Raw genomic sequence first — 576716 nt, 5'->3', positions numbered from 1 at the left:
GACGTAAAAGATCCCACGGCACTCTTTCAAAGAAGAGCAGGGGAGTTACCCCCGGTATCCCGGCTAATATTTAATCCTCAATCAACATAACAAAAACAGATTATCCGGGCATTATCACATTGCTGTGTGTGGGAGCTTGCTGAACACAAATTGGCTGCCGCGTTTCCCACATTACAACAGTGACTACACTCCAAAAGTACTTCATTGGCTGTAAAGCGCTTTGAGATGCCCTGTTGAAGGGGCAGTACTGAGGGAGTGCTGCACTGTCGGAGGGACAGGGCTGATGGAATGCTGCACTGTCGGAGGGTCAGTACTGAGGGAGCGCTGCACTGTCGGAGGGACAGTGCTGAGGGAGCGCCGCACTGTCGGAGGGGCAGTACTGAGGGAGTGCCGCACTGTCGGAGGGGCAGTACTGAGGGAGCGCCGCACTGTCGGAGGGGCAGTACTGAGGGAGCGCCGTACTGTCGGAGGGGCAGTACTGAGGGAGTGCCACACTGTTGTGAAAGGTGCTATCGAAATGCAAGTCTTTTTTTCTTTTCTCCTTTATTCCTTTACTGAAGGTTAAATCAGCAGCTCCGATCATAGATTGTGTCAGAAGCACAAGGTTCTGGTGTCTGTCGAGTCATTTGTCAAAGGTTAGGTTTAATACCAGCAAGGCTGATCAAGGCTACCTTGCCCACTCTGGTCCAACTGTTGACTCCCTGTGTCCTGTATGTCGCGCACAAACCTTCTCGATCATATTACAGCCCTGCAATGATAAAAACAATCCAATCGTCTGGGACAAGATAAAGTCAACAAGGTCCACTTGTATTCCTTACAATGATATCTCTACAAATTGTCCTTTCTTATGGATTACTTTCTCCTGAACCTCCAATATCAAACACTCTTTATGTTGCTGAACTTGTAACCTGCACATCTGCATGGCTTTTTAAAAAAACTACCAGCAGCTATCGTGATGTTTTCTGTGTTTTTTTTTAATATAACTGTGGATTTGTCTGTGGGAAAGCTGTTTGAGAACTAGCTGGAGTATTTATTGAATTTCAAAATGGACAGTGAAATTCAGTCGCCTTGCGATCTGTGCCCCAGCTAGAATGCAGAACTCGTGTCCTCGCGAGCCAATCAAATTATTGGTCCTTTTGAAGGACGAGGGGTATTTTTATTTGTAGATTTCAACTCACACCACTCCGCCATAAGCAATGGGCTTTCCCTGCTCGCCAGCATCAAAGAATGCAGGCTTGCGGATCAGGGCGTCCCGTCCTAAACGGTTGAACTATCAAAGGATGCAGGCTCTGAGAGAGGTTCAAAAGGGTAAAACAGACAATGCAATGCCAAATTGCTCATTAAAATGGCATGCATCTTCTGCCCCTCTGTCTTTGAACCTGATTTGATCGATAGGTATTAATTCACAATCCTTTTCGTTCCAAAAGGAAAGGACAGACTTGCATTTCTATAGCGCCTCTCACGCCCTCAGCGCTTTACAGCCAATGAAGCACTTTATGAAATGCGGTCACGGTAGTAATGTGGCAGCCAAATTGTGCACAGCAAGCTCCTACAAACAGCATTGTGATAATGATCAGAGAATCTGTTTTTTTAGTGATGTTGATGAAAGGATAAATTCTGGCAAAGACGCCGGGGAGAACTCTCCTGCTCTTCTTCAAAATAGTACCATGGGATCTTTTAAATCCATTTTGGTTTAACGTCTCATCTGAAAGACGGTACTTTCAACAGTGCGGCACTCCCTCAGTACTGCCCCTCCGACAGTGCAGCACTCCCTCAGTACTGCCCCACCGACAGTGCAGCGTTCCCTCAGCACTGCCCTTCCGACAGTGCGGCGCTCCCTCAGTACTGCCCCTCCGACAGTGCGGCGTTCCCTCAGTACTGCCCCTCCGACAGTGCGGCGCTCCCTCAGTACTGCCCCTCCGACAGTGCAGCGTTCCCTCAGTACTGCCCCTCCGACAGTGCAGCGTTCCCTCAGTACTGCCCCTCCGACAGTGCAGCGTTCCCTCAGCACTGCCCTTCCAACAGTGCGGCGCTCCCTCAGTACTGCCCCTCCGACAGTGCAGCACTCCCTCAGTACTGCCCCTCCGACAGTGCAGCACTCCCTCAGTACTGCCCCACCGACAGTGCAGCGTTCCCTCAGCACTGCCCTTCCGACAGTGCGGCGCTCCCTCAGTACTGCCCCTCCGACAGTGCAGCGTTCCCTCAGCACTGCCCTTCCGACAGTGCGGCGCTCCCTCAGTACTGCCCCTCCGACAGTGCGGCACTCCCTCAGTACTGCCCCTCCGACAGTGCGGCGCTCCCTCAGAACTGTCCCTCCGACAGTGCAGCACTCCCTCAGTACTGCCCCTCCGACAGTGCGGCGTTTCCTCAGTACTGCCCCTTCGACAGTGCAGCACTCCCTCAGTACTGCCACTCCGACAGTGCAGCGTTCCCTCAGCACTGCCCTTCCGACAGTGCGGCGCTCCCTCAGTACTGCCCCTTCGACAGTGTGGCGATCCCTCAGTACTGCCCCTCCGACAGTGCGGCGCTCCCTCTGCACTGCCCCTCCGACAGTGCGGCGCTCCCTCAGTACTGCCCCTCCGACAGTGCAGCACTCCCTCAGTACTGCCCCTCCGACAGTGCAGCGTTCCCTCAGCACTGCCCTTCCGACAGTGCGACGCTCCCTCAGTACTGCCCCTCCGACAGTGCAGCACTCCCTCAGTACTGCCCCTCCGACAGTGCGGCGATCCCCCAGTACTGCCCCTCCGACAGTGCGACGCTCCCTCAGTACTGCCCCTCCGACAGTGCAGCACTCCCTCAGAACTGCCCCTCCGACAGTGCGACGCTCCCTCAGTACTGCCCCTCCGACAGTGCAGCACTCCCTCAGTACTGCACAGAGTGTGTCAGCCTGGCTTTTGTGCTCAAGTCTCTGGAGTGAGATGAACCCACGCCCTTTCTGACTCAGAGGTGAGAGTGCTACCCACTGAGCCACGGCTGATCTATATATTTTTGCTATATATTGAATTCTGCAACTGAAACACGAGGGGTAATTTTCAATGTCACTACCCGGCTGGTAACCGGTTGAGGTGGACTAACCACCCACTGTAGCACCGTTTGATATGCACTGCACTCCGTGTCTTCTGTTAGGTGTCGTGAGTTTGGTTGTGAATTAGGAAGGTGTATGAGTGCGAAAAATGATGGTACAGTAATAATGAACAAAATTCACATTAAGGTCCTGTAACTAGATGATTGAAACAATGAAAATTTGCATTTATATTGCACCTTTAATGAGAAAAAGATCCCAAAGTGCTTCACAGAGGGAATGAAGTATAAAGTAACTGTCACTGTGCTATTTTGGGAGTTAGGAGAGGTAACTGGAACTTTATTCAAAAAGACTTTATCTCTTTCTCCACTTTGGAAACACTTGTTAAAGATGTACAGGGAGTTCCCGAGAGTAAAAAGAAAAAGACTTGCATTTCTATAGCGCCTTTCAATGACCACCAGATGTCCCAAAGCACTTCACAGCCAATGAAGTAATTTTTGAAGTGTAGTCACTGTTCTAATGTAGGAAACCCGGCAGCTATTTTGTGCACAGCGAGCTCCCACAAACGGCACTGTGATAATGACTAGATAATCTGTTTTAGTGATGTTGGTTGAGGAATAAATATTGGCCCCAGGACACCGGGGGTAACTCCCCTGCTCTTCTTCGAACTAGCGGTCATGGGATCTTTTACGACCACCTGAGAGGGCAGACGGGACCTCAGTTTAACGTCTCATCCAAAAGACGGCACCTCCGACAGTACAGCACTCCCTCAGTGCAGCACTCCCTCAGTACTGCCCCTCCAACAGTGCAGCACTCCCTCAGCACTGCCCATCCAACAGTGCGGCACTCCCTCAGTACTGCCCCTCCGACAGTGCAGCACTCCCTCAGCACTGCCCCTCCGACAGTGCGGCGCTTCCTCAGCACTGCCCCTCCGACAGTGCGGCGCTCCCTCAGTACTGCCCCTCCGACAGTGCGGCGCTCCCTCAGTACTGCCCCTCCGACAGTGCGGCGCTCCTTCAGCACTGCCCCTCCGACAGTGCAGCACTCCCTCAGTACTGCCCCACCGACAGTGCAGCACTCCCTCAGTACTGCCCCACCGACAGTGCAGCACTCCCTCAGCACTACCCCTCCGACAGTGCAGCACTCCCTCAGCACTGCCCCACCGACAGTGCGGCGTTCCCTTAGCACTGCCCCTCCGACAGTGCGGTGCTCTCTCAGCACTGCCCCTCCGACAGTGCGGTGCTCTCTCAGCACTGCCCCTCCGACAGTGCGGCGCTCTTTCAGCACTGCCCCTCCGACAGTGCGGCGCTCCCTCAGTACTGCCCCACCGACAGTGCGGCGCTCTCTCAGCACTGCCCCTCCGACAGTGCGGCGCTCTCTCAGCACTGCCCCTCCGACAGTGCGGCGCTCTCTCAGCACTGCCCCTCCGACAGTGCGGCGCTCTCTCAGCACTGCCCCTCCGATAGTGCGGCGCTCTCTCAGCACTGCCCCTCCGACAGTGCGGTGCTCCCTCAGCACTGCCCCTCCGACAGTGCGGCGCTCCCTCAGCACTGCCCCTCCGACAGTGCGGTGCTCTCTCAGCACTGCCCCTCCGACAGTGCGGCGCTCCCTCAGCACTGCCCCTCCGACAGTGCAGCACTCCCTCAGCACTGCCCATCCAACAGTGCGGCACTCCCTCAGCACTGCCCCTCCGACAGTGCGGTGCTCTCTCAGCACTGCACTGGGAGTGTCAGCCTAGATTTTTGAGCTCAAGTCTCTGGAACGGGACTTGAACTCACGACCTTCTGCAGGTCCAAGGTAGCTGAAGGCTGTGTCAACATTTGTAGGGCCAATGCACTGGAGGAGAAAGGTCAGTTTCAGTGGATGTGGGAGGAGTTAAAACGTTCAGGTGGGGCGAGGTCAGCGATGAATTTGAAGAAAATGATGAGTAGTTGGAAATCAATAGACTGGGGGAGTGGAGAAAGGCCAGGGTGGTGGGCGGGCGATTCTGTGCATGACAGGCCGGCTGGCAGAGCTGTGGACATGTCAGAGTTCAACAACAACAACAATTTTTATTGATTTAGCGCCTTTGGTGTAGTAAAATGTCCCAAGGCGCTTCACAGCAGTGTTATAAGACAAAACAGATAAATTTGACACCGAGCCACATAAGAAGACATTTTGGTAGGTGACCAAAGAGGTCGGTTTTAAGGAGCGTCTTAAAGGAGGAGAGAGAGGTAGAGAGGCGGAGAGGTTTAGGGAGGGAGTTCCAGAGCTTGGGGCCCAGGCAACAGAAGGCACAGCCACCGATGGTGGAGCGATTATAATCAGGGATGCTCAGGAGGGCAGAATTAGAGGAGCGCTGACATCTCGGGGGGTTGTGGGGCTGGAGGAGATTACAGAGATAGGGAGGGGAGAGGGCCATGGAGTGATTTGTAAACAAGGATGAGAATTTTGAAATCGAGGCGTGGCTTAACCAGGAGCCAATGCAAGTCAGCGAGCACAGGCGTGAGGGAAGGCTGTGAGGATGGAGGATAGTGGTGTAGGAAGATGACATTGTGGGAGTGGAGGTAGGTAGTCTTAAGAACATAAGAATTAGGAGCAGGAGTCAGCCATTCGGCCCCTCGAGCCTGCTCCGCTATTCAATGAGATCATGGCTGATCATCGATCTCAACTCCATTTTCCTGCCCGATCCCCATATCCCTTGATTCCCTAGAGTCCAAAAATCTACCAATCTCAACCTTGACTCTAATCAATGACTCAGCATCCACAGCCCTCTGGGGTAGAGAATTCCAAAGATTCACAACCCTCCGAGTGAAGAAATTCCTCCTCATCTCAGTCCTAAATGGCCGACCCCTTATTCTGGGACTGTGAGCCCTGGTTCTAGACTCTCCAGCCAGAGGAAACATCCTCCCAGCATCCACCCTGCCAAGCCCTCTCAGATTCTCGGATGTTTTATTGAGATCACCTCTCATTCTATAGGCCGCCTTGGTGATGGATAGAATGCAGGGTGTGAAACTCAGCTCAGGGTTGAACATGTTTCTGATAGTTTTGCATGGCCTGATTCAGCCTAGATGGTGGAGGTTGTGGGTTTGGGAGGTGCTGATGAAGAAGCCTTGGCGAGTTGCTGCAGTGCATCCTGCAGATAGTACACAGTGTAGCCACGGTGCGCCGGTGGAGGATGTTTAGGTTACAACTTCATTCTTAACACGGGATTCTTGGGCGTGATTTTCATTGTCCATCTTTGGCAAGCTCTCGGAGGCAAGGATGACTTGCTTCCACACTAACGTGAGCTCTCCGGTGACTCGTGAGTTCAATGCGGGACCTACAGTCTCTGTCACAGGCGGGGCAGGTAGTGGCTGAAGGGACGGGTGGGTGGGGTGCTTGGGTTGTCATGCGCTCGGCTTCCGTGTGCTCCCGGCGGAAGAGACTCGAGGTGCTGAGCGACTTCCCAGACACTTCTCCTCTATTTTGGGTGGTCTTGGGCCGGGGATTCCCAGGGGTCGGTGAGGATGTTGAACTTTATCAAGAAGGCTTTGAAGGTGTCCTTGAAGCGTTTCCTCTGCTCACCTTGCCGTGTTGGAGCTCAGAGGAGAGCGCTTGTTTTGGGAGTCTCGTATTGGGCATGCGGACGATGTGGCCCGCCCAACGGAGCTGATCGGGCGCAGTCAGTGCTTCGATGCTGGGGATGTTGGGCCTGAGAGAGAACACTGACTTTGGCGGGCCTATCCTGCCAATGGATTTGCAGGATCTTGCGGAGGCAGCGCTGGTGGTACTTCTCCAGTGTTTTGAGGTGCCTGCTGCACATAGTCCATGTCTCTGAGCCATACAGGAGAGCGGGTATCACCACTGCTCTGTAGACCATGAGCTTAGTGCCAGGTTTGAAGTGCTGGTCTTCAAACACTCTTTCACTTGTGACGATACAATGGCTGATTCTTTCTCCTCAAGCAGAAATATGGTTGCTACATAATTCTTCCTCAAGGCAGCGTTGGCTTAACTCAGCAAAGAGATTCTGTTGTAGCAATTATATCCAGTCAACACCATGGTGCCTTACAGCAAAGTCTGCAGATTAGTCTATTCCTGGCTGCAGAAATGCTCAAGGCCAGTGTATAAAAAGCAAAATCAAGGAGTAGAGAACTTGGATTCCGGCCAAAAAATCGGCTGTGTGGTTGATAACGAAGAAAAAAGCTGCGGACTGCAGGAAGATTTCAATGAACTAGTCAGGTGGGCAGAACAGTGGCAAATGGAATTCAATCTGGAGAAGTGTGAGGTAATGCATTCGGGGAGGGCTAACAAGGCAAGGGAATACACAATAAATGGTAGGACACTGAAAAGTATAGAGGAGTGGCTCGCTAGGGCACTTCAAAGGGCAATTAAGAGTCAACCACAGGAGTCACATATAGGCCAGACCGGGTAAGAGCAGCAGATTTCCTTCCCTCAAAGACATTCTTGAACCAGATGAGTTTTTACAACAATCTTGTAGTTTCATGGTCACCAATACTAGCTTTTTATTCCAGATTTATTTATTAAATGAATTTAAATTCCCCAGCTGCCATGGCAAGATTTGAACTCTGTCTCCGGATCATTAGTCCCAGCCTCTGGATTGCTAATCCAGGAGGATAACCACTATACTACCATACCGCTTGCTGGCAAAGAAGCCTCCGGGAGTCCATCATGAATACATAATGACCCCTGACCCTGGAAACTGGGCAGTGGGGGGAAGGTGGGATATGGCTGTGCCAGGAAAATCCAGTAGTGGCTGACCTACATTGGTTTGGCAATGCCTCGATTTTAACATTCTCCTCCTTGTGTTCAAATCCCTCCCTGGCCTCGCCCCTCCCTCTCGCTGTTGTTCATTGTAGTCAGATGGTGGGTATTGATTGGGGACTCTCGTGTTCATACAGATGGAGCGGTGTTGGGAAGAGGGAGAACGCTTTTCTTGGGGGTACGTGTCATGGAATTGTGTCTCTGTAAATAGAGGCTAGGAAACGACTGAAGACTAGGCTCTGGTGTTCTATCCTTCACCACCTAGCTATCCGACCTTTACATTTGTAACCTCCTCCAGCCCTGCAACCCTCCGAGATCTCTGCCCTCCTCCAATTCTGGCCATTTGAACAGCCTTGATTTCAATCACTCCAACACTGGCAGCAGTACCTTCAGCTGCCTGGGCCCCAAGCTCTAGAATTCTCTCCCTAGACCGCCCTGCCTCTCCACCCCTCTCTCTATTCTTATAGGACGCTCATTAAAATCTACCTCTTTGACTCATCATCATCATCATCATCATAGGCAGTCCCTCGGAATCGAGGAAGACTTGCTTACACTCTAAAAGTGAGTTCTCAGGTGGCTAAACAGTCCAATGCGGGACCTACAGTCTCTGTCACAGGTGGGACAGACAGTGGTTGAAGGAAAGGGTGGGTGGGGAGTCTGGTTTGCCGCACGCTCCTTCCGCTGCCTGCGCTTGTTCTCTGCATGCTCTTGGCGACGAGACTCAAGGTGCTCAGCACCCTCCCGGATTCTCTTCCTCCCCTTAGGGAGATCTTTGGCCAGGGACTCCCAGGTGCCGGTGGGGATGTTGCACTTTTTCAAGGAGGCTTTGAGGGTGTCCTTAAAACGTTTCCTCTGCCCACCTGGGGCTCGCTTGCCGTGTAGGAGTTCCGAGTAGAGCGCTTGCTTTGGGAGTCTCGTGTCGGGCATGCGAACAATGTGGGCATACCTCAAATTGCTGGAGAAATACCACCAACGATGTTTCCGTAAGACCCTGAAAGTCCCCTGGGTGGATAGAGGCACCAACATCACGTTCTCGATCAGGCCTACATCCCCAGCACTGACCACACTCGACCAGCTGGGTTGGGCGGGCCACATCGTCTGCATGCCCGACACGAGACTCTCAAAGCAAGCGCTCTACGCGGAGCTCCTCCTTGATCCAGCTTTTGTTCACCTGCTCTAATATCTCCTTATGTGGCTTGGTGTCAAATTTTGTTTGATAACGCTCCTGTGAAGCACCTTGGGATGTTTTACTACATTAAAGGCGCTATATAAATGCAAGTTGTTGTTACTGTCAGCACGCTAATGCAGCAGAGCTGAGCCCAGTCTTACACTTACCTGGTGTCCACACACGTGCCCCTTCGAGCAGGGATTGCCGAGGAGGGATCAGAAGTAAGGAATAAGCCTGGAGACATAATGTAGCACTCAACCTTCAACTCGTACAGGCCAAGGATATAACTTGGCTGGGACCTTCTCTGGATGAATCAGTACCAGACAGCGTGGTGTATTAACCACTGACACTATTTTGAAGAAGTTCTCCCTGGTATCCAGGGGCCAACATTTATCCCTCAACCAACATCTTTTAAAAAAAAAAGATTATAGAAACATAGAAAATAGGTGCAGGAGTAGGCCATTCAGCCCTTCGATCCTGCACCACCATTCAATAAGATCATGGCTGATCATTCCCTCAGTACCTCTTTCCTGCTTTCTCTCCATACCCCTTGATCCCTTTAGCCGTAAGGGCCATATCTAACTCCCTCTTAAATATATCCAATGAACTGGCATCAACAACTCTCTGCGGCAGGGAATCCCACAGGTTAACAACTCTCTGAGTGAAGACGTTTCTCCTCATCTCAGTCCTAAATGGCCTACCCCTTATCCTAAGACTATGTCCCCTGGTTCTGGACTTCCCTATCAATCGGGATCATTCTCTTCCCGCATCTAACCTGTCCAGTCCCGTCAGAATCTTATACATTTCTATGAGATCCCCTCTCATCCTTCTAAACCCCAGTGAATAAAGGCCCAGTTGATCCAGTCTCTCCGCATATGACAGTCCAGCCATCTCTGGAATCAGTCTGGTGAACCTTCGCTGCACTCCCTCAATAGCAAGAACGTCCTTCCTCAGATTAGGAGACCAAAACTGTACACAATATCTCGAAATCGAGGAAGACTTGCTTCCATTCCAAAAGTGAGTTCTCAGGTGACTGAACAGTCCAATACGGGAATTACAGTCTCTGTCACAGGTGGGACAGACAGTGGTTGAGGGAAAGGGTGGGTGGGGAGTCTGGTTTGCCGCACGCTCCTTCCGCTGCCTGCGCTTGGTTTCTGCATGCTCTCGGCGACGAGACTCGAGGTGCTCAGCGCCCTCCCGGATGCACTTCCTCCACTTAGGGCGGTCTTTGGCCAGAGACTCCCAGGTGTCAGTGGGGATGTTGCACTTTATCAGGGAGGCTTTGAGGATGTCCTTGAAACGTTTCCTCTTCCCACCTGGGGCTCGCTTATCGTGTAGGAGTTCCGAATAGGGCGCTTGCTTTTGGAGTCTCTTGTCGGGCATGCAGACAATGTGGCCCACCCAACGGAACTGAGGGAGTGCTGCACTGTCGGAGGTGCTGTTTTTTGGATGAGATGTTAAACCGAGGCCCTGTCTGCTCTCTCAGGCAGATGTAAAAGATCCTCTTAGCACTTTTGAAGAAGAGCAGGGGAGTGATCCCTGGGGCCAACATTTATCCCTGAACCAACATCACTGAAAAACAGATTATCTGGTCATTATCACATTGCTGTTTGTGGGAGCTTGCTGTGCGCAAATTGGCTGCCGCGTTTCCTACATTACAACAGTGACTACACTCCAAAAAAGTACTTCATTGGCTGCAAGCGCTTTGGTGCTTCTTGAGGTTGTGAAAGGTGCTATAGAAATGCAAGTTCTTTGTTTTTTTTCCCTCCTCAAACTAAAATAAATTGCCGTCTATACAGTTCATAGAATCATAGAAATTTACAGCATGGAAGGAGCCTATTTCGGCCCATTGTGTCTGTGCCGGCCGACAAAGAGCTACCCAGCCTAATCCCACCTTCCAGCTCTAGGTCTGTAGCCCTGTAGGTTACAGCACTTCAAGCGCACATCCAGGTACTTTTTAAACATGGGGAGGGTTTCTGCCTCTACCACCCTTTCAGGCAGTGAGTTCCAGACCCCCACCTCCCTCGGGGTGAAGAAATTTCTCCTCAAATCTCTTCTGAACCTCCTACCAATTACTTTAAATCTATGCCCCCTGGTTGTTGACACCTCTGCTAAGGGAAATAGGTCCTACCTACCCACTCTATCTAGGCCCCTCATAATTTTATATACCTCAATATGGTCTCTCCTCAGCCTCCTCTGTTCCAACGAAAACAACCTGAGCCGACCCAATCTTTATAGTTGTATCAATAATCCACCTCCTTGCTTCAGTGCCCACATCTGGAGGAAGTCCAAATATAGCAGTCCTTGGGGACTTTCCTAAAAAAAAAGTGTACACGCATTTAACAATTTTCCTAAGACACAAGGGTTTTGGGGAATACATTTTGAGAAGGAGGCAGAAAATAATGAAGGGCTTGAATGCCCGATGGGCTGTTGGGGTCTCTTTGCCCCCCTCCCCCAGGATCCATGCGGGGAGGAATCATCAAATAGGGTTAACGCTTCTGGGAGCTGGACAGCGCGCCCGAGAACATTGGTGTTCAGCGGCATGGAGCAAACAAAGAGGTTATGGAAAGGTTTTAGCCTAAAAACACAGGACACACTGTTATCTGCCACAGGAATGCTGGAAAGGGCCCAGGTACTGTAAAGCTATCCCTCTCCCACACTTTACTGTAACCTGCCTCTTCTCAAAGCTACCTTTGTCACATCACATTTGGATGCGATTATGACACTGGAGTACTGACACCTGTCACTTAGTCTCAGTTTACCAGGCATTGCTGGTCGGGGAGACAGAGAGCCCACTGCAAAAGGTCCTTTTGCAACAGGATCCCATCGCAGGAACGTCTCAGTATTATTTCAGCACAGTGGGGACACATTGATGAAAAGCTTTGAAACTGGACGCGTATTATCCAGCTGGATAATCTGCAATCTGTTCTACTTACACAAAACGTACCTGTCTTAAAGAATGTTGCCTTATTCTTTGTTTGTAATAGTTGTGACCTCTTCCAGTTCAGGCCAATCACATTGGGCTTGGCTTTGTGTCTTGCTCATGAATAGACCGCCTCAAGTCTGTGTGTTTTGTGATGATTCTAAACTACAAACCATTTCAAAATTGGGGGTCGACCTCCCATTTGAAGCCTCTTGCCCTCAATGGATTATTCAAAGCCACTTGTTTTCACCAAGGCTAATTGTACGGCCCCTGGCCATGGTCACATAATTTGACACAGATTGGAGCTAGAACATGGTACCTTCTGCGTTGCAGGGCCCAGTATCTAACATAGAAACAGAGAACGCTGGTAATACTCAGCGGATCAGGCAGCGTCTACGGAGAGAGAAACAGAGTCAACGTTACAGGCCGGTGGTCTTCCATCAGAACTGGAAAAAGTTAGAGGTGTAGCAGGGGTTTAACAAGGGTCAAAGAGCCAAAGGGAAATCCCGTCAGAGAGAAGAGCAGAACTTCTTCAAGATGGGCAATGTATCAGGTCAATGACCTTTGGCTTAGCATCTACTCTGGGCTGTGCCCAAGTTACCAGGGGTAAGTACCTTGAATCTCATTACATTGTGTTCAGTGAATAGGAGGTTATGGTGATGGGGGGGGGGGGCGATGAGGAGGGATGGGAGGAGGCTCATGTGGACCACCCACCCTTTCCTTCAACCATTGTGTGCCCCACCTGTGACAGAGACTGTAATTCCTGTATTGGACTGTACAGTCACCGAAGAACTCACTTTTAGAGTGGAAGCAAGTCTTCCTCGATTCCCAGGGACTGCCCATGATGTTGATGACACACCAACACGGAGCAGTTGGGCTGAATGGCCTGTGTCTGTGCTGATTCTATGTAGTCTAATCTTTTATGCACCAAACTAAAACAATCCAATATGGTTTTACTACTTAAAGAAAGAAAGACTTTCATTTATAGAGCGTCTTTCCCAACCACCGGACGTCCCAAAGCGCTTTACAGCCAATGAAGTACTTTTGGACTGTAGTAATGTAGGAAATGTGGCAGCCAATTTGTGCACAGCAAACTCCCACAGACAGCAATGTGATAATGACCAGATAATCTGTTTTTATTACGTGGATTGAGGGATAAATATTGGCCAGGTCACCAGGGATAACTCCCCTGCTCTTCTTCGAAATAGTGCCATGGGATTTTTTACATCCACCTGAGAGAGCAGACAGAGCCTTGATTTAATGTTTCATCCGAAAGACGGCGCCTTCAACAGTGCAGCGCTCCCTCAGTACTGCCCCTCCGACAGTGCAGCACTCCCTCAGTACTGCCCCTCCAACAGTGCGGCGCTCCCTCAGTACTGCCCCTCCGACAGTGCGGCGCTCCCTCAGCACTGCCCCTCCGACAGTGCGGCGCTCCCTCAGTACTGCCCCTCTGACAGTGCAGCACTCCCTCAGTACTGCCCCTCCGACAGTGCAGCACTCCCTCAGTACTGCCCCTCCGACAGTGCAGTAGTACTATACTGGAGTGTCAGCCTGCATTTATATGTTCCAGTTCCTGGAATGGGGCTTGAACCCACGACCTTCTGACTCAGAGGCGAGAGTGCTGCCCACTGAGCCACAGCTGACACTTAGTAATCAAATGATCTGCGCCTATATAAATATCTGAAATAAGTTAGCATTTAATTTTTTTTATACAGAAAGGAACATACGAGACAATCTCAATGCACTGTTAACAAATTCTGGTATCTAAGCAACACTTGACAACAACTGTGAGATGGACAGTTTGGGCAATCATAATCCAATTTGTAATGGGACCTCATTTGAAGAGGCCACAAATGGCTTATATGGGAAATGATGGGGGAGAATGTCACACTGCTGCAATAGGGGGACCCTTCTCAGGCTGGGGCAGTGTAGAGGGAGCTCTCCTCTTCATCTGGCTGTGCTGTGTGCATCCTTGATGCTGACACTGGGTGTCAGGAGCCAGACACGAGACTCCCAAAGTAAGTGCTCTACTCGGAACTCCTTCGCGGCAAACGAGCTAAAGGTGGGCAGAGGAAACGTTACAAGGGCACCCTCAAAGCCTCCCTGATAAAGTGCAACATCCCCACTGACACTTGGGAGTTCCTGGCCCAAGACCGCCCTAAGTGAAGGAAGTGCATCTGGGAGGGCGCTGAGCACCTCGAGTCTCACCGCCGAGAGCATGCAGAAATCAAGCGCAGGCAGCGGAAAGAACGTGTGGAAAACCAGTCCCACTCTCCCTTACCCTCAACGGCTATCTGTCCCACCTGTGACAGGGACTGTGGTTCTCGTATTGGGCTGTTCAGCCACCTAAGGACTCATTTTTAGAGCGGAAGCAAGTCTTCCTCTATTCCGAGGGACTGCCTATGATGATGATGGGAGCAGGAGGAGTTCCCTTCACTCGCACTAACACCCCTCATCTTGGGATGTTCAGCCCTACAGTCCCAAAAGGCCCAATTTCCTGTGCTGTTGGCACGTCGGAATTGGGCAGAAGAGTTGCTGCAATTCTCAGATTTCACAATAAGGGGTCGTCCATTTAGAACTGAAATGAGGAGGAATTTCTTCTCTCAGAGGGTCGTGAATCTGTGGAATTCTTTGCCCCAGAGAGCTATGGAGGCTGGGTCATTGAATATATTTAAGGTGGAGATAGACAGATTTTTGAACGATAAGGGAGTGAAGGGTTATGGGGAGCGGGCCGGGAAGTGGAGCTGAGCCCAAGATCAGATCAGCCATGATCTTATTGAATGGCGGAGCAGGCTCGAGGGGCTGAATAGCCGACTCCTGCTCCTATTTCTTACGTTCTTATTCTCTTCTGGACCTCTAGCTAAGGTTCCTTCTTCAGATCACTATCCAACAACCTGTTGTAGAAAGCGTAAGGTGGGCGGGTTTACCGTTGAACGAGATTGGTGCGTGGGGGGAGGGGATCGGTGTCGGGGGGGGAGGGGGCAGTAGGGATGGGGTCCAGGGCAAGCAGCTACCCCTCATATCGACACTGGCCGAGACCGGGAGGCATTTTAGCTCCCAGGAAACAGAAGGTTGTCAATAAAAAGTGGGGGAAAAGCTGGGAAAATCTATTTGAATGGTAAGCGAGCTACACGCCAGTCAAGGAATGTTAAGAATGTGGCAGAAACTGCGAATGAAGAGGTGCTGAGCATTTCTAAATGAGAACACGATGATGTTGGCGACGGTTGCCATTAGCAACGCCGAGCTTCAGATAATCCAAAACCCAGAACGTATGAATAATTAAACCTCTATTTAAGGTCTTTAGCACGTCAAAAAATTACTTAAAGTGCACCATTCGCAAAAAGAGGTTAGAACGTTTTGGCTGCGGGAAATGTTCGCACTCCCTCTATTGCCCCCGGATAAGCTACATGTGGGGTAGGATATCGAGGGATGTCCACATCAGATTTCCGTTGCCTTTTTGCGTTCACGTGTTAGGTCGGTGCTTTGGGCCATTCCACGGCAAGTGTTCAAATCAGCCGCCGATGCATTGGCAATTAACCCCATGGATTACACAGGATATACGGCACAGAAACAGGCCAATCGACACAACCAGTCCATGCCGGCGTTTATGCTCAACTTGTGTCTTTCCTCATCTAACTCTATCAGCACAATCCTCTATTCCCTTCAACCCCATATGCTTATCTAGCTTAATCTTAAATGCATAGGAACAGGTGGAGGCCATTCAGCCCCTCGGGCCTGTTCCACCATTCAATGAGACCAGGGCTGATCTGTGATCTAACTCCATATACCCGCATTTAGCCCATAATCCCTTAACACCGTTGGTTAGCAAAGAGCTATCAATCGCAGGTTTAAAATTAACAATTAAACAGCATCAAGTGCTGTTTGCTGAATAGGATGTATCTATACTATTCGCCTCTAACTACTACCTATGGCAGCCAGTTCCACATTTAAAAAGTACATGGATGTGCACTTGAAGTGCCGTAACCTACAGGGTTACGGACCAAGAATGGAAAGTGAGATTAGGCTGGGTAGCTCTTTGTCGGCCGGCGCGGACACAATGGGCTGAATGGCCTCCTTCCGTGCTGTAAATTTCTATGATTCTATGAGTCTCGCCACTCTCTGGGTAAAGAAGTTTCTTCTGAATTCCTTATTGGATTTCTTGGTGACTATCTTATCGTTTTGTTTTCGGATGAGACGTTAAACCGAGGCCCCGACTGCCCTCTAAGGTGGATGTAAAAGATCCCATGGCACTATTTCGAAGAAGAGCAGGGGAGTTCTCCCCGGTGTCCTGGGGCCAATATTTATCCCTCAATCAACATCACTAAAACAGATTATCTGGTTATTATCACATTGCTGTTTGTGGGAGCTTGCTGTGCACAAATTGGCTGCTGCGTTTCCCACATTACAACAGTGACTACAGTCCAAAAGTACCTCATTGGCTGTAAAGCACTTTGGGGACGTCCAGAGGTCATGAAAGGCGCTATATAAATGCAAGTCTTTTTTTTTTTCTTTCTTTGTTCTTCCCCACAAGTGGAAACATTCTCTCTCTCTATCCAATCTATCAAAATCTTTCATTATTTTAAAGACCTCTATTAGGTCACCTCTCAGCCTAAAATTTTCAATACCGAAGAGACCCAGCCTGTTCATCCTTTCCTGATAGGAACAACCTCACATTTCTGGCGTTACCCTTGTAAATCTTCTCCGCACCCTCTCCAGTGCTTCTTTTTATAATATGGCGACCAGAACTGTGCGCAGTGCTCCAAGTGCGGTCTAACCAAGGTTCGATACAGGTTTAGCATAACTGCCCTACTTTTCAATTCTATCCCTCGAGAAATAAACCCCAGTTCTTGGTTTGCTTTTCTTATGACCTTGCTAACCCGGATGGTGCATCTGCCTAATTTGCGGGCAGGAATAAAAGCAGCAAAACTAACCCAGGAGAGGAGGGAATAGAAGACGACTTTTCGCCCTGCAATGCTCGAGTGTGCCTCCTGGTGGGCTGATGAAGCAGTGACATTTATTGTTCATGGGGTGAGCTGGTGCAGACCTTGTGTGCAACACTCACCCAACGGAGGACGGTAGGATAGGGAATGGAGGGGAAAAAAAACATTTTTCTTGTTGCTTGGATACGACGTGTACACTTCATAGAACGATGCAGCACAGGAAGAGGCCATTCGGCCCATCGTGCCTGTGCCGGCTCTGTGAAAGAGCGAACCCATTAGTTACTCTCCCCCTGCTCTTTCCCCACAGCTCTGGAATTAATTTGTTTAATAATCGCTCGTGTGAAGCACCTTGGGACGTTTCAGTCTGTTAAAGGCGCTGTATTGACAGAGGGATTATTTGCAACAGTTTATAGAGTGTCCTGCTGCGCAGGCACTGGAGAGGGTAGTCTGGGTTCCACTCCCAACGTGCTGCACATGCGCAGACTCCTCCAGCCCGGAACCAGAAGTGGGGCCCGTATCGTGAGGAGCTGTGGCTTTGTGAGTCCGAGCCCAAACCTGCTGCCGAGCACGGCAATAGATCTCATTACATTTTTTACATTATTTGTGTGTCATGTGTTTGATTCATCCTGCAGCATTTGGGTCAATGACTATAGCCAGCTACGTGGGCTTTTGGGTTAGCTTTCAAAAAGCAACAAACCTGGGCTGGGGAGGGTGGGGGGAGTCAGGAATTTGGGCTGGGGGGGGGGGCAGGAAATTGGGCTGGGGGTGGTGAGGAACTTGGGCTGGGGGGGTGAGGAACTTGGGCTGGGGGGGGTGGGGGGAGTCAGGAATTTGGGCTGGGGGGGGGGCAGGAAATTGGGCTGGGGGGGGTGAGGAACTTGGGCTGGGGGGGTGAGGAACTTGGGCTGGGGGGGGGCAGGAACTTGGGCTGGGGGGGCAGGGCAGGAACTTGGGCTGGGGGTGGGGGAGCAGGAACTTGGGCTGGGGGGAGGGTTGGCAAGAACTTGGGCTGGGGGGGTGGCGAGAGCAGGAACTTGGGCTGGTGGTGGGGCTGGGGGGGGGAGCAGGAACTTGGGCTGGGACGGAGAGCTCTTTCCTGTCTGGAGTCGGCAGTCAGAATGGCTTGAATTACACTTTGCAAAGTCACGGAGAACTTGGGCTGGGTGTGTCTTATCCTCCAAGGGGACCAATCAGCAATCAGGTCATGTGATCAAGGGGATCCAATCAGAGCACGTTTCTGCTGGAAATAGGCACATCACCATTTTAATGCAAGTTGCTGCTGTTCAACGCAAATAAAACCGGTCGGTCCTAATATGGAGACTTCCGATAACACAACCCTTGCCGCAAATACAATCACAGAACGGCTACAGCACGGAAGGAGGCTATTTGGCCCGTTGAGCCCGTGCTGACTCTCAGCCAGTCCCACTACCCCGCCCTTTCCCCATAGCCCAGCACATTTTTTTATCCTTCAGATACTTATCCAATTCCCTTTTGAAAGCCACGATTGTGTCTGCCTCCACCATCCTTTCAGGCCGTGCATTCCGGATCCTAACCACTCGCTGCGCAGCAGAAGCCTTTGGTTCTTTGCCAATCACCTTAAATCTGTGTCCTCTGGTTCCCGACCCTTCCACCAATGGGAAGAGTTTCTCTCTCTCTACTCTGACCAGACCCCTCATGATTTTGAACACCTCGATCAAATCTCCTCTCAACCTTCTCTGCTCCAAGGAGAACAACCCCAGCTTCTCCAGTCTCTCCCCGTCACTGAAGTCCCACATCCCTGGGACCATTCTCATAAATCTCCTCTGCACCCTCTCTAAGGCCTTCACATCCTTCCTAAAGTGTGGCCCAGAATTGGACACAATACTCCAGTTGGGGCCGAACCCGTGTTTTATACAGGCTCATCATAATTTCTACACCTTTGTAGTGTCTGCTTGAACCAACAGATTTAAAACACTTTTATATTCACACCAGTCAACTTTATGACAAATTATTAAAATTCTGCTGTTTTCAGCGTATTAACTGAGGCAGTTCTGCGGAGAGAATGGAGTATGAAATTAGTTCCCAATAAACCTAAAAAATTTCTGCAAATGAGACCACTGATGGTAAAACATTTTACACAACTGTTCCCCATCATCAGAGGTTTCATGATATTTATATAACTAGCATACATTTAAATAAATTAAAGTTTTACTTTAAAGTGAGCATGTCAGACTGTGTTCCTGTACTATTTATGGCTCCCTCCTAAGCCAGGCTGCAGTGTGTATATAATCGGAGTGTGACAGAAGTACTGCAAACGAAATACTTTAATTTATATCGCACATTTCATGGCCACGGACGTCCCAAAGCGCTTTACAGCCAATGAAGTACTTTTTGAAGTGCAGTCATTGTTGTAATTTAAGAAATGCTGCACCCAATTTGTGCACAGCAAGCTCCCACAAACAGCAATGTGATAAATGAAAAGATCATCGGTTTTAGTCTTCTCCTTTCATACGGTAGTGGCAAATCAAACGTCAATATCCAAGTCAGATATCCAGGCCAAAGCTCCCGGTGTAACAGCGTGGGTATTTTGTAGGCTGCCTGTGAATTCCCTCTGAGGGCAGAGCTCGATGATGTGCTCCAGGGTCTGATTAGGAGCTCCACAGTCACATGATGGGGAGGCTTTAACCTTCCAGCTATGGAGAAGGTGGCACATTGACCGTGACCGGATCTGCACTGTCGGAGGGGCACTACTGAGGGAGTGCTGCACTGTCGGAGGGGCAGTACTGAGGGAGCGCCGCACTGTCGGAGGGGCAGTACTGAGGGAGCGCCGCACTGTCGGAGGGGCAGTACTGAGGGAGTGCCGCACTGTCGGAGGGGCAGTACTGAGGGAGTGCCGCACTGTCGGAGGGGCAGTACTGAGGGAGTGCCGCACTGTCGGAGGGGCAGTACTGAGGGAGTGCCGCACTGTCGGAGGGGCAGTACTGAGGGAGTGCCGCACTGTCGGAGGGGCAGATGAGATACTAACCCAAATCCTTGTCTGTCCTTTAAGGCACAAATTGGCTGCTGCTTTTCCCTACATTACAACAATGATTCCACCACGACCCCGCCGCTCCTGGGCCACGACCCCGCCGCTCCTGGGCCACGACCCCGCCGCTCCTGGGTCACGACCCCGCCGCTCCTGGGCCACGACCCCGCCGCTCCTGGGCCACGACCCCGCCGCTCCTGGGCCACGACCCCTCCGCTCCTGGGTCACGATCTCACATTGTTCCTTGGCCCTGACATTGTCGTTTCTCCGCAGCTCCTCCTGCACCTGGGTCCCGACCAATCAGATGGTCTCGTCCACGCTCCAATCTACAACTTTGGTGACGTCAACCCAATGGCCCTCCCAGAACAGCTCGCACTGCTTCCTGCGGTGGCTAGCTCCTGCATTTATCCCCGCCTGCCACTGATTGTGTTCTCTTGCTGGTCGGGTAGGTGCCACAGGTCGTGGTCGAGGAGCGGAGGGGTCGAGGAGCGGAGGGGTCGAGGAGCGGAGGGGTCGAGGAGGGAGGGGTCGTGGTCCAGGGGCGGAGGGGTCGTGGTCCAGGAGCGGAGGGGTCGAGGAGCGGAGGGGTTGGGGAGCGGAGGGGTCGGGTGCCAGGGAAGGTGATGCATGGGCCAGCAGAAAGGCCGTGAGGCTCACACTGCTGTAACGAGATAATGCATAGCTCCCTCTAGCTAGGAGGTATAGGGAGCTGTATTGAGAGAGAGGGTCCGTGAAGGAACGCCATCTTACGCTCCACATGGCTGTCTGAGATCTCCCAAATGAATAGGGTTAAGTTGAACTAAGAGTGTTCAAAGAGACTATAAAATACAACTACAACCTAGGAATTCCAAGGATAGTAGGAGTATATGTACACACTAGGCCTGTGCAGCAGAGCTGGTCTCCAGTCATAGAAACATAGAAACATAGAAAATAGGTGCAGGAGTAGGCCATTCGGCCCTTCGAGCCTGCACCGCCATTCAATGAGTTCATGGCTGAACATGCAACTTCAGTACCCCATTCCTGCTTTCTCACCATACCCCTTGATTCCCCTAGTAGTAAGGACTTCATCTAACTCCTTTTTGAATATATTTAGTGAATTGGCCTCAACAACTTTCTGTGGTAGAGAATTCCACAGGTTCACCACTCTCTGGGTGAAGAAATTTCTCCTCATCTCGGTCCTAAATGGCTTACCCCTTATCCTTAGACTGTGACCTCTGGTTCTGGACTTCCCTAACATTGGGAACATTCTTCCTGCATCTAACCTGTCTAACCCCGTCAGAATTTTAAATGTTTCTATGAGGTCCCCTCTCATTCTTCTGAACTCCAGTGAATACAAGCCCAGTTGATCCAGTCTTTTTTGATAGGTCAGTCCCGCCATCCCGGGAATCAGTCTGGTGAACCTTCGCTGCACTCCCTCAATAGCAAGAATGTCCTTCCTCAGGTTAGGAGACCAAAACTGTACACAATACTCCAGGTGTGGCCTCACCAAGGCCCTGTACAATTGTAGCAACACCTCCCTGCCCCTGCACTCAAATCCCCTCACTATGAAGGCCAACATGCCATTTGCTTTCTTAACCGCCTGCTGTACCTGCATGCCAACCTTCAATGACTGATGTACCATGACACCCAGGTCTCTTTGCACCTCCCCTTTTCCTAATCTGTCACCATTCAGATAATAGCCTGTCTCTCTGTTTTTACCACCAAAGTGGATAACCTCACATTTATCCACATTATACTTCATCTGCCATGCATTTGCCCACTTACCGAACCTATCCAAGTTGCTCTGCAGCCTCATAGCATCCTCCTTGCAGCTCACACTGCCACCCAACTTAGTGTCATCCGCAAATTTGGAGATACTACATTTAATCCCCTCGTCTAAATCATTAATGTACAGTGTAAACAGCTGGGGCCCCAGCACAGAACCTTGCGGTACCCCACTAGTCACTGCCTGCCATTCTGAAAAGTCCCCATTTACTCCTACTCTTTGCTTCCTGTCTGACAACCAGTTCTCAATCCATGTCAGCACACTACCCCCAATCCCATGTGCTTTAACTTTGCACATTAATCTCTTGTGTGGGACCTTGTCGAAAGCCTTCTGAAAGTCCAAATATACCACATCAACTGGTTCTCCCTTGTCCACTCTACTGGAAACATCCTCAAAAAATTCCAGAAGATTTGTCAAGCATGATTTCCCTTTCACAAATCCATGCTGACTTGGATCTATCATATTACCTCTTTCCAAATGCACTGCTATGACATCCTTAATAATTGATTCCATCATTTTACCCACTACCAATGTCAGGCTGACCGGTCTATAATTCCCTGTTTTCTCTCTCCCTCCTTTTTTAAAAAGTGGGGTTACATTGGCTACCCTCCACTCCATAGGAACTGATCCAGAGTCAATGGAATGTTGGAAAATGACTGTCAATGCATCCACTATTTCCAAGGCCACTTCCTTAAGTACTCTGGGATGCAGTCCATCAGGCCCTGGGGATTTATCGGCCTTCAATCCCATCAATTTCCCCAACACAATTTCCCGACTAATAAGGATTTCCCTCAGTTCCTCCTCCTTACTAGACCCTCCGACCCCTTTTATATCCGGAAGGTTGTTTGTGTCCTCCTCAGTGAATACCGAACCAAAGTACTTGTTCAATTGGTCCGCCATTTCTTTGTTCCCCGTTATGACTTCCCCTGATTCTGACTGCAGGGGACCTACGTTTGTCTTTACTAACCTTTTTCTCTTTACATATCTATAGATATAGAATCGTCCTGGTTAACCCTTGCCACTGGACCAAGACCTCGCTCTGTCAAGCCCGTGTGGTGGCTGGTGTGCAACGGTCACCCCACGTTAAAAAAATCCACCCACAGGCATCTTCCACCCTTCAGGATGGAGTTCAGGATCTGGAATATCAGGTCCTTCAAGTGTGGAAGTGGGTCATCGTCCACACAAGGGACTGCCTAATACCGTTATGTATGTAACTATGTAATACTTGCCACCAGAGGGCGCGGCTGTTGGAGTCTTAATGGTCACCTACACACACGTGCAGGGCCAGTATAAAAGGTTGTTGCCATGTTGTAATAAAGACTAAGGTCACACTAAGTTTGGCTCACAGTACTCAGCCTCGTGGAGTTCTTCTACACACAACAAATACTTTACTAAGCTACACAATGACTACACTTCTAAAAGTACTTCAGTAGCTGTAAAGTGTTTTGGGACCTCCTGCGGTTGTTAAAATCGGCTAAATTAATGCAACGATTTCTTTAGGTGATCCCAGTGAGAGTAGCAATGGGCTCGCAACGCTTGGTCTCAATGCATTTGCTTTCGGGAGGGGAAAAATCAGCCGGGATTCCTGCGGTTGATCACCATCCAGTCATCCTTTCTGGAAAGTGATCGCTGGATGATAACCAGGTCAGGCTTGGCTTGTGAGGATATGCAATAAAGACAGGAAGTTCACGAACGCTGTCCAGAAAAAAAATACTTTCATTCCAAGAGCAAATCAAAGCGCAATCTGGAAAAAAAACCATTGCACAATAACACAATTCTCAGGTTAAACGGAAAGCCAGGGCTCCCGGATGCCTCAGTTGGTCAACACGCTGCCCGGTTGTAAGGTGAATTGTTCAGGCCACGAAGCCACCAAATTAAATCGGGAGTCTGAGCTGATTTAGCTAATCGCAGGCCAGTGATAGGATGGCCTATGATGGCTGGCTGGGAGAACACACAGGAGCAGGAGGAGGCCATTCAGCCCCTCGAGCCTGTTACACAGGAACAGGAGGAGGCCATTCAGCCCCTCGAGCCTGTTACACAGGAACAGGAGGAGCCCATTCAGCCCCTCGAGCCTGTTACACAGGAACAGGAGGAGGCCATTCAGCCCCTCGAGCCTGTTACACAGGAACAGGAGGAGGCCATTCAGCCTCTCGAGCCTGTTACACAGGAACAGGAGGAGGCCATTCAGCCCCTCGAGCCTGTTACACAGGAACAGGAGGAGGCCATTCAGCCCCTCGAGCCTGTTACACAGGAACAGGAGGAGGCCATTCAGCCCCTCGAGCCTGTTACACAGGGACAGGAGGAGCCCATTCAGCCCCTCGAGCCTGTTGCCTGTTCCGCCATTCAATGAGATCACGGCTGATCTGTGACCTAACTCCATATACCCCGCCTTGGCTCCATATCCTTGGCCAGGAAATTCTATCTTGCTCAGATTTAATATGATTAATTGAGTTACCACCAAACCTTCCAAATCCGCGACCTCTACCACCTAGAGGGACAAGGGCAGCAGGCGCATGGGGACACCACCACCTCCACGTTCCCCTCCCAGTCACACACCATCCTGACTTGGAAAGATATCGGCCGTTCCTTCATCGTCGCTGGGTCACAATCCTGGAACTCCCTCCCTAACAGCACTGTGGGAGCACCTTCACCACACGGACTGCAGCGGTTCAAGATGGCGGCTCACCACCACCTTCTCAAGGGGCAATTAGGGATGGGCAATAAATGCCGGCCTTGCCAGCGACGCCCACATCCCAAGAACGAATTAACTAAATCTACTGCTATTTTGCGGGAGGGAGTTCCACACTTCAGGCATACTTTGGGTGAAGAAATATCTCAGAACTTGTCTCTTGAATGGCCCGGCTCTGGGGTTAGCTGGTGTTTATCTGCTCCTGCTCAATATACAGCGAGGGATCCTGGGAGCTGTGTGGGTGGGGGTCGCCCAGATCAAGATTTGGACTAGACTGTGGTGCCTTACCCGGGTGAATATCTTACTCCTTGGGCTTCCACAAAAGTGAAGACTTGCATTTCTATAGCACCTTTCAGGACCTCAGGACATCCCAAAGCACTTTGCAGGCAATGAAGTACTTTTAAAGTGTAGTCACTGTTGTAATGTGGGAAACGCAGCAGCCAATTTGCGCACAGCAAGCTCCCACAAACAGCAATGTGGTAATGAGTGGATAAACTTTTTTTTTAAGTGATTGAAGGAAAAATATCAGCCAGGACACCAAGGAGAACTCTATTTCGAAACAGTGCCATGGGATCTTTTACGTCCACCTGAGGGGGCAGACGGGGCCTCGGTTTAACGTCTCATCCGAAAGACGGCACCTCCGACAGTGCTGCACTCCCCCAGCACTGCACTGGGAGCGTCAGACTAAAGTATGGGGTCAACGCTCCTGAGTGGGACTTAAACCCACAATCCTGGCGGAGGAGCGTGAGTGCTGCCCACTGAGCCACTGCAGACACAAGGGCTGATGGCACGGGCAAGGTGCAGGAGAGCAGTCAGAACCCGTGGTAATGCAAGTCAGCATGATGCAGCCACTTCAACAGAGAAGGAAGAAAATAAATTGGAAGAAAAGATTTAGTGCACTCACGGAGATGGAGCCAATGTTGTGGATCCAGCAAGGACCAACATCAATCACCAGGCCACAGCACCACCAACTCATCAAATGCATCGATTCCTCACTGCAGGTGAGATTGCCTGGAACCTAGCAGCCTGGAATTTATAACTGCAACGTCTGCAGACAGCATCGGTAACATTTCTCTCTCCATTATTTTAACACAAGCATTAACTCTTTGGGTTTTTTGATGTTGGTTGAGGGATAAATATTGGCCAGGACACAGGGGATAATCCCCCTGCTCATTTTCGAAATAGTGTCGAGGATTCCCTTACATCCAACTCATTCCGTTTAATGTCTCATCTGAAAGATGTCCCCTCTGACAGTGCAGTGCTCCCTCAGTACTGCCCCTCCGACAGTGCGGCGCTCCCTCAGTACTGCCCCTCCGACAGTGCGGTGCTCCCACAGTACTGCCCCTCCGACAGTGCGGTGCTCCCACAGTACTGCCCCTCCGACAGTGCGGTGCTCCCACAGTACTGCCCCTCCGACAGTGCGGCGCTCCCTCAGTACTGCCCCTCCGACAGTGCGGCACTCCCTCAGTACTGCCCCTCCGACAATGCAGCGCTCCCTCAGTACTGCCCCTCCGACAGTGCGGCGCTCCCTCAGCACCGCCCCTCCGACAGTGCGGCAGTCCCTCAGTACTGCCCCTCCGACAGTACGGCGTTCCGTCAGTACTGCCCCTCCGACAGTGCGGCTCTCTCTCAGTACTGCCCCTCCGACAGTGCGGCGCTCCCTCAATACTGCCCCTCCGACAGTGCGGCTCTCTCTCAGTACTGCCCCTCCGACAGTGCGGCGCTCCCTCAATACTGCACTGGAGTGTCAGCCTGGAATTTCTAATCCTACCAGCTCCACAGGCTCTGGGGGGAGTGGGGGGGGGGAGGGTGAGTGTGGGGGTTGTTAAACTCATCTGGGTGCTAGAAAAAGGAGTATTTGTGCTTCTGCTGGCAGCTATACTCCTCGCTCAATGTTCCGATCCGTGGATTTGAAAAGATTGGGCATTAACCGAAGCACACAACGGGCGGGCGTGTGATAACCTCCGTGTAACGCAGCTGCCCAGGACAAATTTGTAGCTCTTAAAATATTTACTTACCCTTTATTATCCTTGAATTCTGCCCTCCTGAGCATCCCTGATTATAATCGCTCAACCATGGGTGACCGTGCCTTCTGTTGGACCCCAAGCTCTGGAACTCCCTGCCTAACCCTCTCTACCTCTCTTTCCTCCGTAAATCATACCTCTTTGACCAAGCTTTTGGTCACCTGCCTTAATTTCTCCTTATGCGGCTCGGTGTCAAATTCTTATCGCAGAATACTTCTGTGAAGCGCCTTGGGACTTTTTAACTACGTTAAAGGCGCTATATAAATACAACTTCTTGTGTTTGGTGTTTAAGTTGGCAGCATGCGGCGGCCCCTTTAATGAACCACTGGTTGGGCCGCCAATAACCCGGAACAAATGGGCGGGGCTTGCAAGCCTCCTCCGCCCAGCTGACGATGAACTTTGATTGGTCCTAACACCCTGGCGTTAGGACCGACGGTCCCGTGACCCAGTGCGGCCGCTTTACAATCGGAATATCCGCGCACGTGCGAGAAATTGAGTTGGCTGCTCAGCCTGTTCAAGCGACCACGCACCCAAACACAATTAGCGGGAACGTTGATCGGGACCGCGATTCGCAAATGTTCACGAGACCCAACGCCTGAGTCAGGCCTCCTGGACACGTGGGAGTTGCCAGCTGTAATATTGGGAGCGGGAAATAGCAGCCCATCATTTATCACCGTCCCCCAGCGCAAAGCGTCCCACCCAAGACACGGGCAGGCTGAGGTCCAAACCTTTGGTAAGCTTCAAACTGCCGCCAATATCTGCTGTGCCAAGTTTCACCTTCATCACTTTGCGTCAGCTGTGGCTCAGTGCGTAGCTCTCTCTCTCGCCTCGGAGTCAGAAGGTTATGGGTTCAAGTCCCACTCCATGAACTTGAGCACAAAAATCTAGTCTGCTCTGCACTAAAGTAAATGTTGGTCCCTTAGAAGATGAGAAGGGGGATTTAATAATGGGAAATGTGGAAATGGCTGAGACCTTAAACAATTATTTTGCTTCGGTCTTCACAGTGGAAGACACAAAAACCATGCCAAAAATTGCTGGTCACAGGAATGTGGGAAAGGAGGACCTTGAGACAATCACTATCACTAGGGGGGGTAGTGCTGGACAGGCTAATGGATCTCAAGGTAGACAAGTCCCCTGGTCCTGATGAAATGCATCCCAGGGTATTAAAAGAGATGGAAGTTATAGCAGATGCATTCGTTATAATCTACCAAAATTCTCTGGACTCTGGGGAGGTACCAGCAGATTGGAAAGCAGCTAATGTAACGCCTCTGTTTAAAAAAGGGGCAGACAAAAGGCAGGTAACTATAGGCCGGTTAGTTTAACATCTGTAGTGGGGAAAATGCTTGAAACTATCATAAAGGAAGAAATAGCAGGACATCTGGATAGGAATAGTGCAATCAAGTAGACGCAACATGGATTCATGAAGGGGAAATCATGTTTATCTAATTTACTGGAATTCTTTGAGGATATAACGAGCATGGTGGATAGAGGTGTACCGATGGATTCCAAAAGGCATTCGATAAGGTGCCACACAAAAGGTTACTGCAGAAGATAAAGGTATGCGGAGTCAGAGGAAATGTATTAGCATGGATAGAGAATTGGCTGGCTGACAGAAAGTAGAGAGTCGGGATAAATGGGTCCTTTTCGGGTTGGAAATCGGTGGTTAGTGGTGTGCCACAGGGATCGGTGCTGGGACCACAACTGTTTACAATATACATAGATGACCTGGAAGAGGGGACAGAGTGTAGTGTAACAACATTTGCAGATGACACAAAGATTAGTGGGAAAGCGGGTTGGGTAGAGGACACAGAGAGGCTGCAAAGAGATTTAGATAGGTTAAGCGAATGGGCTAAGGTTTGGCCGACGGAATACAATGTTGGAAAGTGTGAGGTCATCCACCTTGGAGAAAAAAAACAGTAAAAGGGAATATTATTTGAATGGGGAGAAAGTACAACATGCTGCGGTGCAGAGGGACCTGGGGGTCCTTGTGCATGAATCCCAAAAAGTTAGTTTGCAGGTGCAGCAGGTAATCAGGAAGGCGAATGCAATGTTGGCTTTCATTGCGAGAGGGATGGAGTACAAAAGCATGGAGGTCCTTCTGCAACTGTATAGAGTATTGGTGAGGCCGCACCTGGAGTACTGCGTGCAGTTTTGGTCACCATTCTTAAGGAAGGATATACTAGCTTTGGAGGGGGTACAGAGACGATTCACTAGGCTGATTCCGGAGATGAGGGGGTTACCTTATGATGATAGATTGAGTAGACTGGGTCTTTACTCGTTGGAGTTCAGAAGAATGAGGGGTGATCTTATAGAAACATTTAAAATAATGAAAGGGATAGACAAGATAGAGGCAGAGAGGTTGTTTCCACTGGTCGGGGAGACTAGAACTAGGGGGCACAGCCTCATAATACGGGGGAGCCAATTTAAAACCGAGTTGAGAAGGAATTTCTTCTCCCAGAGGGTTGTGAATCTGTGGAATTCTCTGCCCAAGGAAGCAGTTGAGGCTAGCTCATTGAATGTATTCAAATCACAGATAGATAGATTTTTAACCAATAAGGGAATTAAGGGTTACGGGGAGCGGGCGGGTAAGTGGAGCTGAGTCCACGGCCAGATCAGCCATGATCTTGTTGAATGGCGGAGCAGGCTCGAGGGGCTAGATGGCCTACTCCTGTTCCTAATTCTTATGTTCTTATGTGTTATGTTCTGTCGGAAGGGCAGTACTGAGGGAGTGCTGCACTGTCGGAGGGGCAGTACTGAGGGAGTGCTGCACTGTCGGAGGGGCAGTACTGAGGGAGTGCTGCACTGTCAGAGGGGCAGTGCTGAGGGAACACCGCACTGTCAGAGGGGCAGTACTGAGGGAGTGCTGCACTATCGGGAGGGGCAGTACTGAGGGAGTGCTGCACTGTCGGAGGGGCAGTGCTGAGGGAGTGCTGCACTGTCAGAGGGGCAGTGCTGAGGGAGCACTACACTGTGGAGGGGCAGTACTGAGGGAGTGCTGCACTGTCGGAGGAGCAGTACTGAGGGAGTGCTGCACTGTCGGAGGGGCAGTACTGAGGGAGCGCTGCACTGTCGGAGGTGCCGTCTTTCAGATGAGACATTAAACCGAGGCCCCGTCTGCTCTCTGAGGTGGATGTAAAAGATCCCATGGCACTATTTCGAAGAAGAGCAGGGGAGTTATCCCCAGTTTCCTGGGGCCAATATTTATCCCTTAAGCAACATAACAAAAACAGATTATCTGGTCATTATCACATTGCTGTGTGTGGGAGCTTGCTGTGTGCAAGTTGACTGCTGCATTTCCTACATTACAACAGTGACTACACTTCAAAAGTACTTCTTGGCTGTAAAGTGCTTTGAGACATCCGGTGCTTGTGAAAGGCGCTATATAAATGCAAGTCTTTCTTTTCTTTTTCAGCATAAAAGTGTTATATATGTGGACTTGTATTTACTCTGTACAGCCACCAGAGGGCTCATCCCCTGGAGTCCCAAGGGATCCCATAATCCATTGGGAGCACAGGTATTTTAGGAGGCTTCACAGGTTGGAGGGGCACTCTGGAGACCTGCAATGAAAGGCTAAGTTCACACTGTTCAGTCTGACTCTTTCTCCATTCATAACAAAAAGGATCTGCGTTAACATGGAGAAGACTCCAACCGCCTCTCACACTGATGCCTTGTTACAATCTCGGGTCTCAAATTCCCAGAAGTTGATCGAATTGGGACTTGTTTTAGCTCAGAAACTTTTATTTCTCTCCCCCTCCCCCACTCGCTGGACTGGTCACGTGTGGATCAAAGCGAGTGACACGTTTCCCGGCTTCCAGACAGGCTGGAATGTCTGCTTGGCACGGTGCGCGCTGGGAGAGCCATGGACTTGGCCTTCGATCGGTTGCTAACTAGGCTGGGGGCTCAGACTGGGCTAACGGTTACGCAGTGCCATCTCCCTCGAGCTCCCACTGCCCGATGTGCTCCCCGGGGCCGAATGAGGTTCTGACCACGGTGTTCCAACGCGTGCTCTTCTCCGTCTCTGCATCGGACGGATTTTGTTCAGCCTCTCTTTGCCGAATTGCATCGCTTTCATGAATTTTGATCCACACAAAGCCCCGCTTCATTGACATTTCAGGACCTGACAGGACCTTTCCCCCAGTCTGAAGGCACTACATTCGAAACCGATCCATCTGCCGTCACCTATTAATCTACCTATTCTAAGTCCGTGCCTTTCCCTACAGGCTGCTCACTAACTTTAGTTCGCGAGCTAGGCTCCCAGGCAGTGATTGGCCTCAGGGCCTTGTTCAGTGACCCACTGTAAGTGAAACGCTGTGTAGTTATTAATAATAACACAGCCTTATATGCAAGCTTAAAATACCAGCAGAAATTCCTAAACGTCAATCTAGTAACATGAACTGTTTGATTTAGCACTGGGTACTGACTCTGTCCAACAACTTCACTGCATCAAATTATCACCGTTTGTTTCAAACAGACTGGTTGTCAAAAGTTAGGTTGTTGCCCATGTTTTAGCTTTGTATCACGTATCTTCTCCAACATGGCAGGGTCAAGACCTGTATCATATATTAGCTATGGCCTCTCAACAGCACGAGAACGTTCTACATTGTTCGCCAACCATTTCACTCCTCGATCTCAATCAGGAGAATCTGCTGTTGCAGTGTTCAGAAAGAGTCACACTGAATTTTCCGATATTGCCTATCTCCTGATTGGGATGAAATGGCAGCTACTTGTTCTTGGAAGTCTTTCACCTTGGGCAGAGGGGCCGTGCACCATGGAGAAGGGCGACAGGAGCCAAGCAGCGGAGAAAATAGACGCATCCACCCTCTTCCCACAAAATTGCAGAATTAAAGCTTGTGTAGCAAGTCCCACTTCAAAGAGACTTGAGCACTAAATCTAAGCTGACACTCCCAGTGCAGTACTGAGGGAGCGCCGCACTGTCGGAGGGGCAGTACTGAGGGAGCATTGCACTGTCGGAGGAACAGTACTGAGGGAGTGCTGCACTGTCGGAGGGGCAGTACTGAGGGAGTGCTGCACTGTCGGAGGGGCAGTACTGAGGGAGTGCTCCACTGTCGGAGGGGCAGTACTGAGGGAGCGCCGCACTGTCGGAGGGGCAGTACTGAGGGAGCGCCGCACTGTCGGAGGGGCAGTACTAAGGGAGTGCCGCACTGTCGGAGGGGCAGTACTGAGGGAGTGCTGAACTGTCGGAGGGGCAGTACTGAGGGAGCGCCGCACTGTCGGAGGGGCAGTACTGAGGGTGCGCCGCACTGTCGGAGGGGCAGTACTGAGGGAGTGCTGCACTGTCGGAGGGGCAGTACTGAGGGAGCGCCGCACTGTCGGAGGGGCAGTACTGAGGGAGCGCCGCACTGTCGGAGGAGCAGTACTGAGGGAGCATTGCACTGTCGGAGGGGCAGTACTGAGGGAGCATTGCACTGTCGGAGGGGCAGTACTGAGGGAGCACTGCACTGTCGGAGGGGCGGTACTGAGGGAGTGCCGCACTGTTGGACGTGCAGTGCTGAGGGAACGTTGCACTGTCGGAGAGGCGGTACTGAGGGAGGGCAGCACTGTCGGAGGTGCAGTCTTTCGGATGAGATGTTAAACCGAGGCACCGTTTGCCCTCTCAGGTGCGTGTGAAAGATCCCACGGCCACTATTTCGAAGAAGAGCAGGGGAGTCCTCTCCGGTGTCCTGGCCAATATTTATCCCTCAACCAACATCACCAAAGAAACAGATTATTCGGTCATTATCACACTGCTGTTTGTGGGAGCTTGCTGTGTGCAAATTGGCTGCCGCGTTTCCCACATTACAACAGTAACTACACTCCAAAAATACTTCATTTGACTGTGAAGCACTTTGGGGCATCCTGAGGTTGTGAAAGGCACTATAGAAATGCACATCTTCCTCTCTTTCTTTTTGTATCTCTTTCCTACGGGCACCTTCCTGTAACGTATCCAGATCCTTCCGCTCACACAGGTACACCTCACCTGTCCCAGATCCTTCCGCTCACACAGGTACACCTCACCTGTCCCGGGTCCCTCCGCTCACACAGGTACACCTCACCTGTCCCAGATCCTTCCGCTCACACAGTTACACCTCACCTGTCCCGGGTCCCTCCGCTCACACAGGTACACCTCACCTGTCCCAGATCCTTCCGCTCACACAGGTACACCTCACCTGTCCCGGGTCCCTCCGCTCACACAGGTACACCTCACCTGTCCCAGATCCTTCCGCTCACACAGGTACACCTCACCTGTCCCAGATCCTTCCGCTCACACAGGTACACCTCACCTGTCCCAGGTCCTTCCACTCACACAGGTACACCTCACCTGTCCCAGGTCCTTCCGCTCACACAGGTACACCTCACCTGTCCCAGGTCCTTCCGCTCACACAGGTACACCTCACTTGTCCCAGGTCCTTCCGCTCACACAGGTACACCTCACCTGTCCCAGGTCCCTCCGCTCACACAGGTACACCTCACCTGTCCCGGGTCCCTCCGCTCACACAGGTACACCTCACCTGTCCCAGGTCCTTCCGCTCACACAGGTACACCTCACCTGTCCCGGGTCCTTCCGCTCACACAGGTACACCTCACCTGTCCCAGGTCCTTCCGCTCACACAGGTACACCTCACCTGTCCCAGGTCCCTCCGCTCACACAGGTACACCTCACCTGTCCCAGGTCCCTCCGCTCACACAGGTACACCTCACCTGTCCCAGGTCCCTCCGCTCACACAGGTGCACCTCACCTGTCCCTGGTCCCTCCGCTCACACAGGTACACCTCACCTGTCCCAGGTCCCTCCGCTCACACAGGTACACCTCACCTGTCCCAGGTCCCTCCACTCACACAGGTATACCTCACCTGTCCCAGGTCCCTCCGCTCACACAGGTACACCTCACCTGTCCCGGGTCCTTCCGCTCACACAGGTACACCTCACCTGTCCCAGGTCCCTCCGCTCACACAGGTACACCTCACCTGTCCCGGGTCCCTCCGCTCACACAGGTACACCTCACCTGTCCCGGGTCCTTCCGCTCACACAGGTACACCTCACCTGTCCCTGGTCCCTCCGCTCACACAGGTACACCTCACCTTTCCGCAGCTGTCGTCACTTTTCGCTGAAGGTATTTTATTCAATAAAGGTGCACAATGTGTTCGAGGCCATTCTATTAGTCAATCAGCATGCACAACAGAGAAACTGCTCTAATGGCCGATCAGCCCAAAATATTAAGCTAATTCCTATAACGGCTTATGCCAAATTTCCGAATGCTCTCAAACCTGTGCTCCTCAAAAGGGTGGCAGCCATGTTAAAGGACTGGCAGTGGAATTGTCAAGGCAGCTCTTGAGGTGGTAACATTAGGATGGGATCCAGGCCATGGGCCACAAGAGAGACTTGCATGGTTGATAATGAAGAAGAAAGCCGCAGACTGCAGGAAGATATCGATGAACTGGTCAGGTGGGCAGAACAGTGGCAAATGGAATTCAATCTGGAGAAGTGTGAGGTAATGCATTTGGGGAGGGTTAATAAGGCAAGGGGATAAACATTAACTGATAGGACACTAAGAAGTGTAGAGGAACAGAGGGACCTAAAAGGTAGCAAGCCAGGTAGATAAGGTGGTTAAGAAGGCATAAGGGAATACTTGCCTTTATTAGCCGAGGCATAGAATACAAGAGCAGGGAGGTTATGCTTGAACAGTATAAAACACTAGTTAGGCTACAGTTCGAGTACTGTGTGCAGTTCTGGTCACCTCATTACAGGAAAGATGTGATTGCACTGGAGAGGGTCGAGAGGAGATTTACGAGGATGTTACCAGGACTGGAGAATTTTAGCTATGAGGAACGATTGGATAGGCTGGGCTTGTTTTCTTTGGAACAGAGGAGGCTGAGGGGAGACCTGATTGAGGTGTATAAAAATATGAGGGGCCTGGATAGAGTGGATAGGACAGACCTGTTTCCCTTAGCAGAGGGGTCAACAACCAGGGGGCATAGATTTAAAGTAATTGGTAGGAGGTTTAGAGGGGATTTGTGGGGAATTTGTTTCACCCAGAGGGTGGTGGGGGTCTGGAACTCACTGCCTGAAAGGGTGGTAGAGGCAGAAACCCTCACCACATTTAAAAAGTACTTGGTTGTGCACTTGAAGTGCCGTAACCTGCAGGGCTATGGACCGAGAGCTGGAAAGTGGGATTAGGCTGGATAGCCTCTTGTTGGCCGACACGGACTCGATGGGCCGAAATGGTCTCCTTCCATGGTGTAAATTTCTATGAAAGACCAAAGGTAGTTCGACAGCCATCCAGTGAATTGCTAATAGATACTCTTATAATCCAAGGCACTTCAGAGGAACGTTATCAAACAAAATTTGACACCGAGCCACATAAGGAGATATTTAGAGCAGGTGAGGTAGGTTTAAAGGCTGAGGTAGGTCTTATAAGAGGAGCAAGAGGTGGAGAGGCGGACAGGTTTAGGGAGGGAGTTCCAGAACTTGGGGCCCAGGCAGCTGAAGGCACGGCCACCGATGGTGGAGCGATGGAAATCAGGGGATGTTCAAGAGACCAGAATTGGAGGAGCGCAGAGATCTCGGGGGGTTGTGGGGCTGGAGGAGGTTACAGAGATAGGGAGGGGCAAGGCCACGGAAGGATTTGAAAACCAGGATGAGAATTTTAAACTGGAGTCGTTGCTTAACCGGGAGCTGATGTAGGTCAGCGAGCTCAGGGTGAGCGGGACTTGGTGCGAGTTAGGACACGGGGCAGTGAGCACAGAGGGCGATGAGTGAGCGGGACTTGGAATTTTTTTTAAATCCTAAATCGGGATTTTGGGCTTTGATCTGGTGCAGGTTTAAATTTGAACAAGGTTGTCTCATTAGGTTTGTGAGCATGCCCAGTGAGGTCACATGGACTGCTCCTCCACGGAGTGTGAATGGAGAAAGGAAGTGATGTCCCAGGGTACTCTACAGGCTGTCAATCACTCGTCTCAGAGCGAGGGTAAAGCCTCAATAAAATAGCCACAAAAAACAAAGCCGTCCCCAGTAATTCCGAAAGACAAAGAGGGTTTTTTTTCTCTCCCCTGGAGCAGATATATTTAGAGAGAGGAAAAAAAAGGAGAGAGGGAGAGAGAGAGAGAGGAGTTCTATTGGTTCTTAAGTGCTCTGGGACTTTACAACACACAGCACTGCCTCTGTCCCAGATTCTGACTCTGTACAATCTCATTAAATTTGATGTGTCACAGAAGGTTCAACCAAACGAGGGGGCCACAGGAACAGGTCTGATGTTTGCCAGATTTACCAAAGAAAATGATTCATTATACTTTCGAAAACGTACACCCCTTCAGACTCGCTTCCTCAGTTAATTTTTACCAACAGCAAGCCAGCTGTCAGAGGTGCGTCTTTGCTCCAGTTCCCCGCTCTGCTTTTAACCCCCTGGATACCGTTCTATCATCAAATTATTACATTTCAGCTCTGCTTTTTAAAAAATATATACAAACGCTCATTTTATAAGGACCATGGCCACATTTCCTCTCCTCCTCACCTGAAGGCATTGGGGCATTACATAAGAACATAAGAAATAGGGGCAGGAGTTGGCCATTCGGCCCCTCGAGCCTGCTCCGCCATTCAATAAAATCACGGCCGATCTGATCATGGACTCAGCTCCACTTCCCCGCCCGCTCCCCATAACCCTTCCCTCCCTTATCACTCAAAAATCTGTCTATCTCCACCTTAAATATATTCAATGAACCAGTCTCCACAGCTCTCTGGGGCAGAGAATTCCAAAGATTCACCACCCTCAGAAGAAATTCCTCCTCATCTCCATTTTGAATGGGCGACCCCTTATTCTGAAACTATGTCCCCTAGTTCTAGATTTCCCCACGAGGGGAAACATCCTCTCCATCTGCATCTACCCTGTCGAGCCCCCCCGAGAATCTTATACATTTCAATAAGATCGCCTCTCATTCTTCTAAACTCAAATGAGTATAGGCAAAAACTGCTCAACTTTTCTTCACTCGACAACCCCTTCATCTCAGGAATCAACCTCGTGAACCTTCTCGGAACATTGGCCAATAACCCTTTGTACTCTGTCCACATCATTATCCTTCATGTGTCGGCAACGCCTCAATTTAAAAATTCTCCTCCTCATTTTCAAATCTCTCAAGGCCTCACCCCTCCCTATCTCTGTAATCTCCTCCAGCCCCACAACTCCAGAGATCCCTGCGTTCCTCTAATTCCGGCCTCTTGCGCATCCCCCGATTACAATCACTCCACCATCGGTGGCCCTGCCTTCAGCTGCCTGGGCCCCAAGCTCTGGAATTCCCTCCCTAAACCTCTCCGTTTCTCTCTCCTCCTTTAAAACCCTCCTTAAAAACCTACCTCGGAGACCAAGCCTGTCCTACCATCTCCTCATGTGGCTTAGTATCAAATGTTGTTTGATAATCGCTCCTGTGTTAGCTTTGGCTCAGTGGGCAGCACACTCGCTTCTGAGTCAGAAGGTTGTGGGTTCTTGAGCACAAAAAATTCTAGGCTGACACTCCCAGTGCAGTTCTGAGGGAGCGCTGCACTGGCGGAGGGGCAGTACTGAGGGAGCGCTGCACTGGCGGAGGGGCAGTACTGAGGGAGCGCTGCACTGGCAGAGGAGCAGTACTGAGGGAGTGCTGCACTGGCGGAGGGGCAGTACTGAGGGAATGCTGCACTGTTGGAGGGGCAGTACTGAGGGAGCGCTGCACTGTCGGAGGAGCAGTGCTGAGGGAGTGCTGCACTGTCAGAGGAGCAGTACTGAGGGAGTGCTGCACCGGCGGAGGGGCAGTACTGAGGGAGTGCTGCACTGGCGGAGGAGCAGTACTGAGGAAGTGCCACACTGTCGGAGGGGCAGTACTGAGGGAGCGCCGCACTGTCGGAGGGGCAGTACTGAGGGAGTGCTGCACTGTGAGGTACCGTCTTTCAGATGAGACATTAAACCGAAGCCCAGTCTGCTCTCTCAAGTGGACACAAAAGATCCCATGGCATTATTTCGAAGAAGAGCAGGGGAGTTATCCCTGATGTCCTGGCTGATATTTATCCCTCAGTCAACATAACAAAAAAAAACAGATTATCTGGTCATTATCACATTGCTGTTTGTGGGAGCTTGCTGTGCACAAATTGGCTGCCAGGTTTCCGGCATTGCAACAGTGACTACACTCCAAAAGTACTTCATTGGCTGTAAAGTGCTTTGAGATGTCTGGAGGTTGTGAAAGGCGCTATATAAATCTAAGACTGTCTTTCTTTTCTGTGAAGCACCTTGGGATGTTTTACTAAGTTGAAGGCGTGACAGAAATGCAAGGTTTTGTTGTACTTGCCCAAAGGGGAGGGATTTGTTTGCCTCAAAGCCGAACCGGATCGAGTCCTCATCCAGTGTCTGCATGTGGACTTTGCAATCCCCATTCTTAGCCCAGGGGGTGCTGAGGTCCAGCCATCACCATGCTGACATCACCGACCTCGAGAACAGGGAATCCCACCCAGACACTTGCTGGTTTTTAATGGCACACATTAAATTTTTTTTTTAAGTTTACAGATAGAACTTCACACTTGTTGCAGTTGGTGTGAAGCCAAAGTAAGGTGACCTCACACCACTTACCAAACAGCAATACACGCTCAAAAACATCTGAGAACCATAGTTCTAGTGCGAGTTCAGAGTCAACACCTCAGCAGTTTCACAGTGAAGCATGACCTTCTGCACAGCAATAGAACCATCAAACCCCATACCGGGGGAAAACGCTTCAAACATTGCTGAATATTCCAAAAGAAAATATTGGAGTACCAAGTAAATTCCTCCTAGTAAATCTCACATCACAGCCAGAAGGTCGTGGATTCAATTCCCACACCACAGACTTCAGCACAGAATCCATGCTGACACTCCAGGGCAGTACTGAGGGAGTGCCGCACTGTCGGAGGGGCAGTACTGAGGGAGCACCGCACTGTCGGAGGGGCAGTACTGAGGGAGCACCGCACTGTCGGAGGGGCAGTACTGAGGGAGTGCCGCACTGTCGGAGGGGCAGTACTGAGCGAGTGCCGCACTGTCGGAGGGGCAGTACTGAGGGAGTGCCGCACTGTCGGAGGGGCAGTACTGAGGGAGCGCTGTACTGTCGGAGGGGCAGTACTGAGGGAGCGCTGTACTGTCGGAGGGGCAGTACTGAGCGAGTGCTGCACTGTCGGAGGGGCAATACTGAGGGAGCGCTGCACTGTCAGAGGGGCAGAACTGAGGGAGTGCCGCACTGTCCGAGGGGCAGTATTGAGGGAACGCTGCACTGTCAGGGGTGTCATCTTTCGGATGGGACGTTAAGCCTGCCTGCCCTCTCAGGTGGTTATAAAAGATCCCGTGGCACTATTTCGAAGAAGAGCAGGGGAGTTATCCCCAGTGTCCTGGGGCCAATATTTAACCCTTAAACAACATAACTAAAACAGATTATCTGGTCATTATCACATTGCCGTTTATGGGAGCTTGCTGTGCGCAAATTGGCTGCCGCGTTTCCTACGTTACAACAGTGACTACACTCCAAAAGTACTTCATTGCCTGTAAAGCGCTTTGAGATGTCTGGTGGTTGTGAAAGGCGCTATAGAAATGCAAGTCTTTCTTTTCTTTACTCTAACCAGACAGGAAAGTATTCAGCCAGAATTAAAAGCAAGAAGCGTGACAAGGAGAGGAACATAGGAACAGGGGGAGGCCATTCAACCCCGCCAGCCTGTTCTGCCATTCAATGTGATCATGGCTGTGACCTAACTGCACCTTTGCCTCATATCCCTCAATACCTTTTATTGTGTTCCTAACACAGATGAGACTGCACACAGGGAGGTTAGAGTAACAGTGACCTCAGTCTTTATTAAGAAACTCCAGAGTGAGGAACAGGCCTTAGGGGCCGGCTTATATACAGTGCTCCCAAGAGATGCTGGGATCCCTTGGGACTTCAGGGGATGAGCTCCCTGGTGGCGGAACATGGGAGTGCATGCTTTACAGATACACAACATCACTCCCCCCTCAAAGTCAAAGTGAAAACTATTTACAAGGTGAGGCGGTCGGGAGCCTTTCTTTCCCTGGTGGACCGCCTCGGTACAAATGTCTGTTCTGGTGTGTTGGCTGTGCCCTCGCTGGGCTGGCGTGTTGTTGGCCCTGCAGGGCTGCTGGGTGAGCCTGGCCTTGTTGGGCTGTTGGCCGTGATGGGTTCGATTTCCTGGTTCGGGGTGGTGTTGTTGATCATTTGGGTGTGTGTTGTGGGCTCGGGAAAGGTGGTGTCTGCTGTGGGTTGTTCAGGGCAGTCTGTGAACCGCAGCCTCGTTTGGTCCAGGTGCTTTCTGCAAATTTGTCCATTGTCTAGTTTGACTACAAACACCCTACTCCCTTCTTTAGCTATCACCGTGCCTGCGATCCACTTGGGACCATGTCCATAGTTTAGCACATACACAGGGTCATTCACATCAATTTCCCGTGGCACAGTGGAGCGACCATCGTTTACATTTTGTTGCTGCCGCCTGCTCTCTACCTGATCATGCAGGTTGGGGTGAACCAGCGAGAGTCTGGTTTTAAGTGTCCTTTTCATGAGTAGCTCAGCCGGGGTCACCCCTGTGAGCGAGTGGGGTCTCGTGCGGTAGCTGAGCAGTACTCGGGACAGGCGGTTTGGAGTGAGCCTTCTGTGACTCGTTTAAGGCTCTGTTTGATGGTTTGTACTGCCCGCTCTGCCTGCCCATTGGAGGCTGGTTTAAACGGGGCCGAGGTGACATGTTTGATCCCATTGCGAGTCATGAATTCTTTAAATTCAGCACTGGTGAAACATGGCCCGTTGTCACTGACCAGTATGTCAGGCAGGCCGTGGGTGGCAAACATGGCCCTCAGGCTTTCAATGGTGGCGGTGGCGGTGCTTCCCGACATTATTTCACATTCAATCCATTTTGAAAAAGCATCCACCACCACCAGGAACATTTTACCGAGAAACAGGCCTGCATAGTCGACATGGATCCTCGACCATAGTCTGGAGGGTCAGGACCACAAACTTAGTGGTGCCTCTCTGGGCGCGTTGCTCAACTGAGCACACACGCTGCATTGCCGTACACAGGACTCTAAGTCAGAGTCGATACCGGGCCACCACACGTGGGATCTGGCTATCGCTTTCATCATTACTATACCCGGGTGTGTGCTGTGGAGATCCGAGGTGAACGCCTCCCTGCCCTTTTTGGGTAGCACTACACGGTTACCCCACAACAGGCAGTCTGCGTGAATGGATAGCTCGTCCTTTCACCGCTGGAACGGCTTGATTGGCTCTTGCATTTCAACGGGGATGCTGGCCCAGCTCCCATGCAGTACACAGTTTTTTACTAGGGACAGCAGAGGATCTTGGCTGGTCCAAGTCCTAATCTGGCGGGCCGTGACAGGTGATTTATCATTTTCAAATGCTTCCATGACCATCAACAAGTTTGCAGGCTGCGCCATTTCCACCCCTGTGGTGGGCAATGGTAGCCGACTGAGAGCATCCGCACAGTTCTTGGTGCCTGGCCTGTGGCGGATGGTATAGTTATACGCTGATAGCGTGAGTGCCCACCTTTGTATGCGGGCTGAGGCATTAGTATTTATCCCCTTGTTTTCAGCGAACAGGGATGTGAGGGACTTGTGATCGGTTTCCAGCTCAAATTTGAGGCCAAACAGGGACTGATGCATTTTCTTTACCCCGAACACACATGCTAATGCCTCTTTCTCAATCATACTGTAGGCCCTCTTGGCCTTAGACAAGTTCCTGGAAGCATAGGCGACAGGTTGCAACTTCCCCGCAATGTTAGCTTGTTGTAATACACACCCGACTCCGTACAACGACGCGTCACATGCTAGCACAAGTCTTTTACATGGGTTATACAATACAAGCAGCTTGTTGGAGCATAAAATGTTTCTGGCTTTCTCAAAAGCAATTACTTGTTTTTTTTCTTCCCTATACCCAGTTCTCACCTTTGCGAAATAATACATGTAGGTGCTCTAAGAGGGTGCTTAACCCCAGTAGGAAGTTACCAAAATAGTTGAGGAGTCCCAGGAACGACCGCAGCTCCGTGACGTTCTGTGGCCTGGGCGCATTTCTGATAGCCTCTGTCTTGGTGTCTGTGGGCCGAATGCCGTCCGCCACGATCTTTCTCCCCAAAAACTCCACTTCTGTTGCCATGAAGATGCATTTCGACCTTTTCAGCCGCAGCCCTACACGATCCAGTCGCTGGAGGACCTCCTCCAGGTTTTGTAGGTGCTCCACGGTGTCCCGACCCCTGACCAATATGTCGTCCTGAAAAACCACCGTGTGTGGTACAGACTTGAGTAGGCTCTCCTTGTTTCTCTGGAAGATCGCTGCAGCTGACCGAATTTCAAACGGGCATCTGTTGTAGATGAACAGTCCGTTGTGCGTGTTGATGCAGATGAGGCCCTTTGAAGACTCCTCCAGTTCCTGCGTCCTGTAGGCCGAAGTCAGGTCGAGCTTGGTGAACGTCTTGCCTCCTGCCAGCGTCTCAAATAGGTCGTCTGCCTTAGGTAGCGGGTATTGGTCCTGTAGCGAGAAACGATTAATAGTTACTTTATAATCGCCGCAAATCCTGACCGTGCCATCACTTTTGAGTACTGGAACAATCGGGCTGGCCCACTCGCTGAATTCCACTGGAGAGATGATGCCCTCGCGTTGCAGCCTGTCCAGCTCGATTTCCACACTGTCCCTCATCATGTGAGGTACCGCTCGCGCCTTGTGGTGAATGGGTCGTGCCTCTGGGACCAAGTGGATCCGCACCTTCGCCCCGGAAAAGTTTCCAATGCCTGACTCAAAAAGGAAAGGAAATTTGTTAAGAACCTGGGGACATGAGGCCTCATCGACATGTGATAGTGCTCGGATGTCATCCCAGTTCCAGCGGATTTTGCCCAGCCAGCTCCTTCCAAGCAGTGTGGGGCCATCGCCCAGGACAATCCAGAGTGGCAGTTCGTGCACTGTGCCCTCGTAGGTGACCTTGACCATGGCGCTGCCCAGGACAGTGATAAGCTCTTTGGTGTACGTTCTCAGGGCTGGTCTGAAAGCCTTGTTGCACTACAGTCTCTCAAACATCTTTTTACTTATGATGAATTGGCTAGCGCCAGTGTCCAGTTCCATGGCTACGGGTAAGCCATTCAATTTTACGTTTAGCATTATAGGTGGACATTTCGTCGAAAATGTGTGCACCCCGTATAATTCAGCATCTGCCTTCTCGCTCTGAGGCTCGAAATTGCTTTGATCCACCATGGACCGATCTTCCTCTGCCACGTGGTGGTTAGCAGGTTTTGCAGAGCTTGCAGCTCGTTTGCAAGCTCGTTGGAGGTGCCCATTGTTCCACAGCTCTTGCAAACATACCCTTTGAAGCAGCATGACTAGGCTGAATGGAAGCCTCCACAACGCCAATAAGGTGTGAATTGCCTTGCAATCATCCTTTGTTGGGGACTCTGAGTCATCTGAGGCCTGCTGGCAGTTGCAGACTCGTGGGTTCTGCCCTGTACATTTCTGCTCGCAAACAAAGTTCGAGTTAATTTATGAACATTGCTAGCACTTGTATGCTGAGAGATTTGTTTGGTATTATCACTGATGGACATAAAAGCCTGTGCTATCGCAATGGCCTTACTGAGGGTCAGTGTCTCTACAGTCAAAAGTTTTCGTAGGATGGTCTCGTGGCCAATGCCCAGTACAAAAAAGTCTCTGAGCATCTGCTCCAGGTAGCCATCAAAGTCACATTGTCCTGCAAGTCGCTTTAGCTCGGCGACATAGCTCGCCACTTCCTGACCTTCAGATCGCTGGCATGTGTAGAACCGACACCTCGCCATCAGCACGCTGTCCCTCAGGTTAAGATGCTCCAGAACCAGTGTCCACAGCTCCTCATACGACTTATCTGTGGTTTTCTCTGGAGCCAGAAGATTCTTCATGAGGCTGTAGGTCGGTGCCCCGCAGATGGTGAGGAGGACCGCTCTCCTTTTTGCAGCGCTTCCTTCTCCGTCCAGCTCGTTGGACATAGGCTTCCCAGTCCTCACCCTCCGAGAACTTCTCCAGGATGCCCACAGTTTGCTGCATCTTTGCGTTGGATTCATATTCTCGTCACCAGTTATTGTGTTCCTAACACAGATGAGGCTGCACACAGGGAGGTTAAAGTAACAGTGACCTCAGTCTTTAATAAGACACTCCAGAGTGAGGAACAGGCCTTAGTGTTCCCAAGGGATGGGACATGGGAGTGCATGCTTTATAGATGCACAACACCTTTAGTTAACAAAAATCTATCAGTCTCAGATTTAAATGAACAATTGACCCAGCATCAAATGCTGTTTGCGGAAGAGAGTTCCAAACTTCTACCACTCTGCGTGTGCAGAAGTGTTTCCTAATTTCACTCCTGTGAAAGCTTGGGGTTATGAACCATGATTTCTCGAGCAGTCAGCTTACTGTATCTCTTGCACTTTGTTACCAGCACATTCTCCCTTAGTTGGTGGGAGAATCACATCAGAACTTGCCACCATGCTCCCTTCTGAGAAAGAAAGAAAGACTTGCATTTATATAGCGCTATTTTACAACCACCGGAAGTCTCAAAGCGCTTTACAGCCAATGAGGTACTTTTGGACTGTAGTCACTGTTGTAATGAAGGAAATGCGGCAGACAATTTGTGCACAGCAAGCTCCCACACACAGCAATGTGATAATGACCAGATGATCTGTTTTTGTTATGTTGATCGAGGGATAAATATTGGCCCCAGGACACTGAGAATAACTCCCCTGCTCTTCTTCGAAATAGTGCCACGGGATCTTTTACATCCACCTGAAAGAGCAAACGGGGCCTCGGTTTAACGTCTCATCCAAAAGACGGCCCCTCCGATAGTGCAGCACTCCCTCAGCACTACCCCTCTGACAGTGCGGCGCTCCCTCTGTATTGCCCCTCCAACAGTGCGACGCTCCCTCAGTACTGCCCCTCCGACAGTGCAGCGCTCCCTCAGTACTGCCCCTCTGACAGTGCGGCGCTCCCTCAGTACTGCCCCTCCGACAGTACAGCACTCCCTCAGTACTGCCCCTCTGACAGTGCGGCGCTCCCTCAGTACTGCCCCTCCGACAGTGCGGCACTCCCTCAGTACTGCCCCTCCCTCAGCATTGTACTGGGAGTGTCGGCCTAGATTTTTGTGCTCAAATCCCTGGAGTGGGACTTGAACCCACAATCTTCTGACTCAGAGGCGAGAGTGCTGCCCACTGAGCTACAGCTGACAGTGACAAGCGTGACGATTTTGCATTTTAAATATTTTTCGTATAGGCGGAGCTAAGATAGGGCTTTCTCCTGAGCATACGAGGTACAATAATGTCGCTGGACTAATACTCGACAGAAGGCAAGTGCGAACCCCATCATGGCCGTTTGAAAATTTGAACTCAGTTTTTGAAAATAAGCTGGAAATAAATGAAAGCTCCTCTCAGTAAAAGTGACCATGGAGAGTTGGATCGTCGCAAAAACCCAACTGGTTCACCAGGGAAGGAAACTTACTGCCTCTACCTATATGGGATTCCAGTGTTTTGTGGTGAGGAGCGGCGAGAGACCGTGGTGGAAGTGCGGTGAATGAGGGTACGGGGCCCAGAAGAGCCGAGGGCCCAGGGGCAGCACGGGCCCAGCCCACACTGTGCGATATGTGAGTGCACTAGGTCCGTGCAGCAGAGCTGGTCTCCAGTCGTCCTGGTTAACCCTTGCCCCTGGACCAAGGCCGAGCTCTGTCAAGCCCGTGTGGTGGCTGGTGTGCAACGGCGCGTTGAAAGAATTCACGCACAGGCATCTTCCACCCTTTCAACTGGAATATCGGGTCCTTCATCGAAACATGTGTGAACTCACGGTCATCCTCGTTCGAAGGACCGCCTAGGACGACGATGATGATGATGATGGGATTCCAGTCCCACAAAAAGATCCCAAACTGCCCGCAGGAGTGGCCCGGAAGGCAGGGTTGGGAGGATTCCCGAGCCGAGTGGGATGGGAGTAGGGGAGGGTGGGAATGGTTGGTCACACCCTACAGAAAGCTGCCCCTCTCTCCCATCCTACAAACCTGGTTATGAAAATTCTGAGGTCCAATAAGCAGGCCCCTTTATTTTACACACGGTCTCGTCACGACGCACAAAGTAGTTTAAATAAACTTGCTCATGGAATGTGGCAGAAAGCCAATCGAACTTTAAGAAGCGCCATTTTTCTTTTTAAAATGCTGCAGTCTGTAAACCAAATCTTTGAAGGAAGTTGAACAATGTTTTGCGGCAGTGCAATGGATTCTTCTCTCACATCAAAATAACTCAGGAATAATTCCCAATCTTCTTTTCTCCCAAAGAAAACATGTGGCTGGTCCGATCTGGAGGGAGCCCTGCTGACATGCTACGGGCCACTACAGCAAATCAGCCCAGGATTGGCCGGCATGCACACTGCCAGAGGGTGTGAAAAATATATTGGAAGGATTCAGAGCCAGCCAAGGTTTGAAGATTGATCTGATCAAAACCATACCCCTGGAACCAAGGGGAACTGAAAAATAAGAACAAAGACTTTTAATAACATCCAGTGACGGACAAGTGAAGCCAAATGGCACCCCCTTCCCCTCTGCTGACGGGTGAGAATAGAGTAACATAGGGACAGGAGGTCATTCAGCCCCTCCAGACTGTTCCGCCATTCAGCCCCTCGAGCCTGTTACACAGGAACAGGAGGAGGCCCATTCAGCCCCTCGAGCCTGTTATACAGGAACAGGAGGAGGCCATTCAGCCCCTCGAGCCTGTTATACAGCAACAGGAGGAGGCCATTCAGCCCCTCAAGCCTGTTATACAGCAACAGGAGGAGGCCATTCAGCCCCTCAAGCCTGTTATACAGCAACAGGAGGAGGGCATTCAGCCCCTCGAGCCTGTTACACAGGAACAGGAGGAGGCCCATTCAGCCCCTCGAGCCTGTTATACAGGAACAGGAGGAGGCCATTCAGCTCCTCGAGCCTGTTACACAGCAACAGGAGGAGGCCCATTCAGCCCCTCGAGCCCGTTATACAGCAACAGGAGAAGGCCATTCAGCCCCTCGAGCCTGTTACACAGGAACAGGAGGAGGCCCATTCAGCCCCTCGAGCCTGTTATACAGCAACAGGAGGAGGCCCATTCAGCCCCTCGAGCCTGTTATACAGCAACAGGAGGAGGCCCATTCAGCCCCTCGAGCCTGTTATACAGCAACAGGAGGAGGCCATTCAGCCCCTCGAGCCTGTTATACAGCAACAGGAGGAGGCCATTCAGCCCCTCAAGCCTGTTATACAGCAACAGGAGGAGGCCATTCAGCCCCTCAAGCCTGTTATACAGCAACAGGAGGAGGGCATTCAGCCCCTCAAGCCTGTTAAACAGGATCAGGAGGAGACCATTCAGCCCCTCGAACCTGTTACACAGGAACAGGAGGAGGCCATTCAGCCCCTCAAGCCTGTTATGTAGGAACAGGAGGAGGCCATTCAGCTCCTCGAGCCTGGTACACAGCAACAGGAGGAGGCCATTCAGCCCCTTAAGCCTGTTACACAGGAACAGGAGGAGGCCACTCAGCCCCTCAAGCCTGTTAAACAGGAACAGGAGGAGGCCATTCAGCCCCTCGAACCTGTTCCACCATTCAATGGTATAATTCTGTCTTGAGGATGTTTTGTTGCAGGTATAGAGAACCATAGAATCATAGAAATGTACAGCACAGAAGGAGGCCATTCGGCCCATCGTGTCCGTGCCGGCCGACAAAGAGCCACCCAGCCTAATCCCACTTTCCCGCTCTTGGTCCGTATCCCTGTAGGTTACGGCGCTTCCGGTGCACATCCAAGTATTTTTTAAATGTGGTGAGGGTTTCTGCCTCTACCAACCTTTCAGGCAACGAGTTCCAGACCCACACTGCCCTCTGGGTGAAAAAAGTTCCCCTCTAATCCTTTTACCAATGACTTTAAATCTATGCCCCCTGGTTGTTGACCTGTCTGCTAAGAGAAATAGATCCTTCCTATCCACACTATCTATCTACATGGTTGAGTGCGACAGTGGGAGGTGGATGTTATTCGGAGGGGGGGTATATTAAGGGATGGAATTGCTGTTAAAACCGACTCAGTTGATGAATTTCACTTCCCACACTGGAACCGAGCTACACGGACCAGCAAGGGTCCAGCTTTGATCCAGTTGACCATAGCCGAGGTTGGCCGACCTCAACAGGAGTGTGCTGGAATTGGCCTCAGCTCCCGAGTGTTAGGAAAGGCAGGGGACCAAAAAAAAAATATCAGTCAGGGTTTCTACTCGTGGTCAATTGCAGCGACACCCTGCTACAAAGCGTTTGGATCATTAGGTCAGGACAGTATCGGGGGTCAGATACAGTGGTTCAGCGGCAACATTCACTGCCCGGACTCTCAAAGATCCGTCACTTGGTTAAGGTTCCTGTTTTCTCCTTTGGCGAGAAGACAGAAGAAAAGATCACGGTAAGAGAGATTGTGGGACCGCATCAGAGTGCTTGTTCCAGGTGAGCAGTGATGGAATGAGGCAATATTCAATAACTGCGCACTCAATGAATGGAACTCAATTTGATATGACACAAAAAAACACACATAACTAGACCAGGCATTTCAGACTTTCTCGGGAGCTGACCCGGAACAAACAACCCCCCCCCCCCACCACCACCAACCACTCCCGAAATCTCTGTCGCTAGAGACCCCGCCGAAATCTCTGTCGCTAGAGACCCCGCCGAAATCTCTGTCGCTAAGGCCTGCCCAGAGAGTAGGCAAGAGGGACCAGCTTCAAAACTAGTCAATGGGAAATAGCAGGTGTCGGGCAGGCAATACTTTGCTGATATTTCGACCCAGGTAACGGGTATTTTTCTATAATTTTCAGACAGAGGTGCAGCGTTCGTTAGAATACAAAGCTCTCTTTCTTTGCTGCAAAGAAAGCGCTCACACAGGACAGATCGCCACTGCATGCAATGAATGTCAGCTCCAATGAAGTATTCAATAAAGAAATGGATAGAATTCTAATTCAATCGGGAGTGGAGGGGCCCAAGCCTGGTTCCGAAGCAGGAGAGAGATGAAATGGTCCTTATAAAGGAATGGATGATGTAAAGGTCTGCCACTCTGCCCAGGTTATAGGCTGAAAGTCTCCTCACTCTGTTGGCTATAACCTCATCCAGTCCTACAACCCTCCGAAATCACTGCGATCTTTCAATTCTGGCCTCTTGAGCAGCTCCGATTTTAATCACTCCACCATCGGTGGCTGTGCCTTCAGCAGCCTTGGGCCTAAGCTCTGGAATTCCTTCCCTAAACCTCTCCGCCTCCCCACCTCTCTTTCTTGCTTTAAGACGCTCCTTAAAACCTATCTTTTTGACCAAGCTTTTGATCACCTGTCATAATATCTCCTTATGTGGCTCGGTGTCAAATTTTGTTTGATAATCGCTCCTGTGAAGCACCTCGGGACGTTTTACTGCATTAAAGGCGCTATATAAATGCAAGTTGTAACTAAAGAAATGTCAGACAATCTCAATCCAATTCCTAAACTGGCCATCAGACAACATCAGCTTGATAAAGGAAGATTACACTATAGAAAGAGGACAGAGAAAATCAGAAAGTTATCATAAAATAATTCATAACTTTGGAAAATGCAAGATTCAACATGTTTTGACATCTAAACATTCAGAATTCTTTGGAACAAATAAACATGACTAAAACTGAAAGCGCTATCATTATCAAGCATATGCATGGATATGCAGAATAGATTGCACAGTAAGATGCCATTCCTATTCTAGTGTTCAGTGACCAACCGGAGATGGAAGGAGTTTGAGAGGCAGGTGCACCTTAGGAACATAGAGATTGCCAGACACGCAAAGACCGAGGTCCATCTAGTTCGCCTTCTCCCATCCTGGGAGTCGCAGGATCCAATGATAATGGAGTGTTGACCAATCACAGCGACCAATTTCTATCAACGAGTCTACAACAGACCCAGACACGAGGTGAGAAAAACCCTCATCTGTGATCCTAAGTGTTATATATGTAAACCTGTAAATACCTTGTATAGCCACCAGAGGGCTCACCCCCTGGAGTCCCAAGGGATCCCACAATCACCTTGGGAGCACAGGTACTTAAGGAGGCCTCACAGTCTGGAGAGGCACTCTGGAGACCTGCAGTAAAAAACTAAGGTCACACTTTACTTTGAGCTCACAGTGTCTAGTCCGACTCTTTATTCATACGTAACACTAAGGTCATCGGATAATCGGCAAAAGAACCAGAGGTGGAAATGAGGAGATTTTTTTACTCAGCGAGTTGTTGTGATCGGGAACGCGCTGCCTGAAAGGGCGGTGGGAGCAGATTCAATAGTAACTTTCAAACGGGAATTGGATAAATACTTGAAGGGGAAAAAAATTACAGGGCTTTTAAGGGATGAGGAATGGGACTAATTGGTTCGCTCTTTCACAGAACCAACACAGCCACGATGGGCTGAATGGCCTCCTTCTGCGCTCCATGATTCTATCAGATCTGTATTGGGACTTGAGTAGCGGAAACAGAAATATATACAAAAGAAAACTTTAACTGCAGGTCCTCAAAAGTGTCCCAAAGAGGGAATGCCTGTGAACATGATGACATTAATAGCGTCTGCTAAACATAAATATACAAAAATCTTCAACTCCTGCAGTGTGGTGCTGAGTCATCTGGAGCAAACGGTCCAGATTCAATGCGTGGTCTCGGACCTCACTTGGGACCAATTTCGGAGTGTGATTATTGGCTTTACCCGCCCCTGAGCTAGAGATGGGTGGGGACAGTAAAATACAGCTTGGCCTCCTTCTCCTGATTACTATCCAACTGGAAAGTGTCAGACTGCTGGTGCAAGAATGGGAATGAGCTTGATATGATGCCTCCCCTAGTTAAAGAGCCTGCCTGCATGCGTGTGGACACACATACGATGAATGTCCACTCGATCCACTGCTTATTCAGAGTCAGAAAGGGGAGACAACTGGAAAGAAAGAAAGAGAGTGAGAAAGAGAGAAAAAGAGAAAGAGAGAAAGAGCGAGAACGAGAGAGAGAGAGAAAGAGAGAGAGAACGAGAGAGAACGAGAGAGAGAGAGAGAGAAAGAGAGAGAACGAGAGAGAGAGAGAAAGAGAGAGAGTGAGAAAGAAAAAGAAAGAAAGGAAGGAAGGAAGAAAGAAAGAAAGGAGAGAGAGAGAAAGCGAGAAAGAAAGAAAGAGGAAGGAAAGGAAAGGAAAGAAAAAAGAAAAAGAAAGAAAGACTTCCATTTATTGAGTGCCTTTCACAATCACTGGACGTCTCACTGTTGTAATGTAGGAAACACGGCGGCCAATTTGCGCACAGCAAGCTCCCACAAACAACAATGTGGTAACGACCAGCTAATCTGTTTTAGTGATGTGGGTACAGGGATAACTATTGGCCAGGACACGGGGAGAACGCTCCTGCTATTGAGTCACGGGGCAGTGCAGCCCCAGCCTGTGTAGGGTTGGTTCAGGTGAGCGAGCAGACAGAGCCCAGGAAACCAGGAAACAGTTAGCTCCAGCCATTAGTGATTGCCAGCAGTTCGGATCCTGCCAAGCAGATGCGCCAATTGTCTCAGATCGTAAAGTTACGTGACGTCACTGTGGACCAGGCAGAGCTCCATCAGACTGGGCTCTGCTTCACCCTCTCAGCTCCAGCACCCCGCCAGATACCGTCACCGAGAACTTTTGTTTCCCCCCTTTACCTCCGAAATTTGGGACGCGAGAGGATCGATAAATAGGCAACTAATGTTTTTAAAAAATCAAGTCTTCCTCCTGGAAATAACATCAAGTTCCAAGTTGACCCTGGTTCCTACTGTAACAAACACCAATAACTTTTATAATTGCACTGTCGGAGGGGCAGCACTAAGGGAGTGCCGCACTGTCGGAGGGGCAGTACTGAGGGAGTGCCGCACTGTCGGAGGGACAGCACTAAGGGAGTGCTGCACTGTCGGAAGGGCAGTACTGAGGGAGTGCCGCACTGTCGGAGGGGCAGCACTGAGGGAGTGCTGCACTGTCGGAGGGACAGCACTAAGGGAGTTACGAACTGTCGGAGGGACAGCACTGAGTGAGTGCTGCACTGTCAGAGGGGCAGTACTGAGGGAGTGCCGCACTGTCGGAGGGGCAGCACTGAGGGAGTGCTGCACTGTCGGAGGGACAGCACTGAGCGAGTGCTGCACTGTCAGAGGGGCAGTACTGAGGGAGTGCCGCACTGTCAGAGGGGCAGTACTGAGGGAGTACCGCACTGTCGGAGGGGCAGTACTGAGGGAGTGACGCACTGTCGGAGGGGCAGTACTGAGAGAGTGACGCACTGTCGGAGGGGCAGTACTGAGGGAGTGCTGCACTGTCGGAGGGGCAGTACTGAGGGAGTGACGCACTGTCGGAGGGGCAGTACTGAGGGAGTGCTGCACTGTCGGAGGGACAGTACTGAGGGAGTGCCGCACTGTTGGAGGGACAGCACTAAGGGAGTGCTGCACTGTCGGAGGGGCAGTACTGAGGGAGTGCTGCACTATCGGAGGGACAGCACTAAGGGAGTTACGAACTGTCGGAGGGACAGCACTGAGCGAGTGCTGCACTGTCAGAGGGGCAGTACTGAGGGAGTGCCGCACTGTCGGAGGGGCAGTACTGAGGGAGTGCCGCACTGTCGGAGGGACAGCACTAAGGGAGTGCTGCACTGTTGGAGGGGCAGTACTGAGAGAGTGACGCACTGTCGGAGGGGCAGTACTGAGGGAGTGACGCACTGTCGGAGGGGCATTATTGAGGGAGTGCCGAACAGTTGGAGGGGATGTACTGAGAGGGCGCTGTACTGTCGGAGGGGCAGTATTGAGGGAATGCTGCACTGTTGGAGGGCCAGTACTGAGGGAGCGCTGCACTGTTGGAGGGGCATTATTGAGGGAGTGCTGCACAGTCGGAGGTGCCGTATTTCAGATGAGATGTTAAATCGAGGCCCCGTCTGCACACAGGTGGATATAAAAGATGTGACGGCACGATTTGAGGAAGAGCAGGGTGTGATATTTCTGTACGACCTCACAAACACACAGGCTCTAAGATGGCTGATAACGTCATGAACTTATCAGGTGACCTGTTCCCTCTTTATTGTGAAAACAACAATGGCTGCATTACCACAATAGCCCACTGGGTGGAGCTATATATACACACTACACTTCTCCCTCCTTAATGAAGAAGTAATTATAACAAACAATCATATACAATACTTGCATGGTTATACATAAAGGATATGGACTTATTTTACCATATTTACAATTCAAGCTTAACCACTTGTTTTCTGTTTCGAAGAGGATACCTTTGCTCTCGAACAGAACTTCCCAAACATGGGGTCAAACTTAGACTCATTTTCAGCTGATCTCGAGGAAAGTTTCCCTCCAAGGGATGCCCTTGATCTACCTTTGAACTCTGTACAACTTCAGACTGTTTGTCTGCCTGATTCGGACTCAGACTTAAATTCTGACTTTCTCTTGGATTTGTTTCCCATACATTGGATTTAGGATTTGCTACTGGTACTTGTATCAAAACTATCTGATGAGTCAGAAATAATCGAATCATTCCAACCTCCAACTCCTTCCATGTCTGCAGGTAAAATATGATCAATATGAACAAACCTAACCTGTCCATTATCAAACATCTTTACCAAATATGTGCGAGGACCACATATCTTCACCCCTCTTCCTGGTAACCACATTAACCATTGATGGTGATGGTTCTTCACTTTCACCTTCTGATTTAATTTCACACTTCTCTCTTTTACTCTACCTCTATCATGATTCTCTTTCTGTCTTAATTGTTTCTCTTCTACGGACTGTGCCAAGTTTGGTTTCAACATCAAGAATCTGGTTCGTGGCTGTCATTTGAGAAACAACTCTGCTGGTGTTCTACCAGTAGTTGTATGAGGAGTATTACAACAAGTAATTAGAAAATTAGCCTAGTTGTAGTCCAATGATAACTGTCATTTCCTTGGATTTAGATCTGCTTGATGAGGGTATATTTTACAATTTGTACAATGCGCTCTGCTGCACCATTTGAAGCAGGGTCGTACGGTGGAACCTTGTTATGCTTCACACCATTTTTGCTCGTGAACTGTACAAATTCTTCTGAACAAAATTGTGGTCCATTATCAGAAACAATTTCTTCTGGGAGGCCAAATGAAGAAAATAATCTTCGCAAAATGTCTAATGTTTTACTTGTTATTATTTTCCGCATTGGAAACACCTCGAGCCACTTCGAATGGCTATCAATCACAATGAACAATTGCTATACTTCTAGCTCAGCAAAATCGATATGTAACCTTTGCCAGACCCTGGGAGGCCATTTCCATGGCTGTAATAGTACCGATGGTGGCTTCTTGCTTACCGATTGACATGTTGTACACTGACTAACTATGTACTCTATATCTTTATCTAGATCTGGCCACCATAAGTAACTGCATGCAAAACTCTTAGTCACATTCCTAGGTGCTGGTCATGAAGGTCTCCTAATAATTTGGACCTGAATTTATTTGGTATAACCACTCTTGCACCCACATGATACAATCTTTATCCACTGATAATTCATTCCTACGAATGAAGAATGGATGTGTATCTTTGTCTGTTACCTGGTTTGGCCATCCATTTGCAATATACTCATACACCTTTGACATCACTGGGTCACGTTTGGTTGCTCTACCAATCTCTTCACCTGTGACTGGCAGTTCATCAATGTATGAAAAATAAAACACTTCTTCCCTATCGGGTGTAACTTGTGATGGGGAAGACAATCTAGACATAGCATCAGCATTACTGTGATCAGCTGATTGTCTGTATTCAATATCATATGTATATGCTGACAAAATCAAAGCTCATCTCTGCATTCGGGCTGCAGCTAATGTTGGAACTGGGGACTTTGGATGGAGGATTGCTGTCGGGGGCTTATGGTCCGTAAAGATGGTAAACTTATGACCATACAAGTATTTGTAGAACTTCTTGACTCCAAAAATTAATGCTAAAGCTTCCCTTTCGATTTGCACATATTTACGCTCACTGGCACTGAGAGTGCGTGAAGCAAAAGCAATTGGTCTCTCCTCCCCACTATGTAGCACTTGAGAGATCACTGCCCCAACTCCACATGGAGAGGAGTCACATGCTAGCTTAATCTCCTTAAATATGTCATAGTGAACTAACATGGTGCTCTCTACCAATTTGCTTTTACACTCCTTGAATGCTGCGTCGCATTCTTCTGACCACTTCCAATGGACCTGTTTTTTTTCAAACAGTTCATTCAGTGGATGTAATACTGTAGCCAAATTTGGTAGGAACTTCCCATAATAGTTCAAAAGATCCAAAAATGATCGAAGTTCAGTGACATTCTTGGGAGTGGGTGCATTTCTGATAGCATCCAGTTTTCCCTTGATTGGATGTAAACCATCTTTGTCTACTCTGTGCCCTAAGTACGCCACTGAGTTTTGAAATAACTCTCACTTGTGAGCAGTCACTTGTACTCTGTGCTTCTCTAGCCGTTTGAGCACTTCATTCAATATGTTATTATGCATTTGGCTATTTGATGCTGTACGTAGTATATCATCTAATTAACATACTGGCCCTTCAATACCTTGTAAAATGTGGTTCATTACCCCTTGGAATATGGCAGGGGCAGAAGACACTCCAAATGGTAGCCTATTAAATTGATATAGGCCTAGAAGAGTATTTATAGTGAAACATGACTTGGATTCCTCATCTAGTTCCAGTTGTAAGTAGGCATTTGTAAGATCTGACCACCTGCAAGCATTGCGAACAAATCTTCTACATTTGGCAATTTATTGGGGAAACTACCCTCTAGAACCTTGTTTACAGTGACTTTATAATCACCACACAACCTTACCTTATCATGGGACTTAGGTACAACAATGGGTGTAGCCCAATTACATCGATCTATCTTAGAGATAATGTTCTCAGTCTCTAGTCTTTTGATTTCTTGCTCAACTTTCTCCTGGAGTGTAAACTGGTCCTTCTGTACCCTGACACTCGCCTTGAAGCCTTGGATCGGGCTGCCTGTTTCACAGAACATCTTTGGCTACTTCTTGATGACATCATCCTTTAATGTAAATCTCGTTTCAACACGAAAAATCTCACTCCAATCCAGCTTCAGTGATCCCAACCAATTTCTCCCTAGTAAGGCAGGCTTGTCTCCTGCCACTACTAAGAGAGGCAAGCTCGGAAATCGATCCTTGTATTTCACCGGTACAGTGATACACAGCAATGTTCGCTCCCAAGTAGCCTCGCAGCTCTATCTTTGATTTCTCCAATGGGAAATCACGCAATTTGTCAAGATGTAGCGATTCCTGCAACATCTACGTGGATGATACTTTTCGAATCACTGTTAGATACCCTCGTGCTCCTGATGACGTGTATCTCTTCATCCTAGAGCTTTTCTTCCATGCTATGTAGTCTCTGGGGATTTCTACTTATAGCCTTGAAAGTTGATTTACCCTTCAGTCGGCATGCCTTCGCAAGATGCCCAGTTTTCCTGCAGAAGAAACACTCTGCCTTCGCATATGGACAACTTTGAGCAATGTGTTGCCCCAGGCACCGATAGCACGACAGTGTCTGAGGCCTTGGGGCCAATTGCCTTTTACTTTTAACCTACTAAGAGAGACAAGCTCTGAAATTGATCCTTGTATTTCACCGGTACGGTGATACGACCTACCACAGGAATGTTTTTAGCTTTTTTTAAATCCTACAATGTATTCACTGATACTTTCGGCTGTTAACTGATCTCGTATTCTGAAATGATAACTTTCAGCAATTTCCAGGGGCTCAGGACTGTAGTGCTGTTCTCTGCTTAAGTGATGTGCCCTTTGGCTTGACAGGCACAAGCACATTTTTCAGGGTTTCATGCACCTTGGGCCCTGCTTCAGTTAAAAAAATAGCCCATTTTCTTTCCAACACCACCCGGTTACGGTTTTCATCATTGTGGACTTCGATGATATTACTCACAGTGAAAAGCATTTCTAGCTGCTCCACATATGCTCCAAAACTTTCACAGTGACGTTGAAACTCCCCCAAGTGCCCCATTATTCCCATAGGCACAGCCATCTGGACTCTGGCAGTCCAGCCAAGTGTGCTTGTAATGTACCTCGGATTTTTAGCTGTTGATCAAAACAAAGAAGCCCTCAAAGTCTCTCTGTTGGTTAGCTGATTCATCCACCTACAAAAATTTCAGCTAGGTTATCCAGAAATCCCATTTTCGTCACCAATGTGATATCTTATGTACGACCTCACAAACACACAAAGGCTCTAAGATGGCTGATAACTTCAGGAACCTGTCAGGTGACCTGTTCCCTCTTTGTGAAAACAGCAATGACTGCATTACCACAGTAGTTCACTGGGTGAAGCTATATATATATATATATATATTACACAGGGGGAGTTCGCCCTGATGTCCTGGCCAATATTTATCCTTGTACCCACAGGACAAACAGATTATCTGGGTCATTATCACAGTTATGTTTGTGGGCGCTTACTATGTGCACGATGGCTGCTGCGTTTCCTTCATTACAGCAGTGACTACCAAAGTACTTAATTGGCTGTAAAGGCGCTTTTGGACATCCCAAGGTCGTGAAAGGAACTACATAAATGTAAGTTCGCTCCTTTTATCCCTCATTTCTTTAGTTCTCTCTGCCACATAAAGCTCCTCTGTTCTCAGATCTGGCAGAGAATCCCTTCCAATGGAATCCCTTCCACTTTGAATTGGCTGTGGGGAGGTGAGCGAGGGAGGCCTGGAGCTGAGGGCGTTTGACATTCCCTTCTGTCCCATGCTCACTCTGTGCAAAGTACAGTCTCTGCTCATTCCCCCTTCCCCAATCCCCCAGGCCCCGATCACCAAATGCCTTGTGTGCAATCGCAAGCTCCGCTGGCCTGTGACACTCGACTTTGAAACTGGCTTTCATCACTCACTTGTAATTAAACCCTGGGAAACTCTCAGGTTTGAACAAGCAGTAAAATTCCTGTGTAAATCGAAGGCGCACACGGAGACTCTAAACCAAAAGTATTCTGTTCAAGCCTCGACGAACTAACTGGACTGTGGGTAACTATACTGGGCCATAGAGCCCAGAGTGATCCCCGGTCTGAGAGAGTTAGCTGGCATCATCGGGGAGATGGTAGCAGTGGCTAAAAATTCCCCAGACCATCTGGATAAGGGAAGGGAGGGAAAACAATTGGTGTTCCTTTTCATGATTGCTATTTATTGACCCCCCCCCCCCAGCCAGACATTGTGCCTGTGTGGCCATCACGTGAGGACAGGATAGGGCTCAGCTCCACACTGATAATCCAGTGCACGACTGAGGGAGTGCCGCACTGTCTGAGGAGCAGTACTGAGGGAGCGCCGCACTGTCTGAGGAGCAGTACTGAGGGAGTGCAGCACTGTCGGAGGGAGCGCTGCACTGTCAGAGAGGCAGTGCTGAGGGAGTGCCGCACTGTCTGAGGGGCAGTACTGAGGGAGTGCAGCACTGTTGGAGGGAGCAGTACTGAGAAGTGCCGCACTGTCAGAGAGGCAGTGCTGAGGGAGTGCTGCACTGTTGGAGGGAGCAGTACTGAGGGAGCGTCGCACTGTCAGAGAGTCAGTACTGAGGGAGTGTTGCACTGTCGGAGGGGCAGTACTGAGGGAGCGCTGCCCTGTCAGAGGGTTAGTACTGAGGGAGTGTTGCACTGTCGGAGGGGCAGTACTGAGGGAGTGTTGCACTGTCGGAGGGGCAGTACTGATGGAGCACTGCACTGTTAGAGGTGCCATCTTTCAGATGAGACATTAAACTGAGGCCCCGTCTGCTCTCTCAGATGGATGTAAAAGATCCCACTATTTCGAAGAGGAGCAGTGGAGTTATCCCCGGTGTCCTGGGGCCAATATTTATCTCTTTACCAACATCACAAACAGATTAACTGGTCATTATCACATTGCTGTTTCTGGGGGCTTGCTGTGCGCAAGTTGGCTGCTGCGTTTCTTCATTACAACAGTGACCACACTCCAAAAGTATTTAATTGGTTGTAAAGCACTTTAGAATGTCTTAAGGATGTGAAAGGCGCTATATAAATCCGAGTCTTTCTTTCTTTGACTGTGATGCACCCCATGGTGGGCTGGGCTGGCAGTGCATCTTCTAAAAGCTGACGCATTGAAGAATGATGCCTTGGGCAAGGAACTGGAGGGTTACCTGTGATGCTGGAACTGGCCTCAATCAGGAGAGCAGTGGATAATTTTTTTTTTTAAACAAAGCACAAAACCTTGAACTGGGAAAGGGTTAAAACAGAGAGAAATAGTAATGGAGCAATAAGTTTCTAAATCAAAGGGAACAGTGTGATATTAATGAGGGTTGGCCTTTTATCCCAAGGTCCAGGTTTAGTACAGGGCTTAGACACTCAGACAGAGGGGAGACCGGGCTATTGAGCCAGTTGTTGCATTTTTAATATTTTAATCCCTTCCCAGCATCGTTCTCATTGCGCGATATTAACCCTTCGAGTGCCAAATGCATCTCGCCAATTTAGAAATGTGTCTCATTCTATCAGTGGGTTTAACTTACTGATGGCGTCTTGCTATCAATAATCTCAACCCCCTCTCCCCACGCCCCCGAAAACTTACATTTATATAGCCTCTTTAACGTAGTAAAATGTCCCGAGTTGCGTCAAATCACAATGAAGTGAAGAATATTTTAGTCTTTGTTTGTCAACCCACAACGTAACGATGTAAACTGTGCCACCCCCAGACGCTATCAGCAACGTTACAATCAGCAGGAGCCTGGGCTTGACTGTTGTACGGTCATACCTAATCCGCTGTCAAATGAGAAAGGAATAATTTCACCGGTTAAGCTTGAAATAACTTTACATTCATCAGCTCACTATTGCGTCTTGCCGGAATCAATGTTGCAATTAGCTAACTGGCTAGATGCAACATTGATTCCGGCTGGTATTAAAGGGACGGCTGCAAGTTCTCGTACTCAGAGAGCCGGATTAATGCAGGGGGTTGCCAGACAGGTCAAGTTGGACGAGAGGCAGCAGGTGTAAACCCACCGACACCCACATAGAATCATAGAGCACAGAAAGAGGCCATTGGGCCTATCGTGCCTGTGCCAGCTCTTTGAAAGAGCGATCCTGTGGAATTCTCTACCACAGAAAATTGTTCGTTAGATATATTCAAAAGGGAGTTAAATGTGGCCCTTACGGCTAAAGGGAGCAAAGGGGTATGGAGAGAAAGCAGGAAAGGGGTACTGAAGTTGGATGATCAGCCATGATCATATTGAATGGTGGTGCAGGCTCGATGGGCCGAATGGCCTGCTCCTGCACCTATTTTCTATGTTTCTATCCAATTAGTCCCACTCCCTCCTGCGCTTTCCCCATAGCCCTGCAAAATGTTTTTCCTTTTCAATCAAGTATTTATCAAATTCCCCTTTGAACTTTACTATTGAATCTGCTTCCACCACTCTTTCAGGCAGAGCGTTCCAGATCACAACTCGCTGCGTAAAAGAAATTATCTTTTTCTAGTGGCTTTAAATCTGTGTCCTCTGGTTACCGACCCTCCTGTCACTGGAAACTGTTTCTCCTTATTTACTCTATCAGAGCCCCTCAGAATCCATGTGCAGTTTGGTGGTGGGGTAGTGTGAGAGACACTGAGGGAGCAGTACTGAGGGAGCGCTGCACTGTCGGAGGTGCAGTACTGAGGGAGTGCTGCACTGTAGGAGGGGCAGTACTGAGTGAGCGCCGCACTGTCGGAGGGGCAGTACTGAAGGAGTGCCGCACTGTCGGAGGGGCAGTACTGAGGGAGCGCTGCACTGTCAGAGGGGCAGTACTGAGGGAGTGCCGCACTGTCGGAGGGGCAGTGCTGAGGGAGCGCTGCACTGTCGGAGGGGCAGTGCTGAGGGAGCGCTGCACTGTCGGAGGGGCAGTGCTGAGGGAGCGCTGCACTGTCCAAGGGCCCCTCAGAATCCATGTGCAGTTTGCGGGTGGGGTATTGTGAGAGAAGCTTACAATCCCAAAGCAAGCTGAGGTAAGACACCTGATGGTGCCCTGACGACACGTGAAGCTTGACACCATAATAGGAAGATTGGAACAGGAGGAGGCCATTCAGCCCCTCGAGCCTGTTCCATTATTAAATTACATCATAGCCGATCTGCATCTCAACTCCATCCATCCACCTTGGTTCCCTAAACCTTGCCGAACAAAAATTAATAATAAAAATACTTGCATTTTTATAGCGCCTTTCACAACCACCGGACATCTCAAAGCGCTTTACAGTCAATGAAGTACTTTTGGAATGTAGTCACTGTTGTAATGCAGGAAATGTGGCAGCAAACAGCAATGTGATTATGACCAGATAATCTGTTTTTTTAGTGATATTGGTTGAGGGATAAATATTGGCCCCAGACACCAGGGAGAACTCCCCTGCTCTTCTTTGACATAGTGCCATGGGATCTTTTACGTCCACCTGAGTGCAGATGAGGCCTCAGTTTAACATCTCATCCAAAAGACGGCACCTCCAACAGTGCGGCACTCACTCAGTCCTGCCCCTCCGACAGTGCGGCGCTCCCTCAGTACGGCCCCTCCGACAGTGCGGCGCTCTCTCAGTACGGCCCCCTCCGACAGTGCGGCGCTCCCTCAGTACGGCCCCTCCGACAGTGCGGCGCTCCCTCAGTATGGCCCCTCCGACAGTGCGGCGCTCCCTCAGTACAGCCCCTCCGACAGTGCGGCGCTCCCTCAGTACGGCCCCTCCGACAGTGCGGCACTCCCTCAGTACGGCCCCTCCGACAGTGCAGCTCTCTCTCAGTACTGCCCCTCCGACAGTGCGGCGCTCCCTCAGTACTGCCCCTCCGACAGTGCAGTGCTCCCTCAGTACGGCCCCTCCGACAGTGCGGCACTCCCTCAGTACGGCCCCTCCGACAGTGCAGAGCCACAGCTGACATAGCTGGTCTGCTGGGTTGCTGGGTTGAATCCTTGCTTACCTGCACCTTGGTTTCCTTCCTGCTGACTTCTTCACCCTCTCCAGCTTTGGTACAGGCCACCAATAGGTTAAAATACCTCGAGTCTTCCCGAAGGCTCAAAGGATTGCTCCCCCCTCTATTCTGCCACTTTCCTTTAATTGTCTACATCCCTTTAAACTTCACCCCCCCCCCTCCCCTCTGCAATTTTCTCACAATTCTCTGCACCCAAGAGATATAAATAATTATGATATAGACCTGTCCATAAAAGATTGGGTGGAAAAAACAGTCATTGTTTTGGGTCACCAATAACACGGTCTCAAATTTTGGGTGTAAACTGCACTGATGTAGAAAAATGTAGGCTAATGAATCGTAAGATATAAGAGTATAAGAACTAGGAGCAGGAGTCGGCCATTCGGCCCCTCGAGCCTGCTCCGCCATTCAATGAGATCACGGCTGAACATCGATCTCAACTCCACTTTCATGCACTGTCCCCATATCCCTTGATTCCCTTAATATCACAGAATGGTTACAACACAGAAGCAGGCCATTCGGCCCCTCGAACCCTGCCAGCTCTCGGCAAATCTCTGTCTTTCAGTTACTTATCCAATTCCCTTTTGAAAGCAAAGGTCATTGAGTCAAAGGACATATGAACAAAGAGAAGGCTGAGGGGTGACCTAATTAAGTCTTTAAGATTAGGAGTGCGTTTGTTAGGGTCAACGTAGAGAAGATTTTTCCACTTGTGAGAGAGACCAGAACTAGGGGCCATCAATATAAGACAGTCACTGATAAATCCAACGGGGAATTCAGGAGAAACTTCTTTACCCAGAGAGCGGTGAGAATGTGGAACTCACTGCCACGGGAGGGGTTGAGGCGAATTGTATCGATGTATTTAAGGGGAGGCTGGATAAACACATGAGGGAGAAGGGAATAGAGGGTTATGCTGATAGATTTAGATGAGGAAAGACGGGAGGAGGTTCGAGTGGAGCATAAACCCCGGCACAGACCGGAGTTCTGTGCTGTAAATATGATATAATTATATGAACAGGAGTCAGCCAGTCAGCTCAAACAGGTCATAACAATGGCTGGAATGGAAAGTTCACAATAGTGGAAAGTCAGGGTTAAGGTGTATTGTTAGTGTGGAGCACTGTAAAGTGGCTGTGGTACATCTGGCCATGAAGTACAGACTGTATCAACACTCCCCTCACCTTGACAAAGGCCAAAAATAAATACTAAACCCCCCCCCACACACACAAACTAAATGTAAGTTAGAAGATATTTAGTTAAAGTTCGAGCTGCCCAAACTCGAGACAGTACTGTGTTCCTCCCCTCCCCGCCGAGGCCCCAATAACCACGTGGAAGGCCTGGTCTGTAATCTCCAATGTGAACATGATTAAGTGAAAAGTCTTGGCAAAAGCTAACGGGCTTAAAATGAATGCATCAGGTAGAGTAAATAAATAAAATTGAATTCATTGTTTGTGGAAAGGAACGGATTTCGATCAATTTTTTTGCAAGTCCAATTTCTCAAGTGATGTGGAAATTAAGTTGAAAACGTGCAACGAATTTTTAATCATAGAAAACAGAAGCAAGGTCCTATTGGGTGATAAATTCATGAAAATGCCTATTTATATAAATAAAATCCTTGTTCCTAACTCCCCTTGCCCCCCCCACCCCCCCCCTCTCACCCCAACTTACTTCCCAGAAGCTGACTCTTGCTGGGATGTATTTCCCCAGGAGACACCTGCCCTCGCAGTATCTCACTCAACTGGTCGGTCTCAAAGTGCGATCCCGATGAGTGTCAGCACCGGGTTGACTGGACATACTTGGTCATAGACAAGCCCAGTTCTAACCTCACAGTGGGGGTCACTGGACACTGGTCAGGACCAGGAACCTTGATTAGCCCTGCAGTCACCCATGGAGAGCTGCAAACATTTGTTCCCAAGATGTGACCCATACGGCAAGGTCACTTGTGGTACAACAACAACTTGCATTTATATAGCCCCTTGAACGTAGTAAAACGTCCCAAGGCGCTTCACGGGAGCGTTATCAAACAAAATAAGGAGACACGAGGACAGGTGACCAAAAGCTTGGTCAAACAGGTAGGTTTTAAGGAACAACTTAAAGGAGGGGAGAGGTTTAGGGAGGGAGTTCCAGAGCTTAGGGCCCAGGCAACTTCAGGCACGGCCACCGGTGGTGGAGCGATTATAAATCAGGGATGCGCAAGTGGACAGAATTAGAGGAGCCCAGAGATCTCGGGGGGTTGCAGAGCTGGTGGAGGACACAGAGATAGGAAGGGGCAAAGTCATGGAGGGATTTGAACACGAGGACCAGGAGCCAATGTAAGGTCAATGAGCATAGGGATGATGGGCGAGCAGAACACGGAGCAGCAGAGAATCCCAGCCCCAGTGATGGTCCTTTCCCTCCAGGTCCCATCAATGAGCCAGGCTGGTCGCTCGGCAGGGTGCCTGGTAAGCAGAGATCTATTTTGTCTCAGAGTGATTGATGTGTGAAGTCAATTGGTCACCAAGCCCCCCTTTCATCATAGGTGGTCCCTCGTATCGAGGATGGCTAGCTTCCACACCAACGGGGCTTGGCAGAGCGAGGTCTTGGTCCAGTGGCAAGGGTTAACCAAGACGACTGGAGACCAGCTCTGCTGCACAGACCTAGTGCGCGCACATATCGCACAGTGTGGGCTGGGCCTGTGCTGCCCCTGGGTCCTCGCCTCTCCTGGGCCCCGAACTCACATCTCTCCTGGGACCCGATCACGTCGCTCCTTTAAAAGGAAGTTGGATGTAGAAATATGAGCAATTCGGTTTTAATATCAGTGTGGTGATAGGTTGCAGGCACACCGCCAATCAAAATATTATCCAGATTCACCACTTTCCTCTCATGAAGGGAGAGAGTGGATTTACATTGTGAACAAGGTTTTAAACACGAGTCTTCAGCCTATATTAACGGAGTAGCACCAGACAGATGCACAGTAAACTACGGGGTACTGATATGACTCCTCGCACACCAAGTTCCCTCCCTCAGCGAGGGAGGGAGGGTGATGGGAGGGGGAGAAGGACACCAAGGGCAACCTCACTTCCTCGGAGGTGGGAGAAGGCAGAATCAATAATAAACTTCCTGTTGATTAACAATCTCCACTAACTAAGCTAAAATACACAAGAACATAGGAACAGGAGGAGGCCATTCGGCCCCTCGAACCTGTTCTGCCATTCGATGAGATCATGGCTGATCTGTATCCTAACTCCATCCACCTGGCTTGCTTCCACATCCTTTTATATCCTTGTCTAGCAAAAATCTATCAATCTCAGATTTAAAATTATTAATTGAACTCGCATCTTCTGCCAGGTCATCGGCCTGCCTGTGCCTCATACTCAGGAATGGAGCCTGTTCAACTGATAATAGAATTTCAGGGATGCGACAGTCCTTCACGCCCAACAAGCTGCCCTTCTCTTCCAGAGAACGAATCTCACCTGGCTCGCTGCTCATCACATTGTCAGTACCTTCCTTTAAAGATCATAAGAATTAGGAGCAGGAGTCGGCCATTCGGCCCCTCGAGCCTGCTCCACCATTCAATATCATGGCTGATCCTCTACCTCAACTCCACTTTCCCGCCCGATCCCCATATCCCTTTATTCCCCTAGAGTCCAAAGATCTACCGATCTCAGCCATGAATATACTCAAAGACTGAGCCTCTACAGCCCTCTGGGGCAGAGAATTCCAAAGATTCACCACCCTCTGAGTGAAGAAATTCCTCCTCATCTCAGTCCTAAATGGTTGACCCCTTATCCTGAGACTGTGACCCCTGGTTCTAGACTCCCCAGCCCCGGGGGAAACATCCTCCCTGCATCTACCCTGTCAAACCCTGTAAGAATTTTGTATGTTTCAATGAGATCACCTCTCATTGTTCTAAACTCTAGAGAATACAGGCCTAGTCTACTCAATCTCTCCTCATAGGACAATCCCCCCATCCCAGGAATCAGTCTGGTGAACCTTCGTTGCACTCCCTCAATGGCAGGTATTTCCAGCTAATATAGGCCTAGTCCCTTCAGAAAGGCACTTAATTGTCTCTTGAATCTATTTGTACTTGCACCCTTCAGTGAGCCCTCCCGAGAACTCAAAGCTTGGGAGGAATTAAAGGTGGCTACACTGACCCAGAGGCTTAACTTGCCTTCTGAGAACAGAATGACGCAAAGGGCCGGGGAGACACAGGCCCGAGGGTTGAGGTTCGAGTCACCTCTCGTGGGCAACTCTTCGGCATCATGACTTCAACACTGCTGTTTAATTCAGCGGCTTAGGGATTATCAGCCGCTATCATTATAATGGACTTAAAATAATACTTTCGGAATACAGATTACAGGGTCTTACAGCAGCAAAGAAAGCAGCATTGTAGCTATGGCGTGCAGAGTTTCAGTCGGAAGCTGCCCCAGTGACCCAGTGGTTGAAGATGTGGTACAGCACCACAGACACAAAGAAAGTGCCTGGCTTGTTTGCTCGTGGCTACTTAGTTGATATCAGGTCATGGGCCAGTTGGGACCCATCAATTGGCCTCAAAAGCCCGAGAGGGAGGAACATAATTACCTTCTGAGCTCAACATAGAGTCCAACAATTTCAGACCATAACCTCTCCCCAGATTTTGCTGCTTTCCCTCCTTTCTTAATTGCAAGCACCCTGCCCCCTCTACCCGCCCCGATCTTATGTAATTTTTTCTCTGTCTGTTTCCCATGGCAGCTGGTAATTATCCCGCCATTCACACCCTATCTAGTCTCATCTTTTTCTAACTCCGGCCATTACGATCTCAAGTCGGCCCATCGTCCCTTTTGTCTCTCGAATCTCTCCTGCCTCCCCCCCCTCCCCGCCATCACCGACCTTCCCTTTTGTTCTGCCCTCCCCTCCCGCTTTCAGTGCTCCTTAACAATCTGTTCAACTCGAACATTCGCCAGTTCCGACCCGAAACATTAACTCTCTTTTGTCTCTCCGCAGACGCTGCCTGACCCGCTGAGATTTCCGGCACATTCTGTTTTTAGTTATCCAGCCTAATCTTACTTTCCAGCTCTCAGTCCGTAGCCCTGTAGGTTACAGCACTTCAAGTGCACATCCAAGCACTTTTTAAGTGTGGTGAGGGTTTCTGCCTCTACCACCCTTTCAGGCAGTGAGTTCCAGACCCCCACCACCCTCTGGGTGAAAACATTTCCCCTCAAATCCCCTCTTAACCTCCTACCAATTACTTTAAATCTATGCCCCCTGGTTGACCCCTCTGCTAAGGGAAATAGGTCCATCCTATCCACTCTATCCAGGCCCCACATAATTTTATGCACCTCAATCAGGTCTCCCCTCAGCCTCCTCTGTTCCAAAGAAAACAATCCCAGCCTATCCAATCTTTCCTCATAGCTAAAATTCTCCAGTCCAGGCAATATCCTCGTAAATCTCCTCTGTACCCTCTCTAGTGCGATGTGGTGATCAGAACTGCATGCAGTACTCTAGCTGTGGCTTAACTAGTGTTTTATACAGTTCACGCATAACCTTCCTGCTCTTGTATTCTATGCCCCGGCTAATAAAGGCAAGTATTCCGTATGCCTTCTTAACCACCTTATCGACCTGGCCTGTTACCTTCAGGGATCTGTGGACATGCACTCCTAGGTCCCTCTGTTCCTCCACACCTCTCAGTGTCCGACTATTTAATGTGTATTCCTTGCCTTGTTAGCCCATCCCAAAACGCATTACCTCACACTTCTCCGGATTGAATTCCATTTGCCACTGTTCTGCCCACTGACCAGTTCATGAAGGGTTTTGATAGAGTAAATAAGGAGAAACATTTTCCAGAAGCAGAATGGTCAGTAAGCAGAGGACAGAGATTTAAGGTGATTGGCAAAAGAACCAGAAGCGACTTGAGGAAAAAAAATTCACGCAACGAGTTGTTATGATATGGAATGCACCCCTTGAACGGGCAGTGGAAGTAGATTCAATATAACTTTCAAAAGGAAATTGGATAAATACTTAAAGTGGAAACATTTATAGGGCTATGGGGAAACAATAGGGGGTGGGTGGGACTAATTGGATCGCTCTGTCACAGAGCCGGCACAGGTACGATGGGCCGAATGGCCTCCTTCTGTGCTGTATCATTGTATGATAATTACCCAGAGTTTCTACTGCTGACCACAATACCCTGACACCTGCCCGAACGTGTGTGTGTGTGTGAACATTGGATGAGGAAGGGAAAATGCTCAGCTTTGGGACACGTACGAGGAGAGTCTCTGCTTTGGGCACAACCGGTGATCCAGGAGCAAAAAGCGCCCAAAGTTGCATCAATTTAAGAATATTTTTTTTCTTGAGTTGTCACTCAAATTCATTTGTTAAATCTGCCAGGAGCCAGAACGATCGTCGGGCAGTGTTCTACATTCCGTGATATATTTAAGATTGGTAACTCGGTGGGTTTATCACAGAATAGTAAACATTTTCAATCAGTGGCCATTCCCCACCTGTGAGTAACCTGGTTTTAAATGACTGAAAATGACTTTTTGCTAGTTATATTCAGTGTCAGCTGTGGCTCAGCACTCTTGCCTCTAAGTGAGAAGGTTGTGGGTTCAAGTCCCACTCCAGGGACTTGAGCACAAAATCTAAGCTGACACTCCCAGTGCAGTACTGAGGGAGCGCCGCACTGTCGGAGGGGCAATACTGAGGGAGTACTGCACTGTGGGAGGGGCAGTGCTGAGGGAGCGCCGCACTGTCGGAGGGGCAGTACTGAGGGAGTACCACACAGTCCGAGGGTGCAGTACTGAGGGAGTGCCGCACTGTCGGAAGTGCTGTCTTTCGGATGAGACGATAAACTGAGGCCCCATCTGCTCTCTTAGGTGGACATAAAAGATACCATGACACTATTTCGAAGAAGAGCAGGGGAGTTATCCCCAGTGCCTGGCCAATATTTATCCCTCAACCAACATCACTAAAACAGATGATCTGGTCATTATCACATTACTGTGTGTGGGAGCTTGCTGTGCACAAATTGGCCGCCGCGTTTCTCACATTACAACAGTGACTACACTCCAAAAGTACTTCATTTGCTGCAAAGCATGTTGGAATATCCTGAGGTCATGGCTGGTGCTATATAAATGAAGTATTTCTTTCATTCTGTCCTTATTGCATAATATTTTGATTGTATGTATAGTTAAATAGCAAAACTTACAGCATTTTGGGAAGCAGAGAGAGAGTTGTTTGGAGCTGAGGAGGTTTCCTGCAAATCAGGCCAAGGAGCTGGGAGATGCAACACTGAGGAGTTGCAGCGCCACCACTGGCAATGTGATGTAATTACAGTGTGACATGTTTACATCGGCTGTTTCTATTGTAAATATGGACATAAGAATTTACAACGGGAGAAAGTCGATAGAAAAGGGTACCAAAATACAACAGGAAGTAAGGGTTTGTAGACAAGAAGTGGATCCAGATGTTAAATGTTTATATAAACCTTTGAACGTACCACTGAAAAGCAGTGTGGTGCACACTGATTCGCTGAATGTCTCCAAGCGAGAGCGGGACCAGTTTCTGGCCGGGGCTGAAATTGCCTCGGACAAGGGCGAGTTACCTGGCAACGTTCATCATTCAGGGTCTCGTCCCAGGGATCACCTGATCTTTGGGTGGGGTGGAGAGCAACGTTCCCTGTAAGCTGCGCGGCTGCACAGCACTCCAGGAATCCCGCGCACACGAGCAATGAGGAAAACCGCGCTTGCGGTTAAAGGGGCCATGCAGCGGCAAACACATTTTAAAAAATTAATTCCCGGAGTGTGGGCATCGCTGGTAAGGCTGGCATTTATTGCCCGTCCCGAATTGCCCTCGAGAAGGTGGTGATCAGCTGCTGCTGTAGCAGTTTGGTACATGTGTCTCGCTGGGCCATTTCAGGGGGTAATTGAAAGTCAACTACGTTGCTGTGGGTCTGGAGTCACATATCGGCCAGACCGAGTAAGGGCAGCAGATTTCCTTCCCTAAAGGGCATTAGTGAACCAGATGGGTTTTTACGACAATCTGGTAATTTCATGGTCACCAATACTGATTAAAGCAGTACACCATTAAAGCAGGAGGGGCAAAGGAGCGACAAGAGTTTGTAGAGGGAAGTGACCGGGGTCCAGGAGAGGCGCGAGAGTTCGGGACCCAGAAGAGCCGAGGGCCCAGGGGTAGCACGGGCCCAGCCCACACTGCGATATGTGTGCGCACTGGGTCCGTGTAGCAGAGCTGGTCTCCAGTCGTCCTGGTTAACCCTTGCCACTGGACCAAGACCTCGCTCTGTCAAGCCCGTGTGGTGGTTGGTGTGCAACGGCCACCCCACGTTAAAAAAATCCACGCACAGGCATCTTCCACCCTTCAGGATGGAGTTCAGGACCTGGAATATTAGGTCCCTCATTGAAACACCTGTGAACTCATCCCTTTTTGGCATGGAAGCAAGTCATCCTCGATACGAGGGACTGCCTATGATGACGATGATAACTGACACGAGCTTTTTATTCCAGATTTATTTATTTGATTACCTGAATTTAAATTCCCCAGCTGCCATGGTGGGATTTAAACTCACGTCACTGGATTAATAGTCCAGTAACTTAAAGAAGGGTAACTTTGAAGGTATGAGGCGTGAATTGGCTAGGATGGATTGGCGAATGATACTTAAGGGGTTGACTGTGGATGGGCAATGGCAGACATTTAGAGACCGCATGGATGAACTACAACAATTGTACATTCCTGTCTGGTATAAAAATAAAAAAGGGAAGGTGGCTCAACCGTGGCTATCTAGGGAAATCAGGGATAGTATTAAAGCCAAGGAAGTGGCATACAAATTGGCCAGAAATAGCAGCGAACCTGGGGACTGGGAGAAATTTAGAACTCAGCAGAGGAGGACAAAGGGTTTGATTAGGGCAGGGAAAATGGAGTATGAGAAGAAGCTTGCAGGGAACATCAAGACGGATTGCAAAACTTTCTATAGATATGTAAAGAGAAAAAGGTTAGTAAAGACAAAAGTAGGTCCCCTGCAGTCAGAATCAGGGGAAGTCATAACGGGGAACAAAGAAATGGCGGACCAATTGAACAAGTACTTTGGTTCGGTATTCACGAAGGAGGACACAAACAACCTTCCGGTTATAAAAGGGGTCGGGGGGTCTAGTAAGGAGGAGGAACTGAGGGAAATCCTTATTAGCCGGGAAATTGTGTTGGGGAAATTGATGGGATTGAAGGCCGATAAATCCCCAGGGCCTGATGGACTGCATCCCAGAGTACTTAAGGAGGTGGCCTTGGAAATAGTGGATGCATTGACAGTCATTTTCCAACATTCCATTGACTCTGGATCAGTTCCTATAGAGTGGAGGGTAGCCAATGTAACCCCACTTTTTAAAAAAAGGAGGGAGAGAGAAAACAGGGAATTATAGACCGGTCAGCCTGACATCGGTAGTGGGTAAAATAATGGAATCAATTATTAAGGATGTCATAGCAGTGCATTTGGAAAGAGGTGACATGATAGGTCCAAGTCAGCATGGATTTGTGAAAGAGAAATCATGCTTGACAAATCTTCTGGAATTTTTTGAGGATGTTTCCAGTAGAGTGGACAAGGGAGAACCAGTTGATGTGGTATATTTGGACTTTCAGAAGGCGTTCGACAAGGTCCCACACAAGAGATTGATGTGCAAAGTTAGAGCACATGGGATTGGGGGTAGTGTGCTGACATGGATTGAGAACTGGTTGTCAGACAGGAAGCAAAGAGTAGGAGTAAATGGGTACTTTTCAGAATGGCAGGCAGTGACTAGTGGGGTACCGCAAGGTTCTGTGCTGGGGCCCCAGCTGTTTACACTATACATTAATGATTTAGATGAGGGGATTAAATGTAGTATCTCCAAATTTGCGGATGACACTAAGTTGGGTGGCAGTGTGAGCTGCGAGGAGGATGCTGTGAGGCTGCAGAGTGACTTGGATAGGTTAGGTGAGTGGGCAAATGCATGGCAGATGAAGTATAATGTGGATAAATGTGAGGTTATCCACTTTGGTGGTAAAAACAGAGAGACAGACTATTATCTGAATGGTGACAGATTAGGAAAAGGGGAGGTGCAAAGAGACCTGGGTGTCATGGTACATCAGTCATTGAAGGTTGGCATGCAGGTACAGCAGGCGGTTAAGAAAGCAAATGGCATGTTGGCCTTCATAGCGAGGGGATTTGAGTACAAGGGCAGGGAGGTGTTGCTACAGTTGTACAGGGCCTTGGTGAGGCCGCACCTGGAGTATTGTGTACAGTTTTGGTCTCCTAACCTGAGGAAGGACATTCTTGCTATTGAGGGAGTGCAGCGAAGGTTCACCAGACTGATTCCCGGGATGGCGGGACTGACCTATCAAGAAAGACTGGATCAACTGGGCTTGTATTCACTGGAGTTCAGAAGAATGAGAGGGGACCTCATAGAAACATTTAAAATTCTGACGGGGTTAGACAGGTTAGATGCAGGAAGAATGTTCCCAATGTTGGGGAAGTCCAGAACCAGAGGTCACAGTCTAAGGATAAGGGGTAAGCCATTTAGGACCGAGATGCGGAGGAACTTCTTCACCCAGAGAGTGGTGAACCTGTGGAATTCTCTACCACAGAAAGTTGTTGAGGCCAATTCACTAAATATATTCAAAAAGGAGTTAGATGAAGTCCTTACTACTAGGGGGATCAAGGGGTATGGCGAGAAAGCAGGAATGGGGTACTGAAGTTGAATGTTCAGCCATGAACTCATTGAATGGCGGTGCAGGCTAGAAGGGCCGAATGGCCTACTCCTGCACCTATTTTCTATGTTTCTATGTTTCTAACATAACCCCTGTGCTACTATAGCCTAACGAAATTACAGAAACGTTGGTGGGCAGTTTGAGTGGGGCCTGTGTGATGGACCAGGGAGCCTTTCCCTGTTTGCACGTGTGAGCCCAGACAGCGAGAATTGCCAGCCCGCTTGATCCTGGGGCCAAACAACCCGGTGCTGGTTCAGCACAAACCACCGGACTGGGATTAGAAACAGAAATGCTGGCCGAGTTATCGCTTCCATCGCCCAGGCAGACATCGGCTCACTCAGCTCGGACTAGGGATCCAGCCTGGGACAACACCGCTCAGTTCCTGTACTCGTTAAGTCAGTAGCAGATCTTAATTTTTCTTTTTTAAAAGTTGTCTTAAGTTTAAGGGGACAAAAGCAAACACTGCGGATGCTGGAATCTGAAATAAAAACAGAAAATGCTGGAAATCTCAGCGGGTCAGGCAGCAGCTGTGGGGAGAGAAACAGAGTTAGCGTTTCAGGTCAATGACCTTCCCCACAGAGGCTGCCTGACCTGCCGGATACATCCAGCATTTTCTGTTTTTATTGTGAAAGCTCAAGAGGACTCGGACCAACTTTTAAGATCTTCATTTCCTTTTCATTTCTGCTTGAAGACATGAAACAGCCTGGCTGGGTGACTGAGTCCACGTGCAGGATAGAGAGCGTGGAATCACTGTGACCGTCACAACAATCATAAGTGTTGACGAATATGCAGAATAACTAATATCTTCTTTACGAGATGAGTCTAAGTTCGACACCATGTTTGAAGGGTCCTGTTCGAGAGTAAAGGTATCCTCTTCGAAACAGAAAACCTGTGGTTAAGTTTGATTTGTAAATATGGCAAAAGAAGTCCATATCTTTTGTTATGTATAACCATGCAAGTTATGTATAATGCTTATTTTGTTGTGAATACTTCTTCATTAAGGAGGGAGAAGTGTAATCTAGAGCTCCACCTAGTGGACTACTGTGGTAATGCGCCTGCGGATATATAACAATAAAAGAGTCATGTGACCAGGTCACTTGACACGGGTTAACATTGTAGCTGTGTGTTTATGATGTTGTAAAGAAGATATTACAGTAACCTTCAAAGTTAAGTGAAAAATCTGAATTGAGCAAGAGGACAGCCCGACTTCTCCCCAAACGTTGGCTGGATCTGTTTAGCACTGGTCGTACTATGTTTTCAAGATAGACTAAAATAAACATGCTAGAATGTTGTCTGTACTTTCTAATAAATTCATTCTGCTGTTTGTTGGCAACGAGAGACCCTGATTATGCAGCAGGGTATTCTGCGATTCCAAGCATGGTTTCAGTACAGCACTGTGCGTTTTTGAAGTTCTGCACTGAATACGTTTAACTGCAGATACAATGATTGTCACCCGGTTCCCTGATGTTCCCATGCCTGAGCTGCCAGGCTGCAATGAATGCCGCCTTTATGCGCCCTTGTTGCAGGTGCTGGGGGCGTGTAATCACTGATGAATAGAGAACAGATCTAAACTCTCTCCCGGCCTGGCAGCGAGCAGGTCAGTCTTTAATCCGGTGAGAAATTTGCGTTTTGTCCTGCTGCCCAGGTTCCAAATAGGTTTCGTTGCAGAAACAAGGACAGAAACAAAACGTTGGCACGGACACTGGTCGGAATTATATTGTATACATGCTCACAGCCGAGTTATGATTGGTCCATGAAGATGTCATAGACAGCCAATCCGAAGCTGTACTCTCATTGTTCCCCTAGCAACAACCTCCAGTGCCAAGGTCCCTGAGCCAATGAGCATCTGTCAAATTACATCGCTACATGGCTACATGTGTGTATATCATATTCTGTATATTATCGATATTTAAATAGTAATGTACTTTAGATATATACGTATATACTTACATGTACACAAATATTATAGACACATGCATCAGCTGTGGCTCAGTGGGTGGCACTTTCGCCACGGAGTCAGAAGGTCGTGGGTTCAAATCCCACTCCAGGGACTTGAGCACATAATCCAGGCGGATACTCCACTGCAGTGCTGAGGGAGTGCCGCACTGTCGGAGGGGCAGTGCTGAGGGAGTGCCACACTGTCGGAGGGGCAGTACTGAGGGAGCGCCACACTGTCGGAGGGGCAGTACTGAGGGAGTGCCGCACTGTCGGAGGGGCAGTGCTGAGGGAGCGCCGCACTGTCGGAGGGGCAGTACTGAGGGAGTGCCGCACTGTCGGAGGGGCAGTGCTGAGGGAGTGCCGCACTGTCGGAGGGGCAGTGCTGAGGGAGCGCCGCACTGTCGGAGGGGCAGTGCTGAGGGAGCGCCGCACTGTCGGAGGGGCAGTGCTGAGAGAGCGTCGCACTGTCGGAGGGGCAGTACTGAGGGAGCGCCGCACTGTCAGAGGGGCAGTACTGAGGGAGCGCCGCACTGTCGGAGGGGCAGTGCTGAGAGAGTGCCGCACTGTCGGAGGGGCAGTACTGAGGGAGCCCCGCACTATCAGAGGGGCAGTACTGAGGGAGCGCCACACTGTCGGAGGGGCAGTGCTGAGGGAGCGCCACACTGTCGGAGGGGCAGTACTGAGGGAGCGCCGTACTGTCGGAGGGGCAGTACTGAGGGAGCGCTGCACTGTCGGAGGGGCAGTACTGAGGGAGCGCCACACTGTCGGAGGGGCAGTGCTGAGGGAGCGCCGCATTGTCAGAGGGGCAGTACTGAGGGAATGCCGCATTGTCTGAGGGTTAGTACTGAGGGAGTGCCACACTGTCGGGAGAGGCAGTTCTGAGGGAGCGCCGCACTGTCGGAGGGGCAGTGCTGAGGGAGTGCCGCACTGTCGGAGGGGCAGTGCTGAGGGAGTGCCACACTGTCGGGAGAGGCAGTTCTGAGGGAGCGCCGCACTGTCGGAGGGGCAGTGCTGAGGGAGTGCCACACTGTCGGGAGAGGCAGTGCTGAGGGAGCGCCGCACTGTCGGAGGGGCAGTGCTGAGGGAGCGCCGCACTGTTGGAGGGGCAGTACTGAGGGAATGTCGCATTGTCTGAGGGTTAGTACTGAGGGAGTGCTGCACTGTTGGAGGTGCCGTCTTTCGGATGAGAGGTTAAATCGAGGCCACATCAACCTCTGAGGTGGATGTAAAAGATCCCATGGTGCTATTTTGACGAAGTACAGGGGAGTTAACTCCGGTGTCCCTCAAATCAACATCACTAAAAACAGATGATCTGCTCATTGTCACAATGCTGTGTGTGGGAGCTTGCTGTGCGCAAATTGGCTGCCGCATTTCCCACATTACAATAGTGACTACACTTCAAAAGTACTTCATTGGCTGTAAAGCGCCTTGGGACGTCCTGAGATCGTAAAAGGCGCTATATAAATGCAAGTCTTTTCTTTTTTACCCTTGCTTCCCAAGTAAATATTTTTCTCTCTTAACTATCTAAATTCATTCCACATCTTTCTTTCATAAATAAATATTATATATGCATCTAAAAATAGTATTATATGTAAAATATACACATTTTTATATATAAATGTATCTCTCTATACATAGAGATATTCTTCTATAAATGTATACACACATGTAGCTATGTATTTCTACATGTTGGACGTTGTCAGGTGCTCATTGACTACAGGACCTTGGAGCAAGAGGGTCAATGACAATACAGCATCGGATTGGCTCTTCATGCCATCTTCAAGGACCAATCGTAACTCTGGTGTGGACGGGATTCCGAGATCCCAGAGCTTGCCGTTCAGTCGCTGGAAACCACGGAAGTTCGCGCAGTTAACACGAAGAACTGGAACGTGAAGTCAGTTTGAAAACACTGGCCAAGGCCCTCCGTGCAAAACACTCAATGTGTCGCCGCCAGAATAAGCAAAATATTCTTGACCGGACCGTGACCATACTTGAAAATTACTATGCAATTTACAACAAAAAAACATATTCACTGCTCAAAATCGTGCAGAACACACATTCTCCCTGAGCTTCACACCATCGTCCAGTTTGCCCATGGAAGTCTGTAGACTTGAACAACAAGGTGTGTGAATCATTCTCAAAGCAAACAGTCCCACATTAAACTTTGATAAGTGGTTAACTGTTGTGTCTTTTGGAGGAGCAAAAATGTGGGTTTCTATTTAATTGGACACAATTACAGGGTCATTGCGCTGTAGATAATATATCAGTTTAAGGGATGACAGAATATACGAGGTCTACAAATCTTCAAAGAGAAGTCTTTCTGTCTCCCCACTTGCTTGACGCCCATCAAGACGAAGAATGTTTGTGCCAGGAAAGGAAGACCGAAACACTTGGAGCAACGAGTATTGGCATCATGCACTCCCAGCTCGGGTACAGCGCCAGCACATGAAGAGTTCAGCTCACTCCACATTCCCCCCACGTGTGCCCCAACTTAACCCCACCCTGTGCCCCCTACTGAGGAGGTATCCAGGCGGCAGTCGGTGAGCCAAACGCACCCTGAGCCATGAGTAATCCACCCCTCGAAGCACAGGCCTTTTTACGCTTATCTTTCTGATTCACTGGCTCAGTGGGTAGCACTCTTGCCTCTAAAGGTCAAGTGTTCAAGTCCCACTCCAGAAACTGGAGTACAAAAATCTAGGCTGACACTCCCAGTGCAGTGCTGAGGGAGCGCCGCACTGTCGGAGGGGCAGTACTGAGGGAATACTACACTGTCGGAGGGGCAGTACTGAGGGAGCGCCGCACTGTCGGAGGGGCAGTACTGAGGGAATGCCACACTGTCGGAGGGGCAGTACTGAGAGAATGCTGCACTGTCGGAGGGGCAGTACTGAGGGAGCGCCGCACTGTCGGAGGGGCAGTACTGAGGGAGTGCCGCACTGTCGGAGGGGCAGTACTGAGAGAATGCTGCACTGTCGGAGGGGCAGTACTGAGGGAATACTGCACTGTCGGAGGGGCAGTACTGAGGGAGCGCCGCACTGTCGGAGGGGCAGTACTGAGGGAATACTACACTGTCGGAGGGGCAGTACTGAGGGAGTGCCGCACTGTCGGAGGGGCAGTACTGAGGGAGTGCCGCACTGTTGGAGGGACAGTACTGAGGGAGCGCCGCACTGTCGGAGGGACAGTACTGAGGGAGTGCCGCACTGTCGGCGGGGCAGTACTGAGGGAGTGCCGCACTGTCGGAGGGGCAGTACTGAGGGAGTGCCGCACTGTCGGAGGGACAGTACTGAGGGAGCGCCGCACTGTCGGAGGGGCAGTACTGAGGGAGTGCCGCACTGTCGGAGGTGCTGTCTTTCGGATGAGACATTAAACTGAAATGTCTGCTCTCTCAGGTGGATGTAAAGGATCCCATGGCACTATTTTGAAGAAGCGCAGGGGCGTTATCCCCGGTGCCCGGCCAATATTTATCCCTCAATAAGCATCACTAATATGGATTATCTGATCATTATCTCATTGCTGTTTGTGGAAGCACAATTTGGCTGCTGCGTTTCCTACATTACAACAGCGACTACACTCCAAATGTACTTCATCTACTGTGAAGCGCTTTGGGGCGACCCGAGGTTGGGAAAGGCGCTATATGAATGCAGGTTCTTTCTTTCTGCTTCGTCCTGTTGGCGGTTCGGAAAGGGCCGTTTCCGGTCCTATTGCTTCACTGGTGAACAGAGATCATCTATCGAAACGCAATCGGCTGGTGTCATCAACTTTAGGAACATGCAAACTCATGGAACTTGGATTCAAACTTTATTGGTGGTCTCTCCCAGCATTGCTTAGAGTATAAAAGCAGGGAAGTCCTGCTACAACTGTACAGGGTATTGGTGAGGCCACACCTGGAGTACTGCGTACAGTTTTGGTCTCCGTATTTAAGGAAGGATATACTTGCATTGGAGGCTGTTCAGAGAAGGTTCACTCGGTTGATTCCAGAGATGAGGGGGTTGAGTTATGAAGATAGGTTGAGTAGGTTGGGCCTATATTCGTTGGAGTTCAGAAGAATGAGAGGTGATCTTATCGAAACATGTAAGAGAAAGAGGGGGCTCGACAAGGTAGATGCAGAGAGGATGTTTCCACTGATGGGGGAAACTTAAACTAGGGGACATGGTCTCAGAATAAGGGGCTGCCCATTTAAAACTGAGATGAGGAGGAATTTCTTCTCTCTGAGGGTTGTAAATCTGTGGAATTCTCTGCCCCAGAGAGCTGTGGAGGCTGGGTCATTGAATATATTTAAGGTGGAGATAGACAGATATTTGAGTGATAAGGAGTAAAGGGTTGTGGGGAGCGGGCAGGGAAGTGGAGCTGAGTCCATGATCAGATCAGCCATGATCGTATTAAATGGCGGAGCAGGCTCGAGGGGCCGAATGGCCGACTCCTGCTCCTATTTCTTATGTTGTTATGCTTGGTTTGCACACATGGTGTTCACAAAGTGAAAGAGTGAGATCAAGCCTGACCTATTGTTCCAATTTCCCTTTCCCACCGGCCATCCTGGGGTCTCACTGAGTCAAGTCACTACCAGATCAGCGGCTGTTTTTTTACCTTAGTAACTGGGATTTTTTAAATACTTTTTTCACGGGATGTGAGTGTCGCTGGTAAGGCCAGCATTTATTGTCCATGAGAAAGTGGTGGTAAGCTGCCACCTTGAACCATTGTTCTTTGTAGTGGTTTGGTATGACTGAGCGTCTCGCTGGGCCATCTCAGAGGGCAGTTAAGAGTCAACCACATTGCTGTGGGTCTGGAGTCACATATAGACCCAGACCGGGTAAGGACGGCAGATTTCCTTCCCTAAAGGGACATTAGTGAACCAGATTTTTACAATAGGGTTAGCGGTCACCATTACTGATACTAACTTTTTATTCCGGATTCAGTTAATTAACTGAATTTAAATTCCCCAGCTGCCATCTTGGAAGTTGTACATGCGTCTCTGGATCCAGGAGTCTGGATTACTCGTCCGGTAACACACCCACTCTGCTACCGTGACAGCTCACATTGACCCTTTACAGCTAGCACTGTCACAGGAGCTCCATGCCCATCAACATTGGGCTAGATTTGAATTTGGACAGGAAGATCGGAACAGGAGGAGGCTATTCAGCCCCTCGGGCCTGCTCTGCCATTCAACGAGCTCATGGCCGATCAGCACCTCAACACCATTTTCCTGCCTTTGCTCCCGATTCCTAGACGCCTCACCCAACAAGAATCTGTCGATCTCAGTCTTGAAAGCTCCAGTTGTCCACCAGCATCCACTGCCTTTTGGAGGAGAAAGTTCCAGATTGTCACCCTCCTTATTTGTGAAAATATTCTTCTTGAGTTCACTCCTGAACAGCCTGGCTTTAAGTTTAAGATTGGGGCCCCATAGAATCATAAAATCCTACAGCACAGAAGGAGGCCATTTGGCCCATCGTGTCCATGCTAGCTCTTTGAAAGAGCGATCCTACTTCTCGATTCCCCAAGCAGAGGAAATAGTTTCTATGGGCTCAAGTTTCGGCCTGAGTTGCTCCTATTTTTTTGGAGCAACTAGTTTAGAATGGAGTATCTTAGAAATCGCAATTCTCGGCATTTAGTTTGCTCTAGTTCTAGTTAGTTAGAATTATTTCGTTTTAGCACAGTTTTTTTTTCCAAAAGGGGAGCGTTACCAGCCACTTACGCCTGTTTTGCAAGTTTATGCAGCGAAGGGTTACTCCAAACTAACTTAGAATGGAGTAAGTGTCGATTTTTGTACGCTCAGAAAAACCTTGCCTATACTTTATAAATTAGGCGCAGGTAGCGAGAGATAGGGGGGTGGGGAAGTTAGAGGGAAGTTAGGGGATTTTACAAAGCATTAAACACTTCACTTTTACCAATAAAGAACCATCAATAATAAATGATAAGTCAATAAATCAATAAATCAACCAATAAATCAATCCAAATAAAATTTAAAAATTTAAAATAAAAAAAAATAATAAAAAATCAATCAATAAATAAAAAATGTAAAGTTTCTACTCACCTACTGCATCACCGGGAGCCCTCCAACAGCCTGCTGAAGAGCTGGTTTGGCGGGTCCCACCACCGAAGAGGAGTTCGGGCGGGGCCCGCCCCTGGCGAGATGCTGGTTGGGATGGCCCCACCGCTGAGGAGGTAAGGACAGGCAGGCCACTCGGCCCGGGATAGGGGTGATGTCCCTTCAGCCAGGGATAGGGTCGTCGCCCAGAGGCAGGACGCGCTGGGAGGGCCAGGAGCCACTGCTCACGCGCACAGCTGCCGGCACTGTTTTTGGCGCAGGGCTGTAGCTCCGCCCCCAGCAGCTCCTGCAGCGCTACGCTGAGCTGCAAACGGGCCGACCGCTATCGGAGAATCCCGAGGTAATTATTTGGTGCTTTTTCAGTTCTAGAAATTAGGCGGGCCTCTCCAAGGTGCACCGTTCTATTGGGGTTCCGAAACTTGGGCCCTTTGTATCTACCCTTATCAAATCCCATTTACATTCGAAACACCGAGATTAGTTCACCCCTCAATCTCTTAAACTCAATGGAATACAAGCCACGTTTAAAGCAACCTGCCCACATCATTGAAGCCGCTAATCTCATGCACCATTCTGGCACTCAGTGCACCATCCAGTCTCTACTTCTCTTTCATTTCAACCCTCGGGTTAAAGGCAAGTGATTGTTGAGGAAATTGCATTTCTTTCATCCATCAGCACCATGCTCCTTCACACGTGCGAGCACCAGAGGGCACACGGTGCTGTGGGTCTCCGCGGAGACAGAGACCATCAGGAGTGCTGAAGCTCCCGAGAGCAACTTCTCTCTATCTGAAGGAGGCTGCACTCCAAGCTGTTCCAGCATTGAGAACAAAGACAGTTATATGTGATGTCTTGTGAACATGCAAACCAGCACAGCCAATACATTGTCAGCCGAGTGACTGAAGGCTTCATCATTGGTGGCCATACCTTCAGCCCACCAGGCCCCAAGCTCGGAAATTCCCTCCCTCGACCCTCCGCCTCTCTACCTCTCTCTCCTCCTTAAAAAGGCACCTCTGACAAAACTTGCATTTATACAGAGCCTTTCAGGTAGTAAAATGTCCCAAGACATTTCACAGGAGTATTATCAAAGAACGTTTGACACATAAGGAGATATTAGGACAGGTGAAGAAGTAGGTTTTAAGGAGTGCCTTAAAAAGGAGGGAGAGGTAGAGAGATTTAGGAAGGGAATTCCCAGAGCTTGGAGCCTCGGCAGACAATGATCAAGCGATGGAAATCGGGGGATGCGCAAGAGGCCAGAATTGGAGGAGCGCAGAGATCTCGGGGGGTTGTGGGAGGAGGTTACAGAGATAGGGAGGGGCAAGGCCACTGAGGGATTTCAGAACAAGGATGAGAATCTTAAAAATCGAGGCGTTGCTGGACCGGGAGCCGATGTAGGTCAGCGAGCACAGGGGGTGATGGGTGAGCGGGACTTGGTGCGAGTTAGGACACGGGGCAGTGAGCACAGGGGGTGATGGGTGAGCGGGACTCGGTGCGAGTTAGGACACGGGGCAGTGAGCACAGGGGGTGATGGGTGAGCGGGACTTGGTGCGAGTTAGGACACGGGGCAGTGAGCACAGGAGGTGATGGGTGAGCGGGACTCGGTGCGAGTTAGGACATGGGGCAGTGAGCACAGGGGGTGATGGGTGAGCAGGACTTGGTGCGAGTTAGGACACGGGGCAGCGAGCACAGGGGGTGATGGGTGAGCGGGACTTGATGCGAGTTAGGACACAGGGCAGCGAGCACAGGAGATGATGGGTGAGCGGGACTCGGTGCGAGTTAGGACACAGGGCAGTGAGCACAGGGGGTGATGAGTGAGCGGGACTTGGTGCGAGTTAGGACACGGGGCACCGAGCACAGGAGGTGATGGGTGAGCGGGACTCGGTGCGAGTTAGGACACGGGGCAGCGAGCACAGGGGGTGATGGGTGAGTGGGACTCGATGCGAGTTAGGACATGGGGCAGCGAGCACAGGGGGTGATGGGTGAGCGGGACTTGGTGCGAGTTAGGACACGTGCAACGAGTTTTGGATGAGCTCAACTTTACAAAGGGGTGAGGTAGAGATTGTGCCTCTAGAACAGGACTAAGTAACGATAGGATGGCAGATTGAATGAAAAGCACATACAGCAATATAAAAGAAAAGAGGGAGGGAATTTAATTCCATTCAGCCTAGTCACTTGTGTTTACTGCACCTTCCTGCACTATCCCCACATCCCTCAATTCCCTTAGTATCAAAAAATCTATCGAACTCTTATGTCTTTAATACTCTTATGAATAACTTCACAAGGTCCAGTATTGTACTTGAGCTGTTGTGACCTTAGTCTCATTTATTGTAACTCCAGAGTGAGGCACAAGCATGGTGGGCAGCCTTTTATACTGGGCCCTGCACACCTATACAGGTGACCCTCAGGTCTCCCACCGCAGTGCCCTCTGGTGGCACACCTTATGGACTATACATTTAGTATACATAGTCTATGTAGTGTATGGAGAAAGAGTCAGACTGAACACTGAGCTCAAAGTAAAATGTGACCTTAGTCTTTTATTGTAGGTCTCCAGAGTGCCTATCCAACCTGTGAAGCCTCCTTAAATACCTGTGCTCCCAAGGGATTACGGGATCCCTTGGGACTCCGGGGAATGAGCCCTCTGGTGGCTGTACAGAGTAAATACAAGTCCACATATATAACAGTCTACATACATGACAATCCCTGTCTTGAATATACTCAAAGACTGAGCCTCCACAGAGCTGTGGGGTAGAGAATTCCAAAGATTCACAACCCTCAAAGAAATTTCTCCTAATCTCAGTCCTAAATGGCCGACCCCTTATTCTGAGACTGTGAACCCTGGTTGTAGACTCCCCAGCCCGGGGTAAACAGCCTCTCAGCATCTACCTGTCAAGCCCTGCAAGAAATCTTCTAAACTCTAAGGAATATAGTTCCATTCTAATCAATCTCTCCTCGTAGGACAACCCTCCCATCCCTGGAATCGCTGATAACCAATATAACACCCATGACTGTCTCCGCGATCCAAGATGTCATCTGTGCCGTGATTGGTCATCTCTGACTCACATTCTTTTAGTGAAAATTACCCAGATAGAAGCACATAAATCTCTCATCTGGTTTATTTGGGTTTTGTGCTTAAAAGCATATCACCTTCTGACAATATACCCACTCCTACCTTCTTTGTATTCGATCTAAAGCCTCTTTAAAGTGGCCACGTCCAATTTAGACACAAGGGTTGGTTTACAAAAGGGAGCACAGCCTGCAACATGACAGACAGAACACAGGTAAAAGAAGCACTGTGAAATATGTCACACAGATAAACGGGAAATGGAAAGATATTACTTTCCTCATTCTTTAAGCTAATTCTTGCAACTCAGAATCAAACCGGGTACTTAATGAAAATAAATCACCGACACAGCTCCTTGAAGATGTTTCTTCCTGTCCCATCTAACAAACTGTCCACATAAAAGAAAGGATTGCATTTCTATAGTGCCTTTCACGACCTCAGGATCTCCCAAAGCGCTTTACAGCCAGTGAAGTGCTTTTGAAATGTAGTTACTGTTGAAATACAGCAGCCAATTTGCACACAGCAAGCTCCCACAAACAGCAATATAATAATGACCAGAGAATGTTTTTTTAATGATGCTAATTGAGAGATAAACATTGGCTCAGGTCACTGGGGATAACTCCCCTGCTCTTCTTTGAAAGTGTGCCATGTGATCTTTTACATCTACCTGAGAGAGCAGACGGGGCCTCGGTTTAACGTCTCATCTGAAAGACGGCACTTCCCACAGTACAGCGCTCCCTCAGTACTGCCCCTCCGACAGTACAGCGCTCCCTCAGCACTGCCCCTCCGACAGTGCGGCACTCCCTCAGCACTGCCCCTCCGACAGTACAGCGCTCCCTCAGCACTGCCCCTCCGACAGTACAGCGCTCCCTCAGTACTGCCCCTCCGACAGTATAGCGCTCCCTCAGTACTGCCCCTCCGACAGTACAGCGCTCCCTCAGTACTGCCCCTCCGACAGTGCGGCACTCCCTCAGCACTGCCCCTCCGACAGTGCGGCACTCCCTCAGTACTGCCCCTCCGACTGTGCGGCGCTCCCTCAGTACTGTCCCTCCGACAGTACAGCGCTCCCTCAGTACTGCTCCTCCGACAGTACAGCGCTCCCTCAGTACTGCCCCTCCGACAGTAAGGCACTCCCTCAGCACTGCGCCTCCGACTGTGCGCCGCTCCCTCAGTACTGCACTGGGAGTGTCAGACTGGATTTATGTGCTCAAGTCCCTGGAATGGGACTTGAACCCACAACCTTCTGACTCAGAGAGGCAAGAATGCCTGGGCTGACATTACCGACTATGCTGACATGATCTAATTCCCCTGCCCACACACACCATGAAACACGATTCCCTTGGACTGTCTTTTCTTCTCACTCAACAGTACCATAATTCTACACTCGAGCTGATTGGCCAATGTGACACTCCCGATGAGAATGGTTTACTGCTCGGAAATTCGGGAATCCGCAGGGCCTGATTTTCAATGAATTTAAATGGATGAAACGTTTGGTATTTCAGGCTTGCAATCTGCCAGCCAGCCAACACATTCACATTTCCACGGGAAGGGCAATGGACAGAGTGGAACAGAGGGTGATCATCAAATGGAATTGTACCTCATCCAAAGAACGAAGATGCTACCAATTCACTGATCAAACTCCCACCTTCCACACACCATGTAGAATCTGTTCTTTCATGGACTATACTGAACCCCATTTAATATCCTAAGGGTAAATTCAATCTAAATACTGATCCTAACAGCTAAACTCCAGGGTATTCATCCACATTGAAAGACTTGCATTTCTATAGCGTATTTCACGATCACCGGATGTCCCAAAGCGCTTTACAGCCAATGAAGTACATTTGGAGTATAGTCACTGTTGTAATGTGGGAAACGCGGCAGCCAATTTGCGCACAGCAAGCTCCCACACACAGCAATGTGATAACGACCAGATAATCTGTTTTAGTGATGTTGGTTGAGGGATAAATATTGGCCCCAGGATAACTCCCCTGCTCTTCTTCGAAATAGTGCCATGGGATCTTTTACATCCACCTGAGAGAGCAGAAGGGGCCTCGGTTTAATGTCTCATCCAAAAGACGGCACCTCCGACAGTGTAGTGCTCCCTCAGCACTGCACTGGGAGTGTCAGCCTGGATTTATGTGCGCAAGTTCCTGGAGTGGGACTTGAACCCACAACCTTGTGACTCAGAGGCGAGAGTGCTGTCCACTGAGCCACGGTTGACACTGTTTAATGAACTTGCTGTTTTCTCACAGTCACAATTTCTCTCTCACGTACACACACACTACCCACCCCTATAACCTCCACTCAAATTCCCAACCAGATATTTATCCAGCTACTTTGCGAAGGAGTTAATCAACACACTCCTCGATACATTTGCCTGGCGCCCTGCTCTGCCTCTCCCAGAGTGTGTGAGAATCCCAAGTTTCACTCCAAGGCTCGTTAACTGTACACCTGGGTCCTCTAGTTCTGGTCAAATCAGATCGCTTGCTTACAGCTCGAGCATTTTACAGACCTGGATCATGTCTTTCCTTGGGTCTTTTATTCTCGACATAAACAAATTCTTCTCTGTGGGCATGTCCTTGTAACTCTGCACCCCGAGTCCTGGAGTGTGAGGAGCTCAGTGTGTTGGCTGGTCACAAGTGAAGGGTCTTGTTTCGAACGCTTTCCAAAGTGTCCCCATTCAATCTTTTCCCCGATTGAAATAACTTCACGTTACGTGGATTTGAATTTATCTAAAGGGATAGAAGAGGAAGAAAGAACATGCATGTATAAGGACCTCAGGATACGAGAAAATGCTTACTTTATTGAAGTGTCATCATTGCTACTTAGCAGGCAAACATAGCGACCATAGTTGCAGGAAACTATTTCCCCCCATCTCAAAAAGAAAAATGGGAGCTCATCCAGATGATTTGGTGAGACCAGTGTCTTTTGAGATGTATCTCCACCAATCAAATGTTTGTTGACCTTCTCCCTTGGGTCTCCTGGGTGGAGTTTGCTGGTCTTGGCCCAATGTTTGATGTGACAGCAATAGCACTTCATCCTACCAATGGTTGACTACTCAGATAGTGTCAACCGTGGCTCAGTGGGCAGCTCTCTCACCTCTGAGTCAGAAGGTTGTGGGTTTAAGTCCCACTCCAGGGACATGAGCACAAAAATATAGGCCGACGCTCCAGTGCAGTGCTGAGGGAGCGCCGCACTGTCGGAGGGGCAGTACTGAGGGAGCGCCTCACTGTTGGAGGAGCAGTACTGAGGGAGCGCCACACTGACGGAGGGCAGTAATGAGGAAGCGCCGCACTGTTGGAGGGGCAGTACTGAGGGAGGGCCGCACTGTCGGAGGGCAGTACTGAGGGAGCGCCGCACTGTCGGAGGGCAGTACTGAGGGAGCGCCGCACTGTTGGAGGGGCAGTACTGAGGGAGGGCCGCACTGTCAGAGGAGCAGTACTGAGGGAGGGCCGCACTGTCGGAGGGCAGTACTGAGGGAGCGCCGCACTGTTGGAGGGGCAGTACTGAGGGAGGGCCGCACTGTCGGAGGGGCAGTACTGAGGGAGCGCCGCACTGTCAGAGGAGCAGTACTGAGGGAGGGCCGCACTGTCGGAGGGCAGTACTGAGGGAGCGCCGCACTGTCGGAGGGGCAGTACTGAGGGAGCGCCGCACTGACGGAGGGCAGTAATGAGGGAGTGCCGCACTGTTGGAGGGGCAGTACTGAGGGAGTGCTGCACTGTCGGAGGTACCGTCTTTCGGATGAGACGTTAAACCGAGGTCCCATCTGCTCTCTCGGGTGGATGTAAAAGATCCCATGGCACTATTTCAAAGAAGAGCAGGGGAGTTATCCCCGATGACCTGGCCAATATTTATCCCTCAATCAACATCACTTAAAAACAGATTATCTGGTCATTATCACATTGCTGTTTGTGGGAGCTTGCTATGCACAAATTGGCTGCCGCATTACAACAGTGACTACATTCCAAAAGTACTTCATTGGTTGTAAAGCGCTTTGGGACGTCTGGTGGACGTCAAAAGCGCTATATAAATGCAAGTCTTTGTCTTCTATAGATATTGGATTGTGCCAGGAAATTATACACGAGGACGAGTAGTGACTCTGGAAGGGCCAAGAAGTGTTTTTCCATCATTGCGGTACCTCGGAGCACGTGATACAAGCAGTCTGCTGAACCAGGCATGCATCAAAATGTATTTATTTTGGTATTAATGTAGGAAATGTTCAAAAGTGGCTTGCAATCAATATTTGTCCTTTATTTTTTCCCCTTTAATCATTAAAGATCTTTTTTTTTTTAAATGACACAGGCAGTTAGTCGGTGTTGCATTACTGAGTTTATACAATATTCCATAAAATATTAAATTACCTCCGTGGCTGATTATGTTGTGTGTAGTCGAGCGGCCCCTTTTAGCTCAACTTATGAAAATAAAATCGCTAAACAACATGAGAATTTATCATTTTGTCAAATAAATTGAAATGCAGAGCCCGCTGAAATCGTGTGGATTGTGTTACAGCTGGGAGTCCGGGATCGGGATTTGGGTCGATTAGAACGTGGTTATTTCCCCGGGGCTGGGGAGTCTAGAACCAGGGGTCACAGTCTCAGGATAAGGGGTCGGCCATTTAGGACGGAGATGAGGAGGAATTTCTTCACTCAGAGGGTGGTGAATCTTTGGAATTCTCTGCCCCAGAGGGCTGTGGAGGCTCAGTCGCTGAGTATATTCAAGGCTGAGATCGGTAGATATTTGGACTCTAGGGAAATTGAGGGATATGGAGATCGGGCGGGAAAGTGGAGTTGAGGTCAATGATCAGCCATGATCTTATTGAATGGCGGAGCAGGCTCGAGGGGCCGAATGGCCGACTCCTGCTCCTATTTTGTATGCTCTTATGAATTTCCCAGAGTGAACGCTCTCTCTGTAATGAACCAGTTTGATTATGAACAGGGTCCTTGGGGTGGTTCAAGAGCAACAGGATTTGTCATGGCTAAAAAAAAACAATACTCTAATATTATAAAAGGTGTCAGGAACTGTTTTCTGAAATGAGAGTTTTTCCCCCCCAACCACATTCTGCGCCTATTTCAGATTTATCCCGTATCAGTCTCATCGTTGCATTCTTCCCTTACATAACCCACTGATACACAACTTCTTGTACCAACAGTTCTCCCAAGATCTTGCACATTGGATGCCCAAGGGTATTTACACAACCTCTATCTATGCAATCGTAAATCTCGCAATCCTTTTTCAGTTATTATTCCAGCTTTCTTAAAAAGGTCCAACACAAATAATTAACTTTTGCTATGGCAGAAATTTTTTTTTTTTTAAATTGGAAATCTTAAGCCAGGACCCACTTGTGCAGTCTTACTGCAATTTGATTCTCTTCTTAGACGGCCCCTCGTATCGAGGATGACTTGCTTCCACGCCAAAAAGTGATGAGTTCACAGGTGTTTCAATGAGGAATCTAAAATTCCAGATCCCGAACTACATCCTGAAGGGTGGAAGATACCTGAGGGTGGATTTTTTTAACGTGGGGTGGCCGTTGCACACCAGCCACCACACGGGCTTGACAGAGCGAGGTCTTGGTCCAGTGGCAAGGGTTAACCAGGACAACTGGAGACCTGCTCTGCTGCACGGACCTAGTGCGCTCACACATATCGCAGTGTGGGCTGGTCCGTGCTGCCCCTGGGCCCTCGCCTCTCCTGGGTCCCGATCACGTTGCTCCTGCTGTAGCTGCCCACGCTCCAATCAGCAACCTGGATTATGGTGACATCCAGTCCAGTCACCCTCCTGCTCCACACTGCTCCTCCTTTGAAGCCCGTGACCTGCTGCTGATGGTTCCTCGCAGGTTGGGGCCGTGCTGGATTCCGGGATGCCGGATTTGACAGGGCCCTGGTGAGACCACACCTGGAGTACTGTGCGCAGTTTGGGTCTCCTTACTGCAGGAAAGCTATACTTGCCTGAGCTGGAGTGTAACAAAGGTTCACCAGACTGATTCCTGGATTGCCCTGTGAGGAGAGATTGAGGCCAATATTCCCTAGAGTTTAAAAGAATGAGAGGTGATCTTATTGAAACATATAAGCATTTTTACAGGGCAGAAGCCGAGAAGATGCAATAGTCTTCATTTCAATGCATCGAGGATGCAGAAAAAAGGAAGAGCATGGAGGATGGTGCATTTAGAGTTAGAAAGTGCAAATGAGGAAAGTTCAGATGAAGAATGAGTAAACAAAATAAAGTGAATAATGTCTGTTGTGTGTATGAGAGAGGGAGAAAGGAGAGGCGGGGGAGAGAGAGAGAGAACGCAAGGAGCGAGAGAGGGGCAAGAAAGAGATGGGGAAAGGTATGGGAAGAGAGAGAAAGGTAAAGGGAGAGGGCGGGGGCGAGAGTCAGCTGTGGCTCAGTGGGTAGCACTTTCATCTCTGAGTCAGAAGGTTGTGGGTTCAAGTCCCACTCCAGCAACTTGAGCACAAAAATCCAGGCTGACACTCCCAGTGCGGGGTGCTGTACTGTCTTTCGCATGAGACGTTAAACCGCGGCCATGTCGGCCCCCTCAGGTGAATGTAAAAGACCCCACAGCAGGGGGAGTTCTCCCCGGTGTCTTGGGGCCAATATTTATCCCTCAACCAACATCACTAAAACAGATGATCTGGTCATTATCACATTGCTGTGTGTGGGAGCTTGCTGTGCGCAAATTGGCTGCTGCATTTCCCACATTACAACAGTGACTACATTCCAAAAAGTACTTCATCGGCTGTAAAGCGCTTTGGGACATCCTGAGGTTGTGAAAGGCGCTATATAAATGCAAGTCTTTTTCTTTTTGAAAAGTGACGAGTGATGGAATAACTCCTAAGCTTTTCCCGACTGCAGTGAGGCGACACAATTTATTTTCCTTCCAAAATTAAGCCGACTTGCAATTTCAGGCAAGTTTTATAAATTCGGATAACAAGGCAGGCGGGCTTTTGGAACATCCCGCGGGTCACAAAGGCACACTATTTAGCTTCACTTTGGCGGAAACTTCATCGTCCCCAAAGCTCTGGTGTTCTCGGGTTGGGTTTAATATTTGGGTGGTGCAGGGTTATCTCATCCAGTGAAACATTACCAGTGTGTTTTCAGTTTTCTTTGCTCGGATTCTACTTATTTGACGACTATTCCTGGTAACGAATGACAAAGACAAGTCTTGCCGGCTTGTTTGTCAGTTTATGGAGTTTAGGTTTAAAGTAAGCTTGGTGCCCCTCCCCACTGCTAGCTGGAGACTGGCGGAGCCTCATGGAATAAATTCAAATCGTTTCACAGCTGCCAGAGTGTGGTCGCAACATGGCTTGTCCACTTCTCCTCTTTCTCCTCCCTCTCAGGAAGCATTTGGCCTCAGCTTGGTAAAAATATGATCCCCACTACCATTCAATAACAACTTGCATTTATATAGCGCCTTTAATGTAGTAAAATGTCCCAAGGCGCTTCACAGGAGCGTTGCAAGACAAAAAGATTTTTGACACCGAGCCGCAGAAGGAGACATTAAGACTAGCGACCAAAAGTTTGGTCAAAGAGGTAGGTTTTAAGGAGCGTCTTAAAAGGGGGTAAGAGAGGCGGAGAGGTTTAGGGAGGGAATTCCAGAGCTTGGGGCCCAGGCAACAGAAGGCACCAATGGTGGAGCGATTATAATCAGGGATGCTCAGAAGGGCAGAATTAGAGGAGCGCAGACATCTCGGGGGGTTGTGGGGCTGGAGGAGATTACAGAGATAGGGAGGGGCGAGGGCCATGGAGGGATTTGTAAACATGGGTAAGAATTTTGAAATCGAGGCGTTGCTTAACCGGGAGCCAAGCCCCGGCAGCAATGACTAGACTCGGAACTCAATGCAGAGCCCCCTCAAACAGTTCACGCCAAAGTTGAAAATCTTACATCTCCGAGTGGATGTACAGCTAAGACAATGATGGAATCTATTGACGTCACTGGCAAACTAATACAAGAAAGAGTCTGAGAAATTAACCTCCTTGACGCCTCCCATTATGGCCTTTGGGGGGGCGATAACGGGGCGCTAACCACTTAGCGACCGGGCACGGCAATAGCATCGACTCCCGCCATATTCGGCAGGAGGTTTGCGGTGGTGGTACGTCACTGCGCCCCAATCTCCTTCGCCCAGAGATTGTGAAATAACACCCCCCCCTCTCTTTTCTCCCTCTCTTCGCCATGAGCATTGTCCCAGACCGAACTTGGGTTCCGCTCCCTGCGGCAATCGCCGGGCGAAAACACCGGCAGCTGCAGGAGGCGTCCAGCGGGAGGCTGGGCTCGTCAGGGGGCCATGCTTAAAGGCCAGGTGGCCAAGATTTAAAAAAAAAAAATTGAAATTTCATATCTCTCTTCAATTTTTTGCAGATTTTCTTTGCCCGCGATCGATCAGCCCGGCGCTCTGCTGCGGTGCGTCGGGCTGATTGGGCCGGATCGTGGCTGGCGTTGGGGAATAGGCAAGTTGCTCTGGTGCAGAGCCAGGCAGCGATGGCCTTTCCCTTTAAGGGAGGGGAGGAGCCTTCCAACGGTGCGGCGCTGCACGGCCAATTGGGCAGCAGCACACAGCGACCGCCCCGCCTGCTGCCTCCTGTGCTCCAGAGAAGGGCAACGCTTGGTTTAGCGCTCCACATCCTTCCAGGGGCGCAAACGCCAAATTTTTTTCTTTAAGTTAGCCGGGCGCTAATTTTTCCAACTTTTAAAAGAATAACGCCCCAAAACGGGGCTGCTCCCCAGTTTCTCTTCCCCCAAGAGACTTTTCTTTGGTAATGGCTTGGAGAGCGAGAAAGCCCAGCACCACCACCCCGTCCCCCCACCCCTCCTCTCCCTCCCCCCACACCCCGCCCAACCCAGGATTCGCTGGAGCCAACAATGTTGCCGATCTTCTCCAAGGCCTCGCTGAAGCAGGCACTCACGAGTGAATCAGGAGGAATGGCCTGGATTTATCGCGTCTCTCTTTTACCTTGGCGGTGTCCTGCTTTATGGGACCTGACCGAGGTTTCTTCATTTAACAGCTCTCTACACGTTGCTAATAATATAATCTTCTATTCTGGTTTATCCCTCTTAAGTGTGCACTGGAACATGCTGTGGAGCCCAAAACCATTAAGTGTTAATTAATAGCATTGGCCTCCACTGTCGTTAATTATCATGTTCCTGCGTTGTGGATTCATCACCAACACCTTCAGAATAAATAACAGCTTTAAATTTTAAATGCAGAGCACTCTTACAATCATGACTTTGCTCTGAATAAACATTATGCTTTGAAAGTTTGTTTTTATAAAAAGCAAGTTTTTATAAACACAAGAACTTATTCCTAATAAAATGTTCACTGAAACTGTCCATCAAATACACAACTATTGGGAGGTATTATTGGGTGTCGAGGTGGTTTTAACACACAGCTCTTTAACCTTCGGGAGCTGGGAGCAGAAGACTATTGTCTTTGCTGAAGTCCAGTGTGAAATGAGTTGCAGTCTCAGCCAATCACAGCACATGCTGCCCTTACATTTAGACAACTAACTGGAACTAAATTCTAACTGATTGAAAGACTTTTATTTATATAGTGCCTTTCACAACCTCCAGACACCCAAAGCGCTTTACAGCCAAGGAAGTACTGCTGAAGTGTAGTCACTGTTGTAATGTAGGAAACGCAGCAGCCAATTTGCACACAGCAAGCTCCTACACACAGCACTGTGATTATGACCAGATAATCTGTGTTTTTTAATATGATGTTGGTTGAGGAATAAATATTGATGCAGGACACCAGGGAGAACTCCCCTGCTCTTCTTCGAAATAGTGGTCATGGGATCTTTTACGCCCAGCTGAGAGGCCTTGGTTTAATGTCTCATGCAAAAGTAGGCACCTCCAACAGTGCAGCACTTCCTCAGTACTGCCTCTCCGACAGTGCAACGCTCCCTCGGTACTGCCCCTCCGACAGTGCAACACTCCCTCGGTACTGCCCCTCCGACAGTGCAACACTCCCTCGGTACTGCCCCTCCGACAGTGCAACGCTCCCTCAGTACTGCCTCTCCGACAGTGCAACGCTCCCTCGGTACTGCCCCTCCGACAGTGCAACGCTCCCTCAGTACTGCCTCTCCGACAGTGCAACGCTCCCTCGGTACTGCCCCTCCGACAGTGCAACACTCCCTCAGTACTGCCCCTCCGACAGTGCAGCACTCCCTCAGTACTGCACTGGGAGTGTCAGCCTAGATTTTTGTGCTCAAGTCTCTGGAGTGGGACTTGATCCCACAACCTGCTGACTCAGACTGCAGAGTGCCACCCACTGAGCCACAGCTGACACCCTATTTCAACTTATCTGGTTAAATCGAACATCTGGTTATATTCATACTTTCGTTTTCAGGTTGTGTGTCATATTTGTAAAATCTAATGAAGGTTCTGGCAAAAAAAAAGAAGAAAGATTTAGTTTACCAGGATGCCCGAGGGGTGATGTTACAACTGTTAATTATATACTACTGGAAATATTAGATCGTGCAACTGAGAGGAAGGGCCAAAGATGTTACATTAATCTTTATTAACTCATAAGCCTTTCTTTATAACAGTTAGCATTCCATCCCCTCAGGCTGTTGGCCAAGAAACCGCTCTAGAACCAAGTGCCATCAGACACCAGCAGCAAGAATGATTTCAGTTCATGTTCTTGTCTGGTTCTGTCGATGTGTGGAGGTGGTCTGCTGTGGGGCAGGGGGAACAATGTATTTTTGCTGGGTGCTGCAGAGGCTTTCTGTCGGTCAGTTACTCACCGGTTGCAAGTGACAGGTGCCCGACAAGTCATGCCGCCTTGGGGAAGTTGCATTTCCTGACCTCTCGTTACCAAGTCAATGGGAGCTCGCGAGAGCAGCAGCAAAATCTATTGAGCTCAAGGTACAGCGGCATCGTGGTCCTGTAACTGGACTCGTAATCCAGGGGCCTGGAGTAATGATCCGGAGACACAAGTTCAAATCCCACCACTTCTTGACCAAATAAGTGTCTGGTTTTTGGGAGCGGTTTTTACAAACGAACGAAAAGAAGTCTAACATTTGCACAATGGAAACATCACTCATCTTTCAAAACATGCAGAGCTGCAGAGAGAGAATTGATAGCCCCGATTTTAACCTAACCTGTCACCTCCGAGTCAGAAGGTTGTAGGTTCAAGTCCCACTCCAGGAACTTGAGTACATAAACCAGGCTGACACACCTGATGCCATGCACTGTCGGAGGTGCCACCTTTCGGATGAGACGTTAAACTGAGGTCCTCTCTGCTCTCTCAGGTGGACGTAAAGATCCCAATGTCATTATTTTGAAGAAGAACAGTGGAGTTATCCCGTGTCCTGACCAATATTTATCCCTCAATCAACAATAACAAAAACAGATTATCTGGTCATTATCATATTGCTGTGTGTGGGAGCTTGCTGTGTGCAAATTGGCTGCCGCATTTCCTACATTACAACAGTGACTACACTTTAAAGATATTGTATTGGCTGTAAAGCACTTTGATACATCCGGAGGTTGAGAGAGGCACTATAGAAATGCAAGTCTTTCTAGCCTGCCTGGCCTGTTTTACACTCCACCTCATTTTATGCTCCATCGACATCAATGGAACGCAAAATCAACCGGACTGCAAATCAGGCATCTAACCCCAACCCAACCAGTTCACGCCAGGCTGGTTAATTTAAAATCAGGCCCTTAATCTCGGTGGAACAGCCACAAAACTGTTCTAAAGAAAACAACCCCAGCCTATCCAATCTTTCCTCATAGCTAAAATTCTCCAGTTCAGGCAACATCCTCGTAAATCTCCTCTGTACCCTCTCCAGTGCAATCACATCTTTCTTGCAATGTGGTGACCAGAACTGCACGCAGTACTCCAGCTGCGGTCTAACCAGTGTTTTATACAATTCAAGCATAACCTCCCTGCTCTTGTATTCTATTCCTCGGCTAATAAAGGCAAGTATTCCATATGACTTCTTAACCACCTTTGTTATGTTCAGAATAAATCCACAGGACTGTATTGTAAGCTCAAACTGTTGTAACCTTGGTCTCTTTATTTCAGTCTCCAGAGTGAGGAAGCAGCATGGTGAATCACCTTTCATACCTGCTTGCCCCAGGGTGCACAGGTGACCCTTAGGCCTCCCACAGGTGTGCCCCCTGGTGGCAAGTCTTACACTTTGGTGAGGTTTACATACATACATAACATCACTCCCCCCCCAAAGTCTTATGTGCAAGTTATTTGCAAGTTGAGGCGATCTGGCGCCCCGGGTCGATCGCCTGGGTTGAAGTTCTGACGTGCTGGGTTCATCCTCGTGGTTGACGGCGAGGACGATCGTATTCGTGGGTCGCTGGTTATCTGTAGTTCACAGTTTGGTCTAGTCCAAATGCTTTCTGCTTAACCCAGTACATGGTTTCACAATCAAACGTTCCGTTTTCATCACATACACTCCATTCCCCCCCTTGGCTAATGCGATGCTAGTGGCCCAACTGGGGCCCTGAACATGGTCTACATCACTTATTCTGATGTTACGTGGAGGAGCCATGTGATCATTGTGCATTCTCTGCTGATGGCCTACGAAAAGCTCGGTTCCGAGTGATTCTGTCTGGTGACTGTGTAGCACCCGGGATAGCCGGGTCTGTAGGGAGTCTACCCTGACACTCGTGGTGCTTGGCTAAGTGATTTAGACTGCCTGCTCCGGGCTATTGTCGCTGACCCTGAGGTCTAGCAAGCCCAGGATGGCCGCAATGGCCTTGTGGCGGGAGGCCTATTGGTCCCCGTGGATCCTGGGCTGTAGTGTGGGGGCCCCGGACCACCGACTGTGTGTAGCCGCCCTGCCTTACTTTGCAATGTTGGGATGGGCCCTTCATCTCTGTGACAGATAGGTTGTAACATCCCGTCTAGCAGTTCACCTTTGGCAGGCGGCAACGTGGGATCCTGGCTGGTCCAGGTTCTAAACTGGGGGGCCGTTACGGTTGACCCCTCGCTTTCTAGCACTTCCACGACCGCGAGTGGGTCTGTAGGCTGTGCCGATTCCACTCCGGTGGTGGGCAACTGTAGCCAACTGAGGCCATTAGTGCCGCTCTCTGTGCCTGGCCCGTGGCGAATCATGTTACAGTGCACAGACAGTGTTAGACATTCTCGAAACAACGCATCGATAATGGTGCATCTGTTCTCCCAAAACTGTGGGATGAGCAGTTTGTCTGACTCGAGCACATATTGGGACACTCTTTGGTACGTCTCTTTAGTCCCGTGAACACATGCTGCTGCCTTGGTTAACTTATTGGATACATGTTCAATCATTTAAGGGTTCGCCCGCTACTTTTGCTTGCTGCACAACACGCCCGATCCAGTGCGGGAACACATCACATGCTACAAACACTTTGTCAGATACATATACGACTGGTTGGTGTTCGCCTGCTACTTTGGTTTGTTGTAAGGTCCCCCCAACCCCATATAATGATACATCATAGTGCAAACAACTTATTGGAACATGGTGAGTTCCTGGCCTTCTCAGCGGCCGCTCCTTTACCTTTGCCCCAAACCCAGTCATCTTCCTTGCTGGGCGACACATTCCTCCGTTCCGTTGCAGCGACTTCCCGTGGTCTGGACGCTCTCTCGTCCCGTGGTCTGGACGTACTCTCGTCCCGTGGTCTGGACGCTCTCTCTTCCTGTGGTCTGGACGCTCTCTCGTCCCGTGGTCTGGACGTACTCTCGTCCCGTGGTCTGGACGCTCTCTCGTCCCGTGGTCTGGACGCTCTCTCGTCCCGTGGTCTGGACGCTCTCTCGTCCCGTGGTCTGGACGCTCTCTCGTCCCGTGGTCTGGACGCACCTTCGTCCCGTGGTCTGGACGCTCTCTCGTCCCGTGGTCTGGACGTACTCTCGTCCCGTGGTCTGGATGCACCTTCGTCCCGTGGTCTGGACGCTCTCTCGTCCCGTGGTCTGGACGCTCTCTCGTCCCGTGGTCTGGACGCTCTCTCGTCCGGGTCCATGATGCCGACTGCCGCGATCTTCCTCCCCAAGGATTTGACCTCTGGCGTCGGGGAGATGCATTCGGATCGTTTCGGTGGGGTCTCACTCTGCATGGTTGACCTGGAGCCTCTTCCATCGTCGCGACAAGGTCGTCAGCTTTGGGTGGGGGTACCGTGCCTGTACCACTACTCGGTTGATACTCAGTTCCTCGTGATCGTGATGAGCGGCCTATGCTTTGGGGATCTGCACTTCGATGCCTGGTTCAGCTAAAAGGTGGGGGTTTGCTCAGCCTGTGAGAAGGGGAGACATCGTTCACCGGAACAGGTACACAGAGGTCTTCCCAGTTCCATAGAATCTTCCCCATCCACCTCCTACCAAGCAGTGTTGGCCCATCACCTGAAACAACCCACAGTGGGAAATCGTGCACTGCTCCCTCATGGGATACTCTTATGTCCGCACTACCAATAACTGGTATCAGTTCCTTGGTGTAGGTGCACAGCTTTGCCTGAATCGGGATCAGCTTGGGTCGTTGTGCTCTGTCGCCCCACAGCCTCTCGAATGCCTTCTGGCTCATAACTGATGGAACTAGACACGGGGATAAGTTCCATGGAGACTGGAGTGTCGTTAAATCCAACTTTTAACATTATCGGAGGGCTTTTGGTGGTGAAGGTGTGTATCCCATATACTTCCTCTTCATCCTCAGGGTGAGTTGCCTCTCCTGCTCGTTCAGCGTGATCCTCGCTGGATCGGTCGTCCTCTCCTGACTCTGCCACATGGTGAGTCAGAGGTCGTTTGCACATTTGCTGGAGGTGCCCCATTGTTCCACAGCCCTTTCACACACAGGGCTTGGATCGACATCGATGGGCTCTATGGCTGCCCCCGCAGCACCAACATGGTGATAATGGATACGCATTCACGCCCAACAGCGGACTCTGAGTCACTCTGGCCTCTGCAGTCATGTGGGCCCTGCCCTGTACCATTCTGCCTGCTGAAAACATTATTTTATGCACAGTACTTGCCGGTGAGCTTCGATTCTGTGAAGATATCTGTTTCGTGTTATCGCTCGGGGATATGAAGGCCTGGACTATTGTGATGGCCTTGCTCAGATCCAGGGATTTAGCAGACAGCAGTTTGCGAAGAATGACCGCGTGGCCAATTCCAAGCACAAAAAAGTCCCGCATCATTTCCCCCAAGGATCCTGCAAATTCGCACTGCCCCGCAAGGCGTCTTAGGTCAGCGACAAAACTCGGCACGTTCTGGCCTTCGCAGCGATGGTGCGTGTAAAATCCAGATGCTCTCCTTTGGCTTGAGTTGTTCCCTAACTAGCATACACCACACTGTGTAAGACTTGTCCATTGGTTTGACCGGTGCCAGCAAATTTTTGAGGAGGCCTGCATATCGAAGACCCACATACAGTGAGGAGAATCGCCCTGCGCTCGATCGCTGTCTCAGCCTTGTCCAATTCGTTGGCCATGAAGTACTGGTCGAGGTGCTCAACGAAGGCTTCCCAATCATCACCCTCAACAAATCTCTCAAGAATGCCAATGGCAGCCATTACTGTGTGAAAGTTCGTGATCCGTTACTCGTCGCCAATTTGTTATGTTCAGAATAAATCCATAGGACTATATCACAAGCTCAAACTGTTGTGACCTTGGTCTCTTTATTCAGACTCCAGAGTGGGGAAGCAGCATGGTGAGTCACCTTTTATACCTGCTTGCCCCAGGGTGCACAGGTGACCCTGAGGTCTCCCACAGGTGTGCCCCCTGGTGGCAAGTCTTAGATTTTGGTGAGGTTTACAGACATAACAACCTTTATCTACCTGGTGTAACAACTACTGATGTAATGACAATAGAAGGTCATGTGGCAAGGTCATATGACACAGTCCTGGCTAAGGAGCCATTTGTCGGCTGAGCTTGTGCGAGCGGTGTGTTAAAGATATCACAAGGTTCACAGATCAAGAAACTCTGGCTACTCTCGATTGCCTGAACCTAGATTTGGTGTAAAAAGTAACTGATTGGCTTTAATGCGCTATGGGACATGCCGAGGATATGAAAAGGTGCGTTATAAACATGTTTTCTTTTTACTGGCGGGAGGTAGCGGAGGGCGACTGGGTTCGAACCCCACCGTGGTTCAGCACCTCCCCAGGGGGCAGGTTAGAAAAGGGAAATGACAGTGGGGCTTGCAATTCAACATCAGCTGAGGGGCTGGGGGCAGGTGGGAGGTGGGAGGGGAGGAAGTGAGGTTGCAAAATGGGTGGTACCCGATTGGCCAATTGGGTTACACTCTCGTCTGTTTTTTTCCCCATTTTAGTCAATAAAAAGCAAATCTGGGCAAGGGTGTAATAGGTGGCCAGTCCCCTCCCACCCATCGTGCACCCCCACATCAGTTGAATGTTCCTTGGACATATACAGCAGACACCTCAAAACACTGGAGAAATACCACCAGCGCTGCCTCCACAAGATCCTGCAAATTCCCTGGGAGGACAGACGCACCAACATCAGTGTTCTCGATCAGGCCAACATCCCCATCATCGAAGCACTGACCACACTCGACCAATTTCGCTGGGCAGGCCATATTGTTCACATGCCCGACATGAGACTCCCAAAGCAAGCGCTCTACACGGAACTCATACACGGCAAGCGAGCCCCAGGTGGGCAGAAAGCCTCCCTGATGAAGTGCAACACCCCCACCGACACCTGGGAGTCCCTGGTCAAAGACCGCCCTAAGTGGGGGAAGAGCATCCGGGAGGGCGCTGAGCACCTCGAGTCTCGTCGCCGAGAGCATGCAGAAAACAAGCGCAGGCAGCGGAAGGAGCGTGCGGCAAATCAGTCCCACCCTCCCCTTCCCTCAACCACTGTCTGTCCCACCTGTGACAGAGACTGTAATTCCCGTATTGGACTGTTCAGTCACCTGAGAACTCACTTTTAGAGTGGAAGCAAGTCTTCCTCGATTCCGAGGGACTGCCTACGATTAATGTTACCTTCACTCTGTAATATTCCTCTGGTCTGTGTATTCCTGCAGTCGGTGACATTCAGTCTATTGTCGGAGAAAGGACATGACAGAGTTATTGGATCATTCAGTGAATCACTGATGAACCTGGTTAAATTAAGCTGAGTGCGTCACACTTGCTCCCTCTCCTCAGAGAGGCATTCAAGGTGAATCCTTCTCCAATACCATCCTTGTGGAATAAGTCCATCGCTTCTGACACTTACAGCTCCTGTGATTTTTGATTAATAGTGCTGAGACTGTGAGCGTGAACATCATGTATAAGCATGATGCTGGTTATGAATTGACAATGGGGCAATCAGTTAACCAACAACGTTGGAGAGATTATCAGGGGAAAATGTCAGTGAAAAATGCAATCCTTTGTGGCCTTTTGTTCCAATTCAGGACATTTCATTGTGACACAGAACTCTGCCATTGAATTATATTTAGCCCTTCAGTAATGAACAAATAACAACTTGCATTTATATAGCATCTTTAACAGTAAAACATCCCAAGGTGCTTCACCGGAGCGATTATCAAACAAAAATTTTGAATTTTACATTGGATACACGGCACAGAAACAGGCCATTCGGCCCAACCAGTCTGTGCCGGTGTTTATGCTCCACTCGAGCCTCCTCCCGTCTTTCCTCATCTAAATCTATCGGCATAACCCTCTCTTCCCTGCTCCCCCATTGGCTTGTCCAGCCTCCCCTTAAATGCATCGATACTATTCGCCTCAACCCCTCCCTGTGGCAGTGAGTTCCACATTCTCACCGCTCTCGGGGTAAAGAAGTTTCTCCTGAATTCCCCGTTGGATTTTTTGAGAGATAGAAAATGGCATCAGATGAAACATAGAATGTAGAAATGGTGAGACTGTCAATCAGGGCCTGAAATCACGTGACTCAAATAGGCACGGTTTTAGTCCGTATTGTGCCACTGGGTAAAGGGCCATGTTTGACTGTTGCGCATTATATCCTGCTCCAGGGACTTGAGCACATAAATCCAAGCTGACATTCCAGTGCAATGCTGAGGGAGCGCCACACTGTCGGAGGGGCAGTACTGAGGGAGTGACGCACTGTTGGAGGGGCAGTACTGAGGGAGTGCCGCACTGTCGGAGGGGCAGTACTGAGGGAGTGCCGCACTGTTGGAGGGGCAGTACTGAAGGAGCGCCGCACTGTCGGAGGGGCAGTACTGAAGGAGCGCCGCACTGTCGGAGGGGCAGTACTGAAGGAGCGCCGCACTGTCGGAGGGGCAGCACTGAGGGAGCGCTGCACTGTCAGAGGGGGAGTACTGAGGGAGTGCTGCACTGTCGGAGGGGCAGCACTGAGGGAGCGCCGCACTGTCGGAGGGGCAGCACTGAGGGAGTGCTGCACTGTCGGAGGGGTAGTACTGAGGGAGCGCCGCACTGTTGGAGGGGCAGTACTGAAGGAGCGCCGCACTGTCGGAGGGGCAGTACTGAAGGAGCGCCGCACTGTCGGAGGGGCAGCACTGAGGGAGTGCTGCACTGTCGGAGGGGTAGTACTGAGGGAGTGCCGCACTGTCGGAGGGGCAGCACTGAGGGAGTGCTGCACTGTCGGAGGGGCAGCACTGAGGGAGTGCCGCACTGTTGGAGGGGCAGTACTGAAGGAGCGCCGCACTGTCGGAGGGGCAGTACTGAAGGAGCGCCGCACTGTCGGAGGGGCAGTACTGAAGGAGCGCCGCACTGTCGGAGGGGCAGCACTGAGGGAGCGCTGCACTGTCAGAGGGGGAGTACTGAGGGAGCGCCGCACTGTCGGAGGGGCAGCACTGAGGGAGCGCCGCACTGTCGGAGGGGCAGCACTGAGGGAGTGCTGCACTGTCGGAGGGGTAGTACAGAGGGCGTGCTGTACTATCGGAGGGACAGTCTTTTGGATGAGACGTTAAACCAAGACCCCGTCTGCTCTCTCAGGTGGACGTAAAAATTCCCATGGCACTATTTCGAAGAGGAGCAGGGGAGTTCTCCCCGGTGTCCTGGGGCCAATATTTATCCCTCAATCAACATAAGAAAATCAGATTATCTGGTCATTATCACGTTGGTGTGTGTGGGAGCTTGCTGTGCACAAATTGGCTGCCGCGTTTCCCACATCACAACAGTGAGTACACTCCAAAAGTACTTCATTGGCTGTAAAGTGCTTTGAGATGTCCGGTGGTCGTGAAAGGCGCTATATAAATGCAAGTCTTTCTTTCACGTTATACTTCAGAGCAGCCAGACTGAAGTGGCACAGAGCACGTTCAGTTAATCACACTACATTGGGGATCTGGTTGAAGACTCACTGTCAGCATGTTGAAGTGATACTTATCAAGGTTTGAAAACACATTGTACGACAACCCCATCATGGTACTTTAACTTTTCAAAAAATTGCTTGGGCAGTTGCGGCGATCACATTTCACAAACTAGGGCAGTGCGCGTTTATCTCAATCAGCCAATACTGAGGCCGTGGCTCATTGGGACTCTCACCTCGGAGTCAGGTGGTCGTGGGTTCAAGTCCCACTCCAGAGACTGGAGCACAAAAATCCAGGCTAGCACTCCAGTGTAGTACTGAGGGAGTGCTGCACTGTCGGAGGGGCAGTACTGAGGGAGTGCTGCACTGTCGGAGGGGCAGTACTGAGGGAGTGCTGCAAAGTCGGAGGGGCAGTATTGAGGGAGTGCCGCACTGTTGGAGGGGCAGTACTGAGGGAGTGCCGCACTGTCGGAGGGGTAGTACTGAGGGAGTGCCGCACTGTCGGAGGGGCAGCACTGAGGGAGCGCTGCACTGTCGGAGGGGCAGTACTGAGGGAGTGCTGCACAGTCGGAGGGGCAGTACTGAGGGAGTGCTGCACTGTCGGAGGGGCAGTACTGAGGGAGTGTTGCACAGTCGGAGGGGCAGTACTGAGGGAGTGCCGCACTGTCGGAGGGGCAGCACTGAGGGAGCGCTGCACTGTCGGAGGGGCAGTACTGAGGGAGTGCCGCACTGTCGGAGGGGCAGCACTGAGGGAGCGCTGCACTGTCGGAGGGGCAGTACTGAGGGAGTGCTGCACTGTCGGAGGGGCAGTACTGAGGGAGCGCTGTACTGTTGGAGGGGCTGTACTGAGGGAGCGCTGCACTGTCGGAGAGGCAGTACTGAGGGAGTGCTGCACAGTCGGAGGGGCAGTGCTGAGGGAGTGCTGCACTGTCGGAGGGGCCGTCTTTCAGCTCTCTCAGGTGGATGTAAAAGACCCCATGGCAGTATTTCGAAGAAGAGCAGGGGGGATTTCTCCCCGGTGTCATGACCTCAAGATGTCTCGACGTGCTTTACAGCCAATTAAGTGCAGTCACTGTTGTATTGTGGGAAACGCGGCAGCCATTTGCACACAGCAAGCTCCCACAAACAGCAATGTGATAATGACCGGATAATCTGTTTTCAGTGATGTTGGTTGAGGAATAAATATTTGCCAGGACACTAGGGAGAACTCCCCTGCTCTTCTCCCTCCCTAACAGCACTGTGGGTATACCTTCACCCAGGGCCAGGTTCAGGGCCTGATGGGCCAGGGACAAACTGATCCACATGGGCTGATAGTTATGTTTGTTCATGTTCATTACATATGGTAGACTTATACTATATATTAATATATTATATATTAACATATTTTATATATTAAATAGGTTATAGAATAACAGTTGTATAATAACACAGAAAAATAATAAAGTTCTTGTCTCTGCAAAAATAGGCATGTGTACGTTAGGCCATTAAACAGTATTTTCCTCGGTCTTGTTTTTCCTCTCTTACTGTCTATTCTATTCAGCCTATTTGGGTGGCCTTATATATTTTTTCCCACATTTATTTGGTGGGCCCGGGGCTGCAGCCCCATCCGCCCCACGGTTAATCCGCCCCTGCCTTCACTACACGGACTGCAGCGGTTCAAGGCGGCGGCTCACCACCACCTTCTCAAGGGCAGTTAGAGCTGGCCTTGCCAGCGATGCCCACATCCCCAGAATAAAAACGTAGCAATATCCTTTTCAGCTCTTGTAAAACTAATTGCACCGTCTAGCAGGAGCGACTAGATAGCAATGAGAAGCAGATATTTTTCCCTTGGTCCAATGAAGCACCTCAACAATTGGCCCAGGAGAGATCAGCACAGACCAGGGACCTTCTGGTCTCTGTACCTTGTGCGCCTTTATCTGCCGGTATATATTGGAGGAAGCAGCCTCTTTATGACAAGCCAATTCGTTTACTGATTCCCTCGTTAAGACACAGCGTGTTCTTGAAGCTGAGCTTGCCTTTAGAACGTATAGCCCAGTAACAATCCTCCATTATCATTCCTGGGAATATCCTCCTTGCTGCAGCTCTACAAATGGAAAGTACTGAACAATTCACCATCCATCTCCCAAGGAAAGAAATGGGGGGAACAGAAAATAATTCCTATTAATAATTATTCATGCCAGATTATCATTGATGAGGTGATTCGCGAGATGTGGGTGTCGCTGGCAAGGCCGGCATTTATTGCACATCCCTAATTTCCCCCGACAAGGTTGTGGAGAGCCGCCTTCTTGAATCGCTGCAGTCCGTGTGGTGAAGGTGCTCCCACAGTGCTGACTTTATCACAGTGGTTTGGTACAATGAGCAGCTCGCTGGGCCATTTCAGGGGGCAGATAAGAAACAACCACGTTGCTGTGTGTCTGGAGTCACATATAGGCCAGACCGGGTAAGGGCAGCAGATTTCCTTCCCTAAAGAACTTAAGTGAACCAGACGGGTTTTTACAAATAATTTCATGGTCACCATTGCCGATACGAGCTTTTTATTCCAGATTCATTTAATTAACTGAATTAAAATTCCCCAGATGCCGTGGTGGGATTTGAACTCGCGTCTCTGGATCATTAGTCCAGTAACATAACCACTATGATACCGTTCCCTGTTAACCAGTTCCATTCTCCTCCCTCTAAATCAGAGCAGAGATATAACCAAATTGGGTCCAATTTCGATCAATTGTACTTTCACTGTTTACTGATGACATCTGTGATCAATTTCCTTGAGTTTCAGAGACTGAGGGGTGATCTAATCAAGGTGTTTAAAATGGTAAAAGGATTCGATACGGATAAACTATTTCCTTTTGTGGGGGAAATCAAGAACAAGGGGGACATAAACTTAAAATTGGAGCCAGGCTGTTCCAGAGCAAAATCAGAAAGGGGAGAGGAAGTCTGGAAAACTCCCCGAAAAGGCTACAGATGTTAGGGGTCAATTTGAACTTTCAAGGCTGAAATCGATAGATATTTGTTGGGGAAGGGACTCAAGGGATACGGAGCAAATGCGGGTAAATGGAGTTGTGGTGCAGATCAGCCATGATTCGATTGAATGGTGGAGCAGGCCCGAGGGGCTGAATGGCCCCCTCCTGCTCTCTATGAGACAGACAGGCGAGTTTGTGAAGTGAGTTCCCCTCCAGCTCTCACCCTGTCCATCACTGACTCTGCTGTAGTTAAGATTCGGTTTATTTAAGAACTCCACTCATTTCTGAGGGACTGTGTATAATTCTGAAAGCCTTCCTCAGATTGCCGTTCATTTTCCGACTGACCGTGGGGAATGAATCCACATCGTTCTAGCCATTGTTAGGAACACACACCACATTGAGGAAAGGCCTGGGGGACACATGCCAGATTCAGAGTCATGTCGCCACACAGCATCAAGGCACTGACTGTGTGTAGAAGTGTTTCCTAATTTCACTCCTGAAAGGTCTGGCTCTAATTTTTAGACTCTGCCCTCTAGTCTTAGGCTCCCCAACCAGCGGAAATAATTCCGCACTATCTACCCTATCTGTTCTCCTTAATATCCTGAAAACTTCGATCAGATTACCCCTTAATCTTCTAAATTCTAGGGAATACAACTCTAGTTTGTGTAATCTCTCCTCGTAACTTAACCCTTGAAGTCCAGGCATCATTCTGGTAAACCTACGCACACTCCCTCCTAAGCCAATGTATCCTCCCCAAGATGTGGTGCCCAGAACTGAACATTGTTGTAGTCCTGCTCCTTCAGATAAAGGACAACATTCCACCAGCCTTTCTGGTTACATTTTGTATCAGTGCACTAGTTTTCAGTGATTGGTGTACTCTTATCTAAATTCCATTGCTCCTCCTCATTATCCTAGCCGCTCACCATTCAGAAAATATTCCGATTTGTCTTTCTGGGATCCATGGTGGATGACCTCACACTTCCCCAAATTGAACTCCACCTGACATAGTCTTGCTCACTCTTTTAATCTGTCTATAATCCCTTTGTAACTTCCTCTTCCCATCTTACCGCTCCTTCAAACTTGGTGTCATCTATAACATGGCGAAAGGTCATCGACCTGAAACATTAACTCTGTTTCTCTCTCCACCGATGCTGCCTGACCCACTGAGTATTTCCAGCATTTTCTCTTTTTATTTCTCTTCCTTCGCACAAATCACTAATGTATATGGTGAAAACCGGAGTACACACGCCTGGAGGCCAGCATTCATCAAGTCCCACCATTCAGAGAACAAACTCTTATATTCCTAATCTCAGTCTCCTACCTCCCAACCAATTACCAAGTCTCAACATAACACAGCTCCAATTCTGTGCCCTCTCATTTTTGCTAATAATCTCTTGTGCAGAACCGTATCAAATGCTCCCTGCAAGTCCATATAGAAACATAGAAAATAGGTGCAGGAGTAGGCCATTCGGCCCTTCGAGCCTGCACCGCCATTCAATATGATCATAGCTGATCATGCAACCTCAGTACCACACCCCTTCTCTCCATACCACCTGATCCCTTTAGCCGTAAGGGCCACATCTAACTCCCTTTTAAATATGTCCAACTGGACTCAACAACTTTCTGTGGCAGAGAATTCACAACTCTGAGTGAAGAATTTTCTCCTCATCTCGGTCCTAGATGGCTTACCCCTTATCCTTAGACTGTGACCTCTGGTTCTGGACTTCCCCAACATTGGGAACATTCTTCCTGCATCTAACCTGTCCAGTCCCGTCAGAATTTTATAAGTTTCTATGAGATCCCCTCTCATGTAGACAACATCCGTCAACTCTCCCCTATCAATCACGCTAGTGACCTCCTCAAACTTGACCTACCCTTCGTAAATCCATGCTATGTCTCTCTTTGATCAACTGATACCTGTCCAAGAGCTCAGTCACTCTATCCCTGGAGGATAGATTCCAGTAACTGCCCCACAATTGATATCGAACTGACAGGTCTCTGGTCCTGGTTTCTCTCTCTTTCCCTTCTTAAATAATGGAGTGACATTTGCAATTTTCTACTCCAAAGACACAATTCCTGAATCGAGAGAGCTTTGGAAAATTATGATCGCATCTGCAATTTCTTCACCTGTTTCTTTTAATACTCTGGGGTGCCGACAATTAGGTTCTGGAGATTTGTTTATCTTAAATCCCATCATTACCATTTTTTTTAAAAACTTACATTAAATCCATTGAGCTCTTCCCCTTGACTTATTTTTAGGTTCCCTTATCCTGCTGGTATTTTGTCCTCTTCCTCCACTGGGAGAGTCATCTTCTTCAGTCGTACAGTAGTAGCAATGCAAATCAAATGTTGATATCTAAGTCGGATATCCAGGCCAAAGTGTAACAGTGTAGATATCTTGTAGGCTGCCTGTGAATTCCCTCTGAGGGCAGAGCTCGATGATGCGCTCCAGGGTCTGGATTAGGAGCTCCACAGTCACATGATGGGGAGGCTTTAATCTTCCAGCGATGGAGAAGGTGCAGCATCGACCGTGACCGGTTCGGAGGCCGTCGATGGTTGTCCACAGTTTGCGAGGAAGGTTTTGATCCTTCAGGTTGTACTGTGGGGATCTCGATAAGGAATCCATTGTGTGTGTCGCAATTCTTCCAAGTATTTCACCGTCGGTCATCGAGGCTGAGGGGAGATCGCTGAAGGGCTTCGGCAACGGAGGAGAATGGCCTTCTCGATTTGAGACAGGGTTGGTGGTAGGTTGTTCAAGTTAGCTGTTCAAATGAGAGAATAAGAAATAGGAACAGGAGTAGGCCATACAGCCCCTCGAGCCTGCTCCACTATTCACTAAAACCATGTCTGATCTATCTCAACTCCAGTTTCCCACCCTATCCTTTGATTTCCTTAGTGTCCAAGAATCTCTGTCTTGAATATACTCAATGACTGAGCATGCACAGTGCTCTGCAGCAATTTTCAAAGATTCCAAAAGAATGGATACAGAGTGTTCATTTAACAAGTCTGCCATTTCCTTATGATCTTGCCTGCATCTGTCTTTAGTGGGCCCACATTTGTTTACCGCTCAAAACTCTTGCTGCGAGCTTTGATTTCCCTTACAAATTATTTTATATTCCCTTTTTGCACCTCACTGCTTCCTTTGTTGCTTTTTAATAGCTCTCCCAGTCTGCTGGAATTTCACTTTTCCTTGAATGTGCATAAGCCTCTTTTCGCTTGATACTCTCCCTTGCCTCATTTGTTGACCATGGTTGCTCAACTACACAAATGCTAGCAAGGTGAAGAAGTTTAGAAAGAAACCTCCTACTATGAAGGATTGTGGATAGAAGTTCTGGGATCATCTCTGTACCTTCCTCCGGCCCTACAACCCTCTAGAAACTCTGTGTTCCTCCAACTCTTCTCCATCCCTCACTTCCTTCACCTTACCATTGGCAGCCATGTTGTCCATGCCCCAAGCTCTAAAATTCCTTCTCTAAACCTCTCTCGCCTCCTTTACATAAGAACATAATAGGAGGAGTAAGTCATCTCGTTCCTCGAGCCTGCTCCGCCATTTAATAAGATCATGGCTGATCTGATCTTGGCCTCAACTCCACTTCCCTGCCCGTAACCCCATAACCCCTTATCCTCCTGTCTATCTCCACCTTAAATATATTCAATGACCCAGCCTCCACAGCTCTCTGGGGTAGAGAATTCTAAAGATTCACGACTCAGAGAAGAAATTCCTCCTCATCGCCGTTTTAATGGGCGGCTCCTTATTCTGATTCTATGCCCCCTAGTTCTAGATTACCCCATGAGGGGAAACATCCTCTCTGCATCTACCCTGTCAAGCCCCCTTAGAATCTTACATATTTCAATAAGATCACCTCAGTCTTCTAAATTCCAATGAGTATAGGCCCAACCTTTCTTCATATGACAACCCCTTCATCTCAGGAATCAACCTCGTGAACCTTCTCTGAACTGCCTCCAATACAAGTATATCCCTCCTTAAATATGTTCTTATAAATAAGGAGGAGACTAATACTGTATGCAGTACTCCAGGTGTGGTCTCACCAATACCCTGTACAGTTGTAGCAGGACTGCCCTACTTTTATACCCCATTCCCCTTACAATAAAGGCCAACATTCCATTTGCTTTCCTAATTACTTGCTGTACTGCATACTAACTTTGAGTTTCATGTACAAGGACCCTCGGATCCTTCTGTACCGCAGCATTTTGCAATCTCTCACCATTTAAATAATCATTTGCTTTTTTAGTTTTCTTACCAAAGTGGATAACCTCACATTTTCCCACATTGTCCTCACTGAGCCGGTCTACATCCCTTTGCAGATTCTTTGCCTCCTCCTCACAACTTGCTTTGCCACCTCTCTTTGCATCATATGACCCTCCCTAAAACCGACCTCTCTGACTGAACTATTGGTCACCTGCCCTACGGTTTCTTTCTTCGGCTCCCGCGAAGCGCTGTGGGGCTTGTGCTGTGTTAAAGGAGCTACTTAAATGCAGGTTGTTGTTGCCGCTGTTGAACAATGGAGAGGGGGTTGGGGGAGAAAACGGCACGTAGACCAGAATCGCAAGAGCGGAGGGCGTGAGTTAGAATGTTGAGCTGGAGGAGGATACAGAAATAAGTGCACTGAGGCAGTGCAGGAATTTTCAGGAGCATGGGGTGATTCAGTTGAATAAGTTGCCCCTTCACGGCTGCAGTGAATAAACTCACTTTTTGAACAAAGAAAACCCAGGAAAGTTGGTTACCATTGTAATGAACTGCTCTTTCTTCTTAGATAATGTTAAAAAAAACCTTATCCACGTCACTCGACCTTTAAAAGTTGTCCCACACACTGACAAAGACGCAACGGTAGAATAATTTTTAAAAGATTGCTCATTCTGGCAGAGAGACGAATGGAGCCGAGAGAATAAAATCAAAATGGTTCTCAGACATTAATGCCAGAGGTAGCCCGAGCTTTAATTGTTCCCGGAAAAATTGGCATTGTAGGTTTAATGGGCAGTCATTATCTTTACAATGATATTTATCACCACGTGGCTCCTTTGTTCCGATTTCAGGAGGATGTCAAAGTAGTGCCTGCAGGCAAAAAAAAACTACTTTCGCTCTCGTTATTTAACATGGTTTAATGGCCAACATGCACCATCTTAACTTGGTGCTCGGAAGAAATACCAGCACATCATAAATTACAGCCTTTTCTTATTTTAGATCACTGCATTTTTTGAAGCACAGGGACGGTGGGGGAAGGGGAAGGGATTGTGGTTATTTTCAGGTAAAAAGAAAAATGGAAGCTTATTTAAAATCCACATTAAAACATACCACATGATAAATTGGGAAGGGGGAAAGGGGAGATTCTGATTTGAGAAGTATTTGATCGAATGAGAATGTCAGAAGGCGACTGAAAATTAATTTTAAAACCCCACCGTCTTTATAAAAAGGTGTCAAGTTGGGTTGAGGTGATAGATTTGTTGAAGCTGCATTGGATTTGCAGCTTGATGTTACAGAAGCAGTGCAGATACTACCACCTGCAGGATTTTTAGTGAACAACCCTTGAATGCACTGACGCAGGCAGAGAGGAAGGGACAATAGAATGGAGTTACAGTTTACCTACCAAGTTACAACTATAAGAAAGAAAGACTTGCATTTATATAGCGCCTTTCATGACCACTGACTAGGCTTATATTCACTGGAATTTAGATGAGGGGGGAACTCATAGAAACATATAAAATTCTGACGGGATTGGACAGGTTAGATGCAGGAAGAATATCCTAAGGATAAGAGGTAAGCCATTTGGGACCAAGATGAGGAGAAACTTCTTCACTCAGAGAATTGCGAACCTGTGGAATTCTCTACCATAGAAAGTTCTTGAGGCCAGTTCGTTAGATATATTCAAAAGGGAGTTAAATGTGGCCCTTATGGCGAAAAGGATCAAGGGGTATGGAGAGAAAGCAGGAATGGAGTACTAAAGTTGCATGATCAGCCATGATCATATTGAATGGTGGTGCAGGCTCGAAGGGCCGAATGGCCTACTCCTGCACCTATTTTCTATGTTTCTATGTTTACAGCCAATGAAGTACTTTTGGAGTGTAGTCACTGTTGTAATGAGGGAAACGCGGCAGCCAATTTGCGCACAGCAAGCTCCTACAAACAGCAACATGATAATGACCAGATAATCTGTTTCTGTGATGTTGATTGAGGGATAAAGATTGGCCAGGACACCGAGGATAACTCCCCTGCTCTTCTTTGAAATAGTGCCACGGGATCTTTTATGTTCACTTGAGAGAGCAGACAGAGTCTCGGTTTAACATCTCATCCAAAAGACAGCACCTTCGACAGTGCAGCACTCCCTCAGCACTTCAGTGCCAGCCTAGATTTATGTGCTCCAAGACCCTGGAGTGGGACTTGAACCCAGAATCTTCTGACTCAGAGGAGAGAGTACTGCCCACTAAACCACAGCTGACACTGTAATACTAGAATGCAAAGAAAGAACTTAAGAACATAAGAATTAGGAACAGGAGTAGGCCATCTAGCCCCTCGAGCCTGCTCCGCCATTCAACAACATCATGGCTGATCTGGCCGTGGACTCAGCTCCACTTACCCGCCCGCTCCCCGTAACCCTTAATTCCCTTATTGGTTAAAAATCTATCTATCTGTGACTTGAATACATTCAATGAACTAGCCTCAACTGCTTCCCTGGGCAGAGAATTCCACAGATTCACAACCCTCTGGGAGAAGAAATTCCTTCTCAACTCGGTTTTAAATTGGCTCCCCCGTATTTTGAGGCTGTGCCCCCTAGTTCTAGTCTCCCCGACCAGTGGAAACAACCTCTCTGCCTTTATCTTGTCTATCCCTTTGATTATTTTGAATGTTTCTATAAGATCACCCCTCATTCTTCTGAACTCCAACGAGTAAAGGCCCAGTCTACTCAATCAATCATCATAAGGTAACCCCCTCATCTCCGGAATCAGCCGAGTGAATCGTCTCTGTACCCCCTCCAAAGCCAGTATATCCTTCCTTAAGTAAGGTGACCAAAACTGCACGCAGTACTCCAGGTGCGGCCTCACCAATACCCTATACAGTTGCAGCAGGACCTCCCTGCTTTTGTACTCCATCCCTCTCGCAATGATTTCTATAGCATTTATATAACGCCTTTCATGACCTCAGGACATTCCAAAACGCTTCACAGCCAATGAAGTACTTTTGAAGTGTAGTCAATGTAGCAACATAGGAAACACAGCAGCCAATTTGTGCACAGCAAGCTCCCAAAAACAGCAACGTGATAATGACCAGATAATCTGTTTCGGTGATGTTGATTGTGGGATAAATATTGGGCAGAACACCGGAGAGAACTACTCTGCTCTTCTTCCAACAGTGCCTTGGGATATTTTACCACCACCACCTGAGGGGACAGATGGGCCTTAGAGTTGTTATACCAGCAGATGAGACATTAAACCAAGAATTATTACTTGAACGATTGCACGTGTACGAGGTGCAGACAAAATGTGGTGCATTCTCGAATGCTGGTACTGTACCAGTTTTATTTTTATTGCTGTGTGTGGTGCTTTAATTACCGCACTCCTGAGAAACACTCTCAGGATGCAGTTTGTAAGGTGGCACAATAACAGCCCCTGCTGGCAGTGCAGCACATTGCACGGTGGAGTGGCAGAACATGTGCTTCCTGTGGTTCCCCACATGACACATTCCAAATTCTGGGCCTGGATGAGTCAATGTTCCATAATGTTTTTATTTACTGAGTGCAAGAGTTTGCAGCCCCTGTGTTGTGATTTATGGTGGCTGCTTTTCACTCTTTGGCATTGCTTTACCATGCTGCTCCTAATCTTTGGTGGAGGTGGTCGGGCAGGTCAGAGGATCTTATTGGGCGTCTGCTCCTGGCCTGGCAACGGTGGCCATCTATGGGTCGAGGATGATGGCGGTCGGGTCTCTCTGGCTGCCTGCCTCTCTTCCGCGCCTCCGTGGCCCAGGGAGCACGAGGCATTCCGTGACTGGTGGGCGCTGCGAGGAATAGCGTGTCTCACCAACACCAACAATAATAGTCCCCAGCGCTTAGAGCGGCCGTGTTGGTGTCAGCGCGATTTGACCACTATGCTCAATGGACGCTGTAACTAGGACATTTAAGAGTATTGTGGTGCGAAGAATTACTCACCACCTTGGATAGGATAGATGCAGAGAGGATGTTTCCCCTTGTGGGGGGGGAGGGGGAGGAAGGAGGGTCCTAGAACTAGGGGGCATAGTTTCAGATTATTTTTCCAGAGGGAATCTTTGGAATTCTCTGCCCCAGAGAGCTGTGGAGGCTGGGACAGTGAATATATTTAAGGTGGTGATGGACAGATTTTTGAGCGATAAGGGAGTCAAGGGTTATGGGGAGCAGGCGGGCTGGTGTTGCATATTTGAATGAGCACAAGCGGTTCCAATTACCGTCAGGAGGAGGACATTCAGCCCCTCGAGCCTGTTCCGCCATTCAATTAGATCATGGCGGATCTGTATTTTAACTCCATCCACCTGCCTTGGTTCTGTAATCTTCAATACTCTTGGCCGAACAAATTCTATCAATCACAGTTCTGAAATTTGCATTGACCCCCAGCCTCAACAGATTTTGGGGGAAAAGAGTTCTAGATTTCCACGACCCTTTATGTGACATCAGCCCTGAACCACCGAGCTCTAATTTTACATTTAAGCCCCCTTGTTCCAGACTCCCCCACTGGAGGAAATAGATTTGCTCTATCATATCAACTCTTTTAATCATCAAACATCTCCCAGTTAGGAATACAAGCCCAGTCTATGCAAACGGTCTTCATAATTTAACCCTTTTAGCCCCAGTAATATTCTCTTGTGCTTAAACAATGTCACGGTGAAAGGGTCATCAAGAACAGTGAAAGGACTTGATGGTGATCGCACTTTAACGAGGTGTGAACAGCTGAGACAAGAAACGATTCTGCTTCAATTACCCGAAATAGTCAGTACGCTTAATGCAGCGCCTTTGTAACTGACGCATAGGGCAATGGCAAATGGTTAGTGGCACTTGCCCAATATAGGCGGCTGTTGTCCGGGATAAGCACGTACTGTACCGTGATTAGCTTCGAAAGTTTCCTTTTGTTTCATTGAAAGTACATTTTATGTTCGAGTTCGTTTAGTAAATGTGCCCCTGATAAGGGAGGAGACACGAACGCACGCACGTAATTGTACTTGTTCAGTCGATGACACGAGGACATCCTAGTGTTAGCCTTGTGGATTATTTTAAATAGGCATTCGCAATTTTGGTCGTGAAGCTGCAATAGTAGAAGAAGAGTGGCCCAGTGACCATTTGCATGATTGGAGGGGAGGAGCGAAGATTGATTAAGAAAAGAAAAGAATCAGAAAGCAAACATTGCAAGAGGGAATTGATGAGCAGAAAGAAGCCTTTAAAAAAAATTGAAGAGCTGCAAGATGAACATGGAGGAGCTCCGAAACCTCTCCGCCTCACTCCTTTATCGAGACATTGACCACACTCGATCAGCTCTGATGGACGAGCCACATTGTCTGCATACCCAATATGAAACTCCCAAAACAAGCACTCTTCGTCATGGCAGGTGAGCCCCGGGAGGGCAGAAAAACCGCAAGGACACCCTCAAAGCCTCCTTGAAAAAATGTAACATCCCCACCGACTCTTGGGAACCCCTGGCCCAAGTGGAGGAGCATCTGAGAAGGCGCCAAACACTTCGAATCTCTTCGCCAGGAGCACGCGAAAACTAGTACAAACATCGGGCAAAGCGTACAACAACCCAAGCACCCCACCCAATAGTCCCTCCCACCAGCGCCTCCCCCACCTGTGACAGAGACTGTAGGTTCCGCATTGGACTCATCAGGCACCTGAGAACTCATTAGTGTGGAAGCAAGTCATCCTCGACTCCGAGGGACTGCCAAAGAAGAAAAGAAACCTACCAAGCTTTTGGTCACCTCCCCTCCAGAGAGTTTTGTTGGATATACTAAAGGCAGCAAAATAGGATACCAATCCAAAAATGGATGGGCTTGTTGGGCCTAATGGCTCTCCCAATCTACCTTCCAAAGTAAGAATTCCTGAACAAGATCTCAAGAGTTTGAAATTGATTCTCACCATGTGGCACACTGCAGCAGAAAGCTCCCAGTCAGATGCAGCGAGTGCACCAACACACACGCTATACTGCCAAACCCACTTTTTCCACTTTTCTTAATTTTTAAAATTGCTCACTGATGGAACATGAAAACCAAACATCTGAGCGTCCACTTTCGAAGCTGTGTTTTGAAATGACTTTGAAAATGTGCAACCTATGCATCACGCTGAATGCATCTGCATTCTCCGAAATCAATAACCTTGGAATGGTCACATTCCACTTCAGCTCTAAATTCATTGTTTCGAATTATAAACACCATCTGCCCACACGTATAAACCGTTCAGTGGAACAATTTATTCACAGCCCGAAGCTCAGTGTGCTGTCACATTGTCAAAAATGTTATACAGGTCCAACAAGGAACAAAAGAATCAAACTATACCGAAGGAGGCCATTCGGCCCACCGTGGCTGTGCTGGCTCTTTGAAAGAGCGATCCAAATAGCCCCACTCCCGTACTCTTTCCCTGTAGCCCTGCAAATTTTTCCTTGCTGGTTTGGGGAGCTGGTATGTGCATGGGTGCCAGGAACAAGTAATAAATTAAAGTTCTTTCTCATTTATTAACATCCTATAATCCTGAAGTTCCTCCACATTCCCAATTCACCAAACAAGACTTTTCCTCCTCCTTGCATCTTCACCCTGGTTGAAAATCAGACCCTTCGCACCAACTCCGATTCTTTCCCCTATCGCTCCTTGCTGCTACAATCTGCAGGTTTTAAAAATCCAAGCCTGATATCACTCAACTAGCACTTGCAGACTCACCTCATCATTCCTCTACCAACTTTGGTGGTATCATGCATCATGGACCCATTTGAAGAACTCTTCACTTGCCTGTAATCGGTTACTGATTTCAGTCACTTGGCCAATGCTACCATGTCTTTAAAAAAAAAAAGTGTCTCTTAACAACTGGTTGTAATTTGGAACCAAAGTCAAATCAATGCAAATCCATTTTAAATATTAACAGATTACCTGGGAGTCTCTGGCCAAATACCACCCTAAGTGGAGGAAGAGCATCGGGGAGGGCGCTGAGCACCTCGAGTCTCGTCGCCGAGAGCATGCAGAAAAGCAAGCGCAGGCAGCGGAAGGAGCTTGTGGCAAACCAGACTCCCCACCCTCCCCTTTCCTTCAACCACTGTCTGTCCCACCTGTGACAGAGACTGTAATTCCCGTATTGGACTGTTCAGTCACCTGAGAGCTCACTTTGATTGGAAGCAAGTCTTCCTCGATTCCGAGGGACTGCCTATGATGATGATGAAAAAAAAAAGTCTCTTAATAACTGGTTGTAATTTGGAACCAAAGTCAAATCAATTAAAATCCCTTTTAAATATTAACAGGTTACCTGATAAAATTTTCTTTCTGCTTAAAATGACAGCATCACAAACACTCTCAATAGGGGCAAATCACAAACGACATCATTTTCAAGGAGTACTGGCAGACAGAATTGGTCCCACTACGCCCAACAACTTTAATGTAGTAAAACGTTCCACGGCCCTTCACAGGAACGTTAACAAAATTGGACACCGAGCCACATAAGGCGACAAAAAGCTTGGTCAAAGAGGTCGGTTTTAAGGAGCGTCTTAAAGGAGGAGAGGTGGAGAGGTTTCGGCAGGGAACGCGAGAGCTTAGGGCCTCGGCAGCTGAAGGCACGACCACCAATGGCGGGGCAACGAAAATTGGGAATGGGCAAGAGACCAGAAATAAAGGAGCGCAGAGATCTCGGAGGGTTGTGGGACTGGAGGAGCGGGTGAGGCCACTCGAAATAGCGCATCCACCCTGGATGTCACAGTCTCAAGAGGCCTTGGCACCTTGCTGCAGTGCATCCTGTGGATAGTTCACACTGTGGCCACAGTACACCAATGGTGGAGGGAGTGGACATTTAAAGGTGGTGGAATGGGATCAAGTGGACTGCTTTGTCCTGGATGGTGTTGAGATTCTTGAATGTTGTTGCAGCTGCCCAATTAGCCAAACACCACAGTAGCACATCACATGGGGGTAATGTACTGACGTGGATAGAGAACTGGTTGGCAGACAGGAAGCAGAGAGTCGGGATAAACGGGTCCTTTTCAGAACGGCAGGCAGTGACTAGTGGAGTGCCGCAGGGCTCAGTGCTGGGACCCCAGCTCTTTACAATATACATCAATGATTTGGATGAAGGAATTGAGTGTAATATCTCCAAGTTTGCAGATGACACTAAACTGGGTGGCGGTGTGGGCTGTGAGGGGGATGCTAAGTGGCTGCAGGGTGACTTAGATAGGTTAGGTGAGTGGGCAAATGCATGGCAGATACAGTATAATGTGGATAAATGTGAGGTTATCCACGTTGGTGGCAAAAACACGAAGGCAGATTAGGAAAAGGGTAGGTGCAGCGAGACCTGCGTGTCATGGGTCATCAGTCATTGAAAGTTGGCATTCAGGTTCAGTAGGTGGTGAAGAAGGCAAATGGTATGTTGGCCCTCATAGCTAGGGGATTTGAGTATAGGAGCAAGGAGGTCTTACTGCAGTTGTACAGGGCCTTAGTGAGGCCTCACCTGGAATATTGTGTTCAGTTTTGGTCTCCTAATCTGAGGAAGGACATTCTTGCTATTGAGGGAGTGCAGCGAAGGTTCACCAGACTGATTCCCGGGATGGCAGGACTGACATATGAGGAGAGACTGGATCGACTGGGCCTGTATTCACTGGAGTTTAGAAGGATGAGAGGAGATCTCATAAAAACATAATATTTTGACGGGACTGGACAGGTTAGATGCAGGAAGAATGTTCCCTATGTTGGGGAAGTCCAGAACCAGGGGACATAGTCTAAGGATAAGGGGTAAGCCATTTAGGACTGAGATGAGGAGAATCTTCTTCACTCAGGGTTGTTAACCTGTGTAATTTGCTACCGCAGGGAGTTGTTGATGCTAGTACATTGGATATATTCAAGGGGGAGTTACGGCTAAAGAGATCAAGGGGTACAGAGAGAAAGCAGGAAAGGGGTACTGAGGTGAATGATCAGCCATGATCGTATTGAATGGTGGGACAGGCTCGAAGAGCAGAATGGCCTACTCCTGCACTTATTTTCTATGGCCAATTAAATACTGTCGAAATGTTAACAGATTTTGTTTGGACCTTTCAAATGGGGAGGGGGGAGGGTGAGGGGGCAGGGGGAGATATAGCAAGGGAAAGTAATGTCCCATCAAAAGTTGCAAGTAAATAGGAAAAACCGTTTCCAACTGTGTGGGTTTAATTGGCAGATAAACCAGTTGAGGGTGAATTAGGATATTGTTCGCCAGTTTTGTAAAACAACTGGGCAGCCAGAGTTCGGACTCACTTCAGTGACCTCCAAAGCTTCCAACAAACCACATTCAAATGTTTACAACAAAACCTACCACAGAAAGTCTTAAATTATTTTTTTTGTAACAAAGGGGTGTTTATATTCCGAAGCAAAAAAGAAACTCTGAAGGGGAGAGCGGAATGTCACACCAACATCGTGTACCTTGTACAATAAGGAACAATGCTCATTAGTCAGACTTGGCTATTTAGTGATGCAGTTCCTCAAATATAGCTTGTTTTTTTTCCATCCACTGCTTTATTAAGTTACGCAACAGCCTCATTGACGTGCTCCATCCAGAGTTGTATTTTCCTGAGAACTTGCAAACCACATGATGACTTGCTGACTGCACAGCCCCTACCTAAAACTAAAGCTACAGAACTTTCAGCACAAGGGGCCGTCATTCAGTACCTGTGCTAGCTGCATATTGGACCTACCTACTCTACTCTCTTTTCCCTGAACCCTACTCACATATTCTCCCTCACGCGTTAATCTAAATTCTTCTTAAATGTTGTGATTGGTTTTTGAAGGCAAGGCATTCACTGTATTTGCTATTATATTCCAATAACTCTTTGCATGAAGGAACCCTTGATCGCCCTCTTAATGCTTGTAATGCTAATCTTAGATTTGCAATGAAAGGCAGACACTTTAGAAGCACGTGAAGCAGACATTTGTAGACAATTGCTTTTTTTAAAAAAACAAGTACCAAATCTCTCAAACTGAAGTTCTTAGATTGAGCCTCTCTATTTAGGTGAAGCAAGAATTAAAAAGAAAATAATTCCTTGGAATTCGAATAATTTTTTTAAGCAAAGCTCTCTCAAAAAGTACAATTTCAGAAGTACTTCAGAGCAGAGACATGGAACATGCCTCTAGTAAGGGCTCAAGCAATGTGAAGTGATCCTTCAGCATACAATGACCAAAACAAAGATTAAGGATTCCTTGGAAAAAATCCAACAGTTTCAGCATTGCTGAAAATCATTGCATGTTCAGAGACACAATTCTATTTTACTACACCCAGATTTCAGTCGCTGACCTGCATCGTCGCCCAGTTAAGCATCGCCTTGATTTCAAAATTCTCATCCTTGTTTGCAAATCTCTCCGTGGTCCTCGCCCCTCCCTATCTCTGTAATCTCCTCCAGCCCCACAACCCACCCCCCCACCCCGAGATGTCTGCGCTCCTCTAATTCTGCCCTCCTGAGCATCCCTGACTATAATCGCTCCACCATTGGTGGCCGTGCCTTCAGCTGCCTGGGCCCCAAGCTCTGGAACTCCCTCCCTAAACCTCGCCGCCTCTTTTCTCCTTTAAGAGACTCCTTAAAACCTACCTCTTTGACCAAGCTTTTGGTCATCTGCCATAATTTATGTGGCTCGGTGATATCATTGTTTTGTCTTATAACATTCCTGTGAAGAGCCTTGGGACGTTTCACCTTAAAGGCGCTATATAAATGCAAGTTGTTGCTGCCCTACCACCAACCCATTGACTTCAATGTTTTCACCAAGTTCATAAGTCCCACCACTTGCCTCTGCAACCCTCCCTCTGCCCCAGCTCACAGCCTCCACTCCTTCAATACTAACCTATTGTGGGACCATCCCTCCCACCGAACAACCGTCCTCCAAAATCGGTGGGCCAGCCTTCAACCATCACACACTGCGCAATGGAATTCTCTATCTAAACTCCTGAGACTTGCTACATCTCTAATGACCTTCAAAATCCTTCGAGACTTCTACACTAGACTTTTGTCATCTCCTCTAACTCTTCCATGTCCATGACCACCGCACTCCCTCCCTTCTCCGGGAAGCACTTTGGGACATTGTGCCTTTAATGTAACACAATGACGTACGATACAAATGGAAGTTTTTATTTGTAAGTGAGTGTGTCGTATATGGCACAACATTGATGCTTTATCAACTTTTAAATGGAGAGGAAAAACAACTAGCATATGCGGGAATCTAAAATATCCCTTATCCTTGAATGGATTAGCAGCTGTTGGGAGAAACACAATGAACCGGCAGGGAGAGTTAAACAAGAAATATCAAATGCCATGATGTTGATGGGAGTAAAGTTAATATGGATCTTGTGCTGATTTGCACTGTCTTCAGACAGCGCAAAGCACGTACAAACCAAAGTCCATCAAACAGTGAACCAGCATGAGTAGTCATTGTGGCTGTGAGCCAATATTGTAGCCAGAGATGTCTTTCAACAAATGAAGGAATTTTTGGGTACCTCATTAACAACAAAAAACAATATTCTTTTGACTTTCGATGTTTCTGGTCATTTAGAATCTAGGTATGTTGTTCATGGAATTCATCTCAACAGCAAGATCGGAGAAGTTAATTCCAGGAAATATCAGGTTCAGCCCTTTTACTCAAAACACAAGTCACAACAAAACCAAAACTGGGACATGTTCTCCCCTCATAGAAGTAAGCTCATATTCTAGGGTGTAAATATGCACATTGGTCCCAGATGTATGCAGAGGTTATGTCGTAGCTAAGTACAAACATAAAGAAAGATCAGACAGGTAAAGACTAGCTGATCCATCAAACATGTCTTATACAATTTTGACGCCAAGAGTCTCCTGAACCACCTACCCCTACCTTACCCCACCCCCTCCCCCGACCCCACCAGTGACCTATTGTTTCTGGGGAGGAGGCAAAAAATCAGATCAAAAATCCAAGGACAAATGGGAAAAACCTGGAAAATTCTTCTGGTCCCTCGAGACAATCAAAACTAGTCCAAGAGACCCTCGTGGGCACATGGCTTACCTAATTTGGACTTGCCTCTTGCATTATGTGATCTCCGCCCCAGATAGTAACTGCCCCAGCTCCCTCTCTCGAAGATATACAGTGAATCAGCACTCATTGCACTCCCTACAATTCCTCAAATTGTTCCTCTCCAACCCAACTAATTTAAATAATTTGTCGCCGTGTACACAATCTAGTCTTTTCATTATTTTATAGACCTCAATCAAATTGTTCCCCCAAGTATTTTAAGTCTATCTGGGCAGCTAAGGTGTTTTAAACATGGAATCATTCTCGTAGCCCCCCCTCGGAACCTTTTCTGATGTAGTGTAACAAATTCCTATACCTGCAGGGGACTAAAATCTTACTTCAATTTCCAAAACCTCAATATCACCCTCTATGTGAGGGGGCCAAAACAGGACCCAATATTCTAAATGAGGCCTGACCAAGGTCTTATACAAAGACAAAATGGTATGTAGTAGGTAGTACTTGCTTTAGCTGTAGCTTCACGGCATTGGTCCTGAACCTTTAGGGGAGTTATGAATCATAATACCAAGATCTTTTTCTTTCACCACAGACTTTAGTTCTGTTCCCAGTAAGGTGTGCTCAGTGTTGGACCTGTCCTTGTGTATAACACTGCACTTCTCCAAGTTAAATGCCATTTGCCAAACGAGGGCCCATTTCCCCAACACATCAAGGTCTGCTTGCAGTTGTTCAGTCTCCTCAGACGTCCTGACACCTGCAGAAATCTTTGTACGATCCACAAACTTGCAGATTATCCAGCACCTTCTTCTAGGTTATTAATATAGTTAGTAGTGAGTTAAGACCGATTCCTGCGGACCACCACTGGTAACCGGTCGTCTCTAAGCAGATCCACGGCCATTAATAACTTTCTGCTTACTGGCATGCAGCCAATTCTTTATCGAATGCAGCAGCTGCTACAGGATTCTATATTGTGGAATAACTTATGAGGTACCTTATGAAATGCATTCTGAAAATACAGACAGACAATATCGACCAGGCTATCTTAATCTACTAATCTGGTGATCTCTTCAAAAGCTTCAATCAAATTAGAAAGACATGACCTTTTTCAGAAGCCATGTTTGGTGCCCCTGATGATTCCTTCTCGGTTGAGGTGATCATAAAGAGCTATCCCTTTATGCCTCTTACCGATAACTGAAGTCAAACTAATAGGGCCTTATAGTTCCCTGTTTGTGCCTTGCCCTATTTTTTGAAAATTGGAACTACATGAGCATTCTTCCAGTCATAAGGAACAGTCTTAGCAAACTGTTAAAGCTGTTGGCAAGGGACCCGGAAAGCACATGCCCCATCTTTTTAACAACTCTTGGGTTAATGTCATAAGATAGCATTTTATTAAGGACATTTTAATGCAGAGCCAATTGGACTCTAACAGTGCACTCAAACTTGCACAGTATAGCAAAGGATAATTTATGCTGTTTGAATTAAAGCTACAGGAAGGCCATTAAAGCAAACAGCATAAATGGGATCAATTGGGTACATTTCTGGAGAAAGAGGGGATTAAAGGATATGTAATAGGGAGATGGTGGAATTGCGATCAAGAGTTTCTCTTCCAATCTAAATCAGTATCAATGTAATTAGGAGCCAATTCACTCATCTTTAATGCACATTCTTGAATTGGATACATGCAGTATCACCATGCGTGTGGAGCTCTTTGATATAAAACCTTGGTCAACTTGGAGGCTGTGGAAGAGGGAAAAGGTACCCACTCCCAATTGTGAGCCGGAGCTGAAAATTGCCCCCATCCGGACACCGAGTGAACAGACTGAGCTACGATCTTGTACGTTTTCACTCCCCCAAAGATGCTTAAATAGCCGACTGATGCTCACCACCTCGAGCCACACATGACAAACGGTTGCTGCACAATCGGCAACAGGACTGCCGACATTAAACAAACGAGCGGGAGTTTATTCTTTCAAGCGAGAAGGGGAGAAAATGTTAGGGAGGGTGGCTGAAATTGCAGAGGGACAGTGGAGAGAAAGAATGCAGTTGGGTAGGAAACTAAAACAGCAAGGCATACAGGATAACTAAGGGCAGGGGCAGTGAGCAACAGCCTATTACAATACCTGTGACTGAACACTGTTAAAATTGTAAGACTCCTAAAATTCTTGACCCAAGTGAAATTTATTAAGTGAAAAAAATCCACATTTAAAGCACATGGCGCCCCTTCCGAAAGTGTACAGCAATAGATGATTAAAGAATTAAAGGTTTGTTATACAATTTGTCCAATATTCTATTAGTGCAAAGTCTCTCAGTACAACAGCCTGAAAATCAAAAACACAATGTGAAAAAAAATCAGAACCGGACATCTTTAGTACCGCTAATTTTGATGATTTCTGGCACAGCTATGCTTAATTCAAGGTTTGTTTTGTTGCATTTTTTTTTTTACATTGAACATAATGCTAGACACAAGACTCGTGTAGTCGTTATATACAGCGGTACCCTCCACAGCCCCATGCAAACACTCTACTCTGTGCTTTCATTGATCTCTGAACACTACCAAACATAAAAATAGATCCACAGCAATATTTCCCAAAAATTTACATTTCTTTTTAAAAACATATTTTCCATTTATACAAAACACCCCCTTGTTGTACACTGTGCATTGTACAATCTGCAACTTTGGAATTTGATATGCATTTTCTTTCTCTACAAGTTGAAGCAATTGATTTTTTTTTTTAAATTAAGCAAAAAGATGACACTAAAACCACTCGAGTCCTGGTGGCTGGCTGGTGATGAAGTGGAGCACGTGTATTCATATATGCGATTCGAGGTTTGGGGTGGAGGGTGGAGGGGAAGGAAGAGTTATTGAAGGCTGATGCACAAAAATACAGACACTTAACTTTTACTCAGTAAGGCAGATGTGGCAGAATGATTTAAAGGCTTTTAAGCATTTTCTTTTTAAAAAAAACTCCAGTTTTAAGGCAAGAAATTAAATGAAAACATAGGAAAATTAAAAAATGTAGTACCATATGTTTAAAAACAAGCAGCCCTGCTGGAATTTTCCCTCCTATGCACCCAGCAGCAAAACAGTACATTCATGTGACTTAAATAAAATGCAAAAATTACAGATCAATAAAAAAAGGCTCCATTTCATAGTGACTACAACACAGGACTACTAAACACTACCACACACTGAAGCTACACTAACATAAGACAGCGGGTTGCCAACAATCATGTGATGGGTTTTCCAGCTAGGGATGATAAAGTAGGGAGGAAACACGATTACAAAAACAGCATTTTCTTTTTCCTTCAAAACATGCACATTTGACAAAATTCCACACAAGTTCTGATCAAGTTCAACATAATCAAGACAGTATGGATGTGAACAAGGCTCTGAGTTCGTGCGACCCAAAGCATACACTTTGACCCCCATTTTTTTTTGGAAAAAAAATTGGTTTGAAAAAAGACCTTCTGAGCAATTCAGCTATTTGTTTGTACAGACAAAGCCCTCTCGTTTTAGCAAAATTATAGTTAGAACCCTTGCTAAGCAGGTCTTTTACACTTAGCAGCATAAACACTCACCGTTGCAATGCAGGCTGATGCTCCATTTCTAACATTCCTAGGAGCTATTAATATCTCACTTAAAGGGAAAAGAATCTGGTGAAGTAGTAGAGCCCTGTGTATAAAAGATCAACTTATAAATTTAAACAGAGTTTGACAAAGGGGGATTGCATTTACACAATGCATGTAATCTTGAATCATCTGCCATCTTACTTAAAAGCAAGTTTTGTATGTGCATTACTCAACCTGTCTTTCGGACCAAGCTGCAGTAATGAAACATCCCTCTATCTGCAATGCATGTCAATGTTTTCTTAATAAAGGTGGTTCTTTACCTCTTTTTTTCTGCTTTGAACCGTCGGCCATACAGTAAACTTTATTTAGGAGAGTGCAGGCATGATGCGGGGTTTCAGAGGTTATTCTTGAGAAATAAAGTACCGGGGACTCAACGTACAGTGGAAATGAGAGTCACTAATTAGACCCATTCCTATTAATTACATGATACTTTCAAAAGAAATCAATTGCAATTATCTGGCTAATCCTCGACTTTTCCTATGACATTTATTTTTGCAACTTCTCCAGAATAGAATTTGAACATGAGCTGTGAAATTATAGAAACATATATAGCGAATTATATGTAGTATAGATACGAAGAGATTCGGAGTGAAATGATCTACAGAAGATCTGGGCAATCCAAGTTTTTCTGCAAGAACATGATTCAGAACAGCCGTCAATACAAATACTATTCCAACCTGGGGAAATAGCTGCATATCCTTCACACACACTACAATTGTGAGGGAATAAGTTGGAAGATTCTGCAGTTTGGTTTAAGATCAGATATTTTGCCTCAGTCTAATACAGAAAGCCAATTACAATTTGGGTGGAAAAGGTGAGGCATGTAGATCTGGCAGAGAACTGCAGCCACCTAGTGCACAGGAAATTTTCATGCAAACTTATTTTTGCATTTGACCTTTTACTAAAAAGTCACAAACGTTCCCTTGTCCTTTACAACAGAGGTAGCAGGATAAGCAGCGAAAAACCAAATTAAAGCCATGTGAAATTTTGCGACGTTTGCTCTCGTGAATATTTGGCCCAGCGGAGGGAATATTACCAACTTGCAGTGCGTGTTGGGTACTTGGGTAAGATTTGGGGAACTAGAGCCTTCTGCACATCCTTTACCAACACGAAGAACAAACAATTACACCTTCATTAATATGTTGAAAACATGATCGGAAAAAGATGCAGAATTGGCAACTGCCAACAGCCTTGTAGTGGATTCGACACTGAAGCTGCAATCTGTTTCTGATGGCCGAACTACCACCACACCTCAGCAATATGAACTCTAAGCTACTAATCCAAACTCAATCTTTTGGTCCCAAAAATCTCCATTTAAACATGTATCATCACAGTACCGCCTCCAACATTAAGAGCTATGGACAATTAAAACCAGTTCTTCTACAACTAACCTCTATCTGTATGCTAAGTTCAAAAATATAACCCATTGAAATTACCAAATCTCCCTGCAGCAAAGTTTCTTTAAAAAAAAATGAATTATTTTGTCCCTTCTTTTTGTAATGGAAGTTAAAAGGCGTAAATTTCAAAAGATGCAGTTTATGCAAGTTCCTTCATTTATTCCAGCCGCAAGGATGAACGCAGTTGTAATTTACGGCTATAGTCCAGGGGTCCAAGTGAACTATAAGTGCGTTTGCGTAGCATTGCTGAGGGTGGGATGGCTAATTTTCAGAGATGGGGCAGGGGGAATAGGTAGATGCTGAAAATGTGAAAGAAAAACAGTAAACACTGGAAACACACAGCAGGTTAGTCAGCATCGGAAAGTGAAAAGGCAGGGTAATGTTTTTGGTGTGCATTAGATTCTCTCCCGATAAAATGCTAACATCTCTCTTTTAGGTGCTGCCTGCTGTGCATATTTTACAGTCCATTTTCGTGCAATTCACCTCATCCTATTAATGCTTCTCATTAAAATAAAAGGCTGCATTTCAAGTGCCCTGCTGGGAAACTCTTCCTATAACTAATGCATTAAAAAAAAATCCAATTGAATTCAGAAAGCACAATTATTGCTAGTCTTTGAGACTGAAGGGAATTTTATAAAGGACAGCTCTATTTCAGTCATTAGTCAAAGTGAATTGCAAGACCAGCAAGATAATTCTGCTCATACACAAGATTTTGGGCTGCCAGGAATTCCAGCTTGTAACTATGCCCTGGTGAAAGGGGCACATTGAGGCCTAATGCCAACCAAAGGAGTTGCTGTTCCACGACCATCAATTAGCAAGCTCTTCAGACAACCACGTCTAGCAAGAGATTGGCAGCTATGGCGTTTTGTGGCTGAAGTGAGATTCTGGAAAGGCAATACGAGATTCAGGAAAACAAAACACATCTCGGCTAATGTTTTTAAGAACGCATGCAGCCAGATGGTTTAAAAAAAAAATAAAACAGGAGGTAAAGAATTTGGGAATATTAAAACTTTAAAAAAAAACTAAATTATAGGATTAGATTTTTTGGCACTTTTCCTTCGGACTGAAGACATCAGGAGTACATGCAGAGCGAGTCACACAAGGTAAATCTATAGGCTGGGTTTTTAGGACTATAGCCCTCCTTTGGAAAAAAAAACTTTGCAGTGACGAAGTGGTACGTTCATTCGTTCAGCAACTTTCTAGCAATTGGCAAAAGAACCAGAGAGGAGAGGAGAATATTTTTTTTTACGCAGCAAGTTTTTATGATCTGGAACGCGCTTCCTGAAAGGGCAGTGGAAGGAAATTCAATTGTAACTTTCAAAGGGGAATTGGATAAATACTTAAAGGGGAAACATTACAGGGCTCTGGAGCTAATGGGATCGCTCTTTCAAAGAGCCGGCATAGGCACGATGGACCGAACTGCCTTCTTCTGTATCATTCTATGATTCTATGCCAGTTTCAACCAAGCATGCAACCCGAGGTTATTGTGAAACTGTACCTTGTTGGGATATGCAAAAAGCATATTGAAGTCACAGTAATTCAACCATGGAATCCATTCAAATTCCAATTGTAGGCAAAATGAGGTATATTAAAGTGGTTGATATTTGCTACTTTTTGTGTGTTAAAACAAAATTTGTTAATTATATTGCAATTTGCCAAAACTCACATTATTTTAAATTTATTTGATCAATTGGATATGTTAAAATGGTGATATCATACAAACTTCACACAAGAGTGAAAATCTTAAATGCACTGCCCAATTGAAGTATTCAACTTGAGGAGAAGATTTTAGTTACACAATGGGTTAGATTTTCCCTGCTGGTATTTAAAAACAATATTCTAATTTTACAGTAAGACCATTTAGCAAATTCAATTGGCTTGGTATTAGTATAAATTTAGTGTTAAAATCTGTGTCTTTTTACCAATAATCCTATAGTTTTTAAACATGATTTTTTTAATAAAAACATTTTTTGTCTTGGAAAATCTGATTTGAACGAGAGGTTAAGCTTTCGACAGATAATGCAGTTTATTGACCATCAGAAAGAGGAATTGCAGCTGGAACATCCACCAAGCCAATAACCTGAAAATTAATTGGTGCTTGAAGATGGAGAACACAAGCACAGCTGTGCAAAAGCCTACAGTCAGGGACCAGGACTGTACCGTATAACCAGGTATCACAGCACATTGCAATAAAGTCTACATTTTGGTCCATATAAAAATAATGTATTGCAACTCAGAAAAGTGCATTTTTTTTTTTTTTTTTTTTTAAGGGTTTTTTTCTTCCTGCTGCTGAGACTTCTGAAGAATTCTTGCACTGCTTGGCTTGCAGCAAGGTCCTCATGCAATCACCATCGGTACGTCATCTGAAAAACCATTAATCAAGGGTGCATCTTCATCATCATCGCCTAAAAAAGGGAAAGAAAGTGAACATCAACAGTCCAGTGAGTGAAAAACAATCTATAAGAAATGAAAACATTCACTCCTCCCCAAGCGTTTAGCTCTTGAGTACAGAAGTGCCAATGTAGCGTCTAGATTAAAGGCCCCATTTTCAAACTACTACTAGTGTCAGCTGTGGCTCAGTGGGTAGCCGACTCGCCTCAGAGTCAGAAGGTTATGGGTTCAAGACCCACTCCAGGGACTCGAGCACAAAAAACAAAACTAGGATGACACTCCAGTGCAGTGCTGAAGGAGTGCTGCACTGTCGGAGGTGCCGTCTTTCGAATGAGACGTTAAACCGAGACCCCGTCTGCTCTTCAAGTGGATGTAAAAGATCCCATGGCACTATTTCGAAGAAGAGCAGGGGAGTTATCCCCGGTGTCCTGACCAATATTTATCCCTCAATCAACATAACCAAAAAAAAAACAGATTATCTGGTCATTATCACATTGCTGTCTGTGGGAGCTTGCGGTGCGCAAATTGGCTGCCGCGTTTCCTACATTACAACAGTGACTACACTCCAAAAGTATTTCATTTGCTGCAAATCACCTTGAGACGTCCGGTGATCGTGAAAGGCGCTATTTAAATCCAGGTCTTTTCTTTTACTAGCACGAATGCAACCAGTTTTTGCATCATTCTGTAAATATTTTGTACACAATGGAGGGGAAGTTACCCAATCTCAATTAATGGCTCTGGCAGAATTGGGCTGGGCAGGGGAGTGAACGTGGCAGAAAGCCAGGGAGATAAGCTGAAACCACCAGGTTGTTTCCATTTATGAGCAACTCCGTATTCTGCCATCTTTAGGGCAGCAACATTGGTAACTTGTTTTGGAAAAAAAACTGCTGTTGCTTCTGGGGCCTTGAACAGAGAAAGATGTGACAGTTTTCCACTAAAATAGCCAGGTAGCAATTAGTTCACCCACTCAACTGGAATTTGCAAGTTAATTATGGACGAGGAAGGCCATTTGGCACATCTTAATTCAATCCCCCAGACAGATCCCAATGTACCCCCATTGGAGCAGCAATTGTTTCTTAAACTGATTCCAGGGTATTTGCATCCACCACTCTATCTGGATGTCCATGCCACACGTCAATCACTCTATCAAGTAGAATTTCTTGACTTCAGTCCTAAAATTATCTTTTATTGGTTTGAACCTGTGTCCCTTTGTTCTACTCCCACATTTAATTAAAAATAATGCTCAGTGTTAACTTTCTCTCCATCCTTGACAATCTTAAATCATCTCAAACACTTTTCTAGCCTGAAAAACCAAAGTCTCCAGTTTTTCCCCATCACAAACACTTCGGATTAATCTCTTGGCTATTCTCTGTACTGCCTCCAGCACCTCAAGATCTCTTGTTTTTTGGCAACAAGAAATGCACAGTACTCAAGGTGCTATGAAGTTTGATCACTACATCCTCTGATCTTATATAATTTATATAAATTAGAAATAGCAGTGATTCCAACTCTGAGCCCTGGGCTCCCCATATACTACACCTCCTACTCTGACATAACTCCTCGAGTGAGTAGTATATTTTTTCCTATGCTTCAGCCAGTCTCTTATCCATTACCAGGGATTAATCTGAAACCCACAGACTTGAGTTTAATAGTCTTTCGGATCTATAGAGAGTGCCTTTTGGAAGTTGCGTTACACCATTTATAAGGCTTTCACAGCCCACAGGCTGGTTCTCCCTCAGAGGTCAGGACCTTCCTTTCCTGAATCCATAGCTTTAATTCAACAATGGAGCAGCTGAACTCGAGTATTTTTTCCCCAATAGGTTTTTGCAACAGTTGGTATATTACCTGGTTCAGTGTTACTATTAGTGAGTTGAAACAGTCTGGGTTTGCAGAATCCATCAGAGACAGAGCACACATTTCGTCAGCTTAAAAAAAATAATTCCCAGGATGTGGGCGTCGCTGGCAAGGACAGCATTTATTACCCATCCCCAATTGCCCTCGGGAAGGTGATGTAGAGTCGCCATTTTAGGGGCAGTTAAGAGTCAACAATCTGCTATCTTTACTTGGCCTGGAGTTACAAAAGGCCAGATCAGGTAAGGACGGCAGATTTCCTTCGCTAAAGGACATTAGTGAACCAGATGGTTTTTTACGATAATCGGGTAATGTCATGGTCAACATTACTGATACTAGCTTTTTAAAAAATTCCCGATTTATTTAATTAACTGAATTTAAATTCCCCAGCTGCCGTGGTGGTATTTGAACTCATGATCATTAGTCCAGGCCCCTGGATTTCTAGTCCAGTAACATAACCACTATGCTAATGTACTCTCAATCAATCCTACCATTTGATCCCCCCCCTCCACTCATTATAGTGCCTTGCGACATATTTTCTACATTTAAGGCATTATAAAAAATTCTCGTTGAAATGATCGTTGTTGCAGGAAGTTCAAGGGTTCTGACTGTAAGGGTGACAATACTCTGTGGAATAAACTCACCTAACATAATATTTAATTAGTACTTCTGCTACCTTTACTTGGAGAGAGGTCAGAGATGGTCTGAACAAACTTGCATTTATATCGCACCTCCTTAGCACGCCCCAAAGCACTTCATAGCCAATGAAGTATTTTGGAAGTGTAGTCACTGCTGTAATGTGGGCAAACATGACAGTCAACTTTCACATAGCAAGATCCCATTTAAGAAATGAGGTAAGTGACCAGATAATCTGTCCTTAATGGCATCAGTTGAAGGATAAATGTTGGCCAGAACACTGGGAGAACTCCCTTGCTCTTCTTCCAATCTCCTCGTGCAATCTTTAAATGCCCATCTCATTTTAACATCACATTCAAAAATACCTCTGACAGTGCAGTACTTGCTCAGCAATACAGTAAAGTGCCAGCCTTGATCATGTGAAGCCTCTCGAGCGGGGCTTCAGCCCACAGCCTTTGAACTCCGAGCCAAAAGTGCTACGACTGAACCAAGGCTGATGCAGAAAAAAAAACAATTTCCTATAATTTCTTTTACATCCTCAAGATGTCCCAAACCAGTGCTTTGAGATAAATGTTCAGCTGATCTCAATTTGCACTGGCTAAGTGTTTTAAAATGTTCATTTCACCATTACAAAATATTAATAATGGCATAAATGTATCATCATAATGGAGGAAAATTCCATCGGTGACGACTTCTTAAAAGTGAGCCCTACGTGTATGGTTAGAGGAGATGAACTTGTGCTCACTGCGCGACCCCCTAATAAGCTGAGGAGAGGGATTCAATCATCCAGTTTGGAGGAACTTTGGTAAATGGTTTCAGTTCCTGAGGTGCTGACTCAGCATCGAAGTGTGGAGTGCTTACAGATGCACCCTCATCAAACACACCGCTTTCAAAAAACAACCCAAGAGACAAGATGAAGTAACATTTTGAGGTGATGCCCATCCTACAAACTGGTAAGCGAAACACATTCAGTGAGCGTTCACTTTGAAACAGAAACCCAGCAACAGGTGAAGGGACAGCACTTGTGACATTGAGTTCAGATTTGAAGATATGACCTGCACCTCACTTGAGCAGCATACTGCAGCATGATGGTCTGTGCCAGGATTACCGATACAGCGCGATCCTATTTTCAGGATGACATCAAGAAAAGGCCAAATATCTTTTCCACAAGAGCAGGGAAGAAAATCTGAGGGCAAGAGTGTTGCTCTGCTCTTAAAATCTCATTCTAGTCAATGGAGAAGAGGCAGGTACAAGTTAAGGGACTTGGCCCCTCAGTCGGGAGAAGATAAATGGCGCAGGAGAGGGAAATCTTAAAAATCAAGAGGAAATAAAATTTAACAAAAAAATGTATTTAAAATGCACATGCTATTTGCAACTGAATTATTGCCAATGTATAGATTCCCCAAAAACACTGCAGTGAACTGGGAGAAATGGGGAACTATTTAAGCAACAGAATAGAACACCAACATTCTATTTTGAAAAGAAGTATTACAAACATCAGGCTGTGGTCTTCCATTTGAAGTGGAGGTGCCATAGCCACAAATTTGAGGTTTGGATGTATTCTTAACAGCAATACAATGCTTTGTAATTTACAGTGAGCACTGGTAACAGATTACTAAAGTAAAATATGCAAGGGTGTGAATTTGGTGGCATTTCACCTCAATGGCTGAAGGGATAGGTATGCAAAGCTGCAACAAGGCTGGTTCCATGCATGCAATATTTTTAACAGAGAAAATCCTTACCCAGCTCGTCGCCTGAAGAAAACACAGCTGATCCTAATCGGGAATTATAGTGACTGTTGGCAAATGCAGTGAAGCTGTTCTGGAGTCTCCGATGTCGAACGTACAACACAACGAAGCCAATGCCCAATATCACAAGTAGCAGAAACATTACTGGCACCACTATAGCTGCGACATCTGTAGACTTGGAACTTTTGGAAGCTGATGAATCTGCTGCTGGGAATGGAGAGAGACAAACAAACCAGAATTTAGCGAGCTTTTTTTTCCAATCTAGTGATTCACAGAGAACTTCAAATATGCATTATTTTTATCCCATCAACACATTAGCGTCAAAAATAAGGAATACAAGTAAAACAGAAAACCCTGCAAATGTACAACAGGACTGTCACCAGCTGAAAATGAAATTAAGTTAACACCGAGTGGGACCTGACATCGAAACTGCCATTCTAAAGGCCGAACACCAAAGATGTGCACCTCTCGTTTACCTCTGTACTGCCTGACCAGTTCCAGTATTTATTTCAGATTTCCTGCATTTAAGCTTTTGTTTTATAATCCTAATAAAACCAACATTTTATTAAGTTTATGCAGACTACAACTGCCGAGAAGTCTTTAACTCTTCAACTGTGTCCTCTTGGAAAAACTCAAGTGTTTCCCAGGTGCTGTTTTCCAATGATATAGTATTCTTGCCCGAGGCTACAGTACAATCAGACTTTGGAAATGTATTTATTTTTCTAGGTCTGTGTACAGTCAGCATTTTAAGTTTATAAATCGCAAGGAATGAAAATTGTGAATGAGAAACACAAGTGATTACCAGAGGCTCAGCCACAGGCATCATGTAGACATAGTCACGAAATCTTGTGGCTTGACAATTCAATTTGCTGGCTCAATATACTATTAACCAGCTCATTTTAATCACACCAAGGTCTTTAAGGGGTACCTTTTGTTCAAAGTACTTCCCCATTTTGTCAAGAGAAATATCATGCTTCATATGCATTGCTTGAAGTTCCTATAAAAGTTTAAATTTCTCGAGTTGTGCAGAGACTCTCGAGCCAGCACTCTGTCCCACTGAACGATGGCAAGATGAGGGGCGCCCCAGAGCGGCACCAGCGTAAATAATGGGGTAACTTTGCATTAACCCAAGGACCGCTCCAACATCACCCTGTGGAAATCGTGCAACCAGCCCCAACCTTGCATCCCCACGGGCCAGAGCTACATTTCCACTGCTTTCAATGCAGCCACGTCTCTCCCACCCACCTACTCAATGTCAGAGAGAGGCTCAACAGCTAGGGAGACCCAAGGCAAGAAGCTCCATGCAGATCAAAAAAACCTGACATTTCTACCAAAAGAAAATTCCAGTGGCTATATTATTTTAAGAACGATCAGTGTACTATATAATCAGTAAACTTCACCCGAGACGCACTCAGTAGCACTGTTGTCCTCAATGGAGAGCACTGACCAATAAAAATTAGCTTTAGACTATTACGTCCTGCTTCGATGCAGCGTAGATTTTTAGAGAGGCAGCAAATGACAAGTGTCAATAAATAAATGTACAAAAATGAAATTAATGCTGTAATGTAGAAATGGAAGAGTATCCCAGATAATAAGTGGAATCTGTGGTTCCATCTTTAAGCAATTTTGTAGAAACGAGTCCATCTATATGTAATGGATCCGTACGCTACATCAAAATCATGCAGCAGCAGCAAGATTTTACTGAACCTGATTGAAGTTAGAACAAGTAATGCATTCCACATCTACGTATGGAGGCACTTCACACTTAATTCTTAACAGGTTTGAGGTGTCCATTTGCGTCAGCAGCTCAGTGAATATATGTCAACTGTGACAAAGGTAAATTCAAAATATTCAAAGTAACAAGTGGTGGTGGGGATGGTGGGGGGGGCGAGGCTGATGCTTTGATAGATTTAAAACAAATCATTCAGATAGTCACCCAAAAGTAACTAGGAACAAAACCAGTGAGGAAAGTAGCTGAGTAAAACTTTTGTAACTACCTTAAAATTAGATCTAAATTTCTTGAAGCCTAAACTAAAATGAAAGTAACTTTTAAGATAGAGAGAGCAGACCAAAAGTAAAACCGCTGCTCGGGTTAAAACACTAATCCACAGCTTTGGGCACAGGTGCTGGAAACTGAAAACGCTAAGTTACTGTTCAAGGCCCAGTTTATTGTTTCTCAGAATTTCTCATGTTCTTGTGAGTGGAGAGATGTGAAACATTTTTAAAAAAACATAAATTGAATAAAATTCTAAAAAAAAGTGACTGGAACGGTAATAGGGAAAGTGAAAACTAAATCTGATCCCTGCTCCTCCCCCAAGACTAAAGCTATCATTTTGGATCAAAGGGCAATAAAGTACTAAAACTCAGGCCAGGCTTCTTCCATTGACTACACATCATAGGATAGTACAGCACAGAAGGAGGCCATTTGGCCCATCGAGTCTGCGTCGCCAAAGATTGAAAAGCAAAAGGTCCAGAGAAGAGACTAAAAATAAAATAATTTCTTGGACTAAAACATTTATTTTTAAGAATAAAATAATACTCCGATGTTCATGTTATGTCTCATGTATTAGTGCAATTTATGCATCGATTTGCAGTTGAAGTAAAAGTTCTATACAGGAACACACTTTGGTACAATGATAAAGCCAATTCTGCAGGCCATATACTTAGCTGGGTGTAGGAAAGCCAAGCATTGTTTTAACTGCACATCAGACCCTGCTCTACAGCCTTGGTTCAATGCTGCCTTCTTGCGTACAGTGCATCAGTTATCAAACTTTCATGACCTCACCATTTCCAAGTTCATCGTACAGCAGGGAAGTGGGTTCACCACAGATCTGCCCATTGTACAAGCATCTGGCTCGCACTGTGAACGTGTAGTTGTGGCCAAACTTCAGATCGGAAATCTTGAAGATGTTTTCCGTTGTATTCCCAAGACATACCGTCGTGTTGGTCACATGATCAAACATGTGGATCTCATAACCCTGAGGTCAAACAAAGGACAAAGTATTAGGTTTTGCTGTTTTCTCTCCATTTCTCGGTGCCATCCTCTAATATATTCTGCAGCTCACAAGGCAATGGGTCAAAACGTTTTGCCTCCATCTCCCTCCCCAAGGGCACAGATCTTTATATGTAAGCCACACACAAAGCAGAAGTGAAGGCCTCTGCAAAATTCCGCAACAACCAAAAATATTAGACACAAACAGAAGAACTGCTGCAGCTGCAATGAAGTGACTTGGGATGCAAGACCAACAACTTCACATTCCTGGGTAGGTGAGATGCAGAACAAAAAGGCGCTTTTCTAAATCCCATACAGCACACCTGCCCCGATCACAGGCAAGCAGAGTTGCAGCAGTCACATTGTGCAAGACTCAAACACCTTCAGCCAGATACTTCATCCATTGAGTGCACTTTTGTGATGTGATTCCATCCTTATTAATATTGTTATCGTGAAAGAGAGAGATAGAGAGATATTAATATACACACCGCTCTTCCATGTACATACATATATACACACACACACACATATACATAATATATGTATATATCTACTTACATGATTTAGGTTGCAATCATGTGAGTGAAGTATAAAGTGAGCATCTTAGTGTCATAGGCCCCAAGTTTCGTGCTGTGGCGAAAACGGCGCACCTCTGAGCTGGGCGCCAGTTTTTCGCGCCGAAAACTGCGCCTAAAAAAAAATCCGATATTCTCGAGCTCCTTGGAGCTCGATGTCTGCTTGGCGCGGCGCGCTCTTCGCAGCAGGGGGCGGAGCCTAACAGTCGCGCCGATTTTCTAAGCAGCAGGGGGCGGGTACAATTTAAATTAGCCTTCGTGGTGCCGGCAACCCTGCGCATGCGCGCTGGAGCGTGCGCGCAGTCTCACACAAACATTGGCACTCGGCCATTTTTTAAAATACTGCAGAAAAAGTGAAGATTTGTTTCTTGGACCCCTGCAAAGGCTTGTAATTTAATTTTTTTTGATATTTCTGTGTGTGAGGGAGTGCTTTTAGCAGCACTGCTGAATAAATCACCTGCTGAAATCAGTGAGTTCAGCTTTTCACTGCTAGACTTGCAGAACCGGTGCTGCATTGGTGCATGCAAATTAAGGACTGTGTGTTTGGAGAAATAAGAGTGCCAATTTAACTTTGCAATAATACATGGTGTTGACAATGCAGCACCCATTCTGCAAATTTAAATATAAAACTGTCGATGTGGCTGCCTCTCCCTGTCCAAATGGCCTCAGTCCCCCTCACAGCTCGAAGGCTGCTGCTGTATCTTCGGCTGCCGGCCAGCCACTGACGCCGCTGATATCCTATGGCCGAATGACCTCACGTCCGTCCGCTGCTGAGTCTTTGGCTGCCGGCCAGCCACTGACGCCGCCCCTAAAGCGTGGCCGAATGGCCTCAAGAACCTTAATGAGCTGCGTGTGTCCTGCGTTGATTCTTCGGCTGCCGGCCAGCCACTGATGCCGCTGCTATCTCATGGCCGAATGGCCTCGGGTCCATCCGGTGCTGCTTTTTCGCGGCCAGCCACAAAGAGAATGAAGGCCTGCCTCAAGCACTGCAGCTCAGCTCGAAGCTTACTGCCGCTGCCATCGAGACACTGACGCCACACCGCTGCCCGTCTCCAACATGAAAGGCCTGCCTGAAGCACTTTCACACAGGTAGGAACATGGTTTACTTAATCTTTTCTTTGCTTATAAATTTTTATTCAGGTTGGATTTATTTGTATAATATTTGTATAAGTATAACTAAGGATTGATTGTAGAATTTAATGACTTCCCTTCGCCCCCCCACCTCGTTCCCTACACCTAATTTGTAACCTACGCCTGATTTTCTAAAGTGTAGACAAGGTTTTTTCGAGCGTACAAAAATCTTCACTTACTCCATTCTAAGTTAGTTTGGAGTAAGTTTTCACTCACGAAACTTTGAAATCAGGCGTAAGTGGCCGAACACGCCCCCTTTTGAAAAAAAAATTCTGTTCCAAAGTGAAACTGTTCTACCTGACTAGAACTGGAGCAAACTAAATGTGGAGAATTCCGATTTCTAAGATAATCCGTTCTACACTAGTTGCTCCTAAAAATCAGGAGCAAATCATGTGGAAACTTGGGGCCATAGTGGCGAGCCTATAGATATGCAGGCCGGATCTGGGCTGGTACAGGTACCAGTTTTGCAGCAATGCCCAACAGATCTAGTGCTGGACATTCCAGGATGCAGTAGAATGGAAAATCTGGGATTGGTCACACAGATCCATTTCAATAAATGAGTGTCAACAATCCCTGTGCAGTTACAGCCAAGAGATTTTCAATCTGTAAATTAAGTGCCCAGATATTGTTTCAGTTACTTTGGGGAAACACACTCGCCAAATTGGGAACTGGCAAAATCCAAAAGTGAATCAAATCGAGAAGCCGGCAGTTTTGTCTCAGAGTTCCCAGCAGCCTCCTAGAGTAATCCTGAGTTTGAGAGACACGGACTTATTTTAAACGCACTTCTTTCTTATTTTCTCGCACCCCACCCCAACCAAAGAAATCTTGGGTAAATTTATCAGCAACTGAAAAACAGATGATTCATAAATCTCTCCACTGTTCTCATGCCAGATGACCAGCAGTCATCAGGGGGAGGAGTGGTGCATTACTCAATTAGCTGTTGTACACTTTTCACATTTATTCACTGCTGAAGCATGAATGGAAGCAGGGAGATGCAATCCTTCAGAACACCATCTATTTTAGAAACTCATTAAATCTTCCAAAATAAAACGTATCCCGACTGACCTCATGGGAGCTGTAAACCAGAAACACTTCCTCACAAAGCTTTTATTTACTCATCCAGCATATTACGGTTTATAAAAGAGTAATTAAGTGTGCTGAATTCCACTCAATCATCATAAAGATGAAATGCCCTCTGGAGAATGGTTATTCTGCAACACGGATGCAAGAGTCTGACTCATCCTATATGTAACTCACTGATACATGCCGAGCTGTTAACACTGGGGAAATGTTGGGAGTGAAATTTATGGGCGGAAGTGAGACAGATCACAGGCCAATTTAATCAGATGAAGTGCCATTTATTTTAAAGAGCGAGATATGTCAAAGTGTGATGTTTGTAAACACAAATGAATATCATTTCAAATGAGTGAGACTTTACAGGTCAGGATATAGAAACATAGAAAATAGGTACAGGAGTAGGCCATTCCAGCCTGCACCACCATTCAATATGATCATGGCTGATCATGCAACTTCAGTACCCCATTCCTGCTTTCTCTCCATACCCCTTGATCCCTTTAGCCATAAGGGCCACATCTAACTCCCTCTTAAATATATCTAACGAACTGGCCTCAACAACTTTGTGGTAGAGAATTCCACAGGTTCACAATTCTGAGTGAGAAAGTTTCTCCTCATCTCGGTCCTAAATGGCTTACCCCTTATCCTCAAGACTGTGGCCCCTGGTTCTGGACTTCCCCAACATCGGGAACATTCTTCCTGCCTCTAACCTGTCTAATCCCATCAGAATTTTATATGTTTCTATGAGATCCCCTCTCATTCTTCTAAATTGCAGTGAATATAAGCCTAGTTGATTCAGTCTCTCCTCATACGTCAGTCCTGCCATCCAGGGAATTAGTCTGGTGAACGTTTGTTACACTCCCTCAATAGCAATCTATGATTGCTGCTCGATTGGAAAATATTGGCAACACTTGCAGATTAAATGAAAATACCAGCGACCAGTAAGTTAGAAAAACACAAAAGATAACTGAATACTACATCTTTGAAAAAGGCTTCAGACTCCAGTGCAGTATCATTCACTCACTGAAAATTCCTTATTGCAGCATTAAGCTTTGGCTTCTGTACTCGTATATTTGAGGTCTGATTTCAGGATTCTACTGATGCAAAAAAAAGCCACAAGGAGCAGACTAATTGAGAAATATAAACAAGTGGGAGTTTGAATAAGTGCAAAAAAATACTCCAATCCTTAAGAACCATGGAGACATTTGTGAACTATGTTTAGGACACAAAAGTACAGTTTTTAAAAAGATTATTTATATATCAAGCACAACAGGTCTTTCCCCAACACATCATTCTTTCACCCCCATCCTGTTTAAAATTCCAAATCCCCCTCAGCCCACATGATTTGCACATTTCACAGAATCATGCAGCATAGAGGGCGGCCATTCAGCCTCTCTGAAAGAGCTTTCCACTCAGTCCCATTCCCTTGCTCTTCCCCCCAATAGCCTTTAAATAATTCATTTTTTCAAATATTTAACCACTTTCTGCACTGTTTTTGGTAAGACATCTCTCCTGTCCCAAAACATATTCATTAAACACTACTCTAGTTTCTGTCCTTCAACCAACTTTCCATCCATGCTGTCACCATGCTTATCACAATATGCTGTAAAACAGTGTCAGCTGTGGCTCAGTGCGTAGCACATTTGCCTGAGTCAGAAGGTTGTGGGTTCAAATTCAACTCCTGGGACTTGAGCATATAAATTTAGGCGGACACTCCAGTGCAGTGCTGAGGAAGTGCTGCACTGTCAGAGATGCAGTCTTTTGGACGGGATGTTAAATCGAGGCCCTATCTGCCCTCTCAGGTGGACGTAAAAGATCCCATGGCACTATTTCGAAGAGGAGCAGGGGAGTTATTCCCGGTGCCCGGCTAATATTTATCCCTCAATCAACATAAAATTAACAGTTTATCTGCTCATTATCACATTGTTTGTGGGAGCTTGCTGTACGCAAATTGGCTGCTGCATTTCCCACATTACAGCAGTGACTACATTCCAAAAGTACTTCATTGGCTGTAAAGCACTTGGAGGTCGTGAAAGGCACTATATAAATGTAAGTTTTTCTTTCTTTAAATCTAACGAACAAGCCTCTTACTGGACACCTTATTAAATGCCTTTTGAAAATACATAAATACAGCATTCATTGCATTTCCTTTGTCTATAAATTTATTTCCTCGAAGAATTCAATTAAATTTGACAGGCATAATTTACAAATCCATTCACTGTCCTTAAATGATCAGTTACTCAATTTATTCCTTTCTTCCCGAGCTGAGGTGTAGCATCGGCAAGTCTTTTTCCAAGTATGTTTGAAATTCAATGGCAAAGGAGGACAGGCACACAATCTGCAAACTGTCCTTTGATAATGTCAGTTTGTTTATTAGCAGATGTGAGAAGTAGCCCAGGGCAACCACTTATCGGAATTTTCCCTTCTCCGTGGGAAAGTGCCTGACATTGGCTTGTCACCTTCCCCCAGCTACACAGTCAGCATCAGGAAGCCAAGGTGTTAAAGCACCCTGGAACCCAACCTGCTGCTCCGCAGCGATAGAACACAGGTCTACCGCAGAATTCTTCAGCATACGAGATTTGCAGTGCTCCCATTGGGGTGGAGCGGAGTTGTGGCCAGATGTTTCCTCAGAGAGAGGAAGAAAGGGCCATTAACTCGATGTTCTAGCAACCTCCTAGCGGCTGGCGTCAGAGTAGCTGGGGCTTACAAGCTGTTGGCAAGAGTTGAAGCATTTTAACTGTCCAATAACATGGTGAAACAACAGCTTACAGAAACTAGGATATTTCTCGTTGTTAGGTTGCAATCTAGGGAGCAGAGTAGAAAACAGTGAAGCTATTTTATTGGAGCAAATGTGCATTGTGCAATAATCAGGTATGAGAAAACACCCTTCAGCTCATCCAAATATATTTCAAGTAGGTCCTGGATAGCCAGGGGACAATGGAGATTTTCCATTCAATTCTTATGGGCTGAATGTTAACCAAGGTCCCAGAGGGTAGAGGGAAAGCTCACTGCACCACTCGCTCTCTCAAGTTACACTGCAGTGTAAATTTAATGGGGTGGGGTAGGGTTCCTCCTAGACTTTTAGTCAGACAACAGCTGAGCAAAAATGCATGTGGTAATGGTGCATGACAATATTCACTGTAGTGGAACATCCCTAAGAACAATATTTGCTATCCATTCTTGGGAAATTCAATCGCATGTGTTAAGCCAAATCAATTTACGTGTAAAAGTCCAAAAGCATTTTGTAAACATTTTATTTTTTTAAAAAGCAAACTGGAAAAAATTTGAAGTTTTTTACTATTTTAACTGAACATATTTGGCTTATTTTTCCGGACAGTTTAATGCTGAAATTAAGAATTGAGTCAGCTCAAAATAAATAGCTGTAATTTTTTTGGTGGTATTTTGCACTTACCCTGCTGTCATTAAAGCTCCGTTCTTTCAATTTGAGGCTTTTCCAAAACAACAGGATGTGGTCCTTCTCTGGTAAGATTTTCAGTGACTCTGGTGCTGACAGAGGAACTGCCACAAGAGAACATAAAATGAAAATATGGACACAATGAGTTATTCAAGCTATCAAAATACCAGAATACCACCAGCTGCCTCCTGCAACCCTCCTAACAGACAGAGCTCATTGTTCAGCACATTCCAGATACATTCTTCACAGCATGTCTGGCCCCTGAGCAATGATCTTGGTCAACTTCTTTGGGTCATTGTCACCATTCCTGTGGCAGATAAACACGGAGAACATTCAGCTATGTAACTGTTGCAGAGCCTGAACATTGGCACCAACTCTCTGGGATCAGTATGGTAGAAGGTGGTTAGCGTTTTAGCCCGTTTCTGCAGGCGTACATGAAAAGTAATTGACACTCCGAACATTGAGATGCGCTTGGTTATGTTCAAAACATACAAGGAAAGGTCCTGTGAAATTTGTGGAAAACTTTAGAATTTCCAATGGTGTTGATCAGGATTTGGAATTGAAGCCAAACAAAGCAGGATTGCTTGGGGTATGCCTTTCAATAAAACTAATTTGTTTAGAAATTAGATCTCATTTTGATTATATACTCAGACTATTTGGAAGCTATCAAAAAGTTGATTTGGGAGCACTGAGAAGGTATTCAATTTAAAACTGCAGAGATGGCATGATATTGCATCATCATAGGCAGTCCCTCGAGATCGAAGAAGACTTACTTCCACTCTAAAAGTGAGTTCTCAGGTGGCTGAACAGTCCAATACGGGAATTACAGTCTCTGTCACAGGTGGGACAGACAGTCGTTTATTTAATTTATTGCCTCTCTTACTGGACACATGCCCACAGAGAGGAAGGAAAAATAAGACTGCAAACCGCCAAGACTATTCATGTCATTTTCAAGCATCAATCCATGATAAGCATCAACAGAGAAGAGATTACCAGGGCTAAAATAGGACAAGAAAAAGTATTTGGCACGACAAAACATCGTTTTAATTGGGATGTGTAAAAATGCAGATCACTACCCAAGCACCACAGTAAAAACACTATCCATCTCCGTGCTACGCTCAGTTGAAGATATAAAATGCTAGTTTCCCCTCTGTTGTGGAGTTTGAAGAAACATTCTTCCATAAGAAAGCAGGAGTCGGCCCCTCGATCCTGCTCCGCCATTCAATAAGATCATGGCTTATCTGATCTTGGCCTCATCTCTATTTCACTGCCCACTCCCCATAACCCTTCACTTCCTCATTATTCAAAAATCTGACTGTCTATCTCCACCTTAAATATATTCAATGACTCAGCCTCCACAAATCTCTCGGGTAGAGAATTCCAAAGATTCACGACCCTCAAAAGAAATTTCTCATTTTCGTTTTAAATGGAAGACCCTTTATTCTTAAATTATGCTCCCTAGTTCTAGATTCCCCCACGAGGGGAAACATCCTCTCTGTATCTACCCTGTTGAGCCCCCTCAGAATCTTATACGTTTCAATAAGATCACCTCTCATTCTTCTAAACTCCAATGAGTATAGGCCCAACCTGCTCAAGCTTTATTCATAAGACAACCCCTTCATCTCAGGAATCAACCTCGTGATCCTTCTTGGAACTGCCTCCAATGCAAGTATATCCCTCCTTAAATAAGTAGACCAAAACTGTACACAGTTCCAATACCCAATCTTTGGCTACATGAGGTGGTGAATCATCTGTTCCCTGAACTCTATGAATGTTGCTCTAAAATCAGCTGTTAAAGTCTGCCGGAGTGTGTTTAGCTAAGACACTCTGCTTTTTGTTCCATCGCTCTCGGAAAGCCCTTGGGCTCCAATCAGCACTCACTATAGCAAGGCTGCTGAGGTCAGGAATTTAGCAGACAAGAGACTGAACCTGCCCCCATCACTGAAGTCGCTGTGCATTACTGCGACAGCATGCTGTATACAAGTTGTATTTAAACATGGAACTCTGCTGATTTCTGACTTGCTATTTCACAAGAAAGTGAACAGCAAAGAGCTGCCAGGAACATCCAAAAGACTGTATGTAGTGCTATGTGGGCACAGCTTGTAACAGTGTTATGCTAGAATAGAACTCAAATGAACTCTTGTAGCTGAAGTAAGTATATATTCATCTTAGTTGCATTCAGTCACAACTGTAGCATTGAGTTTCCACAACTAGGTGCCACCAGGCTATATTAATACTGGACTTTGGGGCCCTTATAAAACATGCAACATCCAGTGTTCTATCAACTTGCCATCTGCTAGCTTAGCCCAGTTCGTAGACCTCTGAATCAGAGGTGTGTGCGTACAAGTTCTACTCCTTGACCTGAGCATATGGACGAGGCTCATCACTACAGTACAGTGTTGCACCGTCTGATGTGCTGTCCTTTGGAATAGGTCTCAGCTGCCTGTGCTGATCGCTCGGGTGGATGGTAAGGATCTTATGGCACTATTCGAGCAGAGCTCTCTCCCAGTGTCCTGGACAACATTCCTCCCTCAGCCAGCAGTATCACAGACAGGTTAACTGGTCATCACTGCTGGTGAGAGCTTGCGCAAACATAGAAACATAGGAAATAGGTGCAGGAGTAGGCCATTCGGCCCTTCGAGCCTGCACCGCCATTCAATAAGATCATGGCTTGATCATTCCCTCAGTACCCCTTTCCTGCTTTCTCTCCATACCCCTTGATCTCTTTAGCCGTAAGGGCCATTTCTAACTCCCTCTTGAATATATCCAATGCACTGGCATCAACAACTCTCAGCGGCAGGGAAGTCCACAGGTTAATAACTCTGAGTGAAGAAGTTTCTCCTCATCTCAGTCCTAAATGGCCTACCCCTTATCCTAAGACTATGTCCCCTGGTTCTGGACTTTCCCAACATCGGGAACATTCTTCCCGGATCTAACCTGTGCAGTCCCGTCAGAATCTTATACGTTTCTATGAGATCCCCTCTCATCCTTCTAAACTCCAGTGAATAAAGGCCCAGTTGATCCAGTCTCTCCTCATATGACAGTCCCGCCATCCCTGGAATCAGTCTGGTGAATCTTCGCTGCACTCCCTCAATAGTAAGAATGTCCTTCCTCAGATTAGGAGACCAAAACTCAATACAATATTCCAGGTGAGGCCTCACCAAGGCCCTGTACAACTGCAGTAAGACCTCCCTGCTCCTATACTCAAATCCCCTAGTTATGAAGGCCAACATACCATTTTTGCCTTCTTCACCGCCTGCTGTACCTGTATGCCAACTTTCAGTGACTGATGAACCATGACACCCAGGTCTCGTTGCACCTCCCCTTTTCCTAATCTGCCGCCATCCAGATAATATTCTGCCTTCATGTTTTGCCCCCAAAATGGATAACCTCATATTTATCCACATTATACTGTATCTGCCATGTATTTGCCCACTCACTTAACCTGTCCAAGTCACCCTGCAGCCTCTTAGCGTCCTACTCACAGCTCACACCGCCACCCAGTTTAGTGTCAACCACAAACTTGGAGATATTACACTCAGTTCCTTCATCCAAATCATTAATGTATATTGTAAATAGCTGGGGTCCCAGCACTGAGCCCTGCGGCACTCCACTAGTCACTGCCTGCCATTCTGAAAAGGACCCGTTTATCCCGACTCTCTGCTTCCTGTCTGCCAACCAGTTCTCAATCCATGTCAGTACATTACACCCAATACCACGCGCTTTGATTTTGCACACCAATCTCTTGTGCGGGACCTTGTCAAAAGCCTTTTGAAAGTCCAAATACACCACATCCACTGGTTCTCCCTTGCCCACTCTGCTAGTTAGATCCTCAAAAAATTCCAGAAGATTCGTCAAGCATGATTTCCCTTTCATAAATCCATGCTGACTTGGACCGATCCTGTCACTGCTTTCCAAATGCGCTGCTATTTCATCCTTAAATGATTGATTCCAACATTTTCCCCACTACTGATGTCAGGCTAACCGGTCTATAATTCCTCGTTTTCTCTCTCCCTCCTTTTTTAAAAAGTGATGTTACATTAACTACCCTCCAGTCCATAGGAACCGATCCAGAGTCGATAGACTGTTGGAAAATGATCACCAATGCATCCACTATTTCTAGGGCCACTTCTTTAAGTACTCTGGGATGCAGACGATCAGGTCCCGGGATTTATCGGCCATCAATCCCATCAATTTCCCCAACACAATTTCCCACCTAATAAGGATATCCTTCAGTTCCTCCTTCTCACTAGACCTACTGTCCCCCAGTACAATCGGAAGGTTATGTGTGTCTTCCTTCGTGAACACAGAATCAAAGTACTTGTTCAATTAGTCTGCCATTTCTTTGTTCCCCATTATAAATTCACCTGAATCCGACTGCAAGGGACCCAACATTTGTCTTCACTAATCTTTTTCTCTTCACATATTTATAGAAGCTTTCGGAGTCAGTTTTTACGTTCCCTGCAAGCTTCCTCTCGTACTCTTTTCCCCCTCTTAATTAAACTCTTAGTCTTCCTCTGTTGAATTCTAAATTTCTCCCAGTCCTCAAGTTTGTTGCTTTTTCTAGCCAAATTAGATGCCTCTTCCTTGGCTTTAACACTATCCTTAATTTCTCTTGTTAGCCATGGTTGAGCCACCTTCCCTGTTTTATTTTTGCTCCAGACAGGGATGTACAAAGAAAGTCCCAAGCTTGTCTATGTAATAGGGACTACACTTCAAAGTAATTCATTGTACGTACTCATTTGAGACACTTCGGAAACACAAGGTACTGGCTGTATAAATGGAAGTCTCTCTCAACTTTGCTCCAAACTTCACTAGTTGTAGCTAGGATGTCTGATTTTGTACAGAAACTGTGCATCATCTTTCCTCAAAACATTTTCAGTCACCCGAGATCTTACAATTTGCCTCACCTGTGTTTAGAGATACACTTGCTTCTTTGCTCATGTTAAGCAGTCTGATAACTACACTGTACTTTCCACCTGGTTCCAGCTGCTTCACTATATATTCCACTGTGTTATTCTTGGAGGCCACTTTGTAATGTCTCTCAATTTTACGGATGGAATCTTTTACAAAAACTGCATAGGTCTGGGGAAACAAAACAAATCCGATTAGTGAACAGCACATTCCGATTCAGTTATTATAAGCAGTAAGAAACTATTTGGTTAAAAACACCCAGAAGAGTTAATCACAAGTGTATAAAGAGACTCAGTTTCCAGGGCTAGTTATCCAGATGGCACTTACAGCAGCACAGCATGAAGGCAACTCCTGTTCTAGGGCAGAGGTAGCCTGCTGGCAGGGGTGACTGCATTTGGAGACAGGAACCACTCACTCCCTCAGGCACCATCAAAATGCCTCTATTAATAGTATGCCATTTTTTAATAAATATCTACTTTACTATGCAAAATACAACATGCTCAATTACCTTCTGCAGGCCAGAAGTAGTTTAGCACACAAATTCAGCCGACGATTTCCGTGCTTTTTAAAATACATTTAAACTTTAAATTATAACCAAGGCATGCACTTGATCTGTTTTTTTTTAAGAAAAGAATATCTTTAAGGATCTTAATTATGTGAAGATAACTGCTGGAATGTGCCAATAAAGCTGTATTTAAAATTGAGACACCTGAAGATATATTGGACAGCAAACATGGAATCCCTGTGTCCTTTTTACCCACCCAGGCTTTCGATGAAGCCAAAGGTTTCTTTGTGGAAAGGCCATAGTCCACAGATGAGCATAATGTACATTAAAGCCTCTTCATTCTCCCAACAAGGGCCAACTGTGTGCAGGTACTCACTAAAGTTTCATTTGGCAGATCGTACGGAGGTTGCCACTTCAGTACAGCGAATGTCTTGTCCTCCCTCACCATGTGCAAGTGGCGAGGTGGCAGCCGGTTATCAGGAATCATCTTCACAGCTATATACTCAGAGGGAGGTCCTAAATATGGGACTACAACACGAACCTAAAAGGAAATTAAAAAAAACAAACATTGATGCCAGTCAAAGCCATCCATCTCAAACTTTTTACACTGCATACACAATTGGGATCAGTGTCTCTGCATAAAACTAATCATCAGGGCAGTTTAACAAACTAGAAAACCCAGTGCCAGTTAGTGCTGTTTAACCTATTCTAGCAGTAACTGCGCAATTCACACCTTGAGTGCACTGATTAAACTGTGGCTGAGAAACACGGTGGCGGGTGCCCGCATCTCCGTCCAAGCATCCAATATGGGCAGGTGGTGCGGACGCCATATTAGTAAAGACTTCCAGAGCTCGCATCAGAAATGGGCATTGGGCCCACTGCATGTGCAAATGGGGGTGCCCAACGCTTGTGTGAGGCAGTCTTTGCAAACTTTGTTTGTGATGTATGGCGCATATTGCAGTCAATGTGCTCGGTGTTCTTGGGGCCGGGCACTCTCGGTTGGGGGGGGGGGGGGGGGGAGGGGGTTGGCGTGGCTGGGAGGAGCTCTCAAGAGGGCAGCAGAGCGCGCTCTCAGTGGGGGGGGGGGGGGGCGGGGGGCTGGGTAGCAGATCGCTGGAGACTACCTCCAGAAAGGTGGGGATTCAATTTTCTTTGTACAATAGTGCTCCTTCCGGCTCAGATTAAATTTGTGGTCTACTGCCAATCACTGCACGCACCCCACACCCCCGGACTTTAAATAACCTCCAGGGACCAGTGAGCTGCCTCTGTGGCCGCGACTGGTGCCTGCAGATCACTAGTATTCAGAAAATGAGGCCCGCGAACCATTTTCCCGTGGTCTTGCTCCAGCCTCATTAGGCATGCACAGTGCGTTTACCACAATAGCTAATCGGTCTCACAAATTCAGGTAATTAAAATAATTCAATCCAAATTCAAAGGTCACAAGAGAAACATAGTAGAGGTTGATTTAGAATTCTAAAACCAAGAGCCCATTTTATCAGATTTCGTAACATGGACCCAAGTGCAAGAAAAAAACATCTACCAAGAACAGATACTGCTCGTCGCTGTCTACAGTCACTGTCAGGTTGTTAATGGATGATGTGACATTTTTGGGATTCCAGTACAGCTCCAAGAATGATGTAGCAAAGAAAACTCCGAAAACCTGTTAAGGAAAGAAGATGGTTACTCCAGAGATAATTCTGGGCAATTGTAATATTCTAATGAATCCGAGACTTACTGAAAAGCTGCATCGGCACAAGGACAGCAAAATTTTAAAAGCCATCTTAAGTACTGGTAGCAATTCTAATTACACCCTTTACTAAAATAACAAAGCTTCTTTACTTCATTTCTGCTGGTATAGGTTTAGCTTAAACACGATAGACACTGTCTGCAAACAATCAACGTAATTAAACACATACAGCATCAAGGAGGGCAATTTAAATAATACACTGAAAATTACTTATAATCGCTTCAATCACAGCATGTAGCAATATTTACCATATGCAAAGGATTCCATTTCCTGCACTGTGATACATGAAGGCCACAATGGCGCTCTCCCAATGGCCCAGTGGCTGAAGGCACCATCAGGTGCAGTATTAAGCCGTACAGACCAGGAGATCCCTGCTTCAATTTCCTGTGTGCACTGTTAGCTGACTGCAGTCAGAGTGCTACAACAACAACTTGCATTGATATAGCGCCTTTAACGGACTGACACGTCCCAAGGCGCTTCACTGGAGCGTTATCAAACAAAATGCGACACCGAGGCACAGGAGACATCAGGACAGGTGGCCAAAAGCTCGGTCAGAGGGGTAGGTTTCGAGGAGCATCCTTGAAGGAGGAAAGAGAGGTGGAGAGGCAGTGAGGTTTAGGGAGGGAGTTCCAGAGCTTGGGGCTCCAGCAGCTGAAGGCATGGCCACCAATGGTGGGGGGGGGGCGAAGGAAATCAGGGTGCACAATCAGCCTCAGCACTTCTGTGCTCAGGAGAGGAACAAAAAGAATGAAAAGAGAGTCAGCTTGGGCTCCCACTCTTGATCACTATCCAGTGACCTCTGCTGGAGAGTGCATGGGCACATCAGGAGAGGACAGCATCTAGCTCAAGTGCACGATCGCCATGTTCCAAAAGCCTGCTGATAGTCTCAGCTCCATCTTGTAGCATGGTCTCACGGGGCTGGGTAGCACCTGTAACACCAATCCCAGCACCACAGGATCACAGCTTGCTGTAACACATGCATGTATGAAGGATTGCTTTTTCTTGACTAAGATTTATTAAGCGGTCTGTGTGTTCTGTATGATTTCAGAGGGCCATGAGAAAGGGCATTTTATGCTGTTTCTCATCCAGTAACCACGTGCACGCCATCAAAAGGTCAGTGAATACAATGACTGACTATGTGCCGAGAAGGTCTGAACCTTAGAATAGCACGAGACACTCACCACATTCTTTGGGCCACTCCAACTGCAATCCACAGCCGTCTGATTGATTGGAACTGCTTTAAGTTTAGGAGGAGCTGGAATGGTTCCTTCCGTTATTGCACGTACAAAAGATATTGGGCTATCACCAACATCAGTTTTAGCCCAGGCGGAAATCTCATAATCTGTACCAGCAGTTAAATTGGAAACTAAAATAAAAAGAAATCACCGTCATTATGACACAATCTCATTTAATTAAAAGTCCAGCCATGTTTCCATTGGACAAGAGTGTGATGTACAAGGTATTTTTCATTCGCTTGACTAGTCCCAATAGGTAAACGGTCTTCCTATTGTTCCTTCCTTCTCTCTCTCCTCCCAGATTATAGAACTCATTGCACCAAGAGCAAATACATGTTTTTATTTTTAAATGATAAAGCTTTGCTATATAAAAATGCTGATTAAACATTGCCGTATGGCGCAAGGGCATTCAAAGACCCGATTGCAATTAAAAATCTTCTAAACAGAATCTGCTATTGGATGTGGGAAGTGGCTGGTATTTATGTGACCGCATTGCACGGGGTGTGAATATATAATATACATACCAGATAACACAGCCTTTCCGCCATCAACACTCAACCGGCGCTTTTCTTTTATATGGGTATCAAATGCCCACGACACATCCACAACATAGCTGGTCACCTGGAAAAAAGGCAGAGAAAATTAAGAACGAACCACAGCATTTCAAATATTAGTCTATAAGACACATCCACTGGCAACAGAAACATCCTACTTTCGACGATGATATGGGACTCATTGAAAACCTCAGGGATAAACTAGTGAATTTTTCTTCACCACAAATCTCAGAAGTAGATGTACATTTAACCACCCGAGAAGAAAATAGATTTTAAACACTAGAAATTCCTCTTTAAAAGATCCGAAATCTATGCATTGTTCAAGACATAATAGCAACTTGCATTTAGACAGCAACTTTATTGTAGAAAAACATCCGAAGGTGTTTCACAGGAGCAGGAGCAGTTAATATTTCATAGTTCCTATTGTATAATTAAACCTATTTATAACCCAGCCTTCTTTTATAAAAAGGGCAGGGAACAGACTATTAGTGAAGGAGTTGTTCAGATGCTGAATCAAAGTACATTATAGTGAAGACTGTTGGAGAGGATGTTTTAAGTGCATTCTGTATTAGTGGATTGGGCACAAACGTTAAGGTTACAGATATTCACCCCAGGCCCCAATTATATAACTGCTTTATGTTTCTTCTCAATTGATAGCCAATTTCTTCTCCTGTGCCAAACTAAAATATACACCTCAAACCCCACCACATGCATTGGTACAAGGCTAATTCAAGAGTTCCCTTCCACTCTATACTTACAGTTTGACCCTCCTCATGTCTGTTCCGATTCACCAGATAAAAAGATCTGCTGCCAGGGCTCCGCAATCAGGTTATGAGGCAGTGTGCAAACACAGCTTTTCCCCCACTCTCCTCCACAAAACTACCTGGCTTTTAGTTGCCACATCCACGTAATAACCGAGCTCAGTTCATAAACATACCAGGCGGGAAGCAGTCAGTTTGAACCTGCATCCTACAGCCATGTGGCACAGCATAGGACACCTGTACGTCACAATGCTGCACCAAAATAGCCCCAGTTAAGATGCAATTGTAAATTGGCAGGTAAATCCCAACCAAGTGGCATCACTGTCATTTCTCCTTAATGAACCCTCCAGTGAGAGTTGGCAATAGCTATCTGTCTGATGTACAACTTTAAATTGATGGTACTTCTCCAACACTTTGAGGTGTCTACTGCATATGGTCCATGTCTGAACCATCAGCGCCATTTTCGCAAGATCCACTGGGAGAATAGACGTACCAATATCAGTGTTCTCATTCAGTCCAACATCCCCAGCATCGAAGCACTGACCACACTCTACCAGCTCTGTTGGGCAGGCCACATCGTCCACATGACCGACACGAGATTCCCAAAGCAAGCGCTCTACTCGGAACTCCGACACGGTAAGCGAGCCCCAGGTGGGCAGAGCAAACATTTCAAGGACACCCTCAAAGCCTCCTTGATAAAGTGCAACATCCCCACCGACACCTGGGAGTCCCTGGCCAAAGTGGAGGAAGTGCATCCGGGAGGGCGCTGAGCACCTCGAGTCTCGATGCCGAGAGCATGCAGAAATCAAGCGCAGACAGCGGAAGGAGCGTGCAGCAAACCAGACTCCCCACCCACCCTTTCCCTCAACCACTGTCTGTCCACCTGTGACAGAGATTCTAATTCCTGTATTGGACTGTTCAGTCACCTGAGAACTCACTATTGGAGTGGTAGCAAGTCTTCCTCGATTTCGAGGGACTGCCTATGATGAACTTTAAATTGTACACAGCAACTATTAAAAGGAGCTGGAATGTTTACTCCATCTTAAAAAAGGACCAAATATCTTTGTTAAAACAGCCTCATGCACAATATGTACCTTAATATTAGTGTCCATTTGTAACTTCAAGTTAATGGAGTCTTCCTTTGTACTTGTAACTGTAACTGTTGGCGGTGGAATTGCTATTATGGAAGACAAACAAAGACCAAATTAATGTGTATTTCAGCAATTGCATGCAGCTGGGTTTAACGCATCTCGAAGCAACTTATTGTACAGTACTGCTCACAGAAATTTGATTGACAAGGGTTTCACTAGCCAGATGAATTGATTTAGTGGTCAACAGCAATTTTGAGCCATTATAAAGATTTAAATCAAAGTAATTTCTGGCATCTTAGTGTATTGGAGAAAAAAATTATTAAATCCAAGATTAAAATTTAAGGAGCTAAAAATCTGTATTGGTCCGCTTTCGGGCGCAGAATGGTGAGAACGCTCCCAGCACGTGCCAGATAAGAGGACCGAGGCTCACCCCAAATTGGGCCTCGGACCTCATTTCAATCTTACCAGAAAGCTGCGGGCAGCAGTCGCAACCTCCAGAAGTAGTTCGCTAATTTGGGAGTCCCGAAGATAAATCCGGGGCGGGGCGCGAGCGCGGGCCATGCAACAGCCTCCAGCAGTGCTGTGGAGCCAGGAGGTCCACTCTAGCTTCATATTTAGGTAAATAAGAACATAACATAAGAAATAGGAACAGGAATAGGCCTCGAGCCTGCTCCGCCATTCAATAAGATCATGGCTGATCTGATCATGGACTCAGCTCCACTTCCCCGCCGGCTCCCCATAACCCCTTATCGTTTAAGAAACTGTCTATTTCGGTCTTAAATTTATTTAATGTCCCAGCTTCCACAGCTCTCGGAGGCAGCGAATTCCACAGATTTACAACCCTCAGAAGAAATTTCTCCTCATCTCGGTTTTAAATGGGCACCCCCTTATTCTAAGATCATGCCCTCTAGTTCTAGTCTCCCCCATCAGTGGAAACATCCTCTCTGCATCCACCTTGTCAAGCCCCCTCATAATCTTATACGTTTCGATAAGATCACCTCTCATTCTTCTGAACTCCAATGAGTAGAGGCCCAACCTACTCAACCTTTCCTCATAAATCAACTCCCTCATCCCCGGAATTAACCGAGTGAACCTTCTCTGAACTGCCTCCAAAGCAAGTATATCGTTTCATAAATATGGAAACCAAAACTGCACACAGTATTCCAGGTGTGGCCTCACCAAAACCTTGTATAGCTGCAGCAAGACTTCCCTGCTTTTATACTCCATCCCCTTTGCAATAAAGGCCAAGATACCATTGGCCTTCCTGATCACTTGTTGTACTATCCTTTTGTATTTCATGCACAAGTACCCCCAGGTCCCGCTGTACTGTGGTACTTTGCAATCTTTCTACATTTGAATAATAACTTGCTCTTTGATTGATAGAGAAAAAAAAAAAGAGTTACATCTTTGTCAGTCCCTTTAAGGACCGCTGGAGAGGCCACGAGAAGAATAGGTAAGCTTGAGCTCAGCAGGCTGGCGCTCCTCAAACAGGCTTTAGGTGCCCTGAATGTGCAAATCAGGGTGCTAACTTCTGTTTCAGGAAGACATCATAGGATTAGTAGAAAAAGCAGAGAAAACCAAAAGGATTGCTAATAATCAGAAAATGTAAATATTGAAATGGTGCCAAGCCACTGTTGGAACATCACAGCTCGCTGGAGGTCAGGAAGCTGACAATTCTCAGGGAACGCATCACAAAATATTACAGCATCCGGTAATGATGTTGATGGCTAAATTGAGGGCAGTTTATGACAAGGTCTGATTACACTTGTGTAACATACTTCCGCTCATCAGTCATTCCAAATGTCACACGTTGAATCTAATTAATACATTAATAATCAATGATCTTCACCTTTCTAATATGGTTTGTTAAATTTCTAGCACAGAGTTAGCTGCTGTGAGCAGAGCGAGACACAGAGAATTATTTCTATAACCAGTAAAACAACAAAGACATTTTAAAACCTGATCACCTTCTCGTACATTCATTTCAAACTACGGCCCAAGCAGTGTGCAAGTTCGTGAACGTCTTGTTAGTAAGGAGTTATCCAATCTGGGTATAGGATATTAAAGTGTCCAATCTTGAGCTACAAGAATCATAGAACGGTTACAGCACAGAAGGAGGCCATTCGGCCCATCAAGCCTGTGCCAGCTCTCTGCGAGAGCACTTCAGCCAGTCCCACTACCCCGCTCTTTTCCAAAGCCCTGCAATTATTTTTCCTTCAGGTACTTATCCAATTCCTTTTGAAAGCAGTGATCGAGTCTGCCTCCACTGCCCTCTCAGGCAGCGAATTCTGGATCATAACCACTCGCTGCGTGGTTTTTCCTCACGTCGCATTTGGTTCTGCTGCCAATCACCTTAAATCTGTGTCCTCTGGTTCTCGACCCTTCCGCCAATGGGAACAGTTTTTCTCTATCTCGACCCCTCATGATTTTGAACACCTCTATCAAATCTCCGCTCAACCTTCTCTGCTCTGAGAACAACCCTAGAACCCATCACGTTTGTAACCTTCACATAACTGTAACCTTTATGTAACAACACTGTACACTGTATACACCTGAGTAAGGCACACCTTGACCACAGGGGGTGAACTTGTGGGAGACACTCCTCACCTGGTCATTCAGGTATATAAAGGGAGGTCCCATGCAGGGTCAGCACTTCTTGGTCCTGGGAATAAAGGTTCAGGTTACGTAGTGACATTGTCTGCAATACATGTCTCGTGTGATTCTATAGTAAGGTGCAAGGACACTACATTTGGCGACGAGAAACGGGAATCAACGACTCACAAGGATAGCCACCGGTAGCACAGAGGAACGGTACTGTGTTGGTGAGGACTGGGACGATTTCGTTGAGAGGCTCCAGCAGAGCTTTGTCACGAAGGATTGGCTGGGAGAGGAAGCGGCTGGCAAGTGGAGGGCGCATCTACTAACCAGCTGTGGTTCCGAGACGTATGCGCTGATGAAAGACATACTCGCACCAGAGAAGCCGGCGGACAAGTCCTTTGAAGAGCTCAGCACTCTCAGTGAGCACCTCAAACCGGCGAGCAGTATACATATGGCCCAGCCCCCCGGTTCTACACATACCGGCGTCAGGAGGGACAAAGCATATCGGACTTCGTTGCAGACCTTCGGCGTTTGGCCAGCCTCTAAGTTCACAGACGCCTGCAGGAGGGAGATGTTAAGGGATTTCTTCATTGAGGGCATTGGTCATGCCGGGATTTTCAGGAAGCTTATTGAGACCAAGGACTTGACTTTGGAAAGGGCAATGTTGCTAGCTCAGACTTTCATGGCAGGGGAAGAGGAGACCAAGATAATTTACGCGCGCAGCCCTGGTTCCAACGTGGCGATGGAACAGGGAGTTAACATTGTAAACGAGATTCAGAACCCCGCAGGCAGGCAAGGGCAATTCGACACCGCCCAGATAGCAACAGACTCCAGGGTGGGCCAGCAACAGAGACAATGACAGGGGGATCGGCAATTCACGCCATCACAAGGGACAATGCGATCCGGGATGGGACCATTGACACTCAGCAACAGAGTGCTCAGGAGTAATCAAAGACAATCAGAAAAGAATGCCTGTTAACAGTTCCTTTGTTCACAACAATCTCAGCTCATGCTGGAGGTGCGGTGGCAGACATGCTGCGAAAACCTATAGGTTTCAGCAATTTATCTGCAGAAACTGAAACTTCAGTAGATATCTGGTCAGAATGTGCAGAAAGTCCGTAGCGAGGCTAATTTACGAGGCAGAGGAACCAGACAAGGGGTCTGCAAGCCAGGGTGATGCTTGGGACAAAGCTATGGATGTTGCAGTCCAGCGGGTTCATGTGGCAGACGTCCACAGCTCGTATAGCAAAACGCCACCTATGATGATGAAAGTTCTATTAAATGGCATCCCGGTACGCATGGAGCTGGACACAGGAACCAGCCAGTCACTTATGAGTGCCTAACAATTTGAAAAACTATGGCCACTCAAAGCTAACAGGCCCAAACTGGAACGCAGTGACACGCAGTTACGGACGTACACCAGAGAGATCATCCCAGTACTAGGCAGTGCAAACTTGGTGGTTACACACAATGGATCGGAGAACCGGCTGCCACTCTGGATTGTCCCGGGGAATGGTCCCGCGCTCTTGGGGAGGAGCTGGTTAGCCGAGATGAACTGGAAATGGGGGGGGGATGTGCACGCCATTTCATCTGTGGAGCGAAGTTCATGCTCACAGGTCCTACAGAAATTCGAGCCACTTTTTCAACCAGGTGTCGGGACTTTTAAGGGCACCAAAGTAGCGATACGCATCACCCCGGACGCTAGACCAGTCCACCACAAAGCCAGAGCCGTGCCGTATGTGATGCGTGAGAGAATTGAGAGCAAGTTGGACAGGCTGCGAAAAGAGGGCATAATTTCGCCTGTTGAATTCAGTGACTGGGCAAGCCCCATCATTCCTGTCCTGAAAGCGGATGGCTCGGTCAGGATTTGTGGCGACTACAAGGCCACCATCAACCGAGTGTCCCTACAGGACCAATACCCGCTTCCGAGAGCGGAGGATCTTTTTGCCACGTTGGCAGGTGGCAAGCCTTTCACCAAATTGGACCTCACTGCGGCCTACATGACTCAGGAACCGGCTGAAGAATCCAAGCTTCTGACCACCATCACCACGCACAAGGGGCTATTCATTTACAACAGGTGTCCGTTTGGCATTCGTTCAGTGGCCGCTATCTTCCAGAGGAACATGGAAAGCTTGCTTAAATCCATCCCTGGAACAATCGTATTCCAAGATGACATCCTAATCACGGGTCGAGACACCGAGGAACACCTCCACAACCTGGAGGAGGTGCTATGCCGACTGGACCGGGTAGGCTTGCGACTAAAGAAGTCCAAGTGTGTGTTTTTAGCCCCAGAGGTCGAGTTTTTGGGCAGGAGGGTTGCCGCAGACGGGATCCGGCCGACCGAATCCAAAACGGAGGCGATCCGTTGTGCGCCCAGGCCCGGCAACATATCGGAGTTGCGGTCATTTCTGGGACTATTGAACTACTTTGGGAACTTTCTGCCGAACTTAAGCACATTGTTGAAGCCGCTGCACGTGCTCCTGCGTAAGGGTTGTGAATGGTTTTGGGGGGACTGTCAAGAACGGGCTTTCAATCAGGCGTGGAATCTGCTCTGTTCTAACAAGCTGTTGACCTTGTACAACCCCTGTAAGAAACTGGTTTTAACGTGTGATGCATCATCCTATGGGGTTGGGTGCGTGTGCAGCAGAGTAATGATGAGGGCCAACTCCAACTTGTGGCTTATGCCTCCAGGTCGCTTTCCCAGGCAGAACGGGGATATGGGATGGCTGAAAAGGAAGCACTCGCATGTATCCACGGGGTGAAAAAGATGCACCAGTACCTTTTCGGCAGAAGGTTCGAGTTAGAAACGGACCACAAACCGTTAACATCCCTGTTGTCTGACAGCAAGGCTGTCAATGCTAATATGTCAGCTCGCATTCTGCGGTGGGCCCTCACGCTGGCTGCGTATGACTACACCAGCCAGGCACCGAAAATTGCACTGACGTGCTCAGCAGGCTCCCACTGGCGACTCCCGAGGGGACATCGGAGCAAAGCACGGAGATTGTAATAGCCGTTGAGACTTTCGACATCACAGGCTCCCCCATCACAGCTCTCCAGATCAAAATCTGGACCAACAGAGATCCCCTACTATCCCTGATAAAGAAATGTGTCCTGACTGGGGATTGGGCGGCCGCACACAGAGCGTGCCCCGAGGAGGTCAGGCCATTTCACAGACGGATGGACGATCTCTCCATCCAAGCCGACCGCCTGCTATGGGGCAACCTGGTAGTCATGCCCCAGAAAGGAAGAGTAGCATTCATCAGAGATCTCCACAGCGAGCACCCAGCCATCGTGCTAATGAAGGCCATTGCCCGGTCACATGTATGGAACATTGGGTTCGCAGGTGCACGACATGTGCCCAGCTGGACAATGCCCCCAGGGAGGCCCCACTCAGCCCGTGGCCCTGGCCCACCAAGCCATGGTCACGTATTCAAGTAGACTACGTGGGCCCGTTCATGGGAAAAATGTTCCTGATTGTTGTCGATGCATACTCGAAATGGATTGAGTGCATCATATTGAATTCGTGCACAACATCCACCATCGTGGAGAGTCTGCGTACAGTCTTTGCGACCCACGGCTTGCCAAACATCCTGGTTAGCGATAATGGCTCGTGTTTCACTAGCTATGAATTCCAGGAGTTTATGTTGGGTAATGGTATCAAACATGTCAGGACAGCACCGTTCAAGCTGGCTTCCAATGGCCGGGCGGAACGTGCGGTTCAAATCATAAAACAGGGCATGCTCCGGATTCAAGACCCTCCCTTCAATGCCACCTATCGCACCTCCTGCTGGCCTATAGGTCCCGCCCGCATTTGCTCACAGGAGTCCCGTCCGCGGAGCTACTCATGAAACGCATGTTTAAAACGCGGTTGTCCCTCATTCATCCAGCCGTCAGACATTATTGAGGGCAAGCACCAGTCCCAAATCGAGTGCCATGATCGCAACTCAGTGGGGAGATGCATAGAGATTGATGACCCTGTAATCGTTCTTAATCATGCTTTGGGACCCAAGTGGCTTGAGGATACTGTAATTGCAAAGAGGGGACTAGGGTCATAGTGGTCAGAATAAACAATGGGCAGATATGCCGCAAACATCTGGACCAAGTAAAGAAAAGGTTCAGCATGGACACTGAGGGACCTGAGGAAGATCATGAGATGTCAACCACACCACTGCCAGTGAACGAGCAACAAGGACATTCACCAGCATGCACAGTCCTTGCGGCCAGCCCGGAATCACCTCAGGCGACAGAGACGAATGCTAAGGCCCAACCGCCAGAGCCCCAACTGCGGCGCTCCATGAGAGAGCGTCGACCGCCTGAAAGACTCAATCTTTGACCCAAAGAAGCTTGGGGGAGGTGATGTCATGTTTGTAACCTTCACATAACTGTAACTTTTATGTAACAACACTGTACACTGTATACACCCAAGAAATGCACACCTTGACCACAGGGGGTGAACTTGTGGGAGACACTCCTCACCTGGTCATCCAGGTTTATAAAGGGAGGTCCCATGTAGGGTCATCACTTCTTGGTCCTGGGAATAATCACGTAGTGACCTTGTCTACGCTACATGCCTCGTGTGATTCTATAATAAGGTGTAAGGACACTACAGAACCATTCTTGTAAATCTTTTCTGCACCCTCTCAAAGGCCTTCACATCCTTCCTAAAGTGCGGTGCCCAGAATTGGACACAATACTCCAGTTGAGGCTGAACCAGTGTTTTATACAGATTCATCAGAACTTCCTTGCTTTTGTACTCTATACCTCTATGTATGAAACCCAGGATCCTGTATGCTTTTTTTTTTTTAAATCGCTTTCTCAACCTGCCCTGCCACCTTTAACGATTTGAGTTCATATACCCCCCCAGGTCTCTCTGTTCATGCACCCCCTTTTAAATTGTACCCTTTAGTTTATATTGCCTCTCCTCGTTCTTCATATTAAAAGGTTATCACTTTGCACTTTTCTGCGTTAAATTTCATCTGCCACGTGCCCGCCCATTCCACCAGCCTACATCTTCTTGAAGTCTATCACTATCCTCCTCACTGTACTTCCAAACTTTGTGCCATCTTTAATTTTTTTTTATTGCGCCCTGTACACCCAAGTCATTACTATATACCAAGAAAAGCAGTGGTCCTCGTACCGACCCTGGGGAACACCACTGTATATCTTCCTTCAGTCTGAAAAACAACCGTTCACCATTACTCTCTGTTTCCTGTCACTGAGCCAATCCCGTATCCATGCTGCCACTGCCCCTTTTATTCCAACTTCAGCTTTGCTAGCAAGTCTATTATGTGGCACTTTATCAAACGTCTTTTGTAAGTCCATGTACACATCAACAAACTCAATCAAGTTAGTTAAACACAATTTGCCTTCAACAAATCCATGCTGGCTTTCCTTAATTAACCCATACTTGTCCAAGTGACTTATTTTTGGCCCCGATTATCATTTCTAAATGCTTCCCTACTACCGAAGCTAAAATTGACTGGCCTGTAGTTGCTGGGTTTATCCTTACACTCTTGTTCAAAAAAGGTTGCAACATTTGCAATTCTCCAGTCCTCTAGCTCCAGCCCCATATCCAAAGGAGGACTGGCAGATTATGGCCAGTACCTTGGCGATTTCCACCTTTACTTCCCTCAGCATCCTCGGATGCATCCCATCCAGTCCTGGTGACTTATCTACTTTAAGTACAGCCAGCATTTCTAGTACCTCATCAAATTTTTAGCCCATCCAGTATCTCATCTACCTTCTCTTTCACAATGACTTTGGCAGCATCTTCTTCATTGGTAAAGACAGATACAAAGTACTCATTTAGTACCTCAGTCATGCCCTCTGCCTCCATGCGTACAAACATGTATCAGTACTGTAACAGTGGCAAATTAGCTCGAGTGCACTCAAAAACAGACCACCAATTGCGCATCATTGGTTTCTCTCGAGAAGTACTGTACCACCGACCTTTTTCTTTATCTGTGTTAATGATTTTTGAATCGCTCCAGTTGCCTATCCCATGACCTGTAACAGCTGCAACCTGTGAACAATGGAAGACGGCTCATTAGAATCTGTTAAAATTATGACCCTACTATCCACTACATAGTCTGACTTGAGTTAATTTCACAGATACCTCGTACAAAGACTGAAATAAATATCAATTGGATGATATTTAATATTGGCACCATCTCACTGATATTGGTCGTCCAGCATCTTGTCCGGCATGGACCTGATGGGCGAATGGCCCATTTCTACTATAAGTCCAGATTAAAAGTTATGTTTTTAAGAGTCGCCACATGGCGTGGCATACTAAATAACTCCCAGCTTTGCTGCATCCGCTAAACTCAGCCGATGTAGCAGTAGGGCTCCTGGATTAGGCTGTGGCAAATCGACCAGCGTTCCCACTTCTGATTGTTACCCAGCGACCAATGTTCCCGTTAAGCTGTGTGGCTGCGCAGTGGTCTGGAGGACCCGCGCAGCCGGCTCGCCAGCTTCTCAACTGGAATAACCGCGCAGGAGTGAAAATTTCAATGAGCCGAGCAGCCGCTTAAAGGGGCCGCGCACCCCAAAGGAATTACAAGGAACATTGCCAGCGACCGCTGCTGAAATGTACATGACGACATTGAGTGAGGACAGCGGCTCGTCAAGCTGCCCTCCCATACTGGAATAGCATATTGACACACTCAAATAATGGCCGCCTGGGTGAGCGATAACCGGGCAAGGAGTCATGCCTTGGTGGGGAGGAAGAGGAGAGGAAAGAAAATTGGCAGGAAAAAAAAGCTAAATTAAATTATGTTTGCGTGCTCGTCATTGCTCCCTATATTTAAAGTATGAATGTGCAACATGTTCACAACATTTTTACACTATAATATGGCGCATCATTTAAACAAGACCAATTTCAATTCTAAAATGGTGCAAGTTATTGTCAGCTTCAGTACAGTCAACTTGGCAGGTCAAAAATGCACCACACTCACCCTGACTCTATACACGATGTTTATCTGCAGGTTTCCAATGTCCCTGTGGGTTCCAGGGTCTCCAGGGCCCGATGGTGAAGTCCATTCATTTGTACCATTCTGGGCATATTCCACCTGGGGGGGGGGGGGGGGGGGGGGGAGGGAACAAGAAAAAGCACTTGTTCTCATATCACTCAACATCTACAAAAACATGTCCCTGTACTGGGTTTGTAATTTCACACAGACCTCCAATCAAGGAAGGACATTCATTATAATTCTGGTGAAGGAAATATCTGCACTCTCAGCCTCAAGCAATCCGCCGAAATGCTACTTCGGGTGAGGTGCAAAATAGAGATCCCTCCGAACAGTGGAACTTCATTACAAACCTGCCGCGTTTCCATTACAGACCAAAATGGAGCTCGTGGTCGCACCTTCATACTATTTGCAATGGCAGGACATCCACATTAGTGGCTTTCTATGGCAATACAACCAGTCTACGGAGAGACAGACTTCCCGAGCACAAGAGTTTGTTCCACACTTTCAGCTCGATGCCAATGTATAAGGGAGTGAATTGTGTGAATCTGAGCATTTTCTATTTTTAAACATTTCAAAAGACTGAAGGAATACGATCTGAAAAATGGAAATACTTTTACATAACTTTATTAAGGATTTCTATAAACTTACAACATACTCCCGAATCAGACCACGTGCATTGACAGGGGGACTCCATTGGCAGGATATAGTACAGGTACGATCATCATCTTCACGAAAAGACAGCTGGAGATTTTGTGGTGGATCAGGAACTGCAAAGAAAATATATATAGAGTACAATTTGGCTTCACTTTTTTGCTAAGAATGTATGAACACCTGTAAATACAGCCCAATAGAACAAGAGTGATAACATTCCCCACACTATACAGCTAAACCATGGCCAATATTTGCGAGTACAGTAGTTCCAAAACTCAGCTTTTGATATTTATTCCATTGAATGAGGGAATCGAATGAGGAGTTGCCGAGATCTGGAACGCGCTGCCTGAAAGGGCGGTGGAAGCAGATTCAATAGAAACTTTCAACAGGGAATTGGAGAAAAAGTAAAAATGTGCAGGGCTATGGGGAAAATGCAGGGGGAGTGGGACTCATTGAATAGCTCTTTCAAAGAGCCGGCACAGGCTCGATGGGCCGAATGGCCTCCTGTGCTCTAAGATTCTATGAAGTTTTCTGGCCGGCTGCCCATTTCACACCCTACTTAAAACTTGAGCTCATCCAAAACTCAGCTGCCCGTACCCTAACTCGCAGCAAGTCCCGTTCACCCATGACCCCCCTGTGCTCGCTGACCTACATTGGCTCTCAGTCCGACAACGCCTCAATATTAAAGTTCTCATTCTGGTTTTCAAACCCATCCTTGGCCCTTGCCCCTCCTTATTTCTGTAACTTCCTCCAGCCCCACAATCCTCTGAGGTCTCTGCGCTCTTCAAATTCTGGCCTCTTGCATATTCCCGATTTTAATTGTTCCACCATTGGCAGAAATATCCTATGCCGGACCCAAGTTTAGGTTATTCTGCCACCAACATCACGTGGAAAATAAGAGGCTGGATTTTAGTCGGAAAAGAATACACACGCAAGTAAGTAAATGAATAAAACTGGATCCACTCTCATTAATTCAAAGCACTCACTGGTAGGTGACAGCATTTAGCACTATAGCTTACACTCCTACACAAAGGATCCTTCAGGAGAGGCTCACAAAAACTATTTGAGCATTACATCAGCAACTGCAATTTCTTCAAGTAAAACCCGGCGTTAAAATGACTTGCAGTTTTAGTTTCCGTCATCAACAGCTCTGGTGTGTAACAGGGTCATTGTAGCCACTACTGTTGCCCTGATGTACACATTTTCAGAGTGCGACAGCACACAAAAAATGCACAGCAGTCCATGCGAGCCTTGAGCATTAAGCACCTGCTTCTTCGATTTCGGCACTGAGCAAGGGAATTAGGTCAGCGATCTGCATTATGGCAAGAGGTGTGAAAGCAACTTCAGGACCGCTTATGTTAACTTATTCTCTACAGAACAACAGCGTTTAAAAATAAAATTGCACTTACGGCCCTCAGGAGTTCGCACCATAATAATCTCACTCGTGCTGTAAGTTTTCAGAAGGCAGTGCACTTGCACTTTCACCTGGTAGGTCGTGGCAGGTTTCAGAACTTTTATTATAAAAGCAGTTTTGGTGCCAGCATCCAAGTTGTTCCAGTCACCGCCAATCAAACTGCAAGAGGAAAAGATGATTGTCACTCAACAGTGTACCGTCAAGCCCCAGAAATTCTCGAAAGTAACTGCAGGATGCATGTGGAAGTGATGGGTGATGTCATACCCAACTAACTTCAAACACCTGGGGCCCCAAATTGGTGAAACCCAAGGCCCGAGATCCCGGGCAGTACTTTGCCGGGAAGATTCCTCTCAGAGGTGGCAGTACCGCCCAGCGTCAAAATAACAGCTTACGCCATCAATCTGAGCGGCAGTGGGCGGGAGCTCGCAATCTCGGCGGCAAATTCTCTTGCCGCCCAAGTGCTGCTGAGGATGGAGACGGGCCCAGGGCTGTTGGAAGACCTGAAAATAAAAACCATTACAAAAAAAACCCCCAAAACAATCGGAACACCTTCAGGGGACCCCATCCAGGTAAGTCGCTGGAAAAAAGATTTCAAATATGTTCACTAACTTTTTTTCCGCCGTTCTTCGTACTTACCGTCGGGGTTAGAACAGCCTCCACGCAGCAGTCCTTCCCCATGCTGGCATCGACTCCCGCCCGCATCAACCTGGCAGCTCGACGGCCACTTACACTACTTGGTCGTCAGCAGCTGTCAGCGGGCGGTTCCCAGCGATACTCCCCTCCCGCCCGCTTCAGCCCGAGTGGAAACTGGCACAGAGGGGAGATCGGAGGTAAAACTCTGCGGCATTGGGCGGTAAGACCACCAATATCGGGGCCCTTGTTTTATCAGATGCTGACTGACCTGCTGTGTAGTTCCAGTATTTTCTAGTTTCCTCGAGTTCAATAACTAGACTACTGACTGGCCTAAACCTTTCACTCCCATCTTAAATAAGATGCAGTACTTCAGATGCTCTGACGAAGAGTCAGCGGCCTGAAACGTTAACTTTGTTTCTCTCTCCACAGATGCTGCCTGACCCGCTGAGATTTCCAACATTTTCCGTTTTTACTTCAGACGCTCTCCTCCTTTCTTCCCTCCTGCCTCTCCACCATCCTGTCCCCATCCCCATGTCATTTATTTTTATCCACTTCCCCCACGCCGACTGGGATTGAAAGGAGCTGCATTGCAGCAGCTCAGGGTGACTGTGTATGTGTATCCCGCTCCCCCAGTGGCGGTGATACAGAGCGCTATCTTTCCTCAGAACTCCTCGCAGTAGTACGGTTTAGATCAGGAATTCACCACTGGCCAAATCATGGATATTGTGTATGGAGAAAGCATCAGACTGAACACTGTGAGCTCAAAGTAAAGTGTGACCATAGTCTTTTATTACAGGTCTCCAGAATGCCTCTCCAACATGTGAAGCCTCCTTAAATACCTGTGCTCCCAAGGGATTATGGGATCTCTTGGGACTCTGGGAAATGAGCCCTCTGGTGGCTGTACAGAGTAAATACAAGTCCACATATATAACACCCCCATAGCACTTCACACTAGTGCTGTAGTACACTTTCCAAACATAGCGCCCCTTTGAAAGTCCCTTTTAAAAGTCTGTAGAATCTGAATTCCAGCACATTTCACAAAATCTGCTGCATTCCCACACTACCTAAATTCAAATGACAAAATATCAGTTTAGGGCCAAATGTGTATTGGAAAATCTATCGAGCTAGTTAAAAACTTGCAAACTGAAAACAAACAGCAAGCCCAATCAACATGGAATTTGGTCTAATCACACCGGGGAGGGAAGGGAGCAATGTAACACAGAAGAGCGATGGAATTATTACCTGTAGTATACAATGTAGGTACACGATGGTTGCAAATTCTTTGGACTGTCCCATGTTAGAGAAATATCGCCATTAAAATCAACTGACAATTTCAGCTGCCGAACTTTGTATGCTATACCATCACCTTAAAATAAAAAATACAAAATTAGTTCTAGAAATTCTCAACATTGTACACCCAAATAGAATGAAAAATCTAGCCTTGATGACTGGATCATTTTGGTTTATATTCATTTCAGACATGATACAGAAATGCTATAACAATCCTATGATTAAACAATTCTTTGGACAAAGGCAAAATTCCGCGGTTGCTGGAAATATGAAATAGAACGCGAAAATGCTGGAAAAACGCAGGTCAGGCAGCACATATGGAGAATGAAACACCGTTAAAATATTTCAGGTTGGTGACCTTTCATCAGAACTGCAAAATGTTAGATGTTTAATCGGGTACAGAGGCATTGAAAAGGGGGCAGGGGAGAAAAGAGCTAAAAAGGTAGGTCTGTGACAGGATGGAAGGCAGGTGTGATTAAATGACAAAAGAGATCATGGTACAAGGCAAAGGTGGGGGGGTGGGGGCAGAGAGGGGGGTAATCCTTTGGGCAATTTGATCTTACGAAGAACAGTGCAAGTCAGTTGCCTCTCATGGTTTCAACTCAATCCAAGTTTCCCTGGGTCAGGAGTAGATGATACTAACTAGGTTAAAGGGCCCCAGCACAAGTATTACATAAGAACATAAGAAATAGGAGCAGGAGTAGATCATTTGACCCCTCGACCCTGTTCCGCCATTTAATAAAATCATGGCTGATCTGATCATGGACTTCCACTTCCCTGCCCACTCCCCATAACCCTTTACTCCCTTATCGCTCAAAAATTGTCGATCTCCGCCTTAAATATATTCAATGACCCAGCCTCCACAGCTCTCTGGGACAGAGAATTCCACAGATTTACAACCCTCAGAGAAGAAATTCCTCCTCATCTCAGTTTTAAATGGGTGGCCCCTTATTCTGAGACTATGTCCCCTAGTTTTAGTTTCCCCTATGAGTGGAAATATCTTCTCTGCATCCACCTTGTCGAGCCCCCTCATTATCTTTAAATTTCAATATGATCATCCCTCATTCTTCTGAACTCCAATGAGTATAGGCCCAACCTACTCAACCTATTTTCATAAGTCAACCCCCTCATCTCCAAAATCAACCTTGTAAACCTTCTCTGAGTTCCTTATTAGTCAGGAAATTATGTTAGGGAAATTGATGGGATTGAAGGCCGATAAATCCCCAGGGCCGGATAGGCTGCATTCTAGAGTATTTAAGGAAGAAATAGTGGATGCATTGGTGATCATGTTCCAACATTCTATTGACTCTGGATCTGTTCCTATGGACTGGAGGGTAGCTAATGTAACACCACTTTTTAAAAAAGGAGGGAGAGAAAATGGGGAATTATAGACCGGTTAGCCTGACATCGGTGGTGGGGAAAATGTTGGAATTAATTATTAAAGATAAAATAGCAGCGCATTTGGAAAGTCAGCATGGATTTATGAAAGGGAAATCATGCTTGACAAATCTTCTAGAATTTTTTGAGGATGTAACTAGCAGAGTGGACAAGGGAGAACCAGTGGATGTGGTGTATTTGGACTTTCGAAAGACTTTTGACAAGGTCCCACACAAGAGATTAGTGTGCAAAATTAAAGCACATGGTATTGGGGGTAATGTACTGACGTGAAGAGAGAACTGGTTGGCAGACAGGAAGCAGAGAGTTGGAATAAACGGGTCCTTTTCAGAATGGCAGGCAGTGACCAGTGGGGTGCCGCAGGGTTCAGTGCTGGGACCCCAACTATTAATGATTTAGATGAAGGAATTGAGTGTAATATCTCCAAGTTTGCAGATGACACTAAGCTGGGTGGTGGTGGTGAGCTGTGAGGAGGATGCTGAGAGACTGCAGGGTAACTTGGACAGGTTAGGTGAGTGGGCAAATGCATGGCAGATGCAGTATAATGTGGATAAGTGTGAGGTTATCCACTTTGGTGGCAAAAACAGGAAGACCGATTATCTGAATGGTGACAGATTAGGAAAAGGGGAGGTGCAACGAGACATGGGTGTCATGGTACATCAGTCATTGAAGTTTGGCATGCAGGTACAGCAGGCAGTGAAGAAGGCAAATGGCATGTCGGCCTTCATAGCTAGAGGATTTGAGTATGGAAGCAGGGAGGTCTTATTGCAGTTGTACAGAGCCTTGGTGAGGCCACACCTGGAATAGTGTGTTCAGTTTTGGTCCCCTAATCTGAGGAAGGACGTTCTTGCTATTGAGATTCACCAGATTGATTCCTGGAATGGCAAGACTGACATATGAGGAGAGACTGGATTAACTGGGCTTGTATCCACTGGAGTTTAGATGAATGAGAGGGGATCTCATCGAATCATATAAAATTCTAATGGGATTGGACAGGTTAGAGGCAGGAAGAATGTTCACATTGCTGGGGGGTTCCAGAACCAGGGGTCACAGTCTAAGAATAAGGGGTAAGCCATTTATGACAGAGATGAGGAGAAACTTATTCACTTAGAGAGTGGTTAACCTGTGGAATTCTCTACCGCAGAAAGTTGTGGAGGCCAGTTCGTTAGATATATTCAAAAGGGAGTTCGATATGGCCCTTACGGTCAAAGGGATCAAGGGTTATGGAGAGAAAGCAGGAAAGGGGTACTGAGGTTGAATAATCAGCCATGATCTTATTGCATGGCGGTGCAGGCTTAAAGGGCCGAATGGTCTGCTCCTGCACCTATTTTCTATGTTTCTATGTTTCTCTGAACAGCCTCCAATGTAAGTATACCCTTCATTAAATATGGAGACAAAAACTTCTAGATGTGGCCTCACCAATACCCTGTACAGTTGTAGCAGGACTTCTCTGCTTTTATACTCCATCCCCCTTGCAATAAAGACCAACATTCCATTTGCCTTCCTGATCACTTGCTGTACCTGCAGACTAACTGTTTGTGTTTCATGCACAAGGACCCCCAGGTCCCTCTGTACCACAGCACTTTGCTCCATTTAAATTATAATTTGCTTTTCTATTTTTTCTGCCAAAGTGGATAACCTCACATTTTCCCACATTATACTCCATCTGCCAAATTTTTGCCCAGTCACTTAGCCTGTCTATATCCCTTTGTTTTTCCTCCTCACAATTTGCTTTCCCACCAATCTTTGCATCATCAGTAAACTTGGCTACATTACACTCGGTCCCTTCATCCAAGTCATTAACATAGATTGTAAATAGTTGAGGCCCCAGCACCGATCCCTGCGGCACCCCACAAGTTACTGTTTGCCAACCGGAAAATGACCCGTTTGTATCGTTCCTGTTCCTTTCTCAATTAAGTATTGAGGAATACATTTTAAAGAGGGTACAAGGTTAAACGATGTAAGCAGTAGGAGTTGTACCTACATTAACAGTGACTACACTTCAAAATTTAATTGCCTGTAAAGCACTTTGGGACATCCTGAAGATGTAAAAGGTGCTATATAAAGGCAAGTCTTTCATTCTCTCTTTCAGTACAAACTCAATATAACTAGTTGGTACTACATCTGCACTAGCAACAATATACTCACATTTTGACGAGAACTTCTTTGTAGAATCGTGTCAAACTGCTGATAAAAAAGGTTAAGACTCTGTACTTCACTAGTGTCCAGACCAAAGAGGTCAGTCATAGAGAGAGCAGGATCAGACAGGCACCAACACATCAATGTGCCGGACCTTGCTGGAAAAGTAACGCGGTGTTAATGACGCAGGCGGTTACTGATGAGCAAATCAGGCAGCAAGTTCAGGGGGTGAAGAGATGCTCCGAGTTATGAATCTCCAGAACTTGCTGGTTCTATGGGTCCAATTTTCACCAACCCCTTTGTTTCGCTGCACTTACCCGAAATGTGCCGACTTTGCGCGCTGGAAACGGTGCCGAAAAAAAGTGGCCCCATCCTGCCTGCTCTGCTGAGCTTCCGGTGTCCCAGCGTGGCGCACATAGTGCAGTGGGAGGGGGGGGGAGCAATAGCCCAGTGCAGAAAACACTGCCGGCAGCTGCGCGCATGCGCAGTGGAGTTTGCGCACATGCCCCTCGCCCTCCCACCGTGCCCTGCGGGCTGTGAGCAGGACCCGATGCTCGCAGCCCCTATCCCCAGCCGAGTGGCCTCCTGCACCGGCCAACCCGCTGACTTCCCGGGCCGAGGTAGGACTTGAGTTTTATTTTTTTACTTATTGATGGTTGTTCTTTGTTTAGTGAGGAGAGTTTTGATTGGGGGGGGGGGGGGGGGGCGGGGGGACTTTAAATAAAATCTTGTTTCTGGCTTAAAGGTAGGACTTCTATTTTTTATTTGTTATTGATTGATTGCTTATTACTTTTTGTGGTTTGTTTAGTGCTTTGTAAGTCTTGGTGCTTTAAATGTACCAACCTGCGCCGATTTCTTAACTGCCCGCAAGGTTTTTCCAGAGCTGGCCACATACGCTGACCTAAGTGGATTTGGAGTAAGTTTTAGCTGGCCAAAGTGTCATAAGTGGCCAAACCTGGCCTAAGTGGCTGGGAACGCCCCCTTTTGAAAATAAAAACTTAAAAAAAAAAAATCGTACCTAACTGAGTTACTCTGGAGCAAGTTTATTGGGGAAAATGGTGTTTTTTAAAACTTATGCCAGAAAAACCAACTTTCTCCAAAAAAAATTGGAGCAAGTCATGGCCAAAATTGGGCCGTGTGTGTCTCCTTGATGTAAGCTATAACAGTGAATTCAATGTCAAATCAGGCACAGAAAGCAAAGTAAAGAGGGACAGATAGATTGGATTGAGAGAGAGAGAGAGAGAGAGAGAGAGAGAGAGAGAGAGAGAGGTAAAAGAGATAGAAATAAAAAGAAAAAATTTAAATTTTTTCATCTGACAATAATTAAAATCTGAAGGAATGAGACTCCACACTTGTTAAAGTTAATTTTCAGTGCCAGAGAGGTTGTTTAGCAGTAACTAAAACTTACCACACAGTTCAAGGGTACTTAAACTGGAATGACATGCCAGAGTTTAGTCCGTATCTAACTTCATGCCGTTAAATACATTTGAATGGGGAGCCAGAGGCTGAGATGGCATTTTTATGCAGCTTATGGAGGAGTGGCGAATCTCGGACAGCAACTTCTGAGATTTCCCATTTAATTGCGCATGTGCGATTGCCAGAAGTTGCTGTACGATTTGCGTGCAAGTAAGTGAGCGCCATTATTTTCAGAGCAAAATTTAGCCCATTCGTGCACGTACTTCTTTAATATGATAATTAATGTAATGCCAATCAACCTCGACGGACAGAAAAGGAACAATTTCAAGTATTTAATTTAATTCCTGCACGCAGTAAATTGTTGTTGCAGATTTTAAAAATGTCAAATATATTTCAAATTTGTTTCTTACTTTTCCATTGTCTTTTTTCTCTCTCTCTATCTCTTAATCCAATCTTTCTTCCCTCTCTTTATTTCTCTTTCTGTATCTGATTTGACTCCAAGTTACCCCATTTCCTTCTCTGCTGTTCCTGTTTCTTTCTCAATCCTTAAATCTCACTGGTGAAGGAGACAGACTGCTGGTCCCATTGTTCACAAAGATCCCCGCTGCCTAGCTGCCCTTGCTGTGGCAGTTTAAGCTTGCACTTCCAGCCAGTTGCTGCGTAAAAAATGTGAGCTGAAGGGTGCAGGAAATTCTAACTAACGACGCACATCGCAAGATACCCCGCTCTACCAAGATCCGGTCCATTGTGTTTAATACTTGAGCGCAAGAACACATTTAACGAGTCATTGCAGAAGCAATTGTTGTAATTAAAGGGTTGTCCTGTTAGATCCAGGATGATTCTTCGCCTTACATACATGAAGCTCTTCAGCGATCTCCAAGTGATATGGAGGGGTTTAATTTCACAGCGGCAGGGACAAAAGGGTCAGTCAATTTGAGCGAGAAGCTGCTGTACAGCCTCTTAGTGCCTACTTGTGACTTACTTGAGCAGTTCTTCTCATCACTGTTATCAGAGCAGTCCAGAAATCCATCACAGCGCTCCAGTAAACTTATACAGGTCTCTCCATCCTCACACACAGTTCCATTCAAACACAATAATGGAGTATGGGTAGCTGAAAATTAGATTGTTCCAACAGAAAAAAAAGAGCAAGTGTTTAAAAGAATCTCAGTTTAATGAAGTGAGAATAATACAGGAAACGCTCAGCAGGTCAATGCACATTTGAAAGATAAAGGCTAACGCTTCAGATGCAACTCCACTGATAAAGGGTAACACTGAAATTATTGCACAGACTTTCTATTTCACACACAGATTGATGCATGCATTTCCAGTTTTTATTTAAATTTAACATTTGCAGTTTCTTCTCATAGCCACTGAAAATTATTTTAACATGTAAGATTCGGCGAAAACATCGGTGCAAACTTTTGGACTTACAAGTTTTGAACTTTGCTGGGACACATTCACTGTACAGCAGAAGAGCTAACCAGACATGTTTAACTTGAATACACTCCAACTGGGCGGGAATGAAAATGGCTGAATGCAGGAACATCATGGTTGATGAGCGTCTTTTGTCATGGAATGGGAACCCATCAGTGAGACGTTAGGAAGGTGGCCGGTGTTTCAGGCCATCGAAAGACAAAGCTATTTTGACCACAGACCCATCGGAGCCGCCCATCAAGGGACAGCCCAGTTTGACAAAGGGGCAGGCAAAGACTTGTTTTTTGCTTTTCAGTTGGACAGCCTCATGCAGGAAGGATAATTGGATTTTAAGCAATCTTGCAGGTATAAGAACGGCAGTGGGAAGCCATCTCTCTCTCTCTCTCTCTCTTCTACGCCTGCTTGCAACGCACAAGGACCGAGCACTCCGTCTCGGATGGAGCCAAGAGAGCCTTGTTACTTTGACTGGGAGGCTGATCTTGAGACTGGACTTGAATACCACAGTTTGGTACGGACCCAGAAGATACGCCCCATCGGGAGAAGCAGCGAGTAAGCCAGAGGGGTAATTGGTGAGCATTTATCCCAGCCCACGGATCTTTAAGACCACCGCATAGTGTGTGTCCCAACCAAGCTTTAGAGGTTTTAGTGGGGAGGTTTTTGCAAGGATCATAAGCGTACGCACATTTCTGTTGGACAGATTTAGTGGTGCAATTTTGAATCTGAGCAGGGGTGTTTTAGACGTGGGTACTTCGCGTTAGGCGCCTGTTTAGATGGGCCAGACTGTGTATTGTGCTGCATTTGTTTGTTTTACACACCAGGGTGTGTATGGTATTACTGGGTGCAGGTGGGTGTTTCAACTTTAATAAAAGCTTGCCGGTACTCGGACCAAGGTACCCGTCCCTGACTCATTCATTTGTTCAGTACAGTAATCACGCCCAGCATTAGAACTATTGTAAAGTGGGGGTGCTTCGAAAACACCCAAGGGAAACCACTTAAACAATAAATAGAAATGTCACAATAGGCTTGTACAATTGTTATCCCCAATTTCCTCTCACACTATACATGGTTTCCTAGCCAAGAGTGCACACAGTCAATCTACTCCCATGCCTCAATCACAAGATTGCCATTATGAGACATACAGCAGTGAGTTTGCAACTTTTTTTTTCTTTTTCTCTCCCATGGTATAAAATACTTGGCCTTTAATTCCTGCCGATAAACCAATATCTCAGCTTACCTGTTATGGGGAAACAAAGGGACAATTCCAATTACTACCTGTCAGTGGCACAATACATATACCCTTTTGGTGTGGAAGCAAGTCATCCTCATTCGAGGGACCGCCTATGATGACGATATAAAGACAAAATAGGCCAGAAGGCGTCATCATATAAATGCATGTCTTTTTAATGTGATGGGGGGGGGGCGGTGGAGAAAAATGAGCAAGTAACCAGTTATAGAAATCTAACTTGGCCTTGAAACAGCTTGAATTTAAATGGCCTCCTGCTTCTGAAATGAAACCTTTTAAGTACCCTTTGATTCTGTTAATTCACACTTTAATAGCCTCGGATACAGAAGGTTTGATGTAATAGAAGTACTCACGACAGTTGATTTCATCCGACCCATCACGGCAATCTCGGAATGTGTCACAACGCTTCCAGTTGGGAATACAGTTACGGCCTCGAATACAACGGAACTCCGAGATGCTACATCTCCCAGCTGGTCGCGCCGTGGTGGAAGTGGTGGTTCTGTTTGCTGCCAATACAGAACACAATCATAAGGTCGATAGCGTTTAACGCCACCACATGAATCCCAGGCCGGAGTTACAGGCCAGTTAATTCAGCACCCAGTGGATAAAGGAAGCTTTTATCAATCAACCCGGATTGATTATAAAGTGGTTAGCACGAGAAAAGCTTCACAAATAAACTATTTTTAAACATAAACTGTGCGCTTGAATATGATGAATATTGGCACTGAGAAATAAAACAGTTTCCATTTCAGGCAACACATCAGATTATACAACTTCTTGGCCAGGTATAGCAGGTTGGATGTGGAGTTACGCTCCCTCAACCTCAGAGGAGTGAAACATTATTTCCCGCAGTAACGAAGCATATTGAATTTTCTGCAGCAACCATTCTTGTGGCTTCAGAGAGGTTGCCAATTTAATGTCAAATTAGCAGTTTTGTGGTCCCATGCCCACAAGAAATAGGGTTGAGACTACTCAAACAGAATGTATGAAACTTAAGAATTCTAACAATCTGTGCTGGATCCAAAACGCTCTTCCAGAAATAAAAGTAAAACACATTGTACCACCCAGTTCCTCCAATTTGAGCTGCTCGTCTCTCACTTTCAGTTGATCATCTGAACCATTTGATTATCGTGACACTAAACACAAGTTCAGTGAGCTATTATTCTAGATAACACAGCTGTTCAGTTAAAAATAAGCATCATCGGGGCCAACTTAAAAGGCCAGCACAGCCCACTACTGCAAACTATAGTCATCAAAAAAACTGACATATGCCATGGAGTGAGGAAAGAAAGTCAAGTCTCCAAGTGACGGAGTGACTGAGATGGAAACCTCAGTTAAAATACATGACTTGCAAGCAGCCTTTTAAACATCACGGCCAAAAAGCATCACTGAATAGTTTAGCATTCCAGCAAGTCATGACACTTAGCATCTCATCAGCAATTGTTGGCACTGGCACCAGCTACATAAACATTTTCACCTTTAACCAACTCAACATTTCGCAGCGATTAGTTAAATATCTGTACTAGAGAATGGTACTAGCTACATTATCTCAACGATGTGAATAAAACTCAACACATGTTGGAAACTCCCAGGAATCAACTTGTTATTGACTTTAAATGAGCCCCCACTATAGTCTGGAACTAGTGAGATAAGTTTACGTTTTCATTAGCATGGCAATATTGGGGAAAGAGTCATATTTCTGCATTGCACTTACTGACTATGATCGACAATCCTAATTCAGATACTGCACAAGAAAGATGCTGTAAAGAACCCTATCCAATATTTGCCAACAAAAAATATTTCCAAAGAAGCCAAGATCTTCAACAGTGAAGTATAGAGCGGCCATCTGTATTGTGACTTACCTGAAAATGTGGGACAACCTTCCTCGTCAGAACCATCTGGGCAGTCTTCATATCCATCACACACCCAATGGTTTATGATACATCCTCCAGAATTACACCTGAAGTGGTTAGGGCCACAACTCGAAGGAACCTCAGTCGTATGTGGAACAGGAATCCAACCTGAAACAGTTGTAAATACTTGAACAAAGTAGAATTCTTTTGGTTTCTAATTAATAACCTTTGCAGCCTGAAGTAAATCAGCTACTGTAAGTTTCACTTCCATATCTAAAATCATCCCTTCCTTTTCCTGCTAATTTTACCCCTTCTTTTCCTTAAGGCATTGATTCATTGCTGATCTATGGATCCATGGGCACCAGTTAAGGCAGGGAAAGGGAAGAAAGCAGCAAGTGATCATAACCATAACACAGTTGGTAGCACTCTTGCCTCTGAGTCAGAAGGTTCAAGTCCCACTCGAGACACTTCGAGCACAAAAATCTATGGTGACGCTCCAGTGCAGTGCTGAGGGAGCACTGCATTGTCGGAGATGCCGTCTTTTGAATAAGATGTCAAACAGAGGCTCCGTCTGCTCTCTCGGCAGGAGTAAAAGATCCCATGGCACTATTTTTAAGAGCAGAAGAGTTATCCCCGGTGTCCTGGGCCAATATTTACCCCTCAATCAACATCACTAAAAAAACATTGCTGTTTGTGGGAGCTCGTTGTGCGCAAATTGGCTGCCGCGTTTCCTACATTACAACAGCGACTGCACTTCAAAAAGTACTTCATTGGCTGTAAGGCGCTTTGGGAAGTCCAGTGGTCATGAAAAGCGCTATATAAAATGTAAGTCTTTCTTTAATTTCAGTCCGTGTGCCTGCAATCATTCTATTATTGACAGCACGGAAGGCATCATAGAAAAAACATTTCTTGGAGGAGAAGCAAAAAGGAGGATCAACTTGTATTTGAAAAGTTCTGCTTTCTCTCCCCTTCCTCACAAAGCACTCATTTGAATATAGTGCTCATTTATGTACCAGTGTAAGAATTTAAATGCCATTTCATTGCTTTTTAGGGCTCTTCTGCTTTCAGTGCAACTCTATCACCAGGATTTTTGGATCAGCAATTCAGGATCAGCGAGAAACCATCAGCGGCAGGTCGGGGCCATAAAAGGAGTGGTGAGCGGCGGCCATGAGCCATGTGGAGGCGTGCCACTTCAAGGTACAGCGCGAGCTGGTGTAGGAGGGCAACGACAGCGAAGAGTGACGTCAGCAAGGTCCGGGTCGGTGATTGGAGTGTGGGCAGATACAGCAGGAGCAGAGAGATCGGTTGTGAATCTGTGGAATTCTCTACCCAGGGAAGCAGTTGAGGCTAGCTCATTGACTGTATTCAAATCATAGATAGATAGATTTTTAACCAATAAGGGAATTAAGAGTTACGGGGAGCGGGCGGGTAAGTGGAGCTGAGTCCACGGCCAGATCAGCCATGATCTTGTTGAATTGTGGAGCAGACTCGAGGGGCTAGATGGCCTGCTCCTGTTCCATGTTCTTATGTTCTTATGAATGTTGGGGAAGTCCAGAACCAGGGGTCACAGTCTAAGGATAAGGGGTAAGCCATTTAGGACCGAGATGAGGAGAAACTTCTTCACCCTGAGAGTGGTGAACCTGTGGAATTCTCTCCCACAGAAAGTTGTTGAGGCCAATTCACTAAATATATTCAAAAAGGAGTTAGATGTAGTCCTTTCTACTAGGGGGATCAAGGGGTATGGCGAGAAAGCAGGAATGGGGTACTGAAGTTGCATGTTCAGCCATGAACTCATTGAATGGTGGTGCAGGCTCGAAGGGCCGAATGGCCTACTCCTGCACCTATTTTCTATGTTTCTATGAAGGAGCTGAGAGACTCTGTCGCGGGACGTGATTGAGGCCCAGGGGAGGCATGAGATCGGGGCCGGGGCCCAGGGTCAGCAAGGGCAGGCCCACACTGCGATGTGTGCGCGCACTAGGTCGATGAAGCAGAACAGGTCTCCAGTCGTCCTGGTTAACCCTTGCTACTGGACCAAGGCCTAGCTCGGTCAAGCCCGTGTGGTGGCTGGTATGCAACGGTCACCACACGTTAAAAAAATCCACGCACAGGCATCTTCCACCCTTCAACATATAGTTCGGGTTCTTCATTCGAAACACCTGTGAACTCATCCTTTTTTTTGGCGTGGAAGCAAGTCATCCTCGCTTCAAGGGACTGCCTATGATGATGATCATTAGGATTACTGTAGACACTGAGGTATGATTCGGTGCAGTGTGAAATTCCTTTAGTAATAAAATACTATGCAACTACTGAAAAATTACACAGTGAGTGGCTATGTTTTATAATAGTTTTTAAACTGGCAGGATAACCTAAGTTCAGCAAACAGATTGCATAGAATGGACGTGAAGAAAGCTACATTTGCAAGTTACAGGGCTTGATGCCAGCTGTTTAAACATAGATACATAGAAAATTAGGTGCCATTCGGCCCTTCAAGCCTGCACCACCATTCAATAAGATCATGGCTGATCATTCTACCTCAGTACCCCTTTCCTGCTTTCTCGCCATACCCCTTGATCCCTTTAGCTTTAAGGGCCATATCTAACTCCCTTTTGCATATATCTAACAAACTGGCCTCAACAACTTTCTGCGGTAGAGAAGTCCACAAGTTAACAAAAGGTTGCCATCCCGGGAATCAGTCTGGTGAACCTTCGCTGCACTCCCTCAATATCAAGAATGTCCTTCCTCAGATTAAGAGACCAAAACTGTACACAATATTCAAGGTGTGGCCTCACCAAGGCCCTGTACAACTGCAGTAAGACCTACCTGCTCCTATACTCAAATCCTCTAGCTATGAAGGCCAACATGCCATTTGCCTTCTTCGCCAGACTGTTGTGCTTGCAAACGCTGGTCACCGGCTCAAAGAATTAATAGCCAACAGAACAAACTTTCTGACCATAATTGGGCTTTTGATTCCTGCAGAACTAAATAAATGCACTAATGAATGTGATATAAAATTACAAGTTAATCTGCTTGGGAAAATGTCCTTCACTTTCTTTGTCTATTTTTATTACCACCTTCACAGCCACTCCCTGCCTTCCGCTTATCCTGGACGTCACTTTGTTTCTCTTTGCCATCCAAAATGACAGCTTGGCTTAGATCACACATTCACCCCAGTCAGAAGTGTTGTGGGATCAAGCCCAAAGCAGACTCGAGCATAGAATGTAAACTGGAACTTCAGTGCAGCACTGAGAGTACGGCATTGTTGAAGGTGATGTTAAACGGAGACCCTGTTTACCTGCTCAGGTGAACACAAGAGATCTCATGGTACCGTCTGAGGTACAGAGAGATCACCCAAAATTTCTCCATTAATCACCTCCAATAAAAAAGCTATCTAAAAATACATTCATTTGCTACTAAGTACAAATAGGCTGCCTCATTTATCTACATAAGTGACTGAACTTCAAAAGTAAGCCATAGGCTAAGGATATGGAAGGTGCTGCACGAATTCTCTCTCAAATATATACACATACGCAATTTTAAAATGTAAGTTTTGATCCATTCTCTGTGCTCCATTTCTAAATCTTTTGCTCCTCTTTCTGCCTCAAAGAATTGCAACCAAATGAAGCTGACCATTTTCATTTCAACACCGAATTCTATTCCTCAATTGCATTTAATTTATAGCTCAGCTACTTCAAGAGCAAGATAAATGCAAGCGAGCAGTTGTTTTGTGGTCAGTCACGGAATGCAGAGCCAAGTGTTAAAAGGACACACAATCTACAATATTTGCAAATATTTTGAGTCAGTCTGGTGCCCTGCATTCCAGCCACACACACCGTATGCACAATCACATGAATTAATTTAATTTTTGTACCAGGACAGCCATCTTCATCAGACCAGTCTCCACAGTCATTCTCTCGATCACACTTCCACCATGTTGGAACACAATTTCCATTCCGGCAGCTGAACTGAAAATATCTTGTGCAAGAAGGTGCTTCAGTGGGAGTTCCTGTAAAGATGCAAAAACCATATAAATAACCAATAAGGAGAGATTTTTTTGGACATGGTTAGCGACTTGATTACAGGTGCAAGAAAAAAATGAAATGATTTACTGTGTTTTGTAAAGTCCAACAATAGCTTCCCAAACAACAATGAGCTAACGATGGTTAGAACATTTAGTAAAGAAGTAACTGGATAACTGCCCACACTAAAACTACTATATTTCAATTTAATGACAGCTGGCTTGAGGACGACTGTAACAATTGCTCTTACATAAAACCTTCCTCAACATTGCATTACAAATAGACAGGACATTAAGCCCCCACATTCCTGGTACGAAATATCAATATCACGCAATTGAGAATATTAAACCTGAAAGTGTGGTCTAAAACTTTTGAACTGCGTTAAGCACCACAGTGAACTTTTTTTTTTAAAAAAGGCAGAGGTGACTCCCACATGAAACATGCAAGTGTTGGGGGTTTGGAACCAAGTCAGCCCTGTGTGACAAACATGGTAGGTCAATATCTGAGACAGATAACTTCACAGTACTCATGGAAATGTAGATCGACCAGCAGTCTGCTTCGCTAATGGCACCCGGAGGTGTAGACCAATCAATGGGGTTGCAATTCTTCCCTCGATTCCAGATAATCCTGCAAGTCACAGCCTTAAAGGGTAGCATGTACAAGCAGCAGGAACATCATTAGGTACACTGCACATTTATGAACTTGTTAACCTCCAACAGTTCCCAGACGCACACTTGGGAGTCCCCCAGTCATCGCTCTGCACCAAAAACTCTCAAGATGTGTCCCTGTGTGGAAACAATATTGGGCAAATAGGGTGCAGATTTCAGACTCAGATTTTTTCTTCATTCCTGGGATGTGGGCATCGCTGGCAAGGCCAGCATTTATTGCCCATCCCTAATTGACCTTGAGAAGGTGGTAGTGAGCCGCCTTCTTGAACCGCTGCAGTCCGTGTGGTGAAGGTGCTCCCACAATGCTGTTAGGGAGGGAGTTCTAGGATTGTGACCCACCGACGATGAAGGAACGGCCGATATATTCCCAAGTCAGGATGGCGTGTTACTTGGAGGGGAACGTGGAGGTGGTGGTGTTCCCATGCGCCTGCTGCCCTTGACCTTCTACATGGCAGAGGTCGCGGGATTGGGAGGTGCTGCCGAAGAAGCCTTGGCGAGTTGCTGCAGTGCACAAACACAAAGCTATTGATAAATTTATTCCATCCGCTAACCAAAAATAATATACTATGAAACATAGCTCAAACTCAGGAAAGTGCCCCCCTGTTCCCTCAGTAACCCAGGTATACTATAGCAATAGTATTTTGTGTGGCAGTTTCTGACTTGCATAGATTTTGGAGCATGTTCACCAATGACCAGGCTTTAGGCAAGTATTTTTTCCACTTACTGCAATTTGCTTCATCGGAGTAGTCTCCACAGTCGTCCACTCCATCACACTTCCATTCCATACTGATGCACACCCCATTCATGCATCTGAAACTGAAGGGCTCACACGTTCTACTGAACTCATCTGTCGTTGCTATAAATATAAAGCATCAGTAGAAAAGTATTAATAACGTCATTTATTAATGACAACCTGCTAGTTTACAAACAAGCCCAGCAATCTAATTACATGGATGTAACCAAGATCATATTTGCAAGTTACACTAACTCTGTGGCTGGTAGACACTGGCCACCAGCTCAAAGTTTTAATGTACTCCTGTGTGCTTCTCACCTGTAACACTTTAACTGGAAGAAACTCCTTATTTTGCTTGATTATTCAATTTGTTGGAGATCTAAACTATTCTTTAAGACGAAAACAATAAATGCTGGAAATAGACCAGAGGTTTAAAAAAAAGACTGGTTACCGATTCGGGAAGGGGGGGGGGGAGGGGGGGCAGGGAATAAACTTCACCAGTTCTGAAAGGTCCAAAAAGTTAAGTGCTTCCTTTTCTCCTCTGCAACTCAACTACCCGCTGGTATCTCCAGATTATCATCAACTTCGAGTATTTGTGAAATTCCAATCATGCAGCAAATATTTTAGCAATTAAATTACCTTTATTACTCTGGGACATGCTTGGTTTTAATTTAATCTGCATCATATGTATAACAATTATTGTTGCAGATTACAGTTAGTTGTGAAAATAATGCTGGCCTGGCCAATTGAGTATTTCCAGCATTTTCTGTTAGTGTCAGCTGTGGCTCAGTGGGTAGCACTGAGTCAGAATGTTGTGGGTTCAAGTCCCACTTCAGGGACTTGAGCATATAAATCTAGGCGGACACTCCAGTGCAGTGCTGAGAGGGAGTGCTGCACTGTCGGAGGTCCCGTTTTTTGGATGAGATGTTAAACCGAGGCCCCATCTGCTCTCTCAAGTGGACGTAAAAGATCCCATGACACTATTTCTTAGAAGAGCAGGGAAGTTATCCCCGGTGTCCTGGGCCAATATTTATCCCTCAATCAACATGACACAAACAAACAGATTATCTGGCCATTATCACATTGCTGTTTGTGAGAGCGTGCTGTGTGCAAATTGGCTGCCACGTTTCCTACATTACAACAGTATCTACACTGCAAAAAGTACTTCATTGGCTGTAAAGTGCTTTGAGACATCTGGTGGTCATGAAAGGCGCTATATAAATGCAAGTTTTTCTTTTTATATTCCAGACTTCCAGTATCCGCAGAGTTTTGCTTTTTGTGAGAATAATTCTAGTTGCTATGCACTTTGGGCCTGATGAAGGATCTCCACCAAAACAGTAACCAGTCTTTTCCCTTTATTGAAAAACCTGCCGACTGTTCCAGGTCAGACTCAGTAATCCAGATGCAGGCCGGTCCACTGTTCTCCATGGCAGTGTGAATGATTAAGTAACCAGCCTAACTCATTAGTGGATCCTGGGGGGGTCAGCCAATCATAGAAAGTGGACAGAAATCTCAATGGCCCATGTAAGCCTGCAAACCAGCAGGGTGGGTAGTCCTAGTACCATTTCTGACCAGCCACCATGACCTCCGGGTGGTTTCTCCCTGGTCAGGAAGGTATATGCTTGCTTTTTTGGAAACAGGAGGTGGGTGGGGAGGGTTGACCCATCCACCTCCACGGAGGTGTGTGGGGGACCTGACCCATCCACCTCCATGGCACGAACCTGGTATTGCAGTATTTCCAGGAACGGTGCAGTGGCTCTAGGCCTTTTGGCTAAGAGCATTGGCGCAGAGTGATCCTTGGCATGTGCAAGGTGACCTCTGGCGTTTGTGATTTGACAAAGAATTGGAACGATTGGCTACGAATTTAAAAAAAAAAAAAGTCCTAGCTAGACACCCAAATGTATGTTGTGGGGGGGGGGGGAAAGGAGGGTCCTAGCTAGACACCCAAATGGAAAAGGGGGGGGGGGGGGCTCATAGTTTGACATCCAAATAGAGGTGGGAGGAAAGTCCTAGATCGACACCCAAATGGAGGGGGGGGTGGGGCAGGGGGAAGTCCTAGCTCTACACACACACAGTCTCTGCAGACGCGCTTTGGATTTGAAAGTGTCTCCATGGAAAGTGATCACACAATATTGGATAAACCAGTGTAGATTTTTCAGTAGTTTGGCTGGGAGATGAAGCGTGGTGATGAATTTCCACACCGGTCAGGCACCTGGCTGATCAAAAGCAATTCTTACTTCCAACACAGTTTTTTTTTTCTATTTCAGATTTACAGTTTTTCATCTTAAATCTGTCCTTTCAGATAACTGGAAAGTTGTGGGAAATGTAGTTAAGAACAAGTTGTAGCTCCTATAATTACAATCACCGCTGGGAAACTCTCAGCCACATTTGGGATTGAACTCGTGATTTAATTATTTTTCTGAGAAAGGGAGAATGAAAGGAGGTTTATGTAATCTGAGATTTGCTGTGCATTTTTCAAATTCCAACCACCCAGTCAGTATTTTACCAATTACCTTTGTTATTCTGTGATGTGCTTGGTTTGAGTTTAATGTTTCTCAGATGTACAATAAACATAGCTGTAGATTATAGTCAGTTGTAAAAATAATCTTGAAAGATATTTGCTACATATTCAGTTTGTATAGATATCCCTATCTCTACATTGCATAAAAGGTGCTGGAAAAGTTTCACAAATCAATTCAAGTACTTTAGGACCAATGTTCCCTGTAAGCTGTGTTTTGTTTCTGTTAGCGCGCGGTCCCTTTAAATTTCCACACTTGCGCAGTATTTACAACGGGGAAGGTGGTGAGCGGCCTGTGTGGCATCTTTCCCATTACTGCGCCATCGCTTAGAGGGAACATTGCTTAGGAATAAATAGGCTTTTATAATCTAGCCTACATTTTCTTGATGTAATACTGCATTCAGACTAGAAGGTCCCAGATTCCTGCACTGTGCGTGCAATTGCTGATCTCCTCCAGGGTGGCAAGTGGGTCCACGATAAGTGGCCTCAGAGCCCTGGGTGGCATCTGGGCAAGGAAGGTGTGGGGCAAAGATGTTCAGCCTCAGTACTTGATCCTGCTCACTATTCACTTACCCCTGCTGGAAGGATAGGTGTGATTAAGCTGATCAGACTCTGACATGAGGCCATTATAGAATCATAAAATGATTATAGCACGGAAGGCGGCCATTCGGCCCGTCAAGCCTGTGCCGGCTCTCTGTACGAGCACTTCAGCCAGTCCCACTCCCCTACCTTTTCCCCGTAGCCCGGCAAATTGTTCTCTTTCAGGCACTTATTCAGCTCCCTTTTGAAAACTGTGATTGGGTTGGTTGAATGAGCCAATCACCACTCAGTGACCACGCTCACACTAGCAGGCTGACCACATGGATCAGGCAGCAGAAAATAACTTTTTTTTTTAAAGTTGTAAGGTAGCCCAAATTGACGACAGATGGTACTTTTAGCAAGTCATCCTCAGCAGATTTAATAGTGTATACTGCTTAAAAAAAACCTACAACAATGTGCATAGTTTGGATCTTCATCTGAACCATCTTCACATTGTCGGATTCCATCACACACCATGAATCTGTGCAGGCATCGACGCCTGTTCTCACAGACAAAATCCATATACTGAGAGCACAACGGATCTGGGAAGGAGATGATAAAACAGAACACAGTAAGCCTCTTATATATCCAGGTTTAATTTGTAAATACAAACAGCAAATTGCATTTCTATAGTACCCATGCAGCGAGATATCTCAATATGCTTTAGGTTAAAGATAAGTCATAAGAAAGCCCAGCATGTCTCACTGTCCATCCTGGGAAAATGGGAATCGCAAACACTTTGCAAGTCCCTTTCGTGCATTGTCTTAGTTTTAAGTCAGTCATTTGAGCATTTTAGAACTGATTAAATTCAAAGGAAGGAAAAATAACCACCACATCACTTGGGTCTTGAGAATACAGAAACAAGATTCATATGACAATCAATATTAAGGAGCAAGTTATACAGTAATTTAACCTTGTAAAACGTTAATATAATGCCACATACAAATCCTAGTATAAACTGACAAATTCTTCCAGCCAAAAATTACCTGTTAATTATTGACTATGATAACAGAGAAACATACCACTTTGAACAGATCTTCCAATCCTTTCTACTTATGCAAAAATACTCAGGCATATTTTGTCACATGTAGGACTCAACCAAAATGTTACTACACAATATTGTGATAAGTATTCTATTGAAGCTTTAGCGCATTATGTTAAGTATTGATGTTCTAACCTCTATTATATATTAGAGTTGTCAAACTGAATTATGCAAGGGTAATTATAGTTGAAGGAAAGTATTAAAAAAAAAGAACACTCACTGCAGTTTTGCTCATCAGATTTGTCCGGGCAGTCTGATACACCATTGCAGCGCTTGGTCATTGCAATACAGCTGCCGTTGGCACACCTAAATCCATTACAGGTGGCCTGATCTGGGCAATAGGATGGGAGTGGGAGAAAAGGCAAAGGCATCAAAACATTTTGGAATTAATAAGGACACGCACAACTATTGGATGTCCCAATCCGGCCAGGTTAAGACATTGAATAGCACTGCTGCGAATACCAGTAGCTGCAAGATTGGCTTCGCAAACAGTAATTGGATCACGAATAAAAGTGTGTGTTGTGCCACGAAAAAAAGTTTTTTCAAAAAGCAGAAAGTTCGGAGAGCAAAAATTCACAGCTCGTCTCTGCATACCTGCTACTATCGCAGCACAGGTCGGACATGGATTGGTTTGCATCCTTGTCCACATCACGTTCCTATACTTTACAGAGGTGCAATGTATCTGGCTTTGTGAACTGTATGATCAAGAATCATACTTGGGATCAAGTATTATTAGTGCACACATGACTGTTCACAATTCAATGCAGATCAAAGTGGAAAAAACACTTCCACATATTGCACTGTATATTAAACCCAATAATAGCTCTAAATCCATCAAGATAATTTATTCAAATCCTTTACTTCCTTATTCCAAACATAAATCACTGAAAAACATTTCGCAGTTAATTTTTAAAATCTAAATTGAGACCAGCTTGTACTTTTGATAATTTAAACATTTACATCACCTCCACTCCCAAATACCTGTATATACTGTATTTTTGATTTCAACACAAAGCCTCCCCTATTTATGCCTGCTTGAATTACATTACCAGAAGTAGACTAAAACCTGGTTTCAACTGTTGAATCAAATAAAACTTCATTAGTTAATAATCATTCATCTTTGCTTCTGCCAGATATATATATATTAAAAAAAAGAGAGAAATATAGAGAATGAGCTATCTGCAGCCACAGGATTCTTACCACAGAGAGAAGACTCTTCATCAGATGCATCACGGCAATCATCATCCCCATCACACATCCACCTGTGGGGGATACAGTGTCCATTGCGGCATGAGAAGTTGCTGGAGTCACAAGTGTGTTTATTTGCTGAAGAAAAGAAATAGTGAAGCATTAATGTTTCTTCCACAGACCTGCAATATTATATATAATCTACAGCAACTTCGGTAAATATAAATGCACGTGGGTCTGCTCTGCAGTATTTCTGTAGCGCCTTTCACAACCACCGGACGTCTCAAAGCGCTTTACAGCCAATGAAGTACTTTTGGAGTGTAGTCACTGTTGTAATGTGCACACAGCAAGCTCCCACAGACAGCAATGTGATTAGAAAAACAGATTATCTGGTCATTATGTTGGTTGAGGGATAAATATTGGCCCAGAAACTGGGGAGAACTCCCCTGCTCTTCTTCAAATAGTGCCATGGGATCTTTTACGTCCATTTAAGAGGGCAGACGGGGCCTCGGTTTAACATCTCATCCGAAGATAGCAGCTCTGACAGTGTGGCACTCCTGCACCACTGCACTGGAGTGTCAGCCTGGATTTTTGTGCTCAAGTCCTTGAAGTGGGACTTGAACCTACAACCTTCTGACTCAGAGGCGAGTGAGTGTGCTGCCCACTGAGCCATGACTGACACTCCCAGTATGCCCAAGAAAAGATGTATTTTAGTCAAACGTGGTTCAGAAGTGGAAGATCAAGTTTCTAACAAAACTATTAGCTTTGCGTTCCACTTGCTTCTTCTTTACAGATTTTTAATTTGCACGTGATCCACAATCAAATTTGCTTATTTTGAAAGTGTCATACTTTCTTATTCTGAATCAAATGTTTAAATATTCGAACTCATTAATCATCCTCTTCTCCATCACATCATTCCCTCCTGCAACACCTCCCAACCACCAATTAATTGAATAGCTTTCTGAAAAAAACACAAATGTTATGTGGTCAAACTATCATTCCTGGAGTTTACCCTAATAAATTACACGTTGAACTTCCCTTATTTAGAACTCCCTTATGAAGAACTACAACTCGTTCAGAACCATTCCCTGCCACCAGGTGGCGCATGCGCAGAACTCCAACATGAACAAATTTACGTCCTTCCTCGCTGCTGAATCCCACAATCACTGGCCTGACCCTACGATCCACCGCCCCCTCCCCAATAATCTCTGTCGCACTCCCAGCCAGCCACGATATCCCCTTGCTCAGTACCTGCACTATCCAATTTAACGTGACCGCCCCTCGTCTGAAAAAATCCCTTATTCAGAACAGGCCAGGTCCCGAGGGTTCTGGATAAGGAGGTTCAACCTGTACTGTGGTAATAGAACGAATACTTATTCTGTATCTCAGCAAATTCACACCTCCCCCAATGGCTAGAATTGTATCGTATTTCTACCAACAAGAAACTAAATCAGAATGTTGCCCCTTGCTTAACTTTAATAACTATTCTTAGCATAAAATCATCTTTCAATTATCTTTCAAAAGAAAGTGTTATTATAACCTATTACTGGATCTTGGCTCTCCTAGTTCATGCTGGATGCCATAGCTGTTGCAAAGAGATAAAACTGATGGACTCTATGTCTACATACACTGGAAATGAACTCTGGGACTTTGCCTGTTTTTAAAAAGCTCAGTTGAACATTTACCAAAATGAGCCAAGGGGAATACTGGACCATGACTTTCAAAGAATGAACACAATAACCTAGAACAAGTTAAATCCAAGTGAAGTGCTCAGCAATAAGTGAATGGCTACTTACAAGTGCAGTTCAGTTCATCTGACCAATCTCGGCAGTCATTGTCTCCATCACATGCCCAGGACAAGCGAATGCACATGCCACTGGCACAAGTAAACTCGTCGCTCTTACAGTTGTTTGACGCTGCAGGGATTTCAAGGAGGAAGAGTTACAATGCCACAGCTTACACTGCAATAAGATGTATGTACAAAGGACCCATTCAATAGGTTTGCATAATCTTATTTGATGTTTAAAAAAAACCTTTTCAGATTTTTCACTTGACTGAACGGAAACATTTTATAGTTTTGCAGCTAGATACAAGGTTTATCGGAGTTCCTTTATCCTAATGAATATTTTAGATATAATGAATTTACTACCTTAGCATATTTAGCTGGCTGCAATTTATGGACAGACTGGAAACAGAATTATTTGAGGATGGCACACTGATCGTCAATAATGAACTGCCTGGGGAGAACAGTTCTGCACCAACATCGATCATTACAACTCTGGTTTCTAAATGATTAACTTTGAGAGAAGCAACACGTCTTTTGCAGCACGCAGAAGGGCGCACTTGCATCCAACACAACATACTTCATAAAAAGGTGGGAGTGAAGAAACATTCTCAAACCACAAAATGGACACAACACAACGTAAACCAATAGGAGCGCTTTTTGTTTGTATGGGTTAGCCCTTTTTAAGATCCGAAAATTTGGCAGGCAGGCCAAATACTAGTGGGCCCTTCTACTGTACGTTGCAAAAAATTGGTTGTTTCTCACAAAGTTAATGACCCAGAAACACAACAACCAAGACTTCTAACGATCAAGCACTAGTGTCAGGAAATTAACATTGTTGAGCACTCAAATGTTTCCATTAAACCTCCCCACAAGTTAGTCAAATTCAACTGTCTTGATGGAGGAAAGCATCAAGAATTAACTCCCAACTATTTTAACACACTTTCTTGTGTCTTTAGCTGAACAGATTAAATTATATTGTAACAGATAGAGTAGAATTTTGGTTTTAAGATGATGTGCTAAAATTAGAATACAAAACATGGCCCAGTTCGTCAGGTTCATGCCCAAGGTTTACTCCATCAGGCATCTGGCAAGACCCGGTGGCAGAGGGGTGGGGGAAGTAATTTCACACAAGTAGTGCAAATGTCTTCCAGTTGGTTGGACAGAAGTTGGTGCCTGCCCTCTGCTGGAGATGGGTTCAAGGTGCAAGGAACTTTATACTGGAAATCAATCACTTGAAAAACTTGGGCCCAGAAATTGCGGTCGGAGGCTTCCCGCGGGCAGAAGCCTCTGACTGCAATAATTTCTACAAAAGTACTTGGCGGTCCAGGAGGTTCGTCAACTTGCGGTCCTGGGGTTCTACGCAAAGATCAGCGTGGGGGCTCACATAACGCAGGATCGGACGGGTTTTATACGGATCTCTTGGATCACATGGGCCGGCCCAACCTATCCGAGTGAGAAGATTTCCATTCATACTTATTGTAATTCCGTATGTACGGAGCCACTAAGTATGAATGGGAATACCCCCAAAAACACAAACACTGAAAATACATTAAAAAAACACATTACTTGTTTAAAATGAATTAAAATGCAAATTAATTATTTTATACAATTTTCAAAAAAAATTGTTTTAACAGGGCTAAAAATAAACTTACCTTAATGGACAGAGTTTTTAAATATATAAAAAAGTGATAAAAAATTTTTTTTAAAACTCTTTCACTGGTAAAAGCAGGCCTTACCAGCCTAAGAATTTGAAGGCCATTCGCTGGGCAGGACACGGGTTCTCCGCCCATGCGTGAGATTTTGACAGATCGCGAGTGGTGGGTTTAGGCGCATGCGCTTCACATACCTCAACCCGGAACTTGCGGTGCGTGCGTGCGTGCGCACTTCGTACACGCCCATGGGGAGCCCGATTTCAGGCTCGTGGGTTTAGAGAAACAATGAATAAAGTGCACCTTCAGGTTTACATGGGACAGAACACTAAGTACCACAGTGACATGCTTTGGCATATTCATTGCTATAGTCTATTAAAGAAATGTAGACCAAGGCCCTTGAAGTCACTTACAGCAGTGCTCCTCATCACTGTCGTCCCCACAGTCATCTTCACGATCACATCTGTACGACAGTGGGATACACATCCCTGACGATCGACACTTAAACTGTGAGTTGGGATCGCAAACAGCTGTTGCTGTGAGAAGGGGGAAAAGTGCTCATGCTTACTAAACCTGTACTTTGTACGTCATAACACTACAACATCACATCCTCATTTTGAGTTCTGCATAAGACGACAAAAGTCTGCAAGATAGCCAAATTTAATTACAAACTCTTGATGGCAAGCAAGATGTCTTTGGCAAGCAAGATGTCTTTCACTAGCAGTATGCTTAGCATAGTTAAGGTAATCTCAAATGAGAGGGATAACCTTACAAGGTGAAACATTCCAGTGCAGCCCCACATGCAACATAAGCACCCCAGTGAAGCCTTAGATGCAATTTGTTACTGTAGCATTACCCTACAGGGATAATTGCACAATACTTGGCACAGCTGCTCAATTCAAAGGGTACTTACGACAATTCCTTTCATCACTGTAGTCACCACAGTCATTATCAGTATCACACTTCCAAATGCTGCTGATGCACTTGCCATTGGAGCACCTGTACTGGTTAGACAGACAAGTACGTGCTGTAATAAAATAAACATACATTTAAGGAACAGGTGAATAGCTCGAGGACAAAGCAGAAGTTCTAATGCTGTTGGAAGGGGAAGGGCTACATGGACATTAGGTCATTTCAAGCCGGCAGTAAGATTTTGGATGGGACTGAACAATAAACAGCTTTCTCTGTATAACACTCCTGTCACATAACCAGAGGTATTGTTGAAAGTAATTGTTATTGAGGGGGCAGGGAGGGGGAGAAACAGAAGAAGAGGAACAAATATTTTGGTAGATTCCACTTAAAATCAATGTATCCAGTTTAGGAGACAGAAACTTGTTGCAGTACTTCCCATGTGTGCAGCTTCATGATGTCGTACAAGACAGCTTCCTTCTCCACCAACACCAACATTCCTTACTTTTGACAAGTCTCTATTTACAGACTGTTTCACTTCACACTAACACTGCAGTTGTAGTGTGAAGGCAGCTGCAGAAGCCATCTTAGCTCCAACACGTGAGCATGAAGTTTAATAATCGGAATCTACATTTCAAGGTTGCATTTATAATGGTCACGTTTGCGTCGCTGCCAAGAGGCTTACGCTTGGCATCAAGTCAAAACGGAGTGTAAGGAAATGGATCCCTTGGTGAGCGAGGCCACCTCACACCACTTTGCCTTGACACTACTTAAAGCACAGCTTGAACGGTGTCAAAATAGGTTTACAAAGTGCACGTGTTCTGATGTACCTCACGAACACGAAACTATTTAAGTTTTTTTTTTTAAAAACGAGTGGAAGATGGTCCCACCTACGCCCTCAAATCATTTAAAGGTTTTCCACTAGTATCTTGGCTCTGCACATACCTCTCCCTCCCAGACTAGAGTTAATTGCAGCCAGACAGCATAAACAAGGTACTGCCTGCTGCAAATTGATACTATAACTACTGATGGGAGATTGGTAACTAGAGTATAACTGCACCCCAGTATCCGCTGTGTCCTGGTGACAATTACACACAGACTACTCTCAAAAGGTGTATACCAAGGTCCTATATTTGTCAACATCTGCATGTCAATATTAAAAGTAAATCGATAATTCAACAGCCAAGACTCCATAAAATGCTAGAACACAACTAAGGTCAGTCAGCATTCGTGGGGAACGGAAGGTAGGGTTAACATTTCATGTCTGATGACCCTTGATAAGAACCAGATCATCAGACCCAAGACATTAACCTTACCTTCCCCTCTCCAAAGATTCTGCCTGACCTGCTGAGTGCTTCCAGCAGCTCCATTTTTATTTTGCATGTCCTGCATCTGCAATATTTGGCTTTTTAACCATCTGACATCATGCTGCTTTAAATATTAAAACTTTTACTGCTTTCCAATCATCTGGTATAAAAGTGAAAACGCAAGACGACAACAATCGGGCTCCGCCTGGTCAAGTTTTTCCCGCCCCCATGTAAGAAATCATGAATTGGAAGAAATTGTGAATTGCAAAAGGAAGTGGCTTCATAAAAAAAAAACAGGTTTCCTAGCTCAGTTTGCCTAAGTTAATGACACAGAAGGATCTCAGTCATATCAGATAAGGAGTTGTACAGAGAGCGGAGTTACATAACATAAGAAATAGGAACAGGAGTAGGCCCCTCGAGCCATTCAATATCATGGCAATAAGTTACAGGTGCCCAATGCAGAAACAGGCCTTGATAAGAGGTTGAGCAAGGAACCTTGCAATAAACAAACTGTCCAAGTGAAGGTATGATCTCATGGGACAGGGGAGGGTTTTCATCTGAGAGTTGAGACAAAGAACTCAACATACCATTGGGCACCTTGGATTCGGAAGAGCCCTTACAGGTTAGTAGTCCTGTCCACCCCATGCTCATCCCTAAAAAGAGAGATAACTAAAGGACTTTTTAAGCGTAGACGGTGCAGAGAAGAGCTGTTTGTTCACGCCAGCCGTCTGTCGGATCGGGACCGATACCAGCTGCTTGTCACGGTCGTATGTCTATGTCTATCTTGATTATGTGTTGTATTTGACTATATTTGAAATACCGCTTCTTAATAAAGCGATCTACGATTCCCAAGATCCTTTGGGTAATGTGTGTGTGACCTGTGATCCAAATCTTATCCACCCATCATCCCCCACCTCCAGCTTCATAACTCCTTGCAAAGGGAATAAAGGGATATGGGGCTAGGACTGGAAAGTAGAGCTGATATATAAGGTTTTATTGAATGGCTTGGCAGGCTCAAGGTGCCATGTGGTATTCTCCTATTTATGTTTTTCTGAATATGCTACCCCACCCAAGTGGCAACCATTTCGATCATGGCGATGCATCACACCACCAATGTCCATGCTGTCATTTACTTATCAGCAATAGCTAAAAAGGACATTGTGGCACAGTAATCAAAGTATTTAGGCATCACTAGCTGCACAAGCAAGCACTCACCTTGTTTCACACAGGTGTTGTTCCTGAGCAAGTAGCCATGCGGACACTCACAACTAACATCCCCAGATTGTAAAATTGTGCTTTTCACTCCTTCGGGACATGCACATCTCCTGCCATGAGGTTTCGGAAGGCAAAGCAAGCTGCAGGTATTCTCCATACATGCATTGCTCCCTTTAAAATAAATACAGCGGGTTAGGAAAAGCTACATAATGAAGGGCATCTGAAGTTTACCAAACCGTTCTATTTTCAGGTGTGGAAGCATGTGTGTGCAGACAGTATTTTCTATTTCAATGCAAACTGCTGCTCTAAAGTAGTGTTCAGATGTGTTAACACAAATACAATTTAGGCAGCAGAAATTAAAACAAAAGGTCGATGAATAGGTCACTATGATTAGGTGTGCAAGTAAAAAAATTGGATGTCCTCAGTGTCATGGGCCCTGAAAATTGGTGGCCTTACCGCCCACTGCCGCCGGATGATGCCAAGTTTTGCCGCCGGTCTCACCTCTGTGCCAGTTTCCACTCGGGCTACAGCGGGCGGTAGGGGAGTACCGCCGGGAACCGCCTGCTGACGGCCAAGTAGCGCAAGTGTCCCCCCGACCACCAAGCTGCCAGTTTGGAGGGGGTGGGAGTCGGCGGCAGCAGGGGGAAGGACCGCTGGGTGGAGGCAGGTCGAACCGATTAAGTACGAAGACCTGCGTAAAACGGTTAGTGAACATCTTTTAATTATTATTTTTTTTTTAAAACGACGTCTTACCTGTATGGGCTCCCCTGAAGGTCTTCCGGTGGGTTTTTTTTTTGGTGATAATTTTTATTTTAAAGTTTTCCCCCCTCCCTGGGCCCAACTCCATCCTCGGTGGCACTTGGGCAGCAATCGCATTTGCCGCCGAGATTGAGAGCTCCCACCCGCTACCGCCCAGATTGATGGTGTAAACCGTTATTTGGCCGCCGGCTGAAATTGCCATCTCTTTCAGAGGAATCTTTCTGGCAAAGTACTGTCCGGTCTCTCGGCGGCTATCGGCGGTCCTTTGGGCGGCACTTGGCCTTCACCAATTTCGGGCTCATGGTAACCAGTGGCTAGCACTGTAACTTCCACAGCCACCAGTATATTAAACTCAGAAATTTTACAGATCCTTCCTTTTCAGGATACCAACCCTACAAACCTCTGAGAAATCTGCATTCCTCCAGCCCTGGCCTCCTGTGCATTCCCCACACCCTTTGCCCCCACTTTGGTGGCCGGGCCTTCAACTGTCTAGGCCCCAAATCTGGAATTCCTTCCCTGAACTTCTCTGCCTCTCTCTCCTCCTTTATATCACCTTCCTTAAAACCTACCTCTCCTACCAAGCTTTTTGTGGTCCCTCCTATTATCTCCTTTGGTTTGGTGCAATTTTTGTCTGATAACATTTCTGTGAAGTGCCTTGCGATGGTTTTCTACGTTAAAGGTTCTATATAAAGGCAAGTCACTGTTTAACTAGAAGTGATCCGAAACTCAGCTGCCCCGTGTCCTAAGTCCCACTCACCCATCACCCCTGTGCTCACTGCCCCGTGTCCTAACTCGCACCAAGTCCCGCTCACCCATCACCCCCTGTCCTAACTCGCACCAAGTCCCGCTCACCCATCACCCACTGTGCTCACTGCCCCGTGTCCTAACTCGCACCGAGTCCTGCTCACCCATCACCCACTGTGCTCACTGCCCCGTGTACTAACTCGCACCGAGTCCCGCTCACCCATCACCCCTGTGCTCACTGCCCCGTGTCCTAACTCGCACCAAGTCCCGCTCACCCATCACCCCCTGTGCTAACTCGCACCGAGTCCCGCTCACCCATCACCCCCTGTGCTCACTGCCCCGTGTCCTAACTCGCACCAAGTCCCGCTCACCCATCACCCACTGTGCTCACTGACCTACATTGGTTTCCAGTTAAGCAATGCCACGATTTCAAAATTCTCATCCTGGTTTTAAAATCCCTCCATGGCCTCGCCCCTCCCTAATCTCCTCCAGCCCCACAACCGCCCCCCCCCGGGATGTCTGCGCTCCTCTAATTCTACCCTCTTGAGCATCCCTGATTATAATCGCTCAATCATCGGTGGCTGTGCCTTCTGTTGCCTGGGCTCCAAGCTCTGGAACTCCCTGAACCTCTCCGCCTCTCTTTTCTCCTTCAAGACGCTCCTTAAAACCTACCCCTTTGACTAAGCTTTTGGTCACCTGCCCTAATTTCTCCTTATGCAGCCAGGTGTTAAAGTTTTCATCTCATAATGCTCCTGTATGGCGCCGTGGGGTGTTTTGCTACATTAAAGGCGCCATATAAATACAAGTTGTTGTTGTTAAATAATTGGGTACATTCCAGGGGGTTGATCAGAAGTGGTCAGAGAGAGATCGACAAATATCAATGCAGCTTCGAGATAACTTTGAAAACAGTTGCATTCTGCAACTGAATTTTGCTGGCAAAGCAGATAATATACATTACTGGAGTGGAGGCACCAAGGAGACCCGCGATACTGTTTCCTTTCGCAGAGCTGAGGCACAGGCACTTAGGTGACCTGGTGATATTACAGCAGAGCATTCTGCTTGCCTGGAGATTCCTTTTCCAGTTCCTCATACCAACTCAATGAATGTTGATCAGGTGACACTTGGGAATAACAGAAACCTACAAGTATGTCATTTCTCTTCCCAATTTCTCTCATTACCAATTTCTCTCATCTCCCCAAAATTGTGACATTGCCATCAAACAAAGTATGTTAAACGGACCAATGATAATTCACCCGGCCTTCTATGATTTCCTTTTCCAGCCATCTAATCGTTGTGCTGTCAATAAATCCTGGGGATATATTTACATTTTATTGGCAAGCAAACAAAAAGAAAAGTCCAATATATATATATATATATATATCATAATCCAATTGTGTAAACAGGGAGCAAAACTAAAGTCTTACTACAACCGAAGTTCCATTAAAGCTGCTACCTGTTGTCTTGCCCTTGTAGAACACCTTCATATCCATCACTCCAGTTAAACTAGTGACCAGGGATTCCACACCTGAGCCATCATTCTTATAGGCCCTAAAGATGCTCATCTGTGACCAATCATCCCAGTAGATTTGATTCTGAAAAAAAATAATGAATATCTTGGTCTTATTTAGTGCAAGCACACCATTCATTCTTTCTTATTGTGAGAAAGTGTGAATAGTAAGAGTTTGCATTTACTTAAGGCATTGTCACATACTTAGGATATCGCAAAGCACTTTACACCATTGAATTACTTTTGAATTGCAGTTACTTTATGTAATGCGACAGCCAATTTCATATCGCAAGGTCCCACAAACATTAAATGAATGAACCGGCTTATTTGGGGGCTGCTAATTCGGGGAGGAATGTTGATCGGAACACTAGAACGCCATGCTCCTGTTGTATTAGTGCTATGGGATCTTTTATGTCCACCTAAATAGGACCTAGGTTTAACATCTCATCTCAAAGACAATATGGCATTTCCTCAGTAATGCACCAAAATATTAGCCAAGATTATGTGCTCAAGTGCTGGCCCAGGGTATTTCAGAGGCTCACACAAGGAGGCTGTCCTGGGTGATGCATCAGAGAGCATCTGACACTTGTGTCAGCCTTCGCTCAGTGCGTAGCTCGCTTGCCCGCGTCAGAAGGTTGAGAGCTCAAATCCTACTCCAGGGACTTGAGCATATAAATCTAGGCTGACACTCTAGTGCAGTGCTGCAGGAGCGCTGCACTATCAGAGTTGCCGACTTTCGGATGAGATTTTAAACCGTCTGCTCTCTCAGATGGATGCAAAAGATCCCATGGCAATATTTCGAAGAGCACGGGAATTATCTCCGGTGTCCTAGGCCAATAGTTATCCTTCAATCAACATCACTTTTAGAAAAAAAAATTGCTGTTTGAGGGAACTTGCTACGCACAGATTGGCAACAGTGACAGCACTTCAAAATGCACTTAATTGACTGTAAAGCACTTTTGAACGTCCAGTGGTTGTGAAAGGCGCTATAGAAATGCAAATCTTACTTTTTTGTGGATCGAAACCTGAGCACGCCTGCTCATTCAGAAAGCAAAGATAAAAATTGGGGCTGGGAAAAACTAGGAAATAATAAACATTAACTCTTGAGCAAGTATAAAAATCCACACAGACATTCGAGCACTCGTCTGTTTGACCTTTCAAAATGCAGCATATCTGGTATTCAGCAATGATTTCTCATCTGAAAGACAGCACCTCCGACATAAATATTTAGCGGCAGTTAGACTGCGTGTGCTTAAATGTTTCATATATGTAAAACTGTCTCCATCACAACAGTATCACTTATTTGAGGGAACTCATGGAAATTAAACAAGATACTGAACAAAATTAAAGAGAACTCATGTTCTTATGTTCATGCACGTATTATTTCTGAACATACAGAAACAGCTTGAAAATCAAGATACCAAATAGGGCTAATTTCGAATGAAAAATTATGAAGGCGTAGTGACCGTGTGCTGCTACATAAACATTTTATTTCATAATTAGCAGAATTTTTTTTTTTTTTTTAAACTCATCTCAGATTTCTTGGTTTGTTTTTTGCAAGTTGCTTTTCTAAATTGCTTACCTTAAAGACACTGATGGCATATGGATGAGGAAGGTTCTGTATCAACACAGATCTGTGGCCACCATTAAAGTCTGCTCGTTCAATTCGGTCAACATAGGCTTCAGTCCAATAGATCCAGGAGCTGTCCACAGTAATTCCGTTCGGCCATTTAATACCGTCAGTAATGATTCGAGTGGCATTAGATGCGTCCATCTCACTTCGGTAAATGCCGACTGCCTCATCGCCCCAGTCTGTCCAAAACATCAGGCTGTGGAGAGAACACCAGGGCGGATAAAATTCACCATCTTACGCAAAATGATCGATAAATTTGGTTGCGCTAACATTTGCTGCATCAGAGGACAAGCATCCGTTAACGACAAACAATGAAGCAACAACAGCTTGCAATCCAGTTCTAAAAAGAAAAAAAAAAAGCAGTGACATGTCTCTGACTGTTCTCTCATAACATGGGAGGGAGGGGGTTCGGTAGGAACAAGCAATTCTAGCAAGATTGAAGGAATAGCAAAACTAGAGATTCTATGAAATTCACATTTCAATAACTATTCAAAATGAAAGCAAATTGAGACCACAAATCTACATACTTCCGCCTATGCCAAGGAAAACGGACCAAACTCTGTCTCTTGGAGACCAAAAGGATACATCAGCACCACTTATTCAGCCCACCCCAAATCAAAGGGTATTTCAATGCAAAAAAGTGTTGCCACAAAGAGCACCCACTGGACCAACAAACTGGACAGGAAACACCACTTTAATCTAAACTTCTTCAAAAAAGGAATGTATCTTTGTGGCTGTTACATACTTACAAAGGGGATGGAGTATAAAAGCAGGGAAGTCTTGCTACAGTTATACAGAGTATTGGTGAAGCCACACCTGGAATACTGTGTGTAGTTTTGGTTTCCATAGTTAAGAAAGGATATACTTGCTTTGGAGGCAGTTCAGAGAAGGTTCACTCTGTTGATTTCAGAGGAAAGGTCGAGTAGGTTGGACCTCTACTCATTGGAATTCAGGAGAATGAGGTGTGATCTTATCGAAACCATTTAAAACGGAGATGAGGAAGAATTTCTTCTCAGAGGGTTGCAAATCTGTGGAATTCGTTACCTCAGAGAGCTGTGGAAGCTGGGTCATTGAATAAATTCAAGATAGAGATAGACAGTTTCTTAAACAATAAGGGAATAATGGGTTATGGGGAACGGACAGGAAAGTGGACCAGAGTACATGATCAGATCAGCCATGATCGTATTAAATGGCAGAGCAGGCTCGAGGGGCCGTATGGCCTACTCCTGCTCCTATTTATGTTCATCAGAATGGCAATGAAATTTACCGCAGGATGTACATAAATGTTTTGCTCATCGCGGCATAGGGGATTTTAAATTTTATTTATAAAGAGACGGGGCAAGATTGCGTACTACTGTTTTGGTATAAATGCAAGTTAGTTCATGTGTGACATCGAGACAGTAAGTTCCTCCTGCCAGCTGCATCATGGGAAGGGGAGGTAATTCCCTGCAGACAAGGATGTAAACGTGAGGTCAAATTCTGCCATTTTGTTGGTATTTTTGCACTGAATGAGCATTGTTGACAGTAGACACAAAAAGTCTTGCATTTATATAGCGTCTTTCACGACCATCGGACATCTCAAAGCGCTTTACAGCCAATTAACTTTTGGAGTGTAGTCATTGTTGTAATGGGGGAAATGCAGTAGCCAAATGTGCACACAGCAAGCTCCCACAAACAGCAATGTGATAAAAGACCAGACAATCTGTTTTTGTTATGTTGATTGAGGGATAAATATTGGCCCAGCACACCGGGGATAACTCCCCTGCTCTTCTTCAAAATAGGGCCATGGGATCTTTTACGTCCACCCGAGAGAGCAGACAGGGCCTCGGTTTAACGTCTCATCCGAAAGACGGCACCCTCAGCACTGCACTGGAGTGTCAGCCTAGATTTATGTGCTGAAGTCCCTGGAGTGGGACTTGAACCCACAACGTTGTGACGGAAAGGCGGGTGTCGACCCACTGAGCCACGGCTGACACTGATGCTACGGCACCCTGCTCTCCGGTGGTCCAGGTCACGCAGTGTTCCCCGAGATCACCGTTAGCGGGGTGGAAGTTGCGTAGCTCCCCGTTTGGGGACGGCAACGGCCGTGAGGTGGGAGTTCCTGCGGCAGGTGTGGAGGTCCCACCCAGCTCGCAATGTTCGGGTTACCGCCCCCCGAGGGGAATACGGGCGCTGCACTTCCTCTGTGGGGCGCGAGCGAGGCTGAAGCACAGCGAGTGGGGCGCAGCGCTACTCGCCGAGACGCATATCGCTGCCGCGTCGAAGGGGCCCTCCCTTTCATTAAAGGGGAGTGCCAAGCTGCTGACTCTGCGGGTCCCTATCTGAACTACTGGGTAGCGGGGTGCCGTGGCACGGACCCCACTAGGGTTCAACGATGCAACGGGCCGCGAGCGGTAAGGCCGGTGATTTTTCTTTCCACGCACGCCACCGCCCCTTTAACTAGTGCCCCGCATGTGGCCGGCCGCCATGTACACACACCCTGAAGCTGTTGCTCTCATCCCCCCGGGGCGCCAACGACCCCACTGTCTCACTCTTAAGTCTCTAATATAAAACACAGAGCCTTTGGGAACCAGAGTCAGACCTACATTTTGTTGGCTTCTGCTAGCTGCAACAGGGTCACCATTTATTTCTAAGAGGGTGGAGCCAGATCATATCGTCCTTTAATCAAATAGGTTTGTTCATCTCATCTCCAATTGACCCTGGTTTGTAATGGTGACAGAAAGTTTTTAAAACAGTGAAGGGGCTGGTGGGTGCAGATCACAGCTCTCCATTTGAGCATCTTTCTCTGGGCCCCTAATCAAATATAAAAATTCTCCAGCATTGCCTGGCAGATGTCTAAAGAGGACATGCGGTAGAGGCCTGGAAGGAGGCCCCTGCCTGTTCCCTCAGCCAAGAAATGCATGAACTTAACTCGAGGGAGGGAGGAAGAACATAATCCACAAACTAATCAAATACAGGTCCGTGCTGGAACCATATTCAGTTCGTGTCATCCTGTTTCAGGATCTCTCTACCTCTCTTTCCTCCTTTAAGATGCCCCTTAAAACCTATCTATGACCTAGCTTTAGGCCACCTCTCCATGTGCCTTGGTGTAAAATTTTGTTTGAGAACGCTCCTATGAAGCGCCTTGGAATGTTTGACTACATTAAAGGCGCTGTATAAATGCAAGTTGTTGTTGTAGGGAAAAGCTGCTCATTTTTTGCCGATTCTAAAGCCAAGCAGGTAAAAGGGCAAAACAGAGGGCATGATTCAGCATAATGGCATGCGTTTGAGGTTTATTTTCCTATTGATGGCAGTGCATTAAAAACTACTAATTAATACCTCCATAATCAAGGCAGAAAAGTGGCTCATTATTTCAATGTGGACATTTGAGAGTCTGGGTCACATTTTAGAAATTTATGTGGGAAAAAATGGACCATCCAAACAATGCATACAAGTGCCAACTCTATGTATGAAAGCAAAACAATGAAGGGGCAGTTGCTTCTCACCTAAAATCAGCTGCCAAGACTGAAGCTCCTGCAATGCGGTCTTAGGCCATTGGATGGCACAAATGCACGGCGAGGAATTTAGTGCTTGTCAGCACCCTCTAGTGTTAGGAAAGTGTAGCTTCAATGAGCCAAGTTCACAGATGCTCACAATGAAAGCAACCCATTTGACTGACCTGTATAAATTCACTTGCCAGTCAGAGTCAACATCAGGCAGCGTTAGGAGCAATTGGCCAACAGCAAACTCAATGTAACAATAGCAGCTGAACTCCCCGTGGTCCACTGGAGTCGTCCACTCATCAGAAGTTCCCAGGCTTAAATTTCCAAACTAGTGTTAGTCCAAGTCAGCTACAATACCCCTGGGCGAGGGAAGGACATAAATCAGGTCGCCAACTGCTATTCCAATTGCTTGGAAAGGTGCCCACAGTCAACCAAGCTGACACTTGGGGCAATTCTCTGAGCGCGAGTGTATCTGATCTGCCTGCCCAGAAGAGGTATCTCCTCAGCAATAAGCTCGAACGGGGAGAGGGGGGAGAAAATTGACTCGCTGGCAAGGTACTGGAACACAATTGTGTGGAGCGGAGGGAAAAAAAGAAAATCATAGATGGACTTGTGTTTATTGATGTGCAAGTGATAGGTCATTGTTGGCAAGACTTTTATACCAAAACAAGTGATGGTGCCTTCCAATCTCTAGTTCGTTCCGACTCTACCGTCATGTCAAATACAGCCAACTCATCTAAGTGACCATCAACACAAACTAGTACATTATCAGCTTAATTTCACTGAGACATAACCTCCATGAAGTTATCAATAGTTGCCCACGACGACCATAGAACCACTCCCAGCCCTCCTTTTAATAGATGCTCCTTGATACCGCCCCTGGATATAGACGCTTTGGAAGCTGCACGTGACGACTGCTGATCACTGTTCCATGCTAGGAATTTAATCCCGACAGCAACTTTGGGATTTTCCTGGAAAACTGTGCAATGTTATACATGACAGAGACAAGTTTTAACTGCTTTCTGGAAACTTACCCTTCATTGGGAATTAGAACGAGAGCCCTTGGATGGTCTAATATGGTGGAATTTAACAGGGTGAGGCGAAGGTCTCCATCAGGGTTTGAAACCTAACGAGTGAGAAGGTAAATTAAAAAATAAACATTAATCTAGAATTTTTATCTTCTTTCACCAATAGATCTGCAACACTGAAGCTGAGTAGGTGCTACTGTAATAGATCGATTTCCAATCACTGCATTTATTCACTGGAATTAAAAAATAAATACATGGGTAAGGAGTCAGCTACCACAATAAAAAATTTAACTTCACAACGCTGGTCGAACTGACTGACTGCTTCACTCAGAGTAAAATCTCCAAGTTTAAGCGAAGTATAGACGTCCAGCAGAATTACATCCGTTTATATTTTGGAGAATTTTATGTTCAAGGGAGGAACACACGTTCATATTTTTACACCGTCTCAACGATAACCTAGATTAGAAGCAATGTAAAAGTCCCTCTCGACCAACTGAGCAACATCTCAATTTTACAATAGGATTTCCTATGCATGTGATCTTTATGTTCCACACCAACCAGCCTAAGGAACAGCTAAAACTGTCAGGTTAACAGTTTTTGTGCTGTGGATTTGCATCCACTTGCAACAGAGGCAAGACAGACTAAATACATTGGCCCTAAATTTGCGGCCCCTAGGGTGCGTACGCGCCATGGGGGCCCCCGCAAGTTCCGGGTTTAGGCATGCAAAACGCATGTGCCTAAACCCGGCACTTGTGATCTGTCAAGAATCCTCTTGCATGCATCCGGAAGTAAAGGGCCTCCACGGGTGGAGAGTTGAAATGCCGAATGTCAAGGGACGGTGGTTAGACTCTCGCTTGTTGGAGATAGTCATTGCCTGGTGCGAATGTTACTTGCCACTTTATCAGCCCAATCCTGAATGTCGTCCAGGTCGTGCTGTATGCGGGCATGGACTGTTCCATTATCTGAGTTGCGAATGGCACTGTACCCTTATGATGGAAGGATAGTCACTGATGAAGCAGCTGAAGATGGTTGGGCCTAGGACACTGCCCTGAGGAACTCCTGCAGCGATGTAAATGAAGTAGAGTCTAAACCAGCGTGACAAATCACTGTATGGTGCAGTTCAGAATTTCAGGAATACTAAATTGTTTTAATTTAATTGAAAGATTCTGGATGTAATTAGATTTGATACAAATTATTGTATTTTTCTTGATGTATCTGTTTTTTTTTTTAAAAACAGTGCTGCTTTAAAAAAATGTCTTGTTCTGAAAATACTGTCCGAATGACAAAAAAAGATCAGCCATGATCTTATTGAATGGCGGAGCAGGCTCGAGGGGCCGTGTGGCCTACTCCTGCTCTTAATTCTTATGTTCTTATACAGAATGTGCCTCTTGACTTGGTTCAGTGAACTGTAGCTCACCATGAATCACCATCTTCAGATGAGCAGGAGAAAAAGGGGGAAAACTTAGAAGTCAGTAATGTCTCATTCCTGTCACTGAGTACATGCAGCACGCATGTACTACACTGATCTTACTGGATATACTGCCTTTATTCATCAACTATCAGTGCAAGGACTGATGCAACACATGGCTTACTGAACACCCCTTCAACAGTTGTCAAAAAGAGCTTCGAGCTAGTTTAATAATAACATTGTACAAGGTTGCACGCACAAGATTTTGGACCCAAATGCAGCATTAAACTTATTTCAAGTAGATCATAACAATCTATGAATAAGTGGCAATTAACCTAGCACCAACTGTGCTGGTTTCTGATATACTGCAAATTACATTATGAAGTTCTCCCATTCACACTTATATTTTACTCCTCCTATTTTCAGCCCCACGTCACTCTCTATTGCTCAGTGGAGGGGTCTGGCAGACAATCAATTGTCCCCAAACTGCTGTCCGTCACATTTCTGAGCCAATCACTAGGAAGTGGAATTGTTGGCTTTAAACCAATCGATTCTCGTTGTGGGAACTAGCCCAGCCTCCGACCAATGCGCGAATGGGTCATGGGCATTTTAACACATTGCAATTTTTACAAATTATTTTTGCCACATTTGAACAAAACAGGTTTTAATTAGACTTGCCTCAAGTTTCTTTGCTCCAGCATCTACCCAGTACAGAAGCTGACTGATGGGGTCGAAGGCCAAAGCTTCCACCGTCTGCAGGCCATCCTTGATTATTATATCCTGGCCCGTGCTCCCATTTAGGCACAAACGCTGAGCAGAGAAAAATCGATTGTTAGTGGAAATCTGGTAACTAAATTACTAAAGCAATATATAAATGGCTCAGTATATCACTGGACCACTATAACAAGGCTTTCAATACCTCACTGTATAAAGATTAACACATTTAAAAAAACAAAGTGAACTAAAATAAACTCCTAATTTAAAGCACTATATTATTATCGATGTCGCTAAGACACTGTGCCTTACAGTGCCCACTGGTCACAGATGTCCCCCAGTTTACCAGTGGTCTCCGCACGTTCCCTCACCCAAAGCCACTGACTAAACCACGGAATACCGTCAGGCAGCCAGAGTGACTCTTACACGGGCAGTGAAAGGCCGTCTTCTCTGGGCCCAGGGGCAGACCAGAGAGGACATGTATCCCCTGCAACTTAATGAAAGAGAGCTGCCTGTCATAATTCAGGCCATGCATCTGACAGAAGAAAAATGTCGCCACACAACATCTTAATTCATGATAGAAACACTCCATCTCATTTTCTGGTGATGTTGGGAGTTCAAATTTCACAACAGCAACAATACCTGCAGTTTAAAAAAAAAATCTGAACTTGAAAAAAACCTGGGGGCTCTGTGCCTCGGTGCGGGGAGTGTTCAGAGTGGGTTGGACGGGTTGACTGCGCAGATGGTGGTTGGTGGATGTGGTGTGGTTGGCGTCGCGGGGGCGTGGCTCCGGGGTGGCCGGGGCTGGGGTCTCCGGCATTTGGGAAAGATTCTGACGGGACGGGGCGGGTTGGGTGCGGGTGGGGGGGGTGGCAAGCTCTTGGAATGGGAGGTGGGCTGTTTGGGGCTGGGATTGGGAAGAGACCTCTTCACTCGGGGAGTTGTTGGCCTGTGGGGTTCCCTGCCGCGGAGAGTTGTTGATGCCAGTTCATTGGATGTGTTCGGGAGGGAGTTGGATGTGGTCCTTGCGGCTGGGGGGGGGTCGGGGGGTCGGGGGGGGGGTGCTGGGGTGGGTGATCAGCCATGATCTTGTTGAATGGCAGTGCAGGCTCGAAGGGCCTACTCCTGCACCTATTTTCTATGTTTCTATGAAACTAGATTTTGTATGTTCCATATTTTGACAAGGAATTAACACATCATCTGATGTATATCAATCCCTGAAGACTCAGATAATAACTTGAAAATTCACTGATTAGGAGTTGGGATCCAATTAGTTCTGACCCTGATATCGCTCCACATTCCACCATGCCTGATCTGTGTCATCATCAACATCATCGGCAGTCCCTCGGGGTCCAGGATGACTGATTGTGTAACAAATTAACTACTGATGCGGTTAATGTGCCTGCAAAACTGTGGATTTGAATTCTACCCATCTACCAGTGTTCTTCTTTCATACCTTCCTTTCTTTCCCCATCCCTGTGCGCACCTCTCCCTCGCCTTCCCCTCCCCCATCATCGTAGGCAGTCCCTCGAAATCGAGGCTTGCTTTCACACTAAAAGTGAGTTCTCAGGTGGCTGTACAGTCTGATGTGGGAATTACAGTCTCCAACAGGTGGGGCAGATAGACGTTGAAGGAAAGGGAGGGTGGGACTGGTTTGCTACACGCTCCTTCCGCTGCCTGCGCTTGTTTTCTGCATGCTCTCGGCGACGAGACTCGAGGTGCTCAGCGCCCTCCCGGATGCACTTCCTCCACTTTGGGCAGTCTTGGGCCAGGTACTCCCAGGTGCCGGTGAGGATGTTACACTTTATCAAGGAGGCTTTGAGGGTGACCTCCCCCACCACACTCCCCACTGGATCCTCCTCAATTCTAAATATATACTTCGTACTGAATGCAACTCTCTTTACTCAACTGCACTGGATGAAAAATATCAGCACCATTTGGCTCTGAATTATTTAATTCTGCAATATATACAGCCATTAATATTATAGTCACACCAACAAAATAAAAATCTCATCTGTGAAAATGCTCGCATTCCTTCCTATGTCCTCAAAGGATCTGCAATCAACTCTCATAACAAAGCTGACTGACAAATTCTTCATGCATTGACATAACAATGTGATACCACAGATCTGTGGAAGTCTCATCTACAGGGGACCTCTCGTAGTGTATATTATTATGCATGTAAAGCAGTGCAATAACATTTTACAACAGAAAACTGAGAAGAAATCTTCAACTTTACTACCTTTGGCATATGAAGATATATAAAATGAAAGTCTACACAACAAAATTTATTTCACTCAGGAGTGAGTAGAGGTCTCACCTCTACATAATAAAACTAGGGTGCTATTACAGCTGCAAGTCTTTCTGCAATGTTAAGAAATGAATTAAAACTGATCTCTAAAGAACAGTGGGTAATACCATCCAGATAACCCTCTTAATAAAACAGAATTATTAACTTCCAATGGCCCTTTTGGCTAAAGGGGTCAAGGGGAATGGAGAGAAGGCAGGAATGGGGTACTGAAGTTGCATGATCAGCCATGATCATATTGAATGGTGGTGCAGGCTCGAAGGGCCGAATGGCCTGCTCCTGCACCTACTTTCTATATTTCTATGTTTTAAAAAACACACATTTAACATGAACTAAATGCAAGATAATTATTAAAATATCCCAAATAAGTCAAACTTGGGTAATATTCACAGTCCAAATAATAATTTGATCACATTTTAACCCAAACCCCCTCAAAATCTTTCCACGCCATTTGACAGGAAGACAGACCATTAACAGGATGATAATGAACCAGCTGATAAAGGCTGCTTGTGGCTGGAAAGTGATTTTTATGAAGATATGGTTTCTCTGTTGTATTAGAACAGTTCTGCCCAGATTTATATACTGCTTATCTCGCCTCTCAAAGTTAAGAGTAGCAGGCTGTGCTCACCTGGATAATATCCTGAGAAATATCTGCCCAATATACGCAGTTGCGTTCATAATCGAAATCCAGAGCTACAGTGCCTCGCAGGTCCTGAAGAGGCAGAACCTCATCTGTACCCCTGGAGAGATCGTAGCGATGAATGGAGCTCCTTAGAGCATAAAGCAAGAACTCATTTTCCTCTGTTAGCAGAATTACAAAAATAATTTTTTTCATTAAATGCCTCAACTATGTAGAGTGTGCAAGACAGTATGTAGGCACGACAGTACTAAACTATTGAAGGTTCAGTTATAGGTAATAACACTGCCCTGTTCATCTCCCGCTTGCAAATTCTTTGTCCCCCCGCTACCGTGGTTTGCCTTCCATTGTCTGTGCCTCTCTAAATGGTCCATCCCGGGCCCCCTCCTATTTCTCATCTACATGCTGCCCCTCGGTGACATTATCCAAAAACACAACAGCAGGTTCCACATGTACATTGACTATACCGAGCTCTACCTCACCACCACCTCTCGCGAGCCCTCCACTGTCTCCAATATGTTACACTGCTTGTCCGACATCCAGTACTGGAGAAGCAGAAATCTCCTCCGACTAAATATCGGGAAGACCGAAGCCATCGTCTTCGGTCCCTGCCACAAACTCCGCTCCCTAGCCACCAGCTACATCCCTCCCCCCCCCCGGTTACTGTCTGAGGCTCAAGACGGTTTCACAACCTAGGTGTCGTATTTGACTCCATGAGGAGCTTCCAACCACATATCTACTCCATCACTAAGACCGCCTTCAATCTCTAACAATCGCCCCTGCCTCAGCACATCGAGTGCTGAAACCCTCATTCATGCCTTCGTTACCTCTAGACTCAACTATTCCATGGCACACCTGGCCGACCTCCCACCTTCCACCCTACATAAACTTGAGCTCATCCAAAATTCTGCTGCCTGTATCCTAACTCGCACCAAGTCCCGTTCACCCATCACCCCCTGTGCCCACTGACCTGCATTGGCTCTTGGTCCGGTAACACTTCAATTTTAAAATTCTCATCCTTTTTTTCAAATCCCTCCATGGCCTCTTCCCGCCCCATCTCTGCAATCTCCTCCAGCCCCATAAACCTCCTGCCCGAGATCTCTGCGCTCCTTAATTCTGATCCTTTGCTTATCCCCAATTTTAATCGCTCCACCACTGGCGGTCGTGCCTTCAGTTGCCTGGGCCTTAAGCTCTCATTTAGAAGAATGAGGGGGAATCTCATAGAAACATAAAATTCTGATGGGATTGAACACGTTAGATGCAGGAAGAATGTTTCCGATGTTGGGGAAGTCCAGAACCAGGAGTCACAGTCTAAGGATAAGGGGTAAGCCATTTAGGACCGAGATGAGGAGAAGCTTCTTCACTCAGAGTTGTGAACCTGTGGAATTCTCTACCACAAAGTTGTTGAGGCCAGTTAGTTAGATATATTGAAGAGGGAGTTAGATGTGGCCCTTACGGCTAAAGGGACCAAGGGGTATGGAGAGAAAGCAGGAATGGGGTACTGAGGTGAATGATCAACCATAATCATATTGAATGGTGGTGCAGGCTTCAAGGGCCAAATGGTCTACTCCTGCACCTATTTTCTATGTTTCTCTCCGAAACTGCTCTGCCTCTCCATCTCTCTCTCTCTTCCTTTAAAACACTGCTTAAAACCGACCTCTTTGATCAAGCTTTGGTCATCTATCCTAATATTTCCTTATGTTGTTGGGTGTCAAATTTTGCTTGATAACGCTTCTGTGAAGCGTCTTGGGATGTTAAAGGTGCTATATAAATGCCAGCTGCTGCTTTCACATTTTCTCTGATTGTTTCTGTTTATCTCACTTTTCATTCACTCTCTTCCATGCCTTTCTGCAAGATAAATAGGTAGACTTTCCCTTTCAAATACATGTTCGAGACCTTGCCGTGATCCCCGTTACTCACTATGACAACAATTGTGAGGATTACCCCATCCCATCCATTCACACCTATCTTGCAAGTGTCACTCTACGTGATCTCATTCCTGCATATTTTTCTCAATGTTCATGTTGGGGATTTTGCTGACAACTGAACTATTGGTGGAAAGAGCTGTTTGATTGTGAAAGTAAATAGTTTCTGTTTTTCTGTGGAAAGGCACATTCCTACCACACGCGTCAAACTCCATGTTTGCTCACGTTGCCAAACAAATTAAGCAATCCATCTCTCGTACCTCGCCCATTCTCTGGATAACAACTTGTGCTGCCCCTCCCCCTCTCCAGATTGAAAATAGGAAATGAAAAGCACAATCCAAATATTTAAACCACTTCAAATGACCATAACCACTCTCCTCCTCTCACCAAACCCCCTCTCAGCTTATTATACATCCAGCAGAGTACACAATTGATGGAAGAAAGGCTCACATATTAAGAACTGACATTTTGGTGAGATACTGAATTGAATCCAAGCATGAGTCAGCATTTTAGAAGACAAGTAGGAGAAATAAGAATAGGATATCCATAAACATGGTCAGATCAATGCCCATGAAACCTTTCCATTATATTAATGGTTACCAGTCACGCCAGCCTTGGTAAAGGTAAATGGTTACGACTTACCCCCCACAGGACAGGGCAGAATTTCCCCCTCCAAACGAGCCTCGACATCACCTCCACTGCAAGTATCACCCGATATTTTACGGTAACTGGGTAAACAAATAAGGAACATGTTTAGTTACATTGGGACTAAATCAGTCGAATGGCATTTCCAATCAATCATTTATTCTTAAATCCAAAATAAACACAGATAGACTGATTATCAAGTTCATCTTCAGCCAAGTTGAAACATTGCAGAATTGGTGACATTACATCAGTGACAGGGCTTCAAAGGTAATTCATTGACTGCAAAGCACTTTGGGATAAAGAAAAAAGATTTGCATTTCTATAGCGCCTTTCACGACCACCAGACGTCTCAAAGCGCTTTACAGCCAATGAAGTACTTTTGGAGTGTAGTCACTGTTGTAATGTGGGAAACGCAGCAGCCATTTGCGCACAGCAAGCTCCCAGAAACAGCAATGTGATAATGACCAGATAATCTGTTTTTGCCATGTTGATTGAGGGATAAATATTGGCCAGGACACCAAGAATAACTCCCCTTTCTTCAAAACAGTGTCATGGGATCTTTTACATCCACCTGAGAGAGAGTAGACAGGGCCTCGGTGTAAAGTCTCATCCGAAAGACGGCACCTCCCAACAGTGCGGCACTCCCTCAGCACTGCCCCTCCGACAGTGCGGCACTCCCTCAGCACTGCCCCTCCGACAGTGCGGCACTCCCTCAGCACTGCCCCTCCGACAGTGCGGCACTCCCTCAGCACTGCCCCTCCGACAGTGCGGCACTCCCTCAGCACTGCCCCTCCGACAGTGCGGCACTCCCTCAGCAATATATTGGAGTGTTAGCCTAGATTGATGTGCTCAAGTCCCTGGAGTGGGACTTGAACCCACAACCTTCTGACTCAGAGGAGTGTGAGATACCCACTGAGCCACAGCTGGATGTTCTGAGATCATGAGTTGATGCCATATAAATGAAAGTTAATTCTATAAATTCTGTAAGAACAGTCTAGTTTTAGTGGATTTGAGAATGATTTAAATCCACAGCAGTAGTCCTTGCAGTTACTTACTACCTACCCCTTTGTTCTCTTGTATGTAGAGCCAACAGGGCAGGGCACCGGTGGAGCGTATATATTGCCCGTGAACTCTGGATCTGGGGCGCAGACCTCAGAAGAGAAGTCTTCACTCAGCTTGAAGCCGAAGTCACTAAAGGAGAGTATATATAGAAAGAATCATTGGCAGGAAATTTGCACTCTTCAAAAGCATTTTTAACAAAACACTTCACAAATATTAAGGAAAGGAAAACGACTAGCATTTGAGAAGAATAGGATTGAACATAGAAACCGTGCCAAAAGTATGCAGGCTTTCAGACAGCAAATGTATATAAATTTCAAGTGAATAACTACTCTCACTTCAATATCGGAGCACATCTTGCATAAAATTAATTCCATATCCAGGTATGCTTGCCACTTCTGATTTCACTTCCCTTTTATACCGGGAAAACACCATATCCTGCAACTAAGCACAAGCAATTCCAGGAGCGACCCACCAATTAATACGCAAACAAAAAAAATATCAATACAAATCTGTAGTAGAAAAATAAATCCTTAGTAAATACAGAGTGTCATGTTAAATTTATGAACAGGAGATGACCATTCAGCTGCTCGAACCTGCTCTGTCATTCAAGTAGATCATGGGTGATCTGTACCTTAACTCCATTTACCCGCCTGAGCTCCATATCCCTTGACCTTTACCCAACAAAATGTATCGCTCGTAAGTCTTGAAAGTTCCAATTGATCCCCAGGCGTCCACAGCCTTTTGAGAGAATTCCGAATTTTTACTACTCTGAAGAAGCGCTTCCTGAATTCACTCCTAAATGGCCTAGCTCTAATTTTATGATGTAATTTCAGAATCTTTTCACACTCACCGTCACATTACAAGTGCCTACATCATTGGAACCTCAACAAGTCACTTGTTTCACTCGTGTTCTCAGCAATAAGTTGCTAGTTTTCAGTATTGTTGGCGACCAGTTTATATCTTCGTACTGATGCACAATCCAGCACCCCAAGAATTTGCATTACAAAAATACAATATAAAGTTTGCTAAATCCAAAATGAGCACGGTGTAAGCAAATTCCCTTCACACCTATATTCTCCTCTAGGCTGATGGAGACAACTCCTTGTTGGGTATGGTTCTCCAGATGCTGGCTACCCTCTGGTACTTTCCCAATTGGTTTCTTTTCTCTTGAAAAAAGGCAGCTGAGGGGTGACTGAATAGAGGTCATTAAAATGACAAAATGTTTTGATAGAGTGGGTAAAGAGAGAATGTTTCACTTTTGGGGAAGAGCATAACTAGAGATTTGTCATCTAGAAATCCAATAGGAAATTCAGAAGAAACTTCTTTACCCAGAGAGTGGTGAGAATGTGGAACTCACTGCCACAGGGAGTGGTTGAAGCAAATAGTATCGATGCATTTAAGGGGAGGCTAGACAAGATGAGGGGGAAGGGAATAGAGGGTTTGCTGATAGAGTTCGATAAGAAAAGGTGGGAGGAGGCTCGAGTGGAGCATAAACTCCGGCACGGACTGGTTGGGCCGAATGGCCTGTTTCTGTGCAGTATATCCGATGTAAAGTGCCCATTTGTCACATGAGCTGAAACAGCAAGCCTCAGCAAACTCTTGGATCATGTGGTGGGGCATTATTGCCATACCCAATCCTATCCTTATCCTGAGCACCCCTATTGCCAGCCCTGCTAAGATCAGTTATTTCAGCACAATCCAGAGATCAAACCTGGGACCTTCCTCACTTGCTTGGTTTAACCATCCTTGGGCAAATGAGTAATCTATTACTATCGGGAAACCCAGGTTGAAGTAAACAGAATTTGTTTAGCGACTATTTAATGATCAGTGATTTTTCACTAGCAATAATAAAGTGTATGTGCATTTAAGAAGAATAGTTGATGCATTCAAATGCATGAGAGAGACAATATTGCACTCTTCTAATAGGGGTCATGATCTGTAATAACTGAATTTGACAGCTAAGTTGTTTCCCCGACAGGAAGCAACCTCCTCACACAACACTGGCAAAGGCCATGATCAAGTAACCTGCCTGCCTCAGTTGGGGCATGCTCCATTATGCAGGGAGGCTCAGAATACCTTATTTCCCATACATGATATATTACAGACTTGCATTTATCCTCTACAAGAATAGATTAAAATTGACAACCCATTCACCCACATCTGGTACTGCATGATTCATTTACAACATCACTGTTGAATAAACTAATGCTTGATGCTCAAGATATTGTGCAATTAATATTGGAGAGAAGATGATATGATGGTGATAGATGAACTGATTTGTTTAAGCATCTCCAACAGGGCACATCCATCATATAAAGGATGTGGGTTACCTGGACAAATAGTACATAGAGCTGGAGTGTGATAGCTACAAAGCCCATTACCAGTCTTTTTGGGGCTTTTTAAAAAAAATAAAGTTTGTTGCCTGAATTACCATTCATAGTCCTCTCTTGTACAGGAACAGTTGCTGACTGTGATAGGCCTGTCGAAGTCTTCCCCATTGAAGCAGGTTGCATGTGGAGTTCTTCGCTTGTACACAATTTTTCGGCCAAGCAAACACTCGTTTCCATGTTCATCAGAGGGGGACCACAATTTGTAATCGTTCTCAGAACAAGGCACTCCTATTATAATAATAATAAAAAATTTATATAGCGGCTTTAACGTAGTAAAATGTCCCAAGGTGCTTCACAACAGTGTGACAAGACAAAACAGATAAATTTGACACTGAGCCACAAAAGAAGAAATTAAGGCAGATGACCAAAAGCTTGGTTAAAGAGGTAGGTTTTAAGGAGTATCTTAAAAGGAGGAAAGCGAGGTAGTGAGGTAGCGAGGCGGAGAGGTTTAGGGAGGAAGTTCCAGAGTTTAGGACCCAAACAGCTGAAGGCACGGCCACCGATGGTTGAGCAGTTATAATGAGAGATGTTCAAGAGGCCAGAATTGGAGGAGCACAGACATCTTGTTGGGGTGTGAGGCTGAAAAGGATTACAGCCTCACAACTCAACAAGATGTCTGCGCTCCTCAAATTCTGGCCTCTTCTGCTGAGTTTTGTATGACCTCAAGTTTATATAGTGCAGAATGTGGGAGGAAGGAAGAAGGAAGGAAATCACTTGCATTTTTAAGTTTAAAATAGAAAGATTTGCATTTTGGACAATTTGCGATTGTGAATATATATATTTTTTTAAACAATGCAGAATTATGTTGGGTAATAATGTTTTGTATTGAAACGGTTACAGGTTGTGTTATTGGGTTGCTGGAAGCCTTTACACATTATCTACTGACTATACTGGTTCCCCAGTGAAGAGTATGACACGGGTAATTACAGATAGAGTAGGAAAATGTTAACTGGCAGTCTGCCACCTCCAGTATGGCTGCACCGTGATTCCCACATGCATTATACGCAAATCAGCAGTCAGGTCTTTCTGTACAAATAAAGCAGAAGATTCACCAGAAAGAGGAAAGGGATTAGTTTTGCAGGATTTCACACTCAATTCACAATCAAACAATTCCCCTTGCATAAGGAGCCTTCTAACAAATAGCAAAATTTAACCATAAAAACGGTGTGTGGATTTGAACACTCTGAAATGACAAGTTGGTTTCTCTGCTCCTCCAAGGTAATTGGCAAGCTGGCTACCTTGTGACTTCCTTTTGATGTAATCATTAACAGCAGACTTTATTTTCCAGATGGATACACAGGAAGTACTTCAAATTTTAAAATGCAGTTATGGAAAATGCAAAGCAGGAACATGATTTGGTTTGCAAATGTTATGCTATCCGACCAAAGGATAATTTTTTTTAAAGTGCAAAAAGCAAACACTATTCAGTTTACTAAAGCAAGTATAATGCAAGTAGATTAAATGTGTTTAGATCGAGTTCAATGTCAATTCACTATTCTGGGAACTACCAGACAGTCCAGTTGTTTGAAATAGGTAATGTAGCCAAAACTGCAGCCTCATCCCTCCCAGGATTCTCTGCAAGTTTTGTTACTATGCTCTTCCACAATTCCATTCCAGCCGATCCCATCTCTTCAGACCATCCTGAATGATGACCTAGCAGTGAGCCCATGTTGTTTGTCCCAACACCAGGTGAAATCTGGCTAACAAAGTTAGACTGCAGGTTGTTGCTCCCACCCACATGGACAATCCCAGCCTGCCAAGGTAACAGAAGCCCCGTTGTATCTCCTTTTATCTGAGAGACTATAGATGTGACAATTACAAAGAGAAATATTGCTCCTTTACAGTAAACTGCCAGAACATAAAGCACAAAATATAATATGCCGCATAAACTACACACAATACAACACATCCCAATCTTTGCAAATTGAAATATGCCAACAGATTACAAGACAACCAGAGGCCTGCCACATATATATCGACATCACAGAAGAGGCTCACATAAAACATCTCAAACCACATGCTCAACCGAGTTACAAAGGCGTCCCACCCCAATCATAAAATGAGAATATCACAACTTATAATGTTAGGCCTTAAAATAAATACAGAATGCACCATTGTTTCAAGCATTTATAATATGGTTATCGTAGTGTGTATAGGTTTCCCTCAGTGAACTTTCAAAAATATCAAATGACACACACCAGAAAGACTTGGTTTGATCAATGGTCTATGCAGGGCTAGTGAATATCAACTAGAGTTGCTATAGGAGCTATCCAATTACCCTCAATGCCACAAAACATGGGGTTGTGGCCGGATAGCATAACAGTTGCAAAGCAAATAATGTTCTCCTGCTTTGCATTTTCTATAACTGCATTTTAATGTTTGAAATATTTCCTGTGTATCCATCTGGAAAATAAAGTCTGCTGTTAATGATTGCATTAAAAAAAAAAGTCACTTGCTAATTACCTTGGAGGAGCAGATAAACCAACCTTCCATTTCAGAGAGAATGTTCAAATCCAGCCACTGTTTTTCTGGAGTCTGGTTAAGTGCAGGAACCATTATGGATGCGATGTCCCCACAATGCTTATAGTCCATGGGCTCTTGCACGAGAGAAAAATTTGGGGAATTCTGGAGCGTTGCAAATGAATCACCATCTTCAGATGTGAATAAGCAAGGGATTTGAAGAAAATTACAGCACTGAAGGAGACCATTTCAGCCCATCATGTCCACGCCAGCCAACAAAGAGCCACAAGGCTCTCGGTCAGCAGCCCTAAAGATTACATATAAACCTATGAACAATGGCGGACCCCTTACACTGAAACATTCTACACTCCACCCCAACCGGAGCCATGTGATCTCCTGGGAGAGGCAAAAACCAGATAAAACCCAGGCCCATTTGGAGGGGGAAAAAAAAAATCTGGGAAAATTCCTCTCCGACCCATCCAGGCGATCGAAAATAGTCCAGGAGATCACCCTGGCCGTATTCGATTCCCTGCAGTACTTACCATCATATCTGCACCAGCCAACAAGAGTTTATCCAGTCTAATCCCAATTACCAGCTCTAGGTCTGTAACCCTGCAGGTTACGGCACTTTGGAAGTTCCCATCCAACATTTTTTTCAAGCAAATCTATTTAGGTTAGCTGGTCAGAGCTACAGCCCATTTTCTTCTCCTTCCCAAACTTTTTCTGCTGGGAGAGTGGGGAAAAGCAGGTTGAGTTTCATAAAAATAACTAAAATCACCAGTACTTCAACAGGGACCTACCCAATGCTAACGTTGTGTTGATCTGCAGTATGAGCCAACCGTGGGCCTGTTCAGCGTACGAGCCAAAGATTGTGAAGATAGTGCTTTTCTCCCCTGGCTCTGTGAGCAATCCGTATACAACAACAGACTTTTCAGTGAAGGTAAAGATCTTCCACGTCTCCCCCTCATTGGTGCTGTACCTTTTTATTGAAAGAGTGATGCACAGGTAAAAATGAAAATAGTCGAACTGCTGCATCAAATAGCTGGAGAATTTCCCTGTGTACTTATCTCTCTGTTGTGTTAAATTCACACTACATTGTGAAATGCATATGGTACAAAAATAATGCTTAAAAATATCAAACAAAGTCCTAATTGAATAGGGCTGGGGGTGGGAAAAAGAGACCAAAAAGTGAAATTATAAAATAATTGAAATAGTTTTTCAGTCAGAGATTGTAATAATGAACATTTTAGTATCGGAAAGGTACAGTCAATTCTTTGGTTTACTCACTTCAGTTGATTAGTTGGGAATCCCTGAGTAATTGCCAACAAGATACCTCCATGGTCAGCCCAAGAATAATAGTGTGGACCTTCAAGAGCCTGAACCAGAGTCACAAATGACAGATTCAGAATCCAATTAAGTCATTTTTACACCGTCATATTTTTTCCTTTTCACTTGAACGTTATTTTCCAATCACTGTGAATGGATTGGTCTGTGTGGCACATGATACACAAGCAAGAGGACTGACAACCCCGAGCCCACGCTGCTCTGCAACCATCCACTTAAAAAGGTGCCCAGGACAGACCTTGGGCCAAGCCACCTTGTTCTGAAAGACATCTTGGGTGGACAAGGCACATGGCAAATGATCCCACAAAAAGCAATGAGATAATGACCAGATAATCTGTTTCAGTGGTATTGGTTCAGGGATAAATATTAGCCAGAACTCCGGGAGAATGCACTTCCTCTTCTTTGCAGAGTGCCATGTCCACCCGAGATGGCTTGGTCAACCTGCATTTTGAACCATATTCCATTTGTGAGTATTTTCTAGATCTGTTGCTTATTATTGTTATGGCAATCGAATAAAATGCTTCATAACTTTGACACCAGTTTCTGTGGTTCTTACCACAGGCGTCTGTGGTAAGAAATAGTAATAAGGTTATTTAGAAATAGCAATTGGGTTATTTCCCTAAACATAGGGACAAATGATAATGTCAAACTATCTATAGTCTATCATAGCACGAGTGCCAATCCCATTTATCAACTTAATTGCCTTTTGCAATCTCTTCTAAGCTCTTCGCCACCTCACCTTCTGTGGCAGTATCCAACTGCACACAACACTCAGCGTGGGGCTGGATCAGTGTTTTGCACAAACTAATTGTCACCTCTTGGTACTTGTGCCCCGTCTCTTAAACTACACACCTTAAGATCTCATTTGCCAGTTTCACCAGCACTGCATATTATGCTATTGACTTAAAGATGTTTTCCATTGCAACTGAAAAATATTCCTCCTCTGTGAGCTTGCTGCCCCTTTCCTTTGTACTTCCCACAGTTTGCCTCCTTTCTCCAGTTCATAGCGTTCCATTTCCCCACATTAAAAGCTGCAATTTTTTGACCCAAACTCCTTATTCAGATGTATCAGCAACTGTTCTATTTGTTCCTTACTATTTACAATTTTCCCAATTTGGAGTCATCAGCTAACTTTGTTGCAATGCTTTCTTCAATTCGCAAGAAACAATGCAAAGCTAAAGTACTCTGTTATATAATTTATTATTTGCCCATCCTAAAAGCGTTTCCACATTTTTTAAATAATTTAGAATTTAAATCCTTGCATTTTTCTTATTAGTGCAACTAGCTAACAGACAGTTAGTAGGTTGTACAAAAGCACATTACCTCACGCCACCGAGCTCCGGCACTACTTGAAACATATACATTTGGTTTGTTTGCCAGGTTATTGCCAATGGAACCTAAGGGAGGGCGAAGGAAAAGGAGAAACACACATAAAATCACTGTTGTATCCTTTGATAAATACAGTTCAACACAAACATTGAAAATATTTATATTTATAGCCAAGTTGTAATTCCCATCTTGTCATATATACTTCCCTCCAAGAATACATTCTAAAAGGTTAGAAATCTTTTTAGTAGTGTATGGAAGGCAGCAGACACGTACTGGCCAAACAAATAATCAGGGAAAAATGTGGATTCAAATTTAGAGCGCTGTGAAAACATAGAACTTTAGAAACATAGAAAATAGGTGGAGGAGTAGGCCATTCGGCCCTTCGAGCCTGCAGCGTCATTCTATAAGATCATGTCTGATCATTCCCTCAGTACCACTTTCCTGCTTTCTCTCCATACCCCTTGATCCCCGAAGCCATAAGGGCCATATCTAACTTCCTCTTGAATATATCCAATGAACTGGCATCAACAACTCTCTGCGGCAGGGAATTCCATAGGTTAACAACTCTGAGTGAAGTTTCTCCTCATCTCAGTCCTAAAATGGCCTACCCATTGTCTTAAGACTATGTCCCCTGGTTCTGGACTTCCCCAACATCGGGAACATTCTTCCCGCATCTAACCTTTCCAGTCCTGTCCTGTCAGAATCTTATACGTTTCTATGAGATCCCCTCTTATCCTTCTAAACTCCAGTGAATAAAGGCCCAGTTGATCCAGTCTCTCCTCATATGTCAGTCCAGCCATCTCTGGAATCAGTCTGGTGAACATTCGCTGCACTCCCTCAATAAGAGACCAAAACTGAACACAATATTCCAGGTGAGGCCTCACTAAGGCCCTGCACAACTGCAGTAAGACCTCCCTGCTCCGATACTCAAATCCCCTAGCTATGAAGGCCAACATACCATTTGCCTTCTTCACCACCTGCTGTACCTGCATGCCAACCTTCAATGACTGATGAATCATGACACCCAGGTCTCGATGCACCTCCACTTTTCCGAATCTGCCGCCATTCAGATAATATTCTGCCTTCGTGCTTTTGCCCCCAAAGTGGATAACCTCACATTTATCCACATTATACGGCATCTGCAATGTATTTTCCCACTCGCCTAACCTGTCCAAGTCACCCTGCAGCCTCTTAGCTTCCTCCTCACAGCCACCCAATTTAGTGTCATCCGCAAACTTGGAGATATTACACTCAATTCCTTCATCTAAATCATTAATGTATATTGTAAAGAGCTGGGGTTCCAGCACTGAGACCTGCGGCACTCCACTAGTCACTGCCTACCATTCTGAAAAGGACCCGTTTATCCTGACTCTCTGCTTCCTGTCTGCCAACCAGTTCTCGATCCACACCCGTACATTACCCCCAATACCATGCGCTTTGATTTTGCACACCAATCTCTTGTGCGAGACCTTGTCAAAAGCCTTTTGAAAGTCCAAATACACCACATCAATTGGTTCTCCCCTGTCCACTCTGCTAGTTACATCCTCAAAATATTCAAGATTCGTCAAGCATGATTTCCCTTTCATAAATCCATGCTGACTTGGTCCGATCCGGTCACTGCTTTCCAAATGCGCTGCTATTTCATCCTTAATGATTGATTCCAACATTTTCCCCACTACTGATGTCAGGCTAACCGGTCGATAATTACCAGTTTTCTTTCTCCCTCCTTTTTTACAAAGTGGTGCAACATTAGCTACCCTCCAATCCATAGGAACTGATCCTGAGTCGATAGACTGTTGGAAAATGATCACCAATACATCCACTATTTCTAGGGCTACTTCCTTAAGTACTCTGGGATGTAGACTATCAGGCCCTGGGGATTTATCGGCCTTCAATCCCATCAATTTCCCGAACACAATTTCCCGTCTTATAAGGACATCCCTCAGTTCCTCCTTCTTACTAGACCCTTGGTCCCCAAGTACTTCCAGAAAGTTATTTGTGTCTTCCTTTGTGAAGACAGAACCAAAGTATTTGTTCAATTGGTCTGCCATTTCTTTGTTCCCCATTATAAATTCACTTGAATCCGACTGCAAGGGACCTAAGTTTGTCTTCACTAATCTTTTTCTCTTCACATATTTCTAGAAGCTTTTGCAGTCAGTTTTTATGTTCCCTGCAAGCTTCTTCTCGTACTCTATTTTCCGCTCTTAATTAAACTCTTAGTCCTCCTCTGTTGAATTCTAAATTTCTCCCAGTTCTCAGGTTTGTTGCTTTTTCTAGCCAATGTATATGCCTCTTGCTTGGCTTTAACACTATTCTTAATTTCTCTTGTTAGCCACGGTTGAGCCACCTTCCCCATTTTATTTTTACTCCAGACAGGGATGTACAATTGCTGACGTTCATCCATGTGATCTTTAAAGGTTTGCCATTGCTTATCAACCGTCAACCCTTTAAGTATCCTTTGCCAGTCTATTCTAGCCAATTTATGCCTCATACCGTCGAAGTTACCTTTCCTTAAGTTCAGGACACGAGTTTCCGAATTAACTGTGTCACTCTCCAGCTTAATAAAGAATTCTACCATATTATGGTCACTCCTCCCCAAGGGGCCTCGCACAACAAGATTGCTAACTAGTCCCTTCTCATTACACATCACCCAGTCCAGGATGGCCAGCCCTAGAGGTGGTTCCTCGACATATTGGTCTCGAAAACCATCTCTAATACACTCCAGGAAATCCTCCTCCACCGCATTGCTACCAGTTAGGTTAGTCCAATCAATATGTAGATTAAAGTCACCCGTGATAACTGCTGTACTTTTATTGTACACATCCCTTATTTCTTGTTTGATGCTGTCCCCAACCTCACTACTACTGTTTGGTGGTCTGTACACAACTCCCTGTACACAGAGGTCCTGCCTGCATATGCCAGTGATTATAACCATGTGGTACTATTTGCGGAACAGAGAATTCTCAGTCTCCAGACCAACCTTAATTACTACCATCAAAAGACAGATTAACTGGTGATCCACCATTTTTGAGTTTGTGGAATGCTGGTGTAAAATCGTTGCTTCGCTCATTTCATCTGAATTTATGATGATAAAGAGACACAAGGTGCCAATAGATGCAGGTGTGAGACAAAGAGCTGGAAATTATTGCACTGGGACAAAATGACAAGTGCAGTGTCAAGGACAACAGCACAGAGTTCTCCATTTCTGCTGCATTGTCTTTGGAATTCTCTACCCGAGGGGGCTGTGGGGGTTCAGTCGTTCTGTATATTCAAGACAGAAATCAATAGATTTTTGGGTATTAAGGGAATCAAGGGATATGGGGATAGTGCAGGAAAGTGGAGTTGAGGTCGAAGATCAGCCATGATCTTACTGAATAGCGGATGTTCTTATGTTGTGGGGAACCTCAAGGAAAAAGAAAACGAGATAGATTCATCAATACATTTACCTCCTAATGATTAAATTAAAAGCCATTTTCACGGAGCCTTGGGAGCAAACCACAGCTGAGGCTCCAGAGACCATGAAATGGACAAAAAATATGCCAAGCTCAGAATGATTCTCTACACGTTCACTTGCACATGGTTCTGTAGTTTCAATGTAATCTTAACCAAGATTGAACTCGAACAAGCAGGCCTTGCTGGAGCAAGAGTGAAGTTAGTTTAGAAGTGTTCTGCTGCCACATGTAACTACTTCACAGTAAGCACTATGCGATACAAATGTCTGCTTAAAAGACATCCAGTGGCAATTAAAAGTACGAGACATGTAATTACTATCACAGGTTCAATTTGTACTGTAATTCATTCCATTGTCATGGGGCAAGAAACTGGCATATTTTGCTGTTCCTGCAGGCAGGGAGCAGCAACGAGCCCATTCAATTTTCCATCTATGTTCCCGCTAAGCTGCGCGGTGTGCAGTCTTCTGCAAGGACCCGCGCAGGCCGTTCACTGCCTTTTGCGCTGTCGATACCGTACATACACAAACATTTGAATGGGACGCACATTGCGCACGCAGCAGCGTGGCTTACGAGGGACACCGTTTTTCATCTATTTAAAATTAAAGGAAGATGGGAGAATAAAAATCAGGCCGACTGCATTCAGCTGGGCCAAGCAATCCATTAGTCGTAGGGACAAGGAAAATCTGCCCTGCTGTCTGAATGACTACTGAATTAATGTTACTGTGGTTTGAAAATGGTTGAGTGAAGGTTTTCCCTTAGTGTGGATGGAAATGGTTTCAAATGGCGGAAGGTAGTGTAACTGAACATGTAAAACTGCAGAGGATGTTCAGTGCTAAATAAAAAATTATTTACTAGGTTTCGTTTGGAAAACAAAAAGCATCACCTGTAGCAATGATGAGGCCTGGTGCCGACTCTTTGGAAAGAATGGGCATTCTCCGAGACTGGAAGTTCAGCAGTTGGCTGTAACGCTGGGCCAGGTGGAGCGAGCAACCTTTGTCAAACTGCAAAAAGAAAAAAAAAAAAGCTTCTGGTAACCTCAACTTCTAGTTTAAAAAAAAACACGAAACCATTAAGTTCAAAGTTTCAAATCCCTGGGTCCGCCATTGGCCTAGTTGCTAACGGTAGCAAATAATGGGGTGGACAATAATCAAGGGAATAATGGAGGCATGTGAAAAAGGAACGGCAGTAATCATGGGGGGGTTTTAACCTACATATCGATTGGTTAAATCAAATCGCACGGGGTAGCCTCGAGGAGGAATTCATAGAATGCATACGGGATTGTTTCTTAGAACAGTATGTTACAGAACCTACAAGGGAGCAAGCTATCTTAGATCTGGTCCTGTGTAATGAGACAGGAATAATAAACGATCTCCTAGTAAAAGATCCTCTCGGAATGAGTGATCACAGTATGGTTGAATTTGTAATACAGATTGAGGATGAGGAAGTAGTGTCTCAAACGAGCGTACAATGCTTAAACAAAGGAGACTACAGTGGGATTAGGGCAGAGTTGGCTAAAGTAGACTGGAAACACAGACTAAACAGTGGCACAATTGAGGAACAGTGGAGGACTTTTAAGGAGCTCTTTCATAGTGCTCAACAAAAATATATTCCAGTGAAAAAGAAGGGCGGTAAGAGAAGGGATAACCAGCTGTGGATAAACAAGGAAATAAAGGAGAGTATCAAATTAAAAACCAATGCGTACAAGGTGGCCAAGCGTGGTGGGAAACTAGAAGATTGGGAAAATTTTAAACGACAGCAAAGAATGACTAAGAAAGCAATAAAGAAAGGAAAGATAGATTACGAAAGTAAACGTGCGCAAAACATAAAAACAGATAGTAAAAGCTTTTACCGATATATAAAACGGAAAAGAGTGACTAAAGTAAATGTTGGTCCCTGAGAAGATGAGAAGGGGGATTTAATAATGGGAAATGTGGAAATGGCTGAGACCTTAAACAATTATTTTGCTTCGGTCTTCACAGTGGAAGACACAAAAACCATGCCAAAAATTGCTGGTCACGGGAATGTGGGAAGGGAGGACCTTGAGATAATCAATATCACTAGGGGGGGTAGTGCTGGACAGGCTAATGGGACTCAAGGTAGACAAGTCCCCTGGTCCTGATGAAATGCATCCCAGGGTATTAAAAGAGATGGCGGAAGTTATAGCAGATGCATTCGTTATAATCTACCAAAATTCTCTGGACTCTGGGGAGGTACCAGCGGGTTGGAAAGCAGTTAATGTAACGCCTCTGTTTAAAAAAGGGGGCAGACAAAAGGCAGGTAACTATAGGCCGGTTAGTTTAACATCTGTAATGGGGAAAATGCTTGAAACTATCATTAAGGAAGAAATAGCGGGACATCTGGATAGGAATAGTGCAATCAAGCAGACGCAACATGGATTCATGAAGGGGAAATCATGTTTAACTAATTTACTGGAATTCTTTGAGGATAACGAGCACGGTGGATAGAGGTGTATTTAGATGGATGTGGTGTATTTAGATTTCCAAAAGGCATTCGATAAGGTGCCACACAAAAGGTTACTGCAGAAGATAAAGGTACGCAGAATCAGGGGAAATGTATTAGCATGGATCGAGAATTGGCTGGCTAACAGAAAGCAGAGAGTCGGGATAAATGGGTCCTTTTCGGGTTGGAAATCGGTGGTTAGTGGTGTGCCACAGGGATCGGTGCTGGGACCACAACTGTTTACAATATACATAGATGACCTGGAAGAGGGGACAGAGTGTAGTGTAACAAAATTTGCAGATGACACAAAGATTAGTGGGAAAGCGGGTTGTGTAGAGGACACAGAGAGGCTGCAAAGAGATTTAGATAGGTTAAGCAAATGGGCTAAGGTTTGGCAGATGGAATACAATGTCGGAAAATGTGAGGTCATCCACCTTGGGGAAAAAAAAAAAACAGTAAAAGGGAATATTATTTGAATGGGGAGAAAGTACAATATGCTGCGGTGCAGAGGGACCTGGGGGTCCTTGTGCATGAATCCCAAAAAGTTAGTTTGCAGGTGCAGCAGGTAATCAGGAAGGCGAATGGAATGTTGGCCTTCATTGCGAGGGATGGAGTACAAAAGCAGGGAGGTCCTGCTGCAACTGTATAGGGTATTGGTAGGCCGCACCTGGAGTACTGCGAGCAGTTTTGGTCACCTTACTTAAGGAAGGATATACTAGCTTTGGAGGGAGTACAGAGACGATTCACTAGGTTGATTCCGGAGATGAGGGGGTTATCTTATGATGATAGATTGAATAGACTGAGTTTTTACTCGTTGGAGTTCAGAAGGATGAGGGGTGATCTTATAGAAACATTTAAAATAATGAAAGGGATAGACAAGATAGAGGCAGAGAGGTTGTTTCCACTGGTCGGGGAGACTAGAACTAGGGGGCACAGCCTCAAAATACGGGGGAGCCAATTTAAAACCTAGTTGAGAAGGAATTTCTTCTCCCAGAGGGTTGTGAATCTGTGGAATTCTCTGCCCAAGGAAGCAGTTGAGGCTAGCTCATTGAATGTATTCAAATCACAGATAGATAGATTTTTAACCAATAAGGGAATTAAGGGTTACGGGGAGCGGGCGGGTAAGTGGAGCTGAGTCCACGGCCAGATCAGCCATGATCTTGTTGAATGGCGGAGCAGGCTCGAGGGGCTAGATGGCCTACTCCTGTTCCTAATTCTTATGCTCTTATAACTGAACACACAGATCAGGGTGGGGTCGGAGGGGTTCCAGGTCCAATCTAGCTAAGTTTGCTAATTTGTCAAGACAGCATTAGGGTCTGAGCACCTCTGGGTTTGGAAGCAGGAGGAAATTAAAACAATTTTTTTTTTTTTATATAAAGAGGTCAGCTCCCCATCAGGATAAGCTAGAAAGTGCATGTGTAGAGTCCGGTCTTTGTAATTCTCCCCCTTCCATCACCCCGAATCTCAAACAGCAGGCCAACATTCACAAACGAGGCAACTTGGGCGAGGTAAAAGTGAGAAACCAGCATCTATGAAACCATATTCCTAGCAACAACGATGCATTTTAAGGAGAGATAAGGATAAGATTGGAGGGGAGACAATTACAACCCAATATCCTAAGATATAGTGCAATTATTAAAATTGAGTATTAAGTTGTTCAGTTTTTAATAATCTTGTAGGATAGATTAGCTGCTTGAGAATTTACCATCCTTACCCTACAGTTGAGTTTAATGCCATCACTGCCAAAGGTTGGTGCCTGCAACAGTTCCCAGGTTCCGCCCTTATCAAATGTTATCACCGATCTCATGTTCTCCTCAGTGTAAGACCCATTCATCTGGGTAGCGATGTAGATTCCCCGCAGTCCTTCTACGCGATGAATATCGGCAAATGGCTCATTTGCAAAGTACCTGAGAATTTTAAGAAAAAATAAATCAAGTTCCTTGGAAGACAGTGGAGTTTTCCTTTGTGCATCACTGGGATATCACTATGCATCGCAATAAATTGTGCCCAGGAATGATATAAAGCTATGGCAGGAACATCACTAACAGACATAGCAGGCAGAGAATCATGCAAAATGAAAAAAAGGGACGTTACAGGCTCATCATTTTGCAGGTCCAGTGTGAAAACAGTCATCGGCACTTTCAACATTAGACAGCCTCAGACCACAAGAAGCTGAAGGTGCAATACTGCTTACAGAATTCAACCAATACTCAGTTGAAATTGAGTTTTGTGATGGGATGGGAATGGGGGGAGGGGGGGGGGGGGAGGAGGAGGAGGAGTGAAGAGAAGTAAGAGTGTAATTACATTAATTTCATAAAATCATAGTAATTTACAGCACAGGAGGCCGCCATTCAGCCCATCGTATCTGTGCCGGCCGACAAAGAGCTATCCAGCCTATTCCCACTTTGCAGCACTTGGTCCATAGCCCTGTAGGTTACGGCACTTCAAGTTCATATCCAAGTACTTTTTAAATGCTTTGAGGGTTTCTGCCTCTACCACCCTTTCAGGCAGTGAGTTCCTGACCCCCACCATCCTCTGGGTGAAAACATTTCTCCTCAAATCGCCTCTAAACCTCCTTCCAATTACTTTAAATCTATGCCCCCTGGTTATTGACCCCTCTGCTAATGGAAATAGGTCCTTCCTATCCACTCTATCCAGGCCCCTCAGAATTTTATACACCTCAATAAGGTCTCCCCTCAGCCTCCTCTGTTCCAAAGAGAACAAACCCAGCCTATCCAATCTTTCCTCAGCTAAAATCCTCCAGTCCAGGCAACATCCTCGTAAATCTCCTCTGTACCCTCTCGTTAAATCACACCTTTCCTGTAATGTGGTGACCAGAACTGTACGCAGTACTCTAGCTGTGGCCTAACCAGTGTTTTATATAGCTCAAGCATAACCTCCCTGCTCTTATATTCTATGCCTCGGCTGATAAAGGCAAGTATTTACTGTTGTTGGGTTTTCCTGGCTGAACCAAGACGGGTTGAATGGTTTTTCTCATCGATAATTACCGTGAAGAGATTTGGATGACGACCACGCCACATCTAATTTTATATTCACATTACGGCCTTAATATCAGTCAGGCAGGGCCTCTATTGAGCATGGTCCTCTTATCTGAGGAAGAACATAAAGGCGGTACAACGTAGACTCACTAGATTGACCCCTGGGATGAGAGGGTAGGCCTATGAGAGATTGAATAGAATGGGCCTATACTCTCTGCAGTTTAGAAGAGCAAGAGGTGATCTCATTGAAACATAAAATTCTGAGGGGGATTGACAGGATAGATGCAGAGAGGCTGATTTCCCTGGTTGCAGAGTCTAGAACCAGGGGTCACAGTCTCAGGATAAGGAGTCGGCCATTTAAGACTGAGATGAGGAGGAATTTCTTCATGCAGGATTGTGAATCTTTGGAATCTACCCGAAAAGGCTGTGGATGCTGAATCTTGGAGTATATTCAAGGCTGAAAAAGATAGATTTTTGTGGACTCTCGGAGAATCGAGGGATATGGGGATCAGGTGGGAAAGTGGAGTTGAGGTCAATGATCAACCATGTTCTTATTGAATGGTGGAGCAGGTTCGAGGGGCCGAATGGCCGATTCCTGCTCCTATCTCTTATGTTTTTATGTAGCATCTTGTTTGACAGATAAATGCTTAGGTTTTGTTTGTCTCTTAAGATATACAAATGGAGTAATTGTCACGATCAATTGATCCACTGTGATTTTTCTAATAACACTCCCGTGAGGTTCCTTGGGACATTTTACTATGTTAAAGGCACTATATAAATATAAGTTGTTGTTGAGTTAATACAGATTGCAAACACTTTCAGTAAAAAACTGGCAGAGACTATTTTGAAAGGTCACATTGAGACCATTCCATATTCCATTTGTGCGCCTAGGGGTAACACAAACTTTTGCTAATTTCAATCTGTTCAAAGTAACCAAAATAAATATATTGGCAAAGTACCTGATGTTAACAGCATTGCATTAAAACCTCCCTTTCTTCAGAATACATAAACTATGGAACAGGATCAAGCGCCCGGTTTAACATGGTCCATTTAGAGCTAAGTGGGCAGCTTTCAACTTTGATAGACAAAGGGGACTTTGTTTAAATAATTGGCATGATAACATCTTGCAGTAATCCACAGCTCTCCATCACAATGACTATTCCCCTGCCGCTTCACACGCTGTAGCTGCATTGCACAAATAAAGCAGATTTTACTTCCTGAGACTTTGAAAACCACTTGGCTGGGGACCACCGGTGCACAATGAACCATCGGGAAGTGAACGGCAGGTTGTGGGCCATTTGACTCTGCTCATTGGCTTTAACAATTCTGAATCAATAAAACTTCTATCTTAACTATTTGCTCAATTGGCACCTCACCACTAAAACAGGTCTGTCAAAGCTCTTATGGGACCGATAGTGTACTTAGTTGCAGCAAAGTACATCAGAATCCAAATGAACTGCAACCCAGCTTGTCAAACAATGTTATGCTTGGATCTGGAACACGATCAAGCGCATGGTTTAACATGGTCTACTTAGAGCTAAGTGGCAGCTTTCAACTTTGGAAGACAATGGGGACTTTGGTAGAAAGAATAAGGAGGCCATATACTCCTAAGAGTCTAAATGGGGTAGAGGAGCAAATGGATCTGGGGGTACAGATATGCAAATCACTAAAAGTAGCGACGCAGATTAATAAGACCATAAAAAAAGAAAACAAAACACTGGGGTTCATTTCTAGAGAGATAGAATTGAAATGCAGAGAAGTTATGTCAAACTTGTATCGAGCCTTGGTTAGACCACTTGGAGTACTGTGCACAGTTCTGTGTCTCCATATTATAAAAAGGAAAGAGAGACACTGGAGAAGGTGCAAAACGATTTACAAGGATGATACTAGAACTGAGAGGGTATACTTATCAGGAAAGATTGAGCAGGGTGGGACTCTTTTCTCTTGAAAAGAGAAGACTGAGGGGTGATCTGATTGAGGTCTTTTAAGATTATGGAATGGTTTGATAGGATAGATGTAGAGAAGGTGGTTCCACTTCTGGGGGAGACCAGAACTCGGGACCATAAATATAAGATAGTCACTAATAAATCCAATAGGGAATTCAGGAGAAACTTCTTTACCCAGAGAACGTGGAACTTGCTACAAGGAGTAGTTGAGGTGAATAGCATAGATGCATACAAGGGGAAGCTAGACATGCACGAGGGAGAAAGGAATAGGATATAGTGATAGGGTGAGATGAAGAGGGGAGGGAGGAGGCTGGTGTGGAGCATAAACACCAGCACGGACCTGTTGGGCTCTTGCTCTGCTGTATATTCTATGCAATTCTATATAACCATATAAACCATATATATGGTTTCTATATAACCATACAAACCTCCAGGTTCATCGAGCTAATCTCAGCCATTACAGCAGCAGGGGTACTATAATTGCCCTCACTGCTCCTGGGTTGGAGGAATGGGAAAATATAACGGCCAAAGTCCCTGATCATTACCCAGAAGCCCCGGTTACAAGTGGGATTTTGTAGACATCGGGCGAGGGCAGCGATGGTACTCTCCACATAAGAATAGCATCCCAGTATTCACTGATGAGTTCAAATGAGGAATGGCCACCTTGTCAAGTATCGGAGAGTAGTCAGCATTTACGGGACAATACTCCGGAGAAGCCAATGCCTTCAGGAGGGGTAAACATGCCCAGAAAATAGACGTGGAATGTTCTAGGTCAACCATAAATTTAAATTGATCTTTTATTTTATCAGAATCTGCCAACTCCACAATAGCCGACAAAACAGGTACAAAATTCTCTTCCAACATTATGACTATATCTCAGCAAATGGAATGGAAAATAGAATCAGTGTAGAATTATCAATTAAATGTCAATCAGTACTGAAACCAACCATCACCTATAGCAATATAATCTTGTTTTACTACATGTCATCTTTCTAACAAACTCCTACAGTGCACCAGATCACAGATTCAAGTCACATTTTGTTCAATTAACTTTCCCATTACTCATTGATCTTGCAGGGGTCCCTAACTGGAGAATTTCCTCTTCTGCTCTCAAACTAGCTGCCAGATTTCATGAGAATGTTTCTCGTCTCCTTGCTCCATTTCTTTCCCTCAGACACACACCCCAAACCCACTGCTTCCCCCAGGTGACCTGGGTGGGTCAATTAATTCACCGACTCTCAAACAATTCTGTGCACGGTTAGTGAGTGGCCCTTTCACATTTCCAGCTTTGCAATTTTCATTAAAGCAATTACGCCTTCAGCTCTCTGAATTATGAGAGTTAGTGTCAAAAATCTGAAAGTTCATAGCATAAATTCCATGCAAGAATCAACGGGATGAAATTAAATCTGTGTATGCTGTTGGTGTTTGAATGTTTAATGCAACTTGTCTGCTATTTCAATCAAGATATAGATCTATTTGCTGAAAATAGATTAAATCTCCTTCAATATTGTGCAGCAAATGGTTTCACCACAAATCTGAAGTTGATATCCAGAGGTCAAAAAACAAAATGCAAAATTTAAATTGGGCTAATCTATTCCACTTTTACCAAATGGATTTCACATTTTGTTTTTAAACTCAAGTCTCTCATTAATCAGCTTCAAAGTTAACATTTTGGAATAAACATTAGCCAAATTGTAAGAAAATGCACCACCTTTCACAACCTCAGGACATACCGAAGCGTTTCACAGCCAATGAAGTACTTTTGAAGTGTAGTCACTGTTGAAATGTAGGAAAAACAGCCCATTTGCACACAGCAAGATCCCACAAAAAGAAATGAAATGAATGGCCAGATAATCTGTTTTACTGATAATGGTAGAGGGATATGCATCAGCTAGGCAGCCGGAAGAACTCCCTTGCTCTTCTGCAAGTCGTGTTATGGGATCTTTTACATCCACCTGAAGGGGAAGATGGGTCCTCAGTTGAACTCCATATCCAAAAGACTGCATCTCCGACAGTGCAGCATGATGTGTCAGCCTAGATTATGTGCTCAAATCTCTGGAGTGGGGCTTCAATACAACTCCTTCTCAGAGGCGAGCGTGCTACCACTGGACCAAGGGTGACGCCTTGTGTAAAATCGAACCTTCAGCCAGTTGCCGTACCAGCAAATTCTTACTACGGGAGAAATATTCCTCAAAAGTTGGGTGTGAATTTTAGGGTTTCTGCTAACTATCAGAGTGATATTAAATAAAGTAATGATGTTAGCAACATTGAATGGAACTATATATGAACAGTATTCAAACCGGTTTGCTAAACCCACGTTTGAAGTGCATTGTGGGGTTCCTATGTGTTGGTGCAAATGTCACCTGCAAGAGACACAACACTCCTATTGTAATTGTAATTCAATCAACGTTGCATTGATTATATTTCTAATTCCACTGCCTTGAAAGAAGGCTGTTCAAATATTAAAATAGCAAAGAAATGTAATCTAACAGGCGTAACTCATCTAAAATATAGGGTAGTCCCTCAGTAAATACAGCACACAAAGAACTGTAAGCATGTGTTTGTTAAAATTTTAGCAACTAATTTTTCGAATGCATCACGCACCTTCCTGTTGACAGCTGTCTCTATATGCAAGGTGCACAATAATGGCCTGCATTTTATGGGGCCCCAAGTTCCTGGTTTCTGAATGCGCTGCACATGTGCGAAAACCTGGAATTTGCGATGTCAAGTTTCAGCTTGACTCATAATCCGCATGCAAAGGGAATTGGCATTCGCTGGTGGAACTGCTGTCCAGTGAATGCCCACGAAACTCTTACACCTGGTAAAAGCAGACATCGGGCCTTCTTTTTAAATCATTTGAACATTCAAAGATCTTTAAAATTAGTTTAGGTTATTTTTGGCCCCTTTAAAAATGTTTACATTTATTTTCGAAAAAAATAAGTGTTTTAAATGTTTAATTAAATTGTATTTTTTTTTTAATTCATTTTAAACATGGTGATTTATTTTTATTTAGGTTGTGTAAAAGTATGTTTGTCATTCCTATTATGCTCCTGGGGATTCCGTCATGTAAATGGAATCCCCCATAAGCAGAATGGGAATCCCCCTTTTTTGATTGGTTGGGCCGGCCCTGGGCTACGTGGGCCTTCATGTCGGCGTACGGCTGCAGGCCCAGAACACGCAAGAGGCCTAAGATACGGAGGCACCAGGTAGGTGCTGATCAGAGGTGCTGATCAGAAGCCTCAGATCTCAATTTCAGGCCCATTCATTTGAGAGCTTTGGGATGCATAAAAAAATTAATCATTGGAACTCAAGATAATTGGTTAATATTCCCAAATTACTGGAAAACACATTGCACAATCACAGCAGGACAACTGTGGTGCAGTGCAAGGTTAACTGAAGATTCGTAGACGATGATGGATGTAGGGATAGGTTGGTGTAAGGAGTAGGAATACTCTGGTTCCCAGGTTAGAATCCGGACAAGAACAATAGCATACAGCCTCCTTTCAAATACGCAATCATGGAGTGGCGGGGGGGGCGAGGGGGAGGAAAAGAATTTGGGCAGTCTGAATCAAGGTCTTTGTTTGTGGACAGAAGTCTGCAGCGTGAAGCAATGCAGCATGAATCGGACAACCAATACAAAGTCGAGGAAACGTCACGCCTTAGAGCAAGAGTGGCGATGAATCATTGAGTATACTCAAGGCAGAGATCGATAGATTTTTGAACTCTAGGGGAGTCAAGGACTATGGGGATCGGGCGTGAAAGTGGTTTTGAGGTAAAAGATCAACCATGATCTGAGGGAGCGCACACTGTCGGAGGTGCCGTCTTTCGGATGAGACGTTAAACTGAGGCTCCATCTTCCTTCTTAGATGGACGTAAAAGATCCCATGGCACTATTTCAAAGAAATGCAGGTGAGTTCTCAGTCTCCTGGCCAATATTCCTACATTACAACAGCGACTACACTCCAAAAGTACTTCATCGGCTGTAAAGCGCCCCGAGACATCCGGTGGTCATGAAAGGTGTTAAACAAAGAAAGACTTGCATTTATCTATGATCTTATTGAATGACGGAGCAGGCTCAAGGGGTCGTATAGCCTACTCCTGCTCCTATTTCTTATGTTCTTATAAGAGGAACTGCTCAGGCAAAATGAAGGAAATGTTACTTTTCGCTTAACGTGTCGGATTGGGTGGTTGCACACCTCGAGCACATGGACATGCACAACAAGTAAATACACTAATCTTCAGTGAGAGCAATTGTATGATAGACAGAAACCAAAGTGTTCTTTCAAGCACAAGGTTCATAAACCTACCTCACAAGAGACGTACTTGCTGCAATGCCTGGACTGTAATACAGTACATTTTCCAGAGAAAGTGAAAATTTCAGGCCCTCTGCTTCAGAGATATAGAGGTTGGTCACATTACTGTTGACATTGACACAAACAAACACTTGGTCTTCTGACGCATCAGCGACATAATACTCCTGAATAAAGTACAAAAGAAAGTTACATGAAATGTTTTCACAAACCAACTTAAAATACAAGATAACATTTACATTTGTTTAAATTTATACTGCATTAACACAAACTTTGTTTAACATAGAAACACTACTTGTTTATTGCCAGCAATATGCAATAGCAGGTTAGAGTATTGGGCTCAGATTGGGAAGATGCTGGTACACGCTTCCCCCATAGGATGGAGGAGAGCGGAGAAGGAAAGATGGCACCAGTTGCTTGCATGTAGATAAGCACAGGTAGAAGTGTGTGAATGGAGGGAGGAAAGAAAGCGAGATGTGAAAAAAAGGGGAAATACAACGAGAGAGCATAACTCCACTACTTTACACAAACAATTGTGCTCAGCTTGTTCCATCATTTTGATAGATTGTTAAAACATATTGTTGGGCTAATGGTTCAATTATCTAACATTTCTACTGCACTACTAAATGCCACAAGTTTGCATTATACTGAAAACGTGACAGTGACGAAAATGTTGCCCAGCAGCACAGGATGGTGGTGCACTGACATGTGTCAGAGACATAACCATCTAAATTGCCCACGGTCAGGCATCTAATCTTGCAGAAAAGAAAAATGCTGCGGATACTGGAAGTCTGAAATAAAAACAGAAGCCTTTTCGCCTTTTGGAATTTTGAGACAAAAACGGTAGCGATGTGTGAAAATTACCGTTTTCACCGCGCTATCGATTTCAGGCCGAACTTTCAGCACTTGGTGTCTGCGCCAGGGGCACATCAGTAAGGGAGGCATTGCACAAGCTTTCGCGGTGCAAAAATGTGAGTTTCGCCAACTTTAGTGCAGGGCCGGGAGCGCTGAGAGACACACCTTGGCATGGGGAAAAACAAAAAAAGAATATTCAAAATAATATTCCAAAAACATTACCAAGACCCTTAACTAACTAATCGCTGCAAAAAATAAAAACTTATTTAAACTTACCTTTTTTTGCAGGTTTTCCTACTTACCGTTGCTGGCAGGTCTGCACCGACGGAGAGTGCTGAAACTCGGACGGTAATGCAATCCGCGTCGTTACACGTCCGGAGCACCTCTGTCGCCGGCGGTACCTTCCATTGCCGCCGCAAACAAGGAGCCGAGGATCCCACCCGGGTCTTTGCGACTGGGTTTTCACCGCAGAGGGTCAAAGCGCGGACTGGACAGAAAGAAATGTTCCCGATGTTGGGGAAGTCCAGAACCAGGGGACATAAGTCTAAGGATAAGGGGTAAGCCATTTAGGACTGAGATGAGGAGAAACTTCTTCACTCAGAGAGTTGTTAACCTGTGGCATTCCCTACCACAGAGAATTGTTGAGGCCAGTTCACTGGATATATTCAAGAGGGAGTTAGATGTGGCCCTTACGGCTAAAGGGATCAAGGGGGTAGGGAGAGAAAGCTGGAAAGTGGTACTGAGGGAATGATCAGCCAAGATCTTATTGAATGGTGGTGCAGGCTCGAAGGGCCGAATGGCCCGCTCCTGCACCTATTTTCTATGTTTGTATGAAAACCCGCTCGCAAACTACCCGAAAATCCAGCCGAAAATGCTGGAAATACTCAGCAGGGCAGGCAGCATCGGTGGAGAGAGAAACTGAGTTAACGTTGCAGGTCCATGACCCTTCTTTAGAACCATCTAATCTTGTAGTTCTGGCAAAGCCTTAGGTTTTCAGGCAATTGCATTTCTTCAGTCTAAGAGACATTAGCAAATGATGTACATTAATTTATGCAACGATAAACGATTTAGGCTTTTAATGTTCATATTTATAGACACTCACCAGTATTCGATGTTTTGTGAGGAAATGGGCTCGTTTCATGGGTTTCCGATTATATGAGACCCACAACTGTACCGTTATCGGGTCACTGCTCCCTAGAAGATGCTTCAAAAAGAAATAAAATGAGTTTCAACAAGAGCTGCAAGTGAACAGTCATTTTCCCTTTTAAAAGAGGAACTATACCTCTGGCTAAATTTCCTTCCAGCACAACGTCATTCTCATCTTTAAGCACAAAATCTCCTGGAAAATAAAACTTCTGAAAGCGGTATTGAAACTGTATGTTTAATGCCATTTGAGAAAGAGTACCCAAGCTGTTTGGGTGCATACTGTAGAACTTCAGCAGCTATAAGGAAAGTTTCAATCAGTGTTGCCATTAATTGCACACAGCTAAGGTAGCTGGTACTAACACTTCTTGGTGTTCTGATTGACAAGTATTCCACCAATGAGCATTTCCGGGTCCACAAATTTCAAACAGGACCAACCAGAAAAGAAGAAATAAGCACAAATAAGTGGAAGTTTCCTGGGCTTTGTGGGGTGGGCCAGATTGCCTGCTATGGCCCACACGCTGCAGTTTTGAGCGCCTTCAGATTCTTTAAGCAGTCTGCTCAAAGTCTCCCTTCCTTGTACATCACATTAACCCATTGGGAAAGATGTGCGCTGTATGGTACAGTATATAAGAGAAATTTAATTCAAGGGCAATTGCCCATAACGGAGGGCACCAGAGAAGACCAAGTAAATCTGGGTGCTGTGGTCGGGTGACACCCGACTTGGGTTTAAAAAGCTTGTAGATGGTGGGTAGGGAAGACTGAAGGAGAGGTAGAGAGAATCTTGCAGCACCATGAACTTTAATAATCCAGTTTACCTTTTATGAAATTTTAAATTAAAATGTTACGGTTAGACACGACTGGTGATGTGGCGACATAATTGTACTACATTCCCTATTTTGCAAACCTGATGAAGTGACTTGGATAAAATTTTACCAAGCAATTTCCCTCTTAAGTATGGCAAGATTACTCTCAAAATTCAGAAGTCAAACATACAAGGGGATGGAATATAAAAGTCGGGAAGTCTTGCTACAACTGTGCAGGGTGTTTATAGGCCACACCTGGAGTGCTGCGTACAGTTTTGGTCTCCTTATTGAAGGAAGGATATACTTGTATTGGAGGCAGTTCAGAGAAGGTTCACTCAGATGATTCCAGAGATGAAGGGGTTGACTTATGAAGATAGGTTGAGCCTATACTCATTGGAGGTTAGAAGAATGAGAGGTGATCTTATTGAAACATACAAGATTCTGAGGGGGCTTGACAAGGTAGATGCAGAGAGGATGTTTCCCCCCGTGGGGGAATCCAGAACTAGGGGGCATAGTTTCAGAATAAGGGGTCGCCCATTTAAAACGAAAATGAGGAGGGATTTCTTCTCTCAGAGGGTCATGAAGCTGTGGAATTCTTTACCTGAGAACTGCAGAGGCTGGATCATTGAATATATTTTAAGGTGGAGATAGACAGTTTTCTGAATGATAAGGGAGTGAAGGGTTATGGGGAGTGGGCAGGAAAATGGAGTTGAGGCCAAGATCAGATCAGCCATGATCTTATTGAATGGCAGATCAGGCTCGAGGGACCGTATTGCCGACTTCTGCTCCTATTTCTTATGTTCGATTTCTTATTATGTTGTTGATAACCTGTAGGGGATTGAGCACCTACAATAAACTTATTTTTTAAACAAAATAATATCCCAAACTGGAAATTAATTATGCAAATAAACCACCAGGTGGCACTCTAATGACACACAAACAAGACAAAGCAATCCAGCACCTCTTACACTGGCTTTATTTCCCAATAAAGCTCATTTTTATCATCTAAAAAAACATTAATATTTCATAATAATAAAGCTCCATACTTCCTTCCTAACAAAAAAATAAAGTTGCTTTGAAACATGAATTTGCCTTGACACATGAAAAATGTTGCAACCCAACCATATGGTCGACAGCCAGTGAGATCTGAAATGGAGTACATTTGACCATCTTGCATTTGGCACTGGATCAGCTGGCCCAATTCTGGTCAATCAATTCTCTTTACTAAAATCCAGAGGGAGAATCCATTTACACAAGTGCTATAAATTTCAGCTGGATTCCGTAATTTACAGCCACTCTTCAATTAAAACCCACAAATTAACACGAGCAGGCAGTTAAGGCTCCCATCTGGTTTGCAGCATTTAAACCCAGTGGTGCTTTTGCAATGAGGCAAGGGCACAACAGAAGACTGGACTCCCCAGTTACTGCCTGTCCCAAGCAGGGTGCGCCCGAACTGGTCTTTTTATAAATCACATACCTGAGAAAATTATTCTTTTTCCCACAGTGCCATCACTTTAAGTACTAGATGAAATTGCATAACATTCAGGTTACTTCCAAATCAAGATTTAAACATTTCACGAAGTTTGAGCTGTTAACGCAGAATCCAGAAGTGACGGTAGCTGCAAATAAAATTATTGTCCTTTCTTCTGCCCTCATCCACATTTACGACATCCTTAGTAAACGTATCTCCCGATGCTAGACTCCGAAACAAGCACTCTACGCCGAGTTACGTCACGACAGGAGAGTCCCAGGAGGGCAGAGAAAACGCTTCAAGAACACCCTCAAAGCCTCCTTGAAAAAATGTAACATCCCCACCGACTTTTGGGAATCCCTGGCCCAAAACCACTCAAAGTGGAGGGGCAGCATCTGGGAAGGCAGCGAACACATCGAGTCTCTTCGTCGGGAGCACGCGGAAGCCAAGCGCAAACAGCGGAAGGAGCGTACGACAAATCAAGCACCCCACCCACCCGTCCCTTCAACCACCGTCTGGATTCTGTGTTAACAGCTCGAACTTTATGAAATGTTTAAATCTTGACAGAGACTGTAGATCCCACATTGGTCTCATCAGTCACCTGAGAACTCATGTTGGTGTGGAAGCAAGTCATCCTCGACTCCGGGGGACTGCCCAAGAGAGAAGAAAAGTATCTAAAATCTCCTTGCTTCACCAACCATACTTTATTCAAATGTCAGCCTTATGCCACCAAAGAAAACTGCAGTTCAAACTCTACCCCAGAGACACTAGCACATTTCAAAAAAGTGCTTCACGGTTGGGACGTCATAGAAACATAGAAAATAGGTGCAGGAGTAGGCCATTCGGCCCTTCGAGCCTGTACCGCCATTCAATATGATCATGGCTAATCACCCACCCCAGCACCTCCCCCCAACCGCAAGGACCACATCCAACTCCCTCCCGAACACATCCAATGAACTGGCATCAACAACTCTCCGCGGCAGGGAACCCCACAGGCCAACAACTCCCCGAGTGAAGAAGTCTCTCCCCATCCCAGCACCAAACAGCCCACCCCCATCCCAAGACCGTGCCCCCGGCTCCGGACCCACCCAACACCGGGAACACTCTCCCCGCACCCGTCCCGTCCCGTCAGAATCCTTCCCAAATGCCGAACACCCCCGGATGTCGAGACCCCAGCCCCGGCCACCCCGGAGCCACGCCCCCGCGACGCCAACCGCACCACATCCACCAACCGCCATCTGCGCAGTCAACCCGTCCACCCCACTCTGAACACTCCCCGCACCGAGGCACAGAGCCTCCAGGCCCGCCCCTCCGACACACTTCGCCCCCCCCCCCCCCAGACCTTCGATGCAATGCCCTCCTGTCCCCCGCCCTGGGTTTCTCCGTCCCCCACCTCCCCTCCATCCCCCGCCCCCGTCTCCCCTCAACTTCCCTCGATCATAATAATATCATCCTTTATTAACAGCCACCCCACCTCCTTTCCCTTCTGTCTATCTTTACGAATTGTTAGATACCCCTGTATGTTTAATTCCCAGTCTTGGCCACCCTGCAACCACGTTTCAGTAATGGCCACCAAATCATACCCATTTGTAATGATTAGTGCCGTCAACTCATTTCCTTTGTTTCGAATGCTGCGTATGTTTAGGTAAAGTGTTTTAATGCTAGTTTTTAAACCACGATTTTTAGTTTTGACCCCTCTTGCAGCCCCTTTATATTCATACATATTGTCCCTTCCTATCACCTTGTGGTTTACACTTACCCCAGTGCTACTCTGCTCTGTTGCCTCCTGCCTTTTGCATTCTTTCTTGGGATTCTATTCATCTGAGCTCTCACCCACTCTAACTAGCTCAGAGCCCTCTCCTGGGTTGCCATCCCCTGCCAAGCTAGTTTAAAGCCCTCCCATGAAGTCATGAAGCCGTGAAAGGTACTATATAAATGCAAGTTTGTTTTTTCTTTGAATAGGAAAAGTTACACATTCGCTGCCTTCAGCTGATACCCAGGGTAATTACTGCAATTGACTCCCAAGAGAATGATGGCCCCCGCCGTGAACACCACAGTAAGGAGTGTCAGCTGTGGCTCAGTGGATAGCACACTCGCCTCCGAGTCAGAAGGTTGTGGGGGTTCAAGTCCCACTCCAGGGACTTCGACACATAAAATGTAAGCTGACACTCCAGTGCAGTGCTGAGTGAGTGCTGCACTGTTGGAGGTACTGTCTTTCGGCTGAGACATTAAACCGAGGCACCATATGCTCTCAGGTGGACGTAAAAGATCCCACGGCACTATTTCAAAGAAGAGCAGGGGAGTTCTCCCCAGTGTCCTGGACAATATTTATCCCTCAATCAACATAACAGAAACAGATTATCTGGTCATTATCACATTGCTGTGTGTGGGAACTTGCTGTGTGGAAATTGGCTGCCACATTTCCTACATTACAATAGTGACTACACTCCAAAAGTACTTCATTAGCTGTAAAGCACTTTGAGACATCCAGTGGTCGTGAAAGGTGCAATATAAATGCAAGTTTTTCTTTCTATATTTCATTGGCACAATCAATGATTAAACGTATAGATAGATCAAGCATGCTATGTTGCATAGAATCAAAGATTTCAGCAGAGAAGGCAGCCACTCAGCTGTGATTGTGCAGACTCTAGCACTACATCGAAACCATCGCAGATTGGGGGGGGGGGAAGGGAGAGTTCTCCAGTATTATTTTGCTCAAAATTTCAGCACATAGTAAATTGCTAAGTGCAGCCACCAGCATTTTAACCTTCACCGGCTATTCTGAGTGCATTATGTGAGCTTGGCATTTTAAAGAGCTTGTTTACTTCAAGTGAATTTAAATCAGCGAGAGACCTTATTGCTGTTCAAATCCCGTGTGCAAGGGGAAGAAACCAACCTTATTTTAATTAATGAACATTTATTGTGTCCCCCAAATGCCATCTCGGACAGGGTTATGCACATTACTGGTGGAAGCAAATTATAGAATGTATTCAGCATGCAAATTTAACCGTTCCATGTAACCAGCGGATGAAATGGGAACATTATTTTGGAACAACACAAAAGGGTAGCTGTGTCCTTCAATCCATCTTGTGTGTTATTTGATGGGTATCAAAACACAAAGAACGGTCTTACCATTCTGAGTAAACAGAAACCCGTGACATGAACGGGGTCTTACAGCACCGAACAGTGCAGTTAAAGGGTTGCTAGGAGGCAATTTAATGATAGGTCACGATGTCAACGCATTAACTGTCAGCCCTTTTGTTCTCTCACTATTATAAGAAAATTCGACAGGCATTCAGCATTAAGTGTCCAGAATCTATTCTCCCCGCCACTTCAAGCACTGAAAGGCAACCAAAAGCCCGAATAAAATGGCAGGAAACACAGAACCAGTGTTTACAGTACTCCCAAGATTAAATCCACAATAATTTGACCGGCAGGAGAAGATAAAATCACTTCCTTTTATGCCACTGCTCCTTGAAAGGCAGTTTTATGCCATCTGCAGTCTGCACTAGTTATGATGAACACTTACTGCCTTGACAAGCTAGCCTCCAAAAATGCAAGATATAAAGTGATAGCAGCAAAGGTTTCCCTGCAAGGTAAAAATACTGCAAAGAAAAAGCTAGTAAATGCGTCATGGTCGTTTAGTCAAAATTTTGATTGCAGTGCCGTATTTGCTGTTAACAGCTGCACCTGACAAGATGAGCTATGGCAGAACATTAAAATGAAAGATCAGCAGGCTTGCACATGAATAAGCTGCATAGCGACCAAATGGAGAATTCAGCAACTGTGTTCAATGAAGCGTAGCAGCAAGAAATGAACTGAAGGGCTGAAATTATACTCGACTGTGCCAAACCATTATTGAATCTGTAGCATTAAATGTAGAAAGGGGGAAGGCAAAGGAAAGTGTGGAGCTCAAATAACTATAGCTATATAAAAAAAGTGGTGAATAGAACTGATGGTGTTAGGGATGAGACAAGCAAAGCTCTCCAATCTGCTTTTCCCTTTCTCAAAGCTCATCCCCATCTGCTGATGTTGACCCATTGCTGGAGTATGGTTCCACATGTACGAGAGCCCCATTCTTTGTGAAAGAGCCTAGACAATGAATACTGGTGAGATAATGGAGCCCAATCCTATCCTCCCTCAATATCCACACAGATGTGCTTTCCCTGGATAGCAACTGGAACTCTGGCCGATTTCCCCTCCCGAGTGGAGTGGTTTCGAAGCACCCTCACCCGAGCTGGAATCAGTAAATTCAGCACAGACCAAGAACTGAACGCAGGAATATCTGGTTTATGCACTCAGCCACACGCTGCCTTCACTGACTGAACTAAAAGTGCTACTCATCAACAAGTTTTCATTCAATAGGGTAATCTGTAATGACAGGGAACAATTTTTAAATAGGGCATTTCAGAACAGAACATTGGACTCTTCAGTAGTGAGTTGCACAAAGATCAAGGGTCGGTGACAACCCCAAAAATTCACGAGAATCAGAGCAAATCAGGAATTAAAACAACTCACTAACCAGCATGGGATTTATTTCCAAAGTAATCATCTTTGAAGAGTTAACAGCTAAATATTTACTTTTGAAAGCAGAGACCACCCCACCGCACCCCTCCGGCCCCAATTTATCTGTGCCAGTGTGAGGTTTGATCTGATCTGTACCTCAATCCATCTATCCACTTTTGCTGCATATTTCTCAATATCCTCACCGAGCAAAAACCTAGCGACCCAGCATGCAAAGCCATTTAGGGGAGAGAGTTCCTGATTTCCACTGCCCTTTGCGTGGAAAAGTGCTTCCTGTTTTTACTTCTGAACAGGCTAGCTCTAACTTTATTGTGTCCCCTTGTTCTGAGTTTCCCCACCTGAGGAAATAGTTTATTTGTATCTACCTTATTTAATGCCGTTATCATTTTAAACATCTTGATTAGATCACCCCTCAATCTTCTAAACTCATGGGAATACAAGCTATGTTTATACATCCTTTCCACATAATTTATCCCTTTAAGCCCTGGTATCATTCTGGTGAATTTTTCTTGAGGTGCGGTGCCCAAAACTGAACACAGTACTCCAGATGGGGTCTCACTCACCGTTAAAAAAAAAATATTCAATTTGTCTTTATCAAATTCAGAGTGGATGACCTTACACTTCCCTGAGAGATTGGGAAATGTTGGTGTTCAAAGGGACCTGGGTGTCCTTGTACACGAATCACTGAAAGTTAACTTACAGGCACAGCAAGCAATGAAGAAAGCAAATGCTACGTTGGTCTTCATTACAAGAGGATTTCAGTATAAGAGTAAAGATGTTTTAGTGCAATTATATAGGGCACTGTTGAGACTACACCTGGAGTATTGTGTACAGTTTGGGTCTCCTTACGCAAGGGAAGATATTCTTGCCATTAAGGGAGTGCAACAAAGGTTCACCAGACTGATTACTGGGATAAGGGGATTGTCCTATGAGGAGAGATTGAGCAGACTAGGCCTAAATTCTCGAGAGTTTAGAAGAATTAGAGGTGATCTCATTGAAACATACACAATTCTTAGAGGGCTTGACAGGACAGATGCTGGGAGGATGTTTCCTCTGGCTGGGGAGTCTAGAACCAGGGGTCACAGTCTCAGAATTTTCTTCCCTTAGAGGGAAGTGAATCTTTGGAATTCTCTACCCCAGAGGGCTGTGGAGACTCAATATTTGAGTATGTTCAAGACAGAGATCACTCGATTTTTGAAGATGAAGGGAATCAAGGGATATAGGGAAAGTGTAGGAAAGTGGAGTTCAGGTAGAAGATCAGCTCATCATCATAGGCAGTCCTTCAAAGCGAGGATGACTTGCTTCCACATCAAAAAAGGAGGAGTTCACAGGTGTGTCAATGAAGGACCTAATATTCCAGATCCTGAACTACATTCTGAAGGGTGGAAGATGCCTGCGTGTGGATTTTTTAAAAATAAAAACGTGGGGTGGCCGTTGCACACCAGCCACCACACGGGCTTGACAGAGCTAGGTCTTGGTCGAGTGGCAAGGGTTAACCAAGATGACTGGAGACCAGCTCTGCTTCATGGACCGAGTGTGCACACGTATCGCAGTGTGGGCTGGCCCATGCTGCTTTTGGGCCCCCGCCTCTTCTGGGACCCGAACTCTCGCCTCTCCTGGGCTCCGATCACGTCGCTCCACGATCTCTCGCCGCTCCTTCGCCCCAACCTCGCCGCTCCTATCACCGATCTGGACCTTGATGTCCAATCCAGTTGCCGTCTTCGCTGCCGGCGCCCTCCTGTACCAGCTCGTGCTTTACCTTGCAGTGATATGGCCGCTTCAGGGGCTACTCCAGGTGCCGCTCCAGAGCCCACAGTGCCGCTTGCCACTCCAGGGGCCCACAGCGCTGCTCCTTTTATGGCCCCGACCTGCCGCGGAGCTGCAAGAGACCACCAGCAGGTCGGGCCATAAAAGGTCAGCTATGATCTTACTGAATGGCAGAGCCGGCTCGAGGGGCTAAATTGCCTACTGTGCTCGTGTTAGACATAGTTTTGCCAACTCACTTAGTGCCTATGTCTCTTTGTAACTTCCTGTTCCCATTTATGCAACTTGCTGTGCTGCTAAAGTTGATGTCATCTACAAACTTGGATATACAATTCTCTACTCTTGCTTACAAGACATTATGGTGAAAAACAAAGAGAATATTGTGCTTAGTGCTTACATTAAAAACACCGTGTCATCCAGAAACAAACATGCCATTAGAAACAGAAATCTGACCACTCACATGAAATAGACATGCCAATGCACAATAACGTGTAGGAGTTTGATGATTTAATAGCTAAGCTGCAGCCTGCTTTAGAAAAGCCATTTAAACATGCAAAGATAGCATTTCAACCTGTATCCTTCATCATAGTAAATTGGATTACACCCAGAGCTGCTAAAACTCACGACATGAAATGCTAACTGTTGTGGCTTTAAAAGCAATAAATTTTGATCTCTCTAGCCTTTCCCCACACTTAAGCTGCACATAGCAGTATTAAAGTATGTATCAAATTACAAGAACAGGAATGAGATTACTTCAATTGCTAATTTGGGAACCACTTTAAAACACCGATCTGTGTGTTATGGTTAGATGTTACTTTAACCATAATCTTTTTATCTGCACTGCTACGAAATGATAAAGTTGTTCAGCCTGCTGACATATGGAGTAAAACTGAACAAAAAAAAACTAAAGAACCATTTCACATAGGCTATTTAAAACTGCTATCTTTGAAGGATGCCGAAAGAAACCAGGTCACATTTAAAATTCTATGGCCAGAAGGTTAACCCAACTATCTTTACCATGCTGTACAATAAGGCAAGTATCGCTGAGTTTCCAAATCAATCGGTCTCATGGAAACTATAGGAGCTATTTTAACCGAGACTCCAAACGCCATTAAACTGGACCAGCCACATACTGGACTAGAAATTCAACTTGATCGGCTACAGAATTGCTGTGGCTACAAGAGCAGGTCAGAGGCTGGGTATTCTGTGTCTCAGCTCCCTGACTCGCTAAAGCATCTCCACTACATACAAAGCACGTCAGGAGTGCGATGGAATACTCTCCATTTGCCTGGATGAGTGCAACTCCAACAACACGTAAGAAGCTCGACACCATCCAGGACAAAGCAGCCCGCTTGATTAGCACCCCATCCATCACCTTAAATATCTACTCCCTTCACCACCGACGCACCGTGGCTGCAATGTGTATCATCTACAAGATGCACCACAACAACTCGCCAAGGCTTCTTCAACAGCACCTCCCAAACCCACGACCTCCACCTCCAAGTTCTCCTCTAAGTCACACATGATGTATTGGGCGTAATGTACTGACGTGGATAGAGAACTGGTTGGCAGACAGGAAGCAGAGAGTCGGGATAAACGGGTCCTTTTCAGAATGGCAGGCAGTGACTAGTGGGGTGCCGCAGGGCTCAGTGCTGGAACCCCAACTATTTACAATATACATTAATGATTTAGATGAAGGAATTGAGTGTAATATCTCCAAGTTTGCAGATGACACTAAGCTGGGTGGCGCTGTGAGCTGTGAGGAGGATGCCAAGAGGTTACAGGGTGACTTGGACAGGTTAGGTGAGTGGGCAAATGCATGGCAAATGCAGTATAATGTGGATAAATGTGAGGTTATCCACTTTGGTGGCAAAAACACGAAGGCAGAATATTATCTGAATGGCGGCAGATTAGGAAAAGGGGAGGTGCAACGAGACCTGGGTGTCATGGTACATCAGTCATTGAAAGTTGGCATGCAGGTACAGCAGGCGGTGAAGGCAGCAAATGGCATGTTGGCCTTTATAGCTAGGGGATTTGAGTATAGGAACAGGGAGGTCTTAATGCAGTTGTAAAGGGCCTTAGTGAGGCCTCACCTGGAATATCGTGTTCAGTTTTGGTCTCCTAATCTGAGGAAGGATGTTCTTGCTATTGAGGGAGTGCAGCAAAGGTTCACCAGACTGATTGCTGGGATGGCAGGACTGACATATGAGGAGAGACTGAATCGACTGGGCCTGTATTCACTGGAGTTTCAAAGAATGAGAGGGGATCTCATAGAAATATATAAAATTCTGACAGCATTAGACAGGTTAGATGTGAGCAGAATGTTCCCAATGTTGGGGAAGTCCAGACCAGGGGTCACAGTCTAAGGATAAGGGGTAAGCCATTTAGGACCGAGATGAAGAGAAACTTCTTCACTCAGAGAATTGTTAACCTGTGAAATTCTCTCCGCAGAGCGTTGTTGATGCCAGTTTATTAGATATATTCAAGAGGGAGTTAGATATGGCCCTGACTGCTAAAGGGATCAAGGGGTATGGAGAGAAAGCAGGAAAGGGGTGCCGAGGTGAATGACCAGCCATGATCTTATTGAATGGTGGTGCAGGCTCGAAGGGCCGAATGGCCTACTCCTGCACCTATTTTCTATGTTTCTATGTTTCTAGCATCCTGCTTTGGACCGATATTGCCGTTCCTTCATCGTTGCTGGGTTAAAATCCTGCAACTTCCTCCCTAAAAGCACTGTGGGAGTACATTCACCACACGGGCTGCAGCAGTTCAAAGCGGCAGTTCATCAACATCGACTCAAGGGCAATAAATGCTGGCCTTGCTAGCGATGTCCAAATCCCAAAAATGAATTTAAAAAACGTTCAAAGCCATTTTTATATTGCACAAGTGTCACTGGCGACAGACTGCAGGTCTCGGTCAATAGCAACACCTAAGTAAACTTGCCTAATTTACTCAGATTGGGTCTTCCAAGCCCATGGGTCTTGGCAAAAACAGCAATATTATGGGTGAAGCTACGGAATACCAAAGGGCAGAAAACGATAGTGGGAGTTGTGTACAGGCCACCAAATAGTAGTCGAGAGGTTGGGGACAGCATCAAACAAGAAATAAGGGATGTGTGCAATAAAGGTACAGCAGTAATCATGGGCGACTTTAATCTACATATTGATTGGGCTAACCTAACTGGTAGCAATGCGGTGGAGGAGGATTTCCTGGAGTGTATTAGGGATGGTTTTCTAGACCAATATGGCCATCCTAGACTGGGTGATGTGTAATGAGAAGGGACTAATTAGCAATCTTGTTGTGCGAGGCCCCTTGGGGAGGAGTGACCATAATATGGTAGAATTCTTTTTTAAGATGGAGAGTGACAAAGTTAATTCAGAAACTAGGGTCCTGAACTTAAGGAAAGGTAACTTTGATGGCATGTGGCACGAATTGGCTAGATTAGACTGGCAAATGATACTTAAAGGGTTGACGGTGGATAGACAATGGCAAACCTTTAAAGATCACATGGACAAACTTCAACAATTGTACATCCCTGTCTGGAGTAAAAATAAAACGGGGGAGTGGCTCAACCGTGGCTAACAAGGGAAATTAAGGATAGTGTTAAATCCAAGGAAGAGGCATACAAATCAGCCAGAAAAAGTAGCAAACCTGAGGACTGGGATAAATTTAGAATACAGCAGAGGAGGACAAAGGGATTAATTAAGAGGGGGAAAATAGAGTATGAGAGGAAGCTTGCCGGAAACATAAATGACTCAAAAGCTTCTATAGATATGTGAAGAGAAAAAGATTAGTGAAGACAAACGTTAGGTCCCTTGCAGTCGGATTCGGGTGCATTTATAATGGGGAACAAAGAAATGGCAGACCAATTGAACAAGTACTTTGGTTCTGTCTTCACAAAGGAAGACACAAATAACCTTCCGGATGTACTAGGCATCCGAAGGTCTAGTGAGAAGGAGGAACTGAAGGATATCCTTATTAGGCAGGAAATTGTGTTCGGGAAATTGACGGGATTGAAGGCCGATAAATCCTCAGGGCCTGATAGTCTGCATCCCAGAGTACTTAAGGAAGTGGCCCTAGAAATAGTGGATGCATTGGTGATCATTTTCCAACAGTCTATCGACTCTGGATCAGTTCCTATGGACTGGAGGGTTGCTAATGTAACACCACTTTTTAAAAAAGGAGGGAGAGAGAAAACAGGAAATTATAGATCAGTCAGCCTGACATCAGTAGTGGGGAAAATGTTGGAATCAATCATTAAGGATGAAACAGCAGCACATTTGGAAAGCATAGGATAGGATTGGTCCAAGTCAGTATGGATTTATGAAGGGGAAATCATGCTTGACAAATCTTCTGGAATTTTTTGAGGATGTAACTAGTAGAGTGGACAGGGGAGAACCAGTGAATATGGTGTAATTGGACTTTCAAAAGGCTTTTGACAAGGTCCCACACAAGAGATTGGTGTGAAAAATCAAAGCACATGGTATTGGGGGTAATGTACTGACGTGGATAGAGAACTGGCTGGTAGTCAGGAAGCAGAGAATCGGGATGAACGGTCCTTTTCAGAATGGCAGGCAGTGACCAGTGGAGTGTCGCAGGGCTCAGTGCTGGGACTCCAGCCCTTTACAATATATATGAATGATTTTGATGAAGGAATTGAGTGCAACATCTCCAAGTTTGCAGATGACACTAAACTGGGTGGCAGTGTGAGCTGTGAGGAGGACGCTAAGAGGCTGCAGGGTGATTTGGACAGGTTAGGTGAGTGGGCAAATACTTGGCAGATGCAGTATATGAATAAATGTGAAGTTATCCACTTTGGGGGCAAAAACACAGAGACAGAATATTATCTGAATGGCGGCAGATTAGGAAAAGGGGAGGTGCAGAGAGACCTGGGTGTCATGATTCATCAGTCATTGAAGGTTAGCAAGCAGGTACAGCAGGCGGTGAAGGCGACAAATGGTATGTTGGCCTTCATAGCTAGGGGATTTGAGTATAGGAGCAGGGAAGTCTTACTGCAGTTGTACAGGGCCTTGGTGAGGCCCCACCTGGAATATTGTGTTCAGTTTTGGTCTCCTAATCTGAGGAAGGTCATCCTTGATATTGAGGGAGTGCAGCGAAGGTTCACCAGACTGATTCCTGGGATGGCTGGACTGACATATGAGAGACTGGATCGACTGGGCCTGTATTCACTGGAGTTTAGAAGGATGAGAGGGGATCTCATAGAAACATAAGATTCTGACAGGACTGGACAGGTTAGATGCAGGAAGAATGTTCCCGATGTTGGGGAAGTCCAGAACCAGGGGACATAGTCTTAGGAGAAGGGGTAAGGCATTTAGGATTGAGATGAGGAGGAACTTCTTCACTCAGAGTTGTTAACCTATGGAATTCCCGACCGCGGGGAGTTGTTGATGCCAGTGCATTGGATATATTCAAGAGGGAGTTAGATATGGCCCTTATGGCGAAAGGGATCAATGGGTATGGAGAGAAAGCAGGAACGGGGTACTGAAGGAACGATTAGCCATGATCTTACTGAATGGTGGTGCAGGCTCGAAGGGCCGGATGGTCTACTCCTGCACCTATTTTCTATGTTTCTATGTTTAGTGTTGCCTTCAGCTGCGCAAAACCTACACATCAGGAACTGGTGGAATTAGAATATAAAAACTTCTTTAGCCAGCTCTAACACCACTATAGAGCTGGAGAAACATTGCATCAGACTTTGCCTTCTCTCCTGCCACCAGCCCCAACTCCACATCCAATCAAAGTTAATATCGATTGCACTTCCTTCTAAGAAAAATCATTGATCACTACGTTAAGCTGGGGGTGGAGCGGGTCGGTGAAAGAAGGGAAACAAGTTTATTTAAAATCTACCCAATTATAACAAAGTAGCATTAAGGCTAAATTAAAGGAACTTTAGGGGGTGGATCCAGCAGTAATATTAACATTTTTGCATGTAGGGTTGCCGTTGCGCAAGTTTGCAGCTCACTTTACGACAAGTGAATTTACTTTCAAATTCATGATCAATTCATTTTTTCCACACCTTTTTGCAAAACCTGAACAGGAAGCAAAGTTTAATAAGCAAGCCTGTAGGAAAAACAGCTTTAAGGGAAACACAGTTGGCAATGAATGATGTGTACATTACTTCCCAATAGCGACCATCTTAAAGCTCTGTGTTGTTGATTGTGGCAATGAGTCAGATGGATCTGCTTGTGTCACATTCATCACTCACATGCAGTGCAGAGTACGATCACAAATTGTGCCTCATTGGGTGCACTGTGGTGCCAGGGAAACTTGAATTCAATGCCTGAGTGAGCTCAGAAGCAACATGACATCAGTCACCTCTACAGTACAGCTGGCAATGCCTGAAATTTATATTTGAAAGGATTATCATTGTCAAGTTGTTGCATTTACTTCTTTTGGGGGGGGGGGGGGGGGGGGGAAGAAAAAAAAAGAGAGAAAAAGGAACAATGAGGGGTACCTCTCTCTCAGTTTCTGTCCAACCAGGTTTTCTTTCTATTCCATGTTAGAAACATAGAAACATAGAAAATAGGTGCAGGAGTAGGCCATTCGGCCCTTCGAGCCTGCACCGCCATTCAGTGAGTTCATGGCTGAACATGCAACTTCAGTACCCCATTCCTGCTTTCTCACCATACCCCTTGATCCCCCCAGTAGCAAGGACTTCATCGAACTCCTTTTTGAATATATTTAGTGAATTGGCCTCAACAACTTTCTGTGGTAGAGAATTCCACAGGTTCACCACTCTCTGGGTGAAGAAGTTTCTCCTCATCTCAGTCCCAAATGGCTTACCCCTTATCCTTGGACTGTGGCCCCTGGTTCTGGACTTCCAACATTAATAAGAACATAAGAACATAAGAATTAGGAACAGGAGTAGGCCATCTAGCCCCTCGAACCTGCTCCGCCACCCAACAAGATCATGGCTGATCTGGCCGTGGTCTCAACTCCACTTACCCGCCCGCTCCCCATAACCCTTAATTCCCTTATTGGTTAAAAATCTATCTGTGATTTGAATATATTCAATGAGCTAGACTCAACTGCTTCCTTGGGCAGAGAATTCCACAGATTCACAATCCTCTGGGAGAAGAAATTCCTTCTCAACTCGGTTTTAAATTGGCTCCCCGGTATTTTGAGGCTGTGCCCCCCAGTTCTAGTCTCCCCGACCAGTGGAAACAACCTCTCTGCCTCTATCCTGTCTATCCCTTTCATTATTTTAAATGTTTCTATAAGATCACCCCTAATCCTTCTGAACTCCAACGAGTAAAGACCCAGTCTACTCAATCTCTCATCATAAGGTAACCCCCTCATCTCCAGAATCAGCCTAGTGAATCATCTCTGTACCCCTCCAAAGCCAGTATAGCCTTCCTTAAGTAAGGTGACCAAAACTGCAGTTGCAGCAGGACCTCCCTGCTTTTGTACTCCATCCCTCTCGCAATGAAGGCCAACATTCCATTCGCCTTCCTGATTACCTGCTGCACTTGCAAACTAACTTCTGGGATTCATGCACAAGGACCCCCAGGTCCCTCTGCACTGCAGCATGTTGTAACTTCTCCCCATTCAAATAATATTCCCTTTTACTGTTTCTTCCCCCCCCCCCCCACCTCAAGGTGGATGACCTCACACTTTCCGACATTGTATTCCATCTGCCAAACCTTAGCCCATTCGCTTAACCTATCTAATCTCTTTGCAGCCTTTCTGTGTCCTCTACACAACCTGCTTTCCCACTAATCTTTGTGTCATCTGCAAATTTTGTTACACTACACTCTGGCCCCTCTTCCAGGTCATCTATGTATATTGTAAACAGTTGTGGTCCCAGCACCGATCCCTGTGGCACTCCACTAACCCCCGATTTCCAACCCGAAAAGGACCCATTTATCCCGACTCTCTGCTTTCTGTTAGCCAGCCAATTCTCGATCCATGCTAATACATTTCCTCTGACTCCACGTACCTTTATCTTCTGCAGTAACCTTTTGTGTGGCACCTTATCGAATGCCTTTTGGAAATCTAAATACACAACATCCATCAGTACACCTCTATTCATCATGCTCGTTATATCCTCAAAGAATTCAAGTAAATTAGTTTTCCCTTCATGAATCCATGTTGCCTCTGCTTGATTGCACTATTCCTATCTAGATGTCCCGCTATTTCTTCCTTAATGATAGCTTCAAGCATTTTCCCCACTACAGATGTTAAACTAACCGGCCTATAGTTACCTGCCTTTTGTCTGCCCCCTTTTTTAAACAGAGGCGTTACATTAGCTGCTTTCCAATCCGATGGCACCTCCCCAGAGTCCAGAGAATTTTGGTAGATTATAACGAATGCATCTGCTATAACTTCCGCCATCTCTTTTAATACCCTGGGATGCATTTCATCAGGACCAGGGGACTTGTCTACCTTGAGTCCCATTAGCCTGTCCAGCACTATCCCCCTAGTGATAGTGATTGTCTCAAGATCCTCCCTTCCCACATTCCCGTGACCAGCAATTTTTGGCATGGTTTTTGTGTCTTCCACTATGAAGACCGAAGCAAAATAATTGTTTAAGGTCTCAGCCATTTCCACATTTCCCATTATTAAATCCCCCTTCTCATCTTCTAAGGGACCAACATTTACTTTAGTCACTCTTTTCCGTTTTATATATCGGTAAAAGCTTTTACTATCTGTTTTTATGTTTTGCGCAAGTTTACATTCGTAATCTATCTTTCCTTTCTTTATTGCTTTCTTAGTCATTCTTTGCTGTCGTTTAAAATTTTCCCAATCTTCTAGTTTCCCACCAAGCTTGGCCACCTTATACGCATTGGTTTTTAATTTGATACTCTCCTTTATTTCCTCGATTATCCACGGCTGGTTATCCCTTCTCTTACCGCCCTTCTTTTTCACTGGAATATATTTTTGTTGGGCACTATGAAAGAGCTCCTTAAAAGTCCTCCACTGTTCCTCAATTGTGCCACCGTTTAGTCTGGGTTCCCAGTCTACTTTAGCCAACTCTGCCCTCATCCCACTGTAGTCCCCTTTGTTTAAGCATAGTACGCTCGTTTGAGACACTACTTCCTCACCCTCAATCTGTATTACAAATTCAACCATACTGTGATCACTCATTCCGAGAGGATCTTTTACTCGTAGATCGTTTATTATTCCTGTCTCATTACACAGGGCCAGATCTAAGATAGCTTGCTCCCTTGTAGGTTCTGTAACATACTGTTCTAAGAAACAATCCCGTATGCATTCTATGAATTCCTCCTCAAGGCTACCCCGTGCGATTTGATTTGACCAATCGATATGTAGGTTAAAATCCCCCATGATTACTGCCGTTCCTTTTTCACATGCCTCCATTATTCCCTCGATTATTGTCCGCCCCACCGTGAAGTTATTATTTGGGGGACTATACGCCCACCAGTGACTTTTTCCCCTTACTATCTCTAATCTCCACCCACAATGATTCAACATTTTTTTCATTCGAGCCAATATCGTCTCTCACAACTGCCCTGATATCTCCCTTTATTAACAGAGCTACCCCACCTCCTTTCCCTTCCTTGTCTATATTTCTGAATTGTCAGATACCCCTGTATGTTTAATTCCCAGTCTTGGCCATCCTGCAACCACGTTTCTGTGATGGCCACCAAATCATACCCATTTGTAATGATTTGTGCTGTCAACTCATTTATTTTATTTCGAATGCTGCGTGTGTTTAGGTAGTGTTTTAATGCTAGTTTTTAAACCATGATTTTTAGTTTTGACCCCTCTTGCAGCCCGTTTATATTCATACATATTGTCCCTTCCGATCACCTTGTGCTTTACACATATCCCAGTGCTGCTCTGCTCTGCTGCCTCCTGTCTTTTGCATTCTTTCTTGGGGTTCTGTTCATCTGAGCTCTCACCCACTAACTAGCTCAGAGCCCTTTCCTGGGTTCCCATCCCCCTGCCAAGCTACTTTAAAGCCCTCCCAACCGTACTATCAAAACCACCTGCGAGAACATTGGTCCCGTCTCTGTTGAGGTGTAACCTGTCCGACTTGTACAGGTCCCACCTTCCCCAGAAGCGGTCCCAATTGTTCAGGAAACTAAAGCCCTCCCTCCTACACCAACGGGAGAGTGGAGAGCACCAGTTCCCACTGTCACAGGAGAGAGAGTGGAGAGCACCAGTTCCCACTGTCACAGGACAGAGAGCGGAGAGCACCAGTTCCAACTGTCACAGGACAGAGAGTGGAGAGCACCAGTTCCCACTGTCACAGGACAGAGAGTGGAGAGCACCAGTTCCCACTGTCACAGGACCGAGAGTGGAGAGCACCAGTTCCCACTGTCACAGGACCGAGAGTGGAGAGCACCAGTTCCCACTGTCACAGGACGGGAGAGTGGAGAGCACCAGTTCCCACTGTCACAGGACAGAGAGTGGAGAGCACCAGTTCCCACTGTCACAGGACAGAGAGTGGAGAGCACCAGTTCCTACTGTCACAGGAGAGAGAGTGGAGAGCACCAGTTCCCACTGTCACAGGACAGAGAGTGGAGAGCACCAGTTCCTACTGTCACAGGAGAGAGAGTGGAGAGCACCAGTTCCCACTGTCATAGGACAGAGTGGAGAGCACCAGTTCCCACTGTCACAGGACAGAGAGTGGAGAGCACCAGTTCCCACTGTCACAGGACGGGAGAGTGGAGAGCACCAGTTCCAACTGTCACAGGACAGAGAATGGAGAGCACCAGTTCCCACTGTCACAGGACAGAGAGTGGAGAGCACCAGTTCCCACTGTCACAGGACAGAGAGTGGAGAGCACCAGTTCCCACTGTCACAGGACAGAGTGGAGAGCACCAGTTCCCACTGTCACAGGAGAGAGAGTGGAGAGCACCAGTTCCCACTGTCACAGGACAGAGTGGAGAGCACCAGTTCCCACTGTCACAGGAGAGAGAGTGGAGAGCACCAGTTCCAACTGTCACAGGACAGAGAGTGGAGAGCACCAGTTCCCACTGTCACAGGAGAGAGAGTGGAGAGCACCAGTTCCAACTGTCACAGGACAGAGAGTGGAGAGCACCAGTTCCCACTGTCACAGGACGGGAGAGTGGAGCACCAGTTCCCACTGTCACAGGACGGGAGAGTGGAGCGCACCAGTTCAAACTGTCACAGGACAGAGAGTGGAGAGCACCAGTTCCCACTGTCACAGGACAGAGAGTGGAGAGCACCAGTTCCCACTGTCACAGGAGAGAGAGTGGAGAGCACCAGTTCCCACTGTCACAGGACAGAGTGGAGAGAACCAGTTCCAACTGTCATAGGACAGAGAGTGGAGAGCACCAGTTCCTACTGTCACAGGACAGAGAGTGGAGAGCACCAGTTCCCACTGTCACAGGACAGAGAGTGGAGAGCACCAGTTCCCACTGTCACAGGAGAGAGAGTGGAGAGCACCAGTTCCCACTGTCACAGGACAGAGTGGAGAGAACCAGTTCCAACTGTCATAGGACAGAGAGTGGAGAGCACCAGTTCCTACTGTCACAGGACAGAGAGTGGAGAGAACCACTTCCCACTGTCACAGGTGAGAGTGGAGAGCACCAGTTCCCACTGTCACAGGAGAGAGAGTGGAGAGCACCAGTTCCCACTGTCACAGGACAGAGAGTGGAGAGCACCAGTTCCTACTGTCACAGGACAGAGAGTGGAGAGAACCACTTCCCACTGTCACAGGAGAGAGAGTGGAGAGCACCAGTTCCAACTGTCACAGGAGAGAGAGTGGAGAGCACCAGTTCCCACTGTCACAGGACAGAGAGTGGAGAGCACCAGTTCCCACTGTCACAGGACGGGAGAGTGGAGAGCACCAGTTCCCACTGTCATAGGACAGAGAGTGGAGAGCACCAGTTCCCACTGTCACAGGACAGAGAGTGGAGAGCACCAGTTCCCACTGTCACAGGACAGAGAGTGGAGAGCACCAGTTCCCACTGTCACAGGACAGAGAGTGGAGAGCACCAGTTCCCACTGTCACAGGAGAGAGAGTGGAGAGCACCAGTTCCCACTGTCACAGGACGGGAGAGTGGAGCGCACCAGTTCAAACTGTCACAGGACAGAGAGTGGAGAGCACCAGTTCCCACTGTCACAGGACAGAGAGTGGAGAGCACCAGTTCCCACTGTCACAGGACAGAGAGTGGAGAGCACCAGTTCCCACTGTCACAGGAGAGAGAGTGGAGAGCACCAGTTCCCACTGTCACAGGACAGAGTGTGGAGAGCACCAGTTCCCACTGTCACAGGACAGAGTGTGGAGAGCACCAGTTCAAACTGTCACAGGAGAGAGAGAGTGGAGAGCACCAGTTCCCACTGTCACAGGACGGGAGAGTGGAGAGCACCAGTTCCCACTGTCACAGGACGGGAGAGTGGAGAGCACCAGTTCCAACTGTCACAGGACAGAGTGTGGAGAGCACCAGTTCTAACTGTCACAGGACAGAGAGTGGAGAGCACCAGTTCCCACTGTCACAGGAGAGAGAGTGAGTTTGTTCCAAGAGGGAGTCTCATATTCAAAACTTTAATTCTAAAAATGAACCCATTACAAAATATTTTGATTAACCCAAACATCAGTTTATATTTTCTGCTGTGTTTTCTGAATATTGTTTAAACAGAAAGTCTTGATGACATTGAGGTATTGGGAAAATTCCTGATTCCAACAGTGCAGAAGTGACTCAATATCAATTGATATCATCATTAACATTCAGCCTGTGTGAATACTAATTCACTTTCCTCGCACTGCTGAGCTCATTGACTCCTTGAAGCCAGCTTCTGACATCAAGGCTTACAATTTAAGCACATTTTTTTTTAAAAAGACAAGAAAATGCTTTTATGTAAATAAAATACTCCATCTTTAAATGGCTCAGAGGAATGGCAACATGCCATAATTCGGGTAGACAGACATCAATGGTTTACGTCTATCTCTCTCTTTTCCATGATCACTAGTTTATGAAGGCAAAATCTAAACTATTTAACAATGAAGTGGCCTGCGAGACTGCAACAATAAAATGTTAGTTTTGAGTTATTTTACTGTATTTATGATTCAAAGACTGAAAATGGTTTAACCAAAATCTCTTGTACTTCACTCGTAGTACAGTACTGCATGGAGTAAGGTCAACCAAATGTCAGTCTCCATTTATCAACATGTATTGATTGATTTATAAAGAAAAACTTGCATTTCTATAGCGCCTTTCACGACCACCAGATGTCCCAAAGCGCTTTACAGCCAACGAAGTACTTTTGGAGTGCAATCAATGTTGCAATTTAGGAAACGCGGCAGCCAATTTGCGTACAGCAAGCTCCCACAAACAGCAATGTGATAAAGACCAGATAATCTGTTTTTGTTATGTTGATTGAGGGATAAATATTGGCCAGGACACTGGGGATAACTCCCTGCTCTTCAATATGGTGCCATAGGATCTTTTACATCCACCCGAGAGAGCAGACGGGGCCCTCTGTTTAATGTCTCATCTGAAAGACAGCACCTCCAACTATGCAGCACTCCCTCAGTATTGAACTCGAATGTCATTCCCGACTTTTGCTCAAGTCAAGGATTGAACCCACAACCTTCTGACTCACAGGCGAGCTGCGGCTCAGTTGGTATGCACGCTATTTGAGCAGGTTAAACAAGACCTCTTCAGACAAGGATATGCAACAGTTTGAAATTCAGATGCACGTTACTATTTTCTGTCTGCATTGTTTTGAGATAATTACATCTTTAATATATTTATTTTCATTGCAGATAGGTAAAAAAGACAAACTATGACTAAGTCAACAGCATATCGGGCCCAAGTTTCGAGCCGCGCCTAGAACGGCGCAGTCCCGACCTGGACGCCCGTTTTTCGCGCCACAAAGTGCGCCTAAAAAAAACTTCCATATTCTCCAGCTCCCTGCAGGTCGTTTGCAGCTCGGCGCAGCGCAGCACGAGCTGTAGGAGGTAGAGCCAGGTTCCTGCACTGAAAACAGTGCCGGGACCTCTGCACATGCGCGCTACAGTGGGCATGCATATGCAGTAGCTCCAGGCGCCCGAAACTGTGGGAGGGGCCGAAGCACGCAGCCCCTAGTCCTGGCCGAACGGCCTCACTGGGGCTGCGTGAATAATGCTCCTCCCACGGCCAGCTCCTGCTTCCTCCCGACCCGACTCGACTCCCGCTCCCCACCCCCCGACTGGACCCGACCTGACCTCCCTCCCCCCGACCTGACCTCCCTCTCCGAACCGAACCGACCTTCCTCCCACGACCCCCCCCCCCCCGACCCGACCCGCGCTCCCCCCCCTCCCCATCTCCTTTCCCCCCCCCCCATCTCCTTCTCCTCCTCCCCCTTCTTCCCCCCCCTCCCCTTCTTCTCCTCCTCCTCCTGTTCTCCCCTCCCCCTCAGAAACACAGACACTGACAGACAGAGAATGAGAGACACACACAGACAGAGAGATAGAGACACTGACAGAGACACACTGGGGGGGGCATCCCAGCATGCTGTTGGAGGGCTCCCGGTGCTGCAGTCGGTAAGTAGAAAATGTTTTATTTATTAATTTTTTTTGTAAAACTGAAGTGTTTAATGTTTGTAAACTTCCCTTTAAATCCCCCCCCTCATTCCCTACGCCTGATTTTCTAAAGTGTAGACAAGGTTTTTTCGAGCGTACAAAAATCTTCACTTACTCCATTCTAAGTTAGTTTGGAGTAAGTTTTCACTGATGAAACTTTGAAAACAGGTGTAAGTGGCCGGACACGCCCCCTTTTGGGAAAAAAATTCTGTTCCAAAGTGAAACTGTTCTAAATGACTATAACCGGAGCAAACTAAATGGCGAGAATTCCGATTTCTAAGATACTCCGTTCTACACCAGTTGCTCCTAAAAATCAGGAGCAAATCATGGCGAAACTTGGGGCCATAATATCTAGCTTCAGTCACTCACCGAATGAATTTAATTGCTCAGCCTGGGTCTCCACATAAATAAAAGGTACAAGTACTCCCTCAGTTAGTCATTGTGAACTCCATCAATCAATTACAGCAAACTTAATGGTGATAACTGCAGTAGACTTAACTACCCATGCCAAGTCTATAAATGATTTTACAGCATTAGAGCAGGAAATTCAGCTGGGGGAATTTAGTGGACTGCTTTAACTGAAACATTATCCTTTTTAAAAGTTTTTTTTTTACATAAAACTGGTTGGAATATTTCTTCACTTATGGCACCGTTAAAAACAAATTCAGTTAGCAAAAACTAAAATCAACCGTGACTTGGAATTATTTGGGGAAATTTGTTTCGGAAAGCCCAAGTTCCAATGACATCAAGGGTGAGCTTCATGTAGTTACTGAGCTCGGCAACATGACGAACTGAATTAATATGCATCAAGCTGTTAACGGCCATTTGATTTGATGTTTATTAACTCATCTGTGTTACTGACAAGCAACCCCACAATGTCCTTTTGTAGATGCCTTTGATCAAGACAAGGTCAATAATGCAAACAACATGGCACTGGCCAAGTTCTCAGCAAAACTCCCTTTTTCAGGTTGAATAAGACTACAAACAGAATTCAATGCAAATACTCTGGTTAGCAAACATAGCTGAATCTTTCCAAGAACACCAGTTACTGAGACTGTGTCCTGGATCACACCAGCATCCAATTCTCAAACTGAAACAAAGTGACATATACTGGAAACTTGGACTTTCCTGGCTCTTTCTCAGGTTCAAGTGAGAAGTGTTGGTACCGTGAGAATTAGAAACAGAAAATAGCTGCAGGAGCAGGCCATTCAGCCCTTCGAGCCTGCACCGCCATTCAATATGATCATGCAACTTCAGTACCCCACTCCCGCTTTCTCTCCATACCCCCTGATCCCCTTAGCCATAAGGGCCACATCTAACTCCCTCTTGAATATATACAACAAACTGGACTCCACAACTTTGTGGTAGAGAATTCCACAGGTTCACCACTCTGTGAAAAAGTTTTTCCTCATCTCGGTCCTATATGGCTTACCCCTTGTCCCTAGACTGTGACCCCTGGTTCTGGACTTCCCCAACATCGGGAACATTCTTCCTGCATCTAACCTGTCTAGTCCGTCATAATTTTATATGTTTCTATGAGTGAGCCGATCCAGTCTTTCTTCATGTCAGTTCAGCCATCCCAGGAATTAGACTAGTGAACCTTCGCTGCACTCCCTCAATAGCAAGCGTGTCCTTCCTCAGATTAGGAGACCAAAACTGAACACAATACTCACTAGTACACTGGAGCAAACTTGAACCCCTTTGGCCCTACCCATGGTGGCCACCACCTTGAGACACCAGAACATAACATAAGAAATAGGAGCAGGAGTCAGCCATTTGGCCCCTCGAGCCTGCTCCGCCATTCAATTAAGATCATGGCTGATCTGATCTTGGGCTCAGCTCCACTTCCTTGCCCGCTCCCCATAACCCCGCACTCCCTTACCGTTCAAAAATCTATCTATCACCACCTTATATATATTCAAAGATCCAGCGTCCACAGCTCTCTGGGGTAGAGAATTCCAAAGATTTACAACCCTCAGAAGAAATTCCTCCTCATCTCAGTTTTAAATGGGCAACCCCTTATTCTGAATCTATGCTCCCTAGTTCTAGATTCCCCTATGAATGGAAATATCCTCTCTGCATCCCCACCTTGTCGTGCCCCCTCAGTATATTATGTTTCAATAAGATCACACCTCATTCTTCTAAACTCCAATGTGTATAGGCCCAACCTGCTCAACCTTTCTTCATAAGTCAACCCCCTCATCTCAGGAATCAACCTCGTGAACATTCTCTGAACTGCCTCCAATGCAAGATAAGAACAGAGATAAGAAGCAATTCCAGACAAGAAGGGCAACACTGCTTGTGACACTTCACTCCCATTTCATTTCTAGAACTGTTTCTTAAAAATATATATTTTTAGGCCCAGGGAATTCAGTTTCTGCTTGTCTATAATTTTATTCCTTTATCATCACTGGCTTGGGTATAAGCCAAACAATTTGCAATGGTGTCAAATCAGCCGAATAACAGAGTAAAGCAAATTGCTACAAAGACTCAGTACTTTCAATGGACAATAACTGCAACCTTGCTGGCCTGACCAGATCCCGAGAACAATATATGTATGTAAAGAAACAATTTAAAAGGGCATCACCTAGGACCATTACATGAGTTTCTTCCAAAATCTTGAGTACTCAAGTGTACACTTCACTTGCGCAGGATATATTGCAAAATTTGCGATGAGGAAAACTAAGGAATAAACAATTCTAAAATTCCATGCAACCAGTAATAATGAAGAAGAAATAATGCCAAAATGAACTGATTGGAGCTAGTGAATCAGGCTCAAAAGGCTACAAATTAGCTTTTCGTTCCTTCCATCCTAAACCATTACTCATGCATTCAGCATTTTCCGTTCTCCCTAAATCCTTGTTTTATTTCAGTTTATCAGTACAATGCCTTTCTTAAACAGAAACAAAGGTATAGGAGAAGAAAACTCTCCCACATAAATATCCCCTCAATATTGATCTTTGTGTTGGAAAAACTAAAAATGACAAATATACATCTCATAAAAATTCACATTTATGTTCTTTTTTTTCCATTCACTGGATGTGGGCATCGCTGGCAAGATCGGCATTTATTGCCCATCCCAAATTGCCCTCGAGAAGGTGGTGGTGAGCAGCCTTCTTGAACCACTTCAGTTCACAGTGTTGTAGCAGTTTGGTACAACTGACTGGTTTGCTAGGTCATTTCAGGGGGCAGCTAAGAATCAACCACATTGCTGAGATTCACATATAGGTAAGGGCGGCAGATTTCCTTCCCAAAAGGATATTAATGAACCAGATGGGTTTTTACATTACTGATGCTAGTTTTTTTAAATTCCAGATTTATTTAATTAACTACATTTAAATTCCCCAGCTGCCATGGTGGGATTTGAGCTTGTGTCTCCGGGTCATTAGTCCAGGCCCCTGGATTACTTGCCCAGTAACATAACCACCATACTACCCATATATGCTCATGATAACCATGCAAATAGAAAAAGTGGAAAACTGCAAATGCTCAAAATCTGAAATAAAAACAAAGAGCTGTGAATGCACAATATGGCTCAGCAAAGCTCTTCAGATGCTGACTGGCCCGCCTTGTCGTTCCAACATATTCTGCTCTATTTCCATTTGCTAACGTTCGCTGTTGGTTTTATGCTCGAGAATCTTTCTTGTTAAAATAAATGAACCTCAGCCATTTTAGCATTGTTCTAAATTAAAATAGGTGGAACTGATTCAGCAAACAAGCTGGAGCTGATCAGACTGAATGGATGAGAATAATTAATGCCATAACAGATTTGAACTGACTAGCCAAATTGAAGGGTGAAGGAAAAAGACAAACCAACTTAAAAGAGAAAGACTTAAAATAGTTGGACAATTATATAAATCATGTACTCCTTTCTCTCTCCAGAGACTTGAGCACAAAAATCTAGGCTGACATTCCAATGCAATGCTGAGGGAGTGCTGCACTGTCGGAGGTGCCATCTTTCGAATGACTCATTAAACCGAGGCCCCATCTGCTCTCTCAGGTGGACGTAAAAGATCCCATGACACTATTTGGAAGAAGAGTAGGGGAATTCTATTTGGTGGTCTGGCCTCAACTAACATCACAAATAAAATTATCTGGTCATTATCACATTGCTGTTGATGGGAGCTAGCTATTCGCAATTGGCTGTCGCGTTTCCTACATTACAAGTGACTACACTTCAAAAAAGTACTTCATTGGCTGTAAAGCACTTTGGGATGTGCTGCTATATATATGCAAGTCTTTCTTTTTCTTTCTCCTAGTAACAGCTAGTGACATACTCATAGAAAAATTATTTTCATCGTGTAATGAATTTGTTTATAGTACGGTTAGTATTATAGGGCCCAAGATCAATATTAAGGAGATATTTAGATAGTACAACATTTTCCAACATTTTGCTTGCTCTTTAAAAATCGACAGAACTTTCAGAAAGCATATTTTTGAATACTCACCACCTTCTTCGTGGCAAACATGTATTTGTCTTGCAACTGAAAGTCGTCTACTCCTTCCAACAGGATCTCACGGTTTTCATCAGTCTGAAAGAAGTCCTTGCTTTTGATGATGCTGGAGGAACCTATCGGCTCATGTCGTTCAACGTAAACCGTAGTAGACGAGTCATATGGTTCGATACCCCTGCAAAATCAATGGCCAAGTATAACTGCAGTTTCTGAAAACATTGATAGCCCACTGGTGCAGCAGTGTGGTAACTGACTGGTGCTGTGGGGTCAGGTTTCGACCGCCCGCGAGAACGGCGCACAAACAGTGCCGACAGCTGCGCGTGTGCGCAGTGGAGGCTGCGCGCGTGCGCAATAGCTGCTGGCGGTCCTGTCTCCGGGGCGACGACCCTATCCCAGGCCGAAGAGACGTCGCCCCTATCCCCGGCCGAGTGGCCTGCGCATCTTACCTCGGCGGCAGGGCCCACCCTGCCCGAAGAATTCCTGACAGCCGGCGTCGGCGTCGCCTGAAGAGTCGGCGGCAGCCCAGAATCGGCTGCGTGCGGGCCCCGCCCGAAGTCCTCGGCGGGGCCCGGCTTCTTCAACGTCTTCTCTCTTCCTCCACCCCCCACCCCCATCTTCCTCCGCCCCCCCATAACCCCCCACCTCTGTCATCTCCCTGGTGCTGCAGGCGAGTAGAAATAACTTTTTATTTATCGAGTGATTTTTAATTTTTTTTTTAATTTTTAATTTTTTTAATTTATTTGGATTGATTTATTAGTTTATTTCTTGATTTATTTATCATTTATTATTGATGATGGCTCTTTATTTGCAAAAGTAACATGTTTAATGTTTGCAAACCCCCCTCCCCCACTTTTCGTTCCATACACCTGATTTATAAGTGTAGGCAAGGTTTTTCTGAGCGTATAAAAATCTACACTTACTCCATTCTAAGTAAGTTTGGATTAAGTTTTTGCTGCCTAAACTTGCAAAACAGGCGTAAGTGGCCGGACACGCCCCCTTTTGAAAAAAAAAAATCTGTTCTAAAATGAAACTGTTCTAACTCACTAGAACTGGAGCAAACTAAAGGCAGAGAATTGCCATTTCTAAGATACTCCATTCTAAACGAGTTGCTCCAAAAAAATAGGAGCAACTCAGGCCGAAACTTGACCCCTGTACCACTAAGTAGAACAACCTTGCAATCAGGACTTTTCCAAAACCATGGGCCCAAAACTCACCACCATTTAGCTCCATCTTTCTTTTTTTTTAAAAAGAGCCAACAGTGCTTTTTGGAGCCAACTTAATTTTGCAGGTTACGCCAATGTTATAACGCCATCCTTAACAGATAACGGCTGAATTTTTTTAGTTAACGTTTTTATGACGTTTCTCGGGGTCAAACCCACCCATAACACCTTTTTTGCGAGTTTCGCCAATAAGGATTTAAAAAAATAATAATTTTATATAAATGGCGCTGGGGACTGTTTTGTAAAACCTTACCGTACCAAGTCGGAGTCTGATAGAAACGGTGTTACAGGCGCCATCTTGTTTATCGGAGCTGAGTAATGGGTTTTGGAGAGAGGGAACAAGACTTATATTATATCCAAACTAAACTAAAAAAGTTTGTTTGTGTGGTGGGAAGAGAGAAACTTTACTTATTGCAGTAAATTGAGAGTTGAAGTGCAACCACCAAACCGCTGCTCACCGGGCTCAAGGCACACAGGTTTAGAGCACCGGCCGGCAGGATCGTTTCTTTGGCGGGACACAGGAGCTCGGCTTCAAAAGAAGCCCGGGGCGGCGGTTAGAAGCCAAGCTGGGAGAGGGGCAGCAGCAAGGGGGCACTCGGCCAGGGATAAGGGCGGCAGCGAGGGGCCATTTGTGAGCCGTTGGCTGGGATGGGGAGTTTCAGCATCAAAACACGCCCAGGGCAGGTACAGCACGGATACAAAAGCAAAATACTGGATGCTGGAATCTAGAAAAAAACAAACAGAAAATGCTGGAAATCTCCGTGTCGGCACAGGAAAAATCAGCACAGGTTAGCTACAGCATAAAAGCTCTACAATTACGTCACCCTGGAAACCTAAATACTTGGACATGTGCAGAACGGGGCCTCATTTTGTCGGCACAGAAGCCAAGCTCCACCCACAGAAGCCAAGCTCCACCCACAGAAGCCAAGGTCTTTCTGCGCTGCACCAAATTCAAAGAGAAAAATGGCGAAACTTCGGACTTTTTTTTGGCGCTTCTTCGGCTTAAAAAAAATTGGCCATTAATTTGAAATAGTGTCAAAAAAAAGGCAACGTGGAATTTTGGGCCCCATGTCCCTAATCTCTGGGGTCAATCCACAAGCTGCTCACATTCCTCCCAACAGCCCAACTTGTTACGTAGAGACGTGAGTGGGTGGGGGGGGGGGGGGGAGAGCGCCGTTGAATGCCATCACTCGGATAGGGACCTGCATGTTGCAAAGGGAGACCCAAAGGGCACAGTAAACAAAAGGAACTCAAACGGAAAATGATTCATTATTATAGCTTTTCCCGGTTGCAGCTTGCTCATCGCCATGCACAATTATCTGGGTTTGGGGAGCGTCCAAGATGCACAGTTCTCCCAGGAGCGATATATCATTCAATGATAAACTTGGCAAGAGGCTTCAAAAAGACTGCATCAGGCTAATCTTCTATTCCAAAGTGAATTTGAGTTAGCTCCAACTTGCACACATTAATGTACAAAAATAAACATTACGTAAATATGCATACCAGTAGAAAGATTTGACATGCTCCTGAATCAAGATCCAAGTTCGTCCAAAGTCATCAGACTTCCAAAGCTGCAAGATAAAAACACACTTCATAGGACAGGCAACTCTCAAGCACACATTCGAGGAACCTGAATTGATTAATCCAATAAAAAGGCACCAACTGCACCATTCCCATTGTACTGCCCGAAATTAAAAGGTGTAGGGCCCAAATTTAACGCCCCATCTGGTGGAAGCCAGGCAAGAACCAGCTGCCTTGACACCCTCTCTCTCTGGAGGATGCACATCAAGTCAATTTGAACCATCTGTCAAGCAAATTCAGGATGCACGACTGGGATTGGTTTGTGGGTTTAAAAGACTGGCTACACTCATTGTTAAGAATCAAACATGAATAGTGGACTGGAAGACTTCATTCCAGCAAGAAGTCATTGCTGAGAGAAAATAGAAGAGAAATTTGGCAATTAAAATTCGCAATGGTCAATTAAGCAACTAAATAAATATTTATGCCTGAATAAATCATGAAAAGATGAAACCGGTAGCTTCATCAGCCTCTAACTGGCATGGAATAGCAGGACTGCAGACAGAAAATGGAGACAATGAACTGAAGTACAAACATAGAATAAGGTCTTATCTGCAAAAGTTGTGGCGGGGGGGGTGGAGGAGAGAAAAGAGCACAAGGTTTATATATAGCTAGGTGTTATTGCATGGGTTCATTATTTTCTAACGAAGACACAGAAATGTAACCAAGTGTATTAGGTCAGCATCTGAGAGAAAGTTAGGATGGAATTTCACGTGGGCGCCTTGATCGGATTCAGTAGATTTAACACTTTTGGGCAAGACTATAATGGGTGGGATCTGAAGAATAACTTTTTGGCCAGATGCTGTGTTTATTTCTAACATTCATATTTCAGGTGAAGATTTGCAATATTCATTGGTTTCATTTTTTTTTAATCTCATTTTATTTGCTTTGTTTGAATGACTGCCTATTTATTTAAATGAAGGTAAGTTATTGGCTTAAATCAAAATAATAAGTTGCATTACTGCAAAACAATAATTAAATATTACTAACTGAACATCAAAGGAACATTTCACAAGCTCAAGTGTTACAAGGATGAGAATTTTGAAATCGAGGCGTTGCTTAACTGGGAGCCAATGCGGGTCAGCGAGCACAGGGGGTGATGGGTGAGCAGGACTGTGTGAGAGTTAGGACACAGACAGCCGAGTTTTGGATCACCTCTAGTTTACATAAAGTAGAATGTGGGAAGCCAGCCAGGAGTGCATTGGAATAGTCAAGTCTAAAGGTAACAAAGGCATGGAAGAGGGCTTCAGCAGCAGATGAGCTGAGGCAAGGGTGGAGACGGGCGATGTTAAGAGGTGGAAATAAGCGGTCCTTAGTTATGTTGCGGATGGATATGTGGTCGAAAGCTAATTTCAGGTTCAAATACAACACCAAGGTCACGAACAGTCTGGTTCAGCCTCAGACAGAAGCTGGGGAGCAGGATGGAGTCAGTATATGCATTACTGATGTATATATTCAGATAAAAGTGTTTATAATTTTCTCACAACAGCAAAGCTATATGGGGAAAAGATTTCTGCACAACACGCAAATATTTTTGCTAGGAATCTAGTTATATACCTGCACTCAACACGCCTTACATGCTCTCATTTGGTTTTGAAAGCTTTTAGGATAAATTCTAGTGAACCAATATCTATTTCTTTTATTTTAGGGCCAGTATCTTGCAAACAGTATTCCTCTCCTCCTTACGTTCTACTGGATCAGCAGAATTGTCCATCAGTAATGCCCACGATAGCAGGGCCTAAACAAAAGACTAACAATACCTGTTTGTTTGGATGAGAGCTGTCATACCCCAGCACAAGATTGGAATACCGGCTGTGCATGAGAAGATCGGTAGGACTGAATGGAATTTGGAGGCCCTCAATATCATTGCAGAAGTTGAGTGTGATCCACAAGTAGTGATTTTTGGTATCTGCAAACATATACTGAGAAAACAAAATAAAAGGTAATGTCTACATAAGTCTTTATACACACACACACACTTATATACAGGTGGAACGTCCGAAAGCCGGAAACCTCAGGACCGAGGCCGTTCCGAATTTTGGGCATTTCCAGATTTCGGTACATCTTTCCAACATCTTGAAATCGGAAATGCTTAGGCCGTGGTGAGGTGAGGTGAGGTAACGGGGGGGCGGGGGGGACTGGGCGAGGTAAGGTTCGGCGGTGGGTCCGGATTTTGAAACATTTTCCGAATTCCGGTCAACCCCGCCACAGATCAGCCCCAGTGTCCGGATTCCAAAACATTCCGAATTTTGGAACTCCGGGTTTTGGACGCTCAACCTGTATACATACAATATATACACACACACAATTATATGGCTTAAATTTGTCTCCATAAAGTAATAGCCAACAAGATAAAAACATATTTACTGCACTATTGGGCTATTATATATTTGTTGATGCAATTAGTACTAATAATCTATTTTTATCTCTACAATGTCATTACCACAAATTGATACAAGCAGTCTATTAGTCAACAATACTTTGTAGCCAAACTTCAAAATGTAACTCCCTACATTTAAAATTATATTTCCTTGGGTAAATTACATATCACATTTTAGAGAAATGAAATTAAAAGCCACCAAAGCTTCAGAATTAAAATAGCTCTTAAATTAGTAATATGTTAGATAAACTATTTTGTTACTTAATTTTTTGTTTTTCTTTTTAAAGTGAGTTGATGCTAGGTATCAACTACAATATAAAGAAGAACAGAAAATGCAGGCAATACTCTGCAGGGCAGGCAGCATCTTTGTGGAGAGAGAAACAGAGTTAACGTTTCAGGTCGATGATCTCCCATCAGAACTGGGGAAAAAGTTAGAGATATAACAGGTTTTATGCAAGTGCAGTGGCAGGGAAAGGCGGGGGTGGGGGTGGGGGTGGGGAGAGAAAGAGGAAGAACAAAAAGGTAGGTCTGTGATAGGTTGGAAGACAGGAGAGATTAAATGACAACAGGTGTGATTGTACAAGGCAGAAGGAGATGGTACAGGTGCAGCGTCCCGAATCCGGAACCCTCGGGACCAAAGCCGTCTTTCTGACGTCACAAATCCGGAAACACCCGAGCCCAGGTTCGGGTATTTTCAGATTTCGGCATGTCAGAAGGGGAGGCGGGGGGGGGGGGGGGGCGGGTGCTCGCCAAAGAGCTGTTCAGGTCAACAGCCGATGAGATGTTTGGGCGGGCCCCACCGCCGGGAAAGAGTTTGGGCGGGCCCCGTCACCGGAAGAGCTGGTCGGGTGGGCCCATCGCAGAGGAGATGTTTGAGTGGGTCGGCGAGGAGGCCTCGAGGCAAGGGCAGTGGCGGCGACACGAGGCCAGAGGTTGGGCAGTGGTGAGGCGAGGCCCGAGGTCGGGTAGCAGCGAGGCAAGGGGCGACGAGGCAAGGCCCGCGGTCGGGCAGCGGCGAGGCCAGGCCAGGCCAGAGGTCAGGCAGCGGTGAGGCGATGGGCGATGAGGCGAGGTCCGAGGTCGGACATCGGCGAGGTCAGAGGTGGTGAGGCAAGGTCAGAGGTCGGGCAGTGGCGGGACCTATAGGTCGGCGGGTCCAGATTCCGGAACATTTTACAGATTCCGGACGACCCTGCCACCAATGGGTCCGGAGTCCGGAACATTCTGGAACTCCGGATTTTGAACGCTCAACCTGTAATAGGACAAGTAAAGAAACAAAAGATGAGTTGAGAAGAGGTCGGCCAGCTCTAAATGTTCTGCCTAATGAGGGGGATGCAATGGGACCGTTCCATCACAGTTTGTAGGGGAGGGAGGTGGGTGGAAGTGGTGATGAGGGGGGCGTCTCATGCTAAGTTTTCAATAACAGGTTTAACTCAGGAGTTCTCAACCTTTTTGCTACTAGGGCCCCATGTAACACAACACTACTATTTTCTTCCCCCAAGGAACTGTTCCTGTCACGTGGTAAAAAACACAGCAGCAAAGGTGCGCACAGCAAGATCCCATGATGGATCCCCATATACGATGAGCACCCAAGCTCCAGGCTCACTTCCCGATGTATAAAAACAGTCAACTGTCACGGCCATCTGCACCTTGCATGTGATGCCCCTGGGACTTGGACCAGGGATGGCGAGCTCTTGGCGGCGGCAGGCAGTCTGACCAGCCCCCCGAGCCATGCTCTCTCTGTAAACAGCCACCACGGACAAGCAGCTGTCAGCTGCATAAAGGAGACATCAGTTGAACATTCACCGATATTCTTTGGTTAACGCTCGGCCCATTACCCCACAAAATGGACATCAAACCCCACTGACCTGTTGCTCCCCTTACCAGATTTAAATATGGCGGGCAGCAGAGCGGGCATCATGCGGCCGGCCGGGAAAATAATCCGCTGCCGACCGTCATCAACAGATCGGGGGGAGGAGAGCAAGCGAGGTCCTGTCTCCTCCGACATCAGTGGAACATCGGCCCAACTAAACTCCCCTCTTTGTTTTTGGAGGTGGGTTAGAAACAAAATAATCTGTTTTGAGTTCTCCTTCTTGGTAATAAACGGGTCAGCACCGACATCGGTAGTGATCAGTCTCGCTCTTTTTATTGTTGACCTTGCTCGCAGAATGGGAATTATAAAGAGATTTTATTCTGATGCTGATTTGGCAGACCCCTTGAAAGCTCCGGTTGGGAACCCCTGGTTTAACCCGTGTAAATTTAGGCCAACTGCAATTTACAGTTATACTCTAACTGCAGCTGAACTCCACACATTCCGAGCTATTCACTCCACTTGTCTCACTGATTCACAACAGGGACAGGATACAGCTTACTGCAGTTAGCCCAAACGTCTTACAAAAAAGTTTAAATTTGTGCACTGAAATCAGTGGATTCAAATTCAGGATCCGAAGCACATGCACTGACAGAGGCAAATAAGATACTCAACAGCCACAATCCTCCAGCAGACAGGAAGGCTGTGCAAGAGAACTGATGGCAATTCATGTCAACGCAGCTTTGGATAACTCGGTAGACCACAAGAAGGGGAAGTAAAGATGCTGCAATAATGAGACACCCTACAATTCAAATAAACTTGTGTAAATACCTATAGTATTGGAAATGAAGGTCATATTTTAACAACTTTTGCAATAGTACAAGGAATGTTCCTTACCCGTTTGTTATCTGCTGGACTGTGGTAAAACTGAGCAATAACTGTCTGGTTTTTTATTCCATCTCCTAGCTTGAACTGGTCTTTAATTCTCTTGAAGGTTTTTCCATAATTATATGAAACATACACCTGCGGGGAAGAGAAGAAGAATTACATCGACACTGCAGCAAAGAAACAGAACATTCGGCCCAACAAGTCTATGCTCCACATGAGCCTCCTCCCATCCCTTTTCATCTCAGCCCATCAGCATACTCTTCTATTATTTTCTCTCTCGTGTGCTTATCCAGCTTCCCCTTAAAAGGCATCCATGCTATTTGCCTCAACTATTCCTGGTGGTAGCGAGTTCCACATTCTAACCACTTTCTGGTAAAGAAGTTCGTCCTAAATTCTCTATTGGTGTCCGTCTTCGATTGATGGCTCCAGTTTTGGTCTTCCCCACAAGGGGAAACATCTCCTCTACGTCGACCCTATTAAACCCTTTCATAATCTTGAAGACCTCCATCAGGTCACTCCACAGCTTTTCTAGAGAAAAAAAGAGCTCTAGCCTGTTCAGTGTCAGTACTGGTGCAAAAAAGATTTACAAGGATATCTTCTCCAGTGCCCCTACATACTTTTTATAATATGGAGAGTACAACTGTACGCAGTACACTAAGTGTGGTCCAACCAAGGTTCAATACAAGGTTAACATAACTTCTCTGTTGTCTGCCATTATTTTCTTTTCTAATGAATGCTATCGCTTCCCCAACTTCTTTTAATAGACGTGGATGCAACCAAGGGTTTTATCCTCTCCAGGTTTGTACTTTGTCAATTATCTGCCTCCTTTCCATCTTAAATGTCTTGATATCTTTTTTGATCTTTTCTAATGTCATTTGTTAGCCTGCCTGGTAAATACGGAGGCAAGGTAACTATTCAAGAAAGAAAACGTTAAGTGGAGTAAGCAGGGCTGGACAGCTTTGAACTTCAAATGAAAATTAGGCACAAGGAGGTGGAAATCAAAATGGACCAATAATGAGGTCAATCTATGGAGCATTAATGTCGGAGAGTTGGGTAGAGACCTCCTGGCTATCGATGTGGTTGGCTAATTCCAAAGAGTTGGCAGAACTGGTAAGGAGAAAGTGAAAAAAGTGTAATAAAGTAAATAAATATTTGAAGTGAAAAACCTCACACAAGGATTCTCAAAGTGGTAGAAACAGTTGGTCTAGAAATTCTGCTTGTCTGACCAGCTTAAGTACAATTAGGTACACTTCAAGTTATGGCACTTCTTTAGTGAATGTTACAGCAGAGAAAGAGCCCATTCAACTTAGTGCACCTGTGCCAGCTCTGAGTTGGCACTCAATTGCATTCTCCTGCCCTTTTTTTTCCTGTAAATATTTATCCATTTTCCTTTTAAAAGAAATTAAGAATTTTGCTACCACCACCATTGGGTAGGGCATGAGGTTCTAACAAATCTCTCACAACTATTTCCATCAATCTTTAATGATCTTAAATTTATGGCGTCCAGTTACCAACTTACTAATTAGTGGAAACAGTTGTTTCGTTTTCCTAGTTACCTTATCGAAACATAGCTCTAAATTATGCAAAGTTGACAGATCTACTCTTAACCTTCTCTGCTCTCGTGCAAAGAGCCCCGGTTTGTGTATCTAAAGACCTTCTTCGCCAGTATCATCTTAGTGAATCCCTTCTGCACTCTCTCCATGGCCTGGACATCATTCCTAAAATAGTGCACCCAAATCAGGATGCAATATTCTAAATTCAACTTAATCAATGATTTACATAGATTTGGATCATCTCTGCCATGTTTACAAAGCCTAGGATTCCATACATTTTTGTTTCTACAGCTTTATCAATGTGTTTTCCCACTTTTAAAAGATTTGTGTATCCTCGAAGAGCCGTATAGCCTACTCCTATTCCCAATTCTTATGAACCACTAAGCTCTCCACTCCTTTAGTCCTTTTAAAGTTTTACCATTTAGTGCACATTTGGTCTTTTCTCAGCATCCATTTTGTTGGTGAGAATCCTTGGTGTAGTTTTGTCACTTTAAAAAATGTTTTAATTATAAAAATGTTTCCCAAGCTCAACTTTCTAGTTCTACCAACCATGTCAATAGCCTGTCCTTGCATTTTGGTACACACACTATATACTTGCGTGAATGCAGCGGTCCCAACCAATGGGGACACAAGTGTTTACATCCCTTCAAGCCGAACAACATCCGTTAGCAGTCAATATTTTCTGTCTTTTAACCAACATGCTATTTCTCTGACCAAATTCCCTTTAATATGGTGTACCTTCATTTTAATCAACAAGCCTCCTAGACATAACATTTTAATATCCACATATTTTTTTTAAATCCATATATACAACATCCACTGCACTATCAATACATTGCTATTCCCTCAAAAGAACTCCATTAAATGTGTCAGACACTAATTGCCTTTTACAGCTCCATGCTGGCTGTCCTTAATTAATCCATAACTTTCTACCTATGCATTTTAGCTAATTTTATGGTCATCAGAACCTGACCCACTTAGACTGGCTGTTTATAGTTATTCTACTTTTATGCCCCTGTTCTGTGTAAACTGCAGTCTTATCTGACAAGAAAACTGGTACTATATATAAATATTAATTAAAGGACTTGAATATTTATGGATATTAGTTGTTGCATGTCACTAACTATTATATAATTAAAAATAGTGAGCGGTCTCAGGATTACGAAAAGTACAGAGTCTGCATGTGGCACCATGGATCATAATGTTGAGAGTGCACCAATCAACTGATGTTGAACAGTTTCAGAATTTTCAGTGCAGTCCCTCACATTCACAACCAGGTGGCATTGCACAAGCACATTTACTGGAACACGATAGCTATATCTTTAAAGATAAATAAAGAATATGTAATTCATACTAACTTACAGGCCAGATCCTTCCTAGCAGAGAGAAAAAAGGAATTTAAACCGCCACATTACTGGTGCAAGAACAGCAGTAGTCTGAACACCATCTGAAAGGCACCCAATGTCCACCAGATCAATCTCTCCCCGTTAAGTAGCAGCCCTCCAGCAATGGCGCTCTAGATACATACTGACAGGCGCATATCTCAATATGGGTGGAATGGATCCAGGAGGATATCTTTTAACAAGAGGTCTTTATCACCAGCCATGGAGTAAGATACATCACTCAGTAGGTGATCTGTTGCTGTAATTCACCAGCACTGTACACAATTTTGTAGTCATGTATTCTTGGCTGATGGCATATCCGGTCCCTTTCCCCCAACTAACAAGATTTCTGGTAGCACCCCCCAACCCCCACTGAGTAAAACAATCGGCAAAGTAAAACAGAAAACAAAACTAAAAGCTTCCCACTCCCAGTCTGAAACAAGTGCTCCCATCTTAACCGAGAAAGCCCACACCACATCCCACAAAGACGTGGTTTGCGTCAATTTCCCTCCCCACCACATCCTGGCTCAAAACTGGTCCATGCTGTTACATGGACAGAAAGGAAAAGAAAGACAAGCCCAGGCGAGTCTGGACATGAAGAAAAGCCGCTGGAACAGCAGTACCATACAAGCTGCTCTGCACTGCAGTTATCGTGACCATCTTTAAAAAAGGGGACAAGTCCGACTGCGGCAACGACAGAGGAATCTCCCTGTTATCAGCCACTGGGAAAGTCATCGCTAGAGTCCTACTCAACCGTCTTCTCCTGGTGGCCGAGGAGCTCCTCCCGGAGTCACAGTGCGGATTTCGTCCCCGACGGGGCACAATGGATATGATTTTTACAGCGCGACAGCTGCAGGAAAAAGCACAGCCTTTATACATGACCTTCTTGGACCTTACAAAGGCCTTTGACACTGTCAACCACGAGGGTCTATGGAGCGTCCTCCTTCATTTCGGATGCCCCTAAAAGTTCGTCACCATCCTCCGCCTGCTCCACGACGATATGCAGGCCGTGATCCTTACCAACGGATCCATTACAGACCCAATCCACATCCGGATGGGGTCAAACAGGTCTACATCAATCATCGCCCCAACTCTCTTAATTTTCCTCGCTGCCATGCTCCACCTCACAGTCAACAAGCTCCCCGCTGGAGTGGAACTAAACTACAGAATCAGTGGGAACCTGTTCAACCTTCGTTGTCTCCAGGCCTAGTCCAAGACTACCCCAACCTCTGTCATCAAGCTACAGTACGTGGACGATGCCTGAGGCTGAACTCCAAGTCATAGTCAACATATTTACTGAGGCGTTCGAAAGCATGAGCCTTACGCTAAACATCCGTAAGATAAAGGTCTCCCACCAATGTCTCCCCACCGCACAGCACTGACCCCCAGTCATCATGATCCACGACACGGCCCTGGACAATGTGAACCATTTCCCATACCTCGGGAACCTCTTAACAAGACCAGACATCGATGACGACATTCAACACTGCCTCCAGTGTGCCAGTGCAGCCTTCGGCCGCCTGAGAAAAAATGTTTTTGAAGATCAGGCCCTCAAATCCGCCACCAAGCTCTTGGTCTACAGGGCTGTAGTGATACCCGCCCTCCTGTACGGCTCAGAGACATGGACCATGTACAGTAGACACCAAGTCGCTGGAGAAATACCACTAACGATGTCTCCGCAAGATCCTACAAATCCGCTGGGAGGACAGATGCAACAATGTTAGCGTCCTCGACCAGGCCAACATCCCCAGCATTGAAGCACTGACCACACTTGATCAGCTCCACTGGGCAGGCCACATTGTTCGCATGCCAGAAACATGACTCCCAAAGCATGCGCTCTACTTGGAACTCCTTCACGGCAAAGGAGCCAAAGGTGGACAGAGGAAACGTTACAATGACACCCTCAAAGCCTCCCTGATAAAGTACAACATCCCCACTGACACCTGGGAGTCCCTGGCCAAAGAGCACCCTAAGTGGAGGAAGTTCATTCGGGAGGGCACTGAGCACCTAGAGTCTCGTCGCTGAGAGCATGCAGAAATCAAGCGCAGGCAGCGGAAAGAGCATGCGGCAAATCAGTCCCACCCTCCCTTTCCTTCAATGACTATCAGTGACAGGGACTGTGGCTCCCGGAATGGACTGCTCAGCCACCCAAGAACTAATTTTTAAAGAGTGGAATCAAGTCTTCCTCGATTCCGAGGGACTGCCTATGATGATGACGGCAACGATGACGACAACAAGTTGCTGCAATGATAAAAAGGGACCAATAGGAGACAGAAAGGATTTTCCCCAACACCCACAATGGAAATGTAGAAATAGTTTTCACCCAATAGATGGTACAATGTAAGGAGCGCATAGCGATGTGTAATTGTACACTGTCTGCGGATCTGTGCGTGCTGAAGCAAGAAGAAGCATGTTGTAACCAGAACCTAAAGCTGGCTTTGTTACAACTCAATCGAGCAACTCATGCACATGTTTTTTTTAAATTCAACAGTTCACCAATGGCTGCATCTCCCCTTCCAACCCCATCCTGCCCGCTTGTCGACAATCCATCTTCTCTTCCCCCTCTCTGCCCCTCCCCCAATCCACCACTGGGCAGTACCCCTTCACAGACTGCCCGTGACCTGCAGTGAATTGAATTACTCCACCTGAACACTTCCTTTCTATAATCCATCCACTGTCTTCCTCCTCCCTGACCACCTCTCTCCCTCCTGTGGCCCCATTCACGTATTGGGATTGCATTAACCCCTGTCCTCTAACTCTACTTAACCTTAAAAGAGGTAATCAAAAAGAAAGAGCTTGCATTTAAATAATGCTTTGTACGACGTCATGACGTTCCAAAGTGCTTCACCGCAAATTAAGTATTTTGGAACTGTAGTCACTGCTGTAATGCAGGAAAGCAGCAGCCAATTTGCACACAAGTTCCCACAAACATCAGCGATAAATGATCAGATAATTTTTTTAAAGTTGTTATTATCTTGAATAAAGAGTCAGACTAGATACTGCAAGCTCAAAGTAAGTGTGACCGTAGTCCTTTATTACAGATCTCAGAGTGCCTCTCCAGCCTGTGAGGCCTCCTTATATACAGGTGCTCCGAAGGGATCGTGGGATCCCTTGGGACTCCGGGGGATAAGCCCTCTGGTGGTTAGACATGGTATTTACAGGTTCACATACATAGTGAAGTGACGCCGGTTGAGAGATAAATATTGGCCAGGACATCGGGTAGAACTCCCGTTTTTCCTGAAATAGTGCCGTGGGATCTTTAACATCCACCTGAGAGAGCAGACGGGGCCTCGGTAAGGAAATACCAATTTTAAGTTGAAACTAAGACTAAAAGCATAAAGAAAAGATAAATTTAAAATAATGAATAAAAATTTAAATGGAGTGTTATTTTCTTGTGTTACCCATGATGGAAAAGTCTGGCTTGTGAAATTGACAAACTATACAAAAGTAGAAATACACTAGCTATTTGGAGTCTAAAATATGAATCTGTCTTTTTAATAATTAGTTACTTATAGCAACAGCAATCTGTACCAAATTAGGAAATGTGTGTCTGTATATATGCACCCATGCTCTGGGTCTCCAGTCGTCCTGGTTAATCCTTGCCACTGGATAAAGGCCTAGCTCTGTCAAGCCCGTGTGGTGGCTGGTGTGCAACGGTCACCACACGTTAAAAAAATCCACGCACAGGCATCTTCCACCCCCTCAATTGGAGTTCAGGACTGGAACATCGGGTCCTTCATTAAAACATCTGTGAACTCATGTGGAAGCAAGTCATCCTTGTTCGAGGAACCACCTATGATGATGTTCTAGGGAAGGGAAGGGAGGGGGACAAGGGGAAGCGAAGTAAGGAAGAGAAAGATGAAAACTAAGATCAAATGCGAGGAACCAGCTGATTTTAGAGCTAAAGATGGAGGTAGTGAGAGAAGAGACAGATCTTTTCTGCAGATTATTAAAAGTTGGGTACAAAGGGTTTACAACTTCATTGTAGCTTGTTCAATACATACGATAGTTAATATTTGCTCAACTGTATCATTTAAAAAAGAAAAAGATCTTCATAAATGGTCTGATTCTTCTCTAGGCTATTTGAAAGAACGAGTGAATATTGTCAACTATTTTACAGAAGAGCCATTTGTTCAACCCCATCAGGCCCAAGGAGGGGGAAGAGAGACATCGTCAGATGAACATACACCCTTTTTCCAAGGGACAATTTAAAATTACAGCAAACTAAATACATTCCTGTCGGTGAAAAAAGTGCAAGGAATAAATAGAGTGATTAAAACTAAACCGACTTTTAAAAAGGAAGGCGCGTGATGAGATTAGGACCAACAATACTGAAGATAATCATGGAGGATATGGAGTAATTATCACAATCGAGAATCTACTTTACACTAAAACTGAGCAATGCTGCGGTAAAGCCACTGCACACGATCGCAAGTGGTCATGAAAATGCAGCAGCCTTCGACAATAAATAGCACCTTTTTAAAACCAAAATCTTTTTTTGCTCCTGTGAAAATGTCACTTCCTGCATTAACTGCACCAAGATATAAACAAAGTTATTGGTGACTAGTTTTTTTTTTAAGTAGAATCAGCTCTACTTCAAAGTGTATATTGCAGCAACTTTTTTCTACTAAAATAAGGTCAGAGAGCTTTCAAAGTATGCTAATATGGAAGTAAAGAATATTTCTGAAATTTTATTCAAACATTTGAAGGTAATGCATTTAGCTCCATTTCACAGATGCATCAGCAAGAAGTCATACCTGAAGTCAGCACTACCCCGCCACCAACATTTCCCGCCCCCCCCCCCGCCCAATAAACACAAAAGTAATGATGATTCTGCTGTTGTGAAATTTGTTGCATAAGGGGATACGAATTTCAGTAAATGATGCGATTCCATCTGAAGATTGAGTAAGAGGCTGCATTTTAGTCAGCTATCCTCCAAACTATATATAAAATCAATGGACAAAAAGTAACCCAACATGGAACATCTCCAAGCACATTTTTTTCTTTATTTTTCATTCTCAGGATATGGAGAGGCAAGGCCATCATTTATTGGCCATCCTTAATTGCCCTCAAGAAGGTGGTGGTGAGCTGCCTTCTTGAATGCAACTGAGTGTCTCGCTGGGCCATTTCAGATGTCATTGTTGTGGGTCTGGAGTCACAGAACAGACCAGGTAAGGAAGGCAGATTTTCTTCCCTAAAGGACGTCAGTGAACCAGATGGATTTTATGACAATCCGGTAGTTTTATGGTCACCATTACTGATACTAGCTTTTTATTCCAGATTTATTTAACTAACTGAATTTAAATTCCCCAGCTACTGTGGTGGGATTTGAATTCATGTCTCTGGATCACTTGTCCAGGCCTCTGGATTAATCGTTCAGTAACATAACCACTATACTACCGCACACCCCGTTTCTAATCAGAATGCTGTTCATCCTTGTTTAATTTTAGAGGATTTTCAACTATAACATGGAGCATGGGTAAACACCAGATTTTTGACGAAGTTAATCTTTTAGTATTCCAGTTTGAGAGGGTGCACTGGGTAATATGCTGCCCAGTATAATCAACAGATTAGGGGAAAGAGAAACTTTCCACTGCATCTTCATGCAAGAATAAATTTCTGAGAGTGGCATGGCAATGTCTTGCATGGAGTTAGCACCAGGATATGCAAAAATGACATCTAATTTTGTTTGTAATAACAGTTAGCTAATCCACCTTGAGTAACTGACTGACCTTTAATACCAAGCATAGGCCTTAAGGTAGGTGAAGGAGAGAGAGAGACTGCAATTGCATTTATTTTTAAAATATAATTCCCAAAACCAAATTTAGCAAAACAATACCCACATGCTAAGCTGAACTTAAAAAAAAAATCTACATACTTAATTTAATGGCTTATAGCAAGTAACGCAAAAGACATTGCTACTGTACATTTTTTAAATGAATTTCCAAAATTACAACAGTGACTACACTTCACAAAAGTCCCTCATTGGCTGTAAAGCACTTTGGGAAATTTTGAAATTGTGAAAGGCGCAATATAAATGTACACTTTATTCTTTCCTCAATGAATGATTTAGTGAATGTTTAAAACTTTACATCAAAATTATTTGAAAACAAAAAATTAATTGGTAGTGCAGCTTTAAAACTGAGACAAAGACTGCACTCACACACGTAGGAGTGGAGTTGAAGTTCATTAACAAGGATTAATTCTTTCCATGCACCTTTGCATGAGTTTTATAAAAGATACCATTGGGATTGTCTACAGTCCATTGTGACCTTACCTGCCAAGCTACACTGCACAAACAATTACCGTAACTTAGAAACGGAGCCCCAAGGAACTTGGATGCAGCAATAGAATACCTAAGTTAATTCCAGCCTTCCGCAGATGTAAACACAAATTTTCACAGCCAAGATAATAGGCAACGAGTGGGATTCTTGTACAAATATATAGAAATAAAGATTGTAATTAACAGATTAGGATTGATCTTAAAATCTGTTAGATTGCCTCGCTCCAATGGTTCGATTGATAATTGTACTACACAATGTGCAAGCAAGGCACTAAGATTCAGGAAGCCCCATTACTGATACTAGCTTTAAATTCCAATTTTTTTTTTTAATTAACTGAATTTAAATTCCCCAGCTGCCGTGGTGGGATTTGAACTCATGGTCCCAGATCATTAGTCCAGGTCTCTTGGATGATCCGTACCAGTTAGTTAATCTCAACCAGGGTAGTGGAATTGAGTACAGCAGTGGGGGTAATTTTAATCTAACCAGCTAGGCAGGAAATAGCCGGGTTTGGATCGGTGCCCATTTTACACCTCGCCTAGTTTTACTTTTGATTACAGTCAATGGAGAGTACAATCAAGCAGGGTGGAAAATGGACAGCCAACCCGATCCAGTCAATTTCCCTCCAGGCAAGTTAGGCTGAAGTTACCCCCATGACACTGTTTCTCAATTAATTGTGACAAACAGAAAATGCTACAGGAATGTGTGACCAGCATTGTATGCTTTACCACATTAAATATAAGGTAGAGCTTTACAAAGAGACAGAGGAAATCCAATAATAGTGAGTAGGTTTATACACAGTAAACAGGTTTGTAAACTAATTCTTTTAACCACAATTTGCAGAAAGTGTGATGCACCCCAGAGTTTGAACAATATGACTCAAAAATGCTCAACTGTTAAACAAAAGCATTGCAATTGAATATTGCAAACAATCATGCACATTACCTTTGAAGAACAGTACCTCTTCAATTCATGTAATGGAGTGCAAGATCATATCATTGAGTTAAGATTAAAGAGATAGCAAAGTCTACCACCTACCACCTTCCCTCAGCTGATGAATCAGTACTCCTCAGTGTTGAACACCACTTGGAAGAAGCACAGAGTAGCAAGGGCACAGAATGTACTCTGGGTGAGAGACTTCAATGTCCATCAAGAGTGTCTCGGTAGCACTACTACTGACCAAGTCCTGAAGGACATATGCCAGACTGGGCCTCCAGCAGGTGGTGAGAGAACCAACATAAGGGAAAAACCTACTTGACCTCGCCCTTGCCAATCCACCTGTCGCAGATGCATCTGTCCATGACAGAATTGGTAGCAGTGACTGCTGCAGGCATTGTGGAGATAAAGTCCCGCCTTCACACTGAGGACACCCTCCATGTGTTATGTGGCACTACCACCGTGTGAAATGAGATAGATTCAGAACAGATCTAGCAGCTCAAAACTGGGCATCCATGAGGTGCTGTGGGCCATCAGCAGTAGCAGAATTGTATTCCACCATAATCTGTAACCTCATGGCCCAGCATATCCCTCACTCTACCATTATCAAGCCAGGCGACCAACACTGGTTCACTGAAGAGTGTAGATGAGCATGCCAGGAGCAGCACCAGGTGTACCTAAATATGAGGTGCCAACCAGGGGAAGCTGCAATATAGGACTGCATACTTGCTAAAAAGCGGAAGCAGCATGCTATAGACAAGGCTAAGTGATCTCATAAACAGATCAGATTAATGAATGGTGGTGGACCACTAAACAACTAATGGCAGGAGGAGGCTCCATGAATATCCCCATCCACAATGATGGCGGAGCCCAGCACGCGAGTGCTAAAGACAGGGCTGAAGCACTTACGACCATCTTCAGCCAGAAGTGCCGAGTAGATGATCCATATCGGCCTCCTCCTGAGATTCCTACCATCACAAAAGCCAGTCTCCAGCCAATTCGATTCACACCACGTGATATCAAGAAACACTGGATACAACAAAGGCTATGGGCCCGGACAACATCCCAGCTGTTGTGCTGAAGACTTGTGCTCCAGAACTAGCCGCGCCTCTAGCCAAGCTGTTCCAGTACAGCTACAACACTGGCACCGACAATGTGAAAGACTGCCCAAGTATGTCCGGTCCATTAAAAGCAGGATAAATCCAATCCGGACAATGACCGCCCCATCAGTCTACTCTCAATCATCAGCAAAGTGATGGAAGGTATCAACAGCACTTACTCGCCAATAACCTGCTCACCGATGCCCAGTTTGGGTTCCACCAGGACAACTCGGCTCCAGAGCTCATTACAGCCTTGATCCAAACATGGACAAAAGAGCTGAATTCCAGAGGCGAGGTGAGAGTGACTGCCCTCGACATCGAGGCAGCATTTGACCAACCGTGGCATCAAGGAGCTCCTTAAAACTGAAGTCAATGGAAATCAGAGGGCAACATCTCCACTGGCTGGAGTCATACCCAACACAAAGGAAGATGGCTGTGTGGTTGGAGGTCAATCATCACGGCCCCAGGACATTGCTGCAGGAGTTCCTCAGGACAGTGTCCTATGTCCAACCATCTTCAGCTGCTTCATCAGTGATCTTCCCTCCATCATGTCAGAAATGGGGATGTTCGCTGATGACTGCAGTGTTCAGTGCCATTCGCAACTCCTCAGATAATGGAGCAGTTCATGCCCGCATGCTGATAAGTGGCAAGTAACATTTTTTGCCACACAAGTGCCAGGCAATGACCATCTCCAACAAGCGAGAGTCTAACCACCACCCCTTGACATTCAACAGCATTTCATTGCCGAATCCCTCACCATCAACATCCTGGGTCACCATTGACCAAAAACCTAACTGGACCAGCCACATAAATACTGTGGCAACAGAACCAAGTCAGAGGCTGGGTATTCTGCGGTGTCTCAACTCGTAATTCCCAAAAGCCTTTCCCACCATCTACAAGGCACATGTCAGGAGTGTGATGGAATACTCTCCACTTGCCTGCATGAGTGCAGCTCCAACCATACTAAAGAAGCTCGACACCATCCAGGACAAAGCAGCCCGCTTGATTGGCATCCCATATAACACCTTAAACATTCACTCCCTCCACCACCGTGGCTCCAGTGTGCACCGTCTACAAGATGCACTGCAGCAACTCGCCAAGGCTGCTTCTGCAGCACCTCCTAAACCCATGACCTCTACCACCTAGAAGGACAAGGGCAGCAGGCACATGGGAACGCCACCACCTCCATGTTCCCCTCCAAGTCACACACCATCCTGACTTGGAAGGATATTGCCATTTCTTCATCGTCACTGGGTCAAAATCCTGGAACTCCCTCCCTAACTGCACTGTGGGAGCACTTCACCAACGGACTGCAACGGTTCAAGTCAACGGCTCACCACCACCTTCTCAAGGAAAATTAGAGACGGGTAATAAATGCTGGTCTTGCCAGCGACGCCCACAATCCATGAATGGATTTTTTAAAACCTCTTCAAAGAGCTGGCTGATTCTTTACAACAAACTCGTTTGACACCAGATATGATCATTTTATCAAATATGTGAAGCTATTTTAAAGTACTCAGCCATTTCCAGTCAATCAGATCTAATGGAATGGAAGAGTTACTTTTAGTACCGGCCAACACTTAACCCTCCCTATGCTCCAGAATTACTTTCTTATTTAGGCACAATCAACTTACTAGGACCACAATAGATACAATGCCCAACAGCAGCCTGTTCAGGCTTAAAGCATAACGTGCAGTAAAAATTGACGGTCACTTTCTGATGTGACCCAGTCAATCTTTGGAATTATGAAAATTGACCGATGGAATTGGTTTTACAGCGATTTGCAGGTCATTTTGTCCCCAATTTAAGTCACCTCATTAAAATGTAAACTTACCATGGACATTTTAAGGCTGCTCACTGCAGAAAAGGGTTGGCAGCGCCCTGAAAAATCATCATCATCATCATCACAGGCAGTCCCTCGAAATCGAGGAAGACTTGCTTCCACTCCAAGTGAGTTCTTAGGTGACTGAACAGTCCAATACAGGAATTACAGTCTCTGTCACAGGTGGGACAGACAGTGGCTGGAGGAAAGGGTGGGTGGGGAGTCTGGTTTGCCGCACGCTCCTTCCGCTGCCTGCGCTTGGCGATGAAACTCGAGATGCTCAGCGCCCTCCCAGATGCACTTCCTCCACTTAGGGCGGTCTTTGGCCAGGGACGCCAGGTGTTGGAGGGAATGTTGCATTTTATCAAGGAGGCTTCGAGGGTGTCCTTGAAATGTTTCCTCTGCTCACCTGGGGCTCGCTTGCCATATAGGAGTTCAGAATAGAGCGCTTGCTTTGGGAGTCTTGAGTCAGGCATGCGAACAATGTGGCCTACCCAATGGAGCTGGTCGATGTGGTCAGTGCTTCGATGCTGGCTTGTTAGAGGACGTCAACGTTGGTGCCTCTGACCTCCATGGGGATTTGCAGGACCCTGAAAATAGTGGGGGTGTAGCCGCCATTATCTACCCAAGGGCCTACCACTAGGCGGCTGGAGCACCTGTGGGCAAATTGGCTGCCGTGTTTCCTACATTACAACAGTGATCACACTTTAAAAGTACTTAATTGGCTGTGAAGCACTTTAGGACGTCCTGAGATCATGAAAAGCACTAGAGAAATGTGTCTTTCTAGAGAGGACTGAAGATTTATATCTTTCATTTTCCAAACCACTGACTTTGTTCCCATGGTAGTAATATATTCCCCGATGACTATTCTATCATAAATAGTACAAGCAGTATAGCTGTCGACCCCAGAGAGTTAATGAAAAAATTATTTTTCTTCCTTTCCGAGGTACCAAAGCCACCTGCCATATTATGATAAAGATGTTGAAAATTATGAAGGAGAGGAGAGAGCATGGGCATGCGCAGGAGAAAAAAAGAGAAAAAAAAGAAGGAGAAGAAAAAAAGGAGAAGAAAAAAAGGAGAAGAAAAAAAGGAGAAGAAAAAAAGGAGAAGAAAAAAAGGAGAAGAAAAAAAGGAGAAGAAAAAAAGGAGAAGAAAAAAAGAAGAAGAAAAAAAGAAGAAAAAAAAAAGAAGAAAAAAAAAGAGAGAGGAGAGAAGAGAGAGAGAAAGGAGAGAAGAGAGAGAGAAAGGAGAGAGGAGAGGAGAGAGAATCCAAGAGAAAAGGAGAGCGCACACATGCAAAAAGGAGACACAATACATATAACTGGAAAAGAGAAAGAAAAGAAAATGAGAATGAAAGTTGCATTAGTATAGCAGCTTTTACAACCGTGGGATGTCCCAAAAGGCTTCAATCAATGAAGTAAAAAGAAAATACACCTGTACTCTTGAAAGTGTAGTCACTGATGTAATGTAGGGATACGCAGTAGCCAATTTTTACACAATTAGGTCCCACAAATGGCAATAAGGATAAATGACCATATGATTTTTTTTGTGATGTTTGTTGAGGGATAAGTGATGGCCAGGACCAGGGAGAACTCACTTGAGGTCAGACGGGGGCGGGGGTTTAACATCTCATCCAAATGATGGCACCTACGGTACTGCAGTGCTCTCTCAGTTTTGTACTGAAGGGTCAGCCTAGATTATGTGCTAAAGTTTCTAGAGTTAAGCTTGAACCATGGCCATCTGACTCAAAGGCAAGAGTACTACCACTGAGCTAAGGCTGTCGTCCAGGTTTTAATATGCTGAATTAGAAAAATAAACTTATTTCCGCTGGGTCGAACAGAAGTTTTTAGGTCATAGAAATGGTATCTACAACAGCTTTTGAAAGGGAAGTAGATATATACATTGCATTTTTTTTTTAAATAAAAAGGTATGGGGAAAGAGAAGAGCAGGGGAAGACGACAAAGTGCTAGCTCAGTCAGTAAAGACACAATGGACTGAATGGTCTTCTGTGCAGTAAAATTCCATGGTTCCATTAAAAACAAGTTCAACTATGAACACAGTTCAAGTCCATAAAGTCACAATTAAGTTAGGCAGTAATGTAAAACATTTGCAGATTGATCGATACAGAAAGTGTTTTTTTTTAAATCATTTACAACAAAGAAAATTCAAAACATACTTAACTTATGTTGATATAGCACCTTTAACGTAGTAAAACATCACAAGGCACTTCACATGAGTATTACAAGACAAACAATTTGACACAAGCCAGAAGGAGAAATTAGGGCAGGTGACGAAAAGCTTGGTCTAAGAGGTAGGTTTTAAGAGTGTCTTAAAGAAGGAAAGAGAGGTAGAGTGGTGGAGAGGTTTAGGCAAGGAGTTCCAGAGCTTGGGGCCCAGGCAACAGAAGGCACAGCCACCAATGGTTGAGCGATTATAATCAGGGATGCTCATGAGGGCAGACTTAGAAGAGCGCAGACATCTCAGGGTTTTATAGGGCTGGAGGAGATTACAGCGATAGGGAGGGGTGAGGCCATGGAGAGATTTGAAAACAAAGGATGAGAATTTTGAAATCGAGGCGTTGCTTAACCAGGAGCCAATGTGGGTCAGCGAGCACAGGGGGTGATGGATGAGCGGGACTTGGTGCAAGTTAGGACACGGGCAGCTGAGTTTTGGATCACCTCTAGTTTACATAGGATAGAATGTAGGAGGCCAGCCAAGAGTGTGTTGGAATAGTCAAGTCTAGAGGTAACAAAGACATGGATCAGGGCTTCAGCAGTGGATGAGCTGAGGCAAGGGCAGAGACAGGCAACAGAAACATAGAAAATAGGTGCAGGAGTAGGCCATTCGGCCCTTCTAGCCTGCACCGCCATTCAATGAGTTCATGGCTGAACGTGCAACTTCAGTATTCCATTCCTGCTTTCTCACCATACCTCTTGATTCCCCTAGTAGTAAGGACTACATCTAACTCCTTTTTGAATATATTTAGTGAATTGGTCTCAACAACTTTCTGTGGTAGAGAATTCCACAGGTTCACCACTCTCTGGGTGAAGAAGTTTCTCCTCATCTCAGTCCTAAATGGCTTACCCCTTCACCTTAGACTGTGACCCCTAGTTCTGGACTTCCCAACATTGTAAACATTCTTCCTGCATCTAACCTGTCTAAACCCGTCAGAATTTTAAACGTTTCTATGAGATCCCCTCTCATTCTTCTGAACTCCAGTGAATACAAGCCCAGTTGATCCAGTCTTTCTTGATAGGTCAGTCCCGCCATCCCAGGAATCAGTCTGGTGAACCTTTGCTGCACTCCCTCAATAGCAAGAATGTCCTTCAATAGCAAGAATGTCCTTCCTCAAGTTAGGAGACCAAAACTGTACACAATACTCCAGGTGTGGCCTCACGAAGGCCCTGCACAACTGTAGTAACACCTCCCTGACCCTGTACTCAAATCCCCTCACTATGAAGGCCAACATGCCATTTGCTTTCTTAACCGCCTGCTGTACCTGCATGCCAACCTTCAATGACTGATGTACCATGACACCCAGGTCTCGTTGCACCTCCCCTTTTCCTAATCTGTCACCATTCAGATAATAGTCTGTCTCTGTTTTTACCACCAAAGTGGATAACCTCACATTTATCCACATTATACTTCATCTGCCATGCATTTGCCCACTCACCTAACCTATCCAAGTCACTCTGCAGCCTCATAGCATCCTCCTCGCAGCTCACACTGCCACCCAACTTAGTGTCATCCGCAAATTTGGAGAGACTACATTTAATCCCCTCGTCTAAATCATTAATGTACAATGTAAACAGCTGGGGCCCCAGCAAAGAACCCTGCGGTACCCCACTAGTCACTGCCTGCCATTCTGAAAAGTACCCATTTACTCCTACTCTTCGCTTCCTATCTGCCAACCAGTTCTAAATCCATGTTAGCACACTACCCCCAATCCCATGTGCTTTAACTTTGCACATTAATCTCTTGTGTGGAACCTTGTCGAAAGCCTTCTGAAAGTCCAAATACACCACATCAACTGGTTCTCCCTTGTCCACTCTACTGGAAACATCCTCAAAAAATTCCAGAAGATTTGTCAAGCATGATTTCCCTTTCACAAATCCATGCTGACTTGGACCTGTCATGTCACCTCTTTCCAAATGCGCTGCTATGACATCTTTAATAATTGATTCCATCATTTTACCCACTACTGAGGTCAGGCTGACCGGTCTATAATTCCCTGTTTTCGCTCTCCCTCCTTTTTTAAAAAGTGGGGTTACATTGGCTACCCTCCACTCGATAGGAACTGATCCAGAGTCAATGGAATGTTGGAAAATGACTGTCAATGCATCCGCTATTTCCAAGGCCACTTCCTTAAGTACTCTGGGATGCAGACCATCAGGCCCTGGGGATTTATCAGCCTTCAATCCCATCAATTTTCCCAACACAATTTCCTGACTGATAAGGATTTCCCTCAGTTCCTCCTGCTTACTAGACCCTCTGACCCCATTTATATCCAGAAGGTTGTTTGTGTCCTCCTTAGTGAATACCGAACCAATGTTACGGAGATGGAAATAGACGGTCTGAGTTATGCTGCGGACGTGTGGTCGAAAGCTCATTTCAGGGTCAAATATGACACCAAGGCTGCGAACAGTCTGGTTCAGCCTCAGATAGAAGTTAGGGAGAGGGATGGACTAAATGGCTAGGGAACGGAGTTTGTGGAAGATGCCAGAAAGCAAAACTCTGGGTAAAAGTAAAAGTACAACTAGAGTGTTATACTTATGTTACGATATTCAAGTATGGATCAATTTTGGGCGTTGAATTATTTGAGCTTCATTCAAGGTTTGGGAAATACATCCTCTAAATCTACAAAATGTATTAATGCCTTGATCCCAATTATAGTTTATCCTCACTTAATGTTAGCACCAAAATCTCCCACTTCAAGTTCTCAGTATAGCAATCCACTTATTTCTGACCGAGCTTTTTCTAGCTTGGACTATACAAAATTATGACTAAAAATCTCCAAAGATTGTTCTTAATATGAAAAACACGTGAGCAGTGTTTCTATCTGAAGCACAAAGTAAGGTACAATAATAAGATTTCTCTTCACCTTCCCCGCCTCCCCCCTATCCCATTTCAGGGCACAGTTTTTAAACTTTAAACTTGTCAACAACAAAAAAATCATTAAATGCATCCTACTTCCAAGTCTCGGTAAACTTGATAATGAGCTTGCTACATCTGTCACTATCACGTGGTGTTTAGGAAACTGGGCCAGACTACAGATGAGTGGGAACATGCAATTGCAGTCTTCATCAGCCCACCCATATTCAAAAGGACAATACTGGCAAGAACGCCTACTGCCAGTTTCCAATTAGAACACTGGTGCTAACAAGAAAACCTACTCCATAATATCAATTAAGCTCCTTTACTGAACTCACAGAAATCATTATTCAATTGGGTGCACGTTGAGAGCAGTCTACATAACTTAGAGCCGTGTCTCGACAGAAGTTGTTAAGATTTTAACTAATCCGCTACAGCACACTTACTTTTTACTTTATATAATACTTTTACTCTCAAGTACAATCTGCAGTTTGCAGTCAGTTGTTACTTGTTCTCTTTTATCTGACTTAAAAAGAATTCCTGAAGGGATAACTAAAATTACTGACACAGAACTGCTACAGTCAGATTGCCAATTTGGTCTACAATAGTACCTATTGATTCACTTCTGTTTTTATTGCAATACTTTGTTGTAAGAGTATCTTGGGGGTTAATGTCTTCTGAAATCTTCCTCCCAGCAGGTTAGAATAGTATCAACCCAGTGATTTCACAAGGACCATTAGTGGAGGTATTGCGAAAATACAAACAGGTAGAGAGAATGGTAGGGTTGATGATCAGGTGTTTGAAATATTAAAAAATGAACACAAAATACAGCTACAAACTTCTCTGAAACCTACACATCTGGAGAAGCACACCTTCACTCGATAGCCAACATGCAGGACACTGAACTGAGTTTTCAGATTACACTCTTCCACAAATTAGACCTGCCTAAAAACTCCCCCAAAATATATTGGCTACTAAAAACAATATACTTCACAGGAAACCAAACTGCAACTGGATAGACTTTTAAATAAACGTTTCCAACATGATAATTTGAAAATGGTTTGAATTGTTCAGGTTGTTACCTGTAATTTTCGTTCTGTAGCCTGAATTGATTTACATTTCTTTATATACAACTCAAGTACCTTGGGCTGTTGTGCAACATCAAAGGCACTATTTAAATGCAAGTTGTTATAATACAGAAATAAAAATCAGTAATCTGCTCAGAATTTCTTGCAGGACAATAATTTTGGCCAGGACATATTAAGGCTTTGGAAATAATAGGCCTCAAGACTGTCCTATGTTAGTTTAAGAGCACCATGCTGAGAAATGCAACCCGTCACACCAATCCTTTATTTTAAACTGCAACTGATAGCAAGGATTTCTGATTAAAATAATTAGGAATTATTGGTCATCTTAAGTCATAAGAAAAATACCTCCAATAGATTTCTCAATGTAATTGTTTGGGCTCCATTTCTTGATTTCAAATAAAAGGATTCTAATTAATAGAACTTGTGCATTATACTGTACTACAGTCAACAGTTGTCTATTCCAAGTTACTGAAAGTTTTTTTTTTTAAAAAGTCCATAAAGTAGCAAAAATCTGTCATAGAATATTTAGAAACTTTCCAAATGCCACTCCTGTACATCCATAACACCTCTAGGTTGCAGGGAAGCTCAGTGAAAAGCATGAAAAGTCACTGTATATAAAAGAAAGACTTGCATTTATATTGTGTCTTTCACGACCACCGGACATCTCAAAGCGCTTTACAGCCAATTAATTACTTTTGGAGTGTAGTCACTGTTGCAATGTGGGAACAATAGGAGGTCCCAGGGAAACAACACCTTGGTTAACTAAGGTAAATGTTTAAACCAAGCTGATAAATGAGAACCTCGGATTAGATTAATAGTACATAAGCCTATTATACAACTGTCCTGAACACTGTGGTGCAATCTAGTCTACATTCTCTTGCTCATTTAAAATTTCAGCGGGTTCAATCGAAGAAATGTAGAGATCGCTACAGTATCTCAGACAATCCACTTCAATAGCTCAGTTTGGCAATGCACCCATCTGGAGTCTTGGCAGCTCACCCTGACCACTCTGGTGAATTTTCTGGAGGCAGTGGTGAGGTAGAGTTGAATGTCATTAGCACGAATATGAAAGCTGACCCCATGTCTGCACACACTGAAGCCATTTCAGAAGCTGTGATTCGGGAAGATCTCGGGCAATGTGCGTAGGGATGGCATATAGATGAGGAAAAGAAGGGGGCCAAGGATAGATCCCCATCAGACTACATGAAATGCTACTGTTAGGGCAACATCCAACTTTTAACAATTGTACATCAGCAGTTACTCTTTCAGGAAGAAATCATAATGCATAAACTGTGCAGCACTCCCTGGCAGACATCCATGAGAACAAGCAGCTCTTCAAAAAAAAAACAATTTCACCAATCCAGCAGCCACTGTTGGGCATTTTATGCACCAAAATAAAATAACTGACAACACTACATAAAACCATTCATGAAAAGAACTGTACCTGAAAAAGGTCACGCCCTTATAACTCCATCTCTGACAACCAAAACCAAAAGGGTTGGTCTCGAGCATCTCTAAAGCATTCAGGAGGTACACAACCCTGAAACCATACCATGGCTGCTCCAAATTCCACACATTACAGAAATGTTCATCTATGAGTCTCTCTCCCTCTCTAAAAATATCTGTACATTTCTTTCCAAATGTTCTTGCCACCTCCTTCACTCACACACCAAAAATTTAACAGTTCAGTACCCTCCAAAGAATGTCAAATGTACAGGAATCAATTCCTATTTCAATAGGTTTTAACAAACATAAATTGTAGAATTTTTTAAAATAGCTTTTATGCAGTGCTATATTTAGAATTAACATTTACAAACTATACCTTTAAAATTCAGATATGAAACTCATGCTAAAGTCAGCCTTCTTCCTTGACCCATATTAATACAATTTAACTTAATATAAAAAAAGGTAAAATTCACCATTAATATATCACTTGGAATGATTTGTCACTTAGCCCCTATTCATTGCTACTTGAAATATTCTTTATTTTTAAAATTGCAAATACATACAAAATCTTATTCCATGATTAGTCATTTTTTTCCAATTGAGAGTTTATGTGAGACAAGATGCCATTGTGTTTTGAGTTGGAACAGATAAAATGTATTAATAATTAAGTTATAAATAATGCATTTACTGTTTCATAATGTTTTTTTAAAGAAGCCAGGAAGTTTGTATGTGCTTCCAAATTGTACATCTTAGTCTGATAATTGGAAACATAAACCATCTTAAAATCAAAAATTGTCTTTTTAAAATGCTTTACTTACAGAACTAGTGCGAGGTCCCAGTAAGAGTGGACTATCCCGAGCAAGTGCCACTATCACGTTGCTCTTTTCTCCAGCCCAGTGAACAACCATCTGACTGTGAGAATCGTTGAGGTTCACCTGCAATAAAGTCATATAGCAACATTAAGATTGATCAATATGTCGAGGTCTAAAAAGACACACAGCTCCATTAGAAACGCACGTACAAATATTGCCAGACATCCACCGGGTTTGCAAAAGCAAAAAAGACTCAATGAATAGTTTACTTTATAATGCAACAATGTTTTCACAAAAAATATTTTGTACATTTTTTTTTGCATATAAAGATCTCCTGCTGTTTGTAAAAGACACAAGGAAAACAATTGCTGAGGATATAAATCTCAGCAGGAGTGAATGCTGCACTGAGTGCAAGTATTTACTGCCCAGAATCTTACTGGCACAGTAAAACACAATCAAATTTTTGCAAATGCCTGGTCAACTCAACTGGTAACCAGAACGCAGAGACACAGCTCATTGTTACGCTTAAGGAAGCATGTGAAAATCTACCAAAATACACACATCTCTCCACTGCTTGTCTTTTCCTCTCCATCCTTACAACAATGACTTTGAAATGTCCCGAGGTCATGAAATGGAGTATATAAATACACGTCATTCCTTCTTTCATCTCCTGATTACATGGGCAGGCAAGCCATAAAATGTACTAAATGTACTGAAATGCCATTGAATGTACTGTACAGTTTTTTTTTTATGAATGAAGTATATTTTGAAATAAAAAATCAAATGCAGGCCTCAGAATATCCCTTTCTGTAACTTGGTTATCATAGTGTAATGTTTGCGAGATTTTCACACACCAATTTTTACCCCCTTTATGAAAAGGGCTAACAAATTAATGGGGCACACATAATTTGAGTAACCTAGACACAAAATGACATTGTATAATTTCAGTTAAGACAACAAGTAGTATTGTGAACAATACAAGAACTGAACATATTTTCTATCTCAAGAAAAAAGGAATCATGGGCTCTTCCTGATGAGCAGACAGTTGGTAGCACTCTCACTTTGCGCACAGAAGGTTCAAGCCCCATTGTGCACTTGAGCACATTAAGTCAGGCTGACACTTCCATGCAATACTGAGGGTTTTTTGCAATGGTGGCCCAGTAACAAAACTTTGTGGTGTCACACTGTGCCACGTTTTCTGCATTCGTTTTGAGCTGTTGGGGCACTCGCCCTGCATGGGACAGAGGTAGGAAATCAGAATTTTCCAACTATGTACCATGCAGGGATGCTGCTCCAACAGCCCGGGGCTAAACAAAAGAACAAAATTATGGGAGTCTTCTAGCTACTAAGCATAAACATGTTCTGTATAACTTTCACCCGTGAAATGTATATAAAAGGTCTTCTTGGTTATAAGCCAAGCTAAGAAGTTAGGCTCCCATAACATATGATGCTATACAGTAATTAGAAAAATTAGACAGGATCAGGCTCAATTATGATGCATCCATAGAATAAAATAACCTGTCAACACTCGCTCCACATATAAAAGAAAAAACTTTCATGTCCTCAGGGTCACAAATCACTTTACAGCGAACAAAGTACTTTTCAAGCATAGTCGCTGTTGCAATGTGGAAAATGTGGCAGTCAATTTGCCAAACTGCAATATGATAATGACCAGATAATCAGTTTTAATAATGTTGGTTGAGGGATAAATATTGGACAGGACACCAGGGAGAACTCTCTTGCTCTTCTTTGGATAGTATGGGATCTTTATCGTCCACCTGAGGGGGCAGATGGGCCTTGGTTTAACACCTCACTCAAAAGCACTACATCAGCACTGCACTGGAGTGTCAGCATAAATTGTGCTGAAGTTTCTGGAATAGGACTTGAACCCATGACCTTCTGACTCAGACGATAGTCATACCAATTGAGCCATGGCGAACACAAGAATGGCAAGGTACCAAAGGCTGACCAACAACCATACCGTAGCACTTTCAGGAAAAGAGAATGATGACCAGAGATAATAAGCATATTCATAAAAATGCTACAAACTTCTAAATGGTTAGGTGCTATTAGTGTTCATTAGCAAAAAAAAACTAGTCCAGAGAATTGTGAATAAGTGATTGTAGCGCTATAATTTTGGAATATCTGATGCCAGACATAAAGCAAAATGGGTAGAAAGTAAGCATTTCTCTCCACCCCAGGCCAGAAGATGCAAAGTAAGGGAAGATGATGTTTTAAATGTGCAGGTTTACCCTTCCTTGGATTTCTTTTTAAACAAACACATTGAGAAATAGTCCACCTTCGCTGCAGAATTTACAACTTGCACCATTATTTACTCAGCGACAGCAACTATTTCCCCAATATCAACCAACCCCTCCATTTTTTAGGACCAGTTTTTGCTGAAAGGGACTCCCCAGTGGTAGTGAAAACTAAACGTCAAATGCCTTTTCATTCCTCCCTACCCCATCACCCTCTGCACCCACGCCCCCACCCATTAAAAAAAAACAAGGAGCACTAATGGAATACAGCAACAAAGTACAGTTTTGGATATTTAGCAATGAAGACAGTGGAGTAGTGTTAGTTCCACTTTCAATTTATATTGCACTCGTTACTGGTGTAAAATATTTACATGACGGGCAGTGGACGTGTAGCTAGAGGGTGGGGGGATGGGATGAATGAGAAAACAAAAGCACACCCCAACAGGAGGACCTTAAGAAGGTTTTTGAAGGCAGGGAGAGTGTTCTACAAACCAGGGGACAAAGCGGCTGAATGAGTGGCAATTGATGGTGAAGTAAGAAACGAGAAGTAGGCCACTGTTTGAGTTCTAGAGAGTGAGTGCAGCAACATAGGACAAGGCAGGTTGAGGCAGTGGCATAAAAAGGGCAAAAATCGCAAAATCCAACCTCGGGACAATAGCAATTTAGATTTTTATAGCACCTTTAACAACAGCAACTTGTTTTTACATAGCACTTTCAACATAGTATAACGTCCCAAGGCACTTCACAGGAGTATTACAAGACACAAAAATTGACACTGGGCCACATAAGGAGAAATTAGGGCGGGTGACCAAAAGCTTAGTCAAAGAGGTAGGTTTTAAGGAGCGTGTTAAAGGGAGAGAAGCGGAGAGATTTAAGCAGGAAATTCCAGAGCTTAAAACAGCAGGTAACAGAACATAATAAAATGTCCCAAGGCACTTCAAAGGAGTGTTATCAAAAAAAAGCAAGTTAAGCTTAGCAAGGACAAGGGTGATGGGGATAAGTGATTGGTGGTGAGGACACTGGCTGCAGCATTCTTGAATGATTTGCAGTTTATGAATACCTGTAGAAGCAAGGAGGCCAAATCTAGCCATAATACAAGCGCCACATCTAAAGCAGAATTTGCGCCCTGCCCAACCTTTCAGATTGAACTGCTTTACTACAAATCACGGTGCAGTACAATCACACAATAATACAGTCGAACATTAGAGAAATAATAGCGTTACAGCTGCATTCCTTATTAAAATATCAGTATCCTAAATTAATCTAACCTCATCTGAAAACTGATTATGTTCTACAAAAAGTATAACTCTGAACATCATCAACAATCCATTTTTTCCAGCTATAATCGGCCTTCTCCTCCCACTGTTCCTTCCATAAACTCAGCATTCAAACCAATCCTTCCACTCAAGCAAGACAGGAACCAGAACTTTACTGGCAACATGTTGAACCTGACTCCGTGTCTTATGATATCTCAAAGGAGCAGTATACAGATGAGGAAGAGAGGACCAAGGATAGGTCCATTAGGGTCTCCAGAGAAAACTAGAGTTAGAAAGAGAAGCCTTTGCTAAAGGTGTTTTGGACATAATTGGGTAGATAAGAATGGGACCACATGAGGGCAGTCCCACTGAGCCGAACAGTCAATCATGGTGGGTTTGATTCCAGTAGCATACTTAAAAAGTAGCTTGGGCACAATCATCTGAGCCAAGTGCCTTGTTCTCTTTGTAACCACAACAGCAAGTCACCTCTATTTCTATTTTTTAAATCATTCTTTACAATTTGGAAGGCAAAATGAGCAAATATTATCTCTGATTTGAGAAGGCAGTTTCCTTTGTACGCCCAGAAACTTTGATGAATGTAACATTCAAGAGATGAGTAGTGTCCATTTTCTATTTTCACCAACAATGAGCATCCTTTGGTCAGATGTGACTGTGGTTAGTCTGTAGGGTAATTACAGATACTCAAGCTTCTTGAGCACCCCTCATTCACACCAGCGAGACTTCTGCCTGAAACTGCATAATGAGCAATTCGGTGTGGTCAACAGGAAATGGCGTTGGGATGCATTTCACCCTGGACCAGCTTGCAGCCATCAAAGGGAATCGCTTATTCCATCTGCACAGGATAGATTCTACAAGGCGGCAGCATTCAGTGCCCTCTAGTTCAAATGTTCTATTTGTACACTCTTGGTCTGTATGATTTTGTCCTTCCAACTTAATGACAAGATGGATTAGGACAAGAGCTACTCCCTGACCTTTATTCATACAATCACACACAGTAATTGGTTGGCAATGTGCAAAATTAGAATGAGATGGATTCATAATTCTGATAGGACACCTTTATTTCCTTGAGGAAGCACGTCTATTGGAATTCCACTACAAAATGAGAACTCACTCCCATTGCTGCTTATTGGAAGAAGAGGAATCGATAACAGAGAATAGACAAGGGTTTTCAAAAAGGTAAGGTACCACATAATAGACTAATGAACCAGAGAATGCAGAGTCAGGGCACAAGTTGCAGAATGGATAGCTAGCTGGCTCCAAGAAAGTTAGTTGACAATAGCTATAAAAGGTAGCTGTCAGTGGTAGAAGCTGGGTAGTGGTGTTTCACAAGGATCAGTGCTGGAACCACTGTTGTTCACAATTTAGCAACTTTTGACTTTGGAATGAAAAACACAATTTCTAAATTTGCAGGACAAAATTGGAGGGCGGGGGGCAGGGTGGAAATATCAGAAAGGATGAAGAAGTTAGTTCAGACCTGGGGTCTAAAAAAAACAAACTCTCATACAAAAAGCAAACAGGCGTTCACCTCAGGGTCAATGAGATAAGAGATGAGGTAAAGTTGTAAAACAACTGGGAAGCTACAGGATAATAAAGCCAAATTCAAAGGAGTCGCCCTGGGTGAGAGATAGTGTGTAAATACTGAATGCCAATTAACAAAGTTCTGGCAATTGCTAATCATCGAACAAAAGGTCAGATGTAGGAATAACAGACTGAAGGCCAACGGACAGGAGGGAGTTACCATAACAGGACCAGCTGTGGAGATAGCAAGGGGTAGTAAGAAAGGATTTCATTGATCAAGATAATATTCACACATGGGAAGGGAGACTCCCAACTTGGTAATAACTTTGAGGCGAGACACAAGTTGAGATAACAGCAGAACGTCTCTATATCTTGTAGAAAGAAGCAGGCAATTAACAGCAACACACATGGTTAACTGAGGGACAAAAAAGGTATAAAGATAGACAAGCTCGGACAGTCCAGAGCGAGAACCCGGGAACAACCCTCGACAGAAGGGGGACCAGGGAGCGACCCTTGAAGGAACAGTGTCAGGACCAGATGGATCATCCGGGATGTATTGGGTAACTATGAGAGTATGTTGAGTTGAACAGATTTAGTATTTTAAGCGAAAGGAACACCTTTTCTGCAGAGTTAAATAGAGTATAAGTAGTGAGTCTTGTACTTCTTCTGTATTGGGGAACTAGAGTAAAAGTGGTGGGTCTTGTACTTCTGTATCGAAGAATTATACAGAAGTACAAGTAGTGAGTCTTGTACTTTTCCTGTATTAAACAAACATTAACGATGCTGTCATTTGTCTATTGTATAATTTGATAGTTAACTCAGGAACCGTCACAGGCAACGACTAGTCACATGACTAGCGAAATTGTCGCTTGCGCAACGGGGGAGCGGGGATAGTCAACACTGAGGACTGCAACAAATTACAGGAGGACAAGAATAAACTTGCAGAATGGGCATGTAACTGGCAAATGACTTTCAACACATAAATGCGAGGCCTTACATTTTGGTAGGAAGAATAGGGTGGTCCACTTATTACTTGGAGGGCGAGACTCTGGTGGGGCAGAGAAGCAAAGGGTTCTCGGAGTACAAATACACAAATCACTAAAAGTAACGACATAGATTAACAAGGTCGTAAAAAAGCAAACCAAGCACTAGGGTTTGTTTCTAGAGGAATATAACTGAAAAGTAGTGGTGTTATGCTAAACCTGTATCGAACCTTTGTTAGACCACACGTAGAGTACTACGTACAATTCTGGTTGCCATATTATAAAAAGGGACAGAGAGTCACGAGAGAGGGTGGAGAAGATTTACAAGGATGATACCAGAAATGCAGGAGGGGGGGGGGGGGGAACAGGCTGGGTCTCTTTACTCTTGGAAAAAAGGCTGAGAGGTGACCTAATAGAGGGATAGTCAACACGGAGGACTGCAACAAATTACAGGAGGACATGAATAAACTTGCATAAAATGATGAAAAGTTTTAATAGAGTGGGTACAGAGAGAATGTTTCTACTTGTGGGGAAGAGCATAACTAGAGGCCATCGATATAAGATAGTCACCAAGAATTCAAATAGGGAATTTAGAAAAAACATCTTTACCCAGAGAGCGATGAGAATGTGGAACTCGCTACCATTGGGAGTGGTTGAAGCAAACAGTGTAGATGCATTTAAGGGGAGGCTAGACACGCACGAGGGAGAAGAGAATAAAGGGTTATCAGTCTTTACAGTAGAGGACACTAATAATATTCCAACAGTGGATCGTCATGGGGCTAAAGGGAGGGAGGAACTTAACTCAATCCCAATCACCAAGGGGGTGGTACTCAGTAAGATAATGGGACTAAAGGCAGATAAATCCCCTGGACCTGATGGCTTGCATCCTAGGGTTTTAAGAGAAGTAACTGCAGGGATAGTGGATGCATTGGTTGTAATTTACCAAGATTCCATGGATTCTGAGAAGGTCCCAGCAGATTGGAAAACTGCAAATGTAATGCCCCTATTTAAAAAAGGAGGCAGACAAAAAGCAGGAAACTATAGACCATTTAGCCTAACATCTGTGGTTGGGAAGATGTTGGAATCAATTATTAAAGATGCAATAGCAGGACATTTGGAAAAGCAAAATTCAGTCAGGCAGAGTCAGCATGGATTTAGGAAGGGGAAGTCATGTTTGACAAATTTGCTGAAGTTCTTTGAGGATGTAACGAACAGGGTGGATAAAGGGGAACCAGTGGGCATTTGACAAGGTGCCACATAAAAGGTTACTGCAAAAGATAAAAGTTCATGGGGTTGGGGGTAATATATTAGCATGGATAGAGGATTGGCTAACGAACAGAAAACAGAGAGTAGGGATAAATGGTTCATTCTCGGGTTGGCAATCAGTAACCAGTGGGGTGCTATAGGGATCAGTGCTGGGGCCCCAACTATTTACAATCTATATTAATGACTTGGAGGAAGGGACTGAGTGTAATATAGCCAAGTTTGCCAATGATACAAAGATGGGAAGAAAAGCAATGTGTGAGGAGGACACACAAAATCTGCAAAAGGACAGACAGGCTAAGTGAGTGGGCAAAAATTTGGCAGATGGAGTATAAATGTAGGAAAGTGTGAGGTCATGCATTTTGGCAGAAAAAAAAATCAAAGAGTAAGTTATTATTTAAATGGAGAAAGATTGCAAAGTGCTACAGTACAGCGGGACCTAGGGTTGGATACTCGTGCATGAAACACAAAAGATTAGTATGCAGGTACAGCAAGTGATCACGAAGGCTAATGGAATCTTGGCCTTTATTGTAAAGGGGATGGAGTATAAAAGCAGGGAAGTGTAGCTACAGGGTATTGGTGAGGCCATACCTGGAATACTGCGTGTAGTTTTAGTTTCCATATTTACAAAAGGATATATTTGCTTTGTAGGCAGTTCAGAGAAGGTTCACAAGGTTGATTCCAGAGATGAGGGGGTTGACTTATGAGGAAAGGTTGAGTAGGTTGAGCCTCTACTCATTGGAATTCAGAAGAATGAGGTGATCTTATCGAAACGTATAAGATTATGAGGGGGCTTGACAAGGTGGATGCAGAGAGGATGTTTCCACTGATAGGGGAGACTAGAACCAGAGGGCATAATCTTAGAATAAGGGACCGCCCATTTAAAACTGAGAAGAGGAGACATTTTTTCTGAGAGTTGTGGATCTGTGAAATTCGTTGCCTCAAGAGAACTGTGGAAGCTGGGACAATGAATAAATTTAATGACAGAAAGAGACAATAAGGGAATAAGGGATTAATGAGAGCGGGCAGGGATGTGGACCTGATTCCATGATCGGATCAGCCATGATTGTATTAAATGGTGGAGCAGGCTCGAGGGGCAGTTTGGCCTTCTCCTGCTCCTATTTCTTATGTTCTTATGTTATGCTGATAGATTTAAATGAGGAAAGACGGGAGGAGGCTCGAGTGGAGCATGGACTTATTGGTCCGAATGGCCTGTTACTGTGCCTTATATCCGATGTAATCCTATGAAGTGAATGCTCCAATTATTATGCTGTTGGGGTGCTAATTGTTCTTTCAAGGAGAGCCAGTTTCAACTTTTCATGTTTTTCTCATTAAAGAAGAAAATATGGAAAATTGTATGACTGCTCATCAAGGATAGGTTGGTTGCTTAGTCTCAGTGATCTCACAGTTGTTGGATGTTGGTTTGTATTGTAACAACACAAACCACAGACGGAATTGGCCTCTCGAGAGATACTATTTTCATCAATTTATCTTGGTTAAGTGCTGAGGGTTATCTGCAGTGAAACCCAATACTCCCAATGGCACTTTCAACAATTGCAAGGGATATTTAAAGATAGGATGGCGCTGAAGTCACTTGGTTAGACATTTTTTAATCCCCAAGTGTTTGATTCCAAGACATACAAGGGCAAATTTTAATCTGGTGTGAAGAGTTTTGGACTTTTAAAGAAAACTAAAAGGATGAACTAGAAATCCTGGATTGCTCAAAGAGCAGAATTTGGTTAAATATATTAACATGGGTAGAACTCAACTGTTTAGAGGACATGCTGGGAAGGTTGACCAAGTTCAAATGGTGTTATTATTGCTTCAGACGGTTAGAAGGCTCTGAGATTTTGTACTTTTTGGACATAAACAAATACAGACTTGCATTTATATAGCACCTTTCATGACCACCGGATGTCACAAAGCGCTTTACTGTACTTTTTTGGAGTGTAGTCACTGTTGTAATGTAGGAAATGCAGCAGCCAAGTTGCACACAGCAAGCTTCCACAACAGTAATGTGATAATGACTAAATAATCTGTTTTTTGTTATGTTGACTGAGGGATAAACATTGGCCAGGATACCGGGGTTAAATCCACTGTGCTTCTTCGAAATAGTGCCATGGGATCTTTTACATCCACCTGGCGGGGCGGGGGGAGGGGGCGGGAAAGATGGGGCCTCGGTTTAATGTCTCATCCGAAAGACGGCACCTCCGGCAACAGTTCAGCGCTCCGTCACCACTGCACTGGAGTATCAGCCTAGATTTGTGTGCTTAAGTCCCTGGAGTGGGACTTGAACCCACAATCTTTCATCTCAGGAGAGAGCGCTACACACAGCCACGGCTAACTGGTAGAGTGCTTTTGTGATGAGGTAAAAGATAAGACAGCTTCCGAGCTAGAACTTGAGAAAATGTGGGGAACGATCGCACACATGATCAAACTGCTTTTGCATCAGAGAGTGAATGGAAAGCGTGTTGCCAGTGAGAAGGGTGTAAAAGCAGCAATTTTGAGAAAGTCCACAAACAAGTCAGAAAAACACCAAGAAGGATGTCAACCGAAAATTAACGCCTCAGTCTCCCAAAGCAGACGATTCAGAGTCTCGGATTGCGCGACTGACTTACAGCTGTATGTATCTCTATCTGTAAACCTGTTGTTTTATAATGTTAGAAAAGTTCAAAGCCTTGGTTAACCTCAACAGTCTGGATTACCGTAAACAGGAAAGAGAGTTTTAAAAAGCCCTGCAGGTGTATATCTGATCTAAATGGTGATCAACTAGGGCTAATATTGTCAAGACTGGTGAAGCGCCAATAGCACTCAAGTTTTGCGAGTCAGCTCATTTGCATAATTATTCGCCAATCTAGGGAAGATGCAGAGTAGGAAATTATGAAATTTAAATAAATGAGGACAATTAAAAAGGAGTATCATAATGGAATGACAATTCTGAAAGCTTACAATGATTCGATAGGTTTTAGAACATAATAGAAACAAGAGGAGGCTATGCAGCCCCTCGAACCAGCTCCACCATTTAATACGATCATGGCTGATCTGATCACGGACTCAGCTCCACTTCCTCGCCCATTCCCTATAATCCCTTATAGTTTAAGAAACTGTCTATTTCTGTCTTAAATTTATTCAATGTCCCAGCTTCCGAGGCAGTGAATTCCACAGATTTACAACCCTCAGAAGAAATTTCTCCTCATCTGTTTTAAATGGGAGGCCACTTATTCTAAGATCATACCCTCTAGTTCTAGTCTCCCCAATCAGTGGAAACATCCTCTCTGCATCCACCTTGTCTAGCCCCCTCAGAATCTTATACGTTTCGATAAAATCACCTCTCATTCTTCTGAATTCCAATGAATTCAACCTTTCCTCAAGTCAACCCCCTCATCCCCAGAATCAACCTAGTGAACCTTCTCTGAACTGCCTCCAAAGCAAGTATATCCTTTCGTAAATATGGAAACCAAAACTGCACACAGTATTCCAAGTGTGGCCTCACCAAAACCTTGTATAGCTGTAGCAAGACTTCCCTGCTTTTATACTCCATCCCCTTTGCAATAAAGGCCAAGATTCCATTGGTCTTCCTGATCATTTGCTGTACCTGCATACTATCCTTTTGTGTTTCATGCTCAAGTACTCCCCAGGTCCCGCTGTAATGTAGCACTTTGCAATCTTTCTCCATTTAAATAATAACTTGCTCTTTGATTTTTTTTCTGCCGAAGTGCATGACCTCACACTTTCCAACATTATACTCCATCTGCCAAATTTTTGCCCACTCACTTAGCCTTTTGCAGATTTTGTGTGTCCTACTCACACATAGCTTTTCCTCCCATCTTTGTATCGTCAGCAAACTTGGCAATGTTACACTCAGTCCCTTCTTCCAAGTCGTTAATATAGATTGTAAATAGTTGGGGTCCCAGCACTAATCCCTGCAGCACCCCACTCGTTACTGGTTGCCAACCTTAGAATGAACCATTTATCCCAACTCTCTGTTCTCACTTAGCCATTCCTCTATCCATGCTAATATATTACCCCCAAACCTGTGAGCTTTTATCTTGTGCAAAAACCTTTTGTGTGGCACCTTGTCAAATGCCTTCTGGAAGTCCAAATACACCACATCCACTGGTTCCCCTTTATCTACCCTGTTCATTACATCCTCAAAGAACTCCAGCAAATTTGTCAAAAATGACTTCCCCTTCATAAATCCATGCTGACTCTGCCTGACCAAATTTTGCTTATCCAAATGTCCTGCTACTGCTTCTTTAATAATGGACTCCAACATTTTCCCAACAGATGTTAGGCTATCTGGTCTATAATTTCCTGCTTTTTTGTCTGCCTATCTTAACTAAACTTTTGTCATGATTAAATAAGTGAAGGGCAAAAATGGGAAAAGAAATATAATGTGCAGGCTTGAGATGGTTGGTTACTGTGCCAGTCTACAGTCCCGGTTTAGTGAACTCCAGATTCTTCACCTCAACCATTGCCCAGTGGGTATCACAAGTGCCTGCCAAGATGATTGGATGTGTTAATCACGCTTTGCTTTAGTTGATCACTTGTGCTGGCAGCTGTGCCTTCAGCCATCTAGGCCCCCACACTCAAATTCATTCACTTCCCTCTCATAAAAACATAAGAAATAGGAGCAGGAGGAGGCTATTGGGCCCCTCGAGCTGCTCCACCCCTCAATAGGATCACGGCTGATCTGATCTTGGCCTCAACACCACTTTCCTGCCCGCTCCCATAACCCTCGACTCCCCTATCTTTCCTCCTTTAGGACTCTGAAAACCCACCTCTGACCCCTTCTCTTCTTTGGTTCAGCATCAAAGTCGTGTCTGATTCTATATTTAAAATTCAATGCCACCAATGCAAGACCTCAACCTCAATTAACAGGAGCTAAGTATTTTGCCTGTTCTCAGTATAATGCTCTTTGAAGTAGGGCAGACATCTATAGGGATTACCTCCAAAAGTAGCATTAAAATATCTGCGTAGGTCAGTGCTCCACTCAAAAAAAAAAGCAATTCAACATGCTTGGTTGGTTGGCTGGCAAAATTAAAAATTTAAAAATAGATACAAAATCTAAATAGATTTTTAAAAGTTAGGTTGGAAATAATGAGACTTTAATTTTGCGGGACAAATATTAATAATACTATAGTCAGTAACAAGTACAAAATAGCTTCTTTGTAGTACTTAAGAAATTAGTTAATTATACAGAAATATGCCAAGGGCACGAGGGAGAAGGAACATATGGGAGTGGAGGAGAAACTTTTTCACCCAGAGGGTGGTGGGGGTCTGGAACTCACTGCCTGAAAGGGTGGTAGAGGCAGAAACCCTCATCGCTTTTTAAAAGTACTTGGGTATGCACTTGAACTTGCAAGGCTACGGACCAAGAGCAGGAAAAGCAAGATTAGGCTGGATAGCTCTTTTCCAGCCGGCACAGACACAATGGACCAAATGGCCTCCTCCTGTGCCCTACATTTCTATGATTCGGTGATAAGTGAATGGCATGCTTGATCTACCTGATCTTCATGCAAGGCAACAAATCTAATCAATTTCTTTCTATGTGAATGTGGTGACGTGATTACTTATTTTCTTAACACCAATTGCACAGACTATTAAATGCAGTGTTAATGCTGTGGCAAAATAAGGAAAATTCTGTATTTTGATATATTGAAGGAAGCAGTCGCCCCTTGCCAAATTTCAAACTGAAGGACACAGTTCAAAAAGGAAACACCTTTATAATATCTGAACCAGGTTGATTAATCTGCAAATTAGGTAGAACATAGGAGCTTTGTTTCAGATGCAAATTGAATTATACATGGCTCTGACACAGAAACATAGAAAATAGGTGCAGGAGTAGGCCATTTGGCCCTTCGAGTCTGCACCGCCATTCAATGAGTTCATGGCTGAAGATGCAACTTCAGTATCCCATTCCTGCTTTCTCACCATACCTCTTGATCCCCCTAGTAATAAGGATTACATCAAACTCCTTTTTGAATATATTTAGTGAATTGGCCTCAACAACTTTCTGTGGTAGAGAATTCCATAGGTTCACCACTCTCTGGGTGAAGAAGTTTCTCCTCATCTCGGTCCTAAATGGCTTACCCCTTATCCTTAAGACTGTGACCCCCGGTTCTGGACTTCCCCAACATTGGGAACATTTTTTCCTGCATCTAACCCGTCGAAACCCGTCAGAATTTTAAACATTTCTATGAGATCCTCTCTCATTCTTCTGAACTCCAGTGAATACAAGCTCAATTGACCCAGTCTTTCTTGATATGTCAGTCCCGCCATCCCGGGAATCAGTTTGGTGAACCTTCGCTGCACTCCTCAATAGCAAGAATGTCCTTCCTCAAGTTAGGAGACCAAAACTGTACACAATTACTCCAGGTGTGGCCTCACCAAGGTACTTGGAACTCAGCCAAAATATGAGTGGCATTCTATAAAATAGTTCCTATTATTGTGACTTTGCATATAGCTGACTGATATTTTCCATGGTCTGGCAATGTAATCTTAAACAAGATCTACGTGAAGCAAGTGTTTGTAATTCTGTATTTGTACAAATTCGCAAACTGACAGCTAGAATCATCAGTTTTTCCTGGATAATATTTTATCTAAAGCTTTAGTTTTGAGTTTTCTCACCCATTTATGTAAATTTATCTGAAATATTTCACAAGATATATACTTTACTTCTCTGTACATCACAATATTCTGACAAAAATCCAGTGGTCCTGGTCTGACACTATCAGACCAGCCCAATAAATGCCTAGACATTTGTATCTCACCAGTTAACCAGCAGCAAATATATTCCATATTTGCTGCTGGTTTAGCAACTTTCTGCACATTAATGTAAGAGATGGCAGAAATATTAAATAATTATTTTGTTTCAGTATTTACCAGGGGATAGAACTGAGGGACAGGACATAGGATGATGAGATTAGTAATGAGATAAGTGCATTTAAAATTAAAAAAGGGAGTCTACATTAAATAAACTAATCAAATTCAGAATAAAATCCCTTCACACATTTTAAAAGAATCTAGGGAAGTGATAGCAGAGGCATTACTACAAATAATTAATAATTTGTTGGAAAAAAGGTGTAGTGCCAGAGGACTGGCGGATAGCCAACATAATTCTTATATTTAAGAAGGGGGATAGGACATTTCCAGGGAATTATAGACCAGTCAGCTTAACATCGGTGGAAGGAAAAATAATGGAATCCCTACTAAAGGAGAAAATAGAAGAACATCTAGAAACCAAAAATATAATGATGAATAGTCAGCATGGATTTCAAAAAGGGAAACTCTTGCTTGACCAACCTCATTGAATTTTTTGAAGAGGTAACAGAAATGCAGTAGATGTAATTTATCTAGATTTTCAAACAGCCTTTGATAAGGTATCCCCATAATAGACTGATGAACAAGGTCAGAGAATGCGGAGTCAGGGACAAGTAGCAAAATGGATAGCTAGCTGACTTCAAGACAGAAAGCAGATAGAGATAAAAGGTAGTTATTCACAGCAGCAGAAGGTGTGTAGTGGTGTTATCGGACATTAATAAACTTGCAGACTGGGCATATAATTGGCAAATTAAGTTCAACACAGAATATTACATATTGGTAGGAACAATAGGGAGTTCATTTATTACTTGAAAGGTGCGAGTCTAGGTGGGGTAGAGGAACAAAAGGATCTCGGAGTACAAATACACAAATCACTAAAAGTTGTTAAACAGGCTGTAAAATAAACAAACCAAGCGCTATGGTTTATTCCTGGAGGTATAGAATTGAAAAGTAGGGAGTTATGCTAAAACTGTATAGAACCTTGGTTAGACGACACTTGGAGTACTACGTACAGTTCTGGTCACCATATTATAAAAAGAATAGAGAGGCACTGGAGAGGGTGTTGAGAAGGTTTACAACGATACCAGAAATGAGAGTGTATACATATACATATCAGGAAAGCATGAACAGGCTGGGTCCCTTTTCTCTTGAAAAAAGGCTGAGGGATGACCTAATAGATGTCTTTAAAATTATGAAAGAATTTGATAGAGTGGATAGAGAGAGAATGTTTCCACTTGTGGGGAAGAGCAAAACTAGAGGCCATCAATATAAGATAGTCACCAAGAAATCCAATAGGGAATTCAGAAGAAACTTCTTTACCCAAAGAGTGACGAGAAAGTGGAACTCGCTAGCGCAGGGAGTTATTGAAGCGAACCGTATAATGCATTTAAGGGAGGCAAGACAAGCATATGAGAGAGAAGGAAATAGAGTGTTATGCTGATAGATTTAGATGGGGACAGATGGGAGGAGGCTCAAATAGAGCATAAACTCTGGCATGGACTGGTTGGACGAATGGCCTGTGTAATGAAGTGCACACTATTTCTTGACCTTAATAGTGGTTAAGAATGAAACCAATAATTAACTTCCATTAACTCATTTTGCGCTTTTCCCCAGTCTCGATAAACATATGGTCAGATTAATATTTCTCTGATAAAAGAAATGTTTGCTCACGTGTTTTAGAAATCGCTTTGTACCCAGGCAGGATCTGGGAAAAGCTCTCAACTAAAAGCTAAAAGCATGAAGAGAGAATAAACGGCAAAGAAATCAAATAGCTGTAAAGCTCCTTGGCATGTCCTGAAGGGTGCTATACGGTTGCAAGTTCTTTCTTTTATTTGTGTTAAGTTAAATTACGCTGGACAGGACAATAGCTGGGATAGAACTGACCCAAGTGACTCAGGAGAAGGGTGGCGGAGGGGGTAGAATTCCCACATCCGGTTACTCCAGTGACCTGTCTAATGTGCAAACTCTCAGGAAAGGCCTAGGATTGAATGTGGGGCCATCCAAGTCTGCATAGCTCACTGTATCAGACAGTGAATTTCTTCACAGTAATGTTGGAGCATAGTGGCTAAGTTTTTAAATCACCATGACATTTGAGAAATAATTTATAAAACATGATTCAGATCCCATGTACAGAAGCAACTTAGTTTCTGCTGGCGAACTTAAGATATTTGACATCTACTCCATGAGCTACTACAGAAATCACAACCATTAAGAAAATCTGAAGCAGACAGCAGTAGTCAGGTTCATAGGATATCCAGAGTTTTTATTTTCACAGTTTCATGATATACTATAGAGTGTGAGAGTTGAGGGAGGTTTTGCTGATGGTGAACATGCATTGATACTGAATTTGCCTTAGTGTTGTGCCACTGAAATTAATCATTTGCAGGCGTGCTGCTATTGCTGTGAGGTAGCTCACTACAGAAATTAATTTTACGTGGCGGAAAGGTTTATTGCATTGTCATAGTTACATCATGTGGTAACATTAGCAAGACAAATACATTTATGTACAAAAGCACAAGTAATGTTAAATTTGCACATTTAATCTTTTTAGCAACAAAGGAATATGAAAGTTAAAATCCATGGTCGTAGCTACACTAGAAGACAAAACCAATTACTTGACAATAATGCAAAAGATCAATACAAGCCAATTCTTTATAGGGAGCCTAGCCATCTGGTTGGGTGTTTTTTTTTTTTTAAAAAGTATTTTTTTCCTGTTCACTTCTGTTGATATTTGCATGTTTGATTTAAATACATGCCAATGACATAATTGTTGGTGCTCGCTTGAATGAGTTACTGATGCCAAGTACAGAACCAGTATTCGTAGCAATAAACATAAAATGTAGTTAATCATTAACACATTTAAACTCCCTCGTGCTGTCGGATTCAAGCGCAAAATACTTGGATAAACAAGAGAATTTGAACGACAGATGTTTAAGCAGTTATGATTAATCTCTTGTAATAGATTTTTACAATAAGTCCCGATGGCATGAATTCTTCTCCAGCATCTCTCACCTTTGGGTTTTATAAATAGGGATGTAAAGTTCAAGAGAAAAGACGCAACAATAATTTCATACAGGGTAATGGTTAGGATATACTTAAGAATATTATCTGCAATTTTGGGCACTCCACTGCAGAAATGACATTAATAGAACAAGCATAAAGCATGGGTTCACCAGGGATACCAAACAATGACTTGAGAGATTAGAGATGCTGCAAGTATCTCCAGTGGAGCAGGATCGGAGATCACAAATAGCTGATTTTAGAGGTTTTTAAAATGATTTAAAAATATTTTGGGGTGGAGAGAGAAAGACTTTGGCTGTGGATCAGACACAAGGGGACATCAATTTAAAACTGTCACCAAGAAAGTGTGGAGAGGCTATGAGAAATGATAAGAGCATGGAATAAATGGTTTGTCATAACAAGTAGCTAAGGAAGAGACAATTGTATCTTCTATGGGAAGATTAGATTTTGAAGTCGAGGAAGATATGGCTATAGGGAGAAAACATGGCAGTGGGATTAGTTTTGGATTGCGCCAGCAAAGAGTTGGCATCATAACAATGAGCCAAATGGCGTCCTTCTGTGCAGTAACATTCTATGGTATATATCATCTTACAGAACATAATACTGTACTTTTCTGATGGTCAAATAATGGGAAACATTCAGAGCTTTGTTAAAACACTTCAATAATCTGTTGAAAAAGATGAAAATGACTAGTATTATACAAAGAAAAAACACATTAAAGCAGAAACCATAACAGACTCAAATTTATTCTGGATCTCTTGTTGGCGCATTTCAATTGAATGGAATTCTTTGTTAAACACATTTTTGTAAAAATTAAGATATAAAATCCAATTGGCTGATGAAACAGATTAAAGGGATTTTGCAGCTCCACGTTCTTTAACAGTCAGCTCAAGTGTCATTGCAAAGGCCTGGGATCAGATGACTCTCAGGTCTTCCCTTTTCAGATATGCACCACTATGGGCCCCAAGTGTCGAGCCGCGCCTAGAACGGCGCAGTCCCTACCTGGACGCCCGTTTTTCACGCCACAAAGTGCGCCTAAAAAAAACCTCCGTATTCTCCACCTCCCTGCAGGTGCTCTGGCCCTCAGCGCAGCGCAGCAGGAGCTGTAGGGGGCGGAGCTAGGACTCTGCGCCGAAAACAGTGCCGGGACCTCTGCACATGCGCGCTACAGTGGGCGCGCAAGTGCAGTAACTCCAGGCGCCCGAAACTGTGTGGGAGGGGCCCGAAGCACGCAGCCCCTAGCCCTGGCCGAATGGCCTCACTGGGGCTGTGTGAATAAGGCTCCTCCCACAGCCAGCTCCTGCCTCCTCCCGACCCGCTCCCCGCCCACCCCACCCCCGCTCTTCCACGCCCCCCCCCGCTCTCTTTCTCTCCCCCCCACCCGAACCGAACCGACCTCCCTCCACCCCCCCCCCGACCCGACGCCACCTACCTGTAAATCTGGTGCTGGGGACGGGCACGCTGTTGGAGGGCTCCCGGTAAGTAGAAAATGTTTTATTTATTAATTTTTTTTGATTAATTTATTGGTTGATTTATTGATGTATTTATCATGTATTATTGATGATGGCTCTTTATTTGTAAAACTGAAGTGTTTAATGTTTGTAAACTTCCCTTTAAACACCCCCCCCTCCACCATTCCCTACGCCTGATTTTCTAAAGTGTAGACAAGGTTTTTTCGAGCGTACGAAAATCTTCACTTACTCCATTCTAAGTTAGTTTGGAGTAAGTTTTCACTCACGAAACTTTGAAATCAGGCGTAAGTGGCCGGACACGTCCACTTTTGAAAAAAAAATTCTGTTCCAAAGTGAAACTGTTCTACCTGACTAGAACTGGAGCAAACTAAATGTGGAGAATTCCGATTTCTAAGATACTCCGTTCTACACCAGTTGCTCCTAAAAATCAGATGCAAATCATGTGGAAACTTGGGGTTTATATCTGGGAAGAGGAATTGGGGAGAACATGAAGGGATGTATAACTTCCCCTTGAAGTACAAAAATTATGAGTCAAATATTCAGGTCATCACTGTGACAAGTTATCAAAAAAAACACATTAGGTGCAAGAAATTCTCCAAAAGCATTTGCGCCTTAGCCCAGGTACACTGGCAATTGCAACAACCTTACTGCCACCACAGCCAGATTGTGGGATTGTCTGGTCTACTTTTACCATCTGAGCTATTGAGGATGCCAGTTAATCTTGTTAGATAATACATGCTCAGTTTGCAACTAGAAAAGTATTCTTATTTTATAAATAAGGAAATTGTATAACATGCAAAAAGGACTCCACCTTTTTTTTTGAGCACATGCTCTCGGTGGGAGACTGACTCGGCAGTCTGCTATGAGTGTTAACTGGTGATAGCGTAGACGTAGAGATGATGATGTTTCCACTTGCGGGGAAAACAAGGGGCCTTAAATACAAGGTAGTCACTAATAAATCCAGTAAGGAATTCAGGAGAAACTTCTTTACTCAGACATAACTTTGAAATCGGAGCCAAGTCATTCAGAAGGAAAAGTTAAACACTTCTCACGAAATGGGAGGTAGAAGTGTAGAGCTCTCCTCTAGATGCTAGTTCACTTTAAAGCCAATGAGATACTTTTGAAGAAACTGAAATCCTAGTGACATATTAGGCAGTGCAACACACTAAAGTATTGTTGTTGACTACATTAGCCATTAGGCACAGGTGGCTAAATGGGAATCCAGAAGTGACCGAAATGCAATTTAAAAAATACCGTCATCAGGCATGTGATCTCAAAACTCATTTGTATGGCATATGCACGTGTACTTTAAACTTTTTGTGTTGTTTGGTAAAGACAAAAAGCAGAGTGCAAGAGTGCTTTTTAATTGCTGCGTGCTTCACTTCCTTGGTTTCCGTTTACTTGCTATCTGCTAAAACGGTGTGCAATATGGATGATAACAGACTTCAGCATCTTGGAAACATCAACAACATTGTATGGGGATAGAGCCAGCAGGATCACTCAGAATAATTGCACCAGGCCAGCAAAAGAAAGCAAGCCCAACCAATGACCAGCAACTCCAACAGGGCATATCAGGGCAAAGGTCAAGCAGCATCCAACCGCGTTCTGGATGGAGAGCAAGGGCAGGTCTGGTGAGTCTTGTGCTAATCAACGTTGACAGTAATCGCTCTAATGAAGTCAAAGTGCTGCTGGACAAAATCCTGGAAATTGCATTAAAATGAATTGTGTCAAATTCAGTTCATAATTCCAACTATTGGTGAAAGAAAAAGAATGCAAAGTTTAGCACTCAAATGGTGCTAGATGTTTGTTCAGTAAATATACACATTAAGTACATTGATCTACATTGTTTGCAAGGCATGTGGCTAAAATGGTGTCGCTGTAGCCATGCGTAGTCAGCGATTTCTATTGACCAATACTGCATTAAAGCATCAGGGGGCCATTGCTTAGAACTCCTTCCTACACTGGAGCTGTCAATTTCAGCCACGCTGCACAAAAGACACAAATCAAACATCAAGACCTCACCAACAGGAAAAGGAGGGGGAAAGACTTATCCACGCATATCTCCTAGCGCAACGTACTCTCCCTTACCCACAACACACCATTCACAGACCAAAAGAGATCAGTTGGTCCCAGCAATCAAACGAAAATGAAATATCATTCCATCACAATGGCCAGAAATGCTCAGAATCAAAACTGAATGTTCGTTGTCTCAAACTTAAAAGTAACATGCAACAGTCTAATGGAAGCCACAGATCACCTTAGGAAGCTCATTAGCACATCAAATCACTCTAGCACCATGTTCACTGGCTTTAAATATTCAATCAAACGTTTTCTAACCCTTTGTACAAGTTGAACCTCTCTTATCCGGCACCTTCGGGACCAAGCATGTGCCAGATAAGGGAATTTGTCAGACGAGGGGCAGTCACATTAAATTGGATGGTACAAATCATTATTAGGCGATCTCTCGAACGAGGATGACTTGTTTCCACGAGAGTTCACAGATTTTTCAATGAAGGACCTGATGTTCCGGTCCTGAACTCCAATTGAGGGGGTGGAAGATGCCTGTGCTTGGATTTTTTTTTTTTAAAAACGTGTGGTGACCGTTGCACATCAGCCACCACATGGGCTTGACAGAGCTAGGCCTTTATCCAGTGGCAAGGATTAATCAGGACGACTGGAGACCTGCTCTGCTGCACGGACCTAGTGTGCACACACATCGCAGTGTGGGCAGGTTCATGCTGCCCCTGGGCCCTCGGCTTTTCTGGGCCCCGTACCCCCACCATGATGTTGCAGGGCCCGGCGCTCCAGCTCCATTTATAGCCCCGACCTGCGGTGGTGTTCTCAGAGGTCGGGGTGGCCCATGATGTTATGGGACAGGTACTGAGCAAGGGGATATCAGGGCTGGCTGGCTTGGGGCTGGGAGTGCGGCAGAGAGATCATGTGGTGGGGGCAGCGGTCAGGCCAGCGATTGCGGGAGTCTGCAACGAGGAAGGACTTCATGTCGGAGTTCTGCGCATGCGCCAACCGCTGGCCAGGAATGGACAAGGTTTTTTCGAGCGTACAAAAATCTTCACTTACTCCATTCTAAGTTAGTTTGGAGTAAGTTTTCACTGCCAAAACTTTGAAAACAGGCGTAAGAGGCCGGACACGCCCCCTTTAAAAAAAAAAATTCTGTTCCAAAGTGAAACTGGTCTAACTGACTAGAACTGGAGCAAACTAAATGCCGAGAATTTGAATTTCTAAGATACTCCATTCTACATCAGTTGCTCCAAAAAATCAGGAGCAACTGAGGCAGAAACTTGGGCCCAATTGTTTCAGCAACAGCTGTACTGGTTAGAGTTTTGTACTAAGTTTCATGTCACTTACCTCCTATCACAATGTTTGGATTTGATTGTTTAATTTATATCAGAGTTCAGATGGTGGCTTATGATCAAAATGTCCAGGAGGTTTTTTTTTTATTTGAATGTTCAAAGGTGGGTTTGATTGTGTGGGAAAATAGTTTGCCGATTTAAATATTTAATGGCCATGTTAATGTACCAGTGGCTTCCTGTAATCTGAATAAGGAAATTAGAATATTCTGGATCTCTGATTAGCTAATAGAAACACTTGTCTGAAAACTTCTGAGTTGAGGTAATCTTTAGAGTGTGAATTCTATGAAAATGCACAGTCAAAACTGTATTTAGTCAGAATTTTTTTTGCATCAGCCATTGTCAATTGTATTCAGGAATGCAAGATTGACATATTTGTTTAAAAACTTCAAATTGAATCAAACAAGTAATACAAGTTTGTGAAACTGTTCTGAGGTTATGTTTCCTGTTCATTAATCAGAAAACATTATCTTGAACTCTCTAATTCAGGTACATTATTCAGCATTTTAGATGATTACTGAAAGTGAAAGGACAATGAAAACAGTTTATATTTATACAGCATTTTTGTTTAATGTAATAAAGTTCAAATACACTCCGAAATGAGCACAAAAAATAATGGACACGAAGAGGGGTGACCGAAAGCATGGTCAAAATCTTTGGGTTTGAAGAGGTTTTGGGGTGAGGGGAAGGGGGGGGGGGGGGGGCGGAGAAGAGGGGGAGGGGGGGCGGAGAAGAGGGGGAGGGGGGGGCGGAGAAGAGGGGGAGGGGTGGAGGGGAGAGAAGAGGGAGAGAAAAAAAGAGAAAGCTATAGGGGATATTATGGGGAGGTATGATAGATGTTTTTAGAATTATGAAAGGAAGGTAGAGTCGATAGAAACAGACTGTTTGCAGTTGTTGAGGGTTCTAGAACGAGGAGCCGTCGAGACAAGTTTAAATGCAAGAGATTTAGAACAGAGCGCTATCGAAACTTCTTTACACAGAGTTGAGTCAATCGCAGATAAGGCAATCGCTAACCACTTCTTTGTATCGCTCTCCACCCGTATCCCCTTCTCCTCCTCGCCCCATCCCACCCACCACCCTACTTCCTTCCGAGCCCACCCCTAGAAAAAAAACTCTCCCCCAACTACACTTACGAAATCACAACTGTCCAGTCTTCTTTTTCAAATCCCTCCATGGCCTCGCCCCTCCCTGTCTCTGTAATCTGCTTTCATCATCATCATAGATCCCTTGAAGCGAGGATGACTTGCTTCCACGCCAAAAGGGGATGTTCCAATGAAGGATCTAATATTCCTGATCCCGAACTACATCTTGAAGAGTGGAAGATGCCTGTGCGTGGATTTTTTTAACGTGTAGTGGCCGTTGCACACCAGCCACCACACGGGCTTGACAGAGCGAGGTCTTGGTCCAGTGGCAAGGATTACCCAAGACTTGCTACTCCCTGCAATGGTATGCCCCCGCATGCTGCTCCCTCTAATGGCCCCGGCCTGCTGATTGCAAGATCAGTAGGCCGGGGCCATTGGAGGGAGCAGCTTGCGGCGGTCCCGGCCTGCCAGCCCAATCTCCTCTAGCCCCACAACGAACACCCCCCCAGATATCTGCACTCCTCCAATTCTGCTCTCGAGCATCCCTGGTTATAATTGCTCAACCATCTGTTGCCTTGGACGCAAGCTCCGGAACTCCCTCCCTAAACCTCTCCGCCTCTCTACCTCTCTTTCCTCCTTCAAGATGCTTCTTAAAACCCACCCCTCTGGCCAAGTTTAAGGGCACCTGAACTAATTTCTCCTTATATGGCTCAGTGTCAATTTTTTGATCTTATAATGCTCCTGTGAAGCGCCTTGGGACGTTTTACTACGTTAAAGGCACTACATAAATAAAAGTTTGTGAGGCTGCGTAATTCACTTCCAGGGTTAGTGGTTGAAGCAGAAAGTGTGGTAATATTTAACATTAGATAGATGGATGAATAAAAAGTGGATAAAAGGAAATGGAAACAGGTAGATCAATGTGATTAGGACTATTTACTCACATGAAGGGTAAACACCAACATGGATTGGTTTGGCTGAATATCCTGTTTCCATAGTGTAACTTCTATATATTTCTGTATTGAGATTTAGAGCTGGGTGTTGGTGGAGTACACACAGAAGCTGATCCAGTCTCTACAAATTATGCTACCAAGGAGAATCATGCACGTGAAAAGGAGGAGGTTGTTTTTCAAAACTAAAACAACTCAAGTTCATCAGGAGTTCCTATAATTGGTAATTAACCCATTAGATTTCTACTGAATGTATTCTATAGATTATATACTGTAATTATTAAATACACCCTTACATTATTGGAGAACCACCTAATACTGATCACATGCCTGGTAGGATATTTCAAGATTATTTTTGAACCAGGAAGTAACACACCATCCACTATCAACAACAACTTACATAACATAAGAAATAGCAGGAGCCAGCCATTTGGCCCCTTGAGCCTGTTCCGCCATTTAATGAGATCATGGCTGATCTGATCATGGACTCAGCTCCACATCCCTGCCCACTCCACATAACCCTTCACTCCCTTATCGCTCAAAAATCTGTCCATCTCCACTTTAAATAAATCCAATGACCCAGCCTCTATAGCTCTCGGAGACAGAGAATTCCACAGATTTACAACCCTCAGAAGAAATTCCTCATTTCAGTTCTAAAAGGGCGACCCCTTACTCTTAAACTATGCCCCCTAGTTCTAGATTCCCCCACAAGTGGAAACAACCTCGCTGCACCTACCTTGTAGAGCCTCCTCAGTGTCTTATATGTTTCAATAAGATCACCTCACATTCTTCTAAACTCCAATGAGTAGAGGCCCAACCTGCTCAACCTTTCTTCTTAAGTCAACCCCTTCATCTCAGGAATCAACCTCGTGAACCTTCTCTGAACTGCAAGTATATCCCTTCTTAAATAAGGAGACCAAAACTTGTATTTATAATAGTGCATTTAACGTAGTGAAACATCCCAAGGTGCTGCACAGGAGTATTATGAGACAAAAGATTTGACACCGAGCCACATAAGGAGAAATTAGGGCAGGTGACCAAATGTTTGGTCAAACAGGTAGGTTTTCAGGATGGGAAAGTTCCAAAATATTTGTAGTATCAATAGCATTTTAAAGATACAAGAAAGTTACAAAAACATTGATAAATTGTTTACTTTGTTTAACCCCTTCAACAACTGTGCAGCCTCAAAAGGGGGCACGTTCTATTTATATGGTACGTCACAAATGTCATTTTTGTGCCTCTAAAGATTTATATTTATTTGCAACTAAACACAAAAAGCAGCTTTCTTAACCTATTCTGTCACCACCAATCTTGTATTTTTCTCCTTTTTCTAAATGCAAACGTATTTACTATTTCTTTTTAAATATGGTTCAACTGCACCAGTTTTATATTTACTTCAAATCTGTCATGAGCCATGCATTAATCACAGTTTCTAAACAAGTTTTCTAAAGAATTCCAATGCATAAACAAGTTTAAATGTATATAGAAAACATTCAAAAGCGCTATAATGTAGCTTTATATATGCTTATTTTACATACAATGAGCTCCATATAATAAAACATTCAACAAAATACACAACACCCAGCCACACAGGTCATCCCTGGTCACTATTTGAACTGAGCCATTATCTGTAAACATTAATCATCATCATTGACACTAGTCATAAAGACCAACCAAGAAAGAATGGATCAACTAGGCTTATATTCACTGGAATTTAGAAGAATGAGAGGGGAACTCATAGAAACATAACATTCTGATGGGATTGGACAAGTTAGATGCAGGAAGAATGTTGCCGATGTTGGGGAAGTCCAGAACCAGGGGTCACAGTCGAAGGATATGGGGTAAGCCATTTAGGACCGAGATGAGGAGAAACTTCTTCACTCAGAGAATTGTGAACCTGTGGAGTTCTCTACTACAAACTGTTGAGGCCAGTTTGCTAGATATATTCAAAAGGGAGTTAGATGTAGTCCTTACGGCTAAAGGGATCAAGGGGTAGAGAGAGAAAGCAGGAATTGCATGATCAGCCATGATCATATTGAATGGTGGTGCAGGCTCCAAGGGCCGAATGGTCTACTCCTATTTTCTAACCCATCTTTTTCTGCAAACTACAGGAGATTGTGGCTCAGATTTTGTTGAAATTGTAACAGTGAGGCCATCAGCGCTCGCCGTTAGTATAGAGTATATCCGACAGCAACTTCTGGTGTCCGCACGTGTGCAGTTAAACATGAAAATCCAAAAGTTGCTGTCAGAGATATCCTGCTCTCCATACAGTGCACTGTTGCAGTCCGCACCGATAGAATTGTCACTGAAATGACTGCAGCGGCGTGAACTTGGGGTACTTGCCCACTAGTTCCGCACTACAAATGGCAGAAAAGGTTAGGGCTGTTAGGGAATAAGCAATTTTTTTTTTTTTTTTAATGGTGTATTAAGTAGTAATTACTGCTGAACAACCTCTGGCCCTGAAAAATGTATTTTACAAGTGTGGAGGCTCAATCCCTCAGAAGAAAATGAAGTTCAGATTTTTTTTTTTAATTCAAAATTAAAGTTTTTTTTTAAATGGTCTCTTATATCTCTCCCTTAATCCCATCTGTATTTCCCCAATCTTTATTTTGTTTTCTGTACAAGATTTAAATCTAATTTATATTTCCTGGTTTATACTTCCTGGCTTGGACTCTGCATGTCTGTGAGGATTCTTCAATCTGATTGCTCACAGCCGCCACAGATTACCTGTGTATGGCACCGCACTGATACAGACGGCAGATTAATGGAAATCTCTGCCGCCAAGCCTGCGAAAAGTCTGAGGGTAACTGTCAGCGAGGTGAATGGGGAGTGCCGCTCCTTTGCCACCAAGAGCGAAATCCATGCCTATTTAGAATCTACAGGATAGAAACAGGCCATTCAGCCCAACTGGTCAATGCTGGTGTTGAAGCTCCACATGGGGATCCTCCCAGTCCTGCGACCGTATCCTTCTGTTCCCGTCTTCCTCATGCATGCACCAAGCCTCCCCATAAATGTATCAATGCTATATGCTTCAACCGTTCTGCGTAAAGAAATTCCTTCTAAATTCTTCATTTGGTCTGCTAGTGGCTATCTTATATTTATGGCCTCTTGTTCGACACTCGCCCACAAGCGGAAGCAGTTTCTCTACGTCCATCCTGTCGAAGCCCTTATGCTCAATAGGGATCCGGAGCAAAATGATTATGGCCCAGAACAGAAATTGGGGCTAATAATATCCAGGAACCCTTCAATTTAGACCCATTAGGTTTTCCATTAGTGGAAGACAAAAACTACAGACTCATTAAAAGTTTTAATGACTTCTAACAATCTAATTCTATTCTGAACTAATGAACAATTTAGCTTACTTTGAAATAGCAAAAGGATGTAATACTCAAAAATAAACCAAGTATTCCTTCAATTCTACCCCACCCGAATGTCTAGTTGAGAATTTCAATTTACATAATTATCCATTTCAAACAGCCACCCAAGTTTGACATTTTCCTTGTCTTAAAATCTACAGCAACCATTGAGAGACACACGGGAGCACAGGATAAAGCAACCTTCCAAGACTTGACTCTGCAGGAAAGCAAAAGACCAGGTTAGAAAAGAAACAGATACTCAGCTGGTGTGCGTTTAAAACCATCCCGAGCATACTATGCACTACAGAAAAGGCCAAGGAAGCGAATGGAAGATTCCCCATAGGAACAAGGCTAAACAAAAAAGCATGACCTTTTCATTGGTGAAACTTAAATTGACTACAAACTACAGTCCTGAAAAAAAGATTCTAACAGCTACAATGGCCTTATAAAATACTAGGCGACAGCTCTCCAACCTGTACACGCCGCCGCCGCCGCCGCCCCCCCGTCGCCCCCCGCCATCCCTCATCCTCACACCAGTTGACCTAGTAGTTGGGAGTTCAGTAGTTTAATCACTCAAGTTGTATAGTGAAAGCAATCTAAAACACTTTTGGGAAAAGAAGATACAACTCAAATTTCTCTTGAAAGGAAACCTAATTTTGGAAGCTCAAATTAATGATTCACTGAGCATGGAGAGTGGGGGGGGGGGGGGGGAAAAGGGGGGGGAACACAGCTCCAGTTGTGCAAGACAGTTTTTCTGTTTAATTGGGGGCTTAACCAAGCACTCTAAAAGAGAAAACACTTGAAATTAATAAGAAAAATAAACTGCACATACACCAATGTGGGCAGGTCCATTTATGTACTTAAAAAAAAAAAAATTGCCTCTCTTCCCTTTAACTTCCCTTTAACTTTTCCCAACTTTAAAGTTACAAAGATGTATTCCAAGGTGAGGTGTACAGGTTGGTGGTGGTGGGACGTGATCAGGGCCCAGGAGAGGCATGAGTTCGGGGCCCAGAAGAGTCGAGGGCCCAGGGGCAGTACGGGCCAGCCCACACTGATGTGTGCGCGCACTAGGTCTGTGCAGCAGAGCTGGTCTCCAGTCGTCCTGGTTAACCCTTGCCACTGGACCAAGACCTAGGTCGGTCAAGCCCGTGTCAATAAGGGAATTAAGGGTTACGGGGAGCGGGCGGGTAAGTGGAGCTGAGTCCACGACCAGATCAGCCATGATCTTGTTGAATGGCGGAGCAGGCTCGAGGGGCTAGATGGCCTACTCCTGTTCCTAATTCTTATGTTCTTATGTGTGGTGGCTGGTGTGCAACGGCCACCACACGTTAAAAAAAAATCCATGCACAGGCACCTTCCACCCTTCAGGATGTAGTTCGGGACCTGGAATATTAGATCCTTCATTGAAACACCTGTGAACGCATCCTTTTTTGGCGTGGAAGCAAATTATCCTCATTTCGAGGGACTGCCTATGATGATGATGATGATGATGATGATGATGGTGGTCAGATTAATGTGTTACCACAAATGTAACTGTGTTATTAGCTATAAGAGAAGCAAAGTTTAGAAAATTCAGAATAAAACTCACAAAAAAGGAAGTTGACTGAAGCAGAACTCTTAACATACATGGAACAGGAAGAAATTTTGCAGCACAATTTTTTGTATGACTTTAGCTGGACAGAATGTGAATTGAAGGCTAGCGCCAGAGAAGCTGCAGCACTTTCTAATAAAGTTTCTTTATCTCAATCGGTAGATTTCTTTTGTGGACCAGAGCCTCAACAGCCTTTGAATTCAAATGAATATAATTATTGAACATTTGAAAGGCAATGGATATTTTATTTGAAGAATACTTCCTGTTGCAGCCAAATGTCAAATGCAAATGAACAGGTGGCCAAGAGACTATAGTTTACCTCTTAATCTACTTCTGTGTTAGCAACTATCAGCCAGTTATGATAATATCCAGAGAAAAGCTTTATGATCTTGGATGGCGAAACCAGTCTTTGGATCACAGAAAGCCAAGAGCTATGGGGTTATCGTTTATTCCCTGCTTTACACTGCCTATTTCAACTGGATGTAGCCAACAGGGGTGCCATGGAGACTTTACCACCATAATGTTTTCATCAGGAGAATCAGACAACATTTATGGAAAAGAATTGCTAAAGAGCTTTTAACTGTTTTGAAACATTTGTGCAAGTCAAATGCTGTACAGCTCGACTCTTGCTTTACTATAATTACTAGCCGGTAAATAAATAATCCTGATCATTACAGTCTGATAGTATGCTGTTTACTACCTTTGAGACGCTGGTGAGCACTCCATTTGGCATCTGATGCAAGATTCTATGATAAAAGGGAACTAGTGCTGTGGAACACTGTCCCATATACGCCACACAAAGATGCAAATTTCAGTACATAAATAACAAGGTTCATTGAAGGAAATTGCCAATTTGATGTGAACATCAGGTGGGAGACAACCCAAATTCCAACAGCAAAGTTCTGCTTATTCTGAATTCTCTAAGCTTACAATGTTTATAATGACAAACAGTAGCCCAATCAGATTTCTAACCCCGGCAGGCAATGCAGCTCCTGCCCGCAATTATCAGCTGTTTTGTTTTGCATATTTGGTGGCATAACAGATTATAGCCAGGGAAAACTGGAGCAAGGATAGATACCTCTGGATTTTGAACTCAACCACCGCTGGAAGTGTTGAAGACAAGAGAAATTATACTGTTGCACCAGACAGAAATGCATGCTAAACATGATCAAAGGTTGCTAGCTTTTTTGGGGGGCGGGAAGATAGAATATCCACCTTTGCATGAGCAGGGGGGAAAGTTGTTTTCCTGAATTGGGCGGGTATTTCCTCCATTTCGTAAGCAAGGCATGCCAAGCATTCACCATTCCAAACATCTACAGACTGCCCTTCAAAAGAATCTAAACAGTCACAGTACATGTAAATTTTGTGGCTGGTTCGGCAGCAGTTTTGAAGAAAACAAAAAAATTCGAAGGATAGTATTACATTTAAAAACAGGGACGTTTGTTGACTTTGAGGGAGGCAAAGAGAAATTTCACAACTACGAGAGAGAATTACCAATGGTGTCAGTTAACCCAACTGCACGTGACAAGTTCGCTCCCTCACCAGTCAGGCTCAACACCACAAAGTAAATTCCTCCAATGAGCTCATTAGTCTTACAGACCAGGAAAGTCCCTGATTTAGTCCCACACAGGGTACATTTACAAAAACACAGCCAAGGCTTCCAGTCTTGATCCCCCAGCTAGTGATCGACTGTTGGAAGGGAAGCAGGCGAGGGAAGGATTGGGCTCAGGCTGGATACGCTACAGTTAACATCGTCTGCTAGCACATGAAAACGCCCCCTCGATGAAGCACTGGTGGACTGCTGGTGCCTATGCAACAGGTGCTGCTGTAACTCCACACACCTCACTGCTTTCAGAAGATGGGGAGGGAAAAAAAAAAAACTAGAAACTACACCAAAAAATAGTTAAATCACCAGTTTGCTCCCAGTCAGCGAGAGTTAGACAAGAAAGAGAAGGATTCGGGCATACGGCCTCTCGAGCCTGCTCAGCCATTTAATACAATCGAGAATTAATTGCTGTATTTGCTGAAACATTGCAAAATGGTTTACTCATTCAGAAGCTGATGGTAATTAAATTACCCCCCACCCCCAATTCATTGTAGCCTGGAAGTCAGACAATGCAATGTATAGTACAATTAAGAACCAGGAAGTTCTCATTTTGTTGCTTAAAATGAGGATTATCCTTGTGCTACAATGAAGTATTTTTTTAATGACATGTAAATGACCTGGCAGCACCGAGCACAGCTTTACTGCCACTTTAGACACTATTTTCCAAATTCTATCAATGGGAGCTCAGTGAAAGAGACATCCAGTTCTGCCAAGTGTTTTTCTTCAATGCTTTTTCTCCTTCCTCCTCTGCCATATTGACATGTATAATGAATGCTGCGATGTGTTCACCAACATCATTCTTTTATTAGGGGAGGGGGGAGAGAAAGAGAATGGAAATAAATAATATTAAATATGACATATGAATGTATGCTGCTCAGAACAACAGGATGCTTGCTTGTGCCTGGATTCCCCATTCAGTAACTTCCCAATCACAGCCAAAATCAGAGATGGGAGGGGGCAGGAGAATATTTCTCAATTTGGAAAAATCAAACAAACAGTCGTTACCATCCCTACTTTGATTGCACATTCACAAGTCTGATACATAGTAAAGTACAGGATGGGTAGAGATCATTGCAACACATCGGTCTCCTCTCACCAGATTGAAAATATACCATAAACTACATCCATTTCCGATAGCTCAATCTTGATCTCTACCAAATACTTAACCAACTCTTTATTGAATTTGGCAACAATATCCATCTCTCCTGCCTCCCTGGGCAGTCTGTTTCATATAGTCATCGCATGAAAAGTAGATAAATCTAAATTATATTTTCACATACCCCCCTGTTTGGAGACTAATGTCAAACATATTAGGGTTCAAATTAGAATTTAAATGCCTCAATAAAAGATCTCCCCAGTGCAAACATTGTATTGGCTCAGCTCTCAGCCAAGTTTCCAAATCCAAGTCATCAATTTTACACATATTCCAGGTAAAGGCCAGACCAGTGCTTTGGAGAAATTCAATAATTTCCTTAGACTTGTGCTTAATATTTCTAGCTACATGCCAGAAGATCTTGTTTGCTTTATTTACAGCTGTCACACACAGTGATCACTGCTTTGATAGCTTCAGTGAGCTAGCCACAAGTCCCCCAAATCCACTTCCTGTTGTAGATTAATAAAATGTATCTTGCATTCCCCCTGCTTACTGATTTTTGCTGCTCTCATCATTTAGCATTTATCCGTAGTAAATACTTGCCATTCATCAATCTAACTTCCCAATCCATTCAAATCTGTAATTAGTCCACTTGTTCCACATTATCTGGTCTACAAAGATGGAAGACACAAAATGGAGATGCAAGAGTTGAGCTTCTGAAATGGACTGAAAATTGAAGGAATCTCTTGTATAGTATATCATTTGACTTGAGCACAAAAATCTAGCCTGATACTCCAGTGCAGTACTGAGGGAGCACTGCACTGTCGGAGGTACCGTCTTTCAGATACGACGTTAAACCGAGGCCCCATTTGCTCGCTCAGGTGGATGTGAAAGATCCCAGGGCACTATTTCAAGAAGAGCAGGGGAGTTATCCCCGGTGGTCTGGCCAATATTTATCCCTCAACCAATATTGCTAAAAAAAAACAGATGATCTGGTCATTATCACGTTGCTGTTTGTGGGAACTTGCTGTGCACTAATTGTCTGCCACGTTTCCTATATGACAACAGTGACTACACTTGTTTTTAAAGTACTTCATTGGCTGTTAAGCGCTTTGGGACATCCGGTGGTCATGAAAGATGCTATATAAATACAAGTCTTTCTTTTATTAAAAGATTTTCTAAAACCTAAATAAAAGAAATATATATCTATTGAATTACCCTTGTTCACAAATCCTTTGTTTCTTTGTAAAGTCCAAACAATTTCCTTCCCATGAAGCTATGCTAAATCATTCCACATGTTTCCAGGTACATTATTATTCCACCTTCCGGATGTCCTGTAATGACACACAGTTATCGTTGTTTCCCCCTTTTCATAATGCTGATCAGTTTAGAGATCACTAATTCTAGCCAGGCCTTTTACACTTTCAATTATATCATCCTTATTGCATTATTGGTCACTTATCATCAGTAGTGAACATTTGAAACCACTGCCATCCTGGACTTCACCTAAATCTGCCCTGTGAAAACCTTTAATAGTCCCAAACAATCCTTAAAGGCTGACACATAACATAGCTGAAAAAGACCTTGCCTCTACACTTATTCAATGTCTTTTTGGCTGCTCTAATAACCACTTGTGTTATCTTCAGCCGAGTTTGATACCTATCCCTGTTAGAGAGCTTTTTTTCCAAACTTATAAAAATATTTCTGCTTTAGTCTACTTTGTCTTTGGACGTGGCTAGTTAGCCAAATTGTTTTTTTTGTTACTGTGTGCCCTTCTTTTAACCCTTGGGACACACATGGCTTCCTTCTGCGCAAGGATGGTTTTGAAAGCATTCAATTTTCCTTCAGTGTTGCTATTATCCCAGTCTAGTAGGACGACCCAATTGATCTTGCTCAAGTTGTCGACCACCTTGCTAAATTTAACCCTGTTATAATCCATTAATAGCATTCTGCAGCACTGGTTTGGTTGATCAAGTTAAATCTAATAACATTATGGTCACTGTAGCCCAAGTATTTCCCCATAGAGATCAGATACCACACTGAGATCACAAAAAAAATAGAGTACCCGAGCTCCCTAGTTTCTTTCCGAAACATAGCTTTATAAGCTATCATTTATAGCTACAAATCTGAGTCATTCTGCCCTTAGTACTAGATTGGGACATTGAATATCTGGCAAGTTCGTCCATTCCACAAACATTGCCTATTTCTGTTGCCAGACCCCATTAGTGCTCACTGTGAGCGAGGATGTGCAAAGACAGGATTTTGATCCATTTCCTTCATGTGTTGCCCCCCCCCCCGGCACCACCCCACCCCACCTGTCCCACATGTCCAACAGCAAGCTGTGCAGCACAAACATAACAGTTGCCAGATTTCAACAAGGCAGTACTTCCACAAAGGCACTAGCAAGATTTTAAAAACCTAAAAATCTGCTGAACTTGCTTTCTCAATGTTTAATGTTTAAGTTGTGTGAAGAAATGTTTGTTATTTTCCCACTGAGCTTTTTGTACAGTATAACTGTTTAAAATTAATGTTTCATTAAAAAACACTAATTTGCTGGGAGAGAAATGGCATAATCCAACATAAACTAAAGATAGTTGTGCAAGCAGATGCAAAAAATTGTTTTTTTTTTTCAGAAAAAAGCAAAATGTTAATTAAATAGGACTCCTTGTGAAATGTATACATTTCTCAATAGCTTCAGAGAAGAGAGAGAACATTGAAAAAAACTCAACTGGTTTCAAAATTATTCTTTTTTTTACAACCAACAGCAAATCTTCCAGCTTTCAATTGAGATTTTAACGTCAGTCATCTTCAGAGCTACGGACAGACATTTACTCCCCTCGAGTAGAAATCACTCGGACAGATTCTTCATTAGCTTCTTCCCATTTGGCAATTTTGCTGCCTTTACTTTTACAGCCAGCTGCGATGTAAACTTATCAACCAAGAGTTTTAGAATTTATATTTTAAAATTATGAGTGTCTTCTTTGAAGCACACACCATTCAGTATAAATGATTGGGGGTGGACGTCGAGAGCGCACTGGTCATGAGGGTCATGGGATTCCAATATTGTAAAAGATGGATTCCTTTTCTTACCTCACAACAAAATGAGAACACAGGAAATGTCATTTTTTTTTAAACTCGCCAAATTTAAAACTTCCAACTTTGGCTATTCTGGGGCATAGGTCTCAAAAACTTGACCTGTATCCAAAAATTGTTATAAGCATTCCCTGTTAATATATAAAAATATAGGAAGAAAGCCATTCAGCCCACCAAGCTTGTTCCTTTCACAAAATGTGCATAAGATACACCCATCACTCACTTAGGATGCATTTAAGCTGCTTACACTGCACGTGATGTGGTGCAAAAGCCAGCAACTCCTAGTATGTAGATGTCTTTTAACTGAGAGCAATGCCACAGAGCAGATTTGACAGATTCGCTAAAGTGGGCTGCCTTTTTTAATAAAAAAGGTTGTTTTAGTCTTCAGCTACAAATTGGGATCCATAGCTGCAGTTCAAGCTTCAACCAGATAATGGCCCTGAATTTGCGGTCGGAGGCTTCCCGCAAGGAAATGCCTCTGATCCGCGCCTACCTGGGGCCTCGGTATCCAAAGCGACCTGCGATCCTGGGCTTCTCTGGGTAAGCCCCAAGTAGAGGCCCATGTATTTCAGGGCGCATGAGGTTCGCAAGTGCCCTGGGGTCATGTGGGCTGGCACAACGAATGAAAGGGGGGGGATCCCCATTCATGTTTATGGGGATTTCGTATGCACGGAATTGTAGGGCCGCAAAATATGGGCCACTATCCCATTTACAGTGCCAGGCGGAAGAATTCCACAGGCATTCACTGCCAGAAGTTGGGCAAGTAGCTTGACTCTCCGCCTGTGGATGCATTGGATCTGTCAAGATGATTCTTGATAAATCGCAATTTTCAGGTTTTCGAACATGTGCTGAACGCGCTAAAATCCAGAACTAGTGGGGCTCTTATGGATGCGTACGCACCTCATACGCATCCGTAAGGGCCTCAAAATACAAGCCATTATCCCATTTACAGTGCCAGGCTCCAACTTCAATCCTGGAGCCCAGGAGAGTGCTCTGTGCATGCTAGGAAGTGCAGGCCAAATTCTCTAAAAATTTACATTAATTGCAGATAGGTTTAAAAGGTATCCAGGAGGTTCAAAAGAGACCAAAGCACTTTCTACATGGATTGTTATCATTGGGTATTAAGCCACGTGGTATCAAACCAAAGTGCCAGACTGCTCTTTCCAGAATGAGATTGGCTCCCGATTCATGATGTACACTAGAACTTCAGCATCGATGAAAAGCACTTTGCACAATCCCGAAAGTTGCAGTGAACACACCTTTAATTTCTCAAAGGAAAATTCTGCATCAAAACTCAGCAGCACACCTCAAGATCACCCATTATTGTGTTCCTAACACAGATGAGGCTGCACACAGGATGGTTAAAGTAACAGTGACCTCAGTCTTTAATAAGACACTCCAGAGTGAGGAACAGGCCTTAGGGGCCGGCTTATATACAGTGCTCCCAAGGGATGCTAGGATCCCATGGGACTTCAGGGGATGAGCTCCCTGGTGGCGGAACATGGGAGTGCATGCTTTACAGATACACATCACTCCCACCGCCCGCCCCCCCAAAGTCACCTGCAAACTTGTTGATGGTGGCGCAGCCCGCAGACTTGTTGATGGTCATGGAAGCATTTGAAAATGATAAATCACCTGTAACAGCCCGCCAGATTAGGACTTGGACCAGCCAAGATCCTCTGCTGTCCCTAGTAAAAAAAAACTGTGCACTGCATGAGAGCTGGGCCAGTATCCCGTTGAAATGCAAGATCTAATCAAGCCATTCCAGAGGCGAAAGGACGAGCTGTCCATTCAGGCAGACTGCCTGTTGTGGGATAACCGCGTAGTGCTACCAAAAAAGGGCAGGGAGACGTTCATCTCGGATCTCCACAGCACAAACCCGGGTATAGTAATGATGAAAGTGATAGCCAGATCCCAAGTGTGGTGGCCCGGTATCGACTCTGACTTAGAGTCCTCATTATAACTGCTTAACTATCGGTGGTTGTGCCTTCAGCTGCCTGGGCCCCAAGCTCTGGAACTCCCTCCCTAAACCTCTCCGCCTCTCTACTTCTCTTTCCTCCTTTAAGACGCTCGTTAAAACCTAACTCTTTAAACAAGCTTTGGATCATCTGCCTTAAATTTATCTGTTTGTCTGTACCACTGTTGTGAAACGCCTTGGGACGTTTTACTACGTTAAAGGCACTGTGTAAACAAAAGTTATCAATATTCCCTAATACTCAAAAGGTAATTAACACAAAATCCTCAGATTGTAATTATTCAAGCCCAGCTATTTGTTTATTACAGGTGGCATTTCTTGGTCCGAAAGGCAGAGGAATTATTGTACCTTCCCCCTCTGCATCTCAAACATCGGATTATCCCTTACCCTGCACACTACGGTCAGTGGCCATTATAGCTACGACCCCTGCTTTCACAAACTCTCTCCTTTTGTCACCACCTCTTCCACTTTCAAAACCCTCCTAAAAATCCTGTTCTTCAAACATGTTTTCGGCCACCATCCCCTGCCTTTTCCGTCTTCTCTGCTCAGTATATTTATTTTTAATCCCTATGCCTTTTAAAAGCACGTGGAGATGTTTTTCTTATGCGAAGACCGATATATGAAATGCAAGTTATTTTGCAAACCTGCCCGTTCCTTCAAAGCATTCCTTTAAGGCACGAATGCATGTTTGCTAGAAGTCTGAAGGAGGGATTACATTATAGCCAACACAACCAAAATGGAAGCAATACAGTGGAGGAGGATTTCCTGGAGTGCATAAGGGATGGTTTTTTAGACCAATATGTCGAGGAACCAACTCGGGGGGGGGGGGGGGCCATCTTAGACTGGGTGTTGTGTAATGAGAGAGGATTAATTAGCAATCTCTTTGTGCGAGACCTTTTGGGGAAGAGTGACCATAATATGGTGGAATTCTGCATTAGGATGGAGAATGAAATCGTTAATTCAGAGACCATGGTCCAGAACTTAAAGAAGGGTAACTTTGAAGGTATGAGGCATGAATTGGCTAGGATAGATTGGCAAATTATACTGAAGGGGTTCACTGTGGATGGGCAATGGCAGACATTTAGAGACCGCAAGGATGAACTACAACAATTGTACATTCCTGTCTGGCGTAAAAATAAAAAAGGGAAGGTGGCTCAACCGTGGCTATCAAGGGAAATCAGGGATAGTATTAAAGCCAAGGAAGTGGCATACAAATTGGCCAGAAATAGCAGCGAACCCAGGGACTGGGAGAAATTTAGAACTCAGCAGAGGAGGACAAAGGGTTTGATTAGGGCAGGGAAAATGGAATACGAGAAGAAGCTTGCAGGGAACATTAAGACGGATTGCAAAAGTTTCTATAGATATGTAAAGAGAAAAAGGTTAGTAAAGACAAACGTAGGTCCCCTGCAGTCAGAATCAGGGGAAGTCATAACGGGGAACAAAGAAATGGCGGACCAATTGAACAAGTACTTTGGTTCAGTATTCACTGAGGAGGACACAAACAACCTTCCGGACATAAAAGGAGTCGGAGGGTCTAGTAAGGAGGAGGAACTGAGGGAAATCCTTATTAGTCGGGAAATTGTGTTGGGGAAATTGATGGGATTGCAGGCCGATAAATCCCCAGGGCCTGATGGACTGCATCCCAGAGTACTTAAGGAGGTGGCCTTGGAAATAGTGGATGCATTGACAGTCATTTTCCAACATTCCATTGACTCTGGATCAGTTCCTATGGAGTGGAGGGTAGCCAATATAACACCACTTTTTAAAAATGGAGGGAGAGATATAACAGGGAATTATAGACCGGTCAGCCTGACATCGGTAGTGGGTAAAATGATGGAATCAATTATTAAGGATGTCATAGCAGCGCATTTGGAAAGAGGTGATATGATAGGTCCAAGTCAGCATGGATTTGTGAAAGGGAAATCATGCTTGATAAATCTTCTGGAATTTTTTGAGGATGTTTCCAGTAGAGTGGACAAGGGAGAACCAGTTGATGTGGTATATTTGGACTTTCAGAAGGCTTTCGACAAGGTCCCACACAAGAGATTAATGTGCAAAGTTAAAGCACATGGGATTGGGGGTAGTGTGTTGACATGGATTGAGAACTGGTTGTCAGACAGGAAGCAAAGAGTAGGAGTAAATGGGGACTTTTTAGAATGGCAGGCAGTGACTAGTGGGGTACCGCAAGGTTCTGTGCTGGGGCCCCAGCTGTTTACACTGTATATTAATGATTTAGACGAGGGGATTAAATGTAGTATCTCCAAATTTGCGGATGACACTAAGTTGGGTGGCAGTGTGAGCTGCGAGGAGGATGCTATGAGGCTGCAGAGCGACTTGGATAGGTTAGGTGAGTGGGCAAATGCATGGCAGATGAAGTATAATGTGGATAAATGTGAGGTTCTCCACTTTGGTGGTAAAAACAGACTATTATCTGAATGGTGACAGATTAGGAAAAGGGGAGGTGCAACGAGACCTGGGTGTCATGGTACATCAGTCATTGAAGGTTGGCATGCAGGTACAGCAGGCGGTTAAGAAAGCAAATGGCATGTTGGCCTTCATAGCGAGGGGATTTGAGTACAGGGGCAGGGAGGTGTTGCTACAGTTGTACAGGGCCTTGGTGAGGCCACACCTGGAGTATTGTGTACAGTTTTGGTCTCCTAACCTGAGGAAGGACATCCTTGCTATTGAGGGATTGCAGCAAAGGTTCACCAGACTGATTCCCGGGATGGCGGGACTGACATATCAAGAAAGACTGGATCAACTGGGCTTGTATTCACTGGAGTTCAGAAGAATGAGATGGGACCTCATAGAAACGTTTAAAATTCTGACAGGGTTAGATAGGTTAGATGCAGGAAGAATGTTCCCAATGTTGGGGAAGTCCAGAACCAGGGGTCACTGTCTTAGGATAAGGGGTAAGCCATTTAGGACCGAGATGAGGAGGAATTTCTTCACCCAGAGAGTGGTGAACCTGTGGAATTCTCTACCACAGAAAGTTGTTGAGGCCAATTCACTAAATATATTCAAAAAGGAGTTAGATGAAGTCCTTACTACTAGGGGAATCAAGGGGTATGGTGAGAAAGCAGGAATGGGGTACTGAAGTTGCATGTTCAGCCATGAACTCATTGAATGGCGGTGCAGGCTAGAAGGGCCGAATGGCCTACTCCTGCACCTATTTTCTATGTTTCTATGTGTATGGCAATGCAGTGTATGTGCTCAGTTGAGCAACGCGCCCAGAGAGGCACCACTAAGTTTGTGGTCCTGGCCTTCCAGACCATGGTCGAGGATCCATGTCGACTATGCGGGCCCATTTCTCGGTAAAATGTTCCTGGTGGCAGTGGATGCTTTTTCAAAATGGATTGAATGTGAAATAATGTCGGGAAGCACCGCCACCATTGAAAGCCTGAGGGCCATATTTGCCACCCACAGCCTGCTGACATACTGGTCAGTGACAACGGGCCATGTTTCACCAGTTGCCGAATTTAAAGAATTCATGACCCGCAATGGGATCAAACATGTCACCTCGGCCCCGTTTAAACCAGCCTCCAATGGGCAGGCAGAGCCTTAAACGAGTCACAGAAGGCTCACTCGCTGAGTCAGAAGGTTGTGGGTTCAAATCCCATAAATCTAGGCCGATTGGTGTGCAGTACTGAGGGAGCACTGCACTGCCGGAGGTGCCATCTTTCGGATGAGATGTTAAACCGAGGCCCCGTCTGTAGGTGGACATAAAAGACCCCATGGCACGATTTTGAAGAGGAGAGTTCTTCCCGGTGTCTTAGCCAATATTTATCCCTCAATCAACATTGCTAAAAACAGATTATCTGGTCATTTTCTCATTGCTGTATGTGGGAGCTTGCTGTGCGCAAATTGGCTGCTATGTTTCTCACATTACAACAGTGATTACATTCCAAAAAATTTTCATTGGCTGTAAAGCGCTTTGAGAAGTCCGGTGGTTGTGAAAGGCGCTGTATAAATGCAGGTCTCTCTTTATTTATTGAGGGCATCATAGCTGAAGCCTAAGCCTATCCTCACCCAATATCCACACGTACACATCTTTCGACAGTGGTTACTGGATAAGATAGACTGGAAACCTGGCTGATTTTTAATCCCTTCCAAGCCGAGAGGCACTGAAGAATATTGCAGTGCCCCAATTGCTATCCCAGTCCAGATTAACTCATGCAGAACAAACCAGGAATGAAGTCTGTGACCTTCCAGTCTGAATAGCTTACTGATACACCTGGTGGCGCTAGATTTTTTTTTAAACCACTGACAATAATTTACTGAAACTCCAACTTTAAAGTCAGCCAACTATATTGACTTCACTCACTGACAGACTAATAATTAATGTTAAATGCATGGATTAATATTTACCTATTTATTTCTTTAACTCCATGGCAAAAGAGCCTCCTTTACAGATTCAAAAAAAGTTACTAAAGGCATTTTTAACTAATTTTCTACTCTTTCTCCCCTTTTTCACTGAACTTCAGCTGGGAAGGCAGAATAACCTGATTTACAGTTGCCAACAGCCTCCAATTATGCAGCAACAAGAGGTGCACTGCACAAAATTGACCTGAGCAGATTTTAATTCCTATTCCAATGACGATGCACTCTTCAGTGGTAACAGAACACTCCAACTAGCATCCTAGCCAAGATTAGACTGAACTTCAATAAAAAGGGCAACCTATAACATTGAAGGATGGGATATCTTTCCCCTCCCCTAGCCCCAATTATGAATGACTGTCATCACACAGTATGTTGATTCTAGTGTATTCTCACATTATAACAGTGACTACACCTCAAAGTATTTCATCGGTTGAAAAGCACTTTGGGACATCCGGTGGTTGAGAAAGGTGCTATAGAAATGCAAGTCTTTTTTTCTTCACGGATCAACATTCACTTCATGAACTTCAACTCATCCAAAATTCTGCAACCCACACTATATTCCACTTGCTCCTGAACCCCTCCTCACTAATTTATACAGGCATCAGAGCCCCTGAAAGAACTGAATTTAAACTACTCATCCTCTTGTACAAATTCCTCTACAGCCTCTCCCTAACAAAATTTGCAGATGAGACAAAACTTGGAAGTATAGTGACCAGTGAGGAGAAGAGTGATATGCTTCAGGAAGTTGAGACAAACTGGTGAAATGGGTCACATGGCAGATGAAATTTAAAGCAGAAAAAAAAAACTGTGAAGTGAAGCATTTTGGTAGAATGAATGAGGGGACATATAAACCAATTGGTACAATCCTAAAGTGGGTGCACGAAGAGAGAGACCTGGGGGTATATGTGCACAAATCCTTAAGGTGGCAGGGCAGGTTGAGAAAGTAGTTAAAAAGGATTATGGGATACTAGACCTCATAAATAGAGGTATTGAGTACAAAAGTGTGGAAATCATGATGAACATGTATAAAACACTGGTTCGGCCCCAACTGGAGTACTGTGTCCAATTCTGGGCACCACATTTTAGGAAAGATGTGAAGGCCTCAAGCGACAATGCGGAAAAGATTTCCAAGAATGGTTCCAGGAATGAGACACTTCAGTTACATTGATAGACTGGAGAAGCTGGGGTTACTCTCCTTGGAGCAGAGAAGATTGAGAGGAGAGATTTGATAGAGGTGTTCAAAATCATGAGGGGTCTGGACAGAGTAGTTAGAGAGAAACTGTTCCCATTGGCAGAAGTATTGAGAACCAGAGGACACAGATTTAAGGTGATTAACAAAAGAACCAACAGCGATGCAAGAAAAAAAACTTTTTTTTACGCAGCGAGTGGTTGGGATGCCCGGCCTGAAAGGTGGTGGAGGCAGACTCAATCTTATCTTTCAAAAAGGAGTTGGATAAGTACCTGAAGGATAAAAATTGGCTACGAGAAAGGGTAGCAGAGTGGAAGTCGGCATGGGCTCGACGGGCCAAATGACCTTCTTCCCTTCTGCAACCATTCTATGATTCTACCCTAACAACCTACTCCAGCCTTACCTCCCCTCCTGTGCCACCAGTTTTCATACTCGAGCCCTTCGCCTTTGCACTCCACCACTGGTAGCAGTGCCTTCAACCATCTTCGCCCCACGCCCTCGGTCTATTTCCTTACCTTTCTTAAAACTCAACCCTAATCAAGCATGTGGTCACCTCTCCTAACTCTCCCAGCATGCCTCACATCTCTTCCTCCTCTTTGAAGCACCTTAATTAAGTATTCTTATGTAAAAAGCACCATAGAAATGCAAGTTGCAGTTATCATGTACTTGACAATATAATAATATTCTAAATACCATCAAAATATTGTCAAAAAAAATGGACAAACATTCAGACTCCGATTTAAACTCAAAGGATAAAAGGACAACGCCACTATTAAAATTACCAAGCAATCTTCATCTACTTTTGAATAGATTTCTTAAAAAGTGTAATTGCTTTACGAATGGAATACAAGTTCAAATTGGAAATAAAATCGAATCACAAGCAAAAGATTTCCCGTGACAACTACTGTATTCCTAAAAGCAGAATTCCTCACTATATATTTTGCCAAGTTTACCAGTTTGTGCTATATTAAATCAGGCCGGTATTGTTGCACTGAATATTGCACTGAAGAAACAAAATACATCAGGACAAGAAAAAGCTTGTAAAATCGTTTCATTCTCGAAGGTTGTGCGAGACTAGATGGAGAAGTCACTGGAGAGTAAAATGGTGCAGAACAGGCGTCCGTCCCAATTTCTCAGCTTCCCGCGAGGCGGGTTAGGTTAAAATTACCTGTCATTTTTGTTTCACCAGTGTTCAACTGAGACCAGGACTTCAGCAAATTGATCTGGCTTCCACTACTGCTATGGTCCAGAACCACACAAGCACATTAAGATACCTCATGGGTTTTTAGAAACTGGATGCTCATGGGCAAAGAACAAAACTTGAAAAGAATATATTATTTACTAAAACTTCAGTTATTTGGAGATTCAGAGTTTATTTTCAAGCCCTGATCTCAATCTAACATTACCAGGATCATTTCAGAATGAGATCAAAGCTCAAGGGAATCCCCACCTGCATTTCTGTGGCATCACAGTAATCCTCACTTAATATTAACTTGTAATTACACAACATTTTTAACTTAGCAAAATATCCCAAAGCATTTCACCGTTGGGGGTGGGGAAGAGGGCGGGGTTAGGGGGTGAGGATCAAACAGATAAGTTTCAGGAGTATTTTGACAGAAAGGGATATGCGCAGCAAGATAAAGTTCAGGGACAGAAGTGAAGAGTACGTTTGAAAGCTCTACCACCTACAGAGACCAATGCTGGTCTCCGCGTGTGAGAAAAAAATAGTCAGTCAGAATTTAGAGAAGTTATAAAGCATGGCGGTTGATGGCTACTTTGTAAATTGCCGAAGGATTGTTATTTTAGTAATATCCTCAGTTAAAGAAAGCATCACTGTTAAAGGGAACTCTGTTGCTTTCAATATAATTTGAATTAAGCAAATAACCCTTAACACTTATATTTTTCATCTTAATCCCTATACATTACAACAGTGACTACACTCCAAAAGTACTTCATTGGCTGTAAAGCACAGATATCCGGTGGTGGTGAAAAACACTATAAAATCCAAGTCTTTCTTTCTATAGTTTACATTTAAATAGGCCATAAGCAAGTTATATGTCTTTTCATAACGTTCGCATTATACTCGAGAAAGCTCACCAGCATACATGTTGGGATTAGTAAACAGCTATCTCATGCACTGGGATTAATCAGAACCATTTACCTTTTCTATACTTGTTTCTTGTTCTAAAAAGGCATGAGCTGATGGGGAAATGCTTGGGTGGCAGGGGAGAGGTGTGTGTGTGGTGGGGGCACGGGGGGGGGGGGGGGGGGAGAAAGAGAAGAGAGGGAGGGAGGAAAAAAAAAAGAAGAATGGAAGAAAAGAAAGACTTGCATTTATATAGCACCTTTCACAACCACCAGACGTCCCTGGATTCTGGGGAAGTCCCAGCAGATTGTAAAACTGCAAATGTAATGCCTCTATTTAAAAAAGGAGGCAGACAAAAAGCAGGAAAGTATAGACCAGTTAGCCTAATATCTGTGGTTGGGAAAATGCTGGAGTCCATTATTAAAGAAGCAGTAGCAGGACATTTGAAAAACATGATTCAGTCAGGCAGAGTCAGCATTGATTTATGAAGGGGAAAGTCATGTTTGACAAATTTGTTGAAATTCTGTGAGGATGTAACGAACAGGGTGGATAAAGGAGAACCAGTGGATGTGGTGTATTTCGACTTCCAGAAGCATTTGACAATGTGCCACATAATAGGTTACTGCACAAGATAAAAGTTCACAGGGTTGGGGGTAATATATTAGCATGGATAGAGGATTGGCTAACTAACAGAAAACAGAGTCGCAATAAATGATTCATTCTCGGGTTGGCAATCAGTAACTAGTGGGGTGCTGTAGGGATCAATGCTGGGACCCCAACTATTTACAATCTATATTAACAACTTGAATGACGGGACAGAGTGTAATATAGCCAGGTTTGCTGACGATACAAAGATGGGAGGAAAAGCAATGTGTGAGGAGGACACACAAAATCTGCAAAAGGACATAGACAGGCTAAGTGTGTGGGCAAAAATTGGCAGATGGAGTATAATGTTGGAAAGTGTGAGGTCATGCACTTCAGCAGAAAAAAAAAAATCGAGGAGCAAGTTATTATTTAAATGGAGAAATTTTGCAAAGTGCCGCAGTACAGCAGGACCTGGGGGTCCTGGTGCATGAAACACAAAAGAATAGTATGCAGGGACAGCAAGTGATCAGGAAGGCCAATGATATCTTGACCTTTATTGCAAAGGGGATGGAGTATAAAAGCAGGGAAGTTTTGCTACAGGGTATTGGTGAGACCACACCTAGAATGCTGCGTACAGTTTTAGTTTCCATATTTAAGAAAGGATATACTTGTTTTGGAGGCATTTCAGAGAAGGTTCACTAGGTTGATTCCAAAGATGAGGGAGTTGACGTATGAAGAAAGGTTGAGTAGGTTGGGCCTCTACTCATTGGAATTAAAAGAATGAGAGGTGATTTTATCAAAACGTATAAGATTATGAGGGGGCTTGACAAGGTCGATGCAGAGAGGATATTTCCACTGATAGGGGAAGACCGAGAACTTGGGGGCATAAACTTAGAATAAGGGTCTGCCTATTTAAAACCATGAGGAGGAATTTCTTCTCTCAGAGGGTTGAAATCTGTGGAATTTGCTGCCTCAGAGAGCGGTGGAAATTGTGTCATTGAATAAATTTAAGACAGAGATAGACAGTTTCTTAACTGATAAGGGAATAAAGGGTTATGGGGAGCGGGTAGGGAAGTGGACCCGAGTCCATGATCGGATCAGCCATGATCGTATTAAATGGCGGAGCAGGCTCGAGGGACCGTATACCTTACTCCTATTTCTTATGTTCTTATGTCCCAAAGCGCTTTACAGTTAATGAAATACTTTTTGGAGTGTAGTCACTGTTGCAATGTAGGAAACGCAGCAACCAATTTGCGCACAGCAAGCTTCCACAACCAGCGATGTGATAATGACCAGATAATCTTATGTTGATTGAGGGATAAATATTGTCCCCAGGACACTGGAGAGAACTCACCAGCTCTTCGAAATAGTGCCATGGGATCTTTTACATCCACCCGAAAGCGCAGACAGGGCCTCGTTTTAACGTCTCATCCAAAAGATGGCACCTCTGACAGTGCTGCGATCCCTCAGTACTGCACTGGGAGTGTCAACCTAGATTTTTGAACTCTAGTTTCTGGAACGGGACTTGAACCCACAACCTTCCGACTCAGGAGGAAAGGGTGCGACCAACTGAGACACGGCTGGACACCAGCAATCCTTAAATTTTAGTGCTAATGAAAGTGAAATTGCTTCTAGATCAGATAATAGTACTCTGACAGCCACAGGGACATCAATAAACTTATCATTTCAGTCAGCACAGGGGTCAGGGGAAAGGAGTGTGGAGCAGGGCTGCTGTTAAAAGATTAAAATATCTTTTAATAGAACTACCACATCATCTCTTATTTCACAATATTGTACCACTCTAAAATAATGATTACAGGAAGAGTCCTATACTGTGTTATCCAAAAGTCACTTCTGGATTCAATGGCCCCAAGTTTCCACACGCGGTGAAAAAGGCGCACCTCAGAGCTGGGCGGTATTCGAGCTCCTTCGATGCCTACCACTCGCGCCGATTTTGTAAGTAGGAGGGGGCGGGTACAATTGAAATGAGGCTTCTTGGTGCCGGCAACCCTGCGCATGCGCGTTGGAGCGTTCGCGCAGTCTGAAGTAAACATTGGCACTCGGCCATTTTTAAAAGTACTGCAGAAAAAGTGAAGATTTGTTTCTTGGACCCCTGCAAAGGCTTGTATTTAAATTTTCTTGATATTTCTGTGTGAGGGAGTGCTTTTAGCAGCACTGCTGAATAAATCACCTGCTGAAATCAGTGAGTTCAGCTTTTCACTGCTAAACTTGCAGAACCGGTGCCTGCAAATTAAGGACTGTATGTTTGGAGAAATAAAAGTGCCAATTCAACTTTGCAATGGATCAACTTCCACCAAGAACAAAGAATTTCTTGCATGAGGAAGCAAACCATTGCATAATATGTGGTGCACCCATTCTGCAAATTTAAATATAAAGATGTCGATGTGGCTGCCTCTCCCTGTCCAAATAGCCTCAGTCAGTCCCCCTCACAGCCCGAAGGCTGCTGCTGTTCTTTCTTTGGCTCCCGACCAGCCACTGACGCCGCTGCAATCCCATGGCCGAATGGCCTCAAGTCCATCCGGGTGCTGCATCTTCGCGGGGAATGAAGGACTGCCTCAAGCACCGCAGCTCAGCTCGAAGGCTGCTTGCTGCCTGCCGCTGCCGTCGAGACACTGACGCCACACCGCTGCCTGAAAGGCCTGCCTGAAGCACTTTCACACAGGTAGGAACATGGTTTATTTAATCTTTTCTTTGCTTATAAATTTTTATTCAGGTTGGATTTATTTGTATAATATTTGTATAAGTATAACTAAGGATTGATTGTAGAATTTAATGACTTCCCTTCCCCCCCCCACCTCGTTCCCTACACCTAATTTGTAACCTGCGCCTGATTTTTTAAAGTGTAGACAAGTTTTTTCAAGCGTACAAAAATCTTCACTTACTCCATTCTAAGTTAGTTTGGAGTACATTTTCACTGTGGAAACTTTGAAATCAGGCATCAGTGGCCGGACACGCCCTCTTTTGAAAAAAAAGTTCAGTTCCAAAGTGAAACTGTTCCACCTGACTAGAACTGGAGGAAACTAAGTGCCCCAAGTTTCCACATGATTTGCGCCTGATTTTTAGGAGCAACTGGTGGAGAACGGACTATCTTAGAAATCGCAATTCTCCACATTTTTATTTCTGCAGTTCTAGTCAGGTAGAACAGTTCCACTTTGGAACAGAATTTTTTCTTCAAAAGGGGCGTGTCCGGCCACTGACGCCTGATTTCAAAGTTTCCACAGTGAAAACGTACTCCAAACTAACTTAGAATGCAGCAAGTGAAGATTTTTGTAGAACTGAAAAAACCTGTTCTACACATTAAAAAAATCAGGCGCAGGTTACAAATTAGGCGTCCAGAACGAGGTGGGGGGGGGGGGGGGGGAGGGAAGGGAAGTCATTAAATTCTATAATAAATCCTTATTTATACTTCTACAAATATTATACAAATAAATCCAACCTGAATAAACATTTATAAGCAAATAAAAGATTAAATAAACCATCTTCCTACCTGTGTGAAAGTGCTTCAGCCAAGGAGAATGCTGCAGGCGTTCGTTCCCGCAGGGGTTGGGGAAGGAAACAGCCGTTCGTTCCCGCCGGGGGGGGGGGGGGGAGGAGACAGTGACAAGGCTGCAAGAAGCCTCAGTGCTGATGGCAATGTGCTTTTATTAAAAAATGTTCAAAAATTAAACAGCTACAAAGAACTACAAAAATGGCCGAGTGCCAATGTTTCCTTCACACTGCGCGTGCGCGAACGCTCCAACGCGCACGCGCAGCGTTGCCGGCAGGAAAAAAACTCATTTAAATGGTACCCGCCCCCTCCCACTTACAAAATCGGCGCGAGTGTAGGCTCCGCCCCAAACAGACAAGGAGCTGCAGGACGCTCCAGAATCGCGCGGTTTTTTTTCCGGCGCTGTTTTAGGCGCGAAAAACAGCGCCCAGCTCGGAGGGGCGCCTGTTTTTTATCGTGTGAAAACTTGGGCCCTAAATGTGGAAAATTCCGATTTCTAAGATACTCCGTTCTACACCAGTTGCTCCTAAAAATCAGGAGCAAATCATGTGGAAACTTCGGGCCTTTCAGTCCAATATCTGACGAATGCAAATTTAACCTATGTTGTTCCTGCAAGTTCTGTGGCACACCAATAATCGACTATCGCTTAAAAAATAAATTTTTTGAATGTATTTCAAACAGGTAAAGCTGTTCATCGCAAAATATTATTATTATTTTTTTTTAAATGGAGTGCAGCAACTTCACATTTTCTTTCAGGAGCCTTCAGTTAGTTAAAAATGTCCGGTAGTGCGCTTTAATTTTCACACATCATACATACAACCAATAAGAAATCGGCCTTTAATACAAAAATTATGGTTCTAGGCCCTACGTTCATGTTTTGTTTTGGTTGTTTATGTAATCAACTATTTTGAGCGATGTGAAACCAGTAGTAAAATTCATTTCAAGTTATTGCAGAAAAGCCCTTCAACGACATAGTTGATAAATTTCTAGTGCATAACATATTTCAACATTTCCTCTTTAAATGGATTACAACGCAGTATATTTCCCGGAATATACCCCGTGGTTTTGTGACATCAGCTGTTTGACAGAATACTACGTGGCCCTATCTTCCTAAACTCTCAAAATAGGTGTGCAGGCCAAAACCACGGGTATATTCCCGGGAAATATACAGCGTTGTAATCCATTTAAAGAGGAAATTTTAAAATATGTTGTGCATTAGAAATTTATCAACTACATCAGGAGATGTCTAAAGCCAGATGTTGAATGGCCTTTTTGCTCAAAATATTTGATTACATAATCAACTAAAACAAAACAGGAACTTAGGGTCTAGAATCACAAGTTTCAATGTTGCTAATGCTTGTTCCATTAAAAGTGCGTCTAACTTTAGAGTTATATAAAATCTACAGCACAGAAACTGGCCATTTGGCCCAACTGGTCTATGCTCCACAAAACCATGTGTCAAAATAAAATATATCTAGCCTGCAATGACACCCCCTCACCTCTAAATAAAAAAATCTAGGTGATACCTGCATAAATACATCAATGTCACTTTAGAAAAAATGAAAATGTACAAGCCATTTTTGCTCCTGTAACAAAACATTTCATTTGCTATATGTAACCGAGGGCTTAAAACTAATACTTTGCAATAATTCTCCTGATATAATGGATTTCCTTCAACGACTGTCTGTACCACTAGTGACAGAGACTGTAATTCCCGAATTGGACTGTTCAGTCACCGAAGAACTCATTTTGAAAGTGGAAGCAAGTCTTCCTCGATTTCAAGGGACTGCCTATGATGATGGCTATGATTTAGTAAACAGATTAAAATTTTGATTTCAATTTTAATTTGGGGGGGGTGGGAAAGAGATTTAGTAATAAGTGTAAAAGCAAAATTTTAAAAAGAGTAATTGCATGTATCTTCAAACCATGTAAAACAATGCACACAGATAGTGCCAATAACCTCTGTATGCAATACAGAGTTAAAATTTACAGGAATGCAATTTGCAATTAAGACTCGCATTTATATAGCACAAAGCACTTTACAGCCAATGAAGAACTTTTTAAAGTGCAGTCACTGTTGTACTGTAGGAAACGCAGCAGCCCATTTTCGCAAAGCAAGCTCCCACAAGCAACAATGTGATAATGATCAGATAATCTGTTTATTTTAGTGATGCTGATTTGAGGGATTAATATTGGCCAGGACACCGGTGAGAACGCCCCTGCTCCTCTTCTAAATAGTGCCATGGGATCATTACTGTACGCCTGAGAGCGCAGAAGGGGCCTCAGTTTAACATCTCATCCAAAAGACTCACTCCCTCAGCACTGCCCCTCCGACAGTGCGGCACTCCCTCAGCACTGCCCCTCCGACAGTGCGGCACTCCCTCAGCACTGCCCCTTCGACAGTGCGGCGCTCCCTCAGCACTGCCCCTCCGACAGTGCGGCGCTCCCTCAGTACTGCCCCTCCGACAGTGCGGCGCTCCCTCAGTACTGCCCCTCCGACAGTGCGGCGCTCCCTCAGTACTGCCCCTCCGACAGTGCGGCACTCCCTCAGCACTGCCCCTCCGACAGTGCGGCGCTCCCTCAGCACTGCCCCTCCGACAGTGCGGCACTCCCTCAGCACTGCCCCTCCGACAGTGCGGCGCTCCCTCAGCACTGCCCCTCCGACAGTGCGGCACTCCCTCAGCACTGCCCCTCCGACAGTGCGGCGCTCCCTCAGCACTGCCCCTCCGACAGTGCGGCGCTCCCTCAGCACTGCCCCTCCGACAGTGCGGCGCTCCCTCAGCACTGCCCCTCCGACAGTGCAGCGCTCCCTCAGCACTGCCCCTCCGACACAGACACGGGGAGGCGGGTTGCGGATACCGGCGCGGTGCCTGTACCTGCCCGAAGAGCTGCAGCTGCTCCTTGTCGCCTGCGCTCCTGCGCCACCGCCGGGCATGTCCGCCGTACGCCGTGCCCGCACCTCGCTCGCCGAGGCCGGCCGCCAGGGTGACGACCCCCCGCTCCTGCGGCTCGGCGGCCGGCCCGCCGCCCAGGTACAGCGTCCGCAGGCCGAGGGGCGGCCGCCGAGCCCAGCCCAGGGCGGCCAACAGTTGCAGGAGAGCCGCCAGGCGCCAGCAGGCTCCCGCTCCGCCCGCCATCTTGGTGCTGAGCGGCGTTAATGTGGTGTGTGTGTGTGTGCGCGTTGCTTCGTCTTGTTGTTTTCTGACGGCTGATTTATTTCCCCCAGCTCCCCTCACGCCCGCCCCTTTAACTCGCTGGCTGCTTCTGGAAGGAGCAGCGGCGGCAGGCTGGATATGGGCGGGGACTGAGCTGTCAATCATCCCTCTGCGCGCTGCCACCAACGGGCGGGAGGGGGCGGAGTTCTGGGTTTGGACCCCATGGGGGCGGGGTTTAGCAGTCAGCCAATCAATCAATCATCCCTCCCCCCCCCCCCCCGCGCGAGCTGCCACCAACGGTCGGGGGAATGGAAGGGCGCGTGCGCGGAGCAGTGCGGGTGGGCGGGGTTTAGAAATGAGGGCGTGGTTTGGCTTTCAGTCAAGCATTCCTCCGCCGGCGGGTCCCCCAACGGGTGAGAATGGACGGTGTGCGGCTGCGCGGAGGTAGGAGCGAGCGGGGACGGGGGGTGGGGCAGAGTTTAGAAACGGGAGGGGCGGGGTTTAGCTGTCAATCAGTGGCCGCGTGCGGGCACCGACGGCCGGGTGGCTGCGCGTGCGCATGGTGAGCTGTCAATCAGCCCCTCAGGCCCCCGCCCCTCCGCCATCTGACGCCCTCGCTGCTCTCCCGCGCCCCGGACCGTGCTGTGCGTCTGCAGCTTTATTCTTCCTTTCAGATTTACGCCGCTTTCCTACCTCAGGGGCCAGCCCTCTCACCTCGGAGTCTCCAGGTTGTTGGTTCAAGTCCCCGCTACAGGTACTTGAGCACAAAAATCAGGCTCTTACTTTTCCCCTGCAGTGCTGAGGGAGCGCCGCACTGTCGGAGGGGCAGTACTGAGGGAGTGCCGCACTGTCGGAGGGGCAGTGCTGAGGGAGCGCCGCACTGTCGGAGGGGCAGTACTGAGGGAGTGCCGCACTGTCGGAGGGGCAGTGCTGAGGGAGCGCCGCACTGTCGGAGGGGCAGTACTGAGGGAGTGCCGCACTGTCGGAGGGGCAGTGCTGAGGGAGCGCCGCACTGTCGGAGGGGCAGTACTGAGGGAGTGCCGCACTGTCGGAGGGGCAGTACTGAGGGAGTGCCGCACTGTCGGAGGGACAGTACTGAGGGAGTGCCGCACTGTCGGAGGGGCGGTACTGAGGGAGTGTCGCACTGTCGGAGGGGCAGTGCTGAGGGAGTGTCGCACTGTCGGAGGGGCGGTACTGAGGGAGTGCCGCACTGTCGGAGGGGCAGTACTGAGGGAGTGTCGCACTGTCGGAGGGGCAGTACTGAGGGAGTGCCGCACTGTCGGAGGGGCAGTACTGAGGGAGTGTCGCACTGTCGGAGGGGCAGTACTGAGGGAGTGCCGCACTGTCGGAGGGGCAGTACTGAGGGAGCGCTGTACTGTCGGAGGGGCAGTACTGAGGGAGTGCCGCACTGTCGGAGGGGCAGTACTGAGGGAGTGCCGCACTGTCGGAGGGGCAGTACTGAGGGAGTGTCGCACTGTCGGAGGGGCAACCTCCCCATATTATTTAACACTTCTTTTAACAGCCAGAATCTTACTCTTGGCATTATCTCCATGGTAGTAGCTGTGTTGTGCCAACTCTTACTTTAATCTTGAGAAGCTGGGATGGTTCTCCTCAAAGCAGAGAAGGTTAAAGGGGAGATTTAATAGAGGTGTTCAAAATTATGAAGGATTTTGAATAATTTTGAACAAAGAAGGATAAACTGTTGGCAGTGGCAGGAGGGTTGGTGACTAGAGGTCACAGATTTAAGATAGTTGGCAAAAGAACCAGAGGCGGAGATGAGAATTTATTTTTCTCAGTGAGTTCTTATGATCTGGAATGTACTTCCTGAAAGGGTGTTGGAAGCAGATTCAATGGTAACTTCCAAAAGGGAATTGGACGTTAAACCGAGGCCCCGTCTGCTCTCTCGGGTGGACACAAAAGATCCCATGGCACTATTTTGGAGAAGAGCAGGGGAGCTCTCCCAGGTGTCCCTGCCAATATTTATCCCTCTATCAACATCCCAAAAACAGATTATCTGGTCCTTTATCTCATTGTTATGTGTGGGAGCTTACTGTGCACAAATTGGCTGCCACGCTTCCTACACGACAACAGCGAGTACACTTCAAACTGTACTTCATTGGCTGTAAAGCGCTTTGGGACATCCTGAGGTCATGAAAGATGCTATCAGAATGTAGTCTTTTTTATCTCATCCTTTTATCTTGGTCTATTTAGCATCAGTTAGAATCTTACAGTATATCATACCGGCTCTTTGAATGAGCTGTCCAGTTAGCCCCACTCTCCCTGCTCTTTCCCCATAGACTTGCAATTTTTTTCCCTACATCCAATTCCCTTTTGGAAGTTACCATTGAATCTGCTTCCAACACCCTTTCAGGAAGTACATTCCAGATCATAAGAACTCACTGCGAAAAATAAATTCTCCTCATCTCCGCCTCTGGTTCTTTTGCCAACTATCTTAAATCTGTGACCTCTAGTCACCAACCCTCATGCCACTGCCAACAGTTTATCCTTCTTTATTCAAAATTCTTCATAATTTTGAACACCTCTATTAAATCTCCCCTTTAACCTTCTCTGCTTTGAGGAGAACCACCCCAGCTTCTCAAGATTAAAGTAAGAATTGGCACAACACAGCTACTAACATGGAGATAATGGCAAGAGTAAGATTCTGGCTGTTAAAAGAAGTGTTAAATTATGAGGGGAGGTTGCATAAATCTGGCTTGCATTCCCCTGATTTAGAAAAATTATGTGTTTAAAATGTTAAAGGGATTCGATAGGAAGGGGGAAGAGTCCAGAACAAGGGGGTATAATCTTAAAGTTAGAGCTCGGCCATTCAGGAGAAAAATCAGGAAGCACTTCTTCAAGCAACTGGTAGTGGAAATATGGAAATTTCTCCCCTGGGCTGCAGATGCTGAGGTCAACTGGAGCTTTCAACTGAGATCATAGATTTTTGTTGGGTAAGGGCGTCAAGGGATATGGAGCAAAGTTAGGAAAATGGAGTTAAGAATCAGATCAGCCATCATCCAATGGTGGGACAGGCTCAAAGTACTGAATGGCCTACTCCTGTTCCTATGTTCCTCTGTACACCAGGTGGAACTAGCCAGTCTAAAGTTGGCAACACGGGATTTGCACCCAGCCGGCTACCTCACCGTGGCTGCAGTGTGCACCATCTACAAGATGCACTGCTGCAACTCGCCAAGGCTTCTTCGCCAGCACCTCCCAAACCCGCGACCTCTACCACCTAGAAGGACAAGGGCAGCAGGCGCATGGGAACACCACCACCTCCACGTCCCCCTCCAAGTCACACACCATCCTGAATTGGAAATATATCGGCCGTTCCTTCATCGTCGATGGGTCAAAATCCTGGAACTCTCTCCCTAACAGCACTGTGGGAGCACCTTCACTGCAGCAGTTCAAGAAGGCGGCTCACCACCACCTTCTCAAGGGCAATTAGGGATGGGCAATAAATGCCGGCCTTGCCAATGACATCCACATCCTGGGAATATTTTTTTAAATTATCATAATCACAAAAAGCATTGTAGAAGGTGTTACAAAAATGTCTTTACACATATAGTGGGTAGAATGTGAAATAATCTGCCACAAACCATTATTGGAGTAATGTCCTTAAATTCTTCTCAAAGTTATTTGAAAGTTAAATATTAAATAATTTGGGAAGCAAGCAAACAGGAGAGGAGGATCAGACTATGTGGCTCATGTGAGAAAAACCCTTGCCAAGACTTGAAGGGCCTAATTGCCTTTTTCTGTGCTGTAACACTATGATTCTGAAGTGTGATCAATGGCTAAAATTCTGCAGGAACATGATATAAATAGTACCAGTGGCACTTTAAGATCAACCAAAACTGACTGCAAATAATTTACTAAACATAACTTTTAAGATTCTGATTGCAATCACATAGCGGTTTTGAGTCTGACATGACAGCAATGTGGCATTGGAGACTGCTCTGCCAAATCGGCCATATCTGGACTTCGACCCCTCCCAATCTTAGCTTCGTTTATGATGTATAGCGCCTTTTAAGTAATAAAACGTCCCAAGGCGCTTCACAGGAGCGTTATCAGACAAAACAAATAAATTTGAGCCACACAAGGAGAAATTAGGACAGGTGCTTGGTCAAAGGGGTAGGTTTTAAGGAGCATCTTAAAGGAAGAAAGAGATGTGGAGAGGCGGACAGGTTTAGGGAGGGAATCTAGTTTCTTGAATATATCAATGCAAAAATGTTTTTTTTTTTCTCTGATTCTGAGGCAAGTTTCACAGTTTCAAAATTGAAAGCACTTTAAGCAGCGTCCTATTCCTCACTCTTCAATTCTTTCTTATACCACCTGAAGGAGCCTGAATGAAAAGCAATATGCTCACTGGCTAGTTCCATAAAATGAAAGAGAGAAGGAAGGAAGGATGGGGTAGGATAGCATTCATATCATCATCATCATCATCATCATAGGCAGTCCCTCGAAATCGAGGAAGACTTGCTTCCACTCCAAAAGTGAGTTCTCAGGTGACTGAACAGTCCAATACGGGAATTACAGTCTCTGTCACAGGTGGGACAGACAATGGTTGAAGGAAAGGGTGGGTGGGGAGTCTGGTTTGCCGCACGATCCTTCCGCTGCCTGCGCTTGATTTCTGCATGCTCTCGGCGACAAGACTCGAGGTGCTCAACACCCTCCCGGGCGCTCTTCCTCCACTTAGGGCAGTTCATATGATGTTTAATCAGCAGCTCCCTAAATTTGAATATTTTGATCAGAAAGATCTGGAGATAACATTGTATGGATAAGGCCTGATAAGCCTGACACACAAGTTCAGTACTTTTAAGGGGAATTCCCTTGAGGAAATTAATTTCAATGAATTCAGGCGTTAAAATGGTGGGAGAAAGGAATACGGCACAAACTCCTCTATCCCCTCATGCCAACTTAACACCACCCACATCGTTTTCGCCAGATGGACTGGGTTAACATCAAACCTATATGTAGGTCATACCGAGTAAGGGTAGTCAGTTGGATTTTTATGACAATCTGGTAACTTTCATGGTTATTTTATTCAGGGTTGAGCCCACACATTACCAGATTTATTAATTTCTACTGATTTGCAACTTACCATTAAGACGGAACCTGTAAACTCTGGGTTGATAGTTCAGAACCATAACCACTACACTCCCAAAGCTGATGCAAACACATTATCCAATATAAACAGGACAGCAGTTACCTTAGTTTATCCTCAACTTCCAGGGTATGTAAGGTAGTAATATCAACAATTTCAGTGTTCTACATGTGTGGCAGGTGGAAGGAACTCAGACCTGTTGGTAAAGATGTCTTGTGGTGGTGAAAACCATGGAAAGTTGCCAAATTGAATTTGATAAATCAGGTAATTTGGGGACTGACAGCAGAAAAAATGCATGAAAGCTGTCAGATTATCGTAAAAACCCAACTGGCTCACTTGAGGGAAGGGAGCCTGCGAACTCGACATGTGATTCCAGTCCAACTCTTGGTGGTTGACGCTTAATGCCCCATAGCGACTAGAAATGGGCAATAAATGCTGCCTTGCCAGTGTCAACCACATCCCATGAATAATAAAAACACTGCTACACCGCAATGTGTTGATACATAGACTGAACTACTCGTGCTGCACCACAGCTGGGGCATCTATTTTTAATTGAGAAACCCCAATAGAGTGGCAAGGCTCACATTGCAGGATGCCTCCAAAGCTCAACAGTGTAAAAGAGAGAGTGTTGAGGTAAATCAAGCAGTTCCTTTGGATAAAACATTACATCAAAGCCCTGTCTGCCTGTTCTGGTGGTGCAGGTGGATGTTCACGAGCCTATGGCGTGGCTATCATTCTTCCCTCAATCCACATAACAGAAACAGAATATCTGGTCATTATCACATTGCAGTGTGTGGCAGTTTGCTGTGCGCAAGTTGGCTGCTGCGTTTCCCACATTACAACAGTGACTACACCCCAAAAGCACTTAATTGGCTGTAAAGTGCTTTAAGACGTCTGGTGGTCATGAAAGGCGCTATATAAATCCAAGTCTTTCTTTTCAACACCACCAAAAAGTAGGTAAGGCTTCCCGATCAGGAAAACAGCTTCTTAATTCTGATACAGTGTCACTAAACTAGCATTACAATCAATTCATTTTGTTCGGAGTCTTTAATTTTTTATAATATAGGAAAATATTGTTTTAAAAATCCTTGGGGAAGGAAAGAGATTAAACAAAACAGTATTCGTTTCAATGTTGTGGAAATTTATAATGACAGGCCAATTCCCTTGTTGTTAGTTTATTTTCAACAGGATCGCTGAGAGCATCTGCTCCTGGAGATTGTGGTGTTTGGGGCTTAGGAGTAACAGGTGCAACTCATGTCCCATGTCAGCTAATTCACACGGAGAACAGCTTCTCTCCTCTGCTGGGTTGCTGTGATACCTGCCTGCTTCTATATTTAATTGGTGAGCAACAATTCTAAATTTAGTCAGATTTAATCCACTTCATTTGTTCGTGGATAAGTACGACTTGCATTCAAATACCTATTAAAAGGCTTCCACGATGGCTCAGTTGGTAATGATAGCATGAGCCAGAAGGTCCCAGGTTTGACAACCAGTCGGTGTTGAGTTAGCTGACCTCAGCGGGGTTGGTAATTGGAGCAGTACAATTCGCCCCAGCCACCTGAGCTGGAGCAAATCAACAAGTGTTCGCACTTCTGATGGGTGTCCAATGAGTTAGCTGACCTCAGCGGGGTTGGTAATTGGAGCAGTACAATTCGCCCCAGCCGCCTGAGCTGGAGCAAATCAACAAGTGTTCGCACTTCTGATGGGTGTCCAATGACCCAAGGTGGAAAGTACACATGTCTGAGTGTCAGGCGTGGGCAGGAATAAGTACAGCTATGATGCCCTCCCTACCTCAGTGAAACAAACTGTTCAGACTCACGAGAACAATAGAAACCTGGTGAAATATCGGCGGGCTCCCAGTACACATGGACTTTCATCATCATCATAGGCAGTCCCTCGGAATCGAGGAAGACTTGCCTCCACTCCCAAAGTGAGTTCTCTGGTGGCTGAACAGTCCAATACGAGCGCCACAGACCCTGTCACAGGTGGGACAGACATTCGTCGAGGGAAGGGGTGGGTAGGGCTGGTTTGCCGCGTGTTCCTTCTGTTGTCTGCGCTTGCATTCTTCACGCTCTTTGCATTGAGACTCGAAGAACTCAATGTCCTCCACTTTCTCCACCTCGGGCGGTCTTCAGCCAGGGTCTCCCAGGTGTCAGTGGTGATGTTGCAATTTACCAGGGAAGCTTTGAGTGTGTTCTTGTAACGCTTCGGCTGCCCACCTTTGGCTTGTTTACCATGAAGGAGCTCTGCGTAAAGCATTTGCTTAGGGAGTCTCGTATCTGGCATGCGAACTATGTGGCCTGCCCAGTGAAGCTGATTGCGTGTGGTCAGTGCTTCAATGCTGGGGATGTTAGCCTGGACGAGGGCACTAATGTTGGTGCGCCTGTCCTCCCAGATGATTTGCAGGATCCTGCGGAGACATCGTTGGTGATATATCTCCAGCGACTTGAGGTGCCTCAGATCCATACAGGAGGGCGGGTATTACAACGTCCCTGTAGATCATGAGCTTGGTGGTAGGTTTGAGGGCCAGGTCTTCAAACACTCTTTTCCTCAGACGGCTGAAGGCTGCATGAGCGCACTGGAGGCGATTATTTTGCTTCGGTCTTCACAGTGGAAGACACAAAAACCATGCCAGAAATTGCTGGTCACAGGAATGAGGGAAGGGAGAACCTGGAGACAATCACTATCACTAGGGGAGTAGTGCTGGACAGGCTAATGGGACTCAAGATAGACAAGTCCCCTGGTCCTGATGAAATGCATCCCAGGGTATTAAAAGAGCTGGCGGAAGTTATTGCAGATGCATTTGTTATAATCTACCAAAATTCTCTGGACTCTGGGGAGGTACCAGCGGATTGGAAAGCAGCTAATGTAACGCCTCTGTTTAAAAAAGGGGGCAGACAAAAGGCAGGTAACTATAGGCCGGTTAGTTTAACATCTGTAGTGGGGAAAATGCTTGAAACTATCATTAAGGAAGAAATAGCGGGACATCTAGATAGGAATAGTGCAATCAAGCAGACACAGCATGGATTCATGAAGGGGAAATCATGTTTAACTAATTTACTGGAATTCTTTGAGGATATAACGAGCATGGTGGATAGAGGTGTACCGATGGATGTGGTGTATTTAGATTTTCAAAAGGCATTCGATAAGGTGCCACACAAAAGGTTACTGCAGAAGACAGAGGTACGCGGAGTCAGAGGAAATGTATTAGCATAAATAGAGAATTAGCTGGCTAACAGAAAGCAGAGAGTCGGGATAAATGGGTCCTTTTCGGGTTGGAAATCGGTGGTTAGTGGTGGCCACAGGGATCGGTGCTGGGACCACAACTGTTTACAATATACATAGATGACGTGGAAGAGGGGACAGAGTGTAGTGTAACAAAATTTGCAGATGACACAAAGATTAGTGGGAAAGCGGGTTGTGTAGAGGACACAGAGAGGCTGCAAAGAGATTTAGATAGGTTAAGCGAATGGGCTAAGGTTTGGCAGATGGAATACAATGTCGGAAAGTGTGAGGTCATCCACCTTGGGAAAAAAACAGTAAAAGGGAATATTATTTGAATGGGGAGAAATTACAACATGCTGTGGTGCAGAGGGACCTGGGGGTCCTTGTGCATGAAACTCTTTTTGGAGTTTATCTGCAAAACATAAAGCATTAATCGGTGCCACCCGACCTGGATGACACACCAGACATTTACATCCTTGTGCATGAATCCCAAAAAGTTAGTTTGCAGGTGCAGCAGGTAATCAGGAAGGCGAATGGAATGTTGGCCTTCATTGTGAGAGGGATGGAGTACAAAAGCAAGGAGGTCCTGCTACAACTGTATAGGGTATTGGTGAGGCCGCACCTGGAGTACTGAGTGCAGTTTTGGTCACCTTACTTAAGGAAGGATATACTGGCTTTGGAGGGGGTACAGAGACGATTCACTCGGCTGATTCCGGAGATGAGGGGGTTACCTTATGATGATAGATTGAATAGACTGGGTCTTTACTCATTGGAGTTCAGAAGGATGAGGGGTGATCTTATAGAAACATTTAAAATAATGAAAGGGATAGACAAGATAGAGGCAGAGAGGTTGTTTCCACTGGTAGGGGAGACTAGAACTAGGGGGCACAGCCTCAAAATACGGGGGAGCCAATTTAAAACCGAGTTGAGAAGGAATTTCTTTTCCCAGAGGGTTGTGAATCTGTGGAATTTTCTGCCCAAGGAAGCAGTTGAGGCTAGCTCATTGAATGTATTCAAGTCACAGATAGATTTTTAACCAATAAGGGAATTAAGGGTTACGGGGAGCGGGCGGGTAAGTGGAGCTGAGTCCATGGCCAGATCAGCCATGATCTTGTTGAATGGCGGAGCAGGCTCGAGGGGCTAGATGGCCTACTCCTGTTCCTAATTCTTATGTTCTTATGATGTTGAATCTCCGCATCAATGTTATCTTTGTTGATAAGAGGCTCCCGAGATATGGGAAATGGTCCACATTGTCGAGGGCCGTGCTGTGAATCTTGATGACTGGAGGGCAGTGCTGTGCGGCGAGAACAGGCTGGTGAAAGACCTTTGTCTTATGGAATGAGTCAGCACCTTGAGCAGAGGGCCAAAAAGATTGGAATCTGTTAAAACTCACAGTAAGATTCTGAAAAGAATGTGTTCCTTACAAGTATTCAGTTTGTCCTACTAAAGAAAACAGATGATTTGCTGATAAACAAACAAACGGTGCTCATGAATTTCCTCCTATACTTTGGGTTGTTTACTGCATCAGGGATTACCTCATCACAAAACAAGTGGCTGTGTAGCAAAACCACTGATGCTTGTGTGTTGTTATGTTTGTAATTGCCTATTCAAACTGCACCTTGCACATTTATTATTCAGAGAAATTTTCAACACGAGTCCAGTTCACAAAATAACATTCCATGCCCCCAATCTCAGTTCCCACCAAGGACCTTTTTAGCAATTATTTTATAAATTATCGATTTTTAAAAAAATTACTCTCATGATGTGTTTAACAATGGCAAAGCTACAGTTATTGCCCACGGGTAGTTGCTCTTAGAACTGAGTGACTGTCAAGACCACATCGGAGGGTATTAACAACCAACCACATAGTGTGGTCGAGAGTCACATACAGGACATTAGTGAACCAGTTGGGTTTTTAATGGCAAGCGAACAGCTTTTATGATAATTTTTGTCTCATGCTAGCCCACAAATTACCAGGTTAATTAAATTCAACTTCACAACTTGCTGTGATGGGATTTGAACACACGCCCTCTGAGTTGGTAGTTCAGTACGATAGCTATCACATGGCCATAGACAAATAAAACTTGACTTTGAAGGAGTGGCCATCATAATGCATTGCTTCATAAAAGTGAGGTACACATGGGGGTGAAATTGGTCTTGGGCGACAGTGACTTGGCAGCCCTCTTTTGGCCAACTTTCTTTTCCATTGACTTCAAGGCTACTGATTCGCTATTGCCCATTTTGCGCTATTGCCCAAGATCAATTTCACCCACAATGTCTCAATTTTCCATACAACAAAGTCCTAATCTCCACCGTGTTCTCAGGGAGAGGTCGGCAAAATAGGCCAAATCAATTCACAAAGGGAAAACATATGGGAGATCCCAAAATTCTGCTGCACCTTCTGCAGGCTAGGAGCTCATCAGTCCACCAGCTTGTCCAGGGAATGATTCTTGGGAGACAAAAAAATAACATAAAGATAAATTTGGTGAGTTTGATTCAACAACTCTTGGGCATAATTTAACAGCATGAGCCTAATCTGCAGAACTACTTTACAGTTCCACTGTGAAATCCAAAGTTTGATATAAAGAAAAGAATTATAAAAAATATTAGATGAAAAAAACAAAATGTTGATCAGACAGTTAAAATTTGAGAGGAAGACTTTTCTGTTCGTCTCACTAGTGCTCCTGGCCCACAACTATGACCTCTCAGACTTGAGATCTTAATCAATGTCACTCTGAACCAAACCCTAAGGGAGCTGACAGAATGATCTGGGAACAAGTCACTTTCCTACGTTCTCACCCTTGACTCCTCACGAAAAAGTGCTGACGAGGAAATGGAGCAAGCAACCTCTGGCATAAGCTTGCATTCTTTCACTTTGTGTGTGGTGTGGCATTCGTTTTACCTTCAATGAAGTGCTAATGAATCACATAGTGTTTTGTTGCAGGTTTCCTTGTTTTGTAGAATTTATGTAAATCGTTTCTCAGTGTTCTCAGGTAATATCAGATGTTGCTAATTTTACTCAATTAATTTTAAAAGATTATTATCCAGTCAACAAAATGGCACAATTAATTTGTCCCCTCTCCTTTCCAATCCTAAAATTATAGTTTCACCCAACTCCTTGAACTCTCCAATGTGAATATAATTATAGTTCCCTTGCAGTTATACAAAATAATTGGAGTGGAATGAGCCTAATTTGCAATGTTTGACCTACCGTGACCAAGAGAAGAAAGATGAAAAGCCTTTTAATGTGAGCTAATATTGTGGTCAGTGTTTTAATTTCTCCTTTTCATTTCCCCTGATGACATGGAACTTGGGAGCATCTGAATGGCTCAGAAATACAGCAGGTGGCATACTTACGGCTATGTCTATTTGCGTACCAAAGGTGGTGGTGGGGGGGAGGGGAAGCAGATGGACTCAGAACAGTGTGGACATAATCACCCAAGTTCCATTCCCAGCATGCTGCTTCAGTTGATCAATTGGGTCAGAAGGTGGGGCAGCAGAACTGATCTCAGCTAAGACAGGAAATCAAGCAGAGTTCCTGCTCCTCATTTAAAAAAAAAGTACATTACTAATGTACTTGATTTCTGCTAGAAAGTTTGCACTTGCAGATGTCGAGTGAGAACAAGATTACGCTCTCCATTCCATTGTGATGCCCTCCACTCATTGACCAAGCTCATTTATGAACAATGGGCAAGATACTGAAGTGCTGTGGAATTGAACTACAGAAGCCAGTACCTTCAGATAAGGAAGGAGAGGAGGGGGGCGAATTGGAGAAAAAATAATTACTTTTTTGTAATAATTCAATTGCAATATAATGTATGTCATTCCATTCTCTTCGCTGCATTCAGTCTTTATTTTACTTTTTATTTCGAGTCAGAGGTGAATGTGACTGATGTTTATATGAATAATTAACAGCGACATAGCTGGTTGCGAAAGATCTGACCCAACTTGTTGCTTTCTTTGTTGTGCAACTTTGCAATCAACTCAGCTTGTTTTTGTAAGGTTCTATTTTAGGTGCTCTGAAATATCACTGCAGAAATGTTTCCAACCTTTTGGTTGCCAATAGCAATGTACTGGTTTTAAAGAGTGCACTAACGCACTCTCATTGCTCCATCTAGTCAAGAGAGACTAAAATGCCCGTTGGGATTGAAGGCCGATAAATCCCCGGAGCCTGATAGTCTGCATCCCAGAGTACTTAAGGAAGTGGCCCTAGAAATAGTGGATGCATTGGTGATCATTTTCCAACAGTCTATCGACTCTGGATCAGTTCCTATGGACTGGAGGGTAGCTAATGTAACACCACTTTTTAAAAAAGGGAGGGAGAGAGAAAGCAGGTAATTATAGACCGGTTAGCCTGACATCAGTGCTGAGGAAAATGTTGGAATCAATTATTAAGGATGAGATAGTAGCGCATTTGGAAAGCAGTGACAGGATCGGTCCAAGTCAGCATGGATTATTGAAGGGGAAATCATGCTTGACAAATCTTCTGGAATTTTTTGAGGATGTATCCAGTAGAGTGGACAAGGGAGAACCAGTTGATGTGGTATATTTGGACTTTCAGAAGTCTTTCGACAAGGTCCCACACAAGAGATTAATGTGTAAAGTTAAAGCACATGGGATTGGGGGTAGTGTGCTGACATGGATTGAGAACTGGTTGTCAGACAGGAAGCAAAGAGTAGGAGTAAATGGGGACTTTTCAGAATGGCAGGCAGTGACTAGTGGGGTACCGCAAAGTTCAGTGCTGGGGCCCCAGCTGTTTACATTGTACATTAATAATTTAGACGAGGGGATTAAATGTAGTATCTCCAAATTTGTGGATGACACTAAACTGGGTGGCAGTGTGAGCTGCGAGGAATATGCTATGAGGCTGCAGAGTGACTTGGATAGGTTAGGTGAGTGGGCAAATGCATGGCAGATGAAGTATAATGTGGATAAATGTGAGGTTATCCACTTTGGTGGTAAAAACAGAGAGACAGACTATTATCTGAATGGTGACAGATTAGGAAAAGGGGAGGTGCAACGAGACCTGGGTGTCATGGTACATCAGTCATTGAAGGTTGGCATGCAGGTACAGCAGGCGGTTAAGAAAGCAAATGGCATGTTGGCCTTCATAGCGAGGGGATTTGAGTACAGGGGCAGGGAGGTGTTGCTACAGTTGTACAGGGCCTTGGTGAGGCCACACCTGGAGTATTGTGTACAGTTTTGGTCTCCCAACTTAAAGAAGGACATTCTTGCTATTGAGGGAGTGCAACAAAGGTTCACCAGACTGATTCCTGGGATGACGGGACTGACATATCAAGAAAGACTGGATCAACTGGGCTTGTATTCACTGGAGTTCAGAAGAATGAGAGGGGATCTCATAGAAACGTTTAAAATTCTGACGGGTTTAGACAGGTTAGATGCAGGAAGAATGTTCCCAATGTTGGGGAAGTCCAGAACCAGGGGTCACAGTCTAAGGATAAGGGGTAAGCCATTTAGGACCGAGATGAGGAGAAACTTCTTCACCCAGAGAGTGGTGAACCTGTGGAATTCTCTACCACAGAAAGTTGTTGAGGCCAATTCACTAAATATATTCAAAAAGGAGTTAGATATAGTCCTTACTATTAGGGGGATCAAGGGGTATGGCGAGAAAGCAGGAATGGGGTACTGAGGTTGCATGTTCAGCCATGAACTCATTGAATGGCGGTGCAGGCTCGAAGGGCCGAATGGCCTACTCCTGCACCTATTTTCTATATTTCTAAATCATGCTTGACAAATCTTCTAGAATTTTTTGAGGATGTAACTAGCAGAGTGGACAAGGGAGAACTAGTGGATGTGGTGTATTTGGACTTTCAAAAGGCTTTTGACAAGGTCCCAAACAAGAGATTGGTGTGCAAAATCAAAGCACATGGTATTGGGGGTAATATACTGACGTGGATAGAGAACTGGTTGGCAGACAGGAAGCAGAGAGTCGGGATAAACGGGTCCTTGTCAGAATGGCAGGCAGTGACTAGTGGAGTGCCGCAGGGCTCAGTGCTGGGACCCCAGCTCTTTACAATATACATCAATGATTTGGATGAAGGAATTGAGTGTAATATCTCCAAGTTTGCAGATGACACTAAACTGGGTGGCAGTGTGGGCTGTGAGGGGGACGCTAAGAGGCTGCAGGGTGACTTAGATAGGTTAGGTGAGTGGGCAAATGCATGGCAGATGCAGTAATGTGTGGATAAATGTGAGGTTATTCACTTTGGGGGCAAAAATGCGAAGACAGAATATTATCTGAATGGCGGCAGATTAGGAAAAGAGGAGGTGCAACGAGATCTAGGTGTCATGGTTCATCAGTCATTGAAAGTTGGCATACAGGTGCAGCAGGTGGTAAAGAAGGCAAATGGTATGATGGCCTTCATAGCAAGGGGATTGGAGTATAGGAGCAGGTAGGTCTTACTGCAGTTCCACAGGGCCTTGGTGAGGCCTCAGCTGGAATATTGTGTTCAATTTTGGTCTCCTAATCTGAGGAAGGACATTCTTGCTATTGAGAGAGTGCAGCGAAGGTTCACCAGACTGATTCCCGGGGTGGCAGGACTGACATATGAGGAGAGACTGGATCAACTGGGCCTTTATACATTGGAGTTTAGAAGGATAAGAGGGGATCTCATAGAAACATATAAGATTCTGAAGGGACGGGACAGGTTAGATGTGGGTAGATTGTTCCTGATGTTGGGGAAGTCCAGAACCAGGGGACACAGTCTTAGGATAAGGGGTAGGCCATTTAGGACTGAGATGAGGAGAAACTTCTTCACTCACAGAGTTGTTAACCTGTGGAATTCCCTGCTACAGAGAGTTGTTGATGCCAGTTCATAGAATATATTCAAGAGGGAGTTGGATATTGCCCTTACGGCCAAAGGGATCAAGGGGTATGGAGAGAAAGCAGGAAAGAGGTACTGAGGGAATGATCAGCCATGATCTTATCGAATGGCTGTGCAGGCTCGAAGGGCCGAATGACCTACTCCTGCGCCTATTTTCTATGTTTCTATGTTTCAGAATCTAAATGTGGATACTATTATACATCTTTTGGTTTTTTTCTTCACTATGTCTCTGATCTAGGTTGTCTAGTTTCTACCTCACCCAAGCCATGGTCTATTTCTGAGGTCCTCCCATTAATCATCCATTTGATCAGAATGTTATGGGCTCAAGTCACTACGAGACTTGAGTACATAGTCTAGGCTATCATTTCAGTGCATTACTGGGGGAGTGCTGCATTGTCAGAAATGCTGTCTTTCAGATAAGGCATTAAATTTAAATCACCTGCTCCAGTAAAAGACCCTACATTCAAAGAAGAGCAGCAGTGTTCCCCTGATGCCCTGGCCAACATTTATCCCACATCCAACACCACTAAAAGATTGAAAATGCTGGAAACACTCAGCAGGTCAGGCAGCATCTGTGGAGAGAGAAACAGAGTTATGCCGGTGACCCTTCGTCAGAACTGGATTTCCAGTTTTGAGGAAAGGTCATCGACCTGAAAACTTAGCTCTGTTCCTCTCTCCACTGCCTGACCTGCTGAGTGTTCCCAGCATTTTCTTTTTTTATTTCAGATTTCCAGCATCCACAGTATTTTGCTTTTGTATGACTGAAAGATTAACAGGTAATTTATCCTATTGCTGTTTGTGGGACCTTACTGTGCACAAATTACCACCTGTATTTGCCTACATAACACCAGTGACTACATTTCAGAAATAATTCATTGAATGTGAAGCACTTTGGGAGATCCTTCAAAAAGGTCGTACTGTATATAAATTAGAAATTCTTTCAGTCTAGATTATTCTACTTTAAACTGCTCAGTTAATGAACTCCTCCTATGCTTTTTGCCCAGTTTGCCCAACATAATCCCTAGCACACGCAGCTGCTAGTTTTCAAATAAGTCATTGATTCTACTTCACAGGACAATAAACAGGGTGGTGCCAACATTAGACAAGAATGTTTCTGGTTCTAGGTTGTGGTTTATTTTATTTACATTTACTGACACCAATTAAAAGGTTCACACTGCAGCAGATGGAGTTTCTCCATTAGGAGGTTGATTCTATTTGTGGTTTAATGCTCTACCCTGTGTAATTATGCAGTTATATTGGACCCAAATTCAAAGTGTCACTTATAACAATCTATTAGAATTGTACTTTTGGACTTAAAGCCCTAATTGTAATTTAGCAAAAGCTGTCCCACGTGAGAGAATAGTTTTCAATGTTGTGTTCATCTGGGAAAAGACATCCTGACGTATCAATCAGCACAAGTTGCAATGCTGCAGTGCTTTACACTTTAATTTTGAAGTGCATCCCACTGTTAATTGCGGTCGAGTCAAGATGCACAGTATCTTCTTTCCAGTCTTTTTTAGCTTGTGATAACCTGCTTTAAGTTAATGTGGCATGACATGATTGGGCTACTTCTGAACAACTATCCAGTATAACAGTTCGTCACACCTTCACATGTATCTGTTTTTATTTGTTCATGCAAGGCCCAGCATTTTTTTCCCATCGTTAATTGCCCTTGAGAAGGTGGTGGTGAGTGGCTTGCTAGAGGACAGTTAAGAATCAACCACCTTGCTTCGTGAAGCAGGCAATCCGATAGTTTCATGGTCACCATTATTGATACTAGCTTTTTTTACCTTCCAGACTTATTTAATTCACTGAATTTAAATTCCCCAGCTGCTGTGATGGGATTTAAACTCGCGTCTCTGGATCATTAGTCCAAGCCTCTGCATTACTAGTCCAGTAACATAACCACTATGCTACCGTACCCAACTGTGCTTAACGGCCCGCTGTTACAACCTACCTTGCTTTGTACTTCATTGGCTGTAAAGTGCTTTGGAGCATCCGGTGGTTGTGAAAGACACTAAGTCTTTCTTTCTTGAGGATTGTCGCCTCCACGTATGCTAATAGTCTGCCCAAGTAAGACATACTCACCTCTGTGCCTAACTGCCACTGTGAGGGTATCCATTGGGTGGTCACAGAGCACATTCTGTACATTGACCTACTGTTCATCCTTTTGTTGGTCCAACAAACATGTGAAAAGGAGAATTGGAATTGGGGTACTCATTGCTTCAGAAGTGGTACTTGAAGAAATCCCCCCCCCCCCCCGGCGCAGAAGTGACAGCGAGAAAAAAAAATCACAAAAGAAAAGATTGAATAGGGTGCAGAAATGGCCTTAAAACTGTTTAATATTCTTAATAGACCCTTTAAATCTACTTCTGTATATAGGTCAGTGCTTTGCATCCCCAGATGGCCATCATACATGGGCCAAAATTACTGTGAGGCCAATAGTGCTTGCAGTTATTACTGCACAATTGCCACGGCAGGGAAGGGCAGATGTGCGATTAAACGTGGGAATCGAGAAGTTGCGTCGGAGATGCGGCGCTCCACCGTTAGCTTCGCGATAACAGCATCTCACTGTCTGGCTCCCCATTCAAAGCATTGAGCGGCGTGAAGTTACTGTACCTGCACGGTAGATACGAAGCAAACGCGCCACAGAAAGCAAAGTCAAGTCATTTCAACTCTAAGTACCCTTTTAACAATAGGATAAGTGTTAATTTCTGTAAGTCAGCCTCTCTGGCACTGAAAATTAACAATTACAAGTGTGGAGCCTCATTCGTTCAGGCTTTAATTGTAGGAGATTTTTTTTAATTAAATGAGAAAATGCTATTTTTACTTTTTCTGTGTTTCTCTTTTTCTCTCTCACTCTCTCGAAACCTAATCTTTCTTTCTCTCTCTTTATTTCTCTTTCTGTACCGGATTTGAGAGTGAATTCACCATTATAACTTACACTTCCTTCTCAGTCCTTGCACTGATAATTTGACAACCCTTCAGTCTGATTGGTTACAAAATTGCACAATTGCTTGCCCTGTTTCTCAGATCCCAGATGCCCTTTATAGGGCACTGCGCCATTTCCATCTCGCCCTTTCAGCAACTTGCCACGTAAAATATCGTGGTGAATAAACGGGCAAGGGCAAATCTAATGATGGGCACCATTTGCTAACTTTTGTAAATTTTGTGCAAATTTTGTGCCGTAATTATTTTAAAACGTTGCTGAACCAGGAAAAAAATATAAGACACCAACCACACCCCCTCCTCCACAGTCTACATGTGCAAAATGGGAAAAGACCCAGCATAACAATTTGACATCCCATCTGTGACAGTTTAAGGGGTGGTATAGATAGAAAATCAGTCATGTAGTAACAACCGTATTCAACTGGTATCACAGTTATATCTGTTCATAGAATCATAGAGTAGTACAGCACAGAAGGAAGCCATTCGGCCCATCGAGCCTGCACTGGCTCTTGCGAAGAGCAATCCAATTAGTCCCACTTCCCCACTTTTTCCCCACAACCCTGCAATTTTTTCCCTTTCAGATATTTATCCAATTTCCTTTGAAAGCTACAATTGAATCTGTTTCCACCATTCTATCAGGCAGTGCATTCCAAATCCCAACCACTCGTTGCGTAAAATGTTTTTTTCCCTCATGGTTGCCTCTGCTTCTTTTATCAATCACCTTCAATCTGTGCCTTCTCGTTGGCGACCTTTCAGCCATTGGAAACAGTCCCTCTTTATTTACTCTATCTAAACCCTTCATGGTTTTAAACACCTCTAGCAAACCTCTTAGTTTTCCCTGCTCCAAGGATCTGATCCTGTACTCTCCTAACATCCACACTCACTTTTTGAGCAGGAGTCAGCAGATAGCAATCTAGAGTTGGAGTCCTGACTGATTTTATTTCCCAGCATAGCCTAGAGGCACTGAGGTGAATTTTGTAGCAATATCATCTCCAATGGCATTATGAGTGGGACAATGAAATTTGAGCAGCATACTTAATCAAGTATATCATTCAAGTATGCCACCTTACAAATTGCCAGCAGTTTAAAACAAAAGCAACAAGGACAGCTTGAGACATGCTGGTGGGTGTGCAGTCTCTTGCTGTATTCTATTTATGATTATGTGTCAGTTTAATAGCGCTCCCTCCCTCATCATTACCGAGAAGAACAATTCTGTCACTATGCATCATAAATGATAATAGTCCAGTGTTTGAGGAAAACATTTTGTTACCAATTTCCTTCTCCAGAATAATCAAAGAAAAGAAAATGGAGTACCTATCTGAATTTGAAACAGGGCTTTTATGCATTTATCCATCATTGCTAAACTCTCACTGTAGAGTCTATTAAGTAAGTCACCCTTATTATGCGTCAAGATCACTCAAGCAGATAAAACATTCTGTTACATAGTGCGGGAAGAAATGAAATAGTTCTGCTATCTGACTTTAGGGTTACTTTACCCTTGAATTTGATTCTAAAGATGATAACCTGAATATCACAAGAAAGACTTGTGAACTGAGTTGAATTTTTAAAAATTAATTCTCAGGATATGGGCGTCGCTGGCAAGGCCGGCATTTATTGTCCATCCCGAATTGCCCTTGAGAAGGTGATGGTGAGCCTCCTCCTTGAATTTGGTAGGAAGAATAGGGAGGTCACTTGTTACTTGGAGGGTGTGAGTCTAAGTGGGGTAGAGGAAGAAAGGGATCTCGGAGTACAAATACACAAGTCGCTAAAAGTTGTGGCACAGGTTAGCAAGGCCATTTGTCCGATTGTCGCCCGTCAATTCGCTGGGTCTGTTCTCGACGGTAGTGCAGGAGTTCCCTGAGGCTATCTCACTCTCCAACAAGAGTGCTGGCTCTTTTCATGCAAAGGCACTCTCTGTTGGCTCTCGGCCTTTTGGCTAAGATCAAGTGTAGTCTCGGTTGATTGGGCATTCATATGCAAATTGACTGATTGCAGAAACTCGTTTTTCCAGTTTTGCTGGCTCTGGCCTTTTGGAAGAGGAAAATCTGCATGTCGACCGACCATTGGGCGGACCCGGAGGCCCGCCAAGGTACCGGACTGGTACCACAACAGATTGAAGGCTTCGGCCAAAATACCCATCGAAAGGAGGAATCTGCAACCCGGATGGCAGCCAACCGAGCGGTGAACCAGGGCATCCGAAACACCATCCGAGTGACGGTAAAGAAAGTGGATGGATAGACAACGATCAACCGGGACCTTTTCGTGAAGAAAATCCTGCTGGGAACATGTGACATGAAAGTCGCCGACATCTTCGCCTTGCAGGACCTCCCGAAGAGAAGTTACTCTGATGTGACCTTCAGAACCTTCACCCTCTGCCTGAAGTTCCTGAAGGGACTGAAGGAGGTGAGTGAACCGCTGCGCACAGTGCTGACTTGGGAGCCACTGTTCACCCTCCCGTCGCAGAGAAGACGCACTATCACAGTGCAGATGTACAACCCCCACATCCCGGTCATTGATGTGCTGACTTTCCTCGTCAGGTATGTCGATGGGGCAGGAAACAGCAGCGACTTGAAAGACTTGCACGGGATTTGGACCAGCAAGCGCCAGATCCAGGTCACCATGAAGGTGGACGCCAGCGGAACCATCCTGCACCCCCCCTCCAGCTTCGCCATCGGAGGAAGTAGGGGCAACATGGTGTACGCTGGCCAGCCCAATGTGTGCCGCACCTGTGGGAAGGCAGGTCATGTGGCGGCAAGCTGCAAAACTGTCATCTGCCAAAACTGCAAGAATGAGGCCACCTGACAAAGGACTGGAAGGAGACCAAGTGCTGCAACCTCTGTGGTCTGGCTGGGCACCTTTACAAAATTGCCCCAAACGCAACTTCAGCTATGCGCAGGCAGCAAAGAACATTGCACGAGAGGAGGAGGAAGCTGAGGAACACAACGCTCCAGAGGAGACCCACACCCTCCCCCCGACCAACGCCCCCGTGGACTCGGAACAAGTCGGTGAGGAAGAGAAGCCTACTACGTCGAGCTGCGAGACATCAGCAGCCAGCAGCGAAGCTCTCCCCCCAGCGCACCGAGTCCAGGAACGAGGAGACAGCAGACGATGAAGCGGGATGGGAGACCGTCAAGAAAAAGGCCCGCAAGCGTAAGGAGAACAGGCGAGCAAGGGCCCCTGCGGGAACGACAGGGAAGAGGCGGCTAACGTCCACGACAGACAGCAGCGACGGCAGCTCGTCTGATGAGGAAAGGCGAGAAAAAGCCCCTTACTACCGCCACCAAAACAAGAGTCAATACGCCAACCCACAGCCACAGGCGACCGGGAGCAGTGAAGCGACCAGCGCAGCCCCGCTCTAGGAACCCGCGAGCAGCGAAGCACCCAGCGCACACGAGCTCCGGAACACCGGGAGCGAAGAAGCGACCAACGCAGACCAGCTCCGGGATAACGGGAGCAGCGAAGTGCCCAGTACACCCCACCTCCGGAATACCGGGAGCGACGCAGCGATCGAAGCACACCAGCCCGAGACCGCCGCGACTGATGAAAAGAGGGAACCACCAACACCAGGCGAGGACAATGCAGAGGACATATCGGACCTTAGAACAGCACTGCAGCAGTCCGCTGGTCGAAACACTTCCACGGCAGAGGATGACGACCACGCCAGCCCAGGTGTAGTCGACTTGTATAGTTTAAACCTATGCATGACGGAACTGGCCACTGGGCAGACCTCGGACTTAAAGGACGATTTATTTGAAGTGTAATGTTTGTAACTGTAAACAGTAACTTTAAAATGGATTTAAAAATAGTTACTATTAACGTGCGTAGCGTAAAATCCACTATACGATGTGTTTCCACCTTGGGGTACCTCGCCAAGGTCAAAGCAGACCTGCTGTTCTTGCAGGAGTGCGGTCTGCCGCACTCCAGCAGTTACAATGGTGGGCCCATGGACCATCCATATGGTCAGGAGGCAACGATTGCCGTTCCTCCGGCCTGGGCATTCTGCTGCGGGGAGGCCACTTCACCATCACCGAAGTTAAGGAGGTGGTGGGCGGCCGCCTCCTCGTAGCAGATGTAATGTACAAAAATTCCCCTCTAAGGCTAATTAACGTGTATGCCTCGCCTCTCAGAAGTGAGCGGTTGGCCCTCTTCCAGCAGCTCCCACTGCTGCTGGCGACGTCCAGGCCAGTCATTCTGGGCGGTGACTTCAACTGCATCATCAATGCGGCTGGACGATCCAGCAGAGCCGACAGCAAACTGGACACCACGTCCAGACTCCTGATGGACACGGTAAAAGATGCCAAGCTGTGCGACGTCTTCAGCAACCCTGCAGGTCGAGACCAGACGGGTCTGTCCGTTCCAGAATAGACTTCCTGTTTGTGTCCCACACGCTCAAGGTCAGATCCACCGACGTCACGCTGGTGTTCTTCTCTGACCACTGCCTCCTACTGGCCGACTGTCGCCCACAGGAAAACCAGAAAGTTGGCAGAGGGGTATGGAAGCTGAACGTGAAACTGTTGACTCCGGAAAACGTTGAGGAACTGAAGAGGGATTACAAAGGATGGAGAACCGTAAAACCCCTCTGCGATTCCCCGATGCACTGGTGGGAAACAATCAAGACGAACATCAAGAGGTTCTTCATCCTCAAAGGTGTTCAGGAGGCGAGAGGGAGACAGAGGAAATTGTCCCAACTCCAGACGAATATGCAAAAGCTGCTCCTGCTGCAGTCGATGGGGGTCGATGTCACGGAGGAACTCGAAGAGGTGAAGGGCCAGCAAGCCTCGCACTTTGCCTCACAGCAGGATGAGACGTGTTCGCGCTTCTTCTTCCAAAAGGTACACAAAGGGAATCTGTGATCACCAGCCTAAAGGAAGAAGACGTCTTCGCAGCATGACATGCAGAGGATCAGCAAATCCTTCTATGCCGGGCTGTACGACGTCAAGCCCACAGACCGCGCGGCCTCCCAGTCTTTCCTGTCGTCTATTTCGGAGGTCTAAGACGTGTGCGATATCCTGTCAAAGGCTTTCTCCTGGTCTAAGCTGATTAAGCAGGTGTCCACCCTCCTGTCCCGCACGTAGGCGATCGTATCCCTGAGTAGCGCGAGGATCTTCCTGCCTGGGACAGCGCAGGTCTGGTCCGGGTGAATTACCAGCTCAAGAGCAGACTTGACCCTGTTGGCGATGGCCTTTGACAGAATCTTGTAGTCCACATTGAGCAGTGAAATGGGCCGCCAGTTTTTGATTTCCTCCCTCTCCCCCTTCTGCTTGTAGATGAGGTTGATGATGCCTTTCCTCATCGATTCTGACATGTTGCCGGCCAGAAGCATACCCCCGTACACTTCCAGCAGGTCTGGGCCCATCCAGTCCCACCTGATGGACGTGCTCTCCAAAATGGGGTTTGGGGAGGGTATCCGCAATTGGGTCCAACTGCTCTACACAGACATCAGTAGTGCAGTTCAAATCAACAGGTGGGAAACTGAAAGCTTTCCAATCAGATCTGGAGTCAGGCAAGGCTGTCCTCTCTCCTCTGTCTTGTTTGTGTGTTGTATCGAGACCTTTGCCGAATCCATCAGGAAGGATGCGGGCATAAGAAGGGGTGACGATCCCAGGCAGCGGAGGCGCTCAGGTCAAGACCTCCCTGTACATGGACAACGTTCATGCACAGCCGACATCTCAGCAGCACGGCACGGTGCTCCCGAGTCGGCTGTGGGGCGGACGAGACTGTCACCCATCTCCTTCAGGATTGCGCCTTCGCAAGGCAGGTTTGGAAAGAGATGCAGTGGTTGCTTTCGAGGTTCATCCCAAGCAGCTCCGTAACACAGGACTCTGTGCTCTACGGGCTGTTCCCAGGGACACACACTGAGACAGACATCACCTGCTGCTGGAGAGCCATCAACTTGGTCAAAGACGCTCTTTGGTCTTGCCGAAACTTGCTGGTCTTCCAGAGCAAGGAGATGTCCACGTCTGCGTGTTGCAGACTGGCGCAATCCAAGATCCAGGATTACGTGCTGAGGGACGCACTTAAAATTGGTGCAGTCGCGCAAAAGCACGGTGGGGAAGGGCCACAGTTTAAAGCCCTTCTGCCACGGTAAACCCGGCGGCAGGAATCAGTACAAAACTCCCCTCAGGCCGTACTTGTAACTTCTTTTTTGTGTACATGGTGCACCATGATCTGTAAACACTATGTAGTGCCATGTACAATGCATGATCTGTTTCGTGATGCACGTTGGAAAGGAAAAGTGTAAATGTACCGTCATCCATTCCGTGTACTGTATAATGACACATAAGAGCATAAGAATTAGGAACAGGAGTAGGCCATCTAGCCCCTCGAGCCTGCTCCGCCATTCAACAAGATCATGGCTGATCTGGCCGTGGACTCAGCTCCACTTACCCGCCTGCTCCCCGTAACCCTTAATTCCCTTATTGGTTAAAAATCTATCTATCTGTGACTTGAATACATTCAATGAGCTAGCCTCAACTGCTTCCTTGGGCAGAGAATTCCACAGATTCACAACCCTCTGGGAGAAGAAATTCCTTCTTAACTCGGTTTTAAATTGGCTCCCCCGTATTTTGAGGTTGTGCCCCCTAGTTCTAGTCTCCCCGACCAGTGGAAACAACCTCTCTGCCTCTATCTTGTCTACCCCTTTCATTATTTTAAATGTTTCTATAAGATCACCCCTCATCCTTCTGAACTCCAGTGAGTAAAGACCCAGTCTACTCAATCTATCATCATAAGGTAACCCCCTCATCTCCGGAATCAGCCTCGTGAATCGTCTCTGTACTCCCTCCAAAGCTAGTACATCCTTCCTTAAGTAAGGTGACCAAAACTGCACGCAGTACTCCAGGTGCGGCCTCACCAATACCCTATACAGTTGCAGCAGGACCTCCCTGCTTTTGTACTCCATCCCTCTCGCAATGAAGGCCAACATTCCATTTGCCTTCCTGATTACCTGCTGCACCTGCAAACTAACTTTTTGGGATTCATGCACAAGGACCCCCAGGTCCCTCTGCACCACAGCATGCTGTAATTTCTCCCCATTCAAATAATATTCCCTTTTACTGTTTTTTTTCCCAAGGTGGATGACCTCCCACTTTCCGACATTGTATTCCATTTGCCAAACCTTAGCCCATTCGCTTAACCTATCTAAATCTCTTTGCAGCCTTTCTGTGTCCTCTACACAACACGCTTTCCCACTAATCTTTGTGTCATCTGCAAATTTTGTTACACTATACTCTGTCCCCTCTTCCAGGTCATCTATGTATATTGTAAACAGTTGTGGTCCCAGCACCGATCCCTGTGGCACACCACTAACCACTGATTTCCAACCCGAAAAGGACACATTTATCCCGACTCACTGCTTTCTGTTAGCCAGCCAATTCTTTATCCATGCTAATACATTTCCTCTGACTCCGCGTACCTTTATCTTCTGCAGTAACCTTTTGTGTGGCACCTTATCGAATGCCTTTTGGAAATCTAAATACACCACATCCATCGGTACACCACATCCACCATGCTCGTTATATCCTCAAAGAATTCCAGTAAATTAGTTAAACATGATTTCCCCTTCATGAATCCATGCTGCGTCTGCTTGATTGCACTATTCCTATCTAGATGTCCCGCTATTTCTTCCTTAATGATAGTTTCAAGCATTTTCCCCACTACAGATGTTAAACTAACCGGCCTATAGTTACCTGCCTTTTGTCTGCCCCCTTTTTTAAACAGAGGTGTTACATTAGCTGCATTCCAATCCGCTGGTACCTCCCCAAAGTCCAGAGACTTTTGGTAGATTATAACGAATGCATCTGCTATAACTTCCGCCATCTCTTTTAATACCCTGGGATGTATTTCATCAGGACCAGGGGACTTGTCTACCTTGAGTCCCATTAGCCTGTCCAGCACTACCCCGCTAGTGATAGTGATTGTCTCAAGGTCCTCCCTTCCCACATTCCTGTGACCAGCAATTTTTGGCATGGTTTTTGTGTCTTCCACTGTGAAGACTGAAGCAAAATAATTGTTTAAGGTCTCAGCCATTTCCACATTTCCCATTATTAAATTCCCCCTTCTCATCTTCTAAGGGACCAACATTTCTTATGTTCTTATAACTGCTTTTGAATGTACTGTACAAATTTTTATATGAATAAAGTATATTTTGAAATTAAAAAAAGGCCATAAAGAAAGCAAACCAAGCACTAGGGTTTATTTCTAGAGGTACAGAATTGAAAAGTAGGGAATTTATGCTAAACCTGTATCAAACCTAGGTTAGACTACACTTGGAGTACTGCGTACAGTTCTGGTTACCATATTATATAAAGGATATGGGGCCCAAGTTTCGGGTGGAGTTGCTCCTCTTGGAGCAACTAGTTTAGTTTGGAGTATCTTAGAAATCGCAATTCTCGGCACTTAGTTTGCTCCAGATCTAATGAGTTAGTTTAAGTTCATTTTAGTTCAGGTATTTTTTTTCAAAAGAGGGTGTGTCCAGCCACTTAGGCCTGTTTTGCAAGTTTCGGCAGCGAAAACTTACTCCAAACTAACTTAGAATGGAGTAAGTGTCCACTTTTGTAAGTTCTGAAAAACTTTAAGTTTAGTGCAGGCACAGCCAGAGACGGGGGTGGGGGCGGAGGCGGGGGGTGGTGTGAAGCATTAAACACAAAGGACACATCAACATCACAATGGTGGGGGGGGGGGGGGGGAAGTTAGAGGATTTTCCATAAACACCTTCACAACAACAATTAAAGAAGCAAAGTACATTTAAAGCAGTATGCACAAAACAAAGCACAAAAAATAATAAGCAATTAATTAATAAAAAAATAAAAAGTCCTACTTTTATGTGAAGGGAAGGTGTTTCTGTCAGTGTCTCTCTGTATCTGACAATGGGGGGGGTGTTGGGGTGGGAGGTGGGGGGGGTGAGGAGGTGTGTCTGTGAGAAGGTTGTTGGTGTGTGTGTGTGGCGGGGGGGGCTGTGGGGAAGGGGTGTGTGGGTGTGTGTGGGTGCTGAACACGGGGGGGGGGGGTGGGGGGCTGAACGTGGGGGTGAGCTGAACCCGGGGGGGGGGGGGCAGGCTGGACGGAGGCACCCCTGCTCTCTCCTCCGGCCCTTCGATCATTTCGAGTGCCTCCCAACCCATGCTCCTCCATCCCTTGCCATGCTGCTCCCTCCCTTGCCATGCTGCTCCATCCCTTCCCACGTTGCTCCATCCCTTGCCATGCTTCTCCCCCACCGATCAACTCCCCAATGCCCCCTTCCCACGCTCCTCCATCCCTCCCCAATATCCAAACACAGACTGGAGGAAAAACGCCCCGCTGAGCCATTGCGCATGCGCGCATGCTCCAATACTCCTGCGCAACGCTGCCGGCACTCAGAAGAACACTGATCCCTCGCACCGCCCCCCTGCAGGCTGCGATTGGCTTGCTCCACCCCAGGGAGACTCCGCTGCGCCACGCCACGCTTAAGGAAGACCGGAAAATTCCCCGGTAAGATTTTGGCGCACTTTTTTTCCCCAGACAGGTCATGTAAATCTTGGAGGTGCCCGTTTTCTCCTGCATCAGAAACTTGAGCTCATTGCGGCACTGGAAAGGGTGCAGAGAAGATTTACAAGGATGATACAAGAAATACCAGGGAAGGATGAACAGGCTGGGTCTCTTTTCTCTTGAAAAAAGAAGGCAGAAGTCTTTAAATTTATGAAAGGTTTTGACAGAGTGGATACACAGAGAACGTTTCCACTTGTGGGGAAGAGCATAAGTAGAGGCCATCAATATAAGATAGTCACCAAGAAATCAAATAGGAATTCAGCAGAAAATTCTTGATCCAAAGAGTGGCGAGACTGTGGAACTCGCTACCACAGGGAGTGGTTGAAGCAAATAGTATCGATGCATTTAAGGCGAAGCTAGACAAACATATGAAGGAGAAGGAAACAGAGGGGTATGCTGATAGATTTAGATGAGGAAAGGCGGGAGGAGGCTCGAGTGGAACATAAACACCGGCATGGACCAGCCAACAGCGAGGCCGTGAGGCCCACACTGCATCCTATGTAGGAGTATGTGTGTGTACTCGGCCTGTGCAGCGGAGCTTGGTCTCCAGTCGTCTTGGATCTCCTTGCCACTGTCTAGCCCGTGCGATGGCTGGTGTGCAACGGCCACCCCACATTCAAATAATTCACGCACAAGCATCTTCCAACCTTCAAAATGAAGTTCGGGACCCGGAACATCAAGCCCTCATGGAAACACCTAAGAACTAATTTCGTTGGTGTGGAAGCAGGTCATCCTTGACCCCAAGGGACTGTCTAATATTATACTAAACACCGACATGGACTGGTTGGGCTGAATGGTCTGTTTCTGTGCCGTATATCCTATGCTGCAGTCCGTGTGGTGAAGGTACTTCCATTGAGCTGTTAGGGAGGGAGTTCCAGGGATATGACCCAGCGTCAATGAAGGAATGGTGATATATTTCCAAGTCAGGATGGGGCGTGACTTGGAGGAGAACATGGAGGTGGTGGTGTTCCCATGCGTCTGCTGCCCTTGTTCTTGATATTTAATTCACCATTCTAACTTACAATTTCAAGATTTATTTCACTGACTCTTACTTCAATTCATTCTTTGCCAAAACTGTGGAGCTCCTTGCCTCCCTCAAACTCGAGGGTAAAGTCACGTCAGATAGCAGAACTACATCATGTTTTTCCTCACTCTAACTAACAATGTTTTATCTGAGTGATCTTGCCTCCCTAGATCCTCCTTTCATTCTGCAATCTAAAGGCTTTAAAAACCCAAGTTTGGTGTCACTTAATCACTACTCTTGCTTTATCTCATCTTACTAAATCTATTCAACATTGGTGGCGTCCTGTTCTGTGTACGGGCCTGGTATTTCCAATAAAAAATACATTTAGGACATCTTTACATGAAGAAAGAGAACAGTGTAATTCAATAATACAAGAAAAACAGCATCTCCTCCACACAGATTCAGTGTCCTCTACATACTCCAATCTCTCACCAAACATGTATATATTTTCAGGAATGCAAATGTAAGATTTGTAATATATATTACAAATATATATATGTGTTACAAATCTTACATTTGCGTACAATTCCTGTCGGCAATGCTTTATTTTCTGCCATCACATTTTACGTCAACTTTTCCATTATAAATTTCTGTGCCCACATTTATAATGAAACTGCCTGTGCAAACTTGTCACATTATAATTACATCCTCTTGCCACTGGCAGCCCAGTTTTGTGTCTCGCGTCTCCTTAGCCTGTACTGCAGGCACACTCCTATAGGGGGCACAGGAGCGTAGTAATGATGTTGCTGGACCCTCCACCTGAATACTCCACTTGGCTCTGCCTTGCTTCACTAGATGGCTGAAAGTGTGGGCAGGGACATTACCTACAAATGGACTGCTGCCTCCGCTCTTCAGTAAACTGCTGCCAAGAAGTTTTATTTCACCCGTTTTTCTTCTGCCTTCTGTGCAACAGCTCACGTTCCCTTAGGGTGGCTGTCTTTTGTTACATCCAGCACGAGACTGGGGGCAGATTGTAGATGTGATGAGGGCAAGATCATGATCGTAAGAATCCTGGGCTAACGATACGAGGATGTGAGTTCAGATCCCACCGCAGCAGCTGGAGAATTTAAATTCAGTAAACCTGGAATAAAAAGCTAGCATCAGTAATGGTAACTGGTTCACTAATGTCCTTTAGGGAAGGAAATCTGCTGTCCTGACCCAGTCAGGCCTATATGTGACTTCAGACCCACATGTGGTTGATTGACTCTTAACTGCCCTCTGAAATGCCCTAACAAGCCGCTCAGCTGTATTCAAGGCGGCGGCTCACCACCACCTTCTCGAGGGCATTAGCGATGGGCAATAAATGCTGGCCTTGCTGGAGACTCCCACATAAATTTTTTAAAACACCTAGGTTTTTCTATTTAAATGTAAATAATAATACAAAATCATTATATAAAAAGAGACAAAAGGATGTAGCTTAAAAACAGGTACTGAGTTAAGTCTGTGTGCTCATGTCCAATTATTTCTCCCCCCTCTCCTCCACCTGAATACTCCACTTGGCTCTGCCTTGCTTCACTAGATGGCTGAAAGTGTGGGCAGGGATACTACCTACAAATGGACTGCTGCCTTCGCTCTTCAGTAAACTGATGGCAAGAAGTTTTATTTCACCCGTTTTTCTTCTGCCACCTGTGCAACAGCTCACGTTCCCTTAGGGTGGCTGTCTTTTGTTACATCCGGCACCAGACTAGGGGCAGAATAGAGATGGGATGAGGGCAAGATCATGATCACAAGTTTGATTTGAATGAGGAAAGTGTAATGTATGCACCTGTGAGTATGCTGACATTTATAGAGTTGTTGAGTTGGGAGTGGCTTAGCCAAGACTCACAAGACTCAATAAAACCTCAGCCAGTTGGGGTCAGGGGATCCACGATGAGGCAGGTGGTTGTGAACCTGGTAGATAAACTGGTAATGTGTAGTGATTGTTAAACCTTTGCTAATAAACCAACTAGTTCTCAACAGTAATGTGTTGCTATGAATTCTTAAGCAAAGAACCCATGAAGCAATACATTACAGAAGGCACTTAAGCTCATTTGCTTCAAAGGGGCAGTAAGAGTTGACTTTATAGTAATGGGCTGGAGTCACATCGGCTGGCAGGCTCCTTTCCTAAAGGACAGTAGCAAACCAGTTGTGTTTCTAAAACAACAGCTTTCATGGTTATTGTTTTGGTGCCCGCCCACATATTAGCAGATTTATTGAATTAATTTTCAAATTTAGCATGGTAGGATGTCAAATTGTAACCCTTGGCATGCTAATCCAGTCTCATACCCACTATACTATAGCCTAGGTACCCTACATATCTCACCAAAACCCAAATACTGGCCTCTATTTTCCTCCAGATTGCCTGATATAATTCTGTCGCACTGAATCGCAGGGTCAGCCAAACACTTACATTTTCAGGTCCAGACAGGAGGATGAAAAACACAGTTTTTGGTGAAGTTGAGAGTTCCCAAAGTCTTCTTCGTCAACACAGTGCATCTGCATCGTGGCCGAATGGGCTCTTGATTTACTCCACAATCATTTTTTTTTAAAAGGCGAACTGCTTTCTAACAAAACTGCTACAGAGTGTGTGCTAACATTTGCCACAGTTACCACTGATGGTAGATATAACGATGGGCAGATATCTTTTTCATTCGGGTTATGGAGTTGAAATTCATGCCATACCTAGGTGATACCACAGTGTGGCAGAAGTGAACGCCATTCAATATTACAGAGTGCAGTGGTGCTATCGTGTGGAAGAGAATGTGTACTGCAACCATCAACATAAGCACCGTGGCTAATTCAGCTTTCACATTAATTAGAAAATCTCATTTGCAAAGTGTCTGTCTTGAAAGGGGTGTGTTCTGTTTGTTCAGTAAATAAGCAGCACTTTGGCGGCTGAAGTAATCCATTGATATGACTACTATACTTACCCAAGATTTTTTTTCCCCAAATGAGAAACTAAGGTGAAGGATCAAGTGCAGGGCACAGTCAGAGTATAGACATTGAGATCACTCCCAGACCAATAAATGCTGGTTCCTCTTTCACTATCACTGCAGGTTTTGTCTCGTGTGTGCTCAAGAGTAGGCAGTTTACAGATCACATAGACACGAGTCATAAACGAGCCATTTTGTAGGGTTTAAACTGCACATGCCATGTGTATTTACACTGTCGAATGGATGACACCCAACATCTGCCTAATTTTGTCCTCTCATGGGCAATATCAATATAGCAGGTTCTACGTTTAGAGTTGAGCTGTAGGTGCAAGCACAGAGTGATTGGTGCCCATGGTGTATAGCAGTGGTCTCAGCTTTTTTGTCTTCATGGGCCACGTACGTGTGTACCTTGAAGCCTCGGCAACCATGTGTAAAGTTGAATCCATATTTCATTAATTTACTTATATGGTTAGGTCTTCAAATTGTGACATAGGATTTATACACCTCAGATGTCAGCCATGGCTCAGTGGGGAGCACTCTCACCTCTGAGTCCGAAGGTTGTGAGTTCAAGTCCCACTCAAGAAACACAATAATCTAGGCTGACACTCCAGTGCAGTACTGAGGGAGCGCTGCACTATCGGAGGTGCCGTCTTTCGGATTACATGTTAAACTGAATCCCCATCTTCTCTTTCAGGTGGACGTAAAAGAGCCCATGGCATTATTTCGAAGAAGAGAGGGGAGTTCTCCCTTGTATTCCTCAATCAACATCACAAAATAAAAACAGATGATCTGATCATTATCACATTGCTGTTTGTGGGAGCTTGCTATGTGCATATTGGCTGCCGCTTTTCCAACATTACAACAGTGACTGCACTTCAAAAAAAGTACGTCATTGGCTGTAAAATGCTTTGGGGACATCTGAAGTCATGAAAAGTGCTATATAAATGCAAGTCTTTTTTTCTTTCTTCTTTCAGAGAGGATAGTTAAAAGCGATAAGAATAGCTCTTTCCAAACTCCAGGTCCACAAACCAACAAATAAGAAATACAAGTGCAAATTGTACTTTGAGGGCTGGTTTGCCAAAACTTGGGGCCACATGTGACCCACAGGCTGCCGTATGGCCACTTCTGATGTTAAATGTCAGTCTGTAGCACATTTTTGTGTTTATTTACTGTTTATTCTAGTCCTTTCAGTCTTAATGCATATTGTACAGTACTGTATCTTAGGACTATCACATTTTATACACTTACATTCCACAAAAGAACTACTGTCCAAAGATACACCTACACTCTGACAATTAAAATGAAGTACGTTTCTGTTTTAAAGAGAATTGTGCCCCGTTTCCTGAAGGTGTTGGCTCATGCGGAGTATTGTTCCATGGGCACCAACAGCCCTTTAGTATTTTACCTGAGTGGCCACTCTTCCTGAATGAGGCAAAACAATGAGTGCCAGCATGTTATTTTGGCCACTGCAGGCAACGCAGCTCAACCAAGTCCTGTTCTCACCCAGTGTCCACAAGCACACACACACGGTCACTGGACAGTGACCAGGAGAGGGAACTCCTGCGAACTTTTCCACTTGTTCGCCTGAAGCTGCTGAGGCCTGTTATAGAGCCCTGTACTGTCACCTCGAAAGAGCAGCCTTGCCAGTCTGTGTGGATCATCATTATAAGTGGTGCATTTACCCACTAACCCAAAGATATAGTGCTCTGTGGCACTGGCAAACACAAAACAGCACTGGCAGAGGGCTGAGAGATAGTGTCACTGCCACTGTCCTGACTACAGAAGGTGCACGGCCCAGGAGTGACTGCAAAGAAAAATTACCTCAAGAACAAAAAGCAGAACCTCTAAATTTATAGGGCGTAAACCATGCTTCAAGGTGCCAGTTATTCTTCAAATTTTTCAATAATGGTGAAGTTATTTACACAAAATATCTTTACACTTCAACACGGTACATGGCGGTGTTCCTTCTATACCGCTGGCAGGAACACAGACAGTAAATTGCAAACATAGCTGCCCAGTATGAAAACAAGGCCAGTAAACTGTAGAGCACGTAGTCTCTATCTGACGGCCGTTGAGCGTTGGTCCAAGAACTTTCAGTTTCTGTGAAGATGGTCTCGATCAAACCCGCAACGAGGACGAGTCCCCACACCAAGAGCGGAAACAGCGGGATGTAGTTCTTGACTCTCTCTCTGCGTCCAGATGTTCCCCAGCTGGTCTGGGTAACGGTAAAAACAGCAAAGCATTTGATTGGCAGCAGCCCACTCAGGTAAAAGGTCGGATACAGAGATATGAAGATCATCTTCAGACTTCCCTTCAGGCATGAGGCGTTAATTGCTTTGATTAATGCAAGGCCATGGAAGCTGAGGAGCACCCAGAGAATGTCCCCGAGACACCTGTGGTAGAATAGCTTGAGGATGGACAAGAAGATGAAGAATGGCAAGATCCCTATAACTACGGACTCGTACGTCATCCACAGACTGTGCTTGTGCCACCAGAGAGAACTGTAGAACCACTCCATGAACGATGACTTGGTCCAACGTATTTGTTGATTGAGCCAGCGCAGATATTGAGCTGGAGTTTCTGTGTAGCACCAAGCCTTGGGTGTATACCTGGGTGAAATAGAAATGAGTTTTTATTAACAAACCCATATTATTTCTGTATCTCACTGTTATTCCAGTGGCTCAGTTGGTAGCACACTCACCTCCGAGTCCCACTCCAGAGACTTGAGCACAAAAGTTTAGGCTGACACTCCAGTGCAGTACTGAGGGAGTGCTGCACTGTCGGAGCTGCCGTCTTTCAGATGAAACGTTAAACCAAGGCCCTATCTGCTCTCTCAAGTGGACATAAAAGATCCCATGGCACTATATCAAAGAAGAGCAGGGGAGAGATCCCTGATGTCCTGGCCAATATTTATCCCTCAATCAACATAATAAAAAAACATATTATCTGGTCATTATCACATTGCTGTTTGTGGGAGCTTGCTTGTGCGCAAATTGGCTGCTGTGTTTCCGACATTACAACAGTGACTACACTCCAGAAGTACTTCATTGGTTGTAAAGCATTGGAGATGTCCGGTGGTTGTGAAAGGCGCTCTATAAATGCAAGTCAGTCTTTTATCTGACTTTCATTTTACAACAATCAAATTTAACACACCTCTGCCATGCAACCATCCAATCATTAAAACCAAGCTGTCCCCAGACACTGAAACACCTTGGTGTCGCAGTCTCACCTCTGCAGCCATCTAACCGTTGTCTTCCTGTACATAATCCCATTGTCTCAGCTTTGATCTTCAATATGGCAATTTCCCATCACCCATCAGTCTCTGAGGACATCGATCTTCAACTATGTATGTTGTGATATTCTTGCCATAACAAGGGTGGGAGGAGGCTCTTGTGCAGCATAAACACTGGCATAAACCAGTTGTGCCTTTTATTACAGCACGCAAGCCACTGTCTCCCGAAGTCAGATTTGACTGTTCGGTGTTGGTCATTCTCCCGGATGATACCGAACTTCTTCCACGTGTGGTGCTTTGCCCCACAGTGCTCATAATTGAATGATAAATACTTGGAGGTGACTCCCTACCAGCTGTGCAGCTAAATATAGTGTCCAGTATGGTTATGAGCTATGCAGAGCAGCAGCATTTGAAAAATGTTATCTGATATCAGCCGGAGTGGTGTCTGGATTTGGGATGGGGAGGTGGTGTAGAGGTTAGTTTACTAAGTCAGGCTTCCTGCTCCGGGTTAGTAACTGGTGATGCCTGCTGAAAAGGGCATCAAATAAAGACAAGATTGGACTTGGCTATGATGCCCCTCATGTTTGAATAGTCTGCCGGCACTCACTGTCTGGGCTCATAAAGGAGAAGTATCAGCGGGCTGCTAGTACCCATGGAACTGTATCACAACAGGAAGCAGTGCCTTCCAGAGAGGAGGCGAGAAAATTAGGGAAAAGGAACCATTAAAAAAAAACTTAGAAGCGTAATGTACTTGCTTCATGGGTTCTTTGCTTAAGCATTCATAGCAACACATTGCTATTAGGAACTAGTTGGTTTATTTAACAAAGGTTTAACAATCACACTACACATTACCACAGTTCATCCACTAGGCTCACAACTGCCTGCCTCATCGTGGATCCCCTAAACCTAACTGACTGGGGTTTTATTGAGTCTTGTGAACATCACGTGACTGGCTAAGCCACTCACAATTCAACAGCTCTACAAACCTGTGAGCATACTGTTATGTATGCCATAAAGGTTCAAACTGAGTACTGTTTAACTAAGCAAGGTACGACCTTGCCTGTGCTTTATTTAGTCCCAAAGTGCCTGACTCACAAAATGGCTGGCCGTTTATACCCGAGCAGCACCATGTGCGTCCTGCTCAGTGGCCTCCAACAATGACACCATCTGGTGGCTACAAATAGCATGTACATACATGACACATACTCATATGTGCACAAGTAAAGAACATTCATGTTCTTTTTTCAAAATACCGTCAAAGAAACACATCAAACCCAGGAAAAATAACAAGCCCAGGTTTATTATCTCGGCTACTATGTAAAGCATGCAAGACACAACTGAGCAAAAAATAGATTCATCTCTTACTTGGTGGCGTAGCCCAGACTGAGCACCCTGTTAGTCAGGTGGCGATCGTCCCCATATGTGCACCGGATTCCCAGAAATCTCTGATTGTACCAGGGCTCCAGTAACTGCTGGAGCAAGTTATTCCTATACATCCCTGAAACAGATTGTCGTTGTTAGAAATGAACACAGATTATGGACGTAGTCTGGTCAAATAGTTCACTATGCTGTGATGAACAGTTCTCAAACTGGGGGTAGAAGTTAAAATTGAGGACGTTAGAAGTAAGAAAGTGAATCAGCTATGCTATCGAGGGAGACAGATAGGACAGCAAAGCAAAGCAACACTGACAGAACCCTGACAACACATCTCCCTCTTGGTTACCAATACTACAATGGTCAGTTCCCCATCTGAATTTTTCTCTCTTGTTCTTCCCAAGCTCCGATACTCTTCCTTTTCCCTGCATTCTCATTGTGCTGAAATAAAGACTCATCACACTGTCTCCTATTCTAACTCTTCCTTCCCAGGCTTCAAAACTATCAAACTCATCACCTCCCTCAGTCTTTCCTTGATATTGCAATTGACCGGCTTTTAAAACCCAACCTTGGCATCATTGCTGTGTGATGTATCTTCTCTTTGATTCTTATTCTGCCTTGGTGTGTCCTGCATAATTGGTCTATGCCCTGGAACTAAGGGCTGGATTTTCAGCTTTGATGTTTTTGGAACGATAATGGCGGCGGGGCGGGAAAGTTAGCGGACGGGAACAGTTTGCACCCCAGTAAGTAAGTTTGGGCAGCTGGGCCCTGATTCAGGAGGCTCAGCACTGTACACCTCTCTTGGGCGTTAGGATGGGAAACTCCCGAGCTAAAGAGCCGGGCCGGGAGCGCTCCGAGAGACAACTGGGGCAGGGGTAGGGGGGAATGCAAACCGTAAAAAAACCCCACAAAAACATTCCCAAAACATTGTCCATGCCGGAACACAAATCTCAAAAAAATGTAAAGGAAAACCAATCACACTTACCTTCGGAGTCCATTACTTACCTCTTACCTTACCTTTCCCAGGCGGTCACTGCGGGGCACGTTTTGCGGCGTACGGGTCGGGCCGAAGTTGAAATTCGCGCCGGTGTCGTAAACCAGAAGCGTTGCACACCGGGCACAGCTCTTCCGGGCGGTGCTGTTCATCGCCGCTGCTAAACTGGACCTGAGGATCGCTGTGGGGCGCTGGCGGCTGACCGCCCTGCCAAAACACCTCACCCCCACCACTGCTGCCGCTCCGGGGTGAAAAATGGAGCACAGAGGGCCTGAAAATCCAGCCCAATGTTTCTACAGGGTAAGGAAGGGCCATTATCTAAACCCACTATACAGGAATTGCATGTGTACCAGAGAGATCTAAAAAAACAGTTTCTTTATTTTTTTTAAACTATCTGGGATCATGACATCCTATCTTAAGATCCTGATGTGTTCACATTCCTTACCGAGAGGTCCACTGATACAGGACACACAATCAAAGTAAGACTGGCAGGCCCGTTCCACATTGAACGTGATCCAGTAATGCAGGCTGTTGAGGAAACTAACGAACGAGTCGGTGACATTGAGAATTCGCACCTCCCCTCCAACTGCTCCATAGTTTTCATTCGAATCTAAAACTTTAACCAGTTCCACAGTTGCTTGTGAGTCAAGTTTTGTGTCAGAATCACAGACCTAAAAGATACACAATCCATTGGTAAAGATGTGCAATTCATTGCTAAAGATACATATTCCATTGATAAAGATCCAGAAGAGGTAATTTTATGAGTTTTATTACAGGGAAGATGTGATTGCACTAGAGAGGACTACAGAGGAGATTTACGAGGATGTTGCCAGGACTGGAGAATTTTAGCTATAAGAAAAGATTGGATAGGCTGGGTATTTTTCTTGAAACAGAGGAGGCTGAGAGGAGACCTTATTGAGGTGTATAAAATTATGAGGGGCCTAGATAGAGTGTATAGGAAGGACCTATTTTCCTTAGCAGAGTGGTCAATAACCAGGGGGCATAAGTTTAAAGTAATTGGTAGAAGGTTTAGACAGGAGTTGAGAACCTTTTTCATTCAGAGGGTGGTGGGGGTCTGGAACTCACTGCCTGAAAGGGTGGTAGAGGCAGAAACCCTCATCACATTTAAAAAGTATTTGGACGTGCACTTGAAGTGCCATAATCTATAGGGCTACGGACGAAGAGCTGAAAGGTGGGATTACGCTGGATTGCTCTTTGTCGGCTGGCACAGAGACAATGGGCCGAATGACCTCCTGTGCCGTAAATTTCTATGAGCTCAGTTTGCTGGGACCATCACCTACTGGCAGAGACTATCTGTATTTTGGGCACTTGATGTGCATGATTTCCAATCATTGTAATGAATCATTGAAAAATCATGCTGCCCGAGTGCCCAATATGCATTGACAACAGGCCATGATCCCATGGACTCTCAAAATTTCCATTCTGATACATTAACCATATATCTACCTCTATCTGGGCAGTAGTCAGTAGGTCTGCAAAGGAACTATTAACAGGCAGAACATTAACCAGATCAGTAGTAATGGGCTATACACCTGCTGCATCTGTATACCCAGCTGCTACATCATTACAAACTGTCTTCAGACACACATAGGATAAGCTGGATGCATCAACATTTCGAGCATCATTAATTGATAGACTGTGATAACCAACCAAAAAGGCATTCAAGATGTGAAGAATACAGGGACCATGTGAGGTGTTGAATGCTGTATTGATCATCATCTAGTTATATTCTATACTAGTTCACATAGAAACATAGAAAATAGGTGCAGGAGTAGGCCATTCGGCCCATCTAGCCTGCACCGCCATTCAATGAGTTCATGGCTGAAGATGCAACTTCAGTACCCCATTCCTGCTTTCTTGCCATACCCCTTGATCCCCCTAGTAGTAAGGACTTCATCCAACTCCTTTTTGAATATATTTAGTGAATTGGCCTCAACAACTTTCTGTGGTAGAGAATTCCACAGGTTTACCACTCTCTGGGTAAAGAGGTTTCTCCTCATCTCGGTCCTAAATGGCTTACCCCTTATCCTTAGAATGTGACCCCTGGTTCTGGACTTCCCCAACATTGGGAACATTCTTCCTGCATCTAACCTGTCTGAACCCATCAAAATTTTAAACGTTTCTATGAGGTCCCCTCTCATTCTTCTGAACTCCAGTGAATACAAGCCCAGTTGATCCAGTCTTTCTTGATAGGTCAGTCCCACCATCCCGGGAATCAGTCTGGTGAACCTTCGCTGCACTCCCTCAATAGCAAGAATGTCCTTCCTCAAGTTAGGAGACCAAAACTGTACACAATACTCCAGGTGTGGCCTCACCAAGGCCCTGTACAACTGTAGCAACACCACCCTGCCCCTGTACTCAAATCCCCTCGCTATGAAGGCCAACATGCCATTTGCTTTCTTAACCGCCTGCTGTACCTGCATGCCAACCTTCAATGACTGATGTACCATGACACCCAGGTCTCGTTGCACCTCCCCTTTTCCTAATCTGTCACCATTCAGATAATAGATGGTCCCTCTGTTTTTACCACCAAAGTGGATAACCTCACATTTATCCACATTATACTTCATCTGCCATGCATTTGCCCACTCACCTAACCTATCCAAGTCACTCTGCTGCCTCATAGCATCCTCCTCGCAGCTCACACTGCCACCCAACTTAGTGTCATCCGCAAATCTGGAGATACTACATTTAATCCCTTCGTCTAAATCATTAATGTACAGTGTAAACAGCTGGGGCCCCAGCACAGAACCTTGCGATACCCCACTAGTCACTGCCTGCCATTCTGAAAAGTCCCCATTTACTCCTACTCTTTGCTTCCTGTCTGACAACCAGTTCTCAATCCATGTCAGCACATTACCCCCAATCCCATGTGCTTTAACTTTGCACATTAATCTCTTGTGTGGGACCTTGTCGAAAGCCTTCTGAAAGTCGAAATATACCACATCAACTGGTTCTCCCTTGTCCACTCTACTGGAAACATCCTCAAAAAATTCCAGAAGATTTGTCAAGCATGATTTCCCTTTCACAAATCCATGCTGACTTGAACCTATCATGTCACCTCTTTCCAAATGCGCTGCTATGACATCCTTAATAATTGATTCCATCATTTTACCCACTACTGAGGTCAGGCTGACCGGTCTATAATTCCCTATTTTCTCTCTCCCTCCTTTTTTAAAAAGTGGGGTTACATTGGCTACCCTCCACTCCATAGGAACTGATCCAGAGTCAATGGAATGTTGGAAAATGACTCAATGCATCTGCTATTTCCAAGGCCACCTCCTTAAGTACTCTGGGATGCAGTCCATCAGGCCCTGGGGATTTATCGGCCTTCAATCCCATCAATTTCCCCAACACAATTTCCCGACTAATAAGGATTTCCCTCAGTTCCTCCTCCTTACTAGACCTTCTGACCCCTTTTATATTCGGAAGGTTGTTTGTGTCCTCCTCAGTGAATACCGAACCAAAGTACTTGTTCAATTGGTCTGCCATTTCTTTGTTCCCCGTTATGACTTCCCCTGATTCTGACTGCAGGGGACCTACGTTTGTCTTTACTAACCTTTTTCTCTTTACATATCTATAGAAGCTTTTGCAGCCCGTCTTAATGTTCCCTGCAAGCTTCCTCTCGTACTCTATTTTCCCTGCCCTAATCAAACCGTTTGTCCTCCTCTGCTGAGTTCTAAATTTCTCCCAGTCCCTGGGTTCGCTGCTATTTCTGGCCAATTTGTATGCCACTTCCTTGGCTTTAATATTATCCCTGATTTCCCTTGATAGCCACGGTTGAGCCACCTTCCCTTTTTTATTTTTACGCCAGTCAGGAATGTACAATTGTTGTAGTTCATCCATGCGGTCTCTAAATGTCTGCCATTGCCCATCCACAGTCAACCCCTTAAGTATCATTCGCCAATCTATCCTAGCCAATTCACGCCTCATACCTTCAAAGTTACCCTTCTTTAAGTTCTAGACCATGGTCTCTGAATTAACTGTTTCATTCTCCATCCTAATGCAGAATTCCACCATATTATGGTCACTCTTCCCCAAGGGGCCTCGCACAATGAGATTGCTAATTAATCCTCTCTCATTACACAACACCCAGTCTAAGATGGCCTCCCCCCTAGTTGGTTCCTCGACATATTGGTCTAGAAAACCATCCCTTATGCACTCCAGGAAATCCTCCTCCACCGTATTGCTTCCAGTTTGGTTAGCCCAATCTATGTGCATATTAAAGTCACCCATTATAACTGCTGCACCTTTATTGCATGCACCCCTAATTTCCTGTTTGATGCCCTTCCCAACATCACTACTACTATTTGGAGGTCTGTACACAACTCCCACTAACGTTTTTTGCCCTCAACCTCAACAAGAAAACAAGAAAGTGAAGATCCCAAACGTTGCTGTTGGATGCCTCACAGATGTGGGGGAAAACATTGCCCCTAATATATTTAAAGAGTGGTACATGCTCAAGATAGCTGTGTTTGGTGCTACATCTGAACATTATAGCTTTTTCAAGAGAAAGCAGATAGATTGGTTTGATGAAAATTACTCCAAATTTCCCAGTTGTTAGATTGCAAGTGTGTAGCTCACAACAACTGCTTAAGGACAAAAACATGTAGATAGATATCAGGCATACGGCCCAGATGTGACTGAGACATATGAAGGAGCAGTGGTGGAAGCAGCAGGCTGTGGAAATACAAACATATGCTGACACACATAACAAGACAGTTGTTTGATATCATCAAAACAGTGTTGGTGTTCCATTCACCAAGGAAAATAGCAGATAACTCTTCTGTGACAAAAGAAGAAATGCAATGGTGAGTCAAACACATCAAGGAGACAGAGTGAGTGAGAAATCGATGAAATTCCAAAGCAACCAATTTAAAAGGGATGTATTCATGCTGTGTGTCAACCTAACAAAATCGTTCAACACAGTATTAGAAACATAGAAAATAGGTGCAGGAGCAGGCCATTCAGCCCTTCTAGCCTGCACCGCCATTCAATGAGTTATGTTTGGTTTTCCTCCTAAATATATCAGCATTGTCAAAGGGTTCCACGAAGACACGCCCATCAGAGTGATTTCAGGTGGGATCTGTTCCAAAGCTTTCCCAATGACCACTGCAGTGAAACGGAAATATTACTATCCCAAACTTTTTCATACTGTTACTGTCCCAAACCTTTTCATACTGTTCTGTTCTGGGAGTCAGATTAGTGGCCTTTATAAGAAGCGGAAAGCAATTCAAATGCAAAGTGTTCACCAAAGAACTCCTTTGGTGATTAGGGTACCCTAAAGGCTCAGTTAGAAAATTACCTCCAAGTCACCTTGGGTCACTTTACACCAGCAGTTAAAGTGCTTTGAACTAACAGGTCTAACAAAATGGGGCTGATGTTCACCCTCCTCCTGACAATTGGTTCAATAAACTTAGCATGAGAGTCAAAGACCAGCAGCTGAAGACGATCCAACAGCCCCTCCCACCACCCCCCCCCCCCCCCCCCCGCACTCGCACCCACTTTGGCTGCACGATGGCAATGTCAACAAGGAGGTTGCAAGTTGTGAGAAAGGCATTGGAAAGGTGAAGTACAGACTGTAAAGCATGACCTGGAGATCAAGCAATCTAAGCCATGTGCTTATCATTCTTCTGTATGACTATGCAACACAGACTGTCTAGTTCCAAATGGAAAAAGCTCAAAAAGTTTCACTCATCATCATTAATCTCATGTTCAGATCATGTCGGAAACACTGAAGTATTCAGACAAAGCAACATGAGGAGCATACAAACAATGGCAATGAGGTCACAGCTTCATCTGCTTATTTTTAGACACTAAGAGAATCAAGGGATATAGGGATAGGGCGAGAGAGTGGAGTTGAGGTAGATCAATCATGATCTTATTGAATGGCGGAACAAGCCTTGAGGGGCCATATGACCTACTTCTGCTCCCATTTCTTATGTTCTTATAGCAAACCTCCCTAACCTGCGACCTCTACATCCTAGAAGGACAAGGGCAGCAGGAACATGGGAACACCACCACCTCCAAGTCTCACAACAACTTGACTTGGAAATATATCAGCTGTTCCTTCATCATCACTGGGCCAAAATCCTGGACTCCTTACCTAACAGCACAGTGGAAGCACCTTCACCACACGGACTGCTGCGGTTCAAGAAGGTGCTCACCACCACCTTCTCAAGGGCAATTAGGGTTGGGCAATAAATGCTGGCCTTGCCAGCGATGCCCACATCCCTTGAATGAATAAAAGAAATGGCTTGTGAATGGATAAAATGAGGTTGCCAAAATGCATTTTCTGCAGAGATCTGTGCGCAGGTACATGTAGCCATGATGGACAACAAAAGCACTGCAATTAAATTCTGAAGACAGCGCTGAGACCAACGACTTGGGATGGCAATGCATTGTCGCAGCTTGTATTGCCAACCTCCTGACCAAAAAGGCACAATCTGGGACACCGAGTGGATAGAATGAAAATGGTGACTGTGGGACCAGCACAGATCATTGTGCAATTCCCTGGCGTGTCAATCAATTTAATTCAAGAAATTGCCTGCAATCAATGGCAAGGAGAGACAACTCTGGTAGACATCATAACAAGATGGGGCCCAAGAAACAGTCTGTTTTATGGCTTTCAGAGACCTTCTTAGACAAGCCAAGGAAATCAGTGTATGGAGAATGGCATGCTGAAGCCTGTATCTAGCATTCCTGGGTACTGCAAGCTAAGGCGATCTGCGACTCGGCTAATTTACCGTCTGCAACTAAAATTATCCCTTTGCATAGCATGTTGGGATACTTAATGAGGAAAATCAAGAAAGAAGGCTACAAGTTCCACAAATGTCTATTATTTTTCATCTGTTCCTAGACATTTCTGTCTAATAGCCAGAAGAAACTGCAGCTAAAGAGGAACTGGAACCAATATTCCAGAGACAATTATTCAGCATAATATCATTTGAGGGATAAAAACTGGAGATGCCTTTACAAACTTACAAATTTAGCAACAAGTTGATAGTCATCTTTTGGATGAGACATTAAACCGTGCCTTGTCTGTCCTCTCAGGTGGATGGAAACAATACCATGGCATTATTTCGAAGAAGAGTAGGGGAGTTTTCCCCGGTCTCCTGAGGCCAACATTTATCCCATTGCTGTTTGTGGGAGCTTGCTGTGCTGCCGCGTTTCCCACATTAAACAGTGATGACACTTCAAATGTACTTCAGTAGCTGTCATCATCATAGGCAGTACCTCGGAATCGAGGAAGACTTGCTTCCACTGCTGAAGTGAGTTCTTTGGTGGCTGAACAGTCCAATACGAGAGCCACAGACTCTGTCACAGGTGGAAAAGATAGTCGTTGAGGGAAGGGATGGGTGGGACTGGTTTGCCACACGCTCTTTCCACTGTCTGCGCTTCATTTCTGCATTCTCTCGGCGTTGAGACTCGAGGTGCTCAGCGCCTTCTCGGATGCACTTCCTCCACTTAGGGCAGTCTTGGGCCAGGGACTCCCAGGTGTCAGTGGGAATGTTGCACTTTATCAGGGAGGCTTTGAGGGTGTCCTTGTAACGTTTCCACTGCCTACCTTTGGCTCGTTTGCTGTGAAGGAGCTCCGAGTAGAGCATTTGCTTTGGGAGTCTTGTGTTTGGCATGCGGACTATGTGGCCTGCCCAGCGAAGCTGATCAAGTGTGGTCAATGCTTCAATGCTGGGGATAAGAACATAACATAAGAACATAAGAATTAGGAACAGGAGTAGGCCATCTAGCCCCTCGAGCCTGCTCCGCCTTTCAACAAGATCATGGCTGATCTGGCCGTGGACTCAGCTCCACTTACCCGCCCGCTCCCCGTAACCCTTAATTCCTTTATTGGTTAAAAATCTATTTATCTGTGATTTGAATACATTCAATGAGCTAGCCTCAACTGCTTCCTTGGGCAGAGAATTCCACAGATTCACAACTCTCTGGGAGAAGAAATTCCTTCTCGACTCGGTTTTAAATTGGCTCCCCCGTATTTTAAGGCTGTGCCCCCTAGTTCTAGTCTCCCCGACCAGTGGAAACAACCTCTCTGCCTCCATCTTGTCTATCCCTTTCATTATTTTACATTTTTCTATAAGATCACCCCTCATCCTTCTGAACTCCGACGAGTAAAGACCCAGTCTACTCAATCTATCATCATAAGGTAACCCCCTCATCTCCAGAATCAGAATCGTCTCTGTACCCCCTCCAAAGCCAGTATATCCTTCCTTAAGTAAGGTGACCAAAACTGCACGCAGTACTCCAGGTGCGGCCTCACCAATGCCCTGTACAGTTGCAGCAGGACTTCCCTGCTTTTGTACTCCATTCCTCTCGCAATGAAAGCCAACATTCCATTCGCCTTCCTGATTACCTGCTGCACCTGCAAACTAACTTTTTGGGATTCATGCACAAGGACCCCCAGGTCCCTCTGCACTGCAGCATGTTGTAATTTCTCCCCATTCAAATAATATTCCCTTTGACTGTTTTTTTTTCCAAGGTGGATGACCTCACATTTTCCAACATTGTATTCCATCTGCCAAACCTTAGCCCATTCGCTTAACCTATCTAAATCTCTTTGCAGTCTCTCTGTGTCCTCTACACAACCCGCTTTCCCACTAATCTTTGTGTCATCTGCAAATTTTGTTACACTACACTCTGTCCCCTCTTCCAGGTCATCTATGTATATTGTAAACAGTTGTGGTCCCAGCACCGATCCCTGTGGCACACCACTAACCACCGATTTCCAACCCGAAAAGGACCCATTTATCCCGACTCTCTGCTTTCTGTTCGCCAGCCAATTCTCGATCCATGCTAATACATTTCCTCTGACTCCGCGCGTACCTTTATCTTCTGCAGTAACCTTTTGTGTGGCACCTTATCGAATGCCTTTTGGGAATCTAAATACACCACATCCATCGGTACACCTCTAACCGCCATGCTCATTATATCCTCAAAGAATTCCAGTAAATTAGTTAAACATGATTTCCCCTTCATGAATCCATGTTGCGTCTACTTGATTGCACTATTCCTATCTAGATGTCCTGCTATTTCTTCCTCAATGATAGCTTCAAGCATTTTCCCCACTACAGATGTTAAACTAACCGGCCTATAGTTACCTGCCTTTTGTCTGCCCCCTTTTTTAAACAGAGGCGTTACATTAGCTGCTCTCCAATCCGCTGGTACCTCCCCAGAGTCCAGAGAATTTTGGTAGATTATAACGAATGTATCTGCTATAACTTCCGCCATCTCTTTTAATACCCTGGGATGCATTTCATCAGGACCAGGGGACTTGTCTACCTTGAGTCCCATTAGCCTGTCCAGCACTACCCCCCGAGTGATAGTGATTATCTCAAGGTCCTCCCTTCCCACATTCCTGTGACCAGCAATTTTTGGCATGGTTTTTGTGTCTTCCACTGTGAAGGCCGAAGCAAAATAATTGTTTAAGGTCTCAGCCATTTCCACATTTCCCATTATTAAATCCCCCTTCTCAACTTCTAAGGGACCAACATTTACTTTAGTCACTCTTTTCCGTTTTATATATCGTTAAAAGCTTTTACTATCTGTTTTTATGTTTTGCGCAAGTTTACTTTCGTAATCTATCTTTCCTTTCTTTATTGCTTTCTTATTAATTCTTTGCTGTCGTTTAAAATTTTCCCAATCTGCTAGTTTCCCACTAACCTTGGCCACCTTATACGCATTGGTTTTTAATTTAATACTCTCCTTTATTTCCTTGGTTATCCACGGCTAGTTATCCCTTCTCTTACCGCCAGGATGTTAGCCTGAATGAGGATGCTGAGGATGCGGATATTGGTGCGCCTGTCCTCCCAGGGGATTTGTAGAATCTTGCGGAGACATTGTTGGTGATATTTCTCCAGCAACTTTGAGATGTCTACTGTACATGGTCCATGTCTCTGAGCCATACAGGAGGGCGGGTATTACTACAACCCTGTAGACCTTGAGCTTGGTGGCAGTTTTGAGGGCCTGGTCTTCAAACACTCTTTTCCTCAGGCGGCCGAAGGCTGCAGTGGCGCATTGGAGGCGGTGTTGGATCTCGTCGTCGATGCCTGCTCTTGTTGATAGGGGGCTCCTGAGATATGGGAAGTGGTCCACGGTGTCCAGGGCCAAGCTGTGGATCTTGATGACTTGGGGGCAGTGCTGTGCGGTGAGGACAGGATGGTGGAGGACCTTTGTCTTACGGATGTTTAGCGTAAGGTCCATGCTTTCGTACACCTCAGTAAATACATCGACTATGTCCTGGAGTGCAGCCTCTGTATGTGCACAGATGCAGACGTCCGCGTACTGTAGCTCGACGACAGCGGTCGGGGTGGTCTTGGATCTGGCCTGGAGACGGCGCAGGTTGAACAGGTTCCTACTGGTTCTGTAGTTTAGTTCCACTCCAGCGGGAGCTTGTTGACTGTGAGGTGGAGCATGGCGGCGAGGAAGATTGAGAAGAGGGCTGGGACGATGACGCAGCCCTGTTTGACCCCGGTCCGGACGTGGATTGGGTCTGTGATGGATCCGTTGGTAAGGATCACGGCCTGCATGTCGTCATGGAGCAGGCGGAGGATGATGACGAACTTTTGGGGGCATCCAAAATGGAGGAGGACACTCCATAGACCCTCGTGGTTGAGTGTCAAAGGCCTTTGTAAGGTCGAAGAAGGCCACGTATAAGGGCTGGCGCTGCTCCCAGCATTTTTCCTGCAGCTGTCGCGCTGCAAAAATCACAGTGCGGATTTCGTCCTCTCCTGGGCACAACGGACATTAGCTGTAAAGTGCTTTGCGACATTCGTAGGTCATGAAAGTCATTAATAAATTGCAAGTCTTTCTTTGTAAACCTAATGAACTGTACAAATGCTTTCTTAAATCTAAAGTAATTGGAGGAATACAGTCCCATAATTATTCAGAAAAAAACCATTTCTCATTTGAGCCAGTGATTGAAATAACCATCTGAACTTTGATAAAGGACCCCACCTGAGATGTTAACCTGTCTTTGCTCTGTCAAATGCGAATGAAGGTGCTGTGCATTTTTGGCATTTTCTCTTATTTTTGTGAAGCAGCCTGTTCTAGCACAGTGCTGTTCTGAATCCACATACTACCTCACTCTAGGGTTCCATTTTTAGCTAAGTTGAAAACCAAATGCGTAGGATCAGCGAATGGAATTAAATTAGGTCTCGAGTTTCATTGTTGCTGATCAAAATTCATTGCAAAGCTCAATTCCCAATGCATCATGAGACACAGAAATAAGTAGGAAAAACAATTCTTGATGTCCAGTTTACATTTTCGAAATTTCCAGATCAAAACCGGTTTATCCTGTCCATAATGGACAGGTGGCAATGCTCCCTGTACTTCAGCCAAGCAGCAAGACAAAGGTAGCGATGGAAACATGCTGAACTATCAAGGCGTAAAATAGAAGCTGCATAATCACCAGACAGCAGGACCAGAAGGCAATTCAACTAAAAAAAAATCTGGCTAGGCAATGGGACAGAAACTAGAAACGTACTTACTGCAGCAGTTTGCAGAAAGCTTTATTTGGGCTCAATACGTGAAACTAAGCCTGAGGCTTCTTGTGTACGGGAAGACAGAATAATGAGCATTAATTGTTGCTGCAAAGCTTTGGGCTACTACATTAGTCCAGTTGCATTCCTATCACTGGCCCATCATTACATGTTCTGCTCTCTGTCTAATGGGAGGGTGTTCATTGTGTGTCTTTTCTCAAACTTCACGCAGTTATGTGCCTTTTCAGTGCCCTGATGACCTAAGGTGCATGCAGTTCTATTTCCAGATATTCAAACGTCAAATGAAGATTTTTTTTCTGTTGGCGACAAACAATGAAAACAAATAAGAAGAATTAACAGGATATCTATAGGCATACTGACCAAAAGGTCTCTGGTTTGATTCCTAATCTGTACTGAGGCCAACCATGCAGCATTAGGGGGTCTGTAATTAGCCTCAGTGTCCCAGGCTAAGGAGGGGAGGGTTAAAATCAGCCAGGGTTCTTGTTCCTGACACCCATTGAAAGGCGCGCGTGTCAAAGTCAGATGGAGACAGAATCAAGTTTAGCTGGATCTATCCCTCCTGCTCCAAATCATATAGAAACAGGCCATTCGGCCCCTCGAGTCTGTACTGCCATTCATTTAGATCATGGCTGATCTGTATCTTAACTCCATCTACCGGCTTTGGTTTCTTAACCCTTAACCCTTAATCCTTATCTCTAAAAAAAAATCTAGCAATCTCAGGTTTTACATTTTCAATTGACTCTCAGCATCAACAGCTTTTTGGGGAATTCCAGATTCCCACTGCCCTTTGTGTGAACAAGTGCTTCCTGACAACCACTGAACGGCCTGGCTCTAATTTTAAGGTTATGACCCCTTGTTCTGGACTCCCCCCACCAGAGAAAATAGTTTCTCTCAATCTATCCTATTTAATCCTTTGATCATCTTAAACACCTCAATTAGATCAACCCTTAATCTTCTAAACTCGAGGGAATACAAGCCTAGTCTATGCAATGTGGCCTCATAATTTAACCCTTTAGCCCTGGTATCATTCTAGTGAATCTCCTCCAAGGCCAATGCAATATATATTCTGCTGTTACTCACTCTCTAGGCTAACAAATAAGAACTGATGCTTGTGTGAGGTATCAGAGGACTGTCTGTAGAACCATATCCGAGTATGAGTCAATGGTTCAGTGGTATAATATTTCAGGAGCAGCAAAGTTCACTCGAACAACATTTTTCAATTGGAAAATATTCCACTAAAGGAGGAAAAGCATCAGATGGGGGTGGGGGTGTCTTTGATCAAACAAAAAATAATTAAAAAGCCCAAATCTTACGCCCAGAATTTTTATGTTGGATAAAGTTTGGTGCTTCGTCAAAAATATAACTTTAGGCTTGTAACTTTCTACCTTTTCAGACCGAGACTTTTGTTATCCAATTGTATAGACAAAGTACAGATCAATAATTTAGGGAACTAGAGGGGCACATAGGATCAGGACCTTATTTACTTTAAAAAGAATTGTGTTACTAGCACCAATTTTCTTCATTTTTCCTAACTTGCCTTCTTTCCTACGAGGCCTGTGACTTTTTCTTGTGTGGTTATTGTGGAACTCGTCACTAGAGGGTGTGCCTGAGCAGGTCAGAACCACACACTCCATCATTCTCCCAGTGCGAAACCTCTGCAGCACCTGCATACAGCACCTTCTCCTTGGTATCTCAGCCAAGATTGGGATGGGCTGTCCCTTTCTGTCAACTTTGAAGCTGGTACTTTCAGCGTCTAGGCCAACAGGTGGTGCAACCGTTATGTTAATGGTCTAGTGGTCCAGAGGTCTGGACTAACTAATCTAGAGACCATCACTTCTAATCCAGCAGTTTGAGAACTTGAACTGTTTAATAATCTCGGGAATAATAAAGCTGGTATCAGTAAAAGTGACCAGGAAGTGGTTGGGATTGTTGTAAAAACCCAACTGGCTCACTAACATTTTTCAGGGAAGAGGACCTGCTGTCCTTACCCGGTTTGGCCTATATGTGACTCCAGCCCCACACCAACATGGTTGATTCTTAACTGCCCTCTGAAATGGCCCAGCAAGCTGCTCAGTTGCATCAAACTGCTACAGCAATTCAAGAAGAAGGTGGCCCACCAGCTTCTCAAGACAACCACGATGGGCAAAAAATGCCAGCCTTGCCAGTGACACCTACATTCCGAGAATGAATTTAAAAAACTATGCTTCAGAGCTCTCTGGGGAAGTGAAGAAGATTGATTCATGACCACTGGGGCTAATGGGAACTGCAAAGTAGGAACATTGAATCGTGAGTGGGTCAGATGGAAACTTTAAAGCTCAACTTCCAGTTTCAGAGTGCTGAAGCAAGAGGTATTTGTTCAATGCAGAAGATAGATTTACACCAGTGAAAAGGCTAAATGAAAGACAAAGGATTGTCGCGCTGGTCATACCTGAATGTAATCCACCGAGTCTCTGATAGCTTTGAAGGCTGTGTACATTACTTCTCTCTTTCCTCCCCATTTCTGCATGATGCATACACAACGTTTGGTCTGAATTAGTGACTCTACCTCAAACTTCTCTGGATTTCCAATACATGCCTCTCCATAAAACAGATTGACAGGGTCCCTGTACAGCCCTTTGTTGTCATCCTCCGCTGTATTCCGAATGACTCTATTGAAATTTCTGGCGTGATAGTTGCCCTCCCACACATACGTCCCAATATCTTCCTTGCAGAAAACCTCCTTGAACATGTCCATCATGTATTGGTCTTCTTTTGAGTTCCCATCAATGACCATGATAATTCTCAACTTGTGAATTGGGTACTCAATGTTCTTCACAGAGTTAAGGCACTGTGCCAGATATGAAGGGTCTTCCTGGTAAGCAGATATGATTATGGCTACCGATTTGTTGCTGCTGCATTGCAGGATGTTATCATCTGTCCTGCCACTCTTGAACAGGGAAAAGATTGTTTGAAGGAAGAGGTGAACAATGACCAGAGGGCTACAAATACCAAGCGAAATAAGCTTATATCCATCAAGAGGAGTTGGAATCCTGCTATATATGCCCAAGACATACCAAAAGTGATCAACAGGGCAAAGGACATGGTATAAGTTCTACGAGCTATTAAAACCAGAGTGTCTTTTTTAACCATGGCTGGAAAGATCAAAGTCGAACAATTCTCAGTTGACTGTGGAATGAAAGAGACACAAAAACAAAAATATGTTAACATGCATCAGTATTTTGATTCTAATACTCTACACTTCTACCTATCCATTATTCTCCATATAATAACAACAGTACCTTGCATTTATACAACCCCTCAACATAGAAAAATATCTCAAAGCTCTTCACCGAGGCATACTTTAAAAAAAAAAATGCTGGACCAAAGAATGAGATATTAGGAAGAGTGACCAAAACACTTTGTCAGCCATGGGTATTAAGGAGGGTGTTAAAGGATGAGAAGGAGATGGAGAGTTATCAGGGATGAAGGGAGGGAATTCCAGAGGGTGGGGCTTAGACAGCTGAAGGCAGAGTCACTAACGGTAGGATAAAGGGAGGGGTGAATGCAGAAGAGACTGGAGTCCGAGGAATGAAGATTTTGGGGAGCAGGTGATGTAGGGCTGGAAGTGATTAGAGCTAGGGAGTGGTGAGGCCATGGAGGAATTAAACATGAGAATTTTAATTTTGAAGCACTGGGAGACCGGGAGCCAATGTAGATCAGTGAGGATAGTGGTGCTGGGTAAGTGGGACTTGTACAGTGTCGGATATGAGCAGCAGAGTTTTGGATGAACTGAAGTTTATGGAGGCTGCAGGATGAGTGGTTGGTCAGAAGTGCATTGGAATAGTTGAGCCTGCAGGTAACATAGAAACATAGAAAATAGGTGCAGGAGTAGGCCATTCGGCCCTTCGAGCCTGCACCACCATTCAATAAGATCATGGCTGATCATTCCCTCAGTACCCCTTTCCTGCTTTCTCTCCATACTCCATGATCCCTTTAGCCGTAAGGACCATATCTAACTCTCTTTTGAATATATCCAATGAACTGGCATCAACAACTTTCTGGGGCAGGGAATTCCACAGGTTAACAACTCTCTGAGTGAAGAAGTTTCTCCTCATCTCAGTCCTAAATGGTCTACCCCTTATCCTAAGACTGTGTCCCCTGGTTCTGGACTTCCCCAACATCGGGAACATTCTTCCTGCATCTAACCTGTCCAGTCCCGTCAGAATCTTATATGTTTCTATGAGATCCCCTCTCATCCTTCTAAACTCCAGTGTATAAAGGCCCAATTGATCCAGTCTTTCCTCATATGTCAGTCCAGCCATCCCTGGAATCAGTCTGGTGAACCTTCGCTGCACTCCCTCAATAGCAAGTACGGCCTTCCTCAGATTAGGAGACCAAAACTGAACACAATATTCCAGGTGAGGTCTCACCAAGGCCCTGTACAATTGCAGTAAGACCTCCCTGCTCCTATACTCAAATCCCCTAGCTATGAAGGCCAACATACCATTTGTCTTCTTCATCGCCTGCTGTACCTGCATGCCAACTTTCAATGACTGATGAACCATGACACCCAGGTCTCGTTGCACCTCCCCTTTTCCTAATCTGTCGCCATTCAGATAATATTCTGCCTTCGTGTTTTTGCCCCCAAAGTGGATAACCTCACATTATACTGCATCTGCCATGCATTTGCCCACTCACCTAACCTGTCCAAGTCACCCTGCAGCCTCTTAGCGTCCTCCTCACAGCTCACAGCGCCACCCAGTTTCGTGTCATCTGCAAACTTGGAGATATTACACTCAATTCCTTCATATAAATCATTAATGTATATTGTAAAGAGCTGAGGTCCCAGCACTGAGCCCTGCGGCACCCCACTAGTCACTGCTTTCCATTCTGAAAAGGACCCGTTTATCCCAACTCTCTGCTTCCTGTCTGCCGACCAGTTCTCTATCCACGTCAGTACATTACCCCCAATACCACGTGCTTTGATTTTGCACACCAATATCTTGTGTGGGACCTGTTATGTATTGATGTGTGTATCGTCCTGGTACCTTAAATGTAATGTCAGCACCATGCTACACCACAGAGGGCGTTGTGGTGGGAAACCTGGAAGTACCTGCAACAGGCACTATAAAAGGCTGACCACCACACTCGAGAGGCACTCTGGAGCTGAACAATAAAGGACAAAGGTCACAGCAGTTAGATTTACACCATGTGGAGTCAGTGATTTGTGTGCTACGTTCACCACAGGACCTTGTCAAAAGCCTTTTGAAAGTCCAACTACACCACATCCACTGGTTCTCCTTTGTCCACTCTGCTAGTTACATCCTCAAAAAATTCTAGAAGATTCGTCAAGTATGATTTCCCTTTCATAAATCCACGCCGACTTGGACCGATCCTGTCACTGCTTTCCAAATGCGCTGCTATTTCATTCTTAACAAAGGTATGGAACGAGGGTTTCAGCAGCAGATGGGCTGAGAATAGACAGAGGCGAGTGATGTTAGAGGTGAAGGTAGGCTGACTTTGTGATCGAGAGGATATAAGGTCAGAAGTTCAGCTCAGGGTTGATAGAACACTGAGTTTGCAAACAATCTAATTTAGTCTGAGACAGTGGCCAGGGACGGATGGAGCTACAGAGTTTGTGGCTGAGGCTGAAGACAATGGCTTCGGTCTTCCCAATGTTTAATGAGGAAATTGCAGTTCATCCAAGAGTAGATGTTGGATAAGCAGTCTGACACCCGAGAGGGAAATGGAGGGGTCAAGAGAGGTGGATGCAGAGATAGAGCTAGACGTCATCTGTGTACATGTGGAAATAGACTTTTGTATTCTACAGTTGATTTTGCCAAGGAACTGTATGTAGATGAGGAAGAGGAGAGGATCAAGGATGTACACTTGGGGATACTCGGTAGAAAAGCACTCGCTACAATTGTACAGGCAAGAGTGGAAGGAAGGGAGTGCAGTCCTACCCAACTGTACATTGGAGGAGGGGTTGCAGGAGAATGATGTGGTTGACTGCGTCAAAGCCTGTACAGAGATCAATGAGAATGAGGATGCATCGTGTATCACAGTCACAGGGTGTATTATTGGTACTATAGGAGGGTGGAAAATTGCATGGAGGATTCAAACTAGAGAATTGCAGGAGAGAAGAGCATGTATCTTAGAGAGGAAGGGGAGGTTAGAGATGGGGTTATAGTTTGCAAGACAGAAGAGTTGAGGATAGATTTTTTTTTGAAGGGAGTCTACATCTTAGGTTTCAAGAAGGAAAGAGGAAATTTCCACCTGCCCTTCACCAATTTCACCCCAAGGCCATTTTCAATACAGTGGACTGTGATTGTGAGAACATTGGTCTCACTAAAGCATCCCCAAATTTAAAAATAACTGGTCTCCTTTAACCATCTGCAATGTTTTCTCCAGATGTTGACTGGGGTACAGGCTCCATAAACACCAGCAGCCATCCAACATCTCATCTAAGTGACCATTCGTGATGTGTGATCCTGGTCAGTGAAGGGGGGCTTCTCACATGGGAGGAAGCAGCATAGCCAAGTCCTTTCCTGTTTTTCACACACACTCACCAGCAGGAGTTCCTGGGCTACCCACATTTAAAAAATAATTGTTTCAATTATTGCGGAATTAAGTCTCAAAGATTTACCTCACTTCAATTAATTCATGGGATGTTGGCATCGCTGGCATTTATTAAGCATTCCTAGTTGCCCCGATACACATGTTTGGCTTACCTGGCCACTTCAGAGGGCAGTTAAGAGTCAGCCACGTATAGGCCAGATCAGGTAAGGTTGTCAAGTTATCTTCCTTAAAAGGAAGGGCACTCGTCCTTCAATGTCACGAACCAGTTGTGTTTTTACGACAGCACGACAACTTCACTGTCACTTGTATGGATACCAGCTTTGTATTTAGACCGAATTCAAATTCTCAAACCGCCCTGTTGTGATTTACATAGGATTACATTGGCTATACAGCACAGAAACAGGCCAGTCAGCCCCACCAGTCCATGCCGGCTTTTATGCTCCACTCAAGCCTCCTCCTATCTTTCCTCATCTAACTTTAAGCATAACCCTCTATTCCCTTCTCCCTCATATACTTATCTAACTGCCCCTTAAATGCACCTATACTATTCACTTCAACCACTTCTGTGATTAGGGAGTTCCACATTCTCACCATTCTCTGGGTAAAGAAGTTTCTCCTGAATTCCCTATTTGATTTCTTGTTGACTACCTTATATTGATGGGCTCCAGTTTTGCTCTTCCCCACAAGTTGAAACACTCTGGGCTAGAAGTTGCCACAGATAGGGGGCTAGAACCTTCCAGAACCAGGACTTTCTGCACTCGGCCCGGAAATCCCACCCCCAATGCCGAATTGGGCCGTACACCCCTCAAAGGAACCGGAGTGCTGTCCAGGTAGCGCAGCGCTGGTGATGCTAACGCGCTACAACGCCCCTCTCCTTCCATTAAAGGGGAACACTCTGCAGGCCCTTTGGTGGCCACCACTGGACCATGATCAACCGGGCCAGCAGCCCGGCATCCAAAACGGAGTGGCAGGCTGCACAATGGTGGCCCGGTCGGTGCGAGGGCAGTCATTGTCGGGCCGACCAACAAATAAAGATGGCGGCCCGGGGCGCTAAAGGCCTCCCCTTTAAGGGGCGTATGGGCAGTGGATGTCTGCCAGCTTCGCGGCCCAGGGGGCAATTTCCCCCGCGGGGTGGAAAGGGGTCAGGGTGGCGAGGGGTCGTGCACACGGCGATGACATCATCGCCGGTTGCACACTAGCCTGGGGCACTAATTGCGGAGTGCTACCGGGACAGCACCCTTCCCCAAACCTCCAGGGCAATTTAGCAGGAGGTGGTAGCTCCCCCCTCCCTCAGGCAAAAACGCCGTTGTGCCCCACACCCTGAGGTGGTGATAACGGGGCTATAAAAAGAGGCAATTTCGCCCCCTCTCTTTGTATCTACTCTATCAAAACCTTTCATAATTTCAAAGACCTCTATTAGGTCACCTCTCATCCCTCTTTTCAACCTTTCCTGATGAGTTGAAATCCTATGTTCTGCAGGATTATTAATCCTGGCCTCTTGATACCAGTCCTGTAACATACCCACACCCACCTCCAACTTCTAGCCCAGAGTGTTTCCACTTGTGGGGAAGAGCAAAACTGGAGCCCATCAATATAAGATAGTCAACAAGAAATCAAATAGGGAATTCAGGAGAAACTTCTTTACCCAGAGAATGGTGAGAATGTGGAACTCCCTAATCACAGAAGTGGTTGAAGTGAATAGTATAGGTGCATTTAAGGGGTAGTTAGATAAGTATATGAGGGAGACGGGAATAGAGGGTTATGCTTAAAGTTAGATGAGGAAAGATAGGAGGAGGCTTGAGTTACCCGCATTGGGTAACATTGGGTTACCCGCAGGTGAAGTTTAGCAGGTGTGTGTTAACCTGGACAGTACTTGCTAGAAAGAGAATGTAGCATATATATACACACACACACACACACACACACAAAATTTCCATCCTTTTTAAAAAAATGAGATACAAGGACCTATGTAAGGAATTAAACATTTTCAAATTAATCTCAATAATCTAATCTTATAGAATAATTCAAACGAATTATTGTAACAAACAATAGTAAATATATTTTTACACTTAATGAAATTATATACAGATATAACAGAAAACATGAACATCACTTTTTGTAAAAAAAAAAGCAGTTTAGTAATGACTGCCAGTTGTTAGGATTAGTTTGATGGCCATCTCTGGGCAGAGCCTTGAACCCCAGGGTTTTTTGGTGTTACCTCCAGTTTTTGCTCCGACTGCTCCTCGTGCGCACTCCCGACAGTGACCGTTGCAAGCGCGCGCCCGCGCCCGAATCTCGCTCCCGAATGAATCAAAGCGCGGCCGCGCGCGGGGGTTGGGACACAGCCCAATCTGTGGGATTGTCAGCAGGACAAATACTGAACTAACACTGAAATATTAATGTGTGTTGAACATTGCCTTTCCTTTTTTTTTTATAAATGTTATGAACTTCAACAGTTTAGGCCACTTTAACCTATGTTGGAGAGGTTTTGGGGAGTGGGAGGGAGTGAGGCAGCTGAACCCAGTATCCCCAGAACTTCTCAACAAACATGACTGGATGGCCATCTCCAGAGGGAGCCCTGGTTAATTCCCGCTCCGCCTCCCTTCTTGACAAAGGGGCAAAGCGATCAATTGCATGTCCCTCCCACTGTCCTGGCCAACATCACAATAAGAAAGACTTGCATTTATATAGCGCCTTTAACGACCACTGGACCGCTCCAGGTGTTTTACAGCCAATTAAGTACTGTTGCAATGTGGGAAACGTGGCAGCCAGTTTGCGTACAGCAAGCTCCCACACACAGCAATGTGATAATGAACAGATTATCTGTTTTTGTTATGTTGACTGAGGGATAAATATTGGCCCTGGACACCAGGGAGAACGCCCCTGCTCTTTTTCGAAATAGTGCCATGGGATCTTTTACATCCACCCAAGGCCTCGGTTTAACGCTTCATCTCGGCATTACACTGGAGTGTCAGCCGAGATTTCTGTGCTCAAGCCCCTGGAGACATGAACCCACAAGCCTCCTGACTCAGAGGCGAGTGTGCTGCCCACTGAGCCACAGCTGACAATGGTAAAGGGGCAAGGAGACCAATTGCAATATTCCTTCCACTGTCCAGACCAACATCAGACTAGGGATTCAACCTTGGGTTTTCTTGTGTATCTGAGTGCCATATCCAGCTGTCTATTTACTCACAGAATTATCAGTAGAAATTTATTGCTACCAAATATCTGAAGCTAAGTCAGCAGTGGCTCACTGGATCAGAAGGTCATAGGTTCAAGTCTCACTCCAGAGACTTGAGCCCATAATCTAGGCCGACACTTCCCAGTGCAGTACTGAGGGACTGCTGCACTGTCAGAGATGCTATCTTTTGGATGAGATGTTAAACCGAGGGCCTGTCTGCCCTTTCATGTGGACGTAAAAGATTCCACGGCACTATTCGAGAAGAGCAGGGGAGTTCTCCCCGGTGTCCTGGACCAACATTTATCTCTGAACCAACGCCACCGAAACAAATTCTCTGATCATTTAACTTGTTGTTTATGGGAGCTTGCTGTGCGCAATTTGGCTGCCATGTTTTCCTACATTAGAACTGTGACTACACTTCAAAAGTACTTCATTGCTTGTAAATGGAATCATAGAATAGGATAGTACAGCACAGGAGGCCATTCGGCCCATCGAGTCTGTGCTGACAAAAAGACTGAAAAGCAAAAGGTCCAGAGAAAAGACTAAAAATAAAATAATTTCTTGGACTAAATCATTATTTCTAAGAATAAAATAACACTCCGGTGTTCATGTTACATCTCATATATTAGTATAATTTATGCATCAATTTGCATTTGAAATAAAAGTTCTATACAAGAACAATAGCATAACTGAACACGCTTTGGTACAATGATAAAGCCAATACTTCAGGCCTTAAATATCTAATGCATACTTGACTGGGTGTAGAAAAACCAAGCATCGTTTTAACTGCACATCAGACTCTTGCTCTACAGGCTCACCTTGAATTGGTTCAATGCTGCCTTCTTACGTTCAGTGCATCAGTTATCAAATTTTCATGACCTCACCATTTCCAAGTTCATCATACAGCAGGTTCACCCCAAGTCAGCCCATTGTACAGGCATCTGGCTCGCACTGTGAACATGTAGTTGTGGCCAAAGTTCAGATTGTAAATCTTGAAGCTGTTTTCCGTTGTATTCCCAAGACATACCATCATGTTGGTCACATGATCAAACATGTGGATCTCATAACCCTGAGGCCGTGAAATGCAAGTCTTTCTTTCTTCGTAGTGCTACTTACTGGTGGGGATGTGGGGTGGGGGGGTTAAAGAAGGAGTCAAGGACTAGCACCAATAATTGTGATCAGTATTATCATAAGGCTTAATGTATTGGTATTAATGGTCTAGGGAAAAAATTTAAAGGTTGTGCGATACACTTCCTATGTGCGGCTCTTTATTCACACCCTTAAATTACTCCCACCACCAGCACCGGTGATAGACATGTTTCCACCAGTAATTCATTCTAGTGCTGCCCGGCTCACAGTCCTCCCAGGATGTAACTCAAGTTTGGAAGGACACAATCTCTAACTGCCCTACTGGGTGCTATCCAAGCGGTCAGTGTGAAACTTGCTGACGCCCACCATTACGTTTTAATGAACATCAAAATCACGAGGAGTCTGTACAGAGTAGATAGAGAGAAACTCTTCACATTGGCAGAAGGGTCGAGAACCAGAGGACACAGATTTAAGGTGGTTGGCAGAAGGACCAAAGGCGCCATGAGGAGAAACGTTTTTACGCAGCGAGTGGTTAGGATCTGGAGTGCACTGCCTGAAAGGGTGGTGGAGGCAGACTCAATCATCACTTTCAAAAAGGGAGTTGGATAAGTACCTGAAGGAAAAAAAAATGCAGGGCTACAGGGAAAGGACAGGGAAGTGGGGCTAGCTGAAGTGTTCTTGCAGAGAGCAGGCATGGACTCGACGGGCCGAATGGCCTCCTTCTGCGCTGTGACCATTCTGTGATTCTATGAAATCCCAGTGACAACACAGCCAGATTCTCACCCCATTATTAATTCCTTGGATGTGCAGTGATTCCCAATAAGTATACGCTCAAACCAAGTAAACAATTAAACTGACGTGAAAATATACGCAGAGATTAAATAGCGATATTTAACGCTAATAAAACATTTATTTGGCAACATAATTTACACAGTAGGAAGCGGTAAATAATTGTCGAGGCAGTCGTTTGTAACAAAAAAATTGCACATTCTTGAGAAACACACTTTTGAATACATAAAAATGGAACAATAATTTAAATACATAAAGCATTTGTTTGAAGAACAAGAGACTTGACATTTGAATTGAGGCCTGCCTGTTAGAGCTGCAAACAAATTATTACTCAATAACATGCCAAAAACTAGCTTCCCCCCCAGCCGTATAATCACAAAAGCGCCAGGCTTTTTAATACAGTGTGTGTGTATATATGTATATATATATACCAAATTCTTCATTAATTTATTTATTGTCTGCTTATGTATATTGCCTACAATCAGGAAAATGTAGGCACACCAAGGACCAAGACATAATCAGGATCAACTCACTGTCAAGACACACAATTTCGATACAGAACTAATGTGGAAAATATATGGTGTAAGGTTTATAATATTGAAGAGGAAATGCAACATAGTGTTTGACTGGAATTACACTTGTGCCGGAAATGCTGTTGACAAGGTTTCAAATTTATCTTGGAGCCAAGGAAACAAATTAAAATGGGCTTTTTTTTTTCCAACTTCTCATTTTTCGCCGGAACTGGTGATGCGAGTTGGTGTTGGTTGACTATACCTGGATTGCTGTACTGCAGCAGCTAGCGCAGGTACAACTCGAGAAACAAGTTCCCTGGCTGGGGAACCCATTTCCAAAACAAGCTCAGCTCAACCAAAATAAAAGGCAAGCTTTTCAAATGTTGTTTTACAAAAAAAGGTGCAAACTCCTTTTTCTTTTTGCTTTGCTTGGTCTCCTCACAACCAACAAGAGGGGCAGGAGGGCAAGCTCTCGCCAGGCTTTGGCCAAGGCAATTTTACAAGAGCTGGTAGGACTTGTTATCTTCCCATCGTGGCACAGCTGGCAGTGGGTGTCCAACTGCGGCATCCCATGTCCCACCACTACGTGGCACTAAGGGTCATTGCTCCAACGAGAGGAAAGGCAGATTTGAGTGACAGGCAAGGCAGAGAGTCAACTCCTGGCACTTTGGTTGGGAAGTAATGAGGTGTTTGACTGGCCTTCGGGTTTCCCTATTTTCCAAACAAAATAAGGCTGGGTAAATGGAGATCACCTTGTACAGGATTGTTGCTGAGATAAAAGATCTTCGGTTAAATTGCAATAATCACCAATCATTCTGCAAAGCTTAAATTGGGTAGTCAAACATTTCCATTTCATAAAATCATACTCCAATCATTTGAGGCAGACTTTTCAGCAGAATTGATTAATCCTGCTGGCAAAGTTTGTGAGAAGCCCCCTTTAAAAGGTGCCGTGGTTACTGATTTGCACATAGTTGCAAGACATTCAAAACTTCCAACATCATGGGCTGAGTTTTGTTACTTCATTGTAGGGTTCAGCAAAAGCACAAAATAATAATACGTGCCTAGATTGCAGACAAGAGTAGTGCTGGTAACCACAGTCACCTCAACCATAGATGCCCAACGCTGTGAAAACAGACTGCATGAGTGCGCGATGAGGGAGAGGGTTGAAGCAAATGGAGAGGAATTGGAGGGAAATGGACAATTGGGTGAATAACCTAAGCTGCACAGATTGATGGCCTATCCCCCGAAGACTGAGAAAGATGCCAGAACCCTTAAGTGAGTTAGTCACAATGCTTGGAGTGAGTTAAAGTGTAAATACATCAGCTACTATTCAACCCCGTTTAAACAAAAACACATTTCAATCTCTAGTTATAGGCAGAATAAAGAGATACTCCACAGAATTAACAGATCAGTTACGTACTACAAAATATTTTCTCAAATGAGAAACGAAGGACCATAGTGCAGGACACCACCAAAGGTTAAAAAGGAGAGAAGAGTAAGCAAATGATGAAGCAGTGGTTAGTTGACCCTAAGTTTGGGTTAGAAGAGCTGAAGACTTTAGGAGGAAGGGAAGATTGAGGGAATTTTAGCGTTCTAATAGTCTTGATTACCACATGCATGAGGCAACTCAATGACAAACTCAGGTCACTCTGGAGCATGAGGTAATAGGCAGTTCCGAACACCCGTTACAAACTAAAGACCACAGCCAGTATCAGAGGAAAGATTCCTAAAGAATGATTGTACTTCAGATTTGGTTAAGAAAAAAAAACACAACTTCTCCATGGCTATTGATTCCCTACAACAATTCATACATTCTGGTAGTGGTCAGGCAGCTACCATACCAGCAACCAATGGTGAATCCCAGGACCCAAGTCTTGTGTCGTATTCAACTTGCCATTACAGGTACTGGGATTAGGTAGGAGTCAACCACAAGTAAACACAGTTTCAAAATCAAATGGGGGTACAGTTTTACAGTTAGCATTTATCAAATCTTGTGATGCTCTTTGCAAATATAAACACAATAGGTTCATTTAGCGAGTGCTGCTAATGAGAAAATCTACAATGCTCTGGGTTCCTAGAAATCCTTTACAAGGGGGAGTTAAAATGTTTCTCTGCAATATTCCTTCCATATTTATGAAATTAATCATCTCAAAAGGGGTGAATTATCATTCACAAACTGTAAGAAGACTCCAGTGTCCAACACCTGCCCATATTCTGACTGTTCCTAAATGTAAACACCCATGGGAAAGGGCAGTGATTGCAACTCCCAGTTAGGTTTCTTTGGCTGAATATATGGAGGGTCACAAGGAAGGGACTTCATTATTCAATCCCTCAGCCTTTGATCTAATCCTTTCAGAATACCAACCCTTCTCTCTCTCTTCCTGAAGCCAGTACAAGGCCCCAACCATCCTTTCCGGCAACCCTTTCCTGCTATTGATCACCTGTGTGGGTAAAGAAATATTGTCTGGTGAGTTCTGTAAACTTTTGCCCAATTACCATGCTGAACCAGCGCCCTCCCTACAACCCCACCCATGTGATCGGCCTCTTATGTATCATCTAACAATTGATTGGCCTCAGATAACCCACACCAGTTAATAAAAATAAATATTTATTTCAATTTTAAAAAGTTAAAACTGAAAGTTTCAAGCACTGGGCAAAGATCTTCAAAATAATGAAAGGTATAGATAAGGTTGAAGTAAATAAGTATTTAACTTAGACAAGGAGCCCAGAAAAAAGACATGCCCTTCCCCACACACAATACTGGATATGGAACAGACTGCTGGAGGAGAGAGTTAATCAAAGGACACCTTTAAAAAGAGCTGGATCGATATCTGTTGAGAAGGGAGATTGAAGATTAGAGTGATAGTAACAACACTGCTTGATTTTTTTTCCCCAGTGGGTGTTAGGAGAGTAACTTAACGGGGAGGTTGGAGCCCCTGAAAATGGATGGACCTGGCGTGATGAGCCAAATTACCTCACACTGATTAATTTTGTTTTTATATCAATACAGCACAATCTGGAAATTTCCTATGAGGGAGTTTTGCTAAAAAGCACAGCGCTCCTTTTGCGGTGGTCTTATTTGAAAGAGGGATATACCTCAATTGGCATGATCAGTGGAAGAATTATTTAGTATTGTCAATCTATGTTTCTATCTGCTCCTGCTTCACTGCCAGGGCCAGTGCTTTATAAATGGGCATGGTTTGAGGCACACCTATCCAGTTGCAGTCTGATCCCTTTTCACTGTCCCCTGTGGCAGTGATGACACAACAGATTCACCCTCTCGTCTGTCACGGCAGCTGATCTGGAGGAAGGCCGCTGGGGACCCACCACCGGGGGAGCCTCACCCATTGGCTGCAGGGAGCCTCGCCCACCACCGGGGGAGCCTCACCCATTGGCTGCAGGGAGCCTCGCCCACCACCGGGGGAACCTCGCCCATTGGCTGCAGGGAGCCTCGCCCACCACCGGGGGAACCTCGCCCATTGGCTGCAGGGAGCCTCGCCCACCACCGGGGGAGCCTCACCCACCATCGGGGGAGCTTCACCCATTGGCTGCAGGGAGCCTCACCCACCACCGGGGGAGCCTCACCCATTGGCTGCAGGGAACCTTATCCACCACCAGGGGAGCCTCACCCACCACCAAAGGAGCCTTTCCAGCTCCCAAAGGGGAGGCTCCCCAGCTGATTACATTTCACTAAAATTGCCCACAATAGGTTGAATTTTGGAGTGGGAAATCAAAAACACAGAAAAGAATGGGTAGCTGGATGCAGCGAGCGAAACACCTGTACACAGCATCTTAATTCACCTGATCTGCGGAGTTTTATTATTGAAAAAGACTCAGACAAAAATTCAGCTGTTAGCTACACTGGACACTCTAACAAATTACACAATGCTGAACACAGATGCGTGAATACTTGTATATTTTACTAAAATGGTAGAGCAGACCTTGTATTGTAATCATTCTGCTCTCATTATTTGTGGATCACTTTTGGTCTAATCTTGTAAGGCAGTAGTAAGGTTCAAACTGTCCATTATTGTTTCTGATGCTTATATTAAGCTACTTGGGTAAGCAACATCTCGCTCACGGTCAAAGATCTGGCCAGAAACATAATTTGCTGCCATGGTATGGCTTTAGAGACTTGTGTCTCGATAACATTACCTCACAGGCATCCCTGAGGGGTACACTTTGGCAGAGTCCCTAGAGATGGGGGGCACTAAGTGGGTTAGGAAAAACTAAACTGATCAGCTAACAAGGGTCCCCTCACCCACATCTCTCAAGCCCTCGTAGGTTGCGGACCAACAAGTGCAGGGTCTGCAGAAATATAACAAGCTTTCACCCTCTCTGCAGAAAGCAGTTTTAATCCCGAGTACAATCCAGGTGAAATACCAGAGACACAGAGAGCTCACCGTTAAATTTAATTACTTTTTAAAACACTGGTGGAAACAACAACATTGGCATCATCAGAATTTTTGGCATCACCATCATTCCTGTCAGTTATATACACAAAAACATTTTAATAAATATATCAATAGGCCTTTTAACATTTTTTGCACCTTGGGTTGCACAGTTGAAGCTGCTGGGTGTGTCTGCTGTTTTTACACAAGATTTGTATTGTTACAGACCTGCTGCCCTGAGCTTTATAAATGGACAAAGTAAAATATTCAGAATTTGAAACCAGCGCACAGAAGAAAATACAAATGGATTTGAGGATTTCTCAAAAGGGGTCTCGCTTTCATAAACTTCTTTGGCAAATGTTCTTTACTGCTTGCAAACCCTGAAGTTCAGGTCCTGTTGAAACTCACTGCTGCATAAAATAGAAAAAGAGAAAATGCTCCAAATGCTCACAAGACCATTCAGCATCGGAAAGAAACGTTAGATCATCTTAACCGACAATTGCTGTTGGCATAACAATCACTGCACCTCAAAGTAATTCATTGTGTGAGATGTTTCTGAGATGTGAAAGAAAGACTTGCATTTCTATAGCGCCTTTCACGACCTCAGGACGTCCCAAAGCACTTTACAGCCAATGAAGTACTTTTTGAAGTGTAGTCACTGTTGTAATGTAAGAAACGCAGCAGCCAATTTGCACACAGCAAGCTTCCACAAACAGCAATGTGATAAATGACCCAGATAATCTGTTTGTAGTGATGTTGATTGAGGGATAAATATTGGGCAGGATATGTGATAAGGTGATATAAAAATACAAGACTTACTTTTCCCAAATGAAGGGCCCCCCCGAAATGGTATATTTTCCATTTCAGCTGCTGCCTGTGTATTTTGAGTATTTCTGCTTTTTATTTCAGCAAATCACTGCAAAATGTTTTGCTGATGAAAGCAACACTGGGTTCTGCCAACCCAAAAACTTTCACTGCAAAAAAAACAACACGCAATTCCTGACTCGACTTTTCAAATGTAAACATGAGTATTTGGAAGAAATTTTCAGATGACTGACCACACCCCCTCTACACTTCACTCAGCCGAGTTCTCGAAAACTTTGGTTTTACGCAAGAAGAAAATAACTTTTGATAATCTGATCACACGAACCGAACGATTCCCCTAACTGGTGAAGGCAGGAAGTAGCTTAGGACCTTACTCCTGTTCTGGTCCGGAGTAGCATGGCAAAGCCACTGATGAGTCATTGAGCCCACAGAAACAATTGGAGAGGCGTTGAGGAGAAAAGGCATGGTATAAACAGGGGTTTGCTAGCTGGAGACCAACGCCCAGACTCCTCGAGTCCAACCAGCAGACCTTCCTCGGGACTGTCGCTCGTTGGTTAAGCGGCCAGGTTTAGTTATTATACAAAACTAATTGTCCACAGCCACTGCTCATGAAAAACCTTTTAGTTCTTATTCACATTTTACTTCAATTACTGAAGTTAAAAAATTACGGGTCTCTTTCTTTTTTGACCTTAACGTCCCCTGCTAAGATTGTAGCAATCTCTCCTTGCATGAATGCCCAAGGGACATTTGAACATACTAAAGGGCATTTTTCTCCACTGGGGCAATAAACTTCTCCATTTGCCCCCTGAACCTTGATGCTCTCCCAAGAGCATGCGAAACAGGATTTATGATTCTCTCGCTCTTGCAGAAGACTCTGGGGGTGAAACTCGACTTGAGCGGGGACACAAAATGGACAGTATCCCATCTGGCACCAGTTACATGCTCCGCCCAATATTCAGTTCCACTGAAGCAGATGGGACGGAATATCAAACTGGACGTATAACTGGCGGGAGATGAGACACCGCCCATTGTGGTTCCGCGTCCAAGTTAATTTCATTCCCCACCCCCCGGATTCTTTTCAGAAAACAACAGACAGCTCTCTATTTTTTCTCCTCCTTCAGACAACTCAAGTGAATCTGGATAACTATCACTCACCTTTAAATTATTTATTTGACTGGACCTGGCTGTTTTTCTGGGACATTTTACACTCCAGTTGTTCTTCAGGAGATGCCAACAGAAAGAAAATGCAACAAAAAGAGAGGCCAAACAGGATCCCATCAATTCCCAGACTAATTCCATTCCTTTGAGCCAAGCTCAAGCAGAGCCCCCCCCACCCCCCACCCCCCCCCCCCCAAGACCCATGAGCACCCCTCTCCTCGTTTGTTGCTGCTGTGTGTTACTGGGTCCCTTTGGGAACTATAGTATGCACCAACTCTCTCAGAGGGACCGAGCTTGCTGCCTTTACGTAGTTGGGGGCTGTAGGCAGCAGAGGCACGTCATCACAATGCTCTGAAACACATCAGTTCATGGTTTAGAACATGCAGACACTTGAGTTGAATAAATATAAATAATTAACAAGCGTAAAAAAGAGTTTTGAAACTGAGCAGGTAGAATCAAGATAAAAATTCAGAGCCAATGGATGGGGACAAACACTTTGCGATGATAAAACAGTCCATCTAACTGGGATGCAAAGATGAACCCTCAAGGAACAGGTCTAATCAAGTCCCTCTGTGATTCACTAAAGCTACATAATGTTCTTTTTAATTAGTTCAAACATACTCTTTATTTAGTTCAGTGGTATGACCCTAAATATACACTGTAGCACTTAAAAATAGAAATTTCATGACTCCACTGAGCTTTTCAAATTGGGAATGGTCCACGTTTTACATGGCATGCTCATTCCAATGAGGCACCCAACAGACTGACCAACGTCATTTCACCTAGAATTCATTACAGACTTCATAATGAAGAAATTCCTCACCAACGTTCCCTTTCATTTTTTTCAGGGGTACGTGGCCCTTTTAAAAGGGATATGGGGCCTATTCAAAATGCCGCGCACGTGCGTTTGCCCCCGTTGAAAAGTCGGTTGCGCGGGAGGTCCAGAGAGCTGCATGGTCGCTTGGCTTAAATGGAACATTGATCCTCAAACCCAGGAGATGTTGGTTGCATTGGAAGAAAGGATGATATCTGAACACGGGCAGTTTTTAACCTAACTCGTCAGGTGGAAACCATCGGGATCGGAGGGCGGTGGGAGGGGAGGAGAAGAGAGGGGGGAAACGTCTGTTTCACACCCCGCCCCACATTGCTCTCCGTTGACCTCCACAGAGAGTAAAATTGGTCGTGACATAAAACCAGCGTTGTACCCGATCCCGTCAGTTTTACGATTGGCGAATCAGGTTAAAATCGCACCCTCCCAACGAGAAAAGGTTTCTCTGCAATGCTTGCACCAATATCATAAACCTGTTTACAAGTACTTTTATGATTTTGTTATAGAGTGCACAAATCTTTTCCTCAGTGTCCATTGTTGGAGACACCTTGTCTGGCAGGGGAGGGGCGAAGTTACACACAAATGGTGCTAAGTATTTTCTGCTAGATTGGGGAAGGGAACTTTTGCGAAAGGCTAAACTCCAACATCTGCCAGGAGCTGGCTGCATCCGGACACCCAACGTTTTGTCCTTTGAGATAACGCTGCAATGTTGCCATGTGATTACTCTGCACTGCAACCATTGATTAACAGGGAAAGTGAATCTAATTAATGCTTCTTATCTGACAGCCTTGATTGATGATGCAAAGATGTCACTACATGTAGCACTGTTTGTAAACCTAGGAAAGCCCAGAGCAGCAGTGTCGACTAGACTACAGTGCTCCTTGAAATGGGCAGGATATTTACAGTGAGGGTAGCACAGTCCAAGTTAACTTCTGACATGAATGTAATGTAACAGATATGTCTTTCACCCCCTCCTGTTCTACAGCTATTCACTTACTGCGGAGCTACAGTTGCCCCCCCCCCCCCCCCGGCCCCCCCATGCCAGTTAGTCACCCGTATCCTTCCCTTGTAGCCGTTATTCAGGCACGAGTCTTGCCAGCAAGTGCTGACACGCTATTCAACTGCTGGAGCACATCACAGTCAAGCTCCGTTTTGTCCTCAACCAACATCCACACTTCCAGCAGGAGGTCATTGGACAGAAATTAGGAGCGGGAACCCTAACCCAACTTCGCTCTCTCGAGGACCAAGGGCAAGGAGGGCCAATTGTAACCACCTATCCCTCACTGTGGCACAGGTTCCCATCAGCTATCTCAGAACAGGCCAGGGATCAAACCTGGGACTTTCCTGGTCGACATGGCTCAGTTACACACTGGACATATTTACTAAGCCACTGAAGGAGAAGCATCTGGAATTTCTGAAGTTAACTGCTTCATATTGTGTTCGTCTCTTCCCTAATCTCCATTCCGCACCCCCCGACCCCCTCGCACAGACATGCCAGCTCTTTACATTCAATCTTAAGCAAGTTTACTGAGATAACTACAGATGCAAACTGATGCAGAACTGAAGGGTACTACAAATCCTGTCAGTGTGCATGTACAAGGCCCATCCCCAAAAATCCATGTGCCATCTGAGCAAGAGGGAAGGATCGCTCAACATTCAGAGACCATGGTGCCAGACACTCCATAATCACTGATTCTTTTGCCTTTCTTTGTTGAAGTTGTGCCCAGGGAGTTCCTCTTACAGCAACTGCCATGGTAGAATGATTTTAAGAATGTGTTTATTTTGGCAGCATACTCGAGACAGAAAAACACAAACACTTAATATAACTTCAAAAGATAATAAGCTCTCATTTTGGTTGGCTATCCCCAAACAGAATGTGATGCGGAGGAACTTCCAGGGCACAAAATAAACAGAGGACAATGATTCAATATTCCTCTTCTCGCCCCCTGAAATGGGCGTGGCCTGCAGACCAACACCAGAAGACTACGTGTGATGAACCAAAGCAAACTCACGGTCCACAAAAAGATCTCTCTATTAAATTTTGATCCCGAATTCTCCAAATGTCCACACGCAACAGCATAAAGTAACCAAACATCCAGTTTTGGACTGAGCAGTCAAGCAGGCTGACCAAAAATTTGAAAGTGGGTATGGGTTTACCCCCCACCCGATCCTTCTCCACAAAACAAAAATCAGATTTGCTATTCTTAAACCTTTGGGTTCCTTAAGTAGCACCCACCACACAAAGCAATCTTCTAGTTGAAGTCATAGGCAGCACAAGAGGGTAATTTTCATCTTTTGCACCTGAATGGTAATGCCCACCCAATATAGAACTTGCCCTTATTTTCATCCTATTGAAATTGTTTGGATGAAAATCAAGCGATGTTGATAACAGTGGGGAGCTATTTCACCTCTCAAAATCGCTGAAGACAAAATTACCCCCACACCCTTTCAGGTGAGGAAGAAATCAGGCTGAAGATCTCCACCCCGGGTCGGGGGAGGTGGTGGGGGGGGGGGGGGGGGGAGAAGCTATTCAGTAGAACTGATATTGGACAGAAAGAGTTCAACCTCCCATAAAAATAACTCAATGGTTTTTCTGAGTGCCCCAGCAGCAGAACGTAGAAAGTGGGAAACCGTAGCCATTAAACTTCAAATACGTTTTTACATAACGACATCACAGACAAACTTAGGTTTTTTTTCTGAAAATGTAGAAAGAGTTTTGAAGATGGAACCTTGTGGACCAAGAATGTAGATTATAGTTGAGACTTATATTTTGAGAATGTGAACTTTCTGCTTCAAAAACCTATCCAAGGGAAAATGAGAAAGCAAACTAGAGCGAGTTTCATGGTTATCTCTTCAGTTTGCTTCAGGATAGAAGGGAACCACATTTAAACAGTACTCACAGCGAACACCACACCCTCATCATGAGGCTCTCAACTATGACAATCCAGCCTTAAAATTACACAGTGTGAAGATTAGTGCAAGAAAGGTGAACATTTTCACATTGAAGACCTGCGCTTAATGAGCGGGGGTGGGGGGGGGGGGGGTCAAGCCTACATTTAAACAACAGATTAAGTAACTGACTATGGGCACATGAAAGGACCCACATACACAACTGCATAACTCTCGAGGCTTCCCTCGGTCAAACCTGGCCCTCAATACGAGAACTCAGTTAGAACATTCTGACTGATTCCACGATCCCGCACTCCCAGTGCTTGCACAGAGCGCCGATTGGAGGATCAGGCTATAATGTGGTGGCCCGTCTCTGAGCCACACTCCCTTTGAGGGTAGTCACATTGCTCGGAGTGCAGGCTGTGGAGTCAGCTCTGCTTTCTATTGCCAGGCTATATGAACACATCTCGGACTAGATTTCATAGAATTGTTTTTTTTTTAGTTTTATAAAAACAGGTCACTCAACAAAGCAGATCCCTCTCACAAAACACGCAATAAATAGGTCCCCTTCCTGATCGTATTCTGGTAACTAGGGGTGGAGGTGCAGTCTATTTTAAATATCTGATGGTGGATTGCATGTCATGATTTCCTAACGAGCCATACCTTTGGCTTCAATTTGCAAATCATTTTGGTATTTGGCTTCAATTAAATAGAACAGGGAGAAAGGGAAAAAAAAAAATCACTTGACTCTCCCAAGAATCTGAGATAAGTGAGGTCCCATTGTTCCATGTAAATGGAGCAGGAATCTGAGTCAGCTGTGCTCCAATTAAAGCATTTCATGTCATCCATCGTTGCTTCTGAAGCACGCTATATAGAAGCCCATGCCCCAATTATTGCTCATGTACACCACAGGTCCCAGTGAAACTGTGTCACGCACAGTATCAAAAATATATTGTAGACCTACAGCAACCACAAAGGTCCCTCAACTACATCTAGATTCTCCGAAATCAACTCAAGTTCCATTCGAACCAGGCCTCAGGACGTTATCTCGTCCTGACCTAAATACACTTGGCCCTGAAATCACATAAGTCATTCATAATTTACTTCAAGCAATCAGATGAAGAAAATACCAAAAACAAAGTACTGTACAGGCATATAACACAACAATCAAATCATTAAAGCTACAGGGCACCAGATGGTTGTTGGATCACACAATTTACCGAGCACGGCAGTGGAACAAACCCGCTCAGAGAGTATGTGGAAAGGGGAAAGAGATGACATAGTAAGTGGAAGCACATGCTATTAATGGCTCTATCTTCCAGTGATGGATGGGCCTTTCTTTCCATTTGTTTTTAGTCTTGGAACAAGATCTCCCTCCAGCTAAAACTGTGATTGGGGCCGTGGGTGAGCGGGAGGATGGGTGGATCTACCAGTTGCCATATACCCGCATCTTCCAGCTCTTCACAGGCACAGAATCCTAAATACGGGATCTGTGGGGGGGAAAAAAAAAAACATAGAGCACATGAATTTCAAGAACAGGAAGAGCCATTTGGCCCAACAAGCTCATAATCAGAAACCCACTTTCACATCACAACCCTTTCCTAGAAACTCATCTCTTAAACCCATTGAATGCCTCTCTCTGGTCACTTTCCCACAACTCAATTCTATTAATCAATTAGATTTCACTTTGGGTGAAAAAGCTTTAGCCGACTTATTGCTCTGAAAGAAGCAAGTTTAACCTCTTAGTATTAGAATCTTGCAAAATGGACATGTAATTGTCAAATTAATTTCAACACAGATAAATGTGAAGCATCACATTTTGGTATGAAAAATAAGGAGGTCACATATTACTTGGAAAATAAGAATCTAAGTCTGATAGAAGAGCAAAGAGATTTCTGAGTACAAATACACAAATCAGTAAAAGTAGGTTAATAAGGCCATAAAAAAAAGCAAACCATGCACTAGGGTTTATTTCCAGATGGATAGAATTGAAAAGTAGGGAAGTTATGCTAAACTTGTATCAAACCTTGGTTAGACCACACTTTGAGTACTGCGTACAATTCTCGTCGCCATATTACAAAAAGGATATCAAGGGACTGGAGAGGGTGCAGAGAAGATTTACAAGGACGATACCAGAAATACGAGGGTATACAGATCAGGAAAGGATGAACAGGCTGGGTCTCTTTTTTCTTGAAAAGAGAAGGTTGAGAGGTGACCAAGTAGAGGTCTTTAGAATGATGAAAGGTTTTGATAGAGTGGATACAGAGTATGTTTCCACTTGTGGCGAAGAGCATAACTAGAGGCCATCAATATAAGACAGTCACCAAGAAATCCATTAGGGAATTCAGAAGAAACTTCTTTACCCAGAGAGTGAGAGAATGTGGAACGCACTACCAAAGGGAGTGGTTGAAGCGAATAGTATCGAAGCATTTAAGGGGAGGCTGGACAAGATGAGGGAGAAGGGAATAGAGGACCTCATACTCACTTTTGGTTGTCTGCCGTAATTTCTTATATGGCTCAGTGTCAAATTTTTTTTTTGTCTTACAACACTCCCGTGAAGCGCCTTGGGACGTTTTACTATGCTATATAAATACAAGTTGTTGTTGTTATGCTGATCGAGTTAGATGAGGAAAGACGGGAGGAGGCTCGAGTGGAGCATAAACGCCGGCATGGACTGGTTGGGCAGAATGGCCTGTTTCTGTGCCGTATATCCTGGGTAATCCAAGGAGGTCATTTGGCCCATCGTGCTTGTGCCGGCTCTTTGAAAGAGCGATTCAATTAGTTCCACGCTCCCATTCTTTCCCCATAGCCCCGCAAATTTTTCCTTTTCAAGTATTTATGCAATTCTCTTTTGAAAGTTACGATTGAATCTGCTTCCACCGCCCTTTCAGTCAGCGCATTCCAGATCACGACTCGCTGAGTTAAGAAACTCTCCTCACTTCTCCTTTTATTCCCGCACCCTGTGAAATTGTACCAGTTAGCTTCTCTTTCTTCCTTCAAACTTGCATCACTTCACGTTTCACATATTAATCGTACATATACCATTAATACACTAGTTGTAGCAAACAAAACCATCTGGAACACAAGTTACAACAGAGGCTTAATGGTCGGGAATGTGCTCTTCCAATTGGCCCATGATTTTTAGATTTTTTTAAAATTAATCCTCAAGGTGATTGGCTTAAGTGAAAGGAAGAGACCATTTGGCCCACTGATTTTTACCCGTGAGCACTTGCTCCCAGTCAACTGTGTTTTGAAACCACCCCTTCCTCCTTCCCGATACTCTACCTGGCAGATAATTCCACACACGTCTCACTCATTACATGAAGAATGTTCTGAATTTCCTTCCCGCAAGTGTAATCACTAGTCAGTCTGGATCTCTGCTGCCCCTGGCTCCCCCACCCCACCCGCGAAATGGCCACAATTTGCTCGCCCCCATTTACCTTGGTGCAGGAGGACTGGCTCCGGGTCCTACGCTTCAGACCAGCCGGCCAGCGACCTCTCCCCACCTGCCCCAGGTGAGCAGCAAGATGAAATCAGGCCCGGCCTCAAACCTGATGACGTCAGGTAAGTTTGACGTTTGCCCTGCTCCCAGTTAAGACCACCCACTCCAGATTATATGTTTAATTAACAGATGTTTAAGGGTTCAGAGAGAGCAAAGACTGCCATTACCAGAGATACTAAATAGGAAAGAAAGACTTGCATTTCTATAGCATCTTTCAAAACCACCGGATGTCCCAAAACGCTTTGCAGCCAATGAAATACTTTTTGGAATATAGTCATGTTGTAATGTGGGAAACGTGGCAGACAATTTGCGCACAGCAAGCTCCCACAAACAGCAATGTGATAAACATAGAAAACAGGAGCAGGCCATTCGGCCCTTCAAGCCTGCACCACCATTCAATATGATCATGGCTGATCATGCATTTCAGTACCTCACTCCCGCCTTTTCTCCATACCCCCTGATCCCCTTTGCCATAATGGTCACATCTAACTCCCTCTTGAATATATACAACAAACTGGACTCAATAACTTTCTGTGGTCGGGAATTCCACAGGTTCACAGCTCTCTAAGTGAAGAAGTTTCTCCTCATCTCGGTCCTATATGGCTTACCTCTTAACCTTAAGACTGTGACCCTGGTTCTGGACTTCCCCAACATCAGGAACATTCTTCCTGCATCTAACCTGTCCAATCCCGTCATAATGTTATATGTTTCTATGAGATCCCCTCTCATTCTTCTGAATTCCAGTGAATATAAAGCCTAGCCGATCCAGTCTTTCTTCATATGTCAGTCCTGCCATCCCGGGAATCAGTCTGGTGAACCTTTGCTGCACTCCCTCAATAGCAAGCACGTCCTTCCTCAGATTAGGAGACCAAAACTGTACACAATATTCAAGGTGTAGCCTCACCGAGGCCCTGTACAACTGCAGTAAGACCTCCCTGTTCCTATACTCAAATCCTCTCGCCATGAAGGCCAGCATGCCATTTGCTTTCTTTACTGCCTGCTGTACCTAGACCAGATAATGTATTTTAGTGATGTTGGTTGCCAAATTCCCACCCCACTGTAGCATTTTCAGTCTCAGCTGGAGGGCACACAACACACTGACCTTTCGAACCACCTGCACAAAGTCCTTGGAATTGCGTGCGGAGAGACCCTGGAGCTGCCGAGTGCAGGCCTCGAGGGAGGAGGCATGTGCTACAATCAGAACATTGTTACCTGAAAGACAAGAGCAAACCCACAGTCATTACAAGTCACAGCCCAGCACGAGGAAGAGAACTCACATTTATATATATATTTATTTATTTATCAATATATATTTTTTTATTTGTTCCTGGGATCTGGGCGTTGCTGATAAGGCCAGCATTTATTGCCCATTCCTAATTGCCCTTGAAAAGGTGCAGGTGAGCTGACTTCTTGAACTGCTGCAGTCCGTGTGGTGAAGGTACGCCCTCAGTGCTGTTATACTTCTTTGTAGCGGTTTGGTATGACTGAGTGTCTCGCTGGGCGATGTCAGAGGGCAGTTAAGAGTCAACCACATTGCGGTGGATCTGGAGTTACATATAGGCCAGACCGGGTAAAGGCAGCAGATTTCCTTCCCTAAAAGAACATTAGTGAACCAGTTGAGTTATGATGACAATCCAGAAATTTCATGGTCACCATTACTGACACTAGTTTTTAAAAAAAAATTCTAGATTTATTTAATGAACTGAATTTAAATTCCCCAGATTGTGAAAAGCACTATATAAATGAAGGTCTTTCTTACATTTTTTATTTAGCTTTGACTATCATCCCAAACTCCGATGGGTCTGTCAGACTCATTGTAATCCCCAACGCTATTCCCTTATCAATATCAACTGATAGTTTCCTTACAATTGTTCACAATGAGTCTTGCAGTTACCTTTGATTTTACATTCAGCCAGGATATCCCTCATCACCTGGCAACTCCTGCTAATATACGTCTCATAGGGTTCTGAAATCACCAGTTTGCTTGCCTGTAAATGAGGTCTGCAATATACAAACATTAGTTAGAAAGTGACACAACATGAAAGCAAAACAGCGACAAACAGGGAAAGAGACAGGCGGCCTGATGCTGTGTCAACTCCCCGCACCGGTGACAATGGTGCGAGATGGTTTTCTCTCCCCATCCAATGTGTTCTCGACCAAAACTTGTAGAAGTGCTTCCCTGGCAGGAGCCAAAGAAAGTCAGGGGCATGTTGTAATATAATAGAAGCAGGAGTCGACCATTCGGCCCCTCGAGCCTGCTCCGCCATTCAATGAGATCATGGCTGATCTTTGACCTCAACTCCACTTTCCCGTCCGATCCCCATATCCCTAGATTCCCCTAAAGTCCAAAAATCTATCGATTTCAGTCTTGAATATACTCAATGACTGAGCCTCCACAGCCCTCTGGGGCAGAGAATTCCAAAGATTCACAACCCTCTGAATTTCCCCTCATCTCAGTCCTAAATGGTCAACCCTGTCTCATGAGACTGTGACCCCTGGTTCGTGACTCCCCTGCCGGGGAAACAACCTCTCAGCATCTACCCCGTCAAACCCTCCAAGAATTTTATACATTTCAATGAGATCAGCTCACATTCTTCCAAACGCTCGGGATTATATGTCCATTCTCTCAGTTACACTTTAGCAATGCAGTGAAATGTGTTCCAGTGTTAAGCTTCACAAAGAGTAGGAAGTTCCTCCCATCCCCGGTCAACATCCCCGGTCACTGATATCTCATTGCCATTCGTGGGATCTTGCTGACAGATGCTGCACTTCAGAATAATTCATCATACATGAAGAGCTTTGAGGCACTTCTGACATTGTGATGTAATAAATTTAAATGAAAACATAAATGCAAGGTTTAAAAAAAAAAATGCCAAACAATATAAACTATTGAAAGTTAACCATGGAAAGAGTACGTAGAATCTACAGCACTGGAACAGGCCATTTGGCCCAATGCTCTATGCCTGTGTTCGTCATGCACATGAGTCTCCTCCCACTATAATTACCTCTTCCTATGCTGCCCCCCCCTACCCATCTCCCTCATTATGCGTCAAGCCTCCCCTTAGAGGCATCATCGCCTCAACCATCCCTGTGGCAGCGAGTTTCACATTCTCACCACTCAGTCTCCTAAATTCTTTTTCATCTGTTAATGGCAATCTTATATTCACGCCCTCTTGTCTAGATTGACCCACAAATGGCAACAGTTTTTCCACATAAAAGAAAGGAACGACTTGCATCGCCTTTCATGACCACCGGACCTCTCAAAGCGCTTCACAGACAATGAAGCACTTTTTGAAGTGCACTCACTGTTACAATGCAGGAAACACAGCAGCCAATTTGCACACAGCAAGCTCCCACAAACAGCAATGTGATAATGATCAGATAATTTGTTTTAGTGATGTTGATTGGGGAATAAATATTGTCCCCAGGACACCGGGGAGAACTCCCCTGCTCTCTTCCGAAATAAGGCAAAGTGATATTTTACATCCACCTGAGGGGGCAAACCGGGCCTTGGTTTAACGTCTCATCCGAAAGACGGCTCCTCCGACAGTATGGCACTCCCTCAGTACTGCCCCTTCAACAGTATGGCACTCCCTCAGTACTGCCCCTCAGACAGTGCAGCGTTCCCTCAGTACTGCCCCTCCGACAGTGTGGCGCTCCCTCAGTACTGCCCCTCCGACAGTGCGGCACTCCCTCAGTACTGCCCCTCCGACAGTGCGGCACTCCCTCAGTACTGCCCCTCCGACAGTGCGGCACTCCCTCAGCACTGCAATGGGATGGAACATCGGATCCTTCATTGAAACATCTGTGAACTCACGTGGAAGCAAGTCATCCTCGTTCGAGGGACCACCTATGATGATGGGGAGTGTCAGCTTGGATTTTTGTGCTCAAGTCTATGGGTGGGATTTGAACCTACGACCTTCTGACTCAGAGGTGAGGGTGTGACCAACTGAGCCAAAGCTGACACTTGGCACCCACCTAGCGAATGCCTCGACCAGTCAAAGAGCACCAGCCTGCTCAATCCTTCCCCAAAGTTACGTGGACTCAATTCTGATTAGATATAATATCAACCCCAGATTAGGAACTTTGACCTCAGGTGCCTCCCACTGAGTGGTTCAAATGCTTGACACCCCAACACACAAATGCACAGGCTCGATGGGCTGAATAGCCTCCCTTTGTGCTGTGTCATTCGATGATTCTGCACATAAACCAATGTGGGTTGTCAAAGGATTTAAATCTTTCCCATAAGTTGGTTCAAGATCAATTGACTTGACCCTGACAAAGGGGAAGTATGCACCATTTGAATGCTGGGGTTTGGCGAGTACTTTCTGGGCCAGTTCCTACCGGTAGGCTGTGTCAGTCCCCAGATTTGCTGCTGCAAGCTCCTCTGCTGACATCCATGCTGGCAAGGTATTCCCCGACACCCACTTGGTCCACTCGAACAGCCCAGGCTCCACCCGAACCTTGATCTGGGTTTCCTGCTGAAGTCCTGAGATACAAGGACACCGATTTAGTAACTCATTCAGTAAAAGGAGCATCTCCAAATCTGGGGACCATAAACTACAGGCTTGTCCCTCAAAACTTTATCCACGTCACTTCCGAAGGTGCTAACTCTCACTGGGGTACACTCCCACACACACTGACTCTCACTGGGGTACAGTCCCACAAACACTGACTCTCACTGGGGTACAGTCCCACACACACTGACTCTCACTGGGGTACAGTCCCACACACTGACTCTCACTGGGGTACAGTTCCACACACACTTACTCTCACTGGGGTACACTCCCACACACACTGACTCTCACTGGGGTACACAGTCCCACACACACTGACTCTCACTGGGGTACGGGTCCCACACACACTGACTCTCACTGGGGTACAGTCCCACACACACTGACTCTCACTGGGGTACAGTCCCACACACACTGACTCTCACTGGGGTACACTCCCACACACACTGACTCTCACTGGGGTACAGTCCCACACACACTGACTCTCACTGGGGTACAGTCCCACACACACTGACTCTCACTGGGGTACAGTCCCACACACACTGACTCTCACTGGGGTACACTCCCACACACACTGACTCTCACTGGGTATACTCCCACACACACTGACTGTCACTGGGGTACACTCCCACACACACTGACTCTCACTGGGGTACAGTCCCACACACACTGACTCTCACTGGGGTACACTCCCACACACACAGACTCTCACTGGGGTACGGGTCCCACACACACTGACTCTCACTGGGGTACAGTCCCACACACACTGACTCTCACTGGGGTACGGGTCCCACACACACTGACTCTCACTGGGGTACAGTTCCACACGCACTGACTCTCACTGGGGTACAGTTCCACACACACTGACTCTCACTGGGGTACGGGTTCCACAGGCACAGCCTCGAGTGGCCTGTGGTCAAAGGGATAGGCTTTGAGCAAGTCTATTGTGGGAGTGTCGGGGGAATGCAGGGTGAGGGGTGTAAGATAAGGAGATACAGCAAATCCAAAGGGTCTGGGAAGAGAATTCAACAATGCAGAGGCATCATGGCTGACGATTCGGTCATGACAACAGAGCGGAGAGGCAGGCAGACGAAGACAAATGTCGTGATGCAAAAGAACAGTCCGTTACAAAGAGGGACATGGAACTGGGAGGAGGTTGCCGAGATTGGGCACGGGGAGGCGAGGAAGGGATGTGTAAACATAGGCAGCAGTTTGATTACCTCTCAGTATGTGGAATGCGGTCTGCACACAGCGTAACGAGGGTGAACAGTACACGTAATCAATGGGCGATTTACTCTCCAGCAGAGCCTCACCTGCAAGTCAAACACATCGGGCAATCAGATTCATCCAAGCACATATTCTTCAGCTCCAACTTCATATAAACCCTTTCCCTGGTCTCCTCTTCTACGTCCTTATTACCCTCCAGCGTGGGCAGAGGAAACGTTTCAAGGACACCCTCAAAGCCTCCTTGGTAAAATGCAACATCCCCACTGACACCTGACCACCCTAAGTGGAGGAAGAGTATCCGGGAGGGCGCTGAGCACCCAGAATCTCGTCGCCGAGAGCATACAGAAAACAAGCGCAGGTAGCGGAAGGAGCGTGCGGCAAACCAGACTCCCCACCCACCCTTTCCTCCAACCACTGTCTGTCCCACCTGTGACAGAGACTGTAATTCCTGTATTGGACTGTTCAGTCACCTGAGAACTCACTTTTGGAGTGGAAGCAAGTCCTCCTCGATTCCGAGGGACTGCCTATCACCCTCCAAGTAGGGTGGCTTGAAAGGGAGCTCCCCCAACAGCTCCATGCTGGGACTAGGGTCCTGGCGAATCAAATAACTAGGACTGTAGAGAGGGCTTTAAACTAATTGGTGCGGGAGAGGATTCAGGTGAGCGAAAATTTTAAAATTCAAAGAATAAAGGAGAAGGCAATCGAGCAGGTTAGCACTGGGGGAAATGAAAACCAGAGCATGCCAGGAAGGGACAGAATGTATAAACATAAAGGTGAATCAGAAAGTGGGGTCAAAGCAGGAAAAAATGGGAAATAAATAAATTTAAAATATATCCCAATGAGAAGGAAAGACTGTAAGGGAAGGGATAACCATTCGTGGCTAACTACGGAAATAAGGGATGGTATCAAATTGAAAACAAGGGCATACAATGTGGCCAAGACTAGTGGGAGGCCAGAGGATTGGGAAACTTTTAAAAGCCAGCAAAGAACGACTAAAAGAATGATAGAGAGGGAAGATAGATTATGAAAGTAAACTAGCACAAAATATAAAAACAGATAGCAAGAGTTTCTATAGGCACATAAAAGGGAAAAGAGTGGTTAAAGTAAATATTGGTCCCCTGGAGGACGAGACTGGGGAATGAATAATGGAGAACAGGGAAATGGCAGAGACATTGAACAAATATTTTGTATCGGTCTTCACGGTAGAAGACACTAAAAACATCCCAACAGTGGATAATCAAGGGGCTATAGGGAGGGAGGAACTTAATACAATCACTAATGAAGTAGTACTCAGTAAAATAATGGGACTAAAGGCAGTCAAGTCCCCTGGACCTGATGGCTTATATCCTAGGGTCCTAAACGAAATGGCTGCAGAGATAGTGGATGCATTGGTTGTAATCTACCAAAATTCCCCATATTTTGGAGTGGTCCCAGCAGATTGGAAAACCGCAAATGTAACGCCCCTATTTAAAAAAGGAGGCAGACAAAAAGCAGGAAACTACAGACCACTTAGCCTAACATCTGTCATTGGGAAAATGCTGGAGTCCATTATTAAGGAAGCAGTAGTGGGACATTTGGAAAAGCATAATTCAATCAAGCAGAGTCAGCATGGTTTTATGAAAGGGAAATCATGTTTGACAAATTTGCTGGATGTAACGAGCAGGGTGGATGCGGGGAGGGGAGGGGAGGAACCAGTGGATGTGGAGTATTTGGATTTCCAGAAGGCATTCGATAAGGTGCCACATAAAAGGTTACTGCACAAGATAAAAGTTCACGGAATTGGGGGTAATATATTAGCATGGATAGAGGATTGACTAACTAACAGAAAACAGAGAGTTGGGATAAATGGGTCATTTTCCAGTTGGCAAACAGTAACTAGTGGGGTGCTGCAGGGATCAGTGCTGGGGCCTCAACTATTTACAATCTATATTAATCACTTGAATGAAATAATAGAAAAGCAAATTATAATTTAAATGGAGAAAAATTGCAAAGTGCTGCAGTACAGAGGGACCTGGGGGTCCTTGTGCATGAAACACAAAAAGTTAGCATGCAGGTACAGCAAGTGATCAGGAAGGCAAATGGAATGTTGGCCTTTATTGCCAGGGGGCTGAAATATAAAAAAAAAGAGAAGTCCTGCTACAACTGTACAGGGTATTGGTGAGGCCACACCTAGAATACTGCGTGCAGTTTTGGTCTCCGTATTTAAGGAAGGATATACTTGCATTGGAGGCTGTTCAGAGAAGGTTCACTAGGTTGATTCTGGAGATGAGGTGTTTGACTTATGAGGAAAGGTTGAGTAGGATGGGCCTATACTCATTGGAGTTCAGAAGAATGAGAGGGGATCTTATCAAAATATATAAAGATAATGAGGGGGCTCGACAAGGTGGATGCAGAGAGGATATTTCCACTCACAGGGGAAACTAAAACTAGGGGACATAGTCTCAGAATAAGGGGCCACCCATTTAAAACTGAGATGAGGAGGAATTTCTTCTCTGAGGGTTGTAAATCTATGGAATTCTGTACCTCAGAGAGTTGTGGAGGCTGGGTCATTGTATATATTTAAGGTGGAGATAGACAGATTTTTAAGCGATAAGGGAATAAAGGGTTATGGGGAGCGGGCAGGGAAGTGGAGTTGAGGCCAGGGTCAGATCAGCAATGATCTTATTAAATTACCAGGCTCAAGGAGCCAGGTGGCCAACTCCTGCTCCTATTTCTTATGTTCTTAGCTGTAAGTGCTGTGCCGAGTATGGAACTGGGCGACACACATTGGCAAGGTTCCGATTCAATAGCCAAGTCTGTATTCAGTCAACAACAACAACTTGTATTTATATAGCGCCTTTAACGTAGTGAAACATCCCAAAGCACTTCACAGGAGTACTAAGAAACAAAAAATTTGATACCGAGCCACGCAAGTAGAAATTAGGGCAGATGACCAAATGTTTGGTCAAAGAGATAGGTTTTAAGGAACGTCTTAAAAGGAGGAAAGAGATTTAGGCAGGGGGTTCCAGAGCTTAGGGCCCAGGCAGCAGAAGGCACGGCCACTGATGGTTGAGTGATTATAATCAGGGATGGTCAGGAGGGCAGAATTAGAGGAGCGCAGACATCGCGGGGGTTGTGGGGCTGGAGGAGAATGCAAAGATAGGAAGGGGCGAGGCCATGGAGGGATTTAAAAACCAGGTTGCAAATCAGCCAATTTTGGCCACAGTGCTACATTTAGTCACAACGTAGCTGGGCTGTTTGGTAGCTCAGATAACGACTGAGGGCGGAGGTGTCCAACTTGGGCTACACTGAGCATCAGAAATTTGGCACTTATTGCCCAGATAATTCAGTCAAATTTGCACTTAAAACTAAGAGGCAATCTAAACTAAATGGCACGATATTAAAGAGTGTGCGGGAACTGAAAGATCAGATTGTAAATCTTTTATCCTCCAAAAATGCAGGGTGCATCAATTTTTCTGACAGAGAACACTACTGTTCTCAAATGATCCAACAGGAATCACTTTGCCAACAAATCAGTTGTCTGTGGATTAAGTAGGAAATTAAACCCTGCTCTCCCAGTGTTCAAGCCCATTGCATCTTCCTTGGTTGAACACTGGTGGTAAAGCCCTAGTTTTCTAACCAATCATAAACTCTGAATTTTAAATTTGACCTGGTCATGCCCAAGACCAGAAACAGGCTAGTCAAACCCGTGGTCCCTGGAACTCTAGAGCAATTTGGTGGGTAAATGGGTGCACTGACACTTTGAGAGATATAAAAAGAAAATATATCACTAATGCACCACAAAGGGATGGAATGCCAATTTGTACCAGAGATCCTGAAGTTACAGCTTCCATACAGGAACAGGAGGCAGCCATTCACTTAAAGAGCTGTAATCGACAGGGCTACGGACCTAGTGCTGGAAGGTGAGATTAGGCTGGGTAGCTCTTTTTCAAAAGGCACGATGGGCCGAATGGCCTCCTTCTGTGTCGTTATTGTTTTTAGATTTTATGATTCAACCCCTCGAGCCTCATCTGTCATTCAATCAGATCATGGCTGATCCATACCTCAACTCCACCTTCTCCCCCCTCCCCCCCGCTTAGCTCCATATCCCTTGATACCCTTACCGAACAAAAATCTATTAGCCTCAGTCCTGAAAGCTACAACTGACCTCCAGCATCCACAGCCTTCCCACATTTCCACTACCCTTTGTGTGAAGAAGAGCTTGCTGATTTTCTTCCTAAACGGCCTGGCTCTAATTATAAGGTTACGCACCCTTGTTCTAGATTTCCCCCCCACCCCCGCCACCAGAGGGAACAGTTTCTCCGCATCTACCCCATCAAATCCGTTTAACATTTTGAACAGTTTGATTAGATCACCCCTCAATCTTCCAAACGAGAGAATACAAGCCTAGAATCATAGATGTTTACAGCATGGAAGGAGGCCATTTAGGGCCCAGCGTGTCCCTAACCCTAACCCAACAAGAGGCTATCCAGCCTTTTTTGCGACCTGTCCTCATAACTGAACCCAATAAGCCCCAGCATCACTCTGGTAAATCTGACCTGCCCCCACTCCAAGGCCAAAATATCCTTCCCGAGGCACGATGCTCAGAACGACGTCTGACCGAGGCTCTGTACAACTGGAGCGTCACTTCCTCCCCTCTGTAATCCAGCCCCCTTGAGATAAAAAGATGAAGGCACAGAGCCACATTTCCAGAGATCTAGGACCAAGCTATCTTCTACGGTGGGCCCACCAAGGTGAGTGTGTGAGGCCCAGCAGATCCAAGATTTACAGGGCGGGGTGCAGAAGCAACCTGTACAGCACAGAAGGAGGCCCATCGAGTCTGCTTATCGAACAAACAACTATAAATTATAAATGAACAGTCAAAAGTGTTGACAGAATTAACTCACCTACAAGTCTGGCCTGTGTGCAACCAAACACAGTGATGGGGGCGTCTTTCTCATAGTCCCTGTAACCACCACTTCTCTGGGGCAGAACCGGTGGCATGTTCAAATTGGACCGTATGTAATTACCTATTTCAAAAGCAAATGTCAGCAGATTAACTCTTTAAACAGGAGGAGTGAATAAAATCCCTGCAGCAAAATGGGATGTAGAATTAGCACACTCGTAACGCCGAGGGGAGTTTTATTTGCCGTAGGTTGCCGGCTTAAGTCGGGGCATTGAGCGAGTGACATCTGCGGGCAACAAAACAGAAGACAAACATCACAAAATGCTGGCTGTTGCCTTCAAGGCAGGAGGGAGTGAGATCTAATAAAATCCATGGAGAACTGCAGGCCTCGAGTGAGCGATGGCCATCTATCAGCCCTCCCGTCTTTGGGTGCAGCTCAGTCTCGGGTAACAATGTACCGCAGGAACCTTCGGGTGCCACGAGCATTCGTGAACAGCCTTGGTATTTACTCGGTCACACCGCTGCAGATGACGACCGGAATTTCCAGTCATTTGCACCTTGGCAACGCCAGCCCATGTACTCAACAACAACTTGCATTTATATAGCGTCTTTAACGTAGTAAAATGTCCCAAGGCGCATCACAGGAGCGTTACCAAACAAAATTTGACACCGAGCCAGACAAGATGATATTAGGACAGGTGACCAAAAGCTTGGTCAAAGAAGTAGGTTTTAAGGAGCATCTTAAAAAGGAGGAAAGAGAGGCGGAGAGGTTTAGGGAGGGAGTTCCAGATGTTAGGGCCCAGGCAGCTGAAGACACGGCTGGCAATGGTGGAGCGATGAAATCGGAGATGTGCAAAAGGCCAGAATTGTGGGAGCGCAAAGATTGCCGAGGGTTGTATGGATCACCTTGATCAATCGGCTTGATCAGTTTGCGCCCCAATGGGGCTTCAGCAAAAAGTGACGTTAAGGCGAAGAATTGAACACAACCCAGGCCACAGCGTCAGGGTGAAAAAATCCAATGTTCCCATTCCAAATCACCAGCAGAAGATTCCTCCTGAAAAGTGTGTGTTTCGCCACGAGGCAGACACAAGATTGGGATCAGCAGGGATATTCGAATAACCTGCACGAGACTCGGCCCGACACGAAGAATCTCCACTGGGACAAGAGACAGGAGGTCACCGAGCACACAGAAATGTTTCCCAGAAAGGAAAAAGAAAAAAAGATTTGCATTTCTATAGCGCCTTTCATAACCTCAGGACATCCCAAAGCGCTTTACAGCCAATGAAATATTTTAAAAAATGTAATCACGGTTATAATGCAGAAAACGTGGCAGCCTATTTATATACTGCAAACTCCCACAAACAGCAATTGTGATAATTTGATCAGAAAATCTATTTTTAGTGATGTTGGTTGAGGGATAAATATTGGCCAGGGCACCAGGGAGAACTCCTCAGCTCTTCTTCGAAATAGTGCCCTGGGATCTTTTATGTCCACCTGAGAGAGCATACGGGGCCTCGGTTTAACGTCCCATCTGAAAGACGGCACCTCCGACAGTGCAGCGCTCCCTCAGCACTGCACTGGGAGTGTCAGCCTAACATTATGCGCTCAAGCAAGAAGGAGTAGTGAAAGCGGACTGGCTGTGAGGCGAGTGGCTTTGACAATCAGCGCAGCCACTGCACAGGGACAGGAACAAACCTTTTGTGTCGAAGCACCGAGAGAGCCAGTGCTTTCCGAAAACCACATCCATTCTCTCCCCGTGCCGGCAAACGTAGAGGTCTCGCTTCTGGGGGCCGGACCGGGATGTCTTAGACACCATCTGTGACAACACAAAGCACGTGACCATTTCACAAGACAACCAGCACTTCTAGCAGAGGAAACAGCAAGAACAAATAGTTTTTCTGACCCTCTGGAGGAAACCAGCTGATTTTTATCTGGGTCCCCTTCCAGTGCAGACTGATTCCAATGATCAGCTTGTGGATTGGCCCAGTTACAACAGTCATGGACGAATTAAAAAAAAAAATTAAGTTTGGCCTAGATTCCCTGTTCGACCCAATAGCGACTCCCCAGTGGAACGTGCAGGCGAAACTCTTCAGGAGCTCCTGTGCTGGTTCCACGCGCCCCCCCCCCCCCCAGGCCCTGGCTGGCTGCATTTACTGACACGAGTAGAGGCAGGTGGTGTCACGTGACACGTTCCGTCATTTGCGTCTCTAAAACATTGGGAGTGAGTAAAAATAACTGGAAACAGTTTCTCCTTATTTACTCGATCAAAACCGCTCCGGACTTTGAACACCTCTTTCAAATCTCCTCTTAACCTCCTCTGCTCTAATAAAAAAATAAACTGGTGGCAAGCCTACGCAAATCGATAGACTTGTCACTTCCCGCTCTGGCCCGAGTGCATTGACCATGGTAACCCCAGCGGTTGCCCGAAGCCTGCTCCGGCCGTTTTGTCCAGCCACTCCAGGGGTGGAGGAGAGTTAATCTGACCCCCCCTCCCTCCCCCCGGAAAATGAGGCAGGTTGGGAATGTTCCTCCTGGAGTTTGAAATCCCCCCCCTCCATCCACCCATATCTTCAGCGTCTCCCATCTTCCCTAAATCTTCCAACATTTAGGCCACAGATTTTCACATTAGAGTCCTGAGCCCTTGGGACCTGCGAAAGGATATGACCATGTTTGTGAGGTCACAACAATTCTGTATTTGTTGTTGATTTCTCTGTAGCATTTGACTAACTTTAAAAAAAAAAAGAAGTTTACTGTAACAACAGCATTGTTCTCCTCTTGGCAGCTGACACTGTCTTTCCAAAGTTAGGACAGGGGTGTCCCCAGGTATGTGTCAATATTTGCACACCCCAGCCCCTGATGGAAAACTCTGCGAAGATGTTTTGGTGAAGAAGGATTTTGGCCCATCCTGTGCTGCACCATGTTATCAGCAGGTGGCAGACTATACACACTTGGTATCAAACAACAGGGACGTCAAGTGCCAGAAAATCCACAACTCAGCTTAACTCGTCACCGCACGTCAGGAAGGCTGTCACGGCTTTGGAGAAGGTGCAAGAGAGATTTACCAGAACGGTACCGAGGATGAGGGACTACAGTTACGTTGAGAGACTGGAGAAGCTGGGGTTGTTCTCCTTGCAGCAGAGGTGGTTAAGAGGAGATTTGATAGAGGTGTTCAAAATCATGAATGGTTTTGAGAATAAATAAGGAGAAACGGTTTCCAGTGGCAGGAGGGTCAGTAACCAGAGGACACAGCTTTTAGATAATTGGCAAAAGAAAAACAGGTATTTTTTTTTTTAAAAAGACAGCGAGCTGTTGTGACCTGGAACGCGCAGCCTTGAAAGGGTCGTGGTACAAGATTCAGTAGCAACTTTCAACAGGGCACTGGGACAAATACTTGTTTGGAAAAAATAGAGAAAGTGCAGGAGGAGTGAGACTAATCCTCCAAGTCACACACTATCTGGACTTGCAAATATATCAACAATGCAGATACTGCTATCAAGGAGGAGTGTGATTATTCTGGATGAAATAAATATAGTGAGTATTAAGTATTAAGGGGTTTAGCAGCTTTGAAAGTAGATAAGTCCCCAGGCCCGGATGAAATGCATCCCAGGCTGTTGAGCGAAGTAAAAGAGGAAATAGCAGAGGCCTTGACCATATTCCAGTCCTCTTTGGATCTGGGCATGGTGCCGGAGGATTGGAGGACTGCTAATGTAGTACCCTTGTTTAAGAAGGGAGAAAGGGATAGACCGAGTAATTACAGGCCTGTCAGCCTAACCTCAGTGGTGGGAAAATTATTGGAAAAAATCCTGAAAGACAGGATAAATCTACATTTAGAAAGGCAAGGATTAATTAGGGACAGTCAGCACGGATTTGTGAAGGGAAGATGGACAAACCTGACTGAATTTTTTGAGGAGGTAACCAAGAGGGTCGATGAAGGTAGTGCGTATGATGTAGTATATATGGTCTTCAGCAAAGCTTTTGATAAAGTTCCACATGGTAGACTGGTCATGAAGGTTAAAGCCCATGGGATACAGGGCAAATTGGCAAGTTGGATCCAAAATTGGCTTGGAGGTAGGAAGCAAAGGGTAACGATTGATGAATGTTTTTGTGACTGGAAGGATGTTTCCAGTGGGGTTCCACAGGGCTCAGTACTGGGTCCCTTGCTTTTTGTGGTATATATCAACGATTTAGATTTGAATATAGGGAGTATGATTAAGAAGTTTGCAGACGACACTATCAATCACACAGCCAATATTAATGAAGAGGAAAGTCATGGGCTGCAAGAGGATATCAATCTACTGGTCAGGTGGGCAGAGCAGTGGCAAATGGAATTTAATTCAGAGAAGTGTGAGGTAATGCACTTTGGGAGGACTAATGAGGAAAGGGTATACACATTAAGTGGTAGGCCACTTAATAGCATAGATGAACAAATGGACCTTGGAGTGCTTGCCCACACAGATTCCTGAAAGTAGCAGGCCAGGTGGATAAGGTGGTTAAGAAGGCATACGGAATGCTTGCCTTTATTGGCCGAGGCAAAGAATATAAGAGCAGGGAGGTTATGCTTAAATTGTATAATAATTTGGTTAGGCCACAGCTGGAGTACTGCGTGCAGTTCTATTTGCCGTATTATAGGAAGGATGTGATTGCACTAGCGAGGGTGCGGAGGAGATTTACTAGGATGCTGCCTGGAATGGAGAATCTTAGTTTATGAGGACAGATTGGATAGGCTGGGTTTGTTCTCATTGGAATAGAGGAGGTTGTGAGGAGACCTTGGGTGTACAAAGTATTGAGGAGCTTGGACATAGTGGATAATAAGGGCCTATTTCCATGGTGGATGGGTCTATAACGAGGGGGCATAGCTTTAAGATGATTGGTGGAAGGTTTAGAGGGGATTTGAGGAGAGTTCTTTACGCAGAGGGTTGTGGGGATCTGGAACTCGTTGCCTGGAAGAGTGGTGGATGCAGAAACCCTCACCACTTTTAAGAGATGGTTGGATGGTCACTTAAAGTGCAGTAACCTGCAGGGTTACGGACCTAGAGCTAGTATTCGGGATTAGACTGGATGACCTTATTTTGAATGGCACAGATATAATAGTAAGCACTGCAGGAAATAGAATACGGCCAGCATGATCTCCTGGACTAGTTTCGATCGCATGGATGGGTCGGAGAGGAATTTTCGCAGATTTTTTTCTCCCGATATTGGACTGGGTTTTTAAATCTGGTTTTTGCCTCTCCCAAGAGATCAGATGGCTCCAGTTAGGGTGGAGTGTAGAATGTTTCAGTATAAAGGGGTATCGCAGTTGTGTGGGGCGGACTGGTTGGGCTGGGTGCTCTTTGCCTTTCTGTCATTGTTCATAGGTTTATATGTAACCTTTAGGGCTGCTGACCGAGGGCCGTGCGGCTCTTTGTCGGCCAGCGTGGACACAATAGGCCGGAATGGCCTCCTTCTGCACTGTAAATTTCTATGTTTCTATGACACACAATTTGCTCGAACAGTGGCCTCCAGTGGGAGGCTCCACGTGTGACTGTCACAGGTCCAGGTTTGGACCTCGTGGGTCTCCACGGAAGGTGCGGTGAACATCATGCTGGCTCCTTACGATGCAACTTACCGGCATGGGTTGACAGATGACATTGGCGGGCAACGACAGAGCCTCGCCCGGCCCCTGCTCCTCCTGGAGCCTCCTGCGATAAGCCCCGTCGCATAGACTGGCTCCAGCAGGGGCGATCGCAGTGAGAAACGAGTTCGATCTGAGCAAACACAAAGTGGGAGGAGATGACATGAGTCTCCGGATCAATAAGTCCCAGCACAGAGATGGCGCATCACTGGCAGCACAGGAACATCAGCGGCAAAATCAGACATGCCGTCAATGTGTAAACGCCAACACGTTGCCAATGAACCGGGACCATTGGGTGATTGTGCTTTCCAATCAATTAATCAGGGAAGGACTTTGTACAGAAGATTCTGGAACTCTCTGTCCTTTTCAATTAAGATAATGTTCCCCTCAACCACAGAGACTGCACAAATATCCTCAGCTCTCACCAAATGGTAAAGACTTGCATTTATATAGCATCTTTCACAACCTCAGGACATCCCAAGGCGCTTTACAGCCAATGAAGTACTTTTGGAGTGCAGTCACTGTTGTAATGTGGGAAACGCGGCAGCCAACTTGTGCACAGCAAGCTCCCACAAACAGCAATGTGATAATGACCAGATCATCTATTTTAATGACATTGGCTGAGGGATAAATATTGTCCCAGCAAAGCCCAACAATAAAGAGCCCAACTCATCAAAAATGAACTCGATCTCCTTCCCCTGCCAATTCAAAGTGCCTTATCCCAAGTTATCTGACAAACACATTCTTTTAAAAGTACCAGATTCTCACTTTGCTGTGATTTTTTTTGCGCTGTTTAAAATCAAGATTTTTGGATTATTTGAATCTTTTTAGTCCAAAGAAAGGTAGAATTTTAACTTGACTCCCAAGGCGGGTTTGAGACGCGCGCCCATTTTATGCCCCACTTGATTCTACAGTAGTTCACCTCCATCGCGTCTAAAGTCAGGCGGCGTGCAAAGCTGGCCTCCGAAATAAACCCGGCTGGTGAGGTTTAGTTAGTTACCTCTCGAGTCTCTCACTTTTATGGCATTGCTTTTCAATTTTCCCCTCAGCCGGTCCCGAGGCCTCTCTCCGAGGTCGCCACCAGAGTGGCTCTGGCTCTCGGTTGGAGAAGGTGCGGTTTGCTGCTCTCCCGCGGCCTTGTCCGTGCCCAGGTGTGCTGGGAGAGGGAGCACGCAGTGACTGCCAGCAGGCTTAGGGCCTTCCACAACCAGGGGGCACCAGAGGGACTGGACTGCTTCATCAGCCCCCCACCTCAATCCCCGGAACCAAATTTTAATTTAATTTGATGAGGTTCCTTTCTGAATTGTGTGTTTAATTTAGTTTATTGGTGGTGTCCCTTTAAGAATGGCGCACTCACTATCTCCTCATTGATGACATCAGTCATTAAACACTGCAATTACCCAGAGGTAGAAGGGAACGTAGGCTCATTTAAAGGAGGAATATACTTGCATTGGAGGCAATTCAGAGAAGGTTCACGAGGTTGATTCTGGATATGAAGGGGTTGACTTATGAAGAAAGGTTGAGCAGGTTGGGCCTCTACTCGTTGGAGTTTAGAAGAATGAGAGGTGATCTTATTGAAACATATAAGATACTGAGGGGGCTCGACAAGGTAGATGCAGAGAGGATGTTTCCATTCGGGGGGAATCTAGAACTAGGGGGCATAGTTTCAGAATAAGTAGTCATAAGAACATAAGAAATAGGGGCAGGAGTCGGCCATTTGGCCCATCAAGCCTGCTCCACCATTCAATAAGATCATGGCTGATCTGATAATGGACTCAGCTCCACTTCCCTGCCCGCTCCCCATAATCCTTTACTCCCTTATCGCTCAAAAATCTGTCTATCTCCACCTTAAATATATTCAGACCCAGCCTCCACAGCTCTCTGGGGCAGAGAATTCCACAGATTTACAACCCTCCGAGAAGAAATTCCTCCTCATCTCAGTTTTAGAACAGCGATAAGGGAGTAAAGGGTTATGGGGAGCGGACAGGGAAGTGGAGCTGAGTCCATGATCAGATCAGCCATGATCTTATTGAATGGCGAAGCAGGCTTAATGGGCCAAATGGCCTACTCCTGCTCCCATTTTTTATGTTGTTCGATTCTCCTCCTGTTGCCCCGACGATGGTGATATGACACGGTGTGCTACACGGACGGGTGAAACGCCACTTACCCGTGAAAGACCCAAGTGTCGCATTCATCCGCCTTGGCTATGTAGTTCTCCGGAAGTAGGCCCGAGCAGCCTGTTGCCAGGGAGGTGCCGTATATCCAGCCCTCACTCGTGCTGCTCTGCTCAATCGAGGACATGAATATAAAATCTCCCTGCACCAGCTCCAGCTCGTCGTCATTCTGAGGTGTGTACGGGTACATCACGCGCAGAGTCTGTCAGAAAGAGAGCAGGGGAAACACTGAGGTTACAGGTCACACCGACCAGCTTAAGAGAACCCATTGAAAGAAAAGAAAGACTTGCATTTATATAGCAGCTTTCACGACCACCGGATGTCTCAAAAGTGCTTTACAGCCAATGAAGTACTTTTGGAGTGTAGTAACTGTTGTAATGTGGAAAACACAGCAGCCAATTTGTGCACAGCAAGCTCCCACAAAGAGCAATGTGATAATGACCAGATAAACGGTTTTTGTTATATTGTTTGAGGGATAAATATTGGCCAGGCACCGGGGATAACTCCCCTAACTCTTCTTCAAAATAGTTCCATGGCATCTTTTACATCCATCCCAGAGGGTAGATGTGGCCTTGGTTTAACATCTCATCCAAAAGATGACACCTCCGACAGTGCAGCACTCCCTCAGTACTGCCCCTCCGACAGTGCGGCTTTCCCTCAGTACTGCATCTCCGACAGTGCGGCGCTCCCTCAGCACTGCCCCTCCGACAGTGCGCCGCTCCCTCAGCATTGCCCGTCCGACAGTGCAGCACTCCCTCAGTACTGCCCCTCCGACAGTGCGGCTTTCCCTCAGTACTGCATCTCCGACAGTGCGGCGCTCCCTCAGCACTGCCCTTCCGACAGTGCGGCGCTCCCTCAGCACTGCCCCTCCGACAGTGCAGCGCTCCCTCAGCAGTGTCCCTCCGACAGTGCGGCTTTCCCTCAGCACTGCCCCTCCGACAGTGCGGCACTCCCTCAGTACTGCATCTCCGACAGTGCGGCGCTCCCTCAGTACTGCCCCTCCGACAGTGCGGTGCTCCCTCAGCACTGACTGGGAGTGTCAGCCTGGATTTATGTGCTCAAGTCCCTGGAGTGGGACTTGAACCCACAACCTTCTGACTCAGAGGCGAGTGTGCCACCCACTGAACCACAGCTAACTATTTGGCAAATATAAAAGAAACAGCTGTTTACATTTATCCAGAGCACAACCAAGTCCAATCGTTATCACCTCCTCCAAAAAGCTGGGATACTCAGTGCACAATATTGGCTACATGTTGTGACACCACTATTCCCGGCCAGAATGGAGATGATTGGCTAATTCCCCCGTCACATGCCTGGAGACCGCACTGCCGTCAGTGACTGGGATTGATTTTACGCTCATTAAAATATTGCTGCTAAAATAACTCTTCTTTTATCGGGAAATGCTGCAGTGGTTTGCAGTGACTTTTTAAATAGATTCTGTTTGCCACAAGACCCGCTCTGACACAGTGGTGCCAATAGATACGCTGCCAGCTCATTGGCTGACAGTGGTGCCAATAGGCACACTGCTAGCTCATTGGCTGATAGTGCCAATAGGCACACTGCTAGCTCATTGGCTGACACAGTGGTGCCAATAGACATGCTGCCAGCTCATTGGCCGACAGTGGTGCCAATAGGCACACTGCTAGCTCATTGGCTGATAGTGCCAATAGACATACTGCTAGCTCATTGGCTGACACAGTGGTATCAATAGACACGTTAGACAATATTTGGAGTCTGTTTATATTTTAGAATTTTCCAGACATCCCACTCAACAAACAGACAGGTCACTTAACAACAAACCCTACATTACTGTCCAATCAAAAACAACATGTAGGGTTGATGGTGTACTGAACAGTGGTGTCAGTTTACTGGAAGTGAAGCGGACACAGGGGTAACTGTGTGCCAGTAACTGCCCCAGGCTCCATGAAACAAACTAACCAAACACAGCCTGTGTATTTGACATTTTCCTGCTGCTTTTTGAGAAGCACATACAAGAAGGAATTTCAGAACAGGAGGCCATTCAGCCTCTCGAGTCTGTTCTGCCATTCAATTAGATCATGACCCATCTGTATTTTAAGCTCCATCTGCCCGCAATAGTTCTGTAACCCTTAATACCCTTGCCTAGTAAAAATCTAGCATTCCCAGTTTGGAAATTTCCAATTGACCCCCGGCCTCAACAGCTTTTTGGGGGTGGGTGGGGGGGGGAAAAGAGTTCCAGGTTCCCACTGCCATGTGTGTGAAGAAGTGCTTCCTGACATCACCCCTGACCGGCCTGGCTCTAATTTTAAGGTTCTGGCCCCTTGTTCTGGACTCCCCCGACCTGAGGGAATAGTTTCTCTCTATCTATCCGATCAACTCCTTTAATCATCTTAAACACCTCGATCAGCGACCAGATCACCCTATAATCTTCGCGACTCGAGAGAATATAAGCTTATGTTTGTCGATACGCAGACTCTTTTTCCCCCCTCCCCACCCCCCGACCGCGCGCGATTACTTACCTCGTGATTAGCGAATCGGATATCACGGGAATAAACAGCAGCTACCCAATCGCAGCCCAGCTTTAGGTCTACGCCGCGAGCCAATTTCTCCAGCGCAGTCAGGTGACTGGGCTGGAAATGATACGCGAGCGTGACATGGAGCTGCTTCTTGTGGGGTTCAACACGGACATCTATGAGAGAGAGAGAGAGAGACGGAGACAAAAGAATAAATTAACTGAGAAAATTATTTAGATAGTAACAGGAGGAGGCCATTTAGCCCCTCGAACCTGTCTCGCCATTCAATGAGATCATGGCTGATCTGTATCCCAACCTCCAGGGCTCCATCCATATCCCTTAACTAGCAAAAATCAATCCATAGACGCTACTAAACAGCTCACACACTAGAGCGCAGGAGCAAGAGATCGGAGAGAAGGAGACAGACAGACAGGAAATGGAAAGAAAGACTTGCATTTATATCGTATCTTTCACACCTTCGGGATGTCCCAAAGCTTTTTACAGCCAATGATGTATTTCTAAAGTGCAGCCACTGTTGTAATGGAGGAAACGCAGGAACATATTTGCGCACAGTAAGCTCCCACAATCAGCGATGAGGTAAAATGATCGTATAATCTATTTTAAGTGGTGTTGGTTGAGGGATAAATATTGGCCCCAGGACAGCGGGGAGAACTTCCTCCTGCTTTTCTTCAAAATAGTGCCATGAGATGTATTACATCTACCTCTCAGTACTGCAATGGAAGTGTCAATGTGGATTATGGGATCAAGTCCCTGGAGTAGGACTTGAACCCACGACCTTCTGACTGAGCGCTACCCACGGAGCCACGGCATAACACAATTCTGCCCGTTTTGCATCCCCCACTCAAGTCCAATTTCATCCCCGGTCTCATATTCATCGCCCTTGGTAACAGAATGTTTAATGGTCACCGCTGGTCAGATTACCCACCTGCTTTACTCGTAGCCTCAGCTGCAAAATCCGCAGCGAATTTCTTGATGATTTCCGCGCTCTCCTCCTCCACAAAGAGACCGATAAAGTTTGATGACGTGTACAGCTCCAGGGAAAGGGGGAGAGGAAAAGTCTCTTTCCATCGGCTGACTGTATTCTGCAAGGCTTCACACAGACCTTCCACTTTGCTGTCCTCGCACTGTAACATGACCACCACCAGCCGGAGTCAGTCCCACTCACTGCCACATCCTGAGCACCCAGCGCCGTACACCCTTCCCACAGTGCCCAGTTACACCCCCTCCCCACAGTGCCCACACACCCTCCCCACAGTGCCCAGTCACACCCCCTCCCCACAGTGCCCAGTTACACGCCCTCCCCACAGTGCCCAGTCACACACCCTCCCCACAGTGCCCAGTTACACACCCTCCCCACAGTGCCTAGTAATACACCCTCCCCACAGTGCCCAGTTACACACCCTCCCCACAGTGCCCAGTTACACACCCTCCCCACAGTGCCCAGTTACACACCCTCCCCACAGTGCCCAGTTACACACCCTCCCCACAGTGCCCAGTCACACACCCTCCCCACAGAGCCTAGTAACACACCCTCTCCACAGTGCCCAGTTACACCCCCTCCCCACAGAGCCTAGTAACACACCCTCCCCACAGTGCCCAGTTACACATCCTCCCCACAGTGCCCAGTTACACCCCCTCCCCACAGTGCCCACACACCCTCCCCACAGAGCCTAGTAACACACCCTCCCCACAGTGCCCAGTTACACCCCCTCCCCACAGAGCCTAGTAACACACCCTCCCCACAGTGCCCAGTCACACACCCTCCCCACAGTGCCCACACACACCCTCCCCACAGTGCCCAGTTACACATCCTCCCCACAGTGCCCAGTTACACCCCCTCCCCACAGTGCCCACACACCCTCCCCACAGAGCCCACACACCCTCCCCACAGAGCCTAGTAACACACCCTCCCCACAGAGCCTAGTAACACACCCTCCCCACAGTGCCCAGTCACACACCCTCCCCACAGTGCCCAGTCACACACCCTCCCCACAGTGCCCAGTCACACACCCTCCCCACAGTGCCCAGTAACACACCCTCCCCACAGTGCCCAGTAACACACCCTCCCCACAGAGCCTAGTAACACCCCCTCCCCACAGTGCCCAGTTACACACCTTCCCACAGAGCCTAGTAATACCCCCTCCCCACAGTGCCCAGTTACACCCCCTCCCCACAGTGCCTAATTACACACCCTCCCCACAGTGCCTGGTAACATCCCCTCCCCACAGTGCCCGGTAACATCCCCTCCCCACAGTGCCCGGTAACATCCCCTCCCCACAGTGCCCAGTTACACACCCTCCCCACAGTGCCCAGTTACACACCCTCCCCACAGTGCCCAGTTACACACCCTCCCCACAGTTCCCAATAACATCCCCTCCCCACAGTGCCCAATTACACACCCTCCCCACAGTGCCCGGTAACATCCCCTCCCCACAGTGCCCAGTTACACACCCTCCCCACAGTGCCCACACACCCTCCCCACAGTGCCCACACACCCTCCCCACAGTGCCCAGTTACACCCCCTCCCCACAGTGCCCAGTTACACACCCTCCCCACAGTTCCCAATAACATACCCTCCCCACAGTGCCCAGTTACACACCCTCCCCACAGTGCCCGGTAACATCCCCTCCCCACAGTGCCCAGTTACACACCCTCCCCACAGTGCCCAGTTACATCCCCTCCCCACAGTGCACAATTACACACCCTCCCCAGTGCACACACACCCTCCCCATAGTGCCCAATTACACCCCCTCCCCACAGTGCCCAATTACACCACCTCCCCACAGTGCCCAGTTACACACCCTCCCCACAGTGCCCAGTTACACACCCTCCCCACAGTGCCCAGTTACACACCCTCCCCACAGTGCTATAAACCCCAGTAACACACCCTCCCCTCAGTGCCCACACCCCCCTCCCCACAGTGCCCTGTAACACACCCTCCCCACAGTGCTATAAACGCCAGTAACATCCCCTCCCCACAGTTCCCAATAACATCCCCTCCCCACAGTGCTATAAACCCCAGTAACATCCCCTCCCCACAGTGCCCAGTTACACCCCCTCCCCACAGTGATGTCGGACCCAGTTACACACCCTCCCCAGAGACATTTTCTGCATGCTATGAAACGATTATATTAACAAAAGTGTTCCCAATGGAATCATGGGTAAAAGCACTGCCCCTGTGGTACCGCGTCCCACAGACCAGCAGATCCTGGCTCAGTCCCTGGGCTGTGCTCCATTACCAGATTACAACTGGCCTCCGCATTCCTGGGCTCAGAGCGGGGGGGATTGGGGGGGGCGGCAGGGTTTGGGTGCAGGGGATCAAATCAACTGGGGTTCCTGCCCCTGATCCGTATCCAGTGACACCTCTGAAAGTGAGTATGTGTGGATATAATGGTTTGAGTCGCCAACTGTGATGCCCTCCTTGGCCAGACAGCCTGCTGACCCTCACAAAGAAGGGGCAAGCGCACGAGGCACCACAGGGCAGCTGGCCCCCCCGAGGAAGCCTGTACCCTCACACGAGTCGAGTCAAGAGAGGAGAGAAAAAAAAAACAGCTCCACCCCACCCGGCCCTGTCACATAACTCATTCCAGCACAGGTATGATGGGCCGAATGGCATTTTGCTGTGCTATATGATTCTACGATTTAAATTAAACACCTGACTTTCCCCAGAAATGAGCTGCAAAGGCCCCAGACACTCACCATGAAGAACTGGCAGAGCGTGATGTGAGGGAAGATGTTGTGAGCCTTGTTTTTGCCGCAAACCTGCCGCGACTGATGCCAGTACTCGAAGAGTTTGTTGGCCAGTGGTCCAGTGGGCCGCAGGTACAGAACATATTCTCGAGGAAGAGGGTCATCCAGGAAGGGGTCGTCCACATGCGAAAACAGCCTAATATGACGGAGGGACAGAGGAAAGAAAAGAAGAGATTGAAGTGAATTTCCTGACATGAGAGACGGCACTTTGCGATCACCGCATTGACCAGCAACTCAGCGGGTTCGTCAAACACTCAGCGTCTCAATGCCAGATTCGCACACAGACTGGAAGAAATCAATGTAGTGCTTTTCAGTCGAGCCTCAGCACCCCCACATGCCGACAAAATCAATCGCTGCAATGAAATGGAAAATAATTCAGCTGGGTTGGTGTGGAGTGGAGAAAACACGTTTCCTGAAAGCAGACAGGCACCAGGGATTTCACGGAACAAACAATCAGGCAACAGGAGAGCTGCGAATCACCTTGCAGTCTCCACAAATACTCCTAATGTCTGAAACACAAGACGGTCGATCACATGTGTTGGTGCTCTCGGGGTGTGCCCCTCGATGGGAGGGCTGGTTATGCAGGTCCGAGCACGCTGTCCTTGGTCAAAGGAAACTGGAATGGCCACGATCCAGGGGGGGGGGGGCTGGAGGAATGTTGTTCCTCTCCACGCCCGACTGTCCAATCTGTGTGTGGAAATCTGGAATAAAAACAGAAAATGCTGGAAACACTCAGGTCAGGCAGTGTCTGTGGAGAGCGAAACAGAGTTAATGCTTCAGGACAGAACGGTCATCATGACAAAAAGTCATGTTAACTCGGTTTCTCTTTCCACAGATGCTGCCTGACCTGCTGAGTATGTCCCGCATTTTCTGTTTTTATTTCAGATTTCCAAAGTCTTTTGCTTTTGTATTCATGTAAATCTGGAACTCTCTTCCCCAAAAAGCTGTTGAGGTTGGAGGTGGTGAGGAGCGGCGTCAGTTGAACATTTCAAAACGGAGATTAATAGATTTATGTTAGGCAAGGGTATTAAGGGTTACAGAACTAAGGAGGGTCAGTGGAGTTAATTAGATCAGCCGTGACCTCATTGAATAGCGGAACAGGCTCGAGGGGCTGAATAGCCTTCTCCTGTTCCTATCTTTGTTCTTGGGTTGTGGCCAATATCCCTAGTTGTCCTGAGGGACATCAAGAGTCAAGCACACAGTGCAGGATTGGAGTCACATGTAGGCCAGACTGGTTAGGGGCAGTGGGTTCCCTTCTCTGAGGGGCATTAGTGACCCAGTTGAGCTTTGATGACAATCCGACACACTTCATGGTGCCAACCCGGAAATAACGAGATTTATATACGATTTGCTACTGTGAGATTTAAATCCATGACCTCTGGGATGTTAATTCAGCACAATAACCATGTGGCTGATGCAACCCTATTGAGTGAGGGCTCACGGCAGAAGAGTTAACTTGTAAAGTTAGCCCTCAGAATTTCTAGGACGAGGGGAAGGCCAAAAGTCCAACCAAGCTGGTCACTTTTTGACCAAGCCATTGTTCAACGGGTACAATAACAGAGTGGTCATGGCAAGTTGGAAAACTGAATTTAATAAATCTAGGCTTGCACAAAAAAAAATTAATGACGCGGTCATAAAAACTCAACTGGTTCACTAATGTCCTTCAGGGAAGAGAACCTGTTGTCCTTACCCACTCTGGCCTACACCTGGACTTAGCCCCATCTGAAGCGGCCTAGCAAGCCCCTCTGTTGTGCCAACAATTTGCCAGGAAGCGCAACAGGCAACGTCTCGAGAAGATCAAGACAGCATCTACCCAGCTTCACACCCTCAAATCAATGCTCTCCAGAAACACAGCTAGTTTCCTCCTTAACCCATTTGCACGTCAGTGACCTTCCCTGGCAACTCATCCCATAACTCTACATTGCATTTTGGCCCAACAGCTTCCACCCGACTGCCCAACTCACTCAATTAGGGATCATTAAGTCAAGGAGTTGGAAAAACCGGCCATTTAAAACGGGGCCTTCTCTCTGCTGTAAAGTAGGTGAAAATCCTTTTGCTTTCCTGCTCTCAATAAGCACAAGACCAGTGACCTCATGCACATCACAGACATCTGCATCATTTGCTCTAGTTTCATGCTGCGACAACCAAAACTGCAGAATTAAGTCGTAACTCTGGAAGCAGTCAGTTTCCGAGAGCACTGCAGGGCCAAGGAGTCAGAGTTACTGCCAGCCTCAACTCAGTTGTACTTGGGCAAGACAAACTCCTGTTTTTGTTTAAAAACAGTATAGTAGTATTAGGCGGTCCCTCGTATTGAGGATGACCTGCTTCCACACCAAAAAGGGATGAGTTCACAGGTGTTTCAACGAGGGACCTGACATTCTAGGGCCCGAACTCCATATTGAAGGATGGAAGATGCCTGTGCGTGGATTTATTTTAATGTGGGGTGACCGTTGTACACCAGCTACCACACGGGCTTGACAGAGCTAGGTCTTGGTCCAGCGGCAAGGGTTAACCAAGACGACTGGAGACCTGCTCTGCTGCACGGGCCTAGCGCGCGCACACATCGCAGTGTGGGTTGGCCCGTGCTGCCCCTGGGCCCTCGCCTCAGCTGGGTCCCGAACTCACGCCTCTCCTGAGCCCCGATCTCTCACCGCTCCTCCGCCCCGATCAAAAATGGAGCAGTCAGTAACAGGACATCAATTAGTTTCCTCTTATCTCGGAGACATCAAATATCTACACTTCATCATAGGCTGTCCCTCGGAATCGAGGAAGACTTGCTTCCACTCTCAGCATGAGTTCTTAGGTGGCTGTACAGTTCAATCTGGCACAGGTTGGACAGATAGTCATGGAGGGAAAGGGTGGGCAGGGAGCGTGGTTTGCCGCACGCTCCTTCCGCTGCCTGCCATTGATTTCTGCATGCTCTCGGCGTTGAGACTCGAGGTGCTCAGTGCCCTCCCGAATGCACTTCCTCCACTTAGGGTGATCTATGGCCAAGGACTCCCAGGTGTCAGTGGGGATGTCACACTTTATCAGGGAGGCTTTGAGAGTGTCCTTATAATGGTTCCTCTGCTTGCCTTTGGCTTGTTTGCCATAGACGAGTTCCGAATAGAGTGCTTGATTTGGGAGTCTCGTGTCTAGCATGCGGACTATGTGGCACGCCCAGCGGAGCTGATCGAGTGTGGTCAGTGCTTCAATGCTGGTGATGTTGGTCTGGATGAGGACATTAATGTTTGTGCGTCTGTCCTCCCAGGGGATTTGCAGGATCTTGCGGAGACATCGCTGGTGGTATTTCTCCAGCAACTTGATGTGTCTACTGTACATGGTCCATGTCTCTGAGCCATACAGGAGGGCGGGTATTACTACGGCCCTGTAGACCATGAGCTTGGTGACAGTTTTGAGGGCCTGGTCTTCAAAGACTCTTTTCCTCAGGCAGCCGAACTGGCGCACTGGAGGCAGTGTTGGATCTCATCAATGCCTGCTCTTGTTGATAGGAGGCTCCCGAGATAGGGGAAGTGGTCCACGGTGTCCAAGGCCACGCCGTGGATCTTGATGTTTGGGGGGCAGTGCTGTGCGGCGAGAAAAGGCTGGTGGAGGACCTTTGTCTTACTAATATTTAGCGTAAGGCCTATGCTTTCATACGCCTCGGTAAATACGTCGACTGCGTCCTGGAGTTCAGCCTCTGTGTGCACAGATGCAGGCGTCGTCCGTGTACTGTAGCTCGACGACAGAGGTTGGGGTGGTCTTGGACCTGGCCTGGAGACGGCGTAGGTTAAACAGCTTCCCACTGGTTCTGTAGTTTAGTTCCACTCCAGCGGGGAGCTTGTTGACTGTGAGGTGGATCATGGCAGCGAGGAAGATTGAGAAGAGGGTTGGGGCGATGACACAGCCCTGCTTGACCCCGGTCCGGACATGAATTGGGTCTGTGATGGATCCGTTGGTAAGGATCATGGCTTACATATCTTCTTGAAATTTGTTATTTGAAATATCAAAATATTAACCCTTCAACTAGACTGGAGTTTATCAGCAGAAACAATCGCCAATACTGAAATTTGTTGTGTGTCTGGAATATCTAGCACCACCAAATATGAGACTGCAGGAGGTACAACAATGTAATGTGAGCATTTGTAGACATTTCCTTACCTCAATAGGTCTTCATGCATCACATCAGTTTAAGTATCTCATTGAAAGGCATCCCATTAACAATAACTTGCATTTATATAGCGTCTTGATCATCATAAAACATCGCAAGGTGCTTCACAGTAGTGTTATCAAATAAATATATGATACCGAGCCACATAAGGAGATATGAGGACAGGTTGGTCAGAGTTAGGTTTTAAATGAGCGTCTTAAAAGGAGAGAACTGGGGTTAAACCAACACCCTCTCTCCAGGAACAATTTAGAGCTGGATTCACAGGCATGTACCCAATGTTAGTGGCATGCAGCTCCTCCAGCTCAACGGTGCTGGAATGTCAGCCTTGAGGAATCTTGAAGAGCCTTCTATTCTTCAATCACTGTGCCGTTGCTCAACATGTGCTCCCCCACCCCACCAGTGGTTGGCCCTCGTTCCACTGGGACACTCCTGCCCTCGAACTCCCTACCCAGTTCCCTTGGCCCTGGCCAGCACTGACCCAGCTTTCAAAATCTCTCTCTTCTATCACGCTTTTGGTTCTCCAACTTAGCCTCTCCTCTTTCCTCACGCTGATGGGGAGAGTTTTATAAATGCTCCTTTCCACAGTCATCGACAAGGAAGGCCATTGTCCATGGTTTGCTCGTTAAAGAAGGGAATGTACCACAAAGTTGGCTGATGAGAGTTTGCAAAGAGTCAAGTCGTGCAGTAGAGGGATGCTCTTATGAGGTTTTGGGAGAAACTCTCACCCGTTACCCTGCCCCACCCAGTTGCCTCTGCCCCCTCACCTCTGTTTCCAACTTCATACAAACCCGAAGGTCCCAGATTTGTTCCCTGATCTATGCTGATCAAGTTGGGGCAGAAATTGGAGGGGGATTGTGGAGGTGGGGGGGGGGGGGGGGGGGGGGGAAGACTCATCCAGGATCCCTATTCCTGACTACAATCCCATCTGGAAAACGTGTATGTAGTTAACAGGCAAGAGTGGGTTTTGGGACTGGCTGCGAAGTTGTACAGTCCAGATCCGAAGAGCCGAGTGATACTCTGAACTCATCCGAGGTGAAGGGCCAGAGGTCAAAGGGTACCTGGCGCCCATGGAAACATACCCGAGGAACAATCAGTACCTTTGGAGGGAAGGTTAGATCATTGTTGGGGAAAAAGCAGTCTGGTACAACAGGATAATCCAGGAAGGATGCACATGTATCACACATTGAGAGCATGTCCCACTCTCAACTCCCAAACGCGACTTTCTGCTTTAGGATCACCACAACAATGGAGAGCGTTTCAGGCTCTACCCTCGAGGCGTGTTTGAGGCAGTGCGAGTCATTGAATTATTGCACAGGCTCTCAGCTGGGACTGCTTACGTTGGAATTTAACAGTCAGACTCATGGGCAAAGGTTGGAGACGAGAGCTGGTTTTTAATTCTAAGAATCAGAGTGGGAGTTGCTGCAATACGTTTCACACCACGTCACTAAAGTAAAACCTTGCGAAGGCCAGCCAGAGAGATTCTTTTAAAAAAAAAATGTTTTTAATTCCGCTGCCTTATTCTCTTTAGTATGGCACCTGCCACCTTAGAGAGAGAGAGAGAGAGAGAGAGAGAGACACACACACACACGGGCTAACCACGTCAGCCACATCCTGTGAGTAGAGATGCAACAATCGTAGCCAGGCAGTTAAGGTATCCCCTGAGTCTGGCACTGAAGTCAGCAAGGCAGGAAACACTTCGAGAAGCCTGGGTTGACACTGCTACACACGACAAGTGGTGTCAGCAAGGGTTATACCTGGAACCGATTACCGGTCCTTATGCAACGGCGTCAGGAATGCACCAGAAATATTTGTTCCTCCTCTCCCTCCCTCACTAAATGTAGGTTTATTTACCTTTTTCTTGAGAGCTCCCTCCATGCCAACCAGCTGAATAAATTAGAATGTTGATTAACTAAAGAAAGAGTAGGGCCTATTAGAGACCATAAAGGTAACCTGTGTATGGAGGCGGAAGGCGTGGGTATGGTTCTTAATGAATACTTTGCGTCCGTTTTCACAAAAGAGGGACGATGCAGATATTGCAATCAGGGAGGAGGAGCTGAAATATTAGACAAAATAAACAGAGTGAGAGGAACTATTAAGGGGCTTAGCAGCTTTGAAAGTGGATAAATCCCCCAGGCCCGGATGAAATGTATCCCAGACTGTTGAGAAGAAAAAGGAAATAAGCAGAGGCTCAGATTATCATTTTCCAGTCGCCTGTGGCTACATGTGTGGTACCAGAGGACTGGAGGATTGCTAATGGTTGTACCTTTGTTTAAAAAGGGAGAAATGGATAGACCGAGTAATTACAGGCCAGTCAGCCTAAGCTCGGAGGTGGGAAAATTATTGGAAAAAATTCTGAGGGACAGGATTAATCTTCGTGTAGAAAGACACGGATTAATCACGGCCAGTCAGCATGGATTTGTTAAGAGAAGGTCGTGCCTGACTAACTTGATTGAATTTTTTGAGCAGATAACAAGGAGGGTCGATGAGGATAGTGCGTATATGGATTTTAGCAAAGCTTTTGATAAGGTCCCACATGGCCGTCTGGTCACGAAAGTAAAAGCTCATGGGATCCAGGGCAAAGTGGCAAGTTGGAACTAAAGTTGGCTCAGAGGCAGGAAGCAAAGGGTAATGGTCACTGGGTGTTTTTGTGATTGGAAGGCGGTTTCCAGTGGGGTTCCGCAGAGCTCAGTGCTGGGTCCCTTGCCTTTTGTGGTATACATAGAAACATAGAAACATAGAAAATTGGTGCAGGAATAGGCCATTCGGCCCTTCTAGCCTGCACCGTCATTCAATGAGTTCATGGCTGAACATGCAACTTCAGTACCCCATTCCTGCTTTCTCGCCATACCCCTTGATCCCCCTAGTAGTAAGGACTTCATCTAACTCCTTTTTGAATATATTTAGTGAATCAACAACTTTCTGTGGCAGAGAATTCCACAGGTTCACCACTCTCTGGGTGAAGAAGTTTCTCCTCATCTCGGTCCTAAATGGCTTACCCCTTATCCTTAAACTGTGACCCCTGGTTCTGGACTTCCCCAACATCGGGAACATTCTTCCTGCATCTAACCTGTCTAAACCCATCAAAATTTTAAACGTTTCTATGAGATCCCCTCTCATTCTTCTGAACTCCAGTGAATACAAGCCCAGTTGATCCAGTCTTTCTTGATATGTCAGTCCCACCATCCTGGAAATCAGTCTGTCGAACCTTCGCTGCACTCCCTCAATAGCAAGAATGTCCTTCCTCAAGTTAGGAGACCAAAACTGTACACAATACTCCAGGTGTGGCCTCACCAAGGCCCTGTACAACTGTAGTAACACCTCCCTGCCCCTGTACTCAAATCCCCTCGCTATTAAGGCCAACATGCCATTTGCCTTCCCAACCGCCTGCTGTACCTGCATGCCAACCTTCAATGACTGATGTACCATGACACCCAGGTCTCGTTGCACCTCCCCTTTTCCTAATCTGTCACATTCAGATAATAGTCTGTCTCTCTGTTTTTACCACCAAAGTGGATAACCTCACATTTATCCACATTATACTTCATCTACCATGCATTTGCCCACTCACCTAACCTATCCAAGTCACTCTGCAGCCTCATAGCATCCTCCTCGCAGCTCACACTGCCACCCAACTTAGTGTCATCCGCAAATTTGGAGATACTACATTTAATCCCCTCGTCCAAATCATTAATGTACAATGTAAACAGCTGGGGCCCCAGCACAGAACCTTGCGGTACCCCACTAGTCACTGCCTGCCATTCTGAAAAGTCCCCATTTACTCCTACTCTTTGCTTCCTGTCTGACAACCAGTTCTCAATCCATGTCAGCACACTACCCCCAATCCCATGTGCTTTAACTTTGCACATTAATCTCTTGTGTGGGACCTTGTCGAAAGCCTTCTGAAAGTCCAAATACACTACATCAACTGGTTCTCCCTTGTCCACTCTACTGGAAACATCCTCAAAAAATTCCAGAAGATTTGTCAAACATGATTTCCCTTTCACAAATCCATGCTGACTTGGACCTATCATGTCACCTCTTTCCAAATGCGCTGCTATGACATCCTTAATAATTGATTCCATCATTTTACCCAGTACTGAGGTCAGGCTGACCGGTCTATAATTCCCTGTTTTCTCTCTCCCTCCTTTTTTAAAAAGTGGGGTTACATTGGCTACCCTCCACTCCATAGGAACTGATCCAGAGTCTATGGAATGTTGATCAATGATTTAGACTTGAATGTAAGGGGTATGATTGAGAAATTTGCAGATGATACAAAAATTGGCCATGTGATTGATAATGAATAAGAAAACTGTAAACTGCAGGAAGATATCAATGAACTGGTCAGGTGGGCAGAACAGTGGCAAATTCAATCCGGAGAAGTGTGAGGTAATGTATTTGGGGAGGGCTAACAAGGCAAGGAATACGCTAAATGGTAGGACACTGAGAAGTGTAGAGGAACAGAGGGACCTAGGAGTGCATGTCCACAGATCCTTGAAGGTAGCAGGACAGGTAGATAAAGCGGTTAAGAAGGCATACAGGATACTTGCCTTTATTAGCCATGACATAGAGTACAAGAGCAGGGAGGTTATGCTTGAAGTGTATTAAACACTAGTTAGGCCACAGCTAGAGTACTGCGTGCAGTTCTGGGTATCACATTACAGGAAGGATGAAAGTGCACTAGAGAGGATACAGAGGAGATTTATGAGAATGTTGCCTGGACTGGAGAATTTTACCCATGAGGAAAGATTGGATAGGCTGGGGTTGTTTTCTTTGGAACAGAGGAGGCTGAGGGGAGACCTGCTTCAGGTGTATAAAATTTATGAGGGGCCTGGATAGAGTGGATAGGACGGACCTATTTCCCTTAGCAGAGAGGTCAACAACCAGGGGGCATAAATTTAAAGTAATTGGTAGGTGGTTTAGAGGGATTTGAGGGGAAATTTCTTCACCCAGAGGGTGGTGACAAGTCTGGAACTCACTGCCTGAAAGGGTAGCAAAGGCAGAAACCCTCACCACATTTAAAAAGTACTTGAATGTGCACTTGAAGTGCCGTAACCTACAGGGCTACGGACCTAGAGCTGGAAAGTGAGATTCGGCTGGGTGGCCCTTTGTCGGCCGGTGATGGGCCGAATAGCCTCCTTCGGTGCTGTAAATTTTTATGATTCTATGAAGACCAGATCACTGTGAGTAAAAGCTGTAAGAGAATAGAGTTATCGACATTTGTAGATATTGATCTCATACCAACCAATCACACGCTGCCTGGACGCTCTTCCCGCCTGTGGATGCTAGCGCCTTTAGTCTGGAAGAAAAAGATGAAAGAAGAATTGTTAACACACTGGGTATGAGAGCAGCCCACTCGATCCCTTCAGCCCATTCATCGAGTGCTGCAATCGGTTACTGGCACCTTGCAGTCCATGCATGTTCCACCTGGGGAGGAGCAAATCTCTGACAACAGGTTACCAAACTCGGATTATAATCCTCAGCGAACCAGAACTGGGGCAGAGCACCAGGGATAAATATTGGCCCAGGACACCACTGAGAACTCCCCCGGTTCTTCTTCGAAATAGTGTCATGGAATCTTTTAATTCCATCTGAGTTTAACGTCTCATCTAAAAGACAGCACTTCCAACAATGCCGTGCTCTCACAGCACTGCAATGGAAGTGACAGCCTGGATTTTGTACTCGCGTCCCTGGAGTGGGTCTTGAACCCACAGCTTTCTGACTCCAAGGCAAGAGTGCTGCCCACTGAGCCAAGGCTGACACATCTGAGAGAAAATCTGCTCTTTTGAAAAAAAAACAGGCAAAGTAGAACGGTATGGAGGCTGCAGGATGTTGAGAGTGTGGTGTGTATCCTGTAACATCTATCTCTGTCACTCGATGCTACAAAGATGATGATCCTGATTGAAGGACTGTATTCTGGAACATTAGCATCGATCAATCAAGCTGCGCGCAGAGAAATCACAATATCCAATTCAATCAGCCGGTCACATTACAGGGAGCACAAAGACCGAGAGACACACAGTCAGACCTCATATGAGCTCATTAGATTACAAGGAGCACTGACTGTGCAATTCTGCTGCCCGTGTCTAACTCGCACCAAGTCCCGTTCACCCATCACCTGTGACCTCCATTGTCTGCCAATCCAGCAACGCCTCAATTTTAAAATTTTCATCCTGGTTTTCAAATTTCTCCCTGGCCTCGCCCTTCCCGATCTCTGTAACCTCCTCCAGCCCTATAACCCTCCTCCAATTCTGGCCTCTTGTGCATCCCTGATTTTCATCATTCCACCATTGGTGGCCGTGCCTCCAGCTGCCTGGGCCCCAAGCTCTGAAATTCCCTCCCTAAACCTCTCCGCTTCTCTCCTTTTAAGACATAACATAAGAAATAGGAGGAGTGGATCATTCAGCCCCTCGAGCCTGCTCCGCCATTCAATAAGATCTTCAACCTCAAAAACACTTTCCCGCCCAATCCCCATATCCCTGGATTCCTCTCGAATCCAACAATCTATTGACCTCAGCCTTGAATATACTCAACAACTGAGCATCCACAGCCCTCTTGGGTAGAGAATTTCAAAGATTCACAACCCTCTAGGTGAAGAATTTTCTCTTCATCTCAGTCTTAAATAGCCAATCCCTTATCCGGAGACTGTGCCCCCTTAAAGGTAGCGTAGAATCAAGGCTGCAGGTTGTTCAGAGTGCAGTGACGTTCCTTAAAACCTACCTCTTTGATCAAGTTATTGGTCACTTGTCATTTTTTTTTCTGCTTATCTTTGTAACAGGAACTAGGCATTAGCACCCCCACCCCCACCCCACCCCCCCACACCGCCAGATTCATTTTTCACCATCTATAAGTAGTTTCCATGTTATTTAAGGCCTCTGGTGATGAGCTCTGGTGGGGCCTAAGTTTTTGCACATTTTGTTACTGGAAAATAAAAATTCGTCTTCGCTTTGACAAGGCCATTGGAAGCAGGGCAAGAAGTGGAGTGGTTTGCGAGACTGGAAGTTGTGGTGTCAGAGTCAGAGGTATTTGCAAAATGTTTTAGGATTGTGTTACTCGTGAGACGGTTTTCTAGTAGTCAGCTTTAACGAGAAAGCTAGCATTACGGTCGGGTATCTCGGTGCCTCAGAACACTCTGAAAAATTGGTTAACCATTTGTAACCATGTCACACTTCTGCTTCCTGACTTCTACACACCTTTTTAAAAATGTTGCTAAATATTAAGCCTGCAGACTCCCATTGATTTAGTCAGTAATTCCACTGCTTGGGAACTGAGCCACACAGATCAGCACTCGATCCCAGTCTGCACTGTACCAGCTGATCTTGGCCCTGGCCAGTGATGGGGACACCATGGCGGGCCTCAGTACCCGTAGGCTCAGGATGGGGCGGCGCTTATTTGCAACCCGGTGACACGAACCAGAACAAGCGCTCACTTGGTGCAGCCTCCCATGGTTGAATACTGTACAGCTGCCCACACCAATGGAATTACACTTCAGAGTCTAATGGGGAGAAAATATATGGTGGCATCATAACATAGACAAAATAGTCTGTGGAAGATATAGAGAGCGAGCGAGAGAGACACAAAGAGCGCGAGAGAGCGCCAGAGAGACAGACAGAGCCAGAGAGAGAGAGAGAGAGAGAGACACAGAGTGTAGAATCTGGAGGCGAGCCACAGATGGTCTATCAGATAACAAGCTTATTGCTTACCCAGTAGTCAGTAGGAGGTGGCAATGTATAATCCACCCAGTCATCGACTCCACCCAACTACCAACTCTAATATTTGCGAGTGCAAAAATATTTATATTCATACAAATCTGAGAAGCTTGGGAACAATGCAGGAGGTAGTGATGTTTGACAGGAACGGAAAAAGCAAATGCCACAGTTGAAAGTGGGAAAGGAGAGCAGTGGCTCAGAAAGGGTTAATGACAACCGTGGCGATCCACCAACCAAAATGGATGTGGTCTCCAAAGGATGAGGGCAAGGTCACCAGTAATGGACTTCAATCACTCTCCCATCAAGTCGGGATTTTTCTTTTAGCTACTTATGATGATATTAGCGTGCACGGCCCTCATTTATTATACAGCTCAAACAGCCCATTAAGCTGCACTCGCCGCGTGCGACACATTGATCCACTTCAGACGCCGGTTAAGAGGTCTTCACGGGAGACAGCGGTTCTCCCAAACCGGCAACGCGCTTCTTGATTGAAGAGCGTGGATGATGATAAAATGAGCTTTTGAAAGCACTTGAGAGAGAGAGAGGAAATTCTGCATTAATACAGAAGCTCAGCATGTCTCAGAATATTCCAAAGTGCTTCGCATATAATTAATCACTCTTGAAGAGCCGACACTGTTGCCATGTGGGCAAGTGTGGCGGCCATTATGTACACAGCAAGATCCCACAAAAGGCAATGAGTCGAATGTCCGGTTAATCAGGTTTGATTGGTGGGGTTAGTTGAGGGAGGAATGTTGGCCCAGAAAACCAGGACCAAAACACCCAGCCCTTCTTCCGATAGTGTCAACAACTTGCATTTATATAGCACCTTTAACAGTGAAATGTCCAAGGCGCTTCACATAAGTATTATGAGATAAAAAATGACACCAAACCACACAAGGAGAAATTAGGGCAGGTGGCCAAAAGCTTGGGCAAATTGGTAGGTTTGAAGGAGCATCTTGAAGGAGGAAAGAGAGGCAGAGAGGTTTAGGCAGGGAGTTCCAAAGCTTAGGGCCTAGGCAACAGGAAGCACGGCCACCGATGGTTGAGCGATTATAATCAGGGATGCTCAAGAGGGCAGAATTAGAGGAGCACAGATATATTGGGGGGTTGTGGGGCTGGAGGAGATTACAGAGATAGGGAGGGGCGAGGCCATGGAGGGATTTGAAAACAAGGATGAGAATTTTGAAATCAAGGCGTCGCTTAATTGGGAGCCAATGTAGGTCAGCGAGCACAGGGGTGATGGGTGAGCGGAACATGGTGCGAGTTAGGACACGGGCAGCCGAGTTTTGGATCACCTCTAGTTTACATAGGGTAGAATGTGAGAGGCCAGCCAGAAGTGCGTTGGAATAGTCAAGTCTAGAGATAACAAAGGCATGGATGAGCTGAGACAAGGGCAGAGACGGGCGATGTTACAGAGGTGGAAATAGACGGTCTTAGTTCTGCTGCAGATATGTGGTCAAAAGCTCATTGCAGGGTGAAATCTGACACCAAGGTTGCGAACTGTGTGGTTCAGCCTCAGACAGAAGTTGGAGAGAGGGATGGAGTCGGTATCTTGGGAATGGAGTTTGTGGCGGGGGCCGAAAACAATGGCTTCGGTCTTCCCAATATTCAATTGAGGGTTAAGCCAGAAGAAAGAAGGATCGGACATATTCTGAAACACAGGTAGAAAAATATATATACTTTTATAAAAAGGGACAATTTTTAAAAAAACATCAAGGAGGATAGGAAAAAAATTATCTAATAGTGAATTCAGGAGAAACTTCTTTACCCAAAGAGTGGTGAGAATGTAGAACTCACTACCACGGAGTAGTTGAGCATAAACACCAGCACGGACCAGTTGAGCCGAAAGGCATGTTTCTGTAAAATTTTATGTAATTCTATATAAAAAGTAATACTTTAAATTAAATCAATCAGTCTCCTTTATATCTTGAGCACTACAATAGAGAGTCAGTGAGAGATTTACACAGAGCTTTCAGTCAGGAGAGTGGGGAGAGCCCATGATGGAGTCGATTGTTCCTGGTGTAATGGAAAGAATGGGTCCAACAGGTTATGTGGCCTATCTCTGTTCTATGCTTTCTTAATCTTTCCCCCAATTTCCCTCTTGTCCTGACCAGAATGCATTGATACGCAATGGGTTATAATTCCATGAGCCCCACAACACCAAGGGACTATTCTTCACGCCAGAGACTGGACGTTGGGCAATGGCTGGCCAGTCAACCAGGGGAGTATTGCAGGTGAACCAGCTTTCATCCTCAATAATATGCATTCATTTTATAGCAGGGGGTCGCTGGGGAGCAAATCAAGATTGGGACCCTTGGGTGGGATCTTGGGATCTGAATACAATTCACTTCCACGTTGGAAGGACAAATTCACCAATTGGACCATCAGAATCGTGGTGGATTTAGTTTCTGAAACACAAAATATAAAAGAGAGGGTGCCAGGGTTGATTGTCAGTCGGTGCTGAATTCGACAATGTCACCCTGTATGGCTCAGAGACATGGACCATGTACAGTAGACACCTCAAGTCGCTGGAGAAATACCACCAACGATGCCTCCGCAAGAACCTACAAATCCCCTGGGAGGACATATGCACCAACATTAGCATCCTCGACCAGGCCAACATCCCCAGCATTGAAGCACTGACCACACTCGATCAGCCCCGCTGAGCGGGCCACATTATTCGCATGCCAGACACGAGACTCCCAAAGCAAGCGCTCTACTCGGAACTCCTTCATGGCAAATGAACCAAAGGTGGGCAGAGGAAACGTTACAAGGACACCCTCAAAGCCTCCCTGATAAAGGGCAACATCCCCACTGACTCCTGGGAGTCCCTGGCCAAAGACCGCCCTAAGTGGAGGAAGCGCATCCGGGAGGGCGCTGAGCACCTCGAGTCTCATCACCGAGTGCATGCAGCGGAAAGAACATGCGACAAACCTGTCCCAACACGCCCTTACCCTCAACGACTGTCTGTCCCACCTGTGGCAGGGACTGTGACTCTCGTATTGGACTGTTCAGCCACCAAAGGACTCATTCTTAGGAGTAGAAGCAATTCTTCCGATTCCAAGGGACTGCCTATGATGATGATGATGATGATGATGATGATGGAGACAACGTCAGCGGGTCAGCTGTTATGGCGTCGCAGAGCCCAGAGCTCGGAGAGGGGAGAATCGGGTTCTTGCTGCCGATTCCCATCCAGTAACAGCTGCTAGGAACCAATCGTGTGGGTCTCCATCCGATGACTCTTGCTACAAAGGTCGCCCATGCGCGCATCGGCGCACTTCGGTTGAGCGCTGGATTGGGATCTCCTGATTATCCCATGGTTAAGTTTGCATCAAGACCCATGCATGCAGTATGCTATTTGGGCAGGGTATCAGAGGGCTGCGTGTGTCCACGAGACCACACACCGCCCCCACACCCCCACCAGAGTCAGAGCACCTTCAGCACAGCCGGAGCACGAGTGAAACACAGCTCACACCTAACAGTGACAGAGCGGGACTGGGGAAATGAGGAATCACTGTGGTCTAGGACACCAGGATCGAGATGGAAACCTCAAACTCCCACCGTCACGAGACAGCAACTGAAACTGCAATTTTATTTTTGGTTCGTTAAAATTCGACTTTTGAATTTATATTCTGAGCACGGAGATCAAGGTTCCAATTTAAAGTCCTCCCAGGTGGGGGGGGGGGGGAAATCTGCCAGAGTTCCCAGTCCAAATCATTATCCACTAACCCATGCTGGAATTGGCGAAAGAGATGGGGAATTCTCCCCGGTGTCCCGGGCCAATATTTATTCCTCAACCAACATCACTAAAAAACATTATCGGGATAATTATCACATTGCTGTGTGTGGGAGCTTGCTGTGTGCAAATTGGCTGCCGCATTTCCCACATTACAACAGTGACTACACTCCAAAAGTACTTCATTGGCTGTAAAGCGCTTTGGGGCGTCCTGAGGTGGTGAAAGGCGCTATAGAAATGCAAGCATTTTTTTAATAAACTGGTCCAATCTGTGTTTTATGCAACAGTTGGATTTTGAACTGTCGCAGTCAACTGGTGCAATTACCACCAAGAGTTCACGATTTTTGTTGGAGAAACCAAATGACTTTTGTTTTCGGAACCATCACTACACAGTTCAGCATAAAACCGAATATACATACAGGCACCCTCTTCAACTGCTCCAAAAACAAGAAAACAGGTTAAGAATCCAGACAGTAAATATTGACACATTCCCAGGGACCCTTGTAATTATTAACACACTCCCAAGGTCTCTACAAATGTTAACACAAGCCAAAAATATTTAAAAAATTAACAAAAGAAAATGGGAAAAAAAACAAATTTTGAGCCCCTATGAATTTTCTCCCGGGTTCATTCCTCAAGACTCCAGGGTAATCGGGGAGAGTTGGACACGTCGGATGAGACAATCTCGGAGGAAATCTTCAAGAGCTGTACATCAAGGGCAGCAAGACAAAAGGCTATAGGCTCAGGGCTGGTAAAGGGAGAGGTGGGTACAGGCACCATGAAACATTGAGACAGCAGGTTATCAACAGCCGACACCGAGGGACGCTTGGAGCCCTTTGGGAAACAGCTGGATGGTGTAATGGGGCAAGAGCAGCAAAAGACGAGATCAAGCAGGCTGAGGAATTTCTAGCTAAAACATATCTTGTGATCTCACAACGCTTTGTACTTCAAAGAGAAAAACATCTCTTCAGAATATCCTCGGGGGCCAGTTCTTCGTAAATATTTCTGTTGTGTTAACAGATAAACAGGAACTGCGTTGCGTAAGTTTTACCAAATACTGGAGTAATTACTCCAAGATTATTTCTTGCTGGTTTATTTAAGGAGGTGCAAGCTCATTGTTCAAATAGTGTCATTCGAGAATTCCCAGTGACTTAGAAAAGTTTATAGAATCATAGAATGATACAGCACAGAAGGCAGCCATTCGACCCATCGTGCTTGTGCCGGCTCTTTGGTAAAGTTATCCAATTAGTCCCACTCCCCCCACTCTTTCCACACAGCCCTGCACATTTTTCCCCTTCAAGTATTTATCTAATTTCCTTTTGAAAGTTTCTATTGAATCTGCTCCAACCGCCCTTTCTGGCAGCGCGTTCCCGATCATAACTCGTGCCGTCATTTTTTTGCTCCTCATATCACTGGTTCGTTTGCCAAATCACCTTAAATCTGTGCCCTCTGGTTACCGACCCTGCTGCCACTGGAAACAGTTTCTCCTTATTCACTATAAAAACCCCTCATGATTTTGAACACCTCGATCAAATCTCCTCTTAACCTGCTCTGCTCGAAGGGGGGGCAGTCCCAGCTTTTCCAATCTCTCCACATTGAAGTCCCCGATACCATTTTAGTAAATCTCCTCTGCACCCTCTCCAAGGCCTTGACATCCTTCCTAAAGTGCAGTGCCCAAAATTGAACACAATTCTCCATGGACCAATAACCTATTGATATTCACCATGAAGGAAGGTCCAAACAACATCCACATAAAGTAGCCAGTGAGGCATCGTGACAAACACCAAGGAGGAACTCCCCCGCCCCCCAAAGTGTTACCACGTCTCTACATTACTGTCTGTGACTGGCTGGTTTACATTTACCTCATTGTTGAACGGTATTCAGAGCCACAGATATTATTCCCAGGGCAACATCTTTTTCTTGCTTTATTTCTATTTGTCTAAACACAAAGACACTTCTCTGCTGCCACATGAATTCCTCCCCGACCCACGCAAGCCCATTTTTCTCCTCTCCTGAAGCTTCCAAGTCTTGCTGAGGTGTGGGTTCCAAGGGCACGGACAACCCGGTCATGTGTCATCCAAGTGTTCATTGTTTGGTCTTACCCTACATAGTCAGTCAGTCTTTGCAGCCTATTTGACGGTGAAGGGAATCTCAACTCACTTCACTGACAACCGGCTGAACAAACACAAACTCACACACACGTTTCTAAAGAGGGAAGGGAGGGTATGGGGCAGCTTCTCCTCTCCCAAGTCAGTGGACATCAAGAATCGAAGTTGGGACCTTGTGTTTAGTTTGGTTCATTACCACAATGTTTTGTACCATCACCCACTGGGAGAATTATCCATCTCCATTTTCAAGAAAACTGAATCAGTTTTGGTTTCTGGCAGCTCCCAGGATTTCACCAAGCACATGGGCTAATAAAGAAAGAGTCCGTAATCCCCGGCTCTCTATCACTGGCTGCGTTAGGTGTCAGCCAGTGCTTCAGTGGGTAGCGCACTCTCACCCGAGTCAGAAGGTTGTGGGTTCAAATCCCACTCGAGACTGGAGCACAAAAATCTAGGCCGACACTCCAGTGCAGTACTGAGGGAGTGTTGCACTGTCGGAGGTGCCATTTTTTGGATGAAACATTAAACCAAGGCCCCGCCTGCTCTCTCAGGTGGACGGAAAAGATCCCATAGCACTATTTTGAAGAAGAGCAGGTGTTCCGGCCAATATTTATCCCTCAATCAACATCACTAAAACAGATTATCTGGTCCTTATCACATTGCTGTTTGTGGGAGCTTGCAGTGTGCAAATTGGCTGCTGCATTTCCTACAGTACAACAGTGACTACATTCCAAAAGTACTTTATTGGCTGTAAAGCGTATTGGGACATCCCGAGGTTGTGAAAGGGGCTGCAGAATTGCGAGTCTTTTTTCCAATGAGCTTGTAATAAATGAAGAGGCTTCTGAAGTTCTCGGTGGTGGTCAGAGATCAAACCCAAAACTGTTTGCTCTAAAAATGGTTTTGTGGAGAGTGACATGAGTCACCGCTTCCTCACCCCTTCCAGCGAGAAACTGATCGGGCCTTCCATCTCACCCCCGCACAGTGGCCAGTCCTTAATCATACGACATTTATTAAAAACAGACCAACAGTTCACGAGGGAGCTGTAATGTGCTACAGACAGTACAGCACGAGGTGTAACAGATTTCACAGCAGGCACAAAATGTACATACATCAGCTGCAAGCAATCTCACATGTTCATCTCACCCTCGTGCCAGCCCCCCGGCCCCGATTCAGGGCAAGAGGGGGCAGTGCATGGTAAACTCAGTGTGCGTGTCCAGCTCAGGCTGCAACACACAAGCGTGAATTGCTTCCTTTCACTCATTGGGTACTGGCTTCTTGTACACCCCCACTTCCTTTGCCTCACCATTGGCGGCTGTGCCTTCAACCATCCAGGCTCCAAGCTCTGGAATTCCCTCCCCTGAACCTCTCCACCTCTCTCTCCTCCTTTAAGACGTTGCTTAAAACCTACTTCTTTGACCAAGCCTTTGGTCACCCGTCTTAATACCTCCTTAACATGGCTCGGTATCAAATTTTTGTCCGATTACGCTCTTTCGAAATGCCTTGGGATGTTTTAAGACATTAAAGGCACTATAGAAAGAAAAAGACAGACTTGCATTTATATAGTGCCTTTCACGCCCACTGGATGTCTCAATGCCCTTTACAGCCAATGAAGTACTTTTTGGGGTGTAGTCACTGTTGTAATGTAGGAAACGTGCCATGGGATCTTTAACTTCCACCTAAGAGAGCAGACGGGTGCTCAATTTAAAGTCTCGTCCTAAAGACAAGTTTCTGTTGCACGCTTGAGGGGATGATGCAGGGACTTCAGTCAAATGGTATTGGAGCAGCATGAACTGTTCTAGTATTGGATGTAAAGTGCATGCCTATTTTTCTATTTTTCAAAAGCATAAAACTTTAGTTAACATCTTCTCCAACCCTACGTTGTAGTGTGGGATTGTGAGATAGAGCGCCTCCCATCGAGAAGTGCATCGATTTCGGCCTCAATATCTGTCGCACAAAAAATCTCTGTAGATGTTACAAAATCATAAATATATTATTTTAAAATAACACTTTGGGTTTTTGTTACATTCAATGCAGAGGAGATACTTCCCAGAATTCTGTCTCCCCTGCAAGTGTAAGAGTCAGGGACCCTGTGAAAGCGGAAGAAAGAGAAGGAACAAGATAAAAAATAAACACTACATCAGAGAGTGATGTCACAAATTAGGTGGTTGAACCCTGACCTCATTCTTCAGCTGAGCTCCGGAAGCCTTATTCCACGTCGAGGGAATAAAGCGAGTCATTCCTCGCCAGCCATATTTATTATTAAACAGTTACCCTGAGTTTTGCCAATGGGTCGTGCATGTGTTAAATGCACTGTGCGCCGAGCTGTGGTTCAGTGGGTAGCACTCTTCCCTCGGAATCAGGAGGTCGTGGGTTCCAGCCCCACTCCAGAGACTTGAGCATATAAAAGCTAGGATAGGCTGACACTCCGAGTGACAGGACCGAGGGAGCGCTGCGATGTTGGAGGCGCCGTCTTTCAGATGAGACGTTAAACCGCGGCCCCATCTGCGCTCTCAGTTGGACATATCATCATAGGCAGTCCCTCGAAATCGAGGAAGACTTGCTTCCACTCTAAAAGTAAGTTCTCAGGTGACTGAACAGTCCAATACAGGAATTACAGTCTCTGTCACAGGTGGGACAGACAGTGGTTGAAGGAAAGGGGTGGGTGGGGAGTCTGGTTTGCTGCACGCTCCTTCCGCTGCCTGCGCTTGATTTCTGCATGCTCTCGGCGACGAGACTCGAGGTGCTCAGCACCCTCCCGGATGCTCTTCCTCCACTTAGGGCGGTCTTTGGCCAGGGACTCCCAGGTGTCAGTGGGAATGTTACACTTTATCAAGGAGGCTTTGAGGGGGTCCTGGAAACGTTTCCTCTGCCCACCTTGGGCACGCTTGCCGTGTAGGAGTTCCAAGTAAAGCGCTTGCTTTCGGAGTCTTGTGTCAGGCATAAAAGATTCCACGGCCACTATTTCGAAGAAGAGCAGGGGAGTTCTCCCCGGAGTCCTGGCAGATATTTATCCCTCAATCAACAGGGCCATTACATATTATCTGATCATTTACCTCATTGCCTTTTGTGGGATCTTGCTGTGTGCACATTCCCTTACATTGCAACAGTGACTGTACTGTGCAGATGAACTTCATTGGCTGTAAAGTGCTTTGGCACGTTTTGAAGTGAAAGTCGCTCATTTCCCTACTTTCCAGATTTTCTATGTAAACAGGACCGGCAAATGTTGGAGTTATAGGCTGGAGCCACTAGGTGGTGTAGCTTCTGTACTTTATCCTCTGATACATTGAGCAATGCCACAGGAGGTCCCCCCCACCCCCAAAAACTAATGTGGAGGAGGGGAAGGGGATTCTCTCTGTACATTCAGAACAAGTTGGATAATGTTTCTTCCAATGGTCGGCCCTCCTCAAAAGGTGCCGACACACGTTAGTGTACAGTTCCATGGGCACCTCTCATTCTCCACTTCCTCAGGCAGGTGGCCATTGTGTGTGTGGGGGGGGGGGGGGACCGGACACGGAGTCACAACAAAACACTCAATTGTGGAGCACATCACGCAATCCTCACCAGGGCTCAATATTAGATGGTCATCAGGAGCAGCAATCCCGGCTGCTGTTTCCCCCTGGCACTCCACACCCCCAATTCTCTAGCCCAGCAGCACTGAAGTTAACTGTAAGCTCCCTCCCTCCTGATGCACAGGCCCAAATCATCGAATTCAGCCCTGTCCGAACTTTCTCACGGCCCGTGTGATTCTACATCAATATGATGGGCAGCAGGTCCATCAAGCCCTACACTCATTGCCTGGGGCATCGAGGCGAGATACTTTCTCCTCCCACCCTCTGTATTTACTGGAGCAGACAACGTCATTATATCCACTGCAACACAGAGCTAGTAACTTAGAATTAGTACTGAACCCATAAAGAAGGAGGTCGAATGGTCTCCGTCTGAAATATCTAGAATTTCCCATCATGTTCCCCAGTGTCTCTGCAATGACACAGACCCCCTTACAGGGATTGTGCAGCTCAGCATTGAGCACCATCACCCAAAGGAGTGTGCGAGAGAAATCTGGAACAATTGGGAAGTGAAGGATGGGAGATAGAGATTACCGATTGCAGATTCTGAAAGACAGGTGGGCACATATTCCACCTTTTGCTGCGTTGAAAGAATCACGCTCGGAGCTCGAGGTAACCGGGACCTCGCTAAGGAAAACCGGCCGTTTTGTCACATCGCCAGTGATCGTTACAGGCACGTTACAGAAAGGGCGAATGCGGAATACGAAAAGAAAGATATGGGGACTCTGAGCTGGCCGTTACCAGTTGCTGCAAGTTTATTCTATTTACAGAAGCAGTGACATCTCTTCCTCACCCTACCCGAAGTGACTGTGGTTTCCCCGTGTCCCGCTGAATTGAGACATTTTCTGACAAGTGACAGGAAGAACTCATTGGAAACTTGAGACCACTTCCTCGCTATAATAAACCGTAACAACCACTCTCTGGGACTCCTAAACTGCGTCAGAAAGACGATGGGCTCAGGCGGCAACTCACTAAAAACAGCCACAGCAGTACATTTCACCAAATCTTTGTTCTGATCAACATTCTTACTTCGACAACAATCAGATTAACTGGCCTCCATCACATTGTTGTTTTAGGATCCCCTTTGCACAAAATGGTTGGCGAGTTTGCCAACAACTTGAATTTATAGAGCACCTTTCACATAGCAAATCGTCCCCAGTGCGCTTTCACAGGAGTGTAATCAGACAAAAAAAATTGACACCGAGCCACGCATGGAAATATTCAGACAGCTGGGTTTTAAGGAGCATCTGAAAGGGGAAGAGAGAGAGGTCGAGAGGTTTGGGGCTTACATAACTATCAGCACTCAACCTCAAGCTAATTCATTGCATATTAAATGTTTTAAGAAGTTTCTGAGAGAGGCGGTGAGATGTGATATCAATGCAATTATAAAAAGATTGATAGTTTGGTGAAAGATATTTAAACATAGTTCGAGAACAGTAGTAAGAGGTTTAGCAGCCATGAAAGTAGATAAGTCCCCAGGCCCGGATGAAATGCATCCCAGGCTGTTGAGCGAAGTAAAAGAGGAAATAGCAGAGGCCTTGACCCATTTTCCAGTCTTCTTTGGATTTGGGCATGGTGCCAGAGGACTGTTAATGTGGTTCCCTTGTTTAAGAAGGGAGAAAATGATAGGCCTGTACCCGTCAACCCAACCTCAGTGGTGGAAAAATTATTGGAAAAAATCCTGAAAGACAGGATAAATCTACATTTAGAAAGGAAATGATTAATTAGGGACAGTCAGCATGGATTTTTTAAAAGAGATCATGTTTGACTAACCCGATTGAATTTTGAGAGGAGGTAACCAAGAGGGTCGATGAGGGTAGTGCGTACGATGTAGTATATATAGACTGTAGCAAAGCTTTTGATAAGGTCCCACATGGCAGATTGATCACGAAGGTTAAAGGCCCATGGGATACAGGGCAAAGTGGCAAGTTGGATCCAAAATTGGCTCAGAGGTAGGTTGACGGATATTTTTGTGACTGGAAGGATGTTTCCATGGGATTCCGCAGGGTTCAGTATTGGTTCCCTTGTTTTTTGTGGTATACATCAATGATCTAGATTTGAAGATAGGGAGTATGATTACGAAGTTTGCAGATGACCCTAAAATTGGCTGTGTGATTGATAATGAAGAGGAAAGTCATGGACTGCAGGAGAATATCAATCTACTGGTCAGATGGCAAATGTAATTTAATTTGGAGAGTGTGAGGTAATGCACTTGGGGAGGGCTAACAAGGAAAGGGCATACACAGTAGGACACTTAGAAGTGTAGATGAACAAAGGGATCTTGGAGTGCTTATCCACAGTAGGTCAGGTGGATAAGGTATACGGAGTGCTTATCTTTATTGGCAGAGGCATAGAAAACAAGAGCAGGGATGTTATGCTTAAATTGTATAATACTCTGATAGGCCATAGCTGGAGTACTGCATGCAGTTCTGGTCGCTGTATTATAGGAAGGACGTGTTTGCACTAGAGAGGGTGAAGAGGAGATGTACTAGGATGCTGTCTGGAATGGAGAATCTTAGCTATGAGGAGAGATTGGATAGGCTGGGTTTGTTCTCATTGGAACAGAGGAGGCCGAAAGGAGACCTCATTGAGGTGTATAAAATTTTGAGGGGCCTGGATATAGTGGATAGCAAGGGTTCGCTTGGCGGAGGGGACAATTACAAAGGGGCATAGTTCTAAGGTGGTTGGTGGGAGGGTAAGAGGGTATTTGAGGGGAGGCTTCTTCAGGCAGAGGGTTATGGGGGTCTGGAACTCACTGCCTGGAAGGATGGTGGATGCAGAAACCCTCACTACATTGAAAAAGGTGCTTGGATGGGCACTTAAAGTGCAGTGTCCTGCAGGGTTACGGACCTAGAACTGGTAATTGGGATTAGACTGGACGGTGCAGATATAATGTATGTACTGCAGGGAATAGAATACTGCCAGGGTGATCTCCTGGACTAGTTTTGATCGCCTGGTTGGGGCAGAGAGGAATTTTCCCAGATTTTTCCCCCAATTGGCCTGGATTTTTCTCTGTTTTTTTGCCTCTCCCAGAAGATCGCATGGCTCCGGTTGGGATGGAGTGTAGAATGTTTCAGTGCAAGGGGTGTGGCAGTTGTGTGGAGCGGACTGGTTGGGCTGGGTGCTCTTTACCTTTCCGCCATTGTTCATAGGTTTATATGTAACCTTCAGGGCTGCTGACCGAGGGCCGTGCGGCTCTTTGTCGGCCGGCGCGGACACGATGGGCCAAAATTTCTATGATTCTATTCAGCTTTTTACTGCAGATGAAAATATTCGCACAAATATTAAAACTGAAAAGGGTTTCACGACTGAATCTTCTGCTTGGTATTTCAAAAGTTTGTTTGCAACAGTTCACCCTCTCATTTCACACTCGTTCATTTGAAAGTCAAATATTTCCAACGGTGGCATTTGCTAAATGCCTGTCGCCACCATCTCTTGCTCGAACCAGACTTCCTTGTCCAAATGTCAAGCTGCTGAATGTTCTGAAGCCAAAATAACCCCAACAAGCCGAGGTCAGGGGGAGGGGCCGCAGGGGACCAATTGTCCGTGAAATCCTCTCGCGAGAAATCTTAGAAAAATAATTCTACTGGCTGCACAATTCAAGAAGAAAAATGCTTTCCGAGCTGCACCTAAATTTAGTTTTATTGAAATGTAATTACTTCCAAAAATAATAAATTATTTGCCGAACCGTGAGATAATTAATTTTGAATTTGCAGTGTGGATTAGTGTGATATTTGATTCACAAGCAGTGTGCTTGCAGCATTACATCATCATCAATGGGTGGCGGGGAGCAAACGGCAATGGATCTAGTGACTACCTATATGCCCCACCCAGCTTCCCTTTCTGTCGACTTCAGTGAATAGGAAATTCAGGCGGGATCTGTAATGCACGGCTGATTCCCTGCCCTCGCAAAAATTTAATTTTACAACCCCCCTCGCTCTCACCAATATTTTTTGTTCGTTCCTAGGATGTGGATTGCCCATCCCGAATTGCCCTCGAGAAGGTGGTGGTGAGCTGCCTTCTTGAACAGCTGCAGTCCGTGTGGTGAAGGTGCTCCCACAGTGCTGTTGGGGAGGGAGTTCCAGGATTGTGACCCAGCGACGATGAAGGAACGGCCGATATATTTCCAAGTCAGGATGGTGTGTGACTTGGAGGGGAACGTGGAGGTGGTGGTGTTCCCATGCGCCTGCTGCCCTTGTCCTTTTAGGTGGTAGAGGTCGCGGGTTTGGGAGGTGCTGCCGAAGAAGCCTTGGCGAGTTGCTGCAGTGCATCTTGTAGATGGTACACACTGCAGCCACGGTGCGCCGGTGGTGGAGGGAGTGAATGTTGAAGGTGGTGGATGGGGTGCCAATCAATTGGGCTGCTTTGTCCTGGATCGTGTCGAGCTTCTTGAGTGTTGTTGGAGCTGCACCCGTCCAGGCAAATGGAGAGTATTCCATCACACTCCTGACCTGTGTCTTATAGATGGTGGGGAGTCAGGAGAGGAGACACTCGCTGCAGATTATCCAACCTCTGACCCTCTTGCTCCCACAGTATTTATGTTAAGTTAAATTTGTGGTTAAAACGGATCTAAATTCAAGAAATGGGTGACCTCACTCCCAACCTCAAACTGGTGTGGGAGATGGTAGTTCTCCACTAGTGCAGAGAGTTGCTCTTCCAAGGGTAGCAGCCAGGACCAAATCTTGGAGCAGTGCAGAGGTAGCTTTACCCTACATCCAACCAACACTAAAGCTGGTCTGCGAGTCGTGCTAACGCCCAGTACAGAAATACAACAAAGTGGTCTAACCACCAGCACACAGCACATTCAACATGAGCACAACATGTTTGATAATGAAGAAAACTGCAGGAAGATATCAATGTACTGGTCAGGTGGGTGGAACAATGGCAAATGGAATTCAATCTGGATAAGTGTGAGGTAATGCACTTGGGGAGGCCTAGCAAGGCAAGGGAAAAAACATTAAATGGTAGGACACTGAAAAGTGTAGAGGAACAAAGGGACCTAGGAGTGCAGGTCCACAGATCCCTGAAGGTAGCAGGCCAGGTAGATAAGGTGGTTAAGAAGGCATAGGGAATACTTGCCTTTATTCGTAGAGGCATGGAATACAAGAGCAGGGAGGATATGCTTGAACTGTATAAAACACTGGTTAGGCCGCAGCTGGAGTACTGCGTGCAGTTCTGGTCACCACATTACAGGAAAGATGTGATTGCACTGGAAAGGGTGCAGAGGAGGTTTACAAGAATGTTGCTTGGACTGGAGAATTTTGGCTATGAGGAAAGATTGGAGATGCTGGGTCGGTTTTCTTTGGAACAGGAGGCAGCTAAGGGGAGACCTGATTGAGGTGTATAAAATTATGAGGGGTCTTGATAGAGTGGACAGGAAGGACCTGTTTCCCTTGGCAGAGAGGTCAACAACCAGGGGGCATTGATTTAAAGTAATTGGGAGAAGGTTTAGAGGCAATAGGAGAGAAAATTTCTTCACCCAGAGAGTGGTGGGGGTCTGGAACTCACTGCCTGAAAGGGTGGTAGAGGCAGAAACCCTCACCACATTTTAAAAGATACTCGGATGTGCACCTTGAAGTGCCGTAACCTACAGGGCTACGGACCAAGAGCTGGAAAGTGGGATTAGGCTGGATAGCTCTTTGTCGGCCGGCTGCGGACACGATGGGCCGAAATGGTCTCCTTCCGTGCTGTAAATTTCTATGATTCTAACAATTGAACTACAATATTTTAATGGGGGAGGAGCAGGGGAAGGGGAAGAAATCCTTGTGGAAAAACCCGCAGGCCTCGGACTACACCCGAGATCAGTGTTCCTGTTAAGCTGCTTGACCACCCAACGATCTGAAGCCCGCTCAGAACACGCAACACCTTTATAATGTCAGCCATGACTCAGTGGGCAGCACACTCGCCTCAGAGTCAGAAAATAGTGGGTCCAAGTCCCACTCCAGGGACTTGAGCACAAAAATCTAGGCTGACACTCCAGTGCAGTGCCGAGGGGGTGCTGCACTGTCGTAGGTGCCATCTTTCAGATGAGACTTTAAACCGAGGCCCCGTCTACTCTGTCAAGTGGTCGTAAAAAAATTCCACGGCACTATTTCGAAGAGCAGGGGAGGTGTCCTGGGCCAATATTTATCCCTCGATCAACGTAACAAAAAAATTGTTTATTTGGTCATTATCACATTGCTGTTTGTGGGAGCTTGCTGTGCGCAAGTTAGCTGTCATGTTTCCCATATTACAACAGTGACTACACTCCAAAAGTACTTCATTGGCTGTAAAGCACTTTGAGATGTCCGGTGGTCATGAAAGGTGCTATATAAATGCAAGTCTTTCTTTTTTTTTAAATAATGAAAAACGGCGCATAATTTGAATGGGCTGCGCAGCCCTTTAAACAGGCCACACACCCAAAATGTAAGTTAGCGGAACATTGCCCGAGATACTGACTTGTTTGCATTAAATACCATCGCGATTGGACAAAATGGTTAACGAAATCCTATTTGTGATATTTCTAGCAAATTCCATTTCTCGCAAGAAAGAGCTCGTGCCTCTAATGGATCCCTAGGTTTGGAACAGTTAAGAACAAATTCAGATTTGGCTTCAATTCCAAGAAAATGAGTTGAAGTTTATCTGGCAGGAATAGAGCTGCAAATGCAGCAACTCCCCCGCACAGTGCTGACTGGGGCAGTGACTCCCTGCCACATGGACTGGCAGATGGAAGGTCACGCTCCCCTTCCCTTCAGCCGCCCACGCTGGGGGTTTCTGACCTCACCTGGGCCATATGCCAGAGGCAAGAGCAGATGGGGGGGGGGGGGAGGTTGTTCAGCACAGAGACAATAAATGCATCCTGCAGTGCTCTTGCAAAGCTCCCAGAACCAACGTCAGTGTGGTAATGGCTGAAGAATGAGGTGGGGAGGGGAGAGAAATAGAAAGAAAAGAGGAGACAAGTGGTGGGGTGAATATAGCAGAATTACACTGGACCGAATTGGTGTGTTTGAGATGAATAAAGGAGGGGGTGGAGGGAGGGAGAGAGATAGAGAGAGAGAGCGGGAGAGAGCAGGGGGCAGAGAGAGAGAGAGAGAGAGAGAGAGAGAGCGGGGGGGGGCAGAGAGAGAGAGAGAGAGAGAGAGAGAGAGAGAGCGGGGGGGCAGAGAGAGAGAGAGAGAGAGAGAGAGAGCGAACGGGGGGCAGAGAGAGAGAGAGAGAGAGCGGGGGGCAGAGAGAGAGAGAGAGAGAGAGAGAGAGAGAGGGGTGGAGAGAGAGAGAGAGAGAGAGAGTGAGAGAGAGGGGTAGAGAGAGCGAGAGAGAGGGGTAGAGAGAGAGAGGTGGAGAGAGAGAGAGAGAGAGAGAGAGAGAGGGGTGGAGAGAGAGAGAGAGAGAGAGAGGGTGGAGAGAGAGAGAGAGAGAGAGAGAGAGAGGGTGGAGAGAGAGAGAGAGAGAGAGAGAGAGGGGTGGAGAGAGAGAGAGAGAGAGGGGTGGAGAGAGAGAGAGAGAGCGCGAGAGAGGAGTGGAGAGAGAGAGAGAGAGAGAGAGAGAGAGGGGTGGAGAGAGAGAGAGAGAGAGAGAGAGAGAGAGAGAGCGCGAGAGAGCGAGAAGCTATTTCCTCTGGTATGGGGGAGGGGGGGTAAAGAGTCCAGAACAAGGGGGCATAACCTTAAAATTAGAGCCAGGCCGTTCAGGGGTTATGTCAGGAAGCACTTCTTCACACAACGGGCAGTGGGAATCTGGAACTCTCTGCCCCCCCAAAATATTATTGAGGCTTTGGGAGGTGAGGTGGCAATCAACCAAAAAATTCAAAACCAGAATTGAAGAGATTAGTGTTGGGCAAAGGTTAGGGAACCAAGGCAGGTAGATGGAGTTAGGTCACAGATCAGACATGATCTGATTGAATGGCGGAACAGGCTCAAGGGGCTAAACGGTCTCCTCCTGTTGCGATGAATACCAATCTTAAACCTGAACGCTCCGCTCAGAGCAACAGCCGGCAGTTTCGGGGTTAACAGCACAAACCCTCACCAGTGACTGCAACACCTTGGCTGCTCCAATTATTGGCTTGTGACACGCGATGGTGGGCAACTGACAGAGACACAATAACCATCTGTCGCAACAACAAAATAAAAATTCATCCCGGCAGCCCACAACACCCAAGGACAACACATAATATTTTTTGGAACAGGAGAAAATCATTTGGCAAAAATCCAATTGCTTTTCCCCCACCCCAAGAGATAAAACCAGGTGCCCAGTGATCTCACCACCTCCCTGCAGCATGGTCTCTCAGATCCTCCAGCCCAGGGTTGCCAACTCTGGGTGGACATATTCCTGGAGATTTCGCCACGTGACCTCATGCGCCAACCACCCCGCCCCCAAACAGACTTGCTTTTTTAAAAAAAAGTACTTCATTGCAATTATTTTAATTACTAATAAAGCAATGTTTTTTTAAATCCCCCCCACCCCCCCTTTATGATTTTTCTCTCGGGGTTTTGCACAGAGCAGTGTGCAGATTATACTTCGATTCCGGGAGACTCCAGGACAAACCTGGAGGATTGGCAACCCCGACTTCTGTACCTTGCTCCGCCATCAATAGCCAATCTTTGCCTAACTGTGCCACACCATGACTGAGTATCTGCCCCCACCCCCTCTCTTTGTAAAACAAGACCTTTGGCTGTTTATTCTTCCTCCTTCTCTTTCCTCACACACCTGCCTGCCCAACCCCTCCCCCACTCCCCCCCCCCCCCCATATTAAAAGCGCAATCTTAAGTTTTCGGACTGCTGAATTAAAGTTATCCCCACAATCTGAGACCGACAAATAGCAGATACACAAACTGCTCAACAGGAAATCAGCTCAGTGTTGGGAAAGCAAGCTACTCGCTCCAGACTAGGTAAAAGAAAAAGGTAGGAGAGAAAAGATACAAGGAGGGGGCCATTGGCTGTGCTGACTGATTGGAGAATTGGGCATTATTTGTACGTGGAACTTACAGCACAGAAACAGGCCATTCGGACCAACTGGTCTATGCTGTTGTTTACACTCAGAGGCCTCAGGACTCTAAAAACTTTCCCCATCCTGCCCTCCACCCCCCCAAATCCCTCTATTGCCCTCTCCCTCAAGTAACAACAAGGCTCCCTTTAAATGCGCCAGTGCTCCCGGCTTCAACAACTCCACGTGGCAGCGAGCTCCACATTCTCACCACTATTGATGTAAAGAAATTCCCTGGAATTCTGTTAGTGACTATATTTATGTCCTCTTGTGCTGGACTCCCCTGCAAATGGAAACAGTTACTCCACATGCACTCTATGCAAACCTTTCATCATTTTAAAGACCATCATCAGGTTTCCTCAGTCTCTATTCCAGGGCAAAGAGCCCCAACCTGCTCAATCTTCCCCGATAGTTGCAACCTCTCAATTCTGGTAACGTCTTTGCAAATCTTATCTGCATTTTCACCAATATCCTTTCGGCAATATGGAGACCAGAACTGTGCACAATACTCCAAGTGTGGTGTGACCAAGGCTCGATATAAAATGAACATGACCCCCCTGCTTCTGTACTCCCCTCAGGATGTGAACAAGGTTTGCCCCATGCGAGAGATTCTCCAAACCTTCTGCAATTCTCACTCCCAGGGAGCTATTGCTTCACTCTGGCGCACAGTTCCCAGAGTCAGTTACGGCGTAAAAAAAATAGATCAACAGGGTACGGTTCGCCACTCCAGCAAATTCTACACCATTGTGGCGAATAAATGGTCAACAGGCAGAAGTAGTAAATCGAGATGAACAGGCACTCCACAGGTCAGGATACTCCCTGAGCTATTGGGCAAGAGTAGTGGATGGATATAAACATGTCAAAACAAGCTAGGCAGCCAACGGATAACAAAGCTGCACTCCGCTTTGCGATGTGTCCGTGCTGGATGAATACTCTTGGAATGGAGCAAGCCAAGGAGGTTGGGCCTCTACTCATTGAAATTCAGAAGAATGAGAGGTGATCTTATCGAAATGTATAAGATTATGAGGGGGCTTGACAAGGTGGACGCAGAGAGGATGTTTGCACTGATGGGGGAGACTAGAACTAGGGGGCATAATCTTAGAATGACGGGCCGCCCATTTAAAACGGAGATGAGGAGGAATTTCTTCTGAGGGTTGTAAATCTGTGGAATTCGCTGCCTCAGAGAGCTGTGGAAGCCAGGACATTGAATAAATTTAAGACAGAGATAGACAGTTTCTTAACCGATAAGGGAATAAGGGGTTATGGGGAGCGGGCAGGGAAGTAGACCCGAGTCCATGATCGGATCAGCCATAATCATATTAAATGGCGGAGCAGGCTCGAGGGGCCATATGGCCCACTCCTGCTCCTATTTCTTATGTTCTTATTAAGCCCTGCCCCTCCTTTTTGCCGCCCATGATTCGGATCGTGCTGTGCAACCAGAAACCTGAAGAGATATCACCATAAGCTTTTCCTGTTTTAGATAAGCGTAAAACAACTAAGTCAGCAAATATTTCAACAAATTCTCATCAAAGTGAAATGCTCTCGGGGTTGCCTGCAGGGATCCAGAGGCCTGGCAATCAGCAGCACAAAATTAGCACTCTCACTCAAAGGCCAGAGCTATGGAAAATGTGGACCGATTCAACAAGGGGGATCCTGATGTAACCTCACACAATCATAGAACAGTACAGCACAGAAGGCCATTCGGCCCATCGAGTCTGCACCGGCTCTTTCGAAGAGCGACCCAGTTAGTCCCACTCGTCCCGCTCTCTCGCCACATCCCTCCTATCAGACATGCATGTCAAATCCTAAACACTCGCTGCATACAAAAGTTTTTCCTCATGTCGCTTCTGCTTCTTTTGCCAATCACCTTAAATCGGTGTCATCTTTCTCAACTCTTCAGCCATTGGAAACAGTTTTGCTTTAATATTTATTTATTCTATCTAAACCTTTCCAAAGAGAACAACCTCCAGCTCTCCACATAGTTGAAGTCCCTCATCCCTGGAGCCATTGGGGTGTTAACCTTACTGGTTAAAACTGATCCCTGTGGTTGGGCGAGGGGTTGCCAATCCTCCAGGAACTAAAGATTAATCTCCAGGGGCATTAAAAAGTTGTGGTTTATTAGTTATAAAAGTTATTTGAAAGAAAGACTTGCATTTATACAATGCCGTTCATGACCACCGGACGTGCCAAAGCACTTTATAATTCACCTGCTCTTCTTCGAAATAGTGCCGTGGGATTTTTAACGTCCATCATCATCATAGGCAGTCCCTTGGAATCGAAGAAGACTTGCTTCCACTCCTGAAGTGAGTTCTTTTGATGGCTGAACAGTCCAATACGAGAGCCACACCCAGTCACAGGTGGGACAGACATTAGTCGAGGGAAGGGGTGGGTGGGACTGGTTTGCCGCACGCTCCTTCCGCTGCCTGTGCTTGACCTCTTCACACTCTCAGCGTTGAGATTCGAAGAGCTCAACGCCCTCCCGGATGCACTTGCTCCACCTCGGGCGGTCTTCGACCAGGGACTCCCAGGTGTCAGTGGTGATGTCACACTTTACCAGGGAGGCTTTGAGGGTGTCCTTGTAACGTTTCAGCTGCCCACCTTTGGCTCGTTTGCTGTCATAGAGCATTTGCTCAGGGAGTCTCGTATCTGGCATGCGAACTATGTGGCCTGCCCAGCGAAGCTGATAGAGTGTGGTCAGTGCTTCAATGCTGGGGATGTTAGCCTGGACAAGGACACTGATGTTGGTGCATCTGCCCTCCCAGATTTGCAGGATCTTGCGGAGACATCGTTTGGAGATATATCTCCAGCCACTTGAGGTGTCTTCTGTACATCGTCCATGCCTCTGATCCATACAGGAGGGCGGATATTACTACAGCCCTGTAGACCATGAGCTTGGTGGTAGATTTGAAGGATTTTTCTTCGAACACTCTTTTCCTCAGGCAGCCGAAGGCTGCACTGGCGCACTGGAGACGATGTTAAATCTCCGCATCAATGTCTGCCTTTGTTGATGAGGTTCCCGAGGTATGGGAAATGGTTCACATTGTCGAGGGCCGCGCAGTGAATCTTGATGACTGGGTGGGGGGGGGGGGGCAGTGCTGTGTGGCGAGGACAGGCTGGTGGAGGACCTTTGTCCTGCAGATGTTAAGCGTAAGGCCCATGCTTTCATATGCCTGGAGGTGGCAGGCGAGGCCTCAGTTTAACGTCTCATCCGAAAGATGGTATCTCTGTTAGTGAAGCACTCCCTCAGTACTGCCCCTCCGACAGTACAGCGCTCCCTCAGCACTGCCCCTCGACAGTGAGGCAGGGAACGTCAGTACTGCCCCTCCGACAGTGAGGCACTCCCTCAGCATTGCACTAGATTTTGTGCTCAAATCCCTGGAGTGGGAATTGAACCCACAACCTTCTGACTCAGAGGCGAGCGTGTTGCCCACTGAGCCACGGCTGTCAAGGATCCTTTTGGCTGAATCAAGAATCATCCAATTGGGCAACGAAGAATTGGTTCACGCTCCAATTGACCGTGGGAAGACTATGCACCTATAGGATGGGGTTGACAGGCAACCAATGGCGGGAATAGGACGTCATGTGATGAAACTCCAGGAATATAGTCAACTACAGTTGGTGATACATGAGGAAACTGAACTCCGCCCCCAACTGTGCGATACCCGAGTAGGGAACGCTCGATGCAGGCACTGCACGAGTGTGTTCCCTTTCCCAGCACGAACAGCTCACAGCTTGCAAAGTACCCAAAACAAATATCGTGTGATTTGCGATCAAGCCTGATCCAGATTTATAAAATAATGTGACACCCTCCCCAATCAAGTGAAGCGAGTCTGGAACAAGTTGCCATCCAGTTCCCAATGTGGTTTCTGCCCATGGTTTGCCACAAATCAGCATCCTCACATGCTGGCCACTTATACAATGCCAATCATATTGAAAGCACTTCTAACTTCACATAAATGGTAAGTGTGTCACGTAGCTCAGGCATGAAGTGGTCTGGATCGAACTGTGCCAAGTGATTGGTGCGAGACATCACAAGGAAGAAAGCTCACACCATATGGGTTTTACAGCAGCTTTCTATGACACTGTGTAAACAGAACTCTACGATGATAGAAAAAAAAACAAGATTGTTGGAAATCACATCAGGTCCATCAGAATCTGAAGAGGAGAAAACATACAAGATCAGGCATTCAGCTCCTCAAGCCAACTCCACCATTCAATTAGATCATGGCTGTTCTGTTCCTGAACTCCATTTACCCACCTTTGCTCCATAAGCCTCCACAGCCTTACCCAACAAAAGTCTGTCGATCTCAGTCTTTAAAACTCCAACTGTCCCCCAACATCCACAGCCTTTTGGAGGAGAGAATTCCAGGAACCCATCCACCACCTTCAACATTCACTCCCTCCACCACCGGCGCACCGTGGCTGCAGTGTGTACCATCTACAAGATGCACTGCGGCAACTCGCCAAGGCTTCTTCGGCAGCACCTCCCAAACCCGCGACCTCTACCACCTAGAAGGACAAGGGCAGCAGGCGCATGGGGACACCACCACCTCCACCACGTTCCCCTCCCAGTCACACACCATCCCGACTTGGAAATATATCGGCCGTTCCTTCATCGTCGCTGGGTCACAATCCTGGAACTCCCTCCCTAACAGCACTGTGGGAGCACCTTCACCACACGGACTGCAGCGGTTCAAGACGACGGCTCACCAGCACCTCAAGGGGCAATTAGGGATGGGCAATAAATGCCGGCCTTGCCAGCGATGCCCTCATACCAGAATAATTTTTTTTTTTATAAAACACCTCGACCAGATCACCCCTCAATCTGCGATACTCAAGGCAATAGAAGCCTCGTGTACACATGATTTAATCCTTTAAGGAGAGGGTTTAGCATTTCCTGCAGAACCCCAGCGGGAAGCTAAAGCAGCCGACACCCTGTATAGCAAGTAACAAAAAGCTGCAAGTTGCTGGAAACCTGAAATAGAAACATAAAATGATGGCAATACAGGGCATCTGGGGAAAGAGGAGAGAGTGATTAAAACACACACGTATTCAGGTGTAGTCCCTTCAGCAGGACTGAGCGAAATGAGCCACTTCACAGCACTGAACAATACTGGAGGATCAAAATGAAAGAGTCAAGTGTCAGGTCAAGTACCATCAGAGGAGCTGGTTACTGGGTTTAGTAAACTGCAAACACAACTGTGAAAGAGTGAAAGTGTTGGATTTATGCAAAGATCATCTCAGTCAGGCACTGAAAGGCATTAGAAAGACAAAATGCTGCATTAAACAATTCAGTGACATCAAGAGACAAAAAAATGGAATTAAAGGCTTGCATTTATAAAGCACCTTATCACACTTCTCAGAACCCAAGTGCTCACACAGTGAATCACTGTCTGAAGAGCAGTCTCTGTTTGGCTGACGAACTGTGGCAGACATTTTGCACATAAACAAAACCTGTACATGTACATGACTGCTGATTCCGAGGGACTGCCTATGATGATGAAGCAAAACCACACACAAAACAGCCAAGGGGATCGACCCCGCGATCTGTCTGTGTCCAGGTGTTAGTTGAGGGAGGCACGGGGATGGGAGAACACAGGTGGGGCGAGACTCTCGGCAAAGGCCCGAGTTCACCAAACTCCGGGCTGAAACCGGAGGATTGCAGGGAGGAGCTGGTGACAGAAACAGAGCTGCTGAAACTTGCACTGAGCTCGAAGAAGGGCTGCAGGGGCTGGGGGCCAAGGAGGTCAGTGTGGGAATGGGAGGGAGCATTGAAGTGGGCGGTCACACCTCCAGACAGAGAGGAGACCTCGGCGTCACACTCCCCAATCGGTGTTTGGGCCACTCATGGTAGGGACCGCAGGTGGGTGCAAAGCAAAGCAGCATCCTAGATTATAGGAAGTGGCTGTAACTCACCGTCTGGCATGGAAGGAATGTTTGGGGCTCGGAGAATGTTGCGAGAAGACATAAATGGACAGGTGTTGCACCGGTGTTGGTGGCCATGGAAAGTCAGCAGCAGCACAATCACTGGAACTGGAATTGCTGGAAGCAGGAACAAGGGTCTTACGATCGAATGGTCACTGCTAAAAGCAATGTGGGAGACGAGGAACTATGGGCAAATGATCTGGTGGGTACATAAGCGGGTCAGATGGAAGATCAGGACAACTTGGAGGCTTTGCCATTCTTTGGAGAAGGACCACTTAATCAGAACAATCCATGGTAGTTTTCAGCTGGTGCCAACCTGCAGATTTATTCAATTCCCAACTTGCCAGATAGGATTTAAACTCGAAACCTGGAGTTGTTAATCCAGTGACATAACCATTCGGCCCACTGAATGATGGAGATGTCGAGGGGACAGCAGTGAAGGAGGGGGCATTGACTGAGGAAGGAGGAGGCTGAAGATTCACACATGTAGACAAAGGGAGAGAAATGTTACTCCGATCAGATGGGTTTAGTGGGACAGAGCAAAACTGTGAACTCCGAGAGTGACGGCATCAGGTTATCACCCCAAGGCGACCAGGCTCGGAGCAAAATCTTTCCTGTGAAGCTTTCAAATAAGTAGCTGCCTTGCATCGTAACATGGGGTCCTGTTAAATGCTCTCTTTCACAGGACTGAGCCAAACAAAAAAAGTGAGGGAGAAAAATCACAGGTAAATCTCCACCAAATACACCAAGGTCCCATACAAAGAAACAGCTCAGCGGCCTGGCACTGGGTGGTTTTAACAAAAAGATGGAAAGGGCTAAGATTTATACAAAGTCTCTTCAGTCAGTGACATTAGAAGGAAAACAGGAGAATAAAACAACACGGAAATATAAGGGAGCAAACTACAATTTGAATACGAGAAACTGATAACATCGTTCCAGTCACCTCATTATTTGAATCCTTCCCAAATAACAGTTATGCAAAGAGTTTGAGGGGTGCACCAGTGCCTCACCAGGAGTGGACAGTCCCCCAGCCACCACCCGTGGATATCTATACCATTCACAGCACGGGTTACATACAGAGTAAAGCTCCCTCTACACTGTCCCATCAAACACTCCCAGGGCAGGTACAGCATGGGGTTAGATACAGAGTAAAGATCTCTCTACACTGCATCAAAAACATAAGATTTGCAGTGATCGTGCCCGACAGCAGAACAGTAACCTTGAATACAGAGATGTTTACGGGCTACAAGTAGCGAGAGGCCAATGTACCTTTACCACATCAGCAAGATGACATTTGCATTTGTCACAGTTGTGCTTCAGACGAGCTGCACTCAAACCACTCGACAACTGTACCCGGGGCCAAATAAACTTCAGAGTCCCCGCCTGCACCGCCAAAGCGTCATTTCTAAACCCCTATGATGCTGCTGAAGAAGCGATTGCTCGGTAACCTCTTTAATTTACGTTGTACATTGCTAAAAACAGCTTCACATTTCCTGACTTGGAGAGCGATACAGATTGGCAGTATATTTGCTGCATAGCCAGCTCTGCAACTCTCCTGAACAGGTAGCAGTCACAAACCACTACTTGTAGTATAACTATGCCAATAGAAAGCTCGTAAAGATAGTTAGTGTGGGAAATGTTGCATTGGAGCAACAGGAGACACTTCCAAGAGGTTATGGCTATGGCAATTTATTGGGGTGGTTCAGATGGGAGCTTTACTCTGTATTTAACCCCATTCTGTACCTGCCCTGGGAGTGTTTGATGGGACAGTGTAGAGGGAGCTTTACTCTGTATCTAACCCCGTGCTGTACCTGCCCTGGGAGTGTTTGATGGGACAGTGTAGAGGAAGCTTTACTCTGTATCTAACCCCGTGCTGTACCTGCCCTGGGAATGTTTGATGGGACAGTGTAGAGGGAGCTTTATTCTGTATCTAACCCCCTGTACCTGCCCTGGGAGTGCTTGATGGGACAGTGTAGAGGGAGCTTTACTCTGTATCTAACCCCCTGTACCTGCCCTGGGAGTGTTTGATGCTGAGTGCAGAGTTGGAAACTGTAAATTCCGAATATGAGAGCATCAAATTTATATTGATTCCAAATCTCTCTTATTAACACTTATTTTGCGAAGCATCCAAATGACAAGGTGACTTGCATCATACGATAGGCTTCTGGTAAATGCATCGATGTTACTTGCTTTCAACCATGAATAACCCCTGCGTCTTTACCAGAAATATCTCAACTTATTAAACCCAGCTGACCTCACTTGAGAGTAGCTGACTGAGTGACTGTTTCCATCCCTTGAATTGAAACTTAAATCCGCGCCAGTTTTCAGTCTATAGTTATTGTATTTCAGAGAATGGTGCAAGGACGTATCATGAAAGTGGGCCAACCAAACTAACAAATCAAAAGTGACACAGGGTCAGTATCAGTATCATGGGAGCATTACAAATCTCACCCTGTATCTCCTCGTCACAGATCCTCCATGATCAAGAATCAGATATAAAAATGTACTTTTAAAACAATCCCTATCGATGTGTGGCTGCAGTATATTCATGAAGAAATGTTCAAATCTATTTTAATGCTGCTTCTTCACGATTTTGACAAATATATGGGTCAAAGTCCTGGAACTCCCTCCCTAACTGCACCTTGGGAGCACCTTCACCACACGGACTGCAGCAGTTCATGAACATAACTTAATAGGAGCAGGAGTAGGCCATTCGGCCCCTCGAGCCTGCACCACCATTCAATAAGATAATGGCTGATCATTCCCTCAAATACCCCTTTCCTGCTTTCTCTCCATACCCCTTGATCCCTTTAGCCGTAAGGGCCATATCTAACTCCCTCTTGAATATATCCAATGAACTGGCATCAACAACTCTCTGTGGTAGGGAATACCACAGGTTAATAACTCTCTGAGTGAAGAAGTTTCTCCTCATCTCGGTCCTAAATGGCTTACCCTTTATCCTTAGACTGTGTCTCCTGGTTCTGGACTTCCCCAACATCGGGATCATTCTTCCTGCATCTAACCTGTCCAATCCCGTCAGAATTTTATATGTTTCTATGAGATCCTCTCTCATCCTTCTAAACTCCAGTGAATATAAGCCTAGTTGATCCAGTCTTTCTTCATATGTCAGTCCAGCCACCCCGGGAATCAGTCTGGTGAACCTTCGCTGCACTCCCTCAATAGCAAGAACGTCCTTCCTCAGATTAGGAGATCAAAACTGAATACAATATTCCAGGTGAGGCCTCACCAAGGCCCTGTACAACTGCAGTAAGACCTCCCTGCTCCTATACTCAAATCCCCTAGCTATGAAGGCCAACATACTATTTGCCTTCTTCACCGTCTGCTGTACCTGCATGCCAACTTTCAATGACTGATGTACCATGACACCCAGGTCTCGTTGTACCTCCCCTTTTCCTAATCTGCCGCCATTCAGATAATATTCTGCCTTCGTGTTTTTGCCACCAAAGTGGATAACCCCACACTTATTCACATTATACTGCAGAGAGAGAGACACACAGAGAGAGAGAGAGAGAGAGAGAGAGAGAGAGACACACACAGACAGAGACAAAGAGAGAGAGAGAGAGAGCGAGAGAGACAAAGAGAGAGAGAGAGAAAGAGAGAGAGAAAGAGAGAGAGAGAGAGGGGGTGGGTGAGAGAAAGAGAGTATCATGTATTCTACTGTCATTGTAATCCATGTATAAACTGACCTAAGTTGTACACTGTGAGAACACTGACCACTGGGTAGTGAACTTGTGGGAGACACTCCTAACCTGGACTTTCAGGTATAAAAGGGGAAGTTCCACCCACTTCATCACTTCAGTGCTGGAATAAAGGTTACTGGTCACAGAGTGACCTTCTCTCTGGTATGGGCCTCATGTGAATTTATACTATATAGTAAGGACATATTATTGGCGACGAGAAACTGGGATTTAAACCACGCGAGCATGGCCACTAGCAGCACAGACGAGAGGTACTGTGTTGGTGATGATTGGGACGATTTTATTGAGAGACTACAGCAAAGTTTTGTCACTAAGGAATGGCTGGGACAGGATTTGGCCGACAAACGCAGGGCTCATCTCCTGACGGTTTGTGAATCCAGGACGTAATCCCTGATGAAGGACCTTCTAGCGCCAGAGAAGCCGGCCGACAAAACTTTTGAAGAGCTCAGTAAGTTAAACCGGCGAGCAGCATGCACATGGCGAGACACTGATTTTACATGCACCGACGGCGAGAAGGTTAGCTGAATGGTTAGCTGAACGGCGATTCATGCCATTGCAAGGGACAATGCGGCCAGTAATGGGGCCATCAACACCTTTCAATGGTGCGTTTAAGGACAGTTACAGAGACAGTCAAAGACGATCGACTGGTAATGGACCTTTTGTTTCCAACAACGGCTCATATTAGAGGTGTGGAGGCAAACACATAGCCAGAGCTTGCAGGTATCAGCAATATACCTGCAGTAACTGCAGCGTCAGCGGTCACTTGGCGCGTATGTGCAGGAAGCCTGCAGCCAGGTTGATGTACGAGGAGGACAGGCCCGATGTAAGCCCTACGAGGCCAAATGGACACTGGGGGAAATGGCTGGAAGCTGAAGTTCAGCGAGTTCATGTGGAGCACATATACAGTTCATGCACCAGGATGCCACCGATAATGATGAGAGTGCTCCTCAATGGCATCCCAGTATCAATGGAGCTAGACACAGGGGCCAGCCAGTCCCTGATGAGTATCAAAAAGTTCAACAAGTTGTGGGCATCCAAGGCCAGGAGGCCAAAATTAAAAAGGAAGCAGGAGTAGGCCATTTGGCCCCTCGAGCCTGCTCCGCCATTCAATACGATCATGGCTGATCTGATCTTGGGCTCAGCTCCACTTCCCCGCCCGCTCCCCATAACCCTTGACTCCCTTATTGTTCAAATATCTGTCCATCTCCACCTTAAATATATTCAATGACCCAGCCTCCACAGCTCTCTGGGGTAGAGAATTCCACAGATTTACAACCCTCCGAGAGAAGAAATCTCTCATCTCAGTTCTAAATATGCAACCCCTTATTCTGAACTATGTCCCCTAGTTCTGGATTCCCCCACGACAGGAAACATCCTCTCTGCATCTACCCTGTCAAGCCCCCTCAGTATCTTATGTTTCTCAATAAGATCACACCTCATTCTTCTAAACTCCAATGAGTATAGGCCGAACCACCACCTTCTCAAGGGCAATTAGGGATGAGCAATAAATGCTGGCCTTGCCAGAGAGCACATCCCATGAACGAATAAAAAAAAAAATTAAAACATAGATTTAAAATGATTTATAAAGTAAAACTGATGAATCTGCTCCATCATACTTGCGCTGTAAGTATGATGGAGCCACCATTATCTGGATCTGTCACGTTTAAGCAGAGGTCTTAAAGGGCCAGGCCATCAGCTGAACCATGGGACAGTGTGTGGGGGGAGGGCATAAAATACAACTTTGGCAGGGGTGCAAAACCCACACAATTCTAATTCAAATCCAAGACTGGGGGTCAGCAGAATCACAGGCAGGGGAAAGGTGCGGGGTTGGTGGCAGTGGGGAGCGGGGTAAGAAGGCCAAGCTGATCTTGCATCAATCTTGGAGCAATGTTGGGGTCACTGGCCCGACGTCCCTGCAGCCACCCCAACATAAACCTGGGCGCCGTGAATACCCAGCAACTTGCCCAATCCCAGAAAGTCAGGCTGGGATTGCACTAGCTGTGCACGAGACTCCATGCCAAAGTCCACCCCCTCCCCCACATCGTCATGCCGATCGTCATGTCGTCCTCCTCCCCTCCACCCCACCCTCCCAGGCCACGTAGAAAAAGGCAAATTCAGGGCTATTCACAGTACTGCGTCACTTCAGGGGGAAAATTAAGCGAAAGAAGGGAGCGGTGATTCTGAAGTGCCTGTCCCAGAGGGGAGCGAGAAATCACACGTGCACAGCCCACCATTGCCCGAGATACATTCTCCGTCAGCGTCACTCCCTTTGGGAACGTGTGATCATGCAATCACTCCACATGGGTCAAAGTACAGAAACATCACGTAGACGTTAGGATAGAAATAACAACATTCTGAATTTATATAGCGCCTTTAACAAAGTAAAACGTCCCAAGGTGCTTCACAGGAGCGATCATCAAATAGAATTTGACGCCAGGCCACAGGAGGTAATCGGAAAGGTGACCAAAGACTTGGTCAAAGAGGTAGGGTTTAAAGAGCGTCTTAAAAGGAGGAGAGGCGCGGAGGGGTTTAAAGAAGGAATTCCAGAGCTTACGGCCTAGATAGTTGAAGGCATGGCCACCAATGGTGAGACGGAGGAAAATGTGTGCGAGGAGAAAACATTGGTGGAAAAAGCCAAACCTAGATACCATTGTAGAATATCACGGAAACAGCCAGGAAGACACAGGCCAGTGATGAACAAATGAGTAGTGTGTGAGATCACCAAGTTTCAAGTCACACATGTGGGTCTCAACGACAGATGGAAAAATAACTGCTCAAAATCATCGCAGAAAACAAATATTCGCACTCCCCAAGCAAAAGGCAAAGCCGGCAGGTGCCTCGACGTGTATGTGCACGTCAGAGTGGAACCTTTCAGAACAGCCGTTATCGATAAAAGTGATTGCCACTTTCCACTCAAGTCACCGTACGGATGACCTCACCCGAAACCCAGCCCCCGACACCGAGGGTGGAAACTGGCAGCAAATAAAACACAGCTCGGCCTCAAAGCTCGATAAACACAGAGGTCGTGAACGTGAATAGGAATGGCGAGAGGACACAACAGTGAACTAGATATTAAGGGGATCTGATGGGGTAGATGGAGAGAAGCTATTTCTGCTGGTTGGGGAGTCGAGGACTATGGGACATAGTTTAAAAGTTAGAGCCAGGCCTTTCAGGAGTGAAATTAGCAAACACTTCTACACACAAATGATCTCAATGAATGGCAGGATAGGTTCACCTGTTCCTGTGCTCTTAAATATTTCAATTCCAAAATTTGAAAATGTGCTTGGAAACATTAAAAACCATATTTACATAGCGCCTTTAACATAGTAAAACGTCCCAAGGTGCTTCACAGGAGCATTAACAAAATTGGATATCGAGCCACATATGGAGATATTAGGATAGGTGACCAAAAGCTTAGGCAAAGAGGTAGTCGTTGAGGAGCATCTTAAAGTTACAGTTTGGGGTCTCCATATTTAAGGAAGGATATACTTGCTTTGGAGGCAGTTCAGAGAAGGTTCACTAGGTTGATTCCGGAGATGAGGGGGTTGACTTATGAGGAAAGGTGGAGTAGGTTGGGCCTCGACTCACTGGAATTCAGAAGAATGAGAGGTGATCTTATCGAAACATAAGATAATGAGGGGGCTCGACAAGGTGGATGTAGAGAGGAATTTTTCCACTCAGGGGAAACTAAAACTAGGGGGCATAATCTTAGAATAAGGGGCTGTCCATTTAAAACTGAGATGAGAAGACATTTTTTCTCTACAGGTTGTAAATCAATGTAATTCTCTGCCCCCAGAGAGCTGTGGAGGCTGGGTCATTGAATATATTTAAGGTGGAGATAGACAGATTTTTGAGTGATAAGGGAGTAAAGGGTTATGGGGAGCGGGCAGGGAAGTGGAGCTGAGTCCATGATCAGATCAGCCATGATCTTATTGAATGGTGGAGCAGGCTCGAGGGGCCAAATGGCCGACTCCTGCTTATGTTCTTAAAAGGAGGAGAGAGAGGCGGGGAAGGTTAGGGAAGCAATTCCAGAATTTAGGGACCAGACAGTCGAAGGCACGGCCGCCAATGATGGAGCAACGGAAATCAGGGATGCTCAAGAGGCCAGAATTGGAGGAGTGCATTCCAGCCCCAATTACAGTGCACCCCCTTTCTCTCACTACTGATTGAGGTTGTTCACAGCGCTGTTCATTAGCAAGTGGGCAAGAAGAAAATCTTCAGCAATTGGTGCTGATCATCATCATCATAGGCAGTCCCTCGGAATCGAGGAAGACTTGCTTCCACTCTTAAAACGAGTCCTTAGGTGGCTGAACAGTCCAATGAGAGAACCACAGTCTCTGTCACAGGTGGGACAGATAGTTGTTGAGGGAAAGGGAGGGTGGGACTGGTTTGCCGCACACTCTTTCCGCTGCCTGCGCTTGATTTCTGCATGCTCTCGGCGATGAGACTCCAGGTGCTCAGCGCCCTCCCGGATGCACTTCCTCTACTTGGGGCGATCTTTGGCCAGGGACTCCCAGGTGTCAATGGGGTGTTGCACTTTTTCCAGAGAGGCTTTGAGGGTGTCCCTGTAACGTTTCCTCTGCTGGCTCGTTTGCCGTGGAGGAGTTCCGAGTAGAGCGCTTGCTTTGGGAGTCTCGTGTCTGGCATGTGAACGATGCGGCCCACCCAGCGGAGCTGGTCGAGTGTGGTCAGTGCTTCAATGCTTGACAATAAATGTCAAGGTCCGAGACTGACTGAGGTCGGAAGCTGAAGTTACACCTGGAAACTAGATTAAATGCAGTGGCTACGAGCAATAGCCGCCCCCCAGAATTCGGCGCACAGTCCCCTGATAATGTGAACTACAGACTAACTGGAATGTTGGCCCAGGCCCGATATTAACACCCAGCTTTTCAATGCTAAACATGTGGCAAATCCTACAGCGGTCAGTCACGGCGAGGAGGGGAAGTAACGTGCAGCATTGTGCATCGTTCCTTCTCTCTGCACCAACACTGTACAATCTGCTGTCAACACAATCCAGTTCATTTCCTGAGGAAAGGTTCTTCAAAAAAAAAGTGGATTTTTGGAATATTTGAGTGCAAAAATTCCAAGAAAATTCAATTTCTCCGACTAACTGTGCTGTCTGCTGATCCCAAGATACACACACCTCTCTCTCTCGGGTGATCACAAAGAAAGAGCAAATTTGGATTTATAAAGCACTTCACGAAGTACAGTCAGTACTGTATGTAGGAAACACAAATTGCATACAGCAAGCTCCCACAAACAACAATGAAATAATGACCAGATAATCTGTTTGTTTTTTTTTAAAAAGTGATCTTGGTTGAGGGACAAATATTGACACCATGGAGAACTCCTCTGCTCCTCTTCGAAATACCATGGAATCTTTTATGTCCACCTGAAACGGCACCTCCGACAGTGCAGCACTTCCTCAGTACTGTACAGGGAGTATCGGCCTGGGTTATGTGCTCAAGTTTCTGAGTGGGACTGGATAGCAGAGGGTGGGGGTGGGGTATTACGTGCTGTCTACACCCAATTTTCTGCTCTTTAAAAAAAAAAAATGGAGGTTGGGTAACCGATCATAAAACAACCCCTGACCACCACACTGCTGCTTCTTTCGAATGAGACGTTAAACCGAGGCCCCGTCTGCTCTCAGGTGGACAGAAAAGATCCCATGACACTATTTCGAAGAAGAGCAGGGGAGTTATCTCCCCTGGGGCCAATATTTATCCCTCAATCAACATCACAAAAACAGATTATCTGGTCGTCATCACATTTGTTTGTAGGAGCTTGCTGTGCGCAAATTAGCTGCCGCATTTCCCACATTGCAACAGTGACTACACTCCAAAAATACGTCATTGGCTGTAAAGCGCATTGGGACCTCTGGTGGCGGTGAAAGGCGCTATAGAAATGCAAGTCTTTCTTTAACAGTCAAAGGAAAGGGGTTTTGTGTTAGGCTTGTAACACAAACATAATCAAGGAAGTAGCATTTGGCCCGTCGTTCCCCTCGGCACAGATCGCCTCATTCACGTGCCAGCCCAGACTGACTCAAAGGCAGCTGCTGCGGGGATGGACACTGCCCAGCAACCAGAAACCGACCTCCTCAGTATTTAGTAAACATGTTCAACAGAGCGAGAGAGAGAGAACTCGAGCAGGAAAGAGACAGAAATAAAATTAATTAAGTACCAGGTTTTTTAAAAAAAGGGGGAACTCATTGCCACACTTGCTCATCATGTGGGGTATGAAAGTATTTGAATTAACATTTCCAGATATTATTAGTTTAAAGAAAAGGTGGAAATGGAAGTGGGTTGCGAGCACCACACTGCAGCCGACTGGTGGCTTCGAGCTCAGCTCAGTCTGAAGGTCAAACACAAGCAAAAACACAAGCTGTGGTTACTGAAGTCCGTGGCCTGGGTCACCCAGATCAAACCCAGCACACTGCTTCATGTCTGCACACGTATGTGGTTTTCAGGGAGAGGGGCAGACAGAGAAAGAGAAACAGACAGACAAAGAGCGAGAGAGAGACAGACACACACACACACAGACAGAATTTATTTTCTCTCACCCTTCTGCCAATGTTCTTGAAATGATATTTGAATCTACAAATCTTCATTTAAAGAAAATCTAAAAAGAGATAACGTAACACGTGTTGAATTCTCATTCACATCTTTCTAGGTGATACTTTCCTGTGACTCGGGGACATTTTCTGGACGAGACGCTGCCTGCCTGACCTGCTGAACATTTTTATTTCCCTCTCACCTGTAGTTTTGCAAGGCCCCGATGGTTCCAGTTGCCAGCAGGGTTCAGAAGCAGGTTGGAATGGATAGCTGCTCGGGACTGCATACACACAGCTAGATCTGGCTCCCTTATCCTGCATCAACATCTGGCTCTCCCGGGACACCATCAGATAAGGGAGCGGGATTTAGCAGTGGGAATGCCAGAATTAAAATGGCACCGCTGTAAAAGCAGCTAACGTGTGGTACATTCGGTCAGGCACCGATCTTTCACCTCGGGAAACTGGCTTTCAATCCATCCCACGCTAATGGCTTGCGTCTCCTCCATTTCCTGGCTGTAACTGTCGTACATGTTTAGGGCAAATATCAAACCAGGTCCTAACCCACAGCAAAACACAGCCTTTAATTTGCAGATAATTGCTAATCTCACTTCGGCGACTGTCGCGAACATAGAGTCGCCCCTGGGGCAGCTGACACTGCTGTTTTGAGGTTGGAGGATATTGTTGGACTGGAGTACAGAGAGGAATAGGAGGTGGCCGTTCAGCCCAGCCCTTCAATTAGATCATTGCTGATCGAGGAACCAACTAGAGGGCTGGCCATCCTAGACTGGGTGATGTGTAATGAGAAAGGACTAATTAGCAATCTTGTTGCGCGAGGCCCCTTGGGGAAGAGTGACCATAATATGGTAGAATTCTTTATTAAGATGGAGAGTGACACAGTTAATTCAGAGACTAGGGTCCTGAACTTGGGGAAAGGTAACTTCGATGGTATGAGACATGACTTGGCTAGAATGGACTGGCGAGTGATACTTAAAGGGTTGACAGTGGATAGGCAATGACAAAAATTTAAAGATCACTTGGATGACCTTCAACAATTGTACATCTCTGTCTGGAGTAAAAATAAAATGGGGAAGGTGGCTCAACCATGGCTAACAAGGGAAATTAAGGATAGTATTAAATCCAAGAAAGAAGCATATAAATTGGCCAGAAAAAGCAGCAAACCTGAGGAGTGGGAGAATTTTGTAATACAGCAGAGGAGGACAAAGGGTTTAAATTAAGAGAGGGAAAATAGAGTATGAGAGGAAGCTTGCTGGGAACATAAAAACTGACTGCAAAACCTTCTATAGATATGTGAAGAGAAAAAGATTGGTGAAAACAAACATAGGTCCCTTGCAGTCAGATTCAGGTGAATTTATAATGGGGAACAAAGAAAATGGCGGACCAGTTCAACAAATACTTTGGTTTTGTTTTCACGAAGGAAGACACAAGTAGCCTCCCGGAAATACTAGGGGACAGAGGGTCTAATGAGGAGGAGGAACTGAAGGATATCCTTATAAAGCGGGAAATTGTATTAGGGAAATTGATGGGATTGAAGGCCGATAAATCCCCGGGGCCTGATAGGCTGCATCCCAGAGTACTTAAGAAAGTGGCCAAAGAAATAGTGGATGCATTGGTGATCATTTTCCAACAGTCTATCGACTGTGAATCAGTTCCTATGGACTGGAGGGTAGCTAATTTAACGCCACTATTTAAAAAAGGAGGGAGAGAGAAAATGGGTAATTATAGACCAATTAGCCTGACATCAGTAGTGGGGAAAATGTTGGCATCAATTATTAAAGATGAAATAGCGTATTTGGAAAGCAGTGACAGGATCGGTCCAAGTCAGCATGGATTTATGCACGGGAAATCATGCTTGACAAATCTTCTGGAATTTTTTGAGGATGCAACTAGTAGAGTGGACAAGGGAGAACCAGTGGATGTGGTGTATTTGGACTTTCAAAAGGCTTTTGACAAAGTCCCACACAAGAAATTGGTGTGCAAAATCAAAGCACATGGTATTGTGGGTAATATACTGACGTGGATAGAGAACTGGTTGGCAGACAGGAAGCAGAGAGTCGGGTTAAACGGGTCCTTTTCAGAATGGCAGGCAGTGACTAGTGGGTTGCCGCAGGGCTCAGTGCTGGGACCCCAGCTCTTTACAATATATATTAATGATTTAGATGAATGAATTGAGTGTAATATCTTCAAGTTTGCAGACGACACTAAGCTGGGTGGCGATGAGAGCTGTGAGGAGGATGCTAAAAGGCTGCAGGGTGACTTGGACAGTTTAGGTGAGTGGGCAAATGCATGGCAGATGCAGTATAATGTGGATAAATGTGAGGTTATCCACTTTGGGGGCAAAAAGCACGAAGGCAGAATATTATCTGAACGGTGGCAGATTAGGAAAGGGGGCGGTGCAACGAGACCTGGGTGTCATGGTTCATCAGTCATTGAAAGTTGGCATGCAGATACAGCAGGCGGTGAAGGCGGCAAATGATATGTTGGCCTTCATAGCTAGGGGATTTGAGTATAGGAGCAGGGAGGTTTTACTGCAGTTGTACAGGGCCTTGGTGAGGCCTCACCTGGAATACTGTGTTCAGTTTTGGTCTCCTAATCTGATGAAGGATGTTCTTGCTATTGAGGGAGTACAGCGAAGGTTCACCAGACTGATTCCCAGGATGGCGGGACTGACATATGAGGAGAGATTGGATCAACTGGGCCTTTATACACTGGAGTTTAGAAGGATGAGAGGGGATCCCATAGAAACTTACAAGATTCTGACGGGACTGGACAGGTTAGATGCAGGTAGAATGTTCCCGATGATGGGGAAGTCCAAAATCAGGGGACACAGTCTTAGGATAAGGGGTCGGCCATTTCGGATGGAGATGAGGAGAAACTTCTTTACTTAGAGTTGTTAACCTGTGGGATTCCCTACCGCAGAGAGTTGTTGATGCCAGTTCATTGGATATATTCAAGAGGGAATTAGATATGGCCCTTACGGCTAAAGGGATCAAGGGGTATGGAGAGAAAGCAGGAAAGGGATACTGAGGGAATGATCAGCCATTATCTTATTGAATGGCGGTGCAGGCTCGAAGGGCCGAATGGCCTACTCTTGCACCTATTTTCTATGTTTCTATGATCTCCACCTCAAATATTTTGTCTCAGTCTTTACGGTAGAGGACACTAACTGTTATGTCTGTAATACACTTATGAATGACTCCACAAGGCAATGTACTCAAACTGTAGTGACCTTGGTCCTTTATTCGTAAATCCAGAGTGAGGCATAAGCATGGTGGGCAGACTTTTATATTGGGCCCTGCACACCTATGCAGGTGACCCTCAGGTCTCCCACCCCAGTACCTTCTGGTGGACAGCCTCTGCCACAGGGGCAGGAAACCTCAGTCTCCACCAGTTGCACCCTCTAGTGGTGCCAGCATAGTATATACACAGTGTATACATCAGATAACAAGTCTCCATCTTATGCAACTATCGTGACTACACAGAGTATATCTATAGTCTGCATATATAGCACTAACAATATTCAGACAGTGGATAGTCTAAGGGCTATGCAGGTGGGGGTGGGGGGGGGGAGGAACTTAACACAATCAATCACTAAGGAAGTGGTACTCAATAAGATAATGGGACTCAAGGCAGATAAATCCCCTGGACCGGATGGCTTACATCCTTGGGTCTTGAGAAGTAGCGACAGGGATTGTGGATGCATTGGTTGTAATTTGCCAAAATTCCCTGGATTCTGGGGAGGTCCCAGCAGATTGGAAAACTGCAAATGTAACACACCTATTTAAAAAAGGAGAGCCAGACAAAAAAAATGAAACTATCGACCAGTTAGCCTAATATCTGTGGTTGGGAAAATATTGGAGTCCATTATTAAAGAAGCAGTAGCAGGACATTTGGAAAAGCAAAATTCGGTCAGGCAGAGTCAGCATGGATTTATGAAGGGGAAGTCATGTGTGACAAATTTGCTGGAGTTCTTTGAGGATGTAATGAACAGGGTGGATAAAGGGGAACCAGTGGATGTGGTGTACTTTGACTTCCAGAAGGCATTTGACAAGGTACCACAAAAAAGGTTACTGCACAAGATAAAAGTTCACGGAGTTGGGGGTAATAGATAGAGGATTGGCTAATTAACAGAGAACAGAGAGTCGGAATAAATGGTTCATTCTCTGGTTGGCAACCAGTAACTAGTGGGGTGCTGCAGGAATCAGTGCTGGGACCCCAACTATTTACAATCTATACTAATGACTTGGAAGATGGGGCTTAGTGTAACATAGCCAAGTTTGCTGATGATGTAACGATGGGAGGAAAAGCAGTGTGTGAGGAGGAAATAAAAAACCTGCAAAGGACATAGACAGGCTAAGTGAGTGGGCAAAAATTTGGCAGATGGAGTATAATGTAGGTAAGTTTGGGGTCATGCACTTTGGCAGGAAAAATCAAAGAGCACATTATTATTTAAATGAAGAAAGATTGTAAAGTGCTGCAGTACAGCGGGACCTGGGGGTACTTGTGCATGAAACACAAAAGGATAGTATGTAGGTACAGCAAGTGATCAGGAAGGCCAATGGTATCTTGGACTTTATTGCAAAGGGGATGGAGTATAAAAGCAGGGAAGTCTTACTATAGCTATATAAAGGTATTGGTGAGGCCACACCTGGAATATTGCGTGCAGTTTTGGTTTCCATATTTACGAAAGGATCTACTTGCTTTGGAGGCGGTTCAGAGAAGGTTCACTAGATTGATTCCGGGGATGAGGGGATTGACTTATGAGGAAAGGTTGAGTAGGTTGGGCGTCTACCCTTTGGAATTCAGAAGAATTAGGTGATCTTATCGAAACATATAAGGTTATGAGGGGGCTTGACAAGGTGGATGCAGAGAGGATGTTTCCACTGATGGGGGAGACTAGAACTAGAGGGCATGATCTTAGAATAAGGAGCCACCCATTTATAACAGATGAAACGAGGAGAAATTTCTTCTGTGAGGGTTGTAAATCTATGGAATTCACTGCCTCAGAGAGCTGTGGAAGCTGGGGCATTGAATAAATTTAAGACCGAAATAGACAGTTTCTTAAACGATAAGGGGATAAGGGGTTATGGGGAGCGGATGGGGAAGTGGGCCTGAGTCCATGATCAGATCAGCCACGATCTTAATGAATGGCAGAGCAGGCTCGAGGGGCCGTATGGCCTACTCCTGTTCCTATTTCTTATGTTTTTATTAACTCCATTTACCCACTTTAGCTACATATCTCTCGATACCCTTACCCAACAAATATAATCATCTAACCCTGTGCTGTACCTGCTCTGGGAGTGTTTGATGGGACAGTGTAGAGGGAGCTTTACTCTGTATCTAACCCCGTGCTGTACCTGCCCTGAGAGTGTTTGAAGGGACAGTGTAGAGGGAGCTTTACTCTGTATCTAACCCGTGCTGTATCTGCCCTGGGAATGTTCGATTCTGGGTGATTAAAATGGCAAAATTCCCGTTCACCTTGATTAATACAAAATTCACAAACAAAACCACAAACTCCCAGAAGATATAAACCGATCCGAACTGCCTGTCATACACTCCTGCTGACTAGGAAACTCCACTCCGAACTTACCAAATTACCAGCTTTTCCCAGCACTTCCCAACACTAACCCTGGGTCGGGAATATCCAGCCAGACCCCCTTTCCCACCACCCCCATGGAGATCAGAGAGGAAATGATTGACTGGTGGTGTGGGAGGGAAGTTGAGAAGAGAATATGGTACATTGCCTCTGGATGGAGTGAGATTAACGGGCTGAACTGGCTTTTTCTCACTGAACTTTTTAATGCTCTTATTAAAAAAGGAACAAAAGAAAGGCTTGCATTTATATCATCATCATTAGGCGGTCCCTGGAACCAGGATGACCTGCTACCACATGGGTTCACAGATGTTTCAATGAAGGACCCGATGTTCCAGTCCTGTACTCCAATTGAGGGGGTGGAAAATGCCGGTGCGTGGATTTTTTTTAAACGTGGGGTGACCGTTGCACACCAGCCACCACAGGGGCTTGACAGAGCTAGGCCTTGGTCCAGTGGCAAGGATTAACCAGGACGACTAGAGACCTGCTCTGCTGCATGGACCCAGTGCGCGCACATATCGCAGTGTGGGCTGGCCCGTGCTGCCCCTGGGCCCTCGGCTCTTCTGGGCCCCGAACCCTCATTCGCCGCACCTCCGCCACAAACATTCATCACACCTCCACCACGATTTCTCACTGCTCCTCCGCCACAAACATTTTCCACTCCTCATATACTGACCTATTGTCCCCCTGATGGCAAATAAATCAGCTTTGTTTTAAACACACTGCTGTAGATTCTTGTCCTTCCCACCCGAGTGCCCAGCATCACCTGGCCGGAGCTCAAAGAATAATCTGGGGGGAGGATCGCACAGTGGGAACAGAACTTCAGCCTGGACACAGTCCCTCAGGGCCACGCCGAGAGAGCCAAACGGCACCCTGGTCGCTCTGTCTCTCTGCACCGACAGCAAAGTCGCTGTGCGGGTTTATATAGCATCTTTCACAACCTATGGACATCTCAATGCACTTTACAGCCAATGAGGCACTTTTTGAGGTGTAGTCACTGTTGTAATGTAGGAAACGCGGCAGCCAATTTGCGCACAGCAAGCTCCCACAAACAGCAATGTGATAATGACCAGATCATCTGTTTTAGTGATAAATATTGGCCAGGACACTGGGGATAACTGCCCTGCTCTTCAAAAGTAGTGCAGTGGGATCTTTTGCGTCCTCCTGAGAGAGCAGACAGGGCCTCGATTTAATGTCTCATCCGAAAGACGGCACCTCCGACAGTGCAGCACTCCCTCAATACTGCCCCTCCGACAGTGCGACACTCCCTCAGTACTGCCCCTCCGACAGTGCGGCACTCCCTCAGTACTGCCCCTCCGACAGTGCGGCACTCCCTCAGTACTGCCCCTCCGACAGTGCGGCACTCCCTCAGTACTGCCCCTCCGACAGTGCGACACTGAGCATCAGCCTAGATTATGGCAACAAGTCACTGGAGCGGTGATTGAGCCCACAATCTTCTGATTCAGAGCGCGAGTGCTACCCTGAGCCATAGCTGTTCTCGCTCTTGGGAACTCATTATCTCGATATGTATATTTGGCAGATCTCCTCAGTCCAACACATTGATACTTTAAAGTCCTTACTTTACAGCATGAAACCACACGAGGCACATTCTGGGGACAAGGTGACTATGACCTGCTCTCTTTATTTACAGGACTCCAAAGATGATGACCCTGCGTGGGACCTCCCTTTTTATACCTGTGAGATCAGGTAAGGAATGTCTCCCACAAGTTCACCTCTTGTGGTCAAGGTGTGCATCTGGGTTGCGTGTACACAGTAATAGTGGTGTTACATTGTGGTTACATACATGACATCACCTTCCCCCCCCCCCCCCCAAAGTCTTATTGGGATCATAGGTTTAGTCTTTCAGGTGGTCTACGCTTCCTCGTGGAGCGCCGCAGTTGGGGCTCTGGTGGTTGGACACTGACGTGAGTGTCTGTCACCTGTGGTGATTCCGGCCTGTCCGGGCTGACCGCAGGGACTGTGCATTCTTCTGATTGCTCTTGTTGCTCGTTCACTGGCGGTGTTGTGAGCTCCATCTCATGGTCTTCTTCAGGTTCCTCCATGTCGGTGCTGAACCTTTTTTTTAAAACTTGGTCCAGATGCTTACGGCATATCTGACCATTGTTGAATTTTACCACGATGACCCTATTCTCCTCTTTGTCAATTACAGTACCCTCAAGCCATTTGTGTCCCATGGCGTGATTGAGGTCATGGTACTCGTTTTGAGACCTGCGCTTGACCTCAACTATGTCAGTCAGGACTGGGTGACTGAGGGACAACCGAGTTTTGAGTGTCCGTTTCATTAGTAGCTCTGCGGGCAGGACCCCCGTGAGCGAGTGCGGTCGGGATCTATAGGCCAGCAGGAGGCGCAACAGATGGCATTGTAGGGAGGGTCCTTGAATCCTGAGCAACCCTTGCTTAATGATTTGGACCGCACGTTCCGCCTGGCCATTGGAGGCCGGCTTGAACCGTGCAATCCTGACATGGTTGATGCCATTGCCCGACATAAACTCTCGGAATTCGTAGCTTGTGAAACATGGGCCGTTATCACTAACCAGGATGTCCAGCAAGCCATGGGTTGCAAAGATCGCAAATAGGCTTTCCACAGTGGTGGATGACATGCATGAATTCAGAATGATGCACTCGATCCATTTCGAGTACGCATCTACCACAATAAGGAACAACTTACCCACGAATGGGCCAACGTAGTCAACATGAATGCGTGACCATGGCCTGGTGGGCCAGGGCCACGGCTGAGCGGAGCCTCTCTGGGGGCATTGCCCAGCTGGGCACACGTCATGCACCTGCGAACAGTGTTCCAGGTCTGAATCAATTCCAGGCCACCAAACGAGTGACTGGGCAATGACCTTCACCAGCACAAGGTGCTCGGTGTGGAGTTCCCTGATGAATGCCTCCCTGCCCTTCTGGGGCACAACTGCCCGGCTGCCTCATAGTAGGCAGTCGGCTTGGATGGAGAGCTCATCCATCAGACTGTGGAACGGTCTGACCGCCTCAGGGCATGCTCCGTGTGCGGGTGCCCAATCCCCAGTCAGGACACATTTCTTAATCAGGGATAGGAGGGGATCTTGGTTTGTCCAGATTTTGATCTGGCGGGCTGTGATGGGGGAGCCTGTGCTGTCAAAGGCATTGACAGCCATGACCATCTCGGCGCTTTGCTCCGCTGCCCCCTCAGTGGTGGCTAGTGGAAGCCTGCTGAGCACGTCAGTGCAATTTTCAGTGCCAGACCGGTGCCGGAAGGAGTAGTCATAAGCAGCCAGCGTGAGAGCCCATCGCTGTATGCGAGCTGATGCGTTGGCATTGATAGCCTTGCTGTCTGACAACAGGGATGTTAATGGATTGTGGTCCGTCTCTAATTCAAACTTCCTACCAAAGAGGTACTGATGCATTTTTTTTTTACACCATGGACACATGCAAGCGCTTCTTTCTCGACCATCCCATATCACCGTTCTGCTTGAGCGCGCGACCTGGAGGCATAAGCCACAGGTTGTAGTTAACCCTCAACATTGCCCTGCTGCAACACGCACCCAACCCCATAGGACAATGCATCACATGTCAGAACCATTTTTTTTTTTAATAAAAGGAGTCGTACAGGGTTAACAACTTGTTTGAACAAAGTAGGTTTCGCGCCCGATCAAAAGCCCGTTCCTGACAGTCCCCCCAAAACCAATTGCAACCCTTACGCAGGAGCACGTGTAGCGGCTCCAACAACGTGCTCAAGTTCGGCCCGAAATAGTTCAACAGTCCTAGGAATGAACACAAATCTGATGTGTTGCAGGGCCTGGGTGCTCGTCGAATTGCCTCTGTTTTGGATTCGGTGGGCCGAATCCCATCTGCAGCAACCCTCCTGCCCAGAAACTCAACTTCAGGAGCTAATAGCACACATTTAGATTTCTTGAGTCGCAGCCCTACCCGGTCCAGTCGGCGTAGCACCTCCTCCAGGTTGTGGAGGTGTTCCTCGGTGTCTCGACCCGTGATGAGGATGTCGTCCTGGAATAATATCGTTCCAGGAATGGATTTAAGCAGGCTTTCCATGTTTCGTTAAAAAATTGCTGATCGAATGCCAAATGGGCACCCGTTATAAACAAACAGTCTCTTGTGCGTGGTGATGGTGGTCAGTAGTTTAGATTCGTCGGCCAGTTCCTGGGTCATATAGGCTGAAGTGAGGTCCAACTTGGTGAACAGCTTGCTGTCTGCCAGCGTGGCGAAGAGGTCCTCCGCTCTCGGGAGCAGGTATTGATCTTGTAGGGACACCCGATTGATGGTGGCCTTGTAGTCGCCACAGATCCTGACAGAGCCATCCTCTTTTAGGACGGGAACGATGGGGCTCGCCCAGTCGCTGTATTCAACAGGCGAGATGATGCTTTCGCTCAACAGCCGGTCCAATTCGCTCTCGATCTTTTCATACAGCACCGCTCTAGCTTTGTGGTGCACTGGCCTGGCGTCCGGGGTGATGTGTATACCTTAGTGCCTTTGAAAGTCCCGACGCCAGGTTGGAATAGTGAATCGAATTGTTGTAGGACTTGTGAGCATGAACTTCGCTCCACAGATGACATTACGTGAACATCCCCCCATTTCCAGTTCATCTCGGCTTACCAACTCCTCCCCAGCAGTGCGGAACCATTGCCCAACCATTGCCCGGGACAATCCAGAGCGGCAGCCGATTCACTAACCCATTGTGTGTGACATCCAACATTGCACTGCCGAGCACCGGAATGATTTCTTCCGTGTAAGTCCATAATTGTGTCTCAATACGTGCTAATTTGGGTCTACTGGCTTTAAGTGGCCATAGCTTCTCAAATTGCTGAACTCCCATGAGTGACTGGCTGGCCCCAGTGTCCAGCTCCATGCACACAGGGATACCGTTTAATAAAACCCTCATCAACATTGGTGGCGTTCTGGTGTATGAACTGTGAATATTCGCCACATGGACCCACTGAACCTCGGTGTCCATCAATTTGCCCCAAATTGCTAGTAAGTCCTTCAAGAGTGCGTAAGTCTTTGTTCCGCAGCTGGTCAAAAGATGAGCCCTTCGCTTGTCGACCACTGCATCCCCCAGCCATTCTTTCGTAACAAAGCTTTGCTGTAGCCTCTCGACAAAATCATCCCCAACACAGTACCGTTCCTCTGTGCTACCGTTGGCCATTCTCATGGGCCGTGAATTCCCGTTTCTCGTCGCCAATGTAAAGTCCTTACTTTACAGCATGAAACCACACGAGGCACATTCTGGGGACAAGGTCACTCTGTGACCTGCTCTCTTTATTTACAGGACTCCAAAGACGATGACCCTGCGTGGGACCTCCCTTTTTATACCTGTGTGATCAGGTAAGGAGTGTCTCCCACAAGTTCACCCCTTGTGGTCAAGGTGTGCATCTAGGTTGAGTGCATGCAGTACTACAGTGGTGTTACATTGTGGTTACATACATGACAGATACCATGTGATCACGATCAGTAATACAAGCACATTTTGCTGTTTGACTCAGAGTATCAAGCTTTTAAGCGTTGTCAAACAATATTCATCACCCTGTGATTAACAGGGAGGAGGCAGGAGGTCAGATTACATCTCTCTCACAGACCTTTGCCCCATTGTACTGGCCTCTTATTGGCCAGAATTTCTTCACGCTGAGAATGATAAATCATTCCTATTTTTTCTCAATGTCTATAAAATAAGCCTGTCCACTAGGAAGGTACAAGCCAACATCTTAAAACCAGTCCCCACCACTTGTCAGTCATTCTGACTGTTTGGCAGAATCAAGGACATCCTTATCAGGTAGGTTAGGTATGCTGAGTGTCAGCAGGAATATCCTGCGCTGATGGAGAGTTTACGCAAGATCATGGAGGAGAGTCAAGGACAAGACAAGGTCCGTCATCCCAAAGTCCTTCCTCCAGTGCCCCAACTTTCGCAGATAGCGTCCTCCTTTGTCTTCCAACAACCATCTGTAGACTAGGCCTAGATTCCCTGGAGTTTAGAAGAATGAGAGGTGATCTCATTGAAACATACACAATTGTTACAGGGCTCGACAGGGTAGATGCAGGGAGGATGTTTCCCCCAGGCTGGGGAGTCTAGAACCAGGGGTCACAGTCTCAGGATAAGGAGTCGGCCATTTAGATGAGGAGAAACTTCTTCACTCAGAGGGTGGTGAATCTTTGGAATTCTCTGCCCCAGAGGGCTATGGAGGCTCAGTCTTTGAGTATATTCAAGACAGAAATTGATAGGTTTTTGAATATTAAGGGAATGAAAGGATATGGGGATTGGGCGGGAAGCTGGAGTTGAGGTCGAAGATCAGCCATGATCTTATTGAATGACCGAGCAGGCTCGAGGGGCAGAATGGCCGACTCCTGCTCCGATTTCTCATGTTCATCTGGCAGATTGCCCCAATGATTTATCATTCTCAGCGTGAAGAAATTCTTCCCAATATTAAAACATTTTCTCACTTATTTAAATTTATTCCCTCTGTACCTACTTTCTTGACTGAATTTAAATAACATTCCTGATTGACCCTATCCATCATAATGATCGTTCGCCACAGTGGTGTGGCTTCACCTATCTCTGCGATAGGGGAGGGGGAAGTTGGATATGTGAAGTAAAACTCAAAAAGGCATATGGGATCCTTAAATTTATAAATAGAGGCTTAGAGTACAGAAGCAAGGAAGTTTTGCTGAAGCTTTATAAATCATTTGTTAGGCCCCACCTGGAGTATTGTGGCCGATTCTGGGCACCACACTTTAGGAAGAATGTCAAGGTCTTAGAGAGGGTGCGGAGGAGGTTGACCAGAATGGTTCCAGGGATGAGAGACCTCAGTTCGTGGAGAGACTGGAGAAGCTGGGTTGTTCTCCTTTGAGGAGTGATGGTTAAAGGGGGAGGGTTTTTTTGGTCGAGTAAGCAAGGAGAAATTGTTTCCAGTGGCGGGGGGGGGGGGGGGTCAGTAACCAGAGTACACTGATTCAAGATAAATCGGCAAAAGAACCAGAGGGGGTTTTTACACAACGAGTTGTTGTGATCGGGAACGCGCTGCTTGAAAGGGCGGTGGGAGCAGATTCAATAGTAACTTTCAAACCGGGAATTGGATAAATACTTGAAAAGGAGGAAATCTGCCGGGCTGTGGGAAAAGAGCAGGGCAGGAGTGGGACTGATTGGATCGCTCTCTCACAGAGCCGGCACAGGAACGATGGGCCGAATGGCCTCCTCCTGTGCTGCAAGATGCCAAGAACAAGCTTAACGCAGAGCGGAGAGTGAACCTGGGACCTTTACATCTTGCATGGCTCCGTTTTACGCCTCAGTGAACTTCCCTAGTGAAACATCAGCGATCAGGTTGGAGTGTTTGGCAAACACTTCTCTTTTTGTAAGACTCCCTGAGCAGGAAGGATGTTGAAATATATATTATTTTTTTGTAAAAAAAAAAAGAGTATGCATGTGGTGACCATGAAGCAGCTGGTTCTCTACCTGCTTGGAAAGCTTTTACAGCTGGCTCGATTTACTTAGTCGCCAGAGAAATTGGAGTCATTTCCAGCTCCTTAATGGAGTTTTTCTGGATCTACTGGTAACCCACACACAGCAAAGTCCCAACAATAACGGTTTCAATGTGTTTCATCTGCCTCTCGAGAGCATTTGATCGCAATCGTCAGGGACAAGTTAGAGTTGGAGGGAAGCAAACCGTCCTCACTGGACGGGGAGGGGCAAAGAGAAAATAGAGCCTCCACTTATTTCGAGCAATCCATTCCTCCCAGTGAGACATTGGAACACTTTAGCCTCAAACTTGCAAGATCTTTCTCCTAAAGCACTGTGGGAGCTGGAGACTGTCTTTGCTGAAAGATGGCTCAGGTTCGAACTACGTAGAGCTAGCCGAACCATTCCTCGATGCTGCAAGACCTACCAGCAACATTGCTGACTTGTTAACACTGGCCTTTAACAGGAAACTGGAGGAGACCATTCAGCTCCTCTTGCCTGTTCCTACAATCAATTAGATCATGGCTGATCTGTATCTCAACTCAGTCCTCCAGCCTTGGTTCCGTAACCCTCAATACCCTTGCCTGACAATAATCAACCTCAGTTTTGAAATTTTCAATTGACCCTCAGCCTCAACAGGAGGGAGTTCCAGATTCCCAGTAACCCCTTGTGTGAAGAAGTACTTCCTGATATCACCCCTGAACGGCCAGGCTCTAATTTTTATGCCCCTTGTTCTAGACTCCCCCGATCAGAGGAAATAGATTCTCCCTATCTACCTCTTTCATCATCTTAAACACCTTAATTAGGTCACCCATTAATCTTCTCAAAAAAGGAACACAAGCCCAGTCTGTGCAACCTGGCCTCATAAATGTAACCCTTTTAGCCCCGGTATCATTCTGCTGAATCCGCATTGCTACCCCTCAGAGGCCGATATATCCTGCCCAAGGGGCGGGGCCCAGAACTGAACGCAGTGACTCCATTCAGTGGGACTGTACCACAGCGAGAGTCAGTGCCATCACCACAGGAAGGAAAGAATAGAAACGACGGAGTTTGAAAGGAAGGAGAGAGGGAGAGAGACCAAAATGATGGAATGTAATGTTCAGTAAAATCTACCTGGCCTTGTGGTCTAAAATATGCCGGCTCTCCTTTAGTTGGACACTGATTCCCTCGCCCCGCCTCCATTTGCAAGCAGTGCTTTATATTGTTTAATGCCTCCAACACACAGGTTTTCCAGCAACCTCATTACTAGGGGACACCACTGGGGCCCTGTCCCCACTGCCAGTCTAAGGCATGCCTGAATGGGTTTGTAAACCACAGAAACTTCAACCCAGTTCAAACACATCCTGCCTTCTGAAGCCCCACGAGTTGTTGACAGATCATTAATCAGGGCAGGCCATCGATCAAAATCATGCCTTCATAAGAACATAAGAAATAGGAGCAGGAGTAGACCATTTGGCCCCTCGAGCCTGCTCTGCCATTTAATAAATGGCTGATCCGATCATGGACTCAGGTCCACTTCCCCGCCCGCTCCCCATAACCCCTTATTCCATTATCGGTTAAGAAATTGTCTATCTCGGTCTTAAATTTACTCAATGACCCAGCTTCCACAGCTCTCGGAGGCAGCGAATTCCACAGATTTACAACCCTCAGAAGAAATTTTACCTCATCTCAGTTTTAAATGGGCGGCCCCTTATTCTAAGATGATGTCCCCTAGTTCTAATCTCCCCCATCAGTGGAAACATCCTCTCTGCATCTACCTTATCAAGCCCTCTCGTAATCTTATACATTCCGATAAGATCACCTCTCATTCTTCTGCATTCCAAGGAGTAGAGGCCCAACCTACTCAACCTTTCCTCATAAGTCAACCCCCTCATCTCCGGAATCAACTGAGTGAACCTTCTCTGAACTGCCTCCAAAGCAAGTATATTCTTTCATAAATATGGAAACCAAAACTGCACGCAGTATTCCAGGTGTGGTCTCACCAATACCCTGCATAACTGTAGCAAGACTTCCCTGCTTTTATACTCCATCCCCTTTGCAATAAAGGCCAAGATTCCATTGGCCTTCCTGATCACTTGCTGTACCTGCATACTATCCTTTTGTGCATGTGCGCGTGCGAAACATACTTGCAAAAAAAAAAAAGATGAATTCTCAGGATGGGCGTCCCTGGTGTTCATTGCCCATCCAGAGTTGCCCTGAAGGTGGTAGTGGGCCTTCTTGAACCAGCTGTGGTTGGTTTAATGCAACGGAGGAGCTCGCTCGGCCACCTCAGAGGGTGGCCAAGAGTCAATCATGTTGGTGTGGGACTGGAGTCACATATAGGTCCAGACCGGGTAAGGACCTCCCCAAAATAGGTGTGTTGAACCAGTTGGGTGATTAAAACAATCCAACAAGTTCATGGTCACTGTTACTGACAGCAGCTTTCCATGTTAAATTTCCAAATACTTTTGTTAAAAATTAAAATCAATTTCCAAAATGGCCATGGTGGGATTTGAACCCACGTTCTCTGGAGTGAGTGTACAGCAGCATAACCACTAACCAGGGTCTGAACACACCATGGCACCAAACACTGCCACATCAACCCCACCAATCGTCAACGACCCACTGAAGGAATTGCCTGTGGAGACTGATCGCATCACAAGCCTGCGAGGAAGGACGTTGGAAAAGTGACTGGCAAGTGTCGCAACAGATTAAAACGGAAGTTTCAATAACTTGTGGTCCAGTACAAACGAGGGCAATTACACAGCCCTCTGTGTGCAACTCCTGTTGGTGCAACTCCTGTGCTTTCAAATGGAAATTACACAACCAATTTGTGCAACTGTGATGAGAATATAAACCTCGATGCAGTTTCCAGAGAAAAAGTGTTGAGAAAGACGCGCATTTCTACAGTACCTTTTGTGACATCAGGATGTTCCAAAGCACATTACAACTAAATGAAGCATTTTTTGAAATCAGTTGTAATGTAGGAAATGCAGCAGCCAATTTGCACACAGCAAACTCCCACAGACAGCAATGTAATAACGACCAGATAATCTGTTTGATTGAGGGATGAATATTGGCCCCAGGGAGAACTCTCCTCTTTTTCTTCAAAATAGTGCCATGATCTTTTACATCCATCCAAGAGTGCAAACGGGGCCTTGGTTTAACCTCCGACAGTGCGGCGCTCCCTCAGTACTGCCCCTCCGACAGTGCGGCGCTCCCTCAGTACTGCCCCTCCAACAGTGCAGCGCTCCCTCAGTACTGCCCCTCCAACAGTGCAGCGCTCCCTCAGCACTGCACTGGGAGTGTCAGCCTAGATTTGTGCGCTCAAGTCTCTGGAGTGGGACATAAACCCACGACCTTCTGACTCAGAAGTGAGGGTGCTACCCACTGAGCCACAGCTGACACAGTAGGGCACCGACACTCCTGTGATAGCTTAGTGGGTGAAGACACAATTTGGTGAGATACCCAGCAATATGGACCAGAAGGTTCACGGTTCAATTTCCCGATCTGTGCTGATTGAGCTGATCTCACCATCATCAGCCCCTACCTCAGGCTGGAGTGTGGGAGAGAGACGGGACAATTATCCCACCTTCCCACTCCGGATTATTATCCAGTGATCCCTGCTGAGAGTGTCTATGCATGTGACCATCAGGTGAGGATATGATCAGGCTTGGTGTGATGCCCTTCACAGTTGAATTGCCGATTATCCAGGCTTATAAATAAAGAGAAGTACTTGGGGGAGGCAAGAGAGGACAGCCACGTACAACAGCAAGAGTCAGAGCATTAACAACTAGGGTTTATGCAACACCTTTAGAAGTCCCAAGGTGCTTCACAGGAGCAATATCAGAAATAAATTTAACACTGAGCCAGATAAGGGGATATTAAGACAGGTGACCAAAATCTTGGTCAAAGAGGTAGGTTTTAAGGAGCGTCTTAAAAGGAGAAAGGTGGCGAGTCGGAGAGGTTTAGAGAGGAAGTTCCAGAGCTTGGGGCCCAGGCACCTCAAGGCACGGCCACCGATGGTGGGGTAAGGAAATGGGGGATGTGCAAGAGGCCAGAATTGGAAGGGCACAGAGATCTGAGACAGTTGTGGGGCTGGAGGTGGTGAGAGAGATAGGGATGGATAAGCCCATGGAGGGATTTGAACACAAGGATAGCCACAGTTTTCACCCAAAACCTCAGCTCACTAAACACTAAGTTAAGACAGATCCTTTCAACAGAAACAGATATTGTTGAAAGCACTTGGCCAAGTGTTGGGCAGAAGTTGCCCAGCTGTAATTCTACATCTGCTGACTCACTTTAGCGCTGACTTGTTGGCTTGTCACTCTGCTGGGCAGTAAGTGTTTAAGGATGGTTCCCGAAGGCGAGAATTCATCGTTTGAAAAAAAAAACTCCAGCAAATTCTCAATCCTTTTGAAACAGTTTTCAGGGTAGACGAGAACTGCCTACACTTTCAGGACCTCCCGCCTCCATCTAAGCTTCAGGACCCAACTAATTAACCAGGAGGCCTGGTGTGGCAGGCCGGGGGTATATGCTGACACGAGGAAATGTTCCAGCTTAGTTTGTAGTGAGTGGAGGTTGCTTGTGCATTTTTACTATTTACAGATTTTACCCCTCTCCCCTCAGAGTTTATACCCTGGGTCCCCCAACTGCACATACTGGATCACTGTTAGAAGGATTGAATCCTATCCCTCCAGTAGCCCAACTCTCCCTTCAAAACCCATCCCTCCAGTACCCCAACTCTCCCATATATAAATACAGGGATTCTTTCATTCTTGAGTAAAGAGGGGAGGAGAACTGGTGAGAATTTTTTTTAATTTTACAAGTAAATAAATGAGTGTGCTGAAAACCAACTCGATGGAAAAGATCCCATGGCACTATTTTGAAGAAGAGCAGGGTAGCTCTCCCCGGCGTCCTGGCCAATATTTATCCCTCAACCAACATAATTGAAAAACAGATTAGCTAGTCATTGTTTGTGGGAGCTTGCTGAGCGCAAATTCGCTGCCGTGTTAACAATGGCTACACTTAAAGTACTTCATCAGCTGATCGTAGGACATTCTTGCTATTGAGGGAGTGCAGCGAAAGTTCACCAGACTGATTCCCGGGATGGCGGGACTGACATATCAAGAAAGGCTGGATCAACTGGGCTTGTATTCACTGGAGTTCAGAAGAATGAGAGGGGATCTCATAGAAACGTTTAAAATTCTGACGGGTTTAAACAGGTTAGATGCAGGAAGAATGTTCCCCATGTTGGGAAAGTCCAGAACCAGGGGTCACAGTCTAAGGATAAGAGGTAAGCCATTTAGGACCGAGATGAGGAGAAACTTCTTCACCCAGAGAGTGGTGAACCTGTGGAATTCTCTACCACAGAAAGTTGTTGAGGCCAATTCACTAAATATATTCAAAAAGGAGTTAGATGTAGTCCTTACTACTAGGGGGATCAAGGCGTATGGCGAGAAAGCAGGAATGCGGTACTGAAATTGCATGTTCAGCCATGAACTCATTGAATGGAGGTGCAGGCTCGAAGGGCCGAATGGCCTACTCCTGCACCTATTTTCTATGTTTCTATGTAACAGTCAGCAGTTTGGAGAGTGGGGGAGGAAGAGATATTAGTCAAAAAAAAATCATAAATGTGACCCTTGAAGGCCACATTCTTTTTGTTGCATTGCTCTGATCTACAGATGTAAAAAGGACACTTATTGTTTTGGGGAAGCAGTTTGCAAGTTGCAGGGTACTCGAGCTATGTTGCTGCAGCGGAAACTAAACGTCGCATCTCGGGGGATTTCCTGGTCAACTGTTGACACTGACTGCGTCAGTCGTGCAGAGACGGACAATCTCTTCTGACCCGCTGTGGTCAAGTGAGGTTGGTGGGAATTACCTCTGCCCATGAACAACAACTTGTATTTATATACCGCACAAGGAGAAATTAGGGCAGGTGACCAAAAGCTTGGTCAAAGAGGTAGGTTTTAAGGAGCGTCTTGAAGGAGGAAAGAGAGGTAGAGAGGCAGAGAGGCAGAGAGGCAGAGAGGTTTAAGCAGGGGATTCCAGAGCTTGGGGCCCAGGCAACAGAAGGCACGGCCACCGATGGTGGAGCGGTTATAATCAGGGATGCTCAGGAGGGCAGAATTAGAGCAGCGCAGACATCTCGGGGTCTGTGGGGATTACAGAAATAGGGAGGGGCGAGGGTGTGCGTCAGATCCAGCTACAATATACTCATAATTTCATTGCAGCAACTTCCCTCCACTGGGACGGGAAAGAAAGGACTTTGCCGTCATTATTTCCAGCAAGAGAATTTCTTCCAGGTTGTAGAAACAAGAATTTATTTCTGAAAGTGGAAAAAGGCAAATGGTGTAAATCCACAATCTGCAGTCATCTTTCACACAGCAGACCACTGCTGCAGTGTCTCTTGTACCGAGGTTATCTACATTGCTAAAACTCAGCTATCTTGGGCTTTTCCATTCACTTCTGCCAAGCACTGTATTGTGGTTTGAGAACGGAAAATGTCTCAAATTAAGTGATAATATAGATATAAATACAACAGCCGAAACATTTCCAGTTTCCCCCCTCTCCCCCCCCCCCCTTTCACGAAGGCCTTGACTTATAGCGACAGTTCTTAATACGAGGGCTATGCTATTCAACCATGGGTGGCTATTGTAGCACAGCCCAATTCTGTCCACACCTCACTTACAAAATGGACACGAGCACTTTCCAGCAGCAGGTTCTGGACAGCGAGGCAAGTTTTAAGGAGACTTGTGAAGGTGAGGGAATGTGGAGTTTAGGAAAGACCTTTAGTGTCTTGGAATGAGGTGACTGAAGGCTCTCCCAATGTGGATACGGAGGGAGGGAGTATAGAAGGCCTACAATTGTACAGAGCCTTGGTGAGACCACACCAGGAGTACTGTGCAAAGACTTGGTTGCCTTATTTAAAAAGGAAGGATATACATGCCTTCGGGGCAGTGCAGTAAAGGGTCACTAGATTTATCCCTGGGATGAGAGGGTTGTACTGAGGAGAGATTGAGCCAATATTCTCTGGAGTTTGGAAGAATGAGAGGTGATCTCATTGAAACACAAAAGAGATTCTGAGAGGGATTGACAGGGTAGATGCTGAAGGTTGATTTCCCTGGTTGACGAGTCCAGAACCAGAAGGCACAGTCTCAGGATAAGGGGTCAGCCATTTAAGACTGAGATGAGGAGGAATTTCTTCACTAAGATTGTGAATCTTTGGAATTCTCTGCCCCCAAGTGCTATGGATGCTCATTAGTTGAGTATATTCAAGGGGGAGAGAGATAGATTTTTGGACTCGAGGAATCAAAGAATATGAGAATAGGGTGGGAAAGTGGAAGTCAAAATTCAGCCATGATCTTAGAAACATAGAAAATAGGTGCAGGAGTAGGCCATTCAGCCCTTCTAGCCTGCACCGCCATTCAATGAGTTCATGGCTGAACATGCAACTTCAGTACCCCTTTCCCCCGGTTATGTTCCAACAAACTGCTTGTGCTGTATGATCTTTGTAAATGTTTAGCGCTAGCTTGCGATACGTCTTCGTACGGAGTCGGGTGCGTGTTACAACAAGCAAACGTATCGGGAACATTGCAACCGGTCGCTTATGTGTCCAGGAGCTTGTCCAAGGCCGAAAGGACTTACAGCATGATTGAAAAAGCAGCTCTGGCATGAGTTTACGGAATTTTTAAAAATGCATCAGTATCTGTTTGGGCTTAAGTTAGAGTTAGAAACTGACATTGTATGACAGAGCAGGCTCGAGGGGCCATATGACCTACTCCTAATTCTTATGGTGCTGGAAAACGCCACAGAAATAGGGTGGGTTGAGGCGGTGATGGTATTTGCAAGCAGCGATTAAGATTTTGAATGCATTGCATTGGGGGTGGAGAGGCCAGTTTTGGTCCACAAGCACAGGGTGACAGAACAGGACACCCACGGAGCAGAATGGAAGGGGCCGGGGTGGGGGGTGGGGGGGAGGGGCGGTGGTGAACTTGAGCCTGGAGGTAAAGTATGGAGAAAGACTGCAACGGTGGTGGTGAGCGAGCAAGGGGCCATGGGTGATTTGGAGATCGGTAGTCTTGCCGATGGATTGGATATTGGGTCTAAAACTCAACTCGGGGCAAGAGGACACAAAGTATGAGCACCAATATCTTTAGCCTGTGAGTAACTAGGCAGAGGAATAGAATTGAGGGCAATGAGCATCGGAACAGGAGCAGGCCATTCAAGCCCTCGAGCCTGTTCCACCATTCAATTAGATCATGGCTGATCTGTATCATAACTCCATTTATGTTCCTTAATTTCATAACCCTTAATACTCTGACAAAAATCTTCAAGCTATCAAATTTTCAGTTGACCCCTTGCCTCAACAGCTTATTGCGGAGAGTGTTCCAGATTCCCACGGCCCTTTGTGTGAAGAAGTACTTCCTGACATCAGCCCTGAATTTTACGGTTATGCCTCCTGGTTCTGGACTCCCCATACCAGAGGAAATAGTTTCTCTCGCTACCCTATCAAGTCACTTTAATCATCTTAAACACCTCGATTAGATCACGCCTTAATCTTTATTCACCGGAATACACGCCTAGTCTGTGGAACCCGTCATCATAATTTAATCCTTTTAACCACCGGTTTCATTCTGGGGAGTCGATGAGTATTGACTTCTTGACGGGAGCTGAACAAGGTGGCTTTGGACTTGTTGACATTGGGTTGTAGAACTGTTCTGGCTTTTCCACGACTGGATCTCAGTCAGATGGCGCAGTGATGGAGAAGTCCAGGCTGGTGGAGGAGGTGTAAAGCCGAACAAACATCCGGAAGCTGCACAGACCAATGGAGGACAGGATAAGCTCAACGGTGATGTCCTCAATTCCATTAACGCCAATCAATACGGAACACGAGGGTACCACTGGGGGCCAGGATGATCTGAACTTCCTGCCTCAAAATGAACTTTAACCTTTGCCATGTGGATATTCTCCAGGTGGCCACCAGATGACTTCAATAAACCATAACTTGGTAGTTTTTTTTAAAAAAGCAGTTCTTTTATTTTGGCGAGAGCTATTTTAAACAGGAGGCGATGCTGAGCAGATTTCGATCTCATTCTTTAAATACCACCCACACAACACTGGTCAAACACAAGGGCTACTGTAATATCACAAACACACAGCTTCCTTTTCATCGGCCCACGTGAATCAATTGTGAAACTTACAACGTTAAAAACAAAAACTATAAAAAAAGATAACCGGCGAACTCTAAGGAAATGGCTTTAGAAGCAGCTTCGGGTAACGGGTCACAAGACCCCTGCGGCAATCCCAGGCAGGTAGTCAACCAAAAAAATCACCAACCAGCAGGGGCTCGCAAAGACTCATTGCTGCTCGGAGAGAGAGGCTTCACACCGCTACAATGGAGGGTGCGGGGGCGGGCAGAATTTCAACTTGTCCCTTCCCCGGCATTTTACAAACCGGCCAATCAGAGAGGAGGGTTTTATGGTGGGGGCAGGATATCGACAAGTTATAAATCTACCTCGGGAAGTTCTGCCGAGAATGGGTGTCAAAGCATGAACTCCTGGTTACATTTCATTAGAGTTCAGACTGCATCTGTTGAGCAAGGGATCAAATTGGAACAGTTTCTTTGACCTTAATATTTGTCCCCTCAACCAAGATCACTACAAATGACAGGATCTTTAACATAGTAAAATGTCCCAAAGTGCCCCACAGGAGCGATTAACAAAATTCGACGCCAAGCCACACAAGGAGATACTAGGACAGGTGATCAAAAGCTTGGGTCAAAAAGGTAGGCTTTCAGGAGCGTTTTAAAGAAGGCAGAGAGAGAGGTAGAGAGGCAGAGAATTCTAGAGCTTAGGGCCCAGGCAGCTGAAGGCACAGCCACCAATAGTGGAGCAATTATTTGATGGGCAAGAGGCCAGAATTGGAGGAGATTATCTGGTCATTATCACATTGCTATTTGTGGGAGCTTGCTATGCACAAATTGGCTGCTGCGTTTCCTACATTACAACAGTGACTATGCTCCAAAAAATACTTCATTGGCTGTAAAGCGTTTATGGGACATCTGTAGTTCGATTTGATTTGACATGGCGTTAGTTTATTGTTGCACATTGCGGTGGTATTATTGATGATATGGGTCGGTGTTTGCTGTGTGGGGAGTGTCCTTCAACTAGAACATGCTTAAATCAATTCAAAATGCAAACTGTACTTTTATTCAAATTTCCTTCTCTGTACAAGGGCCGATATTCCAATTATGGAGCAGTCGGGATAGAGAATTGTCCTGCAGTGCAACCTCTCTGCTCTACCTTCTCGAATTAATGTTTGGCAAACCATTTCCACGCAATCGAAGAGTCAGAGGGAGACTCCAGCCAGACACTACCCGAGCTGGAAACGGTGAATACTGAGTTCGCCCAGAATGGACGGTTTTGACGTACAAGCGACTCAAAGCAGCAAAGTGAATCAGAACTTTTGGAAAGTGAATGCGTGAAGAGGTCTCGGATAAAGACGGTTTTGTTCGGTTATCAGGGACGTTTATTTTCGGCCTATCCTGTAGGTGGTCGTATTGGGAATAATGGACCCACGACACACCTTGCATTTAAACAGAGAAAGAGTTTTTGAACAAGCTGGACTGTTCTGTTGGCGGGAGTAGGGATGGCTACAAGTTGAGTAATTCATTGGGCCCAAGTTTCCACGTGATTTGCGCCTGATTTTTTAGGAGCAACTGGTGGAGAACGGACTATCTTAGAAATCGCAATTCTCCACATTTTTTTTTCTGCAGTTCTAGTCAGGTAGAACAGTTCCACTTTGGAACAGAATTTTTTCTTCAAAAGGGGGCGTGTCCGGCCACTGACGCCTGATTTGAAAGTTTCCACAGTGAAAACGTACTCCAAACTAACTTAGAATGGAGCAAGTGAAGATTTTTGTAGAACTGAAAAAACCTGTTCTACACATTAAAAAATCAGGCGCAGGTTACAAATTAGGCGTCCAGAACGAGGTGGGGGGGGGAAAGGGAAGTCATTAAATTCTACAATAAATCCTTAGTTATACTTATACAAATAAATCCAACCTGAATAAATATTTATAAGCAAAGAAAAGATTAAATAAACCATCTTCCTACCTGTGAGAAAGTGCTTCAGCCACGGAGAATGCTGCAGCAAGCCTCACAAAACGAGGCAGCCGTTCCCGAACGCGGGCGGGCGGGAGGGAGGGAGGGGACCGACCGAACGAACGCAGGGAAGCCGTTCCAGACGGCGGGAGGGAGGGAGGGAGACAGAAGGCTGCAGGAAGCCTCAGAAATTGAGGAGCCATTTCCCGACGGCAAAAGGGGGAGGTGGTCGGGAAACGGCTGCCTCAACTTTGAGGCTTCCTGCAGCCTTCTCAGTGCTGATGTGCTGATGTGCTGATGGCAACGTGCTTTTATTAAAAAATGTTCAAAAACTAAACAGCTACAAAGAACTACAAAAATGGCCGAGTGCCAATGTTTCCTTCACACTGCGCGTGCGCGAACGCTCCAACGCGCATGCGCAGCATTGCCGGCAGGAAAAAAACTAATTTAAATAGTACCCGCCCCCTCCCACTTACAAAATCGGCGCGAGTGTAGGCTCCGCCACCCCCCCTGGGCGCCGCGCCAAACAAACAAGGAGCTGCAAAGCGCTCCAGAATCGCGAGTTTTTTTTCCGGCGCCGTTTTAGGCGCGAAAAACGGGCGCCCGCTTTTTATCGTGTGGAAACTTGGGCCCCTTGATTTGTCATTCCGAATCCCATGAAATCCAGGTATGAGGTAGTTCACGGGATTCTAAAACTGACTGGTGGTAGGGGCGAGGGGTCGATTACCTCAATATTTTAAAGTTTTGATAGAGTGGATAGAGAGAGAGTCTTTCCACTTGCGGGGAAGAGAAAAACTAGAGGCCATCAATATAAGATAGTCACCAAGAAATCCAATGGGGAATTCAGAAGAAACTGCTTTCCCCAGAGAGCGGTGAGAATGTGGAACTCGCTGCCACAGGGAGTAGTTGAGGCGAATAGTATCGATGCATTTAAGGGGAGGCAAGATAAGGAATAGAGGGTTATGCTGATAGTTAGAGGAGGAAAGACAGGAGGCGGCTCGAGTGGAGCATGAACACCGGTTGGGCCGAATGGCCTGTTTCTGTGCTGTATATGAAGAAAAAAAAATTGCAGGGCTATGGGGAAAGGGCGGGGGAGTGGGACTGGCTGAGGTGCTCTTGCAGAGAGCCGGCACGGGCTCGACGGGCTGAATGGTTACAGCACAGAAGGCGGCCATTCTAGGATTCTATATCCTATGTAATGCTGTGGCCTCCAATCAATGGCCCCGACCATCCCTCCCAGTCAAGGCCCCAGGCCTCCATCCATTACATGTTCAAAGCTTTTCCTCGTCACATGTAATACAATTAAAAATTAATAGGCTGAGCTTGGAGAGATTCACAAAAAAGCCCACAACTGCTTGCTGCAAGCCCATCACCATGGAAACCAACACATCCCATTTATCTCAAAATCCAGAGAGTGTTATATAAAAAAAAACTTTCCTCCAAACCCCAGGAAATTAGAACCATAAATTTCAGTTGCTTAAAAAAGGGACAGAGCCCACTTTCTCCCTCTCTTCCTGTGCACGACTTGACCCCGATCTTACAACCACCACACCCCCGACACACTGGAACTCTGGTGTTAAAATGGCCATTCATCGCCTTCCTTCAAAAGCCTTTCGGGAAGCTCTCTTTAACCGTTGCCCCTTCCCTTTGGCCCCCCCCCCACCAGTCTCTGACCCCCCCCCCCCCCCCCAAGTCTCTGACCCCCCCCCCCCAGTCTCTGACCCCCTCCCCCCCCCAGTCTCTGACCCCCTCCCCCCCCCAGTCTCTGACCCCCTCCCCCCCCCCCAGTCTCTGACCCCCCCCCTCCCCCAGTCTCTGACCCCCCCCTCCCCCAGTCTCTGACCCCCCCCCCAGTCTCTGACCCCCCCCCCCCAGTCTCTGACCCCCTCCCTCCCCCCCCCAGTCTCTGACCCCCTCCCTCCCCCCCCCAGTCTCTGACCCCCCCCCTCCCCCAGTCTCTGACCCCCCCCCCCCCCCCAGTCTCTGACCCCCCCCCCCTCCTGCAAAGCCTTGCGAGGCGATTCTCTACGCAACTACCACTTACAAATGTTTTTAAATTGTAAAACCTGGGATGTGAGCTTCGCTGGCTAGGCTGGCATTTATTGCCCATCCCCAACAACCCTCGAGAAGGTGGTGGTGAGCCACTGCGGTCCATATGGTGAAGGAACTCCCACAGTGCTGTTAGGGAGGGAGTTCCAGGGTTTTGACACAAGCTCTGGAATTCTCTTCCTAAACCTCTCCCCTTCTTTAAGATGCTCCTGAAAGCCCACCCCTTGACCAAGCTTTTGATTATCTGTCCCAATAACTCCTTGTGGCGCTCGGTGTCACATTTTGTTTGATGACAGCAGATATATTTCCATGGTGTGTGAGACTTGGAAGGGAACATAAGAACATGAGAAATAGGAGCAGTAGGCCGTCGAGCCTGCGCCATTTAATACGATCATGGCTGATCCGATCGTGGACTCAGCTCCACTTCCCCGCCCGCTCTCCATAACCCCTTATTCCCTTATTGTTTAAGAAACTGTCTAGCTCTGTCTTAAATTTATTCAATGTCCCAGCTTCTATAGCTCCCTGAGGCAGCGAATTCCACAGATTTACAACCCTCCGAGAGAAGAAATTTCTCCTCATCTCCGTTTTAAATGGGCGGCCTCTTATTCCAAGATTATGCTCCCTAGTTCTAGTCTCCCCTATCAGTGGAAACATCCTCTCTGCATCCACCTGGTCAAGCCCCCTCATAATCTTATCCGTTTCGATAAGATCACCTCTCATTCTTCTGAATTCCAATGAGTAGAATCCCAACCTCCCCTCATAAGTCAACCCCCTCATCTCCAGAATCAACCGAGTGAACCTTCTCTGAACTGCCTCCAAAGCAAGCATATCCTTTCGTAAATATGGAAGCCAAAACTGCACACAGTATTCCAGGTGTGGCCTCACCAATACCCTGTATAACTGTAGCAAGACATCCCTGCTTTTATACTCCATCCCCTTTGCAATAAAGGTCAAGATTCCATTGGCCTTCCTGATCACTTGCTGTACCTGCATACTATCCTTTTGTGTTTCATGCGCCAGGACCCCCAGGTCCCGCTGTACTGCGGCACTTTATTATTTAAATAGAGAAAAATTGCAATGTGCTCATTGATTTTTTTTGCCAAAGTGCATGACCTCACACTTTCCAACATTATACTCCATCTGCCAAATTTTTGCCCACTCACTTAGCCTGTCTATGTCCTTTTGCAGGTTTTTTGTGTCCTCCTCACACATTGCTTTTCCTCCCATCTTTGTATTATCAGCAAACTTGGCTACGTTAAGTCGTTAATATAGATTGTAAATAGTTGGGGTCCCAGCACTGATCCCTGCAGCACCCCACTAGTTACTGGTTGCCAACCAGAGAATGAACCATTTATCCTGACTCTCTGTTTTTGGTTAGTTCGTCAATCCTCTAGCCATGCGAATATATTACCCCCAACCCCGTGAACTTCTTTCTTGTGCGTGGAGGTGGTGGTGTTCCCATGCGCCTGCTGCCCTTGTCCTTCTCGGTGGCAGAGGTCGCGGGTTTGGGAGGTGCTGTCGAAGAAGCCTTGGCGAGTTGCTACAGTGCATCTTGTAGATGGCACACACTGCAGCCACGGTGCGCCGGTGGTGGAGGGAGTGAATGTTTAAGGTGGTGGATGGGGTGCCAATCAGGCGGGCTGCTTTGTCCTGGATGGTGTAGAGCTTCTTGTGTTGTTGCAGCTGCACTCATCCAGTCAATTGAAGAATATTCCATCACATTCCTGACTTGTATCTTGTCTCTGCTCCATAGTACAGTGCCCATTGAAAAAATTTTTAGCATCGGGCCTAGTTACTCACGTTAATATTTTTATTCTTTCTACACATGTTCCAGGAGCAATTGCAAAACAGCCGCACACATTGCCTGACTCTCGGGGCAAGGGCTGTGGTACGAAATGCAACTGTGACTTGGTGAGGAGGGAAAGTTCGGTTCAAACTTTTAATGCGCGAGGAGGACTGGGTGACTCGTGACACCCTCTCTTCTGTTCCAACATGACTAACATTCAACATGTCTGTGAGTCACCTTTAGGTATATGGTAATTAATTACCAATAATTGAGCGTTTTGATGAAATAATGTTCCCGGCATAGGGAGGTCACTTCTGCCGCGTTCTCAGACACTTGAAAGCACTCTGCTTCCTGAAGGCATTGGCTATTTGGCACACAGTGTCATCAGTGCCAACACCTGCCAAGATCACACGCACGAAGCCATTCACTGGACAGTAAATCCCAACAGGCTACTCCACCACACGACCAACCACGCTCACTAATGGCGTTACATGGCAAGCTTACACACGTGTTGTACCTGGCGGGGACCCCCGTGTTGTACCTGGCAGGGACCCCCGTGATTTACCCATCGAGCAGCATCCAATTATAGATCTCGAACTGCTCCCAATTCTGCGTACAGAAGGAAAGAACTTGGATTTATTTAGCGCCTTTCACTACCACAGGATGTCCCAAAGTGCTCGACGACCAAACGCATTTTTGAAGTGTAGTCACTGTTGTAATGCAGGAAATGTGGCAGCCAATGTGTGCACAGCAAGCTCCCACAAACAGCAATATGTTCGATGACCAGATAATGTTTTAAGCGATGTTAGTTGAGGGATAAATATTGGCCAGGACACCGGAGATAACTCCCCTGCTCTTCTTCAAAATAGTGCCATGGGACCTTTGATGACCATCCGAGAGAGCAGACTGGGCCTCGATTTAACGTCCTATCCGAAAGCTGGCTCCCTCAGTACTGCCCCTCCGACAGTGCGGCACTCCCTCAGTACTGCACTGGGAGTGCCAGCCTAGATTTTGTGCTCAAGTCTCTGAAGTGGGGATTTGAAACCACAACCTTCGGACTCAGAGGCGAGTGTGTTACCCACTGAGCCACACATAGCTCATAAACCCTATTTTACTGCAGAGTTTCCAGGAAACACTATCTGTATTTTCTCACCTTGCCTTTCACCAGGGCTCCCAGTGTTAGACACCATTTAATGATCAAGAGGAGAGGAAGGGGAGGCAAGTTCCTCCCAATGAAATCAGACGCTGGTGTGCGCCAGAGAGGAACCACTGGCACTAGAGTGCCAACTTCACTCAGGAGAGGCAACTGAAGAGTTGGGTTCAAAACAGATTGCTCACGGTGTTCGGAGATAGTAGCTCAAGCACATCATTGATGGACATGCAAAAAGGAACTTCACTCTTTTCATTGGTGTGAAAAGCTGACAGACTTCCCTCCTGTGTTATCCTTGGTTCAATGGGTAGCCCGCTCGCTTTTAACTCAGAAGGTCGTGGGTTCAAGTCACAATCCAGAAACTGGAGCACAAAATCCAGGCTGGTACTCCCAGTGCAGTTACTGAGGGGCAGCGCTGAGGGAGTGCCGCACTGTCGGAAGGGCAGCACCGAGGGAGCGCCGCACTGTCAGAGATGTCGTCTTTCGAATGAGATGTAAAACAGAGGCCCAGTCTGCTCCCCCAGGTGGATGCAAACCATTCAATGGCACTATTTTGAGCAAGAGAGTTATCACCGGTGTCCTGGACAATATTTATCCCTCAACCAACATCACTAAAGAAACAGATTATCTGGGTCATTATCACATTGCTGAGTGTGGGAGCTTGCTGTGCGCAAATTGGTTGCGGTGTTTCCTACATTACAACAGTGACTACACTCCAAAAAGTACTTAATTGGCTGTAAAGGGGCGTCCCAAGTCGCTAGATAAATGCAACTTAGCCACGGAACATTCACTCCAAATATGGACGGATGGAACTCATTTTTGGTGTAATTAAAAAAAAAAATGTACTGGAGCTTGAGCATGTTTTCACAAACTGGCCGTGACGTTGCCCCGCACTCCAGTGTCGGAGATAATAACCCGCCCACACAAATCGGGTGTGACAAAGCTCAGCAATTTCTATAAACTGTCACTTGAGCTGCCCCTCACTCCTTCTCCTGGCGTGTTCACCCACAATGGCTCACATCACTCACAGCAGCACAGATCATTATTTTAATTTACAAAAACGAAATGTGATAATGAACCTCCTCATTCTCACTGCCCCTGCACTGTGACTCACTCACACACTCATCAGCTGAAATTGTAAATTGAAAGCGCATGATTTTTAATAAATTAAGATTAAAAAATTGCAACTTGTTGCAAATTTAATGGAATTTTTGTGGGGTTTTTTTTGGGGGGGGGGGGGGTTTATAAACTGATTGCGCCGTTGCAAAACCCGTGTGGTGACTGTGACAATTAAAATCTAATTTGTAATCAAAATAAATTCTGTGGATTAATGGAAGTAGCTAAATTATTTTCTTTTAAAATATTTTAAATCTAAATTTACCACACCAAATCAGAGAGAGTGGTGGCAAATCTAATCTTCGATTCTTGTTCAAAGATTCAAGAAAAGTTTAGGTGTTTAGACTGGTGATTCTCACCTCACCTCTGGTCTCCAACATCTCTCTCTCTCCCTGCCGCTGCCCCTGCTCCGTCCCCCAACCCCCCCACCCCCATTTCACTGTTTATTGATCAAAGCTCCATTCAATATGACGTCCAACACACACTGCCTACTCCTTGCATCCGCTGTGCTGAAAACAAGACACCATATTTTGCTCTCACCCAGCACCTGAAACCATTTATATAGTGCTTCCAACATAGTAAGGCACTTCAAGGCACTTCATGGGGGGGGTTACGAGACAGAATTTGACCCAGAGCCACGCAAGGAGATATTAGGGTGGGTGACCAAAAGCTTGGTCAAAGAGGTACGTTTTAAGGAACATCTTAAAAAGAGGCGGAGTAAGTTCTAGAGCTTGGGGCCCACGCAGTTAAAGGCTCGGGCGCCAACGGTAAAGCAGTCCCACAAAAGAAGATTTAAAAAAAAATCTAACGACTCAATGCGTGCGGAGCAAATCCAACCTTCAATGTACCAATCAGTGGGGATGCAACAGTGTTAGAGATAACAACTTGTATTTATATAGCGCCTTTAACGTAGTGAAACATCCCATGGCGCTTCACAGGAGTAGGAGATAAAAATTTGACACCGAGCCGCATAAGTAGAAATTAGCGCAGGTGACCAAAAGCTTGGTCAACGAGGTAGGTTTTAAGGAGCGTCTTGAAGGAGGAAAGAGAGGTAGAGAGGTTTAGGGAGGGAGTTCCAGAGCTTGGGGCCCAGGCAACAGAAGGCATGCCACCAATGATGGAGCGGTTACAATCAGGGATGCTCAAGAGGCCAGAATTAGAGGAGCGCAGACATCTCAGGGGGTTGTGGGGCTGGAGGAGATTACAGAGGACGACGGGTGAGGCCATGGAGAGATTCGAAAACAGGATGAGAATTTTAAAATTGAGGTGTTACTTAACCGGGAGCTAATGTCAGTCAGTGAGCACAGAAATAAACACAGTCATTTTAGATTTAACAAGTCTTCTATCTTGCTTCCCAATCCCTTTTATTTTCTAAAAATGTTAACTTTTATTCCCAAGAGGACATTTTTAATCTTTGCGTCTGGATAGTTAGAACTGGTCGGCTATTCCACCACGAGGGAATCATAACCAGCCCCAATCCAGTCTTCACCCGATGCTCGTATGCAAACACTTTCCCAGACACAGAGTGGGAGAATATGACATTACCATCTCCTACACTCATTGGGCCCAAGTTTCCACATGATTTGTGCCTGATTTTTAGGAGCAACTGGTGGAGAACGGACTATCTTAGAAATCGCAATTCTCCACATTTTTTTTTCTGCAGTTCTAGTCAGGTAGAACAGTTCTACTTTGGAACAGAATTTTTTCTTCAAAAAGGGGGCGTGTCCGGCTACTGACGCCTGATTTGAAAGTTTCCACAGTGAAAATGTACTCCAAACTAAAGTAGAATGGAGCAAGTGAAGATTTTTGTAGAACTGAAAAAACCTGTTCTACACATTAAAAAATCAGCCGGTTACAAATCAGGCGTCCAGAACGAGGTGGGGGGGGGGGGGGGGGGGGGGGAACTCATTAAATTCTACAATCAATCCTTATTTATACTTATACAAATAAATCCAAACTGAATAAACATTTATAAGCAAAGAAAAGATTAAATAAACCATCTTCCTACCTGTGTGAAAGTGCTTCAGCCAGGGAGAATGGTGCAGCAAGCCTCACAAAACGAGGGAGCTGACGAACACGGGCGGGCGGGAGCAGGGTGGGGGGGGGGGGTGGTGGGCGGGAAGGGAAGGGAGCCGACCGAACGTGGGGGGGTGGGGGGGTGGGGGGAGGGAATGGAGCCGTTCCAGACGGCTGGCGGGAAAGAGAGAAGGCTGCAGGAAGCCTCAGAAATTGAGGAGCCATTTCCCGACGGCAAAAGGCGGAGGTCATCGGGAAACGGCTGCCTCAACTTTCTGAGGCTTCCTGCACCCTTCTCACTGCTACAAGAAGCCTCTGTGCTGATGGCAATGTACTTTTATTAAAAACATTTTAAAAACTAAACAGCTACAAAGAACTACAAAAATGGCCGAGTGCCAATGTTTTTTTCACACTGAGCATGCGCGAACGCTCCAACGCGCACGTGCAGCGTTGCCGGCAGGAAAAAAACTAATTTAAATAGTACCTGCCCCCTCCCACTTACAAAATCGGCGCGAGTGTCGGCTCCGCCCCCCCCCGCCAGGCAGACAAGGAGCTGCAGAACGCTCCAGAATCGCGATTTTATTTTTAGGCGCCGTTTTAGGCGCGAAAAACGGGCGCCCAGCTCGGAGGGGCGCCATTTTTTTTCTTGTGGGCCCATTGAGTATATTCAAGGCCAAGATCAATAGATTTTTGGGAACTAAGGGAACCAAGGGATATGGCGATCAGGTGGGAAAATGAAATTGAGGTAGATGATCAGCTTTGATATTATTGAATGGCAGAGTAGGCCCAAGGGGGCGAATGGCCTCCTCCTATTCATCATCAGCGGTCCCTCGAAACAAGGATGACTTGCCAAAAAGGGATGAGTTCACAGGTGTTTCAATGAAGGACCCAATATTCCGGATCCCAAACCACATCCTGAAGGGTGGAAGATGCCTGTGCGTGGATTTTTTTAACGTGGGGTGGCCGTTGCACACCAGCCACCACACGGGCTTGACAGAGCGAGGTCTTGGTCCAGTGGCAAGGGTTAACCAGGACGACTGGAGACCAGCTCTTCTGCATGGACCTAGTGCGCGCACATATCGCACAGTGTGGGCTGGGCCCGTGCTGCCCCTGGGCCCTCGGCTCTGCTGGCCCCAAACTCACGCCTCGCCTGGGCCCCGACCTCGCCGCTCCTGCTGTACCTGATCACGCTCCAATCACCGGCCTGGACCTTGATGACATCCAATGACCGCTCCTATTAATGTTCTTACGTACACTCGCTCACTTTCCCAGGATTTGAAATTTCCACATTCCAGGAGCACTGAACCCAAAAGGTATTGTCCCCAATCTGTGGTCAGCTAACTAACAGTTGGGGATTAAGCTTAGTGCCTTGTTGATCTGCAGGGTTGAGTATTCTGATAGATTCAGCACTTAACGCGCTGTGCTAACAGAAGGGACCAAGTCTCCGATCCGTGACGCATCCTTTACCCTTGCGTTTGGCTCTTCATTGGAAAGAGAAAGATAAAAATCAATAGCCCTTCGTTGCTCTGGCATCGTTGACTCATAGTTCAGAAGATGAGGCACTAAAGCAAACGAGTGACTCGGGTCTGTGAGACGCGCTCTCCTGGCTGCTGTTGCTTTGACTAATCGATTGTTCAGCACACCCACATGTTGGATTCGAGGTGGCGGAAAGAGTCAGTGATTAGTACACGCCCACATCGTGGCTGAATCAGTGCTAGCCCAGGCAGGGTCACAACGGAATGAGATGCCACCACACGCAGATGGGAGGCTGTGACTGCGGCTCATTCTAAAATACAGGAGGAAAAGAAAAAAAAAAAGTGCCCCCATTGGCCATTGCCCAGCACGCTGGTCCCACATCGGCCCATCCCAAGAGGAACACGCAGGGCTGCCACAGTGCTTCATAGAGAAGTGACAGGATAAAAGTGAGAACGTGCATTTATATAGCACCTTTAATATCCCAAAGGTGCTTCACAGGAGTGTGAAGTCAAAACAATTTGACGTCAAGCCGCACAAGGAGAAATGATGGCAGATGAACAAAAGCTTGGTCAGGGAGGTTTTAAGTAGTGTCTTAAGAGGAAAGAGGTAGAGAGGCGGAGAGGTTTAGGGAGGGAGTTCCAGAGCTTGGGGCCCAGGCAGCTGAAGGCACAGCCACCAATGGTGCAATTAAAATCGGGGGATGCTCGGGAGGGCAGAATTGGAGGAGCGCAAAGATGTCTGGGCGTTGTGGGGCTGGAGGAGATTACAGAGATAGGGAGGGATTTGAAAGCAAGGATGAGAATTTTGAAATCGAGGTGTTGTTAAACTGGGAGCCAATGTAGGTCAGTGAGCACAGGGGGTGATGGGTGAGCGGGACTGGGTGCGAGTTAGGACACGGGGCAGCGAGCTAGGACATGGGCAGCCGAGTTTTGGATGACCTCTAGTTTGCGTAGGGTAGAATGTGGGAGGCCAGCCAGGAGTGCGTTGGAATAATCAGGTCTGGAGGTAACAAGGGCATGGATGAGGGTCTCCGCAGCGGATGAGCTGAGGCAAGGATAGAGACGGGTGGAAATAGACGGTCTGAGCAAGAGGGGCCAGAGAATGAGATAAAGACAATATTTGTAAATTTCTATTTGGTGACTACAATCTTTGAATGGATCCTTGAAGATTTGGCCATCTGTGGGATGGTCTATTGCCACTTACTGTGCCTTAATCCAATCAGTAAAAAACATTTTGAAGGTGTGCTCCCCTCTCCCTGTGATCTTCTCAGTTTCAGAGCATTTTCATACGCTGATGAATCAATCCCCAACCTCAGCACACAGTCACCAGATCAGAGGGTCCCTGCAGCGTGTTAGGGCAAACAGTGACTTTCTCTCTGATTGACTTGGGTTGGCGCTCCTTTACGAGAGAAGACGTCAGCATGTGCCCGGGCTCCACCCACCACAGGGCCAGGAATTGGGGGATGGGTTGTGAGAGCCCACTGCATGGTTACACCAGGGGAAACAATTGCAAATCGCTTGCTGTTCCTGGCAACAAAATATGGTGATTCTGACACGCTCATTTCCAATAAAGGCTGGAAATTATATTGGGTAAATAACGGAGCTGATTTTCCAAAGACGAGCACTCCGTGCGGAGCCCAGCAACCTCCATGATGTTCCATTCATTAAAATGAACAGAGAGCCCACCATTGATCAAATTGCACCCCCACCCATTTCGAACTTTAGCCCCTCCGCACCAACATTACACGTGTTCACGTACAAATATCCCAGAGTCATTTCTGGGCAGCAATTTCTTAGAAAAATTGACAGATTGATTCCCATGTTTCTGGAGGCATTTAACATAACCACCATCCAAATAGCAGACAGCGTATTTGCATACCAAGCTAAGTGCTTCCGGAGTCAAATCTCAAACTCACGGAGTTATATTTTTAGAGATGACCAAATTGCCAACGATGGTGCCCAGAAAACAATGAAGACAAGATGATTGAAAAAAAAAAAAAAAAGATTTTTATGGCAAATGTAAATTATTTTCCATAGCGGACCTACTGCTAGAATCTGCAACTGTGTTACAGGCAAATGTTTACATATGATTTCCACCGTAAATGTTCACAGAATTTTACTGCACAGAAAACCGGCCATTCCATGGGAGGTCTGTACCGGTGTTAAGTCTCCTCCTACCGTACTTCATCTCACCCGGTCAACATATTCTTCTCTCTCGTGTTTATCCAGCTTCCCCTGCATCCATACTATTCGCCTCAACCCCTCCCTGTGGTGGTGCGTTCCACATTCTCACCACTCTCTGGGTAAAGAAGTTTCTCCTGATCTCTTATAAATGTGCTGGGGCCATAAATATAAGATAGTCACCGAGGTTTGGAACTGTCCATGTAAATAATTATATAGTCAGTTTCAATGTTCAATGTGTGCACATAAAGATTTTTAATATAAAACAAAACACGATCCTATTGATGTTGCAGACAGGGAGTGAAGAGAAAAATGTAGCGAGGTGGGGGATGATTCAACCAGGACCTGAAAACACAATTGTGTCTATTTTTATATAGTACTTTCAATACTATTCCACTTCAATAGCAAAATGCACTGCAATTTGGGAAACAGTCGGTTGGAGTTTCTCTGCAATATAGGCTCAGAAGTTGGAAGATGCAAAACTGAGGCGCTACAGCACCACCGCTGGTGAGATGATATAACTACAGCGTGATGTTTACATAGCTAGTCTCCATTATAAGTGTGGACAGGGGAAATTGAATAAGTTGACGGAGTGTATGGAGATACAAGATTTTTAATATATTATTGTGTGTCTAGTGGGTAGCCCTCAGACATCAGACTCAAAGTGTCAAAGAAAAATATATATTTTTTTTAAAAAGGGATTATTATTTCATGTTTTTTTCTTCCCAGGAGCCAGGCATTTGGGGAGTAAAGAGGTGAGACACTCACCACAGAATACCCAGCCTCTGACCTGTTCTTGTTGCCACAGTATTTATGTGGCTGGTCCAGTTAAGTTTCTGGTCAATGGTGACCCCCAGGATGTTGATGGTAATGCCGTTGAATATCATGGGGAGGTGATTAGACCCTTGCTTGTTGGAAATAGTCATTGCCTGGCACTTGTGTGGCGCGAATGTTACTTGCCATTTATCAGCCCAAGCCTGAATGTCGTTCAGCTCTTGTTGCATGCGGGCACGGACTGCTTCATTTTCTGACAAGTTGCGAATGGAACTGAACACTGCAATCATCAGCGAACATGGAGGTCGACAATCAGCCATGATCTATTGAATGGCAGAGCTGGCTCGAGGAGCCATAGGGCCTACTCCTATTTATATTCTTTAAATCAATCAGTGTGCAAATCCTTCCTCTACTTCACACTTTTTAAAATTCATTCCCAGGATGTGGGTGCCGCTGGCAAGGCCGGCATTTATTGCCCATTCCTAATTGCCCTTGGAGAAGGTGGTGGTGAGGCATCTTCTTGAACCGTTGGTTTGATACAACTGTGGCTTGCTTGACCATTTGAGAGGTTAGTTAAGAGTCCAGCACATTTTTGTGGGTCTGGAGTCACATAAACCAGACCGGGTAAGGGCAGCAGATTTCCTTCCCTAAAAAAGGACATTATGAATGGATTTTTACGACAATCCGACAGTTTCACGATCACTTTTACTAATAGCAGATTTTCTATTTTAATGCCAAATTCAGAATGCTCAAACTGGCCATGGTGGGATTTGAGCCAACGTCCCTTTGGATTCTAAATCCAGTAAAACAACCGCTGTACTACCAGGTGCATGTGAAGATATGAAAATCAGCAAGCACGCCTTGGAAGAGCAGCTAGATTTAAAAAGAAAAAGAAATTGGTCACAAAATGGAACAGCTTTTTCGCATCATTTTTGAACGTGGTCGGGGTGTCGTCATGTGACCAACCACCAGTGGAATGAGTCTGCTTACAAGACCACTTGTATTTATGGAGCACCATTAATGTAGTTAACTGTCGCAAAGTGCTTCACAGGACAGATTATCAGACATAATTTGACACCGAGTCACGTAAGGAGATACTCAGACAGGTGACCAAAAGCTGGATCAAGGAGGTAGGTTTTAAGGAGCATCTTAAAAGGAGAGGTAGAGAGGCGGAGAGGTTTAGGCAGAGAATTCCAGAGCTTAGGACCATAGCATTTATTGGCATGGCCGCCAATGGTAGAGTGATGAAAATTGGGGATGTGCAAAAGGCCAGAATTGGAGGAGCGCGGATATCTCGGGAAGGTTGAAGGGCTGGAGAGAGGTTACAGAGATAGGGAGGGGCAAGGGCCATAGGGGGATTTGAAAACAAGGATGTGAATTTTGAAATCGAGGCGCTGCCGGCCTGGGAGCCAATGTAGGTCAGCGAGAACAGGGGGTGATGGGTGAGCGGGACTCGGTGCGAGTTAGGACACGGGGCAGCGAGCACAGGGGGTGATGGGTGAGCGGGACTTGGTGCGAGTTAGGACACGGGTCAGTGAGCACAGGGGGTGATGGGTGAGCGGGACTCGGTGCGAGTTAGGACACGGGGCAGCGAGCACAGGGGGTGATGGGTGAGCGGGACTCGGTGCGAGTTAGGACACGGGGCAGCGAGCACAGGGGGTGATGGGTAAGCGGGACTTGGTGTGAGTTAGGACACGGGGCAGCGAGCACAGGGGGTGATGGGTGAGCGGGACTTGGTGTGAGTTAGGACACGGGGCAGTGAGCACAGGGGGTGATGGGTGAGTGGGACTCGGTACGAGTTAGGACATGGGACAGCGAGCACAGGGAGTGATGGGCGATTAGGACACGGGCAGCAGATGGTGCAAGAGACAGGGTTATGATCACATCCACCAGAGGCAGGTCAAGTGACACAAAAATCACCTGGGTTCTGTAAATGGACTCGGTTTTTATTTTAAATAATTAGATTTTTTTTTTAAAAAAAGGTTTTAAAAACAAATGACTTAGCATAGTGCATATGGCAAAGGCACGACTGCATTGTGAGAAAACAACACACCCAACCCTGCTAACCAGTCGACTAATTCTCCCAACCCAACTGAAAGGGCTCTTTGTACTCATCCCCACTCCCCTCAAGGCTAGATTCGAAGAACAACTGTTCCTCTGTACCGATTCCTCAGGATGATGCCATTTGACATTCAATATGCTGGTTTAGTTTCTCCATTAACTCAGCATTAAAATCACAGAAGAATGTGATGTGCTCACTGACCAAATTACACCAGTGATTTACATCAGGTCTACATGGCGCTGGCCATGACTGGTTACTTGCTTAATTGAGGATCCCTGGGTTCTGGCTTGAACTCCCTGCCTAAACCTCTCCGCCTCTTGTTCCTCCTTCAACACGCTCCTTAAAACCTACCTCTTTAACCGAGCGTTTGGTCACCTGCGCCAATTTCTACTTGTGGCTCGGTGTCTGATTTTTCTCTCAATGCTCCTATGAAGCACCTTGGGATATTTTATTACTTTAAAGGCGCTATATAAATAAAAGTTGTTGTTGTTCTGCTCCCCAGGTGGAATCAATTGTGATGTGGACACCTCGCGCACTCACACACACACAAAATAAATTCACTCCTGCCATTCCTCTAATTGAAAATGGGAAAAGGAACACAAACTTCGATCAACAATTCCACATGAGCACAGCAAACGCGCGGATCCAAACTGGCGCTAGTCCAAGGCAACCAAAATTTGAAGACCAGGGCGAGTGACTTCCTTCACGTACTCCTCCCCTGAAGCGCCGACTCTTGTTGGGTTGCGGTTCCACAGGTCTCAGTCCCCAAGAAACCATTCTTCACGTGCATAGACAGCGAGTGCGGACAAGCTCTTCGCCTGCGGGGGGGACGTGTTGTTCCGGCTGAGCCTGCTCACGGCCTCCCGCAACGTGCATACAGCCACGGTGGTTGTTGAAAGCCACGAGGAGCAGGAACCTCGGCCAATTCTCCCTCCCGAACCTGGGGCACCGAGTCTGACTGCAGTTCTTGGATTGCCTCACTCAGCACAGACCAGCAATGGTATCTGGGACCATACTGGTGGTAGAGTGTATGGCCGAGTCACTCGCTCAGTAAACGCACCATGTCACAGGCCCAGCCAGGGGACATGGTGTAATTTACACACAGTCAGCGTGAACATTCTCCTCATCCCTATTACAGGAAAATATGTCCCATTGGGATTGTGTCCAACAGCAAGGAAGGCTAGAGGATTCAACAGGCTATTTATAATAAATAGGAGCATAGAACCCCCTCGAGCCTGCTCCACCATTCAATGAGATCATGGCTGATCTTCGGCCTCAACTCCACTTTCCAGCCCAATCCCCATATCCCTCGATTCCCCTACCAAAAATCTATCACTCTCAGTCTTGAATATACTCAACGACTGATCTGATAATGTGAGGGATTGGGGGGTAAAATTAAACTTCGCTGGGAAGGGGGTAATGGGCAGAGTTTTGAAGTCAATGGAAGGAAAAGTCACTGGGGGGGGGGGGGGGGGGAAGAGGAGGGGAGAAAACCTCCGCTGCTGCCCAAAGTTTCATTTTACCCGATTGTTGGTGTGCTGCGAGGATTGGATAAAAGGTTTGGGTAACCATAAACGCTCTTCCCTCCAGTCGATTCCATTTTGTACCAACTCAGTCCTCCCCCACACCTCAATTTTTAACCCCTTGGTCTCCTCTCCAAAAGGACAGACTGCCACAGGTCAGTTTTCACCACTGTGCGTTCCCAGTGTGAGCCGCTCGCCATTTGCCATGTGACAGAGGCTCGCCAAATCTGACTGGATGTATTCCTGGGAGGTTTCATCACATGACCTCCTCCCGCCAACTGCCCCTGGTGCGCAACCCCCCCACCCATCCTCCTCATTGGGCGCCCGACATGTCCATCCTCGCGGCGCCCCGCATTCCCTCGGCCAATTGGAAAGCAAACAGATTGTTCATTACATTGGAACAGGAGGAGGCCATTCAGCCCTTCAAGCCTGTACTGCCATTCAATGAGATCATTGCTGCTCTGCGACTTAACTCCAAATACCCGCCTTTGCCCCATATCCCTTTACGCCTTCAGTTAACAGAAATCTCTCAATCTCACATTTAAAATTAACAATGAGCCAGCATCAATTGCCGTTTGTGGAAGAGAGTTCCAAACTTCTACCACCGTGTGTTAGGGAAGTTTCCTAATTTCACTCCTGAAGGTCTGGCTCTCATTTTTTTTTTTTTTTAAAAAGACTGCACCCCCTAGTCCGAGACTCCCCAACCAGCGGAAACAGTTCCTCTCTATCTACCCTATCTGTTCCCCTTAATATCTTGATAACTTCGATCATATCACTCCTCAACCTTCAAATTCTGGGGAATACAAGTCTAAATTGTGTAATCTCTCCTCGCAACTTAACCCTTGAAGTCTGGTTGGATGATTCTTAGCTGTCAGTCCAACAGCCTTTCCTTTGCCAACTCCCAACTGTCTTATGTTCATAAAGTGGTGTACGGAGTACTGTAGACGTGAGTAAGTGTGACCTTGGTCTCTTTATTCTAACTCCAGAGTGTTGGCACAGCATGGGAGGCCTGCTTATATACAGTGCTCCCAAGGGGTGCTGGGATCCCTTGGGACTCCAACAGGTACGCCCTCTGGTGGCGATATAATACTGGTTACATACATAAACACTGTCCATAACTAATTTTTTTTTTGAAAGAGAGTTAATAGAAAATGATTTATTTTTAACACCGTTGATTTTTCTCCCAGCAGTGTCTTGGAGGTCAGTCTTCAATTCCCGGAGACTCCAGGGCAATTCTGGAGGATTGCCAACTCTTAACCGGAGCCTGAGGAACAGCCCCCGGCGCAATTTAGAAGGGGACGGGGAGAAAAAATACACGCAGGCAATAAAGTGGATTGGATCTGGTAATGGTCGCAAGTCAGTGCAGGAAGGTCATTTCCCCAGGCTAAAGACTCTAGAACCAAGGGTCACAGTCTCAGGATAAGGAGTCGGCCATTTAGGATGGAGGTGAGGAGGAATTTCTTCACTCATAGGGTTGTGAATCTGTGGAATTCTCTACCCCAGAGATTGTGGAGGCTCAGACATCGAGTATATTCAAGGCCGAGATCAATAGATTTTTGGGCACTAAGGAAATCAAGGGATTTGGAAATTGGGCGGGAAAATAAGTTGAGGTCGAAGATCAGCCATGATATTGAATGGCAGAGCAGGCTCAAAGGGGACGTATGCTCCTATTTCTTATGTTCTTGCAAGAGCCTGTTGAATCCTTCGCTCGCCTTCCTTCCTGTTGGAGACTAAGGGAGTTGAGGGATATAGGGATCAGGTGGGAAAGTGGAGTTGAGGTCGAAGATCAGCCATGATCTTATTGATGGTGGAGCAGGCTCGAGGGGCCATATGGCCTACTCCTGCTCCTAATTCTTATTGGCCCAAGTTTGAACTGGTCATTAGAACGGCGCACCTCTGAGCCTGGCGCCTATTACTTAGAATTAAAAGTGCGACCAAAAATGTACCTCGCTATTTTGAAGTGTCTGCGGGCCTCCATTTCATTCCAGTCGGCTTGAGCTGCTGGGGGCGGAGCTATCGATGTGCTGTGTCTACACAGCTGGCATGGGGGCGGGGCTAGGGCCCAGCGTGTCCGAGGGCCGGCAGCGTTGCGCATGCGCAATGGAGCGCGCGCACATGCGCAATGGCACAGAAACTTTAGCTGGGTGAGCGCTTTCCCGCCCCTAGCCCCTGGCCGAACGGCCGAAGATGTGCTGCTGCATGCTTTAGTAAGCTTTGCTGCGGGGTGAACAATTTCCCGCCCCTGGCCGAACGGATAGGCGCTGCGTGCTGCCGGAGGGGTGGTAGGGACTTTTATCTATTGATTTATTTTTTAATTTTTAATTTTTTGATCGATCCATCATTATTAATAATGGCTCCTTTTAAAAAAATAAAGTGAAACATAGAAAATAGGTGCAGGAGTAGGCCATTTGGCCCTTCGAGTCTGCACCACCATTCAATAAGATCATGGCTGATCATTCCTTCAGTACCCCTTTCCTGCTTTCTCTCCATACCCCTTGATCCCTTTAGCCGTAAGGGCCATATCTAACTCCCTCTTGAATATAGCCAATGAAGGCATTTAGTGCTCTCTCTTCCCTCCCTCCCAAATCTCTGGTTAGCTGCACTGATTTCTTAACTCTACACAAGGTTTTTATGCCGTACAAAAGTGGACACTTATTCCGTTCGAAGTTAGTTTGGAGTAACTTTTCGCAGTTCAAACTTGCAAAACAGGCGCAAGTGGCTGGACACGCCCCCTTTTGAAAAAAAAAACTGAACTAAAACAAAACTAAAGTAACTCACTCGAACTGGAGCAAGCTAAATGCGGAGAATTGCAATTTATAGGATACTCCAAAAAAAAACTAGTTGCTCCCCAAAAAAATAGGAGCAAATCCAGTTGACACTTGGGCCCATTAACTCCGTGCTTTGGTTGGTGTTTTCGAATCGTGTGCAGTAGTACATTACCCAGCACAGCTCTCTGTACTGTATGTCACATGCGATACAATAATATACTCGATATATTCACAGGGGAGTGAATGGTGAGAACAGCGCGGCAATAATAGCCTGCCATCGCCAAGGAAGCAATTAAGACCATGGCGATGTGATTTGAGGCAGCCCTGGGCAGTGACTGACCTAATTACAGAACACTTTCATCTGCCAGAGTCGTCAGAAGTTCACATTTGCTAAGTCACTCCTGCTGCAGTTTAATAGATCGCGTATTTTTAGTAAATCACGATCTCTTGCGCGACCTTTGAAAGGCAGAGATTCAAAGGGCTCTCTCACTGGAGCTGGCACTATCCCAATCCTCGAAGGAATCCAAAACAAAGTGCAGATTAAAAAGAAGAAAATAATTAAGGTAAATCTCACATCCATGGGTTCCCCCACGCACCCAACTTTCCTTCTGCTCCTCCATGCACCAACACCCCTTTACCAACATAGGAACAGGAGGAGGCCATTCAGCCCTTCGAGCCAGTTCCGCCATTCAATGAGATCACAGCTGTACCGGCTCCATGCTTGAGCCACAACAGTGACAGTCAGCAAGCCACTGGATCAGATATTACATTCAGCTGCCTCTGCCGTACGCTTCCCCTTCCACTACCCCACCAACCCAAACATCCCCCGCCCCGAATCCACACTTTTCTCACACATCTCCACTCTCGTGAGGCCATGGGTCCCACCTCCTGCTCTCAAATCTCTTCCCACTAAACCGTTGACCAACCAACAGCCCTAACAACCCTCCGAGAACACGGTGATCCTCCAACTCTGGCCTCTTGTCCATTCCCCACTTAAAAACATAACATAAGAAATAGGACCAGGAGTCGGCCATTCGGCCCCTTGAGCCTGCTCCGCCATTCAAGAAGATCATGGCTGATCTTCGATCTCAACTTCACTTTCCTGGCCGATCCCCATATCCCTTGAATCCCCAAGAGTCGAAAAATCTATCGATCTCAGCCTTGAATATACTCAAAGACTGAGCTTCCACAGCCCTCTGGGGCAGAGAATTCCAAAGATTCACCACCCTCCGAGTGAAGAAATTTCTCCTCATCTCCGTCCTAAATGGCCAACCTCTTATCCTGAGACTGTGACCCCTGGTTCTAGACTCTCCAGCCCGGGGGAAACATCCTCCCTGTCAATCCCTGTAAAAAAAAAAATGTACATTTCCTTCACCCCCACATTGGAGGCCGTGCCTTCAGCTGCCTGGACCCCAAGCTCTCCCTCCCTAAACCCCTCTCCTCAAAACTGAACTCTTCAACCAAGCTTTTGGTCAGCTATCTCCTATGGCTCTTCGTCAATTTTTTGTCTGATTACTCTGAGAAACGGCTTGGGACATTTTACTACGTTAAAAGGCGCTATATAAATGCAAGTTGTTGCATCAGAGCCATGCCCCGATCCTGCCAACATCCGAATTTCCTACCAGGGACTGTTGGATGGGGATCAGCAGGGGGCCCTTCCCTTTCTGCGACCCAAGGGTGCAGGGACTGACACTAGGGTTCCCCACCCGCCCTTCGCCAGCAGCAGTCTGAACCTGGGCTTTCCTGTCCGGTATGGCTCGGTCTTACGCTGGTTGGACTCGCGAGCTAAACTGGCTTTCTTCTCCGGTTAGTTTTATAAAAATAGCCGTGGAGAAGTTGGTCTGTGCGCATTCCAATTACGACGACCAGTATATAAATTGGACTCAATCCCTGCCGGTAAAAGGAGGAGAAAGATCACCCAGAGATCCTGCACCTCACCCTCTAAAAACTGTTGAGGCGGAAGAGCAATTGAAAATGTCAAACCGGAGATGGATAGATTGTTGTTGGGAAAGGGCATTAAGTATCATGGAACCAAGGCAGGCAAATGGAGTTAAGATACAGACCAACCATGAAAGAAAGTCTTGCATTTATGTAGCGCCTTTCACAACCACCAGATGTCTCAAAGCACTTTACAGTCAATGAAGTACTTTTGGCGTGTAATCACTCTTGTAACGTGGCAGCCAATTTGTGCACAGCAAGCTCCCACAAACAGCAATGTGATAGTGACCAGATAATCTGTTTTGTTATGTTGATTGAGGGATAAATATTGTCCCAGGACACTGGGGCTAACTCCCCTGCTCTTCTCGAAATAGGTGGACATAAAGGATATCATGGCACTGAGAGCAGATGGGGCCTCGGTTTAATGTCTCACCCCTCCGACAGTGCGGCACTCCTTCAGCACTGCACTGGGAGTGTCAGCTTAGATTTATGTGCTCAAGTCTATGGAGTGGGACTTGAACCCACGACCTTCTGACTCGATCGAATTGAATGGCGGAACAAGCTCAAGAGGTTGAATGGCCTCCTCCTGTCCTCCAGTGTGTGGGGATGTGAGAATGTCTGGTCCAGACAGGGGTGTGTCAACCCCCACCCAGTCAAGTAGTGTTCTCATGGTCCCGTGTTGCTCACTGGCATTCAACCCAGCAAGGGCCAAGTCTGCGTGGCTCAGTACTCGCCCCAGGGTAGTACAGAACCTGGGATACATTTTCACCTTCGATGCTTTGGGCACAGAGCTTTGCATACTCCTGCAGGCAGGCATCCAAACATGTGCCTCTTCCTCCCCACCCCCCACCTCTTCCCTCCGCTCCCCACCCAGAGAAGTTATGCTAAAGTCGTATAGAACCTTGGTTAGACCACATTAATACTGTGCATCGCTCTGTTCTCCATATTACAATAAAAGATAAAGGCGCTGGAACAGGTGCAAAAAAGATTTACAAGGATGATACCAGAACTCAGAGGTTATAATTATCAGGCGAGGCTGGACAGTCTGGGCTCTTTGAGAAAAGGGAAGGCTGAGGGGTGACCTGATACAAAGAAAGACTTGCATTTATATAGCGCATTTCTCGACCTCAGTACTTGGAGTGTAGTCACTGTTGCAATGTAGAAAACAAGGCAGCCAGCTTGCACACAGCAAGCTCCCAAAACAGCAATGTGATAATGACTAGCTAATCCGTTTCTTGTTATGTTGATTGAGGGATAAATATTGGCCAGGACACTGGGGAGATATATAAAAGAGAGAGAAAGAAAGAGAGGGAAAGAAAGAAAGAGAGAAAGGAGAGAGAGAGAGAGAGAGAGAGAGAGAGAGAGAGAGAGAGAGAGAGAGAGAGAGAGAGAGAGAGATTAGATGGGGCCTCGATTTAACATCTCATCAGTACCGCCCCTCCGACAGTGCAGTACTCCCTCAGCACTGCCCCTCCGACAGTGCGGCACTCCCTCAGTACTGCCCCTCCGACAGTGCGACACTCCCTCAGTACAGCACTGGGAGTGTCGGTCTGGGAAAGCCCAGACAGTATTTTAATTGTAAGAAGGGGACCGGGAACATCAGTGGGAGTTAAACCCACAACCTTCTGACTCAGAGGCGAATGTGCTATAAGTCTAGAATATTATGAAAGGGGTTTGATAGGGTAGATGTAGATAAAAACGTTTCTACTTGTGGGAGGGGCCAAAACTGGGGGCCATCAATATCAGACAGTCACTAATAAATCCAATGGGGAATTCAGGAGAAACTTCTTTACCCAGAGAGCGGTAAGAATGTGGAACTCGCTGCCACAGGGAGGGGTTGAGGCGAATAGTATCGATGTATTTAAGGGGACGCTGGATAAACACATGAGGGAGAAAGAAATAGAAGGATATGGTGATGGGGGGAGATGGAGAGGGGTGGGAGGGGGCTGGAGTGGAGCATAAGCCCCGGCACGGAGCGGTGGAGTATAAGCCCCGGCGCGGAGCGGTGGAGTATAAGCCCCGGTGCGGAGCGGTGGGGCATAAGCCCCGGCACGGAGCGTGGGGCATAAGCCCCGGCACGGAGCGGTGGGGTTTGCCCCGGCACGGAGAGGTGGGGCATAAGCCCCGGCACGGAGCGTGGGGCATAAACCCCGGCACGGAGTGGTGGGGCATAAGCCCCGGCACGGAGCGTGGGGCATAAGCCCCGGCACGGAGCGGTGGGGCATAAGCCCCGGCACGGAGCGTGGGGCATAAACCCCGGCACGGAGCGGTGGGACCGAATGGCCTATTTGTGTACCGTCGATCCTGTGTAATGTTCCACCCACGACGGGAACTACAGGACATTTGCACCAAGTTCACAATGTGGGCTTCTCGCACCTGAAGCTCCGTGCCAAGAGAGTGCCCAACAAGAGAGAGTTGATCCTGCTGTTCCTGGTCCCCTTCTTACAATGAAAATACTGGCTGGGCTTTCCCCAAACCCACAGAACTGAAACCCCTCCCACAACACTGGGTCAATCCACCCCTCAAACACAGCCACAAAGGAATGAAAGTTAATCCCGATTCTTTGAGTGAATACGACTTTATTATTTATATCCTCTCGAGATCAAGCCATGTGAATAGCACTCCCCACATTTCTCTATTTACAAGGAGGGTGTCATTGAGATAATGTGCCCGATAGGAAATGGAACCATGTTTTTGTACTGAGAAAGACAGCGATAAATCAGACAGCCACAAGCTGCTGTTAATTATTTTCATTCAAAGTAAAAAAAGACACAAATTTGATGGCTCTGATGGAAGACATCACTGGACATTGAAGAGCTTGCCGTCACAGCGAACTTGGAAGTTGTGCAACTTGCTTTTCAGAACAACTTACATTTACACAGCACCTTTAACATCGTAAAATGGCCCGAGGCGCTTCACAGCAGGCGTTACCAAGCTTTGACACCGAGCCACATAACGAGATATTAGAACAGGTGACCAGAAGCTTGGTCAAAGAGGCAGATATTAAGGAAGGTCTTAACAAGGGAGAGAGAGAGAGAGAGAGCCAGAGAAGCTTAGGGAGGGAATTCCAGAACATGGGGCACAGACAGCTGAATGCCACTAATGGGGGGGCGAAGGAAATGAGGGATGCACAAGAGGCCAGAATTAGAGGAGCACCGAGTTGGAGGAGAGTTGTGGGGCTGGCGGAGGTTACAGAAAACGCCCACTTGCCACCGAAGGGGATACTCCCCTCTTCATTCCATCAGTGACAAAAAGACAATGTCAGCTTGTGTCACCGAGAAGAGATTGGGCAAGTCGGTATTGTTTGATGGGGATCGGGCAGCAAAGTGAAGCTGATGCAGAAGATCAGCCATGATCTTATTGAATGGCGGAGCAGGCTCGAGGGGCCGAATGGCCGACTCCTGCTTCTTCTGTTCATCCCTCAACCAACATCACTGAAACCGATTATCTATTTGAACGATGAGAGTCATTTGAGCGATAAGGGAGTCGAGAGTTATGGGGAGCGGGCAGGGAAGTGGAGTTGAGGCCAAGATCAGATCAGCCAGGATCTTATTGAATGGTGGTGCAGGCTCGGGGGGCCGAATGGCTGACTCCTGTTTCTTATGTTCTTATCTGGTCATCATCACGTTGCTGTGTATGGAAGCTTGCTGTGTACAAATTGGCTGCCGCATTTCCTACATTAGAACAGTGACTGCACTTCAAAAAGTGCTTCCATTGGCTGTAAACGCTTTGGGAAGTCTTGAGGCCATGAAAAGCCCCTAGGACATCCCATAAAATGCAAGTCCCTTCCCCCCCCACCACCGCCGCCCACTGCCCCAAGTCTGTCTGTGGTCTGACAGGATAGAAAAGGTTCAAAACACTACAACTATGAGGGATAAATGGTAACAAAAGTGGAGTCAGGGTTCCTGCTCCTCATCACGATCCAGTGACCCTTGCTGGAAGTTGCACATCTGGATGGCAGGTGAAGCCAGCTGAGCTGCGAAGCCCTTCACAGTTGAATTGCCAGCTGACGCACATGGTCTCGGCTCCCGCATGAAGAATGGCCCCTGGTCCAAGATGCTGCAGGGCTTTGAACACCTTCGGTGGGGCGACACAAACGGGGGAAGAGAAAGCTAACTGCTGGAAGTCTGAACGACGAGGGCCAAGTGTCATTGATGTAGGTATTCTCGTGTGTCTCCCTCGGCTTCCTCCACAACCCACATTACTGGAAGAACAGACAGACACAAGACAACACGTGCCCAAAAGGAACACGAGAGAATCGGTGGAAATGAAACCAAAGGTTAACTCTACCACAAATGAGCAAGTGAGCAGTTTTTGTTCTGCATCTCTGCAGCCCCCATGGTTGCTTTAGTGATACGGGGAGCTCCCTCCCTGCAGGGGAAGACACTGCACTTCTGCTAACTGTGCAATGATCACGTGACAGAGTGGGCGGGTGCGACTGGAGGAGAATGTTGCACACAAAGCAGTCTGACTCCCCGGTAAATGAAACCCGACCCCTTGCAAAAACAGCAACATTAAAGCTTTGCTTAAACTGGGCTTGTATTCACTCAGGTATAGAAGATTGAAGGGGGATCTGATCAATGTTAAAAGGAGTCGATTGGATAGATACGATGAGGGAAGTCAAGAACGAGGAGGATATGACCTTAAAATTAGGAGCTGGGCCATTTAGGAGTGACATCAGGAAATACTACTTCACACAAAGGATAGGAGAAATTCTCTCCTCAAAAATTCTATGCACGATTGGAGCTTCCAAGGCCAAGATCTGTAGATTTTTGTTGGCAAGGGCATCAGAGGAATGGAGCAAAGGCAGGTAGATGGAGTTGGACCACAGATTAGCCATGATTTGATTCAATAGCGGAGCAGGCTCGAGGGGCTGAATGGCCTCCTCCTGTTTTTCGGTAGTGTATCTCAGTTAGAAGTCAGAGGCCAGAGATCTGGTACTGGGTGTCGGTCTGTGTGATCTGCAGCCCACCGACTCGGATCGCAAACCAAACCCTTCCAATTTTACCCACTCTCCTGAAAATACTGGGGTGCAATTCCATGTACACTGGCTTGGTTTGCTTTTGACATGTGATCGTCAGCAAAACAACGTCTGGTAGAAGTACCCAAATAAAATACCCATTGTGCTTCATTAAGAACAGGAGGAGGCCATTCAACTCCTCGAGCCTGTTCCATCATTCAATTATCTTAACTCCATCTACCCCTCTTGGTTCTGCAACCACTCAACACCCTTACCCAACAAAAATCTATCAATTTCAGTTTTGAAATTTTCAACTGACCCCCAGCCTCAATAGCTTTTTTGCGGAGAGAGTTCCAGATTTCCACTGCCCTTTCTGTGAAGTGACAATCCCTGAATGGAATTTTAAGGTATGCCCCCCATCCCCCCCACAACACCAAAGGAAATAGAATGAATAGATGGAAATGAGCACCTCCTGCCAGGAACCATATTCAAGTGCCCACTTCAAACAAAACTTGCTGATGAGCTAAAGACCATTCCTTCACTCGGCAGACAGCATACAGCTGAACCGGAATTATTCCCCCAACATAAATTACCCCGTGTACCTCTGGTCATAAAACAAAAACAACGAGATAACAAGGCAATGTCCCTGCAGAGGACGGAGATCCCTGCTTTCAAAGCAGCCTGTTTAATTCCCCACCAAGCCCAGTCTCTAACCCCAACCAGGAGGGCAACGGGCCCATGTCGATCAAGTGTACAGCACAGAAACAGATCATGCCGTTCAACTGTCTATGGCGGTGTTTATGCTCCACACCAGCCTCCTCCCACCCCTCTTCATCTCACCCTATCAGCATAACCCTCTTTTCCTGCTTGTCTAGCCTCCCCTTAAATGCATCGATACTATTCGCCTCAACCCCTCCCTGTGGCAGCGAGTTCCACATTCTCACCACTCTCTGGGTAAAGAAGCTTCTCCTGAAGTCCCCAGTTGATTTCTGGGTGACTATCTTATATTGATGGACTCTAGTTATGCTCTTCCCCACAAGTAGAAACACTCTCTCTGTATCCACTCTATCAAAACCTTTCATCATTTTAAACACCTCTATTAGGTCACCCCTCAGCTGTCTTTTTTCTTAAAAGGGAACGTCATTAGTGGCCATCTTATATTTATGTCCTCTAGATTTGGAATCCCCCCCACAAGTGGAAACATTTTCTCCCTGTCCGCCAGAAACACTGGCGCTTGCAGAAGGTACAAGTTTACTTGGACCAGAGGGTTGTGGTTCCTGTCTCGGAGACTGGGCTGTAACATAAATACAGCAACGGTCACCAATATAGTGAAGTGCAGCCATGCATTTCACAAATGCACTTCAATAGAAACTCTAACCTCCCCCCCCGCCGGTACTGCAGTGATGATGTGTCGTATTACAGATGGCACAAGCATCCAGAGACTGCCACAAAGAGAGAGAGTTTCAAGATCCTTTCGAGCATTGAGAAGGCACTTCAAGTAGTGACATCCTGAAGTCCTCAAGGATTGAATGCTCTGCAGCCGTCTGTAGAACTACCTCGATATATATACACACACCCCTCTCCCCCCACCATACCCCTTTCTCCCCCCCACTCCACACACACACACCCCTCCGTCCCCCCACCACACCCCTTCCCCCCCCCCGCACACACACACACCCCTCTCCCCCCCCCTCCACACCCAGACACCCCTCTCTTCCCACCCCTTCCCCCCCCACCCCTTCCCCCCTGCCTCCACACGCACACACATCCCTCTTCCCCCCCCCCCGTCCCCCCACCACACCCCTTCCCCCCACCGCACACACACACACACCTCTCCCCCCACTCCCCACACACACACCCCTCTCCCCCCCCCCCCCGCCTCCACACACACACCCCTCTCCCCCCTCCCACCACACCCCTTTTCCCCCCCCTCCACACACATCCCTCTTCCCCCCCCCCCCACACCACACTCCTTTCCCCCCCCTCCACACACATCCCTCTCCTCCACCGCCACACACGCCTCTCCCCCACCCCCACACCCCTACCCCCACCCCCCTCTCTCCCCCACCCCTTCCCCCCCTCCACACACATACCTCTCCTCCACCCCCACACACACCCCTCTCCTCCACCCCCACACACACCCCTCTCCTCCACCCCCACACACAGCCCTCTCCTCCACCCCCACACACAGCCCTCTCCTCCACCCCCACACACAGCCCTCTCCTCCACCCCCACACACAGCCCTCTCCTCCACCCCCACACACAGCCCTCTCCTCCACCCCCACACACAGCCCTTTCCCACACTCCTCCACCCCCACACACAGCCCTTTCCCACACCCCTCTCCCCCACACACAGCCCTTTCCCACACCCCTCTCCCCCACCCCCCACCCCCCACAACCCTCTCCCCCACCCCCCACCCCCCACAACCCTCTCCCCCACCCCCCACAACCCTCTCCCCCACCCCCCACAACCCTCTCCCCCACCCCCCACAACCCTCTCCCCCACCCCCCACAACCCTCTCCCCCACAACCCTCTCCCCCACCCCCCACAACCCTCTCCCCCACCCCCCACAACCCTCTCCCCCACCCCCCACAACCCTCTCCCCCACCCCCCACAACCCTCTCCCCCACCCCCCACAACCCTCTCCCCCACCCCCCACAACCCTCTCCCCCACCCCCCACAACCCTCTCCCCCACCCCCCACAACCCTCTCCCCCACCCCCCACAACCCTCTCCCCCACCCCCCACAACCCTCTCCCCCACCCCCCACAACCCTCTCCCCCACAACCCTCTCCCCCACCCCCCACACCCCTCTCTCCCCCACCCCCTCCACACCCCTCTCTCCCCCACCCCCTCCACACCCCTCTCTCCCCCACCCCCCTCTCTCCCCCATCCCTCCAGCACACCCCTTCCTCCCCACTCCACACCCCTACCCTTGCCCCCACCCACACATACCCCTTCCCCCCGCCTCCACACACACACACACACACACATTGCCCCCCCCCCACACACATCTGTTGTGAATATTACTCTTGCCTGGACCACACTGTGGTGGGAGTGCCAGGGATTAGGGCAGCCAGTGACTCAGAGCATCATGTTGCAGACAATCTCTTCCTTTGCTAAGTGACAAAGCAAATTAAACTGTGGATGAAACAAAGGTTGAAGCGTTACGAGATCCTGTGGCACTGATGGGATCTGACAGGCAGCGAACAGCTTATCGGACTATCACAGTCGCTACCCGGGATGGTCTGCCCGTTGATTGGAGTGGAGGGAGAATTGTAGCAAGTGCACTCCCAACCTCTCAGTATGTTGCCTGCACTGGTCTTGGAAAATTGCACCCAAAATATCCAGACTATTTCCCCTGAAGGCCTCAACCTTTGATAGGTTAAAGGTTCACCAGTTCACCCTCCTGTACCCCAACCAGATGATCCTTTCATGTATGAACCTTTACAGTGAGCTTCAGCAGAGAATTCAGTTGTGGGGGCATCACAGCTGAACCCACCCTCACCCAACACCCACTGGATAACACTCAGGAAAAGGAACCTTGGGGGATTATTTTTTCCTTCCTTCGCTGAAGGCTGGTGAGGCCTCAGGTGGGGCCAGATACCAGCACAGGCCCAGAGTTGGCACTGGTCCACATGGCTCAGCACCACACGGGTTGGTGTCGCTTCCACCAAACCAAGATTGTCTGGATGGTGATGTGTTGAATCAAAGCCTTACCTAATCCCTGGCACTCCCACGGTGCAGACTGGCCAAACATAGAAAGTAGGTGCAGGAGTAGGCCATTCGGCCCTTCGAGCCTGCGCCACCATTCAATATGATCATGGCTGACCAAGAACCAAAGCTGGCAGTGGTGGTATTGATGGTGAACTCACTCGTCACAACTCCTTCACACACTATTGGGTTACCCAAAGATATTCTGCTGGATGGCACTCTGACCTGACCCACCCCACCCCCCTCCCCCCAGGCACTCTCCCTTTTATAAAAGCATCATCTGTTTGAAGGTCAGAGGAGCCAGCAGAGTTTACAGTGAGAGCAAGGAACATGTGCACTGACTGGGTATCTGGGTCACATCATTAATGCTCAAGTACTGCCAGGCAGTTCCTCGAGCCGCTGCTGTCTCTGGGCGGGGAACAGCGATTGGTTAATTACTGGGGCTTTGCAATGTGCGCCGATCCAGAACAGGTTCGGCCAGATATATTGTTCACTGCGTCTACAGCTGGCGTTACTGTGGTCAGTGAAACATCGTCTCTGTGCCAGTCAGGAGGTGACGTCACAGGAATGACTTGGCTTTCTTTGTACCGTTGCTGAGAGCCCACAGCCCAGGGCACCAACAGAGCTGGAAAGAGTAAGAGAAAAGTAGCATTCAGCTGATGCTAAGAGGTCAGGCTTTGAAGCACTGTAGATTGTCGGAGAAAAGGATAATGGAGGGAGTTCCATGGTTTGGAGTCAATGAGTCAATATTTCAGCAGAGTCAGGATAAAGCATTTGCGCGGAGGATGCAGAATGAGGTCAGGAGGAACAAGAGAGCAAAGTTGACGTAAGCAATGGCTATAGTTGTATTGAAAAAAGTGGAACGAGGAACAGAGAATGAGCTCCAGTTCTGGAACAAAATGAATCACCTGTCTGAGAACAAGCCAGGGGATTCCAGCTCAACGTTAGTGCTGGCCAAACAAACACAACTACGCAAGTTATCTGAAACACACCATTGCATTATTTGTACAAGCTAGTTTGTGACAAGGTAATGTGCGGCCAGGAACTTCCTGACTATCCGAGAACATGGGCTATCAGGGCAGCCCAACTCTTCCTGTGCGACTCACCGCTTTCCGTTAAGTGACGCAGGACGCATTAGGGCCAATATTTCTTCCTACGTTGCCAGATCCAACGAGCCCCTGATATCAAGCAGATGATGGGAAGAACATTCCCACAATAAAGCAGCGAGGAACATTTTGGAGAGCTTGGGTAAAGGTGAGAGATGCCCTTGTACATCTCACTGAATCTGCCACATCTTTGGACAATCAGGGGGTGGGGAGAGTACCGAAGGAACAGTTTCTATTCTGCCCTTCCCCAGAGGTAGGCTCCACTTAAATGTAGGTTAGTGATCAACAATGGCAGCTCAGTATCACTTTTGGATGGAGTTTAATCCCTTTGACAATTATTTCTTCAAAGATCTAATTAGCACAGGAACTGGAGAACAGGCCGTCAGTCTCATTCAAATTTTTTTAAGATCAGAACTAGAAAAACTCAACTCTGATTAGGACATTCCACCTTCCAGAATCTAATGGGACACGAGGGCATATTTCATTTTTTTGGGAAATTTGGAGTTTGAAGCAAAAAAATGTGTGAAACACAGCAGGCTCCCATAAACAGCAATGTGATAATGACCAGATCATGCGTTTTTATTGATGTTGGCCCCAGGACACCAGAGAGAACTCCCCTGCTCTTCTTTGAAATAGTGTTGTGGGATCTTACACATCCACCTTAAAAAGGTAGATGGGAGTTTAACATCTCATCCGAAAGACAGCGCTCACTCAGCACTGCCCCTCCAACAGTGCAGCGCTCCCTCAGTACCGCACCTTCGACTGTGCGGCACGCCCTCAGTACTGCCCCTCCGACAGTGCAGCACTCCCCAGGTACTGGCCCTCCGACAGTCCGCGCTCCCTCAGTACCGCACCTCCGACAGTGCGGCGCTCCCTCAGTACCGCCCCTCAGACAGTCCCTCAGTACCGCCCCTCCGACAGTGTGGCACTCCCTCAGTACTGCCCCTCCGACAGTGTGGCACTCCCTCAGCACTGCCCCTCCGACAGTGCAGCGCTCCCTCAGTACCGCCCCTCCAACAATCCCTCAGTACCACCCCTCCGACAGTGTGGCACTCCCTCAGTACTGCCCCTCCGACAGTGTGGCGCTCCCTCAGCACTGCCCCTCCGACAGTGCAGCGCTCCCTCAGTACCGCCCCTCCAACAATCCCTCAGTACCGCCCCTCCGACAGTCCGGTGCTCCCTCAGTACCGCCCCTCCGACAGTCCGGTGCTCCCTCAGTACCGCCCCTCCGACAATCCCTCAGTACCGCCCCTCCGACAATCCCTCAGTACCGCCCCTCCGACAATCCCTCAGTACCGCCCCTCCGACAGTCCGGTGCTCCTTCAGTACCGCCCCTCCGACAGGGCGGCGCTCCCTCAGTATGGGCCTGGATTTTATGCTGAAGTGTCTGATGTGGGACTTGAACCCGCGCCCTTCTGACTTGAGTGGCGCGAGCACGAACCACAACAGATCCCAGCTGCAGATTGATACTCGTGCCATTTTAAGCACCCAATGTCAAACACGCCCAGATCTGCCACATCACTATTAGATGGAAGATATGAAATCTTTCTTGAGGAAGAACTTCTATTTCTCAGAATGATTTCACGTTATTTTGTGTGTTTATTTCAGCACTTCTGCTAAGTTTTTAATAGAACAGAGACTTCCCTGGACGCAGCTCAGAGGAAAACCTCCCCACCTCCAGCTCAGCGTCACATGGCCAGCTCAGCGTTCTTGCCCCAGAATTTGGTGTGGAGGAACGTTGGCTCAGGGAACAGAAAGATACACGTTCCCCCACCGACACCCCCTCTCCTTTGTTAGGGTTGCCAACCCTCCAGACTGGCCTGGAATCTCCAGGAATTACAGACAATCTCCAGCACACCGCATCGAGCAAATCCCTAGTGACGTTACAACAGAATGGTGTTTATAATTCCCGGAGTACTTTTGTGCACCGGTTCTAAAAATATTGGAGATGTGGGGGAAAAGCTGCTTGACCGACAGTCGGGAATGATCCAGAGTCCGTTCGCTTCCCGATTGGCTGTGGGGAAGGCGGGGCACCGCAAAGATGGACATGCCGTGCGACCAATGACAGGCGAGTGGGGGCGGGGCGACCAAAGGCAGGAGGTCATGTGATGAAACCTCCAGGAAAATGCCCAACCAGAGTTGGCAACTCAAGGCACTAACTCCCGCTGGGGACAGTTAATGCACCCTGCGAGTGATAGTGTGGCTGGGACAACAACATCGGTTGATGGTGGTGCAGACAGGACTAGTGTATGCAAGCGCAGGAATATATTGTCGCTCACGTTGCTGCTCGCCTCGAGGACCCTTCACATTGCCCAGGAAGAATATTGCGGCCAAAACAGATCAACCAACATTGGCAGATGCCAGGTCCAATTCCTGGTCTGAGTTAGTCAGTTCCAACCAGGGCATTAAGAGGGACACAGCTCCCCTGTACTAGGAGGGGTTCCCATTCCAGACTGCTGTCAGCCGTGGCTCAATGGGCAGCACACTCGCCTCCGAGCCAGAAGGTTGCAGGTTCAAGTCCCACTCCAGAGACTTGAGCAAAAATCTCGGCCGACACTCCAGTGCCATGCTGAGGGAGCGCCACACTGTCGGAGGTGCCGTCTTTCAGATAAGACGTTAAAACGAGGCCTCGTCTGCCCTCTCAGGTGGATGTAAAAGATCCCATGGGTACTCTTTTGAAGAAGAGCAGGGGAGTTATCCCTGGTGTCCTGTGGCCAATATTTATCCCGCAATCAACATCACTAAAACAGATTATCTGGTCATTGTCACATTGCTGTTTGTGGGAGCTTGCTGTGTGCAAATTGCATGCTGTTTCTCATATTACAACAGTGACTACACTGCAAAAAGTACTTAATTGGGTGTAAAGCTCTTTGGGACATCTGGAGGTCGTGAAAGGCGCTATAGAAATGCAAGTCTTGATCCAATATCCTTGTGCCTGCATGTGGAAACATGAAGAACTGCCCCATGGGTGAGGAACCAGCGGGTGTTTAGTGACCCATGGAACCATCAGGCCCACCTGGCAAGTCTGGGGGGGGTGGGGCATTTCCACTGGGGTTCCCACTTGCCACTTCAATTAAAAACATGCAAACCCAGGGAGTCTTGGACTAAGAAGGGGGCAAAACTGGGGTAAAAATATAAAGTTGAATATCATGCCCAAGAGGTCAACGTATATTTACATCTTTCCCCCCCCCCTCCCCGGCCCCCAACCATTATAACACATGCTGGGAAATGAGTGGTAATAGCCGGGTTGGACATGACCACTGTACAGTCACAGGCCTATATTTAGGCAGAAACTTTATCGTTTCGGAACAAGCCTTTAAGCTGTTGCAGCTGCTGACGGCAGGAACGGTAGAACAGGCCATGTGCTGCAGACGAGGGCAACTTTGAAATATAATCAAGTCGTCAATTAAACACAATTATGTACTGATTTACCACCCCCCCCCATCCCACACAATTCTTCAGCAGCACCTCCCAAACCCGCGGCATCTGCCCTCGGAGGGCAAGTACACCACCAACTCCAACTTGCCCTCCAATCCATCACCATCCTGACTTAGACATATAAACCCGTTCCTTCATCGTCGCTGGGTCAATATCCTGGAACTCCCTCCCTAACAGCACTGTGGGAGCACCTTCACCACACGGACTGCAGCGGTTCAAGGCGGCGGCTCATCACCACCTTCTCATGGGGCAATTAGGGATGGGCAATAAATGCCGGCCTTGCCAGCGATGCCCGCATCCCGAAAATGAAGTTTAAAAAAAAATAATAATGCAAGGTTATCCCTACGCTTAGAACATGGTCACCAGTAATTTCCACAAGGTGCTCTCCTAGTTGCACCCAGTAACCTCAGCAGAAACTCTGGGGAAATGGAGTCTTTGGCCATTGGTTGAAATACAACAGGATGAACTTCATGAATTAGCAACACTTGTTTGTCCTTGACTTTTCCTCAGTCTTACAGAATTGTCCAAAGGCTTTCAGGAGGTGGCAAAGGCATCACAGATAGCGTGAATCTGGTCCGTACTCAGGAATTGGTCAGTGAGGTGCTCGCCCACTATGCCAGTGTGGCACATGGATATCCCCGGGTGGGAGAAGCACATTTGGGCAGAACTGAGGAACTACTTCTCCAAGCCTAACCACATCATATACCCGACGTGGAATTTCTTGATACACACAATGGACGACCAACTGGGAAACTGTTCCCCAGCTATCACCCCTCACCTTGCACAAGTTTAAACTTTGTCACCTTCCGATCCCTCCACAGCCTTTCCCTATCCTATTTCTGCTTCTCCTCCTACAGAAGAACATAAGATGTAGGAGCAGGAGTAGGCCATACGACCCCTCAAGCCTGCTCCACCATTTAATATGATCAAGGCTGATTCAATCATGGATTCAGGTCCACTTCCCCACCCGCTCCTCATAACCCCTTATCGGTTAAGAAACGGTCTATCTATGTCTTAAATTTAAATTTATTCAATGACCCAGACTCCACAGCTCTCTGAGGCAGCGAGTTCCACAGGTTTACAACCCTCTGAGAGAAGAAATTCCTCATCTCAGTTTTAAATGGACGGCCCCTTATTCTAAGATTATGTCCCCTAGTTCTATCTCCCCCATCAGTGGAAACATCCTCTCTGCATCCACCTTGTCAAGCCCTCTCATAATCTTATACGTTTCGATAAGATCACCTCTCATTCTTCTGAATTGCAATGAGTACAAGCCCAACCGACTCAACCTTTCCTCATAAGTCAACCCCCTCATCTCCAGAAACAACCTCGTGAACCTTCTCTGCTTCCAAAGCAAGTAGATCCTTCACTCCTCTAACTCTAGCTTTCTGTGCATCTCCACCCAAACCTTTGCCCCATCAGTGGTGACAGAGCCATCAGATATCTTGGTCCCAATCTCGAACTCCTTCTCTAAAGACCTCTGCCTCGCTAGTTATTCCTCCACGTTAGAAACCCTTCCTAAAATCCACCTCTCGATCACCTCTCTTGAACTCTCCCAACATTGGGTTGCCAACTCTGCTGGTGGTCATCACGTGGCTGCCCTTCTCCCACTGCCTCTCCCACTACTGGTGGTTCAGATCAATCTTCAATCCCTGGAGAGTCCAGGATCGCCCCAACATGGCGTGCCATCTAATGCTTTTATTTACTGTATGCCTCTTGTGAATGCATGGGAAGGTTTCCTACATTAAAGGCAGCCATTGCAAAGGCAGGCAGTCTTGGAAGGGCGATTGGACTTAGCATCAGAGATCAGAAAGTTAAATCCCTGTGCCGCTCGATGTATATTTATTCTTGCTACACATTTCTCGGGTCTACGCATCTCAGTCTCCAACACCAAATAAAAAAAACATTTGCAGATTATTAGAGAGGAACAAAAATAATATTTTGAGTGTTCAGTGCTTGGGTGGCTCAGGATTTTCCAAGTGATTTCACATCAAACAGCAAACCACAAGCTGTTCTAGCAGCCTGTGCCAACAATTCACAGGTTGGCCTTAAGGGGCTACCCATAACTGTCATCGTTCTTCCCAAGAGCATAGTGTACACTCTCCCTTCAAAAAGCAAAAGATCCTATGACACTTATTCGAAGAAGAGCAGGCGAGCTATCCCCGGTGTCCTGGCCCATTATTTACCCCTTAACCGACATCACAGACAGATTATCCAGTTACTATCACAGTTCTGTTTGTGGGAGCTTGCTGTGCGAAAATTGGCTGCCGCCTTTCCCCCTACAACAGCAACCACACTCCAAAAATACTTAATTGGCTGTGAAACACTTTGGAACGGAGATTGTGAAAGATGCTATAGAAATGACGTTTTTGATTTCCTCCCCCCCCACTAGAAGTTGGAAAGAAGGAATCTTCAAGAAGACTCACACATCCCAAAACACATCTGTCCTGCAGACTCAATGAAGATGATGGGGTGATTGTCCCATGGAGGAGAGTTGAGCAGATTATGCCTATAATATCTTGAGTTTTCGAAGAATGAGAGGTGATCTCATTGAAACATACAACATTCTTACAGGGCTTGACAGGGTAGATGCAGGGAGGATGTTTCCCCGGGCTGGGGAGTCTAGAACCAGGGGTCACAGTCTCAGGATAAGGGGTCGGCCATTTAGGACTGAGATGAGGAGAAATTTCTTCACTCAGAGAGTGGTGAATCTTTGGAATTCTCTGCCCCAGAGGGCTGTGGAGGCTCAGTCTTTGAGTATATTCAAGACCGAGAGCAATAGATTTTTGAATATTAAGGGGAGCAAGTAAAATGGGGACAGTGCAGGAAAGTGGAGTTGAGGTCGAAGATCAGCCATGATCGTATTAAATGGCAGAGCAGACTCGAGGGGCCGAATAGCCTACTCCTGCTCCTATTTCTTATATTCTCATGCAAGATACATGGGCGGAGGTAGGGTCCATTGCACACTGTAGTAGCGTTGCCTTTTTAAGGTTTGCAATGAGGTAGGTGTCAGTGTGAGCTTCCTGACTTCTGCTCCGCTTTACAGGTCATTGTGTATTTACAGTAGGCATGCCAGGAATTCAGAAGCACACTCAACTGGGGGAAGGGGGGTATAGAATGGGCTCTGCGAATTCTGGTACACAATACAAAGCGGATGCACAACTCGGGAGTCTGAGACCAGCTCAATGGGTTTCAAGGAAGTTGGCTCGGCAACATTTTTCCTGAATTAGCAAGATGGGATGGGAAGGGGTGTGGGGAGGAAAATCCGGAAAAAAGTAACGGGTTTTAAATGTCAAGTTTACAGCAAGTACAAAAGCTGAAGAAACAAAGATACTTTGTCATAGACTCTTGTGTACCTGCATATCTTACTTTTGCAAATCAAATTTATTGTGTTTTAAAACCCTGAAATTACCTTCCTTTGAACTTGCTTTTATATAGCGCCTTTAATGTAGTAAAACTGCCCAAAGCACTTCACAGGAGCGATATTGAACAAAATCTTCTAAGGTCAGCCGTGACTCAGTGGGCAGCACTCTCGCCTCGGAGTCAGAAGGTCGTGGGTTCAAGTCCCACTCCAGGGACTGGAGCACAAAATCTAAGCAGACACTCCAGTGCAGTGCCGAGGGAATGCTGCATTGTCGGAGGTGCTGTCAAACCGAGGTTCTGTCTGCTCCCTCAGGTAGACTTAAAAAGATCTCACGGCACTATTTCGAAGAGGAGCAGGGGAGTTATCCCCGTCGTCCTGGGTCAATATTTATCCCTCAACCAACATCACTAAAACAGATTATCCGGTCATTATCACATTGCTGTGTGTGGGAGCTTGCTGTGCGTAAATTGGCTGCAACATTTCCCACATTACAACAGTGACTACACTCCACAAGTACTTCATTGGCTGTAAAGAACTTTGGGACATCCGGTGGTCGTGAATTGTATTTCTACAGTGCTTGGCTTTTCCCAAAAAACTTGCAACCCTCTTCCAAGTGACCATTCTTCACGCGTCAACTAAGATAGTGAGTTTCAGGTTATTCCACTACAGAAGCATCACGTCGAGCCTGCACCTGTCCCTCATCCTCACACAAACACTCCAACAGGGGTCACCTTTAGTGCAGCAAGATAGCCTCAGGCACTCCACTTGACAAACGTGAGGCGGTATCAGGACAGGTGAGCAAACACTTGGTCCGAGGGGTCGGTATAATGAATGACTGAGTGAATTAAGTTTCAAAACATCTCCTAGCGGGCATGAATCCACAGCGCAAAACAGCCCATAAATTCAGCATACATACTCTGTCGCCATGGTAATGTGGGGAAATGCCGCAGTGAGGAGGCGGGGGCCGGTTACGGTCCCACTGGGGGTGCGGAGAACGTAGGCTTTACTCTGCTCCCAGCCACGCTATATCCGACTTGGAATTGGAAGTTTGTGACCACAGGGGAAATGAACGGGTTCTGAATAACCCGTGGACAATGCTGGAGCATCTGTCAAACCACCTTATCCCAGCTCCAATATCTCTTGATCTAACAAATGAAGGCATTCAATGAAAAAAAAAACGAACAATTCTTGAACCACCCCCGTAATTTTTCTCCTGGGTGTTGCTCCCAGCAGTGTGGAGACTCCAGACCAATCCTGGAAAGTTGGCAACCCTAATTGGAGCTTGCAAGTTCTTTACTGTCTGTGTTCAGTTTTGGTCTCCGAATCTGAGGAAAGATGTTCTTGCTATTGAGGGAGTGCAGCGAAGGTTCACCAGACTGATTCCCGGGATGGCAGGACTGACATATGAGGAGAGACTGGATCAACTGGGCTTGTATCCACTGGAGTTCAGAAGAATGAGAGGGGATCTCATAGAAACATAAAATTCAGACGGGATTGGACAGGTTAGAGGCAGGAAGAATGTTCCCGTTGTTGGGGAGTTCCAGAACCAGGGGTCACAATCTAAGAATAAGGGGTAAGCCATTTTAGGACTTCTTCACTCAAAGTGGTTAACCTGTGGAATTCTCTACCGCAGAAAGTTGTTGAGGCCAGTTCGTTAGATATATTCAAAAGAGTGTTAGATATGGCCAAAGGGATCAAGGGGTATGGAGAGAAAGCAGGAAAGGGGTACTGAGGTTGAATGATCAGCCATGATCTTATTGAATGGCAGTGCAGGCTCAAAGGGGCGAATGGCCTGCTCCTGCACCTAATTTCAATGTTTCTATTTATGACGTGAATTATTAGGGATTTATAAAACTTTTGGTTTTATCACTAATTTGTATTTCCTCCTTTATCAAGTGTTTCTGCAGCAGTATTTATTATAGAATCACAGAACGGTTGCAGCACAGGAGGAGGCCAGTTAGCCCTGCACATCTTGTGTCTCTTCCCCCCCCCCCACTCAGGTACTTATCCAATTCCCTTTTGAAAGCCACGATTGAGTCAGCCTCCACCACCGTCTCAGACAGCGCGTTGCAGATCCTAACCACTCGCTACATAAAGTAGTTTTTCCTTTACCCAAAAACAGAACTTCTTTAACGACTGATTGGCAAAACCCTCCTCCAAATTTGAACAATGATGTGGTCCTTCAAGAACATGCAGTTTATTCACGCGAACAAAATGTTAAAAATGCAGCTACTGCAATCATTTAGAATAGATTCAGCTTTGCCTTTGGTAGATATTGTTGATTATTCATTCTTGATATTTTCAGCGGTCTAGTCCTTCTTGATTAGTAGTTTTAAATCAGATTCCTGTGTTTCATTTATACATTTCCCCTTCCTCTTCGGTTGTTACTCATTATGAATACAAAATTTGAGCCAACAAATGTCAAGAAGTCTACATATATACACACGTGATGTCTAAAGTTTGACATTTGAAGTGTTTTCACAAAACATTTTTTTAACCTACCATTTTTATATCTATGAAAGGCAGGCTTGCAATTCTATAGCACCTTTCACAACCACTGGACGTCCCAAAGCGCTTTACAGCCAATGAAGTACTTTTTGGAGTGTAGTCACTGTTGTAATGTAGGAAACGCAGCAGCCAATTTGCGCACAGCAAGCTCCCACAAAAAGCAATGTGATAACGACCAGATAATCTGTTTTAGTGATGTTGATTGAGGGATAAATATTGGCCCCAGGACACCGGGGATAACTCCCCTGCTCTTCTTCAAAATAGCGCTATGGGATCTTTTACATCCACCTGAGAGAGCAGACGGGGCCTCGGTTTAACACTTCATTCGAAAGCGGTATCAGACACTGAGCCACACAACGAGATATTAGGACAGATGACCAAAAGCTTGGTCAAAGAGGTAGGTTTTAAGGAGCATCTTAAAAAGGGGAGGGGGAAGAGAATACTGGAGCTTCGGTCCCAGGCAGCTGGAGGCACGGCCGCTGATGGTGAAGCAATTAAAATCAGGGATGAGCAAGAGGCCAGAATTAGAGGAGCACAGAGATCTCAGGGGGGTTGTGGGGCTGGAGGAGGTGAGAGAGAGAGCGAGAGATCAGGAAGGCCGAGGCTATGGAGAGATTTGAAACAGGGATGAGAATTTGAAAATTACAGATACTGACTAGTTTTTTCTGTTTTAAATCAAGAATATAAGAACATTTCTTTACTGCCACTGCAATGTATCAAATTGAGACCATTAAATCCACAACATCCCAATACTTCCCAAATATCTTCAGTTCAAATGTTGAGACTTTTCTTTGAGAAGCCAAAACATCATGGTTACCATGGTTACAATTTTGAGTCAGTTAGTATACAACAGACAGCACAAAATACAGTCTGTTCTATAGCAGATACTCGACAACAGCTCATTCACTAGATTCTGTTCTCATATACATCATTGTCACGCATCTCTCATTACTCTGCTAATAGCAATTAAACCCCAGTTATATCCACTGTAATTCCATTTATAAACAAATGCCAGGCAGTTCATCATTTTTAAAGCTGATTTTCTTTTGTTTAAAAAAATATTTTCAACCCTATTGTTTTGCAGTTGGGAAGTACAGCAAGTTGCTGATGTCAGAGCGGTGGAAACAGGATTTCCACTGTTCAGGGACTGCCTCAGATCGCATTGTACAGCTTCTATTCTGCAGCCCTCACTTTAAAACAACATCCTCGCCAGCTTTCAAATACACACAGGCAGAGACAGGGAGACAGACAGACACACAGAGACAGCGAGCGAGACAGACAGACAGACAGACAGACAGGGACAGAGACAGCGAGCGAGTCAGACAGACACACACACACACACACACAGGGACAGAGACAGCGAGCGAGACAGACAGACACACACACACACACACACACACACAGGGACAGAGACAGCGAGCGAGACAGACAGACAGACAGACACAAAGGGACAGAGACAGCGAGCGAGACAGACAGACAGACAGACAGACAGAGACACAGACACACAGGGACAGAGACAGCGAGCGAGTCAGACAGACACACACACACACACAGGGACAGAGACAGCGAGCGAGTCAGACAGACACACACACACAGGGACAGAGACAGCGAGCGAGACAGACAGACAGACACACACACACAGGGACAGAGACAGCGAGCGAGACAGACAGACAGACAGACACACACACACAGGGACAGAGACAGCGAGCGAGACAGACAGACAGACACACACACACAGGGACAGAGACAGCGAGCGAGACAGACAGACAGACAGACAGACACACACACAGGGACAGAGACAGCGAGCGAGACAGACAGACAGACACACACACACAGGGACAGAGACAGCGAGCGAGACAGACAGACAGGGACAGAGACAGCGAGCGAGTCAGACAGACACACACACACAGGGACAGAGACAGCGAGCGAGACAGACAGACACTGTCCCTCAGAGTAATCTATACTGAACGAACAGTTGGAGGAGGAGGATTGGAGTTTCTTGATGCAGCTTGTAGTCTGGTTAGTGAGGAGTTTTTTTTTTTAAAAAAAAAGAGCCTCAACATTGAAAAGAAATGATGTAGTAAACGGCGGTGATTCAGCGACGTCAAACTTGGATTTTAAAAGCCTGTAGATTTCAGGAAGTAAGGGAATGCAGAGAAAGAATGAGATAGAGAGGGAGAGGCGGGGTAAGAATGGCCAACTCATTGGAGAGAGAAGTGATGAGACAGGTAACAATGATAAAATAGGCAAGTTTACGATAGGAAAGGTTGGAGCTCAGACAGTGAAGCTGATGTCAAGCTTTTCTGGGATCAAGACCGGGAGGTATTAGAAGTAAGGGGTTGTAATCTAATCTGGGGGTAATGTCACAATCAAGGGGAGAGGGATGAACAAACATCTCATCAACAGCACCCCAATCCCACGGTGAAATCACTGGGTTTTTTCCAAAAACTTCTCATCTTTCCACATGAATGAAAAAGGACCTTAAATCAGAGTTAAAGGCATCGCCAAAATTACACTTCGAGCTAGTTAGGGATTACAATAAATCGATGGACAAGAATATAAAGTGTATTTCTCATAAGTTGGAAGTAAAAATGTCAGTGGTGAATTCATAATATAGATTTCTAAAGACTTTCAAAAATTGGCAACAGTATTTTTTTGTGTTTGTTTTAAGATTTTAAAAACTGCCCTCATCCACGCCTTGGTTACCTCTAGTCTTGACTATTCCAACACACTCCTGACTGGCCTCCCACATTCTACCCTATGTAAACTAGAGGTGAATCCAAAATTCGGCTGCCCCGTGTCCTAACTCGCACCAAGTCCCACACACCCATCACCCCTGTGCTTGCTGACCTATATTGGCCCCCGGTTAAGCAACCCTTAGATTTCAAAATCCTCATCCTGGTTTATAAATCCCTCCATGGCCTCGCCCCTCCCCATCTCTAATCTCCTTCAGCCTCACAAATCCCCCCAGAGATGCCTGCGCTCCTCTAATTCTGCCCTCGAGCATCCCAGATTAGAAAAATCGCGTCACCATTGGTGGCCGTGCCTTCTGTTGCCTGGGCCCCCAAGCTCTGGAACTCCCTCCCTAAACCTCTCCACCTCTCTCCTCATAACCTACCTCTTTGACCAAGCTTTTGGTCACCTGCGCCAATATCTCCTGATGTGGCTTGGTGTCAAAACATTGTGCCTCATAATCCTCCTGTGAAGCGCCTTGGGATATTTCACTTTGTTAAAGGCGCTATATAAATACAAGTTGTTCTGGTTACTTCAAAAGGGTTCAATGTTGATTCATTTCACAACTTCAGTAAAGGACTGTATAATTTGTTAAAATATATTACTACCTGTACTATTAGCCTTCACTGTGCTGCAAAAAAACTCACCTGCTGCAGTACGGTGGCCAGCCCCTGGTGGTAACAGGACTGAATTCAGAGCTTGCCCATTGGGAACCTCTGGGTTCTTTTGCCTCCATCCTTTCCTTTTGCTCCGTGAGCAGAAAGACTCTTTCAAAATACACAAAGATCACAGGACGATATATACCTGGGACGGATACTTCCTGTCCACATACAACCAGATCCCCAACACGATAAAACTGGCCTCCAAAACCCAGAGGAATTGTCACAAAAATTGATGCTATTGAGACACGACAGGACACTGATGCAACCAGCAAGGTTCCATTAATATAAAAACCCCTTGAGGAAAGCTCAAAATGGTAATCTTATTATCTAGCCCCACACAAACTGACAGTCACTCAACCACTGCCAAAAAAAAACGGCTGGCAACATATAGCAGGATGGTTTTTTTTGAAGAAATGATCGAGTCCGATCCTTCACAGTGACACAAGCATGGGGATCCGAGGAACAGGACGAGACCATTCAGTCCCTTGCACCCGTTCCTCCCTTTCAATTAGATCACGGCGGATCTGTAAATCACATCCCTTACGCAACAGAAATCTACCCATCTCGGTCTTAAAAATTTCAATTGGCCCAACATCCACAGCCTTTTGGGGAGGAGATATCCAGAACCCCACTACCCTTTGAGAGAAAAAGTCCCTCCTGGTTTCACTCTCCAACGGCCTAGCGTTAATTTTAAAAGGTTGTCCTGGCCTCTTCCCACCACAGGAAATAGTTTCTCTGTAGCTACATCTTCAACAACTTATATTTATATGGTGCCTTTAACTTAGTGTTACAAGACAAAGAATTTGACACCGAGCCACACAAGGAGAAATTCGGGCAGATGACCAAAAGCTTGGTCAAAGAGGTAGATTTTAAATATTTCACATGGATCACCCCTCAATCTCCTAAACAGAAAGGAGTACAAGCCTAGTCTATGCAACCTGTCCTCATAATTTAACCCCTTAAGTCATGGCATCATTCTGGTGAATCTGGGCTGCACTGCCTCTAAGGCAGTGCCCATAACTGAACACAGTGACTCCAGTCAGGATCTGACCCTGACACCCAGAGATAAAAGCATGCATTCCATTAGCCTTTTCGATTACTATTTTGTACAAATTGCTGATGGGAGTAATCAGCACCAACCTTTGGATTTGGAACATCTGGGACAAGGAGGAACGATTGCAAACTAAAGTCTTAAAAAAAATTTGGGGGCCATTTTCCTTCATTTCCCCCGCCCCTTGAATGGACATCCGAAACATTAAACTTTACTTCACATAGCACAGGAGGTCCATTATTTCTCTGAGGCTGATTGGCCGGCTGTGCACTTCCAGCATTCTGGGATTTTATTGTGGCTTTATTCCAGTATTGTTCCTCTCCATCTCCAAAATCATTCCTCGCTTTTTTCCTTGTTAATTTTTTTGGGCTGGTTTGATTTGGGGCCTGCAGCCATGCAGAGAGCATTAGTGATGTTCGATGGCATTCACACAAAGATTAAACCATCAAACGGGGATGACATTTTTTTGTTGCAATTAATCTGCAATCGAGAGGCAGAAAGTTTGCTGGCTGGTACATCTATGAAGAATATTAATGCCTCATCGAGGCACATCAATGATATCACTGGGATGTCAGTGGCACTGAAACCGTGGGTCTATCAAATGCAAACAAGTTGATTCACAAAACACACACAGCAGGACACAATTATAGATTTTACCCGGATAACCTTGGGTTGTTATCTGATGAGGAGCATTTTCAGTTGTATAATGCTGGAGTGACATATAGGAGTTCGGAGCACTGGAAGCAGTTTAAATTGATGCATTAACAATATTGCAAGAGAGCACTGGCTTAAGTGCAATTTTTCCCGATACGGTTTTGGCGCCGGCAAGTTAAATGGCAACACATCACCCTCAGACAGAAAGAAAGATTTGCACTAATATCGCACATTTCACAACCTCAGGATGTACCATAGCACTTTACAGCCAATGAAGTACTTTTGAAGTCTAGTCACTGTTGCAATCTAGGAAACACAGCAGCCAATTTGCACAAAGCTAGCTCCCCTACACAGCAATATGATGATGACCAGATAATCTGATTTTAAGAATTGTTGATTGAGGAATAAATATTCACGAGGGACTGGGAAGAACTGCCCTGCTCTTCTTTGGAATAATGCCCTGGGATCATTTATGTCCACCCAAGGGGGCAGACGGGGCCTCGGTTTAACATCTCATATGAAAGACAGCATCTCCAACAGTGTAGCACTGTCTCATTACGGCCCCTCCGACAGTGCAGCACTCCCTCAGTGCTGCACTGGGAGTGTCAGCCTAGATTTTGTGCTCAAGTCCCTGGAGTGGAACTTGAACCAACAACCTTCTGACTCAGAGACAGCAGTGATACCCACTGAGCCAGGGCAGACACATCACGCATGCAGATGTGGCCTGTGCGAATATTCCTCGATTTTCCCCCAGGTTGGCAAGCGGGGAAGCGAACTCCTTTTGTTTATGCTCCATTTCTCTCCATGCCTGCCTGACTGAGATCAGCAACTCACCGCATGGGAGCAACAGGCGCTGCCCATGGTGTGACTTTTGATGGGGGTGAGGGTTCAGCTTAGCACTGAAGCAGCGAGGTGCTGCCAAAGTCCACTGGCAGTCAGAGGGCCACCAGATACTTTGGGAGTGAATCTTCACATTTCCAGTTAGGATGGAGGATATACCAATGGACAAGGTAATGAGGTAAGTGTATGAGCATCAACATATGGGGTCGATTGTCCAGAGAACAGGCGATCAGGAAATCATTTCCAATTGCTGCAACTGTACAGAGCTTTGGTGTGACCACACCTGAAGTACAGTTTGGGTGTCCTTACCTGAAGGAGGATATACTTGCCTTGGAGATGGTGCAATGAAGGTTCACCAACTTGATTCCTGGGAGGAGAGGGTTGTCATATGTGGAAAGATTGAGTAGATTGAGTCTATACTCTCTGGAGTTTAGAAGAATGAGAGGTGATCTCATTGGAACTTACAAGATTCTGAGGGGGATTGACAGGGTAGATGCAGGGAGGATGTTTCCCCCGGGGCTGGGGAGTCTAGAACCAGGGGTCACAGTCTCAGGATAAGGGGTCGGCCATTTAGGACTGAGATGAGGAGAAATTTCACTCAGAGGGTAGTGAATCTTTGGAATTTTCTGCCTCAGAGGGCTGCGGTCATTGAATATATTCAAGGCGGAGATCGATAGATTTTTGGACTCGTGGGGAACCAAGGGATAAGGGGATCGGGTGGGAAAGGGGCATTGAGGTCAATGATCAGCCATAATTTTACTGAATGGTGGAGTAGGCTCGAGGGGCCATATGGCCAACTCCTGCTTCCCATGTTCGAATGAAAATACAGAATGCAACCGCAGCCGGTAACTAAAATTGCAGGAATTACATTAAAAAAAAACAGAATATCTTCTCATAGAATCAAACCATACAGGAAGCCATTCGGCCCATCGTCCCTTTTCAACTATTTAACCAATTTTCTTTTGAAAGTTACTATTGAATCTCCTTCCCTTTCAGGGCGCTTGTTCCAGATCACAACCACTCACTGCCTTAAAAAAAGGAGGTTTCCTCATCTCTCCTCTGGTTCTTTTGCCAGTTATCTTCGATCTGTGTCCTCTGGTTACTGATCCGCCTGTCACAGGAAACAGTGTCTCCCCATTTACTCTACCAAAACAGTGTATCTATGGTCCTAACCACAATCTACCAAAAACATATCTCCATTTTGAAGGCCATTATTAAAAAGTAGCCCAACAGGAACTATAGAAACAGAGGGTTTTTTTTGAAGGGGGCGGTTATATAAAATTCTTCATGCACAATTTAAATAAAAAAAGGTTTTAACAAAAACAATCTTTGCATTTTTTGATTTTGGTGAAGGAAATATTGCTGCAATACATGTCAGCCAGTTGCTGTGCAATTTAGCAAAAAAAAAAGGTCAAGTGGCGTTTGTGTTTCCAAGTAGCCAACATCTGATCGTCAGAAAATCCTGGAAATAGGGTTTTGCCGCATTCACCTTTTTAAAAGCGGCTTGAAAGGGAGAGGAGAGAGGAATGGGTTTACATTCGTGCCTTGGGTAAACTGGCGTGCATTGGGAACGATGCTGCTGTCCATTTGCAACCTAATGCAGATACAACCCATTATATTCCGTGCAAAATTCACATGTTACGCCGAGGGGGTGGGCAAATAACAGACATGGCTTGTTTTTTCAAAAAAAATTACCAGCATTCAAACAGCCTTTTAAAAAAAATCAATAGGGAGAAGGGAAAACGGGGTGAGGGAAATAGACAATCTCTCCTGAAACTGACCAGCTGGTGAATTTCACTCAGCCCCGGCTGCACCTCCCCCCCACACACACACACACACACACACACACACACACACACAGCTCCCCGGGACCCACACAGCTCCCTCCCTCCCTCCCACACACAGCTCCCCGGGACCCACACACTGGAACTGCAACCCCGCCACTCCAAACTAGCCACCTTCCTGCCTGGAGGCCCTGAATTTCTGCATTCTAGTGTGTGTGTGTGTGTGTGAGAGAGAGAGAGCGTTAGAGGAGCGAGACCTTTGCCAGTTTAAATCTTTACGGTTTTTTAAAAATTGCAAAATACGAAGGCGAGAGAAAAAATATCAGATCATGAAACGTTAAAGCTGCTCAGGCGCTGTGCCTTTTCAGCAGAGCCCGGAATGTGAAAACATGTTTATAAATCTCTAGGCCATGTGAGAACTCCGTTATAGAATCAAACCTTACATTGTAACAGAAATTAGACACACACACACTGTATCAGCCCAGCGCCATTGGGATACTGTAACAAATAAAGGAAACAAAGAGAGATAGATACAGATAAACTCGTCCAACTTACGCCCTGGCTTTTGGGAATCCCATTGAGAGAAAGACCTCCAGAGTTGAGCCATGTTTGACGGTCCCAGACCGGTTCTGGCGATTCTTTCTGGGTGCAACCTGACTGTATAATTCTTCTTTGGTAGCCATGGTGTGGGTGTGTGGGAGAGAGAGAGAGAGATTAAAGTGCCATTATAATTCCAGCGAGAAACAGTCCAGGCATATACACCATGCACAGAGAGAAAGCGTCTTCCACACAGCCTTAGTACAGGAGCGTGTACAGAATCAACTTCCTGGTGTACAGGCAGGATCCAGAGTAACCCCGGCCACACTCACTCACTCGGAAGTCTAATCATCGCCTCCTGAAACATTGCATAAGACGTCATATTTCTTTCTTTCTCTCTTTCTCTCTTTCTCTCTCTCTCTCTCTCTCTCTCTCCGCCCCAGCATGGAGGAGAGGGGAAAGATTTCTAACCAGCTGATCCCGTGTCACTCGAGCAGTGGGACTGTTCAGTAACTGACTAATTTATGAATGGGCCGGGCAATAGTATCATCTGTATCGCCTCCCTCCCTCGCTCCTTAAATGGAGCTGGCGACCCACACTGCCGGATCTGAAACCGCTCTGTGCTTGAAAAGTTCAAACATTAATTAATCATCAGTCGACGGCTCAGCTAAAAATTCTGGAACACATTCTTATTTTGCAAATGCTTCCAAAACGTCAGATTAAATATTCTGAGCGGGTTTAATATGACTATGTAATAATATATATTTAAAATACTTCTCAGTTTATATATTTGTGACTGGGTTGCTGTGACTGTTTAAAGAGCGGGTTTCAGGTTTGAAACGTCGACAATAAAGGTGGAATATTGAGTGACACGCGAGTTTGATTTTACTGAGCCATTTAGCATCCTCTGAAATGTTACAGCTATTTTTAGTTGACCATTAATACAAGTGCCCCCTTATTAAAGGGGCACTGAAACCGTCAAATAAACAAATTAAACTTTAGACATTAAGTGGTTCAAATTAAACTTTGGTTGCCGGGGGTGATGATGCACTCCAGTCCCTCCGGCACCCAGCTCTCGCGGAAGGCCGCAAGCGTACCGGTGGACACCTCCATCTCCAAGGACACCCTGGCTCGGATGTACGCGCGGAAGAGAGGCAGGCAGTCGGGCTGAACGACCCCCTCTGAAATGTTACAGCAACAGAATGTCTGTGTCAGCTGTGGCTCAGTGAGTACCACTCCACCCTCTTGAGTTATCAGGTTCTGGATTCGAGTCCCACTCCAGGGACTTGGAGCACAAAATCCAGGTTGACACTCCCAGTGCAGTGCTGAGGGAGTGCTGCTCAGTCGGAGGGGCAGTACTGAGGGAGTGCTGCACTGTCGGAGGGGCAGTACTGAGGGAGTGCTGCACTGTCGGAGGGGCAGTACTGAGGGAGTGCTGCACTGTCGGAGGGGCAGTACTGAGGGAGTGCTGCACTGTCGGACGGGCAGTACTGAGGGAGTGCTGCACTGTCGGAGTGGCAGTACTGAGGGAGTGCTGCACTGTCGGAGGGGCAGTACTGAGGGAGTGCTGCACTGTCGGAGGGGCAGTACTGAGGGAGCGCCACACTGTCGGAGGAGCAGTACTGAGGGAGCGCCGCACTGTCGGAGGGGCAGTACTGAGGGAGTGCTGCACTGTCGGAGGGGCAGTACTGAGGGAGCGCCGCACTGTCGGAGGGGTAGTACTGAGGGATGCCGCACCTGAGGAGGGGCAGTACTGAGGGAGCGCGACACTGTCGGAGGGGCAGCACTGAGGGAATGCTGCACTGTTGGAGGGGCAGTACTGAGGGAGTGTTGCATTATTGGAGGAGCAGAACTGAAGGAGTGTTGCATTGTCGGTGGGGCAGTACTGAAGGAGCGCTGAAATTTTTTGGATGAGACATTAAACCGAGGCCTCGTCTGCTCTCTCCGGTGGACACGAAAGATCCCATGACAATATTTCAAAGAGCAGGGGAGTTCTCCTCAGCATCCTGGGGCCAATATTTATCCTTCAATCAACATCGCTAAAAACAGAGTATCTGGTCATTATCACATTGCTGTTTGTGGGAGCTTGCTGTGCTTCTTACATTACAATAGTAACTACACTTCAAAAAAAAGTACTTCATTGGCTGTAAAGCATTTTGGGACTTCCGGTGGTCGAGAAAGGCGCTATATAAATGCACGTCTGTTTTTCTTGAAATGATTTATTGGCCATATGTATAAGTGGAGCAGCTGCTGCCAGCGCTTGCTGACAGCTGTTTGGGTGAGTGTCTGGATTCTGACAATGGGCCGTGTGCCGTGCATGGTATGGCCTGCCTGCCCAGTCACTCACAGCCTCATGTCCATCTCCCTGGGACATGGCTTTCTGACAGAATTGTTGCACTTTTATACATACATGTCCATTCCCAGATAACTGACCCAAATCCCACACCGAAATAATTTCCCGGCCCTCCGGTGTCGCAATGAGACTGAAGTGGAGGATGGGGGGGAAGGCATGTGCCAGAGAGACCACCCACTGCTTTCCTCCTTCCCACCCCGTGAAAAACCTCCAGCCTCTACAATCATAGAATCTTACAGCACAGAAAGAGGCCATTCGGCCCACTGTGCATGTGCCGGCGCTTTGAAACAGCTATCCAATTAAACCCACCCCTATAGCTGTCCTTCTCTTGAAGAGAGTGATGGAATTTCACAGGTGCTGACCATCCTCCAGTATCTTGCCGACATCGCCAATCCTCACAGCTAAGCTCAGACAGTGAACATTGAGTGCTGTTCGACCAAGTCTCTCAACAACAACTTTCATTTATATAGTGCCTTTAATGCAGGAAAACATCCCAAGGTGCTTCACAGGAGCGCTATCAAACAAAATTAAACACCAAGCCATGGTCACAGAAGTAGGTTTTAAGGAGCATCTTAAAGGAGGAAATAGAGGCGGAGAGGTTTAGGGAGAGAGTTCCAGAGCTGAGGGCCCAGGCAACAGAAGGCACGGCCACCAATTGTGGAGCGATTATAATCGGGGATGCTCAAGCGGGCTGACTTGGAGGAGCGCAGACATCTCGGGGGATTCTGGGGCTGGAGGAGATTACAGAGATAGGGAGGGGCGAGGTCACGGAGAGATTTGATAATGAGGATGAGAATTTCGAAATTGAGGCGTTGCCGGACTGGAAGCCAATGTAGGTCAGCGAGCACAGGGGTTGATGGGTGAGCGGGACTTGGTGCGAGTTAGGACACGGGGCAGCGAGCACAGGGGGTGATGGGTCAGCGGGACTTGGTGCGAGTTAGGACACGGGGCAGTGAGCACAGGGGGTGATGGGTCAGCGGGACTCGGTGCGAATTAGGACACGGGATGCTGAACTTCGGATGAGTTAACGTTTACCCTTCCTATCCCTCTGCCTGTATTTTGGAAGCTAATGACCAGTAACACTGATACTTTCTGGTCTCAGCACAGCTGCTGAGGTTACACTTACACATCCAGGACTTCAGCTGCCCATGCTCGCTGCCCATGTTACCCGTGGCTCAGTGGGCAGCACTATCGCCTCTGAGTCAGAAGGTTGTGGGTTCATGTCCCACTCCAGGGACTTGAGCACAAAATCCAGGCTGACACTCCCAGTGCAGTACTGAAAAGGCACTGCATTGTCGGAGGGGCAGTACTGAGGGAGTGCCGCACAGTCAGAGGGGCAGTACTGAGGGAGTGCTGCTCTATCAGAGGTGCAGTACGGAGGGAGTGCCGCACTGTTGGAGGGACAATACTGAGGGAGCGCCGCAATGTCGGAGAGGCAGTGCTGGGAGAGCGCTACACTGTCAGAGGGGCAGTATTGAGGGAGTGCCGGACTGTCGGAGGGGCAGTACTGAGGGAGTGCTGCACTGTCAGAGGTGCAGTACGGAGGGAGTGCCGTACTGTCGGAGGGGGCAGTACTGAGGGAGTGCTGCACTGCTGGAGGGGCAGTACCAAGGGCATGCTGCACTGTCGGAGATGCCATCTTTTGGATGAGACGTTAAACCGAGGCCCAGACTGCCCTCTCAGGCAGACATAAAAGATCCCATGGCGCTTTTTGAAGAAGAATAGGGGTTTAATCTAAAAATTAGAGCCAGACCTTTCAGGAGTGAAGTTAGGAAACACTTCTACACACAAAGGGTGGCAGATGTTTGGAACTCCGCAAATGGCAATTGATGCTCGATCAATAATTCATTTTAAGTCTGAGATTGATAGATTTTTGTTAACCAAAGATATTAAGGAATACGGGGCAAAGGCGGATATATGGAGTAGGTTGCAGATCAACCGTGATCTCATTGGATGGCGGAACAGATTCGAGGTGCTGAATGGCCTCCCCCTGTTCCTATGTTCCCAGGTCAATTATAATTCACCACCCCCCTGCCTCCCGCCCCCATCCAAAGAACTGCAGCCATTGGGATTGGCTGATCCAGACTCGGGATCGGCTGATCCAGACTCGGGATTGGCTGATCCAGACTCGGGATCAGACTCAGATTTTTGGGGGGCAGTAACACATTCGATGCCGTGTTTACCAACCGGATCTTTAGGGGAGTTTTGTCGTTGTACCGTTTGCTGTTACTTTGCTTCCGTTAACTGACTGACCTTTGTGCGCGGGGGGTCAATCCATGGGGAGTCAAACTCAGTATCTGTCCAGAGGCTGTTAACAGCTCGGCCCCAATGCATTGGGCTCACGGTAAATTGGATCATTCTTCATGAGGAACATTAACCCGGAGAGGACAACTTCCCATTCTGAACAATATGGCAATAGGTACCAGAATTCTCAGGTTGCTATGGCAATTTCCCAAAATAGTTTCTCCACCTCCTCCTCCCCTCTCCTCCCTTCCCCTCTCCTCCCCTCCCCACTCCTCCCCTCTCCCGTCCTGTACTCTCATCCCCTCTTCTCTGACCTGCTCTCGTCTCCGCTCCCCTCACTCCCTCTCCTCTTGAAATGTATGCACCTGTGAGTATGCTCACAGGTTTGTGGAGCTGTTGATGGCCGATGCCATCGAGTTGCTAAAAACAGCTCTGGGCCCTGACTCCGTTAGGTGTATCGAGGAGGCTCAAGCACGTGGGGAGATCCCGTCCGAACTGACCCCCGTCCGGACTGAATTCCTCATCGGCGCCAAACCCCGAAACCTCCCTCGGGAGCCGGCGCCTCACAACTTGAGCCGCCTCGGGGAAATCCCCTCCGTGCCTTTCAGTTCCGCGCGGAGGGGTTTCCTGTACGGGCTGCTCCTGCACACTCTCCACCTTGCCATCCTCGTCTGCCGTCCGGACACGCCATGGCGCACCATCTTGCCGTCCGGAGGAGGCGGGGGTCCCCGATGGAGGGCACTCTATGCGGGAGTCCTCCCACTATTCATTGGGGACTTGGCCTGGAGGGTGGTGCACGGAGCAGTCCCGTGCAATAAATTTTTTAATCGGTTCACGGGCTCCCAGGCCGCCTGCAATTTCTGCGGTCTGGAGGAGTCCGTGTTCCACGTTTTTATGGAATGTGCGAGGTTGCAGCCCCTGTTCCATTATTTAAAGGGGCTGCTCCTGAAATTCTGGTTGCACTTCAGTCGCACACTCCTGATCTTTGGGCACTCTGTGCGGAGGGGAGCGGGTAGGTCCGAGGGCCTCCTCGTAGGACTGCTCCTGGGCACGGCCAAGGGGGCCATCAGCTGGTCCAGGCAGCGGGCAGTCGAGGGGGTCGTTCAGCCCGACTGCCTGCCTCTCTTCCGCGGTTACATCCAAGCCAGGGTGTCCCTGGAGATGGAGCACGCGGTGTCCACCGGTACGCTCGCGGCCTTCCGCGAGAGGTGGGCGCTGGAGGGACTGGAGTGCATCATCACCCCCAGCAACCAAATTTTTATTTGATTTTATATGTTTTAAAGTTTAATTTATTTAAATTGTCGGTTTTTGTGCCCCCTCCCTCGCCTTTTAGCCAGGGGGCACTTGATTACTGATACAACTAAAATAGTTGTAGAGCTGTTGAGTTGGGAGTGGCTTAGCCAGTCACGTGATGTTCACAAGACTCAATAAAACCCCAGCCAGTTGGGTTCGGGGGATCCACGATGGGGCAGGTGGTTGTGAGCCTGGTGGATGAACTGGTAATGTGTAGAGTGATTGTTAAACCTTTGCTCATTAACCAACTAGCTCTTAATAGCAATGTGTTGCTGTGAATTCTTAAGCAAAGAACCCATGAAGCAAATACATTACATCTCTCCTCCCCTTTCCTGTCTTCCTCTCTGCTCTCCTCTCCTCTCGCCCCTCTCTTATCCTGCTACTCTCCTTCCCTCCCCGCTCTTTCTATTTATCAGGCGTTGTTGATATTAATCATCACCCAGATATTCCTGTAATCCGTTTCCCCCCTTTTCCAGTTGGATGTGCAGCGGACCGGGAGACGCAGTGCAGAGGAACATTAAGGAGGCAAACTCCCCCCAGGCCCAGTGGTGAAGGGGTCGGCTGGTGTGAGACTGAGTGAGGCGGTCCCAGGTCTGGGCCGCGATGGCCGACGGTGGGCGGGACGCTACAATTGGCCTCAGGACCCTGGGCTCAGGAAGGGAAATAAATCAACCAGAGCCTCTCATCACCTCGTCTACCTTCTCGGGTCGATGTAAAAGATCCCATGGCCACTATTTCGAAGAAGAGCAGGGGAGTTCTCCCCGGTGTCCTGGCCAATATTTTTCCCGCGATCAACATCACTAAAAAAGATGATCTGGGTCATTGTCACATTGCTGGGTGTGGGAGCTTGCTTTGTGCAAATTGGCTGCTGTGTTTCCCACATTACAAAAGTGACTACACTCCAAAAGTACTTCAAAGCACTTTGAAACATCCTGAGCTGGTGAAAGGCGCTACAGAAATTAAAATCTTTCTTACTTTCATTGATCCACACAGCACATCCGTGTGAGTGACCAGGCTCGCACAGGACGAAAGGGGAGTCGGACCAGATCCAGATATACACCACCCTTTGTGTTAAGAAGTGACATCAACTCTGAATGAACTCGCTCTAATGTTAAGGTTATGACCCTTGTTCTGGGCTTCCAGTTTCCCACATTACTACAGTGACCACAGTCAAATACTTCATTGGCTGTAAAGTGCTTGGAGACGTCCGGTGGTTGTGAAAGGCGCTATATAAATCCAAGTCTGTCTTTCTCTCCACCACCAGAGAAAATGGTTTGTCTCTACCTACCTTACAAAGCGAGGTGGGACAGTAAGTTGTAAGGAAGTCACAAAGAACCTGCAAAGGGATATAGACAGACTGAGTGAGTGGGCAGTAAGGTGGCAGATGGAGTATAATGTGGGGAAATTCAGGTTATTCACTTTGGTGGGAAGAATAGAAAAACAGAATCTTTTTTAAATGGTGAGAAACTTTTAAATGTTGGCATTCAGAAAGATTTAGGTGTCCTTGTACAGGAAACATGCAGATACAGCAAGCAATGAGGAAAGCAAATGGCACGTTGACCTTTATTGCAAGGGGGTTGGAGTACAAGAGTAAGGAAGTCTTGCTACAATTCGATCATGGCTGATCTTTAACCTCAACTCCACCAACCTGCCCTGGTGAGACCACAGCTGGAGTACTGCGCACAGTTTGGGTGTCTGTATATGAGGAAGGATATACTTGCCTTCGAGGTGGTACAATGGAGGCTCACTGGATTGATCCCTGTGATGAGAGAGTTTTGCTATGAGGAGAGATTGAGTCTCAGGATAAGGGGGTTATCAGAACATATAAACATAAGAATTAGGAGCAGGAGTCGGCCATTCGGCCCCTCGAGCCTGCTCCGCCATTCAATAAGATCATGGCTGATCATTGACCTCAACTCCACTTTCCCGCCCGATCTCCATATCCCTCGATTCCCCTCGAGCCCAAAATCCTATCTATCTCAACCTTGAATATACTCAGAGTCTCAGCATCCACAGCCCTCTGGGGCAGAGAATTCCAAAGATTCACAACCCTCTGAGTGAAGACATTCCTCCTCATCTCTGTCTTAAATGGCTGACCCCTTATCCTGAGACTGTGACCCCTGGTTCTAGACTCTCCAGCCCCGGGGAAACAACCTCCCTGCATCTACCCTGTCAATCCCCCTCAGAATCTTGTATGTTTCAATGAGATCACCTCTCAATCTTCTAAACTCCAGAGAGTATCGGCCCAATCTACACAATCTCTCCTCATAAGGCAGCCCTCTCATCCCAGGAATCAATCTAGTGAACCTCCATTGTACCGCCTCCAAGACAAGTATATCCTTCCTTAGATAAGGAGACCCAAAACTATGCACAGTACTCCAGGTATGGTCTCACCAAGGCCCTGTACAATTGTAGCAAGACTTCCTTATTCTTATACTCCAAGCCCCTTGCAATAAAGGACAACATGCCATTTGCCTTCCTTACTGCTTCCTGTACCTGCACACTTGCTTTCTGTGTTTCTTGCACAAGGGACACCCAAATCTCTCTCAACACCAACATTTAAAAGTTTCTCATCATTTAAAGAATATTCTGTTTTTCTATTCTTTCTACTAAAGTGAATAACCTCACCTTTCCCCACATTATACTCCATCTGTCACCTTACTTCCCACTCACTTAACCTGTCTATATCCCTTTGTGTTCTCCTCACCGTTTACTGTCCCACCTAGCTTTGTACTGTCAGCAAACTTGGATTCATTACACTCGGTCCCTTCATCTCGGTCATTAATATAGATTGTAAATAGCTGAGGCCCCAGCACTGATCCCTGCGGCACCCCACTAGTTACAGCCTGACAACCAGAGAATGACCCATTTATCCCTACTTTGTTTTCTATCCATGCTAATATATTACCCCCAACCTCCTGAGCCCTTATCTTGCATAACAATCTTTATGTGGCACCTTATCGAATGCCTTTTGGAAATACAAATACACCATATCCACTGGTTCCCCTTTATCTACCCTGCTCGTTACATCCACAAAAAACTCTACTAAATTTGTCAAACATGATTTCCCTTTCATAAAACCATGTTGACTCTGCGTAATCATATAATGATTTTCTACGTGCCTGTTACCAGAGTCACATCACGTGCAGAGAGAGCAGGCAAAGGTCAGAACTGTCACTTGTCAAAATGCGGGGAGTAGTGCGGTGTCCCAGTCTGGATCATCTTAATGTGGAATGGGGAGCCCTCTGGTGGCAGCACACAGTAAGGACATGTAGAAACAGGAAAGACCAGTTCGCCCCACAAGCCCATCCATCCCTATTGATGCTCACCTGCCCACCTTATCGCCATGTCCCTCAACAACAACTTGTATTTATATAGCGCCTTTAACATCCCAAGGTGCTTCACAGGAATATTACGAGATTAAAAATTTGACACCGAGCCGCATAATTAGAAATTAGCGCAGGTGACCAAAAGCTTGGTCAAAGAGGTATGTGTGAAGGAGTGTCTTAAAGGAGGAAAGAGAGGTAGAGAGGCGGAGAGGTTTAGGCAGGGAGTTCCAGAGCTTGGGGCCCAGGCAACAGAAGACACGGCCACCGATGGTGGAGCGATTATAATCAGGGATGCTCAGGAGGGCAGAATGAGAGGGGCGCAGACATCTCGGGGGGTTGTGGGGCTGGAGGAGATTACAGAGATAGGGAGGGGCGAAGGCCATGGAGGGATTTGAAAATGAGAATGAGAATTTTGAAATCGCGCCGTTGCTTAACCAGATGCCAATGTAGGTCAGCGAGCACAGGGGGTGATGGGTGAGTGGGACTCGGTGCGAGTTAGGACACGGGGGCAGACGAGTTTTGGATCACCTCTAGTTTTCGTAGGGTAGAATGTGGGAGGCCAGCCAGGACTGTGTTGGGATAGTCAAGTCTAGAGATAACAAAGGCATGGATGAGGGTTTCAGCAGCGGATGAGCTGAGGCAGGGGTGGAGACGGGTGATGTTACGGAGGTGGAGGTAGGCGGGTCTTAGTTATGCTGCGGATATGTGGTCAAAAGCTCATTTCAGGGTCAAACATGACACCAAGGTTGGGAACAGTCTGGTTCAGCCTCAGACAGGGGTTGGGGAGAGGGATGGAGTCAGTGGCCAGGGAACGGAGTTTGTGGCGGGGACTGAAGACAATGGCTTCGGTCTTCCCAATATTCAATTGGAGAAAATGTTTTGCTCATCCAGAACTGGATGTGGGACGAGTAGAAACAGTTTTAATTGCTTAGTTGACTCATCTGCAGTGTCCATTTCAATGTCGTTCCCTGGTCATGCATTCCACAACTGTAAATGTAAATGTTTTGCCAGCCAGCTTCTCTTCACTCGTAACATCCTCATTTGTAGTTTGTGCCCCAGGGATTGGAATCCTTCTCTGCAGGGAACAACTTGCCCAGATTCATGTGGTTCAGCTCCTTGCATAATCTTCAAAATCTCAAATAGAATAGACTCAGGGCTAAACGTTCCTTTCATTTTCGGCGATTTTCTCCGCCCGGTGAAAGTTTACCTTCTTTTTTTTGAATGGTATCGCCCAAATCTGAAAACGCCCGCCGGAACCAAACCGCCAACGTGCACCGCCGCGAAAATCACCGGGGCGTATGTTTGGCCTCAACGGAAGCCCATCCAGATCGCCAAGGGGAACCGCCCTGTGAAAGCTGCTTAACCAGGGCAGCAGGGGAGTACTCTGCAAAGAAACGTAAGTTAAAGGTTCTTTATTCATTTTTTTAAATAATGTTAAATGGCGATTAGGTGTAAAAGTGTCTTGGGAATGCTTTTCAACTTTTTTTTTTAGTGAAATTTATTTTTTAAGTACTCCCCCCTCCCTCAGCCCAACCGCAGCCTCGGAATAATAATTTTAGAAACGGCCCGTTTTACTTAGTTTCCCCTTAACCGCCGAGAATAATGGTGCAAGATCCATTTTCTCACTGGGTGATTAGCTTTAATTAGTTTTAACTTAAAAGTGTAAATTTTCACCGGTGTTACTTATCAAACGTTAGCGGTTTTTCTGGGCGGGTGATCGGGCATTGAGGGACTCTGGGGGAAGTATAGCCCATGGAGTTCTTTTCCAAAGAGAATAGTTTGTTTCAAGGCAACAAATTAAAGAAAGTAACAAATTAAACTGTTATGTTCAGAATAACTCCACAAGACTGTGTGCTGTAGGCTCAAGCTGGTGTGACCTCAGTCTCTTTAATCAAACTCCAGAGTGCAACAGCAGCATGGCAGATAACCTTTTATACTCGCTTGCACGAGGTGTGCAGGTGACCCTTGGGCCTCCAACAGGTGCTCCCCCTGGTGGCAAGTCTTACATTATTATAAAGTTTACACACATGACATCACTCCCCCGCCCCCGCACCCTGCTCCCCCTCAAAGTCTTAGATACAAGTTATCTACAAGTTGAGGTGATCAGGAGCTCTTCGTTCCCGGGTTAATCGCCTGAGTTGAAGTCCTGGCAATGGGTGAGTGGGTTGGATCATTGCAGCACGGCTGGTCTGATCGGACTGTCGGGCATGGTGGGTTCATCCTCGTGGTTAATAGCGAGGTCGATTGCTGGTTGGGTGTGATGGTAAAGTCCTCTTCAAACTGTTCTTGGTTGTCAGCAAATCGCAGTTTGGTCTGATCCAAATGCTTTCTGCACGTTTGTCCATTCAGAAGTTTGACAACAAACACTCTATTCCCCTCTTTGGCTAACACAGTGCCAGCAACTCATTTTGGACCATGACCATAATTAAGAACAAACACAGGGTCATTAACCTCAATATCACGCGATACAGCCGCGCGATCGTGGTACACGTTATGCCGGTAACGCCGGGTTTCTACATGATCATTAAGATCCGGGTGGACTAAGGAGAGCCTGGTTTTGAGTGCTCTCTTCATTAACAACTCTGCCGGGAGAACCCCGGTAAGCGAGTGGGGTCGCATGTGGTAACTGAGCAGAACCCGAGATAACCGGGTCTGCAGGGAACTGTCCGTCAAGCGTTTCAAGGTCGATTTGATAGTTTGGACTGCCCGTTCCGCTTGACCGTTGGATGCGGGCTTAAATGAGGCAGACCTGATATGTTTGATGCCATTGCGGGTCATGAACTCATTGAATTCCGAGCTGGTGAAGCATGGTCCATTGTCACTAACCAGGACTTCGGGCAAACCATGGGTGGCGAACATGGCCCAGAGGCTTTCGATGATGGTAGTGGACGTACATTATGACATTATTACACATTCAATCCACTTAGAGTAAGCATCCACTGCTACTAGGAACATCTTTCCTAGAAAGGGGCCTAGAAAGGGGCCAGCGAAATCTACATGGACCCTGGACCACGGTTTGGAGGGCCATGACCACAGACTCAGTGGGGCCTCCCTTGGTGCGTTGCTCAACTATGAGCAAGTGTTACGTTGGTGTACGCATAACTCCAATTCCGAGTCAATGCCGGGCCATCAAACGTGCGACCTGGCGATAGCCTTCATCATGACTATGCCTGGGTGGGTACTGTGTAGGTCACGTATAAACGTTTCCCTGCCTTTTTTTGGCAAAACCACGCGATTCCCCCATAGGAGACAATCCGATTGGATGGGCATTTCATCCTTGCATCAGTAAAACGGCTTAATTTCGTCTTGCATTTCCCTGGGAACAGCCAACCAGCTCCCATTAAGGGCGCAGTTTTTTACTAGTGATAGCACAGGGTCCTGGCTAGTCCAGGTCCTGATCTGGCAAGCCGTGACAGGTGACCCCTCGCTCTCAGAAACATCCGTTACAAGAAGCAAGTCTGCGGGTTGCGCCATTTCCACCCCGGTGGTGGGCAATGGCAGCCGACTGAGGGCATCGGCACAGTTCTCAGTGCCTGGTCCGTGGCGGATTACATAGTCGTACGCAGATAACGTTAGTGCCCATCTTTGGATGTGGGACGAAGCATTGGTGTTAATACCTTTGCTTTCTGACAACAGTGAAGTGAGCGGCTTGTGGTCGGTTTCGAGCTCGAACCGGAGTCTGGATAGGTATTGGTGCATTTTCTTAACCCTGTATACACATGCTAATGCTTCTTTCTCAACCATACTGTAGGCTCTTTCAACCTTAGATAAACTTCTGGATGCATATGCAACCGGTTGCAATTTGCCTGACACATTGGCTTGCTGTAACACACAACCGTACGAAGATGCATCACAAGCTAGTACTAAATGTTTACACGGGTTATACAATACAAGTAATTTGTTGGAACATAGCAGATTTCTGACCTTCTCAAAGGCTGTCTCTTGAGATTTACCCCAAACCCAGTTGTCACCCTTGCGTAGCAATAAATGCAAAGGTTCCAGCAAAGTGCTCAACCTGGGTAGAAAGTTACCAAAATAGTTGAGGAGTCCCAGGAACGAACACAGCCCTGTCACATTCTGTGGTCTGGGTGCATTCTTGATGGCCTCTGTCTTAGAGTCCGTGGGTCTGAAGCCATCTACCGCAATCTTTCTCCCCAAAAATTCGACCTCTGGCACCAGGAAAACACATTTGGAGCGTTTCAGCCTGAGTCCCACTCTGTCCAGTCGCTTTAGAATCTCTTCCAGGTTGTGCAAGTGTTCGGTGGTGTTATGACCAGTGATCAGGATGTCGTCTTGGAACACCACAGTGCGTGGAGCCAATTTCAGCAGACTCTCCATGTTCCTCTGGAAGATGGCAGCAGCCGAGCGAATCCCAAAGGGGCACCTGTGGTCTATGAACAGCCCTTTGTGCCTGTTGATGCACATCAATCTTTTCAAAGATTCAGCCAGCTCCTGTGTCATGTAAGCAGAGGTTAGATCCAGCTTGGTGAGCGACTTCCCCCCTCCCCTACTAACATTGTGAACAGGTCCTCCTCTTTGGGTAGTGGGTACTGGTCCTGTAACGAGACTCTGTTGGTCGTTACTTTGTAGTCTCCGCAGAAGCTGACCGTGCCGTCGCTTTTCAACACTGGAACAATCGGACTGGCCCACTCGTTGAACTCAACTGGCGATATACTTCCCTCTCATTGAAGTCTGTCCAGTTCGATCTTGACTTTCACCTGCATCATATATGGAACCGCTCAGGCCTTGTGATGATGTGCATCAGGGACTAAATGGATCTGCACTTTGAAGCCTGTGAAGTTGCCGATGCCTGGCTCAAATAGTGACGGAAATTTGTTTAGCACTTGAGCTCACGGGGCGTCATCCATCGAAGACAGCGCTTTGATGTCGTCCCAGTTCCATCGGATCTTTCCTAGTCAACTTCTGTCAAACAGCGTTGGGCTATTGCCTGGTACAATCCATAGTGA

The 576716-nt window shown here is 46.1% G+C and overlaps 2 protein-coding genes, 1 long non-coding RNA gene and 1 pseudogene across 7 annotated transcripts; 1 reads left to right on the top strand and 3 right to left on the bottom strand.

The window, feature by feature from the left end:
• Positions 1–123406: 123406 nt before the first annotated feature.
• Positions 123407–344684, bottom strand: sorl1 (sortilin-related receptor, L(DLR class) A repeats containing). Of its 3 annotated transcripts, none has more exons than XM_070894543.1 (48): positions 344370–344684; positions 293027–293143; positions 271519–271644; positions 268192–268353; positions 266357–266424; positions 263628–263808; positions 236053–236154; positions 234093–234262; positions 226555–226747; positions 223264–223381; positions 218923–218996; positions 217543–217631; positions 217056–217234; positions 213837–214023; positions 211406–211534; positions 210341–210426; positions 207765–207937; positions 204793–204924; positions 202713–202804; positions 198146–198392; positions 196510–196648; positions 193554–193724; positions 191036–191149; positions 190536–190658; positions 188484–188603; positions 186700–186825; positions 185720–185830; positions 184868–184999; positions 181352–181483; positions 179812–179946; positions 175953–176111; positions 174444–174596; positions 172396–172524; positions 166416–166539; positions 164536–164699; positions 163124–163242; positions 162461–162574; positions 161454–161526; positions 152910–152992; positions 151025–151121; positions 150447–150631; positions 149059–149178; positions 147895–148059; positions 147010–147184; positions 142097–142203; positions 135698–135890; positions 132907–133119; positions 123407–128691 (listed from the first exon to the last, which is right to left on the bottom strand). In XM_070894543.1, exons 1-48 carry the CDS (start codon positions 344628–344630, stop codon positions 128624–128626), a joined length of 6630 nt encoding a protein of 2209 aa, XP_070750644.1. In that variant the 5' UTR covers positions 344631–344684; the 3' UTR covers positions 123407–128623. The 3 variants fall into 3 exon arrangements, with proteins under 3 accessions (XP_070750644.1, XP_070750645.1, XP_070750646.1); XM_070894544.1 differs by having other exon boundaries at positions 132907–133116; XM_070894545.1 differs by lacking the exons at positions 217543–217631; positions 223264–223381.
• A 559-nt stretch (positions 344685–345243) lies between these two features.
• LOC139276481 (uncharacterized) lies at positions 345244–378125 on the top strand. The gene is made up of 3 exons (XR_011595937.1): positions 345244–345402; positions 350927–351093; positions 376927–378125. It is a non-coding gene; the product is annotated as an uncharacterized lncRNA (long non-coding RNA).
• A 40-nt stretch (positions 378126–378165) lies between these two features.
• LOC139275676 (hyaluronan synthase 1-like) lies at positions 378166–404159 on the bottom strand (annotated as a pseudogene).
• A 9560-nt stretch (positions 404160–413719) lies between these two features.
• On the bottom strand, positions 413720–563023 carry LOC139276479 (ubiquitin-associated and SH3 domain-containing protein B-like). 3 transcript variants are annotated; one of them, XM_070894539.1, is made up of 15 exons: positions 562549–563023; positions 453156–453209; positions 443713–443899; positions 440939–441137; positions 439999–440168; positions 437494–437702; positions 435321–435459; positions 431411–431531; positions 429717–429839; positions 424824–424916; positions 423434–423578; positions 420984–421090; positions 420497–420682; positions 420192–420301; positions 413720–417077 (listed from the first exon to the last, which is right to left on the bottom strand). In XM_070894539.1, the coding sequence occupies exons 1-15, from the start codon at positions 562674–562676 to the stop codon at positions 416940–416942; spliced, it is 2109 nt and encodes a 702-aa protein (XP_070750640.1). In that variant the 5' UTR covers positions 562677–563023; the 3' UTR covers positions 413720–416939. The 3 variants fall into 3 exon arrangements, with proteins under 3 accessions (XP_070750640.1, XP_070750642.1, XP_070750641.1); XM_070894541.1 differs by lacking the exon at positions 420497–420682; XM_070894540.1 differs by lacking the exon at positions 453156–453209.
• Between the last annotated feature and the right edge of the window lie 13693 nt (positions 563024–576716).

This window comes from Pristiophorus japonicus, chromosome 11, assembly GCF_044704955.1.
Source record: "Pristiophorus japonicus isolate sPriJap1 chromosome 11, sPriJap1.hap1, whole genome shotgun sequence".
NCBI lineage: Eukaryota > Metazoa > Chordata > Chondrichthyes > Pristiophoridae > Pristiophorus > Pristiophorus japonicus.
The sequence above is the reverse complement of the archived record's forward strand: the minus strand, read 5'-3'. Positions and strand labels throughout refer to the sequence as shown.

Coding starts and splice junctions, on each gene's coding strand:
- sorl1 (XM_070894543.1), bottom strand. CDS start 344,630: ATGGCGGGCGGAGCGGGAGCCTGCTGGCGCCTGGCGGCTCTCCTGCAA. Junction 161,527..162,460: donor ACATCGTGTATAGAGTCAGG/GTGAGTGTGGTG, acceptor CATTGTTCACAG/GTTGCAGCTGTTACAGGTCA. Junction 151,122..152,909: donor AAATGGACACTAATATTAAG/GTACATATTGTG, acceptor CCTTTTTTCCAG/GTGACCAGCTATGTTGTGGA.
- LOC139276479 (XM_070894539.1), bottom strand. CDS start 562,676: ATGGCTACCAAAGAAGAATTATACAGTCAGGTTGCACCCAGAAAGAAT. Junction 431,532..435,320: donor TCATCTGTCAACCCATGCCG/GTAAGTTGCATC, acceptor GTGTTGTCACAG/ATGGTGTCTAAGACATCCCG. Junction 424,917..429,716: donor CACACAGGCCAGACTTGTAG/GTGAGTTAATTC, acceptor TTTGACTTGCAG/GTGAGGCTCTGCTGGAGAGT.